Genomic DNA, 576,716 nt, shown 5'->3' with positions numbered 1-576,716 from the left:
GAGAAGCCCCCGCAACACAACTAAGAGTATCCCCTGCTCCCCGCAACTAGAGAAAGCCCATGCACAGCAACAAAGACCCAATGCAGCCAAAAAAAATAAATAAAATAAATAATTTTTTTTTTTTTAATTAGCAGCTGGACTGTGAGCAGGGTTTAAGTCCCAACACAGGGTCTGTTCTGACTCTGCTTCACTCCCTTGGCCTTGCTCTATGTAACTTTCTCTAGAAAGCAGTGGGAGCCATGGCAAGTTCTTGATCAAAGAAGTGCCTAGGAATCACAGCTCACTAATAGTCAAGTACTGGCAGGTACCATGGACCTCATCAAGTCTAACCCCCTCAATCTGTAGATGAGAAAACTGAGGTCCAGAGAGGGGAAGTAACTTGCCTAGCATTGCACAGCAAGCCAGTAGCAGAGCCAAGACTTGGACCCAGGTCTCCAACCCCTCAGTTTGGGGCTCCTTCCCCTCTGCTGCAATGTGGGACAGCATCTTGGGGACTGAGCTGGAGGAGAGCAGCTGGAGGCAGAAGACAACCCAGAGGCTACAGCCCCACCTCCCCACCTAGACCAGAGATCACAAGGCTGGCCAGTCAAAATGTTTATTAAGCACTTCATCCTGCTCCCTATCTTGGGATAATCTGGGGCGTCTGTATTGAGCAGACACGCAGAGGGATAACAAACAAAAACTCTGGTGGGCTTCCAGGAGGAGGAGAAATGAGGCAGATCTGGTATTCATGAGAAGGAAGGGACATCGAGAGCAGACTTAAGTGAGGATGTAGAAAGGCCTCCAGGAGAAGGAGTGTCTTGTCACTTGGATTCCCTGTGCTTCTTGACCAAGGCCTCTACCTCCTTCATGAACCGGAGACACAGTTCCTCTTCTCATGGCAAAGCGGTGCCCTGCACAGCCGCCGAAAGCCCCACAGATCCTCTCACCACCTGCATAGAGAGAGGGTCTGTGTACTCAGAGCCTGCTTCCTGCTCACAGACCCCTTGTCCAGCCTTCCTCACCACCTTCAGGTGTGCATTAATCCAAATATCTCACCCCCAGTCTATATTAAGGTAGAGACGTCCTGGATCTTAGATTTCCAGGCTTCCTCAGCTCTCAGCAGAACCTGGGAAAACAGTTCTGCTTTGGCTACAATTCTCCAAGGTTAAGATATAAAACTTGCTCCCTGTGTAGAGAGCTGACTATAAGGATGAAATATAAAACCGAGTATCCACCCCAGTGTTCTCAGCAAAGGAAAGAAGAATGTGCAAATCCCTGACCCAGAGTCTCATTACACTTCTGCAATGAAAGGGGTGCCTTGACCCCAAACACAGGCCCAGGAACATAGGGGCTGAGCCTGAGTCCCTGCCATGAAGTCCAAGCATAGTCGTAGGCATTCAAACATGTTTTCATTGCTTTATGACAATATCATATAAGCCCTTATTTGCCTTTGTCTCTGGAGCCAGGTCACATGGCTTCAAGTCCTGGCTCCTTCACTTCAGCTGGGTGTGTGGCTTTGGTCAAGTCCCTTAACTTGTCTGTGCTTCCATTTCCTCATTTGCAAAACCTCACAGGACAGTTATGGGATTTAATGATTTAATATATATACAGCACTTTTAAACAGCTCTTGGAACAGAGTAAGAGCTCAAAACACATTAGATAGTATCATTATTGTTATCTTCTCAGAATTCAGGTCAGCAGTTCCACTGGGTAACTCTAGCACTAAAATCAATTTCCAGAAAAAATAAGTTACTTAATGTCTGACTCAGACACATGCATACTTTTCAGAGCCAGTCTCTCTCTTTCCCTCTCTCTCTTCCTCTCTCTCACCCAAGTCAGGGTTGCTATTTTAGACCATGAATTAAATAGGTCCATGGAAATATTTCCTTTGTGAAGCCCTCTCTGAATTAGTAATAGTAGCATTTATTGAACACTTCCTACATACAAGGCATTATGTTAATTGCTTCACTCTTTTTCCATTTAAACTTTAGCACAATCCTGCAAGGTAGATGTTTTAAATCCCGTTTCCCTGGGGAAGAAACTGAGGCCCAGAGAGGGTCAGTGTCCAGTTCAGTTACAGAGTAAGCTCCTAACCAGGGACCTTCGCCCTGCTCCGCCTACCCTGCCTCTGGGATCGACTTTCCCTACAGAAGTGTTAAGGAAAACACTGCTTTTGCAAAGTATTCTCCCCTGACAAGGATAGAGGTTGACTTGGAGGTCAAATAGTGTGTCAGGGATGGGGTGAAACTGCATCGGAAGTCATAAAGGGCGAACACCAGGAATGAACGGCCCCACCCCAACAGGGAGAGAGGCAGAGAGGGAAACTGACCTCCTGGAAATTTTTTTCGGAACGATCTCTGTAGTAGCCCCTGTAGAAGGCCAGTTTCTCCTCATCCTGTAGCATCACAGTGGTGACGGGCAACACACCGGCAGGGAAATTCAGGATGTTGTACAGGGCCCAGTAGGAAGATCTACCTGTAGGAAGATCCAGGTAAGCCCAGAAAATTATCTGCTCAGAAAAGACTCAGTGGGAAAGAATGTGGGTGAGCACTCCCTCAGGGTGCTTCTTGGAACTGCAGCCCTCTGCTTGTAACAGCCAGTTCAGTGCAGGGGGTCGGCCTGACCACTATCTCCTGCTCCCCACAGTGGAGGGAAGGAGAAAATCAGAATCCGCTCTGCACACGTGGCCAAAACGCACATGAAAAGATGCCCAACATCACTAATTATTAGAGAAATGTAAATCAAATGAGGTAGTACCTCACACCAGTCCGAAGAGCCATCATCAGAAAATCTACAAACAGTAAATGATGGAGAGGGTGTGGAGAAAAGGGAACCCTCTTGCACTGTTGGTGGGACTGTAAATTGATACAGCCACTATGGAGAACAGTATGGAGGTTCCTTAAAAAACTAAAAATAGAACTACCATACGACCCAGCATTCCCACAACTGGGCATATACCCTGAGAAAACCATAATTCAAAAAGATACACGCACCCCATTGTTCATTGCAGCACTATTTACAATAGCCAGGACATGGAAGCAACCTAAGTGTCCATCAACAGGGGAATGGATAAAGAAGATGTGGTACATATATACAATGGAATATTACTCAGCCATAAAAAGAATGAAATAATGCCATTTGTAGCAACATGGATGGACCTAGAGACTTTCATACTGAGTGAGGTAAGTCAGATACAGAAAGACATCATATGATATCATTTATATGTGGAATCTTAAAAAAAAAAAGGATACAAATGAACTTATCTACAAAACAGAAGTACAGTCACAAATGTAGAAAACAAACTTATGGTCACCAGGGATGGGGGGGTCAGGGATAAACTGGGAGATTGGGATTGACATATACACACTACTATATATAAAATAGATAACTAATAAGAACCTGCTGTATAGCACAGAGAACTCTATTCAATACTCTGTAATAGCCTATATGGGAAAAGAATCTAAGAGTGGATATATATATAACTGATTATTATTATAAATATATAACTGATTCACTTTGCTGTACACCTGAAACTAACACAACATTGAAATCAACTGTACTCCAATAAAAATTTTTAAAAAAAGAATTCGCTCTGCAAAGCCTTACTCAAGTGCCAGGCACTGTGCTCCCCTCTCTGTGTTGCTGAGTCCTTGACTCCTCTCCACCCCGTGAGATGTGGATTACTATCCCGCATGTACAAATGGGAAACCGAGGTGGCAGACAGGTACACAGGTACACAGCTAGTGGGCAGCAGAGGATTCAGCCATGCCCTCAAGTACATGGGGCTCCAAGAGGGCTGGAGTGCGCAGTGCAATCCTGAGTTGAAAAGGCAGCTCCTCCCAGCAGTCACCTGTGTGCAGGGAGTGAGCATCAAAGCAGCAGTGAGGTGGACAGAGGGCACTAGAGCAGAGCCAGATGTGGGGTGTGCCTTTGGGCAGCCACGTGGGGGAACCCAGAGGAGAGGACTCCAGGCTTGAGGTGGGTTTGCATTCTGCATGGTATCACCTCTGAGACCTGCACCTGCGCTGGGGGTGGGTTGCTGCCCTGTGCTGAGGCTTGCATTTGCAGGTGGCCTGGGCTGAGGCCGCCTTTGTAAGTGAGGCAGCAGAAAGCATGTTAAGAGTGAATGGGGGGGACTTCCCTGGCAGTCCAGTGGTTAAGACTCTGCACTTCCACTGCAAGGGGCGTGGGTTCAATCCCTGGTCAGGAAACTAAGATCCCAAATGCCATGGGGCCAAAAAATAAATAAAAATAAAAACGTAACATTTGAGGATTTCCCTGGTGGTCCAGTGGGTGAGACTCTGCGTTCCCAATGCAGGGGGCCCGGGTTCAATCCCTGGTCGGGGAACTAGATCCCACATGCATGCCACAACTAAGAAGTCTGCATGCTGCAACTAAAAGATCCCGCATGCCACAACTAAAGATCCCGCATGCTGCAAGGAAGATCCCACCCACATGCTGCAACTAAGACCCAGCACAGCCTAAATATATAAATATTTTAAATGTAATATTTTTTTAAAAAAAGAGTGAATGGATATGCTAAGAGAAAGAAGTCAGACCCCCAAGCCTCATACCTCATGATTCCATTTATATGAAGTCCTAGAAGAGGCAAAATCGTAGTGACAGAAGGCAGACCAGTGGTTGCTGGAGGTAGGGGTGGGGTGAATTGCAACAGGACGTGAGGGGAATTTGGAGGATGATGGAAATAGTCTATATTTTGATTATGGTGGTGGTTATACATGTATATATACATTTGTTAAAATTCATCAAGTTACTCAAAATTGGTGAATTTTATTGCATGTAAATTATACTCCAATAAAGTTCATTTAAAAAGTGAATGGAGAAAAAAAAAAGTGAATGGAGGGAATTTCCTGGTGGTCCAGTGGTTAGGACTCCACGCTTCCACTGCAGAAGCCACGGGTTCGATTCCTGGTCCGGGAACTAAGACTCCACAAGCTGCAGGACGCGGCCAAAAGAAAACAGAAAAAAATAGTGAATGGAAATTGGGAGTGAGTGCTAACAGGTACAGGGTTTCTTTTCAGGACGATGAAAATGTTCTGGAACTAGATAGTGGTGGTGGTTGCATGACATTCTGAATATACTAAAACCCACTGAGTTGTACGCTTTAAATGGTGAATTTATGTAATCTGAATTTTTTCTCAACTTAAGAAAACATTTTAAAATAGTGAATAGCATCAGAGGTCAAGGCCACAGAGGCTGTGGCAGGACTCAAAGGTCCTGGACTCCTAGTCTCACCCACCCCACCCCCGCCAAGACTCAGTGCCCTCTCACTTGATGCCATGGCAGGATAGCCGATATAGAAGGCAGGGTCTCCAGAGCTGGTGCCAGCGGCACGTCCAGGTCCAGGGACATCCACTTGGCTATGAACTCTTGCTGATATGCCTGCAGGGATAGTGGTGGGCAGGAGGGTAAGACTGGCAGAGGTCAGTGTTTTCAGGACAAGGTCAGGTGTTGCCAGGCCGAGTCAGCTTAAACACCAGGAAGAATCCCCAGGCTGTGAGATGCAGACTGAGATGGGGGCAGGACGGGGGGATGTCAGGGTCTTCCCAGGGGCCAAGGCAAAGGGATGGGAAGGGGAGTCTGAAGCTACAGTGATTGGGGGACAATGCATCAACCTGGCCCCAGGGAGGCAGACTACATTAACCTCCTAGGTCACCACCCTGGTGCAGCTGGGCATGCCCTGCCGGCCAAGACAGAGATCTACCTCCTGTTGGGCTACTCCTGTCATCACTCAGGTGTCTGCTGCCCCTGTTCCAGCAGTCCCTTAAGGTCTCCCCAGGCATACATCGCCTCCACTGCTGTGTGCTGCTCTCACAGTTTCTTGGGTGTCCTTGGGGAATGGGGAAGACTGAGAAGTCCAAAGGTCAGCACGGGAGGACTCCTTTTCATACAAACGGGGACATGACAGCCAGGAGGCAGGGTCTGGCCTCAATGCCGGCTGCATATCAGCTGGCAGCCGCTACAGGGAATCACCCTGTATCTTGTCCCCTGGCCAAGACACCTTGCCTGTCCAATGTTCCCAAGAGTACACATCCCCTGATCAGAGCCCTACCACCACCACCAGCCAAAGGGACCCACAGTCCCCCTCAAAAATCACAGGTCCCCTCCCCTAAACTGCGAGGCCCCAGGTCAGCCCTCAGGCTGCTCCAGCCCCGATTCCAAACAGCACCTCAACTCCAAGCACACCAGGCCAAGCCCAACAGCAAGGCCAAGCCCAAACCAGCCTCCTCTCCCAGCCACATCCCCACCACAGTTCCAACCTTAACCCCAACCCCAACCCAAACCTAACCTCAACTCAGGCCCAACCGTTATCCCAGCTTAACCCAATTCTAGCACGCACTCAGAGCTCAACTCCAAATCTAACCCCAGCCCCGGTCCCAGCCACACCCAAAAGTCTAAATCTAACCCCATGTCAGGCATGACTCTAAAACGCTAATTGGATCCCAAAGTCTAAACAGCCCTGTCCCCAGCAGACAAGCTCCCCGCAGCCACGTGACCCTCATCCAGTTCCCATGGAAAACCCTCGTGAGCTGGACCTGAGGAGACTCAACTACTCACCCCACTCCATGAATCTCTTCCAAATTCTGGCCAGTCCAGGGCTCCCAGAGGAGGGGAGAGATGGGGAGACCGACTTCAGAAACCACAGGGCAACACCAGCCTGCCCGGGACAGTGGTCCAGGAAGAGCAACTCTGCTCTGCTTGTCCCTAAGCCCCTGACCACCACACCAAGCCCTGGGACCTCTCTAAGTCCCACCCGCTCTAAATCCCCTTCCCTCTCACTGACACTCCTCATCACTGAGCCTCTCTGAAGCCCCTCCCCTCTCTGAGAGCACTCCTCTCTTTTGGCCCCATCCCCCCTCTTTCAGTTCCTCTCCTGTTGAGCCCTTCTCTGAACCACCACATTATCTGGGCCTCCTCTTCCTCTCTGACCCAACCTCACCCCCCTGGGAGCCCCTCCCCTTTCTGAGCCCCTGTCCTCTCTGGGCCCTTTTCCCCCCCCCGAGTCCCTCCCGCTCTGGGCCCACACTCACTGTGTACTTCAGGATCCAGGCCAAGAAGCAGTTGAGTGGGTCTGGCAGGCAGAGCTGGCTGACCATGTCCTTCATGTTGGGGTCCACAATGTCCCCCTTACTGAGGAACCACAGACACAGAGCTGGTCAGTTACAGCCTTCAGCCACCGGCTTGCTCCCACCGCCCAGCTTCCCCTCGGTAGATAAGCCACGGAGGGAGGTCAGACCCAAAGGAACACTCTGCTCTCACCAGCACCACCCCTGGAATGCGTGCATTCTGAAGACAGGGCCTGAGTGGGTGACTCGCTGCATAAGGTCATACAATTAGCCAGAGGCATCCCACCAGCCCAGGCCCGCAGCTCCCCTCCTAGGGCTCAAGTTGCCACCAGCCCCCTCCCCATTTCCACCATGCCCCATATCTGAGTCCCAGCAGACATACACCTTCTCCAGAAGAGGGGCCCCTCCCTCAGCAAAAGGACCCCCGCCCTACAGGTGTAAGAAGGCATACACGGCACGGCGGATAGCGAAGGGGATGACCTGGGGAGACAGAGGCCGAGTCAGGGCCTGGAGCTCGTCCTGCTCTGCCCTGTGTTCTCTCTGTATCCCTCAGGATTTAGAGAGAGGGTACCACCTCATCCCTCACCTCCATCCACCTCAGCCCCACAGCAGGGCGTGAGAAGCCTCGTGCCATGCCCACTCCCTCAGCCCACACAGAGATGAGACAGAATTCGAGCTGCCTATTTAGCTGTGACCCAGCCCCTTGCCAAGTGCTTTACTGTGAGCTCATTTAACCTGCACAGCCACCCGGTGTGGTAGAAACCTGAGGCTCACGGGGGTGAAGAGACTGGCCGGGCAATTCTCAAAGGGGAGGCAGGGCAGGGAGGAGCTGCCGGGGCGTGGGAGGTGGGGGAGGAGGGATTTCGAGGACAGAGCACTCCTTACAGCCAAATGGAGGCAACAGAAACCCCGGCTATGGGAATCATAGGCGTGAGCCCCAGAGTCCCCACCACCGAAGGGGGATGCCTTCCTCACAGGGTGGGGCCCACCCTGCTCCCACCTCCACCCCATCAGTCTTCTGGTCCAACCTCTTCATTATACCCGTGTGGAGACTGAGGCCTAGAGAAGTGATGTGACTTGGCCAGGGTTACCTAGAGGCCTAAGGGCCAGCTTCACTCGATACCAGGCTCTCTAAACCACACTTGCTGAGTACGCTCTGTGTGTGTTGGGTGTATGATGCTGGGGTCCCTCCCTCTCTGGGGGTGATACCTTCTACGGCTCGGGGCGGCAGAGAAGCCAAAGCAGCGGGCATCCAGCTGACTGACCGAGCGTGTGGGCTTCCTGCCCACTGCACCCTGGGCTGAGAAAGGAGGGCTTCACAGGGGGTCAGACAGCAGACCCGCCAATGAGGAATGAGTGGCGGGGGGAGGGGGCCCTCCAGGCCTGCCCCCCACCTGGCTCACCTCCTCCCTGAAGGGCAGCGGGGCACGGTGGGGTGCAGCGGGTGCACGTCTTCAATCAGCAGCGCTCGCAGGCACAGCGCCAGGCTCTTCACGTCCCGGGCCGTGGGGCCAGCCGCTGTGGTCACTGCACAGAGGGGGCGGAGGGAGGCAGATACACCGCATCCTTTCTGCTCTGGGGACCCCCACTGCCTGGCCTCGGAGGGTGGGACCCAGGGCCATGATCAGGGCAAACGGAAGAGGCCCTGGGGCCAACCTGGGTCAGGGGTTGAGGACGGGTGGAGTCGGCAGACTGGCTCAAGCGACTCTAGTGCCTGAAAGGAGACCCTCACCTGGGGCAGAACATGAAGAGACTGCTAGGAGAGGTTAAAGCACCTCTCAGTGGGGCAAGAGTCACTGGACTAGGGAGCCACGCAGAACCTTCTCCCAGATTCCTTGATCACCAGTGGGGCCAGTCTGTCTGAGATACAGGACAAGTGACATGTCCTTGGAGAAAGGCAGGCAGGTTTGTCTTTGAATGGATGTGGCCAGAGGCGGACAAGACCTCACCTGATTTCCTCCCCTCGACAGCAGAGGCAACTCCGGAGTAGCTGCAAAACCCCACCCACCCAGAGCCCAGCTCAGCACCTGAAGGGAAGGACGTGGGTGCCAAAGAGGCTTGAGCACCCAGCCAGTGCACTCCCCTGGGACCCAGCACACAAGAATGGGAGCTATTTCAAACCCTCCCATGACTTTCTACTGCCCACAGCATAAATCTGAGCTCTTTGACTGCCCTTCAAGGCTCTAAACTATCAACTCCTTCCATAACTTCCCCTTCTAGCCTTTCCACACACCCATATCGCTCCAGGCAAAATAGGCTGCTTACAGAATTACAGCCTTCTAGATGCCACTGCATGTCCGTCCTTCAAAACCAAGCTCAAGGGACTTCCCTGGTGGCTCAGTGGTTAAGAATCCGCCTGCCAATGCAGGGGACACGGGTTCGATCCCTGGTCCAGGAGGATCCCACGTGCTGCGGAGCAACTAAGCCCGTGCGCCACAGCTGCTGAGCCTATGCTCTGGAGTCCATGAGCCACAGCTACTGAGCCCATGTGCCACAACTACTGAAGCCCATGCGTCACAACTACTGAAGCCCATGCGCCTAGGGCCTGTGCTCTGCAACGGGAGAGGCCACTGCAATGAGGAGCCTGCGCCCAGCAACAAAGAATGGCCCACGCTCACCGCAGCTGGGGAAAGCTCGTGTGCAGCAACGAAGATCCAATGCAGCCAAAAATAAATAAATTAATTAATTTTAAAAATCCAAGCTCAAACACTGCCTCCTCCAGGAAGCCTTCCCTGCCTTTGATCTGCCTCTGAAAGTTTAAAATCTAGGCTTTTAATAAATCTCTGTTGAAGAAAATGTCAGCTTCACCCTGTAAGTTCCCACAAGATTTGACCCTCTCTTAGAGCCTCGATCACTTGCTGACTAAGACATTCGGATGTCTAAGAGCACAATAGGGCCAGGGACTAGGTCTGAGAGTGTTCTGTGTCCCCATTACAGGGCCCACACAATGTAGGTACTCAGAGTGGGGTTGAAAGATAGGTGGAGGGGTGGATAGATGTACGGATGAATGCAAGATAGATGGAAAGATTAATGGAAATACGTATGGAGAGGTGGGTGGATGGATGAATGGAGGCAAATATGGATTGATTGATGACCAGTTGAGTGGATGGATGGAGAGATAAATGGGTGAATGGATGAATGAATGAACGAATGGAAGGAAGGATGTGTGTAAGTTCTTCAAGGGCTGGGATATTTGTCCATTTTGTTCACTGATGCATCCCAAGTACCTAGTACAGTGTCTGTCCAATAAATTAAATGGCAGATGAATGGTGGAATTGCTTGATGGATAGAGACTGGGATGATGACTGCATGGGTGGATGAATGGATGGGGAATTGTTATAGACGGATAAATGGATGGGTTGATGTATGAGTAAGGGGAAGGGTAGGTAGATGGATGCATATACAGATGAATGAATTAATGAAGTAATGAATGAGTGGACAGTCTATTCCACTGCCACCCATACCAAACATGGTGTGTTTAGCTGTGGCTGAGGCAGGAGTTATTTGAAGCCCTCCTACCTTGACCCACTTCCCCTAGTACTAAGCTAATGAGAGTTGATGTGCGGACCAGACCCCTAGTTCCTCCAGGCCGGGCTGGAGGAACCCACCACCGAGTACCTGAGGCAGTATCCTGTGGTTGGGAGGCCACAGACACCACTAAAGCTGGCTGGAAGGCAGACACTGCCACCAGGGTTGGTACCCATGCCCAGGATGGAACTCCCTCCTGCCGGGAGAGCTCCCTCACCCCCTGAGGAGCCCCCAGGTGTCTTAAGTTCAAAGGGTTGAATCTCTGCAATCAAAGCTGAGGGAAGCAGAAGAAAAGGGGCTGGGAGGGGAAGGTTTAACTGGAGAAGACTGGCCCGCCCACAGAGAGGCCGGCCTCCCTCAGAGTCACCCCCAGGGCTGGTGAGCTCCACCCGGGGTGCTGGAAACCTCCTGGTGTCCCTTCAGCTGAGGTGAGGGGCTGCTGCTGCAAGAGTCACCAACCACGACTCCTCAAATAAGGATCAAGGAGCCCACAGCTCTGCTATCAGAACTGAGAACAGGTTCCAAAAACAGGTAGAAATAGATACACCAACAGCTGAGTGGGGTGCAGGGCGGGGAGGAGAATAGAGAATAAGAACAATTAGAGAGAAGCTGGAATAGAAACAGAGATGTAACTTTCCAGAACCTTGGGACCTGAGGGCCCTTAGGGAGCATGGAGTCCACCCACACGTTGTCAGATGAGGAAGCTGAGGCTCAGAGGGCAGAGAAGACTTGCCCAAGAACCTCGGTCCCAAGGTCTGCGTGACCGGCCCTCACCTCACCCTCAGCGCTGAGTCTGGACTCTCAGCTCCCTCTTCGTCCTGGGCCCAGCCCCGGCCCCGGCCTGCCTGTTGCAGAGAACTGAGCAGTGTCTGGGGGATGTTGGTCTTAACGAAGGGAATAGCTACCCGGCCTTGAGCCCTTTCACAACGACCCCATCCTTGGCCACCGGCTTCTCCAGGAACTGGGCCAGGCCACATGTCAAGTCATGGCCCTGCAGGGAAGTGACATGAGCTCCAGCCCCTGGGGGTCAGAGTGGAATCAGCCAGCGGACAGACTCTCATCCCCACTCCACTCACACTCACATGCATTCTCTTGCCCTCTGAGACTCAAGTGCTGCACGCTTAGAAGGATTCACAGATGGCAGAAGAGCACAGCACGGTGGTTAAGAGATGGGGTTTGGGAGCCCGACCGCTGGTTCGGTTTCCCAGTTGGCCAGTTTCTAACTGTACAGCCTCGATTCAGTAACTTGCCCAATGTCACACACTCAGATGCTCATGTGTATACATGCACGTGTACCCCCAGGGCTCACCACGCAGTCATAGGTAGCCTTGAGGCTGGGGGGGACCCCGCAGAGAAGGCCTCGCTCTCTCTTCTTCACCTTCTTCAATGCCTGCCGTTGTTCCTCACATTCCCCCAGGACATCTGTCAGGCATTTCACCTCCTGGTGCACTTTCAGTGCCTGAGCAGCTCTGAGGGAGACCAGAGGGGGGCTCAGGGGGTGGCCAGGCACAGGGCACTGAGTCACCCCATCCCCTCTGCCCACCCTGACTCAGAGCAGAAGTGACAGATGACTGTGGCACGAGTCACCTCCCAAGCTGGCTGCAGCGCCACAGGGTCACACCTGTCCCGCAACTCCTCTAAGCAGAACAATGACGGGTGACATCCCCCACTCCACCCAGAGCCCCGGGGTTGGGCCCTGACCCCAACCTTCCCCCCCACCCCGCCCCCAAGGTAGCTGCAGAGGACGCTCTCCAGACTCAGCTTGTCAGCCCGCAGCTTCTGGGCCAACTTCTCTTGGGGCAGCTCCAAGAATGGGCTTGGGGTCCAGCTCTGGCTCCTGTGGAGTTGGGGGGCAGGCAGATGTCATACTGCTCCACTCAGGGCCCCTCACACACTCAACATCACGTCCACATACTCCAGTGGACACAGTGTGCTCATCACATGTTCCTGTGCTCAACCTTAGCATTAAAGACATCTCCTGGTCTGTCTCCCGGTTGTCATGAAAGCCCTGCAGGGACACAGGTGTCCTCTTCTGTGTCTGCCTCCCCAGAGTCCAGCCCAGGGACCGGCACAGAGAAGGCCTGCCTCCCTCCTCGTACCGCTATCCAGCAGGGACACCAGGGGAGTGGGAGTGACTCTACAGGCACATCTTGGGACACAGGGGTTATGGAAAGTGAGGCTCAGTTCTGTGAGGTTTGCCTTTAGGGCTCAGCCCGGCATCCCACCTTTCCTTCTTCTCCAGTCCTCCCACCCCTGCTGGTCTGACCTTGGGGAAGGGCAAGGTCCAGCGTGGGTAGCAGGAGAGCTGGGAGCCAGCCTTAACCACAGCACTGGTCAGCTCCCCTCCCATGGCCTAGGTCTCCTCAGAGAGGCAAGGACCGGAAGTCAATGAGGAGTCAGCCATGCAGGTGAGCACAGACAAGCCCCCCAGCTGCTCTAAGCTCAGCCCTTCAGGGTGTGAGGGAGGGCCTGAATCAGCCCTCAGGCCTGGATCAGCCCTCAGGACTCCGGTCAGGGGCAAGGGTGACGTGACAAGGACCTAGCACACGGCGGGCACTCAAGAAGGCAAAGCTGTCTCCCTTTGCCCTCCACGGTCCCAGCTGAGACCCTGCCGCTGGCAAGCTGGAGTGTGGGTTGGGTGGAGCTTTCTTGGTCCTGGAGGGGAGCAGGGGAGACAAAGGGGTTTTCTTGGGAGGTTGGGGGCTCCAAGGCTTCTTGGATTCTTCCTATCCTCACCTTACTCTCCTCTGCAGCATCTGACTCTCTGAGACACCTTCCTTCTGGAAACTCTCCTTGCCCTCAACTCCCCTGACTTTCCCCTGTTCTCCAGCAGTTCCTGCTCAGTCTCCTCTGGCCCTCCTCTCTCCTTACCTGTCCACCTTCCTTGGGCAACCCCAGTGGCCACATGGGCCCCACAGTGCCCAGATCTCCCCATTTCTCCAGTCCAGGCGCACTTCCCACCAGGCCTCAGACCCATTTACCCACTCACGGACCCACAGTCATCCAGGACTCATCATTTTTCCGTCAAACCTGTTCTTCGTGAGATTCCCAACTGATGCTACTTGTGTCACCAATGCAGTGAACCTCAAGATCACCCTGGATCCTCAGACCCAAGTTCTTTTTTTTTTTTTCTTTTCACACACACACACTGTATTTTATTTCTACAAGACACCAAGCATTGTAAATGGATGACCACAACAAAAGCAGCAATGATTGCAATTACCAAACACGAAACGCACTCACACTGTGTCATAATAGTGACAGACCCAAGTTCTGACCATGGATTGATATAATGCTAACACAATCACATGTGAGATAGATGTGTTACAACCCTTCATACGTGCCAGGCCCCATTCCAAGCATTTTACATATAATAATTCATATTACTCCTCACAACAACCCTAGGAGGTAGGTCATGTTATTTTCTCATTTTACAGCAGAAGACCCTGAAGCACAGAGAGCTGTTTACCCAAGGACCTGGATTCATGCCGGCCTGTGCAGCCCCAGTGCCCATTCTCTTATCCACACACAATGCCAATAGGGGGTCCTGCCTCCTTCAAATCTCCCACCTCGGACTCCTTCCTGCCTAGAACCTTCTCTGTCTCTCAGTTTTCTTACAGCCTCCTCACTGGCCTCCCTGCCTCTAGACTCTACCCCTCCAACTCAGCCTCTTCACTACAGCCTGGGTGATCCTTTCCAGAACTTATAAAACCCAAATCTGACTGCAGGTCCCAGTTGCCCTCAGAATAAAGTTGCAACACCATTCTCTTCAGGATGGTTTAAAGACTTTCACCATAAACATATAACGTGTTCACACAGATACACCAGTATTCGCAGTTACCCAGTACTTACCCAGCACCAGGAACACGTCAAGCACTCTGCCTGTCCCATTGCATTAAATCTTCACCAAAACCCTTAAATGGCTGCTTTTATTATCATTTCAGTTTCACCAATGAAGGCAACTGGGACACAGAGGTTAACTTTCTTGCCCCAGGTCATAAAGGTGGGGACACTTAAGCCCAAGTCATCTGTAGCTTCACCGCTACTCTCTAATGGCTCTTGGGAGGGGAGCTTTTCTGATGAAGCACTTCCTGGGTGCCAGGCACTGCCCTAGGCCCTTTCTCTGCCTGGGTCCCGGTGGGCCCATCTCACCAGCCTCTTCTTGCCTATTCCCCTCCCGTATACTGCCTCCCAATCTTTCTATTCACTGTGCCATTTTGCCATCTCCGTGCCTCAGCTCAGAGCTCCCCAGCCTGTTTGCCACAAGTGAGACAGGCTGGGACCTGGGACCCTTTGCTGGGACCTGGGCCCCTTTGCTGCTGTGCTGCAGTGCTTGCACCTGGACACACCTCTCCTCCAGCAACAAAATACAAAGAAACTGTATGGGACTAAAAATGACTGCATACATGCGCAGTTGGGGCAAATTTTGGACCCAAAAGATACAAAGAGACCAAAAACCCAACTGCCACTTTTGCAGAACCTGGAGCAAAAGCAGGGTGTCGGGAGCAAAAGCAGGGCCCTGCGCATGCCCCCTGCACACAACACCACCTAAGGGGTGGGCAAAACACCTAAGCCACCCCTCTGTCCTGACCCTTGGACACACCCCTACCCTCATCCCATGTAAGAAACAAGCTTGCCCCCCTTCAGGGAGTGAGAAAGCAAGGGAACCTGTTGTTTGTTCTCGTTCCCCCACTGCAGCAGGGGCCCCAGTAAAGCCTTGCCTGCATTTCTTGTCTGGCCTCTAGTCGATTTCTATGGATTGGGGAAGGCCAAGAACCCTAGTCGGTAACACAAGGACTTTCAGGAGGGCCCGGATAAGCATCACCTTGGACAGGGCGAGCATTTGGCTAGAATGCACCTCAACAGCTGCACCCTCCGTGCCTAAAAGATACTGAAATCCTTCTGAGTCACTTAGCAAAGAGCCACTGCCCTGAGCACTGCACTACCCCAGCTGCCCTAGCGCCTCCCCTGGGATTGCATCCTCTCTTCACAGCCCAGCAAGAAAAGGGCTCCTCTAGGCACAGCCTCTGACTCCCTCAGGGGCCACGGAGGGCCAGCCTGTGCTCATCCCTTGACTTTCTCTCCCCAGTCCTGAGGAGCCCCACCAGCCCCACCAGGGACCACCCAGCACTCACCAGTCCACGGGCACACCATCAAGACTGAACGCCAACCCCGATTCCCACATAGCTACCTGGGGAGGTGGTACCCCTGGTGACACCCTGAGGGCAAGTGCCCGGCGTCCATCTGGACCCCTGAGGCTAGCGTTCCCCTGCAGCTGTCCTTGCGTGGCCACTGGTGAAAATGGCAGCCTCTCGGGAAGCTGGGGAGAGGTGGGGAGAGCAGGCCAGGAGACACAAAGGGGGGCCCTGCAGGCCTCTGCTGGGACTGCTCCTCTGCCAGTGCTGGGGTGGGGGGCTTTCAAGGGCCCGAGGAAGCTTTTCACCAACCCTGATGAATGGAACAAATCTATTAGAATAAATTCACTGAAACTCACTAAAAGCCCACTCAGCAAGGACATTAGTTTTATTGCTAAAATGAGAACTATCACTTAGATAGTGCTTGCTGTATACCCACTGTAAACATTTATTAACTTACTTGTATACTATAATTATAATCATCACCCCATTGTAGAGATGAGGAGGTTAAGGCATAGAGAAATTATTTTAAATGTAAGCATCAGAGTCAGGATTTGAACACAGGCAGCCCAGCACTCTCTTAACTACCACACTCTTAACTACCGTGTTACACAGGTTCTCCCAAGGCCTGTAAGATCAGGTTCGATGTAATTTATATGACATGCTAATAACAGTTTTATGACTTAGTTGACAACAGAGATGCTTGAATATATAAAATCTCGGAGGGCATTAGAAGACCTAGGAATTGTGAGTGTCAGTGCTACTGTTTCAGCAGAAGCTGAGCTAGACTCAGCCCAAGAATGGATGCATTGGTGTGGAGAGAAAGTCTCTACTTAATGAGACTGCAAGTCACCTAATGACTCAGTTTATTGAGAGAGCTTTGAAAGATAGGGACATCTTCAAAAGATGACAACCACATCAGACAATCCCCACAAATTTTCTAAACATCAACAAATTATTTGGAAATTATTAGAATAATCTGATGAAAGAATTGAGCCTCAACTTATATTGCTTTTAAGCCATTTTAGTATATACTAGGTGGGCCAAAATGTTCGTTCGATTTTTTCCGTAAGATGGCTCTGGTAGCACTTAGTTGTCTTTAACTTCATTTGAAACAATTTTGTTAGATTGTATGTGACAGCTGTCATATCACCCTGCATTTAAAAAAAGACTTACCAAAATTGGTGAATTTTTGTGTAGCCATTTTTTTTTTTTTTTTTTTTTTTTTGCGGTACGCGGGCCTCTCACTGTTGTGGCCTCTCCCGTTGCGGAGCACAGGCTCTGGACGCGCAGGTTCAGCGGCCATGGCTCACGGGCCCAGCCGCTCCGTGGCATGTGGGATCTTCCCGGACCGGGGCACGAACCCGTGTCCCCTGCATCGGCAGGCGGACTCTCAACCACTGCGCCACCAGGGAAGCCCTGTGTAGCCATTTTAATATTGAAGACAGAAGAAAAAAAGCAATATTTTCAGCAATATTATGTTTTATTATTTCAAGAAAGGTAAAAACGCAACTGAGACGCACAAAAAGGTTTGTGCAGTGTATGGAGAAGGTGCTGTGACTGATCGAACGTGTCAAAAGTGGTTGGCGAAGTCTGGTACTGGAGATTCCTCGCTGGACGATGCTCCATAGTCGGGTAAACCAGTTGAAGTTGATAGTGATCAAATCAAAACAATAATTGAGAACAATCAACGTTATACCACGTGAGAGATAGCTGACATACTCAAAATATCCAAATCAAGCGTTGAAAGGCATTTGCACCAGCTTGGTTATGTTCATTGCTTTGATGTTTGGGTTGACATAAGTTAAGCGAAAAAACCTTTCTTGACCATATTTCTGCATGCAAGTCTCTACTGAAACGTCATGAAAATGTTCCATTTTTATAACGAATTGTGACAGGCAATGAAAGTGTATACTGTACAATAATGTGGAACAGAAGAGATCATGGGGCAAGCAAAATGAACCATCGACAACCACACCAAAGGCCAGTCTTCAAACAAAGAAGGTGATGTTGTGTATATGGTGGGATTGGAAGGGTGTCCTCTGTTGTGAGCTCCTTCCGGAAAACCAAACGATTCATTCCAACAAGTACTGCTCCCAATTAGACCAACTGAAAGCAGCACTCGACGAAAAGCATCCAGAATTAGTCAACAGAAAACGCATGATCTTCCATCAGGATAACGCAAGACCGCATGTTTCTTTTTTTGTTTTTTTTTTTGTTTTTTGTTTTTTTCCTTTTTTGTGGTACGCGGGCCTCTCACTGTTGTGGCCTCTCCCGCTGTGGAGCACAGGCTCCAGACGCGCAGGCTCAGCGGCCATGGCTCACGGGCCCAGCCACTCCGCGGCATGTGGGATCCTCCCAGACCGGGGCACGAACCCATGTCCCCTGCATCGGCAGGCGGACTCTCAGCCACTGCGCCACCAGGGAAGCCCCGCATGTTTCTTTTTTAAAAAAATAAATTTATTATTTTATTTATTTATCTTTGGCTGTGTTGGGTCTTTGTTGCTGTGTGCAGACTTTCTCTAGTTGTGGTGAGTGGGGGCTCCTCTTTGTTGCGGTGTGTGGGCTTCTCACTGTGGTTTCTCTTGCTGCGGAGCATGGGCTCTAGGCACGTGGGCTTCAGGAGTTGTGGCACACAGGCTCAGTAGTTGTGGCGCTCGGGCTTAGTTGCTCCACGGCAACGTGGGATCTTCCCAGACCAGGGCTCGAACCCGTGTCCCCTGCATTGGCCGGCGGATTCTTAACCACTGCGCCACCAGGGAAGCCCAAGACCACATGTTTCTTTGATGACCAGGCAAAAACTGTTACCGCTTGGCTGGGAAGTTCTGATTCATCCGCCATATTCACCAGACATTGCACCTTCGGATTTCCATTTATTTTGGTCTTCACAAAATTCTCTTAGTGGAAGAAATTTCAATTCCCTGGAAGACTGTAAAAGGCACCTGGAACAGTTCTTTGCTCAAAAAGATAAAAAGTTTTGGGAAGATGGAATTATGAAGTTGCCTGAAAAATGGCAGAAGGTAGTGGAACAAAAGGGTGAATACGTCGTTCAATAAAGTTCCTGGTGAAAATGAAAAATGTGGCTTTTATTTTTACTTAAAAAACTGAAGGCACTTTTTGGCCCGCCCAGTAGTGTAGAAGAAATCACCCCATCCTGCCAAGCCCCACAGGTCCAGGTACGTCGGGGCTTCTCCACACTCAGCTGGTCCTGCCTCCACGTGTGGTTTGAAAATCAAAGAAAATATATTTTGAAGTTTTTAGTAGACTGATTTATTATTCATATTTCCAAAGTGGTTGTTAAATATGTTTAATGTCATAAACCCCCTCAACCTGAGGTGACCAGAGCCTCCTAGGCAGCAACCTTCAGCCAGTGGACCCTACAAATATTATTTTCTAAGTATTCTATAGAAACATTGCCTTATCTCAGGCTTTTCTCTCTCTGGTACTGCCTTTCCTGTTCCTTCCTCATTTTGGAAAACTCCTACACGTCCTGCAAGGCTTAGTTCCAACACCACCTCTCTGTGAAGCCTTCCCCACCAGCCCTCTCCAGACAGAAGAAATCACCCCTCCTGCTGAGCCCCACAGCTCCCTGGGCATCTGGCCTTCTCCACCCTCAGCTGAGCTGCCTCCCCTCGTGGTCTGCACAGCTCTGTTTCCATCACACCCCACCCAGACCGGGAGCCTCTTTAAGGCAAGCCTGGGTCAGATGTTAGATTCATCTGTATAATGAATCTGTCCCCAGGGTCCAGCAGAGACAAGACCCAGGGGAATCCTTTGCGAAATATTCCTAAATGGCAATGAATTGGATTTGTTTGAATCCTGTGAGGGTTTGAGCTGTGTTTCAACCTCCCACCTGCCTGGGTCAGAAAGCTGGTCATCTGAGGCCTTGAGGGTAACCCTGGCAGAGGAGTGGCCTGATCGAGAAGGTGCCCAGGACAGACATGTGTAGCTATGTTGGGAAGAGAATAAGGTGCTGAGAGCCAAGAGGCCTTGAGGGAAGGCTGGAGACACCATGGGTAACCTCACCCCAAACCCTTTACACTCCTCCAGCCAATCAGACAAGCCCCTCCAGGTACCCAGCCAATAGCTACCTATCCCAGACAACCACACATACACCAACCAGATGCCCAGACACACCCAGACTCAGACTTCCTCACACATCAGACACACGACACCATGTGTACACACTCAGCCGAACATGCAGACCCAAGCCAGCCGTACCTACCTAGATGAATACACGCCAATCAGTAACACGTACACACCCAGCCAGGCACATACACCAAGGCCCGTAACCAAACCCAAGCAGCGTACAGCCAGACACACACCCATCCAGCACACAGTAAAACGCCAGCAGGAGGCACACACAAGCAGACCATTTACTGTTTGCAGTAAAGGAACATAAACTCACCAATGCACACAGATGCGACCTCCCCACGCACACAGGAATCTTCTCCATCACACGGATTCGCCGCAGCAACCCCATTAGCCCAGATTTCCTCCTCATCAACCAGGGAGGGGCAGCTGCTCTCTGGGGGCAGATTGATTTATCCAACTAATTAGCCCCAATTAATATTAATACACATTCTCAGGAACTGCAGCAGCTCGGGCAGAGAAGCTGCCTGGGCCATCAATCACCGTCCAGGGGACAGCAGAGGACACTCAGGAACTCCAGAGCACGGGGACAGCACCTCAGGCACTACCCCAACCCCCGCTCCCTGGGCTCCCAGAGGGAGTCCGCCACTATCACCCAAGACATCACCAGCCCACCCCTCCTGGGGCAGTTGGGGAGCCCAAGGCCCAGAAAGGGACTGTCACATCCTGCAGGCCACACGGCAAACCGCAGGCATGGGGCAGAGTTGTCTCCATGCCTCTCCTTCCCCCGCTCCCTCTGCCGCTCTGGAAAGGCTTTGCTGACTTACCCGCAGCTAAACCGCTTCACTGCGAGGCCCAGCCCAGCCACAGTGACTTGCCTCAGTGCCTTGCACTATCCCCAGCCAAGCTGTCCAAGCCCCCTTTTAAGAAACATAGCTTCCTGGGAGGATCCCATCTCCAGTGCCCCCATGTGCTTTGCACCTGTCATGTGCTCAGCAAACATTTGCAGAGCCCTGTGCTGGCGGGGGGAGGGGGGGTGAGAGGCAGAATATGTAGAGCAGGGTCCTGTCCCAGTGGGGTCTGGGGGTGCTCAGGGGCTGAAAGGGCTCTGGCCTCCTACCTCCAATCACCTCCATAAGTTTATTTTATTTCAACAAATAGCCCAGGTAAACACCCACAATTCTGCTGAGCCCTGTGCTGGGCACTGGGAGAAAGGGAAAATACACAGATGGAGGAGGAACTGACAGGGACACAAGGAGCCAGGATGGGGAGCTGAGTGGGGGGGCTGCTCCCTGTCTTCTGAAGAAGATGGAGCAACAGGAGGGGCCCTGTCCTGAGGTGGGACCCACTACTGGGACTGAGTGCTGGGGACCTCAGGGGTCAATGTCCGCTCACCTGCTGCCGGAGACGCTGTGCCAGGGCTGCCATCTGCTGCAGCGCCCCCTCTCCGCGCTTCTGCGCCCTGGGATCATTGCTCAGGGCTGCAGCCTGCTGCACCACCAGCGAGTAAGAGAGCCAAGCCGCCACAGGCGTCGTGCGGAGGCGCCATCTGCTTCCTCAGGAGCGCTGCCTTCGTGTTTGTCAGCTACACAGCCAGAGCACACTCCCACGCCTGTTCCCCAACGGGGCAGGAGCCATGGTCCCAGGTGTTGACAGAACCCAACCTCCTCCCAGCCAGTTCTTACTGCCATCTGGACTTATCCCCTATCTGGACAAAGTCCCCTGTTCCTCAGGCCATGCAGAAGAAGGGGCTTTGGCAGAAACTAGCCTGAAGAGGAGCCCAAGACTGCAGGTGGGCAGGTGACCAGGCTCTGATCGCACCTCCTTCACGTCCTCCTCCCCCATCCCACTCATCAGACACCCCACCAGCACCCTAATCTGACCCGCACCAGTTCTGGATGGGGTTGCCTGTGGCTTGAAGGATAATCACCAACGCCCTTAACATGGCTCATAGGTCACAGGGAGAACGACTGAACAGCCCACGGCCGCCCAGAGTTAGCAGCTCACTCTGCGGGCGTCTGGGGCTCAGGCAGAGAAGAAAGGAAGGGACATCGTGGTGGGGGGGGGGCAAGCAGAGCTCAGAAGGCATCCGTCCCAGGGGACATGATGCAAGGAAGTGAGGACTGAGGCAGGCAGGCATAGCACTCACCCCTGCCCCCGCCAGCCCAGCTAGACTTTCATTCCTGATTCCCAAAGCAAGGCCACACTGCTGCCCCGGGGATTCCAGCCTCCCCAGTCTACTGGTCGTCCCTTCCAGACTCATGTCCCGTTTCCTCATTGGACTAGGAGCTCCCTACCAGTAGGGAGAGCGTGCAGAGAAGGAATCTGTGGGGTGGGGTGGGGTGAGGGGATGGAGGTAAACTCCTGGAGGAGGGGCAGGAAAGATGGGGAAGATGTGCAGCAGTAGAGCCGGAGGGACTTGATTTGGGAGCCCTTCCACTCTTGTCTGTTTGGGCCCAGTCGTCTGTATCAGAGGAGGAGAGGGGAGCAGTCGGTCACATCTCAGGCTGCCAGTCACCAGTGAACAGGAGACTGGTGGCCGCACCCTCAAGACTGGGAAGTCAGAAGCAGATTTGGTGGGAAGGAGACGGGTCTGTGGTTCGTAATGTTGAGTCTGAGCACCCAGGGTCACCCAGGGCTGGATGTGGAGTCACAACCTACAGAGTAACCCCAAGGTCATCCACCCTCTAACACTCTTCACCATCTCCCAGGGGCCTCTGGAACTAGCCCTCCTCATCAGCAAACTCCCTGCGTCCTTCCTCCTCTTCCCCCACCGTTCCCTTCCCCACACCGCCCCCCTCACTGAACCCTGGCTTCCCCTGACGGCTCAGCTCCCCCAGGCCATCTGGCAGCTGCACCACCCCTGCAGCACCCGGGGCCTTGTTACATCACCCTTTCCTGATTCCACCCCTCCATTACATCACCCCATTTTATCTCCTCATCACACTTACCATTCGCTGAAATTATCTTATTTACTTATGTCTTGCCTTCCTCCCTAAAAAAAATAAGTTCCGTAAAAGCAAGTACCTTGTCAGCCTTTTTCAAAGTGCCTGGCACACGACAGCTGCTCAGTAATATTTCTTAAGTGGAGGAATGATAGATAGGTCGAACCCTCGCTTCCTGCCTTTATCTCGATGTATCTCCTCTATTACCTCTATGGCTCCTTTCCAGCAGCATGTAACACGCTTAAGTCTCTCCCATCTTAAAAAAATAATTTAACATTTTTTCCAAGATTCTCTCAGATCTACATCCTTCATAGCTACCACCCTGACATCTTTCCTCCGCTCCCAGCCAAGTTTCTCAAGTTATCTACACTTGCTGCCTTTACTTCCTCATCTTTCACTCACTCCTCCACCCAATCCAGTCTGGTTTATGCCAAATCATCTCAACAATCTCCCTGAAGTTAATTCAGCAGCATGTGCAGCCATTGCCACCACCCTTCTTGAAATACACTCACTCCTTGGCTTTTGTGACAATGCAGCTCTTGGCTTAAATGTCACTTCCTTCAGGAAGCATTCCCTCACACACACACACACACACACACACACACCCCCAGGATGAACCAGGTACCACTTAGTTTACTCTGATAAAGCAGTGCTTCTGCTTTACTGCACTTCTAACAAGTGTTTTTATGTGGTTGTGCACTTGGTGTCTGTTTGCTAGAAGAATGAAAGCGCCATTCAGGCAGGGACTATTTCTGATTGGTTACCCTGAAGTAATTCCTGTGGGAGGAGTTCAATACGTTTATTGGATGGATGGAGATGAAGGGGGTATAGAGATGGGGAACTGGATGGATGAGGACTTGCAGACGAGGAGAAAGTCCCAGGTTGAATATATACTGGGAGCTATTTGTCCTTATGGGCACAAAGCAAGGTCAGAGCAGTAGTTAAGATAAATGTGAAAAGGGCTGAGGACAGGGGCTGACCAGAACATTCCTGTTTAGGATGAGAAGGAAGTAACAGGTGGGGCCAAAAGGGTTCACTAATAACAAATCACCCACTCCTCCATTCAACAGGCCTTCACTGGGTACCCACTGAGTACCAGGCGCCATGCTGGGTGCCGGACATGCAAGGGCAAACCCCACACGGCCCTGACCCTAGGTGACTTCATCTGCCTCAGGTGCAGAGGGCCGCCACTCCCAATCTCTGTGTAGGAAACCTGGGAGGTCTCGCCAAGGCTGGCTGGGACGCTCAAGACTTGATGAGACTTAATTATGTGGCAATCTCTTATGCCCAGGTTGTCTGAGCAGGTGGTCTGGGGTGACACACCCCATGGCTCTTTCCATGGCTCTGATCTGATTGTTTATTGGCGACTTGGATGAGGTTGGAGAGGTCCAGTGCTCAGATCTGTGGATGGACAAAGCTGGGAGGCAGAGCAGAAAGAGTGGGCAACAGAGCCAGGATCCCAAAGGCTCTCAACAAGCTGGAGCTCTGGGATGACCCTAAAAGATGGTGCTTTTTAGGGACAAGTGGCAGGTCCTCTGTGTGTCCTAAACTCCAATATCACAACCCTTCTGTAAACAGACACCAGCAGAGGAGCACAGTGCCTGGACGTGGCTTCTGTCTCCAGTGTTGTGGTCACTTAGCACAGAACCTGGCACCCAGAGGGTGTTTACTGCCTGTCCTCGGGATGATTGTGCAGACAAGGAAAGTACACTAAGTCTGGAGTCGGGCATGTGGATTCAACTCTTCTCTGTTCAAGTCTTTGTCCTTGGACAAATCAGCAACGCCTTTCTGAACTTCAGTTCCCTCATCTATAAAATGGAAGTAATAATGCCTACTTTTTCCAATGAGATAGTGGATTATCAACTCCACAACCTAACCAATATTGGATTCTATTATTAAGACACAGCCCCTGCTTTCGAGCATGGACAGAAGCACCAAGAAGCCCTTTCAACACAGCCTGACAGTTGTAAGAGGATGACCACCCTTACCTTGGAATAGTGGGATGTGGGGGGCGGGGATCTTCAGGTGGAGACATGAGGAAGAGCATTCCAGGCAGAGCAAGCACAGTGAACAAAGGGCATGGAGGTGGGAGGTGTGCAGTGCCCTGAGCACCATCTCAGGGCCCCAAGGAAGAAGAGGAATCAGAGTGGTCAGTTGCATGGCCAGGGGAAGCGTGGCCTTGTGGGTCAGAGCCAGGAGTCTGGACTGAGCACAAGGTTTTAGGCATGATGAGGTTTGTTTTTAGAAAGGTCACTCATCTGCCATAGGAAAGACAGTTGGAGAAGACCAGTCTGAAGAGGGGAGGCCAGGCAAGAAGCTATGGCAGTGGACCGGGGAGTAGGGGAAAGGCTGAGACCAGGAAGTAGCCACGTGACTTAGAGGGTATTGAGGCGGCTGGACTGGTCAGACAGGAAGAGGCGGCGGCTGGCTTATGCTGTCACTCCTCTGTGCCTCAGCATCATGGGACACCAGGCAGAGGCTCTGACACCGAATGAATCAGATATCGATTCTAACTCCCCTGCTTCTAGCTGTGGGACCTTTCTGTAAAATGGGGACACAAACACCGACAACAGGGTGAATAGGATAAAATGACACGATCACTATAAAGTGCCCAGAAGGTAGATGGCTCATATTCAGAATGTCCTCCCCACCTTGTCCTGATTAAAAGTCACCTGATCACTTCATTCATTAAATACGTACATCTTTACTATCACACCCGCCTGCCTCCCTGCCTCCTTTCAGTCAACGAATATCCTCCAGAATGCAGCTCCGAGAGGACAAGACCCCAGTCTGCCGCATTCATCACTTCAGTCCCAGCATCCAATACAGCGCCTGGTCCCTAGGAGATGCTCAGTTAATGTTCACTAAATTAACTAAGCACCTTCTAGGCACTGTTCCACATGCTGAGTATCAGGCTGAGCACGACAAAGTGCAGCTCTCAGGAAGCTTGCCTGAGTGGAGACAAAAAAAAAAAAAAAAAAAAAAGTATGATTCCAGATAGTGATAATGCTATAAAGTACAAAGGGTGGCATGTTAGAAGGTGTCAAGGGGGACTGTTTGCCAAGTGGGTGATCAGGGAAGGTGACATTGGCGCCAAGTGTTCCAAACAGAGGGACAGCTAACACAGAAGCTCTGGAGCAGGGACCAGCTTGAGACGATCGAGAGACCAAAGGGTGCTCGTGTGGCTGAAGCACGCACAACGAACGAGAGGAAGAGACATCCAGGAGGAGGCAGGGGGGTGGGCAAGGGCCACGTCACGTGGGGCCTCGCAGGACTCGAGGAGGAGACTGGATTTTATTTGCAGTTGATTGGAAGCCATTGCAAGGTCTTAAGGAGAGAGGTGGATGGATCTGATATACACTTTTTTTTTTTTTTTTTTTGCGGTACGCGGGCCTCTCACTGTTGTGGCCTCTCCCCTTGCGGTGCACAGGCTCTGGACGCGCAGGCTCAGCGGCCATGGCTCACGGGCCTAGCTGCTCTGCGGCATGTGGGATTTTCCCGGACCAGGGCACGAATCCGTGTCCCCTGCATCGGCAGGTGGACTCTCAACCACTGCGCCACCAGGGAAGCCCTGATATACACTTTTAAATGATCACTCTGGCTGCTGTATGGAGAATGGATTGGTGGACAGGTGAGGAAGGAATCAGGGAGCCCAGTTTGGTTATTAGTGTCCAGGTGAGAGGCAGGTGGCTTGGACCACAGTGTAGAGGTGGAGGTGGAACGCAGGGGGTACTCGCTTCCTCGCTGACCACCTCCGCCGCCCTCAGCAGCATTTGGCCCCATCGTCTACCCTTTCCCCCCAGCCCTGATCACAAGAGAGCCAACGTGCTTGCATCCTCCACACACACAGGCCCAGGAGCCTCTCAGGGATGGGATCCAGGCTTGGCGGAACTCCGGCACCACTAAGCACAGGGCTGGGCACAGCCCTGCTGGGGTCCAAGGGTGACATCAATAAACCAGGGAAGGAATGGAGGAGAGGTGGCCCCCCACGGCAGCCTCGTGTCTGAAAGCACGAGGCTATCATTAACCAAAGAGAGAAATGGGGCAGGAAGCTGGGGCAGATGGCACGTGGTTTTATGGAAGGATATGAGGCAAAGTGACGGAGCAGTTAAGAGAAATCAGGGCAAAGTGCAGCAGCTGCCTGGTCACCCCAATCTAGGCATCCATGTGGGTCGGGCCTTCTAGTCAGCCCCAAGGTAGGGCCTCATGTCTGCCCTGAGACTTGCCCCACTGAGGCAGGGATGTCACTGGCAGAAAGTACAGGTGCCACCGGGCACGTGACTTGGAGGGGAAAGCACCACTGGAGAAGCAGGAAAATCTCGGTGGAGAAGGGAGCCTTGGGAAAGCAGCTTGCCCTGAAAAGAACATGAAGGAGGTCAGGTGGGAGCCAGGGGCCCACCCTGCCCGAGGGCTCAGGCCAGAAGCATCTCCGACAGCAAGCGGGCGAGTTAGGGCTGGAGCCAGGGAGGAGCGAGGCAGCTGTGCTGGTGGACCCAAGAAGCCCCCCAGTCATCCAGATGAGCTAACCCTCCACCCACCAGGCAAAGCAGTCCAGTAAGAGGTGAGCTGGCAAACTGGGCAGAGCTGAGCCTGAGCTGAGACAGCTCACTTCCACCCCGCAACTGTCAAGTCCCAAATCACCTCTCTCTCTACCTGGGCCACAGCCCTAGCTCAGGCCCCAGGCCCCCTTCCCCACATTAGGATCATGGAGCAGCCTCGTTACCCTCTCCAGGCTCTGCCCCTCCAGCCTACTCTCCTCGCCACACCTGTCTGATCCTTCAAGAGCGCCCCATTGCCCTTGAGACTGGATTCAAGTTCCTGAACTGGCCCTCCAAGTCCACCTTGATCTGACCCCCACCTACATCTCTGCTCCTCCTGTGCCCATTCTGGCTGTAGTACTGTTCCTTCTCCCTGGGATGTCCTCGTCCCCTATCTCAGCCCTGGGGACCTTCTATACTCAACACAGACACTCCTCCTTCAGGAAGCCTTCCCAGAACACTCCAGTCCTGCGCTGGCCCTGCAAGCACTCTCTGCTAGATCACCTTGTCTTGTGCTCGCCTCCTCAGTCCTGCGGGTTCCTCTCCCCAGCAGCATCCCAGACTCCCCGCTGCCCTGTGCCCGGCCCTGTGCTGGCCACTGAGGACAAAGACATAGAAATAGTATCCCTGCCGTCAAGGAGAGCCAGTGTGCTAAGGGTGGTGACCCACCCGCGGATGCCCACCACACAGCGCAGACTGGGAGGAAACAGCCCACCTACTCCAGGGCTCAGAAGGAGAAAGAGGGATCTGAGCTGGGCCTCAGAGGATTTAATGGTAGGGGAGCAGAAAGGGCATTCCCAGCAGAGGCAAGGAGAAAAGACAATGTCTAACAAAGTAGGGCTTAGTCTAAGGGGGGTGGGAGGGGTGGGTGTGAAGTGCTGGGGCCGCATCGCCCATCCTGAGAAGCTTGTGTCCATCCTGCGAGTGACAGGAACCAGAGGAGGTTTTGGAGCAGGAGACTGACGTGGCTGGAGTCAGGTTCTAGAAGGTCGGGTCTCCAACCCCCAGTGCCCTAACGATGACTTCCAGAAAGGACAGACCAGGAACCGATTCTTGACTGTTAGCGGGCCTTTGCCCATGTCATGCCCACGGGCTGCCACGTTGGGGGTGTCAGGGCAGGGAGGGGAACAGGGGAGGGAGCGAGGTCCAGACTCAGCGGGTTTGGGCTTCTTGCAGGGGCGAGGGGGAGGGACTTGGAAGCCTCTGCCCCAGGCTGAACACTTCCTCCAGGGTGGCAGCTGTGCCCTGACTACGCTGGGCGTGGCTCCAGTGGGTCTCAGGTCCTCTAGGGCCAGGCGGCGGCAGTCAGCATGGCTGCCTCTCGGGGGTCATCAGTCGCTCCACCTCCCGCATGAACCGCAGACACAGCTCTTCCTGCCACGGCAGAGCCACGCACTGCACAGCCACAGGCAGGCCCACGCTCTTCTTCACGTTCTGCAGGGGACACAGGCGTCAGGACCCCACCCTGGGCCCAGGAAGCACCCCAGCTGGAGAGGAGGGCAGCACGGCAGGGCCAGCCCGCAGTCTTTAGGGGTCTTGCATTAAGAAAGACAGACGAGAGGATGTGAGGGCGATCTGGCTGTGACACCTGTCACCCCATGGATCGCCAGGGTTGACTTGGTTGATCTGGCTGGCTAGGCGGGTGTCCCCTTCCTCCCTCACCACTCCATGTGCGTCCCTCCCGAAGCTGCGTGCTCGGTGGAAGAGGACGACCTTCCCCGATAGAGGAGGACCGTTCTTCCGTCAAGGGTATACGAGCAGCTGCGCTCCCCTGCTAGAACCTCCAAACAAGCTCTCAAGACAGACAGACAAGGATACTCGTGTTTATACTATCTCCTCCACTAGAGGAAGGGGAGCAGGTGTGAGTCCAGGGGAAAAGGGACTTACCTTCCGCAGCGCCTTGTCCCAGATATCCCCAAAGTAGCCCTTGTAATGCTCCAACTGGGCCTCGTCCTCAGCGGTCACCGTGGTGACAGGCACTACCCCCGCAGGGAAGTCCAAGCAGTTGTAGAGCACAGTGTAGCTGATGGCCCCTGAGACACAGCACATGTGGCTGGAGCAGGTTGGGTGACCTTCCATGACAACTGTCCTCTCTGAGCCCCAGTCTTCCACCCTGTGAAATGGCACCCTGCATCCACAGACAGGGAGAGGTTCTCTCCTAGGGCTGAGACTTGAGTGAGAGCCCGGGAATCCAGATTCAGGGCGGGCTGGAGAGTGCGCTGACGAGCTTGCCCTGTGCCTCTTCCCTGCAGCTTCCCCCCCGCCTGGACTGTTGTTGCTGTCTTCCTGGTTTATCTAAATCCCACCTGGGCTTCAAACACCACCTCCCAAAACCACAGACTCTGTAACATGATCTCCAACTTGAACAGTGCTGAGGACAGGGTCCCACATGACTCCCATCTCTCCAGCCAACCAGACTGTGAGCCTCTCAAGGGTGGAGTCCTCCCCCAGGGGGGCAACCCACCCACAGGGTTCCTCTTCTTCTACCTCCCAGCAGCCCCACCAGGCAAAGGGCTGAACTCATAGAAGAGAAGAGACAGGTGACAGGGCTGTGATGGGGCTGCAAGCCTCACCTGTGGCCTTGCCTGGGCCATTCAAGTCTAGAGCAGGGCCCAGCATGGGGGTGAGCAGCACATCCAGCTCCACTGCTCTCCACTGGGCAATCACAGAGTGACGGTACACCTGGGAGGATACCCGTACACCAGGTGAAGCACTCAGACCCAGCCCATTACCTGGACTCTCCAACGCAGGCACTGTGGCTGGGGTGACTCTAGCCCTGCACCTGCCCCGGATGTGAACTGAACCACAGTGGGATGGAGGACCTCGGGGGTATTCAGACAGGGCTGCTCTCAGGGGGCATCACCTGCTCCACAGAACCACAGACACCACTCTTCCTACCAGGGCAGGGCCATGGAGTGCTGGCTACAGGCAGCATCAGAGTGGCAAAAGAGGTATCCAGGACAGGAGCCCCAGGCTGACCCAGGCCCCTAGGACGGGTCTCTGGGCAAGTGAGGGTCTGACAGCAGTCCCCAAGCGGCCCGATCCAGGGAGTGGAAGGGAGAACGATGGGCCACTCCAGGGGATCAGTGGGACCAGTGACCGAGAGACCCCAACGCAGGTGGCCTGTCCAACTCCACCCCCCACCCGCCCTACTCTAGTCGAGAGGCTCTGACCTCACCTCAATCTCGTGGTGCAGTTCCCAGAGCTTTCCAGCTGACCTGGACAGAGGGAGTGAAGTCACTGACCAGGATGATCCCAGCCATGGGGATTAGCAACATCAGACCCCTACTCTCAACACCTCCCAGATCTCATTCCTCCGTGGACCCTTCTCAATGCCAGGGCACTCTGAGAGGAAAGTAGTGCAGGGCAGAAGTTCTAATCCCTAAGTTCATGTCCCACTGAGTCCCCAGGAGGGACCTAGGCCTGACTCCTTGCTACCCTCAGGACACAGGAGAGGCCAGAGCCACCCAAGGTCCTAAATGCCTGGTGGTAACAGAAGGAGGAAGTCCACAAGATGTCAGGGCCTGAGAATGGGACAACTTATTCCCAGCTTTTCCGGCATGAGCAACTGAGGGGCAGGCAAGAGAGGGCGCGGTGCAGTCTGATCTCTAAGAGTAGCACCCTCATGGGTTCCCAGCGTCCCCCGCTCCTGCCTCCCGCCAGCTCCTTCCCGGGCCTTTCCACCCGTGCCCAGCCAGGGCAATCTTCTCCTCTCCACCCCCTCCCATTCTGTGCTCTCCCAGGTCCTTGCTCTCCAGGCTTTCCTGGACCTTGCTAAGACATCTTCAAGATCCTCCTCGAAAGCCACAGAGGTTGCCACCCTGCCTGGGCCCTTTCCAGCCTCAGAAGCTACTTCTCTCATCTTTTCCTGTTGGAAAGCACTTGGACCCAGGTCAGGGGAAAAGGGGGCAAGCATCTGGGCATGGGAAACATTCTTACCGAGACTTGATGCTGTTGAGAAAGGTTGACAACCTTGGGAGCTGCAGAAGGACAGACACAGTCAGTGACTCAGCTTTGGGCCAGGTGTGGCAATAATCTTCAGGCCAAGCTGCCTGTGCTTCCTCCCTCTGTCCCTCCCCCCATGTCCCGGGTCAGCACCCCTTTCAGCATGCATGTTAGCTGAAGATCAAAGGGCATGGGGGGAGGAGAAGAGACTAGGTGAGGGCTGAGAAGAAGAGGAGGCTAACGGGAGGGGGGAAGAGCCCCAGAGGCTCCCGCCCGGCCCAGCCCACCCCTTCTATTCCTTGTGCCCTCACCAGAGGCCTTAGCATGAAAGCCAGCAGTCCTTTAAGCCAGCTGGGCATCCTCAGAGTTGAGATCAGGTCTCCCAAGCAGGGGTCCACGAAATCACCTTTGCTGGGAGACAAAGGGTCCAGTCCAGACACATCCACCCCAGGCATCCCTCCTGGCTCACCCCCACCTACTGCATCCCCCGGTCTCTACTCAGTGACTCTGCCTACCTCCTTCCTCACCAGACTCTGGCAGCCACGCTCTCCAGCCCCTTCATCTCAGCCTCTCCTTTCCAACATGTGGCTTGTGTCTGCAGACCCTTTGCGATGCCTGGGCTCCACCCACACCCATGGAGCTCCCCAAGGCAGGACTCCCTGTCTACCTCCCTGGTAAACTCAGCTTAAAGCAATAAGAACTAGAGGCAGCATCTCCCTGGCCAGGGCGTGATACTGAGGGCATTTCCCCCGTGGAGGCGGATATTGGCCTGGAGGCACGAGTGGCGCAGTCTTGAGTGGGCACCGTGATCCTTGTCTCTGAGGCTTTCTCTGTTCTAGATCTCAGGGAAAGGTCTCAGGCGGCTGATCCTGGAGCCTCATTCCCAGGGCCAGAGTGAGGGGTAGCCCCTTCCGCTAAAGCCTGAACCATACTTAGCTACTGGGGGAAGTCCAGTCAGTCTGGGCATGTCCCCAGGAGGCACCTTCACAGGCCTGTCCTCTGCCCGTGTCAACCTTTAAGGACTGAAAACACCCAAGTGGAACCAGCTTCTCTAAACGTGAGTCCCTTAAAGCGGGTCTGGTCCAACCTACTGACTTTACAGACAAGAAAACTGAGGTCCTACTCAAAAGAGAAAGACGTGGCTCAAGTGAGAAGAGCCCGGAGTCACAGAATGACGTCTACACCCCTGCCCTCCTATTTGACCCTACCCTTGTCTCTCAATCTTTCCCAAATAGATAGGCAACTCCCTGCTTCCCTCCTACCTCCCAGCCAGCTCAGCTCAGGATGAGGCCATGGATGCCCAATCCAGCCTCCCCCTGCGCTGGCACCTTTCCAAAGACTCCCTGGCAAGGTAGTGCCAGGCTCAGCCTGCAGTCAGAGGGGTGGCAAGGTCCCTACCCAGAATGCTCAGACCTTCTTCACATTCAGCTGAGGCCTGTCCTCCATCTTCCCCCAGCCTGGCCTGTCTCCGGGGTTACAGCACCCAGCTGCTCTTCCTGGGTCTCCCCATGTCCTGATCCCACCACAGACCTCCAAACCCAACATTACTCACAAGTTCTGTAGGAAGCTCTTGCCACCGTCACTGAACAGCCCACCCATCGACAGGGTCTCCACAGCATGGGGTATGTTGCTTGGCAGGAAGGGAACCAGCTGCAGGGACCGAGTAGTGTAAGACTCCCAGACCTAGAAACCCTTGGGTCCCACCACCCCCATGCTACCCAGGCAGCCCCGAGCATGGACTGGACCAACCCTGCCTTCACGCTACCCTCACTGGAGCCGCAACGGTGGCCTTGTTGGCCCGTGATAACTCCCTGTAAGATGCACATCAGGAGAGAAGTCTGGAGCCACACATAAGCCTGTCTCAGATGAACATCCCCCAACCTGCCATCTCAGGGCCCCAGGAACCTCTGGACAGCTGTGCACCCCTGTCTGCGGTCGACGAGGCCCTCCCAATGCAGCTCACAGCTCACACATCCCCAGCACAGGGGTGAGCTCACCATCAATCATGTACCCCAATACTTCTGATCAGCCCCTCTTTCCTGGTCCCCCAGGGATCGAATTCCCATCCCCAACCACAAAACAATCAGGGTGGAAGGATGCCAGGGATGGGTGGCAGCCATGGGTACCAGGAAGGCTTCCCTGAAAGAGGGGCGATGCCAGGACTTGTGGGCTCCCACCTCCATACCGTGTGGCCAGCAGCTTCGAGTCTCTTCTTGGTCTCCAGCAGGGCCCGTGTCATGGCCGGGGTGGGCATGGTATAGTTGTCAGTCTCATAATACCCCACACGCAGGGGCTGAGAGCTTGTGTAGACCTGGGGGCAACACACAGGAGTCAGAGTCAGGTCAGGAGAGGGTGGCCCCAAGCAGGGCTCCCAGAGCTCAGAACAGCTACTCAGCCCCAGACGCAGCTTTGAGGCTGCACCCTAGATCCCCCGAAAACTGACTGCCAGTGAGGCCAGCCCCTTCTGCATATGACCCCTTCACAAAACACCTTCACAATGACTTTACAGGTGGGCAGAGCAAGAATGAGGATTCCCACTGGTCCTACGAGGAAACTGAAGCTTCAGGTCTAGATAGGGAGATAGGCCCAGAGTGGAGCTGGGACTCAGCCAAGGCCGCTTGTCAGGGCAGAGCTACAAGACTAGGTCAGGAAGCCAGGTATCCCGCGTCCTGAGCCGAGGCTCTCCACAGCCTGTTTCCAGAATGCTAGTCCTGGCTCCCGTAAGAGATTGTTCCAGACCTCAGGACAGGAGCCTCCCCTCCTCCCCTCCTCTCAGGAAGGGGCTCTTGAAGGACTGGTTTCACTTAGAACATCTCCTCTGCTGAGGAGGGGTAGCTCACCCCATCCCCAGCCCCGATCTCCTGCCTGCCCCAGCGCCTTCAGCCCTTCCAAGGCAACCTGGGCTGGGTGAGGGCAAGAGGTCTGTAGGGAGAAATGCCAGACCGCTGAGAGATGGCGCTTACATCAAACAGACAGCTTACTGTCTACATTAACATGGCTTTACTGTTCCACTGGCCACATCGATCTAACTTGACTACTCCTGAATGTGTTGTACATAAAGTACAGATAACTTTATCAGTCATTCTTAAAAGACTCGCCAATTCTTCAATAGAAGCACCAAATGACGGCTTATCCTCTAAGACTCCTTGAACCCCTCTCCTCAGAATCCTCACCTTGCTGTATCCACCAGTCCTAACCTATTACATCATGATCTGTACCCAATCCTAACCAATGCCCCACACTGAAATATCCACCTGAAACCAACTTCAACATCCTAACTTCGCACCCCTCCCCCACACTGCTAAGGCTCTGTGGAGGCAGCACTCCCCCTCACCACAGAAAGCATTAAACTCAGCCTTATCTGATCAACAGGCTGTTTTGACGATATTTTGAAGAGCCAGCATCTGACACTGCCCACAGATCCCAGCTTTCTCTGGGAGGGAGACAGCTCCGCTTTTAACCATCCTTAACTCACTCAGCCTACACGCCAAGCATCCCTCTGGAGGCTGGGGATAGGGACATGAATACTATAGGAAAGGCTCCTAATTACTGGGGATCAAACACAGATAAGGTACAGGAGTGCTCTCTCAAGCTGTTCTTAGCCTCGAGGACACTCCTGTTCCGCAGTGACAGCCCCCAGGCTGGGCCGGAAGGTGGGCCTTTCCTCAGCTCTGGCTCCCAGCCCACCAATTTGAAAGCCTCAAGGTTTCCAAATGCAGGCAAGGGCGCCATCTAGTGGCTGTCTGAAGAGGCGCTGCTGCTGGCCTCAGACACACACACCGCCCCCCCCTCACCCCCCTCACCCCACCCCACCCCCGGCCCTGCCGGGGTGGTTTTCAGGAGACAGGGCCTCCAAGTCCTGCTGCAATGCGAGGAGTGCTCTCTGGGCTCAGGAGCACCAGTGAGACCTGAATCCACCCCATGCCCACCCCCACCCCGGCTCACCTCCTCCCTGAAGGGCAGGGGGGGCACGGAGGGGTCCAGGTGGAACATGTCCTCACACAGCAGCGCTCGCAGGCACAGCGCCAGGCTCTCCACGTCCCGGGCCATGGGGCCGACCGAGAGCTGTACTGTGGGGCAGGGAGGGGAGGAAAGAGAGATCACCCAGCCCCAAGGAGCTCTGGGGCCGGGTCCAAGCATGGACTGGGCCATGGCCCAGTAGTGTGCACAGGGACAAGGCGTAGGAACTCAGACCTAGAGTGGCCTGGGGGCCCAACACTGCCCCAAGGAGAGGCAGGGGCAGAGGCGGATCAGGCAGACCCCCCTCCTCCAGGGCATAGAGGGAACCACAGACCTCACCTGCTACCTGTCCATAGACACAGCCCTTCAGGCCACTCTTGCTGGATAAGAAACACAAGATGTTGGCAATGGGAAATAGCCATCCTCTGCCCAACCCCACATCCATACAGCAGCTCCCAACTCTCTCACCACTTTGGAAACTAGGAACCAAGGACTGTGGTAATGTGACACTACCTCCCAGCAAAACCCCAGTCAGGGAATCCCTGCCTGGAGCCCAGAGAGGTGGGAAGCTAGGCCAAGGTCACACAGCAAGAGACTCAGAAGCTCCCTCCCCTGACCACCTACACCATACCTGATGCGGTTCCCTGTGGGTTTGAGGCCGCAGATGCCACAGAAGGCAGAGGGAAAGCGAATGCTTCCTCCGATGTCGGTGCCTAAGCCCAGTAGGGAGCCCCCAGCCGCAATGAGGGCCCCCTCACCCCCTGAGGAGCCACCTGGGCTCTTGGAAGACTTCCATGGGTTCACGGTCTGGCCAAAGAGGGGGTTACAACAGTCATAGCTGGAGGAAACAGAAAGGGGTCAGCCCATGTCACGCTGGCACTGGTGCCCCTGCCCCCACCCCGCTCCTGAGACACAACCTGAACATGGACTGGGGGACATTGGTGTACACGAAGGGCAAGGCCCCCTGCCGCTTCAGCACCTGCACCACCACGCTGTCACACTCTGCTGGCGCCCCCTCGTTCAGGCTCAAGCCCAGTGTCGAGTCCTGGCCCTAGAAGGAGGGATGGGCGAGAGGGACGTGGCTGATGAGCCAGGGGCGCCTTGGCAGCACAGGGTCTGTTCCCACCACCACCCCACAGGCCAAGGCAGGGCGTACCCATGGTGCCCTCTCAAGGCCTTTGGACCTGGTACTTCCTCTGAGGGCCCAGGGTGACCCAGGACGCAGAGCTGGCTGGCAGGGACTGGGGCAGGGCACACCTTGTAGCTGAAGCACTCCTTGAGGCTCACTGGGACGCCGTAGAGCAGGCCCTGCCTTGGGACCTGGCACAGCTGAGTCTCACAGTCTGCCAGGTAGGTAGTCACACAGTTAGTCCCTTTGTTCACTTCCCAGGCCTTGGGGAGAGAGAAATGGATACAAGAACAAAGTGAAGCTGGCTTCTCTTTTTTTGTTTCAGTTGTGTTAAAATTCCCTTACCACCCAGGGAAAGGGTAACCAGAAACATGACCCAGGGGCACAGAGGATAACCTAGGCCCAGCACTCGCCTCACTAGGGACACGTGGCTCCAGCCTCATCCTGGCTGTCTCTGGCCTTCAACTCCAAAACGGACAGAGAGTGAGAGTACTCCCAGGGCCAGGGCACAACCAGGGCACTCAAAGGGGCAAGATACTGACCTCAGATGCCCCCCAGAGGCCGAGCTGGGAGGAGGTTGACCCTTGGCCACCCCAACCCCTGTCCTCCTCCAAGCCACACCCTCTGCCCAGTGAGGCTGGCAGATCCCCATGTCAGGTCACACTGGGAGTCAGTGCAGGGCAGGGCTAGAACCAGGCTACAGCCTCCCAGCAGCACAGGGAGCCTCCCAACTCCTCTGCCCCAGGCGGGCCCAGGTGAAGCCTCCCCTCCCCCAGGAACCCTTGAAACTGATAATCAACTCTCAGGGACGCTGGCAACTGACAGGAACATGGGTGTGGCCCTGTTGCCACGCTCAGGTACGGGAAATCTGTCTCCTGCCCCAGGGCAGAAAGAGAGGAGGCCAATCTGTAGCCAGAATGCTCTCTGTGGATGATTAAGGGGGGCAGGAGCTTCTTCAGGGACATGGATTCATTAGAAACAACCCTGGCTGTTGAGACTGTGTGTCCTCTCAGTGCACCCGGCCCAGGGGTGTCCAGTCCTTTCTCTACAGTCCCTCTCTGCCCCACTCTCAGCTGCAGTCACTCACACCACTCTCATACCCACCCGTCAGTCCCCCTGGCACTCATGTCCACCTGCTTAGGGGTCCCACTCACTACCACATGCTCTCTTCCAAGAAATCATATCAGATACAAGTCACACTCATAGAAGTAAGTCAGAAAAAGAAAAACAAATACCATATGCTAACACATATATATAGAATCTTAAAAAAGAAAATGGTTCTGAAGAACCTAGGGGCAGGACAGGAACAAAGATGCAGTTGAGAATGGACTTGAGGACCTGGTGGGGGAAGGGTAAGCTGGGACAAAGTGAGAGAGTGGCATGGACATCTATACACTACCAAATGTAAAATAGATAGCTAGTGGGAAGCAGCTGCATCTCACAGGGAGATCAGCTCGGTGCTTTGTGACCACCTAGAGGGGTGGGATAGGGAGGGTGGGAGTGAGACGCAAGAGGGAGGAGATATGGGGATATATGTATACATTACTGATTCACTTTGTTATACAGCAGAAACCAACACAACATTGTAAAGCAATTATACTCCAATAAAGATGTTTTAAAAAAGTGCTATGGCATATATAGACAAGTCACACTCACAAAGCACATTTCCTTCTTTCATTTTGTTTCAAACACATTTCTTGAGCACTTACTATATAAAAGACATAGCGTTCAGCAATAAGGTGCAAAGACAAATAAGACTGTCCACCAAAAGCCCACATTTGCCTTGGGAAAGAGAAAGACAAGGCAAGCCCTACAATGTGATGAGAAACGTGCTGTTAGAAAGTGAACACTTAGGGAGGGTGGGAGGGAGGGAGACGCAAGAGGGAAGACATATGGGAACATATGTTTATGTATGACTGATTCACTTTGTTATAAATCAGAAACTAACACACCATTGTAAAGCAATTATACCCCAATAAAGATGTTAAAAAAAAAAAAAAAAGAAAGTGAACACTGAAGAGGAAACCCTAACTCAGGCTGGGAGGGGAGGAGGGTCCTGGGAGGCTTCCTGGAGGACTCCAGAGACTCCTCTCTGAGCCCTGAAAACTATTCCGGGGGAGCCTGTTGCACTGAGCGGGGCAAGAAGGAGAAGAGCCTCGCAGGTAAAAGGAACCCCACACGAGCCAGTGCAGGCGCTGGGTGCCAGGAACTGCCAGCAGCTGAGCTGCTGATGCCCCAGGCTACAGAAGGCCTTGGCCAGAGAGGACGCTGAAGAGCTGAGGGGGCACCTGGCCAGGAGGCTGGCGCTTGGTCCCAGAGGGAGATGGTGGTGGAGGACCAGGGTGGCTGAAGAGGGGGAGACAAGGGGATGGACTAGAGACAGCTATAGGAAGGGACCAGACCAGACTTGGTGACTGATGGGGTGGGGGCGGAAGGGAGAGGGAAGTCTGGGCTAAAAGCCAGGTTTCTAGCTAAGACAACATGCTCAGTATCCACCCCCCCGCCCCTCCCCCCCTCCCCAAATACACACACAGAGCCACTCTCTCTCTTCTCTCTCTCTCTCTCTCTCTCTCTCACACTCACACACACATATACACACACACACACACACACACACAGAGTACCTCCCTGGCACTGTGATCCCACCACGGCCCTCAGTGGGACAAAGTCCAGGCCAGGTTTTCCCCCCAGCCTTGCAGAGAAAGTGGAGGAAGGAGCAGGGTCACTCCCAGGCTTTACCTTTCCCAAGTAGGTGAAGAGCACGGCCTCCCGAGACAGCTCCCCACTGTGTAGCTTCTGTACCAGTTGAGGCAGAGGCAGGGCCAGCAGTGCCTCTGAGTCCAGGTCAGGGTTCTGGGGAGACACCTCGGATCAGTCCCCTACTCCCCGCAGGCTCCATGTGCCTGCAGCAGACACCAGTGGCCCATGCCCCCAAATCCCCACACCTACCAAGCACGTGCTGTCACCTGCCAACCCGTGACAGATGTGCCCACCCACAGCTCTGACACCACAAATGTGGTCCAGCCTGGGCAGGCCCCTGCCACCTGTAGAAAATACAGATCTATCTCTTCAAGAAGCTTACCTGAGGGGGGTCCAGGGAGAGGCCATGCCCAGGCTGATCATTAGACCATTACTAACAGGGACCACCAATGACTATCTACTGTGTGCCAGGCACCATGCCAATGTGCTCCATGTCTGGATGAAATCTTACTACCATTCCCATTGCACAGCTGAAGAAACTGAGGCTCAGCAAGGGGAAGTGCCTTGCCTAGGACTTACAGATAAACTATAGTTCTCTGCCCATTCAGCAGGGGCTGACCACTGGCTGTCCACCTGCACCTAACTACTCAACACCTTGTCAGGGGAGGGCAGAAATAAGAAAACCCTGTCCTGGGTGGTTAGGGCTGGAGCTGGAGCCACATCCAAATGAGAGGGTTTTTGTGTTCAGTCCATAGATATTCATTAGGCACCTATTCCGTACCAGGCACCATGCTAGGCAAGGGGATACAGCAGTGAACAAAAAAGTCACATCCAGTCTTTGGGGGAGCTTACACAAGGTGCAGAGTTGGGGATGAGCAGATAATTCATAAGTAAATAAGAATTTTAGATAGCAAGAAATAAAGAAAATAAAATGGATGCAGTGAGTGGGCGGCACACAGGTAGAGGGTGGTCAGGGAAGAGCTCTCTGAAGGAGAAGGGATGTTTGATCAGACACCTACTGCCAGGCCTCGAAGGCCCCCAGAGCCTCTGGGGTCAGCCCCTGCCTGCAAACATCCTGGCTTCCCCCTCGAGGGTATTGGGCTAATTAGTAAATAGGGCTAGGACGACATCTGAGTTGCAGGTACCACATCTCATCTCTACCCTCCTCTGCTCCTGCCAAAGTCACCAGGGACTTCCTTGTTGCCGAATACAGCAAACACCTGACTCTGTTCATTCTGCTCCAAGTCTCATGGAGGCATTCAGAGGGCTCGCTTCAGTTTCCTCTGGGCACAGACATACCCCGCTCCCCGGGGCTCCCTCCCACCTCTCCGCTCCTTCTGTCATCCGCTCATTCAGTCAACACACATGTTCTGAGCATCTACTATGTGCTGAGGACTAGCTAGGGCTGTGAATTTAGAGATAAATTAGAGAGATAACCAAGACAGACAAGTCTCTGCTTTCAGAGCTTAGAGCTTAGAGATAACCAAGACAGACAAGTCTCTGCTTTCAGAGCTTAGCTTACCTTCAAGAAAACAAACAAGTTAATTGGGAAAAGAATTTGAAGAAGAATAAAAGAAAAAAAATATTTTTTAAAGAAAGAAAATAAGTTAACAAAGAATGGACAGATCATGGCAAGTGTGAGAAAGGATAAACGGAGCCTGTGACAGAAAGAACAGAGGAATGACTCAGATGGGCTGGGTAGGTGGCGGTGACATTTCAGATGTGATCTGAAGCATGAGAAGGAGCCAGACGCGGGGAGAGACAGAGGCTCCTGGAGGTTCCTCTGGCACCTCTTCTTCCCTCTCTGATGCTGGGAGAAGTCACTCCTTCTCATGGCTTCCACTCCAGGCCCTCTGCCTATCTCACAGCCTCCAGATCATCGTCCTTTGACTGACCCAACTGAGCTCAGACCTACTCGCTGGGCTACTCCCTTTTCTCCCTCTGTCCCTGTGTCGTTCCCCTGAGCTCGGTGCCTCCCCACCCCTCTCCACTGGCTCCTCTTCCCTCAGGGAAGGACGCTGCCCTCCATCTTCCACTCCCCCCCCTCCCTCCCACCCACATCCAGTCACCAAGCCCCCTAAGTAGCTCTGGCAAATGGCCACCTCTCTGTCCCCTCTACCAAGACCCTTGCCAGTGCACATCCTTTCTCTCCTGGGTCAGACAGGGGCCACCCAACTGGCTGCCCCACCCAAGCTTTGTGGCCAGGCCAGACAGTGCAATGTCTCAGCCCACCTTGCCTCTCCCCTTAAAGTCCCCTTCACACCACGAGCTCCAGGAGATGCTTCCAGGCCGTGGTCCTGTCAGACTCCCCTGAACCCCCTCAGTGCAACATGGCCCCCTCACACCCACCACACGCCCAGAGCTGAACGCCCACCACACACACCCACCACACAGCCTTTGAAGCCTGGCCTCAATATCAGGAACACTCCACCTCTTCCCTGAATTTGTTAAACGGATTCAACACTCACTTGGGATTTTTTTTTTTTTAAATAATACAGGCAGCTACAGGGAAGGAAAAAAAGAAAAATGGATCTATGATCTCCCCACCAACACACGAGACAACCCCTAGTGACGTACTTTTTTAAAGGTATACAGAATGAAAAGTGAACATTTCCCCCCACCTCTAGGGCCACCCTGCCCAGTCCCTCTTCTGAAAAGGAAACCATAGTTAACAGTTTCTGATGAAACCTCACAGGAAAAAAAAAAATGTCTGTGAAAAACCCACAATGTGGGGCTGCCCTGGTGGCACAGTGGTTGAGAATCCGCCTGCCAATGCAGGGGACACGGGTTCGAGCCCTGGTCTGGGAAGATCCCACATGCCACAGAGCAGTGAAGCCCATGCGCCACAACTACTGAGCCCACATGCCGCAACTACTGAAGCCCGCGCGCCTAGAGCCTGTGCTCCACAGCAAGAGAAGCCACCGCAGTGAGAAGCCCGCACACCGCAACAAAGAGTAGCCCCCGCTCGCCGCAACTAGAGAAAGCCCGCGCGCAGCAAGGAAGACCCAATGCAGCCAAAAATAAATAAATTAATTTTAAAAAAATTAGTATGGAGAATGCAGGGAAGTGTACAAATAACGTCTCACCAAGCACGTGGCCATCTGTATGCCTACTTTTTCAAGCAAAAGATACTATAGCTATCATTGAATCACTGCCCCTCCTCCATCTGTTTTTCTCCTTCTGAACCACCTACTGTCCTAATTTCAGGTATCCTAGATTGTCCTCCAAGTCTTTTTTATTTTCACTTATGGGGTTTTTTTTTATCGCTTTTGTCCTATTTCAAGATATCTCTTCCATTTGATCATGTAGGCCACTGATACTGATCGAAACAAAAACCATACTGTTCTTCGCGTTATTCATTGAATTGTTTTGTTTTAAAATCAGCTTCAGGTTGGTCTTGGAGACGCCAGGAGATGGAACTACAGGTCAGATCCAGTTGAAGGAAGTGGCATTTGTAATCCAGTGGAATTTTGACAAAAGGGCTTGTAAGGGATGTGTGGGAAGGGCATTCAGGATAAAACTACAGGTGCAGAGGCACAGAGGGATAAGCAGGTGTTCTGGGATGGCTCTCCCAGCCATAATATTCTGTCAATGGTGGTCTCTCTCTTCAGTCCAGAAAGGATATTGAAACTCATTCAGGGGGCAAGGTGGAAACAAATGCAACAAATGGGCATGTTACAGGTTAAGCTTCACGCGGTCAACAGAGAATAGAAGAAATACGCCTCCTTCTAAAGTTGCTCTAGAGTCCAGAGAAAGATGAACCATCTTGCGATGTTCAGGAGGTGCTTAGTACTCCTCCTCCTCCAGCAACGCCTCGGGACACAGGAAGTATCTGGGTCCCAACTAGCTTTCCTGCTGTCTATCAGGCAGGAGCTGTACTATAAGCTGCTGTATTCTTCCAGGGCCCTACTAACCCTGGGCCCCTTCCCAAGGCCCTGGATGAGCTCAGCTAAACTGCCCACCTCCTACCCATTCCCAAAGCTACTGTCACGAAGACCTCACCTCTTTGCTAATTGCTCAACACATTGAGGCTCCTAAGATAGTTCTCCCTCTCTTCTCCCAGTCACTGGAAAACCAAAAGGTGATTTCCCTGCTTTCCCATCTGCAAGAGCCAAGTTTTGGTGTTCCGAGGCCAGGCTCTGCCCCATGGAGGCTGTTTCAACAGCTTTGGGTATTTCAGGGCCAACGTTTCTACCCTTGAAGAGTCAGTTCTTAAAAATAATGAAAGGCTGTTGCTCCAGAAGGAAACTGTGTAGATGCTGATGCTTGGAGTTGAAGTGAGGGAAGACCCACCCTTCTACCACCCCACACCCCCACCAGCTGGTGGGTTCCTTGCAACCAGGACGGGAGTCCTGTAGGCACAAACTGTGGACAGATTCTTACAGCTGCCTCCACACTGCCCTCGGTGCTGGCAGAACTCAGCTAGCCAGCTGCACAGGACCTGGAGCCTCGGGAGCAGCCGAGGGTCTTCAGGCTGAGCCTGGCATCACTGCAAGGATCCCTGAGCAGGGCACCAAGGAGGTCAGCCAGAGAAGGAGGATCAGACAGTGATAAACCTGTGCCCAAGGAGGGAAAGTGACCAGTTTGGATGGAATACCTAAAAACCGACTGATTGTGTACTTTTCAGCCAGCTTGATGAGTGAAGGCTGGAACCAGATACATTTTTATTTCAAGAAATAAACAAATATGACATTTCCTGGTCCAGGAATGGTGTGGAGTAAATCCATACCATTACATTCAGCTAAAACCTCACGGCCATCAAGGCCATACCCAGGGCCTGGCATTCAAGGCCAGGGTCTCTCTTCCTAATATTTCTCCCCTGCTCCTCTCCAGCGGAATGAGGCTGGATGGTCCCACCAGGCATCTGGGTTCTAGTTCCAGCTCCTGTCTCGTGCTGTCCCATTATCCGGAATGCCTTCCCACCTGTCAGATCCAAATCCTATCAAACACTCGGGGCAAGTCTTCCCTCCCTCAGCACATAAGACCTGAGTTCAGCATTTTGACTTGGAACTGGGTCCAGTGTGTCACACACCTGGAGGGAAAGAAAGCCTCCCCTTCTAGGCCTCTCCCTCGCCCCCATACACACACTGAGCTGATCCAGAGGAGAAAATCTTGTTGACAGATCACCCACCTAAACCTATTCATGCAAAGGGCTTATAACCCATCAGACTCGACAGCCTAGGTGGCAGGGGTCCAGCTCCGCCAGTAACTCCCTGTGGACTTGGGCAAGTCCCTCTCCAGCTCCCTCTTAGCATCCTCAAGCACATATCAATGAGTTTGAACTGTAAGCTCTCCAGATGCCCTTGGCCATCACTTTATGATTCCAAAATCCTCAACCCGAGCATCCTATTGGTTCTCACACTTGCGTTTTAGAGTCCTAATAGTGATCTTGAGATTCTCTGGCACCAGAGCAAAGCTCCTCTTTGACCCAGTGCGAGACAGCCTTCGACAGCCTGCCCAGTTCCTTTCGTTTCCCTTCCTCCCCTAGGCCCCATCTGGCTCAGAAACAGTACGGAATGCATTACGGCGAGAGGAGTTTCGGGGAGTTACGAACCTGCGCTGCCCACACACCTGCGCTGCCCGCTGCCCGCTGCCCGCCGCTCGCCCCTCCGCGCGGCCGGGCGGCCGAAAGTGCTGCCGCCACCCCAGGCCCTCCCCCTGACCCCGATTCCAACCCCGGCCATCACCTGGAGACGGAAGCGCTGCGCCGCCTTGTCCATGGTCTCCAGGGCCGCTTGCTGCTTCTGTCGTGCCCGGGCCGCCGCGCCCCGCGCCGTCCGGTGACTGGACCAGCGCAGGGCCAAGGCCGCCGCCACCAAGCAGCAAGCCAGGGTAGCCCCGGAGGGGCCGGAGAGCGCGTCCCACAGTTCATCCAGCACCATGGTATCCCGCCGCCGACAGCTGCCGAGGGAAACCGAAGAGGAATCAGCACGCGCGGACTTCGCCGCAAAACCCGGCCTGGATCGACCTGGGATCCAGCGCCCGCCTGCGCTGGAGGGAGGGAGGGGCGGTGCCGCAGCCGCAGACACGCGGGGCGGTGCGCTGTTGCCTGGCAGCCGGCCAGAGGCCGGTAAAGCGCAACCGACAAGGTCAAGCGCGGCAGCTCGGCTAGGACTGCTCCGCAAGTCCTCACGCACTGGACCAGGCGGAGCGGAAGGAGCACCCGATTCCCTTGGGCGCCCTCGGAAGCTCGAGCGTAGCAGCGGTTCGGCGCCCCTGTCCGGCCCGACCTCTGCCCTGCGCACCCGAGAGCCACAACTCCCGGAAGATGCAGTCCAGCCGGAGCCCCTGCGGGTAATAGGACGGAGAGCAGCGATAGGCTGAGCTCCCGGACCTGTTTAATCCCCGCAAACAGTTTAGCAGCATCTTCCTTGGAGAACCTTGGGTTGGGCGGTGCATCACAGGGCACCCACCTCTCCCCTGCGTGGGGCTTTGGGGTGCCAGGCAGAGATGGGCACAGGATGTTCCTCTCAGGGAGCCCACCTGCTGCCCCCTCTCCTCCCCCACCGTGGGACCCGGTGTCTCCCTCCCTGGACTCTTCTTCATGGCCAGAATACCCGTCACTTGTCCTTTTGCTCAGCCACCTCCCACAGACTGACCTTCCCAGGGTCACTCATTTCCAGTCCTGGGCCCTCCTGGATTTCACACTCAGGAAACAGAAAGAACTGCTTCTGTCTGGGGACCTGACACTCTTCATTAGTGGGGTGGGTGGATTATATATACACATAATATTTCTCCCATCTAGGCCTTTCTCACAGGACTTTATGTGCTTTATTTCATTTGTCCTCCCAACAGACCTATGAGGAAAGCATTTTTATTATCCTCATTTACAGATGAGGTAACTGAGGACAAGAGGGGTTAAATAACTTCTGTGGGTCACAGAGGTGGCTGAGTGGGGATTCAAACTCAGGTCCGATCCTAAACCATTGCTCTTAACCATCAAGCAGTACTACCATTACTGCCCCTGGAAGTGAGGCTTTGTGGGATGGGATGTGGGAAAGGGCTCTGTGGCTGGAAAACTCTGTCTGCTGAAACACTGCTGTCCATCCAGTTCTGTCTTTACCTCTTTGAATCCGTGCCTTTTCCTGTAAAAGGATGAATGCCTACCTCGCAAGATTGTTAGGAGGAGTCTGTGAGATCCTTGCTGTGAGCTGGGGAAACTGAAGGAGGTACCAGATCTTCAATCAGGCCTTATGGAGCTCAAGGTCTGGTTGAGAAGGAAAAAACATGCATAGTCCAAGAAACAAAAGACATGCTTTGGTGGAAATGCAGAGATCATGTGGCATGAATCCAAAAAGCCTTGGAGGCTGGGCCCTTAGGCTGAATAGCCCTTGGGAAAGCCAGATAGCACAGTGGTTTAAAGTTTGCCTCTGGAGCTGGAGTGTCTGGTAACCCATCCTTGTTGTGTGACTGTGCCCCAGTTTCCTTACCTGTAAAATGAGGATAATAGTACCCCCGCCCCCGGGCCAATTCTCTAGTACTATTGTCAGAACCAAATGAGCTAACACATGAAATGCAGCCAGAACTGGGACTAGCCTATAGAAAGCAATCCATGCATGTTAATCAGTATATTATTGTTGTTGTTATTATTAGAGACCTACAGAGAGGGGTTTTCTGACCTGAGAAGCCCAAGCTCAGGAACCAGACTCCCTGAGTTCAAATCCTAACTTTGCCACTTACTGTGTAACCTTCAGTAAATCACTTTAACCTCTTGTGCCTCAGTTTCCTTATCTGCAAAATAGGAGATAATCATAGTGACTGCTTCATAGAATTGTGAAGATTAAATGAGTTAATTCAAGGGAAGTTAATTCAAAAGAGTCAATTCAGCTGATTAAATGAGGTTAGAACAGCACCTGGTCCATTGTAAGAGCTCAATAAACATTGACTCATTATTTTAAACAGAGATGTGACACAAATGTTTTGGAAAGGCAATGTGGAGGAGGACGGGGAGAGGAAAGCTGGAGGCAGAGACCATGGAATGGAAGAGCAGGCGGATGTGGGGATCCAGTGGGGCTGGGGTTTCCAGGCCTCCACCTGTGTTACCAGAAAAGCATCTGTAATTCAACACCACACCATTCCTCGAGACAAAACAGCACTTGCCTGCCCTCAGGTGGTGTGTGTAAACTAGAGTTACTTGTATGGGCAGTCGCTCTAGCAGGCCCTGGTGGGTTTCCTGAGCAGTATCAGGGTTCTCCCCCACTAGCTGGTGACCTTGAGCAAGTCATCCTTAAGTATCCTCAGCTGTCAAGTGGGAAGACAGGTAAATACCTTGCCAAGTTCAGTTGGAGGTGGGGGCAGGGCAGAAGGGATGAGGGGTAGAGCTTGCAGAAGGGGAGGAAGCTTCTCAGATTCCAGAGGGTTTGAACCCTGTCTTTGTTCTGGGGGTGAGAAGAGGGAGTGTGCCCCTGTTCTCAGTAACTGCCCTGCTTTGTTTTCTTTCACTTCTGTGAGCCTTTCCTCAATACAGAAGGGGAGGGCAGGAGCAGGGCACAGCCTGGCTCCAAGGAACTCACAGTTCCACAAGTGACATAGGATACCACACTCAGAAGCACGACCTGTGGGGCATTTTATAATTTCAAAGCACTGACAGGTCTTTGACCTCAGCTGACTGAGCTCCCCAACCACCTCAGAGGCCCCCTACTCTTACACTCTCCCCAGAGGGAGGGGAGAGTTTGTCTCCTATGGCAAACGATTCCAGTACCACAGCTTTCTATGTCTCCGCTCTTTGCAAAGAGCTCCTCCCTTCAGAAGGGAGCTATTTCCCCACCCCCTGTAAATCTGGGCTGAACTTTGACTTGCTTTAACGATCAGAATGCAGTGCATGGGATGTTGTGTTAGTTCTGAGCCTAAGCTGCAAGAGAATTGTTTTCTTTCTCTCTCCTGGAACCCTGCCACTGCCATGAGAAGAAGTCCAAGCTAGCCTTCCTGAGGATGAGGCCATGTGGAGTAGAACCTCAGCCAGTTGTCCCTGCTCAGGCCCTTACACAGGTGAGAGCCCAGCCAAGATGAGCAGAGCCACTTGAATGCAGATACATGAGTGAACCTAGCCAACCAACAGACTCAGAATAATAAATGGTTGTTTAAATCACTAATTTTGGGGTTGGTTTATTACAAAGCAATAGCTAATTGACATACCTCCCAATCCCCATGGGCCAGATGAATAACTGAGGCCCCCAGACAACCAGGGACTTGCTTAATACTCCATAGTGAGTGGGGGTCCACTGTGAGTCAGACCTGGATCTTTGAGACTCACTGCTACCTCTGTAACAGGGATACACACACCTAGACTTTAGAACTGTTATTAAAAGTTCCTGGGCTTCCCTAGTGGCGCAGTGGTTAAGAATCCGCCTGCCAATGCAGGGGACATGGGTTCGAGCCCTAGCCTGGGAAGATTCTGCATGCCGTGGAGCAACTAAGCCCGAGCGCCACAACTACTAAACCCACGTGCCACAACTAGTGAAGCCTGTGCGCCTAGAGCCCGTGCTCCGCAGCAAGAGAAGCCACGACAATGAGAAGCCCGCACACCGCAACGAAGAGTAGCCCCCGCTCGCTGCAACTAGAGAAAGCCTGGGCGCAGCAACGAAGACCCAACACAGCCAAAAATTTTTAAAAACAAATTAAAAAAAGAATTAAAAAAATTTCTTGTATTAAAAAAAGAAAGTTCCTAGTCGTTAGCCTGGAAACACACCAACCACATCTCACCCTTAATCTGTTTTCCTCAACCTGTTTTAACCCATGTCATCCTTTGGATATACACAAAATGTTTTATTTGAAACTGTGGGGTAAGTTTCTTCACCATTCTGCCCCTGAGTTTCCTCATCTGTTAAATGGAGGTATTGTACTACCTCACTGGTTATTGAGAATTAAATGAGTTAATTTTAGTAAAGTATTTAGAACAGTGCCTGACATATAGCAAGGGCTATATAATAGAATAAAATAATGTGACTAAAAATGAGCCATAGCAATAGCAATTTTATTAGGGAAACATTTTTATTTTGATCCTGAGCGCTACATATTTTTCACTTGGCTCTGGTGACATCAATATGAGTATTGAGTCAGCTTGTATGCCATAACCTTTGCATCCAAGACGGTGAGGAAGAAAACATCTCGTGGGTGGCAAACCAGTTTTTGAAAACCAGACATGCAGAAAATCACATGCCCCCCTTCTCAAGAAGCATCAGTAGGACATCATTATATATTTACCTCGTACTTCACAGAGGGTATATTCTTGGTAGGTTGTGTATAAATCAAATCTTAACATAAATCTATCTTATTTAAAGAACTCATCTGGGGAACCATTCTGCAAAGTGAGGATGGCTTTTGTAAAATCAGTATACCTTTGAGGGACATTCAGAATTTTGACTAGAGGTAGACAGAACTTCTTTGTGTCTAAAACAAATCTACCCTCCCAAGGTTCCCTCAGGTGACTCTGGTTCTTCTCTCTTGGGCTGCCTGCTACTGAATCCTGATACATCCCAAAGAGGCCTCTTGCCCTTGGCTCTCTAGGACTGGAATTTTTGCAATTCCTGACTCTACCAAGGTGAATCCCTTTGAAACCAGAAGGTGTGGGGCCATTGTCCTCAGTGACTCTGATGTCACTATGCTGACAGTCTAGATATTCAGCTACCAAGCTCTCTGGCTTCTGCTCAAGCTGGCGACAACCTGCTTACAACTTCCTTCACAAACAGGGGCATCTAAGAGAGACAGAGCCCACAGTTCTAGCGGATGCCCTCATCTGGTTCTGTAAGTTGGGTGAACACACGGGTAGGGTTCAAACTCAGTATCTAACGACTCTGGCAGACTGTCAGAATGAGCACATGTACAAAGGAAGGTCCTAACTCATTTCTCAGCCTTCCTCAAACACTTTAGGTCCCAGTATTATTCTGTGCCTTTGAACACACTTCCCTTGGCCTCTAATGTCCGATGTTCCTCCAAAATCTTCACCCCAACCCTGCAACACACACTGCCTGGTAAACTTCTATTGATCCTTCAAGACCCAATTCAGAGGCCTCAGGTTCCAGATGGCAGATGACGCACATGTATTTTGCAGATAAAGCATTTACCTTCTTCATTAAAATAACAGAACATATTTTTAAAAGAATAACAACAACAAAAAGAATAACAGAGGCATTATTGGTAAACAAACCAACCCCCAAAAGAGTAAGATTCTTAGAAGATAGAAAGCAGGTGATATCAAATTGAAGGAAAAGGAGAAGCAGTCTAAGACACCAGAGGGAGCCAGGGTCTTCCCCAAGAAAGACCTGGGGAAGGTCCAAGCAGGAATGGGCAGTGAGGACAGTCTTGGGAATAGACAGAGTACTGTTTTGGAACTGCTGTGACTTTGGGGCTGTTCCCTGCCACCTTCAATAAATAAAATAACAGTCCAGTTTCGAGTCTGATGAAATATTCTCTAAATGAAGTGTCCCAGTTTGGGAAGGGCAACCACTAAGGGAATCAGGGCTTGCGAGGAACAGAACAAAGAGGAACTGTATGACTCTGGTCCCCTAGAACAGACAAGGAAGGGAAAAAAGAGAAAGGGACAGTGACATTGTAGGAGTCCCAGCCTACCTGCCCACTTCTTGGTCACATTCCATCTCCTGACCAGTCAACACTCTTGAGTCAGGGGAAAAGCCTCCTGGGAGGTAAGACCAACACAACTCAAGAAGGCGTACCACCAGCCACCTTTCTTGACTAATAGTTTGTTCGTTCATCCATTTATCCCATCAGGTGCAGAGGGATTGAATTCATCATACCCCTCAGTTCACAGGACATTATCATCATTAATCCATCCAAGCCCCTCTCATATATTATCTGGGGTTTTTTTTGTTTGTTTTTGTTTTTGTTTTGCGGTACGCGGGCCTCTCACTGTTGTGGCCTCTCCCGTTGCGGAGCACAGGCTCCGGACGTGCAGGCTCAGTGGCCGTGGCTCACGGGCCCAGCCGCTCCACGGTATGTGGGATCTTCCCGGACCGGGGCACGAACCCATGTCCCCTGCATCGGCAGGCGGACTCTCAACCACTGGACCACCAGGGAAGCCCTGTTTATTTTTTATCTTTGCTCCCCAGTCTTATCCTCCCTCCACCCATAAGCAACTCATAATTTGTTTAATGCCTATCTTTTTGTTTGTATATGATCTTTTAAAATGTGTTGTTTTCTATGCATACATCTTATAGCTTTGAGATATAACTGGTGCACAATAAACTGCACATATTTAAAGTATACAGTACCATGAGTTTTTTACATATGTATATACATGTAAAATCATTACCACCATCAAGACATCTATCATCCCCAAAAGTTTCCTCATGGTCCTGTGTAATCTAGCCTTCCCTAGGCAACCACTGATCTGCTGTCACTATAGATTGGTTTGCATCTGATATTTTCTATTCTACTCTCTTTTGTTAAAAATATACATAAAATAGATAAGCAACAAGGATTTACTGTATAGTACAGGAAACTATATTCAATATCTTGTAATAACCTATAATGAAAAATAATCAAAAAAAGTATTATGTACATATATGTGTGTGTATATATATATATATATATATCTGAATCACTTTGCTGTATACGTGAAACTAACACAAGATCGTAAATCAACTATACTTTGATTTAAAAAAAAATCAATAAGAAAAAAAATAAGGAGCTGATCCATGCCTGCTGGATAGGTCAAAAGAGACCAAGGTAGGGGCTTCCCTGGCGGTCCAGTAGTTAGGACTCCATGCTTTCACTGCTGAGGGCCTGGGTTCAATCCCTGGTGGGGGAACTAAGTTCCCGCAAGCCTCGCAGCCAAAAAAAAAAAAAAGAAAAGAGAGAGAGACCAAGTTATACTTCAGTAACAACACAAACTCTCAGAGGCTGAACATGGCAGTTATTTTTCACTCTCGCCCCATGTCTAATGCAGGTCCACAGGGGGTTCTGCTCAACAAAGTCACTTAGGCACTCAGGCTGATGTAAGTTCCATCTCAACGTATGTTTCCATGGTCACTGTAGTGGGAATGACACGGCAAACCTGATGTTCACTCTCAACGCTTCCATCCAGAAATGTGGAAGAAAGACACCACTTCTACTAATATTTCATAAAACAAGTCACATAGCCATGCCCAACTACAGAGGCAGTGGGGAAGGCAACTCTTCTGAGGAAGAGGAGTAACCTTTCCTTCAGGAAGAGGAATAACTAACTAGCTATCTCTGAAAAATCCTAATGCCTACCATACGCACAAAACTGATTCCATGACCACGAATGAATTATGGTTGTGAACCACAGTCCAGAAAGCACTAGTTTAAAGGTTTTCTATTGATCTGCAATCTGGCTCACTACAGCTTTCTTCTACTGACCCCAGCTCTACTGACTCTGGAGACACTCAAAACACACCTGCACCCCCTGCCTCAGAACAGTCCTATTTAGATACAGGCATCTCTCATTCTCTCTCTCTCTCTCTCTCTCTCTCTCTCTCTCTTTCAGCAACAGAGACATCAGCGGTTTAATGGATAGAGGGAGCTTACATGTCTGTGCAAGGTCCTGGAGTGAAACCCCTCTGCAGCAGGGCTGGACTTGGCGGGGCCAGACTTGGTGGCAGTCTTCACTCCCAGGGGTAGGTGTAGGTTACCAGTTATAGGGGGAATTGATGTTAGGGTGGCTTATTGGTTACCCGGGAAACCAGCAGAAGGGCACACCTCTCACTACCCCTATGATAAGCTATCACGGTGGCTAAAGTTAGAACAATCACTAGCTAGGGCCTGGGGCAAGCATGTAGGAAGGTCAGTCAGATGAGTAGGGTGCAGGTGAAGCAGGCACTGGTTGAGCAGGGAATGCATAGAGAGCAAGAGAACAGCTGTCTCCTGGCTTAATGCTCCCAGTCCTTCTTCCCAGGACGGAACTTTCAGTTTCCTCTCCAACCTGGTCACCCTCCCAGGTACACCTGACTTTGCCAGTGTGCCTCCTAGTGGGTCACCTCAAACTTCAGTCTGAACAGCAGGGAATTCAACAGCTCCCTTTACTCAGACAGGGGAGGGCTGAGGAAGCTTAAGTATTGGACTGACCTTCAGAAGCATTTTCTGTTGAATCAGTTATTTAACTTCCTCATTCAGCAAATACTATTGATAACCATACTCCCAGCAGGAGGCCCATGGAAATCTGATCAGGTCACTTTCCAGCTTAAAACTCTTGCATTGGCTTCCAATTACTCCAAGTACTCACTCCTTCAGAGCCTGCCATCCCTGGTGCCGTCGACTTCTGCCTGTTCTCTGACCTCATATTTCACAAGCATCCCCTTCTCTCTGTATTGCAACATACTAGACCTCTTTCAGGTCCCGGAGTCTATCTCTCCAGCCTCAGGAGCTTCAGTCACACAGCCTGTTGTTATCTCTGCTGGAGGACAGCCCTCACACACACACAACCTCCTCCTCTGCCTCACTAATCTACCGCCTCCTCATCCCCAGGTCTGTTTGAACATGTCTTCCTCCAGGCTACATTAGGCCTCCCAGGTATACGCACTGTACACTTCTCTCAGTACTTTGCTCACTTGTCATTTAGTTGTAATTCATCTGTAATTTCTTATCTTTCTTGCCCACTAGATTGTACATCCCTTGAGAACAAAGACCTTGTCCATTCTGATCACCCCTCTCTCTAGTATCTTGGATGAGGCCTAGCACACATGAGATACTCAGTCTCTACTCATGCCTTTTATGTACCAAACACATTGGTGCTGGGGGGTTAGAGATGCAAGATACTAGCTTCCTGCCCCGAATAATTCTCAGTTTGGGGATGGGGTGAGGAGAGAAAGCACACAAGGGAAGTGTTATATTCCTAATATATACAGAGGGCTGGGGAAGCACAGAAAAGGGAACAACGCAGTCTGCTTTAGAAAATCAGAGAAAGCTTCCTGGAGGGGGTGGAAATCTGGGCTAGCACGAACAGAGAGAAAAGGGCATTTAGACAGAGAAGACAATGTGTCATGATACAGAGGCACCAGGGGACAGGTTATGCTTGGGATACACAAAGAACTTGTGAGAGAAGGGAGCATTGGGGGATAGCAGAGATAGAATCAACAACCAGGGACCAGGGCAGAGTTTGGACTTGATCCTGCAGGCAATGCAGAGAGAACAAAGGATTGTAAGCAGGTAAATGACAGTCAGATTTGGGTTTTCCACACGTGTCAATTATTTGTTGCTGTGTAACAAACCACCCCCAAAACTCAGCGGTTTAAAAACAACCATTTTAATTACTCATGATTCTGGGAATCAGCAAGCTAAGCTTGTCTTGACTGGAGTCACTCATGCAGTTTGGGTCATTTAACCACTTAATTGAGGTTAGAAGGTCTTAGCTTGGTGTCCATCACATGCTTCTTCACATGGCAGTAGAAAAGTTCCAAGGTGAGACTGAAAGCTGCAAGGCCTCTTGAGGCCTAAGCTTAGAATTTACTCACATTCATTCCACCAAATTTAACTGGTCAAAGCAAATCATACAGTCAGCCCAGATTCAAGGGGTGAGGAAAGAGACACTGTGTCTTGGTGAAGGAAGTAGCAAAGCTATAATGCATTGGGACAGGATGTGAAGTTTAAAATTTATAATACCAAGTATTAGCAAGGATGTGAAGCAAAGTACTCTATCTTTGGATTGAATCTCCATGATCTGTGTGGGGAATCTTGGCTGTGGGAGAGCTCAGATCTTTTTTATGCTACTCTGGCCATGTAGTCAAGCCACACACATGTAATTAGTTAGGCCAGCTGTAAACCGTCAGCAAAGAAAGTGACCTTGGGAGTCAGGGGAGCTTCAGAGTTAAATAGCACATTAGAAATACCAATGCCCTTACCTCGGCCAAGAGTGAAAAAACAGACATCCAGATAAAGACACAGCCTTTGCAATCCAGCTGTAAATCAACTCTCTCTTCCATAATGTGAAATTCTAGAATAGGCAAAACTGTAGTGACAGAAAGCAGATTAGTGATTACCTGGGACCAGGAGTGGGAGAAGGGGATTAAGTGCAAAGGAGCACAAGGAAACTTTTTAGAAGATGGAATTATTTTCTATATTTTGATGGTGATGATGGCTATACTACTATAATGAATTATCAAAATTCATTTAAATGGTACATTTAAAATGATAAATTATATCGTATGTAAATAACAACAAAAAAGAATAAAGTTTTATTTTTAAAGGGCATCATGCTACGTCTAATCTTTGGGACTAAACTTTTCATTTAATATATTTTTGCTAAGAATCATTCATATTGTTATGTGTTATTGTAGCTCATTTGTTTTGACACCTGTATAGTGTTCCACTTTGTGAATATTCCATTTTATTTGTCCACTCTCATGGGCATTTGGGTGTGCTTTTGTGACCAGGGTTACTACGAACATTCTTTTTTTTTAATTTTTTAAAAATTTATTTATTTTTGGCTGTGTTGGGTCTTTGCTGCTGCGCACGGGCTTTCTCTAGTTGCAGCAAGTGGGGGCCACTCTTCATTGCAGTGCCCGGGCTTCTCATTGCAGTGCCTTCTCTTGTTGCGGAGCATGGGCTCTAGGCACGTGGGCTTCAGTAGTTGTAGCACGTAGGCTCAGTAGCTGTGGCTCACAGGCTCTAGAGCACAGAAGCCACAGGAGCCACTAGACCTCTTCCCAGCCACATTTGGGAAACAGTGCTGTTGACAGCAGGAGGAATGGCTGGAATTATTCAGCTCAAGAGAGCTTTCTCAAAGTAAGTAAGCAGATTATTGTCCACTGGCTTAACATTTTAGTTACTTGTTCCTTAAATTAGATCATGGGACATATGGAGAAACTTGGTAGGCTTGTTTAAGCCCTTCAGCTGCTCAAGACTTATCATGCAGAACTCACCTCAAGTGTGAGACGGGCTCTGTAACCAGAGGCCTGTAACCAGGCTGAGGTCCTGTGCTTTGGGTACCTGGGTACAAAAGGAACTAACACTACTTGGACTGACATGAGGCCCCCCAACTACAGTCCCAGCTCCATGTAGCTTCAACAATTTTATTGGCTAAATGCTTCTTCCCAAGTTTACAGCTTAAAGAGTGGCCCTGCTCACTGGTTCCTCCTCCTAAGCCCCTAATGGGGCAGGAACCTTTAGCACAGGCTCAGAGATGGGGAGTAGGGGTTGGAAGTGGGGTGTAAGTGAGTTAGAAACGTGCTGATACTCCACAATTGGACAACAGGACAGAAAAACTCTTACTTCCTACTGCTGAAAACTGTCTACAGAAAGACATGAATGGGATGGAGATAGGCCAGAGTGCATCTCTGGCACTCGTCTCCACAAGAGTACACCCTTTGTCTTCTTACAACAGGACTTCAGGAACAGGGTGATGCTACGTCATTCTACACATTTTGCAAAAGTACATAGGCCCAAAATTGGCCATGAGGTTTGGGATTACCAGCTCCCCAACCTGGCAGGATGGGAAGAAGGAAAATGTGTCCATGAAAAGCTTTCGGAAGTGAGTCAGGTCTTCCACGTGAACCTTGATGTCGTATTGATTGGCCAGGAGCTCGATGGTGCCTTGCACCACATACTCATTCTGTAAGTGTGAGAGTGAGCAGGTGGAATAGACAACGTGGCCTCCTGGTTTGGTGGCAAGGAGTCCAGCCCTGTAACCAGAAAGAGAAAGTACCAGTGACTAGTGAGCTTCCCAGAAGTAGAAGCGCATCAGAAGAAGCTGGAAGGATAGGGGAGTGTATTGTGGGATGGGTAGCTGTGTTAGCCTCTGAAGTGCCTTCCACACTGACACCACCTGAAAGTTGTTCTCAAAGCTGAGAGCAACCCAACCTTACTCCATGGGCTCTCCTCCAAAAGTCCTTTTGAAATGGTCCCCTGATCTTTGACTCTGGTTGTAAACCAAACCCTGATGCTGCCCATGGACTGAGTCCCTACCCCAGCTCTACAGAGCCTTAACCTCAGAAATTATTTTTCAAAATTGTGCTACTCACTGACATGGGGACTAGCATAGAGGTAAAAGTGAATCTGTGCAGCCCATCCTGCTATGCATGTCCTACCACACAGTCTTTTTTTTTTTGAATTTTATTTATTTATTTTTTATACAGAAGGTTCTTATTAGTTATCTATTTTATACATATTAGCGTATATATGTCAATCCCAGTCTCCCAATTCATTCCATCACTACCACCACCCTCCCCGTCGCTTTCCCCACTTGGTGTCCATACGTTTGTTCTCTACATCTGTGTCTCTATTTCTGCCTTGCAAACCAGTTCACCTGTGCCATTTTTCTAGATTCCACACATATGAGTTAATATACTCATATATTGTTTTTCTCTTTCTGACTTACTTCACTCTGTATGACAGTCTCTAGGTCCATCTATGTCTCTACAAATGACCCAATTTCGATCCTTTTTATGGCTAATACTCCATTGTATATATATGTATCACATCTTCTTTATCCATTCATCTGTCAGCATTTAGGTTGCTTCCATGACCTGGCTATTGTAAATAGTGCTGCAATGAACACTGGGGTGCATGTGTCTTTTTGAATTATGGTTTTTCTCTGGGTATATGCCCAGAAGTGGGATTGCTGGGTCATACGGTAATTCTATTTTTAGTTTTTTAATGAACGTCCATACTGTTCTCCATAGTGGCTGTATCAGTTTACATTCCCACCAACAGTGCAAGAGGGTTCCCTTTTCTCCACATCCTCTCCAGCATTTGCTGTTTGTAGATTTTCTAACGATGCCCATTCTGACCGGTGTGAGGTGATACCTCACTGTAGTTTTGATTTGCATTTCTCTAATTATTAGTGATGTGGAGCAGCTTTTCATGTGTCTCTTGGCCATCTGTATGTCTTCTTTGAAGAAATGTCTATTTAGGTCTTCTGCCCATTTTTTGATTAGGTTGTTTTTCTAACATTGAACTGCATGAGCTGTTTATATATTTTGGAGATTAATCCTTTGTCTGTTTATTCATTTGCAAATATTTTCTCCCATTCTGAGGGCTGTCTTTTCGTTTTGTTTATAGTTTCCTTTGCTGTGCAAAAGCTTTTAAGTTTCATTAGGTCCCATTTGTTTATTTTTGGTTTTATTTTCATTACTCTAGGAGGTGGGTCAAAAAAGATCTTGCTGTGATTTATGTCAAAGAGTGTTCTTCCTATGTTTCCCTCTAAGAGTTTTATAGGGTCTGGCCTTACACTTAAGTCTTTAATTGATTTTGAGTTTATTTTTGTGTATGGTATTAGGGAGTGTTCTAATTTCATTCTTTTCCATGTAGCTGTCCAGTTTTCCCAGCACCACTTATTGAAGACACTGTCTTTTCTCCATTGTATATCCTTGCCTCCTTTGTCATAGATTAGTTGACCAGAGGTGCGTGGGTTTATCTCTGGGCTTTCTATACTATTCCACTGATCTATATTTCTGCTTTTATGCCAGTACCATATTCTCTTGATTACTGTAGCTTTGTACTATAGTCTGGAGTCAGGGAGTCTGGTTCCTCCAGCTCCGCTTTTTTCCCTCAAGAAAAAAGATTGCTTTGGCTATTCAGGGTCTTTTGTGTCTCCATACAAATTTTAAGATTTTTTTGTTCTAGTTCTGTAAAAAATGCCATTGGTAATTTGATAGGGATTGCATTGAATCTGTAGATTGCTTTCGGTAGTATAGTCATTTTCACAATATTGACTCTTCCAATCCAAGAACATGGTGTATCTCTCCCTGTGTCATCTTTGGTTTCTTTCATCAGTGTCTTATAGTTTTCTGAGTACAGGTCTTTTACCTCCTTAGGTAGGTTTATTCCTGGGTATTTTATTCTTTTTGTTGCAATGGTGAATGGGATTGTCTCCTTAATTTCTCCTTCTGATCTTTCGTTGTTAGTGTATAGGAATGCAAGAGATTTCTGTGCATTAATTTTGTATCCTGCAACTTTACCAAATTCATTGATTAGCTCTAGTAGTTTTCTGGTGACATCTTTAGGATGATCTATGTATAGTATCATGTCATCTGCAAACAGTGACAGTTTTACTTCTTCTTTTCCAATTTGTATTCCTTTATTTCTTTTTCTTCTCTGATTGCTGTGGCTAGGACTTCCAAAACTATGTTGAATAATAATGGTGAGAGTGGACATCCTTGTCTTGTTCCTGATCTTAGTGGAAAGGCTTTCAGTTTTTCACCGTTGAGAATGATGTTTGTTGTGGGTTTGTGGTACATGGCCTTTATTATGTTGAAGAAGGTTCCCTCTATGCCCACTTTCTGGACAGTTTTTATCATAAATGGGTGTTGAATTTTGTCAAAAGCTTTAACTGCATCTATGGAGATGATCATATGGTTTTTCTTCTTCAATTTGTTAATATGGTGTATCACATTGATCGATTTGCATATATTGAAGAATCCTTGCATCCCTGGGATAAATCCCACTTGATCATGGTGTATGATCCTTTTAATGTGTTGTTGGATTCTGTTTGCTAGCATTTTGTTGAGGATTTTTGCATCTATATTCATCAGTGATATTGGTCTGTAATTTTCTTTTTTTGTAGTATCTTTGTCTGGTTTTGGTATCAGGGTAATTGTGGCCTTGTAGAATGAGTTTGGGAGTGTTCCTTCCTCTGCAATTTTTTGGAAGACTTTGAGAAGGATAGCTGTTAGCTCTTCTCTAAATGTTTGATAGAATTCACCTGTGAAGCCATCTGGTCCTGGACTTTTGTTTGTTATTTTTTTTTAATTTATTTATTTTATTTATTTTTTTGGCTGCATTGGGTCTTCGTTGCTGCGCATGGGCTTTCTCTAGTTGCGGCAAGTGGGGGCTACTCTTCATTGCGGTTCACAGGCTTCTCATTATGGTGGCTTCTCTTGTTGGAGAGCACAGGCTTTAGGCGCGTAGGCTTCAGTAGTTGTGGCACACAGGCTCAGTAGCTGTGGCTCGTGGGCTCTAGAGTGCAGGCTCAGTAGTTACGGTGCACGGGCTTAGTTGCTCCACAGCATGTGGGATCTTCCCAGACCAACTCATGTCCCCTGCATTGGCAGGCAGATTCTTAACCACTGCACCACCAGGGAAGTCCCTGTTGGAGGATTTTTAATCACAGTTTCAATTTCATTACTTGTGATTGGTCTGTTCATGTTTTTCTATTCCTTCATGGTTCAGTCTTGGAAGGTTATACCTTCCTAAGAATTTGTCCATTTCTTCCAGGTTGTCCATTTTATTGGCATAGAGTTGCTTGTAGTAGTCTCTTAGGATGCTTTGTATTTCTGCAGTGTCTGTTGTAACTTCTCCTTTTTCATTTCTAATTTTATTGATTTGAGTCCTCTCCCTCTTTTTCTTGATGAGTCTGGCTAATGGTTTATCAATTTTGTTTATCTTCTCAAAAAACCAGCTTTTAGTTTTATTGATCTTTGCTATTGTTTTGTTTCTATTTCATTTATTTCTGCTCTGATCTTCATGATTTCTTTCCTTCTACTAACCTTGGGTTTTGTTTGTTCTTCTTTCTCTAGTTCCTTTAGGTGTAAGGTTAGATTGTTTATTTGAGACTTTTCTTGTTTCTTGAGGTAGGATTGTGCTGCTACAAACTTCCTTCTTAGAACTGCTTTTGCTGCATCCCACAGGTTTGGATCGTCATGTTTTCATTGTCATTTGTCTCTAGGTATTTTTTTATTTCCTCTTTGATTTCTTCAGTGATCTCTTGGTTATTTAGTAACATATTGTTTAGCCTCCATGTGTTTGTGTTTTTTACGGTTTTTTCCCTGTAATTTATTTCTAATCTCATAGCGCTGTGGTTGGAAAAGATGCTTGATTCAATTTTCTTAAATTTACCAAGGCTTGATTTGTGACCCAAGATGTCATCTATCATGGAGAATGTTCCGTGTGCACTTGAGAAGAAAGTGTAATCTGCTGTTTATGGATGGAGTGTCCTATAAATATCAATTAAATCTATCTGGTCTACTGTGTCATTTAAAGCTTGTGTTTCCTTATTAATTTTCTGTCTGGATGATCTGTCCATTGGTGTAAGTGAGGTGTTAAAGTCCCTCACTATTATTGTGTTACTGTTGATTTCATCTTTTATAGCTGTTAGCACTTGCCTTATGTATTGAGGTGCTCCTAGGTTGGGTGCATATATATTTATAATTGTTATATCATCCTCTTGGATTGATCCCTTGATCATTATGTAGTGTCATTCCTTGTCTCTTATAACATTCTTTATTTTAAAGTCTATTTTATCTCATATGAGTATTGCTACTCCAGCTTTCTTTTGATTTCCATTTGCATGGAATATCTTTTTCCATCCCCTCACTTTCAATCTGTATGTGTCCCTAGGTCTGAAGTGGGTCTCTTGTAGACAGCACATATGTGGGTCTTGTCTTTGTATCCATTCAGTGAGCCTGTGTCTTTTGGTTGGAGCATTTAATCCATTCACATTTAAGGTAATTATCGATATGAATGTTCCTATTACCATTTTCTTTATTATTCTGGGTTTGTTCTTGTAGGTCCTTTTCTTCTCCTGTATCTCCCACTTAGAGAAGTTTCTTTAGCATTTGTTGTACAGCTGGTTTGGTGGTGCTGAATTCTCTTAGCTTTTGCTTGTCTGGAAAGCGTTTGATTTCTCCATCGAATCTGAATGAGATCCTTGCCAGGTAGAGTAATCTTGGTTGTAGGTTCTTCCCTTTCATCACTTTAAATATATCATGCCACTCCCTTCAGGCTTGTAGAGTTTCTCCTTAGAAATTAGCTGTTAACCTTATGGGAGTTCCCTTGTATGTTATTTGTCATTTTTCCCTTGTTGCTTTCAATAATTTTTCTTTGTCTTTAATTTTTGTCAATTTGATTACTATGTATCTCAGCATGTTTCCCCTTGGGTTTATCCTGCCTGGGACTCTCTGCTCTACCTGCACTTGGGTGGCTATTTCCTTTCCCATGTTAGGGAATTTTTCAACTATAATCTCTTCAAATATTTTCTCAGGTCCTTTGTCTCTCTCTACTCCTTCTGGGACCCCTATAATGTGAATGTTGGTGCGTTTAATGTTGTCCCAGAGGTCTCTTAGGCTGTCTTCGTTTCTTATCATTCTTTTTTCTTTATCATGTTCTGTGGTAGTGAATTCCACCATTCTGTCTTCCAGATCACTTATCTGTTCTTCTGCCTCAGTTATTCTGCTATTGATTTCTTCTAGTGTATTTTTCATTTCAGTTATTGTATTGTTCACCTCTGTTTGTTTGTTCTTTAATTCTTCTAGGTCTTTATTAAACATTTCTTGCATCTTCTCAATCTTTGCCTCCATTCTTTTTCTGAGGTCCTGGATTATCTTCACTATCATTATTCTGAATTCTTTTTCTGGAAGGTTGTTTATCTCTACTTCATTTAGTTGTTTTTCTGGGATTTTATCTTGTTCCTTCATCTGGTACATAGTCCTCTACCTTTTCATTTTGTCTATGTTTCTGTGAATGTGGTTTTTGTTCCACAGGCTGCAGGACTGTAGTTCTTCCTGCTTCTGCTGTCTGCCCTCTGGCAGATGAGGCTATCTAAGAGGCTTGTGCAAGCTTTCTGATGGGAAGGATTGGTGGTGGGTAGAGCTGGGTGTTGCTCTGGTGGGCAGAGCTCAGTAAAACTTTAATCGGCTTGCCTGCTGATGGGTGGGGCTGAGCTCCCTCCCTGTTTGTTGTTTGGCCTGAGGTGATAAGCACTGGAGCCTAGAGGCTCTTTGGTGGGGCTAATGGTGGGCTCCTGGAGGGCTCATGCCAAGGAGTACATCCCAGAAGCTCTGCTGCCAGTGTCCTTGTCCCTGCTGCTTCTGCAGGAGACCCTCCAACACTAGCAGGGTAGGTCTGGTTCAGTCTCCTATGGGGTCACTGCTCCTTCTCCCTGGGTCCTGATACGCACAATACTTTGTGTGTGTCCTCCAAGAGTGGAGTCTGTTTCCCCCAGTCCTGTCAAAGTCCTGCAATCAAATCCCACTAGCCTTCAAAGTCTGATTCTCTAGGAATTCCTCCTCCCACTGCCAGATCCGCAGGTTGGGAAGCCTGACGTAGGGCTCAGAACCTTCACTCCAGTTTGTGAGTCACTCACCCAGCGGTTATGGGATTTGATGTTATTGTGATTGCGCCCCACTTACCATCTCATTGTGGCTTCTCCTTTGTCTTTGGATGTGGGGTATCTCTTTTGTTGAGTTCCAGTGTCTTCCTGTTGATGACTGTTCATCAGTTAGCTGTGATTCCAGTGCTCTCACAAGAGGGAGTGAGCGCACATCCTTCTACGCCATCTTGAACCAATCTCCACATAGAGTCTTTATGTCCCAGAGAAAGACCATCCAATGATGATTGTCTCCTCCAGGCAGATTCCCAGCCAGAAGACCCTTCTACGGGTAATGGTCTTGGCAACAGCTTCTAGCCCCCAAGCTCCCCAGGTGACCAGACCCCACCACAGCACTCTGGCCCAAAGTCCTGAGTTTCTGTAAATCTATTACTCACGCAAGAAGCTGCACCTGCAACATAGGCAACATCTGCCGCTCCTTCTTCCTTGAACGCTTAAAGATGTTGTTCTCCTCCTCATGAAGGGAGTGGCGGTCTGCTGTACAGGGCACATCCACCAGCACCTGCCCAGGAGTGTTAAAGGGTAAAGTATTAGGGCTCCTTACAGGCTCCTCTTCCTCAGGCCAGGGGTGTTTTAGGCCCCTAACCTGGAGGGTTCTGAAGAGTGCTCCCCTAGCCCATCCCCCCACTGCAGAGCGTCTGACAAAGCTTCTCACTTTAACCTGGTGGACAATTGTGAAATAATCAGTGGGAAAATAGTACATCTAAGTATACTCATGACTGGGCAAAAAACGAAAACCAACATACAAAAAACTGAATTAAGTAATTGATATCAACCTAAAAAGAAATCTTCAGTGCTTCAGGTCTCTGTCCTTGACTCTGTCCCTAGCTATTTGAATGAAAACATCCAATTTACAGATGATATAATACCCAAAGGGTAGCTAATATATTGAATAACAGGATCAGGATTCAAAATTATCTTATGCTAAAACAATGTCATATCCAATATGGAAAAGTTTTAAAGTGAGAGATGGAAAGTCATTCATTCATTGAGGAATTCCTCAGTGGTCCAGTGGTTAGGACTCCACGCTTTCACTGCTGAGGGCCTGGGTTCAATGCCTGATCAGGGAACAAAGATCCCACAAGCTGCGCAATGTGGCCAAAAATAAATAAATAAATAAAGTTATTCATTTATTTACTAAGAGCCCACTCTGCGATGGGCACTAAAGACCAAAAAACAAAAACAAAAAACCTACCCATCCCCCCAAAAAAACAGTCCTGTATTTACATTTCAAAAAGTAAAATCAGGACTTCCCTAGTGGTGCAGTAGATAAGAATCCACCTGCCAGTGCAGGGGACATGCGTTCCAGCCCTGGTCTGGGAAGATCCCACATGCCGCAGAGCAACTAAGCCTGTGCGCCACAACTACTGAGCCTGCGCTCTAGAGCCTGTGAGCCACAACTACTGAAGCCCGCATGCCTAGAGCACGTGCTCTACAATAAGAGAAGACACCGCAATAAGAAGCATGTGCATCGCAATGAAGAGTAGCCGCCGCTTGCCGCAACTAGAGAAAGCCCGCGTGCAGCAATGAAGACCCAGTGCAGCTAAAAAATAAATTAAATTTATTTAAAAGAAGAAGTAAAATCATCTGTGGAAAAGATCTACAAATTTTCAGTCAAGCAGAAATTCCGAGTAAATTAGTAATGACCCAGTGTTCAATATCCTGCTGTACTCCAAGGCTGAATGAATTGATACGGTGTATACAGAGTAAGAGAAATAATGACTACCTTGTATTCTGGTCAGGTCGTATCTCAAGAAACGTGATGCGGCTAGCGTCCACAGGAAAAATAGACATTAACTAAATAGGAATGCTCAGAGAAGGGCATAGGAATGCTCAGAGAAGGGCCACTGGGATGTTTAGAAACCACACGATAGAAGAAATTAATACCTTCTGTTTCCAGGAACGTAGTAAACTAGATATCTTGAAACCCTTGTGATACAAAATATCTAAACATAAAATATATTTTTAAGGGCTTCCCTGGTGGCGCAGTGGTTGAGAGTCCGCCTGCCGATGCAGGGGACGTGGGTTCGTGCCCCAGTCCGGGAAGATCCCGCATGCCGCGGAGCGGCTGGGCCCGTGAGCCATGGCCGCTGAGCCTGCGTGTCTGGAGCCTGTGCTCCGCAACGGGAGAGGCCACAACAGTGAGAGGCCCGCGTACCAGAAAAAAAAAAAAAAAATATATATATATATATATATTTATATATATATTTTTTAATACTTTTAAATGCATAGCTCATAGAAAATTAGAGAAATCCTCAGAAGCCAAAGAAAAACCAGGAGCACAAATCCAGGGAGGGATTCCAGAGCTGAAGTCGATGCCTTCTATTTTTTTTATCTTTTTTAATTGAAGTATAGTTCACTTACAATGTTGTATTAGTTTCCGGTATATAGTGAAGTGATTCAGTAAATATATATATTTACACGTATATATTATATATATTATTTTTCAGATTCTTTTCTTTGTACTTTATTACAAGATACTGAATACAGTTCCCTGTGCTATAGGGAACTATATTCCCTATAGCACACTTCCCGCTAGGCCACCAGGGAACTCCCAGGACCTTGTTGTTTATCTGTTTTATATACAGTAGTTTGTACCTGCTAATCCTAAAACTCCTAATTTATCCCTCCCCCCTTCCCCTCTGGTAACCATAAGTTTGTCTTCTATGTCTGTGAGTCTGTTTCTGTTTTGTAAGTAAGTTCATTTGTATCTTTTTTTTAGGTTCCACATGTAAGTGATCTGTGATATTTGTCTGTCTCTGTCTGACTTACTTTATTTAGTATGATAATCTCTAGGTCCATCCATGTTGCTGCAAAAGGCATTATTTCATTTTTTTGTGGCTGAGTAGTATTCCACTGTATATATGTACTGCATCTTCTTTATCCATTCATCTGTCAATAGACATTTAGATTGCTTCCAAGTCTTGGCCCTTGTAAATAATACTGCTATGAACATGGGGGTGCATGTATCTCTTTGAATTATAGTTTTGTCTGGACATATGTCAAGGAGTGGGATAGCTGCATCATATGGCAACTCTATTTTTAGTTTTCTGAGAAACCTCCATACCATTTTCCATAGTGGCTGCACCAATTTACATTCCCACCAACCGTGTAGGAGGGTTCTCTTTTCTCCACACCCTCTCCAGTGTTTATTATTTATAGACTTTTTGATGAATGCCATTCTGACTGATGTGAGGTGATACCACATTGTAGTATTTTTTTTTATTTTTTATTTTTGGCTGCATTGGGTCTTCACTGCTGTGCGTGGGCTTTCTCTAGCTGCAGCAAGTGGGGGCTGCTCTTCATTGCGCCGCACGGGCTTCTCATTGTGGTGGCTTCTTTGTTGCAGAGCACAGGTGCTAGGCGTGCAGGCTTCAGTAGTTGTGGCACACAGGCTCAGTAGTTGTGACTCGCAGGCTCTAGAGCGCAGGCTCAGTAGTTGTGGCACACAGGCTTAGTTGCTCCATGGCATGTGGGATCTTCCTGGACCAGGGATTGAACCCATGTCCCCTGCATTGGCAGGCGGATTCTTTCTATTTATTTATCTATCTATCTTTGGCTGCGTTGGGTCTTCATTGCTGCACGCAGGCTTTCTCTAGTTGCAGTGAGTGGGGGCTGCTCTTCATTGAGGTGTGTGGGCTTCTCACTGCCTCACTGCCGTGGCTTCTCTTGTTGCAGAGCACGGGCTCTAGGCACACGGGTTTCAGTAGTTGCGGCACACAGCCTCAGTAGTTGTGGCTCGCGGGCTCTAGAGAACAGGCTCAGTAGTTGTGGTACACGGGCTTAGTTGCTCTGCGGCATGTGGGATCTTCCTGGACCGGGGCTTGAACCCGTGTCCCCTGCATTGGCAGGTGGATTCTTAACCACTGCACCACCAGGGAAGTCCCAGCAGGCAGATTCTTAACCACTGTGCCACCAGGGAAGTCCCCACGTTGTAGTTTTCATTTGCATTTCTCCAATAATTAGCAATGTTGATCATCTTTTCATGTGCCCATTGGAGGTGCCTTCTATCTTTTATCAATCCCTAGTAACCCAAACCCTTGGAGGGCAGAAAACTGGGCACTTGAGGTACAGAATTGGAATGGAAATCCACAGAAAAGTCAAAATCCTTAAAGGGCTACATGCTCAATCAAAGTATGAACTAGGGGGGAAAAATCAGCCACAATGGGACTTCCCTGGCAGTCCAGTGGTTAAGACTCTGTGCGTCCAATGCAGGGGGCACAGGTTCAATCCCTGGATGGGGAACTAAGATCCCACATGCCACGTGGCACAGCCAAAAAAAGAAAAATCAGACACAATGGAAGACAAGAGAACTTGTCTGTTTTGGCTTTAACTCCAGGCAAAAAGAAAAAAAAGTCTCCCTGAGAATTTGTAACCACTCAGATAGGAGGTTCAAACTCATGATGCCTGCATGATCCAGAAAATTCCCTGTAGAGCAATAAATGGTCCTGGATTGAGCAATCTTCCAAACACCTATCTTTTTTTTTTTTTTTTTTTTTTTGCGGTACGCGGGCCTCTCACTGCTGTGGCCTCTCCCGTTGCAGAGCACAGGCTCCGGACGCGCAGGCTCAGCGGCCATGGCTCACAGGCCCAGTCGCTCCGTGGCATGTGGGATCTTCCCGGACCAGGGCACGAACCCGTGTCCCCTGCATCGGCAGGCGGACTCTCAACCACTGCGCAACCAGGGAAGCCCACCAGGGCTCTTTTAATTAACTAGGCAATGATCATAAGCTGACAATAAACAAAATCAGGCTTTACACTTCTAGTAAAAGCAGAATAGCTTGTAAACCAATGCTCCTGGTGGAACAATTAGAAATGCTTGACAAAATATTTAAAATATCTATCTGAAATCATTAGAGATCTACTAAAGAACCAAGAACTGAGGGGCTAAGATCCTAGAGAGGATAAAGTACAGGTAGGTAAGCCAGAAGCATTCAGCTCTACTGTGACAAATAAGGGGTTGAGAAGATGAACAGAACTTTCAGCAGTCTTATAGAACTGTGGGGACAAAAACTGGAGTTCAGAGTCTACACCAAGGAGTAGAGGGTCCTAGTAAAGAAACACCTCATGCCTTGAGCTAGAGAGCTGAAATTAAATACCCTACGTATAAAGGTAAACTGGAAAAAGAACAGCCCTCACAAACTCCAGCTTTGAATCAGCCTAATTTCTGGCTGAATTAAGATGATCTGCTCTGATGTTAACTGTCAGCCTTAGGAAAATCAAATCCTTTCCAGAGGAAGATATCTAGAGCCTCAGATTATCCCTGCAATTCTTCACAAAAAATGTCTGGCATTCTAACAAAAAAATCACTAATACCAGGAGATAAAACCAAATGACCAAAAACCAAGAGAAAAAACAGATCATAGAAGCTGACCCATGAGATCCAAATACTAGAATTATCATAGTATTTGAAAAAATCATGCGTATGTTCAAGAAGTTAGATGAAAAGACATAAAATTTTATCATTTCTAATTTCTACAGAACTAGAATTTTTTTTAAATAATCAGCTGGAAATTCTAAAACTGGAAAATATAATAACTGAAATCAAGAACTCAATAGATGCAGTGAGAATATAAGTTACTGCAGCCACTATGGACAACAGTATGGTGGTTCCTCAAAAAATTAAAAATAGAACTATCATATCATCCAGAAATTCTACTTCTAGGTATTTACCTGAAGATAACAAAAACTTTACTTTGAAAAGATATCTGCACCCCCACGATCACTGCACCATTATTTACAATAGCCAAGACATGGAAACAACCTAAGTGCCCATCAACAGATGAATAAATAAAGAAAATGTGGAATATATATACAACGGAATATTACTGAGCCATAAAAGAGAAGGAAATTCTTCCATTTGAGACAATATGGATGGACCTTGAGGGCATTATGCTAAGTGAAATAAGTCAGACAGAGAAAGACAAATACTGCATGATCTCACTTATATGCAAAATGTAAAAAAAAAAAAAGAAAGAAAGAAAGAGCTAGTAGATACAGAGAACAGAGTAGTGGTTACCTGAGGCAGGGAGTGGAAGGTGGGCACAATGGGTGAAGGTGATTAAAAGGTACAAACTTCCAGTTATAAAACAAATAAGTCCTGGGGATATAATGTACAACATGATCACTATAATTAGCAATACTGTATTATATATTTGAAAGTTCCTAAGAGAGCAGATTTTAAAAGTTCTCAGAAGTTCCCTGGTGGCCTATTGGTTAGGATTCTGAGCTTTCACGCTATAGCCCAGGTTCAGTCCCTGGTCAGGGAACTGAGATCCCACAAGCTGCGTGGTGCAGCCAAAAAAAAAGGTTCTCATGATAAGAAAAAAATTTGTGGGACTTCCCTGGTGGTCCAGTGGTTAAGACTGCACGCTTCCATTGCAGGGGGCACAGGTTCAATCCCTGGTCAGGGAACTAAGATCCCACAGGCTGCATGGCAGCCAAAAAAAAAGAAAAAAATTTGTTAACTATGTGTGGTGATAAATGTTAATTAACTAAACTTATTGTGATAATCATCTCACAATATATACGTATATCAAATCATTATGTTGTACACCTAAAACTAATACAATATTAACATGTATGTCAATTATTTCTCAATTTTTAAAAAGACCTCAACAGATGTATTTAACAGCTTATTAGACACAGGTAAGAAAGGACTGGTGAATCAGGTCAAACACGACATCCAGATTGAATCATGATGGAAAAAAGAGAAATACAGGAAAGAATATAAAACTTATATGGGACATGATGAAAAAGCCTAACATACATGTAATTAAAGTCCCAAAATTATGAGAAAAAAATGAAACAGAAAATTATATGAAGAGATAATGACTGAGAATTTTCTAAAACTGATGAGAAAATCAAACCACAGATTCAGGAAGCACTATGAACCCCAGGCAGGAGATATACACACCACCTTTAAAGGAGTTTTTTTTTTTTTTGGGGGGGGGGCATGCCTCATGGCTTGTGGGATTTTATTTCTCTGACCAAGGACTGAACCCAGGCCCCGGCAGTGAAAGCACTGAGTTCTAAACACTGGACTGCCAGGAAATTCCCCTCAAGAAGTTTTAATAAGACTTATAGTTGACTTCTCAACAGAAACAATGAATAGCAAAATAAATAAGATCTTCAGGGACTTCCCTGGTGGTCCAGTGGCTAAGACTCCATGCTCCCAATGCAGGGGGCCCAGGTTCAATCCCTGGTCAGGGAACTAGATCCCATATGCTGCAACTAAAGATTCCGCACACCACAACAAATATCCCACGTGCCTCAACTAAGACCCAGTGCAGCCAAATAAATAAATAAATATTTAAAAAAATAAAAAAACAAGACCTTCAAAATGCTAAAAGGAAACAATTACCAATGTAGAATTCTATGTCCAGTGAAATTATCTTTCAAATATGGTTTTTAGACTCAATGTAATTCCTGGCAAAAGCCCTGAAAGTCTTGTTGTGTAAATTGACAAAATTTATGAAAATACAAAAGAACCAAGAAGAGCCAAGAGAAATTCAAAGATAAAGTTAGAGGATTTAGTATACCAGATATTAAAGACTTATTATAAAGCCACAGCAATGAAGACAGTATAGTTTCTTGAAAAGAAAGATAAATAGGCCAATAGAACAGAACAGAGTCCAGAAACAAACCCACATATATATGGATACTTGATTTATGACAAAGGTGACAAGGCAGAGCTGTGGAAAATGAATAATCTCTTCAATAATTGATACTGGGTCAACTAAATACCATTTTTAGTATCCTAACTTTGTTCACTACACATAAAAATCAGTTCCAACTGGACTGTAAATCTAAGTGACAAAGGTAAAACAAAAATGTCTCTAGGGCTTCCCTGGTGGCACAGTGGTTGAGAGTCCGCCTGCCAATGCAGGGAACATGGGTTCGTGCCCCGGTCCAGGAAGATCCCACATGCCGTGGAGCAGCTGGGCCCGTGAGCCATGGCCGCTGAGCCTGCACGTCCGGAGCCTGTGCTCCGCAACGGGAGAGGCCACAACAGTGAGAGGTCCGTGTACCACAAAAAAGATGTTTCTAGAAGGCAGTACTAGAATATCTTTATTACCTTAGGGTAGGCAAAGGTATCTTAAATAAGACCTAATGTGAAGAAAAGGGAACCCTCCTACACTGTTGGTGGGAATGTAAATTGGTACAGCCATTACAGAAAACAGTACAGAGGTTCCTCAAAAAACTAAAATAGAGTTGCCGTATGATCCAGCTATCCCACTCCTGGGCATATATCCAGACAAAACTATAATTCAAAGAGATACATGCACCCCTATGTTCCTAGCAGCACTATTCACAATAGCCAAGACAAGGAAACAACTTAAATGTCCACTGACACATGAATGGATAAAGAAGATGTGGTACACATATATAATAGTATACTATTCAGCCACAAAAAAGAATGAAATAATGCCATTTGCAGCAACATGGATGGACCTAAAGATTATCATACTAAGTGAAGTAAGTCAGAAAGAGAAAGACAAATACCATATGATATCACTTATATGTGGAATCTAAAATATGACACAAATGAACTTATATACAAAATAGAAACAGATTCACAGACATAGAGGACAGACTTGTGGTTGCCAAAGGGGAGAGGGGTTGGGGGAGGGATGGATTGGGAGTTTGGGATTAGCAGGCGCAAACTATTATATATAGAAATAACCCAGGAAACTATATTCAATATCCTGTGATAAGCTATAATGGAAAAGAATGTGAAAAAGACTGTATATATATTTGTATAACTGAATCACTGTGCTGTACAGCAGAAATTAACACAACACTGTAAATCAACTATACTTCAATAAAATAAATTAAAAAAAAATAAGACCCAAAAGCATTAACCATTGTGACAAATTAGACTACATTAAGAACTTCTGTTTCATCCTAAGAGGGTGAAAAGATAAGTTACAGAGCGGAAGAAGATATTTATAATACATATATATAAAGGACTCATATCCAGAATACATAAAGGAACACTCACACATTAAAAAGAGACAAACAAGGGGACTTCCCTGGTAGTCCAGTGGTTAAGAGTCCACCTTCCAATGCAGGCAACACAGGTTCAATCCCTGGTCAGGGAACTAAGATCCCACATGCCATGGAGCAACTAAGCCCGTGCACCACAGCTAGAGCCCGTGTGCTGCAACTACAGGGACCACACGCTCTGGAGCCCACGCCACAACTACTGAGCCCGCGAGCTCTGGAGCCCACGTGCAACAACTAGAGAGAAGCCCGCATGCCTCAACGAAGAGCCCATGTGCCACAATGAAAGATCCTGCGTGCTGCAACTGAGACCCGACGCAACCAAAAATAAATAAATAAATAAGAAGTAAATCCTTAAAGACAAACAGGGAATTCCCTGGTGGTCCGGTGGTTAGGACTCCACACTTCCACTGCTGAGGGAATGTGAGGGAATGGGTTCAAACCCTGGTCAGGGAACTAAGATTCCACAAGCCCCATGGTGCGGCCAAATAAATAAATAAAATAAAAAATAAAAAGTAAATAAAATTTAGAAGTAAATAAATAAAAATAGACAGACACATTAAAAAGAGACAGATAATAGGAAAAACAGGCAAAAGACTTGAAATCTCACTTCAAAAAAAAATAGCCAATCAACACATGAAAAGGTGTCCAAACTCATTAGTCATCAGTGAAACAAAAATTAACATCACAATGCAAATACCATTATACGCCCATCAAAATGGCTAAAGTGAGGAAAAAATAGTGTATATACACACACACACACACACACACACACACACATATATTTTTTTTGGCCGCATCACACAGCATGCGGGACACAGGATATTAGTTTCCCGACCAGAGATCAAACCCGTGCCCCCTGCAGCGGAAGCACAGAGTCTTAACCACTGGACCACCAGGGAAGTCCCAAAATAGTATATGTTGATAAGGTTGTGGAACACCAGGAATTTTCATGCACTGTAGGTAGGAATGTAAACTCGCACAATCACTTGGAAAACTTTGACAGTAGTGACTAAAACTGAACATATACATACTGTATGACTCAGAAATTCAACAGAAATGTGTACATAGTGCAACAAAACACATTTACAGGAATGATCACAGCAGTGTTGTTTGTAATAGCCCCAAACTGGAAGTGACTCAAATGTCTCTTACGAATAGAATAGACTATAAATTCTGTATATATATACACCATAATATATAATACAGCAACAACAATGAATAAACCACTGCCAGGGGCAACAACATGGATGAATCTCACAAACATAATGAGAGAAAAAAGTCAGACAAGAGTACATAGTATATGATTACATTTATATGAAGTACATCCATGGTTTTAGAAGTCAGAATAGTGATCACCTCTAGGAAGACAGAAAGGGGCATAAGAGAGTTTCTGGGATGCTGGTAGTATCATACTTCTTGAAAGGGTAGTAATAATATATTTCACTATAAGATCATTCTTTAAGCAGTATATTGATGATTTGATCACTTCTGTTATACTCCAACAGAAAAATTGTTAGAAAATTATGAAAGGTGATAAAAATGACCACAAAATTTAAAGGGAGGGCTTCCCTGGTGGCGCAGTGGTTGAGAGTCCGCCTGCCAATGCAGGGGACACGGGTTCGTGCCCCGGTCTGGGAAGATCCCACATGCCGCAGAGCGGCTGGGCCTGTGAGCCATGGTCGCTGAGCCTGCGCATCCGGAGCCTGTGCTCTGCAACGCAATGGGAGAGGCCACAACAGTGAGAGGCCCGCATACCACAAAAAACAAAAAAAAAATTTTAAAGGGAAACAAGCTTCCTTGAGCAAGTGTTAGCAGAAACAACCACCAGTAGAATTAAACCCCCAAAGAGTTTTCATATTGAAATTATCTAATGTAGAATTAAAATATAAACCTTCCTGGGACTTCCCTGGTGGCACAGTGGTTAAGAATCCACCTGCCAATGCAAGGGACATGGGTTCGAACCCTAATCTGGGAAGATCCTACATGCCACAGAGCAACTAAGCCCATGCGCCACAGCTACTGAGCCTGCGCTCTAGAGCTCGTGAGCCACAACTACTGAAGCCCATGTGCCTAGAGCCCGTGCTCCGCAACAAGAGAAGCCACCGCAATGAGAGGTCTGCGCACCGCAACCAAGAGTAGCCCCCACTCGCACCAACTAGAGAAAGCTTGTGCACAGCAACGAAGACCCAATGCAGCCAAAAATAATTAATTAAATAATTAAAAAAAATATATATATATATATAAACCTTCCTAAATAAAGTAAAACAAACACAGTAAATAATTTGACAGAGCCAAAACCAAATATATCGTGACAATTGTTTTAAAAGAATAAAATTTACAGATTCGTTCACAAAGCAAAACCCAACTCTATGCAATATATGAGACATATCTAAAAGGAAGTGATTTAACAAGGCTAAATATAAAGAGATGGGTAAAGGTATAACTGCAACACCTATAAAAAGAAAGCTGTGAGTGGGGAGGCAGGTAGGTATCTTGCCATGAAAATGCAGAGCTCTGGCACTCCAGCTGATGGCCAGGTAGAGTTGGGGGAGAGACAGAGTTACCAAGAGTGTATGGAGCCCTGAGATAGTATTCTTCTTTGCATTTAAAGTGCTTCACCCTTGCCTAACACGTAGTATGTGTTACTATGTTATAGTGTGCACAACTATTTGTTCAACAAATAAATTAACAAAGACATCTTCAGGACATTAAAGCTGTTTTCAAATGTCTGAAGCATTTTGATGTGAAATGGGAGGCAGCTCACTGTTCTAAAAGGCATAGCTAGGACCGATGAATGGAAATAATATAATAAGGATTGTGATGATGACAATATTATTAAATGCTTTCTATATACCAGGAGCTATGCTAAATGCATTCTTATTTAATCTTCACCTATGTGATAGGCACTACTATTATCCTTATTTTACAGATGAAGAAACTAAAGCTTAAACTGAAAGGTTAACTTGCCCAAACTTCTCTGGCTGATAAGTGATAGAGCCAGGACTCCGCCAGGATCCATACTGCTTGGATCTCCGCAACTAGAGAAAAAACCTGCACACAGCAACAAATGCAGCCAAAAATAAATAAAATAAAATAAATACATTTTTAAAATTAAAAAATATATATGAAATGACTTTCAACTTCATAACAAAATGCAAATTAGATGCTTCAGTTTGGCAAAAAACAAAAAGTTGGACAACATCAATGGTGGCAGGATATGAGGAAACAGTACTCTTATTCATTACCAGTAGAAATGAAACTGATTTGGCCTCCATAGGGAGTGATTTAGTAACCTCTGTCAATACCCTAAGTACATATAAACTGTTATCCAGCAATTATACTCCAAAAACAAAAACAAAAGCTTGAACTTCAAGGCACATTATTAAATTTAAATAAATAAAGTTCAGAATAGTAAACATAATATACTACCATTCCTTTTTTTTTTTTAACATCTTTATTGGAGTATAATTGCTTTACAATGTTGTGTTAGTTTCTGCTGTATAACAAAGTGAATCAGCTATATGTATACATATATCCCCATATCCCCTCCCTCTTGTGTCTCCCTCCCACCCCTCCATGTGGTCACAAAGCACGGAGCTGATCTCCCTGTGCGATGCAACTGCTTCCCACTAGGTATCTATTTTACATTTGGTGGTGTATATATGCCAATGCTACTCTCTCACTTCGTCTCAGCTTACCCTTGCCCCTCCCCGTGTCCTCAAGTCCATCCTCTATGTCTGCGTCTTTATTCCTGTCTTGCCCCTAGGTTCATCAGGACCATTTTTTAATTTTCAGATTTCATATATATGAGTTAGCATACGGTATTTGTTTTTCTCTAGCAAAAGGTATTTGTTTTTCTCTTTCTGACTTACTTCACACTGTATGACAGACTCTAGGTCCATCCACCTCACTACAAATAACTCAATTTCGTTTCTTTTCATGACTGAGTAATATTCCATTGTATATATGTGCCACATCTTCTTTATCCATTCACCTGTCGATGGACACTTAGGTTGCTTCCATGTCCTGGCTATTGTAAATAGTGCTGCAATTAACATTGTGGTACATGACTCTTTCTGAATTATGGTTTTCTCAGGGTATATGCCCAGCAGTGGGATTGCTGCGTCGTATGGTAGTTCTACTTTTAGTTTTTTTTTTTTTTTTTTTTTACTTTTAGTTTTTTAAGGAACCTCCGTACTGTTCTCCATAGTGGCTGCACCAATTTACAGTCCCACCAACAGTGTGGGAGGGTTCCCTTTTCTCCACACCCTCTCCAGCATTTATTGTTTGTAGATTTAAAATACACATTTATATTTGTATATACACAAAGAAAATATTTTAAGAGGAAACAGGAGAAAATACAGACAATAGTCATCTGGAGGGAGAGGAAGTAGATGGCTGTGAGACAGGAGTAAGAGGGAAACATACTTTTCCCTGGATACCATGCTGTGCCTTCTACATTTTGTACCATGTACTGTATTAATATTCAAAAATAAATAAAATGAGCTTATTCATATTAATTTAATGAGGGTTACTGTGCAACCAAGTGAGTTGCAAAATAAAATAAGCCTAATAATTTTTTTTCCAGTCAGACAGGTTAAAACTCTTTTTGCTAATTGCCTCTAATGAAGATAGTAGCCAGTTATCTAAACTGAGCTAACAATTCTACAGATGGCTGTTTTCACCAAATCACCCATGGAGAGTTGGCCAGGTCCACAGTCAGCCGTACATGCTCAAATATATATGGCTAGATCTTACCCCCTCAGGGCCTAGAGCCAGGATGGGGATGCCAGATTTGGCTAGCTGGATGTCCCAGGTCAGGAATCACTCACCCGGTCATAGATGTCCCCCTCCAGTTCTCCCCACTTCCTTCCATCCCATGATGTGACTCGAACTCGATTCCTATCCCTGACATCTTGAGGCACATAGCTGTGAAGGACCTTCTGTAGTCTGCCTGCTCGTGAAGTGGAGAGATCATTGGCAGCGAGATTGCCTGTGGGAGCATAAATTTTAGGATTGTTTTTTCTACTTCTGTAAAAAATGCCATTGGAATCTTGACAGGGATTGCACTGAATCTACAGACGTTTTGGGTAGTATGAACATCTTATGCCCGCAGGAATAAAGCAACTTCAGAGGCCACAGCAAAAGAAAACAACCCACCAGCAATGGTGCTAATGGAGAGTCAGACCAATTCTCAGGCATAGCCAATCAATGCAGACCCCAGGGGCAGGGGCAGGTGGAGGAGAAACGTTTATTACATGCATAGCACAGTACTAGACACTCCGGAGTGGGGGGTTGCAAAGGCAAACACCGACATAGGCCAGAAAGGTTATGTAAATAAATAAAGCAGACCAGGTTAAAACATTTATTTCTAAAGAAATACGTTCTCTCCCACTTTTCTTGAAATATGTGTCTCTCTTCATCTTTGGTAGATACTACACATTATTTACCCAAAATTTACTCTCCTCTTATTCCTTAGTAATAGAACTCCAATTTTATTTGAGGGAGGGGGAAGCAATATTCCCCAAAACACTACATTTCCCAGCCTCTTTTGACAACCAAGTAAGACTATATGACTAAGTTTTGGTCAATGAGTTGTAGGCAGAATTATTGTGTGGAACTTCTGGGAAAATGTTTAAAAGGAGCTGATACAATCAGGAGATGTGCCCCTTTTGTTCAGTCTTTTCTTCCTGCCTGGAATTTGAATGTGATGACTGAAGTTCCAGCAGTCATGAGGACCACGAGGCAATCCTGGGGATGGAAGCCAGCAATAAAATAGTTGCAAAAAGAAAGAAGTCCAAGTCCCCTAATAATTGTGGAGTCTCCATACCAGCCCTGGACTGCCTATATCCCAGCTCTCTGTAAGAGAGAAATAAACATTTCTTCTTTAAGCCAGTTAGTTGAGTTTTCTATTGTATATGACCAAATCTAATCCTAAATGATTCATCATCTTTCTTTCATTTTCCCTTTTGTGATAGACATGAGTTCAAGAAATATCTCACTTTGCTCTTGGCTCTACTATAAGAAATAATATTACTGCAAGCTTAATGATAAATGGCAACTGATACGTGGCCTCAGAGTCAAGGAGTGAAAGGGAGCAGTGGGCACTGTGGCACTGTGGTGAAGAACTAGAGAATACATACCTTATCCAATGGTGAACCAGCTTAGTCTTCCCACAAAGAAATATGTCCCAATTTTTGAGGGCACTCAAAGAAGTCAAAATTGGATTCTCTGCTCAAGAGGAATTTGCAGCAGGATATCAACTGAGAAAAGAAAAGCTGGGCTCTAGTTCTGGCTCTACCTCCAACTCATGTAAAAGATTCAAGTTATTGGGCTTCCCTGGTGGCGCAGTGGTTGAGAGTCCGCCTGCGCAGGGGACGCGGGTTCGTGCCCCAGTTCAGGAAGATCCCACATGCCGCGAGCGGCTGGGCCCGTGAGCCATGGCCACTGAGCCTGCGCATCCGGAGCCTGTGCTCTGCAACAGGAGAGGCCACAACAGTGAGAGGCCCACGTACCGCCAAAAAAAAAAAAAAAAAGATTCAAATTATTTAATCTCTCTAGAGCTCAATTTCCCCCTCCATAAAATATGAGGGCTGGTCCCTTCTTACCCTGTAATTCCTATCTCCTTGGGATCACAGAGTCATTTGAGTGAGGAACTGGGATAAGGGTGAGGTGTTGGTAATTCAGCATACCTTAGAAAAGCAACTCTCAGTTACTTCTCCTTGGCCCTTCTTCCTCTTCTGAGTGCCAGTCCCTCCTCATCCAAGTAACCCTACCTTATCCATTCCCCCTTCTGATGGATTCTCACAGCACTCAGTCAGATTAACACAGCCCAGTACACAGGCTGGGCTCCCTTGAATTGGACCCCTTAAACCATATCAACATTTCTTCTCCATTCTCTCTGGACTTCCAGAGCTGGTGATCAAATGTGGTACCTCTCTGAATCACCTGTAGGACCTACCTTGAGGCTGGAAGCTGACTCAAACTGTGCAAGTTGGCTAATGAGAACTGGAAAAGAAGGATCCAGGCCCAACAAAAAGGCTAGGGCATATGGCAAGTTAAGCCTGGCTGAGTTCCAGGATCAGTGTGAAAAATACAGCCCCCTTGTGGATATTTCTCAAGATAAAAATACTGCCTATTTAAGGCAGGATGTTGGCCAACGGATGGTTGAAGTGAATACTTACAATGTATAAGGCCCAGCCTGGGCTATACTATTGAGTAAGACTTGGGCCTGTCCTCAAGGAATTTATAATCTTGAGGAGGAAGAAGATGCATACGCAGTAAAGCTCTGATGCAAGGCTAATGTGCTAACAGTTGCAAAGGTGATGCCCATGGTGTGGGAGCACAGGAGACAGAGGCAGCACTTCTCAACTGGCCAGCAGGGATCACGAGGGAAGACTTCCAGGAGGTGGTACACTTGAGCTGAGGCTGGAAAGCTTAAAGGGCATTGACAGGTCAGCTGTGATAAGGTGGGGGTATTCCAGAGAGAATCCATAACATGGCAAAGTTGGAGGCTTATTCAGGCAACAAAGAATAGCAGGTTTTGGCAGAAGCACATAAAGCCTGGGGCAGAATGACACAGTAAAGCTATAACGGGGGACTTCCCTGGTGGTGCAGTGGTTAAGAATCCACCTGCCAATGCAGGGGACACGGGTTCGAGCCCTGGTCCAGGAAGATCCCACATGCCTGGAGCAACTAAGCCTGTGCATCACAACTACTGAGCCTGCGCTCTAGAGCCTGTGAGCCACAACTACTGAAGCCCGCGCACCTAGAGCCTGTGCTCCACAACAAGAGAAGCCACTGCAGTGAGAAGCCCACTCACCGCAACTAGAGAAAGCCCGTGTGCAGCAACGAAGACTCAACGCAGCCAAAAATAAATAAATTTATTAAAAAAGGAAAATAAAGCTATAACAGGCTGCTGCAGCCAGATCTTATCACTTTAGCTGGCAGGCTAAGGAAATGGAACTTAATCTTAGACACAAAGTAAACAGATGCAGAGGGATGAAAGTGTCATGTGGTAGATTAATCAGGGCTCTGTTTTAATCTGCCTTCAGAGACCTTGCTCTGATCACCAGTCTTCCCTGGCCAACTAACAGAGAAAGAGAGAAAATCATTGCAAACAGAAAAAACACACCAGCTTAGCAAGCAAGCACTATTCTACCTGTGACCCAGACCAGAAAGCCCATCATATTTAGTGTGCCCTTGACTGGGTGAGGTCGGGAGCCCTCCCTGCCAAGACACCAGCCCTCTGACTTACGGCAACAGCCAGTCTGAAGCAATGCTAGTGTCTTTCCCCCAGGGGCGGCACACAGGTCAAGCACAGTGTCACCAGGCTGCAGGCCGAGGGCCAGGACAGGCAGCAAGGAGGCAGCATCCATCAGGTAGTAATCCATGACACCCAGGCTGCCAAGCCTAGAAGAGAGGAGACCACCTTAGAGTCAAATTCCAAGTCAGGAGACCCACTGGAAGTCAAGGTCACAAGTCCATGCCCTCAGGGGCTACTGAGCTCTACTCAGCAAAAACTAATTTCTCAGACCCACACTCAGTTGTGTACTTACTCACTCATTCATCTACATAGCAGCCAGAGCAGCCTTTTAAAACACAGATCAACTCACTCTATTTCAGCCACACCAGCCATCTTGCTACTCCTTAATTAAGCCATGCATACTCCTGTCTCAGGCTTTTGTAGTTGTTGTGCTTTTTGCCTACAACACTCTCCCTCCAAATAACCCTCATTTGCTTCCTCACTTCTTTCAGGTCCTCCTCAAAAGTTACCTCATCAAAGAGGCACTGGCATACCCTGACTACTCCAACTAAAAATAGCAGTCCCCTACTCCCATCTATCTATCTTGCATTCTTTTTCTTTAAAGTATTTATTATTCACTTTATATGTATAGGTTTGTGTGTATTTTACCCCTTCTCTCTCTCCCTATTAGAATGAAGGTAGGGACTTTGTCTTGCTTTGTTCATTATAACATCCCCAACACCTGAAACAGTGAATGGCATGTAGTAGGAACTCAGTTTTATTAGGTTACATATTGAGATACAAAGTGCTTTGTGGGTTCAGGAAAGAGTGCCATCCACTGTGCCTGTCAGAGTCAGAGTTACCTGAGTTAGATCTGATGAAGGAATGGGCCTTCATTCGGTTAAAAAAAAAAAAAGGGAAGAGGAGCATTCCAAGCAGAATAAAAAAGAAAAAGCAAAGGCACAGATGCATGCAAACTCATAACTTCTTTCAGACACAGTGAGAAATCCGGTGTGTTAGAAATACAAGGTACATTAGATTGAAGTTGGAAAGCAGATAGAGGCCAAGGTGGTAAAAGGTCTTAAACCCTATGCTAAGGAGTTTGGACTATAACCTGTAGGCAGTTACCAAAAGTTTTTAAAGAAAATGACATGGGGGCTTCCCTGGTGGCGCAGTGGTTGAGAGTCCGCCTGCCGATGCAGGGGACACGGGTTTGTGCCCCGGTCCGGGAAGATCCCACATGCCGCGGAACGGCTGGGCCCGTGAGCCATGGCCGCTGAGCCTGCGCGTCCAGAGCCTGTGCTCTGCAACGGGAGAGGCCACAACAGTGAGAGGCCCGCGTACCGCAAAAAAAAAAAAAAAAAAAAAAAGAAAATGACATGATTGGCTAGTTAGAGTTTTAGAAAGCTAGGTGGGCTACAAAGAACAAATTAGAAACAGAGACACCAGTGGGAAAGCTGTTACAAGAGTCCAAATGAGAGCTAATAAGGCATGGAGAGAGGCAGCACCCATGTGGGTAGAGAGAGAGGGACAACAGACAGGTTGTTGTCACAGAAGGCCTTCTCACTCCCAACCCACTTGTCATAAGGGCAACTGTGGTGCAGCCATTCAGCCTGAGACACGGTTCAGCGCGGACAGCCTTTGGCGACAGCCTCAAGGAGGCAGAAACTTGGTCCTTGCTGACCTGACAGGAAGGCTCTGGAAGAAAGATGTGACAAGATATAAGACAGAGCACCACTGAGAATCAGCTATAAGACCTACAATCCCCAGTCTCGAGGTCATAACACCTCTGGCATTCACAAATGGGCTCAGGCCATGATAGGATATTTTCAAAGTCAAATCACACTTTGTGCCGCAACTACTGAGCCTGCACACCACAACTACTGAAGCCTGCGCGCCTAGAGCCTGTGCTCTGCGACAAGAGAAGCCACCGCAATAAGCCTGCGCACCACAAAGAAGAGTAGCCCCTGCTCACCGCAACTAGAGAAAGCCTGCACGCAGCAACAAAGACCCAACACAGCCAAAAATAAATAAATAAAAAATAAATAAACTTTAAAAAAAAAAAAAGCAGCACAACAATTTCTCAATTTCAGGAGGTTCCTGGACTCCCTAAATACATCCTTGAACTCCCAAGAGATTAAGATCCCCTTGATTTACAGGGAGCCCATCAAGACGAGAAGGAAAAAAAACTCAAACATAGAGGGCTGCTTCCCCCACTACTCTCAGGATGTCCTCAGGCAACTTAGGAAACCACATGGGTCTTACTCCATTGATCTGCCTAAAGCCAGTGCCTCCAAATTGGTCTCTAATCCTGCTCCCATCTATGCCCTCCTCACAGTGACTAAAATGATCTTCCTGAAGCACAACCTTGATAGGAATAACATCGATATTGCAGGTACTATACTAGGTGTTTAATATGCATCATTTCCTTTAATCCTCACCACAACCCTGTGAGGCAGGAGAACCCAGATTATAGAGCCTGACTGCCTGGATCTCAAATCCAGCCCAGTTGCTCATCAGTTGTATGACCTTCTGCAAATTACTCAACTTCCTGTGCCTCAGTTTCCTCATCTGTAATAAGAGTACCTATCAGATAGGATTAGTGTAAGAATTAAAGGAAGTAATAGAAGACAAGTACTTAGAACAGTAGCTGGCACAGTGAGCTATACTGTCAGCTATTACTACCATTACTTTCCAGATTATTTTCCTGATAAGGAAACCAAGGCTCAGTTATCCAATGCCACACGTCTAATAAGTGGTGAAGACAGGATCCAAACCTAGGTTTTCTTAACCACTGTACATTATTACCTTTCCTCTATTCAGAAACCGTCTTCAGTGGTTCTCTAGAACAGATGAACGTATTGCAATTACAGCAATATGAATTAAAAGGCACATGTCTGAAGCTGCCCAGCCCTGGTAATTCCAGCCATTTATAAGCAACCCTGGACCACCAGGAAAATCCCCTTCCCCCAACCTGAAAGCTCGTGACATTCAAGATTCCCACACATGGCCCCCATGTACTTTTCCAACCTCATCTCTTACTTCTCTTAAGCATGCAGTCTTCCCTCAAACCAGCAGCTAAGACAATTGCAAAAGCCTCCTAATTTACAACTCCATTTCTTGCCCCTCTCCAATCTATTTTCCACACAGCAGCCAGAATGATATTTTAAAAATTCAGATCTGATCATGTTATTCCCCAGCTTAAAACCTTTCATGGCTGGGGCTTCCCTGGATGCCCAGTGATTAAGACTCTGAGCTTCCACTGCAGGGAGCACAGATTCGACCCCTGGTCAGGAAACTAATATCCTGCATGCCACACGGTGTGACCAAAAACAAACAAAAAACCACCAACAACAAAACAAACAAACCAACCTTTCATGGCTCCCTCTTCCTTTTAGAGAAAAAGTCCATGATCCCATAAGGCCTGTAAAACCTTCAAAATCTGTCTCTAGCCCTCTTCTGTAGCCTCACATCACTCTCCCATCCCCACTTCCAAGCCACCAGCTTTAATTCCTACTCGGCTTTCAGGTCTTAGCTTAAATTTCACTTCCTCAGCATTAGATCTCCTAACTGTAAGACTTCATAGCATCTTGTACTTTTTTCTGTAGCACTTATCACAACCATAAATAGTTTTTTAAAAGTTATCTCCCTCACTAGGCCGCAAGCTCCATGAGGACTTGTGCGCTTAAGAGTGCCTAGCATTTGGCAGACAATAAATATTTGTTGAATGAATGAATCAGTCCTTCAAAGATCAATTCCCACATCCTACAGCTAACACTGAGCTCTCCTTTTCTCAATTTAGCATTTTATTACAGTCTTTTTTCATTCAACTTCATATACATCTGAGCATTGGATAAGATGACTGGAAGGACTCCTTTTTTTTTACCCCAGTCTGGTCTGGTACTAACTTTGTGTCCCTAAGCAAGCCCTATTTCCTAGGCAAGTCCCACCTCTTATTTGGTATCATGAGGTTACTTGTCCTACTCACTATGATGGGGGCAAGTGAGAAAGCAGTTGTAAATAACACACATTTTAACTGGAGAGGGTGCTCATGTAAAAAGGTTTTTTGTTTTTTTTCTTACTTAGGCGGTAGAAGTGGGGCACTTAAGCAGGTTCAAAGTGCAGGTTCTGAGGTCAGACTGCCTAGGTCTAAATACTAGCTTCACCACTTACTATCTAAGGGACCTAAAGCAAATAAGTACCTTAACTTCTCTGCACCTCAGTTTCCTCAAATGTAAAGAAAAACAATAATATTACCCACCTCAGAGGGCTGTTGACAGAACAAAAGGAGATAATGCCCAGCATGTATAAGTACTCAGTAAATATTAGCAATATTAAGATCCCTATTAAACAGGACAGGAGCAGTGCCTCTTCCTGTCTACTTCCAACAGACACTCAGAACAGCCCTAGCCACAGCTCCAGATCCTACCTGGCAGGAGGGAAACGGCTGACATCCCCTCTGGCGAAAGTGAAGCACCGAAGGTTTGGACTGCAGGCCCAGGAGGCAGGGGGTGGAGCTGCAGTTTGGCCATTCTCAGGTTCTGGTTCCCCGTGGAAGATAGCTTCATTCACGAAGTCCCTTGCACTCAGCTGCTCCAGCTCAGCACTCACACGATCCCAGGCAGCAAAGTTATTGACCAGTGCACCATACTTCTGCTCTGAGAGGAGACTGACCCGGATCGATGGCCAAAGATCCCCAAATTGCACACTGTAGGTCATGTCAAAATTCTGCAGAGCCAGTCGAGTGGCAGGAAATTTGGGCTCTGTGGCAGCCTAAAAGAATGAGAACAGGCCTATTGGTCTTCCAGTCTTGCCTCTATCCCCTTACTGCCTGACCCCACCAGTAGTACCTCAGAGCGCTGGGGCAAACGTGGATCCAGCTAGTGCCCACTCCTCTTTGCACCCTGTCTTTGCATCCTGCCTCTGCCTGCCAAAGAAGTGTGTGAGAGACAAGCAGTGGGGAACCAGCCTTTCTATCTCAGCGTTGTGAAAGTAAGCTATAGCTCTCACAATAGCATGTGGGGGTCACCAATAAAGAGGATACTCCTTTGAGGCCTTGGAGGGGACTCTTGAGAAGAGTCTACAGCAGGTTGGTAGAAACTATGTAGGCCCTGGGTGAAGCATCAAGCTTAAAAATAGAAGATGTTTTCTTTCTCAACAGTCCTTCCATTTTCTAAAGCACGTTCATGTCTCCTAGTTTAGGTGAGCACCACAAGAGATGGCGCAGTGGGATACAAAAAATATCAACCTTCTACATTTGGTGGAGAGATGAGGGTAACTTACCTAAGGTCATGCAGTGACTGACACCACAATGCTCAGAATCACAGGGCTGGGGGTCATTTTGGGAAAGTCCCCAGACTCCAGGAAGGTGGGATGAGGAGAGCTCACAGAAACCTTGAGGCGTGAACAAAAGTGGGGACTTACAGGATGACTGCTATGAGGGTAGCAGAGAGGGGCATGAGTCAGGCTTGAAGAGCACAGAAGTAGACTGAAAGGGAAAAAAGGCCTCAGCTGAGGAGTCCACAAGTTGGTCCTGGTTGCCACAGCTGGGCTGCTTGCTATGGCTGGCAGCCCTGTTACTGTCTATGAATTTTGCTTTAGCCTGGATTTTTGGATTTTTGGTCAGAACTCTTTCTCTGCTCTCATTTCTTGTTATGGTGGGGACTCTTGCTTCGGCTCCGACTTCTGTTACGGAGGGCACTCTTGATCGGGCCCTGACTTTTGCTATGTTGGGTACTTTCGCTCTGGCTCTGACTTTCAAAAAGTTGAGGACTCCCACTCTGTTCCTGATTTATGCTTTGATGGGTACCATGGCTCCCATTCAGACTTCTACTAAGATGGAAACTCTTTCTTTGACTCCAATTTGTGCTAGGGCTATGGGTACTCTCACTCTGGCTCCAACTTGTGCTTTGGAGGGTGCTCTGGCTGTCACTACTCTGGCATTCACTAACAACAACAGTCGAACTACAGTTGGCATTAGTGCTACAGCTGGAATTCTTGGATGAAGACAAAGGACAGCTGTAGGGGATCTGGGGAGACTCCTTGCGGCAGTCTCGAGAAACCACAGAGTAGACATGGAGGCCACAGGGCATAGTATCAAGATGGCCCCAGGCTCGGGGGGCAATCGGTAAATTTGGGGGGTCAAGGGGTGTTCTCAAAGGGATAAAAGAATAGATATGCATAGAACAAGGAGGCACCACAGTCTGGCGATGAGGTTGGGGTGGGCCCCTGGGAGTGCTATAGGTGCCACAGCAGGGCACCACGGGCTGGTTATGAGACTGAAGGGGACCTGTGGATTGATTGAGGGAACCAAAGAGTAGGCAGGGATTGCGGCAGGTGGGGGAAACCACAGAATACACATGGGTACTGCAGAGGGGTCCAATGGGGGGTCCTCGGGGGCTGGTCTGAGCATAACTATTGGGTAAGACAGGATCACAAGGAAGGCGAAGGGGAAGGGAAGTGGGGATAACTGTTTTGAGGGTTCTAGGGACCACAGTAGGTGTGGTAGTCCCTTGGGGAAGTTCTTTGGGGCAGGAATTTGAGCAAGTTGTGATGGATGTCACCATACAAGAAGGACCGGAGAGACCAGAAGGGCAGGAGGGAGGTGGAGGAGAGGTGCTGGCCTTAGGCGACATGGGCCGGTCAGGAGGAGTGTGCTGGGTGACCAGGAAGTGACATCTGTGAGGAGCACATGGCTGTTTTAACTCTGAGGATTTGGGAGACTTAGCTTGGGGGCAAACTGGGATAGGGAGAGGGGGTTCCTTATAGCCTCTGCAGTGGGGTGCCTGGAGTGGAGACATAAACTGGTTGCCTGGAGGTGAAGGAAAGAAGGCAGAACAAGGACAGTGGGAGGACAGAGGAAGAGGTGGTTCCTGGGGACAGGGTGGACCAGAAATTGTAGTGCCTGAGGTTATGCAGACATAAGAGCTCCCACCAGTCTCCCAAGAGTAAATGGACTCAAAGCAAGGCTTCCTGGAAACCTGGGACTGGGGCGAGCAAGGAGAGCCAGTACTCCCAGGGGGTAGGCGGATGGCACAGTAAGGGCTCCCAGCGGCAGGTATGCTGGCATCTGGGGGAAGATGGGAATAGTGATAAGAGCCCTCCTGAGGTGAGCTGGGACAAGATGTGCCTGCCTGAGAAGAAAGTGGGGAGCCACAGTAATTTTTCCCAGGAGGGGGGTCAAGCTGTGGTTTAGGTTCACAAGCGTCTGGATGCTTAACGTGGCCATGGTAAAAGCTGCCAGTGGGTGGGGAAGATGTTGGGGAAAGAGGAGGATAATTATAACTCCTCCCTGAGGACCAGGAAGAGAGCAGAGTAGAGGTCATGGGCCCAGTTTCCAAAACCCTGTGAGAAAGGGGTGGGGAAATTATAGGTCTAGTTTCCATGGGCCAGTGAGCATGAGGAGGTGAAATTATGAGGCCAGTTCCCAGGGGCCTATAAGTAAGAGGAGGTGAAATTATGGGGCAAGTTCCCTGGGTCCCAGCAGCGATGGAAGGTGAAATCATGGGGCCAGTTTCCAAAGGCACATGAGTGAGGGGAGGGGAGGTCACCGGGTTGGTCACTGGGGCTGAATGGTATCCACCACAGTAACAGCGATAAGTGTGTTGGTCAAAGTAAGGGCCTTGGGGACAGGGACATGGTGTTCTCAGGGGACTGATCCAGCTGCAATAAGGGCTCCACAGACGGGCAAGGGGTGACCCCACAAGGCGGAACCGGTCAACACAAGGACTTGGGGGGGACGAACCCGAGAGGATAGGCTCCTGGCGGTAGGGCCTTCCTAGGAGTGGAGAACAGGGTTCAAAAGAACATCTTCCTGGGCGCAGGGGAGTCTGTGGGGGTGGGGAGAGGGGAGGTGGGGGTGGGGAAGGAATCGCTTGGGGTAGGGCGGGGGGCTGGCCAGTTATGGAAGAAATTCCAGGGCTACAAGTGAGGCCAGAGAAAGGATCTCTGGATAAGTGGGGAGAGCCCATGGGGTGAGAGGAGTCGCTGCACCTTTTGCCTGGGCTTGGGGGAAAGGCCGGGAGGGTGGCTACTGTAACTTCCTGGGCGCCAGAGGCGGCTCGAGGCTGAGAAAGGGGTTGAATCCTTTCCCGGAGGGCAGCGGAAGGAGAGAAGGGGAAGTCGCTATGTCACCTTCCTGGGGTGAGAGAGGCTGGGCTGGAAGGTTTAGGAGGAAAGGAGTATAAGAGGTCATGCGGTGGGGGCGGGGGGGGAGGGGAGAGGGAGGAAGAGAAAGGGGGAAGGGGAGGGAGGAAGGGAAGTGGAAGGGTTAGTGGGGGCCCAAGGGAAGGTAACCAAGAGCCGGGAAACAAGAGGCGAGACAGAACTGAAAGAATGAGGACGGAGGTGATGGCGTAACATAGAGGGGCGGAGTCTGGAGTCTGCAGACTTAAGAGGAAAAGCCGAAGACTTGTGACGAAATAAAAGGGCGGACAGAGGCGATGACGTTACAGATGTGAGAGGGAGGGGCCTAGTCACGCCCCCTGAGGGGCGGGGGAAAGGAGGCCCAAGGCGTTCCAGGGGCGCTGGACTAGCGAGCCTAACTGAGGGCGCGGGAAGTGGGAGGGCTGGAGAAGTTTCCCGAGGGATGGTGGCGAGACACTGCTGTCACGGGACCTTACCCATTTCTTCTTATGTCGTTGTCTCCGCGGGACTATCATGAAGTCCGCACGCTTCAGCATGTCCCGCACACCTCTCCCTACCAGCGCAGCCATGTCTGCGTGCGCCGCCGGGTAGTTCCGACCGGAACCGCAAAGGGAGACGCGCAGGTTCCGGAGAGTTGGTGCGCTCCAGTGCGGACGAAAAGGGGAGAGAGTTAACGGCTCTTTCCTGGGGCTCTGCCCACCGATACGTCGCAGATGCAAACCCAGCCCAGCGTAGGGATCTTTTGAGGGTCTGGAAAAGAAGAATTTGTCGCAGAGAGTGGTGGCTCCGTTTGGATGCTTGTACAGACTCTGTAAAGTCCCGTAACCCAGTTAGGGGATCAGGGAGGACTGGTAGCTGACAGTTGAGTACTGAAGGAGTTAGGGAGGCAAAATGGAGCGAGAAGAGCCTTTTAGGCAGAAGTACAGAGAGACATCCTGAGGTAGAGAAAAACGAGGCTAGACTTCTAGGCAGAGGCGGTTTTATAGTGAAGATAATTAAGCTTAAGTTTCAGGACCTGTCATTTGCACTGCCCTTTTCAAGGCTCGTACCTAATTTTTGTATTATTTTTCTTAAAGAGGGTCTCCCAAATTTTTTAAGCTTCCACAGAACTTGACTCCACCACAGGAGCCAGTGGAAAGGAGGGTCATTATCAGATAATTGTTTTTAAAAATGAACATCTGATAGCCAGCGATCGGAGTAGGTGGGAGTAGGGCAGGGAGATCAGATGAGAGAAGACCATGGTCTGGATTAGTGTGGTGGCAGTGAAGATGGAGAGAAGAAGATGGATTCCCCTTATAGTTCAGAGAAAGAAGTACAGGACTTGTTGACTGACTGACCCTATCTACACTAGTATATACTACACCACCAGTCAATAGCTGTCCTCTTACTCTGCTTTTATTCTTCTGACTTATTATCACCTGATATGTATTTATTTTCTTATAGTGTGCTAAATAATAATTTTCAAAAGGTTAAAAACATTACTTATAAAAATATAAAATGAACACATGCCAAAGATTTTATTCATCATAATAAACTGCTTATCCATTATTATCCTAAATAATGAGGGAACCAGTGAGATGGTAAGACTTGTTCAAATGAGAATTTGAGTTTCAGAGATTTAGATTATCAGCCAAAGGAATGCTGAAATGAATTTGCTAATAGTTGCAAAAACATTAATATCCTATTAAGCAATAAACTATAATGTTGGGGATTATCTTTTACCAGAGAGAATTAAATTCCATCTCTACTGGACAAAAATTCATTTGCATTTCTATGGATAGGAATTATTTGCATTGCTCTCAGACAAGGTTTGCATTGCCATCAGTTTTCTACAAGTTAACCTCTACCCCTATAAAGTTGTAAGATAGCCTAGTAAATGTAAAGTCAATCAAAGGTATACCCCAGCACTACAATAAAAGATCACCCAGTAATCCTCTTCTGCCCATTTACAAGTTCTGGACAATTTTTCTGGATTTGTCTCCCCTCACTAGCATGTAATATTTAAAGAGCAAGGATTTTGTTTGATTCATTGTTGAATTATCATCACCTAGAACTGTATATGATACATTGTTGGCTCTCAATAAATATTTATTGAATGAGGGAGTGAAAAATGAGAAAGTGGGGATGTGAATGTAAATTTCTTTGAGAAGTTTGTTACAGGGACCTAGCAGTTGTAAGGTGGAGGGAGGTACATGTATAGAGAAAGGCCTTTTTTTAAAAAAAGCTCAGCGTTTCCCTGGTTGGCACAGTGGCTAAGAATCCACCTGCCAATGCAGGAGACAGGGGTTCAAGCCCTGGTCGGGGAAGATCCCACATGCCACGGAGCAACTAAGCCCGTGCGCCACAACTACTGAAGCCCGTGCACCACAGCTACTCAATCCACTTGCCTAGAGCCCGTGCTCCGCAACAAGAGAAGCCACCACAATAAGAAGCCTGCGCACTGCAACAAAGAGTAGCCCCTGCTCACCACAACTAAAGCCCGCGCACAGCAACAAAGACCCAATGCAGCCAAAAATAAATAAATGAAATAAATCTATAAAAAAACAAAAATAAAAAGCTCATTGTAATAACCTATATGGGAAAAGAATCTGAAAAAGAATGGATATATGTATAACTAAGTCACTTTGCCGTACACCTGAAACTAACATTGTAAATCAACTCTAATATAAAATAAAAATTAAATTAAAAAAAAAGCCATTTAGGGTTTCCCTGGTGGCGCAGTGGTTGAGAGTGCGCCTGCCAATGCAGGGGACACGGATTCGTGCCCCGGTCCGGGAAGACCCCACATGCCGCGGAGCGGCTGGGCCCATGAGCCATGGCCATTGAGCCTGCGCGTCCGGAGCCCGTGCTCCGCAACGGGAGAGGCCACAACAGTGAGAGGCCTGCGTACCGCAAAAAAAAAAAAAAAAAAAAAAAAGACATTAAAATCCAGATAAGGATCCAATGAAGAAAGATTCAATATACTAGAGAGGAGGTATCCCAGACACACCTGTTTTCAAAGGCTTACACCAAACATGGAGTGTCAGAACCACAGCCACAATCTCCCTGGGAAGGGGCCCTTCCCACTCCAAACCTCAGTTTACCCATATAGAAATTGGAGGAACAAGGGAGAGAGGGTTGGACTACATCAGTGATTCTCAAATGTTTTGGTCTTGGGACCTCTTTAAAATCTTAAAAATTACTGAGAATTATTGAGATGTTTATTTTGTCTATCAATATTTACCAGCTTAGAAATTAAAACAGAAATTTTTAAAAATATTTATTCATTAAAAAAAATAATAAGCCCATTACATGCTAACATAAATATCTTTATGAAAAATAATTGTATTTCCCTAAAAGAAATTTAGTCAGAAGAGTGGCATTGTTTTACAAATCTCTTGCAAATTCATGTCTGGCTTAATAAAACTAGATTCTCAGATATTCTTCTTCAATGTGTTGTAATATGTTGTTCTAGTTGAAGTATATGTAGAAAATCCAGCCTCACACAGATATGTAGTTAGAAAAGAGAGGGGTATTTTTATAGCCTTTATAGGTAACTGAGTATTCTTTGATACTACATCAAAATTTGTCAAGTGATAGTTTCCTTCAAGGTTAGTGGCAGTGTAGAATCTGAAACCATATCAAAGAACTTTTCATAGTCTGTTACATTAAGATCTGTTGGTCTATCATGCATAATTTTGTCAGATCTTACAGTGGTTATTTGGAAATTGTTGGTTCACTGAGTTATGCAGATCTTCCTTTTTTTTTTTTTCTGGCTGCGTTGGGTCTTCGTTGCTGCATGTGGGCTTTCTCTAGTTGCAGCAAGCAGGGGCTACTCTTCGTTGTGGCTTCTCATTGCGGTGGCTTCTCTTGTTGCAGAGCACCAGCTCTAGGCGAGCGGGTTTCAGTAGTTATGGTGCACAAGCTTTGTTGTTCAGCAGCAAGTGGGATCTTCCCAGACCAGGGATCGAACCCATGTCCCCTGTATTGGCGGGCGGATTCTCAATCACTGCGCCACAAGGGAAGTCCCGGATCTTCCAAATGTTTTCACATTCATTATACAATATATATTTTTAAAAAATCACATTTGTTAATATCACTACTGATCTCATCAGAAAAGTCTTTAAATGTTAGGCAGCTTTTAAACTCACAGTGGCGCATACAAGTTTTTCAAAATCCTAATATTTCATTGAAAACGCAGATTTTATCTTTGGCAACAAATACTGTCAATTGTTTTCCTCGAAGTGGCAGGCTTACTTTGTTAACTTTTCAGGAAAATGCTAGCATATTAAAATACAATTGATTTTTGTCAACAGATCTTGTATCTTGAAACCTTGTTAAATGCAATTTTGTTTTGGTAACTTTCTTTGAAACCTTTTCAGATTTTCTGTGCACAAAGTCGTGTCTTTTATGAGGTCACTTTTACTTCTTTTTTCAAATCTGTATACCTTTTTTTTCCTTTGTCTTACTCCACTGGTTACGACTTACAGTACACTGTTGAACACAAGTGGGAGTAGTAGACAAGACATCTTACCTTGCTTCCATTCTTAGGGGGAACACATTCAGTATTTCACCATTATACATGATGTTAGCTGTAGTGGTTTCTATTTGTTTGTTTTAATATTTATTTGGCTGTGCCAGGTCTTAGCACATGCAGCAGGATGTGCAGGATCCTGCAGGATCTTTTTTTTTTATTTTAATTTTTGGCTGCATTGGGTCTTTGTTTCTGCACACAGGCTTTCTCTAGTTGCGGAGAGCAAGCAGGGGCTACTCTTCGTTGCGGTGTGCAGGCTTCTCATTGCGGTGACTTCTCTTGTTGCGGGGCACGGGCTCTAGACATGCAGGCTTCTGTAGTTGTGGCACTCGAGCTCAGTAGTTGTGGCTTGTGGGCTCTAGAGCACAGGCTCAGTAGTTGTGGTGCACAGGCTTAGTTGCTCCGCGGCATGTGGGATCCTCCTGGACCAGGCCTCAAACACATGTCCCCTGCATTGGCAGGCGGATTCTTAACCACTGTGCCACCAGGGAAGTCCCTGTAATACATATTTTCTGTTTAAGATTTTCATCACTGGTTTTCAAAAAGTTGAAAATAAGTGACTTGTTGTGGTTTCTTTTGTGTTTATTCAGGTTGGGGTCTGTTGAGCTTCTGGGAACTGTGGATTTATAATTTTCATCAAATTCGGAAAATTTTAATCATTACTGCTTCAAATATTTGTTCTCTTCCCTCCACTAACCCCCTCCCTCTCTTTCTCTCTTTCCTGGGCCATTTGATATTGTCCCTCAGCTTACTTTTCCTTTGGTCATTTAGTTTTATTATTATTATTATTATTTATTTATTTATTTTTATTTTTGGCTGTGTTGGGTCTTCGTTGCTGTGTGCAGGCTTTCTCTAGTTGCAGCGAATGGGGGCTACTCTTGGTTGCAGTGCGCAGGCTTCTCATTGTGGTGGCTTCTCTTGTTGCGGAGCACGGGCTCTAGGTGTGTGGCCTTCAGTAGTTGTGGCATGTGGGCTCAGTAGTTGTGGCTCGAGGGCTCTAGAGCGCAGGCTCAGTACTTGTGGCACACGGGCTTAATTGCTCCACGGCATGTGGGATCTTCCCGGGCCAGGGCTCGAACCTGTGTCCCTTGCATTGGCAGGCGGATTCTTAACCACTGCACCACCAGGGAAATCCCTGTTCATTTATTTTTAATGTTTTTTTCTCCTGTTCTTCAGTTTTTATAGTTTCTGTTCTGTTTTATAGTTTCTGTTCTGTCTTCAAGAACATTCCAGTACACTAATTTTTTCTTCTTTATCAGTGACTAATCTTTTGTTAATCTTGTCCAATGAATTTTTTATTTCAGATACTGTATTTTTAAGCTTTAGAAATTCTATTTGATTCATTTTTATATTTTCTACTTCTCATTATGTTGATTGCCATTAAATCCTTGAGCATATTTGTCATAGCAATTTCAACGTCCTCGTCTACTATTTTATCATCTCTGTCGTTCTGGGTCTGTTTACTTACTTTTTTTATTTTTCATTGAAGTATAATTGATTTACAATGTTGTGTTAGTTTCAGGTGTATAGCACTATGAGTCATATATATATTTATATATATATATATATATATACACACACACACACAAATATATATATATTCTTTTTCAGATTCTTTTCCCTTATAGGTTATTACAAAATACTGAGTATAGTTCCCTGTGCTATACAGTACGTCCTTGTTGGTTATCTATTTTATATATAGTGGTGTGTACATGTTAATCCCAAACTCCTAATTTATCCCTCCCCCTCTTTGGTAACCGCTCCCCTTTGGTAACCATAAGTTTGTTTTCTATGTTTGTGGGTCTATTTCTGTTTCGTAAATAAGTTCATTTGTATCTTTTTTTTTTTTTTAGATTTCACATATAAGCGACATCACATGATATTTGTCTTTGTCTGTCTTACTTCATTTAGTATGATAATCTCTAGGTCTATCCATGTTGCTGCAAATGGCATTATTTCATTCTTTTTTGTGGCTGAGTAATATTCTATTGTATATATATATATATACCACATTTTCTTTATCCATTCACTTGTCCGTGGACATTTAGGTTACTTCCATGTCTTGGCTATTGTAAATATTGCTGCAGTGAACACTGAGGTGCATGTATCTTTTTGAATTATAGTTTCCGGGACTTCCCTGGTGGCACAGTGGTTAAGAATCCGCCTGCCAATGCAGGGCACACAGGTTCTAGCCCTGGTCTGGGAAGATCCCACGTGCCGCGGAGCAACTAAGCCCATGCGCCACGACTACTGAGCCCACGTGCCACAACTACTGAAGCCCATGCACCTAGAGCCCGTGCTCCACAAGAGAAGCCCTGCTCGCCACAAGTAGAGAAAGCCTGCATGCAGCAACAAAGACCCAATGCAGCCAGAAATAAAATATAAATGAATTATAGTTTTCTCCAGCTATATGCCCAGGAGTCTGTTTATTGACTATTTTTTTCCTGGTCACATTTACCTGCTTCTTTGCATGTCAAGCAGTTTTTTTTACTGAGTGCTTGGTATTGTGAAATTAACATTGTTAAAGGCTGGATTTTGTTGTCTTCTTTAAAATGTCTTGGAGTTTGTTCTGACAGGCAGTCAGGGTTTTGTTTGTTTGTTTGTTTGTGAATCAGTTTGATCCTTTTAAGGTTCCTTTTTTTAAGATTAGTTATAGCCTATCTTGAGTAGCCTCTCTCTATGGCTAGTTTTAGCCCTACTGCTGAGGTGCAAGTTCAACAGGAATTCTAGCTGGTCAAACTCAAACATCTCGGGGACTTCCCTGTGGCACAGTGGTTAGGAGTCTGTCTGCCAATGCAGGGGTCACAGGTTCGATCCCTGGTCTGGAAGGATCCCACATGCCGCAGGGCAACTAAGCCCACAAACCACAACTGCTGAGCCCGCCAGCCACAACTACTGAAGCCCGCGCGCCTCGAGCCCGTGGTCCGGAACAAGAGAAGCCACCACAATGAGAAGCCCGCCCACCACAACAAAGAGTAGCCCCCGCTCCCCACAACTAGAGAAAGCCCATGTGCAGCAAGGAAAACGCAACGCAGCCAAAAATAAATAGAATTACAAAAAAAAAAAAAACCCAAAAAAAACACCTCAAACATCTCCTAACCCTCTGCTTACAGCTTTGGGAATTATTCAGTTTACAGCTACCCAGTAGTCCTTTGCCTGGCTACATGGAGTTTCATTCTATTCATTTGCAGTTTAGTATTCAGCAACAGACTTAAGCATCCTCTAAGGAGAATTCAGAGCTTTCTCTGGTAATTCCCTCCTCTTTATGATAAAACTAGCCAACACTTTGCTAAATATTCGCTAAAATCTGAGTAATGAGTTTAGGGCTGTTCACTGTAAAATTTCAGCTTTGCTGTATGTTTGAAAATTTAATAGATGTTTGAAAATGATCAGATTACATACAACAAATATAATAGCACCATGTATATAGGTATTTGTGAGGATTATACATCACTGTGAAATGGGTTCTAAGTCAGAAATGGCTGGAAAATGCTGGCCATCCCTGTAGTTAGGACAATAGGTTGAAAGAGCTTCTAGTTAAAGTGGCCCTTTGCCCCATTTTTACAAACATAATCCTTCAGATTCTCAGACGTTCCACTGCCATGTTTGTCTATGAAGCCTCAGTCTTGCAGGCTATATTGAATATCAGTATGCTGATTACTTCTGAAGCACAAGGCTCTCACTTCTGGCATGGCTCACTTTCTGTGTATGACTGTTTACATATAGGTCTTTCTCATGTGCAACCAGAGATTGCAAACTAGTGAGCCAAAGCCAGCCCATAGATGTGTTTTATTTGGCCTAATGCTTTCAAAAAGTTGGTTGTCCACATTTAAAAATTGGGAGATTTCACATAAAACAATTGATCTGGCAACAGTGGCTGTGCATTTCCACATAGCAACAGTTGACTGCAGTGAAAAGGCAATTTTCCGATGTCTGCTGGGACTGCTTCCCTCAGTTATCACTCAGGTAGTTGTTTGCAACTCCTAGTCCTCAGCTGTCTAATATGATAACCACTAGCCACACAAGACTACTGAATATAAATTAATTCAAATTTAATTATAATTAAAATTTAAAACTCAGTACCTCAGTCTCATTAGCCACATTAGCATATTGGACAATACAGAATAGAACTTTGCCATCATTGCACACTGTTCTATTGGAGAGTGCTGACCTAGCCTGTCTCCCCAGTTGGAACAGGCAACATTTTTCCTATCCCTTGGGCAACATACCTTATTAGTAATACTTCGGAGCCTCATCACTATTTACTGTTTTTATGGGGAAATATGCCATGTCCTAACACTAGACATAAGCTTATGGATGGCTCACAGCACTAGCTGTTGCTTTAAGTCTGAAACTGGCCTCTGTTCTACACATTTGGAACTTATTGTGGTTTATTTTTAATAATTTCAAACTTTAACATTGATACAGCATTGACATCTTTCAGACTCCATTTAAGTTTTAACCAATTGTCTCAATAATCCTTAACAACAAAAGGATCCAGTTTAGAATCACATGTTGCATGTCTTGTCTCCTATCTGAAATGGTTCTGCAGTCTTTCCTCGACTGTCACACCCTTGACACAAGTTAAGGATTATTTTATACAGTGAACAATTTTATAGAATGTCCCTCAATTTGATTTATCTGGTTGGATTCATCTAATCTATTTCTCGCAGAAATCCCAATGATACTGTGTTCTTCCTATATTATTTGTCCCATTATTGGTGATCCCAGCTTTCATCTAAGCTGTCTGCGTGTCTTCTACAGTGTACTTTCTTCTTTTGTAATTAATATGTATCCCCTTCTCACCAAACTTTCAGTTGATTCATTTATTAGTATGGCTCATGGATCTGTTTTATTCAGTGAGTTATAATCCAGTACTTTCATTATATATTTTGATGCTCAAATCGTCCCAGATTTGGCTATACTCTTGATATGTCCCTATCATTCTTTGAGCACTTCCTTCTTTCTGGAACAAATGTTCAGGCTCATCTTATACTTTCCCCATCCCAGCCCTGGAATCACCCATTTCTCCAACAAGCCCTGGTTCCTTTTACTGGAGAATGAAGCCCTTTGTGGGCCAAGGTAGGGAATGTATATATTCCCTACATATACAAATTGGCATCTGTATTTACTAAAATTGAAACCTGTATTTATTTAGTTCATACAAATAACACTGCAGGCTTCATTCTGGTTTTATCCTTTTCAATATTTGTAACTCCATTCTCTGCTAGCTCTCATTATCTTCAATATATTTACTTATTGGATCAATTCCCCGTGTATGTATGTAACAAATCTTCCATTGTCGGCACCGCCTAGCCAGGCGCTCTTTTCTCACCCTGCTTTGACTCAACTACCCCTCTCCCCTCCCCCTTAAAAAAAATTTTTTTTTTAAATATATTTATTTATTTTGGCTGCGTTCAGTCTTCATTGCTGTGCGCAGGCTTTCTCTAGTTGTGGCGAGCGGGGGCTACTCTTCGTTGCGGTGTGTGGGCTTCTCATTGCCGTGGCTTCTCTTGTTGCGGAGCACAGGCTCTAGGCACACGGGCTTCAGTAGCTGTGGCACACAGGCCTAGAGCACAGGCTCAGTAGTTGTGGCACACGGGCTTAGCTGCTCCACGGCACGTGGGATCTTCCTGGACCAGGGCTCGAACCTGTGTCCCCTGCATTGGCAGGTGGATTCTTAACCACTGTGCGGAAGCCCCCCAAAAAAATATTTTTAAAGAAAAGCAATCTTGGGGATTTCCCTGGTGGTCCAGTGGTTAAGACTCTGTGCTCCCAATGCAGGGGGCGCAGGTTCAATCCCTGGTACAGGACCAAAGATCCCACATGCCTCATGGTGCAGCCAAAAAATGAAATGAAATGAACCATCTACAGATTTCAAATAATAAAAAAGAAAAAGGGGAAGGGGAAGGGGAAGGGGAAGGGGAAGGGGAAGGGGAAGGGGAAGGGGAAGGGGAGGAAGAAGGAAGAAAAGCAAACTTGTTGGACACTGAGACCAAAAACTGTCAAAAGACACTTTTGAGATAAAAGAAACATTCATATGAACTGAGTATTTAATGATATTAAGCAATTACTGTTAAAGTGTGATAATGGCATCAAGGTTAAATTTTTATAAGTCCTTATCACTGAGAGATATACTTGCTAGGTAATGGGTACATGGGGGTTAATTATTATTCTGTCTATTCTTATGCTTGAAAATTTTAAATTAAAAAAAAAGGACAGAGGGCTTCCCTGGTGGTGCAGTGGTTGAGAGTCCGCCTGCTGATGCAGGGGACATGGGTTTGTGCCCTGGTCCGGGAAGATCCCACATGCCGCGGAGCGGCTGGGCCTGTGAGCCATGGCCGCTGAGCCTGCGCGTCCGGAGCCTGTGCTCCACAATGGGAGAGGCCACAACAGTGAGAGGCCCGCATAACGCAAAAAAAAAAAAAAAAAAAAAAAAAAAAAAGGACAGAAGGCAAGATTGCTGATCACTGGACTTTATTAAGATGGAATCATTGATAATTACACAGAAGCTACCTGCCTAAGCCAAAAATCCTTGAGGTTCACATGAACTTAGTTACACAAATAAGAAACAAATGGCATGTTCAAAACCATAAGGAAATATACCGAAGCCCGGGTGATGAAGGCTGAGGTGAACGAATCTGCACATTTACTTCAAGCTGTTAAAGAGTTTGTGGGCCACCTGGATGGAAAGAAAAGGATGTCATCAACTCGTATCTCTAATGTCATGAGTTACAAGGGCCTTCATAACCTCGAACAGTACTGCCTCTCCTCCCACCACTTGCCTTCTGACACCCCCACACCCTTCGTGAGCCCTAGTGAACTCCCTTCAATTACCTGACTCCTAGCTCCCTTCTAACCAGAACTCTCTTTCTCACTTTTTTATCTTTTAATTTTCCTTCAAAATCTAAACTTACATGTTATTTCCTGCAAGCTGTCTCTTAACAAGCTCCTGTCCCTCCTGTCTTCCCCACAGAAACTTATGCCTCCCATATCACAGCGCTTATTAATTCAACAAATATTTATAAAACATCTACTATATGCCAGATACTGTTCTAGGTGCTGAGTGAGTCACAACGGTAAACAAGACAATATCTCTGTCTCCTCTGGAACTTAGAGAACAATGAGAAAGATAATATATATATACTTTGATAGTGATAAATGCTATGAGGAAAATAAAATAGGGGCAGGGGGAGGGAATAGCAACTTTAAATAGAAGGGTCAGTAAAGGCTATCCTGAGGTTACACCCAAGAGATTTACCAGTTTACTAACCGTTCTACTTCTGTCTCTGCTGGCTTATAACTCAGTGTAGAATGGGACTATGCTTGTCTCATTCCCAGATCTTAACCTAGTGTTGCCTCATAAAAGTATTATAATAATATAACATTTACCATTTTAGCCATTTTAAACTATCCATTTCTGTGGCATTAAGTAATTCACATTGTCCTGCAACCATCAACTTCCAGAACTTTTTCATTTTTCCCAACTGAAACTCCGTACCCATTAAATAATAATTCCCATTTCCCCCTCCCTCCAACCCCTGGCAACTACTATTCAATTTTCTGTCTCAATCAATCTGACTACTCTAGATGCCTCATATAAATGGAATGATATTTGTTCTTTTGTGTTTGGTTTATTTCACTTAGCATGTTTTCAAGGTTCACCCATGTTATAGCATGTGTCGTTTCCTTCCATTTTAAGGCTCAATAGTATTCCATTATATGTGTATACCACATTTTGTTTATCCATCCCACCAATGGACACTTGGGTTGCACCCACCTTTTGGCTATTGTGAATGCTATGAATATGAACATGTATGCACAAATATCTATTCAAGTCCCTGAAAAGAGTCTCAATTCTTTTGGGTGTAAACCAAGAAGTGGAATTGCTGGATCATATGGTACTATGTTTAATTTTTTGAGTAAAGTACTTATTTCTTTTTATTGCCAAATAATATTCCTTTATATGGATAAATCACATTTTATATATCCATTTATCAGTTGTTTTGTTTCCAATTGTGGCTATTACAAATAATGCTTCTATGAATATCTGTATATAAGTTTGTGTAGAGATGTTTTCATTTCTCTTGGGTATGTAACTACAAGTGGAATTGCCGGGTCATATGTTAACTCTACGTTTAACCTTCTGAAGAACTGCCAGACTTTTCCATAGGGCTGTACCAATTTACATTCCCATAAGCAGTGTATAGGAGGTTTCCAGTTTTTCCACATCACCAACACATTTTTCTTCATGATATGGAGAATTGTATATAAATGTTCCCTCTTTCCACTAAAATCATGTTGAAAAAAAAGTTGTATGAATAATTATATATAACTAGTGGGGAGTTTATTGATTTATTGACCCCCTTCACCCATTTCTCCCTATCTTTTTGATTATAGCCATCCTTGAGGTATGAAGTGGTATCTCATTGTGGTTTTGATTTGCATTTCCCTAAGAGCGTTAAGCATCTTTTCATATGCTTATTAGCCACCCAATCAGTTTTAACATAAACAATCATATTGAACTTTGCCTACCCTGTAATTTATGAAAATACCTTACTGTTATATGTAAGGGAGTCAAACACAAGTTTACTTAAAAAAGCAAAACAAAACAACTTTTGTACCAACTATTATGTACAAGACACACTGGAGGATATAAATTATTTTAAAGAGTAGACTTTCGTACTTAAAAACACAAAATCCAGTTTCCCCACTGTTTAGCAATGTAAATTAGAACATCACTTCTCTTCTCTGAGCCTCAGTTTCAGCACTGTCCTGTCTCTAGGATGAAAAGGTGGTCAGCACCAAGTCTTCCCTGGCCACTATAAGCTTTCCCCTTCCTGACCTTAGGCTGACTTACACAGTGGTCCCTTGCATGCAAGAAGTCTAAGAGCTCCTCTGTGCAATCCTCTGTCTGTGACCTGGAGGATACACGCTCATCACAGAGCTCTAGCTGCTCCCGAGCCTTTACACATTTCTCCAGCTGCTCGCATTGCTCTCTCACTGTTGTTAGGGGATCCTGAATGAGAAACATACACACACACAGAAAACCAAAATGGGGGTTTTAGGAAACCCACAAACCATAAGCTTTGATTAATACAACCACCAAACCAAGGTGCTGCCTCTGAATTACCGTGCAGAAGGCCAGCTGGCAGAGCCACACTGCCGCCAGAAATGGCAGAATGGGGTCTCCCATTCAATTCTGATGCTAAGTAGTAGGGGAAAGTTTCACATTCCTGCCTTCCAGGGTTGCCAGTACGCACTGAAAGCCTCAGTCCTATCTGAAAAACAAGGTGGTAAAGGAAACCTGGCCAAACTTGAAGTAGATCTATAGGAGGCCTTACTTGTTAACACAGCATTTTGGGATATGTAATGTCTGTGAATTTCAATTCCCTTCGTCTGACAACCAGGCCTATGCACCCCAGCTGCCCAGCTAGAAGGGTAATGTTACATGGAGAAGGACAATCTAAGAAAGGTTCCTTCTAGAATTTTTATTAAACCACAGATAGCATATGATTGAGTACCAGGCCTTCAAGATGCTACTCTGCTCCCTGATACCATGACTGGAGAAGCCTCAAACCCAGAGAAGACTCAGCTTCCCAGGCCCACACGCCCCCCAAACACTGTACAGGAGGTATTAAAGGATTTTTCCACTCCCATTCTCTCTAAGGTGTCAAGACTCCTTAAATTGCCCTTAGAGTTTCATGAAACTCAAACTTTCTTTTACTGAGAAGGTTCCAAACCTGAGACAGCTCTTACCACTAATTCCTCCTCTTCCTCTTCTTCCTACAAAACGAAAACAAAATTAATGTCAGCAGCAATTTTATAATACATATATTCCCAATCATATTGATGTTGTAATCACTGAGGATAGACATTATTAATCTTTTTACATTTTCTGTATTTTATGATGATTTGATGTTTTAGGAGACGTGCTAATCCTGGAGACAGCCCCTCCCAGGACTGGCTAATTTCTAGAGTTAGCAAACAACTTGCCTGGGGGCACACATTTCCTAGCAAACCAACCAATCCAAAACCCTTCTCAACAACCACCTTTCTCTAACTCTCCTACACTAAACCAATTATTGCCCCTGCACTAATCACATCAGGGCTAAGTGTCAAACAAACAGGGACCAGCCCAAAGTCCACCACGAAATTATCCACTCTTAAACTTGCTAGAGCACACCTATCCTGCCTCACTCATTCCATTTTCCTTCTGCTCCTGATTGATCCAAGCACTTCCCCATGTGGCCCTGGGTGGTATGGCCTACCCCCTTCTCTTGGGAACTATAAGTAATAAACTCTTCTTTCAAAAACAGTTGTCTCATCTTAGTTATGCTTTGAAGAAGGGTGATAAATATTCTAGACAGGGCCACTTCAACTTTTTACCAATTATACAATTTAAATTATTTTTTAATAAATTATAAAGTAGTTTAAATTAAAAAAAAAAAGTTGTCTCCATGCTTGTAACCTTATCCTACCTGATTAAAACAAGTCCTGGGTATATTTCAACAAGGACACACAATTTCACATTCATCAGCAACAAACTTAAGTGTGCACAACATTCTAATATTTATAAGCACTTTCATATCTGTAATGATTTGATTAATCACAACAGTCCCTTAAGGGGCTCCCAGTTTAGGAAAAACAAACACTAATTAAACATTTTCTGATATAGGTTCAAGCTGTCATATTAAAACTGCCATATCAATTTTAATGTATAGATTTTACAAATACTATGCTATATGTAATACCTAACTGTATCTGTAGTGTATATGTAATATATTTATGCTAATTAAATGTTTTAATTTTTTCTGGAAAAAAAAAAGATTCAGGCTGTCAGATGTTCATATGGAATCTGCATAACTTAAGTATTTTATTCTAAATTCTGGTAGGTCCCAGTATTACCAGAAATAGCTAAATTTAATCCTCACACCCCAAACCAAGTTAGGAAGAAAGCTAACATTTTTTTTTCCTAGGCTCTGAACTTGAATTGGGAACATGAAAATAGCCAGACCTAAACTCTACTTTAGCCAGAGCTTAACTAAAGATAGTTTCAGTCACTGCTTTTTGGCTTGCTGAGCTCCCAGGACACTAAGTAGATTAACAACATAAGTGCACCAAAGGTCTACACAACTCCATTCACAAGCTTGAAAACATCAAGCCCTACCTGTTACTCCTGATTCAGGTGCACAACCTTCCAAGAGGAGCAGTGTAAAAAAAATTCCCCTTGGGAGCAACAGCATAGGCCTGAATCTGTGGCTTAGCATAGTCTGATCAGTAACTCAACCTGCCAAAAGTAAGGCATTTGCGTGACTGTGCATGCATGTGTCCACATTTGGGGGAAGGGAAAGAAAAGGTATACATACAGAAAAAAAGAACTAGCTCAGAGATCCTTCACTGTGTTTACAAAATTCCAATACAATCTGCCCCATTCTCTACCATGACCTTCAGTGAAGGGACCAAAGCTCATGAAAGCTGGGAGTGAGGGGTAGGGCAGGTTCAACTGTAACCCAGGCTATTTATTCTTACAATTAGCAAAGGTGTCTTCTAAACATGAAGATGTTACTTAGGAGGTAAAATTCTAGTTTTCCATTAAACAAGGTTTCTTAACCTTACTCTTTAAAAAAATTCATTCTGAATGAAGTTTTTCCAGAAAACTGAAACCACATTCTGCGTGAGTTAGAAACTGGAAATTAGCATCCTAGAAGCAAGACCTTTATATCCTTTCCCTATTAGCAATGCTACTACACTGATCATTTTATGTCTTTGATAATTTTCTGACAAAAGTATCATGGCATGTTTTGGGAAAACAAATCCAAATACAAGTCTGAATATAGACTACTTCATGTAAAACTTCATGTCAATGAGAAAAACCAAGGTCACACTACATAAAAAGATTCAATCTCCAAGAGGAACAGGTTCTTCATAACAAACTTCAGTTTTCTTATTATAAAATTGACTACTTGTTTGCTTTCTTTTCCCTCATCTACTGCTGTGGTGAGCCCTACTTAACTTTCTGGTATACTTCCAGCTGAACTTCTTGAGGCTGGCTCCACTTCTTTCTGGTCCTCTTTCTCATAATAAGACTAGAAAAAATTATGGGATAAACTAGTTTCCAACTATTCTGAACCCACAGCTGTCGGGAAGTGACCAGAAAACAAAGAAAAGACAGGAAATATGATGGGAAACAAAAAACTAGCTGGCTTCTGTAAAACTGTGTAACACTGTGACTAAGTCTCGGCTCTGGAACCATGCTGCTTGGGTTCAATTCCTGGCTCCAATATTTACTAGCTGTGTGTCCTCAGACAAGATATTTAACCTCTCTATGCTTGTTTCCTCATCCGTAAAATGGCAACATTAAGAGTACCTAATTCTTACCTCACAGGACTATTGTGTGGCTTAAATGATTTAGTACATACAAAGCACTTGGAATCGTTAAGCAGCCAATAAATTATTATTACATTGGCATTCTCAGTCAGGGAAAGAGCTCCCTCTTTTATCACAGAATTATACCGCACATCCCCACACTGTCCCCAAAGACACCTCCCCCTCCCTCCACCCAAAGAAAAAGAAAACACGTTTTCACAGAAACTAGCGTTAAGGCCAGCTGCCCGGAACCTCCACAGAAGATATGGCAGGATTCCCGACCCGAGCTGAGGCGAGGGCTGGGTTGGTCCGCTTGCTCCCAAACCCGACAAACTAGGGGCTCTGAACACCTGACTGACTAAAAACACAGGCACTGCTTTTACAAAAGTTTAGTCCACACAGCATTTTCGTTCTCGTTAAACCTTCACCACATTCATAGAATGGGCAAGCCAAGGCCCAGAGAAAACCTAGTCATCTACTTGCCCAAGGTCACTCGACGAACTCCTGGGAAGGGTTGGGGGAACCAGCTCTCCCGACCCTGCAAACCCTACGGGGGAAACGTTTTTTGGCGGGCTAGGTCCTGAGCCTCAGGGCTACGAAGAGGGTCGAGTTGCTCGCCCGGTCTTACCTCATTGGGATCTCCGGACCCGGTCAGCATCCCTTGCTCTTCCTCCAGCACCATGTCCGACTGTTGTTGTGGATTCAACACGAGCAGCAACAGCGGCACCTATTCCACTTCAGGAGCAAGAAGGACTTGTAAGGGTCACTCAGCGGATATCCGGCGATCTGGCCGGAAGTGCGGCAGACTAGTCGTGGTCGCGAACACACGCTCCGATTGGCATGTACTACTGCTCAGAGGCAGGGAATGGGGGTAGCTGGTATTTGCACCAGAGGAGGATTTGCTAAGGAATTATCCCCTTAGTCATGCCAGACCAAAACATATTGACCCTTGGAATTTACTTGAAATATTGGCTTCTAAGAGACTTGGAAAGTATGCAGAAGTATTCGATGTTCCTTTAGCGCAATTCCCAGTCTTCCCCACATCGCTGATGGAACCGTCCTAACTGCTGACCTTTTCAAGATGGCGGCCCGCGAATGCTACTCTCGGGCTCGCGCACCTCCCCAAGATGGCGGCGCCCGAGGCCTGGCGCGCCCGGAGTTGCTGGTTCTGTGAGGTAGCGGCGGCAACGACCATGGAGGCCACGTCCCGGGAGGCGGCGCCAGCGAAGAGCTCGGCCTCGGGCCCCAGCGCTCCCCCCGCCCTGTTCGAGCTGTGCGGGCGGGCGGTGAGCGCCCATATGGGGGTTCTGGAAAGCGGGGTGTGGGGTAAGTCGCGGGGTGAGGGGCTACCTCTGGCAACGAGCGGAGACGGCCCAGCGGCCGGGGGGCGCGGGGGGCGAGGCCGGGAGGCCTGGAGCAAGGCCCAGCCCGGGGCACTGGAAGCCAGACCTTTGGGTCGGAGCATGAATTCCGTGACTGACAGGACTGGGCACAGTAAAGGCGGAGACCAAACCGGCAGGTGGACCCGCACCGCGGCCTGGCCGGGGGGCGCGGGGGGCGAGGCCAGGAGGCCCGGTCTGGGGCGAAGCGGGCCGGGCGACAGAGGCAGGACTGACTAGCCGGGCTGTGGGCTCCGAAGTGACACTCGGGCTGGGCCGGGCTGAGGAGTCTCGGATGTCTAACGGACGGTCAGGGATGGCCCTTCTGCTTGGGGGCGGGGGCCGAGGTTGCGAGGCCCGGACGGAGGCCAGGAGGCCCGGAGGCCCGGCCCGGGGCCACCTAACCAGACTGACGGCGCGGGGCCTCCGGCGTCTGCCTGACAGACCGCGGGGGCCGAGACTCCGGAGGCCAAGCTGCTGAGCGAGGGCAGCCAGTGGACTGGAGAGCGAGGGGATGGGGCTGCCAGAGAGGCTGAAAGGCTCGGGGCGCCGAGGCCTGTCTGACGGCCCGGGGCTGGAGGGAGCGAACAGACGGCCAGGGCCTCGGATGCCAAACTGACTGAGCGACGGACTGACGGGCAGGGCACGGAGCGCCGGAGGCCGCTCGGATTGGCCGGAGCGGCGAGGAAGGGCCAGAGAGCGGGTGAAGGGAGGCCGGGAGAGGATCAGCAATCGACGGAGGCGCGAATGACGGACAGGCGGGAAGGGCCACGGAGGCCCCAGGCGGGGCGACGGCCCGGGGATCCCGAACTGGGAGGGGGCGCGGCGCCGCTAGGAGGCCTGGGTCCGAGTGGAGTGAAAGGAGGCCCGGGCCTGAGAGCGGCCGAGACCGCCAGGCCCGGCCTGGGTTGAGGGTGCCCAGGCTGAGAAGCACAGGCGGGCGGCCTAGGGCGCTGGGATGAGGGCCTGGGAGGGTGAGCCGACTAGCCCGGCCGGGGGGCCTGGGAATACGGCGGCGGGGTGGGCCGGGTAACGGAGGAGGGAGGCCTGCGGGCGGATGGGCACGAGGAGGCCGGGCCGTGAGGTGGGTACCGCTGGTCGCAGTCTGGCAGCTGGGGAGGAAAGCGCGGGTGAGCGACCTGGGCACCGACGGTGAGAGTGAAAGAGAGGAAAGTGAGAGGTCTGGGGGTAGGCCTGCCCGCACGGGACGGAGGGAGGCCTTGGGCCTGACTGACTGCTGGTGTAAGGGGGTGGGGCCCGGAGGCCAGGGCTGAAGTTGGGTGAGGAGATGGCAGGCCAGGCCGAGGGCCCGGGGAGGGGGAGGGGGTGGCAGGAGAGGAGGCCCTGGGCCTTGGGGGGGGGGGTGTCTAGAGTAGGCCTCAGGAATGGTGGTGGTGGTGCTTTTGCGAGGAGGAAGGCCCGTGTAAGGTCAGGAGTCGGGGCTTGATGTCCTGGGATGGGGGTTTGGGTTACACGCCTGAGGAGGCCGATGTGGAGAAAAGGCCCTGGCGTTTGGGGGGTTGGGCCTCCAGGAATGAGCCCCAAAGCTGTGGAGTGGTTAAGGAGGTCCAGGGATGGAGGAAGGCCCTTGGTGGTGGTGGTGGTGGGGACGGATCCTGAAGAGGCCCAAGTGCCTTGTCTGCTGGGGGAAGACTGTTAGAAGTCCTCAGGCCTAGTGAGGGGGAGGGGATTGTGGAGGCCCTGGACCAACAACTAAAAGAGTAGAGTCAGGCTGACTCATGGGCAATGGGAGAAGAGTCTCAGTGGATCTGTGCAGGAGGCTCAGAAAAATCCTGGGGAATGTGGAAGAAGGTACAGTGGATCTGGCAGTGTCAGCCTGGACCTTCCAGAACGCTAAACCTGGCTACCAGGGCAGAGGACTGGGGGTGGAGGCCCAAAGTTGGGAAGGGGAAGCATTGACGATGTGGGCTGGAAAGAAGCAAGGAAGAGCCTGGCTTAAGAAGAATGGAGAAAGGTACAGAGGAGTTTGTGAATAACGGGATGAGAATCCCTGTGGCTGTGAGAGGGGATGGCTAAACAGGGGAGCATTATGGACAGAGGAGGAAGAGCTCCTATGGGCCTAGCCCAGGTGGACAGTCACACAGAATCAAGCTAGGTCTCTTAGAAAGGCCAAGTAAGAGGCCTGCTAAGCAATGCTATTTTGGAGGAAGGTCTCAGTGTGGGCTAACAGCCAGGAAAGCCTTCCTGGAAGTAGTGCACTAGCTTTTCTTTGTGTAGAGAGAGAAGAGGGGAAAATGAGTAAAGGCAGCAGGAAAGGATATAATGAGGAATAAAATAGGTATGTTATACCTTGAATGCCAGGATATGGAACTTGGACTTTATTTTGAATGCAGTAGAGTGACTACATTAGTATAATAGCATAGGGAATTAATGCTTTTCTTCAGCAGGTACATTGAGTACCTACTATGTAGAAAGAATTGTACTAGGCTCTTGGATATCTAGACTCAGTTATTGCATAAGTAAAGATAAAAGGAGATCCTGGAATGTAAGTTTTGAAAGAATTTTCTCAAGTATCATGATCTTAAGACTTGTTCTTGGCAGGACAGAGATGCTTTTGACAGGATAAGAATAATAATAGCTAAAATTTAGTGAGATTATGGACAGGCATAGTCTTCAAAAGATTATGAGCATGGTCTCCTTTAATTTTCACAACAATCTTAAGAGGTAGTTATTATTATCTCAATTTTAAAATTGAGGAAACTGAGGCTCAAAGACATTAATTTGTCCATGAATTCATAATTAAGTGGTACAATCAGGATTTCACCCAGTTTTGTCCAATCTAGAGATTAAACCATTTAGCCACAATACTGTAATGCCTCTCAGATCTAGGGAAGTTAGCAAGAGCAAGTTTTGTTTTTAAGATATATTGAATTAAGAGTATAGAGCCTAATTATTTCTATTCTTCATAGGAAAGTGCTAGTTCAGGGTATAGTGGGAGCCCAAAGGATGGAAGTGGCCAGTTTGGAAGACTGGGAAGGGATTTCAGGAAAGGCTTAATAAAGGGCATGTGATACGTGAAAGATGAGTAATTGATATGCTGAAAATGGCAAGAACATTCCCAGTGGAGAGAACAGCATGACAAAGGCACAGGCAGAAAGCAGGGAGTTAGGTAACTGAAAAAAGTAGTTTTTTATGGCTGAAGTGTAGGAGGCAAAGCAGGGAGCTGGAGAAGTTAGTAGGGCCCAGATTATGAAAAATTATGTGATTTTTTAAAATCACACATACTCAAAAGGACCTTTTAAATGAGGAATGGTCCATTAGGCTTGGGCAGAAGTGAACTGCCAGCTCCTAAATGAGCCTATCAGCTTGCTTTGTGGGATTATCTCACCCTTGAAGACATGCATGCCCCTGAAATTCCAGCTGCCAACTAAGTGGCTGAAGATAAGTGGACCAGAGTTTGAATTAAACTTAGGTTAGCTTCTATAAGTTCCACTCGTCAAGTGAGAAGTCTTGCCCTTCTGTTTTCCTTTCCAGTAGGATAAATAATGCTTGCAACTCTGGGAGAAAAAAGTAAATTTTATGTTTGGTTTTTGTAGCCCTCCCAGGCCCAATACTTCAAAGCATCTTACCTCTGCTCAATATATATTACTTGGAGAGGATTGAGGAAACTGCCCTCAAGAAAGGTGAGTGTTTTTCTGTCTTTTTTTCAGTCACTGATTGTAAGCAAGGCACCATGATGTTCTTCAGGTAAATATTACACCTGATACCTGCATAGAACTTCATGCTTTTCAAAAGTACCCTCACACCTATTTTCTTATCTGATTTCTCAATGTCCTGTGAAACACAAAACAAGTATGTGATCCCTATTATACTAATAAAAAAGAAACCACAGGCACACAACAATTAATAGCAAAGCCAAATAGAACCCAGACCTTTTGCAGGATCTTAGTTCCCCGACCAGGGATTGAACCCAGGCTCCGGCAGTGAAAGCAGCAAATCCTAACCACTGGACAGCCAGGGAATTCCTGAACACAGATCTTTTTTTTTTAAGTTATTTTTTTAAATTAATTAATTTATTTTTGGCTGCATTGGGTCTTCGTTGCTGCACACGGGCTTTCTATAGTTGTGGTGCACGGGCTTCTCATTGCAGTGGCTTCTCTTGTTACAGAGCACGGGCTCTAGGCACATGGGCTTCAGTAGTTGTAGCTCACGGGCTCAGTAGTTGTGGCTTGTGGGCTCTAGAGCATAGACTCAGTAGTTGTGGCACACGGACTTAATTGCTCTGCACCATGTGGGATCTTCCTGGACCAGAGCTCGAACCCTGTGTCCCCTGCATTGGCAGGCGGATTTTTAACCACTGCGCCACCAGGGAAGCCCCAGATCTTTTTTTTTTAAAATAAACTTCAGTTACGACAATGTATTTTTTTAAATTCATTATTTATTTATTTTTGGCTGCATTGAGTCTTAGTTGCAGCACGCGGGATCTTCATTGAGGCATGCAGAATCTTTCACTGCGGCACCCGGGCTTCTCTCTAGTTGTGGCATGTGGGTTTTCTCTTCTCTAGTTGTGGCATGCAGGCTCCAGGGCATGTGGGCTCCAGAGTTGTGGCGTGCAGGTTCCAGAGCGCGTGGGCTCTGTAGTTTGTGGCATGAGGGCCCTCTAGTTGAGGCGTGCGAGCTCAGTAGTTGTGGCACGCGGGCTTAGTTGCCCCACAGCACGCGGGACCTTAGTTCTCTGACCAGGGATCGAACCCGTGTCCATTGCATTGTAAGGAGAATTCTTTACCACTGGAGCACCAGGGAAGTCCCGAACCCAGATCTTTTGAATCTTTTTTTTTTTTTTTTTTTTTGCGGTACGCGGGCCTCTCACCGCCGCGGCCTCTCCCGTTGCGGAGCACAGGCTCCGGACACGCAGGCTCAGCGGCCATGCTTCCCGGGCCCAGCCGCTCCGCGGCACATGGGATCTTCCCAGACCGGGGCATGAACCCACGTCCCCCGCATCGGCAGGCGGACTCCCAACTACTGCGCCACCAGGGAAGCCCCTTTTGAATCTTTTGAATTAGTTTTTCTAATTTATCAAGCTGCCTCCCAAACCCCTCATTGGACACATCTGTTAATAGCTAACATTCATCTAACTAACCCTGTTCCAAGCACTGTCTTAGGCACTTTACCTGGGGAAACTCATTTAATATTTTCAACAACTCTGTGAAATTGCTATTAACAACTACATTTTATAGATAAGGAAACTGAGGTACAGAAAAATTAAGTATCTTGCCCAAGGTTACACTGCTAGACTATGGTTTGCTGATATTTGAAGCCAGGCAGTCTGTCGTTAGAGCCAGTGCTCTTTACCACTCTGCCATGTTGCTCCTGTGAACCTAGAAAAGGACATTAAAAGGCTGATGTACTTCACTCATGGAGACCAAGGAGCAGCCAAGTAAATGTGATATTTCTCTCTACAGGCCTCTCCACTCAGGCCATTTGGCGCCGACTATGGGATGAGCTGATGAAGACAAGGCCTTCCAGTTTGGAAGTAAGTTAAGGCACCAGGTAGAACTCTGGCCTGACTTTGCACAGTGAAAGCAGGAATAGCACACAAACACAAGCTGGGTACTGGTAAAGTGCAGGGGCAGGCATGGAATGAATTTGGGAAGAGGTCTCTGATGGCTTGTCATGAAGTTCTTTTCATTTGACATTTGTCACTGACTTGCTTGTTCACCATGTTTGCAGGTGACACAAAACAGGGAAAGGTAGTGATCACAATGGATGGCAGAACCTGGATTCAGATCTTGACAGGGCTGGAGCAATGGTCAAACCTAACAAGATGAAAGTTAGCAGAATAAACCAACTCTCCACTTGAGTCTAAAAAATTCTAATTGCATGACCTCAGGGTAGTGGGTGGAGGGGTCTGGCTCAGCAGCAGCTAGAATAAAAAAGATTAAGGGGGTTTAGTCTACATTGTGCTAAAGCCACTCATATAATGACTATATCCTGAGCTGTGTGAACTAATGTAACTATAATGTAGACTGAAAGACAAGGGGGATGATAGACCTGCTTGACTCTGCAGTGGTCAGGCTATCCCTGGAGTATGGAGAAAGAAGTCAAAGCCACATCATGTGAGTCACATTTGGAAGACTGGAGATGTTTTTCCTGAAAAAGAGAAGACTTGGGGAACATGAACTGTCTTGAAATATTTGAAAGAGGGATTAACAGACTTGTTCTGGGTGGAAGCTAAAGGAGGATAAATTTTTGCTAAACTGTAGAATTTTTAAACTCTGAGGTTATTGGTGATGAAACAAGCTAATTCCAGAGGTAATAAGCTTCCCATCACTAAGTGTTTAATAGAGTCTGGATAACCCCACCTGACACAAGGGTACTGTATCAATAGAAGAAGTTTGGCATTGTTGGAGATATTGGACAAGATACTTTTAGGGGTCCTCTTAGCCCTTAGAATAATAAGATTCTGTTATTCATTGGTTCAAATATAACTCACTGGAGCTCTCATTTAAACAGAATTCCTTTTACTGCTCCATAATTCGGTGACAGGACAGATTGAGTTCAATAAACATTTACTCAGACTTACCACATACCACATCTTATGCTGAATATTAGAGGTACAGACACAATCCCTAATCTTGAGGAACTGTCAGTTTAGTGGGGAAATCTGCAAACAAATACATCATGTATGGTAGGCCAAGTGGTATGATCGAGTGTAGCGAGAAGGTTGAAGGAAAAGGGAGTAAGAAATTCTTTCCTAGGAAGTAGTATTTGAACTGGGCTTTATATAGTGAATGAGGCCAAATGACAAGAGAACAAGCTTTTATCAGAAATTGGAGATTTATTTTGTGGGGATACACTAGGTTCAGTAATAACATTCAGCTCCATATCCTTCAGCTTTTCCACTTCTAGATGTAGATGCAGCCCCTGGAGTTCAGCATAATGACATTGAGGCCCAATGAAATTATCAGGCATTATGTATAGGAGTTAGGCCTTATGAGGAAGGAAAGTGGACACAAGAATGTTAAGAAACGGCAACAGCTTCCTGCAACCTTTAAAGAAACATGAGATTCACTTTGTCACAGTGTCTCCCAAGTAGTATGGTTGACTAACAGGTGATGGAGACTGTAATATCTTTCTCTTTGAGAAAGCTTTTTCCACCATTATCTCAAGCTTCCTGGGAAGGAATGTCTATTTGTTATCTGTTTCCTTGTCTCAGAGTATTTCAGAATATATAGGAAGCCCCAGGCCTGGTGGCCTAACAGTCACCTACGCAGAAGTCCTGACTTGGAGCATCATATCCATTCCAGAGGGTGTCTGCTTCCACTTCCCACTTTTGCATAACAGTAACCTTCACTTCATTCATAATTCAGACAGTTATTGAGTGACTATTCAGTTCCAGGCACTATGCTAGGTTCTAGGTATATAGTGGTGAGCAAGATAGAGTACCTGGTTGCTTATGGAGCAATAGTGTTTCAGACTGTGTAGTACTAGTGTATATGTGTATTAAGAGATCTGCAGAATAAAATAGATATTCTGGAGACAAAGCAATGGGGAAATGAAGGATTATTCAATCAGTGGTTCTCTAGTAACTGGTTAACCATTTGGAAAAAATAAAGTTAGAGCCTCACTTTACAATATACTCAATTTCTATATAGATTAAAGATTACATTGTAAAAAGTAAAAGCACAAAACAGTTTTAAAAAAGAATAAAGGTGACTGGTTATCTAATCTCAGGGTGGAGAGTACTAGTAAATAGGCAGAACCAAAAAAGAAAATATGGACACATCTGGCCACATAAAATGCCAACACTATAAATACAATTTAAAAGGCACGTAAAAGAATGTTTGCAACAATATTTGCAATATAAAAGGATACAGAAGATAAGACAGGTGAACAGTAGAATAAAATGAATACAGATTTGGACAAGTTTCAAAATATACAAAAATCTCCAGTAAAGTAAAAAATGTTCAATCTCATTAATAATAAAAAAATGGGAAAGTAAAATTATACCTCTTAAATTAGTGAAGTATTGTTTTAATTTGGTTTTGTTTTAAAAGATAATTCCAGGGGTGGGTAGGACTTGCATTTTAATATGCTGGTGGTGGGAGCAGAAATGTTACAACTTTCTTGGTGGGCAATCTGGTGATAATTGTCAAGAGTCTTTAAAATATTCAAATTCTTCAACTAGAAATTTTAAGAAGTATATATCTTATGGTATATAAAATTGAGATACTCGTGAAGATTTATTTCCAGATGTTCATTACAGCAAAGTTTAATATAAAAAGCTAGAAACAATTTAAGTATTCAATAATATAGAAATTATTAAATATAGTACATCCATATTTTCAAAATATTAATAAAGTCATTCTAAAAATATTTAAATACGTGGTGGTAAAAATGTTTAATGATGTGGTGATATGTAATGTTTAAAAAAAAAGCCCAGCATTTGAAACTGTTCAGAATTGTCTCAGTGTTATAAACACAAATACCTATAGCTCATCACATATACATATACACTCCAAAAAGTTGGTTTACACATGATTTTTGATTTGCTTCCTTATAGTTCCACAAACAATATTTCTGTTATCAGAAAAACAGTGGACGATATATAGTTTATGAGCATTTGCAGGCTCTAACAGTTTAGTACAAGAAAATATTTAGCTCTCCCTAGTTTGTACACACTTCTTCCTTCCCTACCAGTACCTGAGCTGCCAGCCCGTTGTGGATGGGCCAAGGACTGATTGTGTTGGTAAGCAAATGTCATGTCACCTCTTTGGTGGTGCCTTATTTCCCCTACTCTCCCCCAAAAGAAAGTATTTAAATCACTTTGCATTGTCTGAACTATAGTGTATGAACTGTAGTGTACAGGTCCACAAAATGAGTGGTTTGGACTAGATCTCTCAGGTATTTTTCAGCTTTGAAGTTTTAGCATAGAATCTTCTACAAGGTGGTGATGGAATAAAATGCAGTGAATTGCTATCTGCTTATGCATTAATTCATGAGAAAGAAGCCATTGCAATAGTCAACTAATTTTACATACTCATTTAATTTTCACAACAACTCTGTCATGTAGGTATAGTTTTCTTCCTCAGTTTACAGATGATGAAACTGAGGCAGAAAGAGGAAAAGTGACTTACCTAAGGTGACAGTTCATGAATGGCTGACCGGACATTCAAGTTGAGGCAGTCTGGCTCTGGAGTGCATGCTCTTAATCACTATGTCATGCTGCTTTCACTGTGGTTATCACAGGTCTGGGGTGTTCCAATTTCAAATATTCTCTCCTATTGTCTTTGTAAACCAATAAAATGTCTGAAAAACCCAAGTATTTAGTTATCTAAAGTTCATATTCCACATGCCTTATAGTCGGAAACAGCCACAATATCTTGGTTCACGTTCACATATTTGTCCATATTTTAGGCCCAGATCTCATGGTAACCATCTATTTCACTTGTGAAGTTGAAGCCTTGCTAGGGATACCTGCAAGTATTTTTCAAGGCTGTGTGGGCCAGCAAATGTGTGAAAAAAGTGCTAGAATGAGGCAGGATTAAAGGATTCAGGAATACCCTCTTAGCTTCCACTTAAGGCTGAGTAGAGATTTGGTTGCCAGGTATTTTTTTCTGCTGCCCTCAGGCCCCCACACTGCTGCTGGAGGGGCCTTTCTCACTTGTTGTGCCATGCAGTTAGCTTAAACATGAAGTCGTTCCTAATTATTACCACAGCAGGGTCTTGGGGAATAGCTAGGGCAAAAGGAATGACACTTTTGCCTGAGAATAGGGGCCCACCTCCTGCCTGCCAAGAACCTCATATAAACTGAGGGTCAATCTGGTATGAGGGAATGCACGGAGGCAGGGTAGATACCAAAGGAAGTATCTTATTTTTAGCCTTTGGGAACCTCAGGCCCCACCACCTTCAGGTTGAATAAGCACCCTGCTTAACAGGCTCTGCCTCCATCCAGTCCATTTCACATTTCCCATGTGGGGTAATTATTATCATTAACAGAAGTTACATTTTGTATTTTACAGTTTACAAGGTGCTTTAAACTTGCACTGTCTCATTTGATCTTCACAACAAACCTGTGAAGCAGGTGATATTATCCACATTTTACAGATGAATAAAGAGGTTTAAAGAGGTCCAGAGTATAGTGGCAGAGCTGGCACTTTTATGAAAGTCATCAGACTTTCTATGCACCTTAGGAGAGAATGGGGACTTAGAGAAATATCAATATTTGTCTCAATGTGTCCTTTGGGGGTAGGTAGCAGTAATTCCTAATCTCTGATATATACATCAGAATCATCTGGGGAAGGTTTAAAAAATAAAGATGCATGGACCTTACCTCAGATGTAACATAATATAATCACCAAGTCTGGGTACATGGCATATGAATTTTGGGAAAAAGCTCCACAGTAAATTCTGATGTATATCAAAGCTTAAAAATCACTTGTGGAAAAAAAAAAATCACTTGTGTTCAGTTCTTCTAAATGTATCAGAATAGCCTGATGAAATCTCATACCCATCAAAGCAAAGTATTGCCTTGGAGAAAACTAAGGCACTAGTTTTCTAGTTGCTGCCTCCTCTCCAGGAATTTCTAATCTGGTTGGGATGAGATGTGTATACAGGAAGAGACTCAACACCATGAGACATATGTACCAACATCTAAGACCTGAGTAGTCAGTATCAGAGTACCAACATGAGAGGTAGGGGGGAGGGGTAGAAAGTGGGGCAGACACTCAATGAGACCAACAGCCTCAAAGAGCAAAATGTTGGTAGGTCTTCATGAAGTCTATTTGATCTGGCAATGGAGAGCATTTCTGGCAGAGGTAGGAAAGGAAAAAGAAGGCACGTTTGGGTCAGTGAGGTGACCAGTTTCGCCAGAGCAAAGCATTCATGAGCAAGGTGTGGCAGATAAAGCTTCTCAGGTAGGCAGAGGCTATATTGTGGACAGCTTTCCCTGCCAGTCTGAGGAACTTCAAATGTGTTGCAGCACTGATCCCCTAAGCAGTGGGGAGACATTAGGGGTTTTAAAGGAGAATAATGTAATCAGAGTTTTGTTTTTTAATACAAAGATGAACCCAGTGGACTTGTGCAAAAGTTTGGGAAGGGGAACAAGTAGAGGAATCAGGAAGCTAATGAAGTAGCCAGGTGTTAGGTGATAAGGGTCTGAACAAAGGTGGTAGCGTTAAGAATGGAAAGTTAGGATCAGGGTCTAAAAACAAGTGTGGAAGAACTTACAGGGTTGAATGTTTCACTTGGGAGGCACTATAGTAATAGCCTCTGGAACCAAATTTCCTGGGTTCCAATCCTTTTTTTTTTTTTGGCTATGCCGTGTGGCTTGTGGGATCTTGGTTCCCCGACCAGGGATTGAACCTGGGCCCTCAGAAGTGAGAGCTCAGAGTCCTAACCACTGAATCACCAGGGAATTCCCTCCTGGGTTCAGATCCTAATCCTGCCCCTTAACTGTGTAACCACAGGCAATAACATTTGTGCCTTGGTTTTCTTACCTGTAAAATGGATCTAATAGTAATATATACCTCAAAGATGTGAGGATTAAATGAACTTGCATACATTATTTAGAATGTTACCTGGCTCGGTAAACAGCTAGCTATTGGAAGGAAGGAAACTGGGTTCCATGGGTAGCACTTAGTATCACAGCTGTCTGGAATGTTCTCTGCTTTCAGAGCGTGACCTGTTGGCGAGCCAAGTTTATGGAGGCCTTTTTTTCCCATGTTCTACGTGGGACCATTGATGTGTCTTCTGACAGGCGTCTTTGTGACCAGCGCTTCTCACCTCTCCTGCATAGCTCCCGCCATGTCCGGCAGCTCACCATCTGCAACATGCTGCAGGGTGCGACTGAGCTGGTGGCTGAGCCCAATCGCAGGGTTCTGGAGACCCTGGCCAGTTCCCTGCACACCCTCAAGTTCCGCCACCTGCTTTTCTCTGATGTGGCTGCTCAGCAGTCACTTCGGCAGCTGTTGCATCAGCTTATTCACCATGGGGCTGTCAGCCAGGTGTCGCTGTACTCCTGGCCTGTACCTGAGTCAGCCCTTTTCATTCTTATCCTCACCATGAGTGCTGGCTTCTGGCAGCCAGGCCCCGGTGGCCCACCCTGCCGCCTCTGTGGAGAGGCCTCCCGAGGCCGGGCCCCATCCCGAGATGAAGGGTCCCTCCTGCTGGGCTCACGCCGGCCTCGCCGGGATGCTGCTGAGCGATGTGCTGCAGCCCTGATGGCCTCCCGGCGGAAGAGTGAAGCCAAGCAGACGGCCAGAGGTGCACCTGCCGCTCGGGTAACACGCCGGAGCACACAGGAGAGCCTGACAGCAGGCGGGACAGACCCTAAGAGGGAGCCGCTCCCTCCAGCCACTTCCCATGAGGCTCCTGGCACCAAACGCCCACCCTCTGCTCCAGCCACCACCTCCTCTGCCTCTGCTTCTTCTTCCACATCCTCATCTAAACGGGCTCCAGCTAGCTCAGCCCCACAGCCTAAGCCCCTAAAGCGTTTTAAGCGAGCTGCAGGGAAGAAGGGTGCTCGCACCCGTCAGGGGTCTGGTGCTGAATCTGAAGACCTATATGACTTTGTTTTCATTGTGGCGGGTGAGAAAGAGGATGGGGAAGAGATGGAGATCGGGGAAGTGGCTTGTGGAGCACTGGATGGATCAGATCCCAGTTGCCTGGGGCTTCCAGCACTGGAGGCCTCCCAAAGATTCCGCAGCATTTCCACCTTGGAGCTCTTCACGGTTCCACTCTCCACAGAGGCGGCTCTGACACTGTGCCACCTGCTGAGCTCCTGGGTGTCTCTGGAGAGCCTCACACTCTCCTATAATGGTGAGTGCCCTGGAGGGGCAGGGGTTGGGTCTCCCAGCAGCACCAGCTGTGTGCCCAACCCTGTGGAGGGGAATAGGGGGTATGATCAGGAAGCTGCCTCCTCACAGGGAGGCAGAAGGCACACACATGATATAGTGGCAGACTGTCGGTGCTAGAGAAGATGAACACAAGGTCTACAGGCTTGATTTAGTTGGAAGCAGGGGTTCCTGAGGGACAATGAGAATCTGAAGAATGAGTCTACCTTAGATATGGTAGGCAAACCAAGGACAGGTGGGAGAATATAGTGTATACAGGGCCAACCAGGACTGAGGTTGGATCTCACTAATCATACCAAAGCAGCTATATAAAAAGGTGTGGGATACCTTTTTAAAAAAAAAATCAGACCAGCAACCTGCAAAACAGCCCTCAGTTCTTTCCCATCTGGTTGTGCCCAGCTAGCCAAATTTCAGTTCTGGCTAAATCCAGCAATCTGCCTAGGTTGCTGAACACTGCTAGAGAAAGTCACACAACTGCAGATTGGTGCTACTATATACATTCATGGTCATCATCCTCATATGAACCCTGTCTGCAACATCAGTTCCATTCCTACCCTACCACTTCAAACCCTTCTTTTCCTCTCAGCAGATGACCACCTACTTCACAGAAAATAGAAGCCATCACACATGAACTCCTTCAACATGTTAACCAACCTAGAAACTCCTACACCTGCACTCTTCCTTTCTTCCTTCATCACAATGGGAGAAATGGCTGCCCTATCTAAGGCTAACTCTTCTGCCTGTGCTCTGGATACATAACCTCTTAACTCCTTAGGAAAGCACATTTTTCAAATGCCTCAATAAGAGCTAACTTTTATATACTGCCTACTATGCATCTGGCATATTTTAAATATTCTTTTTTTAAAAATTATTTTATTTATTTATTATTTTTGGCTGCATTGGGTCTTCATTGCTGCACGCGGGCTTTCTCTGTTGCGGCGAGTGGGGGCTACCTTTTGTTGCGGTGTGAGGGCTTCTCACTGCAGTGGCTTCTCTTGTTGCGGAGCATGGGCTCTAGGCGCGCAGGCTTCAGTAGTTGTGGCTCGAGGGCTCTAGAGTGCAGGCTCAGTAGTTGCGGCACACGGGCTTAGTTGCTCCGCGGCATGTGGGATCTTCCCGGACCAGGGCTTGAACCCGTGTACCCTGCATTGGCAGGCAGATTCTTAACCACTGCGCCACTGGGGAAGCCCCTTTAAATATTCTTTAACTAATTTAATCCTTACAATTCTGAGGTCAAGTGACTTGCCCAGGATAAGTTAGTAAACTGTAGAGCTAGAATTCAAACCCAGGTAACCTGGCTCCAGAACTCATGCTTATAAACCACTTAATGCTGCCTCTCTTCTCTCAATCAGGTATCCACCAAAAACTACCACCACCACCTCCATCTATTCCATTTATTAACTGTCCTATTCTTCCATGCCCTTCAGAGACAACCTTAAGAGTCATCTGTGCCCTCTTCTCTCACAGCCACTCCAGCCTTGCTTCCACCCTGTCTACTGCATCAAGGACCTCGAGGTGACCAACGTCATCCTTGTTGCTAAGTCCAATATATACCTTTCAGTCATCTTAAATTAATTCTCGGCATCATCTGCTATTAAGTATTGTCTTCTTCGTGAAATAGTCTCATTTCTACTACCTCAAAATTTTCTGAGTTTTTTTTTCCTCCCTTTCTGGACATTACTTCTCTCTTAATGTTCAGAGATCCTCAAAACTCTCCCAGTTTACACATGCTTACTGGACTTCGTTTCAAAGACCAACTATGCTGAAGACACCCCCATTTTATGACATTAGCCCAGATCCTCCTCCTAAACTCCAGACCTATTTATCCATCTGACAACTAGATATCACAGGATTCATAAACCACACTCCCCAACCTGAATGCGTCTTCTTCCTTCTAAACAGACCTTCCTTCTGTTCTCAGTGACATCACAGATTCAGTTGCTCAAAAAAAGCCTGGATTCTCTTACGCCACATATATTTGGCTACCAGGTGGTACAATCTCTCAGATTCATTTATCTCCACATTCTTAATTCAGACTACCATTACCTCTCATCTGGATTCACCATTTCAGCAGTTCCTTCTGACTCCATACACACCATACAACTCATTTTTTACACTGCAACCCAAGCATTTTCAAAACTGCAAATCTGTCAATCATCTAAAAATTCAACGGCTTCTTGTCACTGTATGTTTTTACTTAGAGGGCCATTCATGTTCTTACCCTGCTTACCTCTATAGTTGAATCGTCCCTCCCTCATACTTTACACACCAGCCACATTGAGTATTTCTCAGTTCTTGGAACCTGCCACTCTTTCTCCTTCAGGTCTTGATATATGCCAAGTTCACTCTGCCAGTCACTCCTCCTTTTAGCCTCTCTTTTATGTTCTTTAGGACTCAGCCAGAGAGTCTTTACTGACGAAAGCTAAATTGGGTGTTAAGTACCCATCCTTTTACTTCCACAGCACTCTACTTCCCCAGTTCCCACCATCTGCTTTTGTTATCAGGCTGTATAGGCAGGAACAAGATCTGCTGCTCATGACTACCTAGCAGAAAAACAAGCTTACCAGGTGCTTACCATGGGTAAGGTTTAGTTGAATGAATGAATCAAAAGGAGCCTGCTCAGTCCAAGGAGAGATAAAGGTGTGGCTTCCAAGGAATTATTTGCTCTGTGGCATTAAGCAACTGCCCTAACCTTTCTGGATCCTACTCCCTTCTGTGGGATGTGGTTATCGTTTTCGGCCCTATTCCCACCCAATGAATTTAAAAGTATTCCCTATTGGATCACTGTCACTCTCCTGCTTAGTTTTCAGATGTTCCCCATGACCTATAGGAAAAGTCCAGAGATCTCTGCTGCTGTCTGGGCCCATCAATCAGCTAGCAGCCACATGCTGTCCCACCACATCCTATCTTCTGTTTTGTGACTCTGCCCTGACTGATGTTTGAGGGCATGGCCCAGTAGAGGCGGCATCAGTAAGCTGGTTACCTGAGGAAAAAGCAAGACAATGGATGAATAGCTGAGAATGATTTAAAATAATCTGAGCCAAAGCTCAGATTTGGTAGTTATCAACAGAAATATTTGGAGTTGTATCTGAGTATTACCCCTACTGATACTCCCACATGACTGACCCAATCTCTTTCCTGCCATAGGCCTGGGCTCTAATATCTTCCGCCTGCTAGATAGCCTGCGGGCCCTGTCAAGCCAGGCTGGATGCCGCCTCCGTGCCCTGCATCTCAGTGACCTGTTCTCACCACTGCCCATCCTGGAGCTGACACGTGCCATTGTGCGAGCCCTGCCCCTGTTGCGGGTCCTCTCTATTCGTGTCGACCACCCTAGCCAGAGGGACAACCCTGCAGTACCAGGGAATGCAGGGCCCCCTAGCCACATAATTGGGGATGAGGAGATACCAGGTGAAGTACTATGCGCGTGTGTCTATCTCCACAGACGTGTGCAGGTCTATTTGTGTGGGGAAGGCAAAAGATCTCTAATCCAGGCCAGTCACCACACATTCCTGGCTTATCTGTAATTTGTTGCCTTTAGAGCCCGTTCTTAAAGATAACCATGGGTTGGATAGATCCCAGACCAACACTAGCCCCGTAGGGAGTGACTATGGCAGATCTGTCTCCAGAAAGGGGTCTGAACCAAAACAGACCTGACCGTTAGACTAGATTGGGTCCCCATGCTGTATGTCCCCTTAGTTCCTGCATGTCTCATATGCCACCATGCTGCATACTCTACTTGTGTCTGATTAGTTGTGTTCTTGGATTAAAAGCACCGTTAAGGACAAGGACTAAATCGTATATTAGCATACTGCCTCGCATATAGTAGGCACTCAAGGACAAGTAGACGAATAAATGATTTTTCAGTGAATCCTTTAAGGACAGGATGGGACCTGCAATGGGAGAGAAGTAGCAATGGCCAGCTGTAATCTTGTCTCCCTACCATATCCAGAAAACTGCCTGGAACAGCTGGAGATGGGATTTCCACGGGGAGCCCAGCCAGCCCCACTGCTCTGCTCTGTACTGAAGGCCTCAGGTTCTCTGCAGCAGCTGTCCCTGGATAGTGCCACCTTTGCCTCTCCCCAAGATTTTGGGCTTGTGTTGCAGACACTCAAAGGTAGGACCCAGTTAGAATGGTAAAGGGAAAATAGAAGGGGACTTTGCATTGTTCTTTGAGAACACTAAGGTCCATAAACTTTCCCGATCCAGAGTACAACCTAGCTCTGAAAAGGCTGAGCTTCCACGACATGAATCTGGCTGACTGTCAGAGTGAGGTGCTGTTTTTGCTCCAGAATCTGACTCTTCAAGGTAAGTTCATCCAGAGCCTGGGGCATTCGTGGGTCCTCACTGCAGATCTGCCACGGTCTCACTGAAGGAGCAAGCCACTGTTCTTTTCTTGGCCTTATGTCAACTATAAAATGATCACAGAACCTGCATCACCTTCCTTCTAAAGGGTCCCCTACTCAACTCTTCCTATACTAAACATGGGAAATTACTCACTTGGAGAGTGCTTCACCTAAAAGTTTTTCTTACCTTCCAGTGGCTGACAAATGATGGTGGTGGGAAGGGATAAATGTGCTGCCAGGAGCCCCCTCATAGACTTGTAGCTAATGCCCACCCCTGCATAGAAGGAAGTGTATGGAGGTCTGTGCAGAGAGCCTCCCCTGTAGGCTCAATCTCTGGTTTGAATACTGACTTAGTTGCAGCCTTGCTTGGGGTTTTGGACAAATTATTTTCTCCTTCTGGGACTCTGTAAAATGCTCATATACCCCTTGCTAAGGCCCTGGGGCCGGAGGGGCAGCACCAGTTCTCATGCTGCCATCAGAACTTATTCCACTTTCTCTTGACAGAGATTACCTTCTCCTTCTGCCGTCTGTTTGAGAAGCGCCCGGCCCAATTTCTGCCTGAGATGGTTGCTGCTATGAAGGGCAACTCCACACTGAAGGGCCTCCGGCTGCCAGGGAACCGCCTGGGTGGGGGCAGGGCCCTGAGGAGGGAGAGGGGGAAGGAGCCAGTCCTTTGACCTAGAAATTCAGTGGGTGAAGGCATACACCTCTCCACTGGGAAGACGGGGGTTGGGATATAGTTGTGCTGGGGCTTTAGGAGTCTGGGCTTCTCCCCAGCCAGAACTGGGTTGGGATACCCTTGTTCCCTGTTCTTGGGTAGAGGTGATGAGTATTTCTCCCCTTCTCCCCAGGGAATGCTGGCCTACTGGCCCTGGCAGATGTATTCTCAGAGGATTCATCCTCCTCTCTGTGTCAGCTGGATATCAGGTACATGTGGGTGTAGGGAAGGTGAAGGGAGGGCAACGACAAGGGATGGAGCTGCAGGGACACAGACCAGGGATTAGTTGACTCCTGGGTGTCTAATCCTTCTCACCCCTACCAGTTCCAACTGCATCAAGCCAGATGGGCTTCTGGAGTTTGCCAAGCGGCTGGAGCGCTGGGGCCGTGGGGCCTTTGGTCACCTGCGCCTCTTCCAGAACTGGCTGGACCAGGATGCAGTCACAGCCAGGGAAGCCATCCGACGGCTCCGCGCCACCTGCCATGTGGTTAGCGACTCGTGGGACTCATCCCAAGCCTTCGCAGATTATGTCAGCACCATGTGATGGGCCCATGCCTCACAGGCCCATACTCAGTACCATCAGCTTGCCGGGGCTGAGGCATGGGCTGCCCAGAACTCCCAACCACCAATTCTATCTTTCTCTTTCTGTCACCTTTTTTCTCTTTCTTCCTTTTGCCCTTGCACTGAGGTCTTGGACGCCTTGATGGGGCCCAGCAAAGGCATTCCCACAACTGGGTTTAGAGCCTTTGGGCTCCTTACTCAGTACCCTGGGCCAGGAGGTCACAGTGGTCATTAATCACTGAGGACAGACCCCACCCCCTTCCCTGCCCCAGGGTTCCTGCTTTCCCTCCTCAAGCAGTTACCCAGGCTTTAGTGAAGTGTAGGAGTGCCCACTACCAGGCCTCTCCTCTACTGGGCTCACCATGCTGCTCCCAGGCCTCAGTCCCTTTCATACCTTTATTCCTTTCTTTTTTTTAACCAAAAAAGTTTTTCTTATAAAATAAATTTTGGGCAAACATCATGCAGCCCTTCTTGATGATTTTTCTCTCAGAGAACAAAATTCAACAGTGCCCTATGGGGCAGGGAGCCCCCTTTCCCCAACTTCTTCCTCTTAACAGCTACACACCAGACCAGCTGGTTATCAGTGGAGGCCCTGCTGCTCCTCATGGGAATGCTGGTGGAAGACGAAGGTGATGGCAGTGGAAGCAGCATCCCAGGCAGCCTGGAGTACCTCATCCTTGAGCCCCCGCTTATCAGTGCTATGGTTCCACTGAGCCAGGTCTGAGGTGCAGTCAGAACCATCAGGGGGTGGCCAGACCTGGTGGTTGTTGACACAGCGGTGGCAGCGCAACCTGCGGGCAGAGGACAGAGCTGTGGTTACTGTAGATCCCATCTCCATGCTGTGTAGGGTGTTCAGAGGTAATGGCCAGCAGGGCACTTCACCCACCTGTCATGTGTGTCACTGGGGCTAGCCTCATCCAGGGTAAACAGCTCCTTCAACTCGCCTAGAGAGAAGTGCCGCTCCACATCCTGCTCCTCGTCCACCACACAGCTGCTCAGTGCCTTCTTGTGGCTCTGACGCTGAAAGATCTTCTCCTCAATGGTTCCTGCCTGGGGGTGGGGGGTAGGGGTGGAAGCCAGGGCTAAGTCACCTCCAAACATAGGGGGCAGGAAAACCCAGGGGTTGAAACTATAGCCACCCAAGAGAAGGGGAGATGAATGAGAAGAGTCTTGCAGCAATAACTCTGTTCATCTAAGCCAGCGGTCCGCAACCTTTTTGGCACTAGGGACTGGTGGTTTCGTGGAAGACAATTTTCATACAGACTGGTGACGGGTGGATGGGGGGGTGGGGAATGGCTCAGGTGGTTAACACGAGCAATGGGGAGCTCCACATGAAGCTTTGCTCACTTGCTGCTCACCTCCTGCTGTGCGGCCCAGTTCCTAACAGGCCGTGGACCAGTTCCAGTCCCCAGCCCAAGGGTTGGGGACCCCTGATCTAAGCCCATTTTCCCAGTCTATCTTTTGGGAATATGACTTGTGCATGTCTGCCCACCCAGGATATTTTCTGTGCCAATGGAGGATTCCAGGGCCTCGCTAAATTTCTTCAGGGTGGGCTGAGGTTTGTCTGCAGCAGCAGATCTCCACACCAAGTCCAAATCTCACTCACTCAAGTAAATGTCCTTTGAGTATCCTATGCCAGGCCCTGTGCTAATGCCAGGATACAAAGAAGAATCCAATATGATCCTTATTCTTAAACTCATAGACTACTGCGGGAGAGAGAGACATATAATTGGTACAATGATAGAAATCTGTATAGGATACCCAGGGACCCACAAGAGGGATGGTGGAATGGAATAATGTTGAAAATCTTGAAAGTAAGGATTATCCTTGAGCTGAATCTTGAAAAATGAATAGATGGTTTACAAGGAAAGAGAGAAGGCATTCCACGTGTAAGAACAAAACCAATAAGCCTGGCCTATTAGAGGACTGTGAGGAGTCTGGCCTGTCTAGAGGATGGTAGGAGTACAGTATGTAAGAGCTGGGACTAAGAAAGCCCCATACTGGAGAAACTTGGATGCCAGGCTAAAGAGCTTGGCCTTGTCTTGGAAGTGAAAAGCAAAGTTAGAATTTTTGGAAAGCTCATTCCAGAAGTAGTTGTGAAGAATGCGTTATGATAAGACCAAAGGTAAAGAATTAGGGAGTCAGATGACTATGATTTTAGTATGGAATGGAGAGGAAGGTTAGATTAAGGAAATTTTGAGAAGGTAAAATCAATGGTATAATTAGAATCTGGTTAGGAAACAGAATGGTCCAGTAGGATGATATCCAGATTTGGGTTGGGTGGATAACAGAGCCATTAAATGACAAAATTCAGAAGGGGATACTCGTAAGACATTTAAGTAGAAATATACAGTAGGTGATGGAAATATGGGTCTAGAACTCAGGTAAGAGATCTGGGCTAAAAAGTTAATTAGAGACTTGTCAATATAATGAGTGCATATAATCACAGCGGTAGGAAAACCAGAGTGGAGTTTCCAAAGAGAAAAGAATTTTAAGATTTGTAGCCAACAGTGTCAGATATACAAAGAAGAAAAATCAAGAGTCTCTTGTTTTAGCAATTAGGAAGCCAATACATCGAAAGCAGGTTCAGTGGCATAACTGGTGAGATAAGTGAATAGGAGATGAGATGAAGTAAATCTGTAGGCTTTGGAAAAATCTGACAGTGAATGAAAAGTAACCCAAGGTAGTCACTGCAATAGGACAGAGGGTTGAGAAACTTGTTTTTAAGGTGAGAGCTACTTGACAATGTTTACAGACTTCAGGGAAATAAAGGATAAACTGATCAACTAAGAAAGGAAAGGATAGGAAAAGGGTCTAGAGCAGAGCTGGAATGATAAGCCTCGAACAGAGAGGAAGGAAATGATTTTCCTTTGAGAATGGAAGGGAAGAGCAGGTGTAAAGACTGACAGAGAGAGGAAGTTAGGCAAGAGAATTTAAGCTTGGTAGCCTACATTTTCTCTGTGAAGTAGAAGACAAAGTCTCTCCAGAAAGAAGGAAAGACAGGGCCAGGTAGGAAGCTTGAGGAAAATGGTGAAGGCTTGAAGTAGCTGGTGAAGGAAATGAGATATGGCCCCGCTCAAAATGGACAATTAATCTGTGGTAGCGCCAATCTGTAAACGCAAGCTGTATCTGGCGCAGAAGCTGAAGCTGAGAACAGCTATAAGGATCCACATGGAGTAGGTATTAGGAGAAGAGTGGCTGAAAGGATGCACGATGAGGATCAGGCTGAATAGAAAGGGAAGCCAGACTGGGAGGAGCTGGGGTGGGGGTAACTAGGGACATGAGGTTGAAACAGATATAGGAGGTATGAGAAAGCTGGAAGGACAGGAAATGAGAGTAGAATGATAGGTATTAATTAAAGTTCTGGGTACTGTGTAGTTTGGGTACTGTTACAAGTTCCATACTGTGGCCTTTGGAAAAATGAGAGTAAAAAAATGAGGGGGAGGACTTCCCTGGTGGCACAGTGGTTAAGAATCCGTCTGCCAATGCAGGGGACATGGGTTTGAGCCCTGGTCCGGGAAGATCCCACATGCCACGAACCAACTAAGCCCGTGCTCCACAGCTACTGAGCCTGCGCTCTAGAGCTCACGAGCCACAACTACTGAGTCCGCATGCCTAGAGCTAAGCTCTGAAACAAGAGGAGCCACCGCAATAAGCCTGTGCACCACAACAAAGAGCAGGCCCCACTCACAGCAACTACAGAAAGCCCGCAAGCAGCAATGAAGACCCAACAACGAAGACCCAATGCAGCCAAAAATAAATTATTTTTTTATTTTTTATTTTTTTAAAAGGGACTTCCCTGGTGGTGCAGTGGTTGGGAATCTGCCTGCCAATGCAGGGGACACAGGTTCGAGCCTTGGTCCGGGAAGATCCCACATGCTGCAGACCAACTAAGCCCGTGCGCCACAATTACTGAGCCTGCGCTCTAGAGCCCGGGAGCCACTACTGAGCCCGCGTGCCACAACTACTGAAGCCCACGCACCTAGAGCTTGTGCTCCGCAACAAGAGAAGCCACTGCAATAAGCCCGCTCAACACAATGAAGAGTAGGCCCCGCTCACCACAACTAGAGAAAGCCCGCACGCAGCAACAAAGACCCAAGGCAGCCAAAAATAAATAAATAAAAAATAAAGTTAAAAAAAAAATGAGGGGGAGTTAAAGAGGTCATTAGAGATGAAGTCAAGGAAACGTGAAGGCCAGAGTGCTGGAAAATTGCATGGTCCTTGAAGTCAGCCAGGATGATAGCTGGATTTGGGGAAGAAATGAAGACTGAACTGGTATCCAAAGTTATTGATGAATTAGGTGAACAGCAGAAGGTAGATGACTGTAGCAAGGAAAAGAGGGTAGTCAAGACAACATGAGCTTCAAAAGAGGTACTATAGGATGGATGGTCTGACTGATCACTGAGAACTTGGAGAATGCCAATACCACTTCTTAGCCCCGTGGGACACTGGGTGTGAAAAGACTACAAGGCAAGCGGCACGGACGAAATCAGGTGTAAGAGAAATCAAGTGTCCTGTGAAAAGGATGAGGCCACAGGGGAGTTTGTTAACTACTGCACAGGCATCCAGAGGGCATAGTAAGAAGGATCTGAGGAACAGGGTGGTGAGAGAGGGAGAGAAAAGAAGAATAAAGAGCTCCAGGCTAAGCCCATAGCCTGGCCACTGTTACGGGCAGAGGGGCCAAAGAGAGGCAATAAGAAACAACCCAAGGTGGTCCTGAAAGTCTTATTCCACGACCCACACCTACGCTGACCATTATCACCATCCTTACAGAGAGCAGGCGATAGATATAGCAGGTCTTCTTTTGACCATCACGCCAGACCCGGGCCATGGCTTGTTCATCATTGGCTGGGTTCCAGTCAGGGTCAAACATGACCAGTCGGTTAGCCCCAATGAGATTGAGGCCACAGCCCCCAGCTTTGCTGCTCAGCATGAAGACAAAGTCAGGACTCTGGAAAGAGAAGAAGGAGAAAAAGAACCACTTACAGCCCAAACTAAGAATCTTGCTCAGCCCAGCCAACTGTTCTCTCATGTGCAGACCAATTGTGAGGACCACCAGTTTGCCTACCTACCAGCCAGTTTACCAGCCCACAAGGTCAGTTCCCAGTACAGTCATCACCAACCAATCAGCCTAACCCTACCACACCCACCAGAAAAAAAAAGTCAAGAGAGACCTAAAGCCGAGCCCCTTTGTAGATTCTCTGTCAACCCTTAGTTCTGATGTTATTGCATTAGTGGTGTGGGGACAGGAGCTGTGCACTTACGGACGGATTGTTGAAGCGCTCCACAACCTTGGCTCGCTTCTTAATGGACATTGTGCCATCCAGGCGAACATATAAGTACCTGAAGGGGAATCCAAAGATCAAATCATGAAGGAAGCAGAGCCCCTTGGAGCCAGAGCTACTGAAGAGACTGAACTAACCATGCTTGAAGGCTGTTCATATACAGCCTGAAACCCTAAACTCCCAAAGGGAGTAGCAGGGAGCTAAGGGCTAGGACTGTCCTGTGGAGTATGTGAAGGACAAAGGACTATTCTGCTTGGAGATGGAGTTATGGCCATTGCAGCAATAAGGGAACAGACATCTTCTGGAAAGTCCCTCCTGCATCCACATCTTGGTCCATATCCACCAATCAGAACACCTACTTTTCCTAGGGGTACAGTAGGAGAGGTACCCCTTTGACAGCTCTTCCCTACCTTCGGGCCCGGCAGAGTTTCTCAAAGAGGTCCAATGTCTGAGTGTAATTGGACACCAGCACTACTTTGTCACTGCTGCGACTTCTGGTCACCGCCAGAATGTAATCAAGGACCAGCATCTTACCTGGGGAGATCAACAACCATCAGCACCCAATGGGCCATCCCAATGGCCCAGGATTCTTACTCTTGATATCCTGCCGTGAGACAGAATAGATCTAGCACAAAGAGACAACCTCCCACCCCTCTTCCTAGAGGAGCCCAAAGACTGGTAGGAAAGGACTCACCTGACAGCTGAGGCTCTAGAGCCTTGGAGCTATACCCAGGGGGAAATATGTCCAAGGTACCTTCAAAGCCATCCTCTTCCTCCACACACTTGTCATAGATTAGAGCTGGATCTGAAAAAAACTCCAAAATGCCAGCTACATTGCTTTCAGAAGTTTCCACTTCAATGCTCATTAGAACACCCTCTAGAAGCCTACCCAGACCTTCCTCAGCACCAGATTTGCTTGTTTCCAAATCCCAGTGTGCAGTCAGTGCCACCTGGGATCATGAGTGGACAATTTTGCTCACTAGTGTGTTCTGTGTTCTCCCAACAAGAGGCGAGCTATACCAGACAGGGAAAAGTTTGTTATTTTTCCCCCTGTCCAATATTTTATATGCATGTGTGTGTGTGCACACACTCTCACGCACAGTCCTATATATTCCAAGCATCAAGCATGGGTCAGGCAAAGGATAAGCTAAATTTTCCAAAGCAAAAGGTCTGGTTTAGAGTACACAATACATGAGCTCATGCCTTGTGGAGGCACAGAATTACATGTGGCCTCTATGAGGACTATGGACAAGTTTTAGTGAAGGTGGTTGAACTACCTTCCTTGCTCACTCTCACAGAGGACCCCGGCGCACGGATCCAACTCACGATTACATAGTTTCTTTAGTGAAGTGATGGAAGAAAGGGAAGACACACTCATCTTGCCCTCACACAACTCTTCTGCTGGCTTGGCCTGTCTCAAAAACCTCTTGTATAATTCAGTCTGAAGGGGTGTCAGCCTGAAAAAGAAAAAAAAAAGGAGCTGGGTCAGCAGGAAATGCTGGACCACACTTCTGCCCTCTAAGGACACACTGAGAGCCCAGCCATACCTCAGGGACTGAGCTTTTACCCACTCACTCCACACCCCTCAGTTGAGTTTAGTACCTACAACAAACCACCTGCTCGATCTTCACAGGCAGATATTTAGAAAGGATATCAGATGTCCTCCGTATCAGGCACCTGGGAGAACAAGATAAAAAGACAAGGGGCTGATAAAACTGCCACGCTAATACCAGAATAAAAGCTACCACCCAAAGGACCAAGACTGATTTTCTTTTGTAGTATCAAATGTCAGAAACCCATCAGCCCTATGGCAAAGATATCTATACCAGGGTCTCAGTCACGGGAACAGAGACCCTTTCAAACAGTCTAGCTCAGACGGACAACTCTCTCTTTGCCTTCAAAAGGTCAGCTGCCTTTCAAGAGAAGGCAGAGGTCTACTAAGCCTGGTCCTCTGACAGGGGAAGTAAGCTGTAAACCACTGAGCCCTAATGGGAGTTTCTGCTTGCATTTGCTCAAATGCCTGCTGCCACATGGCCCAAGGTTCAATGAAAGTATGCCCATACTACCTGGCAGACCAGGAAGGACAGGATCAAGCACCTAAGCAGCAGCTCCTAAGAGCACACTGACTCTCCTTCCTGCCATCTTAACCTGAGAGGGAGGTGCCTGTTGGCAAAAGCAAGACTCTTCAGGAAGCAAATCATCAAGTACACATAACTACAACAGAGGACTCCAGAATGTACCTGCCCCTTGAGCTATGTGGCCCCCCTGGAGACAGCCTTGTCAGCCTGGGAGCCATACCCATCCTTCAGATCTACTACCTGTCACAGAAAGCTATGGGATGTGGGAAGGGACGCCTGGTGCTTTAGGGGTGAGACTGAGAGGAAACTTCTGAAGTACTAACAATGCTCCAAGGGGTATTTTGCTCAGGAGGTCTAGCAACAGAAAAAAGCTTCCTCAGCAGGACGCTAAGCGGCACCAAACCAGACCACAGGGCCCAAGGTCAGGGAGAAAGCAGGGAATCAGCCTGCAAGACTCCTTCATTTATTCAGTGACTACTGTCAGGGCACAATCCCACTCTCTCAGGAGAATCCCAGACCTCAAGGCCAAGGCCACAAAGGATTGGCTTTGGATGGCTAAGGAGGCAATTCTGATGACCTAATGTGGGGGGACCCAAAGGGAGGTACTACTGTCTAGCCCACACCCCATTACCTATTCACAATGCTGATGAGCTCCCGCAGTCGCTCCTCTCCTAGATGCCTATCTTCCTCACTGGCAGCTGCATCTCGACCCTTCAAAATTGGCAATTCAAAATGCTTCTTGAACTCCTGGGCAGTTCCTAAGCACAGGAGAAAAGGCATTAAGGAATATAGAAAAGTAATGACTTTCCCACTGCTAGTAACAGCAGACTACTTTGTCACAGACCAACCTTTTACTGAGAACAACAAAGCTGAACAAATTATAGGCAATTTCTGTTTGAATGGATCAGAGAGCTACCAAAGCAGCAAGGACTTGAAAGGCCAAATAATAAGATAGCAAGTAGATCAAAACCCAAATATATAACTAATTACATTAAATGTAAATGGACCAAATAATCCAATTGTCAAACTGGACATTTTTTTTTTAATAGCCCACCTATATACTGCTTATAAGAGATGAAGTAGCATGTACAACGAAGTACAAGACAGTCCTCAACTGGGACTTCCCTGGTGGTCCAGTGGTTAAGACTCCACGCTTCCACTGCAGAGGGCACAGGTTGGGGAACTAAAATCCCGCATGCCATGCAGCGTGGCCAAAACAACAAAAAAAAAACAAAAAACAGTCCTCAACTTATTATGATGGTTTGACTTATGAATTTTCGACTTTATGATTGTGTGGAAGCAATATGCATTCAGTAGAAACTATACTTCAAATTTTTAATTTTCATCTTTTCCCAGGCTAGCAATATGAAATACCATACTCTCTCTTGATATTGGGCAGCAACAGTGAGCCACAGCTCCCAGTCAGCCACGTGATCATGAGGGTTAACAACCGATATAACCATTCTATGCCCATAAAATTATTCTGTTTTTCACTTACAGTACAGTATTCAATAAATTACATGAGACATTCAGCACTTTATTATAAAATAGGATTTGTGTGAAATGCTTTTACCCACTGTAGGCTAATTTAAGTGTTCTGAGCACATTTCAGTTAGGCTAGGCTAAGTTATGATGTTTGACATTAAATGCTTTTTTTCCTTCAAGGTGTACAATTATTTTATATGCCGCATACCACTTTATATTTTATGATTTTTTTTTTTGGTTGGGATGCCCTGCCACATGGCATGCAGGATCTTAGTTCCCCGACAAAGGATCAAACCTGCACCCCTGCAGTAGAAGCGTGGAGTCTTAACCACTGGAACACCAGGGAAGTCCCTTAAATGCATTTTTGACTTAAAATATTTTCAACTTACAATGGGTTTAGTGGCATAGAACCCCATCATAAGTTGAGGAAGATCTGTACTGATACTTGCTACAATATGGATGAACCTTCAAAGCATTATGCTAAGTATAAGAAGCCAAACACAAAAGGTCCCATATTATATGATTCCATTTATAGAAAATATTCACAATAGGCAAGTCCACAGAGACAGAAAGCAGACTGGTAGTTGATAGGGGTTGGTGGTAAGTGAGGATAGGGAGCAACTGTTTAATGAGTATAGGGTTTTGTTTTGGCCAGGAATTTAAAAGGTCAGGTACCTCACAAAAGAGGATCTCCAAATGGCCAATGAACATATTAAAAGGTGTTCAACTTTTTTTTTAAACAATCTTTTTTTTTTTTTAAATATTATTTATTTATTTGGCTGCGCCGGATCTTAGCTGTGGCATGCAGGATCTTCGTTGCCACGTGTAGGATGTTTAGTTGCGGCACGTGGACTCTTTGCTGCTGCACACGTGTGGGATCTAGTTCCCTGACCAGGGATCGAACCCAGGTCCCCTGCACTCACTGGGAGCGCAGTCTTAAACACTGGACCACCAGGGAAGGCCCAAAGGTGTTTGAGTTTTATTCAACATTAAATAAATGCAATGAAATATCACTAAACACCCACCCAGAATGACTAAATTTTTTTTAAAATGTGTTCTAAAGATAAATATTGGTGATGCTATAAAACAGAGGCCAGCATACTATAGCCATGGGCCAGCCACCTGTTTCTATAAATAGTTTTATTAGAACACATCCATGCTCATTCATTTACATTTTATGGCTGCTTTCCTACTGCAATAGCAGAGCTGAGTAGCTGTGACAGAGACAGTATGGCCTACGAGCCTAAAATAACTATCTAGCCTTTTTTTTTTTGGCTATCTACCCTTTTAAGAAAAAATTTGCTGGCCCCTGATGTAGAGATACTGGAATTTTCATATACTGCCAGTACAATCACTCTGGAAAACTGGAGTATCTACTAGGGTTAAACACACGCATAACATATGACCCAGCAATTCCACTCTTACGACAGAGGAACGCATACTATGCTCAGGTAAAAAAAACGTACAAGGGCTTCCCTGGTGGCACAGTGGTTGAGAGTCTGCCTGCCGATGCAGGGGACGCGGGTTCATGCCCCAGTCTGGGAAGATCCCACATGCCGCAGAGCAGCTAGGCCCGTGAGCCATGGCCACTGAGCCTGCGCGTCCGGAGCCTGTGCTCCGCAACGGGAGAGGCCACAACAGTGAGAGGCCCGCGTACCGCCAAAAAAAAAAAAAAAAAAACAAAAATGTAGAAGAATGTTCACAGGATCATTATTCAAAATAATAAAAAACTGGAAACAATTCAATTGTCTATCAACAGTAGAACTAATAAATTCTGGTATATTCATGAAATGGAATAGTATACTAAAGTGAAAAACTACTGCTATAGGCAACAACATGGGTGAATCTCATACACATAATATCGAACAAAAGAATCCAGATGCAAAGGAAAATATGCTATATGATTCTTTAAAGTTCAAAACTGGGCACTAATAAACCCTTCCACAGATATCTATGTGCAAGAACTGCCCAAGCTATGGTTGCCAGGGGCTGGGGGGAGTGGGAAATGGGGAGCTGCTGCTTAATGGGTAGAGTTTCACTTTTGCAAGATGAAAAAAGTTCTGGAGATGGTTGGTGGTGATGGTTGCACAACAATGTGAACGTACTTAATGACACTAAGTTGCACACTAAAAAATGGTTAAAAACAAAACTGCCCAATACAGAGTCTGCTTTGAGGCGAAAGCTCTTGTGAGGCAGCTAGGATGTGATGAGCAAAAATGCCTGGGGATAGTAGTTCCATCCCCAGCTCATAGAGACAATGCCCTGCGTAGCCCCTGCGACCTCTGCAGTGAAAAAAAAGACCAGAGTGGGCCTTGATGAGTAGCTCAGCAGAGCCAAGGTCTCCCAATGGCTTTGCTACTCCTTGACATGAGAAGTCTTCCTAGAAGAGTGCCTAGTGACCCACATATAACTAGTGGTCTCTCCTCTCTCTCCTCAGCTAGCGTTACAATCCCAAGGCTAAGGCAAGGCTCCTCTCCAGTATAGCAGACAAGGCCAAGATACTTACCCAGGATTCCCGAATTAACAAAATGTACCAAGCTGAAATACTCAAGGAGATCATTCTGGATGGGAGTCCCGGAGATGAGGACCCGTCGGCTGGTGTTCAAGCTGTCCAGGGCCTGGTAAGTCTGATTCTCAGAGTTCTTGAGCCTGTGTCCCTGAAAGGAAATTAATTCTCACTTAGGCATGGGCACAATGTGGCCTCCCTAATAGTAGCAAAATCTTGTATAGACAAGCAAAGAGGAATCATGAGCATTACAGGTCCTGAGGCCTTGGGAACTGGGCAGCGGGCAGCAAAAGCAAGAGTTTACCCACTCTCTTGGGGAGAAATGCCAGGCTCAAGAGACAGACCTTCAGCTTCTAGACCAATGCTATATCCATAAAGCATGGATTCTCTATTTCTTCCCCTCCTCTTCCCTGCCCCAACCTCCAGAGCCATAGCAGCCTGCCTATCCTCTTCAGAGATCATTCAGACATGTTAGAGACCCGTGCTTTCAGGGAATCCTCCCCCTGCACTAGCCCAACCATCCTATAACCTCCTGAGCCAGATGCCTTCTGTATTAGTCTCCAAGCTATCAGTGCTAAGGGGACTTGGTCCAGGCTCCTCCTCTCCTCTTTCCACAGAATCCAGCCAGCTCAGATATCTAAAGAAAGAGCCTCTCTCTGCCTCTCTTTGCATCTCTTCCCCTATCCCTATATCACCCACCCCAATACACACCTGTTACTTCTCTTTTAAGCCTTTTTCAACAAAATGGTAAAGGACCCTATCAACTTTCCTCTCTCCCAAAGAATCACACGGGCAAGGCCTGTGCCTTTTCTACCCCCAGTCCCTTTCAGCCCCACACTGGGCAGGGCACGCAAAACACAACCACCAGTGAAAGAATGAACAAATAAGCCAGCCTTTCACAGTGCAATTAAACACAGACCCTCCACTGACTCTCCCATCTGTGGGATCAAGCCCAAGCTTGATAGCTTAGTACTTCTCAAAAAGGACCCAGCTGACTTCTGTGACACTCTCCACAGCTTGTCACAGTCCAGGAAACTATAACTCACCACTCCTAATGCTGGATTTCCTTAGGTCTCTTTGCCCATGCCATTCCTCTGCCCACAATTCTCTTCCACAGGCAAATTCCTCAAATGTCACCTCCTATGCAAAGCCTTCCTCAATGACCCCAGGCTGTTGGGGTCTCTCACCTCTGGCTCTTATGGCAGTCTGTACATAACAGCTGTGCACTGAATCCTTTTAATGTGCCAGGCACTATACTAAGCACTTTACCTATATTCTCTTCTATAATCCAGATAACAATCAGATGAGAGGAAATTACAATACCCTTTTAGAGAAAATGAGGTTCAGAGAGGTGCACAGTTATTCAAAATCATGATGGTATCAAGTAGCAGAACTGAGATTTGAACTCAGGTGTGTGAGATTCTGAAGTCCGGGCACTATACTACTCTGCCTCTCATCTACTGCTATATACACTAATCACATTCGATTGTACTTTATCTCCTCACCAAGGCAGGAACTTTTAAAGGCAGAGACCATGTCAGATTTGCCTTTGTAACAGTGCACGGGACAGAGCCCCACACAGAACACTGCTCAGTGAATGCTTGCTGAAGAATGAATGAATAAGCAACATTGCTATTGAAGAATTAGACAGACACCCATAGAATTTTAATTAAAAAAAAAATGACTGGATGTTGTATACCTAAAATGAAAACATCGTATGTCAATTATATCTGTTTTAAAAAAAAAATTTTAAAGACATCCTAAACACAGAAACTTAAAAGTGACTGGAGGATCCAAGCAACAGCCCTGAAACAAGAGGCTGATACTTCTGAGCTGAAGAGGGAAATAAGACCTGAAACTTGTGAAGAAATTACCCAAAAGGCCCTAGGGAAATGGGCATGCATTGGATCCCTCTAAACAATTGGATCCCTCTAAACTGAAGCTCCCTGATGGCTGGCAATCATGAGATCCCCAGGGCCTGACACAAAACAGGTACTTAATAACTCAATTAATGAACTGAACTGATGCACTACCCCTGTGGGTCTCTGTGAAAGGGAAAGCCAACCCCAGCTCCCATGGGACCTTCCTGGCTCCAGACCCGGCTCCTGCCACCATCGGCCACAGATTTAAAACCCAAATGCTGGCATCTCAGCAAATCAAATGTTTGGCCAGATGAAAAGTTGTCAGAGTTCTTATTTATAAGCTGCTGCTAAACTTCTGTTCTGGCAGAATTCTCAGCTTATCCTTTTAAAAGCAAAAAATGACACCAAGATTAAATACCACCACTTGTCTCTCTGAAACATGAGCCCCATGAGTAGATTCTTGTTTTTACTGCATTTCCCAGCATCTGACTTGCTTTGTGTTCTAGCACTTGTAAAGGAACATACATGGGTCCAGATAAGGCATACAGGGACGAGTCCTTCCATAACCAAGCCAAGCTTCTCCCTACACCAAGCTTTGGTTACAACCAAGGCATTAAGAGAGAAGAAAGAGCCAGGACTTAAAATCTCAGACCTGGATTCAAGTCCCAGCACTTCTCTGAGCTTCAGTCTCCTCATCTCCAAAACTGAGATGATGACGTCAATCCCTCCCCTGTTCATACACCTTACAAAATGCTTCCCTATATCCTCTTTCTTGATCTGTATCATGTCCCTTTCAGGTAGACCATGTGCTATCTACTCTATAGTCTCAGAGCAGTCTCATCTGCTGTCATGCTTACAAGTGGCAAAGCCAACGCTGATCCCAAGTGTTCTGACTTGCCCTGTCTAACTCAGATTACAATGTGGATCAAGATTCTGTACAGTTATTATGCTATTATTATGTTATTATTTCTGTGTTCCAGAGAAAAGCATCAGCTGGGAGGAAGCTGGGAACATGAAAGCTGGGGCAGAACCTTCTCTTTCCCAGATCCAAACAGGACAAACTTCTAGAGTAGGCTGACTATCTTTCAGGACTTTGGCTTCCTCAGGTCTCTGACAATTAACACACTGCTGACAAATAAAAGGTAGAAAAAAAAGAAAAAAAACATAAATAAATAAAAGGTAGAAGAGCAGAAGGGAGGGCCAGGACCCTGCAGTGTGGCAAGAGGCAGCCTGGTCCCTCATGCCAGTCAGCTCAGAAAACAGGAGAGAATGAGGAAGAAACGAAACACTATAGAGCAGAAGAAAATCTAGATGCCGCCCAGTCCTCAAGGGCTCAACAGCCTGCCTTCCCTTCCCTTCCCCAATGCCCTGGTCTCTAGACCAGGCTCCTGGCACCGTCCCCCTCCATGGTGATGAAGCAAATGCCAGGGTCCTGGACAGTGGCCACGTGCATACCCCATCTCAATCTGCTAAATCTCTTACTCCTACCAAGGAATGGCCCATCAGGGTATTGGAAGTTGGCAGACATGCCAGACTCTTCATAAGGACAAAAGCTCAACTGGGAAACAGCTCACTACTAACAAGCATGGTACCCCAAAGTAAGCTTTTCTTCTCTGTCCTCTCCCCAAACCCTCAGATACAGGGTAATCTATATAGTCCCCAGAGCACAGTCAAGCCTGCCAATCAGTTGACAGATGGGGCCAAGTCTTTCAGCCACCTCTCCACTAAAGCCCCAGGGGTGTGCAAAGTGACCTTACTTTCCCCAAGATGTAAACAATGGCAGCAGGCTCAGGGTAGCCAAGTCCCCTAAAGACGTGGGAAATTCTTTATACTGGGAAGCTCCCAGCCACCCTCACTCCTTTCCAAGTAGTTGCATCCCTACCACCCTTCATGTACAGTGCTGGAAAAGGCCAGAGAGTAACAACTGACGTATTTTCCTTAGTCCCAGAGAGTCAACACAGACTCACAAGGTGTATGGACTATCCACACTGGACTTTCCTATCTCTGTGCTTCTGTTCATGAGTCCTCTCAGCCTAGAATAAAAACCAAAGCTGAGGGGACTGCCTTGGTGGTCCAGTGGTAAAGAATTCGCCTTCCAATGCAGGGGATGCGCGTTGGATTCTTGGTCGGGCAACTAGGTTCCCAAAAGCCGCAGGGCAGATAGGCCCGCACACCACTACTACTGAGCTCACGCACCTCAACTAGAGAGCCTGCGTGCCGCAAACTACATAGCCCACGCACTCTGGAACCTTCATGCCACAACTAGAGGAGAGAAAACCTGCAGGCCACAATTAGAGAGAAGCCCACACGCCACAACGAAAGATCCCACATGCCTCAATGAAGATTCTGCGTGCTGCAACCAAGACCCGACACAGTCAAAAAGAATAAATAAATTAAATAAATAAGTACATACGTACATAAAAAAAAAAATTAAGGGACTTCCCTGGTGGCACAGTGGTTAAGAATCTGCCTGCCGATGCAGGGGACACAGGTTCGAGCCCTGATCCGGGAAGATCCCACGTGCCACGGAGCAACTAAGCCCATGAGCCACAACTACTGAGCCTGTGCTCTAGAGCCCGCGAGCCACAACTACTGAGCCCGTGTGCTGCAACTACTGAAGCCCGCACGCCTAGAGCCTGTGCTCAACAAGAGAAGCCACCGCAAGTAGAAGCCTGCACACAGCAACAAAGAGTAGCCCCCACTCACCACAGCTAGAGAAAGCCCACGCACAGCAACGAAGATCCTACGCAGCCAATAAATGAATGAATGAATGAACGATATAAATAAATAAATAAAAGGCCCTGCATGAGATAGATAGATAGACAGACAGATAAGAGACTTCCCTGGCGGTCCAGTGGTTAAGACTCTGCGCTTCCACTACAGTGGGCATGGGTTCGATCCCTGGTCAGGGAACTAGATCCCATGTGCCATGTGGCACACCCAAAAAATAAAACAGAATTTAAAATAATTATTTTTAAAGGTGAATTATTAAAAAAACAAACAGCAACAACGAAAAACCACCCAGAGCTGACATGTACCAAGGTCTTATGACATACCAGGCACTGTGATAAAAGCTTTCCTTCATTTAATGCTCACAATAATCCCATAAGGCAGATATTATCACCCATTTTATTGACACAGAAAAAGAGGCTTGGGTGGTTAAGTAACTTACCACTTACTCTGATAAGTGGCAGAGCCAGGATTTGAACAAAGATCTCTCTGACCCTAGAACCTATTCCCCTAAACACTGTACCATGTCTCTCCACCCATCCAAATCCCTCCCACCCTTCAAAGTCCTTTGGTCTAGGAAAACTGTCTAGAGGCAACAAAACCAATCAGCCCACAGCACCTCACTCTCCTTGGCATTCCAAGCTCTGCTTAACCCCTCTTTCGGCAAATTGGTACCATGGGCTCTCCCTCCCATTTGCCTCCTCCAAGGCAGTATGTTCTGTCCTCTGCATCCCCCAGTAACTGGCACAGTCCTTGGATGGCAGTTCTCAGTGAGAAGACATCGACAGACTTTCTCCTACCACCCAGACAGCTGAGCGTCAAGTACCTCATCACATATGACCAGTCCAACACTCCCTCTCCGGAGGACTCCGACATGAAGGCGGAAAGTCTCATAGGAAATGATGAGGATGGGAGAAGGCACTCTGGCTCCACGCTGGTTCATAAATCCTTCTACAACAAAAAAGGTGTCAAGGGAACAAATCTGAGAATATCATAAAGAAAAAGCCAGTCTGATGATTCTTTAATTTAGCCTGGAAATAACTATTTCAACTCTTTCCACAGGAATTCTACTTTCTGTCACCCCTCCTCCCTGCCCTCAACCCTGGCCATCAGTGAGGATACACTTAAGACAGGAGCAGGTTGTATGGAGGAGTGCGGCCATGTTTGTTAAGGCTCCTACCCAGCTTTTGGTCTATCTCGTCCTTAGAGCCTCCGTCGATGGCTAGAGGTTGGATCCTCCCTCCAAGCCATTTCCCAACTTCATTGTACCAGTTCTTCACTAGGCTGGAGGGCGACACCACCACTGCCTTGTCAATTTCTGGCTTGCACTCTGGACTCTGGCGCAAAAGCGTCCACATCAATGTGATGCATTGCAGCGTCTTGCCCAGGCCCATCTCATCAGCCATGATGCAGCCATGGCTACCAGGGATGCGCCGACTGGTGACACACTCCCACAGGAACTTCACTCCCTGGGGAATAACAGCACTCAGCCCACTTTGGCATCCACACTGCAGCTGCCCCAGGGATGACAGCCCCTCAGGTGCAGCCCCTACCCTAGCCCAAACTCACCCCCCCACCCCCCATTTACCTCTCTCTGATGAGGCCTCAAGACCTTACTGAGAATAGGATCAACGACCACATGGACAGGGAGTTTTTCCCTGAGAAAACACAACAAAGAAAACACGGAGCTCAGCCACGGGCAAGGCCACACCCTCAGAAAGTTGTGTCCTGTTGATTCAGAGGCAGCTGCCTAACAGAGGACCTCCTTGGCCTGGTGCAACCAAACCATAGCAAATTCCTCTCCAGGGTGAGAAAGTTAGGAGATGGAGATGGGTTCCCTATGTCATCACCTTAACCTTCCCTGTGCCCCTGAGTGAGCCCAGTAGGAATGGATGAGGAAACCCCACCAAATGGACAAGTCCACGTGTTCTTCCCCAGGCACTCTCCTTCCCCACCTACTCACTCTGGATGGTACAGTAGTCATGACAGCACTCTGAAAACATATGCAGGTCCCAAGGTGAAATCACACCAAAATGCTCTCTGCCCTCCAGGTTTGTGCACTTATAGGACCAGAACTGCTCAAGAAATACCAGTGCACATACTTGTCAAGCTTCAGCTGGTCGTGGGCGCTCAGCAAGGGAGGCTCGTACAGAACCAAGGCACCTTCTTCCAGAGGGTCATGGAGGGCCCGGCGGACCCCAGCCCTTTTGAGGCCCAATGCTCGAAAGCCCAGAGGACCTAGAAACCAACAATTTGTCACCTAAGCCTCTAAGTTGAGGAGCTCCAGCAGGCCCAGCTCAAATGCCTATCCTTCACATAAACTTTCCTAAGCTTCCATATGACCCCCTCTCCCAAAAACCTCAGCAAAAGCAGTTTGGGCACCTATGCCTGACCAATACCCCAGTCTGCCTCAGATCAGAGTTTTCTCCATATGACTTCTCCCATTCAACTACAAACTTCTGGGGGGCCAGGTCTCGTTCATCTTAGATCAAATCAATTCTGGAAAGGTCTGAAACCCTAAAGGGGCCTTTCAAGACTGAGAGGTCTTGAGAGTTCGCCTCCTCCCTCTCAGTCCCCAGTTTTAGCACACTTCTATGCCCTACATAAGGCAGGGGGAAACCCTATAGAACCTAGGCCTCTGACAGAGTCAGCCTCATAAAGGAAATGCTACTGAACTCACTTGGACTGAATATAGCCTGGGTCCATCAGCCACCCTGGCCCACCAGGAGCTTCCTGAACACTGACATATCCCCACCAAGAAGATGAGGGGCAGTTAGTCTTGGTAGCCTTTGCCGAAGCTGTCAAACACAGACTTTACGCAGGCCCTGGGAAGGTCACCCCATACATAGTCACCACTGGACTGGCATCTTTAATTCCAAGGTAAGCTGTACTTACAAAAGCAGAGGTTTTAATCTATTCAGGCATATTCACACGTGACTAATCTAAGAAATAGAAAAGTCTTCATTTTTACCTTGATAATTTGGAATGGGGATTTTGAAAGGCTTTGACAAAATGCTTCGAATAAATGCTTCCTAAAAAAGAGAAGAAACAGGGATTCAGGACTGATTGGAGATGTTATGGGATAATATTTTTACAAATGCAGTCTAAAATGCCTGTTTAAGCATCGTAATACATTCAGAGCATTGTATTTTGATTATGTTTCATTCAGATGCATCTAGAACAGAAGGAGATGTGCTCCATATTAGATTAGGTTTTGTACAATGGCTTTTACCTTTGAGGCTTTGCATAAGGTTCCACAAATCCCCAGGGACAAGAGAGTGCCAAAGCAAATACCTAGCCTTGGTCAACCACAAGGCTCAGAGCCTTTAGCTCATGAAAGATCATGCCAAGTAAGGACACCTAACTATTCCCTAGGCTGCAGCGCCTTAAGAAGAAAGCACCACAAACTCACCCGATCCCAGTACTAACAGAACTCCAATGTCTGGATTCAACCACTGCCCTTCAGGGTTACATCTTTCCAAGCATAGCGCACATTTCCTTTTTTGTCATATCAGTTCTGCCTACTGCATCCAATTCCCATATCAACTCTCACATCAGCCTCCTTGGGAACTAAACAGCCCTTCAAAGAGTAGTGGTAGCAGGAGTAAAAGGAGCGGTAGTACTAGTAAAATAATGTTGACAACAACAGCAAAAGTGACAACAATAATGATGATTAACAATGTATGCCAGATGCGGTGCTAAGCCCTCGCATTCATGTTACCATTTAATCCTCATTAACAGTCCTATGAGGTCCATATATTACTGGCATCCCCATTTTACAGATGAGCAAATTGAGGCTGAGTGGTTTCCCAAGTCACACAGCCATGACATTTGCAGGACTTTCCTGATTCCAGGCCCTTACTTGTAACTACTGGGCAATATGGCTTCCTATTCCAACCTGTTTGAGTATAGCCATGTGGATCAGCCCAGAGTCAGCAGCTTCCTGCCATGGGAAGGCACAAGAGAGGGAAAAACATGAGAAAGAGGACATGAGAGAGAGGGGAAGCCAATCACCAAGAAAAAGCAAGGGACAAGGGTGACAGGAAGTCTCTGTGCCATCACTTCGGCCTGGAATCAGCACTGGGTTACGGGGCTGGGGCAGGAGGAGGCAGGGGAGTCCACAGTGCCAGCTCCTGAGCTAACTGAAAACTCCCATCAAAGTTCTGATCTATATGCACCTGAGCCCTCGGGGAATTACGATAGACTGTAAACCTCAACAAAATAAGAGCTAGAACCCAAGAGAGCAAGGTGAGAACAAGAGCAGAAACCCTAAAGGTAGTCTTCGTGGAATACATTAGTGCAAAAAGAAGTAATGAAAAATACTCCCTTTTAGCAATAAGGTATTTTAATAGGGAAAAAAGCAAGCCTGTCTTGCCCTGAAATTCTTACCTTTTTAATTCTGACTCACTTCTATACAGATTATTTAAATTCTAGAAACTCAATGTAGTTTAAATAGGAAAAATGTAATGAATATATTTGGCAACCTACTGGAAGATAGAAAAGGAACGTGGAGAACTGAACTTCATCACCACACTAAATAACATGACAAGCCCAGGGTTGGAGAAAGGCCCAAATTCTTTATTTGCGTATTTCTTTGCAGCTGAATAAAATCTTTTGACTATGTTTAATTACCATAGCAATGATGAGAAACTCATATATAGAACATGCTAACAAAAAGCTACCTTTAAGTCAAAGGAGAGGAAAAGGAAGGAAATGGACTCTAATTTCTTTCCTAACTTGGCGTCAATTCTGCTTTTAATTCTGAAACTATTATTTTCAAGACTGTCAATATAAGAGGCTAGTATTGAAGCTCTAAGTAGCCAAGAATTTATGCTCCAAATTTAAAAAGACTTTCAGTAAAACCCAGGAGCCACAAGTTCTGCAGGTAGAAGTGCAGGCTTGTGCAACTACTGTGGAAGAAGGTGAGGACCCATGGCCAAAAACATCTGAGGGCAGAGCCTGCAAGACTTGCAATGGCCAGCCTCCAAGAATCTGGTCTGGTAGTACTCACTAGACTCTGACAGAGGCAGAGGAGAAAGCATGCTCTCACTTTATTTAGTTACTGAAAACCCATACCACCCTTTCCTTCTGATGATAGAAGAGGGAGAAGAACATCCCTCCTCCCCGCCAAGGTCAAAGCTTCCCTCTTCCACAGAGAGTCACTCTATCAGGTCTGCCTGATCTCTCCTGTTGTCTCAACTTCTCCCTCTCTACTAGCTCTTTCTCACCAGCATTTAAAACATGCTTAACCCCAATAAAGTTGTTAAAAAAAAAAAAAAAACATGCTTAACTCTCTCCTATCTCAAAAACAAAATGTCCTTTGACTTCTTATCTCCTCCCCTTCAAACTTCTAGAAAGAGTAGTCTGTCTCCCCTTCCTTATCTCTCACTCCTCCTATCTTCTGCCCCTTCCACTCTTCTGAAGTGATTCTGGCCAAGGTCACCAATGGCCTACAAGACCTTAACTCCAAGGGATATGTTTCTACCCTATCTTACCAGACAAAGCTGGCCACTCCTTCCTCTCAAAGATTCTCTGCTTTTGACTTCCATGACACCACTCTCCCAGTATTTTGCCTTTCTGGGACCTCATGCTCAGTGCCCTAGTGCACTCTTCTTCCTCTGCCCAATCCCTTTAAAAGTCAGTGTTCCTCAGGGCTCAGCCCTAAGCTCTTCTAACTGTACATTCACATGGACACTCCAATACACTTTGTAGGTGTCAAACAAACTCTATGCCAATCACCCCAAATCTATTTCCAGTCCATAACTCCCTCCTAGGTACCACACCCACATCTGCAAACCCAGACATCCTACAGGACTTAAAATTGATTGTGTCTAAGGCTAAAGTCTTCATCTCCAGAGCTGCACTGACTTTTGTGGTCCTGAAGCATTTTTGCCTTTGGGGACCCTTCCTCCACAGCTTTCAAACAGGCTGTTCCCTCTAGCTAGAAAACTTCCTGTTCTCTTCACCTGGCAAACTCCTCGCATCCTTCAGAACTCAACCTAATCAGCATGTCCCTCAGATTCGGGTCTCCACCAGCCTCCAGACTGTTAGGCCCCCTGTTTGCATACACCCACCACATCCGCACTTATGTCATATAGTTCTATAGGACAACAAAATGAATCCGGAATGAAAACAGTCCCGGAGGACTACACACCACTTTTTAAAGCTCAAGAAAACGATTAAACAATGTATTACTTAGTGAATTATATATATATGGTAAAACTATCACAAAAAGCAAGGTATGATGAATATAATTCAGGATAGTGGCTACCTCTGGGAATGAGAAAAGGGATTATGAATTTGATGATGTTCTAGTCCCGGATGGTGGGTTCACAGGTGTTTGTTTTATATTTTATATACATTATACATATATGTTTTTGTATTCATCAAATACTATGTAAAAATGTTTTTAAGTGTTTGCTGAATGCACAAATAACTAACCTCCACTACACATTCCCATCAACATACTCCCATTTTTCCTTCAAAATGTCCCTGTAAAGGAAAAACACGATCCTGTGTCTCTTCTACTCTCAATACTACACTTCTTCTGACACCAGATGTGTCGGTTTTCCATACATGAAGCAAATCTTCGCCTCCGTGTAGGTGCCCTACAACTTAATTCCAACACTATCTTCCAGGAGAAAGCATCAGATCCTAAAAGGGTTCAGTCCCACGTGACTGCCTTCCCCACTGCTTCAGATGCAAATCTCAAGTCCAGGTGGTTACCTGTGCTTCTGACCACAAGCTATAAATCAAATGTTCCCACAACCCCCTCCTTGGGTTCGATTAATTCGCTAGGTGGCTCACAGAACTCAGATAGTTTACTTACTAGATTACTGATTTATCACAAAGGATATTAAAAGATATGAATGAATAGCCAGATGAAGAGACACAGAGGGAGGTCTGGAAGGGTGGTGAGCACAGAAACTTCTGTCCCAGGGGAGTTTCGGGTGTGCCCCTTCCCAACTTCCAGCTCACCAAGTCAACAAGCAGGCAGTTCTCCAAACCCTCCCATACCTTTTGGGTTTGTAAAGAGTAGGACCGATTAAACATTGGCCATTGGTGGTTTGGTTCCCCTGGCAACCAGCCCCAAAGTTAAGTGCTTTACAAAGTCATCTGATTAGCAAATTCAGGTGTGGCTGAAAGGGGTTTGTTAGGAATAACAGAAGACACTTTTATCACTCTTATCACAATCCAAGGGTTTTTGGAGATCAGTGTCACTCTGTCCCTCAGAAAGTTTGGAGGAAAAAGCTTTGGATGGAGCTAGGCAGATCTGACAACTCTGTAACTTTGAGCAAATTACTTAACTTCTCTGAGACTCAGCTTCCTCATCTTAAAAAATGAGAGTTACATGAAATAATGCACAGAACCTGCCACTTGATGATTACCTTTGATTTTACTAGAGGATACACGTGAAAGCTGTAGGACTCTGGTACTTCTTAGAAGCCATAAGCAGAGTCAGAGACAGTTCTCTGACAGGTTCCAACACCCTGCCATAGCCTTCACTCTCCTGCACCCTCTTGTCCTCGCAATCTGAGCCACCTGAGATCTGGTGCCCAAGTAAATACAAACAAGGGGAATTCCAAGTCAGGCACACAATCTCTAAGGAAAGAGGTCAGGCCTTTTCCAGGCCCCAGAAGCTGTGGGCAGGCCCAAAGCCCCCACTAAAGCATCTGCTGGCTACTGTGTGAGGACCGAGGGAGCCTCCCTAGACAAAACAGGGTACACACAGACATTGGCAGGTTGCAGTTAGGGCTTACATGTTGACTGCTGTCCAGACACGGTGGTCGATTCGTTAGGTGAGTCAAAGGTTTCCGAAAAGGAGACAGAAAACACTCCTGGCTCTGGGTCTCACTGTTGGATTTCCGTTTCTTAGGAGTCTAGGAGAGAGAATTGGGGAAGGTGAAGTCTGGAAGATATAGAGTTCACCACAATGGCAACTAACATTTAAAATGCTTAAGTGCCAGGCACTGTGCTAAACTCTTCACATGTACAATATTATCGTGTATCATCTTCACAGTAATCCTAAAATACACGTTTATATCCTGATTTAACAAGTGAGAAAACTGGAGCTTAATGAGGTTAAAGAACTTGCCTAATCTGAAGGGCACTAGAAGAGGTAAATGAAGTGGGCCTGTGAAGGGCAAGTCCATCAGTAGCACAGAGTCATGCTGCCCGCAAATCTTCACTCTAAAAGCCCCAAGGAATACTGAGTGACCCTTTGCTTCCCTCCCTGAGTTTACCAATGGAGGGCAAGAGTTCAGCTGCTCCCAACTCCCAGGCCTCTGAGACCACTCTCAACCAGCCACACCATAGCAGTGAGAACACCAGCACTGAAAGCATTTTCTGAAGCAACCAGTAGCAGACAGCACCAAGTACTGCCCCAAGTTCAAGTCTGAGACCCAGGTAAGTGGCAAGGGGCAGCCAATGTGTCTCCCTCACAGGTAGAGGAGCCGCCTGCACACCAGCAGTACAACTAGAGTAAGCCCCACTGAGCCATCAGGCAAGAACCCACTTGCACCAGGTTGCCAAGGTATTTGAAGCTAAGGCATACCTGAAACAGAAACACCAGGCCACTTCCGCTCTCTCTACAGGCTTTTACTCACTCACTAACCCCGCCCAAAAATGCCTTTGAGAAATTCCTTAGCTAATCCCTTCCTCCAAAGTTCCTGTGGCCAAACACTGCTTCTTGGATTGCTCTCTGAAGTACATACTACATCTTCCTACTGATTTTGGTTACACAGGTCCTGCCCACAGCCAGCCCCAGAAAGCTTCCAAGGCAGAGCCCAGTCCAAAGTCGAACATAGTACCCTTGAGTATTTGCAGGGACTGGAGGGGCATTACTCCTCCAATCTAGGCCCAAGGGAGCTCAGACTCTAAGGTAGGCCCAGTACACTCTACTGTTCTGTGACATTGGGCAGGTGACAATGAGCAAAAGAGCGGGCTGCTAGTTGCTGTTGGGGAAACCCCCTTTTTTTTTCCCAAGGGAGCCAAAAGCCCAACCCAATCAGTTCTTTGCTTTGGAATGCCCCTTCCTAACCAGGAAGATTGAGGCATATTAGCTTCTAATGAGCACCTTGAGAACAAAGATTTTATTTATGTGGTTCAATGCCTGACACATAGTAAGCACTCACTGAAGTTTACTGAAAGAGGCTTCTGGAGGTGACGGGGTTCACTCCATGTAACCCCGAAACCAGGTCTAGGGTTCCTTTCTGCCTCAACAGCCTGCACCCCCACCTTCCCTATCCCCTTGAGGGCAGAGGACTCACCACTGCTTCAGGCCGCCAGTCTTCCTCATCACAGGGTCCGCCTTCCGGTTTTCTCTTGGCCAGCTGACTGGGAGCTAAGCTCCTCCTCTGTAAGGAGAGGACGTTAAGTGAGCCCATTAGACACCGCCATAGGGCTAGCCACAGCCTCCCCTAGGCCCATATTTACCATTCTGGGCCCAGGAACATAAAATGTCAAGTACCCATCAGCCAAAGGTCAAAGGCACCCAACAGCTGAGAACGCAGAACCAGCCTGGTAAAGAGCGGGCTGCTACATTACTGAGAGCATGGGCTAATTAAAGAGGGAGCATGGATGGAGGGATTACAGCCAGGGGCTGAGGTTTGGGCCCAATCTGTGAAAGTGTCGGTCTCCAGTTAGCCGAGGCAGCCGAGGCGGAAGAGAAGGCCAAAAAGGAAATACCCAAGCAGAAATGAGTAGAGGTCTGGGATGGGGCAAAGAGGCAAGGTAGACTGCCAGACTGAGCAGAGTGGAGTCGAGATAATGTTCCCAGGTGGACGTGAAGGCAGAGGGTAGCTGCGGGGTGGAAAGGGTAATCACAGGCCAGGAGAGTGGCTACAGCGGTGAAAATTCGAGGCCTGGGGAGGGCGAGTCCGGAGGAGTGCGGATGCCGGACTGAGGGAGGCCGAGCAGGGGTCCAGGCAGGACAAGTAGAAGACCCGGCCTTGGGAGGGTAATCCCAGGCGAGGCTGGAAAGAGCGGCAAGGCTGCTCAATCCCAAGCACTCCCCCTCAACCTTCCTCTTCCCAAAGCGCGCGTTAACAGCCGCCAGGACTCCCGGGACCCGCCAGGCCCGGTCAATCGAACCTCCCGCGGTGCCGCCACCGCACCATCCATTGGCTGCGTTCGATGACTTCGGCGCTCGCGACCCAAGGACGGGGGCAGGCCTAGCGCTGTGGTCGCTGAGAGGCCTGGACTCTGGAGCTGGGTAGGCTAAACGGACGAGCGAGGAGGAGGGAGTTAAGAGGTAGGGCGGGGCCTGCAGTGGCGGGAGCCGTTGGGCGAAGTGGGAGGGGCGAGCGCGCCCGCCGGGTTTTTGCACCCGCGGGCTGGACTCCGGCTGCGGTCCACTGCCGTATGCGGGAGGCCGGTGAGCTGCCCGGACGGCAGCTGAAGTGACAGTTTACCTCCGACGGGACCGCGGAGGACCTGACCCCGTGTGCGGAAGGCTGAGAAAGGCGGCACGTGTGTGTGTGTGTGTGTGTGTGTGTGTGTGTGTGTGTGTGTGTGCGCGCGCGCGCGCGCGTGTGCGTGCCGAACCTGGAGAGGAGGTCGAGGTTGGAGTCAGATGTCGCTTAGCCCGGCCCTCTCCTCACCTCCACCGCCGGGGGTGGAGGGAGTTTTTCCTCCTGGACTCCCTACAACGTGGTCGGCTAAGGCAGTGAAAGCCCCCAGGGGACATGAACTTAAGGTCTGGGGTGCCTTGGAGGAAGCTACCTTCCCTTCCTAGGGAAAACCGTGTTGGTGGTAGTGTGGTTTCGGAGTCAGTCCGAATCCTGTACAGTCAGTCAGTCTACCTGTAGACTCAGTCCCTCAAAACGTCAATTACTTCATACCGAAAATTTACATTATATTAGTACTTTGGCTATTCTGAGAATTAAATTAATGTGCTTAAAATTCTCATTATAATGCCAGGCACAACCCAGGTGCTCACTAATAATAGTAAGGGTATACACGTAGCATTTACTGCCAGGCACTTATAAGCTTCTTAGTTATAATAATTCATTTAATGCTCACAACGGTAAGGTAGGTTTATTATTGTCCCTGTGGACTAAAAATCATTCACAACCAAAGAGTTGTTTTATTTGGCGGGAATTTTTAGGACTTCAAGCCCAGGAGGCAGCATCTCAAGTAACCCTGAGAGAACTGCTCTGAGGAGGCGAGGGGGGAGCTAGGATATATAGGAGTTTTGCAACAAAGGGCAGGTAGTGTGGAACATCAAAAGATTACTAATTAAAGAAAACCAGAAATCGCATGTTAAGGAATTTAACGCTTTGCTATGTATGGGAAGATGTAAGATTCTGGGCTCAATGAAATCATTCCTTTGATATGCACCTTAGCTATCTGGGGCCAGTACCCTGTGCTTTCACATCCTGAGTTTCCTCAGGGCTCACCTTAGGGAGTGGCTGCAGTCTGAAGGCTGCTAGATGGCAAATATTCTTTGTTTCCTTCCTGAGTTCCCTCAGGGCTCACCACCTTCAGTGCTGGCTGCACGGCTGCAATCGCTGAGACTGTGACACCCTTTGTTTTCTGATATGGCAGGCGATATTCCATTTATCATCCCTGTTTTACAGATGAAGAAATGCTCAGAGACACTAATCTAAGGTCACACGCCTAGTGAGAATACCCAGGATCTGAATGGTAAGGAGGGGCTAAGCCAAATTTTGTGGGGCGTGAAGCTTTTGTAAGTACTTATTGAGACCTTCTAAAATTAGGTACACATTAAAATTAGGTACACATTAATATTTATTTAGAATGAGATTTTTAAAATTATGGAATCTTGGAAATTTAGGTCCCTTCCTTCTGAAACCTCTAGGCAATTTATCAGAAAGTCTTCCTGTTGCAATCTGGCTTCTCCCCAATTAGAACACTCTGTGCAGGTCGGCCCTGAAGTTTACTTTTAGCTTTATGGTAAATCTGCCTCTGATGATAACTGTTACTATTTGCCTGGGGTGGGGCAGGGGATAATTTCTTACTGATTTTTTAATTATGTATTAAATTTTTAAGATAATTGCAGATTCACATGCAATTGTAAGAAATAATACAGAGAGCTCCCATGTACCCTTTACCCTTTATTCCATTTCCCCTAATGGTAACATTTTGCAGAACTATAGTATGACATCAAGACCAGGTTATTGACAAAAATGCAGTCAAGATACTGAACATTTCCATCACCTCCTGAGACTCCCTCATGTTGCCCTTTCATAGCCACACCCATTTCCTTCCCCCTCTCACTTCTACCCCTTCCTTAATCCCTGGTAACTAGTAATCTATTCTCCATTTCTATAGCTTTGTCATTTCAATGAATGTTATATAGGGCTTCCCTGGTCGGCTAGGCCGGTGAGCCCTGGCCGCTGAGCCTGTGCATCTGGTCCGGAGCCTGTGCTCCGCAACGGGAGAGGCCACAACAGTGAGAGGCCCGCATACCGCAAAAAAAAAAAAGTTATATAAATGGAATCATATAATAGTAACTTTCTAAAATTGGCTTTTTTCACTCAGCATGATTCTCCAGAGATTCATCTAGATCGTTGAGCATATGTATATCAATATGTTTCTTACTGTTGCTAAATGGTATTCTGTGGTGTGGATGTACTTCAGTTTATTTAGCTAGTCACAGGTTGAAGGACATCTAGGTTGTTTCCAGTGTTGGCTATTATGAACTGCTACAAGCATTCATTTGCAGATTTTTGTGTAAACATAAGTCTTTATTCTGTGGGATAAATGCTCAGGAGTGCAATTGCTAGGTTATAGAGTATTTGTATGTTTAGTTTGTTTGTTTGTTTGTTTGTTTGTTATATGCTGGCCTCTCACTGTTGTGGCCTCTCCTGTTGCAGAGCGCAGGCTCTGGACGTGCAGGCTCAGCGGCCATGGCTTACGGGCCCAGCCGCTCAGCAGCATGTGGGATCTTCCCAGACCGGGGCATGAACCTGTGTCTCCTGCATCGACAGGCGGACTCTCAACCACTGCGCCACCAGGGAAGCCCTGTATGTTTAGTTTTTTTTAAAAAAAAACTCACAAATTGTTTTCCAGAGTGGCTGTATCATTTTACATTCCCACCAGCAATGTTTGAGTGATCCAGTTTTTCCGCATCCTCACAAATTTGGTGTTGTCACTATTTTTTACTTTAGCTGTTCCGATAAGTGTCAAGTGATATATTGTTGTGATTTTAACTTACATTCCTCTAGTTGCTAATGACATTGAACTTTTTTTTTTTTTTTTGGCCGCGCTGTGTCTTTTTTGCTGCACGTGGGCATTCTCTAGTTGCAGCGTGTGGGCATTCTCTAGTTGCGGTGAGTGGGGGCTCCTTTTCGTTTTGGTATGTGGACTTTTCATTGCGGTGGCTTCTCTTGTTGCGGCACACAGGCTCTAGGGTGCACGGGCTTCAGTAGTTGTGGTGCGCAGGCTCAGTAGTTGTGGCCCACGGGCTTAGTTGATCTGCAGCATCTTCCTGGACCAGGAATCGAACCTGTATCCCCTGTGTTGGCAGGCTGATCCTTGACCACTGTGCCACCAGGGAAGTCCCCAGTTTTTCCTTTTTATGGATCATGATTTTGGTGTCAACTCTAAGAACACTTGACCTGGGAATTCCCTGATGGTCCAGTGGTTAGGACTTCGTGCTTTCACTGCAGGGACCTGGGTTCCATGCCTGGTCAGGGAACTAAGATCCTGCAAGGTGCGTGGCGTGGCCAAAAAAAATGGTTTAAAATTAAAAAAATAACACTTGACCTAACCCTAGATCCCAAAGATTTTCTCCTATGTTTTTTCATAAAAGTTTTAAGTTTTATGTTTTGCATTCAAATATGTGATCCATTTTGAGTTAATTTTTGTATAATGTGTTATATTTAGGTAGAGACTCATTGTTTTGCCTATCGATGTTCAATTGCTCTAGCACCATGTAAAAAAACGATTAAAGAAGATAATTTAGGTGATACAAACTTAATTTAACACTTCATGAAGCAGACAATAGCCATTCAGAAAACTGCTAAATGGAGCAAAAGACAGGAAGCTTATAGGATAAAGAATAATGAACAGGAAGAGAAAAATAGAAAATATCTGATTGACTGGGGCCACATAGTCAACCCCATTTGGGGTGAGAAGGAACAGGAAATAAGTATAGAGCCCAGAGCTGGCTTGACATTTGGGGATTGACTGATGATACAGTGTGTTTCTGTTGAAGTGGAGCATCTAGGGGGACATGAAGGTTATCTAAATTTCTGTATCACCTCGAGCAGGAGTGGCTCCATTTGGCCCCAGACATTTATTTCAACAACCATTTGTTGAAAAGGCTATCTCTCCTTCATTGAATTGCTCTTGTACCTCTGTCAAAAATCAATTGGGCATATTTATGAGTACATTTCTGGGATCTCTGTTCTGTTTCATTGATCTATGTGTCTATTCCTCCACCAGTACTACACAGTGTTTTTTTTTTAATATAAATTTATTTTCTTTATGTATTTATTTATGGCTGTGTTGGGTCTTCCTTGCTGCATGTGGGCTTTCTCTAGTTTTGGTGAGCGGGGACTACTCTTCGTTGTGGTGCGTGGGCTTCTCATTGCAGTGGCTTCTCTTGTTGTGGAGCACGGGCTCTAGGCACACGGGCTTCAGTGGTTATGGCACACGGGCTCAGTAGTTGTGGCTCACGGGCTCTAGAGCACAGGCTCAGTAGTCGTGGCACACAGGCTTAGTTGCTCCACAGCATGTGGAATCTTCCTGGATCAGGGCTCGAACCTGTGTCCCCTGCATTGGCAGGCGGATTCTTAACCACTGCGCCACCAGGGAAGCCCAGCCCCTACACAGTCTTGATAACTGTAGGTATTTGTCTTGAAATTGGGTAGACTGATCCATCCCACTTTATTTTCTTTTTCAAATTTGTTTTAGCTATTCTAGTTCCTTTGCCTCTCTGTATAAATTTGAGAATAATCTTATCTATGTTTACAAAAAACTCTTGCTGTGATTTTGATAGGAATTTCATTAAACCTGTTTATCAATTTGGAAAGAATTGACATGTTTACTGTGTTGAATCTGCCAATCCGTGAACACAGTATGTCTCTCCATTTATTTAGATTTTGTTTTATTTCATTCACCAGCATTGGGTAGTTTTCAGTATACAAATCCTGTATAGTACATGTGGTTTTTTTTTTTTGCGGTACGCGGGTCTCTCACCGCCGCGGCCTCTCCCGTTGCGGAGCACAGGCTCCGGACGCGCAGGCTCAGCGGCCATGGCTCACGGGACCAGCCGCTCAGCGGCATGCGGAATCCTCCTGGACCGGGGCACGAACCCGTGTCCCCTGCATCGGCAGGCGGACTCTCAACCACTGGGCCACCAGGGAAGCCTAAGTACATGTTTTTTCAGATTTACACCTAAGTTTTTCCTTTGAGTGATTGTTAATGGTATTGTATTTTTATTTTTGTTTTCCTCGTGTTCATTGCTAGTATATTGAAATGCAGTTGGTTTTTGTATGTTTATTTTGTATTCTGTGACCTTGATGAACTCACTTATTAGTTCTAAGAGGCTTTTTGGTAGATTCCTTGGGATTTTCTCTGTAAACAATCACGTCATCTGCATTTAGGGACACTTTTATTTATCTTTCTAGTGTGTATGTCTTTTTTTTTTTTTTGCGGTATGCAGGCCTCTCACTGCTGTGGCCTCTCCCGTTGCGGAGCACAGGCTCCGGACACGCAGGCTCAGCGGCCATGGCTCCCGGGCCCAGCCGCTCCGCGGCATGTGGGATCTTCCTGGACCGGGGCACAAACCCGTGTCCCCTGCATCGGCAGGCGGACTCTCAACCACTGCGCCACCAGGGAAGCCCCATGTATGCCTTTTATTTACTTTTCTTGCCTTGTTGCACTGGCTAGAACTTCCTGCACTATGTTGAATAAGAGTGACAAAAGAAGACATCCTGTCTTGTTCCGAATCATAGGGGGAAAACATTGTCTTTCACCATTATGTATAGCGTTAGCAGTAGGTTTTTTGTTGATGTTCATTAACAAATTGAGGAGTTCCCCTCTATTCCTATTTTTCTGGGAAGTTTTTATCATGAATAGCTGTTGAATTTTGTCAAAAGCTTTTTCTGTATCAGTTGATAAGATCATGTGACTTTGCTTCTTTAGCCTGCTAATATGGTGGATTACATTAATTGCTTTTTGAATATTGAACTGGCTTTGCATCCCTGAAATAAACCCTGGATGGTTATAGTATATGATTCTTTTTATAGATTGTTGAATTCTATCTGCTAATATTTTGTTAAGAATTTTTGAATCTAAATTCATGAGGGATATTAATCTATAGTTTCTTTTTTTGTACTGTTTTGTCTGGTTTTGGTATCAGGGTAATACTAACTTCATAAAATGAATTAGGAAGTGTTTCCTTCTCTTCTATTTTCTAGAAGCTATTGTGTAGAATTGGTATTAATTTTTCTTTAAATGTTTGGTGGAATTCTCTAGTGAAATCATCTATGCCTGGAGATTTCTTTTATGGGATTTTTAAAAGTAGGAATTCAATTTCCTTAATAGTTATAGAACTATTCAAATTATCTATTTCATATTGGATAAGTTGTGGTAGTTTGTATTTTTTTTGAGGAATTGGTCCATTTTGTTCCAGTTGTTAAATTTATGTGTGTAGAGCTTATAGTGTTCCCCTACTATTTTTTTTTGATGTCTGAGCATCTGTAGTGATATTCCTTATTTCATCCATAATATTAGTGATTTGTGTCTTCTCTCTTTTTTCTTGGCAGTCTTACGAGAGATTTATCAGATTGATCTTTTCAAAGAATCAGCTCTTTGTTTCACTGATTTTCTCTACTGCTTTTGTTCTTACTGTGTTTTCTTAGATTTTACATTTGTCTATTTGGCACCCATTAATCACAGGGACAAACTAATGATTAAAGTTGTTTACATCTCCCTTGCAACCTAGCTTTTGCAGGCATGTGAAAATCATATTACAGACTGTTCAACCAATCCCAAGTCTATATGCCAACCACTTCCTTTATTTAACCCTCATACTCCAAGCCAATATTTTCCCTGCCCTAAATCACCCAGGGCCAAGTAGCAGATGACCAGGGACAGACCAAAGCCCACTAGAATTATTCAAATTAGTCAATCCTAAACTGTTTTCCTGCCCTGCTGTGTCTTTTCTGTGGAAACCCCAATAAAGATTGTGCCCCTCACTCCTTTCTGCCTCCTGACCAACACTGGTGCTTCCCCCATGGTCTTGCATAGTGTGCTATGCCTCCCCTTTGTAGGGGAACTGTGAGTAGTAACATTAAACTTTTCTTTCAATGGCATTAACTTCTCTATATCATCATTCAGTCAGTGATCAACTGAGACCTGTTAATCAGTTTTCAATTTCATTGATTTCTGCTCTTGTCTTCATTTTTTCCTTCCTTTTGCTTGCTTTGGGTTTATTTTGCTCTTCTTTTTCTAGATTCTTGAGGTAGGAGATTACATTATTGATTTGACATTTTTCTTCTTTTTTAACATATGCTACAAATTTTCCTCTCCACACTGCGGTAGCTGTGTCCCACAAATTTTGTTGTATTTTCATTTTCATCCAGTTCAATGTATTTTTTCCCTTGAAACTTCCTCTTTGACCAATGGATTATTTAGAAGTGTATTCTTTAGTTCCAAGTATTAAGAAATTTTCTTGTTATCTTTCTGTTATTGATGTGTAGTGATTCCATTGTGGCTAGAGAACACACTCTATATGACTCTTTTTGGTTGTTGTTGAGATTTGTTTTATTATTGAGGATATGCTCTATCTTGGTATATGTTCGGTGAGCACTCAAAAAGAATGTGTATTCTGCTGTTGTTTGGTGGAGTGTTATGTAATATTCATTAGATTTGTTAGTTGATGGTGTTATTGTAGATGTCTATATTTTTGCTGGTTGTGTGTCGAGTTGTCCTTTTAATTGCTGTGAGAAGGATACTGAGGTCTTCAACTATAACTGTGGCTATGTTAGGGCTTAATGCTTAAGTCTGCCATTTTGTTTTGTTTTGCTCTCTGTTTGTTCTCTGTTTTTCATGTTTCCTTTTGCCTGCATTACTTGCTCCCTATGGGAACATTTTTAGTATTTCATTTTGATTTATTTATAGTGCTTTTGTATAAATGTATTTATTTTTATTTTTGGCTGTGTTGGGTCTTCATTGCTGCATGCAGGCTTTGTCTAGTTGTGGCAAGTGGGGGCTACTCTTTGTTGCAGTGCGCAGGCTTCTCATTGAGGTGGCTTCTCTTGTTACAGAGCACAGGCTCTAGGTGCGTGGGCTTCAGTAGTTGTGGCACACAGGCTCTAGAGTGCAGGCTCAGTAGTTGTGGTGCATGGGCTTAGTTGCTCCGCAGCATGTGGGATCTTCCCAGACCGGGGATCAAATTTGTGTCCCCCGCATTGGCAGGTGGATTCTTAACCACTCTGCCACCCGGAAAGTCCTGTAGTGCTTTTGAATGTATGTCTTCGTATAGCTTTTTCTTAGTAGTTGCTCTAGGTATTACATTTTATCCATAATTTGTCCCAGTCTACTGGTGTCATCATTTTACTAGTTCAAGTATAGAATCTTTAACTGTCCTTACCTCCTTTGACTCTCCCCCATTTATTATAATTGCCTTAAATATTTCCTCTACAAACACTTAGGACAATATCAGAAAGTGTTGTAATTTTTGCTTCGATTATCATAATTTAGGAAACTTAAGAGGAGAATGAAATCCTATTGTGTTTACCCATATTTTTTTCTTACTGTATTCTTTCTCCTTTCCTGATGTCCTAGGGTTCCTTCTTTTATATTGTTTTCTTTCTGCTTAGAGAACTTCCTTTAGTTATTTGTTTAGGTATGTCTGCTGGTGATAAATTTTCTTAGTTTTCCATTACCTGAGAATGTCTTGATGTCCCCTTCATTCCTGAATGACGTTTTTACTGGGTATAGGATTCTGGATTGATAGCACTTGAAAAATATTGTGCTACTTCCTTCTGACCTCCATGGTTCTGATGAGAAATCTGTTGTCATTCTAATTATTTTTCACCTATAGGTAAGGGTTTTTTTTGTGTTTTTGTGTTTTTTTCTTTTTTTGGTCTGGCTGCTTTTAAGATGTTTTCTTTGTCATTGTCAGAAGTTTATGATGTGTCTTGATGTGGATTTCTTTGGTTTTGTCCTGTTTGGAGTTTGCTCAGTTTCTTGAATTTGTAGGTTTATGTTTCTTGACAAATTTTGGAGATTTTCAGCTATTGTTTCTCCCAGTACCTTTTCACCCCCTCCCTCTTTCTCCTGTCCTTCTTGGACTCTGTCATGAATGTCGTATCTTTTGCTGTAGTCCCACCAGTCCTTGAGCCTTTTTTTTCTCTCCCTGTTCAGACTGGAGAATTTCTGTTGTTGTATCTTTGTGTTCACAGATACTTTCCTATGTCCACTCTGTCCATTCTTCCATTGAAACCATCCATTGAGTTTTTAAAATCAAAAGTTACTGTATTTTTAGTCCCAAACTTAGAATTGGTTCTTTATACCTTCGATGTCTTCACTGGACCTTCTGTTTCCATGCTGAGACTTTCTATTCTTTTGCATTTATTTCAAGCATGTTTGTAATGGCTCACAGAATTTTTATGACGGCTGCTTTAAAATCTTGGCCAGATAATTCTAATATCTCTGTTATTGTGGTATTGGCATCTGTTGGATTTCCTTTTCTCTCAAAAAATAGAAAATATGGCAAGTGTCTTTTTTGTTTTTTGTAACCTGGATATTTTCCTGAATGTTATGAGACTCTAGATCTTATTTAAACCTTCTGTTTTAGCTGGCTTTTTTTTTTTTTGGACACTGTTCAGGCAGGAGAAGTGAGGGCAGTGCCAAGTTACTGCCAGGTATACGTAGAAGTCCAGTTTCCTTACACAGCTTCCATTGATACCTGAGGCGGGGGACTTCTCCTTACTGCTGGGCAGAAATGTGAGTGCAGCACCCTACTTGACCTTTTCTGACAACTCCCAAGTGGGGATGTTGGGGTACCCCCCAAAGCAGGAAATCTAGGCTGCACACGTGGCCTTTGCTGACATGGGTAAGGTAGGGCTACTGTTTTTTTCTGTGTTGTTTAGCTAGGCCAGAGCACTTCTTGTCTAGACGATTTTCTCCTTGCTGAGCTGCCTCTTTTTCTTGGTCCTTTGGCTAGAGAAAACAGGCTTTTATGGGGCTCTTTTGGTCTGTACTCGTTAGCATTTCTGGTTGCCAGTTTCTTCAGCTCTAAGAAAACTCAGGGAACTCACCACCATGTATTCCTCAGGAATTCCTGGGAATCCCAAGGTTCCTAGCCAGTCTCTCCTCTCTCTATCTTTCAGAGTCTTCTTATTTTTGTTTTATATATAAAGTCCAAGATTTTTAGTTGTACTTAGTGGGAGGAATAGGGAAAAATACATCTACTCCCATATTCCCAGTAGCAGAAGTTCCTATTATTATTACTTTTAAATGACGTTTGAGCTAGGTTGTAAAAAATAAATGGAGGAATAATTAATGCAGCTGGCAGAGAGCAGAATCTCAGAGAGAAGGAACAGTGTGTATTAGAGCACAGGTGTATGAAACTGAAAGCTGGGATGCATGGCCTTGGTGAGAGCAGGAGACTGAAGAGTAGGGAAAGGTCACACTGGGGAAAGCCTTCCTATTGAGCTAAGGGTCTCAGCCTACTTTGCCTCCTCCATATTCTATCCCCATTCTCTTGTGTGGGTGACCTCCAGTAGGGGCCCCAGGAGGTAAAATCTGGCAATGAGACAGCCAAGTGAAATCTGGATTCTTTTTTTTTCTTAATTATTATTATTATTAATTTATTTATTTGGTTGCACCAGGTCTTAGTTGCTGGAGGTGGGCTCCTTAGTTGTGGCAGGCGGGCTCCTTAGTTGTGGCATGCAAACTCTTAGTTGCGGCATGCATGTGGGATCTAGTTCACAGAGCAGGGATCGAACCTGGGCCCCCTGCATTAGAAGGGCAGAATCTTAACCACTGCACTACCAGGGAAGTCCCAAAATCTGGATTCTTAAAGGGCTTCCTATCTGCCCTAGACACAGAAAGGAAGCCTGATGGAGGCTCCTGCCTCCCAGGAGCTGAGCTGGTGGACCCTGAGCTGGCGGACTGGAACCAGCTGAGCTGAGCTGTGGACTGGAGCCAGGCCAGAACTGCTGGACCATGATTTCTCTTCCCCTCTCAAAAGCGTGGTACATCCATATACATACACAAGCCACAAGCCTGTACTTCATCATTGCATCTGTGGGCCACTAGAAACTGACCAGTGGTCAGAAGACTGCCTCTAAATTGGTGTGTGACCTTGAGCACATCATTTTCTCTTTCTGGGCCTCATCTATAAGATGGAAATAATGGTAATTCCTGGGCAGCTAGCTTCACAGGACTATTGTGAGGATTAAAGCTGAACTTATGGGCTTCCCTGGTGGCGCAGTGGTTGAGAGTCCACCTGCCGATGCAGGGGACACGGGTTCGTGCCCAGGTCTGGGAAGATCCCACATGCCGCGGAGCGGCTGGGCCCGTGAGCCATAGCCGCTGAGCCTGCGCGTCCAGAGCCTGTGCTCTGCAACGGGAGAGGCCACAACAGTGAGAGGCCCGCGTACTGCAAAAAAAAAAAAGCTGAACTTATGCCAAATGTCCATCCACTGATGAGTGGTTAAATAAAATACAATGGAATAGTATTCAGCAGTAAAAAGAAATGAAGTACTGATGCACATTACAACATGGACGAACCTTGAAAACATTACGCTAAGTGAAAGAAGCCAGACACAAAGGCACACATTTTATGATTTCCCTTTACATGAAATAATCAGAATAGGCAAATCTATAGAGACAGAAAGTAGATTAGTGGTTGCCTGGGGATAGGAGGGAGGCAGGGAAGAGTAGGACTGCTTATGAGTACTGGGTTTCATGTGCAGGTGATGAAGATGCTCTGAGATTGATTGTGATGATGGTTGCCCAACTCTGTGAATGTACTAAAAACCATTGACTTGTACACTTTAAACAAGTGAATTGTATGGTTTATGAATTATTTCCCAATAAAGCCATTTTTAAAAACAAAAAGATGAACTAATAACCACAATTACATTAAAATCATAATAATACTCGTAACTGACTTTTAGTCAGCATTTACCATATGCTTGGCACTTTCCCAAGCACTTCCTACATATTATTTAATTCTTACAAAAACCCTGTTGGTAGATATTGTTATCCTTATTTTATTTATTTATTATTTTTGGCTGCATTGGATCTTTGTTGCTGCACACGGTCTTTAGTTGGGGGCTACTTTAGTTGGGGCGAGCGGGGGCTACTCTTTGTTGCGGTGCACGGGCTTCTCATTGCGGTGGCTTCTCTTGTTGCGGAGCACCAGCTCTAGGCACACAGGCTTCAGTAGTTGTGGCTCAGGGCCTCTAGAGCGCAGGCTTACTAGTTGTGGCACAGAAGCTTATTTGCTCTGTGGCATGTGGGATCTTCCCGGACCAGGGCTTGAACCCGCATCCCCAGCATTGGCAGGCAGATTCTTAACCACTGCGCCACCAGGGAAGCCCTATCCTTATTTTATAATTGAAGAAATTGAAGCTCAGAGAGAGACCAGTGCACCTCTTTCACTCAGTGACATGTGCCACCACAGACCAGGGGCAGCCCAGCTGCTGAGACCCCTCTAGGCAACCCCAGATACTAGAAATGATTGGGCCTGCACACACTTTAGGCCCACATACGGCCTCAGCTCCCTTCAGGCCACAGGTGTGGAAGCCTGGGGATTTCCATTCATTTCACAAGTATTTATTGAATACCTACTCACTAAACAGGCATCTATGAGAAGCGGGATGGAGTAGTAGTTAAGAACTAGATTGCCTGGGGACTTCCCTGCCGATCCAGTGGTTAAGACTCTGCGCTCCCAATGCAGGGGGTGTGGATTCAATCCTTGGTCGGGGAACTAAGATCTCTCATGCCACATGCCACATGGCGTGGGCGCAAAAGAAAAAAAAAAATGCTAGACTGCCTGGGTTCAAATCTCAGCTGTCCACTTATTACCTTTATAACCTTGGCATATATTATGTTCCTTAACTTCTCTGAACCTAAATGAACATAGTAATGGAGTAATAATAGCCACCTCATACCTATAACTCAAAATTACATGTTATGTATATAAAACACTTAGGACAATACATGATACATATAAAAGTGCCAGATGTGGTTACTACCATTATCATGTGCCAGGCACTCTGATGTGAGGCACTGGGGAAAGAGTGTTGAATAAGATATAGTCTCTATCTTCATGAATATTATAACCTACCTTATTTATGAATTTATAAATAAACTCTAGTCCTTCAGGGAGAAAGGAGCTATATTAATTACAATTAGGTTTGGCTGTAAGTTGTAGAAAATCTAAAATAACAGTACCTTACAAAAGCTAAGTTTATTTCTCCTTCGCAGAAAAGGCCAGAGACAGGCAATTCAAGGCTGGTAGTGTGGGTTTTACAAAGTTGTCAGCTTCTTTTTTCTTTCCCATCTTCAGCATGTGAATTCCACCTCACAGTCAAAATTGCCTGCTAAATTTCCAGATATTCTGCCTGCATTTAAACCAGCAGGAAAGAGGAAAGGACAAAGAATTGGACTTTCCACGCTTTAAGAAAACTTTCTGGATGTTGCCCATCAAGGTAGACACAGGGATGATGTAAGAAATGACTTGCTGTCTGTGATGGCTAACTTTATGTGTCAACTTGACTAGACCACATGGTGCCCCGATATTTGATCAAACATTCTGAGTGTATCTGTGAGGGTGTTTTGGAGGTGATTAACATTTGAATCAGTTGATTGAATAAAGCAGATTGCCCTCCCTAATGTGGGAGGGCCTCATCCAATCAGTTGAAAGCCTGACTAGACCCAAAAGGCTGACCCTCCCCTGACTAAGAGAGAATTCATTCTGCCTGACTGCCTTCAAACTGGGACACCTGTTTTTTCCTGCCTTCAGACTTAAACTGAAACATCAGATCTTCCTGGATCTGGAGCCTGCCAGCCTTCAGATTGGAACTACATCATTGGCTCCCCTGGGTCTCCAGCTTGCCAATTCACCCTGCAGATCTTGGGACTTGTCAGCCTCCATATAGTGTGAGCCAATTCCTTATAATCTCTCTCCCTCTCCCTCTCCCTCTCTCCCTCTCTCTCTCTCTCTCTCTATATATATATATATATATGATAGATATAGATAGAGAGATAGATGTAGATATAGAGATAGGTATATCTATATATATATATATATATAGATATAGATATTCTATTGGTTCTGTTTCTTTGGAGAACCCTAATGCAGTACTCATCTGTAGAGAATGTGGTTATTATCAAACAGCCTCTGGCAGTTGGCTCCTTCATGCTGCACAGACCCACTTTACTTGGGGTCATACTATCCCATAGTAGCTTGCATCAGGTGACTGAGAGAGTGGGACTATAAAGGCCCGACAATTTGGGTCCAACAAGGTACACTCTGACAGGCAGTAAGTGATACAGAGCTCCCCACTGAGTTGCCTGCAGCTTCACAGTTTGACTTCTTTCTCTGCCCAGTCCTGTTTCTGCACCCTTCTTCTCATAGCTGTTCATTTGTAATGAGTATCTAGCACCCCAAATTCCTTCTCAGCTTCTGACTCCGAAGAACCCGACCTGAAAAACCTATATTACATTACCTCAGCCACATATAAATGCAGAAGCTGGGAAATATAGTCTTTATTCCAGATGGCCTTGTGCCCATTGAAAAACAGGGAGTTCCACTACTTGTGAAAAAGGGGGTGTTGTAGTAACTCAGGGGGGCCCAGGGGGGCCCAATGTGGAGTCAAAGGTTCGTAAAGGAGAAGAGGCTCCCTGAACAGGTAAAGAAGGTTTCAGGCACTTGGAAAACGTAGATTTTTGCTTTGTCACAGCCAAATGAAGTATTTCTGGTTCTGGTTTCCAGTGATGGCAGATAAGTTCAGTCAAACTAACCTTTCATGAATAACAATTACAAAATTTGGGGAAAAAATTTTTTTTAATTATTTGAAGGCACTGGAGAGTGACCAAAAGTAAGCAAAACTGGAGGTAAGTAACCTTGGAAAACAACTGCAACTGGTGAGATTTGTGAATCTGTGGCATTTTGCTGAGAGCATTCCCCAGCCTGCAAGCAGCTCTGGTGGGGAAAAGACGCAGCTTTACTGCCTTGAGGTGTTAGAGATTAGAGTTTGGGGCTGGCAGAACAGCCAGAGTTAGAGGAGAAATCCTGGAAAGCAGAGAACAGCAGGGCGGGGGATCCCCAATATTTGCATAAAATAATCCCCCCAATCCTTGTTTGACTGCTAACCTACACATGCATAGGGTTAACACCAGGCAGCCCAGTTTAAAAAAAAAAAAAAAAGCGGGCTTCCCTGGTGGCGCAGTGGTTGAGAGTCCGCCTGCCGATGCAGGGGACGCGGGTTCGTGCCCCTGTCCGGGAAGATCCCACATGCCGCGGAGCGGCTGGGCCCTGTGAGCCATGGCTGCTGAGCCTGCGCGTCTGGAGCCTGTGCTTCGCAACGGGAGAGGCCACAACAGTGAGAGGCCTGCGTACCACAAAAAAAAAAAAAGCAACAGCTAGAAGGTGAAAGAACTGGGTGAGGATATCCGCTTTTGCCTGCTGGAGAGAGAATTTGGAGTTGAAGTCTAGCCAAGCTAGCTTCCTGCAAGAACAAAAACCATTCTTCAAAGGAACATAACAGAATCTAGAATCCTGGGACATATCATTCTTAATGTCCAGTATCTAACAAAAATAGTGGGCAAGTGAAGAAACAGGAAATGTTATAAGTCAGTCAACAAAATCCCCAAGATGACTCAGATGTTAATTTAATTCAGCTGTTATTAAGTTTCAAAGACATAAAGGAAATGTATGCAAACGAAATACCACTACATAGCTACTAAAATAGCTAAAATTAAAAAGACAATATGTTAAGTGTTGGTGAGGATGTAGAGCAACTGGCACTCATATACATTGCTGGTTGGAGTGTAAAATGGTATAAGCATTTTCAGAAAAGTGTTGGTAGTTTCTTGTAAAATTATACTTACCACATGACCCATCCATTCCACTCCTATATTTATCCAAGAGAGCTTTTATTTGAGAAACAAATGTTTACAAAATAGCCTGTACATGAATGTTCACAGAATCTTAATTCATAAGAGCCCCAAACTGAAAACAACACAAATGTACATCAATAAGTGAATGGATTAACAAATTGTGGTATATTCATACAGTGGAATACTACTCAGCAATTACAAGTAACAAACTTTTTTTTTAAGTTTTTTTTTAATCTTTATTTATTTATTTGGCTGCGTCGGGTCTTAGTTGCGGCAGGCGGGCTCCTTAGTTGCAGCTCGCCAGCTCCTTAGTTGTGGCATGCAAACTCTTAGTTGTGGCATGCATGTGGGATCTAGTTCCCGTACCAGGGATCGAACGTGGGCCCCCTGCATTGAGAGTGTGGGGTCTTAACCACTGTGCCATCAGGGAAGTCCCAGTAACAAACTTCTGATCCATAAAATATGTATGAACCTCAAAAACATGATGCTGAACAAAAAAAGCCACACATAAAAAAAGTACACGTTGTATTATCCTACTTACATGAAATTCTAAAACGAAATACTAATCTTCATTAATACAAAGCAGATCTGTGATTGCTTGGGGCCAGGGCAGTAGAGAGACTGGCTGCAAAGGGTCATGAGATAAATTTTTGAGGTGATGAAAATGTTCTATGTATTGATTGTAATGATGATTACATCAGTGTATACATTTTCAAAACTCATCAAACTGTAACTTAAAATGGGTTCATTTTCTTATATGCAAGTTATATCTCAATAAAGTTTATTTTAATTAAAAAAAACAAAATAAAGACAATTTCAGATCAATAAAAACAGAAAATCATCACCACCAGATCTGTACTACAAGAAATGCTAAGGAAAGTTCTTCAGACTAAAGGAAAATGACACCAAATAATCCACAGGAAGGGAGATCACCAAAAATAATAAATATGTCAGTATTGTAGGCAGAATAATGACCCATTAAAGACATCCCTGACCTAAACTCCAGAATCTATGAATATGATAGGTTACAAAGGAGAATTAAGATTGAAGATGGAATTAAGGTTGCTGATCAGCTGACCTTGAGATGGAGAGATTATCCTGGATTATGTGACCCAATGTAGTCACAGATGTCCTTATAAGTGGAGGAAGGAGGCAGAAGAGTCAGTGTCAGAGAGCAGATGGCCTCTAGAAGCTGGAAAATGCAAGGAAACAGATTCTGCCCTAGAGCCTCTAGAAAAGAATGCAACCCTTCTGGCACCTTGACATTAGCCTAATGAGACCCATTTCAGACCTCTGACCTCCAAAACTGTAAGGTAATAAGCTTGTGCTGTTTTACACCACTAAGTTTGGTAACAAATTTGTGTTGTTTTACATCATTAAATTTGGTAATTTGTTACAGTGGCCATAGGAAACTAATACTGTTGGTTATTATAAAAGTCTAGCTTAAAAAATTTTTTTTCTTCTCTTAGTTTCTTTAACATGCATATGACATGTTAAAACAAACATTATAGGGCTTCCCTGGTGGTGCAGTGGTTAAGAATCCGCCTGCCAACGCAGGGGACACAACTACCGCCAAAAAAAAAAAAAAAAAAAAAAAAAGGGCTTTCCTGGTGGTGCAGTGGTTGGGAGTCTGCCTGCTAATAATGCAGGGGACACCGGTTTGAGCCCTGGTCTGGGAAGATCCCACATGCCACAGAACAACTAAACCCATGCGCCACAACTACTGAGCCTGTGCTCTAGAGCCTGCGACCCACAACTGCTGAGCCCATGTGCCACAACTGCTGAAGCCCACGTGCCTAGAGCCCGTGCTGCACATCAGGAGAAGCCACCACAATGAGAAGCCTGTGCACTGCAATGAAGAGTGGCCCCCGCTTGCCGCAGCTAGAGAAAGCCTGCACGCAGCAACAAAGACCCAACTCAGCCATAAATTAATTAATTAATTAATTTTTTAAAAAGATGTTAAAAAAACAAGAAAAGAAAAACTCAGTACTATCTCAGGCAAATAACATTCTTTTTTAAAAAAAATATATTTATTTATTATTGGCTGCATTGGGTCTTAGTTGTGGTGCGCAGGCTTCTCATTGCGGCTTCTCTTGTTGTGGAGCACAGGCCCTAGGCACGTGGGCTTCAGTAGTTGTGGCACGTGGGCTCAGTAGTTATGGCTCGCGGGCTCTAGAGCACAGGCTCAGTAGTTGTAGCACACAGGCTTAGTTGCTTCGCAGCATGTGGGATCTTCCCAGACCAGGGCTCGAATCCGTGTGCCCTGCATTGGCAGGTGGATTCTTGACCACTGTGCTGCCAGGAAAGTCCCCGTTGAAATCTTTTGACCTGAATCTCTTGCCTCACCCAGCATACTAAAAAATTGACAGTGGTCCTAGTGCCTTTCCTATCAAATCTAAAATTTGATCTTCCTTCAATCTTAGAATGTCTTTACTTTGGTGCCCCCACTTTAAGCAAGCCAGTATGCTTTTTTTTAATCCCACCATTCCTTGCTTCCAAGGCCATTTTATATATCCTATGATGTCCCTACCCTCTTGGCCAATTGTTACTAGCCAAATGCACAAATCAGGTCTCCCTGAGAAATTCTTTCCAAACTTAGTCCCCATCCCATTCAGATGATATATTTATTTGTTTTCAAATGTATGTGTATCTTGTTTTCAGCACCAAACTGTATATTCCTAAGATACGTTGGCATCTGCTCAGGGGCTCCCCATACTGGACTCAAGAAAAAAATCAGTTATTATCTAAGCCAGGGGATTCCAATCAACTGGTCAAGTTTAAGACATGATTAGTTGAAGCTACTGATGGTCACACTCTTGAAAATACGTCTCTCTTTAATACGTTTCCTTAGTTCTTGCACATGAGCTCTCATTTATTCCTCCTATAGAACCATTTATTTGTGATATATTAGTATAACTGTGTGCTCAAATAAGTTTGGAAAACAATACTTGCTCTATATCATGTCCTTTTAAAAATGTTGATAAATAACAATATATGTTTCATATAATAAAAAAAAAAGAAAAACTCAGAAATGAGGTGACAGGTCTCAGGAAAGAGAAATGAAAGAAAAAAATCATTTTAGAAATGAAGACCAAACTAGAAAGTACACAACAGTAAATAAACACAATAGATAATGCCTTAAATAAAATGGAAAAGAAAAAATTTTAAATCAAAAAGAAATGAAGAAAGGTAAAAAAGATTTGAAACACAATGAATACTGAAAATAGGCAAAGAAGACTAAAATATAGATAGTTAGATAGATACATAGAGAGATAGATAGAGTCCCTGAAGAAGAAAAGAAAAAAAAAGGGAACAGAACAAACACTAAAAGCTATTGAAGAAAATTTTCCTGAAATAAAGAAAAATTTGAAGCTACACATTCAAAGATCATACTTCAAAGCTGAGAATATAGTCCCCAAATGACCAGTACCAAGACATTCTAATAAAATGACTGAACTTTAAAGAAAAAAATACTTTGGCTATCTAAAAAAATACACAACACATGACTTAGAAGGGAAGATTAGATTATCATTAGACTTTTCAAATACTTTATGAATGAAGTAACATATTTAAGAGACTCAAGAAAGTAAAGTGTGAACCTAGCAAAAGACTTAATAAGTATAAAGGACACAAACTTATCAACATGTAAGATCTCAGAGAATACTGTTCCCAAGGGCTTTTCCTGGGGAATCTAGTAGAAAACTAACTTCAGATAACCAAAATGAGTAGAGTGACTTAAGGACTGGAGGTGAATATTATAAGATAACTTGTAGAACTAAAACTACATGGGGCTAAGAAGAAAAAAGAGTATAGCATATCATGACTATATGCCCTGACAATGTAGATTCACTACAAAGTTGTTTAATGAGGTGGAGAATGGCAACTGCATTTGCAAAATACTTTTTAAATGTTTTCAGTAATCATATTGGTGGTAGTATTAATATTGTTATTCTGAGAGTGCTTTGTGTATGAGATAAAAGAAATGAGTAATTATGGAATATTCTATCATCTCCTGTGTCCTTAAAAACTAAGATTCTCAGTATGGAAGAAAGGAGCCAGAGAAGAGATTAAGTAAAAGTTCTTGAGTCTTTAATTTGAATTGAAAGTATCACTATGTACTCCTGAATTGTTTTAGTGTGTGTATGTGTGTGTACTATATATATAGTCTATCCACTGAATCTGTAGTTCTGTCCACTGAAAAGGCCTGGCGGTGGTCTTGAAATACAATTTCTTACTTAAAAAACTGAAGGCTTCTTAGAGAAATGGTTGATTGCAGTCTGGGGCAAGAAGTATAGAAGATGACCCAGGAATATTTTGTCAAACCAAACAGAAGGAAAGCTTTCAAAGATTACTAGAGTCGGGACCTCCTCAGTGGCACAGTCGTTAAGAATCTGCCTGCCAATGCAGGGGACACGGGTTCAAGCCCTGGTCTGGGAAGATCCCACATGCCGTGGAGCAACTAAGCCCGTGCACCACAACTACTGAGCCTGCGCTCTAGAGCCCACAAGCCACAACTACTGAGCCCACGCACTACAACTACTGAAGCCCGCTTGCCTGGAGCCCATGCTCCGCAACAAGAGAAGCCACCGCAATGAGAAGCCCATGCACCGCAACAAGGAGTAGCCCCTGCTCACCGCAACTAGAGAAAGCCCAAAAGCCCACGCGCAGCAAAGAAGACCCAATGCAGGCAAAAAAAAAAAAAAAGAAAAGATTACTAGAGTCACGTCAAAAGAACCAAGGAGCCAGTATAATGAGACTCCACTGGCCAAAGTTGGGGCACTTGGCAGTTCAATAATGACAACAATTCTAATTGATGATTGAAACCCATCAAATATATATAAATCCATAGGTTCATAATGATATATATTTTTTTCATAGTGGTATTTTTTAAAGTGGTCAACTTTGGAGGATGATAGGGATTCAATTCATTATCTTCAAAACTGGTGAAAAAAGAATCAAACATTTATTCTGCCTTTCCTATGTGAACCGTACCCTCAGAAACCAAATAGTAGGTAAGAGGATGTTTCTCTTTATGAAAGTATTTCAATGAATAAATAAAATTGTAGAATTAATGGCATCCTCAACGAATAAATGGCCACCGGCAATAAACATCAACACCTGAAAAAAATTGTAAGCATAGAGACTGTATTTATATGCTTCTTAGAGTCTTGCCCAAGTGATCAAATCTGAGTCTGATTCAGCCTCTGGATCCAGCTGCCAATTTGCAGGAAATATTGAGAACACAGGACCATTCAGAACTGCATTATGAGTAGGTAATCAGCAAAATCCAGACTGTGATAAACTCTATACTTCAAATGGCCCAGGTTGTTCAACAAATAAATTGTAAGGAATTAAGAAAGGGATGAAGGGGGGACTTTAAATTAAGAGACTTAAAAAGACATCAAATGTACTAAGTGAAGTAAGTCAGACAGAGAAAGACAAATATCATATGATATCACTCGTTTAGAATCTAATTTTTTAAAAAATGACACAAGTGAACTTATTTATAAAACAGAAACAGACTTACAGATATCGAAAACAAACTTATGGTTACCAAAGGGGAGATGTGTGGGGGAGGGGTAAATCAGGAGCTTGGGATTAACATATACATACTATGTTGGTTGTCTAAGAAAACCAACAAAGACCCACTGTATAGCACAGGGAACTCTACTCAGTATTCTGTGATCAGCTATATGAGAAGAGAATCTGAAAAAGAATAAATATATGTATATGTATAAGTGAATCACTTTGCTGTACACCTGAAACTAACACAACATTGTAAATCAACTACACTCCAATAAAATAAAATAAAAAGACATCAAATGTTTTCAAGTGGACAAGACTATAGTATCTAAGGATGTCCATTTGGATGATAAAGATATAAAATAAAATACAAAGAAGTGAATACTGTAATCAGGAAATGGTTGCTTATCAGCAGAGGAAGGGGATTATAATTGGGATGGGGCACATGGACAGGACTTCTGGGTGGGTTCTAGTTCTTAACATGGCAGTGGTTATAGGAGTGTTTGCCTTAGAATAATTCATTAAGCCTTACATTTGTTTTGTGTGTTTTCTACACTTGGGCTTTATTTTACAATGAATACTTTTTAAAAGAATAGCAAGGTGCTCGCTTCGGCAGCACATATACTAAAATTGGAACGATACAGAGAAGATTAGCATGGCCCCTGCACAAGGATGACACACAAACTTGTGAAGTGTTCCATATTTTTTGATGATCCATGTACAAAAAAAAAAAAAAAAGAATAGTAAGGCAGTATTATGAACAAATTCATGCCAATAAATTCAACAACTTAATTGAAACAAATTCTTTGAAAAACACAACTTACCAAAACTAACTCAAAATGAAATTAAGGGCTTCCCTGGTGGCGCAGTAGTTGAGAGTCCGCCTGCCGATGCAGGGGACACGAGTTCGTGCCCCGGTCCAGGAAGATCCCACATGCCGCGGAGCGGCTAGGCCCGTGAGCCATGGCCGCTGAGCCTGCGCGTCCAGAGCCTATGCTCCGCAACGGGAGAGGCCACAACAGTGAGAGGCCCGCGTACCGCAAAAAAAAAAAAAAAAAAAAAATGAAATTAAAAGTTGGAATAGCTCTATATGTATCACAGAAATTGAATTTGTTATCAAAAACCTCCCCCACAAGGAAAACTCCAAGCCCGTATTATTTCACCGATGAATTCTATCAAATACTGAACAATGCTACCAATCTTACACAGATGCTTTCAGAAGACAAAGAAGGAGGAAACAATTCTAACTTCTTTTAAGAGGCCAGCATAATCCTGATACTAAATTAAAAAAAATTTATCAGAAAATTGAATAGTTATATTTTATTATATTGAGGAATTACTAATTTTAGGTGCCATAATGGTAATAAAATTGCTTATCTTTTAGAGGTACAAACTAAAACATTACAAATGAACTGGAATCTATCTAGTTTTGCTTCAAAATAATCTTGGTTAGGGGGAGAGTAGCTGAGGGAATAAATAAACCAAGATTGGCCAGAGTTGATAATTACTGAAGCTGGGTGATGGATGCATGGAAATTCATTATACTATGTTCTCTACTATTGTTTACACTCAAGATTTTTTATAATATAAAACAAAAATAACTACAAATGAGTAAAAGACATTAAATAAATAAAAGCTATAAGTTCACAACAATAATTTATTTATTTATTTTCCGTACGTGGGTCTCTCACTGTTGTGGCCTCTCCCGTTGCGGAGCACAGGCTCCGGACGCGCAGGCTCAGCAGCCATGGCTCACGGGCCCAGCCGCTCCGCGGCATGTGGGATCTTCCCGGACTGGGGCACGAACCCGTGTCGCCTGCATCAGCAGGCGGACTCTCAACCACTGCGCCACCAGGGAAGCCCCACAACAATAATTTAAAGAGAAAGTGAAACAAAACAAAATCATTAAACACCAAGTTGCTAGGACATCAACTTACTACTTTGAAAGGGATAAATAAGGGAAGAGATTTAAGCATTTATCTTGCCATCCTGGCCTGAACTTTATTTCAGGGTAACCAGATGGTCCTGGAGGATGTGAAAATGTTTTTCTGTACAAAATTAGAACTAATAAAAGAAAAAATAATAGCATTAGGAAATCATCATTTTGTAATTGCTAGTGAAATAACCAATTAATAAAATGGTCATTAATGGATGGTAAAACAATTTGGTGAAAAGTTGACAGGGAACTTTATGATGCAGGATCAGCCTATCACCACCTGAAAATGGAAGAAGCCTGGGACCTGAAATGGGCAGTGAAGGAGAGCTGTACAACCAAGAATACCTGTGCTCCTGTGTAAGTGAAAAATAAATCTTTATTGTGTTAAATTACTGTAATATGGGGCAATTCATTATAAAGGCTGGCTTACTATTTATATATATTAAAACACATAAGTACATAATTATTTATATTTTCAAAGATACATATATATCCAAACACATACTGAACACATTAACGTGTATACCTGGGTCAGGGAGAGGAATGACAATAGGGATCAGGGATTAAAAAAAGATCAAACAAAAAGAGACTTAGTATCAACAGATGATGAGAGTTCACCCCGCTCTGAGGAGAATGGTTTAACTATTAAGGAATAAAAAGATAATAATTTAAAAGAGAGACAACTAATCTACCCTTTCTAGAGAGAGCCCAGGCTAGTTAGCTGGTAATTATCTTCTGCCTTGAGGAGGAGCACAGAATGGTCGTGGAGAGGAGGCAGTGTTGAAGATAGAGCCTGTTAGAACCCTCCACCATGTTCACCAGGGACGTCTCAGTCCTGAAAAGTTCCCTAAACTGAGAACTTCTCCCAAGTCTGACCTTCACTCTCAGCTCTCCTTGGCAGTGAAGATGCAGGAGGCATTTGCCATTCTCCAGACATGGGGCCTGGGCCTGGCTAGCTCCCCTTGGCACCATCTCTCACTCCAGGCCAAAGGAGGCTAGACAAAGCATAGAGGCTCCTTCTGGGTGTGGATGCATCCTCCTGCCCACCCTCCATCTCTGCTTGTGGAAGGCTGAATAGTGGTCCTTCCTCCAAAGATGTTCAAGTCCTAATGCCCAGAATCTGAGAATATTTTACCTTATATGGCAAAAAGGACTTGGAAGATATGGTTAAATTAGGGATCTTGAGATGGGAAGATGATCCTGGATTACCCCAGTGGGCCCAATGTAAGCACAAGGATATCTGATCACAAAGTAATCCTCCAAAGAGGAGACAGAATTAGAGAAAGATGTAAGAATGGAAGCAGAGGTCAGAGAGGAGAAATACTATGCTGCTAGCTTTGAAGATGGAGGAAGGGGCCATGAGCCAAGGAATGCAAACGGCCTCCAGAAGCTAGAAAAGGCAAATAAATGGATTGCCCCCTAGAGTCTCCAGAAGAGACTCCAGAAGAGGCCTGCCAGCACCTTAACTTTTAACTTAACCCAATGAAATTGATTTCGGACCTGTGACCTCCAGAACTGTAAGATAACACATTTGTGTTGTTTTAAGCCGTTAAGTTTGTCACAGCAGCAATAGGAAATATGTACACTGGCCCTGCTGCTGGGCAGCATAACCTGTTCTCCTAGAAGCGTAAGGTCTGTGAGAGAGGGGAGTGGGGAATCAGAAAAGACTTCCTGGAAGCCCCTGCAGTCAGACTGACGTAGGTTCCTACCATAGTTCACTTATGATCTGTTAATAATGCATTGTTTACAGTGTTGCTAAGAATTAAATGGAATAATACTTTAAATTACCTATTACTACCTAATTAACCACTTTTAAAATTATAAGTCACATCTCTTCTTGGGTTTACATTCATTCCTCCATTCATTCAACAGGTATCACTGAACATCCAGTATGTGCCTGGCACCATGCACAGAGTGAGCCTGCATCCAGTGCAAGATCCAAGCATTTCTCACCTAAGCTGCCACTGAGCTTCCAGTCAGTCCAGTGCGCAAGTTCACCACCCCATCCTAAATGCAGGCTCTTACACTTGCCCATTCACATGGTCTCATCTCCTTGGTGGACTCATCCCAGCCAGCACCACCCCTTATACTCCCAGGCACTGTTTCTGCAGCTGCCAGGAGCTCTGTCATCTCTGCCTTTACCCCAAGCCCTGACAAGTCCCCAGCCCACTTGGAGGATAGTATGCTCCCTCTGATATCTTCAAGCCTCCATTTTCATCCCATTCTCTTTTGTCTCTCTGCATCTTTCTCCCTTTTCACCCTTTTCTTCTTTGAGCTCCTAAACAGGTCCTCCTCATAACCCGGAAAGGTCTAAACTAACAGGAGAGCTAAGCCTTAAACAGTCAGTCCAGAGGCAGGTAGGAGGGACCAAGAATGTGTGCTTGCCAAGGGTTCCTGGGCCTCTCTAGTAGTGAAATGGAGTCTAAGGTATTGAGACAGGATGTCCAGGCTACCTGGAGTTCCCAGGCAGCCCCACTCACCCACCTCTGCAACCCCTCAATACCCTCAGATGCCAGTCCAACTGAGCTGTAATCCCCTGACTTTGGAGCTCCCCATCTCCACAGGACCCAACTGGATTTCTTTATCTCTCATCTCCCACCCCTATCCCCTGCTTCTCACGTCCAGGTCTGAAATGTTGAATTCTGCCCCCATGATGTCTGGGCCTACTCACCCTACCTTCCCAGAAAAATAGTTGGTCCAAGATTGATCTTCCTTATATCTGTGGTCCATATTAATGCACCCTTTACCCAATCCTGGTCCAAGGGTCTCTTTCCTCAGAGCCTGTGGCTCTTTCTCTAAATATCGAGCTGCCTCTCTAGGGTGGGGTAAGAACCTATTAAAACAGGGAGAAATTTGCTTTCAGATCCTTTGGGCTTGGGTGGTGACAGGGTGGGGTGGGGAAACAGTCTGGCCAAGTGATGGAATTGTGGGTGGACAGGCAGGCAAGTGGGCGATCTGGGTTCTTTAACCTGAGCATTGTCACAGATTTACCATGGGTGACACTGGTAAAGTCTCTGCCTTCTGTAGGCCTATCTCTCTAACCTGTCTGTGCAATGAGAGGGCTGGTCTTCTTTAAGGCTATATTTGAGCCTGAAGGTTTCACCCAGCTATTCCAGCAATGGTGCATAATGGTCACAAGAGGGCGGACAACCTCTTCAGCTCAGAAGTTTATAGATTAAATGAATAAGCAAGCTTTGAAAAGGAATACAATAGTTCCAAGTGGAAAGGTAGTTACCCATAAGTCACCACAAAATGGCAACAGAGTCAGGGTATTGGGAAAGGGTATTTGAATTCCCAGCCTAAGGGGAGGTCAGGAGCCCCAAGACCTAGAGAGGTAAGGAGAAGGCTGGTGGGCAGCAAAGAAGAGACTTACAGATATTCTTTAGAGATTTCAATCACTTTGAGAGGAGAGGAGGAAATGTATTGCCCCAAAAGGATTGGGGTGGGGGGTTGCAGAACCAGACTTGAGGAGTTTAGGGGAACTGGAGATAATCAACTTGGCTTCCGTCCCTTCCTCAGCATAGAATGAACAGTAGAGAAATTGCAGGAGTTATTCCAGGATTTGAGGAAGACTCCTCCAACTCACGAGGGCACAGCAAATAGGCAAGGCTCACCTGACATCCTTTTTTCTCCTTTTTGCCTTCCAATAATCTAGTTTCAGGGCCCAGGAAAGACAGGGACCAACATAGGGGCAGTTACCTGGGGTTCAAAGGGTTAACCTCCAATAATTCATATTCTGACATCAGCCACAGCCTTTGTCCCCACCCTCTCTCTGGGCCTGTCCCCTCCCTGAGCCCCAGGTTGGCAGGTTCCCTGAGTCCCTCCTTTGGTGTAATTCACTAGGGCCCTGGGATCCAGGCCCAGAGCCAGTGCCCTGCTCCCTCAGCAGGTCCAGGGAGTCTAAAGCTGGCTCTAAGGGAGGAAGGAAAGCAGCTTTTCCCTCCTATTCTCCCCCCTCCCAGGATGTGGGCCCTAGGACCAAAGAGCCTCTGTCTTTCTCTGCCACACCCCCCATTGTAACCTAGACAAGGGGATTCCTTGTGTCCTGGCCTCAGGCTGGCATCCTAGTAACCAAATGGTGGAAGGTCTGGGGCAGGATGGGGGCAGGGGAATCACAAGATCTGAGAAGATACCTCCCCCTTTTGGAGATTCTGGTACACCCCAAGCTTCTCCTCCCTCTGGCTCCCATCAGCGTTGGAGAGAGAAGGCTGAGGGACTCATCTGCATATAAAAGGTCTGAGGCCCAAAGTGGAAACCGAGAAGGTGTGGAGACACAAAGGCTGAACCTCCTGGCGGACAGATTTGGAGCCAGAATACAAGAATGGGGGCAACCCAGGGACAGAGTAAGACAGGGGACTGTGGCAGGGCAGGCCAAGCAGACTTTTGAGAGCTGTAGGTGGAGGCTCCTGCCAGTTTCCTCCCTAAAAGCACAGATATAGGAATGCTGGCAGCAGACAGGCGTGTGGTCAGAGAGGAAGTGAGAATCCCTAGGATAAAATGAGAACTCCCTGTTTAAATACTAAGAACCTCTCTGAGAAGAAGTACAAACATCTGACTGAGAAACCTTCCTGCGAGGAGGGTGGCATGTTCCCATTCACAAGAAGTAATGGTAGGGAGAATAAATGATATGGTCTCACTTAGCAGCAGGGGCTCAGACACCCCTATACTGACCTATCATCACTAAAAGACTGGTACAGAAAGGCTAATCCATCCTGGCAGGAAATGACATCACTCACCAGACAGGAAGGGGTGGCTCTACCAACCCCAAAGGCTTCTGGGAGGGCCAATCCATGGAGGGTTGGCCTTGAATGTCCATGACCCTCCACAATCCTCCATCTTGGCCAAGAGGGGAGCCAAGGCTGCTAGATGTTGGGTGAGGCAATTATACCCCCATCTCTTCATAAGTGATCTCGCAGGGATGCTAAACCATCAAATCCCAGTTGGGAGGAAAGGGGAAGAGATACCATCACACCTGGAGCCACAGGTCAAGCCTCTAGAGTCAATGTATCCATGAAAATAGCTCTAGGGACCCAATAATTGAAGGATAAAGGCAGAGCCTCCCCAGGGATCAGAGAGATGGTGAGGCCAGGTTTCCATGGTAACTGATTTCAATGCAGCCTCTTCCTAATCCCAGATTGAGGGAGAATAAATTTGAGGGAGACCAGGGCCTAGCGATGAAAGAGCCATAGGAGTACAAAAGGGTGGAAGAGTTGTTACAGGAAGGTCACATCATCCTGGCACTGGCCCCAGTACCAGTGGGTCTCAAAGCCCAGCTTGGTACTCTCATCCTCTGGTGGCTCAGGAGGTCCACCTTGGAGCCCCTCCCCGGGGGGCTTCCACACAGCCCTCAAGCTTCCTAGCCTGGTGGCTGTCAGGTCCACCTCAGTCCTGGCCCTCTCCCCGCCGGGTATAGCCTTTGCCCAGTCCATCTCGGGACGGGGAGCCCCGGGGGGGCCCTGTTCATCCAGCTCGCTGGGGGCCACTGTGTCCAGGAAGCTGCCAATGGAGACACTGTCCAGTCGGTCAGTGGAGCTGGTGTCTGGCAGGCTGTCCCAGCTGCCTCGCCTTGAACGGCCTGGGCTCCCGCCTGTCAGGCTATATTGGCTGCTGGTGAGGCTGCTGCAGTGGCTGGTCAATGTCCCCCGCTCCTCCAACAGCCAGCGCACTGCCTCAATGCCCTCGTTCAAGGTCACCAGCTGCTGTAGGATCTTCACATCGATGGCTCGCAGGTAAGCCTAGGGGAGTGGGAGAAGGAATCAGTTCCAGGTTCTGGGCCACGGGTTTCCGCAATGTTTCTAGAGGCCTCTACCTTGTGATCCAAACAACTATGCTTCAGTTTCAAGAAGCATGGAAATAGAATGGTTTGGAGTGTAGGCTTTAGAAGCAGAGAGACTGCTGTTTAAAATCTCAGCCCTACAACTGATTAGCTGTATGACTGTGGGCAACTTTCTTACCTTCTTTGAGCCTGGGTTTCCTTGTTTGTGAAATAGGGTTAGGTCACTCACCTCACAGGGTGGCTGGGAGAATTTTGTGATGTTTTTTAGGCACTGAGCACTGTGCCTGGTACAGAGTAAAATCTCAATAAGTGTTAAGTATTAAAATCCAATCCTACTGAGATTTGAACTTCACAGTTAGGGTATTAACTATTGAACCAGTCCAGATTCACCAGTAAGACTTAGAAGCAGTCATCCGAAGAGTAGCCTGGGGCTTCCCGCTGGTGGCGCAGTGGTTGAGAGTCCACCTGCCGATGCAGGGGACACGGGTTCGTGCCCCAGTCCGGGAAGATCCCACATGCCGCGGAGTGGCTGGGCCCGTGAGCCATGGCCGCTGAGCCTGCGCGTCCGGAGCCTGTCTGTGCTCCGCAACGGGAGAGGCCACACAGTGAGAGGCCCGCGTATCACAAAAAAAAAAAAAAAAAAATCCCCTGTTCAAAGAGTAGCCTGATAGGCAGCCAAGTGTTAATTGGGAAGTAGACTGGGCCAAAATGAGGCAGGAGCTTGGGGGGTAAAGAAGGCACTAACCTGGTCCTCCTTCAGGATGTTGGTAGCAGCTGCTGTGGAAGGGAAGGGTTGGCTAGAGCTTCAAAGAGTCAGAATCTCACTGGCTGGGAATTCGGGGCTTCCCTTTACTATACACCAGTCTCCTTGTCTGCACTGGGAGTAAGTTTGACTTACTGGGTAATCTCTAGGGTCCCTTCTAGCTCAGATGCACTGAGTTATCTTCCCCAAGTACAAGTGTGAACTTGTCGCTCCCTTGCTCAAGAACATTTTCAGGCTTTGCACTGCTCTTAGAGAATAAAATCTAAGCACTTTAGCAGCAGGTCTTCAAAAGCCTGTCATAATACAGCTCTTGCCCATCCCTCTAACTTCACCTCTAGGATATTTCTGTGGGAACCCCAGGTCCTGCCACACACAACTTTTAAAATTTCATTTTATTTAGCTTTACTTTTTTTTTTTGGCCACACTGTGCAGCATGTGGGATCCCAGCTCCCCGACCAGAGACCAAACCTGCAGCCTCTGTAGTGGAAGCATAGAGTGTCAACCACTGGACTGCCAGGGAAGTCCTAGGTTTACCTTTTTTTAAAAAAAATATTTATTTATTTGGTTGCACCAGGTCTTAGTTGCAGCAGGCAGGCTCCTTAGTTGTGGCTCATGGGCTCCTTAGTTGTGGCTTGCTGGCTCCTTAGTTGCAGCACACAGGCTCCTTAGTTGTGGCTCGCTGGCTCCTTAGTTGCGGCTTGCCAGCTCCTTAGCTGCAGCATGCAGGCTCCTTAGTTGTGGCATGCAAACTCTTAGTTGCGCCACGCATGTGGGATCTAGCTCCCTGACCAGGGATCGAACCTGGGCCCCCTGCATTGGGAGTGCAGAGTCCTATCCATTGCGCCACCAGGGAATTCCCTACCTTTACTTTTAATAAAAGTTATAGATGCACATAGATTAAAGAAGCAAACAGTTCTCAAAGATTTATTATGAAAAGTAACAGTTCCCCCATCCTAGTCCTAAATCCCACTTTCCAAAGACAGCTACTATCGCTTTTTTAGCTGTTTATTTTGGTACTTACCTTCTAATTCCCAAATAACTACTTATTGATTTTTTTTTTTTTTTCTGGTACACAGGCCTCTCACTGTTGTGGCCTCTCCCATTGTGGAGCACAGGCTCCGGACGCACAGGCTCAGCGGCCATGGCTCACGGGCCCAGCCACTCCGCAGCATGTGGGATCCTCCCGGACCGGGGCACGAACCCGTGTCCCCTGCATCGGCAGGCAGACTCCCAACCACTGCGCCACCAGGGAAGCCCTCTCTGAATGTTTTTTTAATAACTTCCTGTTTTTGTTCATGGCTGCAATATTATCTCATCTCTTTAAGGATATAATTAATGATTGTTTAAGTTCTTATCTCCCTGAATTATCTCCATTTTATTCAAGTCGCTTTTTTCTGTTTGTATAGGTCTATATAGTTAAAGGGCTTCATCAGATGTCTTACAATCTTTAGCTGCTGCTTATACTTCAGAGTGGTCTCTAAAAAGCTGATGGAAACTCTCTGTGCCTGAGGCTTGCCAGCTCTGAACCTCACTAAGGGTTATTTTGCTAGGATGTTTGATTGGGTAAGGCCTGTAGGTAGTACCTTGCGTGTGTGTGTGTGTGTGTGTGTGTGTGTGTGTGTGTGTGTGTGTGTTTCTTGGGTTCATCACATTCACTATATTATACCCGTCTAGAGAGTATAATGTAAGCAAAGCTGCCAATGTTCTGGGAGCCAAGTAAGGGAAAGGCTGGGAGGGGTATTACATAGCATTTAGTATATTTTAATTTAATCCCTCTTGCTCTCAAACTTTGCTTGGTGTCTCCCAACCTGGAGACCTTTGGTTCTATTATTTTTTAAATATATATTACTTGATAAATGTTTATTGAATTATTCAGGAAATAACTGCTTTAGTCACACCTACAGTGATAAGCCAGAAATCAGACCAACTTTGTACACTGAGAAAAATATAGGCACTGGAATTAAACAGACCTGGATTCAAGTTCCAGTTTTGCCATTAATGAGTCATATGAAATTGGAATATTTTTTCCCTTTAAACCATCATTTCTTCATTGTAAAAAGAGGATACTATCTAATTTAAAGGTTTATTTTCAGAAATAGAAGGAGCATTAACAGGCAGAGCATACTGCCTGACAAGTATTCACTAATCAATAAATGGTAGCTATTTGGCTTTACATATTACTATGGTTAACTTATCTACTATGGCATAAGCACAGAAAATTTTGTACCTGAAATTATTTGTGTTTTTGGAAGAACATCACAACATTTGGAAGAATATTTGTTGACTTCAGTTAAACAAATGATTATTGGGTACCTGGATTTTCTAATAATTACAAAGATAATGGAGAAACTCTCCCTGCTTAACAGAAGCTTACAGTTTCAGTAAGGAGATGTGGACATAAATAACTGAAGTACCACAGACTGCACAGACTATTAATGACACAGGATAAAAGAGATCATCTTCAATTATTTTGTGCTGGGGACAAATTTATTAACAGTGAAACCATGTAGTCCATGACCAAACTAAATGTATTAAACAAAATTTTTCTTACTAAAAATGCTTCTCCTGCTTTGTTTTCTCCCCCCTTCCTTTCCTCTTTCCTCCTTCCTTCCCTCCTTCCCTCCCTCCTTCTCTTCCTTCCTGCCTTCCAGTCTTCTTCCCTTCCCCTTCCTCCCTTCCTTCTGTTCTATTCTTTCCAAAACTTACATTTCCAGTTTTCTGCGATGATAAAGGAGTTCTGGGCACTTGGTTGCCCAGTTGGGGAGGGATTCTTAGAGTATGATTTTTTTTTTTTTAGTATTTTATTTATTTAGTTTTTGGCTGCGTCAGGTGTTAGATGTGACACGCCAGGATCTTTGCGGCGCGGGCTCTTCGTTGCAGTGTGTGGGTTTCTCTAGCTATGGCATGCAGGCTCCATAGCACATAGGCTCTCTAGTTGTGGTGCACGGGCTTAGTTGCCCCGCGGCATGTGGGATCTTAGTTCCCCGATCAGGGATTGAACCGGCGTCCTCTGCATTGCAAGATGGATTCTTTTTTTTTTTTTTTTAAGATGTTGGGGGAAGGAGTTTATTAATTAATTTATTTATTTTTGCTGTGTTGGGTCTTCGTTTCTGTGCAAGGGCTTTCTCTAGTTTTGGCAAGCGGGGGCCACTCTTCATCGCGGTGCGCGGGCCTCTCACTATCGCAGCCTCTCTTGTTGCAGAGCACAGGCTCCAGACGCGCAGGCTCAGTAGTTGTGGCTCACGGGCCTCGTTGCTCCGCGGCATGTGGGATCCTCCCAGACCAGGGCTCGAACCCGTGTCCCCTGCATTAGCAGGCAGATTCTCAACCACTGCACCACCAGGGAAGCCCCGATATGGATTCTTAACCACTGGAACACCAGGTAAGTCCCAAGTATGATGCTTTTATTAAAAAAAATAAATTTTATTTATTTATATTTGGCTGCGTTGGGTCTTCGTTGCTGCACGCAGGCTTTCTCTAGTTGCGGCTAGTCAGGGCTACTCTTCGTTGCAGTGTGCAGGCTTCTCATTGCGGTGGCTCCGCTTGTTGCAGAGCATGGTCTCTAGGCATGTAGGCTTCAGCAGTTGTGGCTCACGGGCTCTAGAGTGCAGGTTCTGTAGCTGTGGCGCACAGCCTTAGCTGCTCTGCGGCATGTCGGATCTTCCCGGATCAGATATCAAACCCGTGTCCCCTGCATTGGCAGGTGGATTCTTAACCACTCTGCCACCAGGGAAGTCCCTTTTTTTTTTTTTAAATATTTTCTTTTTTTTTAAGATTTTTTATTTGTTTATTTAATTTATTTTTGGCTGCATCGGGTCTTCAGTTGCAGCATGCGGGCTCTTCGTTGCGGCGTGCAAGCTTCTCTCTAGTTGTGGCACATGGGTTTTCTCTCTCTAGTTGTGGTGCGTGGGCTCCAGAGTGCGTGGGCTCTGTAGTTTGCAGCATGTGGGCTTTCTCATTGAGGTGCGCGAGCTCAGTAGTCGTGGTGCGCGGGCTCAGTTGCCCCGCGGCATGTGGGATCTTAGTTCCCTGAGCAGGGATTGAACCTACATCCCCTGCATTGTAAGGCGGATTCTTTACCACTGGGCCACCAGGGAAGTCCCCTGAGTATGATTCTTTTTTTTTTTCCCAATTTTATATCACTAATATAAATGAAAACCAGTATTTTTTTTTAATTTATTTATTTTTGGCTGCGTTAGGTCTTCGTTGCTGCACGTGGGCTTTCTCGGGTAGCGGTGAGTGGGGGCTACTCTTCGTTGTGGTGTGTGGGCTTCTCATTGTGGTGGCTTCTCTTGTTGCGGAGCACAGGTTCTAGGCGCACGGGCTCAGTAGCTGTGGCTCATGGGCCCTAGAGCACAGGCTCAGTAGTTGTGGCACACAGGCTTAGTTGCTCTGCAGCACGTGGGACCTTCCTGGACCAGGGCTCGAACCCATGTCCCCTGCATTGGCAGGCGGATTCCCAACCACTGCACCACCAGGGAAGCCCCCAAGTATGATTCTTAAACAGACATTCATCAACCCTTTTGTGTTCAGCTCTATTTGCACCCTCAGATCTAGAAATATCTGAGACCAACTCCTGAGACCTTTGAGGTGCAAAATGGGTTGCTTTTCAACTTTCCTCATTGCTGGCTTGGAATTCAGCTTTTTTCAAGTCTACTAAGTTAGTTACTACTCTTCCTTCTGCTTTCAGCTTCCAAAATTTTGTTCCTGTCATATTCTCTCCTGTTCTTGTCATAATGGCTTCACAGCTTTAAAAATAATCTTTCTACTGGCTTTTAGTGGAGTTTCAGGGGGGAATGGAGGTAAATGCATGTGTTTAATGTGCCATCTTGAACTGGAATTCCCACTGACTTTATTCAAGTCACAACTCAAATGCCACCTCCTCTAGGAAGTCTTCCCTACACTTCCTTAAGGTGGAATTAAGCCATTCAGTCATGGAACAATATTTATTGAGTGTTTCTTATAGGCATGGCATTGTGTAGATAAAGCAAGAAAAGACCATTTCTTGCCCTCAGAGAGTTCACAGTCTAGTGGGTTAAGATAAGACAATGACACAAGCACTTAAAATTCAGTGCAGAAAATGCCAGGGGATGCAAATGCTGCACAGAGAGCTGTGGGTACCTAGAGGACCATAACCAGAGTAGTAAGGAAATGCTTCCTAGAATAAAGGACATGAGCTGAGACTTGAAGGTCAAGTGGGACTTAGCCAGACAAAGCCATGGAGAGTCATTCCAACCAGAAGAAACAGCTTGTCTTCTCCAGTTCAGTTGTGCCTTTCCAGAGCACAAATCTGACCATGCCACTCTATAATGAAGACTCTTCCAGGAAGTCCTCCCTGAGTTCCAACAGCACCTGTGCCAGAGTGGCTAGTCTGTCTCTCTCTTCCTTAACCCGGACTATGAGCTCCCTGGAGCAGCAGGTCCTGCCCAGTTCGTTTATGGTGCTTAGCCTAGGATTGGGTAGGTCAGATTCAGTTCTATGATTCTCTTGTCTATACTATCCTTGGTCCCTCTGCTGGTCCCAGGGTTCAGGGGGCTGGGTTTTATCATGTTGGCGGCAAATGAATCTGAGGACCAGATTCTATAGTCCTGTGACAGTGGGATTCCCTGACTGTGAAAGCATCACTGCCCAGAATAGAAGAAAGCAAGGCTTTCTTGCCAGAAAAAGAAACAGTCATTTCACACCATCTCTTTGGAAACAGAAAGGGGATAAACAGCTCAGGAGAGATGCAGCCTCAGAGGCCACTCCAACCCAATTCTCTTCCCAGGGGGATTCAGGTTCCCCATTCTTCCCTTTAACATGTACACACCAAACCCTCTGACCAGCCCTAAGATCACAAGTATGGCTCACTCATGGCTCAATCTAAATGAAGCCCTGGGATAAAAGCCTACAGATCTCAGTCCTAGCTCCCTGGTTTTAGAATGAGATTCCCAGACTATTGTTACCCCTCTCTCCCCTCGCCCTCTCCCCCAGGAGGTAGAAAAACTGAGGCCAAGAGTGTCAGGGCTCTGCTTAAGATCACAAAATTATTCAGGAGCAGGGCCAGGACTTGAACCCATGCCTTCTCTCTCCTTGCCTAAAGCTTTTTCTCAAACTGCTCTGTGGGGGTGGGTTGTCATAGCAACAGTTCTCTGGGTGGGAGGATTAAGTAGGGGAAGTTGCCATTGTTTCCCCTTCCCACAAATCCCGGGGTCTGTCTGGTTCAGTCAACTTTTGGGGAGGGAGTAGTAGGGGAGGGAGAGGCCTAGAGGCAGTGATGACCTTGGCCTCAAGGGCAGGACTGCCCCCTCCCTGCAGGAAAGCTGAGTGAGGGACAGTTGAAGGACAGTACTTAGAGGGCTTGGACTAGTTCTCCCACAAGCGGCTCCAGGGGAAACCCCCTGCCCCACCCTTGTCCCCCTGGGTGCCACCCAGTGTGTAGGGCAGAGTGCATAAAGAAACCTAAGATACCTCTGCTGAGGAGGGAGAAGGGAATGGAGTAGGAGTCCGTGGGGCACATAGGGAGCCTCTCCCTGTGCTGGACCCCAGAAGGCTCCCTCCCTTGAGTTCTTCATGGGCAGCCTCGGGCCCCAAGCCAGGCTAGGTCAGGAATGCAGAGAGACCCAATCAAAATTAAAATGTACCCCTTAAAGTTTATGAACAGGTAATCTGCACCAAAGAGAGAAAAGAGAGCCAGAGCGACTAGGCACGGCTCCCCCCAGTATGAGCTCAGGCAAGCCCCTTAACACCTGCAAGCATGTTTGCTCTGTGAAATGGGAAAATAATGACTGCTTTTCTCACTCCAGTGACATGAAAGGCATTTAATGCATCTGGCACAAAGCAGGTCTCAACGGTGAAGATGTAAAGTGTAGGCAAATCACCTGGGTTCAAAGCCTGGCTCTGCTTTTTACTTTCTGTATGACTTGGGCAGTTACTTAACCTCTCTGTGCCTCAGTTTCTTCATCTATAAAATATCACATACCTAATAAGTCTCTGTGAGGACTAAGAGAATATCTTGTAAAATGTTCAGCATGATACCTGGCACATGCACTTAGTGAAAGTTAGTTTCCAAAGCAAGACATTCTAAGTTAGCTCTTTCTGGGCCCTGAGCTAAAGTTTGTACAGTGAGGCAAAGCCAGACCCCTCCCTTAGGTGGGCACAGTTACAGCCCTGCTCTGGAGAATTTGGCAATAGCTTCCGATCTTCAAGGCCAAGTGCACATATGGCATTCAAATCCTTCCCCCAGGGAGCCTTTCCTGATTGCTTTGCCCACAAATCTCTCCTCCCAGCCTCTCAGGCTGTCAGGTAGCGCCCATGACCTCCCTCCCAAAGGCACCCCCTCCACACACACACACACACACACACACACACACACACACACACCTCAGCCTGGCACAGAGCTGGGCACAGTGGGGCTCCAGGAAGACCTGTTAGCTGACACACTCACTGTGGGCTCCTGGTTCTGTGCCAGAAAGTGGCTGGCAATTCCTCAGTTCCCTAGAATTGGCCACAAAGTGGTGGCAGGTGTAAATCACCCCCTTCAACAGAACCAGGGCCCTAGGGAGCCTGGGAGGCCCCAACTGCCCTTTTGGCTCTGAATCTAGACCAGCAGCAACAGGGAAGGGGTTGGGTGCCTGTTTTCTCCTCCTCTCCCCAAGGAAGTGCAGATGAGATGCAAATATCCAGTGTACTTGGGGGTTGGTAGGAAGGAGACTGAGTCTGCAGTGATGGGACCAACATGGCAGGTGCTGTTATTCTGTGTCTGCTAAGGTTCTAGGAACTTTCAAATATTTTAAGTGGGTGTGGGGGAACGTTGGGGAAAGAGGATGTTTTTAGTGGCCCTAGCCCAGGCAGTTTTCACCCAAATCTCTTCTGTGCTGAGTGTTGTGGTGGATACTGGAGCCTCTGAGGAACAAACCCTGGGCCCAGTTTGCAAGAGGAGAAAAAACTGGTTGCCCTACAATGGTGGCTGGGGGCAGAGGTGGCCCCAAAGTGAGGCGAGAGGGGGAAGATTTGTGCTGTGCTAGGTTCTCAGTGCTTCCCAATCCTCACCTCTCCCCTCCCAATTATTTGGCAAAAAAAAAAAAAAACAACTGAAAGAACCCTGAGCCTCCCACCCCAAGTGCTCAGGGCCCATCAATACTCCACTCACCCTTCCTGGGGAACGCAATTAATGGACCCCAGGGCTTAAAGATTGATCTGATAGGAATTCTGAGGACTTAGGTGGGGAATATTAACTCCCTCCTCTCCAGCCCAACTCTGGGGACGCGAGTCCATCCCTTCCGGCCCCATGCTGGAGACTCCGTGCCCCTGGCCCGTGTAGCCCACACTCACCAGCTCCATCCTCAGCGCCATGATCTTGTCCCCCAGGCTGTGGCCAGTGCTAGGCGCCCCCGGGAGCAGCAGGGCGCCAGAGGTTCCCGGCTCCCACTCGCCTCGCAGCCCGCGGAGCAGCCCTTCAGGGGTCTTCCTGCCCACCTTGCCCTCCACGTCTCGCAGGTCAGGCGTCTGGGACTCCGCAGTCCCCTCCATGCGGGCCTAAGCCTGAACAGGGTTGGGCGACCGGACGCCGGGATCCCGCTCCCAGGGGTCCTCCTTTCACAGCAGCTAGTGCAGAGCGGAACCGGTGGGTCCCCGCCCGCGCTGTGTGGGGGCGGGAGGAGGGCGCCGTAACACTCAGAAAAGTCGCGCAGAGGGTGGTGGTGGTGGTGGTGTGTGTGTGTGTGTGTGTGTGTGTGTGTGTGTGTGTGTGTGTGTGTGTGTGTGTGTGTGTGTGTGTGTGTGTGTGTGTGTGTGTGTGTGTGTGTGTGTGTGTGTGTGTGTGAACCGGTGGGTCCCCGCCCGCGCTGTGTGGGGGCGGGAGGAGGGCGCCGTAACACTCAGAAAAGCCGCGCAGAGGGGGTGTGTGTGTGGGTGTGGGTGTGGGTGTGTGTGTGTGGGTGTGTGTGTGGGTGTGGGTGTGGGTGTGTGTGTGTGTGTATATTCGAGTGCTGCGCACACACCTCTGGCTCCGGAATGGGTGAGGCTGGGCGATGCTGGATGTGCACCTGAAAGAGCTCAGCGCCTTCTCCTGACTCTGGCTCCGGAATGGGTGAGGCTGGGCGATGCTGGATATGCACCTGAAAGAGCTCAGCGCCTTCTCCTGATTCCGGCACTTAGTCCAGCCAGGCACTCAGCAGGTGCCCAATGAATGTTTGCTGAGTGACGTTAAGCATCCTCAGTTAGGGAAGTGGGATTTTAAGGAACATTGGTAACAGAACTACAGAGGGTTTTGGAAGGCTTCCTGGAGTAGAGGAGCTGGATCTAAAACAGTGCTTGGAATTTAGCTAGCCACTGATACACACATCCAGTGTAGCCACTAAATTTAGACTAAAGGAGCAACCAGTATTGAAGCCGAAGAGGGCTACATCATGCTTGATCTTGTAAACTGATGCTTCTTAAACTTGACTGCGCATACATGAATTATCTGGGAATTGTTAAAATGCAGATTACAATTCTGTAACTCTGGGGTGGGGCCTGAGATTCTGCATTTCTAACAAGCTCCCTGCTGATGGCCATGCTGCTGGTCCAGGGACCACACTTTGAGTAACAAGGTTATAAAAGATGGTTCTAAGGTGCTGGGATTTTATTCTATGGGCAATGATGATCCCTAAAAAGCATTTTATGCTTTGGCTTGATTTTGTTTTTCTTTTTTTTTGCGGTACGCGGGGCTCTCACTGTTGTGGCCTCTCACTGTTGTGGCCTCTCCCGTTGCGGAGCACAGCCTCCGGACGCGCAGGCTCAGCGGCCATGGCTCACGGGCCCAGCCTCTCCGCGGCATGTGGGACCTTCCCGGACCGGGGCACGAACCCGTGTCCCCTGCATCGGCAGGTGGACTCTCAACCACTGAGCCACCAGGGAAGCCCCTTGATTTTGTTTTTTAATCCAAGTAATTCCAGCCCATGGTTACAGAAGGATTTATAATAAAAAGATAGTTACCGCAACCTATTCTTTCCCACCTCTAGTCCCACTCCCCAGAGGCAACCACGTTCAGCTATTTTTTCCTGGTGTTTATACTCATAACTCCACAATAGACTTATACCACTATGTCTTAATTTTAAACATTGTCTACTGACTTCCTATTATGATAAATAAGATCTACCTCACACTCTGTATTTCCTTCTTCCATTGGCCCTATACATTTCTATCATTATTTTTTAGCTTGTTACCTTTGTAATTTTAAGTAACATACTTTTCCTTAGTATGCCTTGAACCATGGAAGGGTTTTAAATCAGAGATTTACAAAACAGATTTGCCTTTTTGAAAAAATACTCTGGATTTTGCAAGGAGAAAGAATTAAAGGGGTAAAAATCTGGAGTCATGGAGACCAGCTAGAAGATAAGGAACTAAAATGGCCTGGACAGCGGCTGGTGGTAAGGTTGGAAAAGAATTAGACCTGAATGGAGGAGGACTCTTTAGGAGGTAAGATTGACAAGACTTGGTGACCAGTAACATTCATTTGTTTATACTGGCATTTGATAAATATTTGTCCAGAAAACGAATGATTTCAAAAAATATTATGGAGAATCTCCTATCTTCTAGCCGTTGTATGTGGTACAAAGAATACAATGGTGAGCAAACAGACCTGGACTGGTTGCTGGAGAGAGACAAGGAATCGAGGGTGACTCCCAGCTGTTTGATCTGATGCCATTCATGAAGGAAGGGAACACAAGAAGAGGACTGGGAGTGAGAAGAGTTGATTCTAGCAGGAGCTATGTTGAATTGGAGGGACCTATGAGAATGTCCAGCTGGTAGTTGAACACAGGTCTGCCTGGAGCTCAGGAGAAAGGCTAAGTCTGCAGATATGAGTTTAGGAATCTAGATGGTCAGAGAGCTCATGAGAGTGGATGAGATCTTCTGTGGAGAGTGAGTTTGAGGAGAGAAGAGGGTCAGGGAGGAACCCTGCAGGACACCTTTCTAAAATGCCTTTTAAAAATGTGTTGGGATTTCTTCTATTCTAACACATACTTATTAGGAGAAATCACTGATTGCCTCAACTACCGAGACAAGCACTGTTAACATTTTGGGGATACTATCCCACCATTTCAGGAAGCAGATGGAATATGGAGAGCTCAAAAAAAATCTAACCTATCTTCTGGTTTCTTCTGTCTCCCTTTCATCTGTTATCCACAAAACAGTAAATGTTCTCTTAAATTGGATTATGTTGCTTCCCTGCCTAAAACTGTGCCATGGCTACCCACTCACTTCAAATAAGCATCACCGTCACCTAGAAACTTTTTCGAAATGCAGTATTCTGCTCTGCCCCAGACTCCTGAATCAAAAACTCTAAGAATGGGGCCCAGCAATCTGTTTTAACAAGTCCTCCAAGTGATTCTGATGCAAGCTAAAGGTTGAGAACCACTGTGTTAAGCTAAGTGCTTCACATGTGTTAAACTCTATAAGTGTTATTATTGTCAGTATAGTGAGGGGTTAAGAGTGGAATCTGGAGCCAGGCTGCCTGGGTTTGAATTCTAGCTTTACCAACTTCATGATATTGGGCCTCATTTTCTTTGTCTAAAAGATTGGGATAGTAACAGTACCTACCTCATGGAGTTGTTGTGGAATTAAATTAGTTAATATAGTAAGATGCTTACTTAGAACAGTGACTGCCATGGAGTGTCATATGAGGTCATACTCATTTCACAGAGAAGGGAACCTGGGCTGAGACGTGAAGTGACTTGTCCAAGGTCTAGGTGGGTGGTAGAACCAGGTTTTTAATTCCCCCGTAGTCTGCAGTGGCCTTGCATGCTCTAGACCTGGGTGTAGGCTTGCCCAAGCAAAGGGAGGGGTATCTGGGTCCGAGGCCTGTAGCCCCTCTGACCCTGGCGTGCCCTGCGGTCTACTCCAAGGCTCTAGGACTCCGACCCCAATCGGGTTTGCCACCACGCAGTGTTGGGAGCGGGGAAGCTGCTCTCCCCCAGCCGCCCACCCGGCCAGCCAGCTGCAAGGCAGCCGAGGCACCGAGCACTCCCGCTACTCGCTGGGGGAAGACACCAGCCGCCGCCCTAAGCGCCTCCCGCCGCCCTCTCACCCCGCGGCGGCGGCGGCGGCGGCGGCGGAAGCGGGGAGGCGGGCCGCCCGGGCCGGGGCGGGGCCGCGAGCGGCATGGAGGAGGCGGAGGCCGCGGAGCGCCGGGCCGAGCAGTGCGGGCCCGAGCGGGGCCCGAGCGGGGCCCGGGCCCCCTGAGCCGTGAGTGCCTCTGGGCGGGGGTCCGGGAGGGGTGGCATGGCCGGGGCGGGTCCCCGAGTGCTGGGGCGGCCCAAGGCGCGGGAGGAGAAGAGCAGGGCCAGATAGGAGGGGGCGAGGGCGGAAGGGGGTGGAGAATGGGGCGGGGGGTCGCTGCCCTTCGCTCACCCTAGGACTAGGAAGGCCCGGGGCTTGGTTCTTTTAGGGACTGATGAGCCTTGAGAGCCGATTATTTGGCCTCCAGCCTTGGGACAATGGGCAGTCCTGTCAGTTTCCCCAGCCCCAGGGGAGTTTCCAGGTGATCTGACCCCTCTGAAGGTTTCCTTTCCAGAGAAGTTGAGCCACTTTTCCCAGGTCACACAGCATGGATGCTGCAAGGATGAGTTACTGGGGGGTCCTCCTTCATCTCCCCAAGAAAGCATCAGACTTTGGGAGGAAAACTTTACCCCACATGACCCTCTGGTCTCCTCAGATTCCTGAAGGCATGGGTTGGCCAGGACAGTGGTGACCCCCCAATCCGGCATGGACGACTGGAAGCCCAGCGCCCTCATCAAGCCCTTTGGGGCTCGGAAAAAGCGGAGCTGGTATCTTACCTGGAAGTATAAACTGACCAACCAGCGGGCCCTGCGGAGATTCTGTCAGGTATAGAGGTGTCCCATACCTCCCAGGGGCTCCCTCCCAGCTTTACCCCAGCCTAGACTATGGGTACTGGAACCTACCTTGGCTGCCCCCACCCTGGAAAGAGGGTGGGAAACCTCTTTGTCTCATGTCCCTACCAGGTAGTGGGTTGGGTCCAGAGTTCTGGAATCAGAACCCAAGTACAACCTCCTAGGCTTCTGACAAACCTGAAGTTGGATCAGGAAGGCTTTGCCCAGGACCCACACCTGTCAGGCAGTCAGGGCTAGGACCCAGGTCTTCTGATCCCCAGCATGGTTCTCTGGGACTGGCTCCATCTCTAGGAACTAATTGTGGAGGAACCAAGGGAATCAAGGCTCAAATGGAAGAATACAGGAGTTCTGGGTAGGGAGCGCCCTGATGAAGGGGAAAGGGTCAGGGGAGGGTCCCTGAAGGAGGTGGTCGTGAAACTGAACCCAGGTCTGGGGGAGTAGAGCTGGTCAGACAGAGGGAAGAGAGGCAAAACCCAGGTTCTCCCTGTGTCATCACTTCAGCCAGAGCCCTCCTTTCAGCAAGACGCACAGTGATCTTTAGGGGGTGCCCCTCTTTAGTTGTCCCCACCCCTCCCCTCAGACAGGAGCTGTGCTTTTCCTACTGGTGACCGTCATTGTCAACATCAAGTTGATCCTGGACACGCGGAGAGCAATCAGCGAGGCCAATGAAGACCCGGAGCCAGAAAAAGACTATGGTAGGACCAGACTGAGGATGGGATTGGTGGTGGAGGGGGCGTCCCCTGGGATCCTGTGGCTGAAATGATGGGCAGAGCCCAAGGGGTGAGACACTGCTGGAGGGACTATCTCCATGACCTGTCACACACCCACAGATGAGGCCTTGGGCCGACTGGAGTCCCCACGGCGCAGAGGCAGTGGTCCCCGACGGGTCCTGGATGTGGAGGTATACTCAAGCCGCAGCAAAGTGTACGTAGCAGTGGATGGCACTACGGTGAGTGGGCTGGTGTCCAGTGTACGGTCACTGCATTCTACTTACGGTGTGGTCTGCTGGCTCTGGGTCCACTGCCCGAGTGGGAACTGCAGCTCTGCCAGTTTCTAGCTATGTGACTTCGGAGGCCTCAGTTCCTCATCTGTAGACTGGGACTAATGATTTCTGCTTGTCAGGATTAAATGTAAGCTATGTGAACTGTATTACATGTAGTGGGATATTATCAAAAGTGATCAGTAGTATTAGTAGGCAGTTAATTCAGTGATTTATTTATTTCGTGGTCCCATTTATTTATTTATTTCCTGGTCCCTTCTTTGGCTTCGGTCTTGTCCTGGGCGCTGGGAACCTGGAGGTAGTCAGCCCTGGCCCTACTCTGAGGGGTCCATCTGTGAGACGGTGATACCTCCAGCATGAGGCTGAGATAGTCAAGGGCTCTAAGAGTCGTGAAAGCTGGCGGGGGGTCGGGAGGTGTTGTAGAAAGATGGGATCTCTTTTGATGGGGGTGCTATGGAGGCTTCCTGGAAGAGATGGCCTTCAGGCTGGGTTGGAAGAGAACTGTGTGAACAGAAGCAGAGGAAGGAGGGGAGGTTTTGTTTCATGCAGCTGTTTTTTTTAAGTGCCCATAAGACAGAGAGACCTCAAATGCCAGAGTGAAGAGTTTGACCTTGTCTCTGCTACCCTGTAGGTGCTGGAGGATGAGGCCCGGGAGCAGGGCCGGGGCATCCATGTCATCGTCCTCAACCAGGCCACGGTGAGGTTCTAGGGGTAGGGGACCTAGAGGGCCAAAGCTGAGCCCTCCTTGCTGGTGACACTAACTCATGAGAGGTGTGTCTCCTGCCAGGGCCATGTGATGGCAAAGCGGGTGTTTGACACGTACTCGCCTCATGAGGATGAGGCCATGGTGCTGTTCCTCAACATGGTGGCACCTGGCCGAGTGCTCATCTGCACCGTCAAGGTCAGTGACTCTGCCTTGGCGCCATTCCCAACACCCCTAGCTCCAGCCCTTCTCATGGCCCTGGGTTCTGTGCCCCTAATATGGCATAGTGGCAAGAGCCTCTGGAGGAAGGTGACCAGGTTCCAATCCTATCCTTGTCAATGGAGAGCAAGACAGAGTCCCTACCCTTATGGAGCTTACACCAATAGGGCAAGAGCAACAAAAAGCAGCCAAATAAATCTACCATGTCAGGAAAAGATAACTTGTATGAAGAAGAAAATTAAGCAAGGGAGACAGGATGATGGGGGTGCATTTTAGAAAGGGGAGGCCTCTGTAAGGACAAGACCTGTGCACAGAAAGCTGGAGGAAGTGAGGAGTGAGCCATGTGAATATCTGGAGGAAGAGCATTCTAGATAGAAAGAATGGTAAGTGCAAAGGCCCTGAATTGGTAAGGTGCTTGGTGTGGAACAGCCGGGCTGCCAGTGGAGCTGGAGTAGAATAAGGGAGGGGAGGAGAAGGGTGATGAGAAGAGGGCAAGGAGGTAGCAGGGGACAGAGGTGCAGACTGTGTGGGATCATGTTAAGGACTAATTAGCCTAGTGACCTTGGGTGATTCTCAGAATCTGTCTAAGCCTTTAATTATCTGTGAAATGATAGAAACCACAAAGGGTTGTTGTGATAGTTTAATGAGCTAATTTAAGTAAAAGGTTTTACATGGTGCTTGACATGTAGTTAGTGTTCCCTGATGCTAGGTCTGCTGGAGCTGTGCCAGTCAGGCTGACCACCTTTTCTGGTCTCCCAGGATGAGGGCTCCTTCCACCTCAAGGACACAGCCAAGGCTCTGCTGAGGAGCCTAGGCAGCCAGGCCGGCCCTGCCCTGGGCTGGAGGGACACCTGGGCCTTCGTGGGACGAAAAGGAGGTGCCAGGACCGTAGGCCATCCGCCCTGTAGTATGAAGGGGCTGAGAGGAGCAGAACTCCAGGAGATGGGGTGGGCTGGGGGCAAATAGGAGTCGGTGGTGGTAGGCTGGATGAAAGTGGGCCGGGAGATGGGAAGAAGCTCCAGAACTGCAGCCTGGGCCCCCATTGCCCCTCATTTCTGCCCCCTGCCAGGTCCTGTCCTCGGGGAGAAACATTCTAAGTCACCTGCCCTCTCCTCCTGGGGGGATCCAGTCCTACTGAAGACAGATGTGCCGCTGAGCTCAGCTGAAGGTGGGGTTAGCGGGCGCTGGGCTCCAGGGCAGTGCCTGGGCTGGGGATAGGCATTTGGGTTCTCTTCACGGGGCTCTATTCTTGACTGGGTGCCTGGTGTTCTCCAAACCACACTGGCCTCATGCCCTCATCCTGTTGACCTCATCCCTCCCTCAGAAGCAGAGTGCCACTGGGCAGACACAGAGCTGAACCGTCGCCGCCACCGCTTCTGCAGCAAAGTCGAGGGCTATGGGAGTGTGTGCAGCTGCAAGGACCCCACACCCATCGAGTTCAGCCCTGACCCAGTGAGTGGGGCCTTGGGCAGCGAGGCCCGGACTCCTTCCCAGCTTGGCAAGGGGCCCCAGGAAAGGTCCAGGTTGGGCTTTCCCTGCCCCAGCCTGGGAGGGAACCGGGAGCTGAGGATTTATGCTGAGCTCTGAAAGACGGGGCGTCTTGGTTGTGGGGAAGGAGCAGGCCATGTGAGCGAAGGCCTAGAGTTGGAGTTGGGCTGAGTGTGTGGAGGGGCCAGGACAGGGAAGACCCTCTGCCTTTTCCCTTGCGTCTCCCTCTCCCTCAAGACTCTTCCCCGGGTGGGGATCCCAGTTTGAAGAGAGAGTGAGGCAAGAGCTGAACACTATTTCTCCCTCAGCTCCCAGACAACAAGGTCTTCAATGTGCCTGTGGCTGTCATTGCGGGGAACCGGCCCAATTACCTGTACCGGTGAGCCTGGGAGGGGGCTGTATCCAGCACTGAACAGGAGGGTGCTCAGTGGTGGGAACCCGAGGCTCATGTACCTGCAGGGGGAACTCTTGAGGTGGGCGGAATGGAAATAGATTTTAGGTGCATTCACCTTTGGGGGTGAACATGGAGAATCTGGGCCCATCTGTAAGCACAGGGGAGTCCTGATTTGGGGGGACAAAGAGGCCTAATCCAACCCTGGGCTCCCCAGGATGCTGCGCTCTCTACTCTCAGCCCAGGGGGTGTCTCCCCAGATGATAACAGTTTTCATCGACGGCTACTATGAGGTGAGTGGGGCTTGGGGGCTTTGGGCGGAGCAGAGCGCAGGGTTGCTGCTGCTGAGTAGCAGTGATCACAGAGGACTGGCAAGGGAGACAGCCCGGGCAAGGGCCATGAAATGTGCAGGGCTTGGCGTGTCAGAGCCTACAGGGGTGGGCAGGGGGCGGGTGGCTCACATGATGACCAGCGGCCATGCCCCTTAGGAGCCGATGGATGTGGTGGCGCTGTTTGGTCTGAGGGGCATCCAGCACACTCCCATCAGCATCAAGAACGCCCGTGTGTCTCAGGTACCGCCTAGGCAAGGATGGAAGGGGTGGACACCTGGCCCCACTGTCCACCCCAAAGCTCATGTGCCCTATTCCTACTCCCCACCCAGCACTACAAGGCCAGCCTCACTGCCACTTTCAACCTGTTTCCGGTGAGTAGTAAAGACAAAACTCTTGGACCTAGAGAGGGGAAACATGGGCATAAGTCTGGTCTTGTTATATAGCAAGCTCTTCTCTCTGGGTCTCATCCTCCTGATGTGGAAAATGGGGGTAGTGCTGCCTGAGAAGTGGGATGGAGGTGGAAGAGATGGGATGAGAAAGTCCCCCTTGGGATCATGTTGTCCCCCACCCCCTACAGGAAGCCAAGTTTGCTGTGGTTCTGGAGGAGGACCTGGACATCGCTGTGGATTTTTTCAGGTGAGGGAAGTGTCCCTCCATGCAGCTCCAAGCTGCGTAGGGCCTCTGTGCATGAGTGGGTCTCCAGGGAGGAGGGCAATGAGGGGTCTTGGAAAGCTTTCCAGAGGAAGCAAGCTCCAAAGTGGGGAAAAATCCTGAGCAAAGGTGGGCTGGTGGGGGTCGGGGCTGGAGTAGAGAGTAGAAAGGATGAATGGAGACAGTGGGGCTCTGGGGGAAGGAGGCATGACTCCGGAGTCCCATCTCCAGTTCTTCCAGCATCACTGTGTGACTGGGTTTGTCCTTGCCCCTCCCTGAACCCCTGGACCCTGCCTCTCAGTTTCCTGAGCCAATCCATCCACCTGCTGGAGGAGGACGACAGCCTGTACTGTATCTCTGCCTGGAATGACCAGGTAGGCTGAGTGGCCAGGGGTCAGCTGCGGAGTTGGTAGAGGCCCCGAGCTAATACCTCCCATCACGGCCCCCTGTCCCCAGGGGTACGAACACACAGCTGAGGACCCAGCACTGCTGTACCGCGTGGAGACCATGCCTGGGCTGGGATGGGTGCTCAGGAAGTCCTTGTACAAGGAGGAGCTTGAGCCCAAGTGGCCCACACCGGAAAAGGTACCCTGGCAGGGTAGGGTGAGTGGGCTGAAGTCCCCTACCAGCTTGGAACCTCGTAACTCTCAGAGTCTTCCATGCCCCCAGCTCTGGGACTGGGATATGTGGATGCGGATGCCGGAGCAACGCCGAGGCCGAGAGTGCATCATCCCTGACATTTCCCGGTCCTACCACTTTGGCATCGTTGGCCTCAACATGAATGGCTACTTCCATGTGAGTGGGAGGCAGGGGTGTTGGGGCATAGGGCACAGTGTGGTAAAAGGGGCAAGAACATGGACTCGAGCGACCCCAGCTCTGCCACTCACTAGCCATGTAGCCTTAGGGAAATTACTTACCTTCTTTTGCCTCAGTTTCTTTATTTGTGAAATGAGGATAAAAATACTCCTACCTCATAGGGTTGTGAGGTTATGAGGTTTAAATGAGTTAATATGTATGATATGTTTTGGACTGTAAACATTATATAAGGATTAGCTGGTATTATTTTTATCATTACTATTTTTAGCACTAGACTGTGGGTGTGGGGAGCATATTTCGGCTGCCACGCACTCGTCCAGCCCAGCAAACTCTGCCCTCTCCTGTCCTTGCAAGTGCTGAGGCCTAAGCCTCAGCCTGAAGTGAACAGAGAGGGCCCCAGGTTGCCACCGCTTCATCGCTGTGTCCAAAGGGCCACTCCCCAGTTATAGCCAGGGAGGCCTTGAGACAACCCAGTGTAAAGAATGGAGAGTTTCCAGCTTGGAACCTCCTAGAAGCCAGAAGGGCCTTCAGAGGCTGATTACTACAAGACCCCCACTCATCTCCGAGAGGGACGGGGAGTGACCTCATGTCCTTCACCCTTAGTACCTTAGTCATAGCAGTTTTCTCCCTCCCAGTCCAGCCTGTCCCTTTGCAGGGGCCATTCCTGGCTTCTGTGGCCCTAGAACAGCAGGCCCAGGGAGAGCCACTGGGGACAAGGACTAGCTCAGGGGTCAGTAGCATGAGATGCCAGTATGAGCATGAGCTCTCTGGCAATGGTGGAGCCAGAGGGACCTTTATAGATCTAGGACTTCATTTGTGGGCCTCGTGGATGTGTGGTGGGTCAGCAGGCAGGTGTGGGCCAGACAGTGTAATGCCCTGATTTTCACCTTCACGTCTGTTCCAGGAGGCCTACTTCAAGAAGCACAAGTTCAACACGGTTCCAGGTGTCCAGCTGAGGAACGTGGACAGGTGGGGGCTGGGGACGGCCAAGGGGAGGATATTTAGGGGGCTTGATAACCAGTGCCTGACAGGCCCTACTAGCCCTGTGGTCTGTGTGTTTACCCCAGCCCTGCTTCCCCCCAATCTCCATGTCATCCCTTGAGGGGCTACTCCCTCCCCTGACCCATTTCTCCCTCTCCTTTAGTCTGAAGAAAGAAGCCTATGAAGTGGAAGTTCACAGGCTGCTCAGGTATGGCCTAGGGCAGTGGGGTATATGAGGCAGGGGGTAAGGAGAAGTCAATACTGGGAGTCTTGGTCCCATAATTTGTGGGGCCCACTGCAAAATGAAAACCAGGCTCCCTTGTTCAAACATTATTAAGTGGGACTTCCCTGGCAGTCCAGTGGTTAAGACTCCACACTCCCAATGCAGGGGGCACGGGTTTGATCCCTGGTTGGGGAACTAAGATCTCATGTGCCGTGGCCAAAAAATGCCAAAAAACAACAAATGTTAAGAATTTAAGATGGCAGCAGTAGAGCATTAAAAGCACAGGGCCTGTGTGACACACTCATGAGGTAGGCCCTGTCTTGGCCTTTCTCCCCCACTCCCTGCTACAGTGAAGCTGAGGTTCTGGACCACAGCAAGAACCCTTGTGAAGACTCTTTCCTGCCAGACACGGAGGGCCACACCTATGTGGCCTTTATCCGAATGGAGAAGGATGATGACTTCACCACCTGGACCCAGCTTGCCAAGGTGCCTCAATACCACACCTACCCCAGGAATACCCCTCCCCAAGATACAAGGAGCCTTTCTGGAATCTTCCACCTCAGAACCTTCTCTTCATACTCTCAGAGCCTCTCTTCTAAGCCCCTTTACAAATCCATATTCTTGAAGATGCTACCTCTTGCAAACTGAGGAGGCTGCTGAGGAGAGGGGGTTGGCCAAGGGCCCTCCCCACAGCTCTCCGACTCTTGCCTTTGCCCCACCCCACCCCCACCAGTGCCTCCATATCTGGGACCTGGATGTACGTGGCAACCACCGGGGCCTGTGGAGATTGTTTCGGAAGAGGAACCACTTTCTGGTGGTGGGGGTCCCAGCCTCCCCCTACTCGTGAGTGACTCTATTCTGTCCTTGGAAATGGAAGACTAGTGGGGTTAGGGGACGTAGCTAATGACCTCCTCCCTATTCGTTTTCCTGTTATCTTCCCAGAATGAAGAAGCCACCATCAATCACCCCAATTTTCTTGGAGCCACCCCCAAAGGAGGAGGGAGCCCCAGGAGCTGCAGAACAGACATGAGACCTCCTCCAGGACCCTGCAGGGCTGGGTACTGTGTACCCCCAGGCAGGCTAGCCCTTCACCCAATCCTGTAGGATTTTGTAGACACTCTCAGGGGCTGGGGCTGGTTTGTTTTTAACATGAGACTTAATTACTAACTCCCAGGGGAGGGTTCCCCTGCTCCAACATCCCTGTTCCTGAGTTGGAGGTCTATTTATTTACTTCCTTGTCGGGAAAGGGCAGGATAGTACCTGGGAATCTTTGGGATCCCTGGGCAGCTGATCCTGCCCTTTGTATACTCCCTCCTCCCAGGCCTGGCTCAGAATCTAACCTATTTATTGACTGTCCTGAGGGCCTTGGAAACCGGCGGAAGCCTGTAGGGCCTTGATTTTTTTTTTTGGACTGGGGTGCTGCCCTGAGGGTGGGGCAGGCTCTTACTCAGGAAACTGCTGTGCCCAACCCATGGACAGGCCCAGCAGGGGCCCACCTGCTGATGCAGACTCACTCAGAGACCCTCAGACACTGAACCAGGCCTCTTTCAGCCTCCTCTTTGTCCAGATTTCCAAAGCTGGATGAGGTGGTCATTGATTAAAAAAGGAGAAAAGCTCTGGGGATTGTCTTGTGACTCTCTGTGTGTGTGTGCGTGTGTGTGTGTGTGTGAGAGAGAGAGAGAGAGACAGACACACACAGAGACAGAGACAGAGAAAGAGAGAGAGATGGGTGGGAGAGAGGATGGTCATGATGGATGATGGGTTTTCTTTACTGTCCTCCACAGGTTTATCTTCCATTTGGGGCCATTTGGCCAGCAGGGGATGCCCAAGTCTCAAACTCCAATGTTTTTACCCTAGAACAACAGAGCCTGACCTTTGCCCCACCCTACTTGGGGCTGAGCTCAGAGCGGCCACCCTATACCCCATTCCCACTGTTTAATTACCATCAGGCTGTTTTCTGCCTAGCTCGTGTCTGGGCCAGGGCACCTGTCCCCAAAAATGGAGCAAGAGAGAGCAAAAAGGGATACCTGGGGATGGGGGCGGGGGGCGGTGATAGAGAGCAGGTGAGTATAGTGGAGGTGGGAAGGAAGTGGATGAGACAGAGCTCAATGGGCATCATTCAGGAAGTGAGGACTGGGCTGCCGGTGGAGACATAGGAACAAGGATGTCTATGGTCCTTAGGGTACTTTGTATGCAGACTCCATATCTGGGCATTTTTCTGGAGAAAAGCCATCATTTTCATCAGATCACCCAACCAGTGATCCAAAGAAGTCAGGAAGATCTAAGTTGGTCACGCTAGCACCAGAAAATGGATGAGATTGTCCAGAGGAAGTGGTTGAGATAGCCCAAGGCACAGGGCATGACATTTAAGGAAACTGTGAAGGACTTAGGTTCAAGAGAGTAAGTGTAGGACACTTGGAGAAGGGGTCTGCCTGCAGAGCCCTTGCAAAGTGAGCCTCATGAGCTCCTTATATAGAGCCTTGGCCAGGGAGGCAGGAGCTGGCTGGAGCTCTGCCCTGTCACCAGCTCTCTGCCCTTGCCTCTCCAAGCGGTGCCTGGAGCCCCGCTCGGCGATGGCACGGGTGGTGTGTGGCTTCAGTGTTTGCTGGAGGTAGAGATAGCGCTTGAGGTGCCACAACAGCCAGGTTGAGGAACAATTAGTTCATAATGAGGTGGAGGAGGCCCACCCAGGGCAGACAAATCCCTTGTAGCCTCTATACAGGTGCCTGGGGGTGGGGTAGTGTGAGAGGCATAGAAAGGTGGTAAAGGTGGGAGGGGGCTAAGTGCTCTACCTGCCCATCCTCCCAGCAGGCTGCTGATCTGGGCCTCACAGACCAGCTCTCAGGCACTGCACTGCACCGGCTAGGTCGCAGTTCCTTTTTGGATTCACGAGGGGTGATGGATCTGGGTTGCCCTAGTAAAACCGGGGAAGAGGAATCCAGGGCTCAGAGGCAAGCAAGGAGGACTGGTTTGCCAGGCTGGGCTTCGCCTGGTAGTAGACACCATATCCTCCGGCCACAGCCTCCCACCCTAGTGCTATGTCTCCTGCAGCAGCAATCAGATCTATGTCTGGGACATTCTGGCCTAAAAGTAAGTCATGTTCCCATGTCAGCCAGGATCCCACCCGGCTCTGGAGTCACATGTCCCGGACCCACATCCAGGCTCAGCTCTTCATGGGAGGTTGTGGGCCTGGAACAAGTCACTTGGCCTTTCTAGGCCCAGTTTCTGGAACATGGGGGTGGTTAAGACTCGATAAGAGATCAAATCTATAGAGCCCTGGGCAACAAAGACCGAGAGTAAATGAAATTCTTTCTGAAGTCCCCAAAGCAGGGACAGGTCGGGGGCTGTGCCTGCATGAGAAGGGTAGGCAGCTTGGGTCCCCTGATGGGGGCTTCCGGAGGGCTTCCCAGAGCCTAAGGAATGACCCTCTTCCATCGCCCTGGCAATATTTCGGCTCTCCCTGCCCCCACTTGGGCACAAGCTTTTTATTTTCATAGCTTTCCAGCCCAGTGCTCCTACCCAGGAGAGGGCAGTTTCAGGCCAAAGTCCTCCCACATTATAGGACTGCAGACTGGCTCAGCCCCTGCTTCCTCCCTCAGTGTCCTCTTGGCCATCCTTGCTAGGCTCCCTCCCAGGCCTGGCATCCGAATGAAGGTGAGAAATAGCCACCCACCTCCGTGCTACTTCCATTCTGCTACATTTCTGGGAGCCTTCTGAGTCAATAGCCCCACAGGAATCTGAGGCCTGTTGAGGCATGATGGGTCCCTCTCCTGAAGGATACACGAAAAGAGTCCAAATGGAAACATTTTAATGGGTTTTTGAGTTCTGAAGTGCTTTCTACACATCTGCCTGGTGACTGCGGATTTTGCATATGCTCGTGTTGTCGGTGCAGTGCCTTTAATCCCCCCTGTGGAGTACTGGGATCACCAAGAGCACCCCACCCCCCTGGCCTGAGAGGGTATCAAGGGTTTAAGAAACAGACTGGAGGAATGGGCAAGAGGATTGGCTACCTTAGAGGCTCTGAAATAGGTGGGCCCCAACATCACCAATGGAAGGACAAGTCTGGCACAGGTTCAAGGGGGTGCTGCCTATTTGGCCCCAGGCCCACTCCAGCCCAAGTGACACTGTTAGATCCTGTCTCCACGCTGATCACTGCCTCTTGGCAGTGCTGGGGTGCCCCTTCCCAGTTCCTGTATGGCAGCAGCAGTGGCGGAGGCAGAAGCCGACTTATTTCAGATTGCAGTACAGATACATGGACACAGTCATGGCAGCCAGCTGATGAGAAAGGAACAGGCAGAGAGGAAGAAACATGATCAGGGTCCTTAAGCTTTAGTCCCCTGGCCCCCAGACATTCAACATGAAGTTTTTTTTTTTTTTTTTTTTTTTTTTTTTTTTTTTTGCGGTGCGCGGGCCTCACTGTTGTGGCCTCTACTGTTGCGGAGCACAGGCTCCAGACGCGCAGGCTCAGCGGCCATGGCTCACGGGTACAGCCGCTCCACGGCATGTGGGATCTTCCCGGACCGGGGCACGAACCTGTGTCCCCTGCATCGGCAGGCGGACTCTCAACCACTGCGCCACCAGGGAAGCCCCAACATGAAGTTTTGTTAGAAGTCTGTCTCTTCCAGAAAGGCCTCAGACATGGATCAAGCAGCCCTGAGCCCATGGGGATATCCTGCCCCAACCTCCTCCCCTCCTTACCTCTAAGCCCCCAATTCCAGCTGCCACACCACCCACGGTAACTGCATTGGTTCTGATGTCATACAGAAGCTGATTGAAGCAACCCTTGGAGGGGAGAGAGCATCTATAGTCAGCAGCTGCCCCCACTCACATTCAGCTCTCCGGGGCCATTAAAGCAGCCCAACCTCCCAGGCCAACCTATACCTCTACTTTCTGGTTCTGGGCCTCGACACTAGTGCAGGGTTCCACAAATGTGCCATTGTCACGGTCAAAGCAACAGTATGGGGGAAAGACGTTGTTCTCTTTTACATAGGGAGAGTCCTCAAAATCTGTGTAGTTGGTGAAGCCACAGCACTTGAGCTGAAGATGAGGAGAAGAGATGGTCAGTGGGGCCTTGCTTATTTCTCCTCACCCCAAAATCTCCCCCAGCCCACCTTACCCCTTCCATGGTGGAGTTCCACACTTGGGTGAAGTCTTTTTGGGAACCGTACTCTTTCTTGATGGTGGGCACTACCATCAACGTCAGGAAGTTCTCAGCCTGGGTGGGGGAAAGTCAGTGTTTAGGGCCTGGTAGGGAGGGTGGCCATCCGCAGTGCTTTGCCCAGTTGTTCCCCCCTTGCCCCATCCCCGCTCCTCACCACTGTGGTGTACACCAAGGCAACCACGGCAGCTGCAACCTCAGCAATGAAGATGACGAGGAGGATGAAGAAGAACTGAGTGGAGAACAGGGATCTTGAGTTTTAGGGAGAGACAGTCCCTCATGCATTCCTTGCCCTAACCCACCCCCACATGAAAACAAGTCAGGGGCCCCACTGGCTGAGGCCCCTGGAGTCCAGAGCAGGGCTTGGGGATCCCCAGGGCCTGGTGTCAAGGGTGAGGGACCCTGGGTCTCGGTTACGGGCCTGTGGAGCTGGGTTTGACACACCATGATGAGGGCGCACTTGTTCTCAGTCTGAGCACCATAGCAGCCCAGGAAACCAAGAGTGAGGAGCACAGCGCCAGCTGCGATGAGGAAGTAGCCCACGTTGACAAACTGCATGGCACTGGATGATAGTGGCCCGAAGATCTTCATGAAGGATGTTCCGTCGACTGACACCCAGATGCCCACTGCCAACAGGGCCACACCACACAGCTGGAGACAGAGAGGCAGGCCTTGAAACAGTGTCGTCAAGCAGCTCCCTACCACGCAACTGAGTGAGGGAGATGGGAGACGAGAAACTTCCCCCTTTATTGACTATGGAGTCTAAAAACTCATCCTGTAGGGAGGAAAAACATCCATTAGAGCCAGAAAGATGGGAGCTGGAACATCCATAGCCAGCACCAGGCTGCACACCTAGGCAGATATAAATGGGATCAGGGATTCCAGAAATAGCTGAAGGGTGGGGGGAGGGGCAAGGCTTTCCCTCTCTGTTGCCAGGGTCATGCCACATAGCTAGGGGTGAAAAAAGTAGGTGAACATCCCCCCCAGCAGCTTCCCCCTCCCCCCCGCCCCCCTCTCCATTCCCCCCTCCAGGTGCCTGGAACGACTGTCCTCTGATAGGTGGAAACAGGGGGGTGGGAGCCTTGAGCAGTCTCCACAGTCACCATAGCAACAGAGGCATGGCTGAGGTTTACACCTGCTCCCAACATTGGAGAGGGCGGTGGTGAGAAGGGATACCCACCCCAAGGCCCCATTTGGCTTCCCTCCAGAACCAGCCTAGACTTCTCCTTGCCACCCAAGTGGAAACTGAGGCACCAGAGAGGAAGTACAGCCAGAGCTCTTAGGGGCTCTCTGGCTCAACCCCCAGCTCAGAGGGAATCCTGAAGCCTAGACTGGGGAGGAGGGCACTGCCCAGTTCCCACAGCTTAGAGCAAAGCCTTGCTGATCCAGAGCTTCAGTGGATAAATCAGCCTGACACTGCCTAGGTAGGTGTCCAGTCCCTACTTCCCAGCTATGGAAACTGAGGCTAGAACCAGGAGTGAGGTGGCAGATGGTGGGTGGATCCCAGGCATGTTTGCCCAAGGACAGAAAGCTGGGCTTTTAGCCTACAGGGTCAAATTTCAAGGAGTCTGAGGCCTGCCCTGCCCAGTCTGGCGAGGCAAGGGCAACAGAAGCAGAAACCAAACCAGATTTGCCTTTAACCCCCTCGGGCCAGAGCCCCTGCTCTCCAAATCCCTTCAGTCCTGTTGCCTTCTTCAGATACATGGATAAAGTCTAGTTCCCTGAAACCAGAGGAAGCCCAAGGCACAGACCACATCGGAGTCACAGTTTACTCCCCCCCAGCCCAATTTCTCCAAATTCATCTATACTTCATGTCTCCATTTCCTCCCCTTTCACTCACCCTAACCCACTCTCATGTGGCGCCAAGGTCTCTGGTGACATGTGCTTAGTCATGGGTGGATCCTCTTTGACCTCCCTGATAACCTCGCTCGCCCTCCTGGTTTGCTTCCTGCTGCTCTTTCTTCATTTGCTTCCTGGTGACCATTTCCCTGTTTATCCCTTGTAAGCTGAGTTTCCTGGAGTTCACTCTCCCTGAGTGGTTTCACCCCTCCCATGGCTTCAACAATCACCTATGGGCACATGACTTTCAAATATCCTGAGCTGCAACCCCACTGGGTACACAGCTGCCTGTGAGATATCCCCCAGGTTGTTCTTGCCAGAGACGTGGTCATCATCTCCAAGATGATGTCTCCCTTGCCCCTTCTTCCATCCCTTAGCCACCATCCAAGGGCTTTGTCCTTTGTCCATTTTGTCCATTTCTGCCCATCTCTAGGGTTCATGCCTCATTGCTCAGCTTCCTCAAACATGCCCTATATAATCTGTTCCTGGTTTTCTGAACAATATTTGATTTCATTGCCTTTGGGCCTTTCTGCATGCTTTACCAACCCCCTCACTCAGTGCAAATTCCTAGCCTCAGCTATTTCCTCCTAGAAGTCTTCTCTGACCAGGCAGGGTTCAAGCCCCTCCTATGGACCCCTGTGCTAAGACCACGTATACTATGTCAAAACTGTCTGCCTATCTGACCGGCTGGACCTGAGATCCCCAAGGGCAGAGAAAGGGCTTGCTTACCTGTCACCCCAGCACTCAGCACAGGGTCTTAGGCAATGTGTTTGTTGAATGAATAAGGGCTGCTTGCAGCTGACACTCTGCTCCGATGTCTCTGGGCCTTCTGTGCTTTTGGTTCCCCATCATACAGAGGCCACTGAATTTCCTTCCACACGAGGTGACCTTGGGCAAACCCCTTCCCCTCACTGGGGCCCCAGCCTGTTAGCCTACTCTGCCCTGCTGTAAGCCTGCCTGAGCTGAAGCTTCCTGGAAGGGAGAGGATGCCCCTAACCTTCTCCACCCCAACTGTGTGGCAGCCAGGCTGCTACTGGGACCAGGACTCAGCATTTGGGAAAACTTCTGCACCTCCTCAACTTGCAGGAAGAATCTGGGCATAGCAGTCTCCTCTTCCCCAGTTCGGGCTCTGCTCAGGTTAAGACCTACTCCTATAGGGAACCCCAAAGAGCCCATAACCCCCACACTTACAAAGATGAGCATATTGAAGAGGATCATCATGGTCTTAATGAAGTTGAAGCACTGCATGGTGGCTCCTGGGAGGCAGATGTGTGTGTTAGGACCTTGCTCCCTGCCCCCACCCCCAACCTGGGCTGACACACCAGACTCCAGCATCCTGGACTCACATAATCACCAAGCTTTTCCTGCATCTGGACTCTGACACCTCAGGACTTTTCCCAATTGCCATCCTGACGCTCCTATCCCTCTGTACTGCCCAGGCCCTCTACCAACACCTGGCACTCTGAAATCCTAACATCCCAGGTTCCTCTACTGGCACCCCAAGCCTGACTCCCACGCTACAGGGTCACTCCATGCCCTTCCCTGGCACCTGTGTATCCTGGGCTTTCCACTCCCCCCGAAACCAATCCTAGACTCTTCCAAGACCCTCCCCATGGCCCTTCCAACTCCCCAAACCTGTTTCCAGATTGATTTCACTTCACGGGATAGTCTCTATCCTATGCCATCACCTGTTCAGGGTTCTTGGTAGTGAGTTCTGAAAGAGGGATCTGCTGAGGCTCCAGAGGGAACTGCAGCTCCGGGGAACTGCCACTGAGTGGGCAGGCGGGGAGACGGAGCTGGCTCTCACACAGCACTGCTCACCTGTGGGCGGGGCAGGTGCTTTAAAGGCCTCCTTCTGCCCGCCCGCCTACCCCACACGCAGCCCGTCCGCCTCCTCCAGCGCCTACTGCCCCCCTGCTGCCTGGCGCTCTGTCCTCACAGCCCCAGCCGCCTCGGGGCTCCTCCTGGCAACGCCAGCCATGGGCAACGCCCCTCCTGACCTGAAGGAGAGAGAGGTCTGGGGGTGGGGCAAGTGGCCTCCTAGAACTGTGTGCCCTCCACCACGGCAGCGCACAGGCGCTTCCTACCCTGCACCTGCTGATACTGTCGTACACACCCTGCATGCTCGAGGCACGCACATCTGCCCAAGCTGTATATTCAGACACACACACACAAACACCTCCTAGTGCTCTCGAATGCACACTCACACACGCACACACACACTCTGAACTGTGTGGACTGACTCCCAGCAACAATCAACAGAGCAACATCTGAAGTACGTACTGAAACACTCTCTCTCTCTCTCTCTCTCTCTCTCACACACACACACACACACACACATACACACACACACACACACACACTCACGCAGGCATGCCCACACATGCTTTCAAGGCAACGGCCAAGGCTTGGAGTTTTCTGCCCCCTCCTCTGAGTGGCAAACGACTCCTAATCTTTTAGTCTTTTTCTCTCCACAAAACTTCAACCCCACACCATTGTAAAGCAATTATACTCCAACAAAGATGTTTAAAAAACCCAAAAACATTCAACCCATCTTTCTCCTCCCCTGAGTCTTTCCTCCTCACTCTTCTCCCTCCCCACCCTTTCTCTCTCCTCAGTCCTCTCAGCACTCTGCATACACCCCTTCCATTCCTGCCAGCAGGGGGCACCATGGTCACACAAAAGCACTGCCCCCATTCCTCCCCCGACCCCTCCCCACCAAGTTCTACAGCTCGGTAATCCCCATCATCGTCAATCCTTCCGGGGCTGCTGGTCCTGGAGGTCGAGGTGCTGGGAAAGTTCTGGCTTTTAAGTCACTCAGACCAAGTGCTTGAATCCTGGTTCTGTTGCTTATTAGCTGTGTGACCCAAGGGGCATTTCTTAGACTTGGGTTTAAGCCTCTGTTTCCTGGTCTGTATAACAGAGTAGTTATGGGGTTTTCAAGTGGGATTTAAAATGAGATTTTTCTTCCCATTCTGGGACATAAGGGAATGACCACAGAGTGAAAAGTTCAGCATAAGGAGAGTCACAGCCAGAGGGGGTGTGGGATGGAAGATTTTAAAATTTGTTTTGTTTTTATAATGGGAGGAGGCAGTTGAAGAGACAGGAGAGAGAGGAAGGCTGTTAACACTAACATTTGTACATATCATGTTTTAAATGCATCACTTATATAGTAAGTCTTTTTTCTCCTTTCACAACAATCTTATGAGATAAGACTCTCTTTTCGTCTGCTTTTTAAATATGGGGAAAGAGAGGCACAGAAGGTTAAGTGCACATTTCTGAATGAATGAATGCTTGCAGAATAGCAGGAGTTAAACGTCTGGGCTTTGGGCCTCGGCCATCCCAGATTTGAATCCCTGCCTGCCTCTAATTGTGTGAGCCTAACTGAGCCTCAGTTTCCTTGTACAGTTGATCCTCATTATTCATGGATTCCATATCTGTGAATTTACCCACTCACTAAAAATGATTTAAAACTCCAAACCAATACTCACAGCACTTTTGTGGTCATTCATGGACATGCGCAGAGCTGCAAAAAATTTGAGTTGTCTACCATGCTGAGGTTGAACAAGGGGACGCTCTGCCTTCTTGTTTCAGCTCTCACAATGTAAACAAGTGTTCTTTTTGCGGCCTATTTAGTGTCTGTCATGTTTTTTGCATTTTTGTGCTTTTTGTTGGTGACTTTGCTATTAAAGACTCCCTCCAGCGTAGTGCTGAAGTGCTCTCTAGTGTTCCGAAGTGCAAGAAGGCTGTGATATGCCTTATGAAGAAAATACATGTGTTAGATAAACTTCATTCAGGCAAACGTTGGCCATTTGTTGGCTGTGAGTTCAATGTTATTGACGTCAATATATTTTAAATGAAGTGGCTTTAACAGAAACACAAATAAACTAGGTATTGTTCAGTTGAAAAATGTTGTGACCAGAGGTTAGTATGAATCTAATCCTGTATTCCTCCTGGGAGCATTGGCTCAATATTTGCTAATACAGTGTTTGTGGTGACTTTATTAGGGCTAACTACCACGAATAACAAGAATCGACTGTATATGAAATAGGAATAATGACAGAATCTCCTTGTAGGGTTGTTGTGGGATTAGATGAGATTATGTTTGTAAAGGACTTGGCACTGTGTTTGGCACACAGTAAGTACTCAATAAACATTGTTAATGTGGATGAGTGAGAAAATGAGGGAGGAATTTTTTTACTCAGAGTTCCTTTTTTCCAAGGGGCCAAGCTGAGGTTTTCTGGCTCTTTGGCTGGACCCATGGAGAGAATTGTGAGGGAGCCTGGCCCCTAAGGGAGGGGCTGGGGATCAGGACCTGTAATAAACAGCATTACTCTTACATAGACTCTGTATGTCATCGAGGCCTCAGCTGCCCTGGCCAGTAGCACCATCAGGCACATGACAGAAGTTCCCTGCGCCCATGGGGCCTTCTCAGCTTGTCTGTGCCCCTTGGCCCCAGGGCTTGTTATATATTTATTTATTTATTATTTATTTTTGGCTGTGTTGCGTCTTCGTTGCTGCGCGTGCGCTTTCTCTAGTTGTGGCGAGTGGGGGCCACTCTCCGTTGCAGTGTGCGGGCCTCTCACTGCGGTGGCCTCTCCTGCTGCGGAGCTCGGGCTCTAGGCACACGGGTTCCAGCAGCTGTGGCACATGGGCTCAGTAGTTGTGGCTCACAGGCTCTAGGCACGTGGGCTTCAGTAGTTGTGGCACACGGGCCCAGCTGCTCTGCGGCATGTGGGATCCTCCCCGACCAGGGCTTGAACCCGTGTCCCCTGCATTGGCAGGCGGACTGCCAACCACTGCGCCACCAGGGAAGCCCGGCCCCGGGGCGTAATTTCCCCCTACCAGAGGCCAGGTATGGGCTGACCTCGGCTCCGGTTTCCCAGGATGTTTAAGTGTAGCCGCAGAAGGTACCGGCAGAAATCCCAAGGCCCAGCTGCCACCACTGCAGCCACCAATCTTGCCACCATGGCCACGGATATCAACAACACCCACACTGCCACCACCAGGGTGTGGATCCTTCCACTGCAAGGTTAGCCGAGGGCCCTGAGCCAGGGTGCGGGGTGAGAAAAACGGGGCCACTCAAGTTTTCCCCACATTAGCCCTGTGCAGGCACTGTGGGGGACACACCTTCTGTGAATTATCACCCCAAAGGTATAGTGGGGTCTTGATGGCAGGCATCCCTCAGGCTGAGAGCCTTAACGGAGGATGTATTGGCTGGAAGTGGAGGGCCTGGGGAAACAGGAGAATCGAGGAGCAGTGGAGCTTCCAGAACTTCTGCCTTCCTCACACTCTTCCCTCTCCTTCCTCTCCTCAGTACTCAGACACCTTTGTCAACGTGGCAGCTTTCTGATCCTCTAGAAATGCCCAGAAACTAGTCCAGAAGCTTGGCTGGCTCCGGACCTGCATCTCCTAAGGGCCACGGGTGGTAAACAGCAGACAAATAACAATCCTTTCTGCTCCAACTCTTTACCCCACTCCAAGGTGTTTCCAGCTGACTATGTAGGGTATAAGGGCAGGGTTGGGACTGAATGCTCCCAGGGATAGGCTTCAGCGACAGCAGCAGGCCTCAGAGTAAGACAGTGGAAGGACAGAACAAGGTCGGCAACACACACCGTCTTTGGCCTCAGCTTTTGATCTGGCCTACGAGGTGGGGGAACTTCCTGCCTTGCACTCCCGTCTGCACAGGGAAAAGGATCTCCGGAAACATCTTGGAAGGTATAAGAAGCCAGATCCTTGGAGAGGGAGGTAGAGGCACAGATCAGAAAAGGATAGCATGAAAGACAGATTTCACTGCTCCAGTGTAAACCATGAGTGCCTGAGCGAGAGGTGTATGTGGCTCTGTGTGCCTCTTATGGTCAGTGTTTGTGACACCAAGAGAATGGGGATCTAAGCAGACATGTGGCTGAACGTGCCTTTGCAAAGAATGTGCCTCTATTGCCAGCTGTGTGTGTCAAGGTGTGTTTGTGAGCATACGAGCGGGTCGGAGAGAGCGGCATCATCTCCACGAAGAGGAATGAAGGTCAGGAGGCGGGTGCGGGCGGCCGGAAGGAGGAGAGTGTCAGCTTCTGAGCGGGGTGTACCATCTTCAGCCCCACAGCCATTCTCTGAGGTTGGTATTTTCCAGGACTAACAGCTTAGCTGGGGTGTTTGGGGGTGGGGTGAGACTGAGTTAGAGTCCAGAAAGTGGGACTCAGGCCTGGGGATTTTCCACTTGGATTTCCGCATGTGCGCCCATGTGTCATCGGGTGTAACTGAGTTTACGTGGGGTGTGTCTCTATGGAGTTGTGTCTCAGTGGCAGGAAACATTGTGAGGGACTGTGTCTCTAAGGTGTCACTTTATGCACAAGTTAGTGTGTGTCTCAATGTCCTGAGGTCTGGCTCCAGTTCCAGGGCTCCCTTCCTTGAGGGTTGGGGGTGGGAGTGAACACTGAGACCTTTGGCCTGGCCCCCTGGGAAGCCTGTGAGGAGAAAATGAATTCTGTCTGCTTTCATCCACTCCAAGGCTTGCCAGAGACTGGGACCCTGAGAGGAGGAGAGGGGGCAGAGAATTCACTGGCACATCATGCCCAGACAGCACTGGTGGAGGATGAGGCTTCTCAGGGTTTAGGGGGAAGGTGCTGAACCCCAGTCAGAGCTGGAAGCTAGCTAGGCTAGTGCCCAAGGCCCACAGGGGGGCCCACACATATAAAGACACATGACAGGAACACATGCAGACATGTAAATACAACTGGACTCACAGATACACAATGCAACAAATTCACACATGCATACAAGTACATGCCTATAAACATATGTGCACTGACACAAATGCATATAAACCTCTCCACATGACACATGTAACAACACATACCCATGCCTACAAATGAGCACACACACACATGCGTGCTCCTAGACGCAGCACACAAGCGTATAGACACTTGCAATCACACTCATGCAAACCCAGGTACACACACACATACATGCAAACACACTCGCCAGACTTCCCTGCCCCTGCGGCCCTGGGACCCAGAAGAGCCTCCCTCCCCTATATGAGTGTATGTGTGTGTTTGTGTGCAAGTGCATGCATGCATGCATGCCCACACTTGTGTCTGTGTGTATCTGGGTCTGTGAGAGTGTGTGTGCATTTGTGTGTGTGTGTGAGTGAGCAGGGTACTGAGCTGTGGGAACCCGATGACATCAGCTCTTCTGGCTATTTTTAGCTTCCTCTGCAATGATGGCTGCTTCACTGCCCCTCCCCCTCCCAGGTTCCCATCTCTCCTCCCCCTTCAGGCTCCCAGCGGCAGCCGCAGCCAGTGGGCACCCACCACCCCAGTCTAAGAGACCCCCCGGTTGACCGAATACAGTTCATTCTCCCTCACCCCAGCCATAGCTCCCTGGAAGCTGAGAACACCGGGCTCCCAGGCCAGAGGAGGAGGCTTGGGCAGTCTGGCAGCCCAGAGAAGGGGCCTGGGTTAGGTGAGCTGACCTGGCCGGTCTCCAGCCCCTAGGGCGCCTCTCCTTCTGCTTTTCAATCTGAAACTGTGTCTTGGTCAGTAGTGCCTGCTGTGTGCCAGGGAGGATGCCAAGTTCTGGGGACAGAGCAGTGAGCATGACAGTGGGCGTTCTTCCTGGCTGGAGTTATGGCTCGGTGGGAGACAGACATGAAACAGAGCACACAGGCACCGCACTGGACCGCGGGGAGGGCTCTGAAAATTGGTAACGAGGGGATTTAGTCTGGGATGATGGTCTCTGTCTCTCACAGAGGTGACCTGAGGGAACCAGAGGGGCACTCCCTTTAACTTGCACCTCGCACCCCAACAACCACACCTCCAGAATCCCGCAGAGTACTGCTTCCTTGTCACACCCCACTCTCTGCTCCCAGCACTGCAGCAGCCCACCATCCAAGTGGTGGCCCACTGCTATTTGTGTCTCTCTTTTCTTTGGAGCTTCCCCACAATCGATCCCCAGGAAGCAGTCCAGTGTTTCCCATCTATAGATGAGAAAACTGAGGACCAGAGAGGGGTAGTGCTGGACCACATCCCTCAATGCCTAGAGAGCAGCCCAGGCGAGATGGCAGGCAGGTGGAGGAGGAAGTGGTGGTGGCACCGGTGTAGAAGGAGCAGGGATGAGGTCAGCAGGTGGGAGGGGGAGGACCGCAGCCTGAGGGGCTCGTGCCTGGAGGACGGCTTCCTGCTCTACCCAGCCAGGGCAACTGCTGGAAAATCGGGTTTGGCAGCTTCAGCTAAGCCGCAGGGCTGGAGGAGTGGTCCAGACCACACCTGGGAGGTGGCCTGGGGGTGGGCCCATCCTCTAGCATGGAGTCTGGCCAAATGGTCTCATTGAGGGAGCATTTTATAATACTGGGGCCCTTTGGAGTATGTGGAAAATAGCTCTGGGCTGAAGTCAGGAGCCCAGAGTTTCAGTCATTGTTTTGCCCCAGACCCCAGTGTGATCCTTAGAAAGTCCTGCCCCCTTTCTTGGCCTCAGTGGGCCCTTCCGGGAAGGAGCTCTAGAGGATCAGTTTCCCCACCCCCAACTCCTGCCCTCCGTGTTTTCCTGGGAGTCTGACTTAGGCACAGGAACACAAAGCCAGTGGGTAGGGGCTGACCAGACAGCCTCTAGGGCGCCAGGCTGGAGGTCCCTTGTCACCAATGGATCAATGGCCGGAAGCCCAGCTCCAGCCCCACAATGCAATACCGGTCACCCCACCCTTACCAGTGCCCTCACCCCCACCCCCACTTCCGGCCTCTGTTCCTTCCTCACCTTCAGGGAAAGCTGCAGGGCTCCCTAGGGAATCTCCCATATCTCCTCCACTGGCTCCCTGCCCTGTGTTTAACCCTCCCCCTCTGCCCATTTGGCCAGGCCAGTCTCCCAGTCAACTTTCTTTTCCTGGACCCGCAGGCAGTCCAGGGAGTAAAGGAAGTTGGGTGGGAGGGCTGTAAAGGAGGCTGCTTTTCCTGCTACCCTCAGATACTGGAGCCTAAATAAGGGGCTTTGGGGAGGCAGGTGGACTGAATGCATGGGCGTAAGACTGGGCTGCCCTGGGCATATCCCACCCCGGGCAGCCCCAGGGGAGGTAGGAGTGCTACCCTTCACCTATCCAGTCATCTTTTTCCTCTGCCTTCAGTGAATTCATAGAAAAGAGCCTAGAGCTGAGACTTGCATTCTCTGGAGAACAAACACAGAAATCCAGGCCAAGTGAATCCTGACTGTTGTCACCATGTCAATGACAAACTCATGAAACACAAAAACCATAAAATTCTGGATGCATAGAATCCACAGTCGCAGAATCTTAGCGTCACAGAATTCTAGCGTGGTGCAATCTGAGCTACAGAATCCTAGAAATACAGAATCCTAGCTGGTGCAATCTGAGTTACAGAATCTTAGCATCACAGAATTCCAGCGTGGTGCAATCTGAGTTACAGAATCTTAGAAATACAGAATTCTGGCATCACCGAGTCCCAGATGACAAGGATAGCAGAACCTTGAGAAGGAAGTCTTGAGAAGTCAATTAGTAAAGGGTGGATGGCTAAACCAGGGGATTCCCCACTGGGGATGCGCACAGGAGTTCTCACACGAACAGGAAGGAGGAGGCAGAGCCTGGGACACATGAGCTTGGGTGAGGTAACACACCTGCAGTAAACCAGACAGAAGATAGACCTCTTTTGTAAGGACACATTCCTGGTTCCTGAGGATGAGGGGAGTGGAGTGGCAGTGAGGAGAGAAGGGGAACTATATAAACAAATAAAGTGTAACCTGAAGAAAAATTCATCAAGTAGCACAATACACTGGCCCTAATGCGTCCAACTTCCACAGGATTGGGGTTAACATCAGCCCAGGACATTTTCAAAGGTTAGTAGGTTAGTAAGACTCTTTATCACATTAGAATGGTGACCCATGGCTGGCTTTTTTTTGGGGGGGTCAGAAAGGTACCAAACAGAAAAAAGTCTATATACTACACTTTTCTTGGGGCTGCTGGCAGGAGCAGCCTCTCTCCGAAGGGATGCTGAACCTGGAGCAACATGGTGTACACCAAAGCCAGCTTGTGGGGTGGGGTTCAGAGCCCCCAGCAAGGCCCTGGGAGGGGGCCTTGTGGAGGGCATCTGTCTGGGGTGGTGTCTGTTGGGGGCGGGCATCTCTATGGAAGGAGCCAAGTTTGAAGCAGCACTTTGTATGGGGACTCTTGTCTGATTATGGGGTTGGTTACTCAGTAAACAACAGGGATATTTACTTAGTATTTCTGGGAAACTACTGCAAACTCAGGAACCCAGAAGGAGCAGCTCCAGAGAAAGGCAAATTCCAGGACCAGCAGGTCCTGCGCATGGGAAATGGGGCAATGTCAGTTGGAGATTCTCTTGCTCGGCTGCCTGTCCTTGGATTCAGCTCAAAACCTCAGCCTCGACCTCTACCCACACCCCCATTTGCCTCCTTCTCCCTGCCTGCCTTCTGTTCTACCTACCTATACCTGCTGTGTGACCTTTGGCAAATGCTGTTCCCTCTCTAGGCCCCAAACCTCCTTTGCTTTTTTTTGAAGTCTATAATTGGGTCCTAAGTGAAGCTTTTAGTACTTTATAGTGCCGCTTTTGTCCAGATCAGTTTCAACTTCAGATATCTCCATTCTCAGCTTCCAGAGAAAGTGTCTGGAAGCGTCAGGGGAGAATGCAGGGAATAGGGAATAGAAATAATGCTCACATTTGACATGCTATATGTGTCACTGCCCATGATGAGTGTTTTTATAAATCTTATACAATGCCCGCAACCACCCTGTGTATATAAATCATTGCTCCCATCTTATAGATGAAGGAACTGAGGTTCAGGGAGGGTAAATAACATGCTTCACATCATTCAGTAGGGAGCAACAGAAGCGGAATCTCAACAGGTCTGTCTTAATTCTGAGTGCTGTGGTTTCAGATTTCATGCAGCTTCAATAGGTAAAAGGAAAGCCCATGGATGGGAGGTTCAGGGAGAAGTGGTCTCTCTGGCTGGATCTGAAAGGTGATGAGTTGCACTTAGAAAAGTTTGCAGGGCTTCCCTGGTGGCGCAGTGGTTAAGAATCTGCCTGCCAAGGCAGGGGACACAGGTTCGAGCCCTGGTCCAGGAAGATCCCACATGCTGCGGAGTGGCTAAGCCCATGCGCCACAACTACTGAGCCCACGCGCCTGGAGCCTGTGCTCCGCAACAAGAGAAGCCACCGCAATGAGAAGCCCACGCACCACAACGAAGAGTATCCCCCGCTCGCCACGAAAGCCTGCACACAGCAACGAAGACCCAACACAGGCAAAAATAAATAAATAAATAAATTTATTAAAAAAAAAAGAAGAAAAGTTTGCAGTAAGGACTGACAGCTCATGCTGTGAAAAAAGCTGAACTGAGGCTCCTCTTGGGAACCCCTGGGTATCCTGAGCTCAGACTGGAGATAGCTGAGATGGGCTGAGTGTGAGGAGGTTGTCTTGGAGAGTGGGGTGGTTCTGGTCTGATCTTTAGGGTGTTGAGAGGCTGCTGTCACCGTTCCTGGAGATAGTGTGTGCATGTTGGGGAGGGTCTGTGAATGTGGGCTTCTTCGCTTTCTGGGATGGGCTAGCCTCTGCCACCTGAAGCTGGAGCTGGTTGACAGGCCTTTGGGGCCTGGGGCAGGGGACTTTCCAGCTGGGATAGCATGGTGTGTTGGCACTAGTCTCACTGCCTTGAGGGTTCCAGCACCTTTTGGATCCCTGAGACTCAGCAACCTTGCACAGCTGCCTCAGTTAACTGGCTCAAAGGAAGTGGAAGGATTTCAGATGGACACCTAACCCCTGCCCTGTCCAAGGTTGGGTCATCACAGGGGGCTGGGAAATCAGGAAGTCACTGTCTCACAGGGTCAGGACTGGAGGCACCCCGACGGGGGGGCCGGGGGAGGGCAGTCATCTCTTCCAGATCCTTCACTGTAAGGGTGAGGAAAGAGTTTTAGGTCCAGAAAGAGAACAGGACTTGCCAAAGATTGCTTGGTAGACACACCAAGAGAGATGTCAGGGCTAAAAGACAGGTTCAGACTTTGTATACTGGGAGCTTAGAAAGGCAGAGGCACAGACCCCTAAAGGCTTCATCAAAAATGTATACGTGGTTTGAAAGCTGGGCTTAAAGAAAGGACAACTTTTTAACTGATGCAAAGGGATAAAAGACTTTTCCTGGCTGAGAAACACCATGAGCAACGGCCCAGAGGGGACACTGATTGGCTATGTGGGATGAATAAATTGCCCTACAAGGCTGGCCCATGTGGTTGGAAGAGAAGTCTGATGGGCAATAGTGTAAGCCAGGGTCAGGACTTGAGATCAGGACTGTCTGTGCTCTGTGAGTAGTCACAGAGATGGAGGCCGCAGGGATCCAGGGCCCCGAGGCGGTTGGTACGGCAGTCTGAGGAAGACCAGGGCTGGGAGAGTCTTAGCAGCAGGGGTGGGGTCTGCTGGACTCTCACCACCCCAGGGCCCGGTCTGTTTCCTCCAATCCTAGGCTCTGCCCTGACCTCCCTCGACAGGACCCAGGCCCAGCGTGAGGTCGGGCCCAGGTAAGGGGAGAAGATTACACCCCGGTAGCTGCCTTCCCGCCCCAGGTTTTCCGGGCCACTGCGCACACCTCCTCCCTTCAGCAGCTTCCCGATCCCGCCACTGCGGGCGGGGTGGTGGACGGGAGAGGGACGTCCTCGGCTTTAGGGCTTTGGCCGCTGTGAGCCCTCCCAGTGCTGCTGTGATGCAAATCCGCTCCGGATTTATTCCCGGACGTTCTTCCGTAAAGCGGGACGCGCCCGGCGCCAGAGCTTGGCTGGACGTGCCTCCCCCGGCCCTGACCCAAGGGCGCCAGGGCCTAGAACTGGGCGGGGGTGCCTTCCCCGCTAGCCCGGGGATAGGGGTGGTGTTGGGAGTACGGGTGCTGGGCAGCGGCGGCTCCGGCCTGGGGGCGGGGCTGTAATTAACCCGCCGGAACGCCAACGCCGGGTGTGGAGCCGGAAGCGGTGGTCTGGAAGACCAGCAAGAACCCGACTAGGAGTATAGGGAATGGGGAGCAGCTTGGGCAGGCTGAACTCAGGTCCGGGCCTGAGGTTTTTGGTGGAGAGATATGAAGGTTTAGGGCTGGGGAGCGTGTATAGCGCTGGAGATTGTGGGGTGGAAGACGAGGGGGAATACCCGGACCTGTGATGGGCCGCCCCAAGCCTGGCAGGGAAGCCAAAGCTGGAGTTACACCTCGGAGGCCTGAGAGCCTGACACTACTGGGAGGAGGGTGGAGGAGAGGACAGGCGGGAGTAAGGGTGCTGGGTGCTGGGGCTCCAGCTTCAGGAAGCAGACCTGCAGGAATGGTGTGGGCACTTTATAAGGAAACGCTAGCCAAATCAGGATGTATGTCTAGGCATAGGGAGATGGCATCTACTGAGTGCATACCGCATGCCCACAGCAAGGATATTCAACAAACTGACAAAAAGAGGAGTGTGTCTTCACTTTTTTCTTGTTACTTTTATAACCAGAAAAGGACACGACAGCTCTTTTTATTTAAAAAAAAAAAAAAAAAAGTAAATAGACCTAGTTTTCAGCCCTGCTAAGCCACTTACTGTTTGGCCTTGGAAAATTTGCTTTAACTTCCACAAACCCTTTCTTATCTGTAAAATAATAATAGGAGAACCTAGGCCCAGGGTTTGTGGATTTGTTTGAGGATTAAATGAGTTAGGACAGCAAAGGTGCTTAGAACAGTGTTCAGCAAGTGTAGCAATGAAAGCTACTTAGCCTAGTTTGGAGGTGAGGGTGGGCATGGGGAGCAAAAAGTCTTCTGGAAGAGTGGAAATCGGAGCTGAGTCTTAGAATATGAGTAGCAGCTTGTCAGTGGAAGAGGGAGAAGAGAAGAATGTTAATGACAGAGGGGACAGCATGAGTAAAAACAGGCGGGGAGAAACAGGACCGTGAATTTGCGGGAAACGGGGAGGCATGAGGCAGGCAGTGGAAAGGTGAGCTGGGGCCAGACTGGGGCAAGGTGGGGCTCAAAGTTACAGAGGCCGGTTTCCCTTCTGAGAGCTGTTGAGTTTTCATCGGAGGCAGGAGGAGATAGGCTCCCACTGGGGCAGTGTGGGCACAAAGAGACCTGTGAGGAGGAGGATAATGGCACGAACTATGCGGCAGCCCTGGGGTGGAAAGAAGTGGATGGATTTGGGAGAGGTAGGAGCGACAGGACTTGGTGATAGATTGAATAAGAGGCATATCTTGATTTCTAACTTGGGTTCCCAGGGTGCTGCTATTCTCTGAGACAGGGATCAGGAAGAGTAAAACATTTGAGGGGAAGCTGAGTTCAATGTTGGACATGCCTTTGACCACACCCCTGGACAGACCCTCAATAATTGGGGTCCTTTCGTCCCACCTGGCAACTCCTCTGTCCATAAGATGGGAGGGGTATCATTAGCACTGCTGGCTGGCTGTTCCCTGGCTGCGGCTGGCTGGAGGTCTGGGTGGGGAGGCTGGGCTGGGGGTGCTGCTACCACTGGGCCGGGTCTGGCGAGCGTTCCTTTCTGGTTCTGGATTGCTAGGCAGTTTCTTTGGGCACAGTCATGTTATAGGAGCTCAAGGACTGAGTTGTCTGATCGTTCCCAAAGAGAGTCCCTGGAGGGGGCCAGTGCTCTGTGCTGTGGAGATTACAGTGTCAATTTTATAGCTCAGGAAACAGGCTCAGAAATTGAGTGGCAGAACAAAGGTCACTGGAAGTGAACAAAGGTCTGTGTGATGTCTTCTCACAGTTCCAGCTGCTGCATCATCAATGGTGACATTTGTTCTAAGAGGGGCAGGGAAACCACCAGAGCCATGGCTCCTTGCGGGAGAAATGCAATCTAGAGGGGGTAAGGGGGATTGGGGGAGGAGGTAGGGAAAGCTTCCTGGAGGTGGTGCAATTTGTGAGGTCATAGAAGCGCAATCTTGTTTTCTGTCTTCCCAGCCAGCAATCATTGACAATCAGCCGTTGCCTGCTGTGAAGGAGACCTTGTCATCTGAGGGACCTCTAGGTAGAATGTGTCCACAGAGCCCAAAAAGTGGCAGGCTGGAGTTCCTGCAGGCATTTCTTCTACCTCGTTCTCTGGCATCCGTCAACCTGAGCATCCCTTCTGCACAGGCACTTCACTGGCAGCTGGAATCCCACTGCCTATTCATTTTCATATCAGCGTTCAGCACAGGTTTCTGTTCTGTTCCCAGGTTTTGTTTTACTTAAAAAAAAAAAATCGTGTGATGAAGTGATGGGTTATTTCTAAGGGAGGACTGACAATTACAAGAAAAACTAATCTTTCTGTGGATGATTGGGGAAAAGTTTTAAGATACAAAAAAACATTGCTAACTTTCATCTGTCACTCATTAAGTGTTTTTTTCCAGGTGTCCAAATAACTGGCATGGTAAGGGGGTGGCTGCATTTTAGGAGCTGAGAAGGGGTAACTTTCCCAAACAATGTTTAAGTAATATTTGATCATTGTAGAAAATACAAGTAAAAAGAAAATAAAAAAATAAAGCATCCATTAAGAGAGAAATACTGCTAACATTTTAAAGTATTTCCTTTCTTCTCATTTCTGGGCATTTCTGGTTTTCTTTTACATGGTTAATATACTGCATAGATAATTTTGTGTCTTGCTTTCTTTTATTTATTTATTTATGCCCGCATTGGGTCTTCATTGCTGTGCGCAGGCTTCCTCTAGTTGCAGCCAGCAGGGGCTACTCTTTGTTGTGGTGCTTGGGCTTCTCATTGTGGTGGCTTCTCTTGTTGCGGAGCACAGACTCTAAGTGTGTGGTGCACGGGCTTAGTTGCTCCATGGCATGTGGGATCTTCCCGGACCAGGGCTTGAACCCACGTCCCCTGCATTGGCAGGCGGATTCTTCACAACTGTGCCACCAGGGAAATCCCGTGTCTTGCTTTCTTATTCAACAAAATTACAAGAACTATCTCATATGATTTAAAACTGTTAAAAAAATGTTTTAATGACTACATAATCTTCTAGTATATGGAGTTACCATGTTTCATTTTACCACTCCCCCCATCCTTAGACGTATAGGCCCTTTCTTTCTTTCCCTCTTTCTTCCTTCCTTCCTTCCTTTACTCCTTTCTTTCTATTATAAAAATGCCGTGATGAAAATCTTTGTACATATATATCTTTGTCCATATTTTGGGTTATTTTCTTATAATTTTTTTCTGGAAGTGGAATTACTGGGTCAGAGGGTCAAAATATTTTTAAGGGGCTTCCCTGGTGGTGCAGTGGTTGAGAGTCCACCTGCTGATGCAGGGGACTCGGGTTCATGCCCCGGTCCGGGAGGATCCCACATGCCGCAGAGCGGCTAGGCCCGTGAGCCATGGCCGCTGGGCCTGAGCGTCTGGAGCCTGTGCTCTGCAACGCGAGAGGCCACAACAGTGAGAGGCCCGCGTACCGCAAAAAAAAAAAAAAAAAAAAAAAAAAATTTTAAGGATGTTTTTATTTTTTATTATTTTTTAAAAATTAATATATTTATTAATGGCTGCGTTGGGTCTTCATTGCTGCGCGCGGGCTTTCTCTAGTTGCGGCAAGCGGGGGCTACTCTTCGTTGCGGTGCACGGGCTTCTCATTGTGGTGGATTCTCTTGTTGCAGAGCACGGGCTCCAGGCACGCGGGTTCAGTAGTTGTGGCTCGTGGGTTCTAGAGTGCAGGCTCAGTAGTTGTGGCGCACGGGCTTAGTTGCTCCGCGGCATGTGGGACTGCCACCAGGGCAGTCCCTAAGGATCTTTTTTAAATTGAAGTATAGGTGATTTACAATGTTGTGCTAGTTTCTGGTGTACAGCAAAGTGATTCAGTAATACATATGTATATACGTATTCTTTTTCATGTTCTTTTCCATTATGGTTTATTACAGGATATAGTTCCCTGTGCTATACTAAGGATCTTGATATGAATTGCCGAAATGCTTTCCAGAAAGGTCTTGCCAGTTACACCCCATCACCCTGATATAAACGTACCTGTCTTATGATATAACACTGAGTATTACCATAAAAAAATTCTTCCAAGTTGATAAGTATCAAACTGGAATCTCATTTTTGTTGTTGTTGCTGAATAGTTTCTTGGAGGCCAGAGTGGCAGGGGTCTACTAGGTTAAAGATTTGGTCCAGGGCTTCCCTGGTGGCGCAGTGGTTGAGAGTCCGCCTGCCGATGCAGGGGACATGGGTTCGTGCAGAGCCTGTGCTCTGCAACGGGAGAGGCCACAACAGTGAGAGGCCTGCGTACTGCCAAAAAAAAAAAAAAAAGATTTGGTCCAGTCTGACTGGTAAATTCTTCCACAGGTCAGACTGTCTCCTTCACTAAATTTGTGGGGTTTGGCCATTGTTGTGGATATCTGTTGTTTTTACCTGCCTGGAGTTCTCTCCTCCTTGTGGTTACAGTCTCCCAGTTTTCCTTTGGGAAGTTTCCTCCTCCATTTTGGTCCATGTGATTCAAGTGGGCCTTCTCCACCCCCCGAATTCCAGGGATGGGCATTGAGACCCTGGCCTGGCCAGTCATCACAGTGATTGGTTTAGTAATGGACATTTCACACAAGTGGGGCAATGATGGCCTTTTGCTGGAACACCTGGGGGACAGAGGCCATCTCTCCTATTAGGGGATTGGGGGTAGAGAGAGTGAAGCTAAAGAATGCAGGCCTGCATTTCCAGATAATTTATATATTCAAATGATTCATTTCCTTCGTTCTTTCCTCCAACTCTCCTAGTGTCACTATTCCTCTTTTAGCAAAGGGAATATTATAATTTTTAACAAAGCAATTTTATAAGTTCCTGAAGCAATGGATGTATGTGTGTATACATAATTGAAACTGACCAAATACAAATATATATATATATAAAAGAATGCAGGCCTGGAACTGGCTGGTGGCTGACTTTGCCACTCAAGGGGAGAGCCCGCCTAAGACAGAAGCTAATACTAGATAAGTGGTGCCCAGAAATGGAGAAGATATACCTGGAGACTTTTTCTGAGCCCCTGGATTCAGCTGTCTGGCCTTTCATTTACGTGAGGCAACAAACACAATCTCCCCTCCCCCTTAAAGGCAGTTTGAACTAGGTTTCTGTTATATGCAATTGAAAAAGTTCTATGGTTTTTGCATGGTGTTCAGAAAAGGCAAAGGTGCCTAAACTGTTACAGAATCATAGGTTCTGAAGGTTGAAGGATCTTCACTGTGTTCTTCATTCATGTTCTATATGCATATCTCCAAGTGTTTTAGTCAGGTATTATTAGTCCAGCCTCTGCTTGCATAATTCCAAGGATGGGGTACTCACTACCTTCAAAGGTAATCTGTCCCATTGAGTCAGGAGATAGATGGTCCCCAGGCTGAGCAGCTGAAGTCTGTGCCCACCCCTCCCACCCCCCATCAAGATACTCCAGGATAAGATAATGGCAGGAGCAGGGAGGAGCTGAGCCCTGCCCAGATAAAAGATAAAGGAACCATATATTTCTCATTCTCAAGGTCAAGGGAACCTTCCTGACTACACGTGTGTGCGCAGAAAGACTCCTCAGGGGCCAAAAAGGGAGGGGGCACCACTCCATAGCAGGTGATGTCAACCTTTCCATAGGCCTCTGTGCTAGAATCCATCTTGGCTAAGAGATGCACGCGCACACAGAGGAGCACCTTGAATTATACCAAATACAGACTCAGAGCCAGGTAAGCAAGATGACTGGCCAGAAGAAACCCAGAAGAAATGCCCCATATAGGTGATTTAAACTACCACGAAGGCACGACTCTCTCTGAGCCCAACCGTGTGTGTCTATTAATACGTACTTTTTCCCTCCTAATACACCCTTTACTTGTTTCACTACTTTTCGTCTCTTTGTTGAAATTTATTTCTACAAAGAAGACAAGCCAGGGCCTTTTCACTGGCCACTGGCCCTTGTGGTCTAGTGGCTAGGATTCAGTGCTATCACTGCCGTGGCCTGACTTCAATCTCTGGCTGGGGAACTGAGAGCCTGCATCAAGCCACTGCAGGTCGAGGCCACCTGAGGTCACCATCATTGGAAAGTCAACATCGAAGGAAAGTTTTTTTTCTCATGAATTGGAAGAACTAAATTACTCCCCATGACTGAAACTAAGACAAAAGATGGGAAGGATCTCATCTGATGACCCAAGTATTTTGGCCAAATCCTTGGCTTTAGAAAGGAAGAGGTTAAAGAGAGCTGAGTTTGGGCAGGAAAGAGGTTAAATGGTTTGAATAAGATAATGGGTGTTTTGTTTGTTTGTTTTTGCTTTTGAGAATTAGGGGGCCCAGAAGCGGGGGCTGGAGAGAAAGAAGAAGAGAAAGGAAAGTCAAATAATATGGCATAGTAGCAGAAAGACTTTGAAGAACAGTAATGTCTAATACTAAATTTCGGAGGTTTTCCGTGGTTATGCTAAGTTCTCTCTGTCCCAAGTTTGGTGACAAAGCTTCTGGGTAAGCGACCTTTTTTTTTTTGTTTTTTTTGTTTTTTTTTTTGTTTTTGCGGTACGTGGGCCTCTCACTGTTGTGGCCTCTCCCGTTGCAGAGCACAGGCTCCAGACGCACAGGCTCAGCGGCCATGGCTCACAGGCCCAGCCGCTCCGCAGCATGTGGGATCTTCCCGGACTGGGGCACGAACCCGTGTCGCCTGCATCGGCAGGCGGACTCTCAACCACTGCGCCACCAGGGAAGCCCTAAGCGACCGTTTTTGATGACAAAGGATTGAGGACCAGGTACAGGACAGGTATAACACACAGGGGATGTGAGGCAATCCATGAGCTAAATTCAGATAGGGGAAGCAGGGAGGCAGAGACAGAGGTTATTATGACAATGCGTGTGTAATTGCCCTGGGGATTTTCAATAATCTTTGGGAATGTTTTTGGCAATTTTTGGGAATGGGGGTTTGACCACTATTATCTGTTTTTTGTTTTGTTTTGTTCTGTTTTGGCTGCACTGTGTGGCTTCTTAGTTCCCTGACCAGGGATCAAACCCAGGCCCTCAGCAGTCCTAACTACTGGACCATCAGGGAATTCCCTTATCTGGTTCTTAAGAGGCAGAGAGAACGCCAGCTAACAACTCTATTGTACTCATATTAAGATGAAATCAGCCTCCTTAATGCTTCCCCCATGATCAAAGGCATTTGCCTTTGGGATCCATGAAGACCAAGGCTACTTCCTTTGCCCCACCAGCCTATAACTTTGTCATCTGGCTTTGGAGTCAGAACTGGGTTTGAATCTGGGCTTTGCCCCTGACCAGCTGTGTGACTGTGAAATTTATAATCTAGTGGGAAGAAATTGAAAATAAACAAATAAATAAAATATGTAGGGACTTCCCTGGTGGTCTAGTGGTTAAGACTCCATGCTTCCACTGCAGGGGGCATGGGTTCGATCCCTGGTTGGGGAACTAAGATCCCACATGCCATGTGGTACAGCCAAATAAAATAAAATAAAATAAAACGTAGTATGATGGGTAGAGATAAGTGGTATGGAGATAAAGCAAGTGAGAAGGAGATGAAATGCCAGGGAGTTAGTTATTTGCTACCTTTTATAAGGTGGACAGAGGAGACCTAATTGATAATGTGATATTTGATCAGAGACCTACAAGAAGAGAGGCAACAAGCCCTGCCTATACTTGGGGGAAGAATGTTTCAGCTGAGGGTAGAGCAAGTGTAAAGGCTCTGAGGTGGGAGTATGTGAGATGTGTTTATAGACCAACAAGGAGGCCGGTGGCTGAAACAATGAATCTGCCCTCTCTGAACCTCAATTTCCCATCTAAATAATATAGGGCTTCCCCGGTGGCAGTGGTTAAGAATCTGCCTGCCAATGCAAGGGACACGGGTTCGAGCCCTGGTCCGGGAAAATCCCACGTGCTGCGGAGTAACTAAGCCCGTGTGCCACAACTACTGAAGCCCTCGCACCTAGTGCCTATGCTCTGCAACAAGAGAAGCCACCGCAATGAGAAGCCCGCGCACCGTTACGAAGAGTAGCCCACGCTCACCCCAACTAGAGAAAGCCTGCGCGCAGCAAAAGACCCAAAGCAGCCAAAAATAAATAAATAAATTTTAAAAATAAATAAAATTAATAATACAGATGATAATAGTACCTATATCACAGAGTAGATATGATGAGTAAACGTGATAATGCTTAGCACAAGGCCCAGGCCTTGTAAGCTTTTGTCATTAAGATGACAGCTAAGTCTTTGACCTTGTTGACCATTCTTTTTTGATAATGATTTGTGGTTCTCCCTCCATCCCAGTTCTCTTCCTCTGATTCATGCTCTCATTAGCCTATCATCTTTCTGCTTCAGTTGGTTCATCAGTCACTAATAATTAACAGCACCTACTATATGCTGCACACTTGGTTATAGGATTTTCTTAAGATGCCTACTGTCCTATGGGGGATAGAACATGGGTTCGATCCTTGGTGGGTAAACTAAGATCCTGCATGTCTTGAGGGGCAGCCAAAATAAAATAAAATTCACCTTAAAATTTTTATGTAAGTAAAATACACTATTTTTTGTGTACATTTCTATGGGTTTAGATTTAACTATAAAGAGCTGGTTAGGAAATATTTTAGGCTTTGTGGACAGTCTGTCATAAATACTCAACTCTGCCTTTGGAGCACTAGAACATCTACAGATAATACATAATGTACAGAGAGTGCATCTGTACATTAACAGCCATCATAAAAAGCAGGCCCAGGGCTTCCCTGGTGGCGCAGTGGTTGAGAGTCCACCTGCCGGTGCAGGGGACACGGGTTCGTGCCCCGGTCCGGGAAGATCCCACATGCTGCAGAGAGGCTGGGCCCGTGAGCCATGGCCGCTGAGCCTGCGCATCTGGAGCCTGTGCTCCGCAACGGGAGAGGCCACAAGAGTGAGAGGCCCGCGTACCGCAAAAAAAAAAAAAAAGAAAAAAGCAGGCCCAAGAGAATAACTAGCAAAGTGCTCTGGGAGTCCAAAGGTAAGCTCATGGGAAGCTTCCTGGAGAGGGAGCATTTAGGCTGACTTTGGGGAAAGGCTTTTCACGAATGGAGATGAGGTGGAGAGGCCGTTCCATGAGGAAAAAAAAAAGGTGTGAGTATGGGCAAAGAGACTGGCATGCTCAAGTCTCAGGTGGGGAAGGGGAAATTGCCTGATATGGGACAAGCATAATGTGCTGGAAGTGGGGACAAGATTTTGAAGGGACTTGATTGTCAAGTTGCAGATTTTGGACTTACTCTGTAAATTGTAGAGAGCCATCAAATACTTTTAGGGAATGATATAGTCACAATTGTGTTTTTGAATGATCTGTCTGGCTGCAGAGGAGGAGAGGTGAGGGACAGCAGGGACAAAGCGGGTGATGGGAATACCGAACGAGGAGGCTGTAACAACTGCACTGATGAGTACCGATGAGGCCTTTGGAATGGAGATGGAGAGGAAGGATGATAGAAATTCAGGGTGAAACAAGATGCTCTAACTCCTCTCTTAGGATCATCAGGGAACATATAGGAATTGCCCAGATATGACTACAATGAAACTGTGCTCTCAACTCTTCTGAAATTGTGCTTTGGGAGATTGAGGTCAACTATTTTCAGTCCCACTCCACGGAAATACCTTTCAGGAAAGGGAGATGGAGAGGAGTAACATGTGTCTGCCCTGGGAGCCTTCCTGTTTTGGCATTTGAAAACTGCACGAAACTTCAGCAGCTTGGGGGTACTCTAGCCATCACTCTGTCCTGCAGGGATCAACTTTCTGAACAGGGATTTCTTCTGGCTCCCAGAGCGGCTTAACTGAGAGATGGAGAATTGAGTTTTGGCTCTGGAAATGTCAGGTATAAAGCTCTGTAATCTTGGAGCAAATAATGCTGTGATTTCCACATAATCTTTTCAAAGGCTGTTTTGACTTTCTAAATGGTCTATCTAGCTGAAGAAAGAAATCAAAGATAACTAAAATTTGATAATTTGGGGGAACCCAGATCTGCCATGCTGCCAATTCCTCTAAAAGGAGAAAGCCAATCCAGTCCCTGAGCTTCAGGATTTACGATACTAGTTGGCTGAATCCATAGCATCAATATTAGGAGACTGGGGAGGCTCTGTCCTTGAACATGAATGACCACTCAGCCACCTCCTGTGGAGCTTTCCCATTGACGGGCAGCAAGGAGTCCTGTGGGCTGACTTTGGAGTGGAGGGAATTGGAGGGAGGGGGCCCAGCAGATGATTATCATAATAGCCCAGCTGAGCATTTCTTAAATTTTTTTTATTTTTTTGCGGTATGCGGGCCCCTCACTGTTGTGGCCTCTCCTGTTGCGGAGCACAGGCTCCGGACGCGCGGGCTCAGCGGCCATAGCTCACGGGTCTAGCCGCTCCGCGGCATGTGGGATCTTCCCGGACCGGGGCACGAACCCGTGTCCCCTGCATTGGCAGGCGGACTCTCAACTACTGCGCCACCAGGGAAGCCCCCAGCTGAGCATTTTTAAGCTTCAAGCATTTTTACCCACATTAGCTAATTAACTGACAGCTTGTCCAAGTAGAAATGAGGGATGGTAGGAGACAGGGAGCCCATGCCTGATCACGCTTTCAGGGTCTGGAGGGGACTGATAACATGACTGCAGTAATAGGGCCAGGGCGTTTGAGTGTTTGGACAGGGACTAATGGACAGGAGCTAATTGACAGGCTCTTGGGCCCATGCGAGTGATGGTCAGCTGGTTTATCCGGGACAGGGTGCTAAATGCCCCATTCAGTCCAGGGGCAGTCACAGTCAGAGAAACCCAGTCAGACCCTGTTACTGATCTGATGACAAGTGCACGGCATATTAGCTGCTTCACCACAGATGACTGCTCTGGAGAACTGTCTCTGTGTCCAGGAGACTGAATGAAATTCTTCACGGTCAGAGATGTCGCATATGATTTTTTAAATAGGAAACTTTCACATCAGAGCCCAGCCAGTGATGAATTCCTATTATTTGCTATTTATTTTCTATAAGGAAAACCAGAAAAGACAAGCACATTTACAGAAATAAGTGTGTTTTAGCACAGCTTATAGTAATTCAGTGTAGACATCTATAATTTCACATTTTAAAATTCACCTTAGGGGCTTCCCTGGTGGTTCAGTGGTTAAGACTCTGTGCTTCCACTGCAGGGGACATGGGTTCGATCCTTGGTGAGGGAACTAAGATCCTGCATGCCTTGAGGGGCGGCCAAAATAAAATAAAATAAAATTCACCTTAACATTTTTATGTAAGTAAAATATACTATTTTTTGTATACATTTCTATGGGTTTAGACTTAACTGTAAAGAGCTGCATAGGAAATATTTTAGGCTTTGTGGACATACAGTCTGTCATAAATACTCAACTCTGCCTTGGGAGCACCAGAACATCTACAGATAATACATAAATGAATGAGCATGACTTTATTTATGAACACTGAAATTTGATTTATGTAATTTTCATGAAATATTCTTTTTCTTTTGATGTTTTTCGGCAATCGTGAAAATAATCTAAGGAACAATCTTAGCTTGTGGGCAATACAAAGATAGGTGATGAGCTGAATTTGGCCCTTGGGCTATAGTTTTCTGACCTCTGGTTCAGACCAGGATTTCTCAACCTTGGCAATACTGACATTTCAGGGCAGATCATTCTTTGCTGTGGATACTGTCCTGCTGCACTGTAAAATGTTTAGCAACATCCTTGGTCTCTACCCACTAGATGCCAATGGCACCCCCTCCTCTACGTTGTGACAACCAAAAATGTCTCCAGACATTGTCTAATATCCTCTAGGGAGCAGAATCGCCTCCTGTTGAGCACCACTGGTTTAGACAAATGCATACAGTCAGTTCACTACCACAACCATCAAGAGACAGAATAGTTCTATTATCCTAAAAAAGTCCCTCATACTGCACCTCTGTAGTCAATACCCCACTCCATCCCAATCTCCGGCAGTCATTGTTTTCTGTTTCTATAATTTTGTCTTTTCCAGAATAATACATAGATAGAATCATAAGGCATGAGTTTGACTTCTTTTGCTTAGCATAATGCATTTGAGATTCATTCATGTTGTTGAGTGTATCAGTAATTCATTCCTTTTTATTGCTGAGTAATATTCAATTTTATGGACATATCATAGTTTACCTGTTCACCAGTTAAAAGATATTTGTGTTGTTTCCAGTTTTTTGTGATTATGGATGAAATTGCTTTGAACATTTGTGTGCAGGTTTTTGTCTGAATGTAAATCTTCATTTTTCTGGGACTTCCCTGGTGGTCCAGTGGTTAAGACTCCGGGCTCCCAATACAGGGGGCCTGGGTTCGATCCCTGGTCGAGGAGTTAGATCCCGCACACATGCCGCAACTAAGAATTCTGATGCCACAACTAAAGATCATGCATGCCACAACGAAGATCCTGTGTGCCACAACTAAGACCCAGTGCAGCCAAAGTAAAATAAATAAATACTTTAAAAAAAACCTTCAATTTTCTTAGGTAAATACCTAGGAGTGGAATTTAGGGATCATATGGTAATTGTATGTTTAATTTTATAATAAACTGCCAAATTGTTTTCCCAAGGGGCCGTACGATTTTAAATTCCCACCAGCTGTGTATGAGCATTCCATTTGTTCCACATTCTCACTAGCACTTGGTATTGTCAGGGTGTGTTTTTTTAAGCCATTCTAATAGGTGCATAGTGGTGTTTCATTGTGGTTTTAATTTGCATTTCCCTACTGATTAGTGGTGTTAAGCACATTTTAACGTGCTATCTGTATATCTTTGTTGCTGAAGTGCTCATATCTCTTGCCCATTTTTTATTAGGTGATTTGTTACTAAGTTCTTTGTATATTCTGGATACAAGTCCTTTGTTGGATCTGTGATTTGCAAATATTTTCTCTCAGTCTGTACCTTTCTTTTATTCTCTTAACAGGATCTTTTGCAAGCAGATGTTTTTAATTTTGAGGAAGTCCAGTTTATCAATTGTTTTCTTTTACGGATTGCTCTGTTATGTCATATCTAAGAAATCTTTGCCTAACCCAAGCTCACAAACATTTTTTCCTGTGTTTTCTTTTAGAAGTTTTATAGTTTTAGATTTTACATTTAGGTCTATGATCCATTTTGAATTAATTTTTGTATAAGATGTGAGGTATGTTGTGTTTTTTTGTTTTTGTTTTTGTTTTTTTTGCATGTTGGGTATCTAATTGTTTCAGCACTATTTGTTGAAAAGACTATCCTTTCTCCATTGAACTGCCTTTGCACTTTTGTCAAAAGTCAGCTGAGGATATATGTGTGGGACTGTTTCTGGGCTCTCTGTTCTGTTCCATTGATCTATGTGTCTACCTTTTTGCTAACATCACACTGTTCAATCTCACATTTTAAATAAAATTCCTAAAGGTGAATTCTTTTGAAACAGTTATGTGTCTAATGAGTGTTCTGTCATGTTGAACACATTCAGAATTGTGAAATATTTAAAACCCAAAGCTAATATTTTGGTGAAAATCTTGGATGAAAGTTGGAGGGTGACAGAGTTGACAACTCAAGATAGTGTGAAGGTGCTGAAAGAACACTGAAACATCTGTGGTTTTGGGCAAATCCCATAGCCCAATTAAAGCTCCTGGGAGTCATCTGACACAAGCTGAAAGAGTAGTATGGTGGCAAGATGACCAGCCATTGAAGAACTTATTCTTGAGGACTCAAGAGGCCCTGGAGAGAGTCTCCGAAATAGCTGACATGGGGTTAATTCCTACAAATAGGGAAGTGTGTGTTCATGCTAGAATAACTTAGGTATAAAAGGTTATTAAATAATATAATCTCATTTGGTAGTTGGAGGCAAATGAGGCTGAGGATATGTGGGTTATATTTTGGAGGGGGTTCTACCTGGAATTTTTATGAATCTTATTGAAGTCTATATCTGTACCAAAAGTTTATATCCGTACCATGAACTCACCACTACTTCTAGAAATAAAGCCAATAAATGTTTAGGATAATGGCCAAGATAACATTAGAAAATTTGTGCATGGTGGTAGATGTAGACTTCCAGAAATCTCTATGACTTGTGGGATTCAAAAGAACTATGGAAAACCTGAAATTGAACAGGTGTGCAAACTTCTGTTAGGTCCGTGGGCCCAGCAAAGTCTTCAGGAGGGGAGAGAACACAGCCTTACTCAAGTTTCTAAAGATGTTAACTAGTCTGCAGTCCCAGGGAGATACCAGGGAACAGAGTTTCAGTGTTGGATATAGTTAGAAGTTCTCCTACATGAAAATAGATCGTTTCAACTGCCACCAGAATCATTGGCCTAGTTACTGGGGACAGGGGGAAGGAAAGGCCTTCCAGTTAGAGATTTATGAGATCCAAAGTTGAGAGTATTTGGGGGGAAGGCCACCCCTGGTATGAGGAAAGTGTGCTTTTGTTTGGGCATTCTATTGAGATACTACAAGTGGATACCAGTAGTGGAGAAGTGAGAGCAGAACTTCTGAGTCTGACAAAGGGAGTTTTCAAGGCTATCAAGATCTCAGCTTCAGTTGCCTGAGTGCCAAATACTCTGACCACTTTAGTAGTTGGGAGGGTTTATAACCATAGGGTTGTTCAGATATTTTTCTCTGCTCTATTGGAGGGTGTGAGAAAAGATGCCTACTTTATTTTTTAAAGATGCCTACTTTTTGTTTGTTTGTTTTAAATTTGTATTGGAGTATAGTTGCTTTACAATGTTGTGTTAGTTTCTGCTGTACAGCAAAGTGAATCAGTTATACATATACATATATCCCCTCTTTTTTAGATTTTCTTCCCATTTAGGTCACCACAGAGCACTGAGTTGAGGTCCCTGTGCTCTACAGTAGGTTTTCATTAGTTATCTATTTTATACATAGGAGTGTATATATGTCAATCCCAAACTCCCAAATAATCCCATCCCCCCACCCCCCTTGGTATCCATAAGTTTGTTCTCTACATCTGTGTCTCTATTTCTGCTTTGCAAATAAATTCATCTGTACTATTTTTCTAGATTCTACATACAAGCAATGTTATACAATATCTGTTTTTCTCCTTCTGACTGACTTCACTCTGTATGACAGACTCTAGATCTATCCATGTCTCTGCAAATGGCACTATTTTGTTCCCTTTTATGGCTGAGTAATGTTCCATTGTATATATGTACCACATCTTCTTTATCCATTTCTCTATCGATGGATATTTAGGTTGCTTCCATGTCCTGGCTATTATAAATCATGCTACAATGAACATTGGGGTGCATGTATCTTTTTGAATTATGGTTTTCTCTGGGTATATGGCCAGGAGTGGGAGTGCTGGGTCATATGGTAGTTCTATTTTTAGTTTTTTGAGGAACTTCCATACTGTTCTCCATAGTGGCTGTACCAATTTACATTCTCACCAACAGTGTAGGAGGGTTCCCTTTTCTCCACATCCTTTCCAGCATTTATTGTTTGTAGATTTTTTTTTTTTTTTTTTGGCTGCATTGGGTCTTTCTCTAGTTGCAGTGAGCGGGGTCTACTCTTCACTGCAGTGCGCAGGCTTCTCATTGAAGTGGCTTCTCTTGTTGCGGAGCACGGGCTCTAGGCACGCAGGCTTCAGTAGTTTTGGCACACGGGCTTAGCTGCTCCGCGGCATGTGGGATCTTCCCAGACCAGGGATCGAACCTGTGTCCCCTGCACTGGCAGGTGGAAGTCCCTGTTTGTAGATTTTTTGATGATGGCCATTCTGACCCATGTGAGGTGATACCTCATTGTAGTTTTGATTCGCATTTCTCTAATAATTAGTGATGTTGAAAAGATGCCTACTTTTGAATTGGGCCTGGAGACACACTTATAGGAGGCAGAGGAAACAGGAGCCAAAGTTCTAAACAGTGTGAATCAAGTCCCCCGTGTAACAGGCAAGGATTAGGGCTATCCTAAATTAAGGCTTTGGGGAAAATTTCTACTGCCAGACCCATAGTAGTCTTTTAGGTTCTTCCAATTATTGAAATTAACACAGGAAAAGGAGGAAGGGAGGCAGCTCAAGTCATGGAATGAAGGAAACTCCATCAATTGAGGTGATTGTAGATATGCAGCAAGGACTCCAATGACTACTATACAGAAGTACTTCACAGTACAGATGAGAGCCCTAATGATGGCCTTCTAGGTTTGGGGAAAGAGCTATGAGGGTGGACACTTCAGAGCCCCTAAAAGGCAAAACACTGGAAGGGTGAGACACTATAGCATTCCTAAGGTTGAAGAGCATCAGGGAAAGGGAGTGGAGATGGGCCTGGAGTTTGAGCTGTCTTCAACCCTCACAAGAGGATCCCCTGCTAGTGAAGAGCCCATCTTTGTCTTGTGGAGGGAAAAATACTAGGAAGAGGAGCAGCCAAGAAAAGCACCAAGTACTAAGCACGGCTTGATGGTGAATTCACAAGTAGCAAGCACGCAAGCCATTCCCCATGATGAAAATAGAATGGGTGTGGGCTTCCCTGGTGGTACAGTGGTTAAGAATCCACCTGCCAATGCAGGGGACACGGGTTTGACCCCTGGTCCGGGAAGATCCCACATGCCGCGGAGCAACTAAGTCCATGTGCCACAACTACTGAGCCTGCGTGCCACAACTACTGAGCCCATGTGCCTAGAGCCTGTGCTCCACAACAACAGAAGCCACCACAATGAGAAGTCTGTTCACTCACTGCAACTAGAGAAAGCCTGAATGCAGCAACGAAGACCCAACGCAGCCAAAAATAAAACAAATAAAATAACTCATTAAAATCTATTAAAAAAAAAAACGAATGGGTCAGATGTGGTTTTGTTTTAGTACTGATTGTGAAGCTTGAGTTTCCTGCAGGACTTGTGGAGATGATGGAAGGAGTGAAAAATCTGTGGTTATATGTTGGACCCTGGAAGTGCTCAAGGAAGGTAGGTACCTTATAGGGATCAAGTCCAGACTCTTTAAAGTGTCTACTGAAAGCATGCAGTGGTGTTCAACCCTCATGCAGGAATGGAAGCCACAGCAAAATCAAAAGGAAGAGCCCCAAATTCCCATCCTCCCTTTTTCCATTCTGGGTCCTCTATGTTAAGCTTTAATTTGGGGGATTCCTAAAATTCAAAAGGAGGAAATAGAAGGTGTCATGGAAGGCCCAAACCAAGAATAGTTTTCTCTCTTTAAGAATGGACTGTGACTGGGCTTAGGAGAAGTAGCATAAGCTTGAAGTTGGAAACCCAGACTCTTTAGAAAATAGTGCAGGAAGTCTATATTGTCTGAAAAGGATGATCTTTTAGATCACCTTAAAGACCTACTGATTAACTGCATCATCTCTGGGTTCCATATCCCACAGATTCCCTTTTGTGATAGTGAAGAGAAAAAAATCAAGTAAATTCTGGGTTTGTGTGGATTTCCTGGCTCTGAATAGACAGTCTGAAATAGTCCAGCATACTGTGTTCCTTATACAGTGGCTTAGCCACTTCCTATGGAGTCAGTTGTTTCCAGAATTGGATGTCAGAGCAAGTATTATAAAATCCCTATGACTGCAGAGGCCGTTAACAGGGTAGATTTTATCTGTCTTGTGTAGGTCTACCAATATGAAGGGATTGGGGTTTCAGGAACCCCCGTTACTGTTCAGAGGTTACTGGAGAAAGTGACTGGTCATTTGAATTTATCTGGAAGTGTTTATTTATTCATTTATATGTAATATTTATATATTCATTATTTATATATGTATACACATATATTCATGTTCTCCAAAACCTTGGAAAAGCATGAAGAATGGCTCTTCAAGAGTAGTAAACATGGGGACTTCCCTGGTGGTCCAGTGGTTGGGAGTCCGCCTTCCAATGCAGGAGATGCGGGTTTGATCCCTGGTCAGGGAACTAGGATCTCACATGCTGCAGGGCAACTGGGCCCACGTGCCACAACTACTGAGCTCAGGCACTCTAGAGCCCGAGCACCACAACTAGAGAGAAGCCCGCACGCCTCAATGAAAGATTCTGCATGCCACAACAAAGATCCCGCGTGCCGCAAATAAGACCCAACACAGCCAAAAAAAAAAAAAAAGAGTAGTAAACATTTTTTTTTTGGTCTGCCCAGATTTTCTTTGAGAAACTGCCCTCCCCAATTCTCAATCCATGTATGGTGGGTGCAGCTGACCCCATACTCTGCTTCCAGGAGTGCCACGTGACCTAGAACTGTCCAATTAGAACATTCCATCTAACTAGGCCCAGTAATTGGTTCAGGGGTGAGCATGTGATCCAAGGTAGGCCAATGAGACTCAACCCTCAGAATTTTTCTGTAACTATATGGAGAAATGCACTTTGCTAGATGGAGTTGCTAAGCATGTGGAATGTAGGCCTAGGGCTGCTGGAAGCTTTCCTTGTCACCATTTGGGGGAACATCAGAGGGAAGGAGAACTGAGAATGAATCTAGTTCCTGCTAGCATTATTTGAGCACCTCTACTTAGGTATATTTACTTGGATTAAGCTAGTTTTCTGTCACTTACATCCGAAAAAGTCATACTAATACAATAGTGATACTAGACCGCTTGGGAGACTTTACAACTCAAGTAATTTTGCTTGATCTCAGTAAAAGAGGATGACATGTAATGTCACACGGGGGTAAGAACAGGTCACGAGAAGATCTCTATTAACAACTAGCTCTGCCCCATCAACTATGAAAAACTAGAAATATTCATAATGTTTATGAAAAGCTCTTCCAAGATTGCAGAATTCACCTGTATTCTAACGTGGCATTATCAGGACAGACCCAGCTCACCAATTCATAAGTCAGCTTAAAATCCAGAAGGAAGTCAAATCCCTCACTCCCTTGTGAGAGTTCAAGGCCTTGGTAAGTTTGCTGAGCTCCTTAGCTCAGGATTGTCCTAACAATTGCTGACCCACGCTGATGTCAGTTTTGAGGGCATCTAAGTAAGTATTATGTTAAAAAAATGAAGAAGAGAGAAGGTTTATAATTTTTGTTATCAAGTCTGTCTGAGAGTGAGGTGCAGCACTATTTAAAAAATAGAGTTCCTGGATCAAAAGTGGGAAATCACAGGTAAATTCCGAGAGAGAGAGCGGATGTGTCAGGTGCTAGACTATATCTCATTTGCCCATGTGTTTCCCAGTGCTAAGTTGGTTTCTTCTGGTACCTGACTATTATCGATCTGTAAGCATGCTGGTGGTTTCTCTTCACTGTCTATACTCACGGGCCACTGAGAATCAGGCTTTGACACAGGCCTTGGATACCGTGATCACAGTGACATTTGACTGTGTGGTCCAGGGCAGACCATTACTATCTTCAATGTGAGTGTAGAGTTGGAGAGAGGAATGATAGGCAGGACCCAAGCCGAGTGTGTGTGTGGGTTCTCTCCAAAGAAAATACTCAAAACTTCCCAAGGAATAGGATCAGAGCATCCTCCAATAGAGACGGCTTCTAGACCTGATTAATAGCATAGTACCGAACATTTGACATTTTTGGCCACTTGGCATCTGAACGCCCTTCCGTTTTGGAGGACTCCCAAATCAGGTGGGAGGTGGGGTCCATAAACTCTGATATGATGTTGAGTATGGTGCCAAAAGATGCAAGAAAGAAATAAAATGCTATTTTAGGATGTGGGGCTGCCCATTAAGCTCAATTGGAGGTATAACATAGCCTGAGAGTGGGAGAGGACAGTCACAGTGCTTGACCAAAATAACTTACCACTGATGGGGGAACCCTCCTTTTTTCTGGCCCACTTGGTAGGCATTAGGGTTCATGAGGAAACCCTCCCCCAGGCACTACTAGAGGCCCCATGGGGAACAGAGAGAGAAAATTGGACAGTGGTTGAGAGGGTAAAGACATCAGTCTTATTTAGGATTCTTGGGTTGCAAATAAAAGAATCTAGTTGGAGCCTACTTAAATAAACAAAGAATTCATATAAGGAGCCCCTGTTAGATCTGAGAAAGAGGGGCCCAGGACAGGGTCTAGAGGGTCCCGAGTCCACCTCTCCTCATAGGATGAGAAATCAGTAGAGCCAAGGGAACTTAGCGACCCAGAGGCTTCGGTTCTTTCTTCTAGACCATGCTTTTGGAGTTCTTCACCCAAATGGCCCCAAGCCTGTTTCCAGGACTGCACTGGGCCTTTTCCCTGGATCTGTCCTCCTAAGGACAGACAACATTGTCAATGCCAGTACCTTTAGACCCAAGGGGTGGTCAAGCGACCGCTATTTGTAGCAGAATGGATGGAAGGGGCTTGGACATGTGCACAAGGATCCCCTTCACAGTTCAGGATGAAGCTAGGGGTGAAAAGAGATGGGAGTCAGAACTCTAAGAATCCATGAATTCTAGATTTGAACCTAGTCTTCCAGGTTTACATGAAGGTATATTTGGCAAGATAGGAGGATTGAATATATTTTACTTAATGGTTTGTTCCTTTGATTTATAACTTTTAAGTATTTTGACATATGGTATGTGTGCTTCTATTTATATTATCATCCTGGGCTCTGCAAATGTTAGAGGTGGGCCTGACCTTAGAACAGGGACAAAGCTGGGCATTAGGAGACTATAGACTGAAGAAATTGACTACTGGGGGACTTCTCTGGCAGTTCAGTGGTTAAGACTCTGCACTTCCACTGCAGGGGCACAAGTTCGATCCCTGGTCAGGGAACTAAGATCCTGTATACCATGCTGAGTGGCCAAAAAAAAAAGAAGTTGACTACTGCTTAGGTCCTTTCCATTCTTCATCCCTGCTCCTTTCAGAGCATTTTCTTCATCCTTCTTTGGCTTTCTGAACACTGGCCAGCTCCAGAGATTCCATGCTACACGTCCAAACCCCTGGAGAGACCAGTTCTTGTGTTGGCTACTGTTTGCAAATATTTGACAGAAAATGTAACTCAGTCTGTGTCCCATCAACTATGGCCAGCAGCAAGGTCATGTACAAACTGAGGAAAGAAATGTCATGGTGAACTGGCCAGAGGTATTAAAAGGTGTCTACTACAATGGGGCAACTGACCAACCAGTCTGGGTCATCAATCCACTCACACCCTCAAGCCTTAACCCATTAACAGTATTCTCGGGGCTAGTTAATCCACCCAGTGAGGTCCCAGAAGTGAGCGTATCACCTAGAAAAGCAGAGGAGGAAAATACTACCAATAAAGAGAAAGATTCTCAACCAGAAAAGTTGTAATCTCATTTTGCAGTGAGCCATTTTTTAGGTTGGGGATGTGCTGGTTACCTAATACCACCAAGTGTTGCCTTTCCTACCTCTTAAACATTTCTCAAATCTACCCAGGGCTCTCCATCTTTTGTCTACATTGTTTTAACAATGTTTTGTCTTCAGTTTGTCCCTTCAGTTCACTCAGCAATATGTAATGATTCTCAAATACAGACCTGCCCTCATTGCTCTGAGCAAAAAGAATGCATTCCTGGGAATTCCCCGGCGGTCCAGTGGTTAGTACTCTGCGCTTTCACTGCTGAGGGCCCAGGTTCCATCCCTAGTCGGGGAACTAAGATCCTGCAAGCCCAGCGGTGCGAATGCATTCCTTATCTTGGTTTACAAGGCTCTTCGCCCTGCAGCTTCATCCCTCACCATCCTCTACATCCTTTATGGCACTATTTCCAGTGCTCCCAAGAGACACATGCTCTCCTCTGGGCATCTGCACATGCTCTTTTCCTTGTGGGCCTGTATTCCCATCTGGCCCTGTCACCCAACTAGAAAAGGAACCAGCTTAGATATGATGATTTTGAGGTGTTTTGGGGCTATCTAGTAGGCATTTGGGTAGACAGGAGAAGGGATGCTTTAGGAGGTTGACGAGGGTGCTACCAGAGGTCAGAATGGGTGATCGGCTTTCAGTTGGAGGAAAGGCATGCTGCCTCAGAGGGAGGAAAGGAAGCAAGGATGGTAGAAGTTTATAGGCTCTGGAAGGGATGTAAGCAGGGGGGCCATTATGCCTGATGGTCTCTGTGAAGTAAAAGGCCAGGTTATATTTACTGATCTGAGGGTGGGGTGTAGTCATTTGAGATAAGTGGTGAAGGTTTGAAACGTCAGAGAGAGCACATTGAGGATTAAGTAAAAGGAAGCCCAATTATGACCAGAGACCAGCCCAGAGCAAACTTGGTAAACTTGGTTTTTCTTTCTCTAAGCCCCAGCTGCCTGAGTGTAAGAGCAGAAGCAGGACTCTTGTTTTGGTCTGGGATTTGGCTTCAGCAGGGTGACTTATTTGGAAGGACAAAGTTGAAGGTATTGTGAGAAAATTGTTAAAAAGATACACCTTGGGTTAGGCCTGAGGTTCCAATACTGTGGCTAGTCTGTAACAACACTTCATCAGTTTGAACACTATATTTAAAGTGACTTAAGGTCATTTCTTGGGAAGGATGATCCTTTAGTTTGAAGTTATATTCTTTCTATATCTTTTTTCTTTCTTTCTTTCTATGTCTTGATATTAAAATGTCTTTAATTATTAAATTATCAGGCAATGTATTAGTTTTGTAGGGCTAGCATAATGAACTACCACAAACTGGGTGAACTAAAACAACAAAAATTTATTCTCTCACAGTTTTGGAGGTTAGACGTCTGAAATCAAGTTGTTGGCAGGACTGATTCTTTCTAAAGACTCCGAAGGAGAATCTGTTCTATGCCTCTCCTCTAGCTTTTTGTGGTTGTAGGCAATTCTTGGTGTTCCTTGGCTTGGACATGCATTACTCCAATTTCTGCGTCTGCTTCACATTGCCTTCCCCTCTGTCTGTGTCTCAAATCCCCTCTGCCTTTTTCCATAGGGACACCTGCCTTTGCATCTAGGACTCACCCTAAATCCAGGATGATCTCATTTTAAGATCTTTATAACTGCAAAGACCCTTTTTCCAAATAAGATCACATTCAGAGCTTCTGAAGGGTTAGGACTTAGAGAGATCTTTTTTGGGGACCACTATTTACTACAGTGGTATGAGATGGTAATCATTTTCGTCCAATGCCTATGCTTGGCAAAAAAAAACAAAAGGTCAGGGAGGGTTGGAGAGAGTTATCTGTTTGAGTTGAGATTTCAGAGAAGGAGCAATTCATGGGTATAATATTGCCTGGTTCTTGTTTGCAGGGGCCTGGGAAAACTCAGGAGAAACACCAACCACAAGGCCCTATATCAGGGTAGGATACAGAACTATATTCCTCCATTGCCCTGAAAAAGAAGGCAAGGGACACATTTGAGCTGTGGTTAGGGAACACAGCCAGAAGTCAGTGCTGCAAGAACAGAATCAGTGAGGAGTGTGACATTAAGATAACAGTCGAGGAGATGAGAAAGAGGCTAAGGAACAGTAGAGCTATTGGAGAAGAAGACGGAGAGGGTAAATAGAGGCTGTCTTGCCCCCTGATATTTTGGTCTCAAGAGAGTTAGCCAGTTTAAAAGCACAAGGGCTGTGGGGGAGGGATAAATTGGGTGTTTGGGATTAACAGATACACACTACTGTATATAAAATAGGTAAACAACAAGGACTTACTGTATAGCACAGGGGACTATACTCAATATCCTGTAATAACCTATGGTAGAAAAGAATCTGAAAAAGAATGTATAACTGGGGCTTCCCTGGTGGCGCAGTGGTTGAGAGTCTGCCTGCCGATGCAGGGGACATGGGTTCGTGCCCCGGTCCGGGAAGATCCCACATGCCGCGGAGCGGCTGGTCTCGTGAACCATGGCCACTGAGCCTGCGCGTCCGGAGCCTGTGCTCCGCAATGGGAGAGGCCACAGCAGTGAGAGGCCCGCGTACTGCAAAAAAAAAAAAAAAAAAAAAAAGAATGTATAACTGAATCACTTTGCAGTACACCTGAAACATTGTAAATCAACTATACTTCAATTAAAAAAAAAAAAAAGCACAAAGGTCAGTGAAACTCTTATTGCTTGTTCACGTGAGTCTCCCTTACTAGATGATGGGCTCAACAAGGACAGAAATAGCATCTTACTGAGTACTCAGCATAAACTGTAGATCGTGAAAGGGGTTCAGTTGAACTGAAAGAGCTTGTCATTTTGGATTGTTCTTCCCTTCCACCTTTAACATTTAATAAATCTACTTTAGGTGCAATTATCATATTACATTTTTGATATATGTGATGACCAGTTAAATTTTTTTTGTTCACTATATGAAAATATATTGCTTTAGACCTCCCAGTTCCTTATGCTAGGAGTACCTAAGGTGTTTTACTTCTACTATCAGGACCTTAGGTGCCTTTACTTAGCCCTAACATTGCATAATTTAGAATTTCACATATTGGTACTGAGAGGGGAGCAACAGGATCCTGGATGAAGTTTGGGGAATAATAGTGATCTTTGCAGAGCGTTTCCTTTGCGAGAAGCGTAAGATGACCAGAACACAAGGTAGTCTCTACCTTTGAATTAAAAAAAAAGTCACTGTGGGTGTATCACTTTTTTCAATCAAATTCTCAGATCTGAAGATCAAGCCTTTTACATTCCATGCCTGTACTTTTCTTACTCAAATGGTGATCTTTAAGCCCTAGAGGTTGGATCATTTTCCCAGATTTCAAGGATGCCCATGCAGAGGTGTCTGGGGAGGCTGTAAGAGGCTCGCCCTCTCTCCCTCCCTCCCTCCCTCCCTCCCTCCCTTCCTTCCCTCCTTCCCTCCTTCCCTGCACCCTGCGAGATCTTAGTTCCCCCACCAGGGATCTAACCCCGTGCCCCCTGTAGTGGAAGCTCAGGGAGTCTTAGCCACTGGACCACCAGGGAAGTCCTGACTTTTCTTTTAATGCATAGATTTTATAGAATATTTCTAAAGGATGTTTGTGATTTTATTATTCATAGAAGCAATGAAAAATGCTATTAGTTTTTTTTTTAAACCAAAATTGTCCAATATGGGAACTGGGCTGATTTTGCCCTCTACAATGAAACATATAAGACAGTTTTTAGATTTGAGACCCTGGAATTACAGGGAGATTATTGTACATTCCAGAAAGCGGGCATGAACTACAAATTGTTCCAAACTATTGAAATAATGACCACAGGAAGTAAGCGTACTTTAAAGCTCTATATGGTGTTACATTTCAGAAATGAGCTGGCCTGGAAAATGAAACCAGCTTCTCTTCTCACTGCTGAGTTTTTCTGAATTTTCTACAAGCTGCTTGGAATTTTGCTAACAATTCACAGCTGATAAAATAAAAGGGTAGTGGAACTGAGTGTCTGTGGTGAAGACCCTAGAGGCACCCAGCAGGAGAGAAATGTCACTGTCTGCCCCTCGCACTTCTGTAACCAAAAACTGTACAGTTAAAATTTTTTCTTTTTGTCCTTTTAAATAAATGGGAATCAGCTGAGGAACTACAGAAAGGATTATCAGGGTAACCTGAACTTAGACTGCCCCAGAACTTTCTTGGAGAGTCATTTCTTCTTGTGACTTTTGTTTATTCACTCAAAGAATATTCATTGGCTACCCACTGTGCACCAGGCCTGATGCTGGTCACTGATGGTCTGAGGACATGCTTTCCACCCATGAAGAGCTCCAAGAGCAGGAGGGGACAGTTAGACCTGGAAACAGACACTTTGAACACGGTGTGCTAAGGGTTGTACAGAGGCCAGTGCAGGGGGCTGGGTGAGCACAGTCTTCGAAATAGGATGCACATAAGTGAGAGTCTGCAAGTTTCTAGTGGTGGGTATTGCGTGGAGGAGAAATTTTCTGAGAAATGCAGTACTTCAGTATAGCTAGTTCTTAGGAGTGACAGGAAGAAATGTGTGAGAAAAGACTGGAGAGGGAGGCAAGGGTTAGACCATCAAAGCCTTGAACGCCGGGCTAAGAGACTGAAACCTTATCCCGAGGGCAAATGGGATTACCGTGCAGTTTCTGCAAGGGAGTGACATGCCCAGATTTTTTATTTAGAGCCATCACTCTAACTTTGTAGAGTATGAATTGGAAGAAACAAGGCAGGGAGATTATGAGGAGGCTGTTGCAGCCTGATTAAAGATAATGAAAGACTCTGGTGATCTGATCTTTGGGTCAGATTTCAGTGAAACTTTTTCAGGCTTGGAGCTAATCATATGGATTGGACAAACTGAGAAGTAAAGAGACCACATGTTTAAAGCAGGTGCATATAAGTTTGGGGCAGGCCAAATATCACCTCCTCAAGGAAGCCTATACTCAGCTGCATTGTGGGCAGAGATCATTACTGTTTTGGGGGTTCATATAGCAGCACTCTGTCAGTTTCTCTATTATAGCATACTTCTATAAATACAGGCATATAATTGGACTCCTTCTCTATGGACTCTGGACTCAATGTTAGGCACTTTGTCATATTCATTTTTGTATCCCCAGTGTTTGAAAGCATCAATAAACATTTGCTAAGTGAATGAAGGGGTGGGAATCTGTGTGGTGTAGTGGGAAAGGCATCAGGACCTGGGGCTCTAATGCTGGCTGTGCTACTGAGTGGCTGCGTGACTTTGAACAAGTCTCCTCACTGCTCTGGGTCTCAATTTCCTCATCTGTAAAAGGAGAATAAAAATACAAACGTCCTCAGGGTTATGGAGATTAAATGAGGTAGCAGAGCTCACCAGCTGCCCTGTTTGTGCCCTGTCCTCGTGAAACAGTCTGGACTATTGTTCCTGTCATTTGGATCTCATTTGCTCTCTCTCTCTCCCGGTGAGAGCTGAGTTGAAAGCTGTTGCCTTGATGGAGGGGAAGTTTGCATAACATACCATCCAGGTGGCCCTTGTGTTGCTAAAAGGGCAGACACCAAAAAGAGGGGAACATGTTAGGCTAGAGAGAGAGAGACCTGCTTTTTTGGTCATCTCCAAAGCTGAAGGAGGACCCAAAGTGGGGAGAAGATCTATATCATGTGCTGAAGGGTCTGAGGAAGCCCTCAAACAGAGCCCTATAAGCCCAGGAATTTAGCAGCATCTGGAGAAATGCCACTCCTATGAAAACTGCTCATTCATCTCATGTCATAATTTCTCAGTGCCTTGGGCTGATAGGATTAACCCTACCATGGTTTTCCAAGTTTCAAGAAAGATATAGAGGAGAAATAAAAAAATTACAAATGCCAAATAAAAGGGGTATCATTCTGAAAAAATGGAAAATCAAGATGTTAGACACTGGTATCTCAAGAGATGACTATCCGTCCCCAGGGGAGATGTCTTTCTAGAAGATCTACTAGCATTGCTTTTTTTACATTGTAAAGGCAAACTTTTCCATAAAAACTTGATATACCTCCAATTTATAAGGCATGTGGCTGGGGAGGTCCTAAAATCTGCAACTGATAATTTGTAGAGTTTTCTTGGAATCCCATTTATTAAATGGGATTATTTATGATATAACTCATATTAAATGAGTTTATTTAGCTGCACGGACTTGGCCTTATCACAAGACAAGTGGCGAAGGGAAGATAATGAGAAAGGAAAAAAAGAGGGGGATTGAGTCCAGTGATCCTCCCCAAAGCCTAAAGCCAGTTCTGTGTTAAAGCCAGTGACCTTAAAAAAATAATAAAAGTATGTTTCCATTTTGCAAGGCTTTAAAAAAAATATCTTGTGCTCAGATGGCACCTTTAATCACGAAGAACTTTTGGCTGAGTTCCAGGCTGATTCTGCTGGCACAGAGAGGTCTGAGATCATACGCTATATTCAGTGCACAGAAGAAATACTTCACCCATCTCGGAAATAAAGAGGGGGAAACGGAGCATATTTGAACTGTTTCATTGCAAGACAAGAGCAGGGTGAAAAGTGAAGGACACTCTGTCTGTTTGGAGTTACAGAAAGGTACTATTAATTCTAAGTACTTAAGTGGCATTTTTTTTTCATTCTCAGAGCATTTCACAATAAACTAAGTAGCTTGCATAAATCTGAAGGTAATCTCCAATTTCACAGATATATAAATGAAGGCAGATATTGTGATTTACCTAAGACTACTTTAAATTTTAAAAAGGCAGGAGGCAAACGGGAAAAAACAACTCCCAAAGTAGCAGGTTGTGACCCAGGAGTTTGAGCCCTTACAGCTGAATTTACTCCACACCCAGGCCAAATATAATTCTCCAGGATGGAAATGATCCAGGGCATCAGAGCTAACATTGTCTACCTTTGCCAAAGAGACTGAGGCGGTTTGGTGACAAGTAGTCAGAACCTCACTTCTATTTCTCAACTGAAAGAAAGTAAAGCCAACATCATATGACAGGCACTTCCCACCATGGCAGGGCACTGGTTCAAGCCCATCTGAAGGAAGTGTGCTTCCCCTTGATTCATCGTTGCCTCTTGCATCACTGTTATTCTTTGGAGGCCTCCTTTATTTGTTGGACAGTTGGGTCATATGATTTTAGGTGGCAAGGTTGAATCACACAGCTTTACTCAATGTGTCAGTATTGAGCACACATTATATACTGTGCTGTTTCTTCACTACATTTCCCAAAGCCTTAGCTGTGGGGAAGGCCTGGGTGATTGCTCTGTGCATTGGAAATTGAATCCCCACCACTAAATCATGAGAAGTGGTCCAGGCAAAAGCTGCTATGGAAATCTGAAAGCTATTATCTTTTCCACACTTCCTCTCTTCACCTTCATTTTGTTTGGGAATGCACAGGGACACCCGTGAACAAAAATAAACCAACTTGCCCTTGACTGATTGTTCTGCTTTTTGAGTTATCAAATGTGAGTACTTCTGGCTCCCAGATACAGTGAAGTAAAGAGCCTGCTGAGAAACCAGCCACAAATTAGGGTTGATCTTCCAGTATCTTCTACCTGGAGGAATGGTTCTGGACATTCAAATTAATGTGACCTGTCCCAGGTTGATTTGGCTCCAGAATCACATTTGGATTTCAGAAATGTAAGCAAGCAAGCATATAAGAATACTGGTATGTTTTCTCAGCTCAACCCTGTCCATTCATTCTTCCTGGCTCTTTTTAACCCATGACTTTATACCCAGTCCATACACATTTTGACTGCTCCCAGGAACTGCCTCAACTCAGAGCACCTTTAAGGAAGGCAGAACCACTTTAGGAGGTTGAGGATGAAACGTGGCAACTTTTCCACAGGCATGTCAATACAGCAGAGCCACTCATGGTAGGAGGTTTTGCTAGGGCTTTAATCAGGTTGTCAACCCAAACACAATGGGCTTCGTTACTCCTGTGTAAAGAGGAAAGAGAGCAGTTTTTGGCCTCCCCAGACTGTATTGCAGGGTATGCAGAATGGCAATTCCAGGCACAAGCTTCACGTGACACAAATCTGCTTTTGGCTATTCCGTGTCCCCCCAGCAAGTGAATTAGCAGTTTCTGAAATGCGTGGAAATATTCAGCATTTTAAGAATGGGTGTAGGGATTGGGTGTATGTGGAAAGGCATCTGTCGGGGACACAGAATAGAGCCCTTTTGGCGAGGTATTCCAACACCTGTGATTTATCTCAAAAATCACACACGCGCTGTAATTGCAAGGCATTTTTTTCCGGCTTGAGCACTAGAGCCGAGGGGCCTGCTGTGGCGCTCCACCATTTATTTCAGGTGTGGGCAGTTCCCTCTGGGTTCAAAAATCCTGGGGTGGAAAGCGCAGGGTAACCGCGAAATACCTGCTTAAGAAATGCCTCACTGCTCAAGGGGAGAAGTCGCGGCTGGGCTCAGGTAGCGGCCGCGGACGGCTGCACGGGGCCCATGGGAACATCCTCTCACTTAGCAGCACGGTCCTGCAAGTGGGTTTGTGGACCTTTGCTTTATTTGACAACTTATCATGAGGGGTGGGGCGGACTGTCTCAGCTCGGATAAGAGGTCCGTGGGGAGGGGCTCTAACCGGGGACCTCCTAAGGACCAGAAGAGCGCGCGTCCCGCCAAGTGACAGCACGCGCCCTCTCTGTCCGCTCCCCTCCCCCGCGGCCAGTCTCCGGGCAGAGGTGTCTCGCGCCAGCCCGTCCTCCCCCTCTCCTAACTCGTCCGGGCGGACCGAGCCTCAGCGGGAGCCCCGCCTGTCTCCGGGCAGCTTGAGCCCCTGAGCGCTCGCCGAGCCTGTCAGTAACCGCCGTTTGCGCTTTCTTTCTTTCTTCTTTTTTTTTTCCTCCTCTTTTCTTTCCCCCTTCTGCCTTTGTCCCGCTTAGTAACTGGGCTGCGACCAATCGCCGCCTCACCGGCCGGCGCCGGCTGGCTCCTGATTGGCTCGCTTGGGGCGCGCAGCCGTCTCCCGCTCCTCAGCTGGAGCAAGGCAGACAAAAGACGCAGGCTCCGGGCTCCGGCAACCAGGCTCAGCCAATCACCAGCCACTTCATCCTCTCATTTTCCCCCCCCCTCCCCTCTCGCCTCTCCCTCCCCGCGCGGCTCGCGTGCTCCCGGCACTGACTCCTGGCGAGTGGCCAGCGCCCGGGCCCTACCATTCTGATTGAGGCTGGGGGGAGAAAGGTTGGAGGGTTAAGGAGCCGAGGCCTAGGGAGCGGTGGGGAGAGTTGATAGCCGAGGCGGAGGACAGCTTCTTAAACAGTCTTTCAGGCACCTGACAGAAACCCCAACATTCGAGGCGGAATAGAGTGGAAGGGGCAGTGGCGATGCTGGCCATCCCCCCTGCTCGGCGCGGTTAGGTGGCGCCTCAGCGGGAGAGCGTGGGGGCGGGGGAGGGTGTCCCCCCTCCGCGCCGTTAAAATGAAACTCTAGTGGCTTGAGTCAGGGCAGAGCGTGAGGGGAGCCGGCGCTGGCGAGCTTGCTTGCAGCCGGGCGGGAGCGCACGGCCAAGCAGAGATAACTGGACACTCGGACGGGCCCCCATCCCCAGGCTGCAGCAGCTTCGGTTCCTAGCCCGACCGGACCGGAGCCCGAGTCCTGGCCCCTGAGGGGATTTCTCCCCGCAGACCAGTGGGACCCCGAAACTTGAACGCAATACCCAACCTCCTTTTTATGCCTTCCTTTGTCACTTACCCACCTTTCTCCCAGCGCGTTCTTTTTCCCCCCCTCTCTGTTCTCCCTCTCTCGAAGGACACAAAAGTGGCTTCCGCGGAAAGATTTGAAGGCGGTGGGAGCTTTTCTCTTTGGAGAACGACTGTGTAGGAGGGATTTTGGGGAAGCCGCTTTTTAACACTTCTGCCCTCCGCCCCCCAAGCCTTTCTGTACCCCTTCGAGGAGAAGAGCCCGTAGATTGAACGTTCGGGGGGCATTTTGCTGGCTGCCAAAGCAGGAGAGGGGAAAAGGACCCCGTCCTTGTCCTGGTACTTGGCTGGACTTGTACCGGCCGTTGGAAACCCCGAAGTACATTTCCGAGTGGGACTTTTACAGATATATATTTTTAGATTTTTAAATAGCAGATAAAAAAAAATATATGCTTTCTATATATTTCCTGACGACCTGCCCCTGACAGCGCGATGTACAATACGGTGTGGAGTATGGACCGCGATGACGCAGACTGGAGGGAGGTGATGATGCCCTATTCGACAGAACTGATATTTTATATTGAAATGGATCCTCCAGGTACTTGGGAGAAAAAAAAGAGAATCTTGTGATGGGTCTGATTTGTGTTTAACAAAACCTTGGTGATGTTTTCAGGGCAGAAGTATTCTTGGGTGAACTAGGTTCGGGATGAGGGGCAGATTTGCAGTTAGAGCTGCAGTAAAACTGCTTCTGGTTTACACGTTTAAAGTTTTCAGTTAGGACCCCGATCCTATTGTCCTGTGAGAGTGGGGGTGGGGGCTGGGGTGGGGGATGGGAGGAGAGACCCGTTTCTTTTACTTCTTTGCCTTTGCTTGTCGTTCGGTTTTTTGTCGTACCCTTCACCACCGCCACCCCCCCTTTTTTTTCTTTTTCAATTAAAGATTCTTCTACCTGCAAAGGATGCTTTATATCCCAGTCTTGAAGTCAGTCTTTCCCTTTGGGGAAATTCTTTAAAGCTTGTCATTTCGTACGTTTGTTTTCTTTGGTTCGCTGTGTTTTACGTTCGTTAACTTCTGAAACTGGGTTACCTATGTGATGATTCGTTTTAAGACCCCCTTTTTCTCTCACGGAAACCGAATGCCGGTTAGTGATTTTCAGGGATTGGGCGTTTTTATTCAGTCAAGGCCTTAGTCTCAGGTTTTTCTTTTCAGAATATAGTCACTCAGATCTACGTGCCCTATTTTATTACTCTTTAATTTATGGTGATTTAACTTCATTTATGGGATAGAATTTAACGTAACTTCAATTCTTAGCGTAAAAAAAGGAGAAACCTTTTTTGTGTGAATATATGTGATGTGTACATATGTGAGATAGGTTTGAGTATACATAATGTAAAGTACACATACACTGTATTTTTACTTTAGAGCTTTGTCTGAGATCCTTACAGACATTTTGTGTATCTGGTAGGAAAGGAAAAGGAAGGAAAAATGGAAAAGTTGGGTAATTTTTTTTCTTTAAAGTCTACCCCATTTTATGATTATTAGCTGTCAGATTTTCAAACCCTGTTTGCAGTTATAGACAGCGCTTTATGTAATGATTTTTGAATAAGTAGAGGGCCTTTGTGACTATTTTTGTTGAGGATGAATTCGTTATGTCTTTAAAAAATGTGTTATAGCTAAGCCTATAGAATAAATTGTGTGTCATTGGGGAATCTCAGTTATCATAAGACTATGTGTTTTTGGAAGCCTTTGAAAGGATTTGAGCCCATGAAAGTGTAATGAAGTATAACTGTCTTATAGGATGTATGTAGAAATTATTTCCTGTGTCCTTGTGAACAGTGAATTATCCTCTTTTTTTTTGAGAGATAGAGTGTTAAATGATGTTACATTAAAAACTAGTACTAATATTGAATCAACCTTTTTCACTCTTAATGATCACTTAGAATTTTTTCTTTTCCCTTCATTTTGGAGCCTTCTTTATTTGCTTTTATAATTGTGACTGCAATCCAGATGCAGCTTTTTTTGTATTTTGCAAAGTTTGTGAGATTTGCCACCCATCTATTGTGTGTATTTCCCCCTTTGTTTCCCCCTAATGGTAAAGCATCATTTCTATTAGATGCATTTATCATTCACATAAATGGAAATTTAGTACATCATTGGTTCCTCTCCTGTAAAAAGTAAGGTTAATAATTCTAGATTTCTGTTACTGTAAGAATTATATATTCGAACTGCCTTAGAATCATACTGTATCACATAGTATCTTGCCTTGCAGACATACAAAGGGAATTTGTTGGGCGGAGAGGTGAGTGGGGAGGAGGGGAGAAAATGAAGAAGGCACTAATATTTGAAAAATATGGGCCTGGTAGAAGTGTAGACCGAGTTGAGTTGAGTTGTCCAGAAATGATTTTAAGAAAAGTGAACTATTATGTAGTAGTGTGGGTCTTACAAGATTGTATAGAAAATTCTGATCCAAACTTTGTGTATTCCATGGAAATAAACTTTTGAGTTTAAAATGTTCATCGTTAAAAGAAATTTTGCATACTGTGATTCTAGTCAGAATATTGAAAGTATGGTTATGCTGCTCTTTATTACCCATTTTATAGTCTTAATGTAGAATACAGTTAGTTATTCCTTACAGCTTTTTAAAAAGGAAGCACACTTGAGTATGCTGAAGTATTGCCTATGAAGTGAAGTAAAAGTGTAATGTAAATAATGTGAACAACCTTGTTTTGTGTGGTAAATTAAGTTTCAAAACATTTAAAACTAAGTTAATTTTTAGTGAAGAGGTTGCAGCATGTCTTGTATCTGCCTTTTTCCTAGTTCCTGTCCCAGATCAAGCTCTTATTTCCTGCCTGGACTGGTGTGATAGTGCACTGACTGTTCTCCCCGTTTCTACTCTGTCCAATCCACAGTATTATTTAAATATCATCTGATGATTTACCTTCCAATGGTAAATCTTCCGATGACTTTAAAAACCGTCCAATGGCTTCCCTTTGCCTACTGGAAAAAAGCCCTTTCTTGCTTATCCTGTCATGTAAGTCCCTTTATTTTTGCTTCCAGCCTAATATTCCAGTCTTTTCTCCTCCTGGAGTCCATCACAAGTTCTGTGGAAGCTATTTTATACTTGCTGTTCCTTACTGTGTGTGTTTTCCTCTTCCTCGGATGCCTTTCACTTTGGGTTGGAATCTTATATATGTTAAGGGCCTGGTGAGATGCCTTCTATGCCAGAATGTATGTTCCATGATCCCTTCTGTTAGGAGACATCCTTCCCTCCCTCTTCTAGCACTTCTCAGATAGAACTTCTTCCATTCTGTCTAGAGTAGCTTCTGCATTTATTTATGTATACTTCCCCCTTTGGAATTATCTTCCCACCAGCTTATGAGCTTCTTAGTTTGCTCAAGGTCTTGCAAGTAGTAGACAATTTAATAAATATGTGAATTAATGAATACCTAAGGAGCATCATTTCTTTCTAGCCTTTAAGTGCTTTTCTACTTAAGGTCTTTGGTCACCTTATTTCTTGGCTATTGCAATAGCCTAGGGTTAAGTAACTTTCAAATTAAACAGTTGTTGACTTAGGTTCCTTAACTATAATATTAATATTACAGTTTTCAAAGTATGGCTTTCATTTTAATTTTAGACTGAAGCATAAATGTGAAGTTTTTATCTGTTATTGCTTCCAGCAGCCTCAAAAACTAGTATTGAAAGGTGTTTCCCTCCAGCCTGTATTTTCAAAAACTACCATTACCCTGCATCCTGAAGGTTTCTAATAACTGCATGGATTGCTACATCTATTACAATTTATTGACAACGTAAGGATTGGATCCAGATGGGACTTTGGTGTCTTAATGTTTATGTATTTCCCAGAAATACTGGGAAATACTGAACTGTTTAGATGAAACAAAACTTTTTATTTTGGAGATGTTAAGATTATGGTACAGAGAATTGCTTTTAAGCATCTCAGTTAGTCCTGTTGTGATTTGGGAATCAGGATTATTCCATAACAGAACAGTTGCCGGATAGGCCTCTCAGAGAGCCCTGTTTTTGGTATAGGGGCTATTGGAGGATTACCAGTACATAACTGATCATAAACTCATGCCCAGAGCTTATAGATAGTGGTCTATTAGCTTGCACTTTAGTTTTGACATTGTTATTGTATTTATTTTGAGGAGATGTAATAAATGATTTATTTTTTAAACTAATGGATACAATTCTTTTTCAGATTGTCTGTAGACTTTTTTTGTTCTTATTAAGACAAATTTCTGAAATAATCTGTACGGCAGCAACATCTCCTCAGTGGTCACTAGAAAATTAAAAATTTAATTGTTTGGCAAAACATAAATACAGGAAGGTCTAGAAAAGTGGTTCTCTTTTTTTTTTTTAATCTCAGTACCCTCTTTTTTTTTTTTTTTTTTTCCCGGTACGCGGACCTCTCACTGTTGTGGCCTCTCCCATTGCGGAGCACAGGCTCCGGACGCGCAGACTCAGCGGCCATGGCTCACGGGCCCAGCCGCTCCGCGGTATGTGGGATCTTCCCGGACCGGGGCACGAACCCGTGTCCCCTGCATTGGCAGGCGTACTCTCAACCACTGCGCCACCAGGGAAGCCCTCAGTACCCCTTTTATACTCTTAAAAATTATTGAGGATCCCAAAGAGTTTCTGTTTAAGTGGGTTGTATCTATTGAAATTTATATTAGAATAAAACTGAGAAGTTAAAAATATTTAATTCATTTAGAAATAATAAAGCATTATATGTTAACATAACTTTAAAATGAGAAAATAGCTATATTTCCCAAAAAACAAACAAAAAAATGGGAAGAGTGGCATCATTTTATGTTTTTGCAAATAACTTTAATGTCTGGCTTTTTAATCTTTAATGTCTGGCTTAAATGGAAGACATGTAAATTCCTAAGTCTGTTCCTCTATTCAGTCTGTTGAGATACCACAGGTCATAGCCTCTGGAAAACTCCACTACACAGTTGTGAATGAATGAGAGTACAGAAGGCAAGTAATGTCTTAGTGACATTCTGAAAGTATTTTTGATCTGTTGGACCTTCTGAAAAGGTCTTGGGGACTCTCATTGGTCTCTGGACTACACTTTGAGAAGTACTGGTTTAGTAGTTACTTGACTACATAGTTTGATGGCCAACCCAGTAAAGTATCTTCTGACTTTTTTGAAGCCAAATGAAAAGGTTGTTTCAGGAAACGTTCTTGCTTTGGCATACTTGGTATTTTCATCCTGGTAAAATTTAGATTAAGTAACATTCTGGTGGAGAACTAGCATACTGGCCCTGTGGTTGAAGAAAATATCTGCTGAGAAGCAACACTGAAGAAATAGGTCACCTGCCACCATGTGGTCCTTACTATTAGCAGACTGAGCATTCTGCTTCTGTGTAATTTTTCTTTATAACTCTGAACATTTGATGGATTCATCTTATGTAAAATGCTTCTCCTATGTGTAGTAAGGTATTTCTTTTATGAGCTACGTGTCACTTTTTAATGATGCTGTAGTATGGGACAAATGTTAATATCATCAAATGATGTAAAAAGCCATGCCAACTTTTTCTGCATGTTCTTATTGAAAAAGATTAGTCATTGCTTTCATTTAATATATTATAGTTTATAGTATATCCAACTATGTTTCATTAGAAATATGGTAAGTCTTCATTTTATAATGCTTTTAAAATTTATTCTCATTTTTTATATTTATCTTAGAATGTAGAAAAGATTGGACATGTTTATGGTCACCATATTTAACAAAGTAGATAGAAAAATAATTACAAATATGTCTGTGTGATATGATATAATTTTTATTGATATTAAAGGGGGATGCAGCCTGAATGTAGTAGGAAGAACACAGGCTTTGGAAACAGATGGTATGGGTCCCATACCTAGCTTTGCTTCTTACTCTGCCCAAGGTTACGTGCCTAGTGCTTAACCTCTGTGAGCATCCATTTTCTCTTTTGTAAAATTGAACTAATACGTACCTTTCACAGTTGTTCTGGGAATTAGAAGTACTATATCATAATCTAGCACAGTGTTTGGCACATGTTATATATTCAGTTCATTGTAGCTTATATTTTAAAGCATATTTTTGTTTAAAGATTTTTTTTTTTTGATGTGGACCACCTTCAAAGTCTGTATTGAATTTGTTACAATGTTTTTATGTTTTGGTTTTCTGGCTGCGGGGCATGAGGAATCCTAGCTCCCTCACCCCCTGCACCAGAAGGCGAAGTCTCAACCACTGGACCGCCAGGAAAGTCCCTCTTAAAGATATTGATAATATTTAATTATCTTAACTCTACTGCTTTGGACACTCTTGCAGTCAAAACCTCTTGAGCTATCTTGCTCCATTCTTGTCTCATCCTTGACATTTAAACTGGGGCCGTTTTGTTTTTGGAAGAATTCTCTAGGGTCTTTTCTAGTTATAACATCTCATGAGTCTATGGAAATATGACTCAAGTCATCCTTTCTTTTTAGTTTCTATTGCCCTTGTTCCTCATCACCTAGCCTTTGAAATGGTTTGTAATACGGTAATTGTTGCCAACATTTGTTGAGTAGTTATTACAGAACAAGCGCTATGTTAAATGCTTTCATATGTAGTATTTCCTTTAGCCATACCACAACCTTATAAAATAAGCACTATTAGTATCCCACTTTACAGACAGGAAACTGAGGCATAAATGTGTTTAGTAAATTATTCAGTGCCTCACAGCCAGCAAGTAGCAGAGCAGGTCTGTCTGCCTGACTCTAATGCCTCCTAATCAGTGCCTCCTAAGTGATTGCTTTATTTCTAATTTTTTTCCCCTCCCCCCTAAATTCATCCTGAATTCTTCAGCCAGGTTAATCCTACAGAAATGTTATTTTCATCGTCTTACTGCTCTATTTAGAAATAATTAGCAGCTCTCCATTTCCTTTAAGCAGAGGCTATATTCTTAAACTTGGCTTACATAGTCTTTAGTAATATGGTTCCAATTTACATTTCCAACTTAATTACTACTCCTCTATTCTCATTTCTCATCTTGCCCAATTCCTTGCTTATCCCCTCAATATACCTTGCTTATCCCCTCAATATACCTTGCTTATTTCCACCTCCAGCCTTTTGGTTATGCCGCTTCTTGTGTTAGATTATGCCCATCCCACCCCATCTTCAAATCAGGATCCTTTGCAAGTCCTTCTTCCTTTTTTTCTTCCTCTGAAAATTCTAGCACTGAACCCCTTAATTATCTAGGGCTAAGGTCTGTTATTTTGACACAAAATCATGTTATATTATGGCATTAATTATTTTGTGAATATAATTTATCTCCCCAACACGGTAAGCTGCTTGAGGTCAAGCTGTCATATTTCTTTTGTATCTATTTTTTTTCTCTAAATACCCAGTGTCCAAATATTTTGTTAAATCTTAGACCTGTGGACCCAACCAGCTTCATTTGTGACTTGTTTCAAAATATTGATATTATTTATTATCAACATGTGACCTTTAAACTTATAAAGGTAATTTATTCTAACAAAAGAAATAATGAAAAATTCCAATACTTAATGTTATCAGCAAAATTTTATGGTTTCATGTAAAAGTCACATTTGAAATTTGGAACAATTAAAGTGAGTAGTAAGTTTCTGAAAGTTTCTTAGGCTAGTTTTAACACAGTATTGGGTTAAATGTAGATTTAATTTACTTAATGTGTTACTATCCCAATTAAATTTAGATTGTGTAGGACCTGACTTGGGATAGCAAGGTAAAGTCAAGCATAGAGCCTTATAAATCAGTTTCCAAATTGTTTGCCCATATATGGTATATTCTTTGTTCCTTGTGTATTATTTGTAAGTTCATATAAAGTAAGAGGGTTATCTAATTTTTTTAATAAAAGAGTCAGTAGGCTAGGTCCAGCCTGCCAGATCATACCATTTTGCATGTCCCACGTTAATATAAAAACTGCCCTGTGCCCTGTGAATATGGGCCAACACAAAGCCAAAGTCAACACCATGATGTCATACCATCCGCCATTATCCAGCCTTGGATTTCCTGTCTGATGTTCTGTTTGTGGACCAGATTAGTTGTCTACCCGTGTGTTAGGGTATAGGGCAACAAATCCAGAGCATGTAGCTATGTAATCTTAAATACTTATTGTTATAGTTTCTTTTTTTTTTTTGGCTGTGCCACGTGGCTTGCAGGATTTTAGTTCCCCGACCAGGGATTGAACCCGGGCCATGGCAGTGAAAGTGCCGAGTACTAATCACTGGACCACCAGGGAATTCCCTAGTTTCTTTTTTTTTAAACTTAAGAAAAAATAAATTCAATCATGAGTCAAAATTTAAAATTTGTGTATAAATTGTTTTGGAGAAGGCCTTATTGAAATGATTGTGGTAGAAGAATACTGTTTTAGAGTTCGTTCTTTCACATGTATCCTTTTTAACTTTCTAACTCTACAGCTGAGTCACTCAGTATGGTATAATTCATGTTGAACTTCTAATATGCATTTGTAGAATTAGCTACAAACCTTTTTTTAAAGATAGTTTAAGATAAATTTTATTTTTCTTATTAAAAGCACTACAAAAATACTACATAGTCATTGTAGAAAAGATAAAAAATACAGATAAGTAAAAAGAAGAAAGTAAGAGCTCCCAATCCTACCACACAGAATAACCACTGTGATCACCTTTAGATATATTCTTTCACGTGTGTATTTCTCATTTCAAATTCAAATGAGACAGTACTGTAAATATCTGCTTTTTAAGGTATTTATACAAACTTTTACATTTGAGAATAGTTTTAGATTTACAGAAAAGTTGCAAAGTAGTACAGAGAATTCCCATATACCTTTCACCCAGTTAAATACCTGCTTTTTAAAAAAAGTTTATTTAATTTATTTTTATTTTTGACTGTATTGGGTCTTCATTGCTACGCATGGGCTTTCTCTAGTTGCGGTGAGCTGGGGCTTCTCTTCGTTGCGGTACAAGGGCTTCTCATTGTGGTGACCTCTCCTGTTGCAGAGCATGGGCCCTAGGCGCGTGGGCTTCAGTAGCTGTGGTGCATGGGCTCAGTGGTTGTGGCTCATGGACTCTAGAGCGCAGGCCAGTAGTGTGGCACATGGGCTTAGTTGCTCTGCGGCATGTGGGATCTTCCCGGACCAGGGATTGGACCTGTGTCCCCTGCATTGGTAGGTGGGTGCTTAACCACTGCACCACCAGGGAAGCCCAACACCTGCTTTTTTTTCATTTAATTTGTCATGAACACTTTCCCATGACAATAACTATTCATGTCAATATCATTTTAAATAATAGGATTGTATTCATTTGTAGGGATATAGCATATTTATTGAACTAATTCTATTTAACCACAAACTTTTTTTTCTGAGGTTAGTCCTGGGATATGTTTCATAAAAAAGTATGTAGTTAGTATGTTTTCAGCTGTAAGCAGCAGAACCTAATTCAACATGGCTTAAGAAATAAGAAATTTTATCTTCTCATATAATAGGCTTCAGCATTGGTTGATTACAGAAATTCAACAATGTCAGTAAAAACCCATATTCTTTCCATTGCTCAGTTCTGCTGCTCTCCATGGGATAGGCTTACAGGCATCACATCCATACACACAACTTCTAAAAGAAGGAAGATGTCTCTTCCTGTGCCTCTATTTACAGAGAGAGGAAACTTTCTCCAAAAGCCTCTAGCAGGCTTCTTTCAGACCTTTTTGGCCAGAATTGGGTAGTATGTCCATTCCTCAACCCATCAGGAATGGTTCAATAGTGATTACTATCAAACTAACTGAGTTTGTGCCTGAATCTGGAGTGGTGTTGACTTCCCCTGAGGCATTATACTGGGGAAGGATTCTATTAGGAAGGAAGAAGGAGGGGATGAATTCTAGGTAGGCAAACAACAGTGGCCAATCTGGAAGGTAATTTGGAGAACCATAGCTCTTTCAAAGTTCTCGTCTCTGTGTTTGGAAATGAAAAGAATTAGCGAGTTAATTTGTTTTTCTTTTTCAAAACTAAAATCTAATTAGTATAGTGATGTATTATGAAACCCATTTTCATTTTATAAATTGGAATTCACAGGGTCACATAGTACTGATAGTTAAATATAAGACAGGCCTTTTCCTATCTTACCAGTTGCTTTCTAGAAGATGAGGAAGCTAACTTCTCTGGTTGACGGTTTCCTTACTTGAGTCATGTAGGTGTTGGAATAGAGTATATTAGTATATCAAGTAAATGAGTGTGAAGAGAGAATTTTGTAAAACTGTAAACTCCAAATTTCAAAGTTTAGTAAATTAAGTAAGTTTGGTATATGAAGCCTTGGACTTGTAGAATGATTTATGATTTGAATGACTGACGTTAAAAGTTAGGACACTTAAAGTAACCCATAGATCAACCCATACATTTCAATTAAAATGTATTAACTAGTTAGAAATTTAGAGGCAATATAGTGGGGCTGTTAAGAGAGAGGGTTCTGGAATCAGATTGCCTGAGTTCAGATTGTGCCTCTGCCACTTCCTAGCATATGTCATTGAGCAATTTACTTATGTTTTCTGTGTTTTGGTTTCCTCACCTAAAAAATGGGGATGATGATGGTCCCTACTTCAGTAGGATTGTTGTGAGAATTAACAACTGTAAAGCAGCTAACGTGCCCAGACCATATTAAGCATCCAAAAATGTTTTTGTTCGTGTGTATTGATTAATTCATGTTTTTCAACAAATATTTGATTGCCAGATAGTGTTCTAGGTATAGCAGTGAACAGAACAGCAAAGCTCACTGTATTCATGGAGTATACATTTTTTTTTTTTGGAGTATACGTTTTTAAGGGAGGGGAGAGAGCAAAGAATAAACAAATTCATAAGTGAAATACATAGTGATGGTAATAAATGATATGGAGAAAAAGCAGAGAACAAAAAGAGAGTGCTGGGTGGGGGACCTGCTATTTTAAATAATAGGACAGGGAGGGCCTGACCTAAAGGAAATGAGGGGGCTAGCCAGGTGGATATATGGGAGCTGAGAGGGCAGGGGAGTGTGCCTGGTAGAGGGGATACCATATGACTTACTCTGAGGCAGGAGCGTGTGTGTCATGTATTCAGGGATCGTCTACGAGGCTAGTGTGGTTGGAGTGGAATGAAGGGAAACTAGTAAGATTTCAAAACAAGTAATGGTGTGGATGGTGGGGAAGACCATGTAGGACATTGTAAGAACTTTGGCTTTTAAAACTTGACTGAGGAATATAGCCAATATTTTATAACTATAAATGGAATATAACCTTTAAAAATTGTGAATCACTATTCTGTACACCTGTAACTTGTACATCAACTTATACTTCAATTAAAAAAACCTTAACTGTGATGAGAAGCCATCCAAGGTATTGAACAGTGATGTATTATGATTCCTGGCTTAAAAGGATGATTCTGGCTGCTGGTGGAAGTGGAGAAACTGGTTAGGAAGCTACTGCAATAAACAAGCTGAGGGATGGTGGTGGCTTGGACAAGGGTGGACGCTGAGGAGGTGGTGAAAGTAGTTGGATTCTGAATATTATGACCAGTTATGTAGCTTGTCATTTCTAAACTGACTTAATTATTTTCTAATTTCTTAGCTTTAAGTATGCTTTAGTGATGAAAAGATTTAGCTTTTAAAATTATGTCAAAACTATATATTTTGGATGGATTTTTCTCTTTTTTGAAGTGTTATAATTTCTAATCTCTGCCATCTGAGTGCAAAGCAGCATAATATGTGGCCTTAGTTATTTGATGAAGGCTTACTCATAAGTTGCTTTGATAAACATTACTGTATAAATCTAGACTGTACTATAATTTAATTTCAAAAGTAACTTTGAAAAGAAAATTATCTTAAAGTTCTAAGTTTCTATGGTGGGCTTTGAAGGGGAGAAGAAATTAAAGAGAAGGAAGCCATGCCATATATGTGTCATTTTACTTTATGTGCTAAAGTTGTTAGTGTTTTAGAATAATTAAACTATATTTATGTGTTTTTGCTTTATTAGTGGAATGCTTAAGTGCTTGAGTGTAGACATTGCTTTGAAATAGGGAAGTGTTGCTCAGTGTTTAGGAGCTCTGAACTCGGGCTGCTTGGATTTCCATTTCTAGCCCTGTCCACTTCTGGTTTGTGACCCTGGACGGTTTCCTAATCTGTATAGCAGGGAGAAGAATATTAACCCCATTGTAGGGTTGTTGTGAGAATTACATGAATCAGTACATGTTAGACACCTAGAGCAGGTATCTGTTGTTGTTATTATTTTTATTATTAAGCTGGGATGCTTTGTGACATATCGCCTCTGTTCCATTCAGATGAAGCACCAGCCTAACATTTAAATTGAATTGAAAAGTAATTTAAATCTTTATTCCAGCTTCTCAAAAATGCCAAAGGGGATTACATTCATACCATATTGCATTACTACTTAAAATCTGATTTCTCCATTTTTTTTAAGAGTATCTTTTTAAAAATAATTAATTAATTAATTTTGTCTGCACTGGGTCTTCATCGTGGCGCATGGGCTTCTCTAGTTGCGGCACATGGGCTTCTCTAGTTGTGGTGCGCGGGCTCTAGAGTGTGCTTCTAGAGCACGCGTGGGCTTCTCTAGTTGCAGCGCGCAGGCTTCTCTAGGTGTAATGCACGGGCTCTCTAGTTGCAGCATGTGGGCTTTGCTAGTTGCAGCATGTGGGTTCTAGAGTGCGTGGGCCCAGTAGTTGTGGCGTGCGGGCTCTCTAGTTGCAGTGCACGGGCTCAGTAGTTGTGGCACATGGGCTTAGTTGTGGTATGTGGGATCCTAGTTCCCCAACCAGGGATCGAACCCAGGCCCCCTGCATTGGGAGCTCGGAGTCGCAACCACTGGACCACCAGGGAAGTCCCTGATTTCTCCATTTTTGATCAGTATCTTTGCACAGTTAATCCCAAACTTCCTTCTCTCTTTTAAAACTTGCCAGACTCTATAGCAACTTGAACAGTCTCATTGTTTTTGTTTCTTTCCTCCCTTTCTCAAACTTATTAGTTTCTCTTCCAGGAGTACCTGTTTCCCTTTCAGCTCTCTCCTTTGCCTATTTCATTACTCTGATCTGTATAATAAGGGCCAGGAACCAAGGGAGTAAAGAAAAGAAGCTATGAATACTCATATAGCAACATATTTCATTTTGTCACACTTCTCTGCCATAGAGGGTATAACATGTTTGACTTTTAGAAAGAAGTTTCCTTAAGACAATCAGGTAGTTCAGACCTGTTGTAGGATGTTAGCTCAGGACTTGGGAGTTTAGTCTTTTTCCTAGTAGTCATGAACTATGTAAGAGAAGTTATCACTTCTGTCTGACTGAGATTGACGTGGGCCTCTCTTTTGATTCCTAGGGATCAACAATGGGCATTTAGAGTAGAGTTGCCAGATAAAATACATTCAGTATGTCCCATGCAATATTTGGGACATATTTATACTAGAAAGTTATTCATTGTTTATCTGGAATTCAAATTTAACTGGGTGTCTTGTGTTTTTATTTTTTAAGTTTGCCAAGCCTAATTTAGAGAGAGGCTGGACAGTTGAATAGACACTATTTCCTAGTACATTCTCCCCATGGAGATAGATGTGTAGGGATAGACATGTAACTTGTTGTAATGGATATCAGGATTTTTTAGTTTCAGTAGCAAAAAGCCCAACTCAAATTGGTGTAAGCAAAGAGAATTTATGGGTTTGTGTAGTTGAAAAGTTGAAAGGGGATGAGGGAATAAACAGGGTTGTACTGTATAGCACAGGGAACTATATCCAATCTCCTGGGATAAACCATAATGGAAAAGAATATAAAAAAAGAATGTATATATGTGTATAACTGAGTCACTTTGCTGTACAGCAGAAATTAGCACAACATTGTAAATCAACTATACTTCAGTTGAAAAAAAAAAGGGAATGGGGGTCCCTGGCTGGGTTTGATTAAGACTGTCAGGCTTTGGCCCTGTTTTTCTGCATTTCTCTTGGCTCTCCCCTATATCAGTTTTTTCCTCAGGCTGGCTTCCCTGGTAGTACAAGATGATTGCCTGTGGCTCCTGGGACTACATGTTTCCTCAATTCTGGGTGGGAAAAAAGGATGCTTCCCACAAATATAACACAGAAATCCTGAGTTTGTCACTACTTAGACTATTCCTGTGTCTCAAAGGATCACTGTCTTAAAATCTGGATTCCTTGAACTATTAATTGTAGCTTTCTCTGTCTGGTAAACTTGAGAGTGCATCAGAACCACCTGGAGGACTTGTAAAAACACAGATTGCTAGGCCTTACCCCCAGAGTTTCTGATTCAGTAGGTTTGGGTTCTAAAAATTTGTATTTGTAACAAGTTTCCAGATGTTACTGATTTGGCTGGTCTGCAGACCACACTTTGAGAACTACTGCTGTGTGTAATCAGGGCCTACTCCTGGAGCTGGGGAAGGGGTCAGTCCCACATAAACTCCTTACCAGTGTGGGGAGGGAACAAGACAGGTTTTGAGGAGATAATTACAATGTCCACTAAAGAGAGGACTGCTGGCTGTTTTTTGCCTGTCCAGCTTCCTTTCCCTCTTTTTTTTTTTCTTGTTTTTCCTTCCCTCTTATTTGGGTAACAGCTTCCTGATTTTTGTCTTGGAACCATTCCTCCCCTATTTGCAATCAGTGTGGCTTAGGTAGAATTGATCTAAGCCATTGGCTTTAAGGGTGGGCACGTGACCCAGGCCTGGCCAATAAGATCACTGCATTTGCCTGGCCAGGGGTATTAGCCTAGGAGTTAACAGGGCAGTGATCTTTGTAATATAGTCAATGCACATTACTGTATGTTACTATTTACTGTCCTGACTAGTGATATAAAGATGGCATAATCCTTGTCCTTAAGGAGCTCAGACTGTAATTAAGGAGTACCCACATGTAAACAAATGCATGTAGTACTTCTCTTTATAACTTCCTCCCTTTCTCATGTTTATCATCTAACATACATTTCCCTTGTATACTGTATTACCCACTTTATAATCCTTAACCACAGTTATAATTAGTTGTTTAGCATCTTTAGTCTTTATTAGATTATCAGTTCCATCAGGATAAGAGCTGAGTCCTTAATTAACTGCTGGGTTTCCAGTACCTAGCACTGTCTCTGGCACATAGAGATAGTAAATATTGATTGAATGAATGTTTTAAGTATAGTAATAGAAAAATGTATAAATAGAAGAGGGAATGATTGGTTTACTGGTGGGGTAGTAGAGAGGTAGCAGCCTGAGTAAATGCACACAACTTGGTGTATTTGGGAACTGTAACTAATTCAGTTTTGTTGAAACAAGTGTGGGGTAGGAAGTGGTGGTAAATGAACCTGGAGAGATAGGTGAGGGCCAATTGATGAAAGGCCCTGAATGCTACACTTAGAGGCTGGATTTTTTCCTATGGGCAGTTGGGGAGCCACTGACTGATTGGTTTCAAGTAGGGAAAAGAATATATTGGCTGCAAAGTGAAAAACAGATTGGAGGAAAGCCAGATTGAAGAAAGTAAACTCTCTAGGAGGCTATTTCAGTACAGATGAAAGATGTTATGAAAGCCTAAGATAAGTGGGAAAAAAAAAAAAAAGAACAATATGGAGGTTGGGGGGAGACCCTGTGCATAAGAACTCATGTGGACTCATGGAGATTTTTACTATAATTTAATTTTGTTTTAGCAACAGAGACTGCCTTAGCCAATCTTAACTACTGACGCATAGTTCTACATACATACCCACTTTATATTTGTAACTAGAGATTATGTTTCTGTTTTATCTTCTAATCATTTAAAAAAAATAAGTGGAAATTACCTGCCCCCCACCCCCCCCAAAAAAACCCTCTAAAGTAAGGTAGTAGCAGAGAGAATGAATAGGAGAGTTATTTAAAAAGTAGAATTGATGGGACTTAGAGACTATTTTGAGAAAAATCAAAGACTCTAGAATGATTTTTAGTTTTCTGGCTTGGGAGATGGTGGTACCATAAACTAAGAGACACAATTTAAAGAGGAAGGGCAGCTTTGGATCATATGGAGAGAAGTGTAAATGTGTATTTTATTCTAGGTACTCTTCTAATGGCTGGGAATATAGCAATGAACAAAACAAAGTGCTTGTTTATGCAGGAGGAGATACGACAGTAAACAAATTAATTAAGAAGTAAATACATAGTTATGTTAGGTGAAGACAAAGGCTATAGAGGAAAAAAACTACTGGCTTAGGAATTCCCTGGTGGTCCAGTGGTTGTAACTACACACTGTCACTGTGGAGGGCTCGGGTTCAATCCCTGGTCGGGGAACTAAAATCCCACAAGCCATGTGACACATCCCCCCCAAAAAAAGGAAAAAACAAAACAAAAAAAAGCTACTGGCTCAGGGAGATGGAAGTCAGAGAAGGAATTACTGTTTTATTTTGGGTAATCAGAGAAGGCCTCACTGATATGGTGATTTAACCTTATTGTGACATAAAATACATATTAATAAGTATATAAAACATAAATGTACAGTTTACTGACTTCATATAAAGTGAACAACCTTGTAACCACCACTTAGATAAGGATGTTGAAGATAGCTTCCCGGAAGCCAAAAGCATGCCCCTTTCCAATGAATATCCCCCTTCTCTTCTTCCCACCAGAGGTAACCATTGACTTGACATTTTATGCAATTACTTCCTTGTTTTCTTTCTTTTCTTTTCTTTTTTTTTGGTCTGCACTGTGCAGCTTGCGAGATTTTATTTCCCTGACCAGGGATCGAACCCAAGCCCCTGGCAGTGAGAGCACCGAGTCCTAACCACTGGACCTCCAGGAAATTCCCTGTTCTTAAGTGATATATTTTAGTTTTGCCTTTCTTTTGAGTTTCAGATATGTGGAATTATACCATATGTATTCTCTTGTGGTTTTTGTTCAGAATTGTCATCTATATTGTTTTGACCTAGCTGTAGTTTCTTCTTTTTTTATTATATGGTATTTCATTGTGTATCACAGTTTATTCCTACTGTTGATAGATATTTGGGCAGTTTCTATTTTGTCTGTTATGGACAGTGCTGCTATGAACATTTTTGCACACATGCCTTGTTTTACATCAATGCATTTTTGTAGGATATATCTAGGATTCAGAATTCTGGTTTATAGAATATGTGTATCTCAGCCCTTCTAGAGAATGCCAAACTATTTCCTTTTGTAACAGTGTATGTTACTCTAACCCTCGGTATTGTCAGACATTTACATTTTTGTAAATCTCATAAGTGTGTAGTGGTATCTCATTGTGGTTTAAATTCATTTGCATTTTCCTTATTCCTAATGAGGTTGATAATCTTTTCGTATGTAGGCCATTTGGTTATCTTCTTATAAAATGCCTTTTCATGTCTTTTGCCTGTTTTTCTGTTGGATTGTCTATTTTTAAAAATATTTATTTACTTATTTATTTGGTTGCACTGTGTCTTAGTTGCAGCAGGTGGGCTCCTTAGTTGTGACTGTAGGGCTCCTTAGTTGTGGCATGCATGTGGGATCTAGTTCCCTGACCAGAGATTGAACCCGGGCCCCCTGCATCGGGAGCATGGGGTCTTATCCACTGCGTCACCAGGGAAGTCCCCTATTTTTTCTTTTTCTTAGATTTGTAGGAATTACAGATATGGGTGTCAGTCCTTGTTTATTATTGTACATGTATTGCAGATATTTTCTCTTAAGGTGACATTCTGAGCAGAGACCTAAAGGAAATGAATGAGTGAGCCATGGGGTTAGCTGAATGAAGAGTATTACAGGTAGAGTGAGCAACAATAACATACAAAGACCTTGAGGCAGGAGTATTTTTGAAATGTAGGAGCAGCAAAGGATGCTTACCTGAGGTTGGAAGACAGAGGGTTAGGAGGATCTCAGAAAAAAATGAAGCAAAATGAAAAGGAAAAAAGAATTCATGGGGCTTCCCTGGTGGCACAGTGGTTAAGAATCCACCTGCCAATGCAAGGGACACAGGTTCAAGCCCTGGCCCGGGAAGATCCCACATGCCACGGAGCAACTAAGCCCGTGCACTACAACTACTGAGCCTGAGCTCTAGAGCCCGCGATCCACAACTACTGAGCCCACAAGCCACAACTACTGAATCCCATGTGTCTAGAGCCCGTGCTCCGCAACAAGAGAAGCCACTGCAGTGAGAAGCCTGTGCACCACAACGAAGAGTAGCCCCCGCTCGCCGCAGCTAGAGAAACCCCGTGCAGCAACAAAGACCCAACGCAGCCAAAATAAATAAATAAATTAATTAAAACAAAAAACCAAAAAAACCCCCCAAAACTCATGGATTGTTCCTAGTAAAAATGTAGACTATAAAATCCATTCCTTGCTATTACTACAAATATGTAAAAATGGAGTATGGTGAAGGAAGAGAACTAGAATACGATAGAATGAAAAGAATAATTTAATGATGGCATTGTGGATAATTTTTGTCCTAGATTTGTTGTTATATACCAAAAACAATGTTAAAAGTACATTTAAAAAGAGAAAAGATTTGCAAGTGGATACTACAGTTAAGTTAAAAAAATTAATCTTCAGAAAGATAATCTCCGAGCTGCCTCTTACTCTCAGGCATTAATACATAGAAACTCTGTATTAGTTTCCTGTTGCTACCATAACCAGTTACCATAAACTTAGTGGCTTAAAATATTATTATCTTGCAGTTCCGGAAATCAAAAGTTCTAAAATCAAGGTGTTGGCAGGCTGTATTCCTTTTGGAGGCACTAGAGAAGGATTCATTTTCTTGCTTTTTCCACCTTCTAGAAGCTGCCTGCATTCCTTGACTCCTGGCCCCTTACTCTATTTCAAAGCCAGTAGCATTGCATCTTCAAAACTCTCTCTCTTTCTGACCTCTGCTTCTGTTGTCATATCGCCTTCTCTGACTGTTCTTGCCTTCCTCTTATGAGGATGTTTGTGATTTCTTTAGCTCACTTGGATAATCCAAGATGATCTTCCCATCGCAATATTCTTAACAGAATCACATCTACAAAGTCCCTTTTGCCATGTAATGTAACATATTCATAGGTTCCAGGAACGTTCTAGGGATGTCTGCATCCTTGGAGGGCTGTTATTCTATCTACTGCAGACTCTAAATTTGAGAATAAAAATTTCACTTAATCCTGTTTCTTAGGGTTTGATGAATGAGGAATTAGAAGTTTAGATAAAAGAGAGAGGGCCCTCATTAGCAGAGAAGGAGCTTGGTGAATGTCTTATCTTAATTTTGAATATTCTACAACATCTGCCATAGAGGGATAGCTTAGAGTTAGCCTTACGCATGATGTGAGGAGTACCTGAAAGATTGCCAGGAACTTTTAAGTCACATTTCATGTAGTTGATGCCTTGAGAGAAAGAGGATTGTGCTTTGTTAGAAGACTGGTTTGAATTTGGTCTGCTTAACAACTGTGTGACATTGAACGGTCTTCATCTGTGAAATGAGAGTAGTCGTACTTAATTCACAAAGATTTTTATAAGAATTATAATATATATATACAAACATACACAAATATACATATACATATAATGAAATAATACTTAGCTTGGTATCTGGCATATAGCACGTACTCACTTTTCTTGAAGGTCAGTGCTTTTGTGATATACTGATAGGGAAATATTAGAGAGGTTAAGGTGAGGGGCTTGTGCTGGAAGCTTTGCTACAGGCAGCTGCACATCTCAGTTGCTAGAAGCTGCCTGACTCTAGCGTGTGCTTGGCTCTAAGGTCAGGATGGGTAAACTTTTGGGACAAGAGAAACAGTGGGTTAATATTTGTAGCAAGTGTCACTGATCATGATTCTTTTTTTATGGCTCATTTTACCTTTTTCTTTTTTTCATTTTACCTTTTTCTATGGGAAATTTCAAAAATGTTTTTCTGTCTTCAGGCTGACGTTTTTTTCTTTTTCTGCCTTCAATAAAAGTCTATTGCTGTTTTTTCAGCATAATTATTCTTGGATCTTCTCTTTTTCTCTATGGTAAGCCTAAATGCTGATCATCTCATACATTAATTCAACAAATATTTAACAAGTGCCTTCTATCAGTGAGACACTCAGCACTGGAGACACGAAGATAAATAAGAAAAGGTGTGTCCTGAAGGAGCTCCAGTTTCAGTACAAAGACAGGTAAATAGCTATACTATAATGGATAAGCTTTATATTAGAATGTTAGCAAAGCTCTATGGAATCAAAGAGGAGATAGTGCTTACCTAGGCCTAAAAATGTGAGGGAAGGTTTCATGGATAAAACTATGTATGACCTGAGTCTTAAAAAAGTAAGTGGAGGGCCTCCCTGGTGGCGCAGTGGTTGAGGGTCCGCCTGCCGATACAGGGGGCGCGGGTTCGTGCCCCGGTCTGGGAGGATCCCGCATGCTGCGGAGCGGCTGGGCCCGTGAGCCATGGCCGCTGGGCCTGCGTGTCCGGAGCCTGTGCTCCGCAACGGGAGAGGCCGCAGCGGTGAGAGGCCTGTGTACCTCAAAAATAAATAAATAAAAATAAATTAAAAAGTAAGTGGAAGGAGAGTGTGGTGAAAGAGAGAGAAGGAGAGAGAAGAAGGAGAAGGAGAAGAAGACGGGGGAGGAGGAGAGAGAGAGGGAGAAAGAAAAAGAGAGGAATGGGCATTCTTTGCGGTACAGGGAACCATATGTACAAAAGCATGAGAGGGTGTTGTGTGTTTGGATGAGCTGTGGGTGTTTGGGTGTGGCTAGGGTGAAAGGTGCCTGTGGGAAAGTAATAAGAAAATGAGCTTAGAAAAGTAAGCAGGGGGCTTCCCTGGTGGCGCAGTGGTTGAGAGTACGCCTGCTGATGCGGGGGACGTGGGTTCGTGCCCTGGTCCGGGAGGATCCCCACGTGCCGCGGAGCGGCTGGGCCCGTGAGCCATGGCCGCTGAGCCTGCGTGTCCGGAGCCTGTGCTCCGCAGCGGGAGAGGCCGCAGCAGTGAGAGGCCCGTGTACCGCAAAAAAAAAAAAAAAAAAAAAGGAAAGTAAGCAGGGCCAGGCCCTCAAGGGCCTTATATTCCACACTGAAGAATTTGGACTTTATCTTACAGGTAGTACAGAACTCCTGAAGCATAGTATGCTAAAGCAATATGATTAGATTCAAGACTCAAAAGTAGCAGGGCAGGTAGGAAGAGAAGATTGGTCTCTGGGAAGCTCAGGGGCAGATTTTCAAGAAGGACAAAATGGCTTACAGGGACTTCCCTGGTGGCGCAGTGGTTGAGAATCCGCCTGCCAGTGCAGGGGATACGGGTTCAAGTCCTGCTCCGGGAAGATCCCACATGCTGCGGAGCAACTAAGCCCCTGCGCCACAACTACTAAGCCTGTGCTCTGCAACAAGAGAAGCCACCGCAATGAGAAGCCCGCTCACCGCTACGAGGAGTAGCCCCCACTCGCCGCAACTAGAGAAAGCCCGCGCACAGCAATGAAGACCCAGTGCAGCCAAAAATAAATAAAATTTAGAAATGGCTTACATTGTAAAACCTGAAGTGATTTTGTGAAATAAAGATAGAAAAGTTTCTGCTGGACCTTGTTATTGAGAAGAAATCAAATTACAGTAAGTTGAAGAGTGGATGAGAGGTGAGAGTATAGACTATAAATATATAGACCACTCTTAGAAAACTTGCTGTGAAGGAAAAGTGAGAGGTAGCAAAAGAGAGACATAGACCTGAGAAACAGAATTTTTTTTTTTTAAAGACAGAAAAATTGAACAACTTATATTTTGGTGGAGATAATAAAGCAGAGATAAGGTTGAATATATGGGTGGGGGGTGTGATTTGATGGAACAGGAAAGTGATGTGTTTGGAGGTGAGAGGAGTTATTATCCCAGGGGAGGAGGAAAGATACCTTTGTCTAACACTTAGAAGGGAGGAGATGGATTTGAAGAACAATGTAGGTTGGAAAATTGGGCGAGGTCAGACTTCTTTTTTCTGGTAGAGGGCAATTGTGAAAGAAGAGGTGTGTAGAGTGATTGCTGTGTGGGATGGAAAGGGCCACTGATATATAAATGAATTACTAATAAGATAGTTAATGTCAGTGAAGATTAGAGACTTGCAAATTTGCAGTGGCACAAATTCCATGCTCATTGTGCTTTTCTTCAGCAGCACTCAGCACTTGTGGTATGGAAACAGGAAGCAGGTGGTTGGATAATTCCCCATGATTGAGAGATGTACTGGGCTGGTGTGGCAAAAGAACAACAAGGAGCTGGGTAGATATATCAATAAGAGAGTGGTTGATGCTCAACACTGAGGGCATAGTTAAGTGAATTATGACACATTCATATAAAAAACTCTTTTGCAGCTATTAAAATTTATGTTTATAAAATGCTTATTTTATAGTATTAAGGTAATAAGAGTGCTGTATGTTGTACAAAGGTTTAGTAATGATCAACTGTAATACTCTAGGGGTTGTCTTAGGCTTAATGATGAATAAATACTCTCAGAACCAAAAGAGTATTGGTTGTCCCTGTTCACACACAGACAATCATTCGACAGGGATTATTATGTCTACTTTACAGGTGAAGAAAATGAGATTTAGCAAAGGTGACTATTCAGAGTCATAGATTTGATAAATGGCAGAGTAATAACTATTATAGTACTTATTGGGTAGTTAAGCATTGTTCTACTTAAGTAGTCTTATTTAATATTTTCCTCACATATTGCTCTAATTTTCATTTCTCAGTTAAAGAAACAGACTCAGCAGAGAGTAATAATATGAGCAATAGATAACTATAAAAATGTGATACCAACAAGTGATTTTAGAAATTCAAGAGAAGGGGGGGATTGTGGGCTAGAGTGGAAGGAAGGACTTTGGAAATGATGGTGTTTGAACTTGGACTATGAAGGATAGGTAGGATAGTATTTTTTTTTTGCAGTGTGTCTCTTTGATTTACATTTTCCACGTTAAAAAAAGTTCTCTATAATAGTCTACTATATCATGTTTCTGGAGCTTTTTGCTCAGCTAAAAAAATATTATTCTTGCTTATTTTTAATGAAGAGACCAAGGCTATCTATAGATGTCATAAGGGACTCAACATAATATCCAGATCTTGAGTGCATCACATTTGAGACTCCTTTGGAAGGAATGGAAGAAATAATGGCTTCCAATCAGCTTTGCTAGTTGATTCATGAATTCCTTGGTAGGCCTTCTAGAATAGGTTTCAAATATAAATCAATCTATTTATCTGTATATTGATCTTAAGTTATTTTTCTCTTTACACAGTCATTTATATTTGGGTATTATTTTTACTATGGTTAACAGAAGAAAACACTTCATTTGAAACAACAATGAAAAGGCCACTGAAAATTAGTTCTTTCATGCTGAATTGAAACGGGCAAAAATAAGGACTCTTTAAGGGTAGTAGTTTAAATTTCCTTTTCCCCCAGTCTTGACACTTTCCTCTGTGGTTTTAGTGGAAGAAACATTTGAATGTAGAATATTTTACCTTAAGGAATCTTCAAGAACATATCAGAAGGAATTTAGGAAGTATGATCTCACATTACTCATAAAGTAGGGCTTGCTCTGTGTGGATTTGTTATTTATCAGGTTTTATGTTTGGAGATGCCTAAAATTGCCATCTGTAAATTTCCACAAGAAGTAGTCACCATTGTAATCTGTCTCATTTGTAGATCAAGTCCGTATGTAATAGATTATGGCTTCAAATGAGTACTTGATACTTTTTAATAGGGCTCATCTGGTAACTACAGAAAGTAAGGATAAAACAGACAATTTAATGAGCTGTGAAAACGTAGCTTCAATAGGGAAAGCACAGTTTAAAAACAACTAAGAATGACTTACCAATACTGACTTGAGAAGAAATTAAAAATCTTTATATAGTCTTTTAACCATAAAAGAAATTGAATTAGTGATTAAAAAAATCTACCTACCAAAACGATTCCAGGTTCATATAGTTTTAAAAATCATGATTTAAAAAAAAAATTTACCAGCTTAACCTTTTTTAAATGTGTAATTCAGTAGAGTTAAACATACTCACATTGTTATAGAACATATCTCCAGAACTTTTTCATCTTGCAAATCTGAAATGCTGTACCAGTTAAACAACTCCCTTTTCCTCCTCCCCTTAGCACCCGGTGACCGCCATTCTACTTTGTGTTTCTATGAATTTGACTACTTTAGATACCTCATATGAGAAAAATCATATAATCTCTGTCTTTTTGTGACTGCTTATTTCACTTCATGTAATATCCTTAAGATTCATCTATATTGTAGCCTGTGACAGGTTTTCCTTCCTTTTTAAGGCTGAGTAATATTCCACTGTATGTATATGCCACATTTTGTTTATCGTCTGTCAGGGGACATCTAGGTTGTTTTCACTGGTGGCTATTGTGAATAATGCTGCTGTGGACATAGGTATCCAGTGTCTCTTTGAGACCCTGCTTTCATTTCTTTTGGATATATGAGTATATATCCAAATTGGGATTGTTGGATCAAATGGTATTTCTTTTTTTTATTTTAATTTTTTTTGGCTGCATTGTGCATCATGCAGGATCTTAGTTCCCTAACCAGGGATCGAACCCGTGCCCCCTGTAGTGGAAGCACAGAACCTTAACCACTGGACTGCCAGGGAAGTCCCTCAAATGATATTTCTATTTTTAATTTTTTTCATAAATTTATTTTATTATTTATTTATTTATTCATTTTGGCTGCGTTGGGTCTTTTGTTGCTGTGCACGGGCTTTCTGTAGTTGCGGTGAGTGGGGGCTACTCTTTGTTGCAGTGCGTGGGCTTCTCATTGCGATGGCTTCTCTTGTTGTGGAGCACGGGCTCTAGGCACGCGGGCTTCAGTAGTTGTGGCATGCAGGCTCAGTAGTTGTGGCTCACGGGCTCTAGAGCACAGGCTCAGTAGTTGCACACAGGCTTAGTTGCTCCACGGCATGTGGGATCCTCCCAGACCAGGGCTTGAACCCGTGTCCCCTGAATTGGCAGGTGGATTCTTAACTACTGCGCCACCAGGGAAGCACTATTTTTAATTTTATGAGGCACCTCCATACTGTTTTCCATAGTGGTTGGACCATTTTACATTCCCCCAGCAGTGCACTGGGGTTCCAGAATTGTGGTACTGGGTTGAAGGTAAGCCTTGAACTGAAACACATTATTCTTTCTGTGATTGGTCTCTATGTGTATGTATTTTTATACTTTCTTTGTTATGAGGTTACAAAAGGTCTGTTGAAAAGGTCTGATAAAAGTCTGTTTTAAATTGGAATTTTTTTTTGTTGTTGTTGGTACGGGGGCCTCTCACCGCTGCGGCCTCTCACCGCTGCGGCCTCCCCCGTCGCAGAGCACAGGCTCTGGACGCGCAGGCCCAGCGGCCACGGCCCACGGGCCCAGCCGCTCCGCGGCACACGGGACCCTCCCGGACCGGGGCACGAGCCCGCGTCCCCTGCACCGGCAGGCGGACCTCCAACCACTGCGCCACCAGGGAAGCCCCTAAATTGGAATTTTAAAAGTACCTTGGTTTGCCTTCTTTCTCTCTTTTATATTGAGATATAATTCACATGCTGTTATATTCATCCTTTTAAAACATACAATTCAGTGGTTTTTAGTATATTCATAAAGTTGTGCAGCCATCTAATTCCAGAACATTAAAAAATGTTGTAAACCTTGTAGCTGTTAGCAGTCACTCCCCATTCTGCTTACCCCAGCCCATGGCAACAACTAACCTACTCCCATCTCTATGGATTTGCCTGGTTAGGACATTTCATGTAAATGGAATGATACAGTTTATGGCCTTTTGTGTTTGGCTTCTTTCACATAGCAAAATGTTTTCAAGGTTCATCTATTTATAGCATCTATCAGTATTTCTTCTTATGGCTGAATAATATTCCACTTTATGTATATACTACATGTTTATCCATTCATCAGTTGATAGATATTTGGGTTGTTTCTACTTTTCAGCTATTATGAAGAATGCTGCTATGAACATTCACGTGCAAAATTTTCAATTCTCATGGGTATATACGTTGGAGTGGAATTGCTGGGTCATATGATACCTTTATATTAAACTTTTTGAGAAACTGCCAAACTGTTTCCCACAGTGGCTGCTGCATGATTTTACATCCTTGCCAGCAGTGTATGAGGGTTCCACTTTTTCTACGTTCTCATCAACACTTGTTATCTGTCATTTTTATTATAGGCATCCTAGCAGATGTGAAGTAGTATCTCATTATGGTTTTGATTTGCATTTCCTTAATGACTAATGAAGTTGAGCATTTTTCATGTGCTTATTGGACATTTGTATACTTTCTTTGCTGAAATGTCTGTTCAATATTTTATTCTCTTCAGGGGCTATTGTAAGTAGAATTGTTTTCTTAATTTCATTTTTGATTGTGAGTTTATTAGCTAAATCGTTAATAGTGGGTTTTTTGGGGATATGATTATAGAGGCTTACAAGTTTTTTTTTTCTTTCTTTTTTGGCCGTACCACGCGGCATGTGGGATCTTAGTTCCCCGATGAGAGATCGAACCTGCTCCTTCTGCAGTGGAAGCATGGAGTCTTAACCACTGGACCACCAGGGAGGTCCCTCAATAGATTTTCTAAAAAAAAAAGTTTATTTATTTATGGCTGCATTAGGTCTTTGTTGCTGCACACGGGCTTTCTCTAGTTGCAGCTAGTGGGGGCTACTCTTTATTGCGGTGTGTGGGCTTCTCATTGCGGTGGCTTCTCGTTGCAGAGCGTGGGCTCTAGGCACATGGGCTTCAGTAGTTGTGGCACGTGGGCTTAGTAGTTGTGGCTCGTGGGCTCTAGAATGCAGGCTCAGTAGTTGTGGCACATGGGCTTAGTTGCTCCGCGGCATGTGGGATTTTCCCGGACCAGGGCTCGAACCCGTGTCCCTGCATTGGCAGGCGGATTCCTAACCACTGCACCACCAGGGAAGTCCCCTCAATTGATTTTTGTATGTTGATCTTGTGTCCTGCAATCTTGCTGAGCTTGTTTGTTAGCTCTAATAGTGTTTTTTTTGGTGTGTGTATTTCTTGTAATTTTCTGTATGCAAATAGACATAGTTTTACTTCTTCCTTTCCAATCTGGATGCCTTTTATATATTTTATTTCCCTAATTGCTCTGGTGAGAACCTCCAGTAGTATTACATAGAAATGGCAAGAAAAAACATCCTTGTATTGTTCCTGATTTAGGGGAAAGCATTCAGTCTTTCACCATTAAGTATCATGTTAGCTGTGCGTTTTTTCATAGATGCCCTTTATCAGGTTGAGGAAAATCCCATCTACTCCTAGTTTGTTGAGTGTTTTTATCTTGAAACGGTGTTTGATATTGTCAAATGCTTTTTCTGCATCTACTGTGATGACCAAACCTTTATTCTTATTCTGTTAATATGGTGTATTACATTGATTGATTTTTGTTTGTTGAACCAACCTTGCATTCCTGGAACAAATCTCACTTGGTCATGGTATATAATCCTTTTTATGTGTTGCTGGATTTGGTTTGCTAGTATTTAGTAGAGGATTTTTGATTCTGTGTTCCTAAGGGATATTGTGTCTATAGTTTTCTTCTCTTGTGTTGTCTTTTTCTGGTATTGGTATCAGAGTTATACTGGCATCATACAATGAGCTGGAAGGAGTTCCCTCCTCTGTTTTGCTAATCCCTCTCTCCCCCTAAAGTCTAATCCTAGTTTTCTTCAGTTCCGTTGTTCACTTTAAAAAATATTAATGCTATTTTTTTGGTTCTGGTTGTTCTTTTTATGAACACCTAGATATACAGACTGCCAACAAACACATGAAAGAATGCTCAACATCATTAATCATTAGAGAAATGCAAATCAAAACTACAATGAGATATCATCTCACACCAGTCAGAATGGCCATCATCAAAAAATCTAGAAACAATAAATGCTGGAGAGGGTGTAGAGAAAAGGGAACACTCTTGCACTGCTGGTGGGAATGTGAATTGGTTCAGCCACTATGGAGAACAGTATGGAGGTTCCTTAAAAAACTACAAATAGAACTACCATATGACCCAGCAATCCCACTACTGGGCATATACCCTGAGAAAACCAAAATTCAAAAAGAGTCATGTACCAAAATGTTCATTGCAGCTCTATTTATAATAGCCCGGAGATGGAAACAACCTAAGTGCCCATCATCGGATGAATGGATAAGAAGATGTGGCACATATATACAATGGAATATTACTCAGCCATAAAAAGAAACGAAATTGAGCTATTTGTAATGAGGTGGATAGACCTAGAGTCTGTCATACAGAGTGAAGTAAGTCAGAAAGAAAAAGACAAATACCGTATGCTAACACATATATATGGAATTTAAGAAAAAAAATGTCATGAAGAACCTAGGGATAAGGCAGGAATAAAGACGCAGACCTACTAGAGAACGGACTTGAGGTTATGGGGAGGGGGAAGGGTGAGCTGTGACAGGGCGAGAGAGAGTCATGGACATATACACACTAACAAACGTAGTAAGGTAGATAGCTAGTGGGAAGCAGCCGCATGGCACAGGGATATTGGCTCGGTGCTTTGTGACAGCCTGGAGGGGTGGGATAGGGAGTGTGAGAGGGAGGGAGACGCAAGAGGGAAGGCATATGGGAACATATGTATATGTATAACTGATTCACTTTGTTATAAAGCAGAAACTAACACACCATTGTAAAGCAATTATACCCCAATAAAGATGTTAAAAAAAAACCACCTAGAAATATAGTCTTCATAATTGCATTTAGCTTACCAGTTGGGAATATGACTCATGGTACACAGCAAACTTTAAATGAAATCTGCCTAAGATACTGTCTCTTTTGGATAGCCAAATATAAGGACAGGAGGAACTATTTAGACGTAATCAAACATTTTATAGATAAGAAGACGAGAGTTTAAGAGGATTGTTCAAAGTTACATTGCTGGATTATGGCCAAGTCTGGAGATTTTATTTTAGACCAGTAGTTTTCTGTGTGTTTGTGAGCAATACTAAGGAACAGTATTCTATTTATTTGAATGAAATATGTCTAAAACTTATCATATTGTAATCATCGTATTTTCCAGTTGGAGAAGTCTTTGAAAATATAATGAATTCATTGCTATCAGGAAGATGATATTATTATTATTAGAATCTTCAAAACAGTTAACTAACTGAAGAAACTGTTGTTTACCTAAATTATATCATGTGAGTGGACAAAAAAAGTCAGTGTCAAAATAAATTGAGGGACTTCCCTGGTGGTCCAGTGGTAAAGCATCTGCCTTCCAATGCAGGGGACGCGGGTTCGATCCCTGGTCAGGGAACTAAGATCCCACATGCCATGGGGCAACTAAGCCCACACACCACAACTGTTGAGCTCGCGCCACAACTAGAGCCCGCGTGCCGCAAACTACGTAGCCCACGTGCTCTGGAGCCCGCGCTACAACTAGAGGGAAAAAACCCACACGCCACAACTAGAGAGAAGCCCGCACGCCGCAATGAAAGATCCTGTGTGCCACAACTAAGACCCAGTGCAGCCTAAAATAAACAAACAAACAAACAAATAAATAAATCTTTAAAAAAAATTGAAATCAGAAGGAACTCTGTCTCTAGCTTGGGGAAAGGCACAAAGGGAGGGGAAATCACATTACTATTTCAATCTAAGTGTTTTAACCTTGAATTATTAATTAAATGTTACTTCTACCAATTGTTAAAATCATTTTTTTGGTTGTGAGACAGTCTTTTAGAAACATATATTTTCAAAGAAAAAATCAGCAATATAATTTTAAGAAAATAACATATATGTTTCTAAAGATAAGATCATAGCTTCAGTTTTGCTGAGCCAAGAAGCTCAACTAAAAATACCTGTTGGAAATTGCAGTTTTCTGTCTCAATGTCAGTAACATACAAACCAAATTCTGTGTTGTGACTGGCTTATGTACTGTTTTCATTCGGAGATTAGTTTTGCCAGCAACATCTGATTTGGAATTGGGATTTAGCTCACAAAGCAGGTTGGTTATTGGGACATAGGAAAGGGTCAGTGTTACTAATGAGCATACTACAGAGAAATAATTTCAGTGGAGAAAAATAGCATTTGTCCATACGTGAGCAAAATTGTTCTGTAATTCATTGTTGTATGCCAAATAGTCTGTGAAGTCTGGATTTGAATGTGGCAGCTCACTGGTGCTGGGGGCGAAATTTTGTTTTAATCATTATCCTTGAAAAAGAGGTTGGTTAAAGGTGTCAGTTGTTTTTCTTTTAGAAGGATGAAATGTTGTTTTTGTTTCTTTCTCTCCTCATGTTCCCATAATTTTATTTTTAGGTTTTCAAAAAGCTGAAGATTTAATTTACGTAAAAGTTTTCCTTCCCTCTGAATATGGTTGTTTTTTTCCTCTGGATAGCCTGATCAACCAGTCGTTCTTTTCTAAGCATTTTTCTATATCTAACATTATATCAACATCCAGAGTAGTTCTAATTCTTTTTTAAAAATTTCTCTAAAATGAAATAGGTTCATGAGTTTAGAACTGTATTTTAATAGAATTATTTCATTTTATAACTTTTGTGTTTAAAACCTTGTATAATTTCAGATTATTCACAAATATATGTACTGGGAATTTTTCTCTTGTTCCCTGGTTCCTTAGCAGTGGTTAGTAATAGCTAGTTTGATGTTTCTAGAAATTCAGAGTACTTTTTAAATAAAATGGTCATTTAAAGTACCATAGATAACACTTTCTATTCAGGTAGTCAGAATTTATCATCTGATGAAATATTTCAGGTTTGTTATGTGTACTTGATAACATCATTTGCCTTTGACTACACTTAACAGGGTAATTTCTTTATTTACTTAGTACTTAAACACAGTACCCTCAGTACCATACAGCAAAGGTTTATATGAATGAAACACTTTTCTTAAACAGAATTTTTATGTCAAGGATATTTGTAGAAGATAAGATTTACTATTTAGAGGGTAAATATTAAGAATTAAAAAAATGTAAGAGGTTGATACATAAAGATTTTAAGAGAGCATTGCAAATTCCTTTTTTACTTTTAGTTGATTGATCAGAACCAGTATCTAAATATAGCTTAAATGAATTAACTGTAAAGAGTAAACATGAATTAGTAGTTTATTTTTTCTTTTTCTTTATGAAAATAAAAACAATTTCTTTTTTTTTTTTTTTTTTTTTTTTTTTTGCGGTACACTGGCCTCTCACTGTTGTGGCCTCTCTCCCGTTGCGGAGCACAGGTTCCGGACGCGCAGGCTCAGAGGCCATGGCTCACGGGCCCAGCTGCTCCACGGCATGTGGGATCTTCCCAGACCGGGGCACGAACCCGTGTCCCCTGCATCGGCAGGCGGACTCTCAACCACTGCGCCACCAGGGAAGCCCTAAAAACAATTTCTGATTTACTAGTTTGCCATCTCTAGTTATACTAAACTACCAGTAACAGCTGACTAAGCCAGAGGTGCTAAGGACTTTTTCCCTAGTACAGAGATGACTGCTTTTATGTTTGCCTTTTGGTTCTGCATATGTTACTTAGGTCTGGTTTAGTGATAACTGAAATATCCTGTGAATGCCTAATAAATATTTTTGGTGCCCACTATATCACCTTTGAGGGAGAAAAAAACCTTTTTCTCTACCCTCATAGGTTTAGTTACTGGGGATTGCTAATTAAACTGACAAATGCCGGATTAACAAAAGAAAAGGTTTACTCCTCATATATACACAGGAATGTCACAGAAAAGAAGTGAAAACCCAAAGAAGCAGTTAGGCTTGAGAGCTTGTATGCCATATTTTTAAAATTTTCTTTTCTTTTAAATTGGACTGTAATTGATATATAACATTATATTAGTTTCAGGTGTACAACATAATGATTTGATATATGTATATATTGTGAAGTGATCACAAGTCTAGTTAACATCTATCATCACATATAGTTACAATTTTTTTTCTCATGATGGGAACTTTTAAGATACATTCTCTTAGCAACTTTCAAATATACAATATAGTATTATTAACTATGGTCACCATGCTGTACATTATATCCCTAGGACTTATTAATTTTATAACTGGAAGTTTGTATCTTTTTGCCACCTTTACCTATTTCACCCATCTCTCATCCCTTTCCTCTGGCAATCACCAATCTGTTCTCTCTATGAGTTCTGTTTTTTTCATTCTTTTTCTTTTAATTTCAGATTCTATATATAAGTGAGATCATACAGTATTTGTCTTTCTCTGTCTTATTTCGCTTAGCATAATGCCCTCAAGGTCCATCCATGTTGTCACAAATGGCAGGATTATCTTCTTTTTATGACTGAATAATATTCCATTGTATATATTTTCTTTTTCTTTTTTTTTTTTTTTTTTTTGGCCAAGCCACGTGGCTTGCCGGGATATTAGTTTTCTGACCAGGGATCGAACCTGGGCCACAGCAGTGAAAGCCTGAAAGCACCGAGTCCTAACCACTGGACCTCCAGGGAATTCCCTCCATTGTATATATTTTCTTTATCCATTCATCCATCAGTGGACACTTAGGTTGTTTTCCATATCTTGGCTACTGTAAATAATGCTGCAGTGACATGGGGGTGCATATATCTTTTTGAGTTAGTGTTTTCATTTTTGGGGGATAAATACCCAGAAGTGGAGTTGCTGGTTCGTACATTAATTCTATTTTTAATTTTTTGAGGAACATTCATACTGTTTTCCATAGTTGCTGTACCAATTTACATTCCCACTGACAATACACAAGGGTTTTCTTTCCTTCACATCCTTGCCAACACTTGTTATTTCTTGTCCTTTTAAAATTTTTAAATTTTTGACTGCGTTGGGTATTTGTTGCTGCGTGTGGGCTTTCCCTAGTTGTGGCGAGCGGGGTCTACTCCTCGTTGTGTTGTACGGGCTTCTCATTGTGGTGGCTTCTTGTGTGGAGCACGGGCTCTAGGTGTGCAGGCTTCAGTAGCTGTGGCACACAGGCTCAGTAGTTGTGGCGCATGGGCTGTAGAGCGAAGGCTCAGTAGTTGTGATGCACGGGCTTAGTTACTCTGAGACATGTGGCATCTTCCCGGACCAGGTCTCAAACCCATGTCCCCTGCATTGGCAGACGGATTCTTAACCATTGCACCACCAGGGAAGCCCCTCTTGTCTTTTTTTTTTCTTTCTTTCCTTTGCGGTACGCGGGCCTCTCACTGTTGTGGCCTCTCCCGTTGCGGAGCACAGGCTCCAGACGCGCAGGCTCAGCGGCCATGGCTCACAGGCCCAGCCGCTCCGCGGCATGTGGGATCTTCCCGGACCGGGGCACGAACCCGTGTCCCCTGCATCGGCAGGCGGACTCTCAACCACTGCGCCACCAGGGAAGCCTCCCTCTTGTCTTTGATAATAGCCATTGTAACAGATGTGACATGATATCTCGTAGTTTTGATTTGGATTTTCCTGATAATTAGTGATGTTGAGCACCTTTTCATGTAACAGTTGGCCATCGGGATGTCTTTTTGGAAAAATGGATATTCAGATCCTCTGCCCATTTTTTAAAATTAATTTATTTTTGGGCCACATTGGGTCTTTGTTGCTGTGCACGGGCTTCTCATTGCGGTGGCTTCTCTTGTCACAGAGCATTGGCCCTAGGTGCGCAGGCTTCAGTAGTTGTAGCACACGGGCTCAGTAGTTGCAGCACGTGGGCCATAGAGCACGCGGCTTCAGTAGTTGTGGCGCCCGGGCTTAGTTGCTCCGCAGCATGTGGGATCTTCCTGGACCAGGGCTCGAACCCGTGTCCCCTGCATTGGCAGGCGGATTCTTAACCACTGTCCCACCAGGGAAGTCCCCTCTGCCCATTTTTTATCAGATTTTTTGCTATTGAGTTGCATAAGTTTTAAAATATATTTTATTTATTTTTAAAATTATTTATTTATTTATTTGGCTGTCCTGGGTCTTAGTTGCGGCACACGGGATCTTTGTTGCCGTGTGTGGGATCTTCATTGCAGCATGAGGGATCTTTAGTTGTGGCACACGGAATCTTTAGTTGTGACATGCAGGATCTAGTTCTCTGACCAGGGGTTGAACCCAGGCCCCCTGCATTGGGAGCGCAGAGCCTTAACCACTGGACCACCAGGGAAGTCCCTAATATATTTTAGGTATTACTGTCTCATCAGATTTATGATTTGCAAATATTTTCTCCCATTCTGTAGGTTGCTTTTTCATTTTGTTGATGGCTTCCTTTGCTGTACAGAAGCTTTTTAGTTTGATGTAGTCCCACTTGTTGAATTTTGCTTTTGTTGCCTTTGGTTTTGGTGTCAAATCCAGGAAACCATCACCAAGACTAATGTCAAGGAGCTTACCTTCTGTTTTCTTCTGGGAATTTTATGGTTTCAGCTCTTATATTTGAGTGTTTAATCCATTTTGAGTTGATTTTTGTGTATGGTGTAAGATGGTGGTCCAGTTTCACTCTTTTGCATGTGGCTGTCCAGTTTTCTCCGCACCATTTATTGAAGAGGCTGCCCTTTCCCCTTTGTATATCCTTGGCTCTTTTGACATAAATTAATTAACCTTGTGTGTGGGTTTATTTCTGGGCTATTTCATTCCATTGACGTATGTGTCTGTTTTTATGCTAAATACCATACTGTTTTGATTGCTTTAGCTTTGTAATATAGTTTGTGTTCAGGAAGTTTGAAGCCTCCCACTTTGTTATTCCTTCTCAAGATTGCTTTGACTCTTTGGGGTCTTTTGTAGTTCCGTGCCAGTTTTAGGATTGTTTCTTCTATTTCTGTGAAAAACGCCATTGGAATTTGGATAGGGATTGCATTGAATCTGTAGATTGCTTTGGGTTGTATGAACATTTTAACAGTTTTCTTCCAATCCATAAGTGTGGAATATCTTTCCATTTAGTTGTGTCTTCAGTTTTTTTCATCAGTGCCTTATAGTTTTCAGTGTAGAGATCTTTTACCTCCTTGGTTAAATTTATTCTTAGGTATTTTATTCTTTTTGATCCAGTTGTAAATGGGATTGTTTTCTTAATTTCTCTTTCTTATGGCTCATTATTAGTATAGAAATGCAATTGGTTTTTATATATTGACTTTGTATCTTACAGCTATACTGAGTTTATTAGTTCTAACAGCTTTTTTGGTGGAGTCCTTAGGGTTTTCTATACGTAATATATTGTCATCTGCAAATAGAGACAATTTTACTTCTTCCTGTCCAATTTGGATACCTTTTCTTTTTTCTTTTTTTTTTTTTTTGCCTAATTGCCCTGGCTAGGACTTTCAAAACTGTTTTGAATAAAAGTGGTGAATAAAAGTTGTCTTGTTGGGCTTCCCTGGTGGCACAGTGGTTAAGAACCTGCCTGCCAATGCAGGGGACATGGGTTCGAGCCCTGGTCCTGGAAGATCCCACATGCCGCAGAGCAACTAAGCCCACGTGCCACAACTACTGAGCCTGCACTCTAGAGCCTGTGAGCCACAACTACTGAGCCTGCATGCCGCAACTACTGAAGCCTGTGTGCCTGGAGCCTGTGCTCCACAACAAGAGAAGCCACCACAATGAGGAGAACACACCGCAACGAAGAGTAGCCCCTGCTCGCCGCAACTAGAGAAAGCCCGCGCACAGCACAAGACCCAATGCAACCATAAATAAATAAGTCTTGTTCCTTAAAAAAGCTTTCAGCTTTTTATTATTGCATATGATGTTAGCTGTGGGCTTATCATATATGGTCTTTATTGTGTTGAGGTATGTTCCCTTTGTACCCACCTTTTTTAAAAAAAATATATTTATTTATTTGGCTGCCTCATGTCTTAGTTGTGGCATGTGGGATCTTCGTTGTGGCATGTGGGATCTTTAGTTGTGGCATTCAGGATTTTTAGTTGTGGCATTGAACTCTTAGTTGCAGCATGTGGGATCTAGTTCCCTGACCAGGGATCAAACCTGAGGCCCCTGCATTGGGAGCGCAGAGTCTTAGCCACTGGACCATGAGGGAAGTCCCCCCTCTGTACCCACCTTGTTGAGAGTTTTTATCATTAATAGATGTTCAGTTTTTTTTTTTTTTTGCGGTACGCAGGCCTCTCACTGCTGTGGCCTCTCCTGTTGTGGAGCACAGGCTCCGGATGTGCAGGCTCAGCAACCATGGCTCACAGGCCCAGCCTCTCCGCGGCATGTGGGATCCTCCCGGACCGGGGCACGAACCCGTGTCCCCTGCATCGGCAGGCGGACTCTCAACCACTGCACCACCAGGGAAGCCCGGATGTTCAGTTTTGTCAAATGCTTTTTCTGCATCTATTGAGATGATCATATAACTTTTATCCTTCATTTTGTTCATGTGGTATATCACAACATGGTGCTTTATGGATGTTGAACCATCCTTGCATTCCTGGAATAAATCCCACTTGATCATGATGTATGATCCTGTTAATGTATTGTTGAATTCAGTTGGCTAATATTTTGGTGATGATTTTTGCATCTATGTTCATTGGAGATATTGGCCTTCCTCTTCTATTATTTGTAAGAGTTTGAGAAGGATTGGTATTCATTCTTTTTAAAATGTTTGGTGGAACTCACTAGTGGAGCCGTCTGGCCCTGGACTTCTGTTTGTTGGGGTGATTTTTGTTACTGATTCAATCTCCTTGCTAGTAACTGGTCTGTTCATGTTTTCTGTTTCTTCATGATTCAGTCTTAATAGGTTGTATGTTTCTAGGAATGTTTCCATATCTTCTGGGTTGTCCAGTTTTTTGACATGTAATTATTCATAGTAGTCTCTTATGATCCTTTGTATTTCTGTGGTATCAGTGCTAATGTCTTCCCTTTCATTTCTGATTTTATTTGAGTCCTCTCTCTTTTTTTCTTGGTAAGTCTAGCTAAATATTTGTCTATTTTTAAAATCTTTTTGAAAAACCAGTGAGAGCTTGTATACCATTTTAAGAAAGGGTGATAAATTGTGGAGAAGTGACTAGACAAAGTTAAAAGGATTTGGGATTCTAGGGGTAGTAAATTGTGGGAAGGTAAATATATGGGGAAATTAATGGAAGATAAGGGTCATTTTAGTAAGGTTTGTTTATGCAGACTCCAGTTGGTGCTGTCTCCTGTGATAAAAGTCATTTCTGGTGATTGAGTCATTCTCGTCTTCCTGGTATGGGAGAGGGAGATGTCTTTGCAAATAGAAATATATGCCCTGCCTTTAGACAGAAAAGGGGAGGGCAGAGAGTTCCTCTTGTGTCTTCTGTTTCTTAATTGCCTTCAGCTCAAAATAATCCTCATGCCAAAGTGGCATACTTTGGGGTGGTATATTCTTTTTTTTTTTTTTTGGCGGTACGGAGGCCTCTCACTGTTGTGGCCTCTCCCGTTGCGGAGCACAGGCTCCAGACGCACAGGCTCAGCGGCCATGGCTGACGGGCCTAGCCGCTCCACGGCACGTGGGATCTTCCTGGACTGGGGCATGAACCTGTGTCCCCTGCATCGGCAGGCGGACTCTCAACCACTGCGCCACCAGGGAAGCCCAATTTTAACCATTTTAAGTGTGTAATTCAGTGGCATTAAGTAAATTCATAATGTTGTGCAACCAGTACCAATATCAATTTTCAGAATTTTTCATCATCGCTAACAGAAACTTAGTACCTATTAGACAATAATTCCTCCATTCTCCCCACCCCACAGTTCCTGGTAACCTCTATTCTACTTTCTGTCTCTATTAATTTGCCTATTCTGGGTACTTTATAAGTTGAGATAAATATACAGTATTTATCCTTTTTGTCTGGCTTATTTCAATTAGCATTCTGCATTCAGGATTTATTCATGTTGTAACCTGTATCAGAATTTCATTCTTTTTTAAGGCTGAATAATGTTCCTTTATATGTATATACCACATTTTATTTGTCTGTTCTTCTATTGATGGACACTGGTTTGTTTCTGCCTTTGGCTATTGTGAATAATGCTGCTATGAACACTGGTGTACAAGTATCTGTTTGAGTCATTGCTTTTAATTCTTTTAGTATATACCTACAAGTGGAATTGCTGGATAATCTAGTAATTTTATGTTTAACTTTTTAAGAAACCACCAAATTGTTTTCACAGCATCTGTACCATTTTTACATTCCCAGCACCAATGCACCAGGGTTCCAATTTCTTCAGATGTTTGCCATCATTTGCTATTTTCTGTTATTTTGATAATAGCCATCCTAATGGGTATGAAGTGATAACTCATTGTGGTTTTGATTTGCAATTCTCTAATAACTAATAATAATCTTTTCATGTGTTTATTAGCCTTTCGTATATCTGCTTTGGAGCAATAATATTCAAGTCCTTTGCCCATTTTTTAAATTCAGTTGTTTGTTTTTGGTTGATTTGTTCTTTATGTATTCTGGTTATTAAACCCTTGTAGATATATGATTTGCAAATACTTCCTCCCATTCTGTGAGTTGTCTTTTTCACTTTTTTGATGGTGTCCTTTGATGCACAAAGGTTAAAAAATTTTTTTTTAACTTTATTTTTGGGCCACACCTTGCAGCATGCGGGATCTAGTTCCCTAACCAGGGATCGAACCCGTGCCCCCTGCAGTGGGAGCGTGGACTCCTAACCACTGGACTGCCTGGGAGGTCCCTAAAAGTTTTAAATTTTGATGAATTCCAGTTTATTTTTTCCCTTTTGCCTGTGTTTTTGGTGTCAAATCCAAGAAATTATTACCAAATCTAATGTTGTGAAGATTTCCCTATATATTTTCTTCTAAGATATTTATAGTTTTGGCTCTTACATTTAGGACTTTATCCAGTTTGTATTAATTTTTTTTTTATAGCGTGAGGTAGGAGTTTAACTGCATTATTTTGCATATGAATATACAGTTTCCCCAGCCCCATATGTTGTAAAGACTTTCCCAAAGATGGTCTTTGGACTCTTGTCCTAAATCAGTTTACCATATACATATGAGGGTTTATTTCTGATTTGTCAGTTCTGTTCCATTAGTCTGTGTGTCTGTCCTTCTGCCAGTATCATCCTGTTTTGATTACTGTAGCTTTATAGTAAGTTTTAAAACAGGTAAGTGTGAATCTTCTAACCTTGTTGTTCTTTTTCAAGATTATTTTGGTTATTCAGGGTCCCTTTTAATTCCATATGAATTTCATTGCTTTTTCTCGTCCTACAAAAAGCCTATGGCAATTTTGATAGGGATTACATTGGATCTGTAGATTGCTTTTGTCTATCTGTGAACCTAAGATGTGTTTCCACTTATTTATGGAATTGTTTTCTTAATTTTCTTTCAGATTGTTCATTGCTGGTTTATAGAAATATAACTGACTTTTATGTGTTGACCTTGGACCACTACAACTTTGCCAAACTTATTTATTAGCTCTAGTAGTTTTTTTTTTAATTAATTAATTTATTTTTGGCTGTGTTGGGTCTTCGTTGCTGTACACGGGCTTTCTCTAGTTGCAGCAAGCGGGGGCTATTCTTCATTGCAGTGTGTGGATTTCTCATTGTGGTGACTTCTCGTTGTGGAGTATGGGCTCTAGGTGCATGGGCTTCAGTAGTTGTGGCATTTGGGCTCAGTAGTTGTGGCTCGTGGGCTCTAGAGCACAGGCTCAGTAGTTGTGGTGCACAGGCTTAGCTGCTCTGCGGCATGTGGGATCTTACCAGACCAGGGCTTGAACCCATGTCTCCTGCATTGGCAGGCAGATTCTTAACCACTGTGCCACCAGGGAAGCCCAGTACATTTAACTTGATACAATACTTTAATCTTCTATTTGTACATTATTTGTAGATTATGACCAAAGAAATAATTTTTTTACAGCATTGTAGCCCCTGAACACTTTCTTTAATTAAAAAAATCAAAGTGAATTTTTGAAAGTTTTTTTAAAAAAGTCAGAAAACACAACAAATTAAAATGAAAAATTATTCATAACCATTTTTGGTTTTTTTTTTAAACATACATAAATAAAGCATGCATATATAGGTAAAGTGCTCTCCTGTGTTGCTCCCAACATTCCTGTTGTATACACTATTAGCAGTTTGTGTATTCTTCCAGATGTTTTTATGCATGTATATACATACACACAAACATATATGTGTATATGTTTGTTCGTATATCTACATATTAAAAACTGGATTTGAAACATCTTTATGTATGGCTAATATTTTAAAACTTGTAATATAATTTTTCAAAATGGGAAGAGAAGTACTGTTCATTGTCTACTAGATAGAAACAAAAGTGCTAGGTATTTTATGAATACTTATGTAGGAAGGTATTGGGTTGCCCAAAAGTTCTTTTGGGTTTTCCTGTAAGACCTTTTGGAAAAACATGAACAAATTTTTTGGCCAGCCCAATATTTGCTCAGGTGCATTTAATTTATCACTCAGCACTGCAGTGCTTACTCAGTGCAAGAATCACTTTGTCAAGGGGTTGAAAGGTAATTAATGTACCCTAATTAGCTTCTCCCTTTATGTGTTCCACTTGACCTACTTAAAATGTATGTGATTTGTAATTTTTCCCTTTATTTATAATATCATAATCTGGAAGTGACATATAGATAAAAATATGCTTATCTCCATGTAATAAGAAGGTTTTGTAAGGTAAATTTTTACTTACTTTTGTCCAGTAAATTCTATAATTTACATGGGAGGGAGATCAACTGCTAGAGAAAGCAAAACATTTAGTTTGAAGACTCATGTTAGTTTAGTTGAACTAAATTTGAACATACTGATGATTTTAAGAATGATGAATTATCTTGAAGTTTATCCTTTCGGATTATAAAGTTCATAAGTATAAAGACTGTGTCTGTCTAGTTCATTGCTGTATTCCCAGCTTTTAGAACATAGAAGGTATTCAATAAATACTTGTTTAATTAGATGAGAATGTAGACATAGGCCAGTATTTCATTCATTCTTAATTGTGTTCTTTTAGCAACTTTATGTAGGAACAGCTTTATAATCATTTCATTCTTCTTATATTTCTGCAGATGAGACAAGCAAGTTTTAAGGAGGCTATGGGAGCCCTCTGTAATACATGTGACGTGGTCATTATCTGTTTGGTGGTGGTGGAGCTATCAGTAAACTGTCATTATCCATAAATAGCAGATTCCCCAAGCTGCTGGTCAACTCAGTTCAGTATAGAGCTCTCCCAGAGAAGGAATATAGACAGCAGCAAGTCTCTGTGGCTCCTTTTGGTGATTAGGTTGTAACCTACCTGCTGATTCAAGGAGGCGAATTGGTTCTTGTTGGGCCCTCCTGGTCATGGCATTCAGTTCAGTAAGGACTAGGTTTGAGAAGCCCAGTGTTTGAACTTGAAGTTTTCCCAGGAGGGGATCAATTGTTCCTTTTGCTGGGTTTTCATTGCACCTTACTTTACTTTTATTATAGTTATTTACCTCATTCTGCTGAGAATTATGGTTAGGTGTTTCTAAGTGTCATTCCCTCTAGATTTGTTCTTTTGAGTGCCTTGTCTTTGTACCTTTCATAGTGATAGCAAAGTGCTTTTGTATAGCACACGTTTAAACTGTTAATCCTTATACGTAGAAAAATTTTAAATTCTACAAAATTATAGTTCCAACTGTTGCTACTTTTATAAGCCACATCCTTTTCAAAGAAGATAAGTATAAATAAGTAGCCAATTAGAAAAAAAAAGTATGGATTATAGCAAGCTCTCCCCATCTAGTGATTTCAGAAGCCTGATTTTTAAAAAAAAAAAACAGCTTTATTGAGATATAATTCACATACCATACAATTCATCCACTTAAAAAGTATATGATTCAGTAGTGTTTAATATATTCACAGAGTTGTGCAGCCATCACCACAAGCAATTTTGGAACATTTTCATTACCCCCCAAAGAAACCTGCATACATAACTGCATACATTAACTGTCATTCCCTCTTCCCCTTCAACTCAACCATTATTCTACTTTGTCTTCTATAGATTTTCATGTTCTGGACAATGGAATCATATAATATGTGGTCTTTCATGACTGTTTTTTCACTTAGTCTAATGTTTTCTTGGTTTATCCATGTTACAGCATGTTTTATTCCTTTTTACTGCCTTTTAATTTATAATTAAATATTAAATATATTTAATTATATGTATATGTATTCACACACACACCACATTTTATTTATTCATTTGGGTTGTTTCCACTTTTTGGCTATTATAAATAATACAGCTATGAACATTTATATACAAGTTTTTGTATGGTTGTATGTTTCATTTCTCTTGAAATATACAGCTAGGATTGAAATTGCTGGGTTATATGGTAACTGTATGTTTAACCTTTTGAGGAACTACTAGACTGTTTTCCAACCAGTTGCATCATTTTACATTTTCATCAGCAGTGTATGAAAGTTCCAATTTCTCCACATCCTCACCAACACTTGTTATTATCTGTCTCTTTGATTATAGTCATCCTAGTGGGTATGAAGTGGTATCTCATTGCAGTTTGATTTTCATTTCTGTGATGCCTAATGATATTGAATATCTTTTCTTGTGCTTGTGGACCATTTGTATATCTTCTTTGGAGAGATACCTATTCAGATCCTTTGCCCATTTTTAATTTTAGTCACTTTTTTTTCTGTTAAGTTGCAAGGTTCTTTATGTGTTTTAGATACAATTTTTTGTCAGGTATATCATTTGGCTCTTAACATTTAGGTCTTTGATCCATTTTGAGTTAATATTTGCATATATGGTGTGAGATAGGGGACCAACTGCATTCTTACATTCACATTGTTCCCCTTTCCCCACAGTATTATCTATAACTTTTTTGTTAATTAAAAAAGAAGTTTTTTTGAAACAATCTAAAACTTAAAGAAAAGTTGCAAGTACGATACAAAGAACTTGATTTCTTGAACCATTCAGAGTAGGTTGCTGACATGATAGTCCATGATGACCATGTTTGTGTGTATTTCCCACCAATAAGAACATTCTCCAACGTAACCACAATACAACTATCAAAATCAGAAAATTAACATTGATGCATTACTACCACCTCATCCTCAGATCCTATTCAGGTGTTGCCATTGTCCCAGTAATGTCTTTTATAACAAAAGGAGCCAGTCCAGACTCACACATTGTATTTAATTGTCATGATTCTCTAGTCTTCTAGAGAATCTTCCCTCAGTCTTTCTTGACTTTCATGACCTTAACATTTTTGAAGATTCCAAGCCAGTTTTGTTTTTTTTTTTAGAGGGAATCTTTTTTTTTTAAAATAAATTTATTTATTTTATTTATTTTTGGCTGTGTTGGGTCTTCATTGCTGCGTGTGGACTTTCTTTAGTTGGCTAGCGGGGGCTACTCTTCGTTGAGGTGCGTGGGCTTCTCATTGCGGTGACTTCTCTTGTTGCGGAGCACAGGCTCTAGGTGTGTGGTGCACGGGCTTAGTTGCTCCGTGGCATGTGGGATCTTCCTGGGCCAGGGCTCGAACCATGTCCCCTGCATTGGCAGGCGGATTCTTAACCGCTGCACCACCAGGGAAGCACCAAGCCAGTTATTTTGTAGAATGTCTTTCAGTTGTGGTTTGTCTGATGATTTGTCTGTGGTTTGTCTGACTTCCTCATGATTAGATTCAGCTTATGCATATATGGCAGGTATTTGGCAGAAGTGATGTTGTGTCCGTGATGCATCCTGTTGGGGGCCCATGATCTCACCATTACTGTTGGTAGTAACCTTGATTAAGGTATATTTGTCAGGTTTCTCCACTATTATATTAGTCTTTTTCAATACTTTTGTGATTAATAAGCATTTGTGGGAAGGCCTTCGAAATTATATGTCTTCCTCATTAATCTTTCAATTTTTTCATTTATTTATTTATATCTGTGTGTACACATAGATTCCTATTTTGTTTAATGGCTTATATTCCCTTACTATTGTTATTTGTATTGATGCTCCCGTTATCCCAGATTTGGTAGTGGGAGCCCCTTCAAGCTGGCTTCTTTGTTCTTTTGTCATGGCCCCTCATTCTTTGAGTACTTGGTTACTTTTTAGCACAACATAATGTTCCAGGTACATTTGGTACTTGCTCTGCCCAACCTCAGCCATTTCTCCAAAGAGCCCTGGTTCCTTTTAGTAGAGAATGGCATTAGAAACCAAGATCTGGGTGCTAGGTGTGCATATTAGGATTTTGCTGATCCCAGGACCTCTCAGGGGACAGAGCTAGGGAATAGTTGTATTTTCTATAAGTACAGACATTTATATCTATCTATCTATCTATCTGTTGAATTCCATGAGTTCACATCAATAGCTGCAATTGCAGTCCAAACCAGGGGGTTCATTCTATTTTTCTGCCTTTCCATATCTGTAACTTCCTTTTTAGACTGTGAGAACCCCAGCTCCTATTATCTATAGTAGTTCTACTTATTTGATCCATTTCTCTGTATTACCCAGTCTTTCATAGTTATTGCTACATTCTGCCTACCCGCTCCCATCCCCTGCCCAATTAGAAATTCTTTGCATCCTAATCTGGCTTTGCCCCACTGTGTTGGGATGCCCACCTCCTAGGACTGTGTCCTTGTTAGCTTGGTCTCCAACACTCTGTGCCACCCGGGTCCCAGGCCACTGCCCTTCTTCTTCACTCACCTTCAACACCCCACGCCAAGTTGCCCTCTTGAGGATTCCCTCCTCACCCTGCTGGAGCTCTGAGATCCTTGTTGTGCAGCTGCCCTCAAACATGGACATAGTCCTCCCTCACCTGCTTTGGGCTCTGACACCAGCTCTTGGCCATCATGATCAGCTCTCCCTTAATGGCTTTTGGACTGAATTGTTTGTGAAGGGGCTTCATGTTGTCTTTTGAGAGAGAAGTTTTTTGGACATCTGTTTAGAACTAAAAGTTTATTTTTTTTCTAATTTAGAACTATTTTAGTTGAAGAGATTTTCTTCTGTAGTTCTAAACACAAAAGGAATGCTGTTTGACTGCTTCAGAGGCATCATTGTATTTAAATGCATCATGTGATATATTTACATTTTAAGCCACGCTTGAAATTGAAGACTCAATACAAGCTTTTTAAAAAAAATTTATTTATTTATTTTTGGCTACATTGGGTCTTCGTTCCTGCGCGTGGGCTTTCTCTAGTTGCAGCGAGCAGGGGCTACTCTTCATTGCAGTGCGTGGGTTTCTCATTGTGGTGGCTTCTCTTGTTGCGGAGCACAGGCTCTAGGTATGCGGGCTTCAGTAGTTGTGGTGCATGGGCTTAGTTGCTCCACGGCATGTGGGATCTTCCCAGACCAGGGCTCAAACCCGTGTCCCCTGCATTGGCAGGCGGATTCTTAACCACTGCACCACCAGGGAAGTCCCAATACAACCTTTTTATTATTTTTAAAATTACTTAATTTATTATGTGTGTGTGTACAAATATACATTTTTTTAGCCTTTATATTTTTTGAATTTTATTTAATTTATTTTTTTAATATAGCAGGTTCTTATTAGTTATCCATTTTGTACATATTAGTGTGTATATGTCAATCCTGATCTCCCAATGCATCACACCACCACCACCCCGCCACTTTCCCCCCTTGGTGTCCATACGTTTGTTCTCTACATCGGTGTCTCTATTTCTGCCCTGCAAACCGGTTCATCTGTACCATTTTTCTAGGTTCCACGTATATGCGTTAATATACGATATTTGTTTTTCTCTTTCTGACTCACTTCACTCTGTATGGCAGTCTCTAGATCCCTCCATGTCTCTACAAATGACCCAATTTCGTTCCTTTTTATGGCCAATACAACCTTTTTAACAAAGAAAGTATTAGTTGTAACAAAACATAACTATTCATTCTACAGATTATCATTTTTCCTAATATGACCACTAAATATAGAGCCCCTATTAAGTTTTTTTTTAGAAAAACTGACACAGTAATGCAAACTACATTTCCTTTCTCTTTACTAGTAATAAACTATGACATCCATTTGACAAAGCACTACCCAACCCTACCAAAGTCATTTCTGCAACCTTTGCAACTCAAAATTGACCATCTTTTACACTTAATCTGTCTCCTGTAAGGAATGGATGTAAATGGTTATGTCAAGTGCAGATGTCAGTCTGTGTCAATTGGTGTGTATTTTATATTGTGTTCTTAAGTTAACACCAGAAAATGAAAAATAAGTACTCTTATGTGAATGAAACATACCCTTCGATAGTTATCACAAAGGCAGAATCAACTGATTTTTAGTCAGGACTAGTGTCTCAATGTCCATTTCTTTATTAATACTTTTTATGGAAACGTGTTAAAGGCATAGGTATAAACGCACACGTGAACAGCTTACTTCTCTCCCAATAACCACTTGCCTGGCCTTGCTCCTCCTTTTCATGGGATCAAGCTACTGAGCCCTCAGCTACAGAGGCTGTGGTGCCTAGTCAGTATTTTTAAATAAAGCAGATCTCATATCATCCTTTTCTGAAAAATGAAGTACAGAGAAGACTATGGAAAGTAGTGAGAAAGAGCATACTGTGAAAAACAAAAAACCAAAACCATAGGATGTGATGTTCAAATTTAGAGAAGAGCTGGTTCATGATAATTGTCAGTAAATCATAAAGTAGGGGGCAGATTGGGCCAGGACTGGAGAGGCAGGAAGGCCAGGGAGCCCCAGTGCGCCTGACAAAAGTGGGCATGCTCCAGATGGACAGTCTAATTACGACCATCATGGCAAACATTTTCACAAAGCTGTAAACTCTTCAAGGCCAGGGACGGTGGCTTACTCAAGTCTGTATCCCCACTTCTTAGCACTTTCTTGCGCATGATAGACATTTAATACGTATTTCTGCGAACCAGGGAACTGAGCTGAATCAGCTCACTGCTTTCAAAGCCATTTTGGGTGGTGTCTATTCATGCAATTCATTCACTCCTCTGCCTAAGGCAGGGATGACAAACAGACTTTATCTCACTCTGATGGACTGATAATGGATGCCTGGAAGCATGAATGACACAGATTTTGAGGGGACTTCCTTGGCAGTCCAGTGGTTAAGACTCCACGCTTCCACTGCAGGCGCACGGTTTCAATCACTGGTTGGGGAACTAAGATCCCCGCAGGCCGCGCGGTGGGGCAAAAAAAAAACTGCATAAAGAAAAAATGACGTGGATTTTGAGACCAATTCCTGGCATGGAGGAAAGGAGTGCCGCTCATTCACAATGCCACCTTGAAAGAATGGTGGCACAGACATTCTCTATTCCCCACCCCTGGTCTAGGAGAAGGGAATCCAACGAAAAGCTAGTACTTTATAAGAAGGAAGAAAACGCAAATAGCTCAAATATTTCATTTTTTCAGGCAATTATTAGTAGAGTTCTAAAAGGACTCTTTCTTTGGCTAATGTTTAACATTTAACATAAAATAACTCTTAATTTGATTTATAATTATTTGAATCTTAGTGTACATTGGTTAATGAGCTGTGTTTGACTGAGGAAATTAGAAAACAAATAATAATTTACATCTACAAAATAATAATATTCATTTCTCTTCTAGCTCTTCCACCAAAGCCACCTAAGCCAATGACTTCAGCCATTACAAATGGAATGAAGGACGGTTCTGTTTCTCTTCAGGATGCAGAATGGTACTGGGGGGATATTTCAAGGTAACTAGAAGGGTACTATAATTGAATGAAGTTTAAAAAAATAATTTTGAGATTATGAGTTAAAATAAAACATTTTTAATGCCCCACAAGTTGTCATTTAAAGATTACCATTTAAAAAATTGTTTAGGAGAACGTTTCAAATTTTCTAAACGCTTTTCTTCCCACAAAAAAAAGTGACAAGAAAATCTTTCAATTATGGCTGTGATTATTACTTTTAATACTGTATTGAGGATAGACTTCTGAATAAATGAAACCTATACATTTAGGATAGGTGCATGTGTTTTAGGACAAAAGATATTTATCTGTACTTAATTTTCCTTTTCTGTTTCTAAGGCAATGGTTCCACAATCTTTGCATGCACGAGAGTCATGGGGTAGGGTCCAGGAATCTGCATTTATAACCTCCCCAGGTGATTTTTATGCACCCTTCACACACCTCCTTTTGAGAAACAGGACTCTAGTATAGATTTGCTTTTTGGGTAAAATGTGGTTTTGGGAAGCTTTGAACTTACAGGAGGAAAAAATATATATGTATATATATTTTAAAATTTGAACATTGTATTTTCTTGTTTTTAAAAAGTCCTATCTATTTCTGCCAAGTCAGATTCCAGGTTGCTTCTATATTGCTCAATATGCTTGTCCTTCTCCTTCTCTTGTCTGTTCTCTCCCATTACAAAGTAGCACTCATTTCTTTTTTTTTCCTTATCATTTTAACCCTCTTTAAATATACAGTTCAGTGGCATAAAGTACATTCACATTATTGTTCAACCATCACCACCATCCGTCTCTGGAACTCTCATCTTCCCAAAGTGAAGCTCTGTACCAATTAAACACTAACTCCCCTTTCCTCCTGTTCTCCCCAGCCCCTGGCAAGCACCATCCTGCCTTCTCTTTCTATGAATTTGACTATTCTAGGTACCTCATATAAGTGGAACCATATAACATTTGTCCTTTTGTGTTTGGCTTATTTCACTTAGCATAATGTCTTCAAGGTTCATCCATGTTGTAGCGTGTGTCAGAATTTCCTTTTTAAGGCTGAATACTATTCCATTATATGTATATACCACATTTTTATTTATTCATTCATCTGGACATTTGGCTTTGGTGAATATTCGGATTGTTACAGCTTTGGGCTATTGTGAATAATGTTGCTGTGAACATTGGTGTATAAATGTTTGTTCAAGTTTCTGCTTTCAGTTCTTTGGGTGTATACCCAGAAGTGGAATTTCTGGGTCATATGGTAATTCCTTATTTAATTTTTTTTTTGTTGTTGTTGTTGTTGTATACGGGCCTCTCACTGTTGTGGCCTCTTGGGCTACAGAGCACAGGCTCCAGACGCACAGGCTCAGTGGCCATGGCTCACGGGCTCAGCCGCTCCGCGGCAGTGGGATCTTCCTGGACTGGGGCACGAACCCATGTCCCCTGCAACGGCAGGCAGACTCTCAACCACTGCGCCACCAGGGAAGCCCCTCCTTATTTAATTTTTTAAGGAAGACTTAATATATTTCATATTCAAATTGATCAGAAAATTTAAATTTTAGCAGTGTACAATAAAAGGATCTGTTATATTTAAATACTACATAATTTATATTTTAAGACCATGTGGTTCTATAATTCAAGTTTCTTTTATGCTCTGCCATTTTCTTTGAGTCTTCTAGTGTTGTTCCTTAAAGGCCTAAACCAGCTCTGCAGAAGGAATTTGTTATCAGTATAAATTCAAATTGGAGAATATTATATTAAAGGCTGTGAACTAAGTAAATTATCCACACTCTGATCTGACCCAGCTGCCACTGTTGCTTAAACTTAATCTTCTTTCTAAACAGCTGTTGTTTTTTTCTGAAACTCTACAAGTTCATACCTGCCTAAGGAAGCCCTAAAGGCTTAATGGAAACACTATTCCCTACAGACAGTTGAAACCTGGAAGAGTTCAAAAATCAAATACCCTTCCTTAGATTGCATAACACCAAAAATCAAAACAGAAAGAAATATCTACGGGGAGGAACTAAATGACCTCTGGCAGCCCCCATGATTCTATAACCTTAGACGTACCTACCTCCCAACTAGTCTTAGTGATAATATGTGAGAAGAAAAACCAACACTTACATTTTTTTCATTTTTCCTATAATTCTGTTCTTCAGGGAGGAGGTAAATGACAAATTACGGGACATGCCAGACGGTACCTTCTTGGTCAGAGATGCCTCAACAAAAATGCAGGGAGATTACACTTTGACTCTGCGGTGAGTATTTTTCAGCATTTTGGCTAGGGTTCTACTAGGGTTATTTATTTCTGGGTATACAAAGATTCCCGTATTTTATTTAAATCTTTACATACAAATTTTTTCATATTTTTATTTAATTTAGATACATAATTTTTAGTTTGGCTAACCGTCCTTTTTCTACACATTTAAATATTTAAATGTTATATTAAAAAGGCAACAGTTTTTATTTTTATGTAGCAATAAGACAGACAGGCTTAAAATCCCTAAATGTAATGAGTAAGAAATATACTGTTGACCTTATGAGTGAAGGAGAGGTCATGGGCACAGCCTAAGGTTATTAATGATGTGCTGGGAATCCACCCCTCCAATAACAGACTTCAGAGAGTTAAACTCAACATAGTTTAGGCTGATGAGGATATGTAGAAGATAAAGCAATTCTCAGCCTATATCATGCCATCCATGTGGGCGTATTAGAATCTCATAACGTGGATGTATCATTCTTTATATTTACAAAGATGGGATGTATATATATTTATTAAAAAACTTTATATATATGTATATATATATATATTTTTTTTTGCGGTACACGGGCCTCTCACCGTTGTGGCCTCTCCCGCCGCGGAGCATAGGCTCCGGATGCGCAGGCTCAGCGGCCATGGCTCACGGGCCCAGCCGCCCTGCGGCATGCGGGATCCTCCCGGACCGGGACACGAACCCGTGTCCCCTGCATCGGCAGGCGGACTCTCAACTACTGCGCCACCAGGGAAGCCCTATAGATATATTTTTAATTAATTAATTTTTGGCTATGTTGGATCTTTGTTGCTGTGCACGGACTTTCTCTAGTTGTGATGAGTGGGGGCTACTCTTCGTTGCGGTGCGCAGGCTTCTCATTGCGGTGGCTTCTCTTGTTATGGAGCATGGGCTCTAGGCACACAGGCTTTAGTAGTTGTGGCTCGCGGCCTCTAGAGCGCAGTCTTAATAGTTGTGATGCATGGGCTTTGTTGCTCTGTGGCATGTGGGATCTTCCCGGACCAGGGCTCGAGCCTGTGTCTCCTGCATTGGCAGGCGGATTCTTAACCACTGTGCCACCAGGGAAGCCCAGATGGGATGTATATTTAAATAGGTTAGGAATACTGTATTAGATATTTCCACATTCAGTTTTAACAATTAACATAGCCTAAGGGCAGTAAAGTCTTGTGATTTTTTTTTTTAAAGGAATATCTAAATAAAAGAATAATGATAACAATAGTGACAATAACCACTTCCTTGTACTAAGCATTTTACATTCAATATCTATTTATTTATCAAAACAACCTTATGGGGTAGGTATTATTAATATTTCCATTTTATAGATGAAGTAACTGAAGCTTAACTTTGTTAAGAAACTTGTCCTAAAGACACTTAGCTTATAAGTGGCAGAGGATGAGTTCAAATCCAGACTTATCTGTCTCTTTGTTGCCTTTCCAGCCTAGTATCTTTAGGAAAAATAATCCCATATTTTATGCTAGAAATTTGGGGTTTATATCAGTTTCTAGTAAAGACATTAATACCTTAGGACTTCAGTTGTGCTGAGGAATAATTAGTGTTCTACAGTGATTCATTCAACTTAATTTTTTCCCATTCCAGTCAGGCTTCTGTCTCTACTACTCTACACGGACAGCTAAACCAATGGCCACTTCTTTCTTACCTTACCTGACCTCTTAGCAGCATTAGTCATAGACACTTCTTCTTAGAAACAGTTTATTGTCTTGGCTGTTGTGACATCACCCTCTCCTAATTTCCTTCCTAACTCCTTTGCTCAATATCCCAGGGATCAGAATTGGGCCTCCTTTTCTCCATTCTCCCAAGGTGAGCTTGTCCTCTCCCATGGCTTTAATATACAGCTTCGTGGTGATGATTCATAAACCTTATCTCCAGCTCTGACCTCCTGAATTCCAGATGCATATATCCAGTTGCTACTTAGATAACTAGAGGACATACTAATTTTAATATAATCAAAGCAGAATTCTTGATTTCTAATGCATCTCCTCTACCCAGACTGTTTCTCTTCTAGTCTTTCCTTTTTTCAGAAGCAGAACCACGATCTCTACAGTTACTAGAACCACAAATCTTTTTTTTTCCTCCCTTTCCCTCAGCCTCACATCCAAGCCATCATTAAACGAGCCCTGCCAACTCTACCTCCAAATCTACATCCATAATCTCTTCACACTTCTCTACCATCCAAATCTAAGCCACCATCTTCTTGCTTATATTTCATAGTTACCTCCTAACAGATTTGGATATGTAGAAAGTTGGGAGAGAAGGTTTGCAGGATTAGGTAACAATAGGAACAAAGATATGAAGGTGAGGAACTATAGAGTCCTGTTCTGTGAGATGCAATCCCATTTGGCTAGAGGGTAACATTTGAAAAGAGGAAAAAGCAGTAGGGGATAGAAGGTTGGAAAAGGGTCATGTTGAAGAGGGCTTTGAATTCTAAAATTTGGAGTTTGTGTTTATTATCATAGGGAGGAGGGGGAACCATTTCATTTTTTAAAAAAGTTTATTTATTTTTGGCTGCGTTGGGTCTTTGTTGTTGCACGTGGGCTTTCTCCAGTTGCAGCCAGCAGGGCCATTCTTCGCTGCAGTGAGCAGGCTTCTCATTACAGTGGCTTCTCTTTGTTGCGGAGCATGGGCTCTAGGCACGTGGGCTTCAGTAGGTGTGGCACGTGGGGTCAGTAGGTGTGGTTTGCGGGCTCTACAGCACAGGGTCAGTAGTTGTGGCGCACGGGCTTAGATGCTTCGCAGCATGTGGGATCTTCCCAGACCAGGGCTTGAACCCCTGTCCCCCGCATCGGCAGGCAGATTCTTAACCACTGTGCCACCAGGGAAGTCCCCCATTTCATTTTTTAAATAGGGAAGTTATATGATCAGACCATATTTGAATAGAAAAAAATAAAAAAGGATAGAGACTAGTAAAGAGTTAAAAGGCTATTATTAATTGAGAGGGAATGATCATCCAGAATTAGATTTATTCTTTAATCATTTAATATTATTGAGTGCCCACATTGTTCTAGGAAAAGAAAATGATGGACAAGCCAGACATGGTCTCTTGTCTATAGTGTTTATATTTGGGAAGGGGTATTAGTGGGGGAGAGGGAGACAAAATAAACACATAAAAAAGAAATGAGGGAGTTCCCTGGCAGTCCAGTGGTTAGGACTTGGCATGGCCTTGGGTTCAATCCCTGGTTGGGGAACTAAGATCCCGCAAGCTGCGAGGCACAGCCAAAAAAGAAATGAGACTGAATCACTTTGTTGTACACCTGAAACTAACACAATATTGTAAATCAACTTAGTTCAATAAAAAAAAGAAAAGATAATTTCACAGTGTATGAAGTGCTATATAGGGAATACATAAGGTTATCTGATAACAGAATATGAGGAAAGGGAATTTCACATCGTTTTCAGGAGGACCTCTCTGAGGATATGACTTTGGAAAACTGAAGGATTAGAAAGAGCCATCCAGAAAAGTGTTCCAGGGAGAGGGAACAGAAAATGCAAAGACACTGATTTTGGAAAGATTTGGTGGATCCAATGAATGCAGAGACTGCTGTGCCTGGCTTCCAGTGTGAACCACAGAGTGGTAGGAGATGAAGTTGAAAGTGGAAAGAGCCCAGTGCAGAGAGCCTGATGAGCCATGGTAGGGAATTTGAAATTTATTTCTAAGTGCAAAAAAAATTAATAAAAGGTTTTAAGCAGGAAAATGACATGATTGAAAGATTAAATGAACTATTACGTAGGTTGGTGGCTCTAGGAATGGAGTTGAGGAATCAAAGTAAGAGGCAATGTGGAGCTAAGAGCTAAAAGAATTTGATAATAGAAAAGGTATGAGGTTGAGGAGGAGTTAAAAGTGACTGGTTTGACCCCTGCGGGGCTTAGAATGAATGTGCCATTTATAGAAATAGGAGAGCCAGGAGCAGTTGATTTTTAGCTGCTTCAGAACTTCCAGGTTAAAAAATATCTAGAATATGGCTAGAAATTTAGGTTTAATGCTTAGGAGAGAGTATAGGGCCAGAAAAAGATTCAGGTACCATCTATATAGAATAATTGGAATTTTAAAGAAAGAGTTTATTTTGGAAAAAATGGGTAGAGGCTGAAGGCAAATTTTTTTAGGGAATAACTGTGTTTAGCAGCAGGATGGAGGCAGAGAAAGAGCAGTCTAAGAGTTGAGAGAAAAGAGTAATGTCCTAGAGGTCATGGGAGTATGAAATATTAAGAAGGAAGTGGAGATGGAGGGAAGGAAGGGAGTAGGGAAATTTCAGTCACTGCAAAGAATCTGAGCCTGGGATAGAGGAAGTGAGCAGAGTCTGAATTTGGTGACCCTCAAATGAGAGGAATGAGAGTGAAGTCAGACTGCAGAGAGTAGGTGATGAGAAAGTAGAGGTTTTTCAATTCAGTAACCATTTAAAAAAATCAGCAAATAGTATTTATTATAGAAAATCTGGATAGTTAACAAATCTTTAGGAATCTGATATATGCCAGGCATTGGGCCAGGTGCTAGGATATAAGAAGGAATAGCATGATTCTTCTGTTCAAGAAGATTACAGTGAGGGAGAGGCATAATTAAAAATCCACCACCACAATTCCTTCATGTCTTTACTTCCCTCCTTCTCTGTTTAGGGTCCATGGTCCACTATTAAAGTTACCCTTGTGAATATATCCTCTCTCCAAACTTGCTCCTCTCTCCCTTCATAGTAGTCGTCTAACTATATTCCAACACTTGTTAAATTCAACTCTCCATCTAGTTTTTGCTTATACCTGGGCAGCTGAATGTGGAGAAAAATACATCATGCTGATTGGTCTCACATTAACTTTGTGACTGCTAATCTTAAGTGGGCATTTAGTACTGCCCAGCTGAATTTGCATTTCCGCAATCCATTTGCTCTCTCACTTTTCCTAGATGATAATTTCACATATTCTTTTTTTTCTCTTCAGATCAACAACCCACCTCCTTCCCTTTTAACAAGCTGCGTCCTGTTTCTCTGAGGACATGGAAGCAGTTAGAAGCCATAATTCCATCATGCTCCTGTTGCTATAGCTGTCAACATGAATGTAAATACTCTGCCTTTTTCCTGTTCCATTCATGTCCTTGTCCAAGATCCTGTTGTGGACTGGATCCCATCCCATCCCTCTAACCTACTCAAGGACATCACCCTAGGAATTATCTTGTCCTTTCTTTTGTATCAACAGTTTTTGTCTCTCTACTGAGCCGTTCCCATCAGTATATAAACATGCTATACTGTCTCTCACTTAGGAATAGTAAATAAAGAATACTCCCTTGACTCTCTTTCTCTTTCCAGCTATTTCCCTATTTCTCTGCTCCCATTTACAGCAGTATTCCTCAAGACAGTTCTCTATAGGCATTTCTTCTATCTCTTCTTTCATTCTCTTTAATCCATTCCAGTCAGGCTTCCACCCTTACCATTCCACTGAAACCATTTTGTCAAGATCACTTAGTGATTCTCTACTTTGCCAAGCCCCGAGATCATTTACCCAGTTGATTATTTCCTCTTTGTTGAAATGCTTTTTTTTAAAATTGCTTTTTTTGGATACCATTTACTTATTAATTCCCCTCTCTTGGTTTCCTTTGTCATCTCCCTGACCACTAAACATTGGTGTACCCCAGGACTTAGAACTCGGACCTTTTCTCTTATTCAACTATGTTCATCTTCAAATAACATCTATAGGCTGACAATTCCTGATTTTATACATCTAGCCCAGAACTTTCTCCTGAACTTTAGATTCTTCACATAGGCTGCAGGATCCTCTGCTCTTGGATGTTCACTAGGCATCTCAAATGTAACATGTCTAAAACAAAATTGTTTTTTCCTCTTTAAACGTGTTCCTTTTATATATCCTTCTTCACTCCAATAAATGACAGTTCCGTTCTGGCTACTTAAGATAAAAACCTTGAAATCATCTTTACCTTGTCTCTTTCTCTCATATCCATATCCAGGCCACAGCATATCCTGTCAGCTCTCTCTTCAACATATATTCAGAATCCCACCATTTCTCAGTGTCTCCACTGCTACTACCCTTGTCCAGGACACCATCATGTCTTGCCTAGATTATCTTTCCACTCTACCCCTTCCCACTTTGTATGGTCTCACCTCAACCTAGCAGTTAGAATGAGCCTTTTAAAACACAAAATAGATGATATCATTCTGCTCAGACCCTCTTGTGTTTCCCTGTCTTACTCAGCAAAATCCAAAGCCATTACGATGACCCATAGGCTATTAAATGATCTAAGCTCGTTTTATATCTTTTACTTTGTCTCCCACTACTCTTCTTTTTGCTCATTCAGCCCCAGCATCACTAGCCTCATTGCTGTGCCTGGAATATGCCAAGCTTTCTTCTACCTCAGGGGCTTTGCACTTGCCGTTCCCTCTGTCTGGAAAACTTCTCCCCCAGATATCTGCTATGCTAGCTCCCTCAATTCATTTAGGACTCTGCTAAATGTCACCTGAACAGAGTGGTTTTCCTTGTTTAACATGTATAAAATAGCAATCTCTCCACCCCCAGAATGATCTCTTCCCTTTACTCTGCTTTATTTTTTTTCCAAAGGACTTAATACCAGTTGATATATCTAGTTGTATATTTTATATGTTCTATCTTAATGAAAAATTCTTTATCCTCTTTATAAATATGGAGATACATTCCTCATGCTGCTAAATTGGAAGTTCTGTGAGAGCATGTACTATATCTGGCCTGCTTATCATTATGTCCACTGTGCCTCATACAGTTCCTGGCACATAGTAGATGTTCAATAAGTTTTTTTTGAATGAATGAGTGCTTTTTAGCTTTTCTCTAGCAGAAAGACCAGCTTGCATTTATTGTGGGTATATGTGTGGGTATATACACCTATAGAAACTGCATATGATTAGGTGGTCCTTCTAATGTACATTTTACAGGAATAGTTCTTCATCCATCTAAACAGTGACCTTCTGAGCATTAAATTTAAATCAATCCACAGATTCAAACCAATTGTGTTTGACCTTTCACAAATCCCAGTGGTTCATTTATCATGTGTAATGGCATGGCATAAAGAGATACAGAAGCATATTTTTTCCCCATTAAGTCTGCATTCTGCTATAAGAACAGTTGAGTGGGAATGGTGCAGTATTTTGCTATGATATAATGAATACATCTGCTCTGGTTTTAGATTATACCTTATGGGACTTGTAAAACATTGCCATTTTAAGCTTTGGTTATAAATTATCTTTTAAGGGACCATTGGATATGACTCAGTAAGCAAAAGTGGTCTAAACTATTCAAGCATCAGATTACATCCATCTAATATAAATGACTCTTCAAAAGCTGTACTTTGTAAAACAGTTGAATGACAGTTGAATCATTTACATATTGTGATAGCCTAAATAAATAGTCATTTCCAAGAATTATAAGCAAATATAAAAGAAAAAATAATGTAAGGTGCTAGATTAATTACTCAGTTATAAATCATTCGAGGAGCTTAATTATGTTTGTGCATTAACAATAAAACCTTGAGTGCTGTGTTGGTGTATGTGTGACAAATGGTTATCATCCCCCTTCATGTAGAGATTGCTTCTGCTTCCCTCCACAGACACACAACCACGTATCTTTAGATCCCAAAGAGATTGTCCCTGTTCTTCCTGATATAGAATTTAAATTTAAAAATTCATTCAGAAAATAAACAAAAGATACAATTTACTTGTGTTTTGATTTTTTTTAGTGATTATTTTTGCTAAATTTGTTGATACTGGAAGCTGTGTAAGTATGCTGACCTTTAGTAACCAAGATATTTTATAGACAAAAGAAATAGTTGTAAAAAAATATGATATTATGTATACTTCTACACACATAACATGTGCCTTTTTACCCATTCCAGTTTCATTAACATAGTAAAAACTTGTTTATAATGTAATACCAAGCTTTCATATCTCCATGTGAAAGTAGTACTTCAATAGAATGTTTTGGGAAAAAAATCTACAGTTGTTGTCTTGTTCACAGGAAGGGAGGCAATAATAAGCTAATAAAGATCTATCATCGAGATGGTAAATATGGCTTTTCTGATCCTCTGACATTTAATTCTGTGGTGGAGCTCATTAGCCACTATCATCATGAATCTCTTGCTCAGTACAATCCCAAACTTGATGTGAAGCTGATGTACCCAGTGTCCAGATATCAACAGGTATGATTACACAATTTTTTTTTGGCTGTGCTGTGCAGCATGCAAGATCTTAGTTCCCCCACCAGGGATCGAACCCGTGCCCCCTTCAGTGGAAGTGTGAAGTCTTAACCACTGGACCGCCAGGGAAGTCCCATGATTACACAAGCTCTTGATAGCTAATTGGCAAGTCATTATTTAACAACATCATTTGATTCTAACTTACCAGGCTTATCAGTTAGAAAAAAGAAGAAATTTAGACGTTTAAAATTTCCTACTTAAGATTTAAGATATTTTTAGAACTTATTTTGTGGCTACTACTCCTTAATAGCTTGTTGTATGTGTTTATTAACTTTATATAAAAATACTTCTGTTTATGTTTCCTATTCTTTATTTCTTTTGTTTACCTGTATAGGATCAGTTGGTAAAAGAAGATAACATTGATGCAGTAGGTAAAAAACTGCAAGAGTATCACTCTCAGTATCAGGAAAAGAGTAAAGAGTATGACAGGCTATATGAAGAATATACCAGAACATCCCAGGTTAGTATATTTTTGTTGTTTAGGCCAATAAGTATGCAATAAGTATTATAGTTATATCGGATTTTCTATAATTTTATAATTTTCTATAATTCACCTGACAATCTTTAGCTGTCTTAATATCTTTTTTTAATTTAAAAAGTTTTTAAATTTATTTTTTATTGATGTATAGTTGATTTACATATATAAATTCTTATATATATTTATATATAAAAATTATTTTTCAGATTCTTTTCCATTATAGGTTATTACAAGATATTGAATATAGTTCCCTGTGCTATACAGTAGGACCTTGTTGTTTAAGCTGTCTTAATATCTTTTTGTTTTTAATTGAAGTATCCTTGATTTACAATGTTGTGTTAGTTTCTGGTGTATAGCAAAGTGATTCAGTTATACATATGTATACATATTCTTTTTCATATTAATATCTTTTAATATCAAATAAACTGGTTTGAATAATACCAACTTATTATTGAATAAGTTTTCAATAGGGTATAAACACTGTGCTCCTATACATCTTTATTCCTCCCCCTTTATATTGTTACTACCACTGATTACATTTTTATACATTGCCAATTAGCATAGATTTATAATTATTGTTTTATGCATTTGTCCTTTAAATCATATAGGCTTTTATATTTACTTATCCAGTTACCTTTACCAGTATTCTTTATTTCTTCATTTAGCTTTTTTTTTTTTTTTAATATTTATTTGGCTGCATCAGGTCTTAGTTGCGGTACGCGGGATCTTTGTTGCCCCATGTGGGATCTTAGTTGCAGCACGTGGGATCTAGTTCCCTGACCAGGGATCAAACCCAGGCTCCCTGCACTGGGAACTCGGAGTCTTAGCCACTGGACCATCAGGGAAGTCCCTCTTCATGTAGCTTTGAGTTACTGTCTAGTGTCCTTTCATTTCACCCTGAAGGAGTCTCTTGAGCATTTCTTGTAGGGCAAGTCTAGTGGTAACAAACTCCTTCAACTTTTGTTTATCTGGGCATATCTTAATTCTCCTCCTTCATTCTTGAAGGACAGTACTGCTGGTTATAGAATTTTTGGTTGATGGTTTTTTTTTTTCTCTCAGGGCTTTAAATATGCCTACCCACTGCCTTCTGGCCTCTATGTTTCAGATGAGAAATCAGCTATTAATTTTATTGGGGGTCATTTGTATATGACAGGTTGCTTCTCTCTTGCTGCTTTCAAAATTCTCTCTTTGTGTTTTGACAATTTGACTATAATGTGAAATACTTGTTTTTTTTATATCTTTGTCTATAGTTTATAATTGTTAACTGTGAAGGGTATTCCAGTATTACTGTGCTTCATGGTACCTTGTTTTGACCCTAGAATTAATGTTCTTGATTTCTCAGCCCCAAAGCCCTTGATCTTATTTCTAAGCTAGTGTCTGTGGTGGGCAGTGTAAAGGTAGAGACTGCACCAGGAACCTCAGGACTGGAGGAGTTTATTAGGGAATATTGGCCTGTGAGGATTATAGGTTAGGTATGAGATATAGTGCTGATTGGGGAAAGGTGTGGGATTACAGTGGCCAGAATTGCCATAATGGTCCATTTTTCTATGTGAGATGTTTGATTTCATTTTATTTTCAGGTTTTCTTTTATTAGTTAATTAGTTATTCAGAATGATTTTAATAACTTTTTTTCCCTTTTCTGATACTTGTGTCTGTGGTGTGCCTGTGTGTGTATGCTTTTTTTTACACTGCAAATTTCAACTTTTCTGTATTCCTTTACCTCTTCTAGGTGCATTATCTGTGATGAGGCTAGTGTTTGAGTTAGAATGGGGAAAAAGTTACTGAGGAATCAACATATGTGGTCAACATTAGGGGATGGTGAAATTATCATACATATAATAGAAGGTTATACAGCTATTATAACCAGTTTTCAGAAATTATTTTAAAACTTCTTGATTTTTAAAAAGTGAAAAAGTTATGTAAATATATATGTTAAATTCAATATAAATGTTGCTGAATTCTATGAATTATATCACACAACATAAAAGTCCCCATTCCCCAGAGGCAACTGCTGTTATTAAGTACTTCTTAGGAATTCCTGATGACCTGAGAAATGCTAATGATGTAGTTTCAGGTAAAGGAGACAGCATTTAGAATTGTGTGTACATGATTTCAGCTGTGGGTGTACCTACTCACCTGAAGGGAGAAGACTTTATAAAAATATTCTGGGATGTTTTGGGGATAGAATTAGAGAGATTTGGGGACAATACAGTTAAAATAGAAAGAAGGAAATAATAAAAAAATAATATGCATGTATTATTCTATAACAAAAATGACATTTCTTCTTTTTAAAACAAAATGAACACTACCAAACGTAAAATAGATAGCTAGTGGGAAGCAGCCGCATAGCACAGGGAGATCAGCTCGGTGCTTTGTGACCACCTAGAGGGGTGAGATAGGGAGGGTGGGAGGGAGGGAGATGCAAGAGGGAAGAGATATGGGGACATATGTATATGTATAACTGATTCACTTTGTTATAAAGCAGAAACTAACACACCATTGTAAAGCAATTATACTCCAATAAAGATGTTAAAAAAAACAAAAAAAATGAAATGAAATTATTCTATAACCATCAAAAAGAATAAGGCAGTCTACTGATTTTGAGTGGTTTCTAAGACATATTAAGTAAAAAAAAAAAAAAGTGAGGTACAGAAAAATATATGTGGTAGAGAGAAGCCCGTGCGCTGCAACGGAAGATCCCACGTGCTGCAATGAAGATTCCGCTGGCAACTAAGACCCGATGCAGCCAAATAAATAAATAAATAAATAAATTATTTTAAAAAAGAAAAATATATGTGGTATACTGTCATTTATGGTTAAAAAAAGAATTTGGAAGGTGTTATATATTTATATGTACTCAGAATATCTCTGGTCAAAAACTGACATACTCTCTGGGGAAGGTAATTAAGGCAGTGAGGGTGCAGGAGTAGGGAACTTAATCTTTACTATTCTTTTGTATTGTTTGATTTATTTTTTTTCTCTGTGCATGTATTACCTTTTTAAAAAATATAAAATGAACTGAATTGGAATTTAGGAGATTTATTTTCTAATCCTGGTTATGTTAAAAACTAGTGATGTCCCATGAGAGACATCACTTGTCCATGCTTCAAGTTCCCATCTATAAGATGCAGATACTGGCAACTACAGCTATATTTGAGTGTGAATGTGTGTTTGTGAGAGACAGAGAGAGAGAGAGAGAGAGAGAGAGAGAGAGAATCAGGTATAAAAGGTTAGCACAACCATCCAAAAACATTTATTGAATACCTAGTCTAGGTATGAAACTATATTTGACTCTAGAAATACAGAGGGAGAGATGAGGCCCTATTTTGTAAAAGTGCAAAGTGCTCTGACAATATTTGTTAAATATAATGTGCATTAGTCAAAATAGCATACTTTAATCCCTTTCCTCTGCATCAAATAAAACTATGATGGGTTACTATAATTGTGTGTGTATATTTATTTAAAGGGCAACGTATAACACTATGTTTAATCTCACAAAAACATTGAGTAAAAGATTCAAAAGAATATATATATAATATGAGTGTATTCTGTAAGGTACAAAACCAAGCAAATGTTAACTTTTTAATTTTGGCTGTGAGCATAAAGTGGTAAAACCATAAAGAATAACAAGGAAATGATCATCATAAAGGGCAGGATAATGTTATCACCAAGGCAGGGAAGGTAGAGTGGGAAAAGGCAGGGAGTTGTGATCCAGAAAGCATACACAGGGAATTTCTGGGGTGCTGGTAGTGGATGTTCATTTTATAATAACTTGTTAAGCTGTGTATTTTTTATGTACTTTACTGTTATGTTATATCTCATGCTAAAAAATGATAAACATTAAAAGCCCATGGCTGTATGCAAAAACAATGTGAATATTTCTATAGATCAGAGGTGGAAGAGAAACCCACAATAAATAATCATAAATGGAACTTTTGGATCTGGAAATAAGCAGAGACAGCTGAGAGCTTGACCTCCCTGGTAGTTCCTTCTCAGTCTTCTTTGCTGATTTCTCCTCTTTGACCATTGTTCTGTTCTCCTTTCTGGATAGTCATTCACTCTCTGGTGTGATCTCAAAGAGTCTCATGGCCTTTACATACCACCTATATGTCAGTAACTCCCAAAATTCTATCTCTGGTTCTTCTGACTTCTTTTAACTCTAGACTTATATATTCAACTGCCTATTCAACAGCCCCACTTGGATGTTTAAGTAGATATCTCAAGCTTAACATATCCAAAATTGAACTCTGATATTCCACGTCAAGGCTGTTCTACCCTTTGCTTTCCCCATCTCAGTTGAGAATTATAATATTCTTCTTACTCAGGTCAAACGCCCTGAAGTCTCTTTCTTTTACATGTTGCGTCCAGTCCATCAGGCATTCCTGTTGACTTTACCTTTAGAATATACCCAGAATCCTACTCCTTCTCACCACATCCATTGCTAATACCTTGATCTAAGCCACTGTCAGTCATTTATCACAGAAACCTCCGAACTGGTCTTCTTGCCCTTATCTATACTCCCCTTGTCCTGGTCAGTTCTCAACATAGCAGCTAGGTGATACTTGTAAAACATAGGTAAGATCATAGCACTCCTTTGTTTGAGACCCACCTCTGGTTCCACGTTTTACATAGAGTGAAAGCCAGAGTTCTCTCTACAATGCCAGTATGATCTGTGTCCCTCTTTCTCTCTGACCTCATTTCTTATAACTCTCTTCCCCACTATACTCTAGCCACACTAGCCTCCTTGTGGCTCCGCGAATATACTAGACCTGCTGCCTATCTTTGAGTCTTTGCACCAGCCATTTCCTTGCCTGAAACACTTTCCCCTGAGATAGGCACCTGGCCAACCACCTCACCTCCTTCAAGGCTTTGCTCAAATGTTGTCATCTCAGCGAGGCTCACTTGACAACTTTATTTGAAATTCCAGCTCACATTTCACTTCTCCTTTCCTACTCTACTTTTCTTTTTCCGTAATACTTCTTACCTTCTAAAAAACTATGTAATTTATTTACTTGTTCTATTATTTATTGTCTGTATAACCCCCTAAACTATAAGTTCCAGGAGGGCAGAAATCTTTAAGTTTGTTTACTTACATATCCCAAATGCTTCAAATAATGCCTGGCGTATAGTTAGTGTTCAATTATTTGTTGAATGAATTTATGCAAGATAATGAACCAAAGCACTACACCCTTGTCAAGGGTGTGAAGTCAGACTCATGGTATGGACTGGAATCTTGGGGAGGGCTAACCCTCCTGTGAATGGAGGCAAGAAAAAATGGCCCCTATTGCATATGGCTTTGGTTTGTGTAGAGCTGCATTTCTGCTTTCTTGTCATGACTGGAGAAAGCAGAGAAGGCTCCACGTGCTGCACACATGCCCAGTAACATGGGGGCTTTAACAGCAGAATACGAGTTCTGGGCAGCTAAGAGACTGGGTTCTGGAATTGGAATCCCTAGTTGGGGAGCTGGGGATGGGGGTGGATGGAAGCAACCAAAAAAGCCACGAGGTCAAAGCTAGAAGAGGGCTAATTCCTCCGTGTGAGAATTGACAGCAACACCTGAGATGGGGCTGAGCGGAGAAGAGCCTTGGAGGCTTAATGCTTTGGGAGGTAGAGGAAGAGAGGGCGGGATCCAAAGGGATCCAGTGATTAGCAGTTTAGGAGATGTGCTGGGACAATGAGTGTTAAAGGGAGATTAAAGAATTGACCTCTGTTTGTGTCAGTGTTTCTAAGTGTTATAGACCTTCCCTGTTTTTTCTATGAAATCTTAGATACAATCTAGATTGCTTTAATGTAATCGAATTCTTCCCAGTGAATGGGAAGAGATGGTGTATCCTGAATCAGAGTTGGCACAGGGTGAGAATAGGCTGTATGTGGGGATATTTGGCATCCGGATTACGTATAATTAGGAGGCAAAGTGATAGGATTTAGCGATGGTTTGGGATTAGAGACAGAAATTCAGCAATGAGATCATTGGTGACCTTGGAAAGAGCAGTCTCTGTGGAATGGTGAGTACAGAAGCCAGAATAGGGCGAGTTGCAGTATGAATGAGAGATGAGGAAAGAGAGAGAACCCATATAAACAACTTTTTTAAGAAGCTTAACTGTGACTGGAAGAGAAATTAAGGTTAAGGAACTTTTTTTTTTCAAAGTGGTGTTACTAGAACTTGTGTGTATGCCGATGAGAAGGAACCTTAAACTGGGGGAGTGAATGCTGTAAGAGGGGCTAGTTGATGTGATGAGATGAAGTGCCTGAGAAAGGAAAAGGAGGTGAGACCCAGAGCACATGTAGGTAAAAGAGAAGAGAAGGAGAGCAGGTATAAATAAAGGTAGGGTTACAGCTTCGGCGGTAGGTGTAATGGCGTTGTTTGTGGGGGAGCTGCTGCTTTGGCAGCAGCACCAAATACTTTTTCCTTTGCTGCCCTACCTACCAACACACACAACAGTGTCAGTAAAGTCAAATTTTTGGTGTTTCCTTTGAAGATACAGGGCCAGAACTTTTAATAGGTAATTTCTAACCTTGCAAGGGAGCCACGACTATAATTTGAGAGTTGCAGAATTTGAGAGTTGCAGAATTTATAGCTAGATATTTAGATATGGGCATTACAATAAGTTTACAGTACTACTTGAGATAATGTATGATATAACCTCAGCTGTATGAAACATCACAAGGTTCTAGTGTCCCATATCTGCTAATCCCCTTATGTTCCAGCCCTACCGAGCAATTGCTGATCCCTAACATCCACTATTATTTCATGTATATGTCATGCCATGCCTTCTATGTGCAATGCTGAATTTTCTTCTCAGTTAAGACCTAGCTCAGATGTTGCCTCGTCCATGAAGTCTCTGTAAAGCAGTAAGTAACTTTATTGCCCCACTTTATTGCCTCTATCATGACATGAAACAAAACCTTATAAAAGTTCAGGAATCTATTTTGCCTGTATATTCTGAATCCTGGAGGGCAGGATTTTTTATGAATGTTTTATGAATCTCTTTAACACCAGGTGGTACTTTCTAAACAGTGGATTCTCAATAATCATTTGTTGAAATTAATCATTGCTACATAGTTGAATTATCCCATAAGCACCAAAACTTTTAAAATTGTAAACATTCAGGATTGCAATCTTTCTAGATCTTTACACATATTTCTTGATTTTCTAAAGTAAATTGAACAAAATTTAACCCTCTTTGAAGATTTTAGGAGAATCATGATTCAGAAGCTAAAGTGTACAAATATATTCAGAGCTCATTGGAATGCGGAGGACCACTTACCCTATGTGGTGAACAATGTGAACGGCTTAGCCTCCTGGGCTTCTGTTAGCCTCCTGGGCTTCCGTTTTGTGGAGTTTTTAGTTTTTCATATTATTCTGCATCTCGTTTTAGCAGCTATTCTTCCCCTTTGCATTTTCTGCTTCTAATTAGATTAATCTACTAATGAATCTGTTTAGAAAACGCCATGCTTTAGAAATGAAAGTAAGTATAAGTAGACTCTATAGGGCTCTTCTGGAAATAAGGCTTTGCATGTTGGTGCATGAACTCCTCTGCTCTGTCTCTTCACTCGTTCAGCACCTTTTGGGGGTCAGCACTACATTAGTTACAAAGGCAGAACTTTATCCTTGTCTTCAAGATGTTCAGGGTTAATCTCTCTTAGCAACTCAGAGGGCTTTCTGTGTTTCTCAGCTATATTTCAGGTAATAGTTATTTTTCTTTTATTTTAGGGTTTGAATGATGTATTTTATATACAAGTAATACGGGTAGAAGGGTTTGTTTTGGTCCCCTTAATTTGATATTATATGGAATTGTAACAAGAATTGTAAGATTTGTTTTAAGCCTAAGGTTACAAAAAATACAAAGATAATGAAGTGTGTGTGTTTTCTTTTTTTACAGGAAATACAGATGAAGAGGACTGCAATTGAAGCTTTTAATGAAACAATTAAAATATTTGAAGAGCAGTGTCATACACAAGAACAACATAGCAAAGAATATATTGAGCGATTTCGGAAAGAGGGGAATGAAAAGGAAATTGAACGGTAAATCTACCTAATACCTCCAAGTGCATCAGTGACCCGAGACATCTTTTCTTCTCCAATAATCTCTGACATGTCTGCTTTTACGCCCTCAAACTTGACAGTCCTGCCATATGGAATTACTTGCTGTTCCCACTAATGGCACCAAGCTGAACCTTGTCTCTTCTGTGTTCTTTCTCCGTCCTCCAAAATTGTTGACCCCGGCTCATCCTTTAGGACTCGGTTTAGATACAACTTACTGGAAAATTTTCCCTGACTCCCTAGACTGGTTTAGGGGCTTTTTATCCCCACCCCTACAGCATCTATCCTGACCCCTAGTGTAACATTTACTGAAAGTCACACTCACTGAATTTTGAGCTTGTTGAGAGTAAGGGTGGTGGCTTATTTTCCCTGATAGCTCCAGCAGGTTTTATGGTGCCTGAGAGTACATAGTGGTGCCCATGGAATATTTGTTGAACTGAAAACCAACGGCAGCAGTCTGACAATTAGTTGAAGGCAGAGCAAGACCATTGGCAGGAAGACCAGCCTGCATGTTGCAGGTGACTGATTGCGTCTTTGTGGTCATCAGGTTAAAAGACGGTGAAGGCCTGAACCAGAGCAATGGCACAAAAGGAGGGGTAGTTAATAGAAATGCTGAGGACTTGGTGCCTGACCAGATCTGGCAGGTGTGGGAGAAGCCAAAGGTAATTCCTAGATTTCTGATATTAGTGACTAAGGGATGTGTAATTCACCAAAACGGGAAGTACATCAGGGGAGTTCAGGGTTGGAACCAATGAGTTTTGAAGTTCCTGTGAAAACCCAAATGGAGTTGTCTGAGAGGCAGGCAGCTGGTTATCTGGATTTGGAACTCACAGTACAGAAGGCATTTGGGAGGCCAAAGTGTTGTAGGTGATGGTAACTGCTAAGGATGAGATTACACAGAGAGTGAGAAGCATGAGTATTGGATCTGGCAACTAAAAGAGTATTGGGAACCTTTATCAAAGCAAATTTAGTGGAGTATTAGAAAATGAGCCAAATAACATGGGGCTGAGGAGTGAAAAAGTGGATCATAAAGAAAAATGAATCACATGCAAGGGAAAAGCAAAATTATTTCTCATATTAGCACCAAAGTGTTAGTGAACTTCTGTGTGCCTAAGAATAGTATTAAGTGCTGTGAGGCAGTATAGCTTAATGAATAAAACTGTGGGCTTAAATGCTATATTAACCATTTACTAGCTGTGTGACCTTGAGTGAGTTACTTAACTCTCTGAGCCTGTTTCTTCCTCCATAAAACTGTGGATAAAACCTTGTTGAAATGCTATGAGGACTAAGTGATACACACACACACATTTATGGTAGAGAAAGGTAGGGTGTGTGTGTGTGTGTGTGTGTGTGTGTGTGTGTGTGTGTGTGTGTGTGTATCTTGACATATGGTATCAGTAAGTGACAGTTATTACTAATAATGAAGAAATAGAAAAGAACTTGTAGTTTAGTTGCAAAGGGAGTTAAAGTATCATGATGATGTTTTAATAGTAATATAAAACTACATATTATTGAGTGACAAATGAGTAATGTGGACAGTTGTTGCCTTAGGATTCAGAGCACAGCAAAACTTTGTGTGCTGGAAAAGCTTAGGGCCGTCATCTACTGAGTGCTTACCAAGATGTCCCAGGCACAGTTTAGTCCTTTTACATGTATTACCACAATTAATTCACATAGTACCCCAGCTTTACTTGTTCAGTCATGGCTGGATCCAGGGCCCAAACAAGATCATCAGGATTCCCCTCATGCTGTGTCTTTTGGCTCAGTTTTTCTCTGTGTTGGCTTCATCCTCAGGCAGGCTTTCCCTACGAGGTAGCAATATTAGCTGCTGGGAGTCCTAGAATCACATGTTCACAACTTAGTCCCAGTGGAAAGAGAGAATCTCTGTTTACAATATTTCTAGTAAGAGTCCTGGATCTGACTCTCATTGGGTCAGTTTGGGTATTATTCCCATTTCTGAACAAGTCATTGTGGCCTGAGGCAGGGATAGGATGGAATGGAACACTCTTTTTTTTCTTTTTTAATTAATTAATTAATTTATTTTTGGCTGCGTTGGGTCTTCGTTGCTGCGCATGGGCTTTCTCTAGTTTGGGTGAGCAGGGTCTACTCTTCATTGTGGTGTGTGGGCTTCTCATTGCCGTGGCTTCTCTTGTTGAGCACAGGCTCTAGGGCGTGCAGGCTTCAGTAGTTGTGGCATGCAGGATTCCATAGTTGTGGCACACAGGCTTAGTTGCTCCAGGGCATGTGGGATCTTCCTGGACCAGGGCTCAAACCCATGTCCTCTGCATTGGCAGGCGGATTCTTAATCACTGCGCCACCAGGAATGGAACACTCTTATTGGCCAGGCTGGGTGGTATGGATGTTCACCTGTGAATCTGAGATGGGGGCAGGGAACATGAGGGTGCTGTTCCCAGAAGAGTAGGAATGGGTATGTGCCAGGCAAAAACAGCAGATGTCCACCACACTTCAGGTGTTAGGGCTGTGTTCATACTGTGGAAAGCTCCTGCTTGGTTCGTGTTTTAGCCTTAATATGTCAAATATTTTCACAGAATTATGATGAACTATGACAAATTAAAATCACGTCTGGGTGAGATTCATGATAGCAAAATGCGTCTAGAGCAGGATTTGAAGAAACAAGCTTTGGACAACCGGGAAATAGATAAAAAAATGAACAGTATCAAACCTGACCTGATCCAGCTGCGCAAGATCCGAGATCAGCACCTTGTGTGAGTATTCTGGGACTATGTGGGAGGGATCCACCACCACCTGATTCCTACTGTGCTAGAGACCTTAGAGGTAGAAGAAGAGATTTGTCATTGAGAACTGGCCAGTGAGATTGTAAGAATTTAGGAAAGCAGTCCTGTTAGTAGTCGCGGTATCAGAGTCTACCTGAAGTCAAGCGTGTGGGGCCAGTCAGAAGGTAAGACTGTAATCCATACAAATGAGCAAAATGGTTGAGTTTTAAAGGTACAGATTCCTTAATGTGTGCCTAAAACACAAAACCCAGAATCTTCGGCTACATAGAAGAACCACAGAAACAGAAATTACCCCTCAAAGGCAAGGGCACTAATAGTGGGGGCCTACAAAGAAGTATACAGAATAGTCCGTTAAAGGGTTTTTATATTTAAGAAATAAGATTCTATATTTAAGTAATAGAAATATTACTGTTGATAGCAGGTATGAAAAATGGCACACCTGAGGAGTGATGGAAAACTGTGATTTAGCTAGATATAGGGATATTATCTAAATATAGATTGAAAGATATATTATCAGAACAAGATGTGTGGATTAAGAGTTTTAGGCCAGATGACTGCTTCGTAGAAGGAGAAAATCCATGAGAAAGGAAAATATATTAGGTTTAGTTCTAGGTAATAATAGACTGTTATGTAATATGTTTATGGGTGACTTTCATGCATGTAACACACTCAGTTCAAACTCTTGGCAGGAGGAGACAGAGTAAAGACCTCTGAGGGTTTCTTTGTGTCAGAAAGAGGGAGGGGATAAAATACAAGCTTAGAGGTTGGAACATTGGCTGTTGAGTTTCAGTAGAGGAAAATTTAAGGTGATTGTTTTGGGAGCAAACAATTATAACTACACTATACTGAGTAATTTTTAGTAGCACTCCTCTCTAGAGATCTTTCATTTTGCTACTGTGGCCAAAAAAAGTCAACGAAGTACACATGGCATACAGAAGAGCTTTGGAAGCAAGGCAGGGAGGTGCCCTTGTGTAAAAGCAGGATGTGTCTGCTCTTGGAATGCTTATATGGTTTGGGTCATATAATGAAGCTGAAGAAAGGCCCAAGAAGGCTGTGCCATGGACCAAAGGAATGAATGGAAGCACTTCTTTGCCCTGGAAAGTGATGAGATATGAAGAAACCTACCATTCCTAGGTGCATGACTAAGGGTGGCAAACTAGACCTTGAAAGTTCCTTTAACAAGTTATGTAAGCTAAATATAAGAGAATTTAGCTCTATATTTAGAATTTATCATGAATGATAAGCCATGACCTGCTTGTATCCTGCTAGGATATTTAGGGAGACACACAAAACCATTGCCTCTTTTGGAAGTGTTGCTTCCACTGTCCCATAGTCCATGCTTTGATGTTTCTAACAAAGACAATACTAGGATTGGTAGGCTTGATCTGCTCTAATGCTGAAATTGTACAGTCAGTCCTGAAAGAGACTGGTTGTATTGCTGCGTGATACTGAATATGATCTCTCTTTGGTCCTGTGTTGAAGTTGGAATAGGTTGGAATTCTGCAGCACCCAACGAGAGACTGTCATTAGTTTATCAGGTCCCTTTTGCGTGTGGACATTTCCCTGACTTCCCACTGTATAGCCCATAAGGATTTTTTGAGATTTTCTGCTGAGATTCCAATGTACTGTTTCTAGAATATTCTTGAATGCCTAAATGCAGAATTTCATTTCTTAAATATAGAATAAAATATTTCTTAAATATAAAATCCTTTATTTATTTTTACTTTATTTTTAGTTTTTGGCCATGCCATGTGGCTTGCGGGATCTTAGTTCTCCAGTCAGGCCCCACGGCAGTGAGAGCGCAAGTCCTAACCACAGGACCGCCAGGGAATTCCCTAAAAGCCTTTAAAATTCCTTTTCAAAAAAAGGAGTTCATTTGCAATTCTTTTTCATCAGGAGCTAGTTTTCATGATTACCATTTACTTTTCTTGGTAGTCATAAACCTGAATGCAAAATAAAGAATAATTTGCCATAACACAACTTAGTCTTCCTGACTAATAAACTATGACTTATTGCCACCCTAAAGTAGGCTCTGTGTAGTGTGTGTCAGTCCATCCACAGCTACGCCCAAAGTAACATTATTATCAGTGATTGGATCATCATTAGCAGCTGATCATATTTTATTTGATCATATTTTAAAAAGCTGGGATAAGTACCTGATCAGATAGATGATAAAATATCAGGCTCCAGAAAGATCTCAGGAGACTGAAACTGTGATCCAAATTGAATATCATAGAACTTAATTTGAATAAATGTCATCTTACACATAGCTCCAAAAAGTCAACTTCCTGAAAGTAAAATTGGAGAGGCAAGATGGGGCAGCTGTGTGTATGAGGAATTCTGAAGGATATTATTACTGTGTCAGTAATTGTTCGGTAAAGGTACACATTGTGACTACAAAAGTTAGTTTAATCTTACATTAAAATGTATCCTAAATAAGCCATTAAAAGTCCCATTCTCTTATGCTGGGTAAACACTCCTTGAGTACAGGAAGCCATCTCTTTATCTGAGGATAATAGGTCCTGGAAAAAAAAGTCCACTTAAAGTTAATCCATTTCAAAAAAAACACCGCTAATCCATTTCAAAGGGTGTGCTGGAATTTTCCATTTGCCCTCTCAGTTTCTACTCTTCATCTTTCTCTACCCTGCTCTGTGCCTAAGAAAACGGATCTATTTGCCCTCTGGCTTCTAATTAGTTTTGGCCATTTGGAGGCACTGGCAGGAGATGAGAGGGCAGGAGGAGAGTGAAGTAAGAATATTTATTTTCTGGCTTCCTCTCTGTGTGATCACAGTGAGTTGGCTGTGTCCTCATTCTCTACCAAAGGTGGCACTCTCCATACGATACTCTCTGGGTTCAAGTCACTGCTGTCTCCAACTGATTCTTCAGTTCTAGGAGAGGTTATGTCTTCCCACTACTGCTAGCCCCAGGGAGTTTCTCTAAAACATCTCAAGACCTTTGTAAATAGTAAACTCTCCTCAACTACCAGTTTGACTGTGCCTTCTGCTTCTAGCCAAGGCCCTAACTGATACAAATTAGGCGAAATGTCATAGTATGAAATGTCATAGTACACAGTAAACAAAATGATAGTTTGATGAGGGATTTTATGTTGAAGATAAAATTGAACATAAAGAAAATAAGTTCATCCTATGTGAACTGAATTTATGTTGTAACTTCAACTTCATATCTTTTTTAGAATAAACAAAGAAAAAAACCTCACAGTTAGTGACAGAATGAGAATTGGATGTCAGGTCTTTGATGCTTTGTTCAGGTTTTCCCCCTAGAATGTACTGTTTTATATGTGGCATTACTCAATAACAGTAAGTTAAATATGAATTAACATGCTAAATTTACTTGAGCTTTTTAAAAATCATTTTTAGAAGCTAGTCAGTTCCTGGCATTGTTATTAGATGTTTAAGGAGTCAGAACTATATAGTAGTATTTGAAATGGACTTTTGGGAGATTAGAAAAGTTGCCTGTGTCAGAAGGCAGAGACCATCATAGATGGAGCGTGAACCAAAATATTCTTCTCTTTCGCCTGGATTTTCCTGGGTGTCTTAACTTCCTTGTGGCAGAAAGGGAAGCTCAGTTTACAGAGGTTGGTGGTTTACAAGAAAATGGGGACTCAAGAGAAAATGTGGTGTAGTTTGTTCATTTTAAGCCTTTTACCCAGTGTGCTTGTCTCTTTATTTAATAAAGGAAAGATCAGTTCTTCAAGGATAGAAAACTTTGGATGTTAAGAGTGCTTAGAGGAGGGTATCTGGATATTTTGCTAAGAGAAGTGATAGTGTAGGATGGGGTTTGTTACTAAATAAATTCTATCAAGATCATATGTTAGTTGTTTTCCAGTTTCATTAAGCATACAAAATGAAATCCAGGTTAACTGAAGAACATGTCTCATTGAGAAAGGCTGTGTAATCTGTCTTAAAATAACTTTAAAATTAGGTGCGATGCCAAGTTATCTAGTGTACTTGGGGTCAGAGGGAGATACAAGATGACCTTGGAGTTGACCCTGAAGACTTTGTTAAAAGTGGCCCACCTACAGATATTTACTGACTATTTATTGAATATCTACCATGTGCAGGCACTGTTTTCAGCATTTGGAATAGCCATGAGCAGGACAGATCCCTTTCTTTAAAGCAGCTTACATTTTAGCTGGGGAGACAAACATAACCAAGTGAAAATAATGAATTTCAGGGAGTTTCCTGGTGGTCCAGTGGTTAGGACTCAGCGCTTTCACTACTGTGGCCCGGGTTCAATCCCTGGTTGGGGACTAAGATCCCACAAGCCGCGCAGCGTGGCCAAAAAAAAAAAACCCATTAAAAAAATGAATTACAGGCAAGTACTATGAAGATGATAAAATAAAAGTGTAGAGTGACTGGTGGACTGCCTTAGTTGGGACAATTTAGGGTAGTCTTCCCTGAGATGTTTATGATGACACCTGAATGATCAGGGGCCTGGTTGGAGGATGGTGATGAATGAAAGAGTTTTTATACTCCACTGAAGTTTCAGGCCATCGTCCATCTCAGCGGAAAGAGATGAAATGGTTTATTTCATTTTACATCCAAAATGTTGGTATATTTTGAAATACTGTGATTTACCTGGTGATGAAGTAGATTTGTATTAATTACTCAGATTGCCACCCGGAATTTCTTGTGGCTTGCTTAGGTGCAAAAATAGACCTTGAAATTCTGTTTTAGAATTTAACTCAAGTTAGTAGTAGGCCAGTGAGGGATTGCATACTCTGGTTTAGTGGAGATTGCAAATGTGACACCATGCTCACCTAACTAATGATTTCAGAAACAAGTGTCCCATTGTGTTTGAGTGCAAGTATATGTGTGCTTGTGGTTATATAACCTTCTAGAAAAGGAAAGTGAAAAGTGAGAGAAGTGCCTAATTTCAAGTAGCTTTCTGTGTTTCTGCCTTTTTGCAAAAAGTTGAAGGAAAAGTAATGGAGAAACAAGTTTAGGGAAATCTCTGGCCATTCTTAGTGGGACTGGGGAAAATAAGTTCCTGGACCCTGGAAGTTTGTCCAGGCAGAGTTTGCATAGACACTGACACTGGTGTCTTCCCTCTGGCAGGTGGCTCAATCACAAAGGAGTAAGACAGAAGCGCCTAAATGCCTGGCTGGGAATCAAGAATGAGGATGCTGCTGAGTAAGTTCTCTCTGTACCTTTCTGTCAGAGGGCTTTGTTTCCAGGATAAGACATGGGACTTCTTAATACATCCTGAGTGCTGGTTCTCTTTGTTACTTGAGGACATTTGAATCAAGAACTTTGCACCTCTTTAAATTGAATTGCCTCAAGAATACCCTATAGGCACTTGAGTTCAAAGACCTGATGAACCATATGAAACCTGGATGCTTAAGCATTGCTCATTCAGACATTCATGTGTCAGGTTATTGGATGAAACATGTGAATTCTGTGCTTTCTGCATAATAGCAAATAATAAAGCTGTTAAAAAAAATCCAACTAATTGCAATTCCACTGTCATTTTGTGGTTTAAGATTTAGAAGAGAGTGTTATTCGTGAATTTGCTTTTAGATATAAGTAAACTGATCGTTAGAATAATATTTTAACATTTAATTTTTAGGACCTATTTTATCAATGAGGAAGATGAAAACCTGCCCCATTATGATGAGAAAACCTGGTTTGTTGAGGATATCAATCGAGTACAAGCAGAGGACTTGCTTTATGGGAAACCTGATGGTGCATTCTTAATTCGTGAGAGTAGCAAGAAAGGATGTTATGCTTGCTCTGTGGTGTAAGTCTTCTCTGGGGGTATAACCTTTTGAAAACTTCCTCATTGATTAATAGAAAATCAACCCCTCCTAAAGTTCAGATCAAATTAGTTGAAGTACAATAAAATGAGGAACCATGGCTTAGACCATTAATATTAGTACAAAGAAAACAGTTAGTTGCTTTAAGAGAAATACCATCTGAAATTATTTCGGGGATTTTAATTTAAATGGTAAGCAGACTAGGCCCTGCATTGTTGCTATTGGACTTTAGGTATCTGTGAAAAGTAACTTGAGATTTTCAATTGAAAAGATCACTTAATTCTTTAGTAGTCTCCTGCTTGCCTAACTTGGCCTTCATTGTCATACTAAGGAAGGCTTGATTAAACAACTGTTTTTACTTCAGAAGAAAAACTATCTAAAATTTGTACTTAAATAGTATTCTGTTGAGGTTGTGATAGAAAATGTTGGATGTGTTCTGTAAGATGATCTTATGACTTTGTTTGGAAAAGCCTATTTTCCTTTTAATGGAAAGTGAAGTTCTGGGGACAATTAATCATGCCTCAGTGAGATTTTGCCAAAGTGTTGTATATATATTCCTTAAAAAGGCAACTGTTTTCATTGACAAAGACCATACCTAGAGTGGAGGTACAGTATGATGGTCATGAGAGCAAGGTTTGGGGCCAGATATACAGGATTCAGATCCTGACTCTACCACTTACTAGATATGTGACCTAGGGTAAGTTACTTAAACTTTCTTTGCCTAGTTTCCTTATTTGTAAAATAAGGATAATAATAATATCTACTTAAGGGTTTTTAAAGTATTACTCGAGTTAATATATATGATTTAATATACTTTGATCAGTGCTGGAACATAGTAAATAAATGTTATCTACTAATATTATTATGATAATGATGCTGCTGATGGACATGCCAGAAGGCAAAGATGACAAAATGATTTTGCCCTCAAAGAGGACAAAGTGGTGACGATAGACAAAAGACACTCATATTAACGGAATGCTTAGTGCTTTACATGATCATCTTGTCCTTAGTGGTCTGTCTCTGTCATGCAGTCATAGTTTGAATCCAACTTTACCTGGTTTCAAAGCCCGCATTTTTCTTTTGCACCACACTTTCTTCATTTCACAGTTAAATATCCAAGATAAACAAAATCACTGTGACATAGGTATCACTAGTAGGCTGTGTGCATGAAGAACTAATTCTGATGGAGAAAGAGGGTTGGGAGATTTTGTGGAAGAGGTGGCATTTGAACTGGACTTTGAAAGGATATTGAAAAGTGGGACATCTATGGGCAAAAAGTAAGGCAGGAATTGGATTAGTATTATCCGAAGATAGAGCTACTTGAAACATTTCATTTCTCTCTGACCTGGGCTCAGATACTCAAGTTTATTTGAGTGGAAATGGCAGGAGAAGATGGCTCTTGCAGGATCTGAGATCTTTTAAGAACAATAAAAAGAAGGAAGACAATAAGCCCAGCACATTAGTAGTCCCTCACTCTTATCTAGGTCGTTGGGTGGCAGCCTGTGGGTTAAAGACTTGGCTGGTGGAAAATGCTCCTCAGCAGCTCAGCTAATTCCTGGGAGACCAAGGAGCAGCTTGAGTATCTTGGGGAGCTGTATTCTTTTTCTCCTTCTCCTTCCTTTAGCCACAGACTTAATCAGACCCAAGTCCACAGCAGTGTGGATTTCTGTTGCCTATGAAAACCAACTGCAGTAATATATCATATTGGGGTTCAGCATCACAGACTTCCACTTGTTTGTTAGCCACTCCAGCTACAGAAAGCCTGCTTACAGTGATTTCTCAGTTTACTCAGGACATTTGCTGAAGTTAGGGATGTGAATAAGTTCAGTTTTTAAGGAGACTCATAGTAAAATTAAAATGATCATGTAGTAGGAAGTCAAGGCATAAAACTCACTTGTTTTTCCATTTTAATATCTGTAAATGACATTATAAAGAAGCCTAAGAAGAAATTGCTTAACTCTACAGCCTTCTCAGGCTAGAGCCAACAATATATGTGTTTCACTAGGTTAAGGAGTTAGGTAGTGAGCACTTGTGATCCTTATTGTTATTGCCATTTGGGGTAAGAAATTTGATTAGGGATAGAACAATTAGATCAACAAGGAAACAGAAGACTTGAACAACACTATAAAACAACTAGACCTAACAGCCATTTCTAGAACACTCCATCTAACAACAGCAGAATACACATTCTTCTCAAGTGCACATGAAACATTATACAGGCTAGACTCTAGGTTAGGCCACAAGTCTCAATAAATAGGGTTGAAATCATACAAAATATGTTGTCTATACCACAATGGAAAGAAATGAGAAAGTAAAAATAAGGAAATTTGGGAAATTCACAAATGTGGACAATAAATAACACACTCCTAAATAATCAGTAGATCAAAAAAGGAAAACAAGGGAAATTAGAAAATACTTCGAGTTAAAAAGAGAAACACAGGGGCTTCCCTGGTGGCGCAGTGGTTGAGAGTCCGCCTGCCGATGCAGAGGACACGGGTTCGTGCCCCGGTCCGGGAAGATCCCACATGCCGCGGAGCGGCTGGGCCCGTGAGCCATGGCTGTTGAGCCTGCGCGTCTGGAACCTGTGCTCCACAACGGGAGAGGCCACAACAGTGAGAGGCCCACATACCGAAAAAAAAAAAAAAAAAAAAGAGAAACACAAAATTCAAAACTTATGGAATGCAGCTAAAGCAGTGCTAAGAGGGAAATTTATAACTGTAAGCATTTATATTAAAAAAGCTCTCAAATCAATAACCTACCCTTCTTTCACCTTAAGAAACTAAAAAAAGAAGAACAAACTAAACCCAAGCAAGCAAAAGGAAGGGAATAATAAAGATTAGAACTGAATTATATAAAATAGAGAATAGAAAACAATTGAGGAGGGCTTCCCTGGTGGCACAGTGGTTAAGAATCTGCCTGCCAATGCAGGGGACATGGGTTCAAGCCCTGGTCTGGGAAGATCCCACGTGCTGCAGAGCAACTAAGCCCGTGTGCCACAGCTACTGAGGCTGCACTCTAGAGCCCATGACCCACAACTGCTGAAGCCCGCACACCTAGAACCCATGCTCCGCAACAAGAGAAGCCACCGCAATGAGAAGATGACGCACCACAACGAAGAGTAGCCCCCGCTCACCGCAACTAGAGAAAGCCTGCGCACAGCAACGAAGACCCAACATAGACAAAAATAAATAAATAAAATAAATAATTTTTTTTAAAAAGGAAACAATTGAGGAAATCAGTGAAACCAGAAATTGGGATGAACAAATAGTTAAAGTCTCGCACACACACACATACACACACGGGAGAGAGAGAAGACACAAATTACTAAAATCAGGATGAAAGAGGGGATGCTACTTGTAGTCCTTACAGAAATAAAAAAAATAATAATGGAATACTATGAATAATTATATGCTAACAAATTAAACAACCTAGATGAAATGGACAAATTCCTGGAAGCACACAAACTACCAAAACTGACTTAAGAGGAAGTAGAAATTCTGAATAGAACTATAACAAGTAAAGAAATTGGCTTCACTGGTGAATTCTACCAAATATTGTAAAAGGAATTAACACAAGTCCTTCACAAACTCTTCCAAAAAATAGGAGAGAACACTTCCTAATTCATTTTATGAAGGCATATTCCTTATGAATATAGACATAAAATTCTTTAACAAAACACTAGCAAAGCAACTCCAGCAGCATATAAAAAGGATTATAAACCATGACTAAGTGGAATTCATCTTAGGAATGCCAAGAGGTTCAACATTAAAAACTCAATGTAATAAACCATATTAATAGAATTAAGGACAAAAATCAACTGACAATAATCTACTGATTATTTCAGTAGACTCAGAAAAAGCATTTGACACTCTTACATGTTAAAAAACACTGAATAAACTAGGAACAGGAGGGCACTTCCTCAGCCTGATAATGAAAAACCCACAGCTAATATCATACGTAGTGGTAAAAGACTGAATGCTTAAGATCAGGAAGAAGACAAGGATGTCTGCTCTCACCACTTCTAATCATTGTACAGAAGGTTCTAGCTAGGGCATTTAGGCAAGGAAAAGAAATAAAAGGTATCCAGATTGGAAAAGAAGAAGTAAACTATTAGAGCTAGTAAATGAGTTCAGCAAGGTTGCAGGTTAAAAGATTAGGATACCAAAAATCAGTTGTGTTTCTATATACTAGCAGTGAATAATCTGAAAATGAAATGAAGACATTCTATTTATAATGGCATAAAAAATGCCTAGGCTTAAAAAAATGCAAAAGCTATACAGTGAAAACTATGAAACATCATTGAAAGAACTTAAAGAAAACCTAAATAAGTGGAAAAACATCCGTGTTCATGGATGGCAGTGCTTCCCAAATTGATCTATGTGTTCAGTGTAATCCCCATAGACAGTACCAGCTGACTTTTTCCAGAAATGTCAGGACGATCTTAAAATTCATACGAAAATGCAAGGGATCCAGAACAGCTAAAATAACCTGAAAGAATAGAAAAGAGTTGAAGTACACCTCCCAATTTGACAACTTACAACAAAGCTGTAGTAATCAAAATTGTGAGGTACTAACATAAGATTAAACATGTAGATCAATGAATAGAAATGAGAGCCAGGAAGTAAACCCTTACAATTATGGTCAGTTGGTTTTCAACAAGGGTCTCAAGACCATTCAAAGGGGAAAAAATAGTCATTTCAACACATGGTGCTGGGACAACTGGTGAGCCACATGCAGAAGAATGAGGTTGGACCCCTACCTCACACCATATACAAAAATTAACTCAAAGTGTATCTTAGGGACTTCCCTGGTGGTCCAGTGGTTAAGAATCCACCTTCCAATGCAGGGGACGTGGGTTCGATCCCTGGTCGGGGAACTAAGATCCCACATGCAACAGGGCAACTAAGCCCGGGCACCACAGCTAGAGTCTGCGTGCTGCAATTAGAGAGAAGTCCATGCACTGCAACAAAAAGATCCCGTGTGCTGCAACTAAGACCCGACCAGCCAAAAATAAATAAATAAATATTTTTAAAAAAATAAATATTTTTTAAAAAATGTATCATAGAACTAAATGTAAGAGCTAAAAGATAAAACACTTAGGAGAAAAGATTAGGTATAAATCTTTGTGACTCTGGATTAGGCAGTGGTCTCTTACACATCAAAAACACAGACGACAAAAGAAAAAGATAAATTGGACTTCACCGTAATTAAAGACTTTGTGCATCAAAGGACACTATCAAGAAAGTAAAAAAGACAACCCACAGAATGGAAGGAAATATTTGCAAATCATATATCTAAGCAACTAGTGTCTAATATATAAAGAACTCTTAACAATAAAAAGACAAGTGCCTCAATTAAAAATGGGCAAAGGATTCGAGTAGACACTTCTTTAAAGAAGATATATAAATGGTCAATAAGCATATGAAAAGATGCTCAATGTCATTAGTCATTAGGGAACTGTAAATCAAAACCACCATGAGATACTACAAGGATGATGGTAATCAAAGAGATGGACAATAACAAGTGTTGACAGGGATGTGGAGAAATTAGAACCCTCATACACTGCTGGCAGGAATTTAAAATGGTGCAACCACTTCAGAAAACAGTTCGGCAGTTTCTCAAGTTTAACTTTCTTTTTGGCAGGGTTGGGGGGTGCCATGCCACGCAGCTTGTGGGATCTTAGTTCGCCAACCAGGGATTGAACCCAGGGCCATGGTGGTGAAAGCACTGAGTCCTAACCACTGGACCTCTGGGGAATTCCCAAGAAGTTTAACTTATGACTCAACAGTTCTCCTCATAGGTATATATCCAAGAGAACTGAAAACCCATGTCCATACAAAAACTTGTACATGACTATTCACTATAGCCAAAAAGTGTTAACAATCCAGGTGTCCTATCAATTGATGAATGGACAACCAAATTGTGGCATATCCATACAATAGAATATTACTCAGCCATGAGGAGAAATGAAGTATCAATACATGCTACCACACAGAACTTTGACAATGGTGTATTAAGTGAACGTAGCCAGACCAAAAAGATTGAGTGATACTGTATGATTCCATTTATATGAAATGTCCAGAATAGGCAAATCCGTAGTGACAGTAGGTTAGTGGTTGCCTGGGTCTAGGGGGAGGGAGGAATACAGAGTGACTACTAATGGATACATGGTTTCTTTTTAGGGAGTGAGATAGTGGTGATTGTTGCACAACCTTATGAATATTGTAAAACCCACTGATTTGCACACTTAATTTTTTTTTTTTTTGGTTTGTTTTGCCCCCTGCAGTGCATTCTTGCCTAATGGGGGTCCAGAGCTGAGTGATTAAATGCAGCCATCCATTTTAGCTACCAGGTCTTGGGAAATGAAGGGTATCTCTGTGACAAGTCTGTCGGGGTGGGGGGGGCAACACATGGGTGTGATATCGTACAAGCTTTGATTGACAAAAAGCTTCTACTTCTCCTTTGCAGAACAACTGCTCTCAGACTTCTGTTCATTTAGGGTCCCTTTATCTGTTGCTATCCGCCTTAATTCCCTGTGGTGTTTGTGTGTTGTATCGTTGCAGTGCTGATGGGGAAGTGAAGCACTGCGTGATCTACAGCACTGCTCGGGGCTATGGCTTTGCAGAGCCCTACAACCTGTACAGCTCACTGAAGGAGCTGGTGCTCCACTACCAGCAGACATCCCTCGTCCAGCACAATGACTCCCTCAACGTCAGGCTTGCCTACCCTGTCCACGCACAGATGCCCTCGCTCTGCAGATAAAGAGGGAGTGGGAAGAGCGGTGGCTGTCTAGCGATTTTTATACAGTTTTTATTAGACTATGAGGGCATTCTTTCTACGTAGACTGCTTGTTTTGCACAAGAAGTGATTCTGTGAATGTGAAGTGGAGAGGCCGAGCAGCAGCCGGCCAGAATTGGGGCATACAGGGCCTGGGGTTCTCTGTGACTCACCGCTGCACTGACATAGGAAGCTGGGAGCAGATGCTGTTTTTTGGAAAGTCTGTTTCATTGGGGTTTTTATTTAGCCAGGCACCCTCAACAGAACACATTAGGCCTGATGGGGGTGAGGGTTATATCTGGAAGCCTCTGAGGAGTCCATGTCCTCTTCTGAGAGGCCATGTTGCTCTGAGAGTGTGGTGGGGCATGGCCCTTCTTTCTTCCTCCCAACAAGGCGGTGGTTTTGGTTCGGTGGTAGAATGGCATTTGGTGAAAAAGACAACCAAAGGAAAATGGGGAGGCTTGGGATTTCATTTAAAGAATCTTAATCCATGGGTAAAAAACTTTCAGCCGAAGGTACTTAACCAACATCGTTTAGGCGTCAGCATCTCAGTAGCTCCTCCCTTTAAAGAAGCATTATGTTTAGAAACCAAATTGATCCCAGCAAAACGATTGTTGCCAGACTAAGGTCTGATGGAAGAAGGCGGCACTAGTATCTGAATGCACACTTCTGTACCAAAACTTGAAAGTAAAACTAGAGACTTTGTTAGTTTTAGCAAACACTAAAATTGGTCAGTGTAACTCCTTTTGCCCTGCCCTTGTTTCTCTGAGGTGAGGAAGTGTTCTTTTCGTGGGCTGGTGAGCTTTGAATCATAAAATGAAGTTGGTACTTGTGTGGTGTTTCCTTAGCCTAAAGAATGATCTGTTGTTTGAAACCTTTGTAACTTGTGTGTATGAGTAAAGAAAAGGTGCAATCCAGTGCTTTTAGATGGCTTGATATACCAAATAATGATGTAGAACAACATTCTTATATGTGCTTCCCCAAGTTTAAATGCCCAGCAGAAATAGTCAACATGGTTTAATTTCCCGTCATCTCCTGTCGTTTGCTGGGTAGGGCCCAGGGGAACCATAGGTGGCTAAGGCTGTAGCTGGAAGGGAGCCAGACTGCGGTCAGGGACTTCAGTAAATCACAGGCCCAAGGGCTCTGGTTTCCAGGGCGAGGGTCATACCACATTACCCATGTGCTTCCATACAGTGGTTTCTGAAACTTCTGCAAGGAGAGGAAGGGATGGCTTGGAGTTTAGACTGTTAGCCGAAGCCATCTGGAAGCTTTTTTCTTTGCCTTTTTTGTGATCCTGCCATTAAGATGATGTGCACAGACTGTCCTCATGCTCCAGTGGCCCTGATTTTAGGCCAGGAATCTTCTGCTTCATGTGATTTAAGCCTTCCAGCTGAGTGAAGCTGGGCAAATGGAGCTGGAGGCAGCCTCTACTCCTACCTCCATTATGCGCCACCCTCCTCAGTCAACACTCGTTTGACAAATAGAGTCCAGCTGCCTCTGAGCCAATCCTAGAGCCATAATAGGCTCGAATGAGTCAGCTGTTTGAGCCCAAAGCTGTGCAGTCAGGCATCCTGGCTGAGCTACAGAAGTCAATATCTGAGTCTTGGTGAATAAATAAGGTTTACACCTAGGGAAACTCTAGTTTTGGGGATGAAAGAAACAAATTTTGCTTTCCCTGAGCACTTATCTTGGTGACAGGATCTAGAATGGACCATGACATAGAAATAGATTAAAAATTGGGGGGAGAACCTCCAGAGTTACTGACAGTGAAGATAGAAAGAAAAGGGGCATATCTTTGGCTTTTCCTTGGTTATGTTGCAGTTTCAGGATTGGGTGAGGCAGACAAATGAAACCCCCTCCAGTGTCACTGTTCTGACCTAAGCCCTTAACTAGTTGATAGCCAGCTGAAATCCCTTCCCCATATTGCCAGATTGCTGAACCTGCTTAAGCAGCTAGATGCTCAAGATTGGGTGCAAGGAATCCCGTCTTTCTGGTACTAAAATTTAGTGTGTCCTGGATATCTCTTAAAATAAACGAAAAGGAGAATGAGGATGAACCATGTGTTGCTCCTTATCAGGCAGCGTTAAGGGTGTGCAGGGAGAGCGCAAGCGCCATCTACCATCTACACTTGGGCTGGCTTGTGGAGAAGGGCTACTCATTTTTAAGTCATACATTCCTTCACTTTTTTCTTTCCTGTTTTTCATTACTGAATTTGTTGCTTTGTGGGAACTAAGACCTAGGGATCATTTGAGAAGTTGGAAAGTATCTTTTCTGAGGAGTTGCCATGTGATTTGCTTGATCTTGACCAGTGGAAATGGCATAGGGACCAGTCTGCTAACCACTTAGAGGGGTAGTATGCAGCTCTTTTACTCCATGGTCTTGGCAGCAGGTCTTGGCCTCCTTCCTCAGAACCTAGCTCTGTGTGTTATCCCATGATCTGGGCCCTGGGATTCTCTCTCGGCATCTTAACTGCAGCCTCAGTGAGGCAGAGGGTAAAGAGACAGACCAAGACCAGAGGGGCTCATTGTTTTCCTGGCTAGAGAAGCTGGCCACCAACACGGAAGCAGCTTGGGGCTGGCTGGACACTGGTCAGAGGCCTATCTTTTCCAGGTCGAGCTTTCATCACAGAACAATGCTCTGTCTCCATCTGGCCATAGATGCTAACTAAGCCTTGGCCATGCCTCAGGCCTGTATAGGCTAGTGGTGTCCTTACCACTGATTTGGTCAAGGTTGAGGACTTCTGATTACTGCCCCTACCCTGTCTCCAGGCCTCGATGGAATCCCCGCTCATTTTGGACCCTCAAGTGCTTTGCAGAAGCTCTGAGAGCCAATGTGGTGTCTTCCACCGGTCTCCTCTTGCAGCAAGGAACCAGCCTCATGGGTCCTCTTGGGCCAAGAATTGCATCTGGGCAATTACTGGTTTTTCAAGTTGGTCTCTTGCCAGTTAAGACTCCTTAGTAGATCTGTTTGAGGCTTCAACGGCCTCAAAGCAGAGGGTCCAGATGGGGGCCTGGCTGGGCCCTCTGCTGTCACCTGCTCAGCCTTGCTCTAACTCCAGCCACTTGTGACAGACAACCTTGTTTCCTTACAAACTCCAGCATGTGACTTTGGTGCCCTGTTGTTACTCGTGAAAAACCTATTCTTCTGTTGTCTTTGGTGTAGTCAAAAAAATTCATGTAGTTACGTAAAAATATCAGATTTACAAGGAAGCCAACTGTATGTCTTGTGTTGGGACAATTCATAATGTAGTTCCTAGACCACTTTTGCAAATTGTTCTTGTCACCAGGTGTGTTCAGACATTGCTGTGCAGTTGTGGGGGAGGGTGGGGGGAAGGTGAGGGGAGATACTTTTTGGTCTTTTTGTTTTTTACCTTCCCCAAGTGGGGACAGTCTGGCCAACTTGCTCCAGTAATACAATAAAGACATTGCAATAAAGCACCTTTTTGTTCTCATGCTATGGAGGGGTGGGCTGGGCGCGCGGGGGGCGGGGGGGCGGGCAAAAGGAAGAGGACTGGGGTATTGAAAAACCCCGAAGCTCCCAAACCTTCTCCGCCGTGGCACCAAAAAATCAAGATCAGTCCTGGGGTTGAATTGGGGTTACCAGAGGCTCTCTTCTTCCCCTGAAGAGGAAGTCAAGCCTGTCAGGCATGATGCCAGAATCCTGTCCACCAACACAGCACACAGGGAGACTCAGAAACTAACCCTGATAAAGTTAAACGTGAGAGCCCTTTTGTCCTCACCCCATTCTTATCAGAAAGGCCACTTAATTGATTCTTAATACCTGTCTCTGCCCAGCAGTGTGTTTGCATGCTCTTTTGTGGGGGCAGGGGTGTGGGCTGTCTTAGTCTGCCTGTCCTCTTGTTGCCCCCGGCCATCACCCTCTTTGTTGAGGTTCCTACATGTTGGGAACATAATCAGCAAACATGTGACCAGCACTGTGGGCAAAGGGCACCGCAGTTCTCATCCTTGTCACTCAGGCCCCACTCACCTGTGTACTGAATTACAAATCAGACTGAAGGGCAATAATCTATTGTTCTAAATGACCTTGCCAATGTCCTTCCTCCCCACTGCACTTAGCTACATAGCACCCTCAAGGCCACTGCTAGGAACCACGGATGATTTCCCCTAATTCCGAGAGCTTTTCCCACCCTCGGCATGGGATGCTCAAACTCCTATCTATCTCCAGCCCAGTCCTCTCTTCTGAACTCCACCTGCTGGCGGGATATCTCAAATGGGGCCTTGGGTGTCCCACAGGACTGCAAACTTTTTGTCTACTTAATGAGTAAACATATGCTTGGCTGTGAATTCCCTTACCTTCCTACCACCAAACCTATAACTGGTCTGCATCCACATAACTCCTCTCCCTCTCACCTGTCAAATTACAAAAGGTAGCCCTCCTCCAACTATAAGCTAGTCTCTCCACGTGTATTTTGGATCCTATTTTCTCCCATCTTCTCAGGAATCTCCTGTGAGTTCTCTGTTGTTTCCTCTCAACTGGATGATCCATTTAAACGTGGTTGGCTGTCTCTCACTCCACTTGCTCAGTCTCTACTCAATCCTTTATCTCTTCAGAGCCTAACCTTTTTAAAAAAACATCTAAGTTTGTCTTTATTTCTTCACCTCCTCAAGCTTTTCAGTACGGGTCCCACCACTACCTGAAATTGCTCTCCTTGATGTCTTAGGTAACCAGCATTGTGACTACTCTGTGAAAAACTCTGCCATTGACTCCATGATCATCTCGTTTTCCTCCTGCATCTCTGACTGTTCCTTTTAATTCTCCTGGACTCTAAGTCTCCTGGGCTCCTCTGGCCACCTCACTTATGCCTTTTTCCCTGGCAGTTTTATCCACATCCATGAATTCACCTACCATCTCTAGGCCAATTATACCCATCGTTGTTTCTCCTGCCCAGACCTATGTTGCGAGGTACCTCACATGCAACGTATTGAACGCAGGGTCACCACGTAGCCCTGGTTCTTTCATTATTTCATATTTCAGTGAATGGAAATACATAATTCATCTGGTTATATAGGTCAGGAATGTAGTCATCATCTTTGATACCTTTGCTTTGTGTCTACATAAAACCCACCACCAGCCCATATCAATTTTACTTTCTAAATAGCAAAGATACCCAACTTTTCTCTCCAACTTCACTGTTTCACTATCTCTAACAATACTGGAAGGCCTCCCTTTTATCATTCTTGCCCCCTCAAATTCATTTCCATTATAGCAACCAGAGTCATCGTTTCAAAATAGAAATCTGGGGAATTCCCTGGTGGTCCAGTGGTTAGGACTCGGACTTGCGCTGCCAGGGCCCAGGTTCAATCCTTGGTCGGGGAACTAAAAACAACAAAAAAAACTAAACTCAAAACAAAACAAAAACCAAAAAGGGCCTCCCCCGTGGCACAGTGGTTAAGAATCTGCCTGCCAATGCAGGGGACACGGGTTCGATCCCTGGTCTGGGAAGATTCCACACGCCACGGAGCAACTACACCCGCGCGCCACAACTACTGAGCCTGCGTTCTATAGCCCGCGAGCCACAACTACTGAGCCCGTGTGCTACAACTACTGAAGCCACGTGCCTAGAGCCCATGCTCCGCAACAAGAGAAGCCACAGCAATAAGGAGCCTGTGCACCACAATGAAGAGTAGGCTGCTCGCCGCAACTAGAGAAAGCCCACACAGCAACAAAGACCCAACACAGCCAAAAAATTAAAAACAAAAAAACACCCAAATCTGAACTTGCGTAAAACCATTAAATAACTTTCAATTGCTCTTATGGTAAATCACAAAATTCGTAAAATCATCTGGCTTCTCCCAAGTTCAGGATCTCATCCCCTACTTCAGTTACTCTTCATTTGGCTCCCTCCACTCAGCTAACCCCAGTGGCTTGGACCTTTTCCTTTTTCCTTCTGCACATGTCCTCTGTACAATCCCTATCTTCTCCTATGGCTTTAATTACCACCTATTGGCTGATGGCTGCCAGAGCTATGCGTCCAGCTCCCTACACTTCCCCTCCGTCTGGGGACACCTCCTCATTGTTGCCATCCTAGTTTAGACCACCACAAGGGGTCACTACATCATTTTCTCTCTGGTCGGCTTACTCCACTTGAGCCTCTCTACACTGCGGCCAGTGATCTTCCTAAAACCTAAATCTGATTATACCACTCCCAGAATTACCTTCCAGAAGCTCCTCACTCCTCAGGCTAATCGAGCAGTGTTTCTCAAGGGGAGCACCACTGGCACTTGGGGCAGCTGCCCTAAGCAATACAGGATGCTTAGCATCTCTGTGCCTACTCTTCGCAAACCCCTTCCTTCCCATTTCCAACTGCCCCAGGGGGGCAGTTCCTCCCTCCCAGGAACTGCTGCAAGATGTGCCCGCACCTCCCCCTTTACCTATGGTATGGTGCTTCTAACCAGATCCTGACCTACATGGGGGGCTGCCCCAGGCAACTAGTTACCTGTGTTCCCAGTGTCCCGTAAAGGCTGTCCAAGGATCTGCCGTCAGTGAATGACTGAAGGAAGGAGGAAGGGAGGTTCAAGAGGGGCCTGGAAGGCTGAGGGGACAGACATCTGCCACCACAGGCAGGGTGCGCCCTCTGGCGGCCACAGCCTTCCCGACGCAGGGTGACGAGCAGCTGCAGGATGCATGTCGCGCCCAGCCAGTACCCAGAGGCATTTTCCTGTCTCTAGGCCTCTTGATGCCTCTCCTTCTGACCTAGGCACTGGATTACAGAACAGTCAGTGCAAGACAGCAGTTTGGCGAGTGAGTCCTGCATCACCATGGAGGCCCTCTACCACAGCCCTGCCTCCTGTCCCTGGGATACCATCTCCCGACTCCTCCAATGGTCCCACAGCTGTCCTCCCCCTTCCTTCCACACCACCCACCCACTCACCAACTGCAGTCCTACCTACTGGGGGCTGCTCACATCAGCAATGTCCATATCCAGTGCTAAGGCCTACCTGAGAACAGCCCAAGAAGGGCTGACTGGCTACAGACATTAAGGGTTTATGACTAAATACGGAAGGCAGTTTCTCTATTTCACCTGGCCGCTCAGCATTTTACCAAGTAAGCTCTCCTTCCATTTAAAATCTCTTTACTTTTGGATTTTATGACTCTTCCTTGATGTCTTCTTTCTTTGCCTTAAATGCTAGTGCATTACTACTGATACATTGATGGCTCTCAGATTTCTAACTTCAGTCTAGATTTCCTTACTGAGTTCCAGACCCATGCACCCAAACTTCTGGATGTCCCACAAGTACCTCAAATTAAATATATCCCAATTTCAACTCTTCACCTCCCTCTACCTCTTTTTCTCATTTACTGGCTAAGAGCACTCCAAATTAGGAGATAAATGTGGGTTCTAGAGTCAAGAGAGTCTAGATTCTAATCCTAGCCCTGCCCAGAGCTGCATGATCTTGCTCACGTTAATGTCTGAAAACCTGAGTTCCCTTCTCTATAAAGCAGGAATATTACTTGCTACATGGCCTTCTCTGGTTCTCCATCTCCTACAGAAAGTCTAAACTCCTAGAAGACTCTTAGATATGGCCCTTGCCTAACTCACTAGACCCATTTCCAGTCTGAATTACTTTCAGCTCTTTGAGTATGCCAGGTGTACGCCAAGTGCCGTACTCTTTGTCTGGACATTCTTTCTCACACTAATCCCCACTCTTCCAACCTAGCAAACTACTACCTATCATCTGTCCTCCAGGTTTGAGCTCAGATGCCCTAGTCTCTGGGAAGCCTAGCTGGCTTAGGCACCCTCCCACAACCGTGTCTCATTCATCACTACATTCTCAGCAGCAACACAGGACCTTAAGTTACATTTGTATTGACTGAAGGAAAGAAGAAAGCCAAAGACATAAAGATAGTTTCCAAGAGCGTGTATTACACAGGACTGAGTGCAAGAAATGGCAAACAACCTCTATGTTTGCTTTAAAAGCTCATCGGGTGCCAATGCCAAGTCCTGATGCTTCTGAGGGCCCCCTGGGTCTCGGCCCTTCTGGAGCAGGCTGGGCCCAGGCTCCTGGGTGAGGGGGCAGCTTTTGCATGGAATGTCCTGCCTCCTGTCACCTGAGGCATCAGGCACTTTGGTGATACCCGGGGCTGGCTCCTCTTCCTCTCTTTGTGTACACTCAGGCTCCCATAGCCAGCTCTGGCTGGGAACCTCACAAGGTAGATGGGCCAGCCCAGGGGCACTGGGTGGCCATGACTTCCCCTCCTGTCGGGGAGACAAGTTTGCAGGGTGGACTGGAGTTGTAGTTTCCAAATCCTGAGAGCTGGCCAGCCCATCTTCCATTGTTGCCTTTCTGGTTGGGGATGCCCTGTCAGGGTCTTCAGCAATGAATTTCCAGGACCACAGGCCCAGCTCTCCGGAGGTGGAGGCAGTGGAGCAACTGGCGGGGATGAGTCCTGAAGAGCTCGGACAAAGTGCTGTTAGTGCCTGGGTGTGGAGGTGCTGGGCCTTCCAGCAGCCTTCAGGGGGGATGGGGTCTGTGGGTCCAGCCCTACCCAGGTTGGGAGCTGATGACGAGGAGCTGGCAGCCTCTTCAAAGGCTTGTAGGATCCCAAGCCTCTTCTGGGGGACACTAGGGCCTTCCGTTCTGGGAGATCCCAGTGTGACCCCTGTCAATAGGCCTGGGACCACCGGGCCCTGGCTCCTGGGATCCCTGGGCAAGAAGGCGTCCTCTTCCTCACCCTCTCCTGCTCCTGCTCCTGTGAGGAGTGGATCCTGGCCCACTTCTGGGTTAGGTACCAAGCTTGGCTCCTGTACACCTTGGCTGTTCTCAGGCCCCTCATCAGTGTCATCTTCTGAAGAGTCAACCTCCCGGATGGCTTCCTGCTTCTGCAGCGACTCTCGCCGTTCAGCCCGGTCCTGGCGGAGGGTTCCTAGGGCCCGTGAGGGAGCAGCCTGCAGCACCCCTTTCCCTGGCAGCGCCCCCTTACCAGACAGCACACTCCTGGTCCCAACTACCTCCAGAGGGCTGACTTCCCTGGGTGGCAATTCCTTCTTTAGCTCAGGGTAGGGCAGGTCGAGACTATGTTTTCGAGAAGTGGCTAGCTTCTTCTCGGAAGCAGCAAGTGCAGCCGCCAGTTTCTCAGCTGACTGCACCCTCTTAAGTAGTGGTGAGCGGGGTGACTCCGCACTCCTGGGTCGTGAGAGTTGCCGGCCTAGGGGAGGCGACACGTGAAGCTTGGTAGGGAAGGCCTGGGCTCCGTGGCCAGACAGGGGTGATGGGGAACGCTGGGGTGAAGCTGCTGGTGGCGGAGAAGGGGTGTGGGCCAGTGGTGACAGTGGGATGCTGCCTGCTGACTTGCGCCGTGGAGAGCGGTACTGGCGTTGGAGCTTGGGCGCCAAACCGTGGAGGGAGCTGGGCCGTGTGTGCCCAGAGCCGGCTGGAGAACTGGGCACGCTGGAGCTGGGGGAGCTGCTCTGTGATGAATTTCCCCCCACTTTACACAGACAGACAGACAAACAGAGACACACACACACAGAGGCAGAGCAGTTAGCTCTTGGAAGTGACTGAGGGGCAAAACAGGGCTTAGGCCTGGAATGTCCCAGGATCATCAAGGTTACTCCACCAGTGAACCAGAGCCCAGGCTACAGAAATGAAGTCACCCTCCACCTCTGTCACCTCCTCCCCAAGACTGCCAGATCTTAAGGGGGTGGGTTGGATGAGAGCTTCAGAGTGGGATGAGTGGGAAGCACAGAGGGCCCAGGACTCTGCTACCTCCCAGGGGCTGTCTCTGCAACCAGCCCTTCATACCTGAATGCATAGCTTCAGGGGTCACCCTGTAGCCCTGAGTGGGAGATCGGGGAGAAAGGCTGTGGCTGTGTGTGGGAGAACCTGGCCCACTCTCCCCTGATGACAAAGAGCGGTTAAGGGAAGAAAGGCTGCGGCTGGTGTGGAGTAGGGATGCCTGCTTCGTGATCTTCCGGAACAGGGAGCTCCTTTTTCTGCTGCAGAGACAGGGGTCAGAGGCTGTCTGAGTTGGTGCCCAGTGCACAGCACACACTGGGCCAAGGGCCAGGGTCCCCAGCACACACTAGCACCTAGGTGGCTGAGAGCAGATCCCCTGGGCTAAGTCTGGCTCACCTTTCTTGCCCATCCTTGCCCCGGCTCCGCTTGCTCCTTCGGGCCATCTTGGCCTTGTAGCTGTCCTTCCGAGCTGGCCCCACTTTAATGGATGTGTTCTCCAGGGGAGTTGTTGAAATAGACACCTTGTTTCCACTCTGGGGATCAGAGCATGAGCCTAGGCTAAGGCCGTGGCTGTGTTCCTGCCCCTGCCCCTGCCCCTCCCCCTCCCGCTGAGTACAGCTGTCCCACGGCTTGAGCTTCTGCCCCTGCATCACCACGTCTGAGCCAGGGACCACCTTCCTTCTTCACAGATTAGGAAATGGCTCCACTGGAGCCCAAGTAGTTTGGGGTTGGGAAGATAGAGAAGAGGCTCACATGCCCTGTCCTCCAGTCCTACCCACAGCTCAGCAGGATCCCTGCCTTGGTCAATGAGGGTGTCGCCTTCCAGTGAAAACCCTTTGCTATGTCCACGCCCAAGTTCCGTGCGTATGTGCATCTGTCCTCAGTGTCAGGTATGTGTGCGCCCAACTCTCCCACTCCCCCATGGCCAGTCACAGACTCATAAGGCTGGAGTCATTCAGGGACCGCAGCAGGCGGCACACCAGCACTGACCTTCAGGATCAGCTCCACCACCTCTGTATGCACCAGCCCGTGCACAGGCTCCCCGTTGACGTGTGTGATGAGGTCCCCCTGACGGAGCCCCGCCTCACTGGCTGGACCTCCGTCCTCCACGTGCTGTCCCGGGGAGAGAACAGTCCTCAGCCTGGAGCCTGAGCATGAAGGGTGGGGCCTAGCTCTGCTCATCGAGCTGAGACCCCTACCCGCCACTCTTTGACCCCTGAGGGTAATGTGGGCGTGGACAGAAGCAGGGACAGACAGGCCCTAGCAAGGGGAAGGAAGAAGAGTGATGAAGCTGGGAGACAACAGGTCTGGATGGTCAGACGTACCCACACCATGTGGTGCACGGTGTAGACGTCTGAGTCACCCATGTAGACACGGATGGCCCGCAGGGTGAAGCCATACTTCTTGCCGGCGCGGTGGATGATGATGGGGGGCCTTGAGCTGCTGAGGGCCGGCAGGAAGTCCCTGCTTGGAGAAGAGTCCCTGGACGATGGGTTGGATGACTGGGAATGCGGGGACATGGGGCTGGCCAGTGGAGAGCAGGTGTGGTGCTCTGGAGAAGGAGAAGCCGGGACTTAGTGCGTCCATGCTCAAGCCCGGCCCCTGTCTGGGCTGTTGATCCCACACAGCTCCAGTCACAGAGCCTGCCCCCAGCCAGGTATGTCTTCCCCGCAACCTCTGAGCAGCAAAGCGCCTTCGTGTGCCCAGACCCTCGCAGACCCCAGGAGGTGACGGGCTCGCATTTACTGAGTGCTTACTTATATGCATTAGGGACCACAGAAGCTCTTCATACATACTTGAACGTCACAATTACCCTATGAGTTACCATCATTAACATCCACATTTTTTGATGAGGAACTTGAGGCTCAGAGGGATTAAGCACCTTCTTCAAGATCAAGAGCCCTTCAGTGATGGAACCAGGATCTGCATGAGCCTCTGCCTCAGAGCCTGCGCTCATTACACGGTGCTATCTGCCTTCTGGAACACGCACACCCCCCCCAGACCAACGCACACCTTCAGAGACCCCTGCTCTCTTAACAAAGGGGCCACAGTGACACACAGCCTCTCGGATCCCTGCTCCTCGACACACAGAACACAGACACACCTGCTGGGTGCACACCCCAGCCACGGGCCCACAGAGGTTCCAAGGCCCTTCCTATGAGTTTTATCTTCACCCCCCGGGGGCCTCACCCGCAGGAATGAGGAGGGACAGGGCTGTGGCTGAGGCGGACTTGATCACTTTGTTGATGGGGCGAGCAGTGCGCTTTTCTATAGAGTCCCCAGAGAGCAGCCGGTGGCGGGCCCTGCGCACCGCCAGGTCGCTGATGGCCTTGGCTGTGGCTCCCTCAGCCCGCTGTGGGGTCCCGCGGCCTCCTCGAGCCTCCATGGCTGTGGACCAAGTGACCAGTGAGACCTGCAGTGCAGCGGAGCCTCCCCTCCTGGCCCCCTGCCGCATCCCCAGCCCAGGCCCTCTGGCCACCCGCTGGGCCACACCTGGACTGGAAGCGCTGCTCTGGCCAAGAGGCTCCTCATCCAGCTTCAGCCGCCGTTCCGCTGGCCGTTCAGGGGAAGGCCCGGATCCCCCCTCTGCAGACGGGGGTGCCAGGAGCCAGGCACCCTCCTGCTGCTGCCTCCGAGGGGGGCCGCCAGCCTCCTCAGTGCCCTCAGGGAAGCGAGGCACGTCCAGGAGGCCCGAGCAGTGGCGGCGCACTGTGAGGGGAGGGCTGGAGTCGCTCTCTGTGTGGGATGACTCAGACACTGACAGCCGCTTCCGTAATCTGTGAGACACAAGGCCTAGGGTGAGGTGGCCCCAGCGGCCTCCCTCCTCCAGCCCAGGCTTCCTCTGGGGCTCGTGTCACAGAACCTCTCTTCAGGAGCCATCTTCTCGAAGGCCCCTCACCACACCACATGCCTCCCCACCATCCGTGACCACCAGCGGATGGCTGTGCTGCCCACCCCTGGGCGAGCTCTGGGTGCTCACATCTCAGGGGAGCCGATCACCCAGCTCCGCTCTCGGCCCCTCAGCCCTGCCAGGCCGTCCGAGCGGTCCTCCTTCTCCTCGCTCAGGCTGCGCTTGGTGGGGGGCGGCATCCGGCGCTCCTCGAGCAGCGAGAGCCTCTCCATGCTGCTGTACACCTGTGGGCACAGGAGACCTGCCGGGACGCCCAACGACCACACCTCCCAAGGAGCGAAGAGGATTCTCAGCGCCTGAAGCCCAGGAATTCGAGCCAGTTCTCCTCTTCCCTCCCCCATATATACCAGATGAGTATTCGAGGAAACAGCTATTCCACTGGTCTGACCTGGCCGCACCCTGGCATCTCATATGTCAGGGCCCTGAGCAGATCTAGAGGCATCTGTCACATGCAGGCCCAGACCTTGCCCGCTCTTTTCCCAGAGATAGCCCATCCCCTCCTCCCCAGGTGTGCCCCAGGGATGTCCCTCAATAGGTCCTCTTCTCCCAGTTCTCCAGTCTGGGCCCACCACAGTCGCACCTTGCTGAACCTTGGAGAGCAGGAAGAGAACTGGCGAATCTCAAGGTAGCCATCCTCACTCACTTCCTCCTCGTCCTCTGAGTCTATGTGGTGGTATCGCTCCGAGCGGGCTGGGACACACAGAACAGTGCCTTTCAGAGGCCATGGTGGTGGCCTCCTTTAACCCTATCGGATCTCAGGAGGGCCTGGAGAAGTTGCTCCTGATACCAAGTTCACGGTGCACAGGTGTTTCTGGGCACACAGGTAGGATCCCTGCTCCTCCCCGTCCCACCAGTGGCCTTACTGTCAAAGTAGCTGGTATCATCCTCTGACTCCAGCTGAGGAATAAATTCCGCCTTCTGACGAAGCAGTCCTGTCCAGTCCAGACCAATAAAGAACGGGTGCTGCTTCACCTCATAGGCACTGCCTGTGGACAGGGATGGCGTGGGCAAGGGGCTGGGGTGAGCTGTGTGGAGTCCAGGTCAGCACGTCCGGTGAGAACCTAGGCCTCGAAAGGCTGGGCCTGGAGGCCTCAGCTCCAGCACCTTCCTCTTCCGCCCACAGGGAGCAGGGCAGAGGTTCAGGATCCAGGGGCACCGCCCACACCTGAAGCCTGAACCTCCCAGTTATATGGAATCAGCCCTACTCCTCCAAGTGCTGAGAAAGGTTAGTGGGGCCTGTCCCACCTGTACCCAGTCTCTCCAGAGGGTTCTGGTGGAGCAGTTTTGAGGTGAGATCCTGGGCGTCCGGTGGCAGCGCATCATCCCCCTCGGGCCACACAATCTCATCTGAAGAGTCATTGGGTGTGACAAGGAAAGGAGTGGGTTAGAGGAGTCTCAGAAGTCGTGGGCAGAGTGGGGAGATGGAGAAGAGGGTCCTGTGATACGATACGTGTGGGGAGACATAAAGGGCCCAGCCCAGAGCCCTGAAAGCCTTGCCTGGGACCCACTGCCTTTAAGTTGTACAGGTTCCTGTCCTTCTAGGGGAGCCTCCCACATCCTAGACCATGGCTTGCTCTTTGGTCCAGGGTGGCCACTGCAAAGCAGTGGTCTGATCTCCAGCTCACCCTGCCTTTACACTCCAGACACATGTACACTCACACACACACAGAACTCACACTCACGGGGTATGCACAGACACAACACAGGTACACCCATGCACTCATGTGGGACCAGGCACACAATCAGAACAAGCGCTAGGTGACACACACAGTCTGCATGTGCACATATCTGAGGCAAGCATACCAAACACACACACATGAACACAGAACAAGAACTCGTAAGCCTCGCAGATGCATGCGTAAGTCATATCTGTGGATCCAGATTCTGTCCCCTTGGTGGGCCAGGGGGATGGTACCTACCACTGATCACTTGCCCAAAGAGCTCCTCTGGAGTGTCTCCGAAGAAAGGGACGCAGCCCACCAGGAACTCATACAGGATTATGCCCATGGCCCACCAGTCCACTGGTTTCCCATAGCCCTGACGCAGGATCACCTCAGGGGCAATGTATTCCGGGGTCCCGCATACCTGGGCACAAAGAAGTCGGGCTGGCTCAGCATGCAGAGACAGTGCATTGGCATGGCGGCCGGAGGGGCTGGGGTACTCCCACTTCTGGAGCAGCAAGTCTCTGAATGAAGACTCAGCTCACTCTGGTTAATGAGCAGGAGCAATAGGAGCCCCAGCGTACCAGGGGTGGAGCTGTTGGTGGGGTGAGTTTATATATTTTCCTAATTAACCGAAACATCTAGTTCTAGCCTGGAACCACCACTCCTTTTTGGCATGTGGTACCCACAATTGGTCTCTGCCCTCCAGCCTCCAGAGAACAGACACTGCAGTCATATGACTCCTACAGGGACTTGTGAACATTCATAACCTGTAATGTCAAATCAGGAAACGCCCCACGGCTACTCTCAGGATGCAGCCCAGTGGAAACTTGGAGCTGTGTTCCATGGACACAGGCGCCAGGAGAGCTTTGCTCTTTACTGAGGCTAGAAGTCTCAGGACTGACCTCTTATCAGTCTCTGAGAGTGTCAATGGTTATGTGACCTATCTTCTTCAAACCCTGAGGTGGAAGATGATTTTGGATTTTATATCCATGTGATTCTCATGGGCCACCTTATTTTCCAAATGTGCTGCCTATCTCAATGGCTCCCTGGAACCAAAAGGTGGAAAAGACAGGAGCTCTCAGTCTTAACATCTAGCTGCAAGGTAAGCATGTGGCCTTCAGTCCTTACTCTGAGGCCTGGATTCAACCCCCAAGGTCTCAAGCATCCTTCTTATTACCTGCTTGTCCAGGAACTCGCGAGTGTCCTTTTCAATGTGGCCCTCGTACAAGTTTGTGGTCAGACTCATGAGGCCGATTTTAGAAAGGCCGAAGTCAGTGAGCTTGATGTGCCCCATGGATGTGATCAGCAGGCTGGGAAACCAGAGAAACAAAAGTCTGAAGTTACTTCCTGGCCTTCCAAGATGGCTGGTTTTAGTACATGCCCAATTTTCCCACTCAGGCGTCTACTGTGGGACATAAGCAGGACAGCTTCATCAGGGAGACAGGCAGCTGTGAAAGAATAAATAGCTCTGGTCGTATGAGCACTGTACTCTGCACAAGCAGCTAACCTGCCTTTTGCCCATTCTCCCAATTCACTTTTGTTTACGGCCCTCAACTGTATTCTACGCTGAGGGCAAGTATCAGCCAGCTGAGAAACAGACTTTCTTCCACCAGCGATCAGCCTCACCCTAAGGCTCCAGCCATTCCCAGTCTCCTCTCCTGACCTCAGTGGCTCACAACACCCGAGTCAGGGAGAGGGCAAAGGGGCACAATGATCTCATTCCACGTCCACGGCTAGTTTTAGGAGGGCTGGTTGGGAGGAACTAGAAGTAAGATCTCACAGAGAACTGTCTCTTCCTCTTCACACACTCTGCCTGAGCCATTTTGTGCCAAAGGCTTCACCCTACTACCCCTTTACTCCCAAATCTGTATCTCTGGCCCTGACTTTTTTTTTTTTTTTTTTTGGCCCTGACTTCTTTCATGAGCTCCATGCCTAAAAACTGCCCAGATGTCCTACAGGCACACGAACTCAACCTGTCCAAAACAAGGTCATGCCTCCTAACTGGTCCTCTTCTCAGTGAAAAGCAGTAGTTTCTGTTACCTACTGAGCTCTGTGGTAAGTGCTTTAGCAATTATTTATCAAAATATTCTGGCTCATGAAAGGTCTTACAGAGTAACTAACACAACAAAGGTAGGTATTATTATCCCCAAAAGGAGGAACACAAGGCTCAGAGAGGTTTAGTTAACAGACCCGGAGTTCAGAGAGTTAACGAGCTCTATGAACTTAGGTCTGTCTAATGTCAAAGCTGCTTTCCACTACAGAGGCTTACCACCACCAGCACCAAGGTGGAAAGCTGGAAGATATCCCAGACTCCTGCTCTCTCACCCCAGCCTTATCATTTCCTTTCCACTTCCCAACGCTATCCCTCTCTTCTCCATCCTGACTCTGTTCCAGTGCAGGCACTGTTGTTTTGGGTCTAGACTACTGCCATGGTCTCATCACCTCTTTCCATGGGCAGTGATCTTCCTAAACCTAAATCAGAATCTGAGTGTGACACTGTCACCTTGTGGTTAACAGGCCCTTCAGAGACTCTCTAGGACCCTTTAAAATTAAACCCAAACTTAGCAAAAGGCCCCTTGATGATCCAATCCCTGCCCCTCTCTCTAGCTTCCTCTCTTACTACTCTGACCAACTAACAATCTCAGCTTCAGCCATACTGCACTCTTTGTAGTTCCTGAATGGGACCCGTCCCCACACCTGTGCGTGCCTTTGCAAATCCTGCTCCCCAGCTCGAGAAACCTCCTCCCACCTTCGCCCACCTGACTAATACCTTCTAAGAAGCAGCCTATACAAAGATATTTCTGCCACCCACACTAGCTTTAAGCTCTACAGGCCAGGGACTAGAATACAGTGCTTGGCACAGAGCAGGTGTCAGTAAATGTCAGGACACTTGCTTAGCCATCTACTACATGTGTGGATCCTTTTGTTCCTGCTTGGTTTCTTGAGTGGAGCTCCTCAGTGATTCTTTGATGTCACCAAAGCCTTACGGTGCCCCTGCCAGACCTTGCTGGCAATGTTCTTTGCATTTGGGGTAGTCAGGGGCTAGAGTACCAAGCCTAGATGGACACCCACATGAGCAGTGTTTCCTAGCAGCCATTTGGGATAGATTCAAACGTGCTGCGTCTGCGTTCATTTATCTAGAGACCCAAGAGGGACACCCTAAACAAGGGACTGGGAGAGTGGGCATACTTGTCAGGCTTGAGGTCACGGTGCACGATGCCATAGTTGTGTAAGTACTCCAGGGCTAGCACAGTTTCCGCAAAGTACAGGCGCACCATATCCACAGGCAGGGCCCCGATGTTCTTCAGCAGAGTGGCACAGTCTCCTCCTGCAACAAGCCCAGGCCACCATGAAGGATGGGTCCAGTGCCCTGCTCTAGATGGTCTCAGAGGCCCCAGAGTAGATAGTGTCACAGAATACCCTGGTGCCAGAGACTGCGATTCTAACCCCTCTGCTGCTGGCATGGGTGGGAGAGTGTGGAGGGGAGCAGGAGGTAAGACGAGTCGGCCAGTGGCTGTCAAGGCCATCGTTCAGGACAAAGAGGGAAGGAACCCAGGCCTCTAGGCCTGTAAGCTGACTCGTTGGGACAGGACTAAGTTATTTTAGGATGAGACTTCAGCATTTGTCCATTTATTTCCTTCCTGTTGGCTCTCCTTTAGTTTTTGAGTAAAGTAACACCGTAAACTCCCAGCACCTACCCAAAGAATGAAAAGCGGAGTTTTGTTCAGCTTCAACTTCAAGACTTAGGCAAAATATCTTTGGAAGCTGTACGCAGCCCTGACGAAGGGAGAGGGAAGGCCACTGGCAAAGCGGCTGCCCCCTCCAGAGCTGTGCCCCATGATGCTCTCCTACACCATCCCCAGAGCATTTTGTGGGGTCCTAAGGGGCATCCCCTTCAAAAACCATCCGCAAGGGCAGTGGCTTTCCTCTCCTCTGAGGGCCCAGATGCAATCCTCCCAGCATCCGGCCCTGGGCTTTGGTGGCTCTGCTACCCCCTTTGCTCCTGCCAGGTGCCAGCAGGTCTGCCAGGCTGTGCAGGCTTTGTAGCTGTGGGGCTGATACATCCTGTCCCGACATGGGCAGCCTCATGGCAGCTACTGCTCCAGAAGCCTCTCCCTGGGAGGGGCACGACACCTTGTGCCCACCATGGCCAAATGGTCTCTGAGATCCTAAGGCAGAAACCAAGGCCAAAGAGAGGTTGGGAAGCTGGGCCCTGAAACTTCACGCCTACACAAGCTGTTGGTCCCTGCTCAGGTCTGTCTCAGATTATGCCGTGGCCCCCAAGCCAGGCCACCTTTTCCCCAGTACCTTCAACATACTCCATCACCATGCACAGGTGGCGCTTGGTCTCAAAGGAGCAGAACATGCTGACCACAAAGGGGTTCTCAGCAAAAGTCAGTATGTCACGCTCCACAAAGGCTTGCTGGATCTGGTTCCGTAGGATCAGGTTCTGCTTGTTGATCTTCTTCACGGCAAAGCGCTGCCGGGTGGACTTGTGCCGCACCAGGAATACGGCCCTGGAAACAAAGCCCATCCGTACCCCACGGCCCTCAGCCCCTGAGCTGTGCTCTCCTCCACTGCGAGCTTGGGTGGTCAAACTGCTTCCTCTCACACCTTATCAATGCACAGAACAAAGGAGCAGGGGGCGCTTATCAATGAGAAGGATCTGAGCACCTGCCCAGGGAGCTCTTCAATTTCCTGATATACCAAGACCTGAGGACACAGCTCAACCCCTCCTCAGAGCTCAGTGAGAGCAGAAGTGCCGCCAAGAGGAGAGGGACTCTTTCCTGGGAAAGGAACCACACTCAGGTATCAGAGGAAACTGGGCTCTTGCCTCTCCTGGAGGCTTCGGGGAGGGACAGGTCCATCCTGATGCATCTGGTGCTCAGAGGATTAGGCATCATTCACTTCCGGAAGGAAGAGCCCCAGGGCTGACTTAGCTCCAGTCCCGGCCACACCCTGACCCCTGCCTTTACCCATAGGCGCCATTGCTGATGAGCTTAATGGTTTCGAAGTCCTCTTCAGAGGGTGTCTTTTTAGATGTCAGAGATGCCCCACGGCCCTGGAAGACATGGGAAAGGGCAGGAGCCAGGAATGCTTCTCTCAGAGCTCACATTTGGGGGGAAGCTGTGGCCCCAGCATCTGCTCAGCTCTTAGCCCTGCCGTGGCCTCCTGCCCATTCTTCCCCAGGAACTGAATGACCTCTCAGACAGTGTAAGCGATCACCCACTCCGCCATCCCTCCTTCAGACAGTCTCTTAGAGAGAATTCACAGCCCTTTGCTTCACAGGGCCCCGGGTCCAGGATTGAGGCAGGAGCTCAGGGTCTTTACCTCGACTGAATCATCTGTCTCTGGAGTGTCAGGACTGTCATAGCTGCTCAACTGGGCCATTTCTAGAAACAAAGCAAGGACACAAGAGAAAAGTGTGCGTGGCAATGTCAAGACATCTCAGCAGTCCATTCACATCACACGACAGATGCATGTAGGGAAGGCAGTAATGCTTCCTGCATCAGGCTGGGAGGCGGTCCTGTGGCTCTATCCTTAGTGCAGTCACAGCTTTTAGACTTGTTTGTCAAATAATATTGCCACCCCTATTTCTAGAAGTCCAGTACCATTCAAAAGGCCTGGCAAATTCTACAAAGCTTCCCTCAAACTTGGGACAATGCCTGAAAACAGGGCCCAAAGCTGGGCTGTCTGATAGCTGGCCCCCATCCTGCTGGTCAAGACTCTGCTTTGCCAGATGAGGTTGGGAAGCAGGAAAGGCAGGAGTGGGACGACTAGAGACTAGGGATTCGGAAGCCCATGGTTCAGGAGGGGCTCAGTGTGAAGGCCCAGAGAATGGCATTATCTTCTGAAGCCCTGAGTTGGGACCACCCCAAAGACACAGGAGGACTTGTGAGGTGGCAGCAGGAGAGGCAAGCATGCAGAGGAGGTGACCATTTTTGAAAATGTGATTGTGGCCCTCTGTGATGACCTTTTGATCTTAGGCTCTAAATCCAACGCAGGTGGGCCCAAGGCAATCCAGCTTGGGTTATATAAGGCAGATGTGGACAATCCTGAAGGAGGGGCTGTTTTATGACAGAGAACACAGAGTTTTTCCTATAGCCCTCGGGCCTCTGATGCTGTGTTGTGTCCCTGTCCAACTAAGCTTCTTCTCCAAGTGGCTTCCCTGCTGTTAGAGCTTGTAGGCTGTGTGGCCTCTTTGCAGCCACCAGGCCGCATGCTCACCCTCTAGGGGATCCCGTGTGAGGCCCAGTTGGCTAACGATGTAGCGGGGAATGTCACATTTAATCCCTTGTCCCTCTTTGGCGTGGCCCTCAGCTGCTTCTAACAGGTGGTAGAACTCTTCAGGGTCAAACTCCTGTACCGAGGAGAGAGGTAGTCAGTGGTGAGGGCTACAAAAGCAGGCTGCTGGTCTCTTTGGTTTTACGGCATATACCCAGAGTAGGATGACAGGAAGACTTCCTCTTTGTGATGGACACCCCTACCCCTGAATCCCAAGAAACATCATGATTCAGGAACCAATGGGGACAAAGCTGTCTTACAGGTCACCTCCAGATTGGACATCCTAAGCGTTTGCTGTCTTTACAGCAATAAGAACCAGAGCATTTGGTTTCCAGAGAGCTCTGCCTATTCGCCTGGTCCAAAGCCTTGTGCCAGCCGGACACGGCACTGTCAGGTGTGTTCCCACACCCAGTGAAGAGGGGCAGTCCTGGCACACCTTCAATCACGCTTCACAGCCCTGGCGGTGCACACACATGCCTTCAGACATCTACTGAGCAAACCCCTGTGTGCTGGGGGCTGGAGAGCCTTGTGGACACAGCACAGAAGTCCTTGTCTGCCTGGAGCACATAATAACGAGGGCCCCATTGACTGAGTGCCTACTAAGTGCCAGTATGGGCTAAACCCTGGAGACACCTCTGTGACCTTGGTGAGGAAATCAAGGCTCACAGAGATGCACGGACTTGACCATGACCACAGAGGTAGGAAGAAAGAGAAAATCAGCACGCAAACCCAGGCCTAACTCCAAGCCCCTGTTTAACCACGGACTTCATGTCCTTGAGGGAGAGGCCTCTGTTCACCACGACCCCAGCCTCCACTGCTTTCTTTACCTCTGGTCTCACGGGTTTGGAGAACTCTACCACTACCTATGTGGATACAATCTAACCCAGACTGGAAGTCCTTTTACCTTCTTCTTCATCCTCAGTCCCTGTCTAGTCAGAATGTCTACTTTAGAAACCCACCTCTACCCAACTCTTCTGCTCTGTCCTCCCACCACTGTCCTAGTTCTGGGCGCTCCTCTCCGTCACATGAACGGCTTTAAGTGCCTCTGCCAGGCTGTCCCTGGCTCATCCTGCCTTCTCTTCCAATTCACTATCCATGTTGCAGCCAGCATCATCTTTCTTAGGAGTAAATCTGATGGAGTGTTACTCAGAAGTAAATAGGAACCAATTACTGATACATGCAATAACATGTATGACTCTCAAAAACATTATGCTGAGTGAAAGAAGTCAGAACATACTATATGATTTAATTTATATGAAACTGTACAAAAGGCAAACTTATCCATAGTGAAAGAGCAGATAAGTGGTTGCCTGGAGTGGGAGGTAAGATGGCCAGGGGAAAGGGACTGATTGCAAAGGAGCACAAGGGAATTTTCTAAGACGGGAGAAATGTTTTCCATCTTAACTGTGGCAGTGATTAGACAGGTGTATATTTGTTAAAACTCATTGAACTGTATACTCAAATGGGATATATTTGATTGTATGTAAATTATACCTCTATAAAATTAGTTTAAAAAAGTAAATCTGACCATGTCATATTCTTACCTAAACTTTCTGATGGCTCCAAGTAGCCTTAAGGATAAATGCAAACTCCGGAGCCAAGAACCCAACACTCTCCATGGTCCTGTCATGGCCTACCTCCCAGTTTATCCCTCACCAACACTTCGGACACACCCTGTACTCCATCAAATGCCTTTTCTGATGGCTCTCCCCTGGCAAACTCATAATTATCCTGCAAGTAGCTGACTAAGCTTCACATTTCCCAGGGAGCCTTCACTGAATGTCCATCTCTGTTCATCCCAAGGAGGACTAGAGCACTTCCTTCCCCATGTCCCCATTGCACCTTGTACTTCCGTTGGCTGCAAACTTCTTCCAGTATCATAATTATTATTTGCATGTCTCCATGCCTCATACTTAAGGCACTAAAAGACGAAATCTAACTCTACTGCAGAGGAGGCATCGTAGGATCAGGGACCCTGCTTTACTTACGCCTGTATCTCCAGTGTCTAGAATGACGCAGGTACTCAGTAGTGTCACTGAATGATCAAATGAAGGGTGGACTCAACTTGTGCAAACGAAACTGGCCTGTGCTCCTCACCCCCAGGGTCCCCATTGACCTGGGGCCTGCTCAGTGTGGGCTGGGCAGACGAGCACCCCTCCCTGCCACACTTCTCAGGAGCAACCACTTTTCCTCACAGGGACTTGCTTGCGTGTCATATTTAAACAAGGATTTCAGCAGCAGAAATGGCAGTGGGTACCCCCACAGTTCTGCTGTTAGCAGAATACTTCCTCTACAGCCCCCGTTCCCTCCCCTCCAGCCACCCACCCCCCCCAACCTCCCGAGAGCCCACTCACCAGGCATTCCAGGAGACGAGCAGGGCGGGCAATGACAATCATCAGTTTTTTCACCAGCTGCATCACAAAAGCCACTTCTGAACTCTCTGAGCGCTCATGAGCCTGTAGAGAAGACAAAGGATACTTAAGCAATCCACCGGCCCAACATGGCTGAGTGAAGCAGGACTGGGCTGGGCAGAGCCTACTCTGCCAGAGGGTACAGAGGGTGTACCCTCTGTAGTACAGAGGGTGCTGCAAAGTAAAGACCTTAGAGAGGGCCAGTGGGCTGTGATGAGGGGGGACAGGCTGCTCACCAGGAACCACATGAGCTGAGGAACACTACATGACGCCGAGGAATGTCACAAAGACACGCAGCTTTACCTGCTGCTCCATCCAGCAGGCTTCACTTACCCTCCAGACCCCAGCTCAAGATGTAACTCCCAATGGAGCCTTCACTGATGCTCACTTTCCACCACAGACAGACTGTAAGGAATAGAAAGACCTCAAAGCAGGAGAGTGATGTGACCAGAAGGGATTTTAGAGAGATCTCTTTGGCTGTAGTGTGGATGGTGCACTAAGGAGGGCAAGCCTAAAAGCAGGGAAACCCACCAGCAGGCTACTGCAACAGTGCAGATGAAAAAGGCATAATAAGCCAAGGCAGTAAGAATGGAGGGAAATGGACAGACTGGGCCATCTCTGAGCAGCCCTGAGGGGTGGAAGAGGCAGGAACAGATGGGAAGTACAACGACAATTTTACGGAAATTCCATTGAACCCATAAATGAAATAGACAGTATAAAAAAATACACAGTTTAGGTGAGGATAGGTAGAGAACATATTCCCTTTGGTTTTAAAGAGAAAGCAGGTAGGTGGAAAAGTTCTGCTTTGGACTTGGAAAGGTTGAGGTACCTATACTAGATACTTTCGTAGGCATTGGCTCAGCCCCAGAGACTCTCCCTTCTTGGAAACTGCTCTGACTCCTGGAGCCACATTTGTCTGGTGTGGCTGCACTTTCCCTCCCACCTCCGATAGCTGACCAGAGTGGACTACTTTCCTAGGAACTTACTTTTTTTTATTTTTTTTTAATTTTTGGCCGTACCATGCAGCATGCAAGATCTTTGTTCCCTGACCAGGGACTGAACCCATGCCCCCTGCACTGGGAGCACGGACTCTTAACCACTGGACTACCAGTGAAGTCCCCCCACCCCGCTTTTTCTTTTACATTTTTTTTTTCCCCCTAGGAACTTAAAAATGGGTGGAACGACAACCATTAATATCAGCATGACAGAACTGTATAATTCGCTCTTGGGTGAAAAGGATGACCATACCTACCAAAGAGAGAGAAACAGAGCTGAGAGAAGGAAGACGAATGGTTCCTGGGCTTTCCACAGGCTCTCGTTTCTGGTTCTGGTCCCTTCTTAAGGCCTGGTTGCATTCCTGTCTTCAATTCTCTAAGATACCCTTTCAATCTTTATAATTAGTTTCCCTTTCCTGCATAAACTGCTCTGAGTTGGTTGGTTCTCTACCACTTGCAACAAAGAATACTAACCGATGTGGAAAGTACGGTGGAGGAGTCCAATCAGCAGCTGGGGCCACTGATCCGGAGCTCAGAAGAACAGTGGGGAGCAAAGGCCCGTTAGCAGACGGATGACAACTGAAGACACAGGAGCTGACAGGGCCGATCAGAGAGTGAAGAAAGGAGAATGAGGAGCACGGATGCTCAGGAAGGTGCCCCTCGAAACACCAGCATTTAAGAAAACTTGTGAAGGGGCAGCAAGACCACAAGACTGGAGAGAACAGTGTCATGACAACTGGGGAGGAGAAAAGATCAAAGAGAGGTATTCACTGTGGAAACCTCTGTAGACAGGTGAAGGAAGGTGAGGACTGAGAGAGGTCACAGCATTTGGCAACCGGCCAGTTAGTTCTTTGGTGACTTTTGCCTGAAATGTTTCAGTGGAATAATGGGAAGGGAAAGTAGAAGGCAAGAGACTGAATAGTGAACAGGTTGTAAGGAAAGAAATACAAGCAAATGAAGACCATTAAAAAAAACTGGTTATGCAATGAAAAGAGAGGCTGGGCACTTGATGAAATCTTGTTCATTCTTTTAACACGCAGCTCAAATATCAACTTTGTGAAGCCTCATCTAAGTCCCCTGCCCACACACACACACACACACACACACACACACACACACACACGAAGAACAAGAAGTAACAGCTCCTTTTTCTATGTTTTCCTAGCTGTTTGCTCACAGCACATGGTACTAGCATGTTGTTTTATAATTAATTGTCTGTCTCTACAGGTACACTGTAGGGCCTTGTGAGTAGACAGGCTGTGTCGCCTAGCACAGGTGCCTCTTATATAGCAGATGTAAATGCTTACTGACTAAGTATTTGCAAGTGTATGATCTTAGGCTCTGGAATAAGTAACCTGGGTTTGGGTGCTAGCTCTGCTACTCAAGAAATGAGTTACCTTGGGCTAACTTGGCCCTTTTAAGGTTTGGTTTCCTCATCTGCATATTTAGAGAATAATAATAATACCTTCCTTACAATGTTGTTATGAAGATTAAATTAGACAATGTAGTGCCTAGCAAATTCATCTACCAGGGTTTCCCTGCAGACATCCTTCACTCTAGTCATGCCAAACTACTTTACCTGCAATTCCTGAAATGAACCAAGTTCCTCCACACCTCTGAAAGGTTGTTTATACTGCTTTCTAGATCCAGTGAACTCCGACCTACTCATCGAGACTCAGCTTTTCCTGAACTCTCCATGCAGAGTCAGCACATCCTCCTCTGTGCTCAGAACTGATCTCTGTTTAGTGCTCATCAATCACACTTACTATAATAAACAAAAGTGAGATACTTCATATAGAGCCCTCAGTGTGGTGTCTGGCATACGGTATACTTCGATAAATGACAGTTATTATTTTTACTGTAATACATATTGATGTGTCTGTAAACCCCAGTCAACAGCAAATTCCTTGAGCCAGAACCAGCACTGAACTTCTTCTCTGCATTCCCAGGGCCTAGCAAATGAGAGAACATATGAATGCACGGGCTCCATGTTCAGTGCTCTTCCCACTGCCAGAGGCAATACATCTGGGAAATGCCTGAAGGTTTTGGGCAAAGCTCTGACTTGAGCATTTCAGAAGATCCATCTTAGATGTACAAGCAACCCTGGAAGTCACTCTAGCTGATTTATGTGATGCCTCAATCCCTGATTTCTACGTATTGTCGGAGAACTGTTAGAAAGTTATTCTTGAACAGAAACAAACAGCCGCCAGTGATGTTTCATGGGACTTCAGCTTTTTAAACTCATATTTCTGCAATGTTTAAATTTAAGTATTACTTTTGAAATCAGAAAAAGACATTTTTGTAGAAGGAAGAACTTTTTCATCTATTAAATCAAAACCTTTCTTACTGTAACTCTTGTCCACTGGGCTAGTATGCCTTTTAGGGGATAGAGAAGCTGCCACATATTACATATGATAAAACTCCCATTATTTGACAGCACTAATCGTGACCATCTTTAGTCATCCTTTCTCTAGATTCAACTGTTTCCTAAATTAAAAAAACAAACAAACAACTTCCTGCTCCTAATTTCTGGACTAACACACCGGAGTCGTTTGAGCCCATTAGCCTGGGCTCTCAGCTCAGTTGGTCCTACGAAAGCATGAAGGCACATGTCTGGAGGTAACAGGGGTCTGGACTGGGAAATATTCTAGTGACATGAAGAGCCCCGAAGAGACAGCACACCTCCTCTCCCCTAAGCTGTACTAACGGTGTGATATGGGCAACTGCAGTCTGAGTGGGAAGGCGTCCGATCACCCTATCGGAGAGGCAGAGAGGAAAGCGAAGAACGGAGCACGAAGCAGCGAGAACTCAATGGTCTCTGGATTACTTTGACCAGAGACTTTTTACACTGGGGAGGATCAGGTCTCTAAACACATCAGTCCCTGCTGGAGAACTTCTGCTATGCAAACAGAATATCAGCAAACGGATAAACCCATGGTGCCGTCCTCGGGCCTGTTTTTCCTCGACTGAGGAGAAGCAGTCTCAAGGTTCTGCTTACACCAGTATGTCTACCAAAAGAGAGCCCACTACAGCCACTAGGACCTCTTTTTGGCTCTGGGTTACAAAGCTCCTAGGCAAATATTTATGAACACTACGTTGGAGCCTCGGGAAGAGTAATTGGTATTAGAAAAGGAAAGGAATCACAGCACTGAGTTCTGACGCCGAACAGGCTTCTCGGAGAAATGCAGGGGACTGAGGAGGAACCAAAGCCCAGCAGCAGCAGCACATGTGGGGTGCGTCCCACATACCAGCAGGGAGGTGGCAAGCAGGCTGGGAACACCGTGACTGCCTTCATCTTAGCTTGGGACTAAAAACCACTACTATACGGATTCACCAGAGTTGCAGAACAAGGACACTCACATCTTGCAGAAGCTTCTCTAAATTCTCTTGAAGTTCATAGAAGTAGTGTGAGGTAATGAGGCCACTCCGAGATTTATCCAGGCAGTCTCGGGCCATCTCAATCACCTGATGATGAATAAAGCTCAAGGTTCCGTCTGCCAAGGGCAACACGTTGTCTGGAGTGTTGGAGGAAATGAACTCTGCTAGATGCTCTTCCATTTGTGCGGTGGCCTGCAAATCAAAGCAGGACAAGTGACTCTTCCCTTCTGATCCAGCTCGGCCGGAGCTAAGCCTGAAGGGCCTGGTCAGAGCCTAAGGATGGGTTCTGTGATCCTGGTTTCCTGATGTTGCATTTGGGGAACCTGATGACTGGAGACGTGAAAGGTCACCTTCAAGTCAAGTCAAAACATTACAGTCAAGGCCCTCTCTCACCTGGCCTTGTCCACCTCCCCACTCCTTGAACGGCACATTCTCTTGCTCTAAGGACACTGAGGTTCTGTTGTTCCTTTATCATGCTATCTCATGCCTCTGTCCATTTATGCTGTTCCCTGTGTGTAGCTTTTTCACCTGCCAAGCCTGCCTGGCAAACTCCTACTACTCCTTCTAATCTCAGTTCAAGCATCATCTTTCCTCTGGGAAGTCTTTGATTCCTCCAGGAAAACTAGGGTTTCCTTTCCTCTGTGCTTCCACTGGACCTCCCAACTGTATAAACTTGGTGTGTGGACACTCCTGGTTTCTAAATCTTTCTCCAGACTGGGAACTTCTTCAAGCCAGTGGGAGTTTGATTTATCTCAGGATCCTCTTACTTGAAGTTAGGACCCAACTGAGCTAAGCAGATGTTCAGAGAGTGTTTACTGAAGGTGTGAACCTGCCTGCTCACGGACCTGGATCCCCAGCAGAGCGGCATGAGGTCTGGCTCAGAAGCCTCTTGGGGACCTAACTGCACAGGAATGTCAAAATGACAAATATACATCTGCTAACAAGTTCCTAGCTGCCTATCTAGGGCTTGGCTTTCTTTCCTTTGCCACCAGGTGGTGATTTCTGATTTTCAGTGTGTGTTTAAGTGGGTGTTTGTATATGTATATATATGTGTGTGTATATATATACACACACACACAAACACACACACACACATATTTATGGTGTAGCGATGTGGTAGGGAGAGAGGGAGAGGAGGGGAGGTGAAAGAGAAGAGGGAATGGAAGGAATCTTAACATGCTTTTTCTAACACGAGTTCATCTTACATACAAACGTGCAATGCTAGGATAACAATACAACACCTAATACACAAGGAGGAAGAGGAGGAGGAAACACGCGAGGTGCATTTCTAAACACTATACACACCCAAACTTTTTTATGAAGAAGCAAGGCACAACAGAATGATTTCCTAGCTGTTCATTCTGCCCCTCTTCCTTGCTCTTACTCTCCAGTGCCCATTTGAAGGCTAGAAAGTGCAGACCACAGGGCAGCAAAGAAATAACAGCTAACACTTACTGAGCGCTAACTATGTCCTGGGCACAGTTAGAAAAGCTTAATGTTCCCTAATCTTCACAAACTCCCTATGAGATAGATACTCTTATTATCTCAGATTACAGATGAGGCAAATGAAGCTCAGAGAAGTTAAAAAATCTGCCCAGGGTCATGAGGCTAATAAATGGTAGAAGCCAACTTGAACCCAGTCGGCCTGGTTCCAGAGTCTGAGCTCCTCCTCACTGCTCTGCTTCACTGTGAATGTCAAGAGGGAAAGCACAAGGGCTTCGCACTTTTTCCCTAAGCCACCCGTGTGTGCCCAGGAGACTACTCGAGGCTCGAAAAAGGACACTCTCGGAGGAGCAGGGAACCACACATCGCAGACCCTAGATACAGATGAACAGGTAGAGCCGGGGGTCTGGATGGAGGATGAAGAAAGAGGCTTGAAGACCCCATTCTCGCTGTTGTCATGGAGAGGGAGCCTCCGTCAGGCCCTGCTTCTCTCTCGGACAGAACTGGCTGTGTTCTGCAGGAACAGGGCCTATCATTAGAAAGCCAGGTCAGAGTGTTTAGGCGTGTGGTGTTCAAAAGAAATGCAAATGGAAAACAAGGCCCTCGTTCCACATACAAGGAGGTTTACAGTCAAACTGCAGTTGTGAAGACCATTTCTCAACCATCTCAGGACAGTAACCTACCTTCCTCCCTCAGCATTTCCCTGCTTGAAAACACAAGTCCAAATGTGAATAGCAACTCTGAGCTGTCTCCCACCCTACTGCTCTCTCTGGCCAACTTCCTGCCAGAGGAAATTTCCAGCGTAGCTCTGTTTGTGCTTGGTAATGGGAGTGCTGCTTTAGAAATCTGCATTAAGTGAAGGTGCTCTCAGAGGGCGAATCTCCTTCTGGGGGACCCCGACTCATGGATCCTGATGTGCACGGTCAGAAGCAAGGTCTCTGCTCTTTCCTTCCCACTAATATACAGTGGGATATGTTTTCGACATTTCCCTCTGGATACCCCTTTCTCTGGGGAGTGGAGAAACAGAGGCTCTGCAAGTACGATCCCCAAACTCAAAGTCCTCTGCTGCCTTCCTCTTCTCCAGCAGTCTGAAAGCCCTCATGCTTGTGTCCTCCTCCTCCTGGCGCCTCCCTGATCTCCTTCCAGATTGCCTCTGGCGACTCCCCCACCCCCAGTCTTCCCACTGGGGCTGGCTGGAGGTGGCATCCTCAGAGGCGTTACCAGTCTCCTTTAAACTGGATCCTTACCTTGGGGAATCTTTCCTTGTACACATGATTCATCATTATTATTTCACTGTCAAAGGAAACTGGTGACCGTCCAGGACTAAATAAGAAGGAAACAACTGTGTTACTTTAGTGCCAGGGAACCTTCAAGGAGAAAGATGCCCATCCCCAGAGCCCGTGCCCACCCACTGTCTGCAGCACCCACACACTCCCACCTTAAGGAGTGCTGAGTTCCAGAGCCTTTCTTATTCCTGGAGCTGCCAGCACTGTTCAGCTCAAAAGTGTGCCATCTGGAGCTAGACTACCTTCCTGTAAGAGGCCTGGCCTTCACAAAGACTTCTGCCAGGGCCTGAAAAGGCCTAGACAGGAGGAGACCACTCTTGAGGCCACTGGTGGTTCTTCTAGGATCACTTCCTCCAGAACAGGACTCTCTGGGTCTTCTTTGCTTTGGCCAGTGGGGTTGGGCATACCCCAGCATGTTCTAGGAATCAAATCAAATCAAACCACCACCAAAACAACCAAAGGAAGACAGTGTATACCTGTATCTTTTCTAAACAAGCTGCATCCAGTGGGGCTAACTTAGCTCTCACCTGGGGGATGAATGAGGCCAGTCCAGCCAGCCCGTAGTGAATCATAAACCTGGGTCATCTAAATCTTCCCCTCTGGCCCATGTGTGATTACATCCTCTTAAAGGATTCAGAGTTTGAGCCGTACAACTGAATGGCTATTTGGGTCCTGCCCAGTTTGGTGCCCGACATGTGATCCCAGCTGAGCTATGTTCAGAACCGTTCTTTTCTGCCTTTCCTCCCTACGGTAGGCCATGGTCTGCCTGCTACATTAATGCACATTACCCAGCTTTTTAAGAGTAATCCTCAGGGATTTCCCAGAGGTACTGTAGTCCTCTCAGTCTCAAATGGCCTAAAAGGTGCCCGTCTCTGTGTGGAGTGTGAAGAGCACCAAGATTCAGACATTCCTCTGTATGAGACAAAGAAACACACTGGGCTCCACACTTCACACTCCCTCATTTGTATGTCTGACCCTTTGCATTGCAGTCCCAGTCATTGTTCTCACCAATCTGAACTTGAACCAGTCTTTGTGGTCTGGCTCAGCTCACTGGCACTTGCAGTGCCAACATGACCTGAGGGGATTCTTTCTGGAAGGCACTGCTCCTCTGGGCCTCCACCTTGAACATGCGAACCAACTTCTTATTTCCCAGGGACCCTGGAAATCTGAGCTCGATCACTTAAAGCCATGATCATTTTATTCTCCACCCTTTCCCTTAACCTGGAATTCTGGCACAGATTTACCACCTAATGCCAAAGAGAAGAGCTGATTTAATCTATGGAATACACAGATAAATCAGCTGTTAAGGTTTGCTTGGTTTGATGAGCCCAGGTGATTCAGGGAAATGAGACAGATTTAGATGGGCATTTAGTTCTGCTTCTGCAATGGGCTTCTTCCCCGAGTCAGCCTCAAGTGTCCTCAGAAGCAACTTTTTTAATTGGCCTAGTTTATATATGCTGGGCCTCTGGGTTCTGCAGCCAGGTAACCATCAGAATGGATGATACTATTACTCTCCTTTTACTGAATGGAGTCCAAAGTACATTTCTACTGCCAACTACTTTCAAAGGGAAAAAAAGGGACCCCTTGACAGCATCTTCAGGCACCTCTTGTGATGGTGACTTGAGCTGTACCCAATACCAAAGGGCTTGAGCTTCACTGCACTTGACTCATTTGAGCTGTGCCTATGTGCTAGGCCAGGGGTTGGCAAACTACGGCCCGCAGACCAAATCTGGCCCGCCGGCTGCTTTTATAAATAAAGTTTACATAATGTCTGTGGATGATTCTGCACCACAGCAGAGTAAGTAGCTGCCAGAGACGATACGGCCTGCAAAGTGTGAATTATTTACTACCCTGCCCTTTACGGAATAAGTCTGTTGACTCCTAGGCTGTGCAGACAAGCTGAACTCCATGGGTACCAGGGCAGTGGGTGGAGAGCACCCTCACCTGAGGCTGCGGGAGCGGGGCCGCAGGGCCGGGGACTGCCGTCCTTCTTCATCGGGTACACTCTCTGTGCTGAAATGCTTCGTCAGAAAGTGCAGCTCATCGGCTGTAGGCTGGAAGGGCAACTGGTGCAGCTTTTCCTGCGAGGAGCATGATGACTAGAGGGGACAACATTTTTAAAAAGCATTAAAGACATGTCTAAGGCAGTCTAGAAGTGGAGAAGGACTGAAAATGGTCAGTGGCTCCCCAGTCGACGTAAACCTGAAGTCAGCCCACAGCCAGCATGCTTTCCCTTGCTCCCTTGAGTCTCCACTGTACATGATCCCGTTCATCTCTATTCTTCAGAGCTCTGTTCAGATGAAGCCAAGATACTATTGTCCTTCAGGAGCCTTGCAGGGGGCCAGACCCAGACATTCATGAGGTGTGACAGCTCCCCAACTACCTAGGGAGCCTCTTTAGGTGGCCAAAAGCAGATTCTTCCACGTGGACCTTCCACGTGGAAGGTCCACGTGGCCAAAAGCAGATTCTTCCACCTTTGCCCTCAGTGAAGCTTCTGGCTAGTTAGAATGGCAAGTAATTAATAAATCATGCTTCCTGGCTTATTAGGAAATGTTCTAGGTATGCCCAGCCTACAAATGACATCCCCATAAGTTTTGCCTTCTACAACACCTTGGGAGAGCCCCAGGATGGCTCAGCAATGTTTCCTTTAGGCTGTTACCCAGAAGGCAACTGGCTTCGCTGCAGCTGTGAAGGCTTTGCCCAGGCTCTAGGGACACCAATAGGCAAGAAAATCCAGCAGGGAAGAAAATTATTTTTAGATCTAGAACCCAAAGATTAGACTTGACCTGAAAACAATTAAGAATTCTAAACATGGCCCAACGATTGAGATTCCAGAATCACAAGAGACAATTTGAGGGAGTGAGCTGTGCTATTACAGGCATCCCACCAACGCAGCCATTGCCATGGCAGCCCTGGTCGGCACCTGGATCAGTGAACTCCTGCCCTTACCTGACAAGACTGGCTACAGCAGCAGCAAATCTAACACTATTGGCTCAACTTCTGTTCACCAACTGATGACGGATCTGGGGTTAAATTCACTTACACTCAAAGCTGCAGTACCACACCAAGAAAACCGTTGCCACACGTAAGCCTTAATACCAAGTGAGAAATCAAAAATTTTTTTGACTTACAGTGCACACTTCTCTCATGGAATCCTATAATACATAAAGTTGTAAACAGCTAGTGGGAGGTTTTCATGAGGCTCTGTCTTGGTCACATTTTTATAAATGATTTGGATAGAAGTTGCAAAAAGTATTCTCACCCAACTGCAACTAACATGAAGAAAAATTGGTATTTTAAGGTATTCCAATAAAATAAGCTGGAGCAATGGGTTGAGTCTATTAAAACTTATTGAACAGGAATATATATATAATAAATACATGACTCTTACTTTGGGTCTCAAAAATCACCTGTTTGAGTAAAGGATTATGGGAAAGGGATATTTACTAGGGAAAGATCTGAAACTAAACAGCTGCCAAAAGACCAGTGAGATCTTTGGATTAATTTAAGAGTAAAATCTAGGACTTTCCTGGTGGTCCAGTGGTTAAGACTCCGTGCTTTCACTGCAGGGGGCACGGGTTTGATCCCTGGTTGGGGAACTAAGATCCCACTTGCAGCACAGAGCGGCCAAAATAATAATAATAAAAAAAATTTTTAAAAGAGTAATATCTAGGTCAAGGGAGGAAATGATAACTTCTTTTACCTGCTTGGGATTTATGAATACAAACTGAGCTGAGAAGACCTGAAGAATGGTGGGAGACATGGAGAAATGGGTCATCCAGTCTGCGGCCTACAAAGCCTAAAATATGCGCCCTTTACAGAACGTGCTTGCCAACTTGTCATCCTGGCTTCAATTAAATGTTGCTCAATGAGGAAGACTCATTTTAGGGTCAATTGTGCATGGTGGCAGTTAGGACATTTGTTGTGTTTTAGGCTAAAATCTTCTCTAAAAGAGACATAACTAGAAGTTTTAGAGACAGGCCCAATATTTTTTTTTTTGCTGATATACAATCAAACTTGAATATCAAATCACATTCATCCTTCCCTTCTTTTCTGAAAGGAAAAGGTGAAAAAGTTGGAGGAGGGTCTACCAGGCCTTTGTGACATGGTGGGGGGTGGTGTTATTTGCTCTTGGTTGCAGTTCTACAAATAAAATAGGGGAGCAAGGGAACCGTGCTTAGGAGTGCCTGTGCCTGGCCTCGTGGGCAAAGCGAAAGTCCATCCTCAAGCCCTCTTCTGACTCCACTAGGAATAACTGACGCTCAGAAACATGCTGGTTAATTCTTTCCAAAGGCATTTAATGGATCTGACTATGGCTGTTAAAGGCCACCAGACCTCTGTCCCTCTCAGCCTCATCCCAAGCAACCTCTTTGAGTTGGGCTTTGGAGAAAAAGTTGAGAACCACTTTGCAACACTGTAGGGACAGGGAGCAATACCTGTAGGGAAGTATTTCCTCAGGGTGAAGGAGGTACGGCCACAGATTTGGCTACTTACTGAGACAGTGGAGCTAGGAGTGTTGGTTCCATAGCCTGAAGAAGGCAAAGAAGCCAAAGACCAGCGCCGTCCATCAGTCCTATGTAAGAAAAGAATGTTAGGCAGTTTCTACCGAACCCCACCCTGAGCCCAGGACCTGCCTGTCTTTCCATCAGGTTTTTTGGGGCAGTTGATTCATTGGTAGGCTCTTTCTTGTCTCAAGACAGTACTGCTCAGTCCAGCACTTGCTTTCATATCTCTTTCCTACATGGGGCCTATTGTTGTGTGTTTTCCACTGCAAAGACAGACATCTCTGACTATAAAGGAGTCCATAACTTTAAATAAGAATATCTGTTATGCAATACTATGGTTTTGGAATAAAAATCTTTACACTCTCAACTTATTCACTTTTAGCAATGACAGAGAAGCAATGACAGAGGACTGCAGCTAAAGGCATCATCACAAGGAGAGAACTACCACTGAAATGCTAGTTCCTTTTTTGAAGGCTCCATGTGAAGGGTCCTTTGGTGTTCCCCAGGCCACTGGGTTGAAAACCAGGAAGAAGTGAAACTACCACCTGGGTCTGAGTATGAATCAATAGATTGCAAATAGTCAAAGGCTACCCAGAACCCATTAGGACTCATAAATCCAATCTTTGAGAATGTTTGCCAAAGAGTGACAGCAACCTTATGAAAGAAGAGTGAAGTGGCATAGCTTGGCCATATATGAGACTCTGGGGCAGGCTTCCAGCTGCTCTTTAGAGGATGTGCTCTGAAGCTCTCATCACAGAGAACCACAGTTATCTGCTTTGCTTTAGAGAAGAAAGATCAAGCAAGTGTCTGGTTTGAAGCTTTTATAACATGGACAAGTGATTCTTTCCTGGACTACAGGATGTGTTGTAACACAAATGTTCTTTCTTGTGGAGCTTAGGGGTACAGCCTGCTCTGGTTGAAGTTATAGAAAAACTTCTTTGATGTGACCCACAGAACCTAAGAACGTTAGCAGTGGAGGACCTTTAGAAGTTAAGTTCAATACTCTCAATCTTCAGAGAAAACAGTAAGACCCAGAGATCTGGATGAATTGTTCCAGGCTCCACAGTTAAAGGTGGGTGCAGGGAGGCATGGAGAGGAAGAAGGAAAAAAAGGAATGAATCTTGCCAGGGCTTCTCTTTTGGAAGCACTCCTCTCCACCCCCACCAATACCAGGCAGCTTTTCCTACTATGTTCTGTAAGGGGACAGCCGGGGGTTCCATGCCACATGCACATGACTCAAACTTCATGCCACCCAGGCAGCCGGTCCTGCTGGAACCTAGTCTCTGAGGCAAAGAAATGTCCAGGAGGCTGCTCAAACATGATATTCTCTCTGATCTCTCTTTTGGGTCCTGAGTCCACACAAGGAAGCAAGTCAATTCCAGGAAAACGGAGCTCAGCAAAGATGGGACTAGTCTAACTCAGGGAGGCATTTCCCAAACCCTTGTCAGATACACTTCTCCACAGGCGATTTTTCCTCCTTCATAAAGAAATGGGAACCAAAATGGCAGCCATTTTTCTGTAAACTGAAGAGCAGGGACCACCAGAGTCAGAAATGCCACTACAGGATGCCTCCATTTCCTCTGCCTGGTCATCCCACTGGGTGACTGAGGAAAGTTGTGGGAATGAGGGTGACCTGTTCCTATGCTCAGAAGCTTGGAACTAAATATTTAGCAAATCCTGCCTTCTAAACATATGAGCACGGAGCCTTGGTTCCAGCAGGTAGAGGGGGCTCCGTTAGGGCCTCTTTGATAGAAATGAAAGGCCAAATGTTCATACCCACACTCAGAGAAGACTCATCACAGCCAGTTCTCACCAAGCATGAAACCACAAACCATACTGTCTGGCCATGCATAGCAGTTTCCCAGCCCCTCTCCCCATCACGTCCGCTATTACCTGTCTGCTCTGTGGCCATGGCTGTAGTGAAAAGACATACGTTAAAGTGAGAATCAAAGGGAACCAGAGAGACTGCTCTGTTTGACACCTGGCATTTGGTCTAGCTTGGCAGAGACAAACCTTTCGTTTATGAATGTGTGTAAGTTAGTAGTGAAATTGTGTGACTAATGGGTCTATCCCTACAGTTTCATTAAATCTGCCTTTTGTGTGATATTCCAAACTAATGTGATGCTATAAAGCTCATGCCCAACTTCAGTGATAGGAAACACAATTCCTGAGTACCTTGTTTCGCAGGGTTGAAGTCTTCCTCCCCTCACCCACCAATACCTAGCTACTTTTCCTACTATGTCTGGTAAAGGGACAGCCCGGGGCTCTGTCTTCCACACATACGACTCAAACTTCAGGCCACCTAGCACAGACCTGTGTGGATCTCAGTGGTAATACCAGGTCCCAAAGCCCCCGGCTGATCCTACTCCTAAAGCCCAGGGAATGATGCAGACACAGGACACCAATGGAACATGCTATTCCCTCTGCATGGATTGGTCTACACACCTGCATCCTCACTCCCAACATGGCAGGCTCCTTCTTATCCTTCAGGTTGGCTTAAAAGTCACTCCTTCCAAGAGGTCTTACATGACCACCCAGTACAGACTCTCCAGCCTCATTCCCTTCCTACTCTTTTAGGCAGCATCATTTTCTTTCCCTTCACAGTGCTTATCACAGGTTACAGCAATATATTTGTTAGTTTGCTTGTTCGTTATTCTTCCCCACCACTCATTCAATCAATAAGCACCAACTGAGTGCTTATTATATACTAGCAGACATATTTTCAACATATTAAGGCATCTCTATTAAAGGTGCTTTGATTCTGGTTGAGAGGAAACAGAAAACAAATAAGAAACTACAGTCAGCCCTCCTTATCCATGGGTTCTGTATCTGTAGATTCAACCAACAGTGAATCAAAAATATTCAGGGGAAAAAAAATCCAGAAAGTTCCACAAAGCCAAACTTGAATGTGCTCCATGCCAGCAACTATTCACACTGTATTTAAAACTATTTACATATCATTTACATTGTATTAGCTATTATAAGTAATCTAGAGATGATTTAAAGTATACAAGAGGATGTGCATAGGTTATATGCAAATACTATGCCATTTTATATAAGGGATTTAAACATCTGTAGACTTTGGTATCCACCAGGGTCCTGGAACCAATCCCCTCTGGATACCGAGGGGTGACTGTATCAGGCATTGAAAAGTACTAGTTTGAAAATAAAACTGGATGGTTTGCTGGAGAATGATGAGGGGGCTCCTTTATATTGTATGGTGAGGGAAGGCCTCTCTGGGGAGTTGACATTTAAGATGAGAAATGAAAGACAAGAAGGAGTTAACTAAGCGAAGACCTGAGGGAACAGCATTCCCTCAAAGGGAACAACAAGTGCACAGACTCTACTAAGTCTACTAAGTTTCTATAAAGTTAGGGCTTTGTCTGCTTCCCACTATATAACTAAGTACACAGCATGTGCCTGGGCTTACTGGGTACTCAGTAAATATTTATTGAATGAATGGGAAATGACTCAATGCCATTTACAGAGAACGGTCACAGGTCCTACTGTCCCAGCTCAGACCTAATCTGAGGCTAGAGTTCAAACACAATCAAGGCAGGAAGTCTGAGATAAGTTAGACTTTCAGCTGGGCTGGAAAGCAAATGCATCCATCCATTATATACCTATACTGTAAGTGTTCCTATCTGGATCCTTAGTTAACTAACGAAGTTACACAGGGTAGGAGAGGTGAGTCCATGGAACAAACTCTTGACGATATTTGCTTTGAATAAGGCAATTGGGTCAGGAGGGGCACCCAAGTCAGCCATCAAACTTTTCCCAACCCGTCCATGACCTTTTCAGCTGCATAGAATCCTGGAGAAGAAGGGGGTGGATTTCTTCTGGGTTGCCATTTTAACAGTGAATTAATGCTGTTAAATTAGGAATCTGTTCTTTTTCTGTTAGCTCTTTTAAAAAAGTAGTCAGAGTACTACTACTACGACTCTGATCTCAAGATGTATATATCATTCTCCAACCATTAGAGGCTCCAAATCTGGAGCCATGATTTTTCTGGAGGTCTTAATACCAAAGACTGACTCCAACCAAGAATATTTTTAAAATAAAAAATAAAGTCAAAGAATGTGAACGCTGCCAAGAAAGAATTTTAGAGATGTTCTGAAAAGTAAATAATTTGTGTAAGAAGTCTTGGGGGACTTCCCTGGTGATGCAGTGGTTAAGAATCCGCCTGTCAATGCAGGGGACACAGGTTCGAGCCCTGGTCTGGGAAGATCCCACATGCCGTGGAGCAACTAAGTCCGTGCGCCACAACTACTGAGCCTGCACTCCAGAGCCCACGAACCACAACTACTGAGCCCGCATGCCACGGCTACTGAAGCCTGTGCGCCTAGAGCCCGTGCTCCTCAACAAGAGAAGCCACCGCAATGAGAAGCCCACGCACCAGAACGAAGAGTAGCCCCCACTCACCGCAACTAGAGAAAGTCCACATGCAGCAATGAAGACCCAACACAGCCAAAAATAAACAAATAAATAAATGTATTTAAAAAAAAAAAAAAAGAAGAAGCCTTGGTATATGGATTGACTCATGTCAACTCATTGCTTCTCCAGAGGCCAGGTGATACCCTGGCAATGGGCTGAACTGTCAGGATTGCTACCATGGGCCAGGGATAAGTTGATATCATTTCCAGAAATAAGTGAAATGTGAGGAATACAAGCACGGCTCTGCAACACACCAAATCTTTCTAAATTCATGGGAGGATAAGTGAAGATCTGGTAGTCTCTTTATCCCCAAGGAGGGAGGCATAAATGGCCTCTTCTAGCTCCCTGGAACTACCTGAGTTAGAGGAATAAGAGTATAACTTTGGGTCCTCCTGGGAGGAGAACCCATTTTGTCATTGATCACTCTAGGATAGCTTTCAGTCAAGAGTATAATGTTTTCGAACATACCCTCAGGAAACCAGGGGCTTGTGCTTAAGATTATAAAATAAATTCACTTCTAATATCTACTTGTCCATTTGAACATTCAAACACAAATACCTACGGTGTTTGGAAAGCAAAGCTTGAACAAGACGTTTATGACCTGGGCGAGGAAAGCAGGAAAGGAATTTGATGGCTGGTAGACCATCAAAGGTAACACCTTGGTAACACCAAGGTAACACCTTGGAAGGGAAGTGCCTCAAAGGAGGAAGCTGACATTTAACTGACATTCATGCAAATGCCACACATGTTAGTCACAGAGGAGTTTTTCTATCAACTTACCTACGGGCAGGAACAAAGGAAAAGTGAGCAGGTGCATTTGGAGAGAAATTCCGGGGGCTGTCCAAAGGACTGTTACCTGTGGACAAGGAAAGTAAAAGAAATCCTCTGTGAGGTTTGCTTCTGAGGAGGGTTAAGATGATAATAACCTTCAGGGAAGAAATCAGCCCCTAGCATAGGCAATTAGCATTATATGGTTATTTTTCCAGGTCCACCATTAGTTTAGTGATTCTCTCTTTGCAAAAACTGGCAGCCCAGAGGTTTCTCCCTTGTTCCCAAGTTGCCTATAACCATCTATGCTTCTCAGACATCTGTTTTAGATCTAGCATCAACCTGCCCTCCTTGGAACACCTCAGGTTCCAATCTGCCTATTCAAGTTAACCCAACTTTCCAAAGGCTTGAACTCATTCAGTACAGAGAGCACGGCCAAACGCTCCCACTTCTCGAAGGGCAACGGGACTCCTGGCCTGAAAGTCTCTTGCACATATATCTCTGCACACTGCATCCAAGGGGCTAACCCAGAAATACGTGTGCTTAAGCGGAAATGAAGTTCTCAGGACAGCAGTGCTCCTTAAACAGTCCATACACAAGGCCCCCAAGTCTGCAAAGCATGCCCAACCCCTTCACAGTGTAGGAATTACCTCTATCCCTTTATTAGTTTTCACATGTTCCTTATAACTTGTAAACTTATAGCTCAGAAGCTTTGAACAAAACTGTGTGCTTACCTTAGCGCTATGACCACAATTCTCAAACCTAAGCCTGCCATACTTCTTTGGTCTAACTTCCAGCTGGGGGCTGGTATTTAAGGAGGAACTGTCAACATGTCTCTACCCAAAAATCATGTTGAAGTAAGCACCATACTCTGTGATGTGCTAACCACTCTGCCAATGCCTGCCCACCTCCCCACTTCTGTGCTCACCTCTACGAACCAACACTGGCTCTGAGGAACTGCTATCCAGGGACCTGGTAGTTCACCATGCCCTGGCTTTTTCTTGGGCAGTTTATTTCCTGTATAGGAAATATATATATATATATGACTGTTCCAAGGTGCCACGAAGCTGCCCAAGTGTTTCTCATTATCTCCATTCAGCAGGTGTGGATAGCACTTGCCTTTCTGTACTGATCTTGGAAAAACCAGCCTCTCAAACAATGCCCCCCTACCCTATGCAGCACCTCTATATCAATTATATAAAGGCACTCTCTTTAGGAGAACTAGTGAAGAAGAGGCATTTTCAGCTTCCACTCATCCCCTTGACAGGGATCCCCAATGAGGTGTACAACCTTATGTTCTCAACCTAGTACCAGCTCTGGGTTTCCCATGTGTCTAGGGCTATCTCCTACAATCTATCCCACCTCCTGGCTGGCACATGCCACCAGGGTGTGAGAAAAGTGATTTGGAAAAACTGTTTCCTTAGGCAGGACTTAAAAAGAATCAGGCCTCCTCAGAATTATCAAGGTCTTAAAAAAAAAATCCCTATTCTTTTAAAATAGTGTCATCTCAGAGATTAAAAAGTATCTTCAGTTTGATCCATGACATGTAAAACTAGATGCCCTTTGTTGGTTCCCAAAACCACCCAGCTAGGGCTTCCCTGGTGGCACAGTGGTTGAGAGTCCGCCTGCCGATGCAGGGGACACAGGTTCGTGCCCCGGTCCAGGAAGATCCCACATGCCGCGGAGCGGCTGGGCCCGTGAGCCATGGCTGCTGGGCCTGCGCGTCCAGAGCCTGTGCTCCGCAATGGGAGAGGCCACAACAGTGAGAGGTCCACGTACCGCAAAAAAAAAACCAAAACAACCACCCAGCTAAAGTCTCAAGGAAATCGCCGGACATGAATATCCTACAAACAATGACCAGCCTTCCAAGGACCAGGTGTGGTGATGGTTATCGGGAAGAACATGAATCTTCCAGGTGCTCACAGTAAAGCTAGGGATTCACAGAACACACATATGTCAGAAATAACTAACACTAAGAGGAAAAAAAGCTGTAAACAACAACAACAATAATAAAAACCAGCACATCACTGAGCTGTGAGACAACTTCAAGCAGACTAATAATCCTTAAAGGAGAAGAGAGTGGGGGAGCAGAAAAACATTTGAAGAAATAATCGCTGACAGTTTTCCAAATTTGGTGAAAAAAAAACTATAAACCCACATATCTAAGAATCTCCAAGAACCCTGAGAGAAAGAGGAAGAAAACTATACCAAAGCACATTATAATCATATTGCTCAAAACTCATGATAAAAAGAAAAATCTTAGAAGCAGCTGGGAGGTGGATGGGGGGTAAGAAAGACACGTTATATACAGAGAAACAAAGATAAGGATTATAGCAGACTTCTCATTGAAAACAATGCATGAAGGCAATGGAACAACATCTTTAAATTAATGAAAAAAACCATAAATCCTACCAACCTAGAATTCTATACCAGCTATTGTGTAATAAAGAATCTGGTGGCGTTTGTCCCCATTTCCCGGGAATGTGCCTCTAAATCTTTGCAATTTCCCAAGTGATGGGAGTGTCTTTGCTATTTATGGTGGGGCCAGACAGTTTATGCAAATGAGATGATGAATCATGTGACTAGAGGGCTGGGGCTTTAAGCCATCTGATATTACTCTGACCTCCAGGGAATGGAGGGGCGCTAGAGACTGAGTTCAATCACATAGCCAATGAATCAATCAATCACACCTACATAATGAAACCCCAATAAGCACTCTGGACACCAAAGCTTTGATGAGCTTTCCTGGTTAATAATACTCTGCGTACTGTTACACATCAGCGTGCCGGGGGGATTGATGCATCTAGACTTCATGGAGAGAAGGCACTAGAAGCTTCACACGTGGGACCCTCTCAGACCTCACCTTATAAGTCTCTTTTTTTGGCTGATTCTTTTATTTATTTATTTATTTGGCTGCATTGGGTCTTAGTTGCAGTGCGCAGGCTTTGTTGTGGCACACAGGCTCAGTAGTTGTAGTACGCAGCCTCTCTAGTTGCGGTGCGTGGACTCCAGAGTGCATGGGCTCAGTAGTTGTGGCACGTGGGCTCTCCAGTTGTGGTGAGCAGGCTCTAGAGCATGCTGGCTTAGTTGTCCTGTGGCATGTGGGATCTTAGTTCCCTGACCAGGGATCAAATACATGTCCCCTGCATTGGAAGGCGGATTCTTAACCACTGAACCACCAGGGAAGTCCCTGGCTGTTCTTAATGTACCCTTTTTGCTATAATAAAACTGTATTTGTAAGTACAGTGCTTTCCTGTGTTCTGTAAGTCATTCTAGCAAATTATTAAACCTGAGGAGGTAGTGGGAATCCTTGAATTTGTATCCAATTGGTCAGAATTATGGGTGGCCTGGGAATCACCAAGCATGGATGTTTAAAGTAATCATAGTTTTGTGGAGGACTATGCCCATAACCTGAGAAGTCTCGCCTAATTCTGGGCAGTTAGTTTCAGAAGTCATTGCACCAGTGAAAATATTTTTAAAATACTGTTAAAAAACAAAGGTGAAATAAAGATATTTGCAGATAAAAAAGCCAAATGAAATCCTCAACAGAAGACTGCACTACAAGAAATATTTTTAAAATTTCCTTTAGGCAGAAGGAAAATAATACCAGGAGGAAATATAGATCTACACAAAAGAATGAAGAGCACTGGAAAAGTCAGCTACATGGGAAAATATGTAAGATTTTTTTCTTATTATTTAAATGTCTTTTAAAAATAATAATGTTTAAACAAAAATAATAAGGTGGTATAAGGTTTATAACATATATGAAAGTAAAAAGGTTTAAGATAATAATATAAAGGCTGGGAGGTGAAAATGGAATAGTACTATTCTTACGCTATATGTGAAGTGGTTTAGTATGGTGATAAAGATATATACTATAAATGCTAATCCAACCACTAAATAACAAAGAGTTATAGCTCACAGGCCAATAAAGGATATGAAATGGAATAAAAGACACTAAACCCCAAATAAGAGAGAAAAAGAGCAAAGAAGAGAAAACAGATTGTACAGTTAGAAAACAAATAGGAAGGTGACAGATTTAAACCAAACCATATCAACAACAGTAGTAAGTAAATGTAAATAGTCTAAAAGCCCCAATTAAAAGACAGAGATTGTAAGACTGGATTAAAAGAAGAAAGAACTTATTAAAGAAAGTATCAATATTCATAATCATTCAAAAAAGAAAAGATCAGTCTCAGATATTTCACTGATAAATTTGACCAAACACTTAAGGAAAAAATACCAAACAACAGCAGAATATACATTATTTTCAAGTGAACATGGAACATGTACTAAGAAAGATCATATTCTGGTCCATAAAACAAGATCCAATAAATTTAAAAGAATTCAAGACATATAAAGTATGTTCTCTGACCACAATGAAACTTAATTAGAAATCAGTAACAGAAAGACCTTTGGAAAATCTCCAAATATTTGGAAACTGAACAACACACTTCTGAATAATTTGTGGGTCAAAGCAGAAATGAAAAGGGAAATTAGAAAAGTATTTTAAACTAAATAAAAATGAAAACATATCATATCAGTTAAAGCAATTCCATAGCGGGAAAATTATATCACTAAATACTGGTATTAGAAAAGAATGACTCAATTCAGTGACCTCAGCTTCTATCTTAAGAAATTAGAAAAAGAGCAAATGAAACCCAGAATAAAGGAAAGCACAAAGATAACTGAAGAAATCAATTAAAAACCAAAGAAAAACAATAGAGAAAATTAGCAAAACCATATACAGATCTTTTAAGATCAATAAACTACAGACATATTGATCAGGAAAAAAAGGGAGAAGACACACAATACTGACATCAGGAATGAAAGAGGTGACATCCTACAGATTGTACAGATATCAGAAGAATAATCAGGCAAGATTATGAACAAGCTTATGTTAATTAATTTGACAACTTAGATGGAATTGAAATTTTTATTAAAGATACAAACCACCAAAGCTCATTCAGAAATAGATTACCTGAATAGCCCTGTATCTATTAAAGAAATTAAATTTATTCTTTAGAACCTTCCCATGAAGAAAACTCCAGGCCAAGATGGCTTCACTGGAGAATTCTACCAAACATTTAAGGAAGAAATAATAACAATTCTACACAAACTCTTCCAGAAAACTGAGAAGGGAATCCTTCCCAACTCATTGTATGAAGTTACCATTACTCTTAATACTAAAACCAGCCAAAGATGAATATATTGTACATTCTCAACAATATTTCAACAAATCAAATCCAACAATATATTAAAAGGATAATACATTATGACCAAGTAGGGTTTATCCCAGGAATACAAGTTGGTTTAAAATATGAAAAAATCAATGAATAAAACCCACCATAATAATAGGCTAAAAAAGAAAAACCGTAATATCATTGCATTAGACACATTAAAAGCATTTGACAAAAATCCAACAACCATTTTTCATAAAAGCTTTCTCCAAACTAGGAATAGAAGGAAACATTCTTAAATTGATAAAACCCATAACTAACATTTCCTTAATGGTGAAGACAAATGGTCTAGGATCGGAAACAAGGTAAGGATGTCCATGCTCACTATTTCCATTCAAAACTGTACTGGAGGATCTAGTGAGTGAAATAGGCGATAAAGAGAAATTTTAAAAAGCATCCAGATCAGAAAGGAAGAAAAAAAATGTATTTATTCATAGACAACATGATCGTCTACGTAGAAAATCTGACAGGATCTACAATAAAGTTACTTATAATAAGCAAGTTTAGCAAGGCTACAGGATATAAGATTAATATACAAAACTCTACTGTATTTCTATATACTAACAACAATCAGAAATTGAAAATAAAAGCAATACCATTTACTGCATTAAAAATATGGAATACTTAAGAGGTAAACTTGACAAAAGATGTACAAGAGTTATACAAAACAGTGTTAAGAGAAATTAAAGACAGCCTAAATAAATGGGGAAATAGCCCATGAGTAAGAAGAGTCAATATTAAGAAGTCAGTTCTCCCCTAACTGATCTACACGTTTAGAATAATCAGAATCCCAACTGCCTTAAAAAAAAAAAAAAAAAAAAAAAAAAGACTAAAGAGCAGTTTTAGGTTCACAGCAAAACTGAGCCAAAAGTACAGAGATTTTCCATATATCCCCTGCCCTCACTCATGCACAACCTTCCCCACCAGTTGCCTTTTGGATAAGCTGCTTTTAAAATTCACATGGAAATGCAAAGGACAAGAAGACAGACAAAAAAAAGAATACATACTATGTGATTCCACTTAGATAAAAATTCTACAAAATTCATACTAATCTATAAGTGACAGAAAGCAGATCAGTGGTTGCCTGGAGATGGAGGGAATTATAAAAGGACACTGCAGAAACTTTTAGACATGATGGATATATTCACTATTTTGATGGTGGTGATAGTTTCACAGATGTATAAGTATGTCAAAAGTTATCAAAATGTATGCCTTAAAACAAATATTTTTAAAATTAAAATTTATTTTATTCATGTTATACAACTTTTTGCTTTTTTAAAAAAAGTACAGTGTGACTGAAGATGGTTCATATTTTTAGAAATCTTAGGTCTTCTGCGGTTTGGTTTTTAAATTTAGATCTTGTGATTGGTTTTATTATAGGTGGAAAATAAACCTCACAGACATGTAGCTCCCAATGAAAGTAGTACATTATTGGCTCTGTTTATTAGATCATTTCAATTCTATTCAAAGGGTGATAAAACTTTCTTCTGTCTTCTGTGCTGTCAAGCAGTTTTTCTTGGAAACTAATGGAAATATTTAATAATTTTTTAAAAGTTTATTTATTTATTTATGGCTGCATTGGGTCTTTGTTGCTGCACGCGGGCTTTCTCTAGTTGCAGTGAGCGGGGAATACTCTTTGTTGTGGTGTGCGGGCTTCTCATTGCGGTGGCTTCCCTTGTTGCGGAACACGGGCCCTAGAGCACGAGGGCTTCAGGAGTTGCAGTGCATGGGCTCAGCAGTTGCAGTGCACAGGCTCTAGGGCACGCAGGCTTCAGTAGTTGTGGCATGGGCTCAGTAGTTGTGGTGCACAGGCTTAGCTCCTCCGCAGCATGTGGAATCTTCCCGGACCAGGGATGGAACCCGTGTACCTGGCGATGGCAGGCGGATTCTTAACCGCTGTGCCACCAGGGAAGTCCCTATAATGTTTTTTTAAATTTTTAATAAATAGGTTCAAAATCTATTGAACTTTTCATTTGGAAGATAAAAAATATTCTATTTCCAATGTTTTTTAAAAAGTGGCAGATTTACCTGTTTCAATAGGTGGCATCATTTTTGTCAATAAAATCACATATAGATGGGAACATTTCAAAACATCCATTTTCAAAATGCTCTCTCTGTGGCACAAACTTCTTTCAAACTGTAGCTACTTTTTCACTCATTGTTAAAATGTCACCTTCACCCTGAAGGGATAGGAGTATTTGCCGCCCCTCACTCCGCAAATACCTCCTAGTCAGCATATTACAACCAGTAAATTTCCTTCTTATACAAACTTTCCAAAAGTCCCTCCACACCGTTCTACAAGATATTGTAAAAATTCACCTGTAAGCTGCAATATGTTGCAGTCTGCTGAAGGGAAATGAATGACCGAGGGGGTACAGTGGAACACCACTCTTTGTTCATGATATGCTACATACAATTTATGACACAGTCTGACAAATGGATCTAATGAGGGTACCAGTGTTGATCTATACCTAAGTACTAGTAAAGCCTAATTTAATCCTCATTTTTCATGATAAAAAGTAAGTAAAAGTCAGTCCCTGGTGGTGCAGAGGTTAAGAATCCGCCTGCCAATGCAGGGGACACAGGTTCGAGCCCTGGTCCAGGAAGATCCCACATGCCGCGGATCAACTAAGCCTGTGAGCCACAACTACTGAGCCTGCGCTCTAGAGTCCATGAGCCACAACTACTGAGCCCATGCACCACAGCTACTGAAGCCCATGAGCCTAGAGCCCATGCTCTGCAACCGGAGAGGTCACCACAATGAGAAGCCCTTGTACCGCAATGAAGAGAAGCCCCGGCTCGCCGCAACTAGAGAAAGCCCAGGCACAGTAATGAAGATCCAATGCAGCCAAAATTAATTAATTAATTAATAAAATTTAAAAAAAAAGAAAAGTAAAAGTTTTTATATTTTTCCCCCATACCCAAGGGGATCACCTTTAGAGAACCACTTCGATGAATGCTGTTATTCGAAAATTCTAAGCAGTAGAATGACAGGTACACAGTGATATATCACAAAAAATGTCCAGCTTCAAAATTTAGACTGGGGCTTCCCTGGTGGCACAGTGGTTGAGAGTCTGCTTGCCGATGCAGGGGACACGGGTTCGTGCCCTGGTCCGGGAAGATCCCACATGCCGCGGAGCGGCTGGGCCCGTGAGCCACGGCCACTGAGCCTGCGCGTCCGGAGCCTGTGCTCCGCAGCGGGAGAGGCCACAACAGTGAGAGGCCCGCGTAATGCAAAAAAAAAAAAAATTTAGACTGGACTCAGTAGAAAGAGAAAAGGAATTAAGGGGTTTCTTCAATAAGTCAAATGATAGATGATTAAGGCCTCCATAAAGCCAAAGTCGGACCGTATTCACCCAGAGTTAGTTTGCAACAGCTTCTATATCAAAGGCTTTTTCTGAGTTTTAAACTATGTCCTCTTTCTCCTCTGCTTGCTTATTTTTTTAAAAATTTATTATTTGTTTATTTTATTTTTGGCTGCATTGGGTCTTTGTTGCTGCGTGCAGGCTTTTCTCTAGTTGCAGTGAGCGGGGGCTCCTCTTCGTTGCGGTGCGCTGGCTTCTCATTGTGGTAGCTTCTCTTGTTGTGAAGCACGGGCTCTAGGCACGTGGGCTTCAGTAGTTGTGGCACGCAGGCTCAGTAGTTGTGGCTCACAGGCTCTAGAGTGCAGGCTCAGTAACTGTGGCTCATGGGCTTAGTTGCTCCGCGGCATGTGGGATCTTCCTGTACCAGGGCTCAAACCCGTGTCCCCTGCATTGGCAGGCGGATTCTTAACCACTGAGCCACCAGAGAAGTCCCTGCTTGCCTGTTTTTGAACCCCTGATGGCATTTACCAGAATTAAGGGCACCATATGGTACATCTTTATTCCAGTGTCAATGAAGTACTTATTAATTTATCAGTTACTAAGGTTTATACATTTGTTCGTTAGAACATTTTAGAGTTGGTTCACAATTCAACATCTTATATACCAAATACTGCCAACATCACAGAAAGAAAATGGCTTGCAAGTTATGGGGGTAGTTGCCAGACATAGTCCAAAACAGATCTCTGTGTACGTGATTGTAGTCTTTGGCAAAAAGCATCTTTGGTTCAGGGGTAAATAACAATGGATTCCTACCACCTGGAAGCTGATGAAATAATAAAGATTATAACAAGCATTCCTCCCAACTGGCCAGGCTCCAGTACACTTTCCAAAAAAGGTACTACTCTGACACTAACTGGGTGTACTGCAATTCCATTCTGACACCAACCACACAAAGCACAGACCCAACAGGTTTAGGGCAAAGTCTTTAACGAGACTGCCTCACTTCCTATACCAGCCATAAATCTTGGGAGGAGGGAGGTGCCTATACTTCTGACCCACTGACTATAAATTTGGAGGTTTCCTTGCCTTCCCCCAGCTGCAATAATTCACTAGAACAACTCACAGAACTCAGAAAGTATTATATTTACTATTACAAATTTAGTTTAGAGGATGTACACAGGTGAAGTCAGGGAAGGAATGCAGAACTCCTGTGTCCTCTCCTTGTGGAACCTGGGTACGTCCCCCTTCCAGCACATAAATGTGTTCACCAACCAGGAAGCTCTACTCAGAGCTTTGGTATCTACAGTTTTCAATGGAGTTTCACTACACAGGCATAATTGATTAAATCACGGGCTACACAATTGAACTCAATCTCCAGCTCCTTCCCCTCCCCATGAGGTTGGTCTGGACCAAAGTCCCAACTTTCTAATCATATGGTTGGTTTTCCTGATGACCAGCCACCATCCTGAAGCTATCTAGGGGGCTACCCTGAGTTACCTCATTGGCATAACAAAGACACTCTATCACTCAGGAAATTCCAAGGTTTTTAGAAGCTCCATGCCAGGAACCTGGGATAAAAAACTGTAGAAATTGTTTATTATACAGATGCTAAGGCCTAAAAAGTTTGTGCTACCTTACTGTGTTTTCTCTACTTCTCCAATATTCATTTTGCCAAACAGCCAAAAATTACTAATACGAAGATTGTGACAGAATAAAATCAATAATTTGAATTGGTCTTCTTTTGAGGGAAGATCAAGATATTAGACTGCTAACATTTGAAGAAAATATTTAAATTGACCCTTCTTACTGAATTACATTCACAGTTCTGGCTCCAGGAAAAAAAAAACACAACACGTCATTGAGAAGAACTTTTCCTTAAAAACAACCAGAAATGCCTCAACAGGACAAAAAATTGATGGAAAATCCAGCAGCCCAGAAAGCAGGCTTTTTCAACTTTACCAAACAGTTTAGCAGTTGGAAAAAATAGTCAAAGACAAGTAATCATCCATCCCAGCAAAACAAGTTATAATAAAACATATAAACAAACAACTGGGAGCTGTCACCTACAAACCGGCACTTGCCATCTACCTCTACAAGGATCAAATTAGCGGATGCAGCTGCTGACCATCAACACTCCCTGAAAGGAGTTCAGGGTGGAGATCAGGAATGAGGCACTCTGTGCTCTAGGGAAAACTGGCAGAACAGGTTTTCAGTTGGTTAGATATTTTCAGGAGAAGATTTTATGAACCCAATTCTTGCATCTACTCGTATCTAGAAAAGCACTAAAATCCTTCATGGTGACGTCTGCTCCTCGTAACTAACAGTAACCTTCACGAGACTAGCAGAAACCTTCTGCAAAAATATGTGCTTGATGGCATGTACTCACCCTTTAACAAAATCACATATACACTGACCTTCCCCCCACCTCTTTGGAGAAGTTTCTTGGAGCTATCTGAAATGCTGTCTCCAAGGCCATAGTCTTCATTTTGCCCCAAATAAAACTTAACTCACAACTCTCAGGTTGTGCATTTTTTTCAGCTGGGAGTTGACCCTGAACTAGTTGTTTCATTTATACAGTTTAGCTAGTTATAAAGTAATATAATTATATAGCAAGCACCTGTATAAATACCATCCAGGTTAACAATGCCATCTTCCGAAATCCCTCTACATAATCCTACCAGTCAAAACCCCTCCCCATCCTGACTAAAGGTAAACATTACCCTGACTTTTACGGCAATCATTTCCCTATAGCTTTACCAACTAAATATGCAGCTCTAAATACTTGAGTTTAGTTTTTCTCAATTTAAAAAACTGATATGTAGGGAATTCCCTACTGGTCCAGTGATTAGGCTCTGCACTTCCACTGCTGGGGGCCCGGGTTCAATCCCTGTTCGGGGAATTAAGATCCCACAAGCCACGTGGAGTGGCCAAAAAAAAAGAGATGAGTCACATATCATAAAATTCACCCTTTTAAAGTGCACAGTGTAGCAGTTTTAGTATATTCACAAAGCTGTGCAACCATCACCACTATCTACTTCCAGAACATTTTTTATCACTCAAAAAAGAAACTGTACCTGTTGATAGTCACTCCTGATTCTGCTCTCCCCCAAGACTCTGGCAACCACTAATCTACGTTCTGTTCCTATGGAATTGCCTACCCTGGACATTTCATAGAAATGGAATCATACAATATGTGACCTTTTGTGCTCTAGTCTATTTTTAAACTTTACTTAAGAAAATGCCGAACTGTTTTTGCAAAATGGATGTACCAATTTATAGTTCCACCAGTGATGCTTAAGAGTTCCCACTGTTTCATATACTTATCTATACTTTGTTCTGTCATTTTAATTTAAGCCATGTTTGACAGTAATATAATGGCATTTCATTGTGATTTTATTTTGCATTTCCATAATTACTAATGAGATTAAAGTATCTTTTCACATACTTATTGGCCATTTGGATTGCTTCTGTGAACTGCCTGCTCAAGTCCCTTGGCCATTTTTCAATCATACTATCTTTTTATTTTATTGATTTGCTGGAGTCCTTTAAATGTTCTGAATCCAAGCCCTTTGTCAATTTTAAGCGTCATAATTATCTTCTCTCAGTTTGTGGCTTGCCTTTTCATGGTACCTTTTGGTGACTAAAAATTCTAATGTATTCAAATGTATTACCTTTTTCCTTTATGTCCTTTACAAAAAATTCCCTTTATGTATTTCCAATTCCCTTTATGTCCTTTTAAAAAAATGAAGATGTTCTAACTGCATACCTTCTAAAAGTTTAGTGTTTTGGCCTTCACATTTAAATCTACAATTCACGTATATGAAATCGTCATGTGTATACTTTAAATATCTTACCATTTTATTTATCAATTATACCTTACTGAAGCTGAAAAAAAAAACTACAGTTCACCTAGAACTGATTTTTGTGAAGTAAGAGCTAATTCTTTCATATTCTGCATATGAACATCCAACTGTCCCAGTGTCACCTCTGTCATAAATCAAGTGTCCATATATGTATGGATTTGTTTCTGGGATCTTCTTTCTCCTTTCCCTAAATATATTCTTCTCTTCAATACTGCTTATTTAAGTTAAGGGTATCATCACTCATTAATCACCCAAACAGGAAATCTGGAGACAATCAGTTCTAATCCTTGCTGATTTGATCTCATAAATTTTCCCATATTCATATATTTTCTCCATTTCTAATACTTCCTTACATCTTGACAATGGCCAGGGCCTCTTAACTGGTCTTCTAAATGCCAGCATATCTTTACTTTTGTACTCCCAAGCACCCTGGACATACATTTAGTATAGCCTTTAACAAATTAGGTGAAACTTGACTGTCCCCTGTGGACACAGCTCTCCTTGCAGCTCTCTCAAGTAATGACTGTTTGCTTTCACACACCCCTTTGTATACCACTGGGCCGAAATATGGGGTAGGTATCCTGCTAGCTCCTCATGTTTTCTTCCAGGCACTCTCCAGCTCTACTTCTCTCTCCTGAAATCAAGACTAATATATTGATTGGCCCATACCAGTGTCTAAAAGGCAGTTCAAACTTAATATATTTAAGGGTTCCAAGGATCAGAGGTCCTGGAATCAAATGATTGGTTTTCGGGGGATGAGGTTTCTAGATGGCACAAGGTAGAAAGACTGGGTTAGTGCTTGGAGAGCAGGAAGAATGAAACTAAAGTTATAGAGACAGGGTCTAAAGTATAGGTATTGGGCATATGTGACCAAGGAAGTACGGAGGAGAAGCTCACTGGAAGACAGGAGCTCAAAGAACTGAAAGTCCTAAGAACTGAAAAGATCCTCAACATAAGTGTACTGAAACTATCAAGAATAACAGAGGAGTTAGAACTGAAGAGTAATAGTGAATCAAGAACTAAGATATTTACAGCTGCAATGATGGGTAGTGTGTGATATAATTTAATGGCATAAGATTCAAAGTATTAGGGCATTAGGAAGAAGAGAGGGAGAATAATGAAAAGACAAGGCCCAATGGTAGGAGGTCATGGGAGCAGTAAGAGCTAACACTTCAGAGGGCTGCAGACAGTCAGTGTTCTAACCCTTCCCTTTTCCCCAGGATTTCACTAGAACAAGATTGATGGACTATGAATTCCAGAAGGTACATTGGAAGAGTTTCAAGAGTCAGAGAGGGATGAGAAAAAGGGTCAGAGCAGGGAATGTTCAGAGATTTATAGCAGCTAGGAGTATAGGAGACAGAAGGGGCAAATACCTGGGGGTTCCTGTGGTGACTGACAGGGATAAGGGATAATGAAATTAGCCCTAGTGGATTCAAGACTGATAAGAGGTGAGGAGGCTACAAGTGTTAGGGAGTAAAGAGGAGTGGATTACTGGGGACTGCTCTTGACCCTGGATGATAGGGGCTGAAGACTTAAGGAAGACACACTTTTAGTCCCATTACACTAGTTTAAAATCAGATGATATGTAACAAACATCACATAAACATGCATGCCCACTGACCTGTTAATCTTATTCTGAAAATATGACTCAGCAAGTTCACGCCTACATATAATTTTTAGACAGTCTTTATAGATATATACAAAAAGAACATAAGGAAGGATGTTTGTTGCAACATTGACCATAAACAGTGAAAAATTGAAAACAATCTAAATGTCTGTGCTAGTTACCAATTTAATACCTCTCAACTCCAAATTCATCCTTTAATACCTGCTCTGCCACAGAGGAGAGAATTCCTTTAGGTACTTCCTTTATAGTGAACATAATATTAAACTTTCCCAGTAGAGGGTGCTGGAGGGACACTGTAGAAGGAAGAGGCTCTGGGTGCAGTCCCAGCAACTGCGCCTTCAGTCAGTAGTGTGGCTCAGTAGTGTGGCAGTGAGGACAGGCAGGGGTGCTCTGACCTAGTCACATGCTCGCAACCTGGCATCGCTGACCTGACCTGGCAATCACCTTTCAAAAGCCCTCCCTGCAAGGACACTGTATGCCCCAGGCATGCCCACACTAGTGCCCTGACTCCCTCTGTTTGCCTGGTCCACTCCCTGCACCCCAGGGTTTGTCTTCCATGTTGTTCCTGAGGGATATAATATGCACTATGCCTCCCACTCTCTGTGCAGGCCTGGATACTGGCTGCCATGCTAGTGCTCCGGAGGGCTGCTTTGCTGATTGCTCAGCGGCTATGGACCAGCTCTGGCCTTTTATTGTCATAGTTTATAATTCTATTCAACTTCACCTGTTTAAATCATTGTGTGGTTTCTGTCTCCTGATTAGGCCCAGACTAATATAATGTCCATCAATAAAAAAATTAATATGTAATTTTGTATGGTTATATAATGGAATACTCTATAGGCAATAAAAATAAATTAACTTTCCATGTATGGTCTGGCACGTTAGGGGTTTAGAGGTTGCTGCTTCATCCTAACAAGTAAAAAGCTGAACAAATCAAACAAACAACTCTTCTCTTCTGTCAGAGAAGTGAAGTCCCAGGGCAAACCACTGCCCCTAAAATGAGAGAGAGACAGGCCAGATACAGAGTATCACAACTTAACACAGCAGAAACCCCTATTGGTTCCTCCCCGGGAACCAGTGCCAAGGTAGGAAAACCTGAACTGTAATTGATGAGCTGCTAGAGGCTCAGTGTGCATAACTTTGAGAGTTAAAAACTCCCAGGGGATGCAGTCACAGAGGGGTCCCCATACTATTTTGAGTTTTACCTACAAGAGTCCTACCAGGTTCTCACAGTGAAGATCTGAGAAAAATCCCCTCGAGCTTCCAGCAGGGCAAGGGGTAAAGGAACCATTTCAAAATAGGCCAGAGCATTCTGTTCTTCTTACCAAGGTTTGTTCACAGGAGAAACTATTTTTACCAGAGCTTAGCCTTCTGAGGTTTGATCAGAGCCTAACCTACCTGGGAGAGGGGAAATATCTAACTCCAGCACCCTCCAGCCATATCCTATCTAAGGATGGGAGAGAACTAAGAAGCACTGGTGAAGTTCACAGTTTAAGGGCACAGGCTCACCAAAAGACTGAGGACTACAGAACACTTCTCCTCTCCCGACACCTTACTATTACATTACTAAAGGCCTATTTATAGTGATTCCTTTTACAACAGGTTTGCTTTTCAACCAAAAATTACAAGGCACTCTAAAAGGCAAAAAACACAGTCTGAAGAGACTGAACAAGCATCAGAACCAGAGTCAGATATGATAGGAATGTGGGAATTATCAGAACAAGAATTTTTTTTAAACTATGATTAATATGCTAAGGGCTTTAAAAATAAGGGGGAAGTTTATAGCAATACAAGCCCACCTTAAGAAGCAGGAAACATCTCAAATAAACAACCTAACCTTGCACCTCAAGCAATTAGAGAAAGAAGAACAAAAAAACCCCAAAGCTAGCAGAAGGAAAGAAATCATAAAAATCAGATCAGAAATAAATGAAAAAGAAATGAAGGAAACAATAGCAAAGATCAGTAAAACTAAAAGCTGGTTCTTTGAGAAGATAAACAAAATAGATAAACCACTAGCCAGACTCATCAAGAAAAAAAGGGAGAAGACCCAAATCAATAGAATTAGAAATGAAAAAGGAGAGGTAACAACTGACACTGCAGAAATAAAAAAGATCATGAGAGATTACTACAAGCAACTCTATGCCAATAAAATGGACAACCTGGAAGAAATGGACAAATTCTTAGAAATGCACAACCTGCCAAGACTGAATCAGGAAGATAGAAAATATGAACAGACCAATCACAAGCACTGAAATTGAAACGGTGATTAAAAATCTTCCAACAAACAAAAGCCCAGGACCAGATGGCTTCACAGGCGAATTCTATCAAACATTTAGAGAAGAGCTAACACCTATCCTTCTCAAACTCTTCCAAAATATAGCAGAGGGAGGAACACTCCCTAACTCCTTCTACGAGGCCACCATCACCTTGATACCAAAACCAGACAAGGATGTCACAAAGAAAGAAAACTACAGGCCAATATCACTGATGAACATAGATGCAAAAATCCTCAACAAAATACTAGCAAACAGAATCCAACAGCACATTAAAAGGATCATACACCACGATCAAGTGGGGTTTATTCCAGGAATGCAAGGATTCTTCAATATACGCAAATCTATCAATGTGATACACCATATTAACAAATTGAAGGAGAAAAACCATATGATCATCTCAATAGATGCAGAGAAAGCTTTTGACAAAATTCAACACCCATTTATGATAAAAACCCTGCAGAAAGTAGGCATAGAGGGAACTTTCCTCAACATAATAAAGGCCATATATGACACGCCCAGAGCAAACATCATCCTCAATGGTGAAAAACTGAAAGCATTTCCACTAAGATCAGGAACAAGACAAGGTTGCCCACTCTCACCACTCTTATTCAACATAGTTTTGGAAGTTTTAGCCACAGCAATCAGAGAAGAAAAGGAAATAAAAGGAATCCAAATCGGAAAAGAAGAAGTAAAGCTGTCACTGTTTGCAGATGACATAATACTATACATAGAGAATCCTCAAGATGCCACCAGAAAACTACTAGAGCTAATCAATGAATTTGGTAAAGTGGCAGGATACAAAATTAATACACAGAAATCTCTGGCATTCCTATATACTAATGATGAAAAATCTGAAAGTGAAATCAAGAAAACACTCCCATTTACCATTGCAACAAAAAGAATAAAATATCTAGGAATAAACCTACCTAAGGAGACAAAAGACCTGTATGCAGAAAATTATAAGACACTGATGAAAGAAATTAAAGATGATACAAATAGATGGAGAGATATACCATGTTCTTGGATTGTAAGAATCAACATTGTGAAAATGACTCTACTACCCAAAGCAATCTATAGATTCAATGCAATCCCTAGCAAACTACCACTGGCATTTTTCACAGAACTAGAACAAAAAATTTCGCAATTTGTATGGAAACACAAAAGACCCCGAATAGCCAAAGCAATCTTGAGAACGAAAAAAGGAGCTGGAGGAATCAGGCTCCCTGACTTCAGACTATACTACAAAGCTACAGTAATCAAGACAGTATGGTACTGGCACAAAAACAGAAAGATAGATCAATGGAACAGGATAGAAAGCCCAGAGATAAACCCACGCACATATGGACACCTTATCTTTTTTTTTTTTTTTTTTGCAGTACACGGGCCTCTCACTGTTGTGGCCTCTCCCGTTGCGGAGCAACAGGCTCCGTACGCACAGGCTCAGTGTCCACGGCTCACGGGCCCAGCCGCTCCGCGGCATGTGGGATCTTCCTGGACCGGGGCACGAACCCGTGTCCCCTGCATCGGCAGGCGGACTCTCAACCACTGTGTCACCAGGGAAGCCCTGGACACCTTATCTTTGATAAAGGTGGCAGGAATGTACAGTGGAGAAAGGACAGCCTCTTCAATAAATGGTGCTGGGAAAACTGGACAGGTACATGTAGAAGTATGAAATTAGATCACTCCCTAACACCATACACAAAAGTAAGCTCAAAATGGATTAAAGACCTAAATGTAAGGCCAGAAACTATCAAACTCTTAGAGGAAAACATAGGCAGAACACTCTATGACATAAATCACAGCAAGATCCTTTCTGACCCACCTCCTAGAGTAATGGAAATAAAAACAAAAATAAACAAATGAGACCTAATGAAACTTCAAAGCTTTTGCACAGCAAAGGAAACCATAAACAAGACCAAAAGACAACCCTCAGAATGGGAGAAAATATTTGCAAATGAAGCAACCGACAAAGGATTAATCTCCAAAATTTACAAGCAGCTCATGCAGCTCAATAACAAAAAAACAAACAACCCAATCCAAAAATGGGCAGAAGACCTAAATAGACATTTCTCCAAAGAAGATATACAGACTGCGAACAAACACATGAAAGAATGCTCAACATCATTAATCATTAGAGAAATGCAAATCAAAACAACAATGAGATATCATCTCACACCAGTCAGAATGGCCATCATCAAAAAATCTAGAAACAATAAATGCTGGAGAGGGTGTGGAGAAAAGGGAACACTCTTGCACTGCTGGTGGGAATGTGAATTGGTTCAGCCACTATGGAGAACAGTATGGAGGTTCCTTAAAAAACTACAAATAGGACTACCATATGACCCAGCAATCCCACTACTGGGCATATACCCTGAGAAAACCAAAATTCAAAAAGAGTCATGTACCAAAATGTTCATTGCAGCTCTATTTACAATAGCCCGGAGATGGAAACAACCTAAGTGCCCATCATCGGATGAATGGATAAAGATGTGGCACATATATACAATGGAATATTACTCAGCCATAAAAAGAAATGAAATTGAGCTATTTGTAATGAGGTGGATAGACCTAGAGTCTGTCATACAGAGTGAAGTAAGTCAGAAAGAAAAAGACAAATACCGTATGCTAACACAGATATAAGGAATTTAAGAAAAAAAAATGTCACGAAGAACCTAGGGATAAGGCAGGAATAAAGACGCCGACCTACTAGAGAACAGACTTGAGGTTATGGGGAGGGGGAAGGGTGAGCTGTGACAGGGCGAGAGAGAGTCATGGACATATACACACTAACAAACGTAGTAAGGTAGATAGCTAGTGGGAAGCAGCCGCATGGCACAGGGATATTGGCTCGGTGCTTTGTGACAGCCTGGAGGGGTGGGATAGGGAGTGTGGGAGGGAGGGAGATGCAAGAGGGAAGACATATGGGAACATATGTATATGTATAACTGATTCACTTTGTTATAAAGCAGAAACTAACACACCATTGTAAAGCAATTATACCCCAATAAAGATGTTTAAAAAAATAAATTTGGCATTCTAATATAAAAAAACTATGATTAATATGCTAAGGGCTTTATAAATAAATAAATAAGTTTATTTGTTTTTGGCTGCGTTGGGTCTTCATTGCTACATGCAGGCTTTCTCTAGTTGTGGCGAGCGCGGGCTGCTCTTCGTTGCAGTGAGTGGGGGCTACTCTTTGTTGTGGTGCATGTGCTGCTTCTCATTGCGGTGGCTTCTCTTGTTGCAAAGCACGGGCTCTAGGTGTGCAGGCTTCAGTAGCTGTGGCACATGGGCTCAGCAGTTGTGGCTCGTGGGCTCTAGAGCTCAAGCTCAGTAGTTGTGACGCATGGGCTTAGTTGCTCCACGGCATGTGGGATCTTTCCAGACAAGGGATCAAACTCATGTTCCCTACATTGGCAGGTGGATTCTTAACCACTGTGCCACCAGGGAAGTCCTTATGCTAAGGGCTTTAATGGAAAAAGTAGACAACAAGAAGGACACATGTATAATATAATCAGAGAGATGGAAATTCTAAGAAAGAATCAGAAATGCTAGATGTCAAAAACACTGTAACAGAATTAAGAATGCCTTTGAAAGGCTCATTAGTGGAACTGACACAGTTGAAAAGAATCTCTGACCCTGAGGATATGATACTAGAAACTTCCAATACTGAAAAGCAAAGAGAAAAAAAAAAAAAAGACTGAAATTAATAGAACAGAATATCCAAGAACTGTGGGACAACTACAAAAGGTGTAAGACTTGTGTAATGGAAATACCAGAGAAGAAACAGAAGAAATATTTGAAACAATAATGACTGAGAATTTCCCCAAATTAATGTCAGACACCAAACCACAGATCCAGGAAACTCAGAGAACACAAAGCAGGATTAAATGCCAAGAAAACTACACCTAGGCACATCATATTCAAACTTTGGAAAAATCAAAGATAATGAAAAAATCTTGAAAGAGACCAGAGGGTAAAAACATCTTACCTATAGAGGAGCAAAAGATTAGAATTATATCCTTCTTCTCAGACATCATGCAAACAAGAGAGTTGATAGGAAAAATACTCTACCAACCTAAAATTCTGTGCCCTGCAGTACTATCCTTCAAAAGTGAAGGAGAAACTAAGACTTTTTCAGACAATCAAAAATTGAGGGAATTTGTTGCCAGTAGACCTGCCTTACAAGGAATGTTGAAAGTTCTAAGGGAATTCCCTGAGGGTCCAGTGGTTAGGACTTGGCACTTTCATTGCCGAGGCCTGGGTTCAATCCCTGGTCAGGGAACTAAGATCCTGAAAGCTCCAGGGCATGGCCAAAAAAAAGTTCTAAGAGAAGTAAAATGATATAGGTCAGAAACTTGGATCTATATAAAGGAATAGCATTAGAGAAGGAGTAAGTGAAGGTAAAATTAAAAATTTGATCTTTTATATTCTTCATTGATTTAACAGATAACAGTTTGTTCAAAATAATAATAGCAGGGCTTCCCTGGTGGCGCTGTGGTTGAGAGTCCGCCTGCCGATGCAGGGGACGCTGGTTCGTGCCCCGGTCCGGGAAGATCCCACATGCCGCGGAGCGGCTGGGCCCGTGAGCCATGGCCGCTGAGGCTGCGCGTCCGGAGCCTGTGCTCCGCGACGGGAGAGGCCACAACAGTGAGAGGCCCGCGTACCGCAAAAAAAAAAAAATAATAATAATAATAATAGCAAAAATGTATTCAATTATGTATTCTTATGTATTTATATGCTTATGGATAAGTGAAAAGAATGCCTTCAGTGATACAAAGGATTGGGGGGAGGAATTAGGATTATTTTGTTATTATAAGGAATTTACACCACCTGTGAAGCAGTATAATGTTTTTTAAAGTGGATTTGGATCAGTTGTAAATGTATATTGCAAACTCTAAAACAAACACACAAAGGTAAGGAAAATACAGCTGATATGCTAACAAGGAGAGAGTATGGAATCATCTAAAATGCTCCATTAAGACCACAAAAGAGTAGAAGACAAAAATAGGAACAATAGGAACAAAGACCACAGGCAACCAATGGAAAACAGTAGCAAATATGGTAGATACTAATCTAACTACATCAATAATCACCTTAAATATCTATGGTCTAAATTAGAAGACAGAGATTGTCACATAAATTTAAAACAAAAGCAAAAACAAGACCCAACTAAGTGTAGTTTACAAGGAAGTCATTTAAAATATAAAGACACATGTAAATTAAAAGCACATGGATAGAAAAAGAGATATCATCCTAACACTAATCAAAAGAATGTGGAAGTAGGTACATTAATTTCAGACAGCAGACTTCAGAGGAATAAAAGTTACTGAGATAAAGAGGGGCATCATATAATGATAGAGGGGTCAGTATTCCAAGACATCATAATAATCCTTAATGTGTATGCGCCTAACAACAGAGCTTCAAAATACATTAGGCAAAAAACTGTTAGAGCTGCAAGGAGAAATAGATGAACCCACAACTACAGTTGGAGACTTCAACATTCCTCTATCCAAAACTGAAAAATACAGCAGGTAGAAAATCAGTAAGGAGAGAGTTGAAGTCTATGGCATCATCAATCAACTAAATATAATTGACACCTATAGACTACTTCATCCAGTAACAGTGGAATACACATTCTTCTCAATCTCACATGGAACTTTCAACAATACAGACCACATTCTGGGCCATAAGACACACCTTAACAAATTTAAGAGAAAAGAATTCATACGCCTGCTTTCAGATCACAATGAAATTGAACTAGTAATCAGTAACAGAAAGACAACTGGGAAAACCCCAAAATACTCGGAGATTAAACAACACAGTTCAAAATAACATATGGGTCAAAAAAAAATAACATATGGGTCAAAGAAGAAATCTCAACAGAAATTTTAAAATATTTTTAACTAAATGAAAATGCAACTTATCAAAATTTGTGGAATGGGCAATATAGGAGTGGGGGAGTGGGAGAAGGAGATATAAACTATTGGGTGTAAGACATACTACAAGGGGGACTTCCTTGTCAGTCCAGTGGTTAAGACTCTGTGCTTCCGCTGCAGGGAGCACAGGTTCGATCCCTGGTTGGGGAACTAAGATCCTGCATAGCCAAAAAAAAAAAAAAAAGATAAGCTACAAGGATGTATTGTACACCTTGGGAATATAGACAATATTTTATAGTAACTGTAAATGGAGTGTAACTTTTAAAAATTGAAAATTAAGGAAGATCTAAGATTAATCATCTAAGCCTTCACCTTAAGAAACCAGAAAAAGAGCAAATTAAATCTAACATAAGCAGATGAAAAGAAATAACCAATAGTAGAGCAGAAATCAATAAAATTGAAAACAGGAAATCAATAGAGAAAATCAACAAAACCAAAAGCTGGTTCTTTGAAAAGATCAACAAAATGGACATGCCTCTAGCCAGGCTAACTAAGGGAAAAAAAAGAGAGAAGACACACGTCACTAGCATCAGAACAGATGCTGTATCACTACAGATTCCATGGGCATTAAAAGGATAATAAAGGAATATTATGAACAACTCTATGCCCACAAATTTGATACCCAGGTTAAATACATCAATTATTTTAAGACAAAATCTGCCAAATCTCACATAAGAAGAAACAGACAATCTGAATAGGCTTATATCTATTAAAGAAATTTAATCAATAATGAATAATCTTCCAAAACAGAAAGCACCAGGCCCAGATGGGTTCTCTTGTGAATTCTACCAAACATTCGAAAAGAAATTATACCAACTATCCAGAATCTCTTCCAGAAGACAGAAGTGGAGGGAACACTTCCTAACTTATTCTATGAGGCCATTATCCTAACACCAAAACCAGGCAAAGACATTATAAGAAAAGAAAACTACAGACCAGTATCTCTCATGAACATGGATACAAAATCCTTAACAAAATATTAGCAAATCCAATCCAACAATAAAAGGAATTATACACCATAACTAAGTAGGATTTAATCCCAGGTATGCAAGGCTGGTTCAACATTTGGAAATCAATTAATGTAATCTATCATATCAACAGCTGAAGAAGCAAAATCAAATGATCATATCAACAGATGCAGAAAAAGCATTTGACAAAATCCAAAACACATTAAAGAAAAAAAAAACTTTCAATAAATTAGGAACAGAAGGGAAGTTCCTCAATTTGATAAAGAACATCTACAAAAAAACTACAGCTAATATCATATTTAATGGTGAGAAACTTTAAGCTTTCCTGCCAAAATCAGGAAAACGGAATGTTTTCCATTACCATTGTTTTCCAACATCATACTGGAAGTTCCAGCTAATGCAACAAGATAAGAAAAGAAATTAAAAGATATACAGATTGGGAAGGAAGGAGGTACAAACTGTCTTTGTTTGCAGATGACATGATGGCCTATGTAGAAAATCTGAAAAAAAAAAAAATCAACGAAAATCCTCTGAAACTCTTCAGTGATTATATCAAAGTTGTAGGATTCAAGGTTAATGTACAGAAGTCAACACTTTATACCATCAATGAACAAGTGGAATTTGAAATTAAAAACATTACCAATCACATTAGCATCCCCAAAATGAAATACTTAGGTATAAATCTAACAAATTATATATGTACAAGATCTACATGAGGAAAACTTCAAAACTCTGATGAAAGATATCAAAGAACTACATAAATGGAGAGAGATTCCACGTTCATGGATAGGAAGACTCAATACTGTCAAGATATCAGTTCTTCCCACTCGATCTATAGATTTGATGCAATCCCAAATCAAAATCTCAACAGATTATTCTGTGGATGGACAAACTGATTCTAAAGTTCATATGCAGAGGCAAAAGATCCAGAATAGCCAACTCAATACTGAAGAAGAAAACAGAGTTGTAAGACTGTTATTACCCAACTCAAGACTTACTATAAAGCTACAGTAATCAAAACTGTGTATTAGAGAAAGAACAAATAGATTAATGGCACAGAACAGAAACAGAATAGAGAGCCAGAAACAGACCCACATCAGTTAAATATACTTAACTGATGTTTGACAAAGGAGCAAAAGTAATACAATAGAAAAAAGACAATCCTTCCAATAGTGCTACAACGACTGTATAGCCACAAGAAAAAAAAGAATAGACACAGACCTTCATAAAAATTATCTCAAAATGGACCACAGACCTAATCATGAAACACAAAACTATAAAACTCCTAGAATATAACATAGGACTAAGCCTTGATGACCTTCGGCAGGACAATGACATTTCAGATGCAATACCAGATGCACAATCTATGAAAGAAATAATTGATAAGTTGGTCTACATTAAAATGAAAAACTTCTGCTCTGCAAAAGAGAATGAGAAAACAAGCCACAGGCTAGGGGAAATACTTGCAAGAGACATCTGATAAAGGACTGTTATCCAAAAATACACAAAAAACCACTTAAAACTCAACAATAAGAAAACAAACAACCTGATTAAAAAACAAGCAAAAGATCTGGACACTTCATCAGCGAAGATATACAGATGGGAAGTAAGCATATAGAAAGATGTTCAATACCATATGTCACTAGGGATATGCAAATGGAAACAGTAAGATACCACTGCAAAACTGTTAGAATGGCCAAATTATAAAACACTGACAACACCAAAAGTTGGAAAGTATGTGGAGCAAGAGAAACTCTCATTTGTTACTGGTGGGAATGCCAAAATAGTTCAGCCGTTTTGGAAGACAATTTGGCAGTTTCTTATAAAACTACCCTTAACCATACAATCCAGTAATCACCCTCCTTGGTATTTAATCAAATGAATTGAAAATTTATGTCCACATAAAAACTTGCACACAGATGTTTATAGTAGCTTTATTCATAACTGCCAAAACTTGGAAGTCACCAAGATGTGCTTCAGTAGGTCAGTGAGTAAGTAAACTGCTATATCCAGACAATGGAATATTATTCAGCACTAAAAAGAAATGAACTATCAAGCCATGATAAGACATGAAGGAAAGTTATATATATATTATTAAGTGAAATAAGCCAATCTGAAAAGGCTACATACTGTATGATTCTAACTATATGACATTTTGGAAAAGGCAAAACTACGGAGACAGTGAAAAGACTAGTGGATGTCAGGTGTTGGGGGAGGGACTGATGAACAGACAGGACATAGGGGATTTTTAGGGCAGTAAAACTACTCTGTATGATACTACAATGACACATACATGTCATAATACATTTGTCAAAACCCATATAATGTACACCAAGAGTGAATCCTAATGTAAGCTATGGGTTCTGGGTAATAATGATGTGTCAATGTAGGTTCATCAGTTGTAACAAATGTGCCACTCTGGTGCTGGATACTGATAGTGGGGAGGTTGTACATGTGTGGGGACAGGTATATGGGAACTCTGTACTCTCTTCTCAATTTTGCCGTGAATCTAAAACTGCTCTAAAAAACAGTTTATTAATTAAAAGAAAAAAACAATAAACTAGGAAGGTTCCATTTCCAGAATGGCTAAGTAAGTGCCTACTGAATTGACCTTACTGTAGTTATAATCTAATTATATATAGTAAACATTTAATATTGAACTGAACTGTATGGAATAAATGAACCTACTTTCAAATCAACAGGCCCCATATTATTCAACATATTCCAGACTTTAAAGTGAAAATAAAGAGTCTTAGAATACCCTGTGGACCCAAATATCAGGATGTATAAGATTTTAGAATTAATCTGATTTGAAGTTTGATCTGTATGGAACAATTAACGCTGCCTTTCTCAACATCTGGTTAAGTAGAGAGTCTACAGCCATGAATTTGCCTTTTAAATCAATTCTTCCTCCCTGTATCTGAGGACTGACTAGATTTGCTGCATTAATTTAAGGAGAGATGATGATGATGATAGCTAACATTTATGGAGTACTAAGCATGTTATACGTATTAACACAAGGCTAGAGTCCACAGACCCAGGCAGGCTGAAAAAGCCAGATGATTTTCTCAATCAAAGCCCCTTGAGTAGGGAAGCTTTAGTCCTAAACTCTGTCAGGAATCTAAATAGCATCTCAGAGAGAAGCTGCAAGTAGTAATTACTACCTAGCACTCACATTACAGTTGAGAAACTATGTTCAAGGTCTAGACATGCTAAATTAATTTCTATATGATAAAAAGGCCAATTCAGATATATGCTGAGTTTTTACAAAATTCATGACTAGAATTCACTATCTGAGCTAACACCTAACCCAGTCAATTCTGAGGGAAAGTACCTAAGCACAATGAGAGCTTTGCTTTAAAAGCCAAGGGCAGCAATGGCTTCCTATGGGTCCAAGCCTGCTCTATTTCCATTACCTCCAGGTCTGGAACTTCCACGGTAAACAGAATAGCAGTGAACAGTGTTGCAGAGCAACAACTCCTTCAACAAAGCTGAGTTCCCTGGTCTGGCTCCCCTGGGATTTAAGAATACACGTCTAGACCAAAATACATGAGGTCTTCTGCCTCATAATTCTTATATATTCCTTAGTCAGAGGCAAGTAAATCAGTCCTTACACTGCCTGGAAGAGCCCATAATTCAGATGGAGCAAAGTCTGAATGCATGAGATCACTGATTTCACATATTGGAATTGAAGCAAATGTCAACATGAAACCAACAGTCCTCTCACTTTTGCTGACGCCTGTTGTAACAGAGGGAAAGTTGTTAGGAGTCCCATAAGGCAGAAAACCGTCTCTGTGAGCCCTAATTCTTGGGCATGATAGGACAAAATGTTAATGGAGCCCTCATCACATGGCCCCAGATGACTGGAGCCATAATACACTCTCAACACACCAGAACAGAGGTGGTAGACCCAGGATATGTACAAGACCAAAAGGACAGTTGACGGGTCAAGGCAAGAAATAACTAAGAGTCAAAAACAGACTGAACACATTCTCCCATGCCCATGAGCTCTGTATGCTTCAGTCAGCCACATGAAGTGACAACGTAGTACGTTGAGCCTCACAAAGTGAGAAGCAGGAAAGAAACTGGGCATCTGTGACCACTCTTTTATTCCACCTTTCTTAATCTTCAAGCACTCACCTGTGTGGCCATGGAGTGGTGAGTGTGGCCGTGGTAGTGTAGGTGATGTGCTAGAGGTCACAATCAAACTCTTGCGGTTACTTGTCCGACAACTGCAATGAAAACACAAATGTCAGTTGTAACAGGGTTGCATCATGGGCCCAGAGAACTTGAATGGCTATCGAGGAAAAAAAGAGTGATATCATTCCATGAGCTGAGCAGTATAATACTTAAACTGAACTGGCTCAGCAATTACTGTTTGCACAGTGAGATTTCATAATTCACTGTGTTCCATCTTGGAATAACTTTTGTCACTGTCTTGACTTTTATCTTGTATTGCCACTGCACTTTTCCAAAGTGTAAGTTTTGCTTCCTAAGCAAACACCCAAGGAGCTCCTTAAACGTAAAAACCATGTCTTAAATGGTATCTAATGAAGAATGACCACTGCAAATTTGATTCAGAAAACAAAAAACATGAGCCATAAATATTCTCATATCTCACAAAAATTAATGTTCTTGCCATAAAAATAAAACTATTAACTTAATCTATAAAACTTATCTTTTAAAAACTGCTTAATCAATGGATTAAGTAATATTCTCATTTCACTATAAATTTCAGAACAGGCCTGTGTTCCTTCTACAAAGTTGGCTTTCCTTTACACGTTAATAGCTGAGGCTTTTTCTTGAGGCTGGAGAAAGCCAAATCATGATGAAAGGCCATTTCATGCTGTACCTGCTATTGAAAAGTGTGTATAAATTTATTTGAAAGTCAGCCCATCTTTCTTTTTAAAAAATATTTATTTATTTGGCTGTATCAGGTCTTAGTTGCAGCATGCGGGATCTAGTTCCCTGACCACGGATTGAACCTGGGCCCCCTGAATTGGGAGTGCATTCTTAGCCACTGGACCAACAGGGAAGTCCCCAGCCCATCTTTTAAAGGCATTAAAGAAGCCTGTCATTTATATTCATCCAAACAAATATTTACTGAACACCTACTATGCACCAGGCACCATTCTAGGTGTTAGGGAAGTAGTAGGGAACAAGAGGAGTTATCTGTCCTCAAACTGGAGTGAAAAGTGCTATGAAGAAAGAGAGAGAGAATGTTCAAGAAATAGCAAAGAAGTCAAGTAGGTGGCAGGAAGGGAGAATGACAGGAAAAGAAGTAGGTTATAGAAACTGTGGGTATAGGCCACGGCCAGACTTTGTAGGGCTGGTAGACTACTGCAAAGAAACACTGGAAATGTGATAAGGAACCACTGGAAGGACTGTGATCAATCTCAAGAGATTATGATTAGAAATGATAAGCAACTTTCCCTAAGGTACCAGGAGGACTAATCTAATCATGTCTCACACCCCCTCCTTACCCCCGTTACACTCAAATGCCCAAGACTTCTATCTCTAATTTGACATAGTCTCTACTCCTTGATCCTTAAAAAAGCTTACCCTCTGTCTCCCTGAACTCAGTCTGTCATCAGCAAACTCTATATCCTTAACTTCTTTTCTCAACATGCAGTTTAAATTCTAGCTCTAACTGAAACTTTGCTATCCCCCAGGACACCACAGTCCTGGTGAAATCCCAATCCTTTTTTTTTTTGCAGTACGTGGGCCTCTCACCGTTGTGGCTTCTCCAGCTGCGGAGCACAGGCTCCGGACGCGCAGGCCCAGCAGCCACGGCCCACGGGCCCAGCCGCTCCGCGGCACATGGGATCCTCCCAGACCAGGGCACAAACCCATGTCCCCTGCATCGGCAGGAGGACTCTCAACCACTGTGCCACCAGGGAAGCCCCTCCAATCCTTTTAAACCCAACTTTCCATCTATTTTGCAACTGTACTCGGGCAGCTAAAGGTGAATGAAGAAAAATCCAAAATCATGCTGGCTGGTGTTTCTTTATGTTTATGATGATAAATATCAAGTGGGTCCATACTACATCTACCTAGGCAATGTGCTCTCTCTCCAAGACAACTAATTCAGAAATTCTCCCCAAACCTCTAGCACTCCTTCCCCAAATCTTACCCTCATCTGCTGATTTTGCTTTTTATTCAACTAGGGGCAAAAACTATCAACACAAAAAGAAGTACTACATATTTCTGCTACAAAAATCCATTAGCCTGGGATTTCCCTGGTGGCGCAATGGTTAAGAATCTGCCTGCCAGCGCAGGGGACACAGGTTTGATCCCTGGTCCAAGAAGATCCCACATGCCGTGGAGCAACTAAGCAGGTGCGTCACAACTATTGAGCCTGCGCTCTAGAGCCCACGAGCCACAACTACTGAAGTTCGCGCGCCTAGAGCCCGTGCTCCACAACAAGAGAAGCCACCGCAATGAGAAGCCCGCACACTGCTATGAAGAGTAGCCCCCGCTCGCCGCAACTAGAGAAAGCCTGTGCGCAGCAAAGAAGACCCAACACAGCCAAAAAATATAAAAGTAGCCATTAAAAATCTATTATCCTAAATCTTTGTCCATATACTGTACTTTCCCATCTGTAACAGCAGAAGGAAAGACCATGTTCCTACCAAAGTCAACTCCCCCAACTCCCCATTCAAGAAGTCTGTATCTGCACTGTCCTCCTATGCCATGAATTTCTACTTCCTACTGGATCACTCTCATCATCATAAAAATATGCTGTCATTTCTCATATCTCAAGAAAATAAGAAAAAACCTTTCATAGACCTCTTCCAACGTGCCTGTTTCTTTGCTCCCCTGTTTGGGAAAAATCCCATGCAGGGATTCTGTATTTGTATCTTCATACCCTCATTTCCTATTAACCCTATTCCTTTAACCCACTCTAGACTATACAATCATCCTCATCTTTCTTGCCTGTTACCAAGGTCACCACTGACAACAGGCAATTCTCAGTCCTTGTCTTATGTAACCTCTCAACATCATTCGACAGCTATAACTCCCTCTTCTAAAAAACAAATTGGGATATAATTTATATCGATTATTCAATTAAGTGTTCTGTTCAGTGAACCTTGAACAACTGTATACATTCATATAACACATCCAAAACAAAAGTTAGAATAATTCTATTACCCCAGAAAGTCCCCATGTTCCCCTTCCGGTCAATCCCCCAACTACTTTCTTCTATCACCATAAATTAATTTTGTTTTGCTGGATTTCCTATAAGTAGAATTACACACTATGTATTTTTTTGTGTTTGACTGCTTTTGTTCAACCTAACATCTGTGTAACTTTTCTTGAGATACTTCTTTATTTAGCTTCTAGGAGATGAGGCTTTCCTGGTCTTCCTCCTAGCTCACTAGCTGCTCACTTTTCATTCCCCTTTGCTAGTTCCTTCTCTTCCTGACCTCTAAACCATTTAGTACTCTGGGGCTCAAATGTGGAATATCTTTTCTTCTTCCCTGCACTCACTCCCTAAATGATTTTTTCCTGTATTATAACTTTAAATCTATGATGTTGATGATACCCAGCTTTTTATTGCTAACTCTGTGCTCTTACCTCTGAGTGTGAGACTCATATCCGAATACCTACTTGACATCTTTAACTGGATGTCTAAAAGGCATCTCAAATTTAACAACAGAGGTAGTGAATGTCCCTCTAAAACCTGCTAACTCCTCCCTATCTATTTCATTACATGGCACCACCATTCATCCAGATGCTCAGGCAAGTCCTTCAGGCAGAAGGAACATGATACTAGATGGAAATCTGGATCCACATAAAGAAAAGCACCAAAAATCATAAATGTGTGGGTAAATATACATCACTTGTTTTTATTTTTAAAATCTCTTCTTGGGACTTCCCTGGCGGTACAGTGGTTTAGACTCTGCGCTTCCACTGCAAGGGGCACGGGTTCAATTCCTGGTCAGGAAACTAAGATCCTGCAAGTTGCAAGGCGCAGCCAAAAAAAAAAACTCTTCTTGAATTTTAAAGGAAATATAATAATTTACTGTGGGGTTTACAACATATGTAGATATAAAATGTAGGTCAGCCAAGGCAGCAAGGCTGGAAGGGAAGAATGGACGTATACTATTGTGAGGCTCTTACATTAAGTATGAAGTGGTATAATACAACTTGAAGATAAACTAAAAGTTAAAATTTTATATTATAAATACTAATGCAACTACTACAAAAGAAAAACAAACAAAAAAAGGGAAATAAAATGGTCTCATAAAAAATACTCAGTCTAAAGGAAGGCAGAAAAAGAAGTAAGAACAAGTACAGTTGGCCCACACAGAAAACAGCAAGAGAACAGATTTTAACCCAATTACACTAATAATCACATAAAATGTAAATGTTCTAAATATCTATTTAATTAAGACAAAGACTGTCAGATTGGATAAAACAGCAGGACCCAACTATGTGCTGTTTATTACTTGTGACAGCCAAAAAACTAGAAACCACCTCAAATGTCTACTAATAGATGAAGGATAAACAAATCACAATATATCCATACAATGGACTACTACTCATCAATAAAAAGGAATGAACTATTGATTCACACAATAAATGAATCTCAAAATAATTATGCTAAAACCAAGAAGCTAGACATAAAAGAGTAAATACTGAACAATTCCATTTATATAAAATTCAAGAAAACACTAAACTAGAGTGACAGACAAAAGATTAGTGGTTCCTGACCAGAGGCCGGGGAGGTATTATAACAAGGCATAAGGAAATTTGGGAGAGCTGTAGATATGTTTATTGTCTTGACTGTACTAATGGTTTCAGAGATGCATACATGTGTCAAGACCCATCAAATTGTACATTTTAAACATGTACAGTCTATTATATTTCAATCATACTTCAATAAAGCTATAAAATTTTTTCAATATAAATAATATCAAAGTCACTCTTATGCTTAAAATTCTCCCTGTCTCACTGAGAGTAGAAGTCAATGTTCTTACAATGGCCGACAAGCTTTACGCGGTCTGGATCTCCATTACCTCTTTCCCTCCTACTCACTCTACTCTAGTCACACGGGCCTCTGCACTGTTCTTAGAATATGCCAAGTGTGCCACTGCCTCAGGGCCTTTACAAAGGAAGCTTCCTTTGCCTGTTTCCCTCGTGGCTTGCTCCCTCACCTCTTTCAGGTCTTTGCTCAAGTACAATCTCCTGAATGGATTTTCCTTTGACCATTCTACTTTAAATGGTAACACCCGCCCTCTCAAACGCTCTTTTCCTCCTTTCCTGATATATTTTCCTCAATAGCACTTACTGTTATCTAACATACTATGGATTTTGCATTCATTCTGTTTGTTGTCTCTCCTCCCATTAGAATCTTAAGCTCTATGAGATCAGGGACTTGCACAATCTTTGCTTACTGCTGTATTTCTCAGTGCCTAGAATTCAGCCTGGCACATGGCAGACTCAATAAATATTTGTTAAATGGATGAATGGATGAGTATAATTTGTTACAAGAATTATAATAAAAGAGGATACTTGCACACGTGGCACCTGTAAGGTATATCAAACCACTATGTCTAAACTCCTTTTGTATAAAAACTAAGATCTCTTAAAACTGCAGGACAGGACTTTCCTGGTGGTGCAGTGGTTAAGAATCCATCTACCAGTGCAAGGGACACGGGTTCGAGCCCTGGTCCGGGAAGATCCCACGTGTCACTGAGCAACTAAGCCCGTGCGCCACAACTACTGAGCCTGTGCTCTAGAGCCCGCAAGCCACAACTACTGAGCCCGCATGCCACAACTACTGAAGCTCTCACGCCTAGAGCCCATGCTCCGCAACAAGAGAAGCCACCGCAATGAGAAGCCCACGCACCGCAACCAAGAGTAGCCCCCACTCACTGCAACTAGAGAAAGCCCGCGTGCAACAATGAAGACCCAAGGCAGCCAAAAATAAATAAATTAATTTTTTTAAAAAAGAAAGATCAATAGTCTGTAATAACCTATATGGGAAAAGAATCTGAAAAAGAATGGATACATGTATATGTATAATTGAATCACTGTGCTTAAAAAAAAAAACTGCAGGGACAGATAATTGATTCTAATTTCATTTGTCATGATCTTATTAAAATTTAAATACAAAACAGTAAAGATCGTATTTCCAGGCCACATGCCTTTGTATGAAGGTACATATAATCTCACTTGGCAAATCTGCAACAGCTGCCAGGGGAAAAAAAGGTCAGATACCCTGGTACAGATGCCATGACTCAGCTGAGATCCAAGACAAGGAACTGCCTAATTTTTCCATTTCAACAAGCACTGGCCATTGCCCCCAGGATCCTAGAAGATAAAGGGCAGGTCTTCATTTTTTCATTCCAGAAGATTAAAGTACCAGATGTTTACAGTGTCAGCCACACTCACTCTCAGCTGATGGAAGGTAACCTGGAAGCTCCCGGAGCTGATGTTCTACTAACCACTGCAAGGACTGGGTTAAACTAGACTGCTGCCCACCACCATGCCAGTCACTTGGTCACTCAGAGCAAGGCCTGGCATTTCATCTTCCTACTTGCTTTACCACAGTCACCCCTCCATGGGTAGTGGGAGAAGGACTAAAGCACCTGTGTAATCTCTGTGAAACTTGAATTGTGGCCATATTTGAAGAGTTACCAGCCTTCAAAAATCCCTTCTCCCAGCAACTAGCAGGTACTCAAATTTGAGCCCCTGCAGGAGCTGCCGTAAATTTATTTAGGAAGTCTGTTTCCCAGTCTGAAGGAATATAGAATACGGGGTAAGATGCGTGGTTGCAGACCCCTCAGGGTCTCTAATCTCCAATCTGTCAATTCCAGAAGTCCAGCTGCTCCTAGGAATCCAAGCACTCGGTAAAGAATTGACTTGCACTTGGCTATTCCTTTCAGAATGAGGAATGAGGAAAAGACCACTTTTGTTTCATTAAGTGTGATCAATACAATAGACAAGAATTTGGGTCCATTTTAAGGTCAAGCACTTCCAGGTGTTACTTCAGAATAACAACCAGGATGATGTCCCTGTAAAGACTGAGATGCTAGAGTGGGAGAAAATGCATGTTCTCTCAGTAAATAAAGGGTGCTGCTTGGAGATAAATCCATTATTTGTCTTTTGCCTGGGTTATTTCAACAACCTCCTAACTAGTCTCTCTGGTTTACTCCTATCTCCTATTGCCAGTCTGTTCTCAACACAAGTAGCCACAGTGATCCTTTTAAGGCATAAATCAGATGATTTGCCCAAAACCTTACAAAGGCTGCTAATTTCACACAGAAACACCAAGCTACTTGGACCACTGCACTAACTGTTCCCTCCACTTGGAATGCCCTTCCCCACCTATACAATGGCAAATATCCCATACCTCCTTCAGTGTCACCTTCCACATTTCCCTATGTAACACTGTGACCTGCCCCTGAGAATCCCCCTTACTCAGCTCTCTTTGGATTAATGAAGTATTTTTTAACTTCTACTCCATTGGTTTGGAAATTATATACTGTTGTGGTTTTTTTAAAACGTAGTTATTGTTATTAAGCTTTTAATAGGCATTCTTGTCTTAACAAGAGCCTAAGTCTTAGGTCTAAGGTTAGCTAGCATCTCAACCCTCGCTTCTAAACAAAATTAGATCTTGGGACTTCTTTAGTGGCTCAGTGGTTAAGAATCTGCATGCCGATACAGGGGACATAGGTTCGATCCTTGGTCCGGGAATATCCCGCATGCTGCGGAGCAACTAAGCCCGTGCGCCACAACTACTGAGCCTTCGCTCTAGAGCCCACGTACCACAACTACTGAGCCTGCGTGCTACAACAACTGAAGCCCATGAGCCTAGAGCCTGTGCCCTGCAACAAGAGAAGCCACCGCAATGAGAAGCCAGCGCACCACAAGGAAGAGTAGTCCCTGCTCCCCGCAACCAGAGAAAGCCCGCGCACAGCAACAAAGATCCAACGCAGCCAAAAATAAATAAATAAAATAAATAAATTTTAAAAAAATGAGATCTTAACTCCAATTCTCCCCACCCCTTCCAACTTACATGTAATTTGGTCCAGTGGTTCAGGTCTATCTTGCTTTTATAATGCCAAATTAGTAATTCTTATTGTTTCATACAATAATTGCTTGCTTTGATTTACTCATACTTTCCAATTTCTTTGCTCAGCATTCTCTCTTAGATCTCACAACTTTTGTCTTTCTTTCTTCTTTTCTAAGTGATTATTTCACTGAGAATCTGATATTGATAAACCTTCTCAATTTCACAGTTTGTCTGAAAATGGCTTTATTTTTCTCAGTGACTTCCAACGATAATTACACAGGTATGGAATTCTACAACCTCTTGTTGGGAGTAACTTTTTTCTCAATATCTTAAAGATATTATTCCATTGTCTTATGGCTCCTGTTATCTCTATTGAGAAGCTTGCTCTTAGGACTGTTGTTCTTTTGTAGTTAATTTTTCTTTGCTCTCTCACTGCTTTGTTTTTTTAAACCATAATTTTTTAGGTATATTCACATACCATAGAATTCAACCTTTTAAAGTGCATAATTTAGTGGTTTTTAGTACACTCGCAAGGCTGTGCAACCGCCACTGCTAATTCCAGAACATTTTCATTATCCCCCAAAGAACCCCTGTACCCATAAAGCAGTCACTCTCCATCCCCATCTTTGCTACCCCCTTTCCCAGGCAACCACCAAAGTATTTTCTGTCTCTACGGATTCCACCTATTCTGGATATTTCAAATAAATGGAATCATATATCGTGTGGCCTTAAGTCAGGCTTCTTTCGCTTAGCATGTTTTCAAGATTCATCCATGTTGAAGTACTTGTCAGTATTTCGTTTCTTTTTATGGCTGAATAATATTCTATTGTGTGAAGAATATACAACATTTATTTATCCATTCATAAACTGATGGACAACTTGAGTTGTTTCTGCTCTTTAGATAGTTTAAATGATGTTGCTATGAGTATTTGTGTATTCGTGTGTACATTATGCTTTCAATTTTCTTAGGTAAACTTCCTTGCTCAACTCATTCGTTAGAGCTCTTTTAGCTTTTGTGGATTCTTGAAGGTTCTCTAGTTCCTTTGAAGACCTCTGTTTTTTGGTTCTGAAATTTTACTGCAATGTACCTAGATGGACATTTATTTTTACCTATTGTGCTCCATGATGTTATTTTGGTTTCTAATCAATTCTGGAAGGTCTCAATCATTATTTCTATGAATACTGCCTTTCCCCCATTTCTCTATACTCTGTTGGACCTTATTATTGTATCCTCCATATTTCTTAGTTCTCATTCATATTTTACATCTTTCCATCTCTGTGCTGCACTTTAGATAAAATTTTACTAGCTTTGTCCACAGCTCTACTATATAACCTGACTACTGAGCTTTCAAATTCAATGTTACAATGTATTTAATTCCTTGAATTCTAATTGTCATTTTTTTCAAAATATGCCTGATCTTTTAAAATTAAATGTCTTTTGTTCTCGCATTTTTGTCTCCATTTATATTTTTATTCACTTTATATATACTTATTTTACAGTTTTCATTCATAATGCTACTTTCTAAAGTTCTTAGGGGTCTAATCTTACTGTTTCTTTTTTCTTCTGATTTTCACATGTGGTGGACTGCTTCCTTGTATGGTCTATGGTTTTGTACTGTAAACTCACCTTTATTTAGTGTGGCTTTATGGGAATCTTGTGCTACCTGATTTGAAGATATGTCTTTAAAAATTTTTTGAATTTGTTTCTGACAGATTTGTCAGAGTTATTTACAGCCCAGAATCAGCTCTTAAGACCATACATATGGTATAAACTCCAGGCCTCAAATTCAGTTGAATAAAGGTCTATAGTTTAAAATTCTCAAGGAGACTTTTTTTATTTCTTATTAAGAGCCTACTTAAAACCTAGATGAGATTAAAGAACTTCCTTTCATCTCTCCATGACAGTGGGCAAACTGTTTTCCTAGTGCATTCCTACACTGAGGGTAAAGTCCTTTGAGTGTGGGGTCTCAATTCTACCCTAACTTAGGGTCTCCCTACACTAAACAAGCCCAAGGCCTCATCCTTTTTCCCCTAACGGATATCAAGACTAATACAATGTACCTCCTCCCTGGCCCTCTTTCTTGGAAGTTCCAACACTGATTCCCACTGTTGAGGCATTGTTTTCTCTCTTAGATTTAGGTCACTTGGGATTTTCCTCACATTCTATTAGCTATGCATTTAAAACAATAATTATAATAGCTAGCATTTATTAAGTGTTAGCTGTGCACTGTTTAAAGCACTGCATGTAGTATCTCACACCCTATGAAGTAGGTACTACTATAATCCACTTTATACAGACAAGGAACCTGAAACACAGAGAGGCTAAGCAGCTTGCCCTAGGTCACAATAACGCACCAATAATTTTTGAAAGCCTAATGTAACTTACTTTCTCTTTGCCCTAGGACTTTCTTAATGTGGGTCTCCATCCTAAAGATGATTGATTCAGAAGGCACATATCCAGAAAAACAAGGGCATTTTTCATAATTTGACTAACTTCAGGGGACAGAAAATGGATGGACAGAAAGGTTATTAAGAACTACCCTGGGCTTCCCTGGTGGCGCAGTGGTTGAGAGTCCGCCTGCCGATGCAGGGGACGTGGGTTCGTGCCCCGGTCCGGGAAGATCCCACATGCCGCGGAGCGGCTGCGCCCGCGAGCCATGGCCGCTGAGCCTGCGCGTCCGGAGCCTGTGCTCCGCAACGGGAGAGGCCACAACAGTGAGAGGCCCGCGTACCGTAAAAAAAAAAAAAAAAAAAAAAAAAAAAAGAACTACCCTAGGCGGGCATCTAATATACAGCATGGTGGCTATGATTGGCAATACTGTATCATATACTTGAAAGCTGCTGTGAGAGCAGAGCTTTAATTTTCTCACCATAATAACAACAACAAAATGATAATTATGTGAGGTGAAGGATGTGTTAACTAACCGTATTGTGGTAAACATTTCACAATATATATGTGTATCAAATCATCACATGGTACAGCTTAAACTTACACAATATTAAATGTCAATTATACCTCAATGAAGATGGGAAAAAAGGAAGAAAAAAAAAACTACCTTAGGGATTAGAACAGAACTTTGACAGAGCCACAAATACTGGAGAGGAGACCGGCTATGGCAGAGACTCAGCAAAGACTATGCTCTCACCAAATTCTTTAGTCATGACCATCTTGGCTACCACTGTCAACATCAACAAGGTACAGCAAAGAACTCTCTTGATCCAGACAAAATACCAAGAGGTACAGATTATCTCTACACTGGCCAATCCTGAATCCTTTCACTGTGCTGTAGAAGAAAAGACCAGCAACAATGCAAAGGAAGCATGATTCCACTCCTGGCAGAATATAAGAGCCAGACCTAAAAGTCTCAGCTACATGGTCCTGCAACAATACTAACTTACAGTGAAAAGAAATAAATTTACTTCTAAAGCTCAAATGCCAATGTCCAAGGTACCACCATGGATTAAACAGACCCATACTGCTTGGAATGAATCAGGTTTTAAAGTAAAAAACATGAGGAAAGTGGGTAACTGGCTAAATGTAAGCCAGTGTAATCTCCTTCCCTGGAATCATGTGACATAGTGGGAAGTTTCCCTAACAGGGCAGCAGCAGCATGTCCCCAACCCCAGTCTCAAGATGAAAAAAGAGTTGTGCTCACCACCTAGAAAACTAGATAGTTCTGTCATTGCTGACTGTAGTTGATGTTCACATTCCCAGAGTTCCAACTGAATAAACCTGGCAGAGAAATGTAAAAGCCCTAGAGTGGGCAATGCTTCAGAATTTGTGTATTCTAAGCGTGTCTATATTTCCAGTGCCCAGGACAGTGGCTGATACACAGTTATTATTGTTTGGATAACTAATGAATGGGAGAGAATGGTCCTGTAATGCATTCTTAAAGCAGTGTATTTCTTGGTGATAAAAGGAAAGTGGCCAATGAGACTAGAGATTTTTTCTTTGAATGGAGTACACTTCCACGACAAATATGGGCCTTGGTAAAATGAAGTAGTCTAAGGCCATCCCTAATTACACAGTGTCTGGGAAGTTGTGGTATATTTGGTTTGTCTTTACTAAGTTCCCATGGCTTCCGGATTTCTTTGGAAGTTCCAATTTATAAGCCCACTCCCAGGTTACATTTACAGACCAGTTTCTCTGAGAGACAGTAGTTAAAGAGAAACACAAAATATCTTGTAAGCATTCCATATGTTTGTCCAATATCCACGTTAAACCCTGAATTGGTAACAACCCTTCTTTTCTGCCTCCTTCCTCAATAAATAGCCCAGCTGTCTGGCCTGTGCCCAAGTTTCCATAATAGAGAAGATTAGAACACTTCTAATCTATACAAGATAGCCTCTGTATCCATGGCTGTTTCTATGAGGCAGCTATGGATACAGAGGCTACTTTTAGAACTAAGCCCCCACTTTCAGTAGTCAAACACTATATCCCAGTCATTTTTAGTGATAGTTAATTTCAACGTTCTAGGCCAGGCACTGGAAGGACTAAAATATATGAATGTAATCAATCCTTGGCTTTCAGAGGCCCACAGCTGAAGAAACTTAGATGTATGAGGGAAGACAGCTCAGGCAATATATACTGAACATAGGTGCCTTTTAAGAAGCTGGGTGTCCGGACCAGAGGGCAGACAGCAGAAGCAAGAAGAACTACAATCCTGCAGGCTGTGGAACGAAAACCACATTCACAGAAAGATGGACAAAATGAAAAGGCAGAGGCCCATGTACCAGATGAAGGAACAAGATAAAACCCCAGAAAAACAACTAAATGAAGTGGAGATAGGCAACCTTCCAGAAAAAGAATTCATAATAATGATAGTGAAGATGATCCAGGACCTCGGAAAAAGAATGGAGGCAAAGATCGAGAAGATGCAAGAAATCTTTAACAAGGACCTAGAAAATTAAAGAACAAACAGAGATGAACAATACAATAACTGAAATGAAAAATACACTAGAAGGAATCAACAGCAGAATAACTGAAGCAGAAGAATGGATAAGTGACCTGGAAGACAGAATGGTGGAATTTACTGCCATGGAACAGAATAAAGAAAAAAGAATGAAATGAAATGAAGACAGCCTAAGAGACCTCTGGGACAACATTAAATGCACCAACATTCACATTATAGGGGTCCCAGAAGGAGAAGAGAGAGAGAAAGACCCGAGAAAATATTTGAAGAGATTATAGTCGAATACTTCCCTAACACGGGAAAGGAAATAGCCATCCAAGTCCAGTAAGCACAGAGAGTCCCAGGCAGGATAAACCCAAGGAGAAACACACCGAGACACACAGTAATCAAATTGACAAAAACTAAAGACAAAGAAAAATTATTAAAAGCAACAAGGGAAAAATGACAAATAACATACAAGGGAACTCCCATAAGGTTAACAGCTGATTTCTCAGCAGAAACTCTGCAAGCCAGAAGGGAGTGGCACAATATATTTAAAGTGATGAAAGGGAAGAACCTACAACCAAGATTACTCTACCTGGTAAGGATCTCACTCAGATTCCACGGAGAAACCAAAAGCTTTACAGACAAGCAAAAGCTAAGAGAATTCAGCATCACCAAACCAGCTCTACAACAAATGCTAAATGAACTCCTCTAAGTGGGAAACACAAGAGAAGAAAAGGACCTACAAAAACAAACCCAAAACAATTAAGAAAATGGTAATAGGAACATACATATCAATAATTATCTTAAATGTGAATGGATTAAATGCTCCAACCAAAAGACACAGACTGCCTGAATGGATACAAAAACAAGACGTGTATATATGCTATCTACAAGAGATCCACTTCAGACCTAGGGACAAATACAGACTGAAAGTGAGGGGATGGAAAAAGATATTCCATGCAAATGGAAATCAAAAGAAAGCTGGAGTAGCAATACTCATATCAGATAAAATAGAAATGTTATAAGAGACAAGGAAGGACACTACATAATGATCAAGGGATCAGTCCAAGAGGAAGATATAAAAATTATAAGTATATATGCACCCAACACAGGAGCACCTCAATACATAAGACAAATGCTAACAGCTATAAAACAGGAAATCAACAGTAACACAGTAATAGTGGGGGACTGTTAACACCTCACCTACACCAATGGACAGATCATCCAGACAGAAAATTAATAAGGAAACACAAGCTTTAAATGACACAATAGACCAGATATATTTAATTGATATTTATAGGACACTCCATCCATAAACAGCAGATTACACGTTCTTCTCAGGTGCACGTGGAACATTCTCCAGGACAGATGACATCTTGGGTCACAAATCAAGCCTCAGTAAATTTAAGAAAATTGAAATCATATATATTTTCTGACCACAACGCTATGAGATTAGAAATAAATTACAGGGAAAAAAATGTAAAAAACACAAACACATGGAGGCTAAACAATACATTACTAAATAACCAAGAGATCACTGAAGAACTCAAAGAGGAAATCAAAAAATACCTAGAGACAAATGACAACAAAAACACGACAATCCAAAACCTATGGGATGCAGCAAAAGCAGTTCGAAGGAGGAAGTTTATAGCAATACAATCCTACCTCAAGAAACAAGAAAAATCTCAGATAAACAATCTAACCTTACACCTAAAGGAACTAGAGGAAGAAGAACAAACAAAACCCAAAGTTAGTAGAAGGAAAGAAATCATAAAGATCAAAGTAGAAATAAATGAAATGGAAACAAAGAAAACAATAGTATAGATCAATAAAACTTAAAAAAAAAAAAAAAGAATCTGGGTGTTGGGACTTCCCTGGTGGTCCAGTGGTTAAGTCTCTGAGCTTCCAATGCAGGGGGTGCAGGTTCCATCTCTGGCCAGGGAACTAAGATCCCACATGCTGTGTGGTGCAGCTAAAAAGAATTAAAAAAAAAAAAAAAAAAGAATCTGCGTGTCTATGGTCCACCAAAATGAAGGACTTGACTAAGAGGAAGGCAGAAGATCTGGTGAACTTATTAAAACCCATAGTGGAAAGAGGTAATGGTAATACCATGATGGCAACTATGCAAGAAGACTAGAGAATAATCAAGGTAGACTGGAGTGGAATATGAGAGGGTTCTAGGAATAATGATGGGGGTGACGGGGAGGATCATTAGATCATTTAATGTAACCTACTGCATTTTACACTTCTGATGGAAAATTTGGGGATGAACAAATGAATTCTACATAAAATATGAAGCAATGCAAAAGTGAGGTAATTATAACCCTCAAGAAAACAAAAAGTTGTAAAAGAAAACAAACATAATCACAGCATACAGTGATTGAACTAGGATAATAGTTATGAAGTCATAATTGACACTGATACAGATGAAATAATTTTTTTTGTTTGGTTTCTTCTTTTTTTGTTTTTAACATGAAATAATTTAAAGTGCTTACTTTATTTTTTTTTTTGCTGTACGCGGGCCTCTCACTGCTGTGGCCTCTCCTGTTGCGGAGCACAGGCTCCGGATGCGCAGGCTCAGCGGCCATGGCTCACAGGCCCAGCCGCTTCGCGGCACGTGGGATCTTCCCGGACCAGGGCACGAACCTGCGTCCCCTGCATCGGCAGGTGGACTCCCAACCACTGCGCCACCAGGGAAGCCCATAAAGTGCTTACTTTTGAGAAGCAAAAATTAAGGATGGTAAGAGTGGGGTAAGAGAATATCTAGTTTTCTTTTACAAGCCTTAAAGAAGTCACTGACTTTTGAAATTATGTCCATATAGTACTCCGACAAAATAAAAATTAAATTTAAAATGTGGGTGGCTTACACATATGTAAAGTGAACAGGAGGGGGATGGCTGCAGTAGGAAAAGAAATTTGTAGCAATCAGTAATGTAATAGTAGTAATTATACTGCATGTTAATTGGTACAACCATGGTTCAATTCTAAGCTACAGTAGTTTAAAGAAAACTAGTAAATGATCACCTCACATGTCAAATAAATAAATTTCGAAATTAGTTATTAGCATGCTATTCAAGGCGCTTCATGATATGGCCAGCCCCTTGCCGATCTGTCCTGATCATCATCACCTCCTCACAAATCCACTCTCTATATGCTCTACACCCCAATTATGTCTCCTCTCCCTTGCACATGCTATTGCTTCTCCTTAAATATCCTTGTCTCAGATGACTACCTGACAAATTTATGTTAATTATTCTCTTCTCAACTCACAAACTTCCTTCCCTCTAAAGCCTTCATTGAGTTCTCCAGGGCAGAATTAAAGACTGGTTTCCATACACCAGCACTGAATTTTGTATAACCTTCTATCATAGAATTTATTGTGCATCTCCACACAACTCCTACCACAAGCCAAGTAGCTCTCTACAGGCGATAACTAACAAACTTTCAAGGAACAAGTAATCCTTGTCTTATTATAAAGTTGTGCTAGAAAACAGAGTAAGTTGGAAAGCTGCCTAAGTTGTGCTATGGCATTAGTATAACTTTGATTCAAAACCGGATAACAACAGCCTAAGAAAATTATATGTCTGTTTCCTTTATAAGCATGCATGTTTTAATTCTATACAATTTTAGCAAGTTTAATTTTTAAAAATATCATGATCAAGTTGGTCTGCAAACCGCTGAAGGATCCTGAGGCCCTTTCAGAAGGACGGCAATGTCAAGTCTATTTTCATAAGAATACTGAGACATTATTTACTTTTTTTGCTGGGTGACATTTGCGGCGATGTTACAGCAGCAATAGTGGGTAAAACTTCTGGCACCTCAGCACAAATGGAACCAAAATAGTTCTAATAGTCAACTGTATTTTTTGCCACCACTCACTTGAAGTTAGAAAAAAAAAATCTTAAAAAAAAATCTATATTGGGCTTCCCTGGTGGCGCAGTGGTTGAGAGTTCACCTGCCAATGCAGGGGACACGGGTTCGTGCCCTGGTCCGGGAGGATCCCACATGCCACGGAGCGGCTGGGCCCGTGAGCCATGGCCGCTGAGCCTGCATGTCCGGAGCCTGTGCTCCGCAATGGGAGAGGCCACAACAGTGAGAGGTCCATGTACCGCAAAAAAAAAAAAAAAAAAAACTACACAGAAAACGAATTACCAGTCACAATAATAACCAAAACACTTAAAAAATATCTGATGGTAAGAAAGTCAGCCAATAAAATCAATAATGGGAAGATGAATTTCCATGGGATAGGAGTCAATTAATAGAAATCTGAAAAAGACTTGCAAATACAGAATGTTTTAGATCATCAAAAGTATAAATGAATAACATAAAAAATAAAAAAAATTAATGAATCAAAACTGGCAATAATGGAACAAGAATAGTTGAATATGGGAAAATTTAATTCAATGTTTTATAAATAAAAATTGTAAGATACTGAATTATAAGATACTGAATGGATGAATGGATAAAGACAAACACACACACACACACATATATACACACAGGAATATTATTCAGCCATGAAAAAGAATGAAGTCTAAAAACTATAATTCAAAAAGATATACACACCCCTATGTTCACAGCAGCACTATTCATAATAGCCAAAACATGGAAACAACCTAAATGTCCATCAACAGATTAATGGATAAAGAAGATGTGGTACATATATACAATGGAATACTACTCAGCCACAAACAAGAACAAAATAATGCCATTTGCAGCAATGGTTGCAATTAGAGATTATCATACTAAGTGAAGTAAGTCAGAAAAAGGAAGACAAATACCATACGATATCACTTACATGTGGCACAAATGAACCTATCTACAGGACAGAAACAGACTCAAGACATAGTGAACAGACTTGTGGTTGCCAAGGGCAAGTGAGGGAGGGAGAGGGATGGACTGGGAGTTTGAGGTTGGTAGATGCAAACTGTTACATTTAGAATAGATAAACAACAAGATCCTAATGTATAGCACAGGGAACTATATTCAAAATCCTGGGATAAACCATAATGGAAAAGAATATTAAAAAAAGCATGTCGCTATGTGTGTAACTGAGTCACTTTGCTGTACAGCAGAGACTGGCACAACATTGTAAATCAACTCTACTTCAATTTTTTTTAATTGAAAAAAAATTTTTAAAAAAAACAGTGAAGTCTTGCCATTTGTAAAAACATGGATGGACCTTGAGGGCATTATGCTAAGTGAAACAGTCACACAGAAGAAGATAAATAGCATATAATCTCACTTTTATGTGGAATATAAAGCAAAGAAACAAATATGTCTGAGCTTATGAATATAGAGAACACATCATCGGTGGTTGCCTGAGGCAGGGGGTGTGAAGGGCTGGGCAAAATGGGTTAAGGGGGTTGAAAGGTACAAATTTCCAGTTATAAAATGAGTAAGTCATGGGGATTTAATGGACAGCATGATGACTATAGTTAACAATAACTACTACATATTAGAAAGTAGCTAGGAGAGGGAGTGGATCTTGAAAGTTCTCATCACAAGAAAAAAAATTACAACTGTGTATGGTGACGGATGTTAACTGGACTTACTAGGGTGATCATTTCGCAATACATACAAATATTGCATCATACACTGTACACCTGAAGCTAATATAATATGTCAATTACACCTCAATTAGATGAGGTAAACTCTAGCTTTAACACAATCAAAAAGACAGTACTAATGAACCCACTCAAAGACACAGTGAATGGATGGCTGTGTGAGCTTATTTCCTGGACCCTACTTAGGACCATAGTGCAGTGGCCTAAAGACAGACTTACAGCTAGAGAGAAAAAAAAATGCAATATAATGAGCTTCACTGTAAACCACAGACACTACTTAACAGTCTAATCCACTGTCCTGGTCTTTCTTCTATACAAACTTCTTGTAAACATGTAGATTAGGAAGAACATACCTCTTTCAAAAATAATTAGTAATTCAAAAGGAACTAGCACAAAATCTATACAAAGATACTATTAAAAATTAATATCCAGGATGTATAAGTAAGTCCTACAAAACAACAACAAAAACAATAAACAACACCAGATTTTAAAATGACACAAATAGGCATTTCTCCAAAGAAGATATACAAATGGTCAACAAGCACATGAAAACCTGCTCCATGTCACTAATCATCAAGGAAATGCGAATCAAAACCACAATAAGATACCACTTCATACTCATCAGGATGGCTATTATAAACAACAACTATAAAAACAGAAAATTACAAGTGCTGGCTAGCATGTGCAGAAATTGGAACACTTATGCATTGCTGGTGGGAATGCACTACGGTGCAGCTGCTGTGGAAAATAGTAGGGTGGTTCCTCAAAAAATTAAACAAAAAATTACCGTATGATCTAGCATCTCCACTTCTGGGCACATGCCCAAAAGAACTGAAAGCAAGGACTCGAACAGATATCTGTACACCATGTTCAGAGTAGCATTATTCACAATAGTCAAAAGGTGGAAGCTACCCAAGTGTCCTCAATAGATGAATGGATAAAGAAAGTTGTGGTATATACACACAATGGAATATTATTCAGCCTAAAAAAGGAAGGAAATTCTGACGCATGCTACAACAGCAATGACCTTAAAGACATTTTGCTAAGTGAAATAAGCCAGTCACAAAAGAACAAACGTTTTATGATTCCACTTATATGAGATGTCTAGAGTAGTCAAATTCATAAAGAAAGTTAAGTAGAATGGTGGTTACCAGGGGTTGGGAGAGGAAGGAATGGGGAATGAGCGTTTAATGGGTACAGCGTTTCAGTTTGCAAAGATGAAAACATTCTGGAAATGGATGGGAGTGACACTGCACAATAATATGAATGTACTTAATGCCACAGAACTATACACTTAAAAATAGTTAAAATGACAAATTTTATGCTCTTTATATTAAGTCACAGTTAAAAATGAAAATAAAATTTAAAAACCAATTTAAAAGAGAAGAAAAATAGAAGGGAAGGGAAAGAAAAAGCAAAAGGATTCTAAACTATGGGATCTATCCTTTGCAAAGTTGGTTTAAAATCAATTAATATATTATACCATATTAATAGAATAAAGGACAAAAACTATATGATCATCTCAATAGATGCAGAAAACACATTTTTTAACAAAGGTCCAACACACATTCACAATAAATGCTCTCAACAAACTCGGACAAGTTAAGGGAACATCCTCAACCTGATAAAGGGCACCTATGAAAACCTCACAACTAACATATTTAATGGTGAAAGACAAAATGCTTTCTTCCTCTTACTAAGAGAAGGAAAAAGGCAAGTATGTCTGCTTTTGCTTATTCTATTCAACAGTGTACTGAAGTTTCCTGCCAGTACAGTAAGTAAAAAATAAAATCATCCAGGATGGAAAAGAAGAAGTAAAACTGTTATTATTCACAGATAAAATGATCCTGTATGTGGAAAATCTCAAGGAATTAAAAAAAAAACTACTAAAACCAATAAACAAGTTCGGCAAGATCACAGGATACATGAATACACAAAAGCTAACTGTATTTCTATATACTAGCAACCAACAACCTGAAAATGAAATTAAGAAACACTTCCACTCACAATAGCATGAGAAAGAATAAAATTCGTAGGAATAAATTTAACAAAAGAAGTGTAAGACTTGTACACTGGAAACTACAACATATTGAGAGAAATTTTTGCTATAATCAAGCAAAAAGAATATCTAGTGTTGGTGAAGACGTAAAAAAATGGTCCCTCAAACGTTGCTGGTAGGAATATAAAATGATACAACTTTCTAAAACGTTACGGTTTCCCTTGTGGCACAGTGGTTAAGAATCTGCCTGCCAATGCAGGGGACATGGGTTCGAGCCCTGGTCCGGGAAGATCCCACATGCCGCAGGGCAACTAAGCCTCTGAGCCACAAGTACTGAGCCTGCGCTGTAGAGCCCACGAGCCACAACTACTGAGCCCATGCGCCGCTGCTACTGAAGCCCGCATGCTTAGAGCCCATGCTCCGCAACAAAAGAAGCCACCACGATGAGAAGCCCGCACATCGCAACGAAGAGAAGCCCCCGCTTGCTGCAACTAGAGAAAGCCCGTGCACAGCAACGAAGACCCAACACAGCCAAAATTAATAAATACATTTATATACATATATTAAAATAACGTTAGGCATAAACTAATCATACAACTCAATTCCATTCCTAGGACTCTACCCAAGAGAAATGAAAACGTATGTCCACACAATGACATGTACACACATGTTCACATCAACATTTCCTCATAGGGCTGCCCTGGTGGCGCAGTGGTTGAGAGTCCGCCTGCCGATGCAGGGGACACGGGTTCGTGCCCCGGTCCGGGAGGATCCCACATGCCGCGGAACGGCTGGGCCCGTGATCCATGGCTGCTGAGCCTGCGCGTCCGGAGCCTGTGCTCCGCAACGGGAGAGGCCACAACAGTGAGAGGCCCGCGCACCGCAAAAAAACAAAAACAAACAAAAAAATTCCTCATAATAGTCCCAAACTGGAAACAATCCAGCTGTCCATCAACTGAAGAATGAACTAACAAGATGTGGTCTATCCATCCAATGGAACATTATTAAATAACAAAAGGAATGAACTGCTGATGCGTGCTTACAACATGGATAAAACTCAAAAACATTACGCTAAACGTAAGAAGCCAGAAACAAGAAAACTACAAGGAGTATGATTCCATTTATATTAAATGTTCAGGAATGGCAAATTTATGTAACCAAAATCAGATCAGTGGTTGCCTGAGGCTGGGAGAAAGAGTAGGATTAACTGCAAATGGGCACAAGGAAACATTTTGGATTATGGAAATGTTCTAAATTTAGATTCTGGTGATGGCTGCACAATTTTATAAATTTAGTAAAAACCACTGGATAACTTACAATTGGTGAATTTTACAGTATGTAAATTATATCTCAGTAAACTTATTTTTTTTAATTATGCAGGCTCCTGAGATACTTAGTGAACCTAAGAATCCTCCTTCCTCCGCTTCCTTCCTGAATAATTCAGTCTAGAAACCATTATATAATGATAATGGCTGAGTAGTTGGGGGTTGGTGGGACGGTGCCTGGCATGGGATGTCAGAGACTGACAAGGGTAAGGAGGTTGTCCGCTTGCAGAGAAAAGTGGTGTCAGTTTGGCATAGGGCATTGGAGATCCAGCAAGCTGAGGAGGGCAGGAAGTCAGTGATTACAGGAAGTCAGTGATTACAAAGCCAGACTGTTTTCATATGGGAAGAAATTATCAAGTAAGTACATAGAGGGTAATGGGAGTCAGGTTTCTCACTATCAAAGAAAGGAGTTACAAATATGGAAATGGAAAAAACTAGAATGAACTAGAATTGGAAGTAAAGATGTCAATGTTGGCTTACAGTTCTCAATATATAGAGATCAAGAAATTTAGAAAGATATATACATGTTACATGTATACATTCTCTGGGAACAGTGAACCCGAATATCAGCAACCATGCCTACCACCCATATCGTGGCTTTTAAAAGGAACCATGCTCCTTGGAGAAATGACTAATTCAAGGGCTAGGGCAGAGAGGGCACAAAATAAGCCAGCCAGTATCATCTTGGCAGGCCAGAAAGAGGAAGTTCCTAAATAATGATGGAGACATGTCAAAAAAGACAAAGAAGCCAGTATGAAGAGACGCCCCTTGACCAAATATGGTACAATTTGAGCATCAAAATATATAATGACATTAATAGATTATAACCCATTAAATAAAATAAGAGCCCATTGAGTTCATGCTGATATAATAAAATAAGTGAAAAAATGAACAGGGAGAGGAGAAAACTTTTCTTTACAGTGCAGTTTCAACTGATGAATGTAGAAAGGATGCTGGAATTAGAAAAATACTATTTGGCAACTAGCACAGTATAATAACTCAGCCAAGAAATATAAATGGATGCTAAAAACAGTGGGTTAAAATTTGGTGAGAAATGGGGTAGTTACATAATTTCAAGAACCTTCCCACAAAATAGTTATTTTATTTTTTTTTTAAATTAATTATTTATTTTTGGCTGTGTTGGGTCTTCGTTTCTGTGTGAGGGCTTTCTCTAGTTGTGGCGAGCGGGGGCCACTCTTCTTCGCGGTGCACAGGCCTCTCACTATCGCGGCCTCTCTTGTTGCAGAGCACAGGCTCCAGACGCACAGGCTCAGTAGTTGTGGTTCACGGGCCCAGTCGCTCCGCGGCATGTGGGATCCTCCCAGACCAGGGCTCGAACCTGTGTCCCCTGCATTGGCAAGCAGATTCTCAACCGCTGTGCCACCAGGGAAGCCCCCCCACAAAATAGTTATTAATTACAAAGGGAAAATGAGTAACTTTACAGCAGAGAAACCTAGCAGACACACCTGAATCAGTGATCAAAGTTAACTTCACAGTAATGAGACAACATGAAAGCCTGTATCACCTAACAGGACTGAAGGAGAAGAAAAAACACCATCCTTTTTCAGGAATAGTAATGTTCCTGCCAAAGATGCTGAAGGGGATCAGAATATGCCTCCCCAAAATATGCTACTTTGGAAAAAGGATTATTTTAAGCTGAAGATAAGTGAAAACAGATATAGGAAGAATTCTCTGCCCTCCCCTTATCTGCCTAAAATCCAGCAAATTTTCCTCTGAGGAAGGTGTCCCTTGTTCCAGGTAGAGAAGAGCTATGATTCATTTGCATAAACAGACCTTACCTTCCATTAGTTCCCCCATATATTTCCTAGTTACTTCCCCACGATTCATCATCCCTTGAAGCTCAAACCTTTCCTTTGTTAAAAGAGTATACAAGCTTCGGAGTCTAACCACTTCTTTGAGTTTAATTTCTTTTCTGTGAAATCCCATGCATGTAAATATTAATAAAAATTGTATGCCTTTCTCCTGTTGATCCGTCTTTTGTCACAGGCCCCCAGGCACCGAATTAAGAGGGTAGAGTAAAAGTTTTTCCTCCCTAGCAATGCCCAAATTAAGGGACATTCTATCAAATAACTGGCCTGTAATTTTCAAAAGTGTCAAGGTCATAAAAGTTGAGAAAAGACCACAGAATTGTTCCAAATTGAAGGAGACAAAAAGAAATAATAAAATTATAACACACGAGCCTGGAAAAAATATAAAAGACATTACTAGGACACTTGGTAAAACATGAATTAAGTCTGTGAATTAGATGATGGTATTTATCAACGCTAATTTCCTGATTTTAATGGCTGTATTGTAATCATGAAAAAATCTCTGTGGTAAGCACACTCTGAAGTATTCTGGGGTGATGGGATAGCATGTCAGGAACTGATTGTCAAATGGGTTAGGGCAAGGGTTGGCAAACTCTTTCTGAAAAGGGCCAGATAATAAATATTTTAGGCTTTGAGGGCCATATGTGGTCTCTGTCACATAGTCCTTTAAAAAAACAAATCCCTTCAATGGTAAAATCCATTCTCAGCTCATGCATGGGCTACACAAACACGGGTGGCAGAATGCATTTGGCCCATGGTGTTTGCTGACCACTGGTTTGGGGGCTGGAGGGTTCTTTGAACTATCCTTGCAATTCTGAAATTATTTTTTAAAAATATATCTGCTAACGTCCAGAGCAATCGCCTGAAAAGTTCTGGGAATGGTTGTAATGGAGATGAATAAGGCCGAAAGCTTTCTGTATCAAAAGCATTCTCTCTTTCTCCACCACATGCTGGGAACTTTCCTACTGCCTACTTGGACCTATACTCCTGCTCAGAGGGACTAGTATACAGCTGAATGGAAAAATGGGTGCATCCACTTCAATTTCCTAGAAAAGGAAAATTACTTCCCTCCGCATAAGGTTGGGAAATAAATTATCATCCTTAAGGAACATTTTAGCATGACTTTTTTTAGTTAGCTACTCTGAGAAACCATTTCTCACCCATCAGATTGGCAAAAATTCAAAAGCTTGATGATACATTCTGTTGACAAGGCACAGAGCAAATAGACATTCTCTTACACTGCTGATGGAAATACAAAATGATATAACCACTATGAAGTGAAACTGGTCAATATCTAATAAAACTACATATGCATTTACTCTTCGACTCAGCATCCCCAATTCTAGGAGTTTATCCTGAAGATACACCATGAAAATTAACTCTTCTACGCCAAGGATCACTGAAAATTATTTGTGTCTCTCTTTCTCTAGTGTACTAGTTCCTCAACAGAAGGACTCTAAGCCTCAACCTATCCTATCTATCAAGACTGGGAAAGGGACTGACCCTAGTCCCTGAGGCAGTCAGGATAAGCAGTGGCCCCTCCTCCTGTAGCATCCAGAGGCATGAAAGAGAAGCTGCTACAAGTGGCCCTCCTAAAGAAACTTAACAAATAACATTTATCTTCTGCAGCTGCCTGGCTCCTGGGTTCCTGCTACCTGGATCAGTTTTTACCTCTCAGAGCACCTACATAACAAGAATCTGTATGACAAGGTGCCTGTCCCAGGATGACTACTAGGAGCCAAAAGAGGAAGCCGAGGTTTTGCTCAGCTGAGCATTCAGTCAGCAGCTACTAAAATGGCAAGCCCCAAGGGCCTTCACACAGACGAAAACCTCCAGTTGTACTTCTCTGGCTAAACAATCTTCACTACAAAGCAGCAGTTATAAAACACCTACCAAGAAACTGGTGACACTCAGGTGTCAGGTTGAAGGCCCAGGAAAGACTCTAATTAAGTTGACTCAAGAGTAAGGGTACCCAGGGACTTCCCTGGCAGTCCAGTGGTTAAGACTCTGCATTTCCACTGCAGGGGGCATGGGTTCGATCCCTGGTCAGGTAACAGATCCCACATGCCATGCAGCAAGGCCAAAAAAAAAAAAAGAGTAAGGGTACCTAATAGGATCACAGATGTAGAAAACAATCTTATAGTTACCGGGGGTAAAGAGAAGGGAGGGATAAATTGGGAGACTGGGATTGACATATACACACTGCTATATATAAAATAGATAATATGGACCTACTGTACAGCACAGGGAACTCTACTCAGTGCTCTGTAATGACTTTTATAGGAAAAGAATCTAAAAAGAGTGGATATATGTACATGTATAATCGATTCACTTTGCTGTAGAGCAGAAACTAACACAACATTGTAAATCAACTATACTCCAATAAAAATTAAAAAAAAAAGAGTAAGGGTACCTAACTGTACCCTAGGGTAACACATAACAAGGGGGAAATTCCTTTCGTGTAAGTATTGTAGCTAATAAATGGAAAAGGAATGGGACTATCACCTTTTTGGCAAACTCCTAATAAAATAAAGGATCTAGGTAATAATTATCAATGGCCACTACTATCAAAACAAGGAAGAAACGTGACATTACCTGCCTCCTAATAGCTGTACACTGCATCAACTACTGTATTAAGTATGTTTCCCCAGGCCCCCAAATCAAACCAGAATCAGATCAAGCCCCCAGGTTTACAGGAAATATAGAGGTCATAAGAACATGTTAAATACCTTTCAGGGATGCAATCAGCAAAATACAGAATGTGGGAAAGTATACAAGGAAAAACAACTCAGTTGCTTCAACAAATGAAACACAAGGAAGGAAAAAAAAAAAGAGAGAATGGGATACCTAGATTGAAAGAAACTTTTAAAAGTAGAATGACCAGGGACTTCCCTAGTGGCGCAGTAGTTGGGAGTCTGCCTGCCAATGCAGGGAACACGGGTTCGATGCCTGGTCTGGGAAGATCCCACATGCCGCGGAGCAACTGAGCCCCTGCGCCACAACTACCGAGCCTGCGCTCTAGAGCCCGCAAGCCACAACTACTAAGCCTGTGTGCCACAACTGTTGAAGCCCAGGCGCCTAGAGCCCGTGCTCCGCAACAAGAGAAGCCACCACAATGAGAAGCCTGTGCACCACAACAAAAAGCAGTCCTCGCTTGCCCCAACTAGAGAAAGCCCACACGCAGCAATGAAGACCCAGTGCAGCCAAAAAAAAAAGGTAGAGTGACCTTGGACTTCCCTGGTGGTGCAGTGGTTAAGAATCCACCTGCCAATGCAGGGGACATGGGTTCGAACCCAAAACAGACAAAAATAAAATAAATAAATTTATTTAAAAAAAAAAAGTAGGGCTTCCCTGGTGGCGCAGTGGTTGAGAGTCCGCCTGCCGATGAAGGGGACACGGGTTCGTGCCCCAGTCCGGGAAGATCCCACATGCCGCGGAGCGGCTGGGCCCGTGAGCCATGGCCTCTGAGCCTGCGCGTCCGGAGCCTGTGCTCCGCAACGGGAGAGGCCACAACAGTGAGAGGCCCGCGTACCGCAAAAAAAAAAAAAAAAAAAAAATAGAGTGACCAGACATCCCAATTTGTCCATGACAACCCAGGTTTATGCCTCTTGTCCCAGTATAACTGTTAATAGAGTCCTCTCTCATTATTAAAAGTTTCCTAGTTTAGATAATAAATTATATGGTCACCCTACCTAAGAGATACAGTAATCAAATGAACTGTGTTGGCATATTTGGATATTGAGTTTTAAAAAACCATCATAAAACATTTGAATACTGGATATTTGATGATATTGATAAATTATTATTAATTGTCTTAGGTATGATAATGGTAATATGCTTATGCTTTTACTGAAATATTTACAGATGAAATGACATGGGATTTGCTTTAAAATAATTGAGTGAGGGGGGAATAGGTGGGATGTAGATGAGATATTGACCATGGGTTGATAACATAGATACTGGAGATGTAGGACTACTCTCTCTACTTTGGAATATTATGGAGATTTTCCATAATACAACGTCTAAAAATGAGAGTAAGTTTTCTAGAAAAAAAATTTTTCCTACTTCCAGAAACAGAAATACCCTAGAAACCTTCAGCTTCCTGCTCTTAATCCAAGAACAAGCCTTTGACATCTTGCCCCATACAACTATATGTTTATTCATAGTCACTGAAGCCAGGATCTATGAATAATTCTCTCCCATATAAAGTTTCCTGAGGTTAAATCACAGCTAGCATTCTTCATTACTTTACCTTTCCATTAAAAAAAGAAAAAGTACTTTCCCTTCCCTAACAGGAGAATCACATCTGAATATACTCTCAAGCTGTTCTTTCCCTTACGTGGTGGAGGGGTGGTGTGGGGGGTGGGAAGGGGGTGGGAGGGGGGAAACACCTTGAAACCTGTTTTGAGGACTTTTCCCACTGCCAAAATATGGCCCAAAAAAGAATTTAATTCAGTGTTTCTTGTTTTAGTCCATGTCCTGGTGTGCCCCAACAGGCCAGTTTTAGCTGCAATAATTAGTGACCCTGCGCAAGAGGGCAGGAGAGCACCCAGTTGCCACTGCCTTATCTTAACCAATGACAAAGCTTCCATGGGCAGGACATAATGATAAGTGATACCTAGAGCTACTCAAGGGAAAATTAGAATATGAGAAAACTAGTGGAAGCCAAAGGAAAATTAATGGAAGCAACATGAAGTGTGAGGATCAGCAACATGTGAATTTTCTAACAAAAATAGCAAAATAACTGCTATAGCAACTATAATTGTTATCCTGAACAATTTTACATGTGTTGACTCATCTAATCCTAGCACCTGACGTGCTATCACTATCCCCAGTTTAATAATGTAGAAAACTGAGAAAGAAAGAAGTGAAGTGATTTGCCTACAACAGGGCCAGGATAAGAACAAGTTCTGGAGACGTTCCTCTTTTTTTTTTTTTTTTTTTTTTTTTTGCGTACGCAGGCCTCTCACTGTTGTGGCCTCTCCCTTTGCAGAGCACAGGCTCCGGACGCGCAGGCTCAGCGGCCATGGCTCACGGGCCCAGCCGCTCCGCGGCATGTGGGATCTTCCCGGACCGGGGCACAAACCCGTGTCCCCTGCATCGGCAGGCGGACTCTCAACCACTGCGCCACCAGGGAAGCCCTGGAGACGTTCCTCTTTTAGAGTTACTTTGAAAAGCAGTTTAAAAAAAGACAGATAAGACAAGCAGGTGTTGGTAAAATGAAAATAGTGCTTTCTCTTTGGTAGGAAACAATCTTGACACTACCAAAAAAGGGTTTCAAAGGCTGCCTAGTTTTGGAGGAGGCCCAAAGGAACACCTGTCCTTTGCCATAAAAGTCTACAGAAAGCTTCTCACACATGTGACACAGGAGACAGAGAGCTGAATTAGTCCCAGCTGCAAACTTCAGTAGTGAACTTCTTGCTGCTGAAGATATTCAACCAAAGAATAGCTTTTCCACTAGAGACTATATGAAAAGAATTCCTACGCAGTAGGCAGCAGGCTACAGCTAGAACCCTTCCAATACAAAGTTCACTCTAATGAGGATTTCTTGCTGCACTTTAGGGCCAACAAAGACGATGGCAATTTAAAACTGAACCAAAACCTAAGCCATTCAATGTTCCAGGAAGTTGCCAAGACCAAACTTCTATCCCCAGGAGGTCTACAGCTCCAATGAATGGCCAAAGACACAACTGCCTCCTCTCTCTAGGGGCATGAATTATGCCAAGGACCATATCTAGTACTCCTTCAAATAGGGTTATATCAACAATGCAATACCCATGTCTCAGCACCAATTGGCAGGCTAGAATCATATTCTTAGAAGATGTACAAGTTGACTAAATGTTCAAGGTTAATTAATTCAACCCAAATCACAATCATATTTATTATGCCTCTTAAGGTTGATCATACCCATCCAGGACACTTGAGAGCTAGCATCAAGGCCTGTCTATAACAGACCCATCCCTTCTCATCAAGGAAAAAACGGAAATGTAGTATAAGAGTTAAAGTGGGCATCATTTTAAAACCATGTGATTTTTTGGTACGCGGGCCTCTCACTGTTGTGGCCTCTCCCGTTGCAACCATGTCTTGATTGTCCTTCAAATTACTATGGACAACAATTCGTAAGGTCCTAAGTCATCACTAAGATGCAGTCAATAAAAGGGTTAAGATTCTGAGCAGGGCCAGTTCTAATTACTATTTCTAGCCCTTTCGGGCAATGCAACTAACAGCTGTGTTAGTTTGCTAGGGCTGCCACATCAAACTACCACAGACTGGGTGGCTTAAGCAAGAGACATTTATTTCCTACCAGTTCTGGAGACTAGAAGGTGTCAGCAGGGTTGCTTTCTTCTGAGGCCTCACTCCTTGGCTTATAAATGTGTGTCTTCTCCCTCTGTGTCTGTGTCCTACCTAATCCACTCTTCTTATAAGTACACCAGTCATATGACAGCCTACCCTAATGACCATATTTAACCTTAATTACCTGTGTGAAGACCCTATCTCCAAATACAGTCACATTCTAGGGACTGGGGGTTAAAGCTTCAACATATGAATTTTAGGGGGACACAATTCAGCCCATAAAAATAGTTATACTCCATGGAAATAAAAGACATCCCAATATGGCCACTGTATGGTGGCAGTATGTAGATCCTAGTACCCTCTTTCCTGGGTCATCTATTTTTTTTAAATTTTATTTATTTTTATTTATTTATTTTTGGCTGCTTTGGTTCTTCATTGCTGCGTGCAGGCTTTCTCTAGTTGCGGTGAGCGGGGGCTACTCTTCGTTGCAGTGTGCGGGCTTCCCATTGCAGTGGCTTCTATTGTTGCAGAGCATGGGCTCTAGGCACACGGGCTTCAGTAGTTGTGGCATGGGGGCTCTAGAGTGCAGACTCAGTAGTTATGGCACACGGGCTTAGCTGCTCTGCGGCATGTGGGATCTTCCCGGGCCAGAGCTCGAACCTGTGTCCCCTGCATTGACAGGCAGATTCTTAACCACTGTGCCACCAGGGAAGCCCCATCCATTTTTAAATAGAGGTCAAATTCACTGCCAGTAGCTCTAGAATTTTCTTCACTTATTCACATTGTTTACTGGAATCATTTTTCTCTTCTTTTGACCTGTATTTGTTCAATTGCTAAATAACAGCATGTTCATTAGGCACATGTATGTGGTAAGGATTTTGTAGAATTTAGGTTCATTACTGTGTTCATTAAAAACTGATTCTGTCCTAGATTCTGAATGTGAATTCAGAGAACAAAACTAAATTAGTGGATGATAGCAATGAGCATGGATAAAAGAAAAAATGGAATGACATAAGCCTAAAAGAGGAACAGAGGTTTTTCAAAGAAGGTAATAAAGGTAATGGCCAACCTCTTAAAGTCAGATCACCCCAGGGCTCTATCCATTGACATTTCCTCCTTCTCTACTCACTGGATGATCTCACAAACCTAATGATTCATTTCACGTATACGCTGACAATTCCTAATTACAGCTCTTTAGCCCAGACCTCACATATCTCTAACTGAATGTCTAATTAGCTATCTCTTGCAGTTTCCCAGTCTCAGTTCATGGTAACCCCAATTTTCTAGCTGTTCAGCCCCAAATCTTCAATTATCCTTAACTCATCTTCTTCTCAAATTCTGCATCTAATCCATCAAGAAATTCTATCAATTCTACCTCCAAAATACATCCGCAAATCCGACCACTTCTTACCACCTGCACCATCGTGGGTTCAAACCACTGTCTCTCACCTAGAATGTAACAGTAGCCTTCTAACTATAACCATAGTGATTCTTTTCATCTAAGTCAGATCATGACATTCTTCTGCTTTAAACCCGTCAATAGCTTCTCATCTCACTGAGCATAAAAATAAGAATCCTTATAATGGCTTTAAAGCTCTACTATATCTGGCTCCCCACTACATCTCAGACCTCATTTCCCACCTCTCACCACCTCTCATTCCACAGGAGCTTCATTGGACTCTGCTGCACAAAGAACACACAAAGCAAGCTCTTAGGTCAGGTCTTAGGCACTTACTGTTGCCTCTGTCTGAAACACTCTTCTTTCAGATATCACTATTCTGGCTCCGTGACTTCTTTCAGGTCTTTACTCAAATGTCAACTTATCACTGAGGACCTCCCTGGCCATCTTATATGAAATGTCAACTCCTGGGCCCCACATTTCTTATTGCCCTTAGCCTACTCTATTTTCTCAGTATCATTTATGTCCATCTGTTAAATATTTACTCACTAATTTGTTTGCCTCCCTCCACTAAAATCTAAGCTCCCTGAGAACAGAGACTTTACCTCTTTGTGGTCATGGTTTGTTCCTTCAGTGCCCAGCACATAGTATGTACTCAAATAACATTGAACATAAGGAAGACAGGAAGAAATGTGGAGGGGGTTATTTTCAGCAACCTGAACAAATCCCCTAACCTGTTTTGGAATCAAATTTTCCTTTTGTGTAAAATGTGGGTTTGGACTATTTAACCCTCAGAGAGCTCTAGCATCCTGTCATGCTATGCTTCTCCTATGGGGTGGTTACAGGACTGTCCATCAGTTAAGATGGACACGCAATTATTCAACTACTGATATGCCACACTACTTTCTCCCTAATTTTGAATGCAACAGAGATCTGTGAAATTCCTTTCACAGAGGGCCATAACTTTCATTCCATTTCTCCCCATTATTAATGAGAAAGGTCTAGGTTTTACCTATCAGGCCAGAAGCAATCACCAAGGCCCACGTTTATCACAGCAGGTTTCTTACCTCCACTGCAGTGAGCGGCTGGAACTGGGACTGCCGGGACTGCTGTGGGCTTGTGTGTTCAGGAAAAAGGCAAGAGGAGAAGTGGCCAGAGCACAATCAGCACTAAATGGGACTTGAGTGAGGGATAGGGTTGGAGCCGATGTGGGTGAAAGTATGAGCCGGTTTACTTCAGATCCTCGACAAAGAGCAGAGATTCTGACAAGGTACCACAGTAGAAGACAGAGTCAGTGATAATTTCTCAGCCAAAAAGAAACATTCAAGGTGGGTTAGCTTAGTCAAGAGGATCAAGAAAAGTAAGTGGTCAAAAATCATTCTCAAATATCATACCCAGTACCAATGCTGGCACAGAATGACCACTGAGTCTAAAACTTAATCCACAAAATTAAAACCAAAAATTTAAGCTTTGGATAGTCAAAGTATTTAGATTGGCTTCTGGGAAAATATTGTAAATTTACTATAACTCATCAATTAGCAAGCAGTAGATAATATTTTGTGTTCAATGACTAAAATTTCCTAGAAAAATTTGTATGTCAATAAAAGTAAAACATTCTTAATAGTTTTTAAGTTGTTAGATTACATTTACAATAATACCAAGTTACTTAGCTAACTTTTGCCTAAGGAGTACACCAAATAACGTTACTTTACTCTGTATAATAAATTTTGCTTCTATTTAAAATTTTGTTTTGTAGGTTACTTCTTCCCCCTAAAAACAATCTAACCATCTTGATGTGTTAAGTCCTAAAGAAGACTATTAAGTGAGATCATTAGACTGAAAACTGACAGATGGTAAATATGAATTTCTATTTTGTTGACCATTTATAGACTTGTCACAGATGATGAAAAAGAACTGACAGATGCACAGCATTTAATTTGCTATAGTAGTGGCATAGCTTTCTATACAAATACCACATTTAACTAGAATATTTTATTTCCAAGATAGGAAAAAAATTAAGTATCATATAAGCACTTGTTTTAAAATGATATTAGTTTCCTGTATTGTTATTGCTGCCTGTTTGGATTTGGTGACATTCTGCTTGTGTTTAATTACATATATTCAAAGGAAATCTTCACCTTCCTATGTACTATCCCTCTAGCTGGCTTCAGTATATTTCTCAGATGAGTATTTAATATGAGGATATAGTAGGATAGGAAAGTGGATGGCAGACAACTATTTAAAATTACAGCCATATCCAAATTTCCACAAATTCAACATATTTTTAAATTACAAGCAAAATATTAATTTTAATTAATAAAATATTAATATTTTTGATTAATTTTTCACTTTCAAAAAGAATTTTCACTTTGCTAAAGAGCTCTAAATAACACCTAAAGAATTTAAAAAATCAGCTCCCTAGTACAGGTGACCCTTGAACAATGCAGGGGTTAGGGGTGCCAACTCCCCTCGCAGTTGGAAATCCGCCTACTTCACAGTCGGCACTCCATATCTGAGGTTCTGCATCTGCAGGTTCAACCAACTGTGGATCGGGTAGTACCCTAGGACATACTTATTGAAAAAAATCTGTGGTATAAGTGTGTTGTTCAAGGGTCAACAGTATATATAAGCTAGAGCTAATCAGAACATACAACAAGACACTTTTCTTGTTAACCTGAATAATATTGCTTTTACAAAATTCTGGAGTCTTAAATCTTATCACATAAGACGAGGCTTAGCCATTTGATGAATATATAATAAGGATCATAAAAAATCTATGAAAACCAAATCTCATTCTTTTTTTGCTCTTAATTACCACTCTGCAAACTGGTTAGACTCTGGGCCTAGAGTCTAAAAAGGATTGTTTGGAAAAGGAAAGGTGATTGATAAACTACTTCCTAGATCCTCAGGGAGAGTTTTCCTAATCCAAATTCAAAGTCACTAAAACAGATACAATGATTACAATTACCAGTATACTAATGTTCGGTGAGCATGATTTTTAACCCCTTATGTTTTCTTAAACTACAAACTTAATTGAAATTTTTCCAATTTTGCTCACAAGTTATCTTTACTTTAAATGACACTTTAGTTGATGAAGCTTCTCTATTGTGGTCTTTCACTTCACAGTTTTAATGTGGGGCTAAACCATTTTTTTAAAGTGTGCCAATCCTTCCAATTATATACTCCAAATAAGCTTGATTTCCCAATGTCTGGTAGAATCATCAGTTCAATCAATGAGCATCCACTAGCACGGAAGGGCAAGGACCCAAAGGAAGCCCACTGATGAAGTCTGCCTACTTGAGTAGCTATGCTGTCTCCACGTAACCACTACCCTTCAGGGGAAGAAAATCTGAAGTGCTCTCCCTCTGCCCTGTGAGTTACAGCAAAGGCAGTTCAAGACAGATCGCTGAGGTGGCATGGATTCTAGGGCACTTCTTTCCCTGGTTCCCTAATTTGCTGATCAATTCACTCAGTACTTCTTCATTAAATAAGCCTGAGCAGCTCTTGGGAAAGCTACCCTGAAGTGGAAGTCTTCTTCCATTCCCCAGCTTCAAAATCCTTACCTAAGTATTATTTCTATATTGGTCAACATAGAAATAAAATTCAGGTCATACCCTAAAAGACTCAGGCTTGGATCTGCAAGGGTAGAGATCTGAGATCCTGAGCTGACAGGCCAAGGGCAGAAATACAATACCCTCTCTAGTCAAAGGCAGAGATACTTTCATTTCCATTTGTTTCTCACATTCATGGGGCTTTGACACTAACTTTACATACATACTTGCTTGCAAGACAGGAAAAAAGGATCTTCACTGTTAACCCAGCTTCCCAAGTACCTAAGAATCACTAAAAGACATCTAACTCAGTTTTCAGAATTAGAAAACCCCATATGCCTCTGCCAGGGATCACTGTTTTGACCTTGAATCTATTAAGCCAGCTCAGCCCTCTTCCTGACAGGCATCTCCAAACCAGAGTCTCTTCCAAGCAAATGAAGGCGTGTTAGTTGGCATTAGTTCTTTTCCTGACACCTGCCAGTTTCCACTCAGAGACCCCAGCCTCCTTACTGAATCCGCAGGCATGGTGCTCCCAGTCTCTCTCTCCTCCGTTTCATGATTTTCCTGGCTACTCAAGCTTTTGCCCTCTCACACTTGGAATCTTGGCAGGAAGTTCTCTCACACAAGGGGTATGCAGTCATAAACCAAAAGAAACTTACAAAGGCTTCCCAAATATAAGAGAAAAATTAAAGCACTTTTCTTCAAAAACATGATTTTCAGAACCCCCCCTTAAAAAGACCTAAGACCACAAAAGGCAGCAGTGAGGCAGAGTGAGGAGTCCCAGATCCCAAATGAATCAGCTGTCCTCTGATCTGCCTGACATCATTCACACTCAGCCTGCAACAAATCAGAGCCCCAGGGAGCACCTTGTTCCTCCTCAGTGACAAGCATCAAATCCCCTCCCCCACAAATCAGCTGCAACCTCCAACCCTGAGACCTGGCAACAATAAAGGCTCTGGCAGAAACTGCACATACCAACTTGAAAACTCACACTGTGACAGAAATACTATTAACTCAGGAGGCGTGGGCCAGACTATAACAGCTGTTGCAGCGGGCAGGGGAATGGAACAAAGCATATTAAGGATCCCAAATCAGTAAATAATGAGCTAAGAATATGTGGGCATTTCTGCAACATTATTCATTCTCAAACCCAGGCCTGATGGAGGATGACAGAGTTGTAATGTTGGGGCTCAAGGCATAGTTATTATTCAAATTCAGAATCTGACCAATTTAAGTAAACTCTGTACTCCTTCTTTAGACTAAGTCCAGCATCATTTTAAATTCAACTTCTATTACTCTCCAATTACTTAAATAACCTTGTGGTAAAAAGAAAAAAAAAAGCCATAAGGAAAGTTAAGGAAAATAAGCCTAGAAACTATTTAGTTTAATTTCATCAGAAACTATTAATGAAATAATTTATATGGCAGATGTTATACAAGGTAAGGTGAGGTAAGCTGCAAAAGAACTGTAAAAAGGGTAAACCACTGAACCTTTGCATGCTTTGATTTGCCCATCTGTAGAATGAAAATTACTAAGGTACCTAAGAGGTATGTTGTGGTAAAGATTAATATATGTAAAACAGAAAACTGCCTAGCACAGAGGAAGTGCTACAGAACTGTTAGCTATTATTGTAGCTCTTACCCTCCCAGGAGGGCAAGCTCCCAATCTAAAGGAGAAGATAAGTGCAAACGCATAAGAAACCATCTGACAAAAAGCAGCCTGGCCAATTGATCAAGTAAACTACTGAGCTAAATACTGACAGCTAAGGGAGCTGAGATTAAGCAAAAAGTCTTGGTCCCCTGCTTCGGAGCACCTGCCAACTCTGATGGGCTCCTCTCATTCACCTGGATGACAAACAAAGTATGTCAAACTGGTTTTCTAGGGTAACATTCAAAGGATTAATTCATACTCCAACCAGTGCTTTTTTAACTGCAGGTCACAACTCTTTAGTGAGTCATGAGATCAATTTAGGAAGTCGGGACCAATATTTTCTTAAAAGGGAAACAGAATGAAATAGAATAGAAAAGAAAATATTGAAGTGCTTCACACAGATTAAGGATAAGAATTATTTAGTGAAATTTGTGTGTTTGTGACAACTGTTATTGAAATATGGATAATATACAAGTGTAAACATGTGTCATGGTTTACAGTGTAAAAATCTATTTACTTCTGAGGGTCATAGTCTAAAAAGTTTGAAAGCCACTGCTCTAATGACCCAAGCAAACCCACCCCACCTGGCAGCTACAGACACTCACTTTCCCTCTCCATGTACCAGCCCAGTCATTTGGCTCTCACAGCTCCTTTCCAGAATCCCCTGTTCTCTATAACAAAAATGGAAACACTCTCTCAGAAATCTAGCACCTCTGAACAAGTACTGGGTCCCACTTTGGGAAAGTCTCGTGATGATATGAGGGTCAGTCACAGAAGCCCACACTCCCACATCTAACAGACTAGCTGCGATCTATCTCCATCCCAAGCCGAGGCCATGCAGTTAAGGCCACGGTCCTGAGTTTCTACTCAATATTCTCCACTCGCCAATACCCAACCCCAGGCTACTTAATAATAATAGTAGTAGTAATAATAATAACAACAATAATGGAATAACAGCACATATATCATAGGGCTGTGATGAGGACCATTTGGTTATTATGCGTGGAGTGCTTAGAATAGAATCTAGTAAACAGTAATTACTTACAAATGTTGGTTGCTTTATGTCGTTATTATTAACATCACTTTTCATCCAAGAAATGCAAGTTAAAACCACAATGAATAACACTATCCACCCACTTAGATTGGCCTTAAAATTTAAAGTCTTACTATAACAATTGTTAGTATAGATGTGGGCCAACTAGAGCTCTCACTATCACTGGTAGGAGTATAAAATGGTACAACCATCCCAGAAAATTATGTGGTGGTTTTTACAAACCTAAACATACAGTTATCATTTATCATTTGACAAGGATGGAGGAAGGGCAAAAAAAAAAAAAAAAAAGAAAAAGAAAAAGAAATCTAAGTTTGGCTATTTGGCTCTTTCACTTTTTAAAAGATTAAAAATATTTTAGCCAAAAGAAATTCCACATAGCAGATACAATGAAAGTAACATTGCAATAAAATATAAGGAGATTAAAGCAAAAAAGTGGAAAAAGTAAGTTTGCATGATGTATTCATTTTCTGTTGCATAACCAATTACCACAAACAGCCACTTAAGACAACACATATTTATTATTTCACAGTTTCTGTCAGTCAAGAATTCAAGCACAGCTTATCTAGGTCCTCTGCTTAGGGTCTCACAAGGCTGCAGTCATGTGTCACCCAGGTTGCATTCTTATATGGCAGACTGGCTAGGGAAGAATCCATTTCTAAGCTCAATCAGGCAGTTAGCTGAATTAATTTCCTTGTGGCTATGGGACTGAGGGCCCTAGCTTATTGCTGGATATCAAGTGAAAGCCAACCTCAGCTCCTACAGGCTACCGTAGTTCCTTGTCACAAGGGCTTTCCCAGCATAGCCGCCTACTTCACCAAGCCAGTACAGACTGTTTCTATGGTAAGTCTACTAACTAGACAAAGTCTTATATACCATAATATAGCCATATGAATGACATCTTGTCACTCTTACTATGTTTCATTGGTTAGAAGCAAGTCACAGGTACTGCCACACTCAAAGGGAGTAGGATTACACAAAAAAATGAACTCCAGGAGGAGGAGACTACAGGGGCTACTTTAGAGTACGTTCATCATGCATGACTATGAAGAAGATTCACCAAAAAATAACCCCAAACTGATTTCTATAGACTACTTTATTAGCACCACCACAGATCAAGGTTTAGTCTGCTGTTTTTGGTTTTCTTTATAATATCCCAGCACTGAAAACATTAAAGGAGATCTTTTTTTTTTAATATTTATTTATTTATTTGGTTGCGCCGGGACTTAGTTGCAGCATGCAGGATCTCTAGTTGCGGCATGAGGGATCTAGTTCCCCGACCAGGGATCGAACCCGGGTCCCCTGCATTGGGAGTACGGAGTCTTAACCACTGGACCACCAGGGAAGTCCCAAAGGAGATCTTAAGACATGTCATACAGCTGCCTAGCTACTGCTTTAAGAGATGGTGAAACTGCAACATAAGTGGCAACAATTTATAAGGTGATATTAAAATATTGTTTAATATCTTGTGACAACAATAATTTACCATGAGACTCCATTACAAAGTCTGATGTGTGAAGTTCGTGGTTCATTTCTAAATCCATGTATTGCTTTTAAGAAATCTTTTTTGCCAATTCCAATTTCTACTGCTACAGCAGAACAAATAACCTCTAATTTAAAGAAAAAAAATCTAAGAAACAAAATGACTCAAGAAAGTCTATTAAGCTGGTATTGTCAAAATAACACAATTTAAAATTTTTAATATATTTAACCTAGTATATTCAAAATATCACTCCAATATGTAAACAATATAATCCTTAACAACACACTTTACACTCTCTTTTCCCAGTCTTTGTGATATAATTGACATAAAAACAAAACAATTTATAAGAAGATCTTAATTACAATATAGTGGCTTTGCTAATAAAGTCAAGGAAAAGTATGGACATTTTTATAACATGAATTGTTTGCCTTTACTGCTCAAACAGATGAACACCTAGATGGGTGCAGTATTAATTCAATTATCATCTTTAATATTTTGCCAACTTTCAATCATATAAAATTGATAATGGAAAAATTCATAATTGGTTGTAATATCTGTCTGTTTCCCTCCTTAATGATGAGGCTGTCTTTCTCTAACCTTTTAATGTTTTCATTTTATATCTGGATGAGAGCCATGATTTTATCTTTTTTGGAAAATTACCTGTTAAACAGTGTTGGAAGTCTTCCACCAAAATGTCCAATGGATTCACCTCACAGAGCCACGTGAAAGAAGTGCACCTCATGTGGACTGCCCAGGCATTTCTTTTCTCGAATTTGAGAGGTAAATCTGAAGTGGCGATCTGAAGTTGGCCTAGTCTCTCCTTTTCTAATTTTAATTTTCCTCTATATAATTCAGTTTTGTTTTAGGTTTGTTTATGGCTGATAAGTTACTCCCACAGTGGTAGTAGCAATGACTGGGATACTGTTTTTATGGTCTGACCACTCCTGGCTATACACCCAAGAGAAATGAAAACATATGTCCATAAAAAGACTTGTATATGGGGCTTTCCTGGTGGCGCAGTGGTTGAGAGTCCGCCTGCCGATGCAGGGGACATGGGTTCGTGCCCCGGTCCGGGAAGATCCCACATGCCGCGGAGCGGCTGGGTCCGTGAGCCATGGCCGCTGAGCCTGTGCCTCCGGAGCCTGTGCTCCGCAACGGGAGAGGCCACAACAGTGAGAGGCCCGCATACAGCAAAAAAAAAAAAAAAAAAAAAAAGACTTGTATATGAATATCATAGCACTTTTATTCACGATATCTAAAAACTGTAAATGAAAACAAGCAGGACCCTGTAGGGCCCTCTGGGTGACAGACCTCTCCATGTCCCCTGTTTCTTGTTTGTAGAAAAAGGCTTTAGTCTTCTAGGCCTTCCCTGAGTTCCAAAGAGCAGACTTAAGCAGTTACTAATTAGGGAAGTAAGGGAATGCAGAAACAAAGGAAAAGCAGTCAAGTAAGAAAAGTAATAATAGTTTAAACAATAGTTCAGCAATAAAACAGAGTCCTAGCTCCTTCTTAAGGGATATACATAACAATCCAATGCATATCTTTGAGTTGCAGGAACTAAGACCTCCCCACCCAAGTGGAGGATGGTGACTACATGCTGAGCACAAGCAGGTAGACCCCAGACTGCTCAGAACCAGAAGGCTGAAGATTAAGATTAACAAAACATCACCCTGTTACCTCACCACCAACAGCCAATCAGAAGACAGTCCATGAGCTGACCATGCACCCTGCAATCCCACCCCTAATGTTGCCTTAAAAGTCCTTTCCTGAAAGCCATCATGGAGTTTGTGTTTTTAGAACATCAGCTGCCCATTCTCCTTGCTTGGTGCCCTGCAATAAATGCTGTACTTTCCTTCACCACAACCCAGTCAGTGTCAGTAGACTGGCTTTGCTGTGTGGTGGGCAAGCATATCCAAGTTCAAGTCAGTAACAGAAATAACCCAAATATCCATCAAACAAAGAGTGGTCTATTCACACAAGGTATACTAAGTATTAAAATGAACAGGAACACCGAAGCCAAATATAAAAGAGTAGATACTGTATGATATTCACTTATATGAAATCCTGCCACAAGCAAAACTCATCTAGAGTGCCAAAAAGCAGATGAGTGATTGCCTGGGACCAAGAGGTGAAAGAAGAATTGACTGCAAAACTACACAGGCAATATTTGGGGTAATAAAACTGTTCTGTATCCTGGTTGTGGTGGTAATTGCATGGTGTATATGAAACAGGAGGAAAATGGGCAGGGCACAACCTCTAAAAGCATGACATAGCCCTTAAGGACATGACAAAAACTGGTTAGAACCGATTAGGTCCAAGATGGCAGAAGATTCGACTTCTCGTAGATCTTGTGCTTCATTATACGCTCATAATACATTATGGGCATCATAATACCTTAGCATATGCTAAATGACACATCCGCCAGAGCCATGACAGTTTCAAGGCAGACCATAAAAGGCCAAAAAGTGGGCGGTGGCCCAATTCCTATAAATCTCTGTCCCTTTCCCAAAATGGTTGGAATAATCCTCCCTCTTGTTAGCCTATGAAATTACCCAGTCCATAAAAACTAACCACCCCATATATCAGGGCCTCTGAGATGGCCCACACTCTGTCTGTGGAGTGTGTTTCTCCCATGGCTGCTCTCACTTTCCAAGACAGCCCCATGCCCTGGGGCTACCCTTACCTTTTGAGACAGATGGCATTCTGTCTATGGAATGTGTTATCTCTCTAAATAAATCCATTTCTTACCTATCACTTTGTCTCTCATTGAATTCTTTCTGCAACAAGACATACAGAACCTGAGTTCCATTAAGTCCTGAGACCAGGTATGTGATCTCAATTAAAAGACAGTGGGTTCAAGTCCCAACCTGGGTTCTGGCCAGGTTCGAGTCCTGCCCCATGGGTTCAAGTCCCGGTCTGGGTTCTGGCTAGGTTCGAGTCCCAATCTGAGTTGTGCAGTTTCATATATATTTCTCAAAATTCACCAAGCAAAACTTTTTGGTGACCCCCAAAGAGCTTATTTCTATGGGTAATAACTATCAATAATAACTGTGCTACAAATGGAAACTGAAAGGTTTTGTACGTGTGTGTTTGGCTTAAACAACAGACATTTATTTCTCACAGTCTGGAGGCTGGGAAGTCCAAGATCAAGGTGCTAGCAGATTTGGTTCCTTGTAGGGCCCACTTCCTGGGTTGTAGCCAGCAGTCATCTTCTCACTGTGTCCTCATGGCAGAGAGAGAGGGGAAGGCAGAGGAGGGGGGAGGGAGAGGAAGGGGAGAGCCACAGGTACTTTCTGGTCTCTCTCCCTCTTCTTAAAAGGACACTAATCCCATCATGGGTACCCTACCCTCAGGACTTCATCTAAATCTAATTACCTCTCAGACGTTTAAAAATGTTTATCTATTGATTCATTTGAAGAGAGCAATGATAAACACATTACATGTTAATATCATCTTAGTATTACTATAAAATTAAATCTGATCTGACAACACCCTAAGAACTGTCCTCAAGTAAAGTGTAAATATGTTCCAGAATATGAAGCAGAATAATAAAGAACAAAAGTTGGGAAGTGATTTTTGTTTGCCATGGTTTATAATACCATGCCGTGAGTCTGAAAAGCTATGAACTGGTTAAAATCTTAGCCAAGTCTGCTCAACTCTGATGGGCCAGTTTCCCTGGTTTATTGTTTATTGCCTTCACCTACCTTATTAAAGTGTATTCTTTTTTTCTATGTAAAATGCCCAGATAGCAAATATTTTGTGTCTTAATAGAATAACTTTATTGGCTTTATTCTGACTTATTATGTCCTTAGTTATTTAAGAAAACACGCAAAAGAAGGTTCCTCATGAAAAAGCTGAGGTTATTCAAAATTGTGTTACCTTCTATGTTTATTTTTAAATATTTTATTGTCACCTTGGTTAAGTAACCAGCTTTGTTTTTCAAACACCAAACTCTTATCTTTGTGTTTTCATTGACAACTCTTTGCAGTTTAGCCTTCCCCAAATCACTTCCTAAATATAAGAAACAGTAAAATAAAACTTTCAGTATATTCTTACCACCTAAAAATATCTTTGAGATATCCCAGAACATTCCTGCAAAAATCACAAAGTGTTCTTTCACATTTTTAGAGAGATGCCAGAGATAATTTGGTTTGATGTTTTACTATTGATGAGTTTCATGGGAAAAGTTGTCAAATCAGAAAAGATGCTCAGCCTTCCCTAGTTGAAATATGTACAGCTAAAATGCTATGAATATAAATATTCTAGAAACTGTATAATTATGGGAAGTTCCTAGAGATTTGTCAATGCCCTTGCTATCCCACAACGTGTTTCTGTTTTATGAGTCCTCATGGTGTTTTGCCAGATTTTAGGAAATAATAGTTTAGTGTTTTCAGTCTTAATTTCAGTTATCATTTAAAATGCTTACTTGGTAGAAGCCTTACTTTTAAAATCTAAATCTAGCAACTTCTAGGTCAATGGAATTTTATAAAAATATATTGATAAATGTCCAGCATTTACTGCAGACTTACTAAATCTTTTTACTTGATATCCTTAGTTTGGCCTTGGTATGTTCTCTGCCATAAGATTATTATGTTTTATATCAAGAATTTTTCCTCTGTAAAAGTTATGTTCATCCATATTTTTTTGAATTGGTTTTATTCTTTCTGTTCTGCATGCTACAGAAACAACTTAATTCCCTGTTAGTTGCATTATTCTTGTTATAAACTCTCATCAGACCTTTCACATTTAAAAATTGTCCATAATAAACTGACCACAGCTCTTTTAAGTCTCTGTCATTTATGAAGAGATTTTGTTTTACACTGATGCTAGCATGAAGGCTCCATAATCAACTAGAAGCCAAAATCTGTGTTTTCAACAAAGAATTGTCTGAGTCCCACGGAAAAGGACTGTAGCAGGTATTTCACACTATTTGACACTTCAAAGAATAGACTCTTGGGTACAGGCTTCTGATGCTATCACTTGGACAACTGGAAAACTTTCAGACCATTCCAGTGGACTGAGTCAGAATTTCCAGAGCTCTTTTTAGTCAAGAAGCAGACTACCAACCTAAGATCCAGTGAAATGAAAATTAATTACACTAAGACTGAATGAACTAATGAGGGATGACTGTAGTTTGTTTGGAATACTGTCTTAAAGTCTATTTTCTGGATATATAAGGAAGCCTACTCTTTCTTCTTAAGCTATCTAAATCCTTAATAATTTGCTTTTGTAAAAGGAAACATTTCTAAATCATATCTGATTCTCACTGACTATCCCCAATGGGACTTGAGAAAGTCTTACTAAATTTCCTTATTGAATCCCCTTAAAATAAAATTGTAAAAAATGGTTCTGCAACCAAAAGTTTGTCAAGATGTCATATTTGAGAATGCTACTTATTTAATCAGGTATAACAAACCACTTTAAAAGAACTAAGTTTGACTTTTTGGAGTCAATAAATACAAAACCCTCCCAGGAAAACTGGCCTGGTACCTGGCTTTATAGGGTCCAGCAGATCACCTCCTGGCAGACCCAAGACCCTTAGGACATTTTTAAGGACCCTGAAAACAGAAGAATCCACCCAAATTTACAGGTACTACAGATGAAATCTGATAAAGAGTTTCTTTTTTAAAATTAATTAATTTATTTATTTTATTTTTGGCTGTGTTGGGTCTTCATTGCTGCGTGTGGGCTTTCTCTAGTTGCGGCGAGTGGGAGCTACTCTTCGTTGCAATGTGCGGGCTTCTCAATACAGTAGCTTCTCTTGTTGCAGAGCAGGGGCTCTAGGCACACGGGCTTCAACAGTTGTGGCACACGGGCTCAGTAGTTGTGGCTTGCGGGCTCTAGAGCACAGGCTTAGTAGTTGCGGCGCACGGGCTTTGTTGCTCCGCAGCATGTGGGACCTTCCTGGACCAGGGCTCAAACCCGTGTCCCCTGTGTTGGCAGATGGATTCTTAACCACTGCACCACCAGGAAAGTTCCTACCTTCGGTTTTATAAATGCTAAGGATGAGCTGTCTCTGAGATATCCAAGTACATTATAGTGAATTGGTAGTTGCAAGGTCAAGACATAAACGTGCATATGATCAGCATAATGATAACTATTTTCAACATAACGGTAACAAAACAGGTTCTCACGAATTCTCCATTTTCAGGTCTGTGTCCACATACTTAGGGCTCACTGACAAACCATGCCCATTGTTTAACAACAAAATGGTTCCTATTGGGAAATTAGTAATAACTGTTGCTCATCCCTGCCAATCTCTGCCAATCCCTGCCTTCCCACTGGAGAGGTAGAGAACCTATGTAAGATCATTTCCTGTATAAGCCCAATTTTTAAAAAAGACTGCTAAACGTAACACAAAGCTATTACTCTGGTCTTCAAAGTCCTTACAGGTACCAAAATTTCCTGATTTGCAAAGTCCACACAGAAACTAAAGCCTTATATCAGGCACCACTGACACCACACAAAGGATTTACTATGTGTAGCAGGTGGTATCTCTTTTTAGCACATTCTCCAGAAGCATTCATCTAGGCGAATACCATCAAGTTGCATCAGAGTGGGAAAGTACATGACACTGTTTCACATGTCAGTTTCACAGTGGTAAAGCTTGATACAGCAAATCCTTGAGCCCCAGGAACTCCTCCCTGCACACTGCCTATCATTGCAGACACCTGGCATTTACTTTCATCCAATATCTGATGTCCTAGCCCACTGAACAAATGAGTAAGCCAGCACTGCAAAAAGGTAACTATCCTAAAGAACTCTTAAGTTTAATAAAGGCCACCAATAGCAACACACACACACACACACACACACACACACACACAGCATGACAGGTGCTGTAGCTACTTCTTCACTCCTACAGTCCATTCTTTACCTCTACTGACTGTTCACAGCCTCAAAGAAATAAAGACATTTCAAGAAATATGAGGCCAATTACCTTGAGTTGTAATAGGTATTAGAAAAGCTTAACTTTCTGGGTAACTAGAGACATAAACACTATTTACATTGAGCTCCTAAGTGTAGGGTCTAGGTATTGGTGCTGAAATTCACAAACAAATAAACAAAAAATCCTATGTGAAAGGAATTGCCAAGAGGAGGTCCCCTCCACAGAGCCAGGCGAGGGAAGTCATTCAGAGCTGTTTCGATTGAGAAAAAGCAAAATACAATATTCCTATGGCTTGGGTAAACAAATATAAATAGCTTTAGAACTTCATTTTCTTTCAAATTTTTTTCCACAGATATGTACACTGTCAACAAACTTATCAGCTCCTCTAGGTCTGGTATTCTAGACTAGATTTTTTAATGCATTAAAAAATACCCAGATGAGTTTAAATATGAAATAGCTTTCTAAAAATGAAAACAATTTAATTTCGGGAAGCTACATCTAAAATAAATGGTATGAGCCAGGCCAAAAGAACTTTCATAACCAATCTTGCCCCAACAAAGCCCTTATCGTTGCAGGCCTGGATGTTCTCATTCCCCATATTGGAATTTAGTTGCTTTCTTCTCTAATGTGACCAAAGCCAACCATGAATATCCTGTGGCTCTTCTAAGGCACGCTATTGTTCTTTTAACTTGGTTTAGGATCTTAACTAATTTGTTTTTCTGAAGCATTTACAGTTTCTAACAGGTAATTATGGACTGCTAATAATAAGAATAATAAAAAACAACTACCATTTTTTCCAAGTCTGCTAGTAATAGGCATTGCACTAAATGCTTTAACAATAACAAATAGTTGAGCGCTTAATTGAAGGCACTATGCCATACACTTTACATGCATAATCTTTTACAAATAAAGTGAGGTACCTGAGGCGACTGTGGACAAACTGTCAACACTCCTGTTTAAGGCCAATACCCCCACATGTACCTAGATGGTCTCCATTTTTGCTTACTCAAGAATATTCCAGCAGTTGTTCTCTCCTCTCCTGCATCAACTTCTCCTTCACTACTGGATAATTTCATTGACATACAAATAAGATGTAATATCTCCTATTTATGTTTTAAAAAGAGGGAGGGACTTCTTTGGTGGCGCAGTGGTTAAGAATCCGCCCGCCTGCCAATGCAGGGGACACAGGTTCGATCCCTGGTCCGGGAAGATCCCACATGCCATGAAGCAACTAAGCCCGTGTCCCACAACTAATGAGCCTGCGCACTAGAGCCCGAGAACCACAACTACTGAAGCCCACAAGCCACAACTACTGAGCCTGCAAGCCACAACTACTGAAGCCCGCATGCCTAGAGCCCATGCTCTGCAACAAGAGAAGCCACCGCAATGAGAAGCCCACACGCAGCAACGAAGACCCAACGCAGCCAAAAATAAATAAAATAAAATAAATAAATTTATAAAATAGAGGGAAAAAATACTCAACTCTATAACCTTTCCAGGTGTCACCTGATTTCTAAAATCCTCTTTTCAGCAAATCACTTTGAAACAATAGTATAGACTCACTACCTTCTCTCCAAATTATCAGAAGAGGAACATGAGTAATTCATTGAAACTCTATATACCCTTCACTTACCATTAACAACTGTTAACATTTTGTTACATGTGCTTTTTTCTCTCCGTTCTCTTTCCCTCTCATTCTCTCCCTCTCTTGCTCTAACACACACACACACACACACACACACACACACACACATATACACACTTATTTTTTGTTAACTGAACCATTTGAAAGTCAGTTGTAAACATCATAATACCTCCTCTCAAATACTTCCACAATTAATGTTCTTGGTCTAAGAATAAGGAACAACCACCACACAATTTTCACACTAAGGAAATTTAACACTGGCACATTTTCACCTAACGGAAGTCCACATTCAAATTTCCTCAACTGTCCCAATAATGTCCTTCAACTATTTTTTAAAATCCAGGATCCAACCAAAAATTAATCAAGAATTACATTTATTCACCAAGTCTCTTTTCTCCAATACTCTAGAGCATATCCTTAGTGTTTGCTTGTTTGTGGTCTTTTACAACTTCAACATTTTTGAAGAGCTCAGGCCAGTACTTCTACAGATTATCCCCTCAATTTGAACTTCCCTGACTGTTTCCTCATTCATTAGATTGAGGTTAAATATTTTTTAACACAAATAACACATAGGTAATACTGCCTCCTATTCTGTCTTGAGCCCATTCAAATCAAGCTTTGGACCCATCTCTGATTAATGTCACTTGCCAATGTCACCAATTTGGTCTTCCCTATTACTAACCCAAAGATCAATTCTTAGCTGGTCATCTTACATAGCCTTGACACACTTTCTTCTTGTGTCTTTGGAAACACCGAACACTTTCTCTTGGTTTTGTTGCAACCTCACTCAGACGGTCCTTCTCAGTCTTCTTTACTAATGGATTCTCCTTATCTCTTAAGTAAACATGAAGTGCCCCAGGGCTCAGTCCTTAGATAACTTTTCTATCTAGATTCACTCACTCACCAGGTCAGTGCTTCTCAAACTGGCTGTGGTGACAGGCCAAGTGAAATTTCCATCCATTCACAAACCATTGCAAAATACAATAAATATGAAATAACAGAAAAATGATCAAATGCCTGAAGGTCACAACAATGTCAAATTGCTTACTCTAAATTTCTGTACTTATTAACTCCTGGCAAACTGGTAACAAACAGTTCATGGATCATCACCAGTCAGCTGACCACACTTAAGTAGCATTTCGTAGTTTATCTCAGCCAATCACATAGCTTAAATATCATCTATATGCTGTCAATCCCTAAATGTATATCTCCAGATCATATCACACCCTTGATCCCAGGATTCATATATGCAATTGCTTTATCAACACTCCTTCTTGGATGTCAAGCAAGCACCAAAGTTCTGATTCCTCCAACAACCCTTATCCTGCCCCTCCCAAGAGCAAAAATAACAACAACAACAAAAAAAACCCTGCTCCACTCACAATATTCTCTACTTGCTCAGTAAATGGCAACCATATCCATCTACCTACTCAGCCCTAAAACCTTACCATCACCCTCAATTCCTCTCTTTCTCTCATATACCAAAATTAATAACTATCAACAAATACTGTCAGCTCTCTTTTCAAAATACATCCAGAATCCAATCACTTCTCACCACCTAAGCTGCTACCACCCTGTCTAAGCAATCATCACCTTGACTGAATTTTGTAATTGTTTCCTCACTTACTTTGCAGCTTTCACTCCTACTCTCCCTACAGTCTGAGCAACCAGTGACCTTGCTAAAACCTAAGACAAGAAAAGGTCTTTCAACAAATGGTGCTGGGACAACAGCTATGCACATTCAAAGGAATGAAATCGGACCCTTACCGATACCACATATAAAAAATATACTACATATAAAAATAATACCACATATAAAAATTAACTAATAAGGAATCAAAGACCTAAAGTAAGAGCTAAAACCATAAAACCCTTAAAAGGAAACAGAAGTAAATCATCATAACCTCATTCTAACTGTTTTCTTAGATTCTGTATTTGTCTATTTGGCATCCATTAATTGCTAGCCAAACTAACAGCCAAACTTATTCATATCTCCTCTGTAATTTTGCAAATAGTGTTGCAAAATTGCTATTACAAACTCTCCAATCAATCCTGAGTCCACATTCCCAACCACCTCCTTTATCAAACTCGCAGACATCAAGCCATTATTTCATCTGCCCTATATCACTCAGGGCCAAGTACCAAACAACTAAAGACCAGACCTCTAGCCCTGAACCCGCCAACATTATTCAAAGTAGCCAGTCCTATACTGTTTACCCTGCCCTGCTTTGCCTTTCCTGTGGAAACCCCAATAAAGACTCTCTGGCTTCCCCTTGCAACTTTCTGCCTCCTGACCAAACCTGGTGCTTTCCCCACATGGCCCTGCATGGCATGGCATGCCCCTTCTCTTGAGGAAACTATAATAAATTCTTCTTTCAATAGCACTAGCCACTTTGTGTCATCAATCAGTTACCTTCATAAATTAAAGCACAGGAACAAATCAGATCTTAAATTAGGCAATGGTTTCTTAGATATGATATGATATCAAAAGCCCAACCAATGAAAAAGCAGGTAAACTGGACTTCATCAAAATTACAAACTTTTGTGCATCAATGGTCACTATCAAGAAAGTAAAACAACAACCCACAGAATAGAAAATATTTGCAAACCAAGTGTCTGATAAGGGTCTAGTATACAGGATATATAAAGTACTCTTACAGGGACTTCCCTGGTGGTCCAGTTGTTAAGAATCCGTGCTTCCACTGCAGGGGGTGCGGGTTCGATTTCTGGTGGGGGAACTAAGATCCCATACGCCACATGGCGTGGCCATAAATAAATAAACAAATAAATAAATAAAGTACTCTTACAATTAAACAATAAAAAGACAACTCACATTTTAAAATGGGCAAAGGATTTGAATAAACATTTCTCCAAAGAAGATATGCAAAGAGCCAACAAGTACACAAAAAGATGCTCAACATCATTGGTCATTAGGGAAATGCAAATCAAAACCACAATGAGAAACAAATTCAGCAAAGCTGGAGAATACAAAACCAACCAGTAAAAATCAGTTGCATCTACACACTAACAATGAACAATCTAAAAAAGAATTTAAGAAATACTTCCATTTATAATAGCATCACAAATAATAAAATATTTAGGAATAAATTTAACTAAGGAAGTGAAAACCTGTACACTGAAAACTACAAAACATTTCTGAAAGAAATTAAATAGAAAAACATCCCATGCTCATGGATTGGAAGACTTAATATTGTCAAGTTTGACAATATCACCCAAATCAATCTACAAATTCCATGCAATCCATATCAAAATCCCAACAATTTTTTTTAGAGCAGAAATAGAGAAACTCATCCTAACATTCATATGGAATCACAAGGAACCCTGAATAGCCAAAACAATCTTGAAGAACAAAGTTGGTTCTTGATTTCACGCTTCTTGACTTCAAAACTTATTACAAAGCTACAGTAATTAAAACAGTGGGGTACTAGCACAGGACAGAAATACACACCACAGAATAGAATAGAGAGCCCCCAAATAAATCTTCACATGTATGGTCAAAAACTTGACAAGGGTGCCAAGACCATTCAATGGGTTAAGGACAGTCTTTTCAACAAATGGTCCTGAGAATACTAGATACTCATATGCAAAACAATGAGTTAGATACTTACTTTACATCATAAAGAAAAATTAACTCAAAAGTGATCAAAGGCCTAATTATGAGAGCTAAAACTCTTAGAAGAAAACACACGGAGGAAATCTTTATGACACTGGATCTGGCAATGATTTCTTGGATATGACACCAAAAGCTCAAGCAACAAAAGATAAAATAGATAAATTGAACTTCATCAAAATTAAAAACTTTTGTGCATCAAGGATACTATCAAGAAAGTGAAAACACAATCCAAAAAATGGAAGAAAATATATACAAATCATATACTTCATAAGAGCTGAATATCTAGAATATAGAGAGAATTCTTACAACTCAACAACAAAAATAAACAGACCAATTAAAAAATGGACAAAGAACTTGATTTCTCCAGAGAAGGTTTACAAATGAACAATAATCATACGAAAAGATGCTCAACATCACTAGTAATTAGGAAAATGCAAAATAAAACCACAATGAGACACCACTTCATACATATTAAGATGGCTATTTTTTTAATTAACATATAATTGATTTACAATATTGTGTTAGTTTCAGCATAGTGATTCAGTATTTTTGCAGATTATACTCCATTATGGGTTATTACAAGATAATAGGAATAATTCCCTGTGTTATACAGTAAATTCTCATTGCTTATCTGTTTTATATATAGTAGTTTGTACCTGTTAATCCCATACCCCTAATTTGTTCCTCCCCACTTCCCTCTCCCCTGTGGTAACCACAAGTTTGTTTTCTATGCCTGTGAATCTGTTTCTGTTTTGTATATACAATCATTTGTATTATTTTTAGATTTCACATATAAGGGATATCATATAGCATTTGTCTTTCTCCTGTCTATCTTATTTCACTAAGCATAATATTCTCTAGGTCTATCCATGTTGATGCATATGGAAGAATTTCATTCTTTTTATGGCTGAGTAATATTCCATTATGCACACATACATATATGTATTTCTATATATAACATCTTCTTTATCCATTCATCTGTTGATGGACACTTGGGTTGCTTCCATATCTTAGCTATTGCAAATAGTGTTGCAATGAACATTGGGGTGCATGTATATTTTCTAATAAGTGTTGCCATTTATTCCAGATATACACCCAGGAGTGGAATTGCTGGATCATATGGTAGTTCTATTTTTAGTGTTGGGGGGGACTCTCCATACTGTTTCCCACAGTGGCTGCACCAATTTACATTCCTACCAACAGTGTACGAGGGTTCCCATTTCTCCACATCCTCTCCAACACTTGCTATCTGTAGACTTTTTGATGATAGCCATTCTGACAGGTGTGAGGTGATATCTCACTGTGGTTTTGATTTGCATTTCTCTAATAATTAGTGGTATTGAGCATCTTTTCATGTGAAGATGGCTATTCTTTTAAAAATGGAAAATAACAAGTGTTAGCTAGGATGCAGAGAAACTGGAACCCTGGTGTATTCTGGTGTATTGTTGGTAGGAGTAAGAAATGGTGCAGCTGCTATGGAAAGCAGTATGGTGGTTCCTCAAAAAGCTAAAGAACTGTCATATGATCCAACAATTCCACTTCTAGGTATCTACCCAAAATAACTGAAAGCAAGGACTCAAATAGGTACTTGTACATCCATGTTCAGAGCAGCATTACTCACAATGTCCATTGATGGATAATGGATAAACAAAATATGGTACATACATACAGTGGAATATTATTTAGCCTTGAAAAGGAATGAAGTACTGACATGTGCTAAAACATGGATGAATCTTGAAAAAGTTATGCTGAGTGAAAAAAACCAGACACAAGAAGCCACATCTTATATAATTCCATTTATATGTAATGTTCAGAACAGGCAAATCTATTGAGACAGATGTAGATTAGGGGGACTTCCCTGGCAGTCCAGTGGTTAAGATTTCACCTTCCAATGCAGGGGGTGAGGGTTCGATCCCTGGTTGGGGAGCTAAGATCCCACATGCCTCCCGGCCAAAAAAACAAAACATAAAACAGAAGCAATGTTGTAACAGATTCAATAAAGACTTTAAAAATGGTCCACATCAAAAAAAAAAAAAAAAGACAGATGTAGATTAGTGGTTACCAGGGGCTAGAGGGAGTGTAGAATAGGGGAGTGACTGCAAAGGAGTAGGGGGTTTCTTTTTGGGTGATGAAAATGTTCTAATTGAAAGTAGTAATGATAGTAAGACCTTGTGAATATGTTAAAAAACAGTGAATTGTGTATTCTTAAATGGTGATTATACAGTATGTGAATCATGTTTCAGTAAAATAAATTGCCCTTCCCCCAAAACTCTGACAGAGCACATCATTTCTCTGCTTAAAACTACCCACTGACTTTCTGTCCCAATTAGTATAAAATGCAAAGTCCTTTCTGTGGCCCACAAGGCATTACAAAATCCAGCTCCTGCCTCATGTTCTTCTACACCCTCCCACCCCAACACCATTGTTCACTTAGCAACAGCCACTCCAGCCTCCTTTCTATTTGCCAAGCATGTTCCCACCTCAGGACCTTGGCACATGCTGGATCCCTACCTGGGATGCTCTTGCCCAGTACATACATCAACATCACTCATTCCAGACTCCTGTTCTCTACTCAAACATCATCTTAATGAGAAAATTCCTAGAAAACATGATTTAGAATTTCAACCCCTGGGCTTCTCTGGTGGCACAGTGGTTAAGAATCCGCCTGCCAATGCAGGGGACATGGGTTGGAGCCCTGGTCCAGGAAGATCTCACATGCCGCGGAGCAACTAAGCCCGTGCACCACAACTACTGAGCCTGCACTCTAGAGCCTGCGAGCCACAACTACTGAGCCCACGTGCCACAACTACTGAAGCCTGCGTGCCTAGAGCCCGTGCTCCACCACAAGAGAAGCCACTGCAATGAGAAGCCCACGCACTGCAATAAAGAGTAGCCACCGCTCGCCACAACTATAGAAAGCCCGCGAGCAGCAACAAAGATAAATAAATTAATCAACGCAGCCAAAAATAAATTAATTAGTTAAAAACAAAAAATTTCAACCCCTGCCCCACAAAAACACATACCCTCATATCTCTTTATCTGGTTTTATTTTTCTTCATAGCACTCAATACCATGACATATCATACATGCTTTTGTCTGTCCGTCTCTCTGTCTGCTAAAACCTACTGTATCCCCAGTATTTAGAACAGTGCCTGCACATAAGAACTGAATAAATACAGTATGATAGATGCATGGATGGATGGATGAATTTGAACAAATGAATGAATAAATGGAAGCAAAAAGACAAACAGAAATGTAGTAACTTGTTTTATGAAAAAATACGTAGTAAATGGTAGGGCAGAGACTCAACCTAGGTCTGCCTGACTCTCAAGCCCAGGCTCTTTACTTCTATGCTATAATTCCATTTACTAATTTGGAGACATTGGAGGAATTACTTGTTGGGTGGAAGTGCATTTTGTATAATGACAAGATATCACATACATCTCGAAATCCATTTTTTAGTTCCTGTCCATTTTCATGCAACTACCAAATTACATGCAAAAGCATAACAACTGACAGCCTCCAAAATGACTGAACTTCATTTATTTTATATTGCTCAGCTATTTTAACATTATGCTAATTAAATGAATCTGACTCCCTCTCTAAAGACAAGAACACCAAACCAGTTGCAAACTCCAAATCTCTCTGCCATAATGTATACTAGTGAGAACATGCCAAAGGAAATGGGCCTTTATACCTGGTGGGCATACAATAGGTTCTGCTCTTGCAAGAGCCATTCTGGGGCAGAAGCAAACAGGGATTTAAGTACAATACCCCTCTCCTTCTGACCAAGACTCAGAGGACAATTATAATAACTTTTAACTTTCCAGACTAGGCTACAAGGACAAGAAATAATGGGCTAAGTGGTAAGTCACTCGTTTTATTAACATCAGTTTCTCCACACTTACTACAAATGTTTAAGTATTGATTAAACTTATTCAAAACACCTTACGCTTTGTGGTTCTTAATTTCCTGTCTTCTCTACTTCAGATGCTAAGCCATGTTCTGCCTCCTACTGCATACTCCCTGCGAAGACTTGCCCAGCTCTCTGAAGAAGAGGTACCATGGAGTTTCAATTATTTGGGGAGATGACTAAGCACAGAGATCAGGTAAGCCAGCCCCCTCATTTTACAAGTGAGGCATTTCAAGCCCAGAAGTGATAGTTCCTGTTGAAACCACATATAACTTGTTAGTGGCAAAGCCTAGGTTAGTATCTATGTTTCCAAGATTCCTTCCAGAATAAAACTCTTTCTACTCTAATACTAAAGATAAAAAATATATATTTTTCAGGTTTACTTAACTCTAAGTTTTCAAAATAGAGGAATGTGTCTAATTGAATCTTATAACCTCAGAACTTAGATCAGTGCCCAACACACAGTAGGTATTAGTATGTATTTACTGAGTGATCAATTGTTTAAACGGGAGTTACTTTATTAAAAAGTATTTCTGGCGCATTCCCTGGAGGTCCAGTGGTTAAGGACTGGGTGCTTTCACTGCTTGGGGCCGGGGTTCAATCCCTGGTCGGGGAAATAAGATCCCGCAAGCCACGCAGTGCAGCCAAAAAAAAAAAAGTACTTCTGATCTTTATTAATTAAATATTTAAAGGCAGTTAGAATACGCCTAACTTTAACTACAATAAATAACCAAGAAATTCCTCTAGTTTAAAACTAAATTGGTCCTGGGACTTCCCTGGTGGTCCAGTAGTTAAGAATCCGCCTTCCAATGTAGGAGACACAGGATCGATCCCTGGCTGGGGAACTAAGACCCCACATGCCGCGAGGCAACTAAGCCCACACACTCTAGAGCCTGCACCGCAACTAAGACCCGACGCAGCCAAATAAATAAAGATTAAAATTTATAAAAAAGAAAAAATTCAATCAATAATAAAAAAAACTAAATTGATCCAAAAATTCCTCCAGTTTCAAATAAAAATCATTTTCACAGGATATCCTTCCTTCTCAGCAAACTCTATTCATTAGAGGCACACATTCCTAGAAGAAGCTACCTGCCTCAGGACTTAATTCATTTCACCTAACCTTAAGCAAAGGCAAATCTCAGAGAACTTCCAAATAAAGGGAACCAAAAGAAAAAAAAAAAATGACAGAAATAATAGGAAAGTGACCAAGTACAAATATTTGCTGAACGTGATGCCGAAAAGCCACTCTCCTTCAGTTATGTATACCTACTCAGTGTATCATTCCATTAAGAGTCCTGGTAGCGCCCTTGCCCAATTTTTAGAAGACTCAGGACACTTGAGAACCTAGAATTGAGATCCACTGCTAGAAATTAATTTAAAGACAGAAATGTGACTCTTAAATAATGAAATATATCCAAATGTAACCTAATATATTTACAAGAATTCTGAAACTAACACACCTTAGACTAAAACTAAAAAATGAAGCACTACCACATGTATTAAGTGATCTTTCTAATACCTATATATATATAAAACAGGTATCATCATGGTTTATCATTTTATAGATAAGGCAACTGAGGAGATGAAGCAATTCCTCTACATTACAAAGCCAATTAAGTGACATAGCCAAGACTGAACCCTAGGAGTTTGCTGACTCGTAACTCCAGTCTCTTTATATCAAAGCACAGTGAGCTTTCATAAAGCAGCCAAAAGGACTTTACAAGAATCTCAGAGGACAATTTAATCATTGGAGCATTTTACAAAACAAAATCCCAGGATGACAGTAACAGAAACACCATGCGTTTCACACATTTTTAAATGCATATGATACATACATAAAGTATACTTAATAAATAAATAGGAATACTGTCGTCCTCTCTGTAGCCATGTCTCATACATGTCTGTGAGAGACTTTTCAAAGCCATCGTTTTAACACAGCCCTATTCCTTTCGTGTTTCCCAAATCTGGCTCCTTAGCAAAATCACAGTGGCTGTGCTCGCAGGTGCAAAAGTACAGGCTCCCAGGCCCCGACGTGGAGATTTTAAACAAGCTCAGAATCTGCATTTTAACTGCTTCTATTATTTAAATGTTTGTTTTTAATCTGAAAAATAAGCATTCTAGATGATTCTGATTAGCCAAATATGCAGTACTACCCCAACAGAAGTCTTAGAGAAAAAGCAAGCCAAGAAAACCTATGAAATTGCAATCCAGAGACAAAGATTTTTTTTTTTTTTGCAGTACGTGGGCCTCTTACTGTCGTGGCCTCTCCCATTGCGGAGCACAGGCTCCGGACATGCAGGCTCATCAGCCATGGCTCACGGGCCCAGCCACTCCACGGCATGTGGGATATTCCCGGACCGGGGCATGAACCCATGTCCCCTGCATTGGCAGGTGGACTCTCAACCACTGCGCCACCAGGGAAGCCCCAGAGACAAAGATTATTAACGAATTTCCCCAGCCCTGAAGCCAGAAGAGAACAAAAAGGTAAACGACAGCCCTATTCCAACCGTGAACCCAAACGTAGCTTTTTTTGCCCCAACTTGTTGACCTCTCCCTAGTACCATGCTATGGGACAGATGTAGATGCTAAGAGTTTCAATTTTAACATTCTAAAAAAGCTTGACTCTACTAAAACTCAGTAAAGCCCAAAACACAAGCATAAGACTATGATGGGTATTTAAGTGGCAGCTTTCCCCCAGACCCTAGGCAAAAACTGACACAGAGAAGAGGATCTGGGGTGGGGACTGATGAGGGAGAGGGGAGGAGCTGACCTAGTGAAAGAAGTTGGCTGGCCCACTGGTTTCACTGGCCCAGACAGGAGTCCACAGAAAAAAACACTCATGAATGAGAGTCCTCTGAGTGATACTGAGAACAGTCCCCAGGAGGGATTCCTAAGCAGGATATCATAATCATAATCATAATCATCATCTACTTACAAGCTGCCTCTTCTTGGAAGGCTCAACTCCTTCTGAAAAGCAAAACACAAACATAAGTTAGAGAGAAAAAAGGACCCATCTGAGTCCTACAGGTCTGTACTAAATGTCCTAGAAGATTTATAGCATCATATTAATAATGGCAAAAACTCAATATTTCTAAATAATAACCTTCTTCTTTGTCTCTCAAATTTTAGTGAAATAATAAGCAGTCTGGTTAACTATCTATCATCTCATTCTTCCTTCCCAAAACGAATGTCTCACGGAATACTTGCAGCACTTTCACCACTAGATGGAACCAACTGGCCAATGAAGATTCCAGGTATTCACTGGGCCAGCCATCAATGGCTGATGAATTGTAAAGGACTCATATCATTAGAGTCAGTGATATGAAAGGAATGAAACGGAATATTTTCTTTAATTATAAAATATTTTTGACAAATAAATAATAATTTATTATTATTACAATAAATTATTTATTATAATAAATAATTTATTATTATGATAATAATATCACAAAGAGATGACTATACACACCACTGACATGAGAAATAACCCTTGCAATAGCAGATGGGCCCCTGTGACTTGCTTTCTAAATTTATCAAGTCCCACCTCCCACTAGTCTCCATTTAACAACTATTCTTAATTTTTTGTTTATCTTTTCCATAAGTGTCTTTATTTTTATTACATATATCCGTAAATTATTAGTATTGTTTTACACATTTTTAAATTATATACTTAAAACACTGTATATATTCATCTGCTGACATCAATCTACATTATAATTAGGAGATTCACCCATATGAATATATTTCACTTTAGTTCATACATCTATAGTACAGTAGTCCAGTCTATAGATTTTTACAGTACTTATTTATCCATTCTCCAGTAAATGGAAATTTAATTTTCTTCCCATGTTTTTCTTCTCCATCAAAACAATGCTCCTATAAACATGCTGTAGTACTTGCTTCCTCATGCACATGTATAAAAAGTTTCTTGGAAGTATACACTTAGATGTGGCATGAACTAAGTCAGAAACTGCATCAGAAATTGCTCCCAAAATGACTGTACCAATTTACCTTTCCCCTCCAACATTTCCTAAGAGTTCTCCTTTCCAGACTTGTCTCCCAAACTCCTGACACTTATAATCAATTGCCTTCTCAACACTTCAAATCCAAAGTGTCCAAAACTGAATGTGTTCTCTCCACCAAAACGGACTCCAACCATAGCCTTTCCCCATCTCAGATGACGGTAATTCTATTCTTCCTGTTGTTCAGACCAAAACCCTGGACATCTGGACTCTTGTTTTTAACACACCCCACATCCCATCCAACAGGAATTCTTAATGGCTTTAAATTTAAAATACAGCCAGAATACAACCATTTTCCACTATCTCCAAAGACTTACATGCTTACAATCTCTTAACCAAAAACCTTGGATTTAGTCATGTTTTAGAAATCAGAATTGGGGGTGGGTAATTAAAGTAATAGTAATATATATATATATATATATATATATATAGTAATATATATATATATACACACACACACACACACACACACACACACACACATATATATAATATATAACACCCTCAACAAAGACTAGGTCACCAACAAAATACATCAAAAACATTAAGATTTCTCCAGTAAAGTGTATGACAGCCACAATAAATGTGATGAAAACTCTAGTCTCAGTTCAGTTTTGTCACCAGAAGAGTTCAAATTAGGTCAGGTTTTACTGCTAAATGAGTTACAGAATCTCTTGGGTTTTGCTATTATGATCCAAGCCACCATGGTCTCTCCCCAGCCTCACAACTGTCTCCAACTGGTATCCCATTCCTGCTTCTATCCTTAACCCACATGGTCTATTCTTAACAGAGTGATCCTTTTAAAGGTCAGTAAGATCACAACACTCCTACTCAAAATCCTGGAATGGCTCCCCATTTCATTCAAGAATAAAAGTCAAGACCTAAATGGGTGACCCACCACCCTTCCCCAGTATCTCTCTGACCTCCTCTCTCCCATGCAAACTTGCACATTTTGATCCAGCCACACTGGACTTTACTGTTTGTCAAACACATTCGGTATTCTTCTGCCTTAAAGCCTTGTGCTAATCTGTGCACTCTGCCTAGAATGCTCCTCTTCCCCAAATATTTCCTTGGCTAACCCCTACAGCTTTCAAATCTCTTGGCTCAATTTTCACCTGAGTTCTTAATGAAACCTACTACCCTGATAGCTCTATATAACATTACAACATATTTTCCACCCCATCACACTCTTACTCCACTCTGCTTTTATAACCAATACACTTTCCATACACTTACCACTTCTAACGTACTACGTAATTTACTTGTTTATAATGTTTATTGTTCATTTTCTGTCTTTCCCCACTAAAATCTAAGCTCCATGAGTGCTGGGATCTTAGTCTGTTTTATTTAGTAATGTACCTCAACAACTTAGAACAGTGACTGGCAAGTAGTAGATGCTCAAAAATTTGTTGAACAAATGATTTCACATACTCGCCAATACCTGGCATTTATTAAACTGTTTAATCTTTGTCAATCTAATGGCTGTGATCATATCACAGTATGGGTTTAATTGCCATTTCCCATAATTACTAGTGAAGCTAAACAGTGTTTTATATGTTTATTGGCCATTAGGGTTTCCTCAACTGTGAATTGCCTATTTACAATCGTCCCTCGGTATCAGCGGGGGATTGGTTTCAGAACTCCTGGCAGATACTAATACCTGCAGATGTTCAAGTCCCTTAGATAAAACAGCACCATACAGTACAGTTGGCCCTCCATATCTGCAGCTGGGGAGCCTGCCAAGACACAGGGTCAAGTGTATATCCCTGGCCTATTTTTCTATTAGGTTTTCTATCTTTTTTCTTATTGAGTATAGGTATTTACCTAATATATTCTGGATACTAATTATTTGTGGATTATATTCACTGAAAATGTTCTCTCAGTCTTTTTACTTTTTTTTAATGGAGCCACCAAAGAATTTAATTTTTATATCATCAAATCTATTATTCTCCTTTATATTATCTATTTTTACATATAAGAAATACATCCCTAAGACTCCTCGCTCCCAATGCAGAGAACCCAGGTTCAATCCCTGGTCGGGGAACTAGATCCCGCACACATGCCGCAACTAAGAGCTCGCATGCCTCAACTAAGACCCAGAGCAGCCTAAATAAATATTAAGAAATACATCCCTGACACACAGAGACATGAATACATTTACTTATATTTTCTTCTAAAAGATTATAGGTTTACTTTTCACACTAAGTTTGTGAATATACCTGGAACTTATTTTTGCATATGGTGGGAGATAGGAATCCCATTATATTTTTTTCTATAGGAGTGATCAATTATCCCAAGCCATTTATTAAATGATATGCAATGTCAGTTCTGTCATATATTAAGTTTCCATGTACACAGGGGTGTCTTTCTTGACTATATTCTATTCCACTGAGCTGTCAGCCCCTGTGCCTATACCATGCTGTTTAATTGGTATAGCTTGACAATAAATCTTGATATTTGTAAGGCAAGTCCACTCACATTGTTATTAGTCCTCAAAATTATGGGAGTTATTCTTGGGACTCTGCTCTTCCATATAAATTTTAGGATCAAGTTGTAGATTAAAACTTGACACTGCACTCAATCTAGAGGATAACTGACACATTTATAATACAGACAACCGCTATATAAGAACATGGTAAATCTCTCCATTTATTTAGGTCTTCTTTAATATGTTTTAATAAAGTTTGATACATTTTCACATAAAGATTATACAAATCTTTTGTTATATTTATTTCTAGATAGCTTACATTTTCTTGTTGCCATTATAGTGTATTTTTTAACTAAATCAAGAGTTGTATTTCATTACACCAGTAACACCATTTTCTTCCCAATACAACACGAAAATTTTCAAACACAGGAAACAGAAAAGTTAAAAGATTTGTACAGTGAACATCCATATACACACCCACAACCCAGACTGTACAACTGTTAACATTTTGTGATATTTTCTTTGTCACATATTTAGCCATCTATCCACCCATTTGGGTTTTTTAAAATATTTATTTATTTATTTATTTTGGCTGCGCTGGGTCTTAGCTGCAGCACGCGGGATATTCGCTGCAGCACGCAGACTCCTGGTTGCGGCATGCAGACTTCTTAGTTGCAGCATGCAAACTCTTAGTTGCAGCATGCATGCGGAATCTAGTTCCCTGACCAGGGATCGAACCCGGGCCCTCTGCATTGGGAGCGAGGAGTCTTTTTTTTTTTTTTTGGCTGCGTTGGGTCTTCACTGCTGTACATGGGCTTTCTCTAGTTGCAGCGAGCGGGGTCTACTCTTTGTTGTGGTGTGTGGGCTTCTCATTGCAATGGCTTTTCTTGCTGAGGAGCATGGGCTCTAGGGTGTGTGGGCTTCCGTAGTTGTGGTGCACAGGCTTCAGTAGTTGTGGTTCACGGGCTCTAGAGCACAGGCTCAGTAGTTGTGGCGCACAGGCTTAGTTGTTCTGCAGTATGTGGGATCTTCCCAGACCAGGGCTCAAACCCATGTCCCCTGCAGCGGCAGGCGGATTCTTAACCACTGCACCACCAGGGAAGTCCCTGTTTTTTTTCTGTTGTTGTTATTTTGTTTTCGGTTTTTTTTTAATGCATCTCAAAGTAGACTGTGGACATCAGTACACATTTCAGTATGTATATCATTAAGTAGAATTCAGTATTTGTTTACAACTTTTTCATGTTGGGTTTTTTTTTTAAGGTAAACGCTGAACTGCACAAACCTTAGGTGTACCAATGAATAAGTATGATAAATGTATATGCTTATAACCTAAATCCCTATCAAAATACAGAATATTTCCATCAATTCAGAAAGTTTCATCATGTCCTTTCTTGGTAAATTCCCAACAAACCACTATTCCCTTGCCCCAAGCAAATACTATTCCCATATTTTCACCATAGATTTTCTTTCACCAGAGCTTCGTATCAATGGAATTATACAAATATGAACCTCTTTATATAACCCCTTCTTTCACTCAGTATAGTGTTTCAGAAATTCATCCATGTGGTTGTATATAACAGTACGAATATCCAATCATATTAATATACCACAGTTTATTAATCCTTTCTCCTACTAATGGACATTTGAGTTATATCCAGTTTTGAGCTATTAGCATTCCTGTACAAGTCTTTTTAATAGGCCTATGTCTCATTTGTCTTGAGTAAATAAGAGTGTAATTGCTGGGCTATAGGATAGATGTATGTTTAGTTTTATAAGCAACTACCAGATCTTTTTCTAAAGTGATTATACCATGTTACACTTCCATTAACAATGTATGAGAGTTTCAATTGCTCCACATTCTAGCTAATATAGGTTACCCTCAATAATATAAGAATTGCTCTACATTCATGCCAAGATATGATATCAGTATTTTAAATTTCAGCCATTCTTGTGAGTGTGTAGCGGTATCTCACTGTGGATTTCCATTTTCCTGATGAATAATGATGTTGAGCATCTTGTAATGTGCTTATTAGCCATCAGTACATATTCTTGTATGAATTACCTTAAAATATTTTGCCCCTTTTATAACTGGACTATTTATCTTTTTATTATTGAGTTGTAAGCGTTCTTCATATATTCTAGATGCAAGTCCTTTATTAGATATTTTGATGAATATTTTCTCCCAGCCTGTGGCTTGCCTAGTGAAGTTATATGTGGTGTCTTCTTTTTTTTTTTTTTGCCATGCCACACGGTTTGTGGGATCTTGGTTCCCCGACCAGGGAACAAACCCATGCCCCCTGCAGTGGAAGCGTGGAGTCCTAACCACTGGATCACAAGGGAATTCCCATAAGTGGCATCTTTTTTTTTTTTTGAAAAAGACAGATGTTTCTTGTCCTCATGGAGCTTACAGTCTAATGGGAAGAAAGACAGTAACTGAGTCATCACACACATAACTAAAGTAGTTACAAGTTGGGTTCAGTGCTCAAGCAGAGAATAACAGGGGCAAGAGAAGTTGACTTCATTCTTATCAAAATGACACACGCATCTGGTTTAAAAAAACCACACAAACACTATAGAACAACTTCGAATATAGCGAACAATCCTTTCATCCTCTCTCCTCAACCTTCAGTTCCACGAGGCTACTTTTAACCTTTCTCTTTTAATTCTTCTGCTGATTGACCTCTATTTCTCTAGATAATACGCTTCTGTCCTCTTTTTTTTTAATTTTAGAATTTTATTTATTTTTTTATACAGCAGGTTCTTATTAGTTATCCATTTTATACATATTAGTGCATATATGTCAATCCCAATCTCCCAATTCATCACACCACCACCATCCCCCACCATAAGTGGCATCTTTTCTTTTTTTTTTTCTTTCTTTCTTTTTTTTTTTTTGCAGTACGCGGGCCTCTAACTGTTGTGGCCTCTCCCGTTGTGGAGCACAGGCTCCGGACGCGCAGGCTCATCAGCCATGGCTCACGGGCCCAGCCACTCCGCGGCATGTGGGATCTTCCCGGACCAGGGCACGAACCCGTGTCCCCTGCATCGGCAGGCGGACTCTCAACCACTGCGCCACCAGGGAAGCCCATAAGTGGCATCTTTTGATGAACAAAAGTTTTTACTTTAACGAAGGTCAATTTGCCAGTATTTTTTTTAATGGTTAATGCTTTTAGTATCTTGTCTAAGAAAACTCTGCCCATGCCAAGGACACAAAAATATTTTCCTACATTTTATTTCCATATGCTTTATGGTTTTAGCCTTTATGTTTAGGTCCACATATGTTTATGATCCACGTCTGAATTAATTTTGGGGTAATATGTGAGATGGGGTTAAGGCTCATTTTTTTCCCATATGCTATCCACTTATTCCAGCACCATTTATTAAAAACACTATCTTTTTCTCAACAGATTGCTTTGCCACCTTTGTTGAAAATCAAATTGTAATAGAATGGGCTATTTCTGGCTCTCTACTGCACTCTACTGATCTATTTTTCTAGCCTATGCCAGCACCACACTTTCTTGATCATGTAGCTTTATATCAAGTATTGAAGTCAGATCATGGGGTGCTTTAACTTTGTTCTTTTTCAATATTGCTTTGGATATTCTAGATTCTTTGCATTTCGATATGAATTTTAGAAACAGATTATTCACTTTTACCCAAAAAAGGCCTGCTGGGATTACAGACCAATTTGGAAAGCAGTGACAGCCTAATATTGAGTCTTTATATCCATGAACACAGTATTTCTCCACTAACTTAGACCTGCTTTAATTACTCTAAGCAATGTTTTATAGTTTTCAGCAAAAAGATCTTGTACTTCTATTGCTAAGTTTATCTCTAGGAAGATTTTTTTTTTTTTTTTTTTTTTTTTTGCGGTACGCGGGCCTCTCACTGTTGTGGCCTCTCCCGTTGCGGAGCACAGGCTCCGGACGCGCAGGCTCAGTGGCCATGGCTCACGGGCCTAGCCGCTCCGCGGCATGTGGGATCTTCCCGGACCGGGGCACAAACCCGTGTCCCCTGCATTGGCAGGTGGACTCTCAACCACTGCGCCACCAGGGAAGCCCAGAAGATTTTTTTTAATTGAAGTATAGTTGTTGTATAATATTATATAAAGTTAAGATGATTTTTGAAGCTATTGTAAATAAAATCTTTATTTCACTTACCAATTGCTTGCTCTGGTATGGGAAAGCAATCAATTTTTTATATATTAACTGTATATATTACAACTTAAATTCATTATTATAGTTGTAATGACTGTTTTGTACATTCCCTAGGATTTTTCTATATAAACAATCATGTTCTCTATAAATAGTTTTACTTCTTTCCACTTTCTAGGATTGTCTGTGGTACACATCCTTGCCTTGTTTCTCATTTGATTGTAGAGGGAAAGAGTTCAACATTTTACTACTAAATATGATGTTAGCTGCAGATTTTTCATAGGCCACTTTGATCAAATTGATAAAGTTCCTTTCTATTCCTAATTTGTTTAGAGTTTTTATCAGTAATGAGTATTGATTTTGCCAAGTACTTTCTCTGCATATGCTGAAATAATCATATGGTTTTTCTCCTCTATTCTGTTAATGTGGTAAATTACAGTGATTGATTTTCTAGTATTAGACTAATCTCGCATTCCTGGGTTAAATCCAACTTTGTCAAATACACCATTAGATTATCTTTGCTAATATTTTATTAATGATTTTTACACCTATGTTCAGAAGGGATAATGGTCTCCAGTTTTCTTTTATTATAATGCCTTTGTCAGATTCTGGTATAACAATTATGCCAGCCTCCTAAAACTGGCTGTGAAGTGTTCCTGCCTCCTCTATTTTCTACAAGAGTTTGTGTAAGATTGGTGTTATTTCACTAATAAAACCATCTGGGGTCTGGAGGCTTTTCTTTAGGATTTTTTGCCTATATGTTAATAAATAAGATTGGCCTATGTACTTTTTCTTCTCAGATTGTCCTTGTCAGTTTTGGCTTCATGGTTATACTATCCTCATAAAATGTGCTAGGAAAGTGTGTCCTCTTTTTCTATTTTCTGAAACAACCTATGTAACACTGGGAATATCATTCTTTGAACCTACATGACAGTTCTGGCTTCTTGAATAGTTTAAATAGATAACATGAGGTGGATTTATATTTGGGGGCAATAACCATAAACAAAAATTCTATAAAATGCGTCTCTGAATCCTCTTTAAACAAGGAAATGCATCCATGGAAATCCATCCCTTCTGCATTCCTTACCCACTTCTTGCACCTACACAAAAGCCTACATTGGCAAGATGGATGCCCAGGGTTCCAGATCAGTACATTCTGTGCCAAGCTTTCCAGTACCATACAGACAGGCCTAAGGAAAGGAGAAGAAGAACTGGTCTCCAATCAGATAAAGGTAGTCCAAGGAACAATGATTTCCCAGTCCTCCCTTTCCCAGAGAATATTCATAGCAGGCTGAGGAAGAAAGCTGCATAATCAGGAAATTTGGCTGAGGTAAGAAGACCATTCATTTAGGCAAATAACCATAAATTCTCTGACTCGTCACTTACTCTTCGAAAGTAGGATGGTAATATCTGACAATACATTACATCAGGTGAAGCCTGTCCCATCCAACCTTTTCTGACCTACTAGTTACCTCTGGACTCACGATGTTCTGATTAGCATTCTGAACACATTCAAGTCTATCCCACCTTGAGATTAGAAAAATATTTCCCTTAATTACTACATACCCCTCTTCAACCACTGCCTTATCAATTCTTTTTTCCCTTCACAGTCACACTTCTTGAATGAGCTGTCTACATTCACTGTCTCCAATGTCTCACCTTCTATTTTCTTCACACACTGCAGATATCCCGAGACCTTACCACCCCATTTAAGCCATTCTTGCCAGGTTACCAATGGTCTCTATGTAAAGAACCTTTGCTACATTTTTAGTCTACCTTTTCGTTTTTGGGCTTGACTGCTCAGCAGCATCTGACAGTATTATTCATTCTTCTGTTTCGAATGACTTTTCTATCCACGAAATCACACTACCCTGTTTTACCTCTTATCACTACTTAAACAACTTCCTTCAGCTTAGATGCTCAAATGCTGATTGTCCTTAAAGCTCTCCCTGGAAACTCCTCTCTACACACATTTTACAGATGATGCCAATATTTGTATCTTCATCCCAGATCTCTCTCCACTATACAGTTATATATAGTTTTATATACAACTACCTTGTCCTTAATATGTCTGAAAACTCAACTTATCTTTCTATGCAAACTTGCTCCTTCTCTGTTTTCCATTTCAGTGATGGTACCACCAAACTCAGAGTCATTCTTGATTCTTCACTTTCTCTCACACTACACATCCAATTATTCATCAAGCCTTGCCAGTTTTACCTCCAAAATACCTACCTTTAGTCAATTTCACTTTACTTCCACTGCTATGTCTCCTAGTCCAAGCCAGCATCATCCTGTAACATTCTCCTAACAGACCTCACTTTAGTTTTGTTCCCCTTGATTCTTAATGTTATATCAATGTAAATATCATGTAATAAGTATCTATTTGCTAAGTGGTAATATACGAGTTTAACAAAACAAATAATGCAGTCAAAAAGATCTTTTTAAAATGCAGAACTGACTGGGTGATTTCTCTTCTTAAAAACCCTTAATAACCCTTAACGGATAAAGTCTAAAATCCTTCCTGTAGCCTATAGGGCACTGCCTAGCTGCTACTGCCTTCCTCTCTAGCATCATTTGCACAATTCTCCAGACTTGTTGGAGTTTTGATCTTTTAGACACACCATACTCTCTCTCTCACCCTCAGGGTTTCACAGCTATTGTTCTCTCTGCCTTTTCCTTTGCTCTTTTTATACATTCTTGGACCTTAGCTTAAACCTCATTTCCTCTGAGATTTCCCTATACACAGTTTCCCCAGCCTACCTCTATTTAATTCCAACACTTTACTACAATTAGTTGCTTAATTGTCTGTTTTCTGAGACTGACTGTTAGCCGGAGGAGGAGAGATCATTCTTGCTCACAATGGCATTACTAGCACCCAGCACAATACCTGGCCTAGTAAGTACCAAATGAACGTTTGATGAATAAATCAGTGAATCAGTAACGTAAGTAAATGGTACTTACTATTATCACTGTCATCATTATAAGGCTCACATAGGGTCTTGCTCATTTGGAGTTATATTGATGAAAACTGTCAACTGCAATTCGGTCAGCAAAAGAGGCTTTACTAGAGAAAGGATATACTCTGCTATCACTTATATTATTTACTGACAGTCTTCAGGATGGTAGCTATTATTCCACTGTTTGTTTTTGTTTTGTTTTGTTTTTTTAAAGCTTTCAGGAGAGGGAAACAAACAAACAAAACAAAACAAAACCATTACCTACCAAGGAAATCCACTTTTATACCATTTACTAAGTGGCCTTAAAAGGACCATTATTCCCGAATACAAGCTTTTCCTCCGCTCTGGCAGCAAGCATTCTGCTGGGATGCACAAAAACCTCCCTTTCCTGTGTAGCAAATGTACCATTACAACTGCTCTGGGCATTATGGCGTTTTAGCTCCACTTATTTACACTTGAGTGTGAGTGTATCTTGAGGTCAGGAACCAAGGGGAAATCAACGTATATGTAGCTATGGTGCGCCTATGAAACTCTAATGTATTTCACTCCTCTTGTTCCATTAAATTCAGATGTCCTCACCCTGAGAACAGGTTCCAATGACAAAATATTTACATTATACAATCATATTAAGAAACATGGAAAAGAGCACAAAATTTTAAGTTAAGAAAACTGGGTGCATGTTATGGCTCAATGACATATAACTTCTGTGGCCTGGGATTTCACCTACCTCTAAAGCTCAGATATAGTGCTTATAAAGGTCAAATAAAATAATGTATACAAAAGTATTTTATTCTATAAATTGTGACACAGATGATATGTTTTATTCTCATATGAGTTTGAAGAACAGTAAAAAGAGGCTGATGATCCTAACAGGATATTTCTACATGGCATAAAGAACTCAGGGCTCAGAGTCAAAAAAATATTTAAACACAGTTCTACTATTTACTCTGCTCATAAATCCTGGTCAGTCATTAAAAGCCTTTCTAAATCTCATTTTTCTTATCTGCACACCTGAGATAAAAATACCTATTTTGCCTATATCATAAAAGTTATTCCAAGGCTACAATAAGAAAACACATTTAAAAGCTTAAGGTTTTCATAAAAAAGATGCTCCATATCATATGTCATCAGGGAAATGCAAATCCAAATAATGAGACAGTACTACACATCTATAAGAATGGACAAAATCTGGAACACTACAACACCAAATGCTGGTTAGGATATGGAGCAACAGGAACTCTTATTCACTGCTGGTGGGAATGCAAAATGGTACAGCCACTTTGGAAGACAGTTTGGCAACTCCTTACGAAACTAAACATACTCTTATTTTATGACCCAGCAATTGCACTAGGAGCTGAAAACTCACGTCCACACAAAAACTTGCACACAGATGTTTGTAGCAGTTTTATTTATAATTGCTAAAACTTGGAAACAATCAAGGTGTCCTTCAGTAGATAAACAGATAAATAAACTGTGGTATATCTAGACAACGGAATATTATTCAGCACTAAAAAGAAATGAGCTATTGAGCCATGAAAAGGCATGAAGGAAAATTAAATGCATATTACTAAATGAAAGAAACCAATCTGAAAAGACTACATACTGTATGATTACAACTATATGATGTTCTAGAAAAGGTAAAACTATGGACACAGTAAAATGATCAGTGGTTGCCAGGGGTGGGGGCACGGGGAGATGAACTGGCAGACCACAGAGGATTTTTAGAGCAGTGAAAATACTGTGTACGATATTATAATTATGGATATGTCATTATACATTTGTCCCAACCCACAGAATATATAACACCAAGAGTGAATCCTAAAGTAAACTAAGGCCTTTGGGTGATTATGATGTGTCAATGTAGGTTCATCCTTGGTTAAAAAAAAGTACCATTCTGGTGAATGATACTGATAATGGGGGAGGCTATGCATGTGCGGGGGCAAGGAGTATATGAGAAATATCTGACCTTCCTCTCAAATTTGCTGTAAACCTAAAATTGCTCTAAAAACAAAATACGGTCTTTAACCACCCCCCCGCAAAGAAGCTTAGGACTTGACAGTTTGGATTATCATTAATAATAATAAGTTGCATTTTTCTAATCTGACCCACCTCCAACAAGGTTTAAACGCTAATGGATGAATTGCTGACTCTGCTCCCAAAACTCAAGGATATATTGTTTAGAGTCTCTAAAATTTTTATTACCGTGTTGGATCCCTCAAGTTGACATATTTTGACACTGTCTGCCGAAAATGATATATCTCTCTTTTCTTGAACTATATTCTGAAGCTGCAAAGAAAGCTGTACATACTAAATTCTAGAGAAACAACCCCTCACTCCCTTTCACTTGTCCACAAAACAAACTTCTAAAGGTATTACATACAAAATAAGATGGTGCTCTTCACATGAGGAATCACTATCTATATGCATTACTCATTATTCACAATGACTAAACCCATAAAATATTTCCAAAGAAACGACAAAGGCCAAGTGTCTAAAGGCAACAACCACTACCCCCACAAGTAAATATGCAAGCCAAGAGTCACAAGGCTTATGTTTGTCCTTTATATCAATAGCCACCAGCATGGAGATGACTGTGGGTTAAAACTATCTCTGCCTGAGACAGCTCCCAAACTGAGTCTCCCTCACCACATTTTCTATTTGAATTCTCACTTATATTTATTTATTTATTCATTCATTCATTCCTCTTCCACTGAGTAGCTGCACTCTTCCCAGAAAAGGAAATTAACAGCCTTTAAGAAACATAACTCAATCTTCCACTCCACTGGAAGTGGATAGAGGGTTGGGTTTTGGAGACAACTTCTCAACTAACATATAAAAGCAAGGCAGGGGTTGGGAGGTGGGGGCATTCTCCACAACTGAAAGACTAGATATCTCTTTACAGAACTTGTAATTAAACCCATATAGTGTGCCTAACATAAATAACACTGTTTGAGGTGAGAGCAGGAGTAGAGAACAACACTCTAGGGGCCACTCAGAATCCACTGCTGATGAAAATACCATCCTATACTTCGGTGACCAACTGGATGAAAGAAGACAACAAATACTTTTTTACTCTTATTGAAATACACTATAAATACAGAAAAATGCACATAAGCATACAACTCAAACTTTCACAAACTGAACACACTAGTGTAACCAACAGCCAGATTTTTAAAAAATGAATTATTACCATCAATCCAGAAGCATCCTCATGTCCCTTCCTCCAGTCACTACCTACACTCCCCAGGAAAACCATCTTCTTGATTTCTAAACTTTATAGGTCAGTTTTGCCGTTTTGTCATTTTCTTTACACGGAATACAGAGTATATACTCTTCTCTGTCTAGCACTCGTGTTCAACATATGCCCAATTCGAGTCCCAGAAGGCAAACAGTAAATGCAGATGTTAACAATATCTGAAGAGATAATGGCTAAGAAATTCCCAAAACTGATAATAGAAATGAATACACAATATATAGGAAGCAAAATGTACCCCAAGTAGGATTAATTTTTAAAAAATCTAGACCAGGTAAATGATAATAATATTGAAAAACACCAGGGACTTCCCTGGTGGCACAGTAGTTAAAAAAGTCCATCTGCCAATGTAGGGGACACAGGTCCGAGCCCTGGTCTGGGAAGATCCCACATGCTGCGGAGCAACTAAGCCTGTGCGCCACAACTACTGAGCCTGTGTGCCACAGCTACTGAAGCCCGGGCACCTAGAGCCTGTGCTCCACAACAAGAGAAGCCACCACAATGAGAAGCCTGCGCGCCGCAACAAAGAGTAGCCCCTGCTTGCCGCAACTAGAGAAAGCCCATGCGCAGCAACGAAGACCCAACGCAGCCAAAATAAATAATTAAGTTTTTTTAAAAAGAAAGAAAAACACCAAAGACAAAAATAAATCTTAAGAGACAGAAAATAAGATCCATAACCTTCAATGGAATGACAATTAGAGTATCAATATATTTCTCAATAGCAATGATGGAAACCAAAAGATAGCTGAATAATATGTGCAAGTCTGAGAGAAAATGACTATCAACACAAAATTGTGTACCTATACAAACCATCTTTCAAGGTCAAAAGTATTTAAAACAGACATTTAAATAAATATAAGTATTTACTACTAACATAACTATACTAATGTTAAATGACATACTTTAGGAAGAAGAAAAATGATCCCAGGAGGAAAGTCTAAGACCCAAAAATGAATATTGACCAAGAAAACTAGCAAAGATACATAAATCTCAGTTAAGTACTGACTGTATAAAATAACAACAGAAATATCCAACTTGTGGAATTTTTAAAAATACTGGACAAAAATAGCATGTACGTTTGGAGGGGGTGATGAGAAGGAAGGAGTCCTTGTGTTGTTCAGGAGGGGGGTTAAAATCTGAATTTGTTCTAATTCACCAGTAGAGTTGGAAAAATCAAATAAGAACACAAGCCAAAAAACTCTATCAATATTTTTAAATGGCAAAGAAGAAAAGGAGCTGTAAGGCATGGAAATGCAGGACATGGAATGTAAGAAATAATATGGCAGAAACAGTTCATAACAAATGTAAATAGACAAATTCACCAGTTTGCCCGGGGGTGGGGGGTGGGGGGTGGGGGTAGTGGTAACTTACTGATTGCCATTTGCAACAGATATCCCAAAAGCAAAACTACATTGGAATGGTTGGGATAGTTGGTCTTAGAAAAACTAACAAAACAGATCTCAAATGATATAGAAAGGAAACACATCAAACTAGTAGATCAACTTATTAAAAGAAAAGCAAAGAATCAAGGGAACAGAGATCTTCAAGACATTAGAAAAAGAAAAGGAGGAAAGCTAAGAAAGACAGAGGTCTTTAGTTGAGACATATATATTGCAAACTCAAAACACTTTCAGAGGCCAGTAAGGTAATATATTTCATCAAGTCTGAAAAAACTACTAATTTCAAGGGATGTCATTATTTTAGGTATTAGAAAAAAAATTGTAAGCAAAACAAAATAACCACTGCCAGTTAAAGTATAACACACCATCAAAAGTAACATACTATAACTTCAGAGCTGTTAAAAAGTAAAAAGATGAGAGCCTTAGAAATGATAAAATACAGTAAATGTATGAAGCTACAAAATATAAAATGAGAAAGGATTGGTGAGGCCTGTATTGGTCAATTTTTCTTAAAATCTCCAAAAGTAGTTAAATAAAACACAACTACAGGAAGTATTTCACAGTCCTCCAAATTGTGATCTTCACACAGGAGAATACAAGAATTTAATTCAGAGATGATAAGGGGTTGTAATTTTAGAATATCGTAAGATTTCTAGGTGAAACAACTCCACCTATAAAAATATGCACTGCTTAGGGAAAATATGCTGTTAAAAAAGAGCAAAGAGAACTCTAAAGATCTGAAGCTGCTTCGATTATTCTTTTCTGCAAAGATGTTGAAATTATCCATGATGACATTAGTTGCTACATGGGGATGATGACCAGAGGTTGATAGGTAAAGAAAGGAGAGAACAACATTCAAGAATGGGAAACTTCTGGAGAAGATAAATGAATATGGAAAAAATAATCCAAAAAAATGTGGTTTGGCTGTAACATAGGAGTACACTATAGAGCACAGAGGAAAAATAGGAAGTATACAGATAAATCACTCAATTTTTAAAGCCATTTAATTTACTGACATGAAGGAAATATTCATCAGCTTGGTGCTTTGTGACCACCTAGAGGGGTGGGATAGGGAGGGTGGGAGGGAGATGCAAGAGGGAGAGGATATGGGGATATATGTATACATATAGCTGATTCACTTTGTTATACAGCAGAAACTAACACTGTAAAGCGATTATACTCCAATAAAGATGTTAAAAAAAAGAGAGAGAAGAAGAAAATATTCAGTGGTGCTAAGAATTGAAGAGTACAAACTGCAATTTTTCTTATTTTATCAAACTTCCCACAAAAAGAATAACAGGGACTTCCCCGGCAGTCCAATGGTTCAGATTCTGCCTTCCAGTGCAGAAGGCGCGGGTCCTATCCCTGGTCAGGGAACTAAGATCCCACATGCCTCGGGGTGTGGCTAAAAATTAAAAAACAAAAACAAACAAACAAACAAAAATGAAATTTAGAGCATCAGGAGGAAATCATTAGGTTACATGCTTATACATATGTCGTTATCTTTTTAAAAATGAAATAACTTTCAAAAAGAATGTTTGAAATCTAGCTGGTTCTTGAAGTTTGTTTTTAATAAATATTATATACACATTCCTTTTTTTTTTAATTTTCTGTTTTATTTATTTATTTTTGCATTTTGGCCGCGACGTGCAGCATGCGTGATCTAGTTCCCTGACCCTGCATTGGGAGCACAGAGTCTTAACCAATGGACCACCAGGGAAGTCCCCAAGATTTTGTTTTTAAGGACTAAAATCTAACCTGAATTGCATCTTGTATGGTGATCATAATTTATTAGGATAGTCATAATTTTCAAAATTAAAAAAAAAAATCCCAAGAATGCTTTGTCAACAGTACTTCCCAGTAGGCACTGTGCTGTCATATGTTCTCCAAAATAATAATTAAGTACCCCTGAATGATGGCACTTTTAAGCACTTTCACTTTTCAACATAAAAGGCAGAAAAGCAGAAAAGAAACATTGCACAGTTTTTGCCTGAAGGCAATCATTTTATCAGCAGAGCATATCCTCAGTTCAGAATGTGGGCTCTCTATACAATGAAGACCAATTACTTTGTCTGCCTTATAGGCAAATACTTACTTAATGTAGAAATGATGGCGCTAAGAGAGTTGATAATAACAGTTTGTTTATGGTAGTCAGGTGACCCTTCAAAGTTAAAATAATCTCCCATAAAGTTGACTGGGAAATAGGGCAAATATAAAAGCACCTTCTTCCATTCACAAAGGACTGCAGTCTCATCTCACACTGCAGATGCTCCAAAAGTAGCAGTAGGATGAGAGCCAATTTTTACCATATGGAAGACCCAAACCTCAACTGCTCTTCAAGTAAAATGATGTCGTCAATCCCTACACAGGATGGAGACTCCTCCAGTTTTAAGGAAACATGCTCACAGAATCTCCCAGAGGTCTAAAAGGACCCAGGGATGCTGTAGTGTGTGAATGTGCAGGTTGAAACCACTACAGATCTTTTTCTAATAAGTAGGAAGCCAGTTTGAAAAAGAGAGAAGCAGAGAAGCTGAGAAGCTGAGCAAAAGACTCTAGATTACCCAACTCTGAAACCCATCCAACCTATGGATACACCTGAAAATGCAGATAACACCTACTTGTCATCAATGTCATAATGACTGACTGAGATAATGTATAGTCTAACAATATAGGAAACAAAACAGGCACACAATGAATGCACTATTTACTATACTGATACCTCCCAGGAAACCTAGCAAAGAAAGCTGGGTGATCAAAGTAGGGTGTATCTCGGCTGATTTTCTGGAAAACTTTTAGGAAGTCTAACTTATTCACCAAAAAGCTATTAGTAAGGCCCAGATATTCATTTGGATTTTCATCTTCTAATCTGAGGTAACCCAGTAGATTATCTGTACTACTGGGTACACTTTAGCTTTTGTGTTTATGTACACAAATCTAAAACCAACTTTCAAAGTTTTACGTTAACAATTTACCTGTTTAAAACAAATAATCTAAACTTCTGCTTTTCAAGCATTACTTCTATTTCAGCATGTTCCAATGCAGCCTTCTGGAGAATAAACTTGAAAGTAAAAAAAAAAAATGGGGTGTAAAAAAGAGGCTGTATGAAAACACTTTCCAGTGCTATGTAATCTGGCAATTTGGAACTCCTGCTAGATAAAAACAAAGACTTGAAAGGAAGGGGCATCAGTAAACAGGGTAGTAGATACTAGAGACTGACTCAGTCACTAGGGAGAAAATATTTAATTGATTTAGCACAAAACAGGCACAATAACTAAAAATATTTCCCATTCAACAAATAGAATTCCCTTTCTGAATCCTGGAAACTAAAGGGAAATAAAGAGATAAATAGGCAATGCAATTAAATGTGCTTACAGAGCCGGCCATTTTCTATTAACAGCTACTTGAACACACAACACTATTTATCAGAGGTCTTCTGAGTACTTTATAACAATTTCACAAAATACTCCCAGGAAATCAAATGACAAATCTCATGGAACCAATTGTACTAACAGAAGAAATTAAAATAAGGCTTTGACTTTGAAAGCCCAGTCATCCTGGACAACCGCTGAAGATGCAGTGGGTGCTCCCAGTAGGCTCTGAATGTTTTCAATGCCATTAACTAGAAGCACAAATAAGAAGAGCTACAAATATCATTTGTTTAAATTTTACCAATCCTATACATTTTCTTTCTGAGCACTTTAAAGAAACCAAAACAATGTTAATTCAGGATGATTAAAAAGACCCTAGGTGCTTTGTCAAAAAGTGCTTTACAAATGTCAAACAAACAAAATAAAAACAAGAGAAATAGCTATATTTCATGATAAGAACTTCACAGGTTGACTGATTAGCTCAGCGTTTTATACCGAAATCTTTACTATGTCAATCTTTTAAAACGTTCGATGATGAACTAAATGAAGCTGGTTTGTTCTTTATTAATAAGATTAAGTCAGGATGATCTACTTTACAAAGCATAAAAAAATTAATTATCAAATTTAAAAGAGTTGTAGTATGTACTCTTTTAGTGCTAAAGGTACTCATTAAAACTCAGTTGAAGGTTGTCTACCAGTCTATTTCCCCCTCATTGTTATATTTTACTTACCTCTTCATGTACCAAATTACCCAAGACTTAAGGAGGAGAGGGCTTCCAAAACAGGTGTCAGATACATGGCCATCACATATGGCTATATTGTATGTATGTATGCAAAGTGATAATTTAGAAAAGTTCATAAAACTATGTGTCAGGTCACACATATATGTGAATTAATTAAGGGAGGGATGGGTTGGGAGACAGGCACAGTGGTCAAGAACAGAATATGCTTACTGTAAACAATCTGTCAGCAATAATGTCTGGTGTCCAAAATCAGGTGTGCATCCTGCGTAGGTCTGATTTATTCTCCACTCAATATAATATAAGTAAACCCAAGCAGCACGTTTTTTCTATCAAAGTAGAAAGGTCTTAGATGATTTCTCTAATTATAACTATACATAATATAGAGGAACTTAGTACCATTCTACCCTGCCGCAAATGAATTAAATAAAATTTAAGCTATCTGTTCAGTACATTTTCAATAGGCAGCAAGAGGAAGGAGATCAGTAAAAAGGCTTTCTGTTACTCACCTGTAACCCTCTCCTTTGTAGAATACTGGAATCATCCATAATAGACAACAGACCAAAAAAAAGCCACTCTCCAGTTAGTCAACCACTAGTGCCTACTTGCATATCGCTGGGTAAAGAGGGAAACAATCAAGCCCGCTCTCCATGCTGTGCCCACTGCTCCACTAAACCAGCTCTCTCTCAGTCCAGCGTGAGTACACAATCACTGCCTCACACCAGAGCCACGTCTTTCTTCACAGCAGTCCAGATAGATCTCATCTGAATCACCATCAAAAAAGGGGGAAATTTTTCATATTTGTTTTTCTCTTGCATACACACCCCTTTGGTTGAAAATATCTTAAGTACCAAGAAAAGGACAAAGATTCCGGGAAAAAATTCCAATCTTTAACATCCTGACTTCGCTGCTTATTAAAAAGGTTTGGCAAACAAAACAAGAGAGTCTCCACCTACAGCTACTAAGCTTATAAAATCCATGTCACGTTTTCCTTTCCAAAAACAAAACCACGTCACATATATTTTTTAAAAAGATAATTCTTCAGAAATACAGAGAAAAACACATTATTCTGGCGCTATATTTTAAGCTTAGGCTGATATAAAACCAGTTATTGTTTTGACTAAGTCGGCAAAATTCCTTTCATCCTTTGTATAGACAAAGCAAATGTCAGATTCTTTCAATACTGTGACAGGCTCTTTTGTTTCTTTATCTCTAGATACGCTGGTCTTCACTTCTTGGACAGTCACGAAAGCCTCTTTCTTCAGGAGCTTAGGTCATTGCTAAGGTCGGCTTCCCTGTTCTTTTATGTCCTGGAGGGGGCTTGTACACGTTTGGTAAGTTCTGAGCATGGACGAATTCATTCATCTATTCATTGCTGATAGTACTGTCACAGGAAAAGCTCCCCATTCCATCAGACTTCTAAAAGGGCACAGCATGAAAAAGTCTAGTTTTACCCAGACTTTAATAATCTCAGAATCGTTTCTTTGGTCACTGGTTGTCATTTTCAAAGCAAGACTTCAGCCAAGTTTACAGATGCTTCTAGACTCTTAATTTATATATTTATAACATATACATATATATATATAGAGAGAGAGAGAGAGAGAGAGAGAGTGAAAGGTTAGCTCTCATGATGTGATTTTGTCACTTAAACATCCCATAAGCAATGTTTCAAACTTTCCAATTTTATAGTAATTGCCAGAATCCTAGTAAACACAGGGGAAAGAAAACCAAGGCAAGTTAGTGATTTTTCTAGTAAGTCACAAAAGAACTGTTAGCAAAGGCAGCACTATATTCTTAGGAAGAGGGTTAAATACATTATTTACCAATTCACAATCACTGTTCTTCAAACTATAGGACATGCACAAATTATTCACTCTCCAAAGAATTTCAGAAGATATTAATCCAAATTTCCTAATTTGACAAATAAAGTTATATATAAAGCACCCTGAATCAGGCTGTTGTACTCTCTAAGGAGTAAATATAGCAATAACTATAGGACAGATTCAGTCTGCACCTAACAAGGAGAAAAGGCTGCCCCTCCTATAATTATGGCAGCTGCACCAAACAGTCTGGGGCTTGAAGGAAGGTCTATTTACAAAATCTTTTTCTGGTCTTCTTACAACTGACTCTAGTCACAAGAGCTAGCCACACTGCTGAAAACTGCACACAAAGCAGGATCCATCTCTCTTTCATTCAGCAAAAACCTTCTAATCTTTAGCACAACCAGTGTGGTCTTTCATTGTGAGAGCTAATAAATCCACATCTCCATGGACTCCTTCCATCTGCTGCTTTAAACAACTAATGGACGGATTATGTCTATGGGGAAAACAAACACAAGACCTGAACAGACAGCTGATTTGCATAGGGTGTGTTATCTACTGTATGAGTATCTACAAAGTCACAGGATTTTAAAGCTACAGAGCCTCTATCAAAATAGATTTTATTAACTAAAACACATACATCAGCAGAGAGGAAGTAGGAGTGAGCCTCCAATCTATCTATCCCTGTAGAAATAGAAATGGTGTATTCTGATAAACTGTTGAGGCCAGACATTCAAAATTCAAACTCTTCATTCATTTACTAATTCAGGAATCATTTATTATGCCAAGCATTGAGATGGGCAGTAGGGAACGATTACCAAGATTAACATTACCCATAAACTAATAATTCCATTCTAGAAGAGCTCAAGTCCAATGGGGAAGCCAAATAAGCAAGTAATCATGATACAACGTGGGAATTATGACAAAGAGGACTCAATTCATTACATTGGGAAATCTACAAAAAAGGCTTCCAGTGCCAAGTGCCATCTGGTCACTGAAACAAACCTTACAGGATTATCAGACCTTGGCCGTTACCTAAAGTATGCATAGCTTAAAAATCTTTAACCAGTCCTCACTAACCAAAAAATTAGTAACAAACTCCTTCCCTTGGCATTCAAGGCACGCTACAATATAGGAACAATAGATTTCATCTCCACCACTACCTTGCTGTAACCTTAGCCTTCCAATGAGAAAGAACAATGCACTGCTTCCTGAATACATACCATCCTCCTTCTTCTCTATCTCATATTCTTTGTGGTTAAACAGGAATACAATCATACACCTTTTCGGACTGTTGAATAACTTAAACAACATATACCAATGCTTCTTAAACTTTTTCAATATTTCTAATGACAGTGTAGAATGCACCCTGCCCAAAATTTCCTGCCATAAGCTGGCTTCTTTAAAGCCTCATGTTTTGTTCTTAAAATTCATACCAATTTTGCATTCTTCTCTCTAATCTAATAAACTTTCATTTTTAATACTAAAATAATATTTACAAATGCTGATTAAATTGTAGGAGACTGAAGAAGAGTAACCAGAGAGGTGGGAGGAAAATCAAGACTGCTAATGCTATCAAAGAAGCCAGGAAAAGAGTGTTCAGGGAAGGCTGAACAGTAACAAATGCTGCCAAGAGACCCATCTCTAAAGAAAACCCCTGAATTTACTGACTTGGAAGTCATTGGTATCCTCTGTAAGAAGAGTTTCAGGGGTAGACAGGTGAGAGGAGCAGAAGCCCTCTCACAGAGTGCTTCTGTGAGTGAGCAGGAAATGAGGAAATAAAGATGGCAGATCTTGACAACTCTTCCACCTTCCACTTAACTCTTTTCTATCCTTCACAGGCAAATCTCTTTAAAGAAGTTATTCTTGAAAAGGAATGGACAGGATTCAGGGCATTTACAGAAATAGGAGGAGGAATATTTCTTCCATTGTAACAGAAGAAAAAGCAGGTATAGGTAACAAAATATCTGTTAATCTTAGTGGTAAAGAAGCTAACAAAGTTTCCAAATTATAGCTGTTTTCTCTGTGAAATAAGAAAGAAATCAGCAAAGAGATTGGAAATTTGAGAAAAGCAAAGAGAATCTGAAAGAGATAATGTAGAGAACAAGAAGATGAGTTAAAGAAAAAGGACTGGCAAGCAATGTTGAGAACTGACTGACAGACATTATTCATCATAATTTTATAGGGCCAGCTACCAATCTGCTCCATGTGTGGCTTTCTTCAGTAAACTACAGTAACACAAAGGCAAACGTTTTACCAGACGAATTTACCAGATAGATGGACAAAAAATGGGGCAAAAGACTTACGACACTGACGGAAGAGCTAAAGAGTTAATGGACCACAGAATCTAAGCTAAAAGATTAAAGGACAGGAAGAAATTAGAATGATCTAATAGAGATGCTGATAAGCCTAAGCACTGTTATACTCTAAGAATAATTAAATGAGGGAACTGAAAATCTATCAGGTCATGGTGAGGTTATCCAGCATTATGACGTTAGTAGGTATTCCAAGGCACAGAGTATAGTCCTGAAGAGGGTACATAAGTGGACTATAAATGATGATGATGATGAAGTTAATTTAAGTAACTGTGATGCCAGGATCCTTCCCTGCGGAAGGATCCACACAGTCGCTGTGGATAACTGTAGGAGTTGGGAGGAGTAGGAAGACTTATGCCTGACGATAGTATCTAACATAAAAGGGGAGGAATAATTGGGAGGTTAGTAAATACAGTGGCCAGGAATGGAAGGGCTTAGACATAAGGACTGCTAAGAAAAATTACCCTAACAGTTCATATTGAATCCTGCTTCAAATAAAGTTGATTTATAAACAGTCGTCATAATATAATCCATATCCCTTATTTTATTCCTGGATAAATTAGGACCCAAGAAGGGGATATAACCTGCTCAGAAACTGTATACTAGGAACTTGAACTCACGTTTCTGCTAGAACATGCAGCTTTAACTAAATAGAACAATGGAGGAAGGTTTCCTGTCCTAGGAAGGATGAATAGAACATTTTCATCAACTTCTCTACTATACAGTAATTTGGTGTTAAAAAGACCATTTGGCAATGACTAGGTAGAAACTAGGACATCTGCAGAAATAAATAAAATTAAATACATAAATTCTCAGAATAGGTTGCATCCATGCATGTTCTCAACAAATATCATCCTTTCATTTATCCGAATGTGAGTAAAATATCTTATGATTAACCCAATGTGGAAAGCTATAAGGAGCTTTATATGGTAAACAAGCAAAGGTAAGCCCAACAAGAAAATTAACTCTTGTTGTAAAACCCAAGTCCTGAAGGTAGTCTCAGACGAGACCTTTCTCCACCAGGCATGCAGCACTGCATGCAACACAAAGCACAGAACCTGGAATCTCTTCGGTTCATGATAGGTCCTCAACAAAGGATTCTTTTTAATTTGCTGCTTAAATGGAAACTCAGTCAAATAAAATTTCTTCAAAATAGGCCTTTTTATACAGGAAAAATATGCTCCTCAAGGTAAAAAGAATGATTTTACTGATATCCCCTGTTTTACAATATGCATGGGTTTACAGTTAAGATTCTCCACTCAAACCTTATAGGAAATCACTGTCATTATTTCAAAATAAAAAGTTAAATAAACCAGCTGAAACTTGCTTGATTTCTACATTTTCATTTTACTGTATCCTATAAATGCACTTTATTTTGTTCCCAAGATGCCCATACATCTGAGGGACCTTTCTGTTTGGAGTTTTGTGCCCCTTTTGAAAAACAGTCCATTAATTGTGTTTGCCAGAAGCAGTCTCAGTCCCTCAGCGCAGGTAATTTATTTCATGTGGGTCTGAAAATTAAGAGGTCAAATGGGGGGAAAAAGTGGGCTGAAACTGCAAAAATTACTGTCATTTAAAAAAATCTGGGGCTTCCCTGGTGGCGCAGTGGTTGAGAGTCCGCCTGCTGATGCAGGGGACACGGGTTCGTGCCCCTATCTGGGAAGATCCCACATGCCGCGGAGCAGCTGGGCCCGTGAGCCATGGCCGCTGAGCCTGCGCGTCCAGAGCCTGTGCTCCGCAACGGGAGAGGCCACAACAGTGAGAGGCCCACGTACCGCAAAAAAAAAAAAAAAAAAAAATCTAGGCAAAAGTTATAAGCAATCACAGAGCGGAAAATCAATTAACATCATTTTTATGTCTTTTGCTTACTACAATGTAAATTTTACACAATCAAAACAGAAAACTTTCCTACAATTTTCAAAAGCAGAAAATCACTTCTGTATTCCTTTGTATTCCGCTTTTAGAAGTTCTGTTTTCCCTGTTATTTTTTAAAGGATAAAACTAAAAGTCTATACATACTCACATTCCAACAGACTTGCCACAAGACAAAGGATTCCTTTCAATCCAAACACTGACATAAATAATTCAAAGCTTTTAGAGAAACTAGAAATCCTATCACTAAATTCTAATTCCTAAAATATATATATCTCCCTTGCCTTAAAGGCCTAGATGACTTAAAATTAAAATGATTTTCCCTGTGAAAACTGCCCAAAGTAATTAAGTTAGTGTAAAATCAAAGCTAGAAAATCAATGATTTAAAAAATAAAAACATAACAGACAGCATATGCATTGACCTCCAGCCCCTCTTGAGATTCCAAAACCCTCTTTAACAACTGATATAGAAAGCAGACAAAAAATCAGTAAGGACCAGAAAAACCCTGAACAACACTATCAACCAATGTGACTTAAATGACATTTGTAGAGCACTAACACAACAGTGGCAGAACACACATTCTTTTCAAGTGCGCATCAAACATTTACCAAGGTAGACCATATTCAACACTATAAAACATGAGTCAATAAATTTTAAGACTTAAGTCATATATGTGACTGACCACAATGGAAATAACCTAGAAAATAATAACAAAAGAGATATGCAAAAATCCTCTAATATTTGAAAACTAAATAACATACCCATGACTAACTCATCATTCAAAGAAATTAAAAAGAAAACTAGAAAGTAATTTGAACTGAGTGAAAATAAAAAAACACACATCAAAGATGTGTAGGATATAGCTAAAGCTTTAGTATACAGAGAGAAATGTTTACCACTAATCACCTATATTAGAAAAGAAATGACCTCAGCTTCCATCTCAAGAAACTAGAAAGAGTAAATAAAATCCAGAGTAAGCAGAGAAAAAAATTAATAAAGATGAGAGCATAGAGTAGAAAACATACGTATAGACATACATACATACATAAATTCAGTAATAAGAGAAATCAGTTAAACAAAAGCTAGATCTTGAGAAAACGAATAAATCACTATTCAGACTGTTAGAGAAAAATGAAGGAAAAAATTACCAAGATCAGGATGAGAGATTTATAATTGGATACCAATAAATTATACAATTTAGATGAAATGGATAAACTGCTTAAAGGACATAAAATACCAAATCTCCCTCAAGAAATATAGAAAGTATTGGGACTTCCCTCAAGAAATATAGAAAGTATTGGGACTTCCCTGGTGGTCCAGTGGTTAAGACTCTGCACTTCCAATGCAGGGGGCACGGGTTCAATGCCTGGTTGGGAAACTAAGATTCCACAGGATGCATGGCATGGCCAAAAAAAAAAAAGAAATATAGAAAGTATGAATATACATATCCCTATATCTAGTAAAGCAACTGAACTTTTAGTTTAAAAATATTCCTACAAATAAAAGTACAGATCCAGGTGGCTTCACTACTAAATTCTACCAAGCATTTAAAAAAACAAATTCTACAAAAACTCTTCCCAAATATTGAAAATGAGGGACTACTTACCAACACATTCTATAATATCAGTATTATCTTGACTCCAAAACCAGGCAAAAGACATTACAAGAAAAGAAAACTACAGATCATATATATCCCTTATGAAAATAAACGTAATAATTCAGCAAATCATATCCAGCAATATATTAAAAAGACAATACATTGTGACCAAGTGGGGTTTATGCCAGGAATGCAAGGTTGGCTTAACATTTAAAAGTCAACCAATGAAAAAAAGCAATATAACTCTCCAGATTACCACACTAAAAAAGAAAAACCTTATCATCTCAACACATGCATAAAAAGCATTTGACAAAATACATCATCCATTCCTGTTAAAACTCTCAGCAAGCTGGGAAAAGAAGGGAACTTCCTCAACTTGATAGAGAGCATCTACAACAAACCTAAAGTTAGCACTGTACTTAACAGTGAAAGACTGAAAGCTTTCCTCCTAAGATAAGAAACAAGGCAATAATGCCTGCTTATCGCTTCTATTCAACACTGCACTGGCACTTCTAGCCATTGCAATAAAGCAAAGAAAAAATAAATAAATGGGATCTGCATCTAACTTGGAAAGGATAAAAAATAAAACTATCTTTATTCACAGATGACATGATCATTTACACAAAAGAATCTAACATAATGAACAAAAAAAGCTACTATAACTGAAAAGTGAGTTTAACAAGGTTGTAGGATACATGATCAATATTGAGAAATCCACTGTATTTCTATACACTGACAACAAGCAATCAGAAACTGAAAATTGTAAAGCAATTACATTTTACAATAGCATCAAAACATATGAAAAGGGGCTTCCCTGGTGGCGCAGTGGTTGAGAGTCCGCCTGCCGATGCAGGGGACACGGGTTCGTGTCCCGGTCCGGGAAGATCCCACATGCCGCGGAGCGGCTGGGCCCGTGAGCCACGGCCGCTGAGCCTGCGCGTCCGGAGCCTGTGCTCCGCAACGGGAGGGGCCACAACAGTGAGAGGCCCATGTACCGCAAAAAAAAAAAAAAAACATACGAAAAACTTACGGCTAAATCTGACAAGAGATGCACAAGGCCTGTACACCAAAAACTGCAAAACATTACCCAGAAACAAAGAAGATTTATATAAATGGAAATACTGTGTTCATAGATCACAAGACTCAATAATGTTAAGATGTCAATTCTCTTCTAATTGATCTGTAGATTCAATGCAGTCCTAATCAAAATCCTAGCAGGTTTTGGGGCTTTTGGGGTTTGGGTTTTGTTTCACTTTGTTTTGTTTGGTTTTTTTTTAGAAATTTACAAGTTGATTCTAAAATTCAAATGGAAATGCAAAGGACCTAGAATTGCCAAATCAACTATAAGAAAGAACAAAGTTGTAGGTCTTATACTACCTGGCATTCAGACTTATTATAAAGCTACAATAATTAAACAGTGTGATACTGGCATCAAGACAGACAAATACAGAATAAAGATCTGGGAAGAGGCCCACACATATATGGTCCATTGATTTTTGACAAAGGTGCAAAGCAATTTAGTAAAAAAAGGACAGTCCTTTCAACAGCGTTGGAACAACCGATGTCGACAAGCAAAAAAGTATGAACATAAATCCATATCTCACATTATATATTAAAATTAACTCAAAATAAATCATAGACCTAGACATAAAACCTATAAGCTTTAGGTTGGTCTGCCATATTGCTGAAAGTTCTCTATTTACTCTTTAACACTGGCATTCTGACATCCATCCCTACACTCCTCATTTTAAGATACCCTATTGCATGAGTTATTTTTATAAGGAGCATAAATTACCTTCAAACACTGTTTAATCTAATGAGTAATAATGTGAGCAGCCAAAACAGTTCAAATAGCTTAAGTTAAAATCTTATTTACTAATTAGTTTAATTAATTAAAATACCTATTAAAATATTCATCTTACAGAATGGTTCTAAGTCTTTAAAATCCCAAGCTTAACCAAAGTAAGTGTCATACATAGTTGGTGTTGCAAAATGTTCAAAATAAGGAAGACTCAAAGATAGGGGCTTCCCAGGTGGCGCAGTGGTTGAGAGTCCACCTGCCGATGCAGGGGACACGGGTTCGTGCCCCGGTCCGGGAAGATCCCACATGCCGCAGAGCACCTGGGCCCATGAGCCATGGCCGCTGAGCCTGCGTGTCCGGAGCCTGTGCTCCGCAACGGGAGAGGCCACAACAGTGAGAGGCCCGCGTACCGCCAAAAAAAAAAAAAAAAAAACAGATAGTTTGCACTGTTCATTATAAAGAACAAAATCTCCCATCACTTCTGATCTGTCCGTCCACCAAGCAGAGCTGTCAGGATATTAGTGAACAAGGCAAAAATCAGAAATCCTCAAGCATGCCATGATAGTCTGCATAAACAGATTATTTTAATAAAATGCCTTTAATATATAAAATTCAAAAGCTCCCCAAATCCAGAGTAAGATCCTATACTAGTTTCCAAATGTAAAAATGCAAAAAAACACGTTAAGAATTTTTTTCAAATAAACAAGTAAATACAAACATACATACACACCGTTAAACGCCATGAAGAAAACAATGTGTGATGGGGGAGGAATAATGACATTTGAGATAAAACTTGAAAGAGAGACTCAGTCATGAAAAGATCAGGCTAAAGTGCATAATAGCTATAGGGAAAATAACCTGCAAAGGCTTTGTGGTGGGAACAAGCTTGCAATGTCCATTATGTAGAAAGAAGACTAACACTGTTGGAATATAGTAAGAAGGGGTTTGTTGCATAAGATGAGTTCAGAGAAGTAGGCAGGGACCAGATCATATAGTAACTTGGTAGGCCATGATAAGGAGTTTAGAGTTTATTGTTTGTATAATGGGAAGCCACTGGGTAATTTTAAGCAAGGGAATGACATAATCTGATATACATTTTTTTTAATGTACTACTTTCTTAAAAAATTGCTTAAAATTTTTCTTAATGTACTGACTACTTTGTGGAGAATGATTTGTAAAGAGGTCAAGGGAATGCAGAGAAATCACATAAGAAGCTACTGGAACAGTTCAGACTAGAGAAGTGGGGACTTGTACTAGGGGTTCTAGCAATTAGGCTTGGCAGGCAGGGTGGAGAGAAGGCAAATACACGGATTCAGAGTGTATTCCATACAGAGAGCCAACTAGACTAGCTCTTGGACTGAACATGAGGTGGAAAAATAAAACAATCAAGGATGCCATCTTTTACCAAGATTGTGGCACCATTTATAAGATGAAGAATACTAGAGAAGGAGCAAGTCTATCACTTGACATGTTAAAATTCCATTCTCCTAACTAATTTGCTTCTACAGAGTTATAAAGGTTCCCTACATTCCACCCTCACTAGTAACAACCTTCAAATTGGTGAAGGGTGGACCTCGACCACCACTTTCTTCTTGAGAAGAGTATTACTTTCTAACTCTTCCATATGTAAAACCACAGTCTAAAGAGCTGACTGACAAAGTTCGAGCACAGGTTCGAGCCCTGGTCTGGGAAAATCCCACATGCCACGGAGCAACTAAGCCTGTGTTAGGTGCTTCTGAATGAAGAAAGGTGGGAAATACTTTGTGAGCTTCCTAAGCATCAGAGTGAAAACGTGAAGAAACTGTCTTTCTAGCAGTGTGAGCTCTTAAATAAACTGTATAGCCTTTTACATTACTAAATGAAATCATCTTCTTTTCCGCTTTCAAAGACTCAAGCCCATGCCAAGAGCAGAAAAACATACATAACTAGAATTTTATACAATATTTAAACTCATTTATACTCACTCTATCATTTGGAATTTTTATCCAATGAAATCTGGTTTTGAGGGGGAAAAAACCCTATCTTTTTACACTTTTACATGATGTCTTGACTCCTCCCTAGATTCATTCTCTAACTTCTGAACACTGTCTCTAAGGACTGAAAACATCTTCATTAAGAAAAAAAAAAGCTGCCTATACAGAGATAAACTAATTAGAAAATTCCAGTCAGTAGCAAATACCAATATTATCATAATCACATAACCTTGTCCAACTGATGCCAAGGAATGTTCTGAGACTCTCTTGAAATAATAGAATAATAGGAAAAGTACACTTTGTATAGGCATTTGTGATATAACAGAGAAACCACTGGAATCAGAAACAAAAGAATCCCAATCCATTACTTGTTAACAGTAATCATCTTGAGTGATGTATTCATACTACCTCACAGCTTCTTCATTTATAAAGCAGAGTTAATAATACAGTATGCCGGCTTTCCTGGTGGCACAGTGGTTAAGAATCCGCCTGCCAATGCAGGGGACACGGGTTCGAGCCCTGGTCCAGGAAGATCCCACATGCCGCGGAGCAACTAAGCCTGTGTGCTACAACTACTGAAGCCCATGCGCCTAGAGCCTGTGCTCTGCAACAAGAGAAGCCACCACAGTGAGAAGCCCGCACACCACAACGAAGAGTAGCCCCCACTCACCACAACTAGAGAAAGCCCATGCACAGCAACGAAGACCCAACGCAGCCAAAAATAAATAAATAAAATAAATAAAATTTTTAAATAAATAAATAACATAGTGTGGCAAAAATTACAAGAGTTTTAATATCTAATAACTTAGAGAAATGCAAGAAAACAGGTATATTCACATATTGCTGGTAGAAAGTAAACTGTTAAAAACAATAATACCTATTAAAATAAAATATGCATATAACCTTTGATCCAGCAACTCCATTTTAGAGGATCTATTCTAGAGAGAGGGAAGCGTCAACATTTAAGAATATATGAATATGGATATTTATTACAGCATGTTTAATATCTGCCAAGAGAGGAAAAGATGAAAAAACATTGTATAGGGATTTTCAGAAGTCCCTTAAAACCTTGAGTTTCCCACATCTCAGTGGTTCCCAAACTCTGCTGCACATTACAATCAACCTGAGCTTTCGAAAATCCTGATCCCCAGGTCACATCCCACACCAATTATATTTGAATGTCTGAGATCAGGAGCCAGGTGTCAGTATTTTGAAGATTCCCAGATAATTTCGATGTGCAGCAAAGTTTGGGAACCAATACCACAACTGTTAAAAAAGAAATCTACTGTTCTGAGGTCCCTCCCTGTTTAGGATTGCCAGGTTTAGCAAATAAAAATACAGAATGTCCAGTTAAATTTATCCTGCTCTAACATTCAATTTTTTGTCTGGTTTTGGATGAGAAAAGGGAGTTGTCAGACAACACTGAAGGAGAGGTTTCTCTATAATTTCTCAACAAAAGTGGTTCAAGTGAAACCAAGAGAGAAACTTCCCAAATATAGTAATTACAAAATAATAAGAAACATCATCACAGAGATTAACAGCATTCATTCTACAAAAAGAGAGATCTGGATTCAAACCATACTTCTATCATGAACCATCTGTGTGAACTTGGGCAAGTTACCCACTTTTAAGCCTCCACTTCCTCAATTTATACATTGATTGAGTAATCATGTCTATTTCATAGGGTTGGTATAAGGATTAAATAAAGCTAATCCATTTCAAATACTCAGCATAGTCCCCAGCACACAGGATGCATTCAACAAATGTTATTATTTTTAATCATGCAGTAAATGAGCCCTTCAAAATGGGCCCTGCTGTAAAAAACGCTAGTTGATGTGGAAATACTAGTTAATATCTCCCACAAACTACTTCTCTGGGAAGGATGTGACTATTCTTTAGCTAATCTCTGATTATTTACTTAAGTAGGCAAGTACCAAGTAGAATAACATCATGTATGAATCTAAAAGAGTTTCTTTAATGCATTTTAAGCACAAAGAGGATTTTGCATCCTATGTTCAAAGTATTATTCTTTTCTCCATGAAACTAATATCCTAAAATGCCAATGAGCCATGCTTCTCATTGACATCAATAATTGTGCTGCTGAAGGAAGACAGCTGAGGCCCTTTAATACAATGCAGCTAACACACTGCCATCATAAGCTTATAATGAGAACTACTATTGTTCAGAATGATAAGGCTAGATCAGATGCCCATCAATTCCTTTAATAGGCACAATACAGCAATTTACATTTGCATTCATAATCAGGAACCTAAACTAAACTACTATAGAAGACAAGATAAAATGTCTTGTAAAAAGTTTTGTTAGCCAGAGATGCTCCTAATCCCAGCATTCTGAAACGCAGATCAAAAGTCACAGTACAGAGCACACAGACCACAATTCCATACAATCCTACCAGGTAAACAGAACACCCAGACTCATTCATTTGTAGCAAAATACGTTTTAAACACTATAGTTCTTTGACAGTGTTGATAATAACATTAATCTTTCATTGCCATTTACAGCTATATAACTGCATCAATGCTGATTTATAATTATATACATATTTCTTGAATAGGAGGAAGGGGAGGCAATTCTTATCACTCATTTAGAGAAACTATATGATTTGTTTTGATATAAATCTTCCTGCTCATAATTAATTCTCCAGGCATTTTCATTGAAAGCATAGTGGCAAGCATCTTTTTACCCCATTTAATACTAGTAGTCTATAGAAAAATTATAATCAAGGACAACATACATATAAAGCAACTAACCTGTTGAAAGGACTAGTTGTTTTCTTCTTTAAAACGTTTACAAATCAATTACACTGCTTTAAAAAAGAGCAAAAAACTTAACCTCCTAATCACACTGAGTGACACATAATGGAATAGTTACTGAAAATGCAAAACTCAACAGCAGTTTCTCTCCCTCCCCTATAGCACCTTCTGCTCTGCACTGTTCACTACACATCTCTCTTTGTCCTAAAAGCCTGGGATCTTGCTAAGCACAAAGACTGTATCTCATTCTTCTCTGTGCACCCAGCACCGGGCACAACAAACTGCCACAGAAGAGTCAAAAAGGTCTATTAAATTTAGAAAGACACGATACCTGTCCTAAAGGCAATCCTCATCTAACAGAAGAGTGGCTCCCCTAAAGGTCTGTCTCTTTTTTAATCCTTCAATGTTCTCAAGTGAACTCATCCACATTCATAGCTTCAACTACCATTTCATACTGATGATTTGCCTCTTAAAGCTCTATCTCTAGCACAAATTTCCTGAGCTCTAAAAACAATTCTTACTGGCAATGGATCCCTCAAATTAGACATGGCCAAACAAGCTCTTTTTTCCACTCCCTAGGCCTGCCCTGGCTCCCATAATCTTGTGGGGTTTGGGGGTTTTTTTGTTTTTTTTGATTAATGAAATCACTCTGTGAGATCTATCAAGTCTTCGTAATTTTAATAATCACTGGAGGCTTCTAAGCAGAGGAGAACTATTAGATCTCTAGTTCCAGAAAAAATCTGAAACGTTTTTCATAAACAAGCCAATTAAGGAGTCAGAATAAGGGTAAATAAAATGGGGAAAGGTGAAAGAAACAACTGATGAGGAAAGCAAGAGATGTACACAGAGAGTAAAGAACACGGGCAGATACAAAGACCCTCATTCAGTCAGAAAACACTCTCTGAGCACTTGACACTGATCTCCCTCCCTCTCCCTCCCTAACCCTCTCCTCATCAACCACCCTCCCACTTTTTTTATCTGCAAACAATCACCTCTACACAAAAGACCCCCTCCAACCCATTCCTCTCTAGTGCCCTAATCAAAATTCTCAACCAGTTTGTTAATCCTCAAGGGCTCCCCACTACTTAAAACTGAGGTCCTGATGCCTCCCTTAACATCCAAACTCCTTTGCTCTTTAATCCAATTTACCCAACCTACTGTTCACAACCTTATCTATCACTTCACTCCTTCCCTTAGGCTCCATGAAGACAGGGACAATGTCCGTTTTATTTAATAAGATGCAGCCAGAAGAAGGCACATTGACGGCCGTATAGTATGAGTATATAAGCTCTATAGTCCAGCCAAAATGAACTATTTGCTATTTCTAGGATTTTAGACAACCATACCTTTATTTCATGTTCCCTACTTCAGAAAGGCCTTCTCTCTGCCCAAACCTTTTTATCTCTAAAACTTATCCATCCAGGTCTAGCTCAAACACTACCTCTTCCATGAAGTTTTCTTTCATTCCCTAGAAAAAGTTATTTATTGCCTCACAGACAACTTCTACCATCCTTTGATCATTTCTAATCATCCTTTAAAATCCAGCTCAAGCATTATCACTATTAAGCTTTTAATTCCCACCCACATCCAGAACTGATCACTACCTATTGTGTCCAAACTATGCCTCACACAGTTTTCTATTATAACAATTATACAGCAATTATTATTTAGTTCTCTGAGAACAAGGACAATGCCTTCTGTATCTTATTTTCTCCAGCATTCACCTCAAATCCTGACACCATGTGAGCACTAAGAACATGTTTGCTGAATGAATAAAAATCCAGACACTATGTGGATATAGTATTTCTCAATACTAACCTAAACCAGTTGAGATTTAGGAAGGGATCCTAAAAGCCCAAAGATACCATTAACCTAATTTAAAGGCAAATCTAAATATTATCCTCAAAATTATAATTATATTATGTTATCTCCCTTTTATAGCTCTCTGCTTAGAGAATGAGTACTTTGGTCAATTTACCTCTAACTTTATAACATTCTGTAGAGCAAGATTATTTCACAGGTTCTACAACAGATGAAAACATGCCTCTATGTAATAAGTAGCATAGGCTGAAATACGCATATTAGTTTCATATAGATCACAGAACCAATTGGACTAACACAAGTTCAGTTTGACCCATCAGTGCTTGCATTGTTATAAACATGCTTATTACATATGCATTTCATAAGTTAAACACTGATGGAATATTTTAAGTCACAATTCTTCCTACAAGTCTCCCTCACTTAACACAGTAATAAATCATGATTACACACACACACACACACACACACACACACACAACCATGGGCTCTAAAATGTGTCATTTTACGTGGCACAGAACAATTTTGCAAGTATGGGGATATAAGATGGACATTCCAGGACAGTTCTTTTTTAAACTGCCTAAGAAAACTGTTAAATGTATTCACAAACAGAAAATATCAATCAGGAAATCCTGAGACAAACAAAGGAAAAACAGAAAAGGGTTACACTAAGCTTGGGACAAGTACAGGAAAAAAAGAAAGAAACAGAGGCAGCTTAAGAGCTGTATCTTATTCTTCTTTTTTATCAGCCACAGCTCCCAGCATAATACTTCAACATAGTGGCCATATATATAAAATTAACTGAATAAAAATAATGAAAATAAGATATGCTGCAAAGAGGTAACAGACCAAGAAAAGAGAGCCCAGCTCTTTCAATCTGTTTTATGTGCCATAAAAAAACAGGAGGAGGGACCTCCCTAGTGGTGCAGTGGTTAAGACTCCACGCTCCCAATGCAGGGGGCCCAGGTTCGATCCCTGGTCAGGGAACTAGATCCCACATGCATGTCGCAACGAAGAGTTTGCATGCCACAGCTAAGGAGCCCGTGCACCGCAACTAAGGAGCCCACCTGCCACAACTAAGACCCAGCGCAACCAAATAAATAAATTAAATAAATATTAAAAAAAAGAAAAGGACTCAAGATTCAAAGAGGTAAGAATTAATTATATACTAGAAAAAAAACGGAGGACATGGCAGAAGCAATGCCATCCTCAGGGTAAAAAGCAAATAATGCCAGTTCTGGGGCAAATAGTGGTACAGGAAAAGATGGCTCAGTCTCAGGTGCTATGAAATGACCTAAAGTTAATTACACATAAAACAATCTTCAACTCCAACCATTAATGTAAATCTGGGGAGCTACCTTTGGCCATTTCCACAAGCCCTTCAAAGGCGGCTACCTTTGTCAGAGGCCCTCAAGGTAACCCCCAGGTCCAACAATATACTTGTACTCCTGACTAAAATTTATTACAGAAAAATGAAACAAAACAAAATCAGCAAAGGGAAAAGGGGCATGATGAAGTTCCGAGGAAACCAGAGGCACGCTTTCAAGAGTTCTCTCCCAGTGGAGATACACAGGACACATTCAATTCCTCCAGCAACAAATTTTGATAACACACATGGAATGCAATCTACCAGCGAAGTTCATTAGACTCAGTGCTCTAAGTTTTTATTGGAGCTGCTTACACAGGCACACTCTGCCTACTACATACCAAAATTCCAGGCCTCCAGGAAAGCAGGTATTCACATTGTTTGTACAGTCTAGACACAGTCAGTCACTCTCATCATTTAGGGAAAGCTTTATCAGTGTAAGAAACAGTTTACAGTTCAAGTTCCCAAATGCTAACCAATGGCCAATCTTGCATGCAGGCTTTTTCAAGGACAGCAGTCTCAGGCCTTGTTAAATCTTTTCTGCACGCTACTCTTTCTTAACATTCCCCCCTTTCAAGGTTACCAGTATGCACATATGCTTGAACCAGCCCTGTACTCTAGATATTCTAAGATAAGAAAAGACACACTGCAAAAATGCAGAATGACAACTCACTTGGAAGCTTAAAAAAAAAAAAAAGACCTGAGTCATACACCATAAGTAGATAATTTTTAGAAAAAGTGATTTTCACCTAACGCTTGTGGACTCAACTATTACATACAAACATCAAATATTATGTTAGATAGCTGTTGCAGGGAGCAGTGAATGGGGGGAAATTTTTGTAAGAAACGAACCTTGCTGTCAAGAAGTATATAATCTAGTGATAGATGGGATCCTCTACCAAGATTCCCAGCAAATATTTACAAATGTTAACCCTATGAGAAAAAAGAAAATAGACATGTTCATGGAGAGGACTTTGAAAGCAATCTTCATAACCCTTACAGTAAAACAATTATTCAGAATTTTAGAGATTGTGTTAAAAACAATAAGAATATCAGAACACTCAAAACCGATTCATTTTGCAAATGTTTACAGAGAACCCACTACATGCTACGCTTTGTGCTATGCTCTGCAGTCCAGGTGTAAAGAGAAACACGTGCTCAAAGACTATCAGATGAGAGAAAATTTACACAATAATCATATCATCTAATATTTCCTAGAGTTTCCAAGCATTGTTCTAAGAACTTTCCATATACAAATTCATTTAATACTTAAGACAAAAAGAGAATAACTATTTTAGATAATTTTTATTTCCATTTTACAAAAGGGAAAGCATTACAGAGAACTTAAGTAATTTGTACAAAGCAAGCATCTTCTAATGGTGGCAACTAGTTTAAGCACTCAATCTTCATTCACACTCTTGGAGTCTACCACCTATGTATAGTAATAAAGGTTGTATAAGGTTTAATTGTGGTACATATAAAGTTTAACAACTCTGTTCAAGATGAGGGAGTCACAGAAGACTTCACAATGGAGGGAATCATCGAACTGGATCTTAAAAGATGCACAGAAGTTGACTGAACAATCTAAGCAAAAGGAACAATATATGCAATTCCACATAAGGTTCCAAGAGTCATATCAAGTACTTTGATTTCCCATTTGAAAACAGAATTTGTTAAATGAAAAGTTTACAGAATAACTGCTATTTGCTACTATATATTATTTTTTAAAAGAACTTATATTTTTGCATACACAAAATTAAGGTACAGTAAATGCTATATTCACATGTATTTTAATGAACCAGAGCACTGTAGAATGATGGAATTTCTGAACTACAAGAGATGGTTTCTGGGATGAAGACACTCTCAAAAACAGGTTATGAAAAAAAAGAATTAGCAGTGCTTTGAATAAAACTGCAACATGATTTAACATAATTCATAGTCAAAACTATGTATAAATAAGCTTAATGTTTAAAATATTTGCAAGATGTACAGGATATCATCCATTCGCCCCTCCAGATCATTCACTGTACCCCAAATGCAGGCTCATTATGAACTATGTCAACAGGTTCCCTTGCCCTCTTCTGTCCAGATGGGTTCAGCCAATAGGTAGCACCAGCAAGAGGTCGGAGAAAGAACAGAGGGTAAGGGAGAGAGTGGAGGAGATTCATTCTCCTGGGTTGGTCGCTGCAGGGTTGTGTTAGGCAAGCTGCATCACACTATCACAAGTCATGCCAACTGTCAGGTCACTTTCTATACATAGGCTCCTCTGTCTGTCCAAGTTCCAAGGATCACTTCTTCCCCTCACCCTTTCAGGCCTAGGGTTGGTAACAGCACCAGGTTATTATTAAGGAGAAGGTACTATGTACATGTTGCCATTTCACTACATCCTGCCTATATCTCTTTATTATAATATCATAATTTGTTCTTTTTCCAGCCAAAACCATTTTATGTGGAATAAAATTAAATGTATTTTCAACTTATTTGCATACTCTAAAGACGAGAAAGTCTTTTTAACTCAAAGAGAAATTTTTATGTAATCAAAACCAAGTAAAACTTTCCCTATATGTAATCCTGATCAAAATCTTCAGTATCTGAATAGCTGAGAAAATTGAGTATCAGTAAGTACAGCAAAAAAGTGCAATTCAAATCACCCAACTTGCTAAAGACGTGCCTCTCCACTTACAAGTCTTGAAATAGACCTCAGAGTCAGACCTGGTTTTGAATCCGTACTCTGACATTCACCCACTATCCTACAGCAAAGTACTTAACTTTGTTTTGTTCATCGTTTTATTCTGAGCACCCAGTACAGTGATGATACATAGTGGGTACCTCATAAATATTTGTGGAATGAATGCACAAATTCATTCTGCAGACCTGAATTTCCTCACCTGTAAAAGAGGATAATTATGTCTACCTCACAAAAAGAAAATTTATGTTCCTGAGAAAATAAAGAAGAATATATGTAAAAAAAAACCTAGGTACAGGGTCTAGTAAACATTAGTTCTCTATCCCAACTCAAATATCTCCAGGATTTCTATTTTGTTTACATGATAGAATGTACAAATATCAATACTTTGCAATCTTTCCTCGCACTGTTAATTACACTTATACATAGCAATATACGACATTAATGGTCTGATTAAAAGACTTTCTGTAAAAGATTTAAAACAAAAACAAAACAGAACAAAACCTGTAGCTATAACTTTTAACTGGTGATTTAATAACACCATCTTTCTTTCTTAATGAAAAACTTGCATAAACATTGTCATGTATGTCATGTATTCTAACCCTCAACAAATTCAATAAGATGTTTTTCAGTAGTCCTAATCAATCAACCAATTTATCTAAAAATTTCTTAAATTTTAAATGCTTTTTTAAATATGGAAGGGGGCTTCTCTGGTGGTCCAGTGGTTAAGACTCTGTGCTTCCAATGCAGGAGCATGGGTTCGATGCCTGGATGGGGAACTAAGATCCTACACGATGCGTGGTGTGGCCAAAATAAACAAACAATTAATTTAAAAATAAGATTAAATGATGAAAAAAATTTTTTTAAATATGGAAGCCACTATTTTTAAAATTGTACACCTTAAATTCTTTACAAATTATCAAAAAAGATATGATAAAAATGTTTACAAAATTCATCTCTGAATTTGTTCAGGCAAAATAATTAGCCTATTCTTTTGCTTCTCACTTAAGGATGTTCTTGAGAACAAGCAACTAGGCTTCTAATATTCTTTTCAATCTCATGAAAATCTCCCAACTTTTATTTTAAAATCTCTTATGGGGCTTCCCTGGTGACGCAGTGGTTGAGAGTCCGCCTGCCGATGCAGGGGACACAAGTTCATGCCCTGGTCCGGGAAGATCCCACATGCCGCGGAGCGGCTGGGTCCGTGAGCCATGGCCACTGAGCCTGCGCATCCGGAGCCTGTGCTCCGCAACGGGAGAGGCCACGACAGTAAGAGGCCCGCGTACCTCAAAAAAAAAAAGAAAAAAAAATCTCTTATGAAACATTATTCTCATACCTTTGAAAAGACACTAGGTGGCATTAGAAACACGTTCCTCTCGCAAAAAAGAAGAAACCAAGAGTGGAAAGGAGAGCAATTCTCAAGTTAATAGGCACTGAATGCACTTTTTTAAACCTAAACTCTTATAATTCTTACTAAACTGAACACTTCACTCTTTTATACTATTTGATAAAGTGAAAATTCTTCCCTCTTATGGCTTGTGCCTTTTATGTTCTAAGAAACCTTTGCCTCACCCAAAATCACAAAATTTTTCTCCAGTTTTCCTTTACATGTTTTATAATTTTAGCTCTTACATTTGGGTAATTATCCATTTCAAGTTAATTTTTGTATATAGCATGGGGTAAGGATCAAGGTTCATTTTTTTTTCCATGTAAACTGTTCCAGCACCATTTGTTGAAATGACTATTTTTTCCCCATTAAATTACCTTGCATATTTGTCTATTTCTGAACTTTCTATTCTGTTCCAATGATTTGTGTGTCTATCTTTACACTAATATCACAATGTCTTGATTACTGTACCCTTACAGACACTCATAAAATCAGGTGGGGCGATTCCTCCAACTTTGGCCTTTTTCAATATTGTTTTGGTTATTCTAGGCCCTTTGCATTTCAATATAAACTTGAAATCATCTTTTCACTTTCTAAAAAGTCCTGCTTGGGTTTTGATTGGAACTGGATTGAATCTATAGATCAATAGGAGAATTTATATCTTAATGTTATTGAGTCTTCCAATCCATTAACATATCATATTTTCCATTCATTTAAGTATTCTTTAATCTCTCTCAGTAATGTTTTGTAGTTTAAAATGTACTGGTCTTGCAAATAATTTTTTTTAATTTATCTTTAATTATTTCATATTTGTAAGCTATTATAAATAGTAATGATTTCTAAATTTCAATTTCATTGTTAGTATAGAGAAATACAGATGATTTTTGCACATTTTTATAAACAGATTTTGATGTAAAACAGTGATAAGAAAATGAAAACATGAGCCACAGACAGGGAGAAATATTTAGAAAGTATATATCAAATATATAACTTGTATTCAGAATATACAAAGAACTCTTAAGACTCAATAATAAGAAGACAAACAACCTAAAATTTTTTAAAGGACAGAAGATTTGAACAGGTAATTCACCATAGAATACACACACACACACACACACACACACACACACACACATACATGTCAAACAAGCACATAAAAAGCAATTCAACCTCATTAGTCATCAGGGATATGCAAATTAAAACCACAACGAGATATCCCTACACACCCATTAGACCAGCTAAAATTAAAATGATAATACCTAGTACTGAAAAGGATGTGGAACAACTGCTGGTGGAAATACAAAAATGCCAGTTCCTCATTGAGATAAGCATACACTTATCATACATCCCAGGAATCTCATTCCTAGGTATTTATCCAGCAAAAATGAAAGCCTAAGTCCACACAAATACTTGTACACAAACTTTCATAGCAGCTTTCTCCATAATAGGCAAAAACAAAAAACAATCCAAGGACTTCCCTGGTGGCGCAGTGGTTGAGAGTCCGCCTGCCGATGCAGGGGACACGGGTTCGTGCCCCGGTCCGGGAAGATCCCACATGCCGTGGAGCGGCTAGGCCTGTGAGCCATGGCTGCTGAGCCTGCATGTCCGGAGCCTGTGCTCCGCGACGGGAGAGGCCACAGCAGTGAGAGGCCCGTGTACCGCAAAAAAAAAAAAAAGCAATCCAAATGATCATCAAGTGGTGAATAAACAAAGTCTGACATACCCAGGCCAATGGAACACTTTCAGCAATAAAAAGGAACTACTGATACTCAAAACAGCGTGGATGAATCTCAAAACCATTATGCTAAGTGAAAGAAGTCAAACGCAAAATATTACATACTGTATGATTCCATTTATATGAAATTCTGGAAAAGACAAAAAAAACCACAGTGACATAAAGCAGGTCAATGGTTGCCAAGGGCTGGGACTCAGGAAAGAACAAACTGCAAAGGGATACAAGGGAACATTTTGAAAACTCATCAAATTGCACACTTAAAATGGGTGAACTTTATTCTATGAAAATTATACCTCAATAAACCTAATTAAGAGATAAATAGAGATATCTCCAACTTTCACAGTAGAAAAGGCAAAAAGTTACAGCTGCAGAAAGGTAAGCCTGAAAGGGGAAGTTGCTGAGTTTGGAATCTCTGTAACACAGAAGTAGGCAAAACAAATATCCATGGTGTTTCTTTTTGAACTCATATGTCAAAATTAAAGAATAATCATAAGAGTTAAGAAGTATGGGAAAAGGTTGTAAGTAGTATCTTGGATTTTTAATTCCTTCAAAGGCATACCCCAAATATGTCACTTCGAAAAAGTTCTGAAATATTACTACGTTAAAAATACAATAAAAGGGAATTCCCTGGCAGTCCAGTGGTTAGGATTCCATGCTTCCACTGTAAGAGGCACAGGCTCAATCCCTGGTTGGGGAACTAAGATCCCACATGCTGCGCAGCACAGCCAAAAAAAAAAAATCCCCACACAATAATACTCAAAGCCACAATGAGATACCACTTAATACCCACTAGGATAGCTATAATTTAAAAAAAACAAAAAACAACAGAAACAGAAAATAAAATGTATTGGCGGGGCTTCCCTGGTGGTGCAGTGGTTAAGAATCCACCTGCCAATGTAGAGGACACAGGTTCAAGCCCTGTTCCAGGAAGATCCCACATGCCACAGAGCAACTAAGCCCATGAGACACAACTACTGAGCCTGCGCTCTAGAGCCCACAAGCCACAACTACTGAAGCCCACGAGCCACAACTAATGAAGCCCGTGCACCTAGAGTCAGTTCTCCACAAGAGAAGCCACCGCAATGAGACGCCCAGGCACCACAACGAAGAGTAGCCCCTGCTCACCACAACTAAAGAAAGACTGCACACAGCAACGAAGACCAAATGCAGCCGTTAATTAATTAATTAATTTTAAAAAATAAAAAATAAAATGTTTTGGCAAATATATAGAAAAAATGGAACCCTCACACACTGTAGATAGGGATGCCAGATGATGCATCCACTGTGGAAAACAGCTTATTGGTTCCTCAAAAAAATAAACAGAATTACCATACGACTCAGCAATTCTACTCCCAGGAAGGAAGGTATATACTCCAAAGAACTGAAACCAGGAACTCAAAGAAATACTTGAACATGAATGCTCACAGTAACATTATTCACAATAACCAAAAGGTGGAAACAACCCAAATGTCCATCAATTGATGAATGGATAAACACAATGTGGTATATCCATTCGATGGGATCATATTCAGCCATAAAAAGGAACAAAGTACTGATACATGCTACAATATGGATAAACCTCAAAAACATTATGCTAAATAAAAGAAGCCAGACACAGATCACATACCATGTGATTCCATTCATAAGAAATATCCAAAATAGGTAATCCATGGAGACAGAATACAGATTGGTAGTTACCAGGGCTGGGATGAAGTTAAAATGGACAGTGACTGCTTAATGGATAAAGGTTTTCCTTTTACAGTGACGAAAATGTCTTGGAACTTGACTTTAATTCAAATTTCAATCCAGTTTTGAGCTTTGGGCTTTTCAAAGGTTACTTTTCTCTCTGTTAAACCTCATTTTCCTGGTTCTTCTTGAACCATCATTTCTGTTTGTAAGGCTCTGACTGAATTTAACATTCAACATGTCATCAGCATGGGATACTGATGCATACGTGATAAGCAATTTCTTCAGTGTCTTTATCCAAGATATTGATTAAAATGAATTAAGACAAGGACAAGAATAGAGGTCTGTGTGACATCATTTCAGGCTGGTACTGACACATTAAATCAACCTTTTTTTTTTTTTTTTTTTTTTTTTTTGCGGTACGTGGGGCCTCTCACTGTTGTGGCCTCTCCCGTTGCAGAGCACAGGCTCCGGACGCGCAGGCTCAGCGGCCATGGCTCACGGGCCTAGCCGCTCTGCGGCATGTGGGATCTTCCCAAACCGGGGCACAAACCCGTGTCCCCTGCATCGGCAGGCGGACTCTCAACCACTGTGCCACCAGGGAAGCCCAAATCAACCTTCTTTTGTGGACATTATACTTCAAACAAGTATTAATCCAACCAGCTATAACATTAGTGAAGGTATTCCAAAAGTGCTTTACTCCTTCAGTAAGTAATTATACATTGCCTACTATGTAGGAGATACAATGCTACATGTCAACTAGGAACATGAGGATGGAAAGAGCCATTCCTTGCAAGTGATCAGTCCTATAAAGGCATCATTCCTGTGAAGGCCATGTCTGCCAATAAAGTAAAGAAAGAATCCCAAAAGTATATTTGGAGAATTAGTCAAACACTATCAATTAAAAGATTCCTGGGATTTACAGCCCTCCTATTAAAATGTCAATATTTGGTACAATTCACTGGTTAGGTCAACCTAACCAGTGAATTGTACCAAATTACTTGAATCCAACAGACTGATTTCAGAGAAAAAGCATCCAAGCCCAATCTTTCCATCTGTGGTCTCTGTCTCTAATGCCTCATTACCAATTTGCTAATGTCAATGAAAACACATCCACTCAATAATTACTTATTACTATATTTTATAATAATTGTTATAGAAAGCTATGGAAAGATTTTAAACATTACGGCTGGATAAATATTAACCAAATGAAAATTTTAGAAGATAAAACTAAAAGAAAAGAGTAAGAACAGACATATCAGGTTTGTGGTTTTGAAAGAATAGACTTTAGAGTGGAGAGTGGTTGGAAAGGAAGAAGAATGAATACAGGGTTAACAGTAACGAGGCCCCAACAATGATCCAAGAGACTGCAAATGTGGCTTAAACTGGGCCACATCCCTTGTGAAAAAAAGTAGAACTACTCAGAGATGTTGGGAGCTAGGACTTGATGGATGATTGGATGGGGATAGAGTAAGGGCAGAGGAGGAGTCAAAACAGACTTCTAGGTCTGTAGCTTTCTACTACTGGGGCGGGGAGTGGGGTGGGTCATGGTGCTATTTAACAAGACAGGGAACAACCGAAGAATCGGTTTAGGGGAACAGAGAGGAAGGATAAACAGATGGAGCGAGTCACAGACAAAGATCAAAGTTGCAGGTACTACTCGACATATTCATGAGAAAGCAAAGAAGGAACTAACCTTATTTTAAAGATTATATACATACAATCTTATATATGTATTTTAAGATATATATGTAAATATCTTATATATATCATATATTATAATTTATATCATAAAAGGATATGTATATATGGTGCAGGAAGGGGGACCCCTTCCAGAGCCCGAGAGTGGGCTCTTGTCTAACACTTGGAAATGAATTGTCTGAGGAGACACATGTGCTGACAAAGCAAGAAACTTTATTGGGAAGGGGTGCCCGGGCGGAGAGCAGCAGGATAAGGGAACCCAGGAGAACTGCTCTGCCGCATAGCTCACAGTCTCAGGTTTTATAGCAATGGGGTTAGCTTCCAGTTGTCCCTGGCCAATCATCTTGCTTGGCTCCTATTTGGTCTGACTCAGGGTCCTTCTGGTGGCTTGCACATCTCTCAGCCAAGATGGATCCAAGTGTGAGGGTTTCTGGGAGGCTGGCAGCACATATCGTCTCCTCCCTCCTCCTTTTGGCCCTTCCCGAATTCTTCTGGGTTAGTTTTACAAGACATACTATGGGCTGGCGTGTCCTCCCTCCTTTAGGCCCCTCCCGAATTCTCCTGGTTAGTTTTTGGGTGGCAGCACCTAGTTCTTTATCAGAACCTCCTGTTGTGAGACAATTCACACAAGCGGTTATCATTGTGCCTGGCCAAGGTGGGCGGTTTTGGTCAGCGGTTCCCTAACATATATGTATGTACATATATCTTAAGATTAATAATTAATCTTGGACAAGATGTCATCTAAGTTTTTCCCTATCCCTAGTAACATACAATATAGTAGTATGATTGTATGACCCTTTTTATACATGCTCTGGAAACCACTAATTGGAATCATTGTCACTATATATATGGGGAAGATGGGCCTTCAGAGAAATCTTCTCAATAGATACTAGGAAACGAGGGAGAAGAAAAAAGTCTCCTCATAAACACAAGCACGTAGATGTCGTCAAAATGAAAGTATTTGCTACATTAAGGCTTTTGGCTATCCATTCTCCAGAGTCTGGTCAAATCTAACCTCCTGCAAATTATCTCCCCAATAATTATACACAACACAATTCTTGTCTCCTTAGTTCCTTTTAAGTCATAATTAACATTCTATTAAGTGTTGTTATGTTACTTTTAAATTGTTTTTTGTTGTTATTATGTGAATCTTTTTGAACCAAAAATTCTCTGGAGGCTGGGTCTATGGACTATATAGGGCCGTAACTCTATTAACAACAAGAATACGTTATAGGACAGATTTTTCAGAAATGCCACAGCCAGAAGCTGGGGTGGCATCGAGGTATATTCAGTGTAAAGTAAGTCAAAGCAGGAAAAGTATTCGATACTATCAAATGTGCCACCAAACATAAAATACCAACTGGAAATCCTTGAGTAGGAGAATGAAAAAGGAGGAACTAGCTGAGGTTACTGTAAGTAAGCAAATAGCTCAGGAAAGAAAGGCACAGGAGGAAACAAAAGGCAGATCCCTGGGAGGAAAGAAGTAACTGGATTCAGGTCTAAAGAAGTAATGATTTTACAAATCCGTATATAAAAAAGACAAATAACCCAATTTTTTAAATGGGCAGAGTCTGAATAGACATTTCTTCAAAGAAGACATACAAAGGGCAAATAATCACATGAAAAGATGATCAATGTCATCAGTCATTAGGAAAACACAAACCAAAACCACAGATACCACTTCAGACCCACTAGGATAGCTAAAATCAAAGACAAATAATAGCAAATGTTGATGACAATGTGAAGAAACCAAAAATCTCATACACTGCAGTTTATCAAACACTGCTACATTTAAACAATTACCATACGACCCAGCAATTCCACTCACAAGAAAAATGAAAACTGTCCATGTGAAAATTGTAAACAAATGTTCATAGCAGCATTATTCATAATAGTCTAAAGGAAGAAACAACCCAAATGTCCATCCACTGACAAACAGATAGACAAAACATGGCATATCCATACAATGGAATATTATTCAGGAGTAAAAAGGAATGACATACTAATACATGCTACACAATGGATGGACCTTGAAAACATCGTCCTAAGTGAAAGAAGCTAGTTACAAAAGGTCACATAGTATAAGGCTCAATTTATATGAAATGTACAGTACAGGTAAATCTATGGAGGCAGGAAGTATATTAATGGTTACATAAGGCTAAGGAGATGTGAAAATATGAAGGTGATAGCTAAAGGGTATAGGAATTCTTTCTGAAATGATGAAAATGTTCTAAAATTGACTCCAGTAATGGCTGCATGTATCTATGAATATACTAAAAATCACTGAATTGTACGGTTTAAATGAGTGAATTTTATCATATGTGAATTATGTCTCAATAAGCTTTAAAAAAAATTAATTCAGGAATATTCTACTTCAGTTGGCCTAAGCTAGGAATTCAGCAAACTCAGTCCAAGAATTTCCTCTGCAACAAACCACCTTAAAATGAAACATTCAGCTTTACCTTAGTGGCAGTAGTTCTCAAAAGAGTGCATCTAGAAGTAGGTATAATGCTTTAAAGAAAATACGGATGCCTGGGACCACCCCAGACCCACTGGATCAAAATCTCTATGACGGTACATGGATTTTTTTTTTTTTTTAAGTTCCAGATGTTAAAGAGGGGAGAGATGGGGCTTTAATAGACATGCTGAAAACAAGTAGGGAAATTTGAATATGGTTTTTATATTAAATTGATATTAAACTTCTTGGATCTGACAATACAGGTGACCCTTGAACAATGCAGGGGTTAGAGGTGCTGACATCTCCCAAACCCTCCCCACCCCTCCATGCAGTGGAAAATCCAAGTATAAACTTACAGTTGGCCCTCCCTATCTACAGTTCTGCATCCCAGGATTCAACCAATCATGGATCCTATAGTACTAGCATTTACTATTGGGAAAAATCCACATATAAGTGGGCCCACCCAGTTCAAACCAGTGGTGTTCAAGGGTCCGCTATATATTGTGGTTATTTAGGAGACTGTCCTTGATGTTAGGAGAAATACTTAAGAGGGAGGTAGCATAACGTCTGTTACTTCCTTTGAAATCTTCAGGAAAAAAATATATACATACACACAGATTAAACAAAATGTGGCAAAATATAAAGTTACAACGAAATTGGTCAATCTAAGCAAGCTTAATTGGGTATACACTGTACCATTCTTTCCATTTTTCTGTAGGTTTGATATTTTCAAGATAAAAAGTTGGGGGCTTCCTGGGTGGCACAGTGGTTAAGAATCCGCCTGCCAATGCAGGGGACATGGGTTCGAGCCCTGGTCCGGGAAGATCCCACGTGCCACAGAGCAACTAAGCCCATGCACCACAACTACTGAGGCTGCATTCTAAAGCCCACGTGCCACAACTACTGAGCCCGCATGCTGCACATACTTAAGCCCGCGCACCTAGAGCCCGTGTTCCACAACAAGAGAAGCCACCGCAATGAGAAGCCCGCGCACCGCAATGAAGAGCAGCCCCTGCTCACCGCAACTAGAGAAAAGCCCACACGCAGCAACAAAGACCCAACGCAGCCAAAAATAAAATAAATAAATAAATAAATAAGATAAAAAGTTGGGGAAGTTCCACAAATGACCCTGATGGTCCCTGTGGCCTAAAAGTCACAGACTTCTTCCCCTATCCCCACTTCCCAGGATGGACAAATGGACAAAACTTTCTACTCCCTATGTGCCAACCCAAAAGATTTATGGTCCCAAAGAGTAGATAAGATTATTTTAACGGGAACAAGCTTCTGTTATTGTATCCTGAAAATTACTGTGTGCCTTCTCCTACATTTAGAGGTAAGAGTGTGAGATCAGCAGAAAGTTAACGGGTCCCCTAAGTAAAGAGGCAGGGCCACTGAGGGTAAAAGGGTACAAGATGCAATAATAGGCAGAAAACAACCTGCCCAGACTACACAGTGTAACCTCTGTTAGGTCCTGTCTACTATACAAAGTCTAGACAAAGAAAAGTCTCATTCTTTTCACCCAGTATATACTGAACTGCCTACTATGTGCAAAACATGTTCCCTATCTTCATGTACTAAATATGTCTACCACAGAGCTGTACACAGAAGCAACACAACTTCACAAGATTTAGAATCATTTCTATAAGAAAGCTCCTTCTCAAGAAATTTATTCATTAAAGTTAGAGTCATATTGAGTCTTCTTCTTGACTCTCATTATATAATCAGTACCAGTGACAGCATGAGAGCAATCAGAATACAGTCTATTAAATTCCATTCTTTCCCATAATTCGCTTTGAGAAATGAAACTAGCCAAACCCTAAAAAGGAAAATAATAGATGCAATAATGACGAATGACAACCAAGAATTTGTTCATGGAGCAAGGGACCATCTGTACTAACACTTACCAAACCAGCAGTCAGAGAAGGCGCAGACTGTCCGAGGGTCTGATTCCTCATTCGAACCAGGTTTGATGCTTCTCCTGAAGACTGCCAAGTCACCTGTCCCACACTGCTATGTACACTGCCAGACAAGGGGAGCAGCTGCTTACCTTCAACAACAAGGTTTGGAAAATTAACAAATTATTAATTAACAAATGAAAAAATACAATGATATCAAGTGGATTACAAGTACATTGATCCAGGGACTTCCCTGGTGGTCCAGTGATTAAGACTCCACCCTCCCAATTCCGGGGGCCCAGGTTCGATCCCCGGTCAGGGAACTAGATCCCACATGCTGCAACTAAGACCCAGCACAGCCAAATAAATAAATATATATATATATATATTTTTTTTTAAGTACTTTGATCCAAAACAAAGTGAAGTCCCTCCACATCCATTTTAGAATCTGCAGCCCTCTAAAAATTCCAACTATATTGGTGGTGGTGAGAAATGCCAAGTGGAATACTGAACTGAGTTGATGACTATTTTAAATTCTCTGTAGGGACTTCCCTGGTGGTGCAACGGGTAAGACTCCACACTTCCAAAGCACGGGGCCCGGGTTCAATCCCTGGCCAGGGAACTCTGCATGCATGCCGCAACTAAGACCTGGCGCAGCCAAAATAAATTAAATAAATATTAAAAAAAATAAATTCTCTGTAATATCCACCATCATGCCAGGGCCCAACCCTGACACCCAACCTAGCAGGCTAGGAGTTTTCTAGTCCCTTCCATCCCACCTAGTTTCTCACCAACTCAATGCAATAAGAGTGGAGCTGACAGCTTTTCCTAGACAAATTTGGCCCTTAGGTTTCCAGAAGACAAACACTGAATATATACTATTCTTGCCAGGCTCCATGTGTTCAGTCCAGGTTGACCAACTGCCTTAATCCCACTGAGAGACTACAAGAAAATCACTTATAAAGACTAAGCATCTAGAATTACAATGACTTTCTACCTGAGGTTCAAGTCCCATTTCAACTCCCCTCACACCATTCTCACGTTGCTGCTAGTGATCTAATCAGAACAAACATGGTCACGTCATTCCCTTCTCATGACTCCCTACTGTTTAAAGAATTAAGCCACACTTTTTGCTTGTTTTGTTTTGGTTTTTTGTTTTTGGCGGCGCCACACAGCATGTGGGATCTTAGTTCCCTAATCAGCAATGGAACCTGCGCCCCCTGCAGGGGAAGGGCGGAGTCTTAACCACTGGACCACCAGGGAAGTCCTAAGCCACACTTTTTTTTTTAAATTTATTTATTTATTTATTTATTTTGGCTGAGTTGGGTCTTCATTGCTGCGCACAGGCTTTCTCTAGTTGCGGCGAGTGGGGGCTACTCATTGCGGTGGCTTCTCTTGTTGTGGAGCACGGGTTCTAGGTGCACGGGCTTCAGTAGTTGTGGCACGCAGGTTCAGTACCTGTGGTTCGCGGGCTCCAGAGTGCAGGCTCAGTTGTGGCACACGGGCTTGGTTTCTCCTTGGCATGTGGGATATTCCTGGACCAGGGCTCGAACCTCTGCACTGGCAGGAGGATTCTTAACCACTGAGCCACCAGTGAAGTCCCCTAAGCCACACTTTTAAAACACTAAAAAACACTAAAAAGATCCTCCGTAAATCCAGATTATCTTCCTGGCCTGATCTCCTTCCACTCTTTCCAAACCCATTCACTCATTCAACTTAAATATTCTGCCCTGCATATTCAGCAGGCTTTATCTTGATCATCAATTCACTTGAAAACCCTTCTTTTTCCTGGCAAAATCCTATTTGTCATGGAAATACCCACTTTATAAAGAGGTATGAGCAAAAGGAGGTTTGGGTTTTGTTTTTGCTATAACATATCCTTTTACTGCAAACAAAGTGTGATGCAACTTATTTGCAGGGCAATTTAGCAAAACCTATTATAATTTTAATTTGAGTATGCTTGGACCCAGCATTCCACTTATAGGAATGTAAAGAAAAAAAAGTAGACCAGAACGTCTCCCTAGCAATGCTCATCATAATAAAATTGTAAATAAGATAAATGATCATTAGCAGTTAATTATAATCTTCACGTAATGACATACTGAACCCGTTAAAAATAATGAGGCAGCTGAACATGTAGTCAAGAGAAAAATGTTCAACATTTCCTGTTAAGTGAAAATAGCAGAAAGGAAGCATATAGGGACTTCCCTGGCGGACCAATGGTTAAGACTTCACGCTTCTACCACAGGGGGCACGGGTTCAATCCCTGGTCGGGGAACTGAGATCCCACATGCCACACAGTGCGGCCAAAATGTAATAAAAATTAAAAATAAAAAGAATTTTTTTAGGGGCTTCCCTGGTGGCGCAGTGGTTGAGAGTCCGCCTGCCTTTGCAGGGCATGCGGGTTCGTGCCCCGGTCCGGGAGGATCCCACATGCCGCAGAGCGGCTGGGCCCATGAGCCATGGCCGCTGAGCCTGTGCATCCAGAGCCTGTGCTCTGCAACGGGAGAGGCCACAACAGTGAGAGGCCCGCGTACCGCAAAAAAAAAAAAAAAAAATTTTTTAAAAAGGAAGCATATAGCTTATGATTCCAATGTTCATTTTTAAAATAAAGCTTATATATATTTATATAAGATTTTAAATGTATATTTAAATATAATGCAGTATATATAAATGGTTTGAAGGGAGGGAAAATAGAAGAAAGTAAAGATTAAGAAGGACACTTCACTTTTGACATGATGCATGTTATTGTACTCAAATTTTTTATAACTGGCATATTTTACATTTTTGATCAGGAACACACAATTTAAAAAAATCTAGTTATCTTTCAAGTCTGCTCTCAAATGCATGCTTTAATGAGAAGTCTTTCCATAAAATGCTCCACAAAAAATAATAATGGTTCTGTACTCAAAACTTCCACAAGCCCAGAGCAGAGCCTGCCTGGTTTCTTTTTCTTCCTTCTGCAAATGTTGCCAAGCTCTCCAGGCGATCTGCCTATAGATGAGGATCTATATAACCTAAAGGAAAGCTAGTTTGTTAACTTTCCCCATCCACATATACAAAGGCTAGTATCACTCTATCTCCCTTCAAAATAAGGGCCTGCTAGGGAAAGAGGCTTATACAACAGCAGAAGAAACCCATTTGGACATCTACTGGTCAGGGCTTGAAGCATACCAAGAACTGCCAAGAATCTGAGGAACACAAACAACTTAAAAACAGAAGGAACAATATGAACAAATGGAGCAACTAGCCCTTTAGTAAACAAATAACTCAGAAAAAAAGAAAACTTCTTAAAAATTCTAATTATTATTCTTACAATAATTTGAGGATATTTTTAAGAAATATTCCCAGTTAAAGATGGCTGACTGAGCACATACTTGTATTTTTGTCCCCCAGGAAACTCCATTAAATGAGAATAAAGAGGGAATTCCCTGGCGGTCCGGTGGTTAGGACCCAGCACTCTCACTGCCAGGGGCCCGGCTTCAATCCCTGGTCAGGGAACTAAGATCCAGCAAAATGGCCACATGGCGCCACACGGCCAAAAAAAAGAGAGAGAGAATAAAAACAAAATAAATAAACAAAGAAAGGCTACCACCAGAGAGAGAAAGAGAGACAGAGACAGACACATAGACACTCTACGAGGGAATGAACAAAATTTGGGGAAAATCTAAAGCATATAGATGAATCATAACCAATGGAACTGGGCAAAGAAAGGCATGAGGTATAAGCTTAGTGGAGCTTGTAATTAAATGGGGCATCAGGCTGCCCTGCAAAATCTCAGGTAAGTTCAGTACTCAGTACTTAGATACCTAAGAGGACATAAAGTAAGACATAAGGCTGAAATCAGAGTAACTGAAAATCTGTAGACAGAACAGTCAAACACAACCACATTCCCACATTGCACCACCCAGTAGCCAGACAATTACCTCACAGGATAAAAGGGATTTATTAGCATCTCAGAGCAAAGCAATGGATTCTGGTTGTTAGGTGCTCAAAAGAAAAAAAGTTGATTCAGAAACAAAAGAAAACTTAAAAAAGAAAATTTTAATCCAAAAATAAAAAATCTATTTACTCATAGAGAATTAGAAGATAAATACATCCTTAAAAGAAGAGCAGAATGCTATGGGAAAAAAACAAACAAGAAATAGCTCTATGTGATTAAATACATGACTGACAAAATAAAATTTCAATAGAAGAGTGAGAAGAGAAAGCCAAGGGAACAGCCCTGAAAAGGTACAAAAATAAAAAGAAACTGAAAACTGTTTACAGTAGGCCAAGGAATGTAATAGGATTACATTTGCTTCTTCAGCTAAAGTCAAATGGATTCTCTTTCTTCCATACTCTATTGATTGCTTAAAACTATGCCACATTTTAATTGCTTCCTATTTGGGCATGATGTCCTTGTATTAATTTTTCCCTTTGAATTTTTTAAGACTTTTCTATGGATGAGGTGGGGAGGCACTATGGGCTTTGGAATGAGTTTTGGAAATAAGAGAAAAAAGAAAATAAAAAGAAGCAAAGTTTGTGAAGTCTACAGAAGTAAGCAGAGAGCACAAATCATATTGAAAGGGAATAACCAGTGATAATGGTCAACCAGGAAATACTCAGCAGGTTCAGGAGGTTAGCATTCAGAAATGCCATGAGGAAACAGGGAAACAGTAAAGAAAGGAAGACAGCCTTACCCACAAGTGCTCTACATAACACTATTACAACAGAAGAAGGGGTCAAGATGCCAAGTCAGCTGATATACCCTTAAATATTGACAAAACAGTCACAAAACTCTGGGGGTTTTTTTGTTTTTTTGTTTTTTGGCTGCATTGGGTCTTCGTTGCTGCGTGTGGGCTTTCTTTAGTTGCGGCGAGCGGAGGCTACTCTTCGTTGCAGTGCACCGGCTTCTCACTGCGGTGGCTTCTCTTATTGCGGAGCACCAGCTCTAGGCACACGGGCTTCAGTAGTTGTGGCACGCAGGCTCTGTAGTTGTGGTTCGCAGGCTCTAGAGCACAGGCTCAGTAGTTGTGGTACATGGGCTTAGTTGCTCTGCAGCATGTGGGATCCTCCCGGACCAGGGCTCGAACCCATGTCCCCTGCATTGGCAGGCGGATTCTTAACCACTGTGCCACCAGGGAAGTCCCATTCCCACAACTGTTAAAAGAAAACAAAATTAGATACTTACCTGAAAAAGAACTGGCCGGGCTTCCTCTCCGTAACTTAGAGTCATCCTGACTAAGTTGTCGTTGAAGTTTAGCTTTTCCAGTGGATGAAAATATGTCAGGATTACTGAGCTTCCTGAAGAGCAGGGGACTAAGTCCAGTTATCACATCCTTCAAAGTGAAAGAAGTAAAACATAAGCCTTTAATGTCTTTTCTGAAAGTATAAGAACTAACTTTATATTAAATATCTCTACAACATTCATTACAGTTAAAAAGTGCCAACATTTTATATTTCCTGTTCAACAGCTAAAGCCAGAAACAAATTTCTTAGTGACAGCTGTTTGGGTATGCTGTGAATGATGTGGGACATTGAGTATAAAATGCCAAAAGAAAAACAGGGGATGAGATTCACAAGGTGACACAATAAGGCACTTTGACAGGATATATTATCCATAATGAGTACATGTCTAATTATGTTTATTTACTTTTCTCCATTTATTCACACTCTTCCTGTATCTAGTAAAGAAAAGTATATTTTAGCTTTTAAAAAATCGTAAATAATAGACCTTCCTTTACCTGTCATACAAAGTTAGAAATACCCCTAACATTCAATTAATGCTAAAGTAAAACTCAGAGCCTTCTTTATGTCTATAATAGGAGCTGAACTCATGTTTTCAATGAAAAATTATAATAGTACAATGGAGGATATACAGACAATATGAAGCATTGACAGTGCCTTCCCATTGCCTTTATTTTAGTCTAACCCATCCCACCCCATCCCAATGCCACTTCCTCCTCACTCAGTAAGCATCATCAAGATGCAGACATTTTAAAGCAAACACCCACCTAATTAGCAGCATTAATGAGAAAATATTCTGGGTAAAAAAATAAAAAATAAGGCAAATGAGGCCTATCTTTTATATTTCAGTGAAGGAAGCTACAACAAACACAGATAAGTAGCACATCAATCTGACCTGGACAGTACAAAGACAAAATGAGAAGCATAAGGAGAAATAAATAACTGAAATCTATGTTACCTGCCATTTGAAAAACAAGACACAAGCAACTAGTACCATAGCAATAAAGCCACAGGGGGGTGGGAAATAAATGGAAAAATGCCTGCCTCCTTGAGAAAAGATTTTTTTTAAAGCCTCTAGAGGGGACTTCCCTGGTGGGACAGTGGTTAAGACTCTGTGCTCCCAATACAGGGGGCCCAGGTTCGATCTCTAGTCAGGGAACTAGATCCCACATGTATGCCGCTACTGAGAGCTCACATGCCACAACTAAGGGGCCAGCGAGCTGCAACTAAGGAGCCAACGTGCCACAACTAAGGAGTCAGTGAGCCACCACTAAGGAGTCCACCTGCCGCAACTAAGACCCAGCGCAACCAAATAAATAATTTAAAAATAAATAAATAAAGCCTCTAGGGTCATATACTGTGACCGGTGAGTTCACACACAGGAAAGTACAAACATTGCTTAGTGGTGGCCATCCAGAATATAATTTACAAATACCCCAGGATAAAAAGAAGAGTGAAGTTGATGAAAAATAACTGAAGAGAAAAGGAAAAAGGTTTTTTCATTTGTTTTGGGGGTTTTTTTTTTTTTGGCCGCATAGCATGGCTTGTGGGATTTTAGTTCTCCAACCAGGGACTGAACCTGGGCCCTCGACAGTGAGAGCACAGAATGCTAACCACTGGACCACCAGGGAATTCCCGAGGAAAAAGTATTTTTAAAATTGGTAGTAAATGAGACTTCCCTGGTGGTCCAGTGGTTAAGACTCCACGCTCCCAGTGCAGGGTACACGGGTTCAATCCCTGGTCAGGGAACTAAATCCCGCATGCCGCACCTAAGATCCCGCATGTCGCAACTAAAAGATCCAGTAGGCCACAACAAAGATCTCGCACGCAGCAACAAAGATCCCACGTGCCGCAACTAAGACCCAGCATAGCCAAATAAATAAATAAATAAATAAATAAAAATATTTTTTTTAAAAATTGGTAGTAAATGGATAAAAGGATAAAGGGGGATATTTAGGCACTGTACCATTAAATCTACTGATGTGCCCATCCAACTCTAACAGGAATGAGCAGGGAGAAAGGAGAATTGGAAGGAGTAGTCAATGCGAAAAGAGAAGGCAGCAAGGGAACAGCCTATATTCCCACCAACTGGTGTATCGAGGATGAAACAGTACCTATGCATCAAGTAGAAACCATGAAGAAAGCAGGGTCTGGGCACTAATGCTGGTAACCCACCAAAAAGGGCTGGCCATTCACAGAAGCAACACCCCAGTAAGCAGCTTGGGGTGGAGGGAAGTGAGAAGGCCTTGTAAGATATCATGCTGAAGGAATATCCTATGTGAAGGCAATATGGAAAGAAAAGTATCCCAAAAATACCTTACAAATGAGCTACTTGAGAGAGCCAGCACTTGGATGCCTGCTACACTGTATGGATGAACAGTTAGTCTTAGCCACAAAAGGATCGACAACCGATAGGACGAGATCAGCACCAGTTAAAAGAAAGTTGTGGCTCATGGGCTCTAGAGCACAGGCTCAGTAGTTGTGGCTTATGGGCTCTAGAGCACAGGCTCAGTAGTTGTGGCGCAGGGGCTTAGTCGCTCCGCAGCATGTGGGATCTTCCTGGACCAGGAATTGAACCTGTGTCCCCTGCACTGGCAGGCGGATTCTTAATCACTACGCCACCAGGGAAGTCCCAAAAAAAAGTCATATCCTTTTCAATCTCCCTATTCCCTATCATAACATACCAAAGTAAAGAAGCCAGAAAACAGAGGAGAGGAATAATGAAAGCAGATCATGCACCTTCTTATTCCAAGTCTCCCCTGTCAAAACTTTGCAAAGGGAAGGAAATATAAATGGGAAATGAAATTTAACTTTTAAATCAGGACGTCTTTTTAACTTTTACTTAAGTATATTACTCATTTCAGAAAAGTACATATACCTAAGCATATAACTCAATAAATTTTGCAAGTTAAACATATCCATGGAACCAGCATCAAGATTAAAAAAAAAAAAGACATAACCAAGCATTCCAGAAAGCCCCCTGTGCACCCTTCTAGTCACTACACTATCCCTCCAGGGTAACTACTATCCAGGCTTCGAACAGAATATTAGATAAATGGAATCACTCTGTACGAACTGTTCTGTATCTTGCTTCTCTTGCTCAGCTAGACTGCATTTTTAAAACAGCAGAATATTACTGAATTTACCAAAGAATTCATTAAAAGACAGGAAAAGAGAATGAAGCAAATAAAACAGAACCACACATAGCCCAAGAAAGAAAAAGGGCATGGGAAGAGGAACTTCCTTTCTAACTTCCAAACTAATTTGCTTCTTGCAGTTTTCTAGTTCCCATTTCTAGTCACTTATGAGAGATCCAGCCAAACCACATGTTTTCAGATTCAACGGCATACCACTGTACCCTTATAGTAAGCTCCCCCTTTCTGCTTAAATTGGATCAAATTTCTATCTGGTTCCTATCATTTCTACACTCAAATGATTCTTCAGCAAAATAGGGAGTTAAGGAGGGGAAGGAGCCTAGGATGACTTCCAGGTTTCTGGCTTGGATAGAATCCCAGGGAATATAGCAAGAGAAACAGGGTTACAAATAAAATACTATTATGGCAATATTAACATAACTACAAATTGCAGTACTCTTCCAATAACTATTAGGGAAACTATAAACATTTAACGTGAAAGAAATAAAACAAAGAAGACATGAATAACTCTCTTCAACTACAAGAGAGCTATCTCCTCTGTTATAGGAGAGTAAACTTCTTACTTCAGAGGCCAGTTTGATATACTGGATAAAAATAACAGAAGGAGAAGTAGGTTTAATTATAGGAAGAACCATCTAACAGTGAAAAAAGGCCGTCTTAAAGGGAATGGACTGTGCCCCTAGGATACTGAAAAAGTAAGGTGAAAGTTGGCCTAAGCAGTGACTCTCAAAATGTGGTCCCCAGACCAGCAGCATCAGCATCACCTGTGAACTTGTTAGAAAGGCAAATTCTAGGGCCCCACCCCAGATCTACTAAATAGGAAATTCTGGGGGAGGGTAGCAGCAATCCGTGTTTTAACAAGCCCTCTAAGTGACTGTGAAGCACACTAAAGTTTGAGAACCACGAGACTAAATAAAAACTTTCAATATGATGCCATCAACACAAATATATGTTGACCAATTGTGAGGATCGTGTCACAAATTATTTGAAATTGACTTAAAGTACTCAAGTTTGCAATCAGTATACTCTCTTAATTAAATGAAAGCAGGTTCTTGGTAAATACTATCAATGAAATAAAGTCAGTTCGCTTATGTTACATTCTTTCTTAAGTGAGATTTTTTAAAAGGCAGAATTACAGCCTGCATGCCAGAAATTACATATAATGTGTATTTATCTATCATAACAATAACATATCTAATATATGACATATAAATTTCAACTGTCAAAAAAAAAGGTTGAAAATTGCCTGACTACACAATTTCTACATGCTCCTTCCAACTCTAAGAGCTTATTGCTTTCTCTTTTAATTCAGAGTACTACGTTGTGGCTATTTTGCCTATTGCTCTGGGAGTCCTCACAGAGAGTCCTCCCTCTCTTGGTCAGAACCATCTCCCTCCTCCACAATATCAAAGCAAATCTCAGGCTAACTTTACCCACAAGGATAGCGTTGTGTTTACACTGTGTCATGCTACTAAGGATAGGATTAGAAGTAAGCAAAGGATTCACAGCTGAAAACAGAAGTCTACACACTAAAAACTTGTCTATCAGGCTAAGAACCTGGGCTCTCAATAGGAGTTGTCTCATCCCATATGAATGGAAATTCAGTAGGTGAAGAAAAATCCATACCCTATGGCAGAGTCTTCCTGACCTACCTTGCCAAGAGTCAAACCCAGGTGCCATACTACTCAAAGTACATTCTCTTAATCCTTATCAAAAAACCTTTGCTTGATATGTACATGTGAAAAAAAAGAACCCTGACCCATACCTCAGGCATATCAAAGACAACATATATAAAAATTAACTCTAAGTGGATCATGAGTCTAACTATAAAACCTAAAAGTATAAACCTTCAGAAGAAAATACAAGAGTAAATTTTTATACTTTTGAGTTAGATAGCATTCTTAGATAACACACAAAGCAGAAGTTTAAAAAGAACAAATTTATAAATAGACTTCAACAAATTTTAAAACTACTACTCTTCAAAAGATACTGTTAAAAAATGAAAACAAATCACACAGGAGGAAGAATATTTGCAAAACACATCTGAGAAAGACTGGCATTCAGTATATATAAAGATCTTTCACAATTCAATAATAAGAAAACACACAAGCTAATAAAAAACATGAGCAAGGGGCTTCCCTGGTGGCGCAGTGGTAGACAGTCCACCTGCCGATGCAAGGGACATGGGTTCATGCCCCAGTCTGGGAAGATCCCGCATGCCGCGGAGTGGCTGGGCCTGTGAGCCATGGCCGCTGAGCCTGCATGTCCGGAGCCTGTGCTCCGCAACAGGAGAGGCCACAACAGTGAGAGGCCCGCATACCGTGCAAAAAAAGACATTTCAGCAAAGAAGAGGCAAATATGGCAAATGAACACATGAAACCATTCTCAACATCATTTATCACTGGGGAAACAAAGATTAAAATCAAGTGAAAGATAACATCAGCAAAATGATGGAGTACACAGCTCCAAGCTAACATTCCCCCACAGAAACACTGAAAAACAAGCAGAAATTGTGACCACCTAGAGGGGTGGGATAGGGAGGGTGGGAGGGAGGGAGACGAAAGACAGAAGAGATATGGGGATATATGTATATGTATAGCTGATTCACTTTGTTACAAAGCAGAAACTAATACGCCATTGTAAAGCAATTATACTCCAATAAAGATGTTAAAAAAATAAACTTAAAGAAAAAATTTTTTATAAAAAAAGAAAATCAAATGAGCTAAAGGACGTGAAAACAAACAAACAAAAAAAAAACAAGCAGAAACTGTCAGAACCACCTTTGTCAGACTCTGGAAAATAGTCAAAGGCTTACGGCAACCAAGAGAATGCTGAATCAAGAAGTCAACTTAAGGGGCTTCCCTGGTGGCACGGTGGTTGAGAATCCGCCTTCCAATGCAGGGGACCACGGGTTCGAGACCTGGTCTGGGAAGATCCCACATGCCGCGGAGCAACGAGGCCCGTGTGCCACAATTACTGAGCCTGCGTTCTAGAGCCCACAAGCCACAACTACTGAAGCCCGTGTGCCACAACTACTGAAGCCTGTGCACCTAAAGCCTGTGCTCCGCAACAAGAGAAGCCACCACAATGGGAAGCCCTCACACTGCAACAAAGAGTAGCCCCCGCTCGCCGCAACTAGAGAAAGCCTGCGCACAGCAACGGAAGACTCAACGCAGCCAATAAATAAATAAATAAATAAATAAAATCTATTAAAAAAAAAAGTCAACTTAAAAATGGTAGGAAAGCTTTGTGGCATTTTTACTTGCCCTCACCCTACCCACTCCTTGATGTGGAGGCAATCTTAAAGACATCAGCTGGTGTTCCAAGTGTGGGACCCTGGCCCCTGGTTCCAGAAGGAGCAGAACAGACCTTACTTGCAACTTATCGTTTATACCTGTTATAACTTATCTGGAGACTACCTGAAGGACTAACACAAGGCACTCCTCTCTATTTCACCTAACTCACAATCTCCTCAAGGTGGAAAAGCAGCAAGTATTGCTTAAAACCCTGTAAGATGATCCAAACACCCACAGCCACTTGGGCAAAAGATTAACAATGAGACATTCAACTGACTGCCTGAGATCTGGGTGAGAAAAGGGAGAGTTTCTCTGGGAAATTAGGGCAATCAAAAACACCTGTGTATATATGGCAATTTAGAAAGCCCAGGGTGAAATGCATGCTCAGGAAAGACCTAAAAAGATTTTAAGCTTTCATCTCAAGCTGATCCCTAGACTTAGCACAAGTCTGGCTAAGGGCCAAAGGAGGGCACAAAGTCAATCTGCAAAGACCAGGATGTGTGTTTGTTTGCTTGCTTAGCTCCTGGCAATCCAGGAAATCTTCATCAAAACACAAGCTAAGTAACAGAGACTTCAGTATCACACACAGCAAGAAATACAGTTTCTACAAAAAATGTTGGAAAACTCACTAGACAAATGGACAACTACAGCCTTCAACGATCAAACAACAGCAAAGCCTGGGGAAAATGAAAAAGCTGTATTCCAGAGTTACCAATATTCAAATGTCCAAATTTCAACAACAACAAAAAATCACAAGACATATAACGAAATAAGAAAGTATGGCCCACTCAAAGAATCAAAATAAATTAACAGAAACCACCCCTGAGGAAGCCCAGCATTGGACTTAGCAGTAAATTTTAAATTGATTGTCTTAAGCATGGTCATATCAGTAAAGGAAAACATGGACAAAGAACTAAAGAGATTAGGTTTGAGACTTCCGGGAAGATGGCGGAAGAGTAAGACGCGGAGATCACCTTCCTCCCCACAGATACACCAGAAATACATCTACGCGTGGAACAACTCCTACGGAGCACCTACTGAACGCTGGCAGAAGACCTCAGACCTCCCAAAAGGCAAGGAACCCCCCACGTACCTGGTTAGGGCAAAAGAAAAAACTAAACAGAGACAAAAGGATAGGGACGGGTCCTGCACCAGCGGGAGAGAGCTGTGAAGGAGGAAAAGTGTCCACACACTAGGAAGCCCCTTCGCGGGTGGAGACTTCGGGAGGCGGAGTGGGGGAGCTTGGGAGCCGCGGAGGAGAGCACAGCAGCAGGGGTGCGGAGGGCAAAGCGGACAGATTCCAGCGCAGAAGATCGGGCCGACCGGAACTCGCCAGCCGAGAGGCTTGTCTGCTCGCCCGCCGGGGCGGGCGGGACTGGGAGCTGAGGCTCCGGCTTTTGTTGGAGCGCCGGGAGAGGACTGGGGTTGGCGGCGTGAACACAGCCTGCACGGCGTTAGTGCACCGCGAGAGAGTCCGGGGAGGGGTCTGGACCTGCCGAAGAGGCAAGAGACTTTTACGTCCCTCTTTGTTTCCTGGTGCACGAGGAGAGGGGATTAAGAACGCTGCTTGAGAGAGCTCCAGGGACGGGCGCTAGCCGCGGCTAGAAGTGCGGAGCCCAGAGACAGACACGAGACGCTAGGGCCGCTGCTGCCGCCACCAGGAGGCCTGTGTGCGAACACAGGTCACTAGCCACACACCCTTCCGGGGAGCCTGTGCAGCCCGCCACTGCCGGGGTCCCGGGATCCAGGGACAACTCCCCCGGGAGAACGCACGGCGCGCCTCAGGCTGCAACGTCACGCCGGCCCCACACTCCGTGACCCTCCCTACCCCCCGGCCTGAGTGAGCCAGAGCCTCCGAATCAGCGGCTCCTTTAACCCCGTCCTGTCTGAGCAAAGAACAGACGCCCTCCGGCGACCTACACGCACAGGCGGGGCCAAATCCAAAGCTGAGCCCCTGGGAACTGTGAGAACAAAGAAGAGAAAGGGAAATCTCTCCCAGCAGCCTCAGAAGCAGCGGATTAAAGCTCCACAATCAACTTGATATACCCTGCATCTGTGGAATACCTGAATAGACAACGAATCATCCCAAATTAAGAAGCCCTGTGGATGAAAGGCTCTTGGGGCTGCAGCCAGGAGTCAGTGCTGTGCCTCTGAGGTGGGAGAACCAACTTCAGGACACTGGTCCACAAGAGGCCTCCCAGCTGCACATAATATCAAACAGCAAAAATCTCCGAGAGATCTCCATCTCAACGCCAGCACCCAGCTTCACTCAACGACCAGCAAGCCACAGGGCTGGACATCCTATGCCAAACAACTAGCAAGACAGGAACACAACCCCACCCATTAGCAGAGAGGCTGCCCAAAATCATAATAAGTCTACAGACACCCCAAAACACATCACCAGACGTGGACCTGCCCACCAGAAAGACAAGATCCAGCCTCATCCACCAGAACACAGGCCCTAGTCCCCTCCACCAGGAAGCCTACACAACCCACTGAACCAACCTTAGCCACTGGGGACAGACACAAAAAACAACAGGAACTACGAACCTTCAGCCTGCAAAAAAGGAGACCCCAAACACAGTAAGATAAGCAAAATGAAAAGACAGAAAAACACACCGCAGATGAAGGAGCAAGATAAAAACCCACCAGACCTAACAAATGAAGAGGAAATAGGCAGTCTACCTGAAAAAGAATTCAGAATAATGATAGTAAGGTTGATCCGAAATCTTGGAGATAGAATGGACAATAGAATGGACAAAATGCAAGAATCAGTTAACAAGGACCTAGAAGAACTAAAGATGAAACAAGCAATTATGAACAACACAATAAATGAAATTAAAAGTACTCTAGATGGGATCAATAGCAGAATAACTGAGGCAGAAGAACGGATAAGTGACCTGGAAGATAGAATAGTGGAAATAACCAATGCAGAGCAGAATAAAGAAAAAAGAATGAAAAGAACTGAGGACAGTCTCAGAGACCTCTGGGACAACATTAAACGCACCAACATTCGAATTATAGGGGTTCCAGAAGAAGAAGAGAAAAAGAAAGGGACTGAGAAAATATTTGAAGAGATTATAGTTGAAAACTTCCCTAATATGGGAAAGGAAATAGTTAATCAAGTCCAGGAAGCACAGAGAGTCCCATACAGGATAAATCCAAGGAGAAATACGCCAAGACACATATTAATCAAACTGTCAAAAATTAAATACAAAGAAAACATATTAAAAGCAGCAAGGGAAAAACAACAAATAACACATAAGGGAATCCCCATAAGGTTAACAGCTGATCTCTCAGCAGAAACCCTACAAGCCAGAAGGGAGTGGCAGGACATACTGAAAGTGATGAAGGAGAAAAACCTGCAGCCAAGACTACTCTACCCAGCAAGGATCTCATTCAGATTTGATGGAGAAATTAAAACCTTTACAGACAAGCAAAAGCTGAGAGAGTTCAGCACCACCAAACCAGCTTTACAACAAATGCTAAAGGATCTTCTCTAGGCAAGAAACACAAGAGAAGGAAAAGACCTATAATAACGAACCCAAAGCAATTTAGAAAATGGGAATAGGAACATACATATCGATAATTACCTTAAATGTAAATGGACTAAATGCTCCCACCAAAAGACACAGATTAGCTGAATGGATACAAAAACAAGACCCTTATATATGCTGTCTACAAGAGACCCACTTCAGACCTAGAGACACATACAGACTGAAAGTAAGGGAATGGAAAAAGATATTCCATGCAAATGGAAACCAAAAGAAAGCTGGAGTAGCAATTCTCATATCAGACAAAATAGACTTTAAAATAAGGACTATTAAAAGAGACAAAGAAGGACACTACATAATGATCAAGGGATCGATCCAAGAAGAAGATATAACAATTGTAAATATTTATGCACCCAACATAGGAGCACCTCAATACATAAGGCAAATACTAACAGCCATAAAAGGGGAAATCGACAGTAACACATTCATAGTAGGGGACTTAAACACCCCACTTTCACCCATGGACAGATCATCCAAAATGAAAATAAATAAGGAAACACAAGCTTTAAATGATACATTAAACAAGATGGACTTAATTGATATTTATAGGACACTCCATCCAAAAACAACAGAATACACATTTTTCTCAAGTGCCCATGGAACATTCTCCAGGATAGATCATATCTTAGGTCACAAATCAAGCCTTGGTAAATTTAAGAAAATTGAAATTGTATCAAGTATCTTTTCTGACCACAACGCCATGAGACTAGATATCAATTACAGGAAAAGATCTGTAAAAAATACAAACACATGGAGGCTAAACAATACACTACTTAATAATGAAGTGATCACTGAAGAAATCAAAGAGGAAATCAAAAAATACCTAGAAACAAATGACAATGGTGACACAACGACCCAAAACCTGTGGGATGCAGCAAAAGCAGTTCTAAGGGGGAAGTTTATAGCAATACAAGCCCACCTTAAGAAGCAGGAAACATCTCGAATAAACAACCTAACCTTGCACCTCAAGCAATTAGAGAAAGAAGAACAAAAAAACCCCAAAGTTAGCAGGAGGAAAGAAATCATAAAAATCAGATCAGAAATAAATGAAAAAGAAATGAAGGAAACGATAGCAAAGATCAATAAAACTAAAAGCTGGTTCTTTGAAAGGATAAATAAAATTGATAAACCATTAGCTAGACTCATCAAGAAAAAAAGGGAGAAGACTCAAATCAATAGAATTAGAAATGAAAAAGGAGAAGTAACAACTGACACTGCAGAAATACAAAAGATCATGAGAGATTACTACAAGCGACTCTATGCCAATAAAATGGACAACCTGGAAGAAATGGACAAATTCTTAGAAAGGCACAACCTGCCAAGACTGAATCAGGAAGAAATAGAAAATATGAACAGACCAATCACAAGCACTGAAATTGAAACTGTGATTAAAAATCTTCCAACAAGCAAAAGCCCAGGACCAGATGTCTTCACAGGCGAATTCTATCAAACATTTAGAGAAGAGCTATCACCTATCCTTCTCAGACTCTTCCAAAATATAGGAGAGGGAGGAACACTCCCCAACTCATTCTACGAGGCCACCATCTCCCTGATACCAAAACCAGACAAGGATGTCACAAAGAAAGAAAACTACAGGCCAATATCACTGATGAACATAGATGCAAAGATCCTCAACAAAATACTAGCAAACAGAATCCAACAGCACATTAAACGGATCATACACCATGATCAAGTGGGGTTTATTCCAGGAATGCAAGGATTCTTCAATATACGCAAATCAATCAACGTGATACACCATATTAACAAATTGAAGGAGAAAAACCATATGATCATCTCAATAGATGCAGAGAAAGCTTTTGACAAAATTCAACACCCATTTATGATAAAAACCCTGCAGAAAGTAGGCATAGAGGGAACTTTCCTCAACATAATAAAGGCCATATATGACAAGCCCACAGCAAACATCATCCTCAATGGTGAAAAACTGAAAGCATTTCCACTAAGATCAGGAACAAGACAAGGTTGCCCACTCTCACCACTCTTATTCAACATAGTTTTGGAAGTTTTAGCCACAGCAATCAGAGAAGAAAAGGAAATAAAAGGAATCCAAATCGGAAAAGAAGAAGTAAAGCTGTCACTGTTTGCAGATGACATGATCCTATACATAGAGAACCCTAAAGATGCTACCAGAAAACTACTAGAGCTAATCAATGAATTTGGTAAAGTGGCAGGATACAAAATTAATGCACAGAAATCTCTGGCATTCCTATATACTAATGATGAAAAATCTGAAAGTGAAATCAAGAAAACACTCCCATTTACTATCGCAACAAAAAGAATAAAATACCTAGGAATAAACCTACCTAAGGAGACAAAAGACCTGTATGCAGAAAATTATAAGACACTGATGAAAGAAATTAAAGATGATACAAATAGATGGAGAGATATACCATGTTCTTGGAATGGAAGAATCAACATTGTGAATATGACTCTACTACCCAAAGCAATCTACAGATTCAATGCAATCCCTATCAAACTACCACTGGCATTTTTCACAGACCTAGAACAAAAAATTTCACAATTTGTATGGAAACACAAAAGACCCCGAATAGCCAAAGCAATCTTGAGAACGAAAAATGGAGCTGGAGGAATCAGGCTTCCTGACTTCAGACTATACTACAAAGCTACAGTAATCAAGACAGTATGGTACTGGCACAAAAACAGAAATATAGATCAATGGAACAGGATAGAAAGCCCAGAGATAAACCCACGCACATATGGTCACCTTATCTTTGACAAAGGAGGCAGAAATGTACAGTGGAGAAAGGACAGCCTATTCAATAAGTGGTGCTGGGAAAACTGGACAGCTACATGTAAAAGTATGAGATTAGATCACTCCCTAACACCATACACAAAAATAAGCTCAAAATGGATTAAAGACCTAAATGTAAGGCCAGAAACTATCAAACTCTTAGAGGAAAACATAGGCAGAACACTCTATGACATAAATCACAGCAAGGTCCTTTTTGACCCACCTCCTAGAGAAATGGAAATAAAAACAAAAGTAAACAAATGGGACCTAATGAAACTTAAAAGCTTTTGCACAGCAAAGGAAACCATAAAGAAGACAAAAAGACAACCCTCAGAATGGGAGAAAATATTTGCAAATGAAGCAACTGACAAAGGATTAATCTCCAAAATTTACAAGCAGCTCATGCAGCTTAATAACAAAAAAACAAACAACCCAATCCAAAAATGGGCAGAAGACCTAAATAGACATTTCTCCAAAGAAGATATACAGAGTGCCAACAAACACATGAAAGAATGCTCAACATCACTAATCATTAGAGAAATGCAAATCAAAACAACAATGAGATATCATCTCACACCAGTCAGAATGGCCATCATCAAAAAATCTAGAAACAACAAATGCTGGAGAGGGTGTGGAGAAAAGGGAACCCTCTTACACTGTTGGTGGGAATGTAAATTGATACAGCCACTGTGGAGAACAGTATGGAGGTTCCTTAAAAAGCTACAAATAGAACTACCATATGACCCAGCAATCCCACTACTGGGCATATACCCTGAGAAAACCATAATTCAAAAAGAGTCATGTACCAAAATGTTCATTGCAGCTCTATTTACAATAGCCCAGAGATGGAAACAACCTAAGTGTCCATCATCGGATGAATGGATAAAGAAGATGTGGCACATATATACAATGGAATATTACTCAGCCATAAAAAGAGATGAAATTGAGCTATTTGTAATGAGGTGGATAGACCTAGAGTCTGTCATACAGAGTGAAGTAAGTCAGAAAGAGAGAGACAAATACCGTATGCTAACACATATATATGGAATTTAAGAAAAAAAAAAAATGTCATGAAAAACCTAGGGGTGAAACAGGAATAAAGACACAGACTTACTAGAGAATGGACTTGAGGCTATGGGGAGGGGGAAGGGTAAACGGTGACAAAGCGATAAAGAGGCATGGACATATATACACTACTAAACGTAAGGTAGATAGCTAGTGGGAAGCAGCCGCATAGCACAGGGAGATCAGCTCGGTGCTTTGTGACCGCCTGGAGGGGTGGGATAGGGAGGGTGGGAGGGAGGGAGACGCAAGCGGGAAGAGATATGGGAACATATGTGTATATATAACTGATTCATTTTGTTGTGAAGCTGAAACTAACATACCATTGTAAAGCAATTATACTCCAATAAAGATGTTTAAAAAAAAAAAATTATTAGGTTTATTGGATATGGTGAAATACATGGGAAGCATTGTCAAATAAGTGATATTAAACCTTCTTAGGTTATATCTGTATGGATATATGTTTTTAATATGTGTTCCAGAAATTGTATGAAAGTCCTAGAAATCTAGTATGTCCTCGTATAATGTTATCAGTCATAATTCTGGTTATTATCTTGATATGTGTTATGTCACATAAATAACCAAATTTCTTAGTCAATTTCATTATAATAAACTCTCATCAGGTATTTAAAAAAAAAAAAAGAACTAAAGAAAATCAATGAACAAAGAAAAAGAAAGAAAACAATGAACTAAATGAACAATGAACAAAGAACTAAAGAAAAACAATGAACAAAACAACACTATCAACAAAAAGACAGAAATTATTAAAAAGAACCAAACAGAAATTCAGGAGATAAAAAGACCAATAAGTAAGTGAAAAATTCAATAGGGCGTTCAATAGCAAATTTGAGCAGGCAAAGACAGAATCAGCAATCTTGAAGACAAGATAATTAAAACTATACAGTCTGAGGAACAAGAAAAAAAAAAAGAATGAAGAAAAGTGAAGAGAGGGCTTCCCTGGTGGCGCAGTGGTTGAGAGTCCACCTGCCGATGCAGGGGACACGGGTTCGTGCCCTGGTCCGGGAAGATCCCACATGCCGCGGAGCAGCTGCGCCCGTGAGCCATGGCCGCTGAGCCTGCGCGTCCGGAGCCACTGCTTCACAATGGGAGAGGCCACAACAGTGAGAGGCCCGCGTACCGCAAAAAAAAAAAAAAAAGAAAAGTGAAGAGAGCCTAAGGGACCGGGGGACATCTTCAAAAGAAACAATATATGCATTAAGGGAATCCCAGAAGGAGAAGAGAGAAAGGGGAAGAAAGAGTATCTGAAGAAATAACTGCCGAAAACTTCCCAAATTTGATGAGAGACACGAGCCTACATGTTCAGAAGCTCAATGAACTTCAAGTAGGTTAAACTCAGACCCACATCTAAACATATCATAATCAAACTGTTGAAGCTAACAACAAGGAGAAAATATTCAAAACAGTAAGAGAGATGCAATTCATCATGTACAGGGGATCCCCAATCAGATTAACAGCCAATTTTGCATCAGAACTATGGAGTCCAGAAGGAATGACATATTTAAAGTGCTGACAGGGGCTTCCCTGGTGGCGCAGTGGTTGAGAGTCCACTTGCCGATGCAGGGGACACGGGTTTGTGCCCCGGTCCGGGAAGATCCCACATGCCGCGGAGCGGCTAGGCCCGTGAGCCATGGCCACTGAGCCTGCGCATCCGGAGCCTGTGCTCTGCAACGGGAGAGGCCACAACAGTGAGAGGCCCTCATTCCGCAAAAAAAAAAAAAAAAAAAAAAGTGCTGACAGGAAAAACTGTCAACTTAGATTTCTACCCAGATAAACAAAAGCTGAGGGAGTTTATTACCACTACACCAGCCCTAAAAGGAATCCTTCAGGTTGAAATGAAAAGACACAAAACAGGAACTTCAAGCCATATGAAGACATAAAGATCTCCAGTAAAGGTAACTACATGAGCAAATATAAAAGTGAGCATTGTTACAGTTTTGGTTTATAACTCCACTTTTTATTTCCTACATGATTTAAAAGACAAATACATAAAAATAATTATAAATCTATGTTACTGAGCACACAATGTATGAAGATATAATTTGTGAGAACAACATAAAGGGGGGTGGGAGAATAGAGGTGTATAGGAGCAGAGTTTTTGTATGTTATTGAAGTTGGTACCAATTCAAACTAGACTGTTATAAATTTAGGATGTTACGTGTAATCCCTGTGGCAAAGCAAAAAGAAAATATAAAAAAAGCATACACAAAAGGAAATGAAAGGGGATCAAAATGGTTCATTACACCAAAAAAAAATTTTTTTTCTTCAACTAAACACAAAAGATGGCAGTAACAGAGGAAATGAGAGACAAAAGGGTATAAAACATACATGATAAAAATATTTCAATGAGCAAAGGTATCCATACTTGAATCAAAGGAAAAAATAAAACATAAAGAAGAACCCAGTGGATATTTTAGAATTGAAATATATAATAACCAAAATAAAAAAACTGAGTGAATAAGCTTTTCAGCAGAACATAGAGGACAGAATAAAGAAACAGTGAACTGGAAGACAGAAGAACAGAAGTTATTCAACATGAACAACAAAGTGAAAACAGTAAACAGAGGCTTCAGGACCTATGGTTTTGTAATTAAAGATCTAATGTCTGTGTCACTGGAGTCCAAAAGGAAAGGACAAAGAGAGAAAGAAAGAAAAAGTACTAGAATAAATCATGGCTGAAAACCTCCCAAATGTGTGAAGAAGACATAAACCTACAGATTCAAGAAGCTGAGTGAACCCCAAGCAGAATAAACCCAAAGAAATATGCCAGGAAACATTATAATTAAAATTCAGAAAAATTACAAACAAAAGAAAACAAAAACGTTTGAATGACAGATTTCTCATCAGAAACTATGTAGTCCAGAATAAAGTGGGAGCACAGTATTTTTCCAGTGTTGAAAGAAACGAACTGTCAACCAGAAGCAATAACCAGGGAAAATGACCTTCAGAAATAAGGATAATTAAGAGACTTTATTGGCAGCAAACCTATCCTAAAAGAATGGCTAAAGAAAGTTCTCTAAACAGAAAGGAAATAATACAATAAGCAACTTTAGGAACAGAGAAAGAACACAGTAAGTAAAAATGCAGATAAATACATTGGCGTTTCCTTCTGTAACATATGATTTTAAAATTTACTAAAGACATTTATGCTACAAAACATGAATCAGATTCAAATAAACTCACCAGTGAGGTGAGAGAGCTTAAGAAAAAATTAGAAATAAAAGATCAATTAAGAAATGACAGGCCCCACCTCCCGGCTGCTCCGTAAAGAGAGTGATCTCCCTGAGACTAGGGGCCATATACATTTGCGCCCTCAGCAGGACTCAGGACAAGACTGGTATAAGGCACGATTCAGCAAATGTTTGTTAAATGGGTGCAAAAAAATCAAATTCCAGCCTGCCTGCCTCCAAGGCCTACATGTTTGACCACCATGCCACACTGCTCCAGTGAAGACTCACTCACAGACTGATGGAAGACAGCTGAACCAAGAAAAATGATCTTATCTCACGCTTCAGTGACAAAATAAAAGCCATCAGACATGGGAGAATTGTTCCAGGGCCTTCATCTTCCCACCACTGAATCTCTAAACCTCCCAGTATCTGTGTTCATCTTTTGTCTCATTCCTTCCTGTTACAATGAAGGGCCTGAGGACCTCTCCTTATCTCTGAGGCCCAGTGCCCTAGACCCCAGTCCCTCCTTCCCCTTCCATTATTCCCTTTCTCTTCTATGTTCCCATCTGGTCCTGCTTTATGGTCTCTGTGTCATTCCCAGCAGCAAACAAGCATAGTCTAGTATCTCCCATCTTAGAAAAATCATTCTTTGCCCCTCCTCCTACCATCACCTTAGCTATCTGGGTTCTGTTCCCATTCACAGCCATGTTTCACAAGGAAATCGCCTACACATCTAGCTCCACTTCAGCAGTAGTGTTTTATTCCCTCTGACCTCAGGGAGGGTCCTATAACAATCTACCCTCCCACAAGTACTCTATCCAATTATTCCTGTTTTTTTAATTTTATTTATTTTTCATGATAATACATTATAAATTTTATAATATACATACCTGTACAGTTTGAATAAATTATAAAACAAATACCTATGTACCTGTACCCATCACCCAGCTTCAAAAACAAATCATTTCTGAATGACAAAACCCACCATGTAGCCCTCCCCAGTCACATCGCCTTCCCCTGCCTGAGGTAACCAGTGTCATTTTTCATGCCTTGCTTTTTTGTATGGTTTTACAACATATTACTGCATCCATATATTGTAAAATTTTGCATGTTGTTCAACTTTATATAAACATATTCTTTCATGACTTTTTTGAATCAGTATTAGGTTTCCTGAGTTTTATCCATGTTGATACATGTAGCTGGAGTTCATTCATTTACTTTATTATGGTATTCCATTGTAAAAAAAAAAAAAAAGACTAAATTTGAAGGAACACAAGACAGAATACAAACAAGAGATAATGCCTTAAGAGGCACAGAAGATGAAATGCTTTGGGTGTTTCTGTTTGTTTTATTTTTTTATGAAGAGGAAAAAAAATGAGAGAAAATGATATGTTGAAGAGAGGCAAAGAAGATCCAACATACAGCAAATAGAAGTCCCTGCAGAAGAAAATCAAAGCAAGGCAACAGAACGAATATCAATACTAAAATTATAATTCAAAAACTTTGCTGAAATTAAAACTATATATATGAAAACTACATCCTGGAAGAGCACACCACATGCATGACATATAAATCCAAAATGACCAACACCAAGATATATTTTAGTATAATAACTGGACTTTAACAGAAAAATCATTTCAGCATTAAAAAAAAAATGACCTATTAGAAAAACCTGCATCACTATCAGACTATGGCAACGTTTTTTTTTAAATATTTATTTATCTGCACTGGGTCTTAGTTGCAGCAACGCAGGCTCCTTAGTTGTGGCAGGCATGTGGGATCTAGTTCCCTGACCAGGGATCAAACCCGGGCCCCCTGCATTGGGAGCATGGAGTCTTAACCACTGTGCCACCAGGGAAGTCCCGACAACAATTCTTTATGCCAGAAGAAAAACAGGGTTACAAGATACTATATAAGATACTCAAAGAAAGGCAGTATGAGCCCAGGATTTTATATCCAGGAAAACTAATCTTCAAGGTAAAGGGCACAGGCAAAATGTTATCAATATAAAATAACTCAGAGAATATTGTTCCAACAGGTCGTTCCTAAGGAATGTACTAAAGAACAAGATTCATACAATCAGGACTTCCCTGGCAGTCCAGTGGTTAAGACTCTGCGCTTCCACTGCAGGGGGCATGGGTTCGATCCCTGGTCGGGGAACTAAGATCCCACATGCCACACTGTGCGGCCAAAAAAAATAAAAAATAAAATAAAATAAACACATGTTTAAAAACAAAAGATTCGGGGCTTCCCTGGTGGCGCAGTGGTTGAGAGTCCGCCTGCCGATGCAGAGGACGCGGGTTCATGCCCTGGTCCGGGAGGATCGCACATGCCGCGAAGCGGCTGGGCCCGTGAGCCATGGCCGTCGCTGAGCCTGCGCGTCCAGAGCCTGTGCTCCGCAACGGGAGAGGCCACAACAGTGAGAGGCCCGCGTACCACAAAAAAGAAAAGAAAAAACAAAAAAACAAAAGATTCATACAATCAAAATAACTAGAATGACGAGGTCCTACTGCATAGCACAGGGAACTATATTCACAGGGAACTTGTAATAACCTATAATGGAAAAGAATTTGAAAAAGAATATATATATTTATATGTAAATATATATGTATATCTGAATCACTTTGCTGTATACCAGAAACTAACACAACACTATAAATCAACAATACTTCAATTAAAAAAAAACCCAGAGATGTATCAATATGGTGATTAGCATTAAATATATGGTCATTTATAAAATTATAAATAAGTGTTCATTAAAAGGGAGAGAGTATAGTATATAATGGCTACATGATCTGACAATGTAGATATAGGTCAACCAAAAAATGAGGGGAGAAGGTGGAGACAACATACACAAAAAAATTTTTTAACAGTTTTCATTAATCATTGGTGGTAGTACATTAGTAGTGCCACTAGAGACTGTTATACAGTTAACATATGATAAAGCAAATTAGTAATTCCTGGATATTCTAATTTTATCATCCCCTGAGTCTTTGGGAACATGATTCTTGGTATGAAAGAAAGGAGATACTAATGTAATAAATGGGAGATTAAGTTTAAAAAAAACCTCTGTAGTCCTTTGTCAATATCACTGTTGATTGCCAAGATAGTTTTTATTATATTTATTTCTAACTCTATCCACTGAAAGGTCATAGGAACAATGATCAACCTAGTAGCAATAAGTATCCCTAGGATCTAGACTGCAGGTGTTCTGAAATTCCATTTCCCATTAAAAGAAGCCAGGAGTTCTTAGAGAAACAGCTAATTCCAGGTCTAAGGTGGAAAATGAGCCTGGAACAGTTGAACGTAAGAGATAGCAAGAAAATTATCAAAACTATTAGGATTGGGTCAAAAAGACTAAGGAACCGGCTTCCCTGGTGGCGCAGTGGTTGAGAGTCCACCTGCCGATGCAGGGGACACGGGTTCGTGCCCCAGTCCGGGAAGATCCCACATGCCGCGGAGCGGCTGGGTCCGTGAGCCATGGTCGCTGAGCCTGCGCGTCCGGAGCCTGTGCTCCGCAACAGGAGAGGCCACAACAGTGAGAAGCCCACGTACCGCAAAAAAAAAAAAAAAAAAAAAAGACTAAGGAACCAATATGAAGAGGCTCTTCCTAGACAACAACAGGACAATGTGAGCTTCAATTAGCAGTAAAAAAAAAAAAAAAAAGAAAGAAAAACACATAAAATATGGGTTGAAACCCATCAAATACATTTAAATGTATGACTCCACAGTGATAATAAAAAATAACTGATCACCATCTGAAGATGACCGGGAACCAATTTATTACCTTAAAAACTAGGTAAATAAAAGGAAAGAATCAGACCATTCTTACATGAACTATACCACTGGGAATCAAACAGTAGATGAGAAGCATCTCCTTAAAATGCTATGCCACCTAATAAATGAAAACAAAATGATAGAATTGTATCACTACTTTGCAACTCCCAATTAGCGAATCTCAGCACTGAGCATCAGCAACTGCTACAATCAAAGAGCAAAAAGCAAACATCACATGCCTCCTGTTGAAAGAACACACTACCACCCAAAATCTTGCCAAAGGAATTGAACCTGAGGCTGATTAAGCCTCTGTATCCAGCTGTAATTTGCAGGAAATACAACAGGACATAAAACATTTTGAAATGCACCATAACTATGCAATCTAGACTTTGGGAAACTCTACAGGCCAAATGCCCCAAGGTTTTTCAACTTACAGATTTTAAGGAAAAGGAAGAGATGAAAGGAAAAGATTAAAAAGAGACAGAGACTTCCCTGGTTGTCCAGCAGTTAAGACTCCACGCTCCCAAGGCAAGGGGCCCGGGTTCAATTCCTGGTCAGGGAACTAGATCCTGCATGCCACAACTAAAGATCCCGTGTGCCGCAACTAAGACCCAGCACAGCCAAATAAATAAATAAATTTTTTTTTTAAAAAAAGTATGAGATATTTCTATCCACTAGGATGGCTAGATTTTTTTAAAATGGAAAATAACAAGTGCTAGCAAGGTCACAGACAAACTGGAACCCTTGTAAATTGCTGGTGGGAATGTTAAAATGATACACCCACTGTGGAAAACAGTTTGACAATTCATCAAAAACTTAAACATAGAATTATCATATGATCCAACAATTCCACTCCTATATATAGAAACAAAAAATTGAAAAACAGGTGTACAAACAGAAACTTGTACACAAATGTTCATAGGGGTACTACCACAATCACCAAAAGGTGGAAACAACCCAAATGCCCATCAGTTGATGACTGAATAAACCAAATGTGGTATATCCATATAATGGAATATTACTCGGCCATAAAAAGGAATGACATACTGATGATATATGCTACAATATGGATGAATCTCAAAAACATTACATTAAGTAAAAGAAGCCAAACATAAAAGGCCATGTATTGTATGATTCCCTTTACATGAAATGTTCACAGTTCACAGAGACAGAAAACAGATTAGTGGTTGCCAGGGACTGGGGGAAGGAGGAAATATTTTGGAACTAGATAGTGGTGATGGTTATACATTTGAATGTACTGAATGTCACTAATCGTGAACTTTATGGTAAGCGTATTTTACCACAATTTAAGAAGTCAAAGCACATGTAGAGGTAGGGTGTCTAGGGCCACACTTCCTTCCAGGAGCCTATTAAAGTGAAAATAGCTGAGACCCAGTCGCCTTCCTCTCTGGCTTCTCTTGGCTTCCTTATGGCTTTTTTCTCTTCCACATGGCTGGGTGGACAAACTGAGAAATGCCTACAGAAAGCGATCACTAGTCACCAAGACCTGAAAGAGTGTGGGGGTTGCCAGAGACTAGCTCTGCCACAGACGGAGGAAAACAAGCTTTTCCAGACCTCCTAGGTATTCCTGCAAAAAGGCCTTTACATGCATTCAAAACGGTTATTATCCAAAACTCTGTGGGCCTATAAGGAGTGAAGGTTCTAGGTGGTCTATATCCAGAATAATAGGATTTCTACATAGTTCTAGCTGAGGACCATATTAGGGTTTGAGGGCTATGGCAAGGACTAGCTAGATATTGACCAAACATGATTCACCTTCCTCCTGGGCACAAGCTATGGCCCTATGATTGAATTCTGGCAACAGAATATGGGTGGAAGTGATTAAGCCATTTCCAGGTCTGCGCATCAACAACTCCCACAAGATTGCCCCACCTGCCTCAGGTGACCTTGGAAGCCATGTGTAGAAAATGGTAGAGCCTCCATTACTCTAGGTTCTTTTGAATGTATTTTTTTACAGCAACTAGTGTTCTTAAATATAAAAGAGTACTGGGATTTCCCTGGTGATCCAGTGGGTAAGACTCCGCACTCCCAATGCAGGGGGCCCGGGTTCAACCCCTGGTTGGGGAACTAGATCCCAAATGCATGCTGCAACTAAGAGTTCGCATGCCGCAAATAAGAAGTCCGCATGCCACAACTGAGAAGTGCGCATGCTGCAACTAAAAAAAAAATGATCCTGCATGCTGCAACGAAGATCCCGCGCACCGCAACCAAGACCCGGCATAGCCTAAACGAATAAATAAATATTTAAAAATAATAATAATAAATATATAGAAGACTACTAGCATGAGAGCTAGTAGTAAAATGTCCCATTCTCTTACTGGTCAAAGGCAGGAGTCAGATTTCCTGGGGTCACCTAAAAAAGAAATCATCTTGGTAACACCCTTTTGAAACAACTTAAGGACTTTTTAAGAATTAATACCAACTTTTTTTTTTTTTTTTTTTTGGCTACACCACGCACCTTGCAGGATCTTAGTTCCCCAACCAGGGATTGAAACTGGGCCCGTGGCAGTGAAAGCACAGAGTCCTAACCACTGGAATGTCACGGAATTCCCAATCCCAACTATTTTTAAACTCTTTTGTCTTTAAAACATTCTTGAAGATCTCAAATAGTCATGAAAATTAGAAGGTCAGACAGTACTATATTACCTCTGCTTTGCTGAAATACAGGCAGAGAAACTATGTGGCTTGTTAACCTCCCAACACATTAAAGGTTAAAGGATTTGTGCATCTGCTACCCAGGTTCACCCTTAGAAAATATTTTGTTACATTAAAGTTGGTACAACTAAAACGATATTACAGAATTTTAAAATGCGGTTTCCTTGGCCTGAATTTGCTCTTAATTATGTTCTAAAATCTAGGGAGACTATATATATATATATATATATATATATATATATATATATATATATATATAATATCTTCTAAGCCAGTTAGTTAAGAAAGAAATCCATAAAAGTTTCCCTAAAGGGAAAAATGCACAAATTAAAGCCATCTTTTCAAGCTGAACAAAGTAAAAGAAGAGTTCAATAACAACAACAAATCAAAGGTCAAGACATACCTTTTTCTATTATATTTCTTTATAAAACCAGATGAGAACACAGAAAAATATGAACTCTATATTCACACATTCTACGCACTTACCCTAAAAATATAATAATTAACCATTATTGAGTGCTCACTGGTATCAGGCTTTGTAATAAGTGTTTTACATGGATTAATTTATTAAATCCTAACAATAACCCTATGAAATCGGTAATGATAGTATGTCCATTACATTTATATGGGATAAGTAAGGCTTAAAGAACTTAAGTAACTTGCATCAGGTAATAGAGTTGGAATCTGAGGTCAGAGAATGACTTAATCACTATACATTCACTCAAGAAGTATTTATTTAGTACCTCCTATATACAATTCTAGAAGCTGGAGATACAGCAGTAAGGAAAAACCAACCCAAATTCCTATCCTCATGAACCATATATCCTAATGTGTGAGAATGACAATAAATAACAAATATGTGACAGTAACAGGTGAATAAAGGACATGAATAAAAAGAGGGGAAGGGAATGACTAAGAGTGCTACTTTAAAAAGGCTGGTCAGGCTTCCCTGGGGGCGCAGTGGTTAAGAATCCGTCTGCCAATGCAGGAGACATGGGTCGGAGTCCTGGTCCGGGAAGATCCCACATGCCGCGGAGCAACTAAGTCTGTGCGCCACAACTACTGAGCCCGCTCGCCTAGAGCCCGTGCTCTGCAACAAGAGAAGCCACCGCAATGAGAAGCCCACACACCGCCACGAAGAGTAGCCCCCGCTCGCCGCAACTAGAGAAAGCCAGCATGCAGCAATGAAAACCCAACACAGCCAAAAATAAATAAAATAAACAAATTTATTTTAAAAAATAATAATAAAAAGGCTGGTCAAGGAAGGCCTTTATCTGAACAGAGACCTAAATGAAATGAGGAAGCCAGTCATATAAATATATCCAGAAAAAGAACCCCTCACGTAGAGAAAACTACCAAGTATAGAAGTCCTCAATTAATAATTTTTAAAATGTCCTCAGGCAGGAGCATGCTTAATATATTTGGAGACCATCAAGGCAGCCAGTGTGAACAGAGCTCAGTAACAAGAGGAGGAGTAGAAGGAAATGAGGTTAGAGAAGGCCAAGAGGCAGATCATGCAGACTTTAAGTACAAAGCAAGCACCTTCCATTTTGATCAACTGTGATGGAAAGCCACTTTTGAGTAGGGGATGGTAACAAACTTTGATTTTAGCTTTTACAGGATGATACCGATCTTGCTGTGTGCAAATTATCATGGGGGCGGAGGGGAGAGGAGGTAAAAGAACAGAATCAGGAAGACAGGTTTGGAGACTTTTATAGTAATCCAGATGAAAGATGATAGAGGCTAAGATTAAGGTAGTGATGGAGCTAGTGGGGAAAAGTCTCATGCAATTTGAATGTAGCACCAACCAGAACTGATGGGCTGAATGTGGAATATGAGGTTAAGAAAAGAATCAAAAACAACTTCCATGTTTTGCTCTAAATAAATGAGTGAATGATAGTGCCATTTATTGATGTGGGAAAGACTGGGCAAGCAGTGGAATGGGAAGTGAAAAACAGGGTTCAGCTTTGGACCCATTAAGTTTGAAAGGTCTATTAGCTACCCAAATAGAAATGTTACATACACAACTGAAAATAGGAAAGCTCAAAAGAAAGGTCAAGACTAGAGAAATAAATGTGGGAATCAGCAGCACAGAGATGGAATGTTAAGTAATACAATCTGATGAGATTACATCAGGAGAGAGAATAGACTGCAAAAGCAGATTAAATACTGAACGCTCTAGCAGGTCTGCGTCTTTATTCCTGCTAGAGCGTTCAGTAGGAATAAAGACGCAGACCTACTAGAGAACGGACTTGAGGTTATGGGGAGGGGGAAGGGTGAGCTGTGACAGGGCGAGAGAGAGTCATGGACATATACACACTAACAAACGTAGTAAGGTAGATAGCTAGTGGGAAGCAGCCGCATGGCACAGGGATATTGGCTCGGTGCTTTGTGACAGCCTGGAGGGGTGGGATAGGGAGGGTGGGAGGGAGGGAAACGCAAGAGGGAAGACAAATGGGAACATATGTATATGTATAACTGATTCACTTTGTTATAAAGCAGAAACTAACACACCATTGTAAAGCAATTATACCCCAATAAAGATGTTAAAAAAAAAAAAAATACTGAACGCTCTCAAGCACCAGTGAGATTGGAAGAAAACCAAGACAGCATGGTCCCAGGAGCCAAATGATGGAATGATCAACCATGTCAAAAGCAACAGGTCGAGTGAGATGAAGACTGAAAACTGGCCACTGGGTTAGACCAATGATGACCTTCACATAAGTGTTTCAGTGGAATGACGGGGGACTAAAGCCTGACTTGACTGGAATGGGTTCAAGAGGAGAGGAAATGAAAGAAGATATAGACAACTCTTTCAAGTAGTTTTGTTATAAAGAGGAGCACTCTCCTACTCACAATTATTTCGTATCCCTTGCTCTTTTGCCTGAATAACTGCAAGAGCCTCTTAACTGGTTCCACATACCCATTCAGTCAATGCTCGCTAAAGTAGCCAAATAAGTGGGATTAAAATAAATGTTAGATCACGTGATTCTTATGCTCAAAACTCTCCAATGGCTTCTCATCTCGTTCAACATGAAAGTCAAAATCCTCACAGCTGCCTGTAAGACCCTTACCAATCTGAAACTCTCCACAGTTCAGCCCTCCTCTCCCCATCTTTCCCCTCTGAGCTCACCTACTACTCTTCCTCTTACTCTACTCCAGCCACACTTGGCTTCCTTGGTGTTCCTCAAACACAAATTTTAGAGCTGGAAGTATGCTTCTACCCCAAGGTGCTTCCTATTCCCTCTACCAAGTATACTCTTCCCCCCACATAATCTAAATGCCTCAATCTCTTACATTCTTCAGGTCTTTACTCAAACATCTCATTCCAAAGAGATGCCTTTCCTGATAATGCTATTTAAGCCATAAAATCCCCCATCACTCTATATTCCCCTTCCCTGCTTTATTGTCTTTGTAGTATTTATCACCGTATAGCATACTACATATTTTACTTATTTCTTTTATTATCTGATTCCCTCTACTAGAATAGAAACTTTGAAAGCAGGGTTTGTCATCTGCCTTTTTCACTTCTATAATCCCAACAGTAACCAAAAAATTTTAAAAAAACAAAAACAAAACAAAAAAAACTTCTTGAATCCAAGGATGAATGAATGAGAGGGAATGCAGGGTTAATGAAGTTTTTTCAAGATTGAAAATATTGTAGCATGCTTGTATGCTGATGAGAATCATCAACAGAAAAAAAACATTAATGACTCAGGAGTAGGAAAGAATAATTCCAAGAATAAAACTCTTATTTAGATGTAGGGGTTGGCCTTAGATGGGAATAGGAACAGATTATCCATAGCAATAAGAGAGAGGGAAAAGAATGCGGGTACAGGGCTTCCCTGGTGGTGCAGTGGTTGAGAGTCCGCCTGCCGGATGCGGGGGACACAGGTTCGTGCCCCGGTCCGGGAAGATCCCACATGCCGCGGAACGGCTGGGCCCGTGAGCCATGGCCGCTGAGCCTGCACGTCCGGAGCCTGTGCTCCGCAGCGGGAGAGGCCACAACAGTAAGAGACCCGCGTACAGCAAAAAAAAAAAAAAAAAAAAAAAAGAATGCGGGTACAGATATAGGTAGGTTGGGTGACTTGTAATGGGAGCTTGTAGGATTATCTTTGTTTTTTCTTCAGTGAAACAGGAAGCAAGGACATCAACTGAGAGTAAAGAGGACAAATAGAGTGCTAAAAGTTTGAGGAGAACGATTAAACTATCATTTAAGAGTGAATGGAGGGAATTCCCTGGTGGTCCAGTGGTTAGGACTCCGTACTCTCACTGCTGAGGGCCTGGGTTCAATCCCTGGTCTGGGAACAAAGATCCCACAAGCCGTGTGGCACTGCCAAAAAAAAAAAAAAAAAAAAAGTGAATGGACTAGGGAATGTCATAGGATTGACTGTCATTGCTGAAAGACTCCTTAGGTTCATGATCACAAATTTAGATGTCAGCATCGTTGTGTTTTCCTCCAGCCACATTCAGCTGCCTAGACACAAGGGCAGAATAGGCAGAGTTGGTTTAATCATGGTTGGAATTTTCTCAAGCAGGTATGATAGAAGGTACTGAAGGTACATGCATAGCAGTAATTATGATAGCCCATGAAATGTTAAGTTGGACAAGAAGGAAAGTAGAGGCATGAGGTGACTGACAATGAAAAGGTAGTCTGGACTTCCCTGCTGGCTCAGTGGTTAAGAATTCGCCTGCCAATGCAGGGGACATGGGTTCGAGCCCTGGTCTGGGAAGATCCCACGTGCCACGGAGCAACTAAGCCCATGCGCCACAACTACTGAGCCTGCGCGCTAGAGCCCACAAGCCACAACGACGGAGCCCCCATGCCACAACTACTGAAGCCCACCTAGAACCCATACTCCACAACAACAGAAGCCACCGCAAAGAGAAACCCGTGCACCGCAATGAAGAGTAGCCCCTGCTCACTGCAACTAGAGAAAGCCTGCATGCAGCAACGAAGACCCAATGCAGCCATAAATAAATAAATAAATTTATTTATTTTTTTTAAAAAAATCAACAGACCAGAGGTTCCAAAGCGTTTGAACAATTTTTGGAGAGGAAATCCTAAAATAAATGTGAGCTAGAGAAACAGAAGATGATGTGAAGGTCAGAGTCTGGCAAGCTCAAAACTAAGATTTTAGAGGCAGAACAATTATTGGTAAAGATGAAAAGTACCTAATGAATATGGAAGTAAGAGGCTCAGGTTTATGTCAATTTTCCCCATCAATTATTTACTGTACTTCCACTGTACACATGGCTACAGTGCAGAGAAAAGAGTTTGGGAGTTAATAATGAGGAACAACAAAAAGGTGGTCAACTATGTCTGACTAACAATGCATTTTGTGTAAGTCCTTACTGCCAATAACGTCTAGTCTCTGCTCTCCCTTGAGGACTTTTTCCTCTTCCCCCAGGGCTAGCCCTTGACCCAACAACCTGGTTTTCAAAACTCTTTGGAACCCCAAGTATGTATATAATGAAGAAAAACAACCAATAACTGCTGATAAAAAGTAATAATTACCAAGGTGCCATAGGGATTTTATCAAGAAAGTACAAAGCTAGGTGGCAAATTTAGCAGAGAATCATAAGCAGCTAAGACCAGCAATAAAGGAGGCATAATGATTGCAATATTAAGCTGCCTCTCACAGTCCTGATCATAGGTCACCATGAATAACTGGGGTGGAAAAAGCTTTTAGGTTGATCTTAGGCTATGGGCATCCAGTAAAACAAAGATGGGAAAAATCTGGAGGCAGATGTGTCCTACCCTCATCAGGAAACACTGTCCAACCTGCTTCAACCATCCCAGGCTCTCTGCTCCCAGTACCTCTGATGAAATCAAATCTTCCAAAGGTAACAGGTTTTCAGGAGCTGGCCCTTATTCATATTACTTCTGGACAAGAGGGGAGGGAGGGCCAATAAACATTCTGTATTGAGGGACTTCCCTGGTGGTCCAGTGAGTAAGACTCCACACTCCCAATGCAGGGAGCCCGGGTTCGATCCCTGGTCAGGGAATCAGATTCCACATGCACACCACAATAAGTGTCCACATGCCACAACTAAGAGTCCACATGCCGCAACTAAGAGCCCACATGCTGCAACTAAATATCCCGCGTGCCCCAACTAAGACCGAGCGCAGCCTAACTAAATAAATAAATAAATAGACATTCTGTATTGAAAACTCAGAAAAATTCTCAAATGCCCATGTCTCAATCACCATGTCCTACCTACATTGTATCCTCCACACAGCTACCAGAGTAATCCAGCTAAAAAACAAGAAAGACCACCCTGCTTCCCTACTTACTATCTTTTTACATAATACTAAAGACCATCTACAATCTAGGCTCCTTTAGTCTCTTAACTCAACATCTATAGCTTCAAGTTCAACTTCCAACAATACTAAATTGATTACAGTTCCCTACACAATATATGCAGCTTCCCCTCTGTATGTTTTGTGCCCCATGCTTTTGCCCGTATACTAATATTATAGTGCAGAATAAAGAGAAGATACTGATTTCCATGAAAATAATTTTGAAAATTCCTTAATGATGCCAAGAGAATTCAAAATTCAAAATATTTTAATCTTTTTCTATTCATTCAGTCCACAAATAATTCATTCAGTCAACAAGTAACTACTTAACATCTATTGTGACAAAGCCCTTGACTATGCATTATGATAGATAAAATGATGATATAGTTCCTACCCTCAGTAATTTACAACTTAAAAGCAGATATGAAATAATACAAAATGAATACAGAAGGATAGAAGTGCTATTTACTACAGCCCAATCATGGAAAAACAACTTCACAGAACGGTTTCTGCGGCATGAGTTAGGCCTGGAAACTTGAGTAGAATTTTAATGAGCAAAGACAGAGAAGAAAGAGCTTTTCAGATGAATGATTACTTAAAATAAATATATGGGGACTTCCCTGGTGGCACAGTGGTTAAGAATCCGCCTGCCAATGCAGGGGACACAGGTTTGATCCCTGGTCCGGGAAGATCCCACATGTCATTGGAGCAACTAAGCCCATGCACCACAACTACTCAGCCTGAGTTCTAGAGCCCGCAAGCCACAAATACTGAGCCTGTGTGCCACAACCACTGAGCCTGTGTGCCACAACCACTGAAGCCCATGCGCCTAGAGCTCGTGTTCTATAAGAGAAGCCACCACAACGAGAAGCACGCACACTGCAACGAAGAGTAGCCCCCGCTTGCTGCAACTAGAGAAAGCCCACACGCAGCAACGAAGACCCAACACAGCCAAATATAAATAAATTAAATAAATAAATAAATAAATTTAAAATATATATATACATATGAAAATGCCTAAGCAGTAAACAAATATTTACTGAATGTCCATTACGTACCAGTTAAAACACTAAAGGCTGGTATAATGATGAATAAAACAGCCTCTGAGGAGTTTTTTCTCTGATGAGAGACTGACAGCCAATCAGAATGAGGAAATACATGTTTCAAGTGCCAGCACACATATCTATGTTTCTAATAAATATTCAGACTAATAACTATGTTTCAAATACCATACTAGGCCCTAGGTAAATGAAAGAGTCTGGGCCTCAAAGAACTTACTTATGAGAGAGACAAACTATTTCAATAATGTACGCTACAATGGAGACAAAGCAAAGTCTTGGGAACCAAGAGAAGGGGCCTCTAACTCTGATTCTAATAAAAAGTGATAAGTATCAAGTAGACCTTGAATGCCAAGGTCTTCAAACTTTATTCTATGGTATCAAGAAGCTAATGAAAGTTTCTGAAGATAAAGCAATAAAATGATCATTTAACAAATACTTATCTATCACTGGAACTCAGGTAGGCAAGGAGTTCCAATCTTTTTTTTAATTAGAATGCAGAATAAATCAGAGGTTAAAAGACTAAAAACAAGCAAATGCAGTTAAAATATTACAACAACCAAGACAAAAATTTATAAATGCTGAATTAAGGTTTTGACAGTGAGAACAAAGATTTGAAAGATGTTATGAAGACAGAATCAGCAGAACCTGGATAAGGGGGTCAAGGGAGAGGGAAAAGTCAAAGACCATGGATATAATTTCAAGTTTGATGACAAGAAAAAGGAAAGACACGGGGAGACCACATTTCAAAGGAGAAATAATGGATTCTATTTCAATGATACAGTAAGCCACTGAGCTAGAGATCCAAGTTCTGCATCCTGTTCAGAAATTATTCCTAAATACCCGCATGGTATAACATGTAACAAGCATTATTCCGTATCATGAGAAATGGAGAACAAAGTCATTTGTGAAAGGTAGATGCTTGGTGATCAGTCAGGTTCTTATTCCCTGAATGAATGGAATAATCCATCCAGCCTCATAACACACGAAACTGAAATTTTTAACTTTTCAACATCAAATAATTTCTAGTTATGGACTTTCAAGGACACTATCAGTTTATGAAAATCACAAATGTTAAGATCACAAATGCTGAGGGTCTAATGTGGAAATATTAAGCCCAGAAATGGAAATGTAGAGCTAAGGAAAGAGGTCAGGCCTAGAGACTCAGATCACTCTACAAGGAGGTTCTGTGACACAATGCTATGAACAAAGAGAACTACAGACCCTATTATACATCCTAAGCACTTGCCACAAATAGGGTAAGCCTGCTAAAAAACAAAGTACAATTAAGAAAAACGCTGGGAATTCCCTGGCAGTCCGGTGGTTAGGACTTGGTACTTTCACTGTGGGGGTCCGGGTTCAATCCCTAGTGGGGGAACTAAGATCCCCCAAGCTGCACAGTGTGGCCAAAAGAAAAAAGCTAAGGACAGAGGACATATCCGCAAGGAACATATTGGGGACAGAGACAGAAAACAGTAAAAGACACCCAAGAAGCAGTCAGAGTAACAGGAGTAGAATGGACATTATGACAAAAGAGAAGAAAATATCAAGAAGGAACACATGCAAAAATTAATCAAAATAAAGCTGAGGTAGTCATACTAATATCAGATAAAAGACACTTTAAAATGCATAATTGTAGTATAAAAGCTCACTATAAAATAACCGACGTTTATTTCACCAGAAACGTTTAACAATTGTATTGTACACTTGAATGCACCTAATAAAGAGAAAAACAAAAAAACAAAAACAAAAAAAAGAAGGAACACATGGTCAAGACTGACAAATAGTTCACAGAGGTCAGAGAAGATGAGGAATGGGGAAAGGCTATCATATTTAATCATTTAAAGGTCCCTGGGACTGCTGCATCTCTCTGTGTAATTCACAATGAAAACTTTTCACAAATAGCCACACATTTTTTTTTTTTTTTTTTTAATTTTTGGCTGCGTTGGGTCTTCATGGCTACGTGGGCTTTCTCTAGTTGCGGCGAGTGGGGTCTACTCTTCCTTGCAGTGTGCAGGCTTCTCATTGCGGTGACTTCTCTTGTTGCGGAACACGGGCTCTAGGCGCACGGGATTCAGTAGTTGTGGCGCACGGGCTTAGTTGCTCCGTGGTATGTGGGATCTACCCGGACCAGGTCTCAAACCTGTGTCCCCTGCATTGGCAGGCGATTCTTAACCACTGCGCCACCAGGGAAGCCCCAACACACATTATTTTTTAATTAAAAAAAAAGGAAAAGTTTTAGTATCCATCATGGTATAATCACACAATGGAAAATCACACAGCAATGAAAAAGAACAAGCTTTTTCTAAAAGCAACAACACAGATGAATCTCACAGACATAATGAAAGAATCTAGTCACAAAAGAGTACAAACTGTATGATTCCATTTATATGAAGTTCAGAAGAGGCAAAACTAATCCATGGTGATAGAGTTTGGGAGAGTGGTTACCTCTGGAGAAGGGTAATACCTGGGAGAAAGTACAAAGGAACATTCTAGGGTACTGGAAATGTTCTACATCCTGATCTGAGGTGTGGTCACATAGGTGTATTCATTCTGTAAAAGTTCATGGGCTGAACGAACCTTTGATTTGCACACTGTAGATAAGTCACATCTCAATTAAAAAGTAAATAAACAAACACACAAAGTTACTGGGAACCTTGAAGACAACACTTTGGGGGAATTTATTTGTAGAAGCCAAATCACAATATGGGGGATGTATACAAGGTGAAGAAGCTGAGACAGTGAATACAAACTCGTTTTTCAAGAAGGTTGCTGGTAAAGCAAAAATGAGATTACAAAGTAGCTTAGGTAGGTTACAAAACTCAGGGAAATCATGTTGTTTTGTTTTTATTTGAGGTATAAGACAAAGAGAAAATAACATACATAACAAGGGCCTACAGCCTATGAGAGGGAATGAAATCAAGAACATAGAGGGATTAGCCTTGGAAAAGAGGATGAATACTTCCTTCTTTGAGATTTAAAAGATGAGAGAACACAGAAATCCTTAGATAGAGAAGAGGGAGAAATCAAGTTACCTTGAACTCTTTAGTGAAGCATGTGATAAGGTCAATTAGACCAGGTAAATTGAGTCAGGAAAGGATCTGGGCTTTAAGTACATTTTTAAATGTTTCAAATAGGAACTGCAGAGAATATAAAACACAAGGATGAAGAAGGAAATTCCAGTAAGAGGACAATGCTCAGTGGCCTGAAAGCAAGGGCAGAAATGGCACAGTCTACTCAGGACTAGGTGGAGAATACAAGATAAAAAAACAAAAGGAGGGGGGCTTCCCTGGTGGCGCAGTGGTTGAGAATCTGTCTGTTGATGCAGGGGACACGGGTTCGAGACCTGGTCCGGGAAAATCCCACATGCCACGGAGCAGCGATGCCCGTGCGCCACAACTACTGAGCCCACGTGCCACAGCTACTGAAGCCCCCACGCCTAGAGCCCATGCTCCTCAACAAGAGGAGCCATTGCAATGAGAAGCCCGTGCACCACAACGAAGAGAAGCCCCCCTCACAGCAACTAGAGAAAGCCCACGCACAACAACGAAGACCCAACGCAGCCAAAAATAAATAAATTAATTTTTTTAAAAAAGGGAGGGAAAAGTCCAAGGGCTAACATGTGCATCACTGAAACTATATAATAAAGAATGATGTCTAAGGAAAATACTTATTTAACACACAGGAAAGAGGCAGAAGACCTAACAGAACTCTTCAAAGATCCAAAGATGAAGTCACTAGGGTCTAGAGTAGAGTGTGCGAAAGGGAAGCTGTCACTAGAGTTCATTACTACAGAACATTTTTCTGTAACTCCCACAAGATCAAGAACCACATATTCTCCTTTCACTGAACTTCCTACAGCTACTAGTGACAACTTCTCCTCCCTGATAAAACTGACCTTTATCCCCTACTTCTAAATACACCTACACTTGATTAATAAATTATATAAACATATCCTGTCCATTCAGAAACTCCATGAACTTTTTACACTTCTATCTGTGTTCTCCCACTAAGGTGTTTTCAGTGGTACAATCCTAGAAGGCAGAGACTATATCCACGAATTCTCTGTTCACAGTATTGGGTTTGGGATTACACACATGCATCCCCAAAGCACATGTTTTAAAAACTGCTTTCTCGTGAAATGAATCATTACTGGAGAGAAACTTTAACAATGCTTCAGAACATATTCCTACACGACTATAACGATGGCCAAATCAGAGAATGCTTAGGAATGACACCCGTTTTCACAACTGCCAACATAACCTCTAGAAAGTACGATAACATTTACTATATTATTGACTATTTGCCCCTCTGGATAATTCCTCCATACCTCTTTAGTAAACCTATTCTTTGCACTTCATTTACTCCCAGCCCACATTCTAGCGTCCCTTCTTCCCATCCAGAACCCCTAACCTCAAACGCCCCACAGGACCATTTTTCAGCCGTACTCCCTCATTTCCTATTCAACCCCAGACCATCACTTCCATCCACTTCTCCACTCCCCATTTTTCTGCCTCTCCAGACCTCCCATTCCTTCTGCCGAACTATTCAGTCCCCACCCCTTCAACGCCCCAGCCCAAGTCTTCCCGCCTGAGATCGCCCTCCCCCATCGCTCCCTTTCAGGCTCCCCCTCCCCAACCCTTCCCTCCGAGACCCTGGCCAGCACTACCTGCTCCCTGACTTCGGGCCCTGCGGGCCCCACCCGCTCCTCCAGTAGCTGCCTCCCGGACGGCGCTCGCCGGCGCGAGGGCAGGGGCTGGGGCAGCTCCGCTGCCCGCTGAGCCCCATCCTCCCGGCGGGCGGCCGGCGGCGGCGGCGGCAGCTGCGGTCGGTCGCGGCAGCGGCTCCGCTTCATATCTGCGGCTGGGCCCTGGGCGTCAGCGCAGCGAATGTCCCGGACCCGCACGGCCCCGGGCCGCGGCGCTACCGCGCCAACCACCGCCCGCGGCCACCATGGCCCGGCGGGCGCCCGAAGCCACCGACCCCAGCCAGCAGCTCCTCTGCGCTTTCTGGGGCCTCAAGAGCCGCGGCCTCCTCGGCGCTCCTTACGGAGGCGGCAGCATCGCCGCAGTGTCTTCTTCTCCCACCCGGTGCACGCTCGGGCGGCCAGCAGCCGCCGCCGCCGCCGCCTCCACCGCAGCAGCCGGCTACACAGCCAGACGCCAACAGCTTGCCTGTAGCCCGGCCCCGCCCCTCCCTTCCCCTCGCGCGCGCGCACCGGGAGCCCGCCCGCCACCTCTGGCCGCGCGCCGCCTCCCGCGCACGCGCCAGCGAACGGTCGCGAGAGACCCGCCCTTGGCCCCACCGCGTGGTGGGGGTGGGAGGGAGCGGAGAGCGGAAGAGGGCGGGGCCCCGACGCGCCCGCTGCGGCCGTGGAAGCTCCTTGATTCGTTCATTCATTCATCCATTCATGAAATTGTGTGTCTGGCCAAGCTAAGTGGTGGGGATCCAAAAGTGAATTACAACTGATCAGCGTCCTCAAGGAAGTAGGTGGAGAGGGACCAGGAGCAGCAAGGAGACAAAATAGACAACCAGTAAACAGAACACTAATGCCTGCCTTTTTGTTGAGCACCTTCCAACCAACCGTCAACTGATCTTCACATCACACTTTGAAGGCAGGTCTGCTCATTCTCCTGTTATAGATAAGAAGACCGACGGGAAGTAATATGTACCAGGTCACTGAGCAAACTCAAATTCTGGCTTTTCTGCCCCTTTTCACTGTTTCCTGTTGCTCCCAGAAAGTAAAACAGGGTGTGGAAAGTCCTATAAAAGAGGAAGAAGTGATGGATTCCTTCAAGTGGAAGGCGAAGACAAAAAGGCATCCGCATCATTCCCCACTGACAATGAAGTCATCATGTTATAGCCCAGTCCAGCCTGGCCACAGCGGTGGGCAGCGCAGCCTGCCTCTTTCAGTGACTCATCTGCTCAGCAACGTGGCTGTAGCTCAGCCCTGTCTGACCTCCTCCTTCTGGCTTTAGCTGGTCTGCCAAAGCACCATGTTTTTCCTCTTTTGTCTTGACTGGAGTTCTTTCACAGAAGCCTTTACTGAAGGGTTCACCCATTTTTGCTTGGCCTCCGCCCTAAACCCTTTCTGAGAGGTAATAATAGCTAACATTATAGCATAACTACTGTATACCAGACACTGTGCATTCAATTCACACATGTGCAAACAAGAGGTAAGTTGTATTATTTCCAGTTTACAGTTGAGATTCAAGTTACATAATATGCTCAATATGACACAGCTAGTAAGTGCAGAGCCAGGATTCAAACCAAGGTCTGTCAGATACCAGAGCCTACACACACAACCAGTGTACTCTACAGCCAATCATCAGTCTGATCCTGTACTCCCTGTTTCAGTTCCTCACCACCATCCATCCAGTTGCCTCAACCAGAAACCTGGAAGTCATCCTAGACTCCTTCCTTCCCCTCCTGCCCCCACACCCAATTAATGAACAAGTCCTGCTGCTTCTATAACCTTACCATCTCTCCAATCTGTCTCCTTTTTCCATCCCACTGGTACTACCTCAGCTCAAGTCTTATCTTCTCTCACCTACTTGACTGGGAAATCTTTCTAAATCATTCACCTACAGCAAGTCCCTTTCTCTTCAAACCCATCCTTCAAAAAGCCTTTATAAGAACCTTCATATAACATGTGACTCCCTTGCTTAAAACAGTTAAATAGATTTCCATGACCCTCAGGATGAGGTCTACTAAATTTACTATGATTGGCAAGACCATCTGAAATCTGGTCTCTGTCTACCTCACCTTCTCCTATTAATCCCTGCTATGTCAATTATTTATAGTTATGCCAGCTGTTTATAGTTCCCTGCATGTACAGGGTCTGACACATTCTTGGTTACAAACAACAGAAACAAACTGATTATCCTAAGCCTAAGGGGGAATTATTAGAAGGCTATACAGAGGGGCTCACAGAACAGAACAGAGATTGGAAAATCAGGCTTATGAAACTGGCAGGAAACAAGGAGTCTCTCCAGAGTACACATTAGGGACAATTTCAGGACAGTGCTGTCACCACCACTCCCACACCACCACCAGACAATGTGCTATGCTGCTGCCACATACTTGTGCAAAGGGATTCTATCCTTCTCTCCTCTCTAATTGCATCACCATTCCAGATTCACAGTCTCTGGCAAGAGAATCCACTGACTCAGCCTTGGCAACTTAGGGACCAGAACTCCATTTCAACCTCTTGCCTTCCACTATAGGGACTAAGAAAGTCAGTGTGGCAAATAGACTCTAAGGTTGCCCTCATGATCCACCTCCTCTCCAGTGTTTATGCCTTTGTGTGATCTCCTCCCCTTGAGGTGAGTGGGACCTGTGACTTGCTTCTAAACAGCAAAAATGATGTGGTATCACTTCCATGATTACATTACATTATATAAGATTCTGTCTTGCTAACAGACTCACTCTCATTCTCATTCTCCTAATGGCCTTGAAGAACCAAGCTACCATATTCTGAACTGCCTGTAGAGAGGGTCATGTGGCAGAAAGTTGCAGGCAACCTCTAGAAGCTATGGGCAGCCTCTGGCCCAAAAGCCAGCCAAAAAACAAACACAAAAAACTCAGTCCTACAACCACAAGAAAAAAATTTTTTTCTTGTAGTATAGTTGCTTTACAATGTAGTGTTAGTTTCTGCTGTACAATGAAGTGAATCAGCTATATGTATACATATTTCCCCTCCCTCTTGGACCTCCCTCCCACCCCCCCATCCCACCCATCTAGGTCATCACAGAGCACCAAGCTGAGCTCCCTGTGCTATACAGCAGGTTCCCACTAGCTATCTATTTTATGCATGGTAGTGTATATACGTCAATCCTAATCTCCCAATTCGTCCCACCCTCCCTTTCCCCTCTCTGTGTCCACATGTACATTCTCTACATCTGCGTCTCTATTCCTGCCACACAAATAGGTTCATCCATACCATTTTTCTAGATTCCACATATATGTGCTAATATACGATATTTGTTTTTCTCTTTCTGACTTAACTTCACTCTGTATGACAGACTCTAGGTCCATCCACCTCACTACAAATAACTCAATTTCGTTCCTTTTTATGGCTGAGTAATATTCCATTGGATATATGTACCACATCTTCTTCTTCCATTCATCTGTCAATGGACATTTAGGTTGTTTCCATGTCCTGGCTATTGTAAATAGTGTTGCAATGAACATTGGGGTTACATGTGTCTTTTTGAATTATTTTTCTCAGGGTATATGCCCAGTAGTGGGATTGCTGGGTCATATGGTAGTTCTATTTTTAGTTTTTTAATGAACGTCCATACTGTTCTCCATAGTGGCTGTATCAATTTACATTCCCACAGTGCAGGAGGGGTCCCTTTTCTCCACGCCCCCTCCAGCATTTATTGTTTGTAGATTTTTTGATGATGGCCATTCTGCCGGTGTGAGGTGATATCTCATTGTGATTTTGATTTGCATTTCTCTAATAACTAGTGATGTTGAGCATCTTTTCATGTGCCTCTTGGCCATCTGTATGTCTTCTTTGGAGAAATGTCTATTTAGGCCTTCCACCCATTTTTGGATTGGGTTGTTTGTTTTTTTGATATTGAGCTCCATGAGCTGCTTGTATATTTTGGAGATTAATCCTTTGTCCATTGCTTCATTTGCAAATATTTTCTCCCATTCTGAGGGTTGTCTTTACATCTTGTGTCGGGTTTCCTTTGCTGTGCAAAAGCTTTTAAGTTTCATCAGGTCCCATTTGTTTATTTTTTGTTTTATTTTCATTACTCTAGGAGGTAGGTCAAAAAAGATCTTGCTGTGATTTATGTCAAAGAGTGGTCTTCCTATTTTTTCCTCTAAGAGTTTTATAGTGTTGGCCTTACATTTAGATCTTTAATCCATTTTGAGTTTATTTTTGTGTATGGTGTTAGGTCGTGTTCTGATTTCATTCTTTTACATGTAGCTGTCCAGTTTTCCCAGCACCACTTATTGAAGAGGCTGTCTTTTCTTCATTGTATATTCTTGCCTCCTTTGTCATAGATTAGGTGACCATAGGTGCATGGGTTTATCTCTGGGCTTTCTATCCTGTACCATTGATCTATATTTCTGTTTTTGTGCCAGTACCATACTGTCTTGAATACTGTAACTTTGTAGTAGAGTCTGAAGTCGGGGAGCCTGATTCCTCCAGCTCCGTTTTTCTTTCTCAAGATTGCTTTGGCTATTCAGGGTCTTTTGTGTTTCCATACAAATTGTAAAACTTTTTGTCCTAATTCTGTGAAAAATGCCATTGACAATTTGATAGGGATTGCATTGAACCTGTAGATTGCTTTGGGTAGTATAGTCATTTTCACAATATTGATTCTTCCAATCCAAGAACATGGTATATCTCTCCATCTGTTTGTATCATCTTTGATTTCTTTCATCAGTGCTTTATAGTTTTCTGAGTACAGGTCTTTTGCCTCCTTAGGCAGGTTTATTCCTAGGTATTCTTTTTGTTGTGATGGTAAATGGGATTGTTTCCTTAATTTCTCCTTCTGATTTTTCGTTAGTGTATAGGAATGCAAGAGATTTCTGTGCATTAATTTTGTATCCTGCAACTTTACCAAATTCATTGATTAGCTCTAGTAGTTTTCTGGTGGCATCTTTAGGATTTTCTATGTATAGTATCATACCATCTGCAAACAGTGACAGTTTTACTTCTTCTTTTCCAGTTTGTATTCCTTTTGTTTCTTTTTCTTCTCTGACTGCCATGGCTAGGACTTCCAAAACTATGTTGAATAATAGTGGCAAGAGTGGACATCCTTGTCTTGTTCCTGATCTTAGAGGAAATGCTTTCAGTTTTTCACCATTGAAAATGAAGTTTGCTGTGGGTTTGTCATATGTGGCCTTCATTATGTTGAGGTAGTTTCCCTCTATGCCCACCTTCCAGAGAGTTTTTATCATAAATGGGTGTTGAATTTTGTCAAAAGCCTTTTCTGCATCTATTGAGATGATCATATGGTTTTTATTATTTAATTTGTTAATATGGTGTATCACACTGATTGATTTGCATATATTGAAGAATCCTTGCATACCTGGGATAAATCCCACTTGATCATGGTGTATGATCCTTTTAATGTGTTGTTGGATTCTGTTTGCTAGAATTTTGTTGAGGATTTTTGTGTCTGTGTTCATCAGTGATATTGGTCTGTAATTTTCTTTTTTTGTGGTATCAGGGTGATGGTGGCCTTACAGGACGAGTTTGGGAGTGTTCCTCCCTCTGCAACACCTGAGTGAGCTTGGAAACAAACCTCTCCAGTTGAATCTCCAGATGAGAACATATCCCAGCCATATCTGGACTCCTGGTCCACAGAAATTGTGAGATAAATGCTTATTATTTTAAGCTGATAAGTTTATGGTAAGTTATTACACAGGAATAGAAAACTAATACATCCAGATACTCGCTTTCTCAGGCCAGAGGTGGCCATGTGACACAATCTGGCCTGAACCCCCTCTTGCTCCTATCTTCCCTACATTAATAAATGACAAGCCGATTTTTTTCAGTTGCTCAGGCCAAAACCTCAGAATGATAGTTGAATCCTTTCCTTCTCACACACTTCACATCCATTCCACTAGCAAATTCTATGCAAATTAAGAGAATTTTACAATTATCTGGGAGAGAGGTGATGATGACATGTAGAAAGAAAGTGATCATCGTAATGAAAGAAAGTGAATCTTAGAGAGACTCAGAAAGCAGAAACAACAGGAACTGTTGACTCATCTGGGTAGAGAGAAAGAGAGAAGATTCGAGAATGATTTCCAGGTTTCTGGCTTGGACAACTGATATAGGGAACAGTGAAGAAGAAGTTTGAAGGAGATTATAATTAATTTTCAGATATGTTTGCTCTTTTTTTTTTTTTCTCTTAAGTACCAGTGACATACCCAAGTGAAGATGGTAGGGTGAGCTATTGATTAAATTGCTTTAGAGTTCAGAACTGAGGGCTACCAGTATTTAGATGTATGACAAATATAAACTGTTCAATAATCTTGGGTTTATACATGTTATGACATCTCTTTTCTGTTTCCTAGTTAGCCACTCAGGCTCCTCATGTCATATTATCAGGAAGTCTAGTATCTCCTCCTTAATTATCTAAGAACTCCAATGTTCCTATATATTCTAAAAGGTAAGTATGGTAGTCATCTATTGTTACATAACAAAGCATCTCAAAATTTGTGAATTAAAACAACAAGCATTTATTTATCTGACAATTCTGTGGGTCAGCTGGTTGGTTCTTATGGCCTGGGCCAGTTTAGCTGATCACTTCTTAGTCTGCAAATGCATCTGCAGTTAGCTGAGGATTGACAGGTGGCTAGATAATCTAGAATGGCCTTTCTCAGACATCTGACAGTTTTCAAGCTGTTGGCCATAACAATGGGGCCAAAAAAGTCAAATATCTCTCATCATCCAAGACCACATAACAAGGTCCTCCCAATCCAGCGAAGGTTTTTTGAGATAGGACAATCCCATTCCCTTGGTACCCAGCTCAGCCAAATATGCCCAGGCCACAGTTCCCACAACTGAAGCTCTTAGTCCTGTATGTTTTCCGTTTCCATACACAGCACAGTGAATTTCCAGGGAAACAAGCAGTCCCAGGACAAGTTTCCCAAGGAGCCCACATCCTAGAGATCTGCAGTGTTTCCTCTTAAACAGTCAAAAGAGAGAGTGTCTAATTATGTCTCCTTTCCCTAGGCAATGATTGCTTGCTAATCCTCCTAAGGGAGGATACTCTCAGTGTTTCTAGGGGGCTGACGAATCATTACATACCCTCTTGGAAAAGCCTGCTTTCAGTGATACTAACATTCTCTACTCTTCTATGAAAGATTCCTTAGGTGATTTGAAGGGGCCCACATTACTCTTCTAAGAGTTAGCTTCAAGGATTCCTTATTACAATTATGGTAAAAACAGATCCTTGTCCCCCAATATCCATTCTTCCCTTTTCATATGATTGGACACATGCCACCTAAAATAAAGCAAAATTTCCAGCCTTCTTTGTAGCTAAATATAACCATGTAACTAAGCTCTGACCGTGAGCTGTGAGCTTGAGTGATGAGAGCAACTTTTGAAGTATGCTCTAAAAGGGAAAAGCCATGTCTTTCCTTTGTTCTACCTATTGCTTATAAAGTGGTCATGGTAGTAATCTACCTTGGACCACAGGTATAAGAAAACATCAAAAGGATGGCAATGCAACAATGTAGAAAGTGCCAAGATAAACTCATGGAGCAGAGCTGCCATCCTTGCCCTCTCTAGTATTATGTGAGAGAGAAATATATCTCTGTCTTAAGTTACTGTAATTTTGGGTGTCTGTTACATGTAACTAATCCTCCATCATTATCACTTACTATGATGATTTCTAGTACCTGTTTTGCAGAGCTGATGGATCCAAATGTAACCTTGGGCAGGGCACCAGCTACAGATGGAAACTGAAGCCTTATTAAATACATTAGGATATACTTGGCAATAAAGGAAACAGGACTCTCAGGGAAATTCAAGACTAAAAGTACAGCTGTCCTCAGGGAATTTGGAACTGGAAGCATATCTAGGACCCTCAGCAGCAGGAGTGTAGAGCATTTTACTCTATACTCTTGTCATTACCATGACTAAGTTTCTCTCTTGGTCTCTCATGTGTCTTTTTGTGTTTCCTCCCAGAACTAACCAGCTTATTTACCCTCTGTTCTGTATTATTGCTTTATATCATCACTTCTATCTACCAATATTTTCTACTTAGGCAAAATTTTGTCTTAGTCACCGCCTCTTCTGTACTAACTGGCTTCTTTATGCAATTTTAAAAACTTCCTTGCTTCTAATGTCTGATTCATTCCCTATTTTCTAATTCATTTGCCTAAAGATGAGAAGCTAATTGGCCAAACTTTACCTGTCAAGTACTTTAATAGCTGCTGGATAACCTACACATTAGTTAGGGGTGCCTTCCTGGTGTAATCAGCAATGTCTAGGAACTGGGAAGATGGTGTCATGTGGTACAGAATATGATTGCATAGGATTACCCCTTGACAGAGGTATGGGAGAGATAATTTTCCATAAAGGGGGATGGTGGACTTCTCTGGAACTATGAGTACCATGTCTTAGATATATTGAAGAGAAATAAAAGTGGAGACCAGAAACCCGTAAGGAGTCTATTACAAAGGAATAGGTAACAGGTACTTGTCAGAGTTTTATAGTAGTAGGGTTAGAGAGGAAGGGAGAGACTGAAGAAATATTAAAGCTGTACAATTTATAGGGCTTGATGAATAGCCAGAGAGGAGAAATGGGCAAATAGGATGAATCAGGGATAATCTTCAGGATTATGGTTTAAATAACCAGGTGGATGATGGTGTCTTTCACTGACGTAGAGAATACTGAAGGAAGAACAAGTTTCATAATTTCATTTACTCATTTATTCACAAACTAAACAAGTATTTGTTTAAACTTCCATGGAAGAGAAATATTAAACAAATGCATTCAGAAAAAGAACAAATGTACTCAAAGAAGTACAATTTGGGGACATGTTGATTTTGTGGTGCCTATGAGATAAACAAGATGGATATATGGGTCTAAAGTTCAGGGAATGCTCTCAGTATATATATATATATATATATATATATATATATATATATATATATATACATACACACACATGCACACACACACATATACAGAATGAAACTTATGAACAGGCATATGCTCACAACTTTCTCTCCTGCCCGAGTCTTCCCCTGGCCAAGAGAGTTCTATAGGTGCCAGACTGCTTCTTTGGGCTTGGGGATGCAGGACAAGGAGAATAATAAATAAGAAGAATAATTAAAGGGAAAAAAGAAGTAGAACTTAGTTCAAGAAGCTGAGTTGCTCTACACGGGAAGGAGCTGTAAGACGGGAGGAAAGGGAGGAAGGTAGAAGATACAGGTAGGGAAGCAGAGAGAAGAAAAGAAAGCTGTGTGGTAGGTGGGAGTAGTTGTTTTGTGGTGTGTAAGGGAAGTAGGTAGGAGACGAAGAGGAGCTGTAAAGAGTATTGCTACAAATCCTCTTCTCAGTTCCCAAGCAATGCCTGTAAAGGACTTGCATCATTTTGAAGTTACTTTTGGTTGCTGAACTGTGAACTTCTCTAAATATGATTCCATGCAAAGAGTAAGCTATGTTGCCCTCCCTCATTTACGAAGGGTGACTTAAAAATTTGGGAGCATATAGATGGAAATTGAAGTTGTGGAGATATATATATATATGCTCAGAGTATATGACTGAAGTAAAAGATTAAAAGAGTCTAGGAAGGAGCCAAATATTTAAGGTACAGAGAGTGGATGAAAAGTTGGTTAAAGAAAAGTGAGGAAGCCTACAGCTTTTAAAAGCATCTTAAACTCCATCATTGCAAACATATGGCAACTTCAGACTAAAATAACTGTGAGGGGGACTTCCCGGGCAGTCCAGAGGTTAAGACTCTGTGCTTCCGCTGCAGGGGGCAAGGGTTCCATCCCTGGTCAGGGAGCTAAGAACCCGCATGCCCATGCGGCCCAGCAAAAAAAAAAAAAAACACCACAAAACAAAACAAAGAAAAAAACTATGAGCATTAAAAATTCAGAGCACAATAAAAATATTATAATCTATGGCAACATGAAATTATATATATATATATAATAGATGATAGGAAATAGAGAGGTAAAGAAATTGGATTTCCTCATCTTTTACTATTGAGAGAGCAAAAGATATTGTTTAAAGCTAATAAATAAGGGCTTCCCTCATGGCCCAGTGGTTAAGAATCCGCCTGCCAATGCAGGGGACACGGGTTCAAGCCCTGGCCTGGGAAGATCCCACATGTCACGGAGCAACTAAGCCCATGTGCCATAACTACTGAGCCTGTGCTCTAGAGCCCGTGAGCCACAACTACTGAGCCCACATGCCACAACTACTGAAGCCCGCGTGCCTAGAGCCCATGTTCCTCAACAAGAGAAGCCCACACACTGCAAGGAAGAGTAGACCCCGCTGGCTGCAACTAGAGAAAGCCTGTACGCAGCAATGAAGGCCCAACGCAGCCAAAAATAAATAAATAAATAGAAGGGAAAAAGAAAGAGACCCAATAAAGCTAATAAATAATAGAGACAAACTTATTTGAAGAGTCTTTAAAGGTATAGAGGTAATCTTCAGAAGAATTTTTTTTAAAATAATGTTTGTCGTTAAAATTACATGTTAAAGGGGAAGGGAAGGGAAGGAAGTGAGAAGTGGAAGTATAGTAATTTTGTCATTGCTGAGAGCGGAGAGTTAATAGGTAAAGTCTCAAGAAATATTAGGAAATGTTACAGTTATAAAGGTAACCACTGGAAGAACCAAAAATTAACTACAAACTTCCAAGTTAGCAGAAGGTACATGCACAAAATAAAACACAGCAAATATAAATCATATAGTAAACTTTTTTTTAAAGGTAATCATCTCAAAAATAAATTCTTGACTCTTCAGAGCAGAAATAAATTTAGAGATCATCAGGAGCAGAGCTACTCCAAGTGTGGTCCTCAGACCTGAGCCAGCTGGCAAACTGCTATCGGTCTATAAAGAGATTAAGTAAAGAAACCGAGAGTAAGCTCTTAAAAAACATTTATAGCAATTTGGCAGAGTCATTTTATGTCTGTTAATCTAATAATAAAAAATTTTGTATGTCTTTGTGTTATTTCATTTTTTCTAGCTTTTTTACTGTATTTTACAAAAATATCAGTCTAGGCAATAAAAAAATGTTTTTTAATCTCAGTTGAGAAGCACTGCTCTAGAGTAGCAGCAACAGCAACATCACCTGGGAACTTTTAGAAATGCAAATTTATTGAGTTTCTCTTATTTTAGGTGTTGTGCTGGGTCGGACTCTCTGAAGAAATCACATTTAAGCTAATCTGATGGATGAGTAGACATTAGCCAGGTGAATATCTCCAGCGCTCACGTTCCGTATATTTTACTGTGTTACCTACATTTATTTCTGAATTCATTCATTCAACAAATATTCAGAGTTCCTACTACATGTCAGGACTTATTTCTGATGAGCAAACTAAGATGAACAAGATCCTTGGCCCCAGAGAATTTATAGTTGAAGGGAAGATTTCAACTTTTATAGGGGTTTAAGTCTATGTCTTGAATTTCTATTTATTTCTACTTTCTATTCTTCAATTCGTAACTCAGTACCAGACAGTTTCAACAACTGTTGCACTATACAATTTTTCAAGTTAGGTACAGTTCTGTATCCAACAGTAGTGTCACTTTGTCTCTCTCTAGTTTTTTTTGTTGTTGTTGTGTGTGTTTTTGTTTTGTTTTGGTTTGGTTTTTGGCCACGCCAAATGTAGTCAAAGCCGATGCAGGGGACACGGGTTCGTGCCCCGGTCTGGGAAGATACCACATGCCGCGGAGCGGCTGGGCCTGTGAGCCATGGCCGCTGAGCCTGCGCGTCCGGAGCCTGTGCTCCACAACAGGAGAGGCCACAACAGTGAGAGGCCCGTGTACCGCAAAAAAAAAAAAAAGCTGTTGATCATTTCCTTTATGATGTTTCTGGGTTTGGGCCATGTCGTGTGGTATGTGGGATCTTAGTTCCCTGACAAGGGATCAAACCCATGCCCCCTTCATTGGAAGCGCGGAGTCTTAACCACTGGACTGCCAGGGTAGTCCATAGCTCTAGTTTTCTAAACATTTTACTAAAGCAGTCAGCAATTCTTGACACGGTTGACTCTCTCTTTCATGAAAGTTACTTTCTTCTCGTGGCTTTAACATTCTGGGTTTGCCTCCCACCTCTCTGATCATTCCTTCTCGGTCTCTTTATGATGTCTCCTCCTCTACCTGACTTAACTGTTGGCATTCTTCACAGGTCGGCCTTGGATCTTCTACTCTGCTTACTCAAAACATTTTCTTTAGGTAATCTTACAAATTCCTGTGACAAAATGCCATCTATAATGCTGTTGACTTTCAAATTTATAACTAGCTCAGATTTATTTTCTGAGCTCTTCACTACTTGACATATTCACTTTGTCTCTCAGGCATATTTAATAAACATGTCCTTAATGATCTTTTCTCCCTTCTTATTCAGCCTGAATTTCACGGTCATTCATATTCACTCGCTCGCATATACCATTCACTCTTCTGTCCCTCTTTCATTTTGGTATACTCATTTAGCAAAACCGAAACCCTGATTAAACCCACCCTGTGCCTCTGCCTTGCATGTACTGTTGCAGCTGAACAGAGCTGGAGAAAATATGAGACCATGAGGTAAAGTCATAACCATAAATTTCAAGTGGGCCTTATTGTTGCCCAACAATCACACCATATGTCCCTAGTTCATTCACTCTCCCTTCTCCTAGATGATGATTTCATAACTCCTACGAAACCCCAGTACATTCTCTCCCATCCTCACGGTCAGGTAACAGACTTGCTTTCTACTTCAGGAGACAGTTTCCACAGAATTCCACCATCACATCTCACCTGCCAGCATCTGCACTCACATATTTTGTTTCTCTTTCGGTTATTATAGATGAACTATCCATGTCCCTATCTAAAGTCAATCCCTCCGCTTGTACAATAATTCCATTTTCTGCCATTTATTCAAGAATATCACTCCAGAAATGCTACCCCCTCTATCTTATATCATAAATTTCCCTCTCTTTCCTGGATCATTCCATCAGATTACTTAAAGTTTCTCTTGTCCTCACTTCTGCCACCAGCTACTCCTAATAATTTTTGCTCCTCTATGTAGCAAAATTTCTAAGAATATTTGTCTCTATATGCTCTCTCCAGTCTCCCCTCCATCTTATTTTTAAGTCCTTTTTTTTTTGGGCTGCTCTTCACAGCATTTGGGATCTTAGTTCCCCCACCAGGGATCAAACCCATGCCTCCTGAATTGGAAGCATGGAATCTTAACCACTGGACCACGAGGGAAGTCCCTAAGTCTTTTTATTATAAAATTATAAAAATTTATATTATAAAAATTGCAAACATACACAAAAATTGAGAGAATAATATAATGAATCCTCATGTAACCAATCAAAATATTCTACAATTATAAACATTTGCCATATTTGCTTCCTCTTATCTTTTTTATTTCTTTTTGTTGCTGTAGTATTTTAGAGCAAATCCGTGATAGTATGTCATTTCAATTCTAAATACTCATATGTACTTCTAAAAAAATAGGAAAATTTCTTTAACCACAATATCTTTATCACTTCTTACAAAATTAACAATATTCCTTAAAATTACCTGATATCTGGTCCACATCGAAATTGTTCAAATTGTCTCCAAAATGTCTTTATGTAGTTAGATTATCCACTCTCTCTTAAATACACTCCAATTAAGCTTCCTCCTACCACCACTCCACCAAAACTTCACTGGTCAATATTATCAATATTTACCATGTTGTTTAACCCATTGATCAATTCTCATTTGATATCTCAGTTGCATTTTATATATTTGCTCACTTCCTACTTCTTTTGTTTTTAGAGAAAATCATATAATGAACCCCCATGTACCACTACCACCCAGTTTGTATAATTATCAACATTTTACCATTCTTGTTTTGTTTATGCTCCACACCTTTTTCTTTTACCTGGAGAATTTAAAGGAAACCCCAGACAGCTTGTAATTTCAATACATATTTCTACAGGTAAGGACTTTTAAAGCATAACCATAATCACATTATCACACCTAACAAAATGAATCATAATTTCTTAATATCATCTAATAACCAGTCTGTGTTCAATTTCCCCCTTTTGCCACAAAAATATCTTTTCGCATTCGTTTTGAAAATTATTTCCAAGCAACATCCATTTGTTGATTTGGTTGATATGACTCCTAAGTCTCATTTAACCTAAAACAGTTGCCCCTCCCTCCTTTTTATGCCATTTTTTGCTGAAGAAACTAGGTGGTTTTTCCTATAGAATTTCCCACATTCTGCCTTTAGCTGATTGGATCCTTGTGGTGTCATTCTTATATTCCCCGATCCCTAGTGTTCGCTAGTGTTTCCCTGTAAATTGGTAGTTATATCTGGAGGCTTGATGAGATTCAGGTTCATTTTTCTTGGCAAGAATACTTCATAAGTGGTGCTGTGTATTCTCATTACATCATATCAGGAGGCACATAATAACTTGTGGTTCCATTTTCAGTGACGATAATAAGACTGATGAGTAGGTTCAGATACTGTGAACTTCATCTATCCATCATAGATCTTCTCATAAACCATTCACCTAATGCTTTAAGCAGACAGTGACAATCATTACTTAAATCTATTATTTCAATAGGGGATCTAAGTCTAATATTTCATTTCATGGAAAAGCCAAAGTATGTGCCTGATCTTTCTCTTTGTTCACCAATTTTCAAAATAATGACTGCCCTGCCATCTCCAAAGAAATCAGCGAGTTTTGGAGATTTTCTGGAGCTAGTTAAGGGCTCATGGTTTCAATCCATATTAGTCATTACTCTTAGATGTTCAAAATACCCCATTTTTCGTCAATGGGGGCTACTTTAGTTTGGCTCCTGTGTCTTTTCATCCTTTTGACAAATTCCAGTATTCTTAGGTAGTTTCCTTGCTTTCTGGAAAAGAGAATGTCCTGGGATTATCTTGTGTATTTTCTGCATCAAACCTGGAATGAGCCCATTCCTTCCTTCCTGATATATTTTTTCACCTAACGTGATAAATGGCACTTCTATCTATCTAGTTTCTTGAGCCAGAAACCTGGGAGTCATCCTGGATGCCACTGACTCCCATATCCTCTACATGCAGTTAATTGCCAAATCCTCTTGGATCTATATATAAAGAAAAATCTCAATTTGTCCACTCCTCATCTTTACTGCTTCCTCTCTAGTCCAGGTCACTATCATCTTTCATATGTACAGCCAAAATAAACTTCTAATTATATTACCATTTCTATTTGCCCTTTCCAATCTATTCTTCGTCCAGCACTTGCTTTTTAAAAATGTAAGTCAAGGGACTTCCTTTGTGGCACAGTGGTTAAGAATCCACCTGCCAGGGGCTTCCCTGGTGGCGCAGTGGTTGAGAGTCCAACTGCCAATGCAGGGGACGTGGGTTCGTGCCCTGGTCTGGGAGGATCCCACATGCCACGGTAGCGGCTGGGCCCGTGAGCCATGGCAGCTGAGCCTGCGCGTGCGGAGCCTGTGCTCTGCAATGGGAGAGGCCACAACAGTGAGAGGCCCGGGTACCGCAAAAAAAAAAAAAAAAAGAATCCACCTGCCAGTGCAGGGGACACGGGTTCGCTCCCTAGTCCAAGAAGATCCCACATGCCGCAGAACAACTAAGCCCGTGCGCTACAACTACTGAGCCTGCACTCTAGAGCCCGTGCTCCACAGCAAGAGAAGCCACCACAATGAGAAGCCCGCATACTGCAACGAAGAGTAGCCCTCACTCACCGCAACTAGAGAAAGCCCGCTCACAGCAATGAAGACCCAATGCAGCCAAAAGTAAATAAATAACTTAAAACAACAAAAAAATTTGCTAAAAATAATTAATTAATTAATTTCTAAAAAAAATTCATGATGCTGTGCCTTGGCATGGATATTTTTTTAAAAATGTAAGTCAAGATGTTTTATTTACTATATTAAACTGAGCACATGTTTTGACAATTTCTCCTTCCAAAAATCTCATTGAATTTGTACAATAAATAAAGAAATCCAGTTCGTGACAAATTCCCACAAGAACAAAAGCAGACAAGGTCAATGGTCTTGATAATGTTCTAGTTACTTGGTTAGGTGATAAATTTGCTGATGTTTATTTTATTATGCTTCAAACTTACATATATGTTACACATATTATTTTTCATGTATCTGTGCGACACACATTTATTTCTCACTAAATATCCATGTTGGCACCTACATTTCCCAACATTCTTCACAGTTAGGTGGGATCACATGACCAGGACTGACCAATGGGCTATGAAAGGAAATGAGATATGTAATTTTCAAACCAAAGTCTCAAAGAGGGAGTGTAAGTTTGCTGTGTTCTCCCTCCCCCTGTGTGTGATTGTAGAGACCCATGGGAAGCAGCTGGAATTGTTGAGTCGTCAGGTGGAAGACAGCAACCTACAGAGTCAGATTGGACTCATCAGAGCAAGCAAGAAATAAACATTTGTTTTTGTAAGCCACTAAGATTTTAGGGTTACTTTCTAGCCTAGCCTATCCTGACAAATACAGTATCTAATATAATTTTTAAAAAACAAAAACATTTTTTACAGATAGGATCATATTGATAGATAAACTAGAGTTGAGAAAGCCACAGTCCAGAATATGAACAGAAAAGGCTAAAATGGAGGTGAAAATAGACTTCCTAAGAGAGAGAATTTCTAAATTGGAGTGAGCAGGAGCAGAAAGCATCTGAGAAAGGAAGCAGAGATCAAAATATTAATTGAAACACTGGGAACAGCTGCACTACTTAGAATCCTTCTCTCTCTCCATAAGCACACACTAGCTTCCCTGTTACTTTAAAACACATCCTGAGAATAAACGGAAGAATCTGCTCAGGAGAGTTCATGCTCTAGGCTTCTTATTTTGGAATTTGGGTGGGGAAAGTCTTGTTAGCTACTCCCTCCTCATTTTAACTATATATTTTCCTCAGAAAACAAGCTCAAATATCAAATTTCTTATCAGCTACACTTACACATATGTAATAAATCAGAAAAATTTTAAGTACTTTTCTTGAAAAAATATATATAATTTAGTGCAAGTGTGTATTCTAGCAAAAAATATAAAGGAATTCCCCCCCCCCCAGAAAGAGGAGGATATGGGAAGAAACAGATGAGTAATATAAAAATAACATGAAAATAAATATAAAGATTTAGTTATACAGTAGGCCTAAAATGCAATTGTTCAAAATAGAATGAGAAGTCAAAAGCTAAAATGGAATGAATTCCATTCAAATGATAACATGTTTATGAAGATGAAAAATCTCATTGATATTGCAAAGAAACTTCCCTGAAGTAACAGGGAAGCTAGTTTTTTAATTCAACAAGAAAAAAGAAAGTCTATTAGAATCTCCAGAAAAACATAAAGCCATGTCCCAAAGGTGAAGCAAATTAAAAATATGGTCTATATTGTAGCAATTAATGGGAAATAGGATAAGAAATCTATTTGGCCTTGATATTTCTTGTTTTATTGTTAAAGTTTTATACTTCTGAGGTTAGGTTTTTGAAAAAAATCCTAACAGACTTGGGAACATCTTTGTAAACTCCAGCCACTATTAACTGTGTTAGTCTCAAATCCATTTCTTGCCCTTCCTCTACTTTGCTCTATCTTGCAGAGGATTAGCTCATGCAAATTATCTTTCTAAAATTTCCTAGTTTACTTACTTTTGGTTAGTGGGAGGGATGTTGGAGGACCTCTGCTTCAGGCAGCATCTCCAACATTGACTGTGTCTTTTCCATGGTTCCACATCTCACCAGAGTCCCTTCCTCCCCATCTCAGCTTTCAGAGGGCTGTCTTTCCCTCTATGGTTTCAGTTCCCACTGAGTGGTCTCAGCTTGTAGGCTCTATTAACACTACCTCCTCCTCTGATCCTCCAGCCCTAGGGATGGTAGAGGTTTCCTGCTGTTGCTAATTTATGAGTTGCTTACCCATCCCCTGTTTCACTTTGGACCCATTTGTAACTAGTTACCTATATGAAATTCCTTCTATTTAACTACTGACATGGGCTCTGTTTCTCTGACAGGACCCTGACAGATAAATGAATCTAAGTAGTGTGTATAAACCATGAGAATTAATGCCACTGAATCATCCATCAAAGGACAAGAAAGGAGAATACTGAGACTAGAGAGTTCCTGGAGCAGTAAGTTACATAGGCAATGGAATAGCCAGGCTCAGAGATGTGCTTTGGGAAGGCTGGTTGCATTAGCATTATCATTTCAAACAAAGTGGAAATCAGTAACAGGGAGACTAATGGGGACCCTTATACAGTAATCCAGGAGAAAGACAATGAAGACTGTATTAGTCAAAACTTATCTGATTGTAAGCGATCAAAACCTAAGTCAGGGGCTTCCCTGGTGGCGCAGTGGTTGAGTCTGCCTGCCGATGCAGGGGACACAGGTTCGTGCCCCGGTCCGGGAAGATCCCACATGCCGTGGAGCGGCTGGGCCTGTGAGCCATGGCCGCTGGGCCTGCGTGTCCGGAGCCTGTGCTCCGCAACGGGAGAGGCCACAGCAGTGAGAGGCCCGTGTACCGCAAAAAAAAAAAAAAAAAAAAAAAACCCTAAGTCAACCAGATAAGCAAAAAGGAACATGGACCAACTGCTAGTTGCCTATCTAATATTCATTCCTCTGTCTTCCATACTAAGAGAATTGCAGTTTTGTATGAGGCAGCAGTGTACATAGAAGTAGCTAAAAGTTCTCACTTTTCTAGAGTGCAAGTGGGGATAATATGTACTCAGGGTGGCCATATGACCCAGTTCTGGCCAATGAGAGAATAAAAGAAAGTTTTAGAGTTAGGCTTCCAGAGGTATGCTTATTCCTTCAATCCTTTGTCCTTTGTCCTTTCCTTCTCTACATGATAAGAAAGCAGACTCTGCTTGACAGTCACTCTCTTGCCTTACACTAAGGATAATGGAACAGAAAGACAGAAGAGCCTGGTCTTTTATGATATTTTGTAACCTGGAACAGCTACTCTTATCCTCGCATGCCTATCTCCAAGCACCCTTTTATTGGGGGAAAATTAATTTGTATATGGTTAAGCCATGTTAATTACTTGCAATTGCATATATCTCTAACTGATAAAGAGGGTGTATTGGAAGAGTCCTAACGTAACTCAGATTATACAGACTGAACTAGAGTTCAACAAACTGTTCTTGAAAGAAACTGCAGTACTGTAGATCTTCCTTCTTTATCTCATTACTCTTCTCTGTATTGAATTAATATTCTTTTCTTGCTCTGATCTGGCTTTCTCTATTCCCCAATTCATCTGACAGAAAATATGGCCAACAACAGCTTCCATGTTTTACATTGAATATCTACAGTCACTGGAGAGAGATTAACCTCACTCTCTTGGTTCTAAATATAAAAAGATAAGAAGAAACTCGTTGGCCCAGTTTGGGCCAGGTGACTGCCCCTAGATAAATCAACCACAAACAGGTGGGCATGGTCAAATATAAACATGCAATCTCCAGCAGTAATCATGCATAGAATTGGAAGAGAGGCAATTCCCACAAGAAAGGAGATGTCTGACAGACAAAACAGTAAATGTTTACTACAAAGACTGAATTAGGCTGGTGGTACCAGAGTTAGATATAAGAGAGATTCAGGGAATAATCAGGGGGATGATTGTCTTGGGGCTGAGAATGACTTCAGGTTTCTTGTTTCTTGTCAAAAAGATTTATAAAAATAGGAAAGAAGAATTGGTGATTGACTCAGATTGAGTTATCATAAAGAGTAACTTTGGCCTGAATGCTGTTGATTTTTCTCTGCACACATTTTCACATGGTTTTAAACACCAGATTTTTACCTTAGTTTCATAAAGATTCCATACAAGTCTATATGAATATCGGCATTTCCAACAAATGAAGGAGCAGAGGACAGGGAACACATAATTCACAAAGGATGAAATTAAAGCAGTTAACAAACATGAAAAATGTTCTAACTTATTAGCAGCCAAAGAACCATAAATTAAAACAAAGAGATGTGCTAGTATTTTTTTAACCCATTAGATTTGCAAGAAGGCTGGCTGTAGAGGCAATATGTTAGTTAGACCTGGGCATTCACCTGTGTTTCAGGTGGCAAGGAAGTAGGCACAGCCTTCAGAGTAAGCATCGTGACCAAAATTACTCATGAACCATAGAAATGTTCCACTCTAATGACTCCACTTCTGAAAAAAGATTCTAGGCAGGGACTTCCCTGGTGGCGCAGTGGTTAAGAATCTGCCTGCCAATGCAGGGGACACGGGTTCTAGCCCTGTTCCGGGAAGATCCCACATGCCACGGAGCAACTAAGCCCACGAGCCACAACTACTGAGCCCGCGCGCCTAGAGCCCGTGCTCTGCAACAAGAGAAGCCACTGCAATGAGAAGCCCGCCCACCGCAACAAAGAGTACCCCTGCTTGCCGCAACTAGAGAAAGCCCAAGCACAGCAACAAAGACCCAATGCAGCCAACCATAAATAAATAAATAAATAAATTTATTGAAAAAAGGATCCTAGGCAAATATCCAAAATATAGAAAAAAGAAACTTTATGCATTAAAGATGTTTGCCACAGCATTGCTTAAAATAGTAAAAATTATTGAAAACAATAGTGAGAAGTGATTTAATAAAGTATGATATCCTCTCAAAACACAATATTATACAACCATTAAAATAATAGCATTTACAAAGTATTTGTATAGCAGTATGGAAAATGCTTCTCATATAACCTTAGTTATATAAGCAATGCTCCAAGTATAAATTCAAATGAAACAAAAGTGTATGAAGTAAAAAATGAAAGTTTACTCCAGGGTACCCACTCCAGTGGGTAACCACTGCTAAAAGTTTTCTGTGTTTGCAAACTTTTTTCTATGCACAGAAAATTGTATATCCTGATAATTTTACTTATCATTGTCAGTTGAGCATTTTACGTGTCATTAAATAGTCCTCTAAAACATTTTTAATGGTAGTTTGATAATCTACTGTAGAAAAAATGTACGTTTACTCAACCATCCCCTTAACTGTAAAGCTACAGTAAGCTTTTGAATGCAAGTAATTGAAACCCACCTAGTTAACTTAAGGGAAATATATAAGCTGTCATAAGAATACCGTGTTTCTCAGAATAAAAAGGCAGGAATGCAGAAAGCAACTAGAATGTGCAATGTAATGGTCCAGGAATGTTTTGTCTATGTCTCTTATCTCTACTTCTCTCCACAGCTCTGCCTCATTCTCCTCTCTCTGTAGACTGGTGTTCTCTGTTTTTCAGTTCATCTGGAGGATAATAGCCTTGACACAGTTCCAGAATTTTTACACTACTTCCATTCAAGATATCAGCCTAAACCGGAATTCCTAAGTAAGAAAGACAATATAATTGACCTAGTTTGGTCAGGTGTCTACCCTGGTCCAGTGAACAGTGGCCAGTGGATCAAGGTCCCTCTTCTGAGGCTGAATTAAGGAGGGTGATAACACAAATAGGTCCCTCTGTTCTCAGAGATGAGTGAATCACTGTGAGCTGAGAATACACCCCCAAGGATGTCTATTATGGCCTCCATATGTCAATTTCTCTTCTTAGAATGGACAGGTAAGTGAAATCATCAGGTCAAATGATATGAGCATTTTAAGGCCAATTGCTTTCCAGAAAAAGCATCAACCTACACTTTCACCTGCAGTGACTGGGAGTTCCTGCATGCCCTCATCCATCTAAGAAAAGGAAGACCAATTTGAAAGAGAAAACATGGTATCTCAGTGTTGCTTTATTTTGTGGGTTGTTTTTTTAAGCACTATTGAAGCTGAGCATTTTCTCAGATGTTTACAGACTAGTCCTTCTTCTGGGCAGGGCAGAGCTGTACGCAGTTTCTTTCATACTCCTTAGTGAAGATAGTGAAGATTCTCCCCCACTGATAGGACAGATGAATGGATGGGGCCTCTGCAGCTGTTGCACAAATGTCTGCATTTCTTCCAGGCTGCCCACACCTGCTCTCCAGCCACTGTTGTCTCCTGCCTGGTTCTACTTTCAGCCCTGCCACCAGATCCCCCAGTCTTCCCCTCCTCCCTAGGAGCCATAGCTCTTTTAGGATAGAAGTCCTGGGATGTCCAGGTCTCCTAGCTCTGTCTTCTGGCAAATCAGTGTTTGTACAGAAAGTTCAGAAGTCCCCATTAGCAAGAGTCAACACTGCAGCAATCTTTACTGCAGCACAGAAGCTGGGCACTTACATGTGGTACCAGAACCAGCTACCTAGAGAACTTATCTGTGCTGACCCTGTAGATGAAGCGACAGCCCATGAAGACTACAGTTTCATTCCGTTGCCCTGCATCTCTCCATGAGGTTTCACCCATCTTACCTACAGCCTCCAGTGCACAATTCTGTCATTGCATTTGCATATTGTGTTGTCATTATCTGTGCTAGTGACATTTTCCCTCCCTAAAGTATCAACTCCTTGGCCTCTTGCCTTCCAAGATGGCCCACACTCTGTCTATGGAGTGTGTATCTCCCTGACTAAACCTTCTTTCACTTTACTATGTCTTGCTCTTGAATTCTTGCCTGCACAAAGCCAAGAACCCACACTTGGCGGCCATCCCAGGGACTCAGACATGACTTGGGATGTGACCATCCTCTCGCACCCCACTCTCTCTCCTGCAACATCTTTTCTGGCACCCAATGTGGGGCCTCAAAGGTCATAACCTTGATCCGCCTATTGGGCTATGGCTCCCCTCTGAAGGGTGGCTGGGACTTATCCTGAGCCATGTAGATTCAAGTAGCCCGCTAAGTGGCAGCTGACATCGCCTGCAGGATCTGTCAGAGACCAGTTCTCTGGCCGTGAAGAGGCGCACTGAGGCCAAGGCTTTTCCCCCTCAGTCGTTCTCATTCTCCTATTGCTCTATCTCCGTGGACTTGAAAAGATCCACCCAGACGACCACCAAACATCCAAATTAAGACTGCGCGGCAAGTAATTGACAACTTGGGTGGGTCTAAAGAACTCCTGCCAGGGGGCTTATCTGGTGGCGCAGTGGTTGAGAATCTGCCTGCCAATGCAGGGGACATGGGTTCGAGCCCACATGCCGCGGAGCAACAGGCTCCCACATGCTGTGGAGCAACTAGGCCCGTGAGCCACAACTACTGAGCCTGCGCGTCTGGAGCCTGTGCTTTGCAACAGGAGAGGCCGCGATAGTGAGAGGCCCGCGCACTGCAATGAAGAGTGGCCCCCGCTTGCCGCAACTAGAGAAAGCCCTCGCAGAGAAACAAAGACCCAGCACAGCCAAATATAAAAAAATAAAATAAATTTTTTAAAAAAGTATCAACTCCTTGAGGACAGAGTCTATGTCTTCTTGTTAATTATTTCTGTGTCTTCAGTTGCATGAAACTTCCCTGCTAGACTTGCTCTGCCAACATTTCCTCTGAGCTCCCTGGTTGGGGAAAATAAAAAATAGAGACTATAGTTAGAGTAGAGGCCCAAGAGGGACCATTTGCTATTCAAAAAGCTAAAGGCCTAAAGGGTTTTTGACTGAGGACTGAATTTCCAAGGCTTATGGTGAAGGGAAACTAACATTTTTAAAGTACCTGTTAAGTGCTAGTACTTGTATTATTCAGTACTCTTTCACTCACTTGGTTTCTCTCCTACAGCTGTCACGCTCTCTGCACTGTAGGAAACCTGGTAGCCGGCAGCCCCAAGCTTACGTTATCTCAGATAAGAACATGCAACCAAAAAGAAGTTTTCTCTTCTACATATAAAGCCGAAAAAGGACTCTGATTAGTTTTACTTGTGTCACCTGTCCCCTGTGGACAAATCACTGACCCAGAGAGATGGAATACTCTGACAGGCCATGGCCAAATTATATGTCCTATGGCAAGAGGAGCAAAGGGAATAGAAAAGCTTACCAGACAGCCGAGAGCATTAGTTACCAGGGCTAAAGTGTATTGGAGCCAATTGTCTGCCTTGAAAACCTCTCCTCTAACACTCTAACCATTATACTCTAAGGATGGCCTTCTTGTGCCCTGAAGACATAGATTCAAAGATCTTAAGGGGCCTTTACAGACTCTGGTTAAGAGAGAGCATGCACTTTTGCCAAGCCTTGAATGCTGGGCCTGTTCTGAAATAATGCAGAGAACTGGATAATCAGCACCTCTGGGTGGATCTGCTCCCACGACTAGGTCTTCAGGGCTTCCAAAACATTCTCACACCCCATTTGTTTGACCTCCCTTATTCCCAGTCCTCCTTCACCAAATAATGACTTGACTCTTCAAATTCCTCTGGCCATTTTCTTCACTTGCTTTTTGAAAAAGATTTACTTTTGAAATTCATTCACCCATTCCTTCAAAAATAATTTTATTGAACACCATCTATGTACCAGGACTATGCTAGACACCTTAAAAAACCTTTAAGAATGGAAGGCCTGCAGAGGGTTGAATCTGCAAATGTCAGCCCGACCAGATAAAGCCTTCTATTGAGTCCTTCCAGACTTTTCCTGCCTCCCAGGTCTTCAGAACACTGAACAAGGCAGGTGTGACTTACCAGCTGTGGTTTCCAGGTGTCCTGACCCATCCCTTTTCTGACTCAGTCACAAGAGAAATACAGGACATTTTTTTCAATCAAACAAATAAGTTAATAAAACTATATAAACAATTAGGGACTTAGAGAAGATATGGCTGGAGTTTTTTCCTGGGGGTGGAGTATAACTGACTTCACACATGTATACATATGTGTTCAACTTGCCAAGGCTGAATGGTTCTGACCTTACCAGCTAAACATTTTCTTTCTGGCAATTTTCTTTTTCTATAACTTAGCAACAGCAGCAATAGCAAGGTAGGCCCAATAGCAAGGTCAACTGTTCAAGGGTATCTCTGAGACCTATGACTTCTTAGTAAAGCTAAAGAAATAGTCTCCCTGGGCTTCCTCATCTCTGTTCTATTCTGTTGTCAGGGAAAGTTTCAAACTCAGTTTTCCCAATCCAGAGTAAGCCACTCCTCAGCCACAATATTTTCTGAGTAATAACAGCTGGTAAGAGTTAAGAGCTCTCAGATGCTTTTTTTAAAATAAATTTATTTATTTTATTTATATTTATTTTTGGCTGCATTGGGTCCTGGTTGCTGTGCGCGGGCTTTCTCTAGTTGGGGCGAGTGGAGGCTACTCTTCAGTGCGGTGCGTGTGCTTCTCATTGCGGTGTCTTCTCTTGTGGCAGAGCACGGGCTCTAGGTGCACGGGCTTCAGTAATTACGGCACTCAGGCTCACTAGTTGTGGCTCACGGGCTCTAGAGTGCAGGCTCAGTAGTTGTGGCGCATGGGCTTAGTTGCTCCGCAGCATGTGGGATCTTCCTGGATGGGGCTCGAACCCATGTCCCCTGTACTGGCAGGTGGATTCTTAACCACTGCGCCACCAGGGAAGCCCCTCAGGTGCTTTTAAAGGGCATTCAGCGCTCTCTGATATCTCCCCAGAACTCAGTGTGGACTCTCAAGCCTGCCCTTGCTCTGAATGTGAAAAGAGTACAAATGGCACTGGTTGACCAGCCATGCAGTTATGTCTTCTAGGGTGAAATCTTTAACCTGTCAAGACCTTATACAGGTAGAAAAGATTACTCTGTCATCTTCACGTACTACAAAGTAAAATCTCCTCAAAGTCTCAGAGTGAATGAAAGATAGAATAGGCAGGAATGCTGAGCCAATTACAGCTTTGCTTAGAAAATCCAGGCATTTGGTCAATGACGGAGAGGAGAAACTGAGACAAACCTGCAGGCAAGACAAACGAAGAGCCAGAGTAGCCTCTTAGAGACCCCTGGCCATTGTATGCAGAGCTGACAAAGAAGCTGATCAAGAAAGGCAAAGCAGACATCTGATTGAGGTCTCGTCTTACATAAGGAAGTCTCTAGTGAATTGTGATTATGTACTGTATTGTCAATATATATTTTGATAGAGACTGTAAGTCTGTGACCCCATTGGTAAGTCATAATCACTTTGGTATTCAGGAGATGGGAACTCTGTAGACCAGCCTCAGGCAGGTCAGGAAGGCACAGATTATGTTCAGAACGCTGCATTGAGGGAGCTCAAAGTCTGAATGGGAATGAATATCTTTGGGTGAAGAAAACAGACTATTATTTGTGAGATAGATGGTCTAATATCATGTTACTACTCTCTGTTTATTTCCTGTGTCACCATCAAGCCTTTAGTAAAGTCTTTTTTTGTTTGTTTTTTTGTTTGTTTTTTTTGGTGTGCGCGGCTTGCAGAATCTCAGTTCCCCAACCAGGGACTGAACCCAGGCCACGGCAGTGAAAGCCTGGAATCCTAACCACTAGGCCACCAAGGAACTCTGAGCCTTTAGTAAGTATTGGAAAGCCCCAGCCTCACGTCACCATGCTGCTAGGATTAAGAGCAGCATTGCGAAACAGCAACCCATCTATTTTTCCACATTCAAAGTTTCCACCCAGGAGCAGCTATAAATAGCCCCTCAGCTCTCCATTAAGCCCATATATGCCAAACCTCAGCACAGATACAGCCAAAAGGACGCATGTCACTTTCCTTCTCTGACGCTCAGTTCCCTCCTCTTACAGGTACATCATGAGTCCCAGCTAAATGCAAACTGAATTCAGTCTGGATTCTGGTAGAATTAGTGGGCTAGTGTATGCATGAGTTAACACACATGAGGAGGTTCCTGGGGAGAAAGAGGAGATGAATGGAGGCACTGTCAGGGACTCAGTCCTTGTACATGCTAGAGGTACTGATCTCCTTGGAGTGGGTGCCTTAATTTGAATTCCCCTAGAAACAGACCCTGAGACAGGGATTCAAGAGCAAGTAGTTTATTAGGTGGTGCAGGAAACACTAGAAGGGAAGTGAGGAGTGAGAAAGGAAGAGAGGGAGGTCCATAATGAACAAATGATCAAACCAGCTATCACTGTAGGTGACTGGAGCTTAATGCCATGCAGAAACTGTGGGAAACTGTGTTGAACACAGGCCTCAGGGTTTGCATGTCAAGGGTGAGAGAATGGTGTTATATACACCAATTCCCATCAGTCATTTGTTGAGGACTGCTCCAGGGAGTATTAATTCCCTCCACTGCCACCCCTGCCACTGTATTTCCAGCCTGCCAGATACAGGGGCTGTGTGCCCTTCAGACAGAGATGCAGATGCAGGCAGGTGAAGTTTGTTAGTGAGCACTTAGTGATAAACCCCTAAGATGAAGGGCAGAGCACCAAAAGCATCTGCCACAGAAGGGCTGGAGCATGGTATACATCATGTCTTTGTGAGACTTGGGGTACATTTGGGGAAGCTTTGGGGCCTCAGTGGCAAAGGTAGGGAGCTGATAATTCTCTTTTTTCCCCTCCTCTACTACAAACTACAGTGTCAAGGTCAGAGCTGGAGGATGCTTGCTGGAAAATTCTGGCAGAGGGTACCAGGCAATGGGAAGATTCCTTGAAGAGGTGTTTGGAGGATAAGAATATAAACAACTTCCCTCAGTACCTGTGAGACACTTCTGAGTACTCCTTGGAATGTCTGAGGAGACTTTTGAGGGGG

The 576,716-nt window shown here is 43.3% G+C and overlaps 12 protein-coding genes and 2 non-coding genes across 25 annotated transcripts; 6 read left to right on the top strand and 8 right to left on the bottom strand.

The window, feature by feature from the left end:
* Window positions 1-26,253: 26,253 nt before the first annotated feature.
* Window positions 26,254-45,030, bottom strand: FAAH (fatty acid amide hydrolase). 2 transcript variants are annotated; one of them, XR_009520798.1, is made up of 16 exons: window positions 44,730-45,030; window positions 39,082-39,195; window positions 36,471-36,605; window positions 36,131-36,264; window positions 35,845-36,051; window positions 35,553-35,593; window positions 35,199-35,323; window positions 33,439-33,564; window positions 32,806-32,903; window positions 31,565-31,664; window positions 31,248-31,288; window positions 30,487-30,526; window positions 29,882-29,990; window positions 29,196-29,341; window positions 27,813-28,742; window positions 26,256-27,125 (listed from the first exon to the last, which is right to left on the bottom strand). XR_009520798.1 is itself a non-coding variant. In XM_060021570.1 (15 exons), the coding sequence occupies exons 1-15, from the start codon at window positions 44,922-44,924 to the stop codon at window positions 28,614-28,616; spliced, it is 1,740 nt and encodes a 579-aa protein (XP_059877553.1). In that variant the 5' UTR covers window positions 44,925-45,030; the 3' UTR covers window positions 26,254-28,613. The 2 variants fall into 2 exon arrangements, 1 of the variants encoding a protein (XP_059877553.1); XM_060021570.1 differs by having other exon boundaries at window positions 26,254-28,742.
* A 9,216-nt stretch (window positions 45,031-54,246) lies between these two features.
* Window positions 54,247-89,035, bottom strand: NSUN4 (NOP2/Sun RNA methyltransferase 4). 2 transcript variants are annotated; one of them, XM_060021562.1, is made up of 7 exons: window positions 88,934-89,035; window positions 84,742-85,085; window positions 80,325-80,479; window positions 76,900-77,060; window positions 75,035-75,118; window positions 63,436-63,560; window positions 54,247-56,636 (listed from the first exon to the last, which is right to left on the bottom strand). In XM_060021562.1, the coding sequence occupies exons 1-7, from the start codon at window positions 89,024-89,026 to the stop codon at window positions 56,360-56,362; spliced, it is 1,239 nt and encodes a 412-aa protein (XP_059877545.1). In that variant the 5' UTR covers window positions 89,027-89,035; the 3' UTR covers window positions 54,247-56,359. The 2 variants fall into 2 exon arrangements, with proteins under 2 accessions (XP_059877545.1, XP_059877537.1); XM_060021554.1 differs by lacking the exon at window positions 75,035-75,118.
* On the bottom strand, window positions 85,775-88,506 carry LOC132425295 (sperm head and tail associated protein-like). Its single transcript, XM_060011619.1, has 3 exons — window positions 88,446-88,506; window positions 86,197-87,933; window positions 85,775-85,800 (listed from the first exon to the last, which is right to left on the bottom strand). The coding sequence occupies exons 1-3, from the start codon at window positions 88,504-88,506 to the stop codon at window positions 85,775-85,777; spliced, it is 1,824 nt and encodes a 607-aa protein (XP_059867602.1).
* Window positions 89,036-99,430: 10,395 nt separating the features above from the next.
* On the bottom strand, window positions 99,431-106,126 carry UQCRH (ubiquinol-cytochrome c reductase hinge protein). The gene is made up of 4 exons (XM_060021535.1): window positions 105,968-106,126; window positions 102,730-102,756; window positions 101,831-101,989; window positions 99,431-99,652 (listed from the first exon to the last, which is right to left on the bottom strand). The coding sequence occupies exons 1-4, from the start codon at window positions 106,019-106,021 to the stop codon at window positions 99,620-99,622; spliced, it is 273 nt and encodes a 90-aa protein (XP_059877518.1). The 5' UTR covers window positions 106,022-106,126; the 3' UTR covers window positions 99,431-99,619.
* Window positions 106,127-106,447: 321 nt separating this feature from the next.
* Window positions 106,448-125,631, top strand: LRRC41 (leucine rich repeat containing 41). 2 transcript variants are annotated; one of them, XM_060021494.1, is made up of 10 exons: window positions 106,448-106,665; window positions 110,276-110,362; window positions 112,142-112,212; window positions 118,355-119,498; window positions 122,681-122,941; window positions 123,483-123,647; window positions 123,740-123,838; window positions 124,381-124,503; window positions 124,728-124,803; window positions 124,919-125,631. In XM_060021494.1, the coding sequence occupies exons 1-10, from the start codon at window positions 106,467-106,469 to the stop codon at window positions 125,136-125,138; spliced, it is 2,445 nt and encodes an 814-aa protein (XP_059877477.1). In that variant the 5' UTR covers window positions 106,448-106,466; the 3' UTR covers window positions 125,139-125,631. The 2 variants fall into 2 exon arrangements, with proteins under 2 accessions (XP_059877477.1, XP_059877480.1); XM_060021497.1 differs by lacking the exon at window positions 122,681-122,941.
* On the bottom strand, window positions 121,365-148,898 carry RAD54L (RAD54 like). 4 transcript variants are annotated; one of them, XM_060021513.1, is made up of 14 exons: window positions 142,690-142,776; window positions 142,282-142,570; window positions 141,928-142,052; window positions 136,510-136,660; window positions 133,150-133,276; window positions 132,043-132,117; window positions 131,767-131,897; window positions 131,135-131,245; window positions 130,851-130,974; window positions 130,420-130,498; window positions 129,927-130,106; window positions 126,042-126,205; window positions 125,721-125,946; window positions 121,365-122,516 (listed from the first exon to the last, which is right to left on the bottom strand). In XM_060021513.1, the coding sequence occupies exons 2-13, from the start codon at window positions 142,505-142,507 to the stop codon at window positions 125,736-125,738; spliced, it is 1,704 nt and encodes a 567-aa protein (XP_059877496.1). In that variant the 5' UTR covers window positions 142,508-142,570; window positions 142,690-142,776; the 3' UTR covers window positions 121,365-122,516; window positions 125,721-125,735. The 4 variants fall into 4 exon arrangements, with proteins under 4 accessions (XP_059877496.1, XP_059877510.1, XP_059877488.1 ...); XM_060021527.1 differs by lacking the exons at window positions 121,365-122,516; window positions 142,282-142,570 and adding an exon at window positions 148,862-148,898 and having other exon boundaries at window positions 125,705-125,946; window positions 142,690-142,759; XM_060021505.1 differs by lacking the exon at window positions 121,365-122,516 and having other exon boundaries at window positions 125,705-125,946.
* A 24,384-nt stretch (window positions 148,899-173,282) lies between these two features.
* Window positions 173,283-173,389, top strand: LOC132416739 (U6 spliceosomal RNA). The gene has a single exon (XR_009517706.1). It is a non-coding gene; the product is annotated as a U6 spliceosomal RNA (small nuclear RNA).
* A 6,327-nt stretch (window positions 173,390-179,716) lies between these two features.
* On the bottom strand, window positions 179,717-189,668 carry LURAP1 (leucine rich adaptor protein 1). The gene is made up of 2 exons (XM_060021482.1): window positions 189,471-189,668; window positions 179,717-180,353 (listed from the first exon to the last, which is right to left on the bottom strand). Exons 1-2 carry the CDS (start codon window positions 189,666-189,668, stop codon window positions 179,832-179,834), a joined length of 720 nt encoding a protein of 239 aa, XP_059877465.1. The 3' UTR covers window positions 179,717-179,831.
* Window positions 183,915-202,451, top strand: POMGNT1 (protein O-linked mannose N-acetylglucosaminyltransferase 1 (beta 1,2-)). 2 transcript variants are annotated; one of them, XM_060021469.1, is made up of 22 exons: window positions 183,915-184,539; window positions 193,834-194,003; window positions 194,610-194,724; window positions 194,860-194,978; window positions 195,661-195,726; window positions 195,817-195,930; window positions 196,711-196,828; window positions 197,021-197,119; window positions 197,276-197,403; window positions 197,748-197,818; window positions 198,048-198,123; window positions 198,319-198,402; window positions 198,492-198,533; window positions 198,740-198,798; window positions 199,115-199,187; window positions 199,270-199,398; window positions 199,483-199,608; window positions 200,534-200,598; window positions 200,774-200,818; window positions 201,184-201,319; window positions 201,567-201,676; window positions 201,776-202,451. In XM_060021469.1, exons 2-22 carry the CDS (start codon window positions 193,884-193,886, stop codon window positions 201,861-201,863), a joined length of 1,983 nt encoding a protein of 660 aa, XP_059877452.1. In that variant the 5' UTR covers window positions 183,915-184,539; window positions 193,834-193,883; the 3' UTR covers window positions 201,864-202,451. The 2 variants fall into 2 exon arrangements, with proteins under 2 accessions (XP_059877452.1, XP_059877457.1); XM_060021474.1 differs by lacking the exon at window positions 183,915-184,539 and adding an exon at window positions 193,261-193,364.
* A 2,292-nt stretch (window positions 202,452-204,743) lies between these two features.
* Window positions 204,744-209,078, bottom strand: TSPAN1 (tetraspanin 1). The gene is made up of 7 exons (XM_060004731.1): window positions 209,022-209,078; window positions 206,436-206,642; window positions 206,149-206,223; window positions 205,950-206,048; window positions 205,715-205,870; window positions 205,532-205,615; window positions 204,744-205,108 (listed from the first exon to the last, which is right to left on the bottom strand). Exons 1-7 carry the CDS (start codon window positions 209,076-209,078, stop codon window positions 205,061-205,063), a joined length of 726 nt encoding a protein of 241 aa, XP_059860714.1. The 3' UTR covers window positions 204,744-205,060.
* Window positions 209,079-210,500: 1,422 nt separating this feature from the next.
* On the top strand, window positions 210,501-213,191 carry P3R3URF (PIK3R3 upstream open reading frame). Its single transcript, XM_069540058.1, is given in 3 exon segments — window positions 210,501-210,565; window positions 212,615-212,862; window positions 213,148-213,191. Coding segments are annotated over 3 exon segments (357 nt in total).
* A 38,112-nt stretch (window positions 213,192-251,303) lies between these two features.
* Window positions 251,304-333,411, top strand: PIK3R3 (phosphoinositide-3-kinase regulatory subunit 3). The gene is made up of 10 exons (XM_060004718.1): window positions 251,304-252,074; window positions 298,738-298,846; window positions 300,984-301,082; window positions 309,090-309,270; window positions 309,662-309,787; window positions 317,689-317,831; window positions 320,399-320,575; window positions 325,684-325,758; window positions 326,195-326,365; window positions 332,945-333,411. Exons 1-10 carry the CDS (start codon window positions 251,969-251,971, stop codon window positions 333,141-333,143), a joined length of 1,386 nt encoding a protein of 461 aa, XP_059860701.1. The 5' UTR covers window positions 251,304-251,968; the 3' UTR covers window positions 333,144-333,411.
* A 7,618-nt stretch (window positions 333,412-341,029) lies between these two features.
* MAST2 (microtubule associated serine/threonine kinase 2) lies at window positions 341,030-549,730 on the bottom strand. 5 transcript variants are annotated; one of them, XM_060021430.1, is made up of 30 exons: window positions 549,261-549,730; window positions 513,693-513,840; window positions 508,529-508,671; window positions 458,245-458,276; window positions 400,295-400,386; window positions 372,949-373,024; window positions 369,628-369,648; window positions 367,724-367,802; window positions 365,174-365,328; window positions 363,191-363,266; window positions 360,483-360,692; window positions 356,071-356,172; window positions 353,660-353,792; window positions 352,763-352,824; window positions 352,408-352,493; window positions 351,740-351,948; window positions 350,621-350,759; window positions 348,609-348,741; window positions 347,687-347,852; window positions 347,013-347,114; window positions 346,631-346,753; window positions 346,348-346,457; window positions 345,837-345,991; window positions 345,350-345,633; window positions 345,047-345,244; window positions 344,182-344,408; window positions 343,847-343,969; window positions 343,253-343,389; window positions 342,923-343,116; window positions 341,030-342,608 (listed from the first exon to the last, which is right to left on the bottom strand). In XM_060021430.1, the coding sequence occupies exons 1-30, from the start codon at window positions 549,444-549,446 to the stop codon at window positions 341,080-341,082; spliced, it is 5,430 nt and encodes a 1,809-aa protein (XP_059877413.1). In that variant the 5' UTR covers window positions 549,447-549,730; the 3' UTR covers window positions 341,030-341,079. The 5 variants fall into 5 exon arrangements, with proteins under 5 accessions (XP_059877413.1, XP_059877420.1, XP_059877443.1 ...); XM_060021437.1 differs by having other exon boundaries at window positions 342,923-343,113; XM_060021460.1 differs by lacking the exon at window positions 347,013-347,114.
* TRNAE-CUC (transfer RNA glutamic acid (anticodon CUC)) lies at window positions 541,465-541,537 on the top strand. The gene has a single exon. It is a non-coding gene; the product is annotated as a tRNA-Glu (tRNA).
* Window positions 549,731-576,716: the final 26,986 nt, after the last annotated feature.

Source organism: Delphinus delphis, chromosome 1, assembly GCF_949987515.2.
Source record: "Delphinus delphis chromosome 1, mDelDel1.2, whole genome shotgun sequence".
Classification (NCBI taxonomy): domain Eukaryota; kingdom Metazoa; phylum Chordata; class Mammalia; order Artiodactyla; family Delphinidae; genus Delphinus; species Delphinus delphis.
The sequence above is the reverse complement of the archived record's forward strand: the minus strand, read 5'-3'. Positions and strand labels throughout refer to the sequence as shown.

Bases quoted from the DNA above. Each gene is read 5' to 3' on its own strand.
- TSPAN1 (XM_060004731.1), bottom strand. From the start codon at position 209,078: ATGCAGTGCTTCAACTTCATTAAGACCATGATGATCCTCTTCAATATG. The intron at 205,616-205,714 runs GTATAGGTTGGC...CTCCCCTCCAAG, and splicing joins CCCAGAACCAGAAAGTAGAG to GGTTGCTTCAATCAGCTTCT. The intron at 205,109-205,531 runs GTAAGGAGGGGA...CTTTCTCATCAG, and splicing joins CTGGAATTGGGGGCTTAGAG to CTGGCTGCCATGACTGTGTC.
- UQCRH (XM_060021535.1), bottom strand. From the start codon at position 106,021: ATGGTGCTGGAGGAAGAGCAAGGGATGCTGACCGGGTCCGGAGATCCC. The intron at 102,757-105,967 runs GTAAGACCGGGC...TTCGTTTTGTAG, and splicing joins GGTCCGGAGATCCCAATGAG to GAAGAAGAGGAAGAGGAGGA. The intron at 101,990-102,729 runs GTAAGAGCTGTC...TTTCTCATTCAG, and splicing joins AGGAAGAGGAGGAATTAGTG to GATCCCCTAACAACAGTGAG.
- LRRC41 (XM_060021494.1), top strand. From the start codon at position 106,467: ATGGCGGCGCCCGAGGCCTGGCGCGCCCGGAGTTGCTGGTTCTGTGAG. The intron at 119,499-122,680 runs GTGAGTGCCCTG...TTCCTGCCATAG, and splicing joins CCTCACACTCTCCTATAATG to GCCTGGGCTCTAATATCTTC. The intron at 123,648-123,739 runs GTAGGACCCAGT...TTCCCGATCCAG, and splicing joins TGTGTTGCAGACACTCAAAG to AGTACAACCTAGCTCTGAAA.
- POMGNT1 (XM_060021469.1), top strand. From the start codon at position 193,884: ATGGACGACTGGAAGCCCAGCGCCCTCATCAAGCCCTTTGGGGCTCGG. The intron at 194,004-194,609 runs GTATAGAGGTGT...CCCTCCCCTCAG, and splicing joins CCCTGCGGAGATTCTGTCAG to ACAGGAGCTGTGCTTTTCCT. The intron at 194,725-194,859 runs GTAGGACCAGAC...ACACACCCACAG, and splicing joins GGAGCCAGAAAAAGACTATG to ATGAGGCCTTGGGCCGACTG.
- LURAP1 (XM_060021482.1), bottom strand. From the start codon at position 189,668: ATGGAGGGGACTGCGGAGTCCCAGACGCCTGACCTGCGAGACGTGGAG. The intron at 180,354-189,470 runs GTGAGTGTGGGC...CCACTCCCCTAG, and splicing joins TGGCGCTGAGGATGGAGCTG to GCTTACCTGCGAGCCATCGA.
- RAD54L (XM_060021513.1), bottom strand. From the start codon at position 142,507: ATGGCTGATGAGATGGGCCTGGGCAAGACGCTGCAATGCATCACATTG. The intron at 136,661-141,927 runs GTACTTGACGCT...ATTTCCTTTCAG, and splicing joins GACTGGTCATATGTGATGAG to GGACACAGGCTCAAGAACTC. The intron at 125,947-126,041 runs GTGGGTGAAGTG...CTCTGCCCGCAG, and splicing joins CCCAGTGACACACATGACAG to GTTGCGCTGCCACCGCTGTG.
- PIK3R3 (XM_060004718.1), top strand. From the start codon at position 251,969: ATGTACAATACGGTGTGGAGTATGGACCGCGATGACGCAGACTGGAGG. The intron at 309,788-317,688 runs GTTAGTATATTT...CTTTTTTTACAG, and splicing joins AATATACCAGAACATCCCAG to GAAATACAGATGAAGAGGAC. The intron at 320,576-325,683 runs GTGAGTATTCTG...TCCCTCTGGCAG, and splicing joins ATCCGAGATCAGCACCTTGT to GTGGCTCAATCACAAAGGAG.
- LOC132425295 (XM_060011619.1), bottom strand. From the start codon at position 88,506: ATGACCTCTTATACTCCTTTCCTCCTAAACCTTCCAGCCCAGCCTCTC. The intron at 87,934-88,445 runs GTGACATAGCGA...CCTGTCCCCAAG, and splicing joins GCCTCTCTCACCCCAGGAAG to GCCCTTACTTTGACCAACAC. The intron at 85,801-86,196 runs GTACCCATAGCC...TTTCCCTTTCAG, and splicing joins AAGTTGGAGCCAGAGTGAGA to TCTACTTCTGTGCTCTTCAA.
- MAST2 (XM_060021430.1), bottom strand. From the start codon at position 549,446: ATGAAGCGGAGCCGCTGCCGCGACCGACCGCAGCTGCCGCCGCCGCCG. The intron at 400,387-458,244 runs GTAAGTAGATGA...TTTTCATTGCAG, and splicing joins CTTCCAAGAAGAGGCAGCTT to TTGTCGGACAAGTAACCGCA. The intron at 352,825-353,659 runs GTGAGCATGCGG...CTTTGTTTCTAG, and splicing joins CACACGGGATCCCCTAGAGG to AAATGGCCCAGTTGAGCAGC.
- FAAH (XM_060021570.1), bottom strand. From the start codon at position 44,924: ATGGTGCTGGATGAACTGTGGGACGCGCTCTCCGGCCCCTCCGGGGCT. The intron at 36,052-36,130 runs GTTGTGTCTCAG...TGTTTCCTCCAG, and splicing joins GTCCCCCAGTCCATGTTCAG to CTATGACTGTTGTAACCCCC. The intron at 33,565-35,198 runs GTGAGCCGGGGT...TGTTGCCCCCAG, and splicing joins CCCTGCCCTTCAGGGAGGAG to GTCTACACAAGCTCTCAGCC.
- NSUN4 (XM_060021562.1), bottom strand. From the start codon at position 89,026: ATGGCTGCGCTGGTAGGGAGAGGTGTGCGGGACATGCTGAAGCGTGCG. The intron at 80,480-84,741 runs GTAGGATCTGGA...CCTCTCTTCTAG, and splicing joins AGCCGTTTCCCTCCTGCCAG to GCTTGGCAGCCTGGGTGTCA. The intron at 56,637-63,435 runs GTGAGTAATAGA...TTCTGGTTACAG, and splicing joins TTGCAGGTGCAGCTTCTTGC to GGCTGGACTCCTTGCCACCA.